Source organism: Monodelphis domestica, chromosome 1, assembly GCF_027887165.1.
Source record: "Monodelphis domestica isolate mMonDom1 chromosome 1, mMonDom1.pri, whole genome shotgun sequence".
Classification (NCBI taxonomy): Eukaryota; Metazoa; Chordata; class Mammalia; order Didelphimorphia; family Didelphidae; genus Monodelphis; species Monodelphis domestica.
The window spans coordinates 338,557,996-339,125,563 of NC_077227.1; the positions used below are offsets into that span (position 1 = coordinate 338,557,996).

The window sequence follows — 567,568 nt, forward strand, 5'->3', positions numbered from 1 at the left end:
TAGTATTCCATCACCAACATATACCACAATTTGTTTAGCCATTCAAAGGGCATCCCCTCATTTTCCAATTTTTTGGCACCACAAAGAGTGCAGCTATGAATATTCTTATACAAGTCTTTTTCCTTATCTCTTTGCAGTACAAACCCAGCAGTTGGTATGGCTGGTCAAAGGGCAAGCAGTCTTTTAGCACCCTTTGGGCATAGTTCCAAATTGCCTTCCAAAATGGTTGGATCAATTCACAACTCCACCAGCAATGCATTAGTGTCCCAATTTTGCTGCATCCCCTCCAAAATTTATTACTTTGCTGTCATATTGGTTAATCTGCTAGGCATACCTAGCAGCTGGTACCTCAGCTGTTTTGATTTGCATTTCTCGAGATTTAGAACACTTTTTCATGTGCTTATTGATAGATTTGATTTCTTTATCTGAAAAATACCTATTCATGTCCCTTGCCCATTTATCAATTGGAGAATAGCTTGAGTTTTTTGTACAATTGGTTTGAAATTAGACCTTTGTCAGAGGTTTTTGTTCTAAAGATTTCCCCCAAAATTTGTTGCTTCCTTTCTAATTTTGGATGCATTGGTTTTGCTTTTAGTATTGATTCTAAGATATAGGATGGAAGATAGCCAGAGAAAATGCCTGGATCTAGAGATAATAGAGGGTCTTGTTTGTGGAACAGCCAGGAGGCCAGTGTGGCTGATCAGAAGAGTAGTTGTTGGGGAGTGAGGTGTAAAAAGACTGGAAAGGTAGGAGGGGGCTAGGTTATGAAGGGCTTTGAACTTGGCATTTGATCCTTGAGGCAGACCCAGGTGACTGAAGAAGGAAGACAGCCCACCAGTGGGTCTAAGCATGAGGGACTAGCTGGGCTAGAGACTGCAGGGTCAGAGGAGGGAAGGGGCCGTATTCAAGAGAGGTTGCGAAGCTGAAATCAACAGAACTGACAGGAGTTTGGATATGAGGAACAGTGAGAAGTTCAGGATGATACCCACATTATGGAGCCTGTTAGACTAGGAGGACAGCATGAGCCTCTATGATTAAAGGGAAACAGAGGCTGGGCTTACAGCGAGACATAAGGAGCTCTGTTTTGAATATAGTAAGTTTGAGATATCTCCTGGACTTCTAGTTGGAAATGTTTGAAAGGGGGACATTGAGGTAACACAGTGGGCAGAGCACCAGGCTTGGAGCCAGAAGGACTGGGTTCAAATCTTGCTTCAAGATACTCCCAGCTGTGTGACCCTGGGCAGGTCACTCAACCTGTTGCCTAGTCCTTGCCTTCTGTTTTAGATTTATTACTAAGACAAAATAAGGGGGAAGAGGGGAAGAGGAGAGAGACTGACTACATGAGAGCTCTTAAACCATAAACGAAGCTGAAATCTGCATCCTTTTCATTTCCACCTATTGTTCCTAATTCTGCCCTTCAGAGTAGTATAGAACAAAGCTGTATAGCCTTTCTGGTATGTGAAGGGAGTACTCAGGGCCTTGTTTCAGCATTTGTCCATAAGACCCAGCAGCTCAAGTTTTCTCTCTCATCCAATGGATTACTGGGTTTCCAGAACCTTTGTAAATAGAAAATCTCCAAATTCAGTTGATCATAGTGAGGAATAAAGCCTGTGCTGACACCGTGGCATATATGTGCTCTAATACCACAGACACTGCTCATAATATGGATTATGTAAAACCATGGCCACAACTAATCTGCTCCCAGATCTCACATATGATAGGCATGATTTCTTCTGAGAATTATTTTTTTGGTGCTTTTTACAACATTGTCACTTCCCAGTAGCCACCCTTCCAACTCCCCTTGTAATATAAGGAGTCAAACAAAATAAGCCACTCACAAACTATTCCTGACAGGGTAACTTCTTATAATTCTTCCTGTGGCCTTTGTCCTCGGGTTGGCATTCTGGAAGGTCACAGCACCTCTTTGAAGAGTATTTTTTGCTTTAGAATGTTCTTCATCTTCCTGATGCAATCATGGCTGCAAGACTGCTACCAAAATTTAATATGCCTCCTTAGGAAAAGCAACGATTCCTATAGATAACCATCATATCCACAGGCTTTCTTCCTGTAATATTTGATAGTCCATACAGATCTCTCAGTCCAATCCTTTCAAGTAAGGAAAGTATGGATTGGCTCGTGTGCTACAGATCTTAGTTTATGACTTGAATTGCCAGAATTGCACTATAAAATAGAGGTACCTCTTGTTTGAAGAGAGTTTAATGGATCTGTTACCTCATAAGTTCCTTTTTTCTGGGTCACTGTCCCTACATGGCAGCTGACAGATCTTTTATAAATAACCTGGGCAGCTAGGTAGCACAGTGGAAAGTGTCAGGCCTGGAGTCCAGGGGGCTGAGTTCAAATCTGGCCTCTAACATTTCCTAGCTATGTGACTGTGAGTAGTCACTTAACCCTAGTTACCTAGCCCCTGCCACTCTTCTGTCTTATTCTGATTTTTTTAAGTGAACAGAATAAGCCAGTGTGTGTATTTCGGCAACTGAGATTTTAGATACTGTTTATTATTGTGTTTTGTATAGCAAGGAGCTGCAATCTCCTTTTGCCATTTGCTACAACCTGGTTATTTATAGACCAGCCTTCCCTAAGCTCCTATTTGTGCCGTGGGCTTCTTTAAGCTACGAAGCCTTTCCAGAATTGTCTTTTACATTTTTTTGCAAAGACGGCTATGACTCTACTAGGTAGCATTCTGTCTGTTCTTAGTTCACTTCAGGAAGAGTGGGTGGCTCATAGCTCCTCCCAGTGTTTGGTTCTTGGCTCCCACCAGGCAGTTTGTTTTGAGCATCTGCAGTGATTATCCTCCATTTTTTCTTTAATTTCCAATACTTCATTTGCCACCATGAGGGAAATTATAATCATTCAGAGAGGCTTGTTCTTCAGGCTCTGGGCCCTTTCTCTTGAGAACATGGGAGTTCCTTGCCCTCTTCACAACTTCAGTAGTAAAGGAGAACAAAGACTGGTGTTTTACAACTTAATCATCCTTCCTTTAAGTGATTGGCTAAGTAAGCATCATTGTCAGGGACTTGTGCTATCTTTGCTCAGGCACTCTATCTAATTTACCTTTTTTTTAATACTTCTATTTTTTTTTATCTTTGACTTTCACAATAAATTTTTTTTTAATAATTTCTTTTTTTAAATAATATTTTATTTGATCATTTCCAAGCGTTATTCGTTAAAGACAAAGATGATTTTCTTTTCCTCCCCCCCACCCCCATAGCAGACGCGTGATTCCACTGGGTATCACATGTGTTCTTGATTCGAACCCATTGCCATGTTGTTAGTATTTGCATTAGAGTGTTCGTTTAGAGTCTCTCCTCTGTCATGTCCTCTCAACCGCTAGTCAGGCAGTTGCTTTTCCTCGGTGTTTTTACTCCCACAGTTTGTCCTCTGCTTGTGGATAGTGTTTTTCTCCAAATCCCTGCAGATTGTTCAGGGACATTACACTGCCACTAATGGAGAAGTCCATTACGTTCGATTATACCACAGTGTATCAGTCTCTGTGTACAATGTTCTCCTGGTTCTGCTCCTCTCACTCTGCATCACTTCCTGGAGGTTGTTCCAGTCTCCATGGAATTCCTCCACTTTATTATTCCTTTGAGCACAATAGTATTCCATCACCAACATACACCACAATTTGTTCAGCCATTTCCCCAATTGATGGGTATCCCCTTGTTTTCCAATTTTTGGCCACCACAAAGAGCACAGCTATCAATATTCTTGTACAAGTCTTTTTACTTGTTATCTCTTTGGGGTACAGACCCAGCAGTGCTATGGCTGGATCAAAGGGCAGACAGTCTTTTATCACCCTTTGGGCATAGTTCCAAATTGCCCTCCAGAATGGTTGGATCAATTCACAACTCCACCAGCAATGCATTAATGTCCCCACTTTGCCACATCCCCTCCAGCATTTATTACTTTCCTTTGCTATCATGTTAGCCAGTCTGCTAGGTGTGAGGTGATACCTCAGAGTTGTTTTGATTTGCATCTCTCTGATTATAAGAGATTTAGAACACTTCTTCATGTGCTTATTAATAGTTTTGATTTCTTTATCTGAGAACTGCCTATCCATGTCCCTTGCCCATTTATCAATTGGAGAATGCCTTGATTTTTTGTACAATTGATTTAGCTCTTTATAAATTTGAGTAATTAAACCTTTGTCAGAGGTTTCTATGAAGATTTTTCCCCAATTTGTTGTTTCCCTTCTGATTTTAGTTACATTGGTTTGGTTTGTACAAAAGCTTTTTAATTTGATGTAGTCGAAATAATTGATTTTACATTTTGTGATTCTTTCTATGTCTTGCTTGGTTTTAAAGTCTTTCCCCTCCCAAAGGTCTGACATGTATACTATTCTGTGTTTACCCAATTTACTTATGGTTTCCTTCTTTATGTTTAAGTCATTCACCCATTTTGAATTTATCTTGGTGTAGGGTGTGAGGTGTTGATCAATTCCTAATCTCTCCCACACTGTCTTCCAATTTTCCCAGCAGTTTTTATTGAATAGTGGATTTTTGTCCCAAAAGCTGGAATCTTTGGGTTTATTGTATACTGTCTTGCTGAGGTCGCTTGCCCCCAGTCTATTCCACTGATCCTCCTTTCTGTCTCTTAGCCAGTACCAAATTGTTTTGATGACTGCTGCTTTGTAATATAGTTTGAGGTCTGGGACTGCAAGGCCCCCATCATTTGTGTTTTTTTTTTCATTATTTCTCTGGATATCCTTGATCCTTTGTATTCCAAATGAACTTTGTTATGGTTTTTTCTAAATCAGTAAAGAAATTTTTGGGGAAGTTCCACGGGTATGGCACTAAATAGATAAATAAGTTTTGGTAGGATGGTCATTTTTATTATATTGGCTCGTCCTATTCATGAGCAGCTAATGTTTTTCCAATTGCTCAAGTCTAGTTTTAGTTGTGTGGAGAGTGTTTTGTAGTTGTGTTCATATAGTTCCTGTGTTTGTCTCGGGAGATAGATTCCTAGGTATTTTATTTTGTCTAAGGTGATTTTGAATGGGATTTCTCTTTCTAGTTTTTGCTGCTGAGCTGTGTTGGAGATATATAAAAATGCTGATGACTTATGTGGGTTTATTTTGTATCCTGCAACTTTGCTAAAGTTGTTGATTATTTCAATTAGCTTTTTGGTTGAATCTCTAGGATTCTTTAAGTAGACCATCATGTCATCTGCAAAGAGCGATAACTTGGTCTCCTCCTTGCCTATTTTGATGCCTTCAATTTCTTTTTCTTCTCTAATTGCTACTGCTAGTGTTTCTAGTACAATGTCAAATAGTAGAGATGATAATGGGCATCCTTGTTTCACTCCTGATCTTAATGGGAATGCATCTAGTTTATCCTCATTGCAGATGATATATTAGCTGATGGTTTTAGATATATACTGTTTATTATTTTTAGGAACGATCCTTCTATTCGTATGCTTTCGAGTGTTTTTAATAGGATTTTGATGTGGTCAATTATGTGGATGGTTTTCCTAATATTGAACCAGCCCTGCATCCCTGGTATAAATCCTACTCGATCATGGTGGATGACTCTTCTGATCACTTGCTGGAGTCTTTTTGCTAGTATCCTATTTAAGATTTTTGCATCTATATTCATTAGGGAGATTGGCCTATAATTTTCTTTCTCTGTTTTTGACCTGCCTGGTTTTGGAATCAGTACCATGTTTGTGTCATAAAAGGAGTTTGGTAGAACTCCCTCTTTGCTTATTATGTCAAATAGTTTGTATAGTATTGGGATTAACTGTTCTCTGAATGTTTGATAGAATTCACTTGTGATTCCGTCGGGCTCTGGGGATTTTTTCTTACGGAGTTCTTTGATGGCCTGTTGGATTTCATTTTCTGATATGGGATTATTTAAGAATTCTATTTTTTCTTCTGTTAGTCTAGGCAGTTTGTATTTTTGTATATATTCATCCATATCACCTAAATTGGTGTATTTATTGCCATATAATTGGGCAAAGTAATTTTTAATGATTGCCTTAATTTCCTTTTCATCAGAGGTGATGTCCCCCGTTTCATCTTTGATGCTGTTAATTTGCTTTTCTTTCCTTTTTTAAATTAGATTGACCAGTACTTTGTCTATTTTGTTTGTTTTTTCAAAGTACCAGCTTCTTGTCTTATTTATTAAATCAATAGTTCTATCACTTTCAATTTTATAATTTCTCCCTTAATTTTTAGGATTTCTAGTTTGGTTTTCTGCTGGGGGTTTTTAATTTGATTGCTTTTGAGTTTTTTTATTTGCATTTCCAATTGATTGATCTCTGCTCTCCCTAGTTTGTTAATATATGCACTCAGGGATATGAATTTTCCTCTGATTACTGCTTTGGCTGCATCCCAAAAGGTTTGAAAGGATGTCTCACCATTGTCATTTTCCTCGATTAAATTATTGTTTCTATGATCATCATATTGTGACCTAATGTATGGTCAATTTTTGTGAATGTGCCATGTGGTGCTGAGAAGGTGTATTTATTTTTCTCCATATGTCTATTAATTCTAATTTTTCTAAGATTTCATTCACTTCTTTTACCTCTTATTTATTTTTTGATTTGATTTATCTAAATTTGATAATGGTTGGGTGTTTTGTTTGTCTTTTTAACCCTTACCCTCTGTTTTAGTAATAATGCTAAGATGGAAGGGCAAGGGCTAGGCAAAGCGACTAATGGTTGATTCAAGTCTCCCACTAATATGGTTTTACTGTCTATTTCTTCCTTCAATTCTCCTAGTTTCTCCATTAGAAATTTGGGTGCTATATTATTTGGTGCATATATGTTGATTAGTGATAGTTCCTCATTATCTAAAGTCCCTTTTAACAGATTGTAATTACCTTCCCTATCCCTTTTGATCAGGTCTATTTTTGCTTTGGCTTTATCAGATATCATGATTGCAACTCCTGCCTTCTTTCTGTCAGTTGAGGCCCAGAAGGTCTTACCCCATCCTTTAATTCTGACCTTTTGGGTGTCTACCCACCTCATGTGTGTTTCTTGGAGACAACATATGGTAGGCCTTTGGATTCTAATCCATTCTGCTATTCGTCTACATTTTATGGGTGAGTTATGGCATTTTGATATCCTTCACCTTATGGGTGAGTTATGGGATGAAGTCACATAGGGAATGTGTGAGGCCAGATTTGAGCCCAGGTCCTCCCTAGGTTAGGCCTAGCACTATCCACTGTCCTGAACTCAGCACTTTACTACACCACCTCCCTCAAAGCTATTAAGGAAATTGTCAAGTCACTGTTTTCCTCCATTTTAATCTTCATTTAAGTCTTCCACCCTACAAATTCTGAATTTTAATTCCAGAAAACAAACTGAACGCATAGATGGCCAAGGAAGCATGGTTAGATAGCACTGCTGAAAAGGATTTGGGGGGAGAGTGATTAGTGGTTTGCAAGCTCAATGTACATCAGCAGGGTCATGTCAAAGGCAAAAGAACTCGTGGAATCTTGGATTACATTAAGACAGGCCTAACTCCCAGAAAAAGGAAAGTGATGGTTCCTCTGCACTCTGCCTATATCAGAACCCATCTGGAGTACTGTGCTCCATTCTGGGCATCACAGCATTAGGGCAGCATTGATACATAAGAGTGTGTCCAGAGCAGAGGAGGATGACAAGCCTTGAAACCATGTCATATCCAGCTCCACTGAAGGAACCCCCGGGGGATGGTTAGCCTGAGAGAAAGATACCCAGCAAGCTCATGATCAAGTATTTAAAGGCATGCTGGGTAGAGGAGGGATTAGGCTGTAGTTTGGCCCCAAAGGGCAGAAACCAAGAGAGTCTGTAGGAATAGCAAAAAGACCAATTTTGGCTTCATATCAGGAAAAACTTTCTCATATTTCCAGAAGTGGAATGGGCAGCCTCAAGAGGTGGCAAGTTCTCCCTCTTTGGAAAGAAGGTCCTTAAGCAGGGCTTGGATGGCCATTATAATAGAGATTCCTTTCATGAATAGATTGGACCAAGTGGCCACTAATTTCCAGTTCTCAAATGTTGTGAATCTGTGATTCCAAGCACTGATTCCTGAACTTAACTATTTTTAATACAAATATCTGCACCTAGATTTTTCATCCTCTTTCTTTTTTTTTTTTGTCTGGCAGAGATTCTTGATCATTCCAATTTAAGCCTCGTTTTATATAAATGGTTAACATTACTATCCTGAAAAAAAATTCTCATCTTGTACTTTTTCCTGTACAGGGGCTTTATAGAATAAAAATGGCAAAGGAAACGAATTATATTGCAGTTATCAGGATATTTTGAAAAGCAAATTCATGGATTCCAGGCTAAGAAGAGCTCTGTTCTTGCATCTTTCCAACCTCTATCCTTGTTCCCTTCTGGCAGATAGTCACAAAATCCAGCACTGAATCTAAAGCCCTTTACCCTAGACCTCCACTGTTTTGGACATTCTACAAATCTGGATCCAATTCAGTGTTTATTAAATGCCTATCCTGTAGAAGTCCCTGTATCACATACCAGCCCCCAGCCCCTTTCTCAGGATACTATTTCTTCTTCCTTCTCTTTGTAAACTTTCATTGTATGTTTTAGAGTGATATTAAGTATTGGTTTCAAGGCAGGAAAGTGGTAAAAGCTGGGCAATTGAGATTAAGTTATTTGCCCAGGTCACATAGCTAGAAAGTGCCTGAGATCAAATTTGAACTCAAGACCTGTTTCCAGACTTACTGGCTCTCTATCCACTGAGCTGTTCCAGAACACCATTTCTGATACCAGATTATTCCTTTTCAGAAAGAAACTATACACCTGTGCCACAAATTCCTAGACTCGTCACGACACCTTTTTCCATTGTAGTCCATTTTTACACTCTTGTAAAAATTTTATGCTACTTAACCATGAAGAATTCTTCTTCATGGTTCTTTGTTCTCTTCCAGCAAAATAAGTGTCCTATAAAATGTTTCAGGTATTATATACCAAGAGAGACTTACTGCCCTCAAGAAGCAAGCATTCTATTAAGGAAAGACAACTCATAAAGGAGAGTTGAGGCCAGAGAGAGCATTTGGGGTCTAGTCCTGTGTTGGCGAAGATGTGGCCTGTCTTAATGCAATCCAGTGTGTGCCCTGGTGTGCCAGAGGGGGCTTCTCTGTTCTTCTCCACAGCACCCAAGGCATTTTCCACATGTTCCGCCCCTCTGCTCAGCAGACCAATGTCAGCACTTCCTTCCTCCGCTGTCTGGGGTGATGGGGGGCTCACAGACAACTTGAAGGTACAATTTGGGCACATGATCTCTAAAAGGTTCACCAATGCTGGTCTATAGAGTGAGAAGCAGTCGATCAGTTGTTCACACCTCTCCCAGAAGCAAGAGTTCTATTGATTTGGTTGCTGTTCCCAGAGCAAGAGCTATAAAATTGGAAGTGGGTTGGAGGCATGGCAGCTAGGTACCTGTGCAAATCAATCAACTCCTGACTGCCTTGGCTTGCTCATCTGTAAAATGGAGATAATAATTAGCACTTACTTAGGGATTATTGTGAAGATAAAATGAGATCATATTTGTAAAAGTATTTTGCAATTGCTTGCAAAGGCACTATAAAAGTGCTAGCTATTATTATTTACTGGTATCTCTTCACAGGGCCAGCTCTGAAACCATCAAAATATAAAATACGACATCTATGGCAATTTTAGTTCAAGAGTTTTCTGAGCACCATGCAAGGCCCTCAGCTATAGGAGCTATACTAGTGTCAGATAGGATTTTACTTTTCAGTGTTTGGTTTCTTTTAATAGCCATTTATTTTCTTCCCCTAAATATGGCCAACTTAGTGCCCTGCCCCTGCCCCTCTTCCCTTCCAGCTGGCTCCAGGAGTTAGAGAATGAATGATTTCTTCTATGCCTGTTTCTCAACATGAGGAATTTGATTCTTGTTACTTGTCTCTTAGGAAAAAAGGGAACTTTTGAGCTATTGGTTGCTGTTCACTGAAGAGAAACCCAAAAAAGAGTCATGCTTTAAACAAACAGAAAACCCCCTCTTCTTTCTGTCTTAGCATTGATTCTGAGACAGAAGAATGGCATGGGTAAGACAATCAGGATTGTGACTTGCCCAGGGTCACATAGCTAGGAAGTGTCTGAGGTCAGATTTGAACCCAGGTCCTCTCAAATCAAGTCACCTAGCTGCCCCAGTGCTCTTTTTTGAGGAGGGCAGTTTGTGGCTCCCAGGCTATATTCCTAAAACATGAAGCAACACTTGACCAGAAGGAGAACTGAACTGGTAGGCAAATTCAGGACAACATTAGCCCACTTCCTTCGCAGCCTTCACACCTGGTTCTTCATAATCCACTTAGACCTGACTAACTTGGTTCTTTCTGCATGGACGTTCATTGTTGTAAGGGTGGCAGGAGCTAGACAGATGAGGATCTGGTAAAAGAAGAGCCTCATCTCTAGTAAGCACTGTAATCTTGAACAAGTCATTTCTTTTGGGCCTCAGTTATAAAATAAAGATGTTGGGCTACATACATGATCAGTCTAAGGTTCCCTCCGCTCAGACATGCTGCTATTCTAAGTGGTCTTAGCTGACTTAGCAGCACCTTGTATCCTGTGGCTAAGGAGAGAGATTCACCTTTCTTGGCCCTTGGGAGGCAAAGGAGATTGAAAGGAAGGGTTCTCCAGAAAGAGGAAATGGGACCAAACAGTCCTGGGAGGCCCAAGTGAAGGCTATGGGCTCAAATGCAAAGGTCCCAACAATTAAGTCCTTATCCTTACACAGATGAGGCAATGAATGGCCTTGGCATTTTGGCTGGTCCCTCAATGCAGTTTCTTTCCCCATACCTTTAGGGGAGAAGCAAAGACTCAAGAAGAGAATCCTATTGAATGATATTGCATGGTAAAGTAGAATTTATTTTCTCCTATATGTTCTTTTGTTTTCCTTCTCATTTTAGATGGTGAAACACAAAGGCATTAAAACTGGACTTGGCAGCTTCCTTAATCATGTGCAGCTCTGTGGGTAGTTCTCCCCCCACCCCACCTCCATTTAGTATATATTTATCCTCATTAGTCCTGAACCCTTTATGTTGCTGTAATAAATGACTTATGTTGCCCAGATGTATCTAAGTGCTATTTAAACAAAATCTTTGATCAGTTGGGTTTAGTTGTTTAAATGACATATAAGCCATTTAATGTTTGATTTCTTCTTTCATGAGTACTTTAATATGTGTATAAGTAGTTCATTTCTTGCCCACCATATATCTAAGAATTTGGGCTGGGTAACTTCCAAGATTCCTTACACCTCTAAAATTCGGATTCCATTGCTAGGACTCTCTGAATGTCTCTAACATTTGCTGCTCCTTCCTTTATTTTTCAAAAAGTCAGAAAAGCCAATCAGTCCCTCTATGCATCGCCTTGATTCTGTCCTTTCCCCCTCAGCCAGCCTCTTCAGTCATCTTTCCCCACTTTCAAATTCACTTTTGCTGGTCACAAACATGTCCTGGGTCCATCCCATCCTTAAAAAAGTTCCCCTTTATTCTGCCATCCCCTCAAGTTTTTTACTTGTTTTTCTGATCCTTATTATATCCAACCTCCCAGGAAAAGCCATCTCTAGCTCTGCTCACTGAGCTTCTCCTGCCACCTCAGTCCTCAAACTTCCTATAGCCCGGGATTAAAATTACTCTTTATCACTGGAGATTGAACTCCTGAATCAGGTGGCTTCCCTCAGGCCCAGGATGCTTCATTTCCAGGCAGTTTGGGATTGTGCTGACCATCATTCCCTTCCTTTTGGTTTTAATCTCATTTCTTGGCTTTTGTGATATTCATTGTCCTATCCTGAATCTATTTTGTCTTGCCTCTGGCAACTCCCCAGTTTCAACTGCCACTATTTTTTCCCACGTTTTCCCACATCCTCACTGTGGCTCTTGCCCATCTTCCTCAGCTACTTCTCAAGCATTTGTCTCCTCTCTGCTAGCCATGCCCCCTAGTTAGGGCCCTTGTCTCTTGCCTCAAGAGTATTATACAGGTGCTAGAATCCATCTCCCTGTTTCTAGTGTCTCTCCCCTCCAGTTTGTCCTCCGTAGCTACTGCCAGAATGGTTTTCCCAAAAGGCCAGATTTCACTCACTCCTCTGCTCAGAAATCATTTGTGGCTCCCATATTGCCCCCAAGATAACATCTGAACTTCTCAGCCTAGCACGTAAAGCCCTTCACAATCTGGCTGCAGCCACTCTGCTGGGCTTGTTACATCCCACTTTACATGTCCTACCTTCCAGCTGAACTGGCCTGTTTGGTGTTTTGTGAATGCAGTGCTCCCTTCTTCTCTTCACATCTTTGGAACAGGCTAGACCCCATGTCTGGAAAATATTCTCTCCTTACCTTTACCTCTTAAAAATTCCTTGTACCCTTCAAAGTCCAGCTCATATGCCTCACCTTCACCTTTCTCCTCCCTCACCTGCTAGCCACCTCCATCCTCCAAACTACTTTGTTTTGTTATTCAGTCTTTTCGGTCATGTACAACTTTTCATGATCCCATCTGGGATTTTCTTTCTTTCTTTTTTTTTTTTAATATTTTTAGAGGTTTATTAAAGGTTAGAGATTAAAGAATATACAAGTAAGAAACATGTGCCTAGGCCAGAGGCCTAGACAAAATAACCTCACATCACGGAAGAGATGCCTCTGCTCCAAAACGGAAGTCCAAAAGCAGCCAAAAGCTTTTGCAATCAGGTTAAATACCTTCTCAATCTCGGCCCAGGTGAGATTACAAAGCATTCTGAGGAAGTGGAGCAAGGAATTGTGGGGATTGAAGTACAGAGTTCAAGTCCCATCTGGGATTTTCTTGACAAGCGGTTCGCCATTTCTTTCTCCAGCTCACTCTAATAGATGAGGAAATTGAGGCAAACAAGGTTATGTGACCTATCCAGGGTCACACAGCTAGTAAGTATCTGAGACTGAATTTGAACTCGGGGAGGAGTCAGCCCCAGCACTATGCACTACAGCACCACCTAGCCTTTGGGTTTACCATCTCTGTTGTTTACCAGATAGAAGGTTATAAACTCCTTTCCAGAATAGGGTTATTTCATTTTTTTCTTTGGTATCTGCAGTGCCCAGAGCAGAGGTGTTTAGTAAATGCTTGCCAGTTAATTGATTTGATGTCTTAAAGCAGGACTTTCCCTGGCCAGAGGTGGGTCCAGGGGGTGGGTGGGCCAGCACTACCCTCCCTAGTGCTGCAGTAAGGTCACCCTGAGCAGCACTGGATGGGAATTTCTGCTCATGTATGTGTGTTCACTTGTCTCTGCCCTGGAGCTGGTTCCCCCTTGTCTGCTCATGTGTATTGTCTTCTTGGTAACTGCAGAAGCATATTCAGAGAAGAAGAAGACAGCATGCTGTCTTTGCCAATTCCATTCACTTGGTTAATCACAAAAATAGCAGGACAAAGCCAATTCAAGTTACCAGGCAGGAATTTTCCCTGCCCAAGTGGCTGCCAACCAGAAATCCAAAGAGATGCTTCTTCACCTTCCATTTGGGTCATTTCACAGATTGGAACCCTTCTCCTAGGATGAGTCAGTAAGATGGACAATGGACTACAGTGACGAAACTAAACTGGGAGGGTGGAGGGTGGAGTGAGTTGGGAATCCACCACATCCGGGGAGGAATATTGTTTCTGTTAGAATAGTTTTTGGTACTAAGATTGGATTAAAACAGGAGGCCCATAGTTAGTGCAAGAATTCCCTCACATAAGGTACTAAAGGGATTAAACACCAAACTCCCAAGACAGTCTTTCTGATTATCCCCTTGTTTCATTTTATGTGCCCTCTGATGTGCCCTGGGCCATGTAGCTGGGCACAGAACACACGTTAGAGGCTGCTTTGTTCTATCCTCCATGCATGTTTTCTTTCTCATCTCTCTCACATCAACCTGCCTGCCTGATGCTGGTCAGCATTTTAAGAGAAGGGCAAAGACCTGCATATCTTCCTGCTAGCCACCACTTGGCTGGTTGATTCTCAGTTCAGCCCAAAGCTTTTGTGGAAAGCGGTGATTACGAGCTTCAGGCCCCTGAATCAGATGTCTTGTTGTATACACTGGATTATCTTTTGGCTGCCCTGTGTGCAGGTGCTGCACCATTACTGGGCGAGAAGATATGAAGGGACAAAGAGTGAGTTTATAGGAGCAAAACGGGTAAGAACTGTAAGTCTGAAGCTTAGGGTCTCTGCTTTCTAGGGCAGGAAAAGTATCCATAGTATTGCATGTTTTAGACAGAGATCTGGAGCAAAGGTGGAAAAGACAAGCCCAGGGCCTCTAGGCCATGGGGAAGAGCCAGGGTACAGCATTAGCTAGAACTCACTATGGGATGGCATCACATGACTAGCAACAAGTAAAGCTGGAACTCCCCTCCTACCCTGGCTCCAGTTCCAGGAGTCACCCATGCAAAGCCTGCTGACCTCTTCCTCCTCGCTTCTTCTAGGCACACTTAAGAGAGTGGAGTGGAAGGAAGGAAGGAAAGAATGAGGGGCTTTTGCTCCCTCTTGATACTTAAACACTCCTTTTCTGCTTCTTCCCATTGTGGAGAAGACATGGCATCAAGACTGAGCTATCTCAAGGCACTTGGGAAATGATACCACTCATTTTCATATAGCAGCAAACTCCCACACCAGATAGCCAGGATCCCTGCCTATCAACCACAAGGGACCTCAGCACGTTCCCTGATTCCCACATTCCTTTGCTTAGAAGTCAGGAGGAACATGGAGCTCTGAGGTTTCTTTTTCCCAGTTGCTATAGATAACAACAATACTTATTATATCATCAGTGCCTGGGAGATGCCCACATGACAACCAATGAAAGTGCCCTTCACAGACCTACGGCTTGGCAGAATGAGTTACATGTCTTTATTTGGTCTGACAGAAGTGGTAACATTGCATTCTCAAGCAGCAATTCACTCTCTTACAGCAATTCACTCTCTTACACTAGGTTTCCATCTTAACTCCATACCATTCCTTTGTCTGTCTTTGTAACTAGTGACTTAGAATCTCTGTAGACAGACTAGTGGGGCAGATTGGGTACAAGTCTGGGATCTGCCCATTAGGTGCAGCAACCTGGGGCTTATTAGGACATAAGAATTTCCAAAACACACCCTGCCACCCCACATGCTTTACTGAAGAGGTTCTAAGGAATAGCTTCCCCAGGGCACTTCCAGGCCATCGGCAACAACCAGTTTCCCCTTGATGCTCCATCATGCAGCAGTTTTAATTCTAACTGACAGATGAAAAGCTTCCCCCCCCACCCCCAAAAAAAATTAGAATTTGCCAAAGTGTCTAACTGAGATGCCTCCTGGCCCACAGACTAGTCTTTCTTTCATATTCTCTGCTGCCTGTGGCTTAGCCACCACTTTTGGTTTGACTTCTCTGTTCACTGCCTGTCCTTAGTTTTCATAGGAGGTGGCTGGCTACCTGTAAGCCTATGAGTAGAATAAGGCTTTGGGTACCTGGAGGCTTATAAAATATTTGCCTAAGGTAGCTATCTATTAGGTCCAAGGCAGATTACACTGCAGGACAGAAATGGCATTTTTCCCCTTTTAAACCTGCCTTTCCCCCTGTAGCCACTGGCTGAACTGCATCCCCTTTAGTAATATTCCATTTCAAAAGATATTACAAATGGAAATTACAGAACTTCACAAAACACAAAAGATTGTCAGCCTTGACCAAAAGGGAGGCGACCCAGAGGGGAGAAAAATAAATGGTGGGAAACAGGCCTGAGTTGCCTCCCCTCACACTAGCTACTTTTACTTCGCAGATTTTGTTTATAGTCATTTGGGATACAGCTGCTCACAGTTGAATGACTGACTGGAGTTGAGGAAGGAGAGAGGACTAAGGGCAAATTCTTTCTTGGGGGACAAACTGCCCGAATGCTTCCCTGCATGTCAAAAAGGGGTGGTTGGGGGAGGGGTGGTAAGTTTTGACCAGCCTGATCCAGAACCTCAGTACAGCTGAGGCTACCAGAAAAGGCCTAGTGAGAAGGGTTGGGTTGGCCACCATTGAGGAATGAAGTACCTTACTTGGGATCCCAGCCTCAGACCACAATCAGAGGTAAAGGCTAATCGGGCATTCTATTTCTGGGATTGAAGGAGGTGGGGAGGCTGTTTAAGTTTCCTCCCACAAGTCAGCCACAAGAGAAGGGTCATTTGTTCATAGAAACTGGGGGTGGGGGGGTGGGGGTGGAAAACTGTTCCTGCATGGAGAGTCCAAGGCTCATGTGTCTACATTTTCTTCTAACAAATTGTGCAAGATGAGACTGAGGTCTTGATGTCACAGTCCTGGAGAGCTCTGAAATGGCCATACCTTATGGGGACACATTGAGAGGTGATTCTCTCTCTGGAGTATTAGTAAGGAAACACATGCTGAGAAGATGTTGCAGGATTCAGCACCCAGAGGAATGATTCTAACAATCCTTCCTTCTATTCTGAATCCCTGGCCCTAGAGCTGCACTCCTCAAATTTTGTGGCCTCAGGATCCCTTTATATTTATTTCCTCTCTTAAAATCAATAAAGAGTATCCAGGCAGAAGAGATGGGGCATTAGCCATCTAATTTATGTGAATTTTTTATGTGAACGTTCACATAACATCATCAGCTTAGAAACCAGTAAGCAGACAAGGCCAGGGCTATATTGTTTCTTCTAGGTCCTGTGAGATCCATTTTGTGGGAGGGGCAGGATAGCATATTCATTGAGCCTCAGGTTGCACTTTTTTTAAACCTTTCTTTCTTTCTTTCTACTCCAGTGTATGTGGTGGAAGACCAAAGAAGGGATGACTCAGCCCAAACTACCTGCCTCACAGCTTGTTGGACTGCTCTCTGTTGCTGTTGCCTTTGGGACATGCTCACTTGACCAGCCTCAACCTCCCCTTACTAGAAGGCTTTGTATCCTCCACTGATTGATGGGAGTTCTGATTCTTGATCTCTTTCTATTGCTATAATGAATGACTAGCTCTGCACAGATAACCACAACAGTGATGAAATCCTAGATTAGTAGTGATTTTTTTTTGGCTGTTTAATTTTAGTGACACAATCTTTTTAATGTTCATTTTCTAATTTTCTTGTCATACTTTAATAATGTGCTAAATGATTTTTTGGCCAAAGGCTTGAATATGAAATTTATATTTACCATATTAAATTGCACTGTTTGTGGTGGTGGCAAATATGCAACAAACAAGCCACTGGATGATTATTTCCTAATTCCCTGATTATGTTTCACTACTCTCTTTGTCAATAAACTTTTCAAAAGTCACAGTGTTTATTTATATTGATCCATCTCTTCAGACCAAAAAGAAAGAGCCCCTGGTATATCTTTATTAGTATAAGCTTCTGTTTTTACATGCATGTGTTTGTAGATTAAATTGTAGGCACACACTGAGGCAAGAATGGCCCATAGTGTATATGGTTGGACTCCAAAACCACTTCTGTCATTTGCTCCATTTAAAGTCCAGGTCAAAACTTTACAAAAAATTTTCTCATTGGCCTGTTTCCAGCCTAATAGCTCTGACTTTGTGGCTGTCATCTAGATACCTTTCTGTGTTGGTTGTGTCACTGGGGGGAATGGGGTGTTAGGCTAGGATGATGCCAAGGAAAATATCCTTGGAACCACATCAGTGCCTGGGACCAAGCAGAGAGCTTTTCAGGCACGTGAGTGGTCTGTTCTCATCCCTCCACCCTCCCAGGTCCAGCCAGGAGGCTTTCCTCTCAGCCATCTCATACCACTGGGTTAGGGAAGTTAGAAGGCCTAGATTCTAGTTCTAGCCCAGGCCAATGGGGACCAGGAAATAATATACCATCTGGAAGTTTGTTTCCTCATCCATAAAAGAGGTACCTGTCAAGTAGTGAACGTAAACCTGATTTGTAGATTGCTGCTCAGACATCTGGTGTTAAGAACATGGCAGAAACTTCTAGCCTGGCTTTTTATCTTTTTTTTTTTAAAACCTCTTCCAATTTCTCTGGGGACATCTTAGAGGCCCCAACTGCCCTGAATGACTGTATCCTCCTTCCTGAGCCCCTTGAGCTCTCTGGCTGGCACTGCTTCAGATGGCACACTGGCCCTCACAATAGCTTAAGTAACTGAGTATGTGGCTAAGTGGGGCTTGCTCTTCATTCTCAGGAAGGAAGTTTCTAGAGACTCAGAGAGAAAAACAAGGTCCCTGCTAAAACACTATTTTAGCAAAACATCTATCTTGCCAGTGTTAATCTTATACCTCTGGAGTATTCCCAAGTTACAGGACATATTCCAGCTCTGGCCACTAAGTGGCACTAAGCCACCACTCATGAGGCAAAGCAGTAGGAAAAAGCCTCAGTCTTGTTAATCTGCAGCTTCTTGGGTTCTCCCTGAGCCACATGCTTCACATGATCAGATCTGGAGGCAGCCTCTCTGATAGAACTGTTATAGGCAAATCCCTACAGAGTTAAGACAGTAGGTGCACAGAAATGATTCCTACCTTGCAAGGATGCCCTTTCAGAAGTGGGGAGGGGGCAGGCGGTGGCAACCACAGTATCCAACAAACTCAACAAGGCAAGGACCTAGACACCAGAGTGAATTCCAGAGGCTCAATGTGTAAATGAAATCATTACGGGCCCCCAGGAGAGATCTACTACCTCCCTATTCTTATTGTCCTAGAGCCTCAGGTCTTGCTGGGTACAACACTTAGTCTGGACAGCAAAATGCTATAGGCTCCAACTCTGGCTTAGGGCCTCAATGGAAAATCTGCCTTTGCTTATTCCTTTGGATAAGTGGACTCACTGCCTTCATCTCTCCTCCATGGACTCTATTTAGAAGCAGGATAGGGAAGTTGCTCAGGAGCTGAGAGATTTTCTCAAGGCAACAGAAAAGAAAGACTACAGGGAGGGATAGGAACATGTGAGGATAGATCTCTCTTGGGAGGATCAGAATAGAATGTTAAAGCTAAGGGGAACTTGGTTACTATTCAGGTCAACTTTCTCATTTTACAGATATAGAAATTGAGGCTTAGAAAAATGAAATCAGGACAAGAAAAGAACTAAGCATAAGAGAAGGAAGCAGTAAGATTCAATAGAAGAACCTGGGATATAGAAATCTTGAAAATAGAGTAATCAGAAATACCTTCTCCTAAGCAGCAAGGAAACCAGTCTTGGAGGAAGGGGATGGATACCTTTTATTTATGTAACAAAAATGGTAACTGGAGTTACTGAACAGGGAGTACTTCCTTTGCCCTGGGCTCTCCTTCTCCTCCTCCTTCTCTCAGCTTCAGCAGGTCATGATCAAACCTCAGGCCAAGGATCTGCAAGTGGCTCAGCCTGGGGTACAGGAGGCCATCACCTTGAAGGCTGCAGCTTAACAATGGTCCAAATAAAAGCAGAGTTTCCAAAAAGTCCTCCGAGTTAGAGCACACCAGAGTCTGCTGCTCTGCCCCAATGGAGCAGAGGAAAGGGGATCAAATAAAGATTTACTGTGCCCTTCTGGCCATCAGCATTTCCCGAATGTTGTCCTCTGCATCCTTCACACTGCGCTCCAGGTATGATTTTCTCTGCTGTAAAGTGAATTAGAAAAAATACAATTAGAATTAAGGTGCTGATGAACAGTGAAGTCACAAGGCCTTCTACTTCCTAAAAACATAGCTTTTCAAGCCATTATCAGACTCAGTAGGTATCTTCACCTGCCTCCAGTAAGAATTGGGAGATCTGGCAGAGCCAAATGCTTCCATTCCCCCAAATCTTCTCTCAATGACCAACATGCCATGTCTGAAAGCACTGACTCAAGTGGGCCCAAGTAATAATGGGAACTGCTTTTCCCAAAAGCCAATTTACACACCACCAGGAGAAAGCCTTGCAAGAAGTTTAAGTCGGAATAGTTTTAAGTGCCTAACTAATCAAAGCAAGATGATTGGGGAGAGGGTAAAAGCCTGACTGATCAGGAGTGAGGGTCACTTGGCACAGGAAATACAATGTCCAAGTTGGGAGACTGGCAATACATCTCTTCCCCAGAAGGAAGTTAACACTAAATACAAGTGTCTTGAAACACTGAGGCGGTACCAGACAGACAAAGGCCAGGAAATTCCAGGACAAAGCTCCTGCCCCATAGCAGACTGTCTCCTCTCAAGGTTTTCCATGGCCTGGGCCAGGCGCCTGATGAATGCAATAGCATCAGCAGCACTAAAAGCTGTGCCCAGGGAGACCAGCTGATCTCAGAACACCAGAAAGAGTTAGACTACACCTTAAGCCAGAAACTTAGCACTGAAGCTGAAATCTACTATTTAATTAAATTACCATATGTCAGGAATCTAGAACAAAGACCAACAGACAGCTATGTTAGGTTTAAAACAACCTTTGGAAAATCTTTGGATCTCATCCTGCCCTTTCTCCGAGCCTCCATCCTTTTCCCTTCAGGGGCCACATGTAAAAAGATATGACTAAGGAAGTCTGCTACCTGTAGACATGCCCTGTGTCCCATCCCCTTACCCATCTCTGGCCACAGACCCAGCAAAAATAAAAACTACTTAACTCTCTCATTACCACTTCCTAAGGTTTGAATTTTCTAGACTATTTATTTTAGCATCTAGTCCCAGTCTTGCCACCCTTCTTAAGAGGTCCAGATCTCTGGAAATATTTAAAAATCAGTCCTCACACCAACCCTGTGCTGAAAGGGAAATCCATATTGCTAATGAGAAAAAAAGTGGCAGCACAAGAAGCCTCCTCCAACCATTCCCTCTTTAAAAATATTTTCTCATTGTCTTTGTCTAAGGTCCTTATTCTGACCTGATTAGAATGCCTTACCAGTCCTTAATCCCAAGGAGATAATGCCCCACAGTGAAATCTCTGCTGCCTTCTTTGGAAGGCCTTACTTAAAGAAGAAGCTCCATCAACCCTGAATAGAAACTCCCTGAAACTGAAGAGGAAAATGACTAAACTATAAAAGCCACACCCCTTGCCCCATCCTAAGCTAGTTTGGGGGAAATGATTCCTCTTGGGGTTTAACCCAAAACTCTTAACCTAAATTCTGTGCCCCTGACTGGAATTTTGTCTTTGTTCTTGAACCCTATATATCTTAAGTGAAATTGGCTTTGGGCAGAAAAATTTTTCATAAGCATGATCCCTTTAGGTAGAGATGCCTAGAATGTAATATATCTCTAAGAGACTCTTTGGCTAGGATAAAGAGTACTGAGGCTTGCTTCCATAGAGGATGAGAACTAGCTCATGGACACAGAGAACTCATAGTGTAGAACAAAGATTTCCTGTAACTTGGGCAGTCAATATTTATGAAATGCCTACTATGTGCCAGGCAGGTACTGATCATAAACTTTCACACCCCACAATCCTCCAAGATAACCACTAAACTAAGGGTTCACTCCATAACCAAATTCCTGGGAATTTAGGAATGTAATGTAAAATCCTGTGAGTTAATTAAAAATCTGGCATGAAGCATGGATGCTAACTGGTACAAAGAAAAATAACTTTTCCCCTTTGAACCCTTACCTTCTTCTGTCTTAGAATCAATACTAAAGTATCAGTCCTGAGGCAGAAGAGTGGCAATTGAAGTTAAGTGATTTGCCCAGGGTGACACAGCCAGGAAGTGTCTGAGGCCAGTTTTGAACCCAACTCCAGACCTAGCACTCTTTATCTGCTGAGCCACCTACCCTCTCCCAATAAAAATGACTCTTAAAAATCATTTTTGAATCTCTAAGAAGAAAAAAAAAATCTGCCTTCCTTTAATGAAGTTCTTTCCCTCTGCTACTTTTCAAATCCACTGAATATACTCCCTTGACTCTGCCTCCTATCTTAACCAAGTTTGTAGGCATTTGCCCAATGTTGAGTATTGTAACGTAAATATGTATTTGTGTAAATTCTGGACCTTTTGTGCTGTGTTCCAATGTCCTTTGTCTTTTCACAACCAGTTTCAAATTCCTTTATCTTTAATGCATCTCATTTCTGTACCCCAAGAAGACCTTGAACAAGGGCTTCATACACATTTTACAGTGATGGTGATGATCATGTAGGGGCTGAAAATGTATTTCTACCACTAAGTAGTTTCATTTAATTACACAATTTAACATGGCACAGACAGTGCCATATCAGACTGGGAATTTTAACTTCCTCTGTTAGCTAAGGAAAGATAAACAACCCTTAGACTTTGCTTTTGATGAGTAAAAAAAGGAGCTGAGTATATAAATAACTCCTGACACATCACTAAAGAATGTGTTATAGAGAATGGGAGTCACAGATCGGAGACACTGCAGTGTGCCATCTGGGCATCCTGTGGGTTGAAGGAGTTGAATGTAATCAGGAGACTACTGGACCACCATACATGTTCTAAAGCCCCCAAAGTTTTCTACATTACATTTAATAGTCTTTTCATAACCAAATTCATCACAACCTCTTCTTAGTGCTGGAGGGAATCAATACCCTGTTGCATAAGCTAATTATGCTTCTTATAAGGGTCCAGAAAAAAACCCCCAAAGAGTCATTATGACTAAACGCAGAAACCTGGAATAATTTATTCAAGTACATGGAGAGCTGTTATAAGGGGTTTGTTTTTCAGTGGAGGTTAGGGGAAGCTTTGGAAGGATAGAATAAGAGGAAGGTTTTCATTAACTGAAAAAAATTTATTCTTAAAAAAATTTACTTAAGAGTCACTAAAGGGGATGAAAAAAAAAACCCGGCACCAAAGAGATCAAAGGTTGCACAGTCACTCTTAAAATCATCCCCTAAGTTAAAAAAAGATTCCTTTAAAAAGCAAATAGGATTGTGATGGTCATGGCTAAGTACTTGCTGTCCACTCCTGCAATGAATCCTTTAATGTATCCAACCCTCATAGACTGGGACACCAGATTAAACAAACTATATCTGGCTAACCAGGGATTATTTAGGCCCAGATAGCAATACACAGAAGATTCCAGCAAATCTTCTGGGAATGAGTATGGTCAGAAATGGCCTCCTCCAACTTCAGAAGTTAGAAGGCTTGGATCCATAGTATGTTCCTTGGGCTACGTCATTACTGGGAACTCCCAAATAAGGACTAACACAGCTACACCCTCTGGCCCTTTATCTGACCTGTACTTGGGAGAAGAAAAAGCACTAAACAACACAGCTGAATACACATGAGAACAACTGGGCTATGTAATTCTACCATTTGAGTCAGAGGTTCTATTTAGAGATTGATTTGTAATTGGCTTAAGCCAAAATATCAGAGGTAGAGAAAGTACCTAAGGTCCTGGACTCAATGTAAATGGATGCAAATAGCACATCCCTCAGACGAATCGCCACCATTCATTTTCTCTTAAAATTCTGAATAATTAAGAGAGAAGAATTCTGCTCTGCACATACTTTACCTTAAGGTCACTAAGGGAAGTACCAAGAGTTTCAAGGTAAAAGAACAGAGCTAACTATGTACACATCCCCAAACCTTATTTCTTGGAAATGAAATGCAACAAACAACTCCACAGTCTTGTGACACTGAACCTATAACACATGTCAGCACTGACACATGTAGCCATTTTCTATGACATGAAGCCATATGTGGGCTCAGTGCGCCTCCTTGGGGCCCACCCTGGGATCTGCAAATTCAAAGCTGGGACTGTGGCCATATCCCAGCCAGGTCCAGTGGAGGGGGGGGGAAGGGGGGAGTTCGAGTATGCTCCATGCACTGGTTGTGGGGGAGGCTGAGGTGTGGGAGGTTGAGGTGCGAGTGCACCCATGGAAGGAGTGCGGGAGTAGGCAGGTAGGCTGGTGGCAGCCCCTGCTCTCTCTCGAAGCACCCAGGTCAGCCAATTGGGGAGGAGCAGGTCCAGGCCTGTGGAAGATTGGATGGGGCTCTGGCCCATGTGCAATGGAGGAGTGCCTAGAACCAATTACCAGACACGTTTAGCACCCTGAAAAAAAGGCTTTACTCACAATTTTTCCCTCTACATACTTTTGTGAGACCTTATCCTCAGCGTTAAATAATATCAAAGCCAACAAAAGAAACAAACTGTCAGATGAAGTTAGTAGCACTTGCTTGGGCTTGAAATGTACAAAATACCAACCTTCAATTGAAGATTTAGTCAATGAAATTCAGCAACAAAAAAAATCACTAATAGGCAGGTTAAAGAATTCCCCCTTTCCCTCACTTACTTTAGTTCATGGTATCCCACACAAGTTAAATAGTATCAGACCAACAAAAGAAACCAACTGACAGATGAACAAAGAAGTTAAATAATTAGTTTTTGGTTTATTAAATAGTCATAAGGCGTAAATTTTATGGTTGGATTGAATATATCTTTTAATTGGTTGCCAGGGATTTAAATTCTAAATCCCAATGACTCAATTCTGACTCAAGTCAGAATGGAATTTTATGGTGGTTTATTTACAATAGAAGGAAGAAATTAAGAGAGAGAGAGGGAAAAGGGAAAAAGATCTGCTCTGGCCTGGTCTGAGCTAGGCAGTTCAGAGGCCTCAGCCAAGGGGTCTCTCCAGAAAAGCCAAAGAAAAGGGGAGTCAGCCTTATCATTCACTACGTGATCATCTAAGGGAAGCAGTCTGAGGTCTCATGCTGGAGCTCCTCCAGGAACTGCAAAATCTACAATTATATCTCTAATAATAAAAATATTATATTTTATGAGGTTTATTAAGGATCATTAGAAATCAAGGATAAAGAGGATACAAAATAAAAACCAAGTGCCAATGGCTGTTTAGCCATTTTCAAATTTTCCCCACCTTATACCACCATCATTGCTGATGCTACATCATGCAAAAAAAAAAAAAAGAGGGCAAGGGAGGCGTTACTGCCAGTTAAATACCAATAACGTGATCTCTCCAATGTGGAGACACAGGGGAGATTATAGGGAATTCTGGGAAATACCAAAGACTTCTGGGAAATGAAGTCAAAGGTTCAAAATCTCCATTTATACAATATTACAATTATACATTTTTGTTATTTAAACTACAAATATCGTTAAACTACAAACATACAAATATGGTTTTTTTCTCAGTGACATACCACCCAAGTTATGTTTGGTTTTTTGGCAGATTTTGACACACCAAGTTCAAAAGGTTGCCCATCATTGCTGTAGTTCATTTCTCTGTACAATAGCAGATTTTCCATAATTCCATCCAGTAAAATCTCTATTAATTTTATTCTACTATTTTAAAGTTCTAGGTTTTAAATCCTCATTCATTTATTGAGGAATGTGTCTCACTGATTAAATGCATATGTGTGTTGAAGAGATAAATTAACCTCCCTGAGACTGTCCTTCACCACTCCCCTCTTCCTAAAAATGGTTTTTCAGTGTTTAAGATACACCCCATTGCATGCTTCTAAGCACACAGTTTTTGCTATTCAGTCATTTCAGTCATGTCCAAATCTTTGGGGACCCCATTTGAGGTTTCTTTCTTCTTCTTCTTTTTTTTTTAATACACCCTTACCTTCTGTCTTAGAATCAATACTGGGTATTGGTTACAAGGCAGAAGAGTGGTAAGGGCTAGGCAATGGGGGTTAAGTGACTTGCACAGGGTCACACAGATGGGAAGTGTCTGAGGCCAGATTTGAACCTAGGACTTCCCATCTCTAGGTCTGGCTCTCAATCCACTGAGATGCCCCTCCCCCGCCTTGAGGTTTCTTGGCAAACATACTGGAGTGGTTTTGCCATTTCCTTCTCCAATTCATTTTACAGATGAGGAAATTAAGCAAATAGTTAAGTGTTTTGCCCAAGGACACACAACTTAGTAAGTGTCCTGAGGCCAGATTTAAACTCATGAAGAGGAGTCTTCTTCTTTTTATTAATATATAAACCCTTACCTTCCATCTTGGAATCAATACTGTATATTGGTTCCAAGGCAGAACAGCAGTAAGGGCTAGGCAACGGGGGTTAAATGACTTGCCCAGGATCACACAGCTGGGAAGTGTCTGAGGCCAGATTTGAACCTAGGACTTCCCAACTCTAGGTCTGGATTTCAATCCACAGAGCCACCCAGCTGCCCCAAGATGAGTCTTCCTGATTCCTGCCATAGAATGTATTTAATATTTACTGAAAATGAATACTTAATTGTAACTTGGTAAAATCAAAACTTTTCTCCATATACAAAAAGTGCTTAGCATTCAAGGAATATAAACTCCAAGTAGATGCTAAACATCACTCAAATTCCTCTTAGGTGTTGGTCTAAAGAATACTGGAAAAATAAGTCCATCTAAAGATGGATGCAAAAGCTACAAAAACAAGAGGTGCAGGGAGTACAGTTCAAACCCCAAAAGGCACTTTACATCAAAATTACCCTTTAGAGTATTGGAAATCATTGGCTGTCTTAGTTTTAGCACATGGCTGACATACTAAACACAATTCCCACAGACTAGTAAGGCCTTTTCTGCAGGAAGTTCTTTGGTGGGCATCAAACGAGCAGAAACCACAAACCTCTGGGTGCACTGACGTCCTCACAGTGTCTTATGTCCTGACATGAAATACTGAGATTTCCTGTGGGAGCTCAGTGTGATCAAGGGGAAATAGACATTCTTGAAGTTGTTGCTCATCAGCCTGTGGTTCCTTTTTCCAAGAGTCATTCTGTAGGGGGTTGGTGTTTCATTCTTACAATTGGAATCTTCTCATGAAGGAAGAAGCTAAGGTCTCTAGAACCTTTCTAATACAGTATGACACAATCTCCCAAATAGAATTCGGATGTAACTTATCTTGTGATAGCATCTCAGTGGACTTCTTTTTCTAGGACTTCTTTCTAAATTTAATACTTCTCTCATTTTATTCCTTAAAGGTTCATTGGGGGAGACACGAGTCAAACAGTGAGTGGGGGCACACATTTTGAAACCCTCTTTTTTCTGTTTCATGTTTCTATCCTTCAGTTGAATGACCTAAAAGAAAATCCAATCTCTCCCTTGCTCTTGGCAAAATTAACTTTTGGCTTTCTCTTGGTGCTCTATAATGCTATGGAATGGTACAACACTTAATTCATCAAAAGATGGTATCAGCTGCCTAGACTGATTAAGTTTATGTAATCAAATTTGGGGATTTCTTGATAGATACTGAAATGGTTTGCAATTTCCTTCTCCAGCTCACTTTACAGATGAGGAAACTGAGGCAAAACAGGATTATTAAGTGACTTGCCTAAGGTGACACAGCTACTAAATGTATGAGGCCAAATTAGAATTCAGGAAGATGAGTCTTCCTAACTTGAGATCCTACTCTGTCCACTGTGCCACCTAGCTGCCATAGGGAAATGAGAAGTCTAAAAAGATCAGAAATGGGAATAGTCATGGGCAGGTCAGAACAGTGCAAAGCTTTGAGAGTGAGGACAAATACAACCGACTGGAGTTCCAAAGGGGAGAATCTGGAAATAAGTAACTAGAAAAGGAATAGGATTTCAACTTGTTTCAGATCCAAAGAAATCATGGTATGAGTTTGCTCTGTGAGATATACCCATCCCTAATGAGCTTCTTGAGATTGTCGTTAAACTTGAGAACTAGAGAAACTGTCCATTTCTGTTCTACAGCTCAAAAAGGCCAGGAGATAACTACATAAGTACCAAAGAAATAGTGATTGTAGGTGATCCATAGGAGAGGGGTAAGAAGTGTTTGACCAGAAGGAAGTCACCACTTTTCCCAATAACAAAAAACTGTTTCAGCAGTAAGAAGGCCTGGGTTCAAATCCTGACCTCTAATATTTATTACACACATGCCCTTGGGAAAGTCAATTAGCCTTCCTCAGTTCCCTCATCGGAGAAATGATTAACAGGGCTGTGCTAGCTGACTTCTGAGGCCCCTCACAGCTCTAGATTTGGTGACGAAGGACAAAGTATAACTTTGTCACAAGAGACTGAACTAGTCATTTCACCCTATGCCCTTTGGCACAGTTAACGATTATCAAAGGCAGGAGAACATAAAACAAAATGACATGATTGCCGCCCATTGGCCTCCATTACTGATGCAGCCGCTGCTAAGTGACTACTCAGTTCTTGTACCTATTGGAGAAGGAGAAATCTGGAAAAGTATACTTTTGAAAGACTCCTATTTCCCCTAGAATGACCATCTCTGAAAACATGAACATGCTTCTAGGCCAGTGGCATCTCCTTCCTGACTCCCTAAATACTGATATTTCAAAATCCAAGGTAAAGTTCTAAAGACACATTGGAGGACACATAAGGGTTAAAGTTCTACAAATGCATCAGAGGACACAGAATAATGATTCACATTTAAACAATGCATTAAGAATTACAAAGCACCTTCCACACAATGTGAGGTAGGCCTGAAATACAGAAGATCTTATAAGAAACTACAGAATATGTCTCTATTGATCTTAAATACCTAAGGGAAATAATGTGTCCACTTACCCCTCTCCTACTTTTCCAGGATTCTTCCCCTCTAGCTGTGGCCATGAACTCTCAAATCCAGTGACACTGGTGTCTTGTCTGTTCCTTGCATAAGATCCTCTCTTCTGTCTCTGGGTATTTTTTGTGGTTGTCCCCCCATGCCTGGAATACTTTCTCCTTTCTGCTTCTTGGATTCCTTCAAGTCCTAACTAAAATACCACCTTCAAGCCATTCTTGATCCTCCTTAATGCTAGTACCTTCCTCATATGGATCATCTCTATTTATTAATATATCTTGTGTGTACATGTTTTTCACATTGTCTCCCCCTATCAGGCAGTGAATTCCCTGAGAATAGGGGCTGTCTTCCGTCTTTTCCTCAGCATTTAGCAAAGTGCCTGGCCCACAAGAAGTACCATGTGATGAGTCACTGAAAAAACTGAATGCATCCATAAAAGTACAAATATTTAAGTAAGGGGTCTGGGAAGTATAACATACAAGATAATGAGAAGCCTGTCTTCAAATACAAAATCTTTGGAGGGGATTTGATAAGAGAATTTGAAGGGGAAAGGAATAGAAGTAGAAATTCTGACATTTTGCATACCTTAGCAGGAAAGAATGAGAAAACAAGCCTTTTATTTTTTTAAACCCATACCTTAGAATTTATATTTACAAGTATTGGTTCCAAGACAGAAGAGTGGCAAGGGCTAGGCAATTAGGTTAAGTGATTTGTCCCAGGATCACACAGCTAGGAAATGTCTGGGGTCTGATTTGAACCCAAGACTCCCAGGCTCCAGGCCTCACACTTCATTCATTGAGCTAACTAGTTGTCCCAAGAAAACAAGTATTTCTATAGCAACTGCTATGTTCCAGACACTGTGCAAAGCACTTTACAAATAGTACAAATATTATATCACCTGATCTTTTTTTTAAACCCTAACTTCCATCTTAGAATCAATATTCTGCATTTATTCCAAGGCAAAAGAGTGGTAAGGACTAGGCATTGGGGGTTAAGTGACTTGCTCAGGGTCACACAGCTAGGAAGTATCTGAGGCCACATTTGAACCTAGAATCTCCAGTCTCGAGGTCTGGCTCTCAATCCACTGAGCCACCCAGCTGTCTCACCTGATCTTTACCACAGTCTTTGAGAAGTAGGTGCTATCATTATCCCCATTTTATACATGAGGAAACTGAGGTAGGTAGGAGTTGAGTAACTTGCCCAGGGTCACATAACTAGTAAGTATGTATGGCCAAATGTGAGCTCAGGTCTGCCTGACTCGAGGCCCAGAATTCTATCTACTGAACAATTCATTTAAGAAACAATGACTCCAGAAATGTATTACTAGATAGAAATGACTTTAAAAACAACAATGGTAATTTAAAATTACAAAGTGCTTTTTTCTCAATAATCTCCTGAGGTAGGTATTACAAATATTCTTGTTCCTGTTTTCAGATGGTAGTCATGTGAAAGGAATGATAAACTGGTCCAGTGATGCTTCGGTGGACAGAAGTAGGCCCAATGGATAAAAAAATAATTTCTCCTCAGTTATAGTCCTTCAAGGAATACAAAATGTCCTCTGGAGTTTATACTATAACTCTTATCCTTTTATTGCTACAGTCTTTGAAACTTACATTAGGAGACTCTTTCACAGGTTGCAAACTTGGCAGAATTCATCTGGACAAAGAAGGGGAGAGGTTGAAGTGCTATGGAAGATATTAAATAAGGGAAGCCATCCAGATTATATATACATAATTACTTTCTGCAGTTAAGAGTCTCCAGCATTTACAAAGCACATACTATTAAAGTCAGTTTGGCTCCTGGCAAAATGTGGCTTGGAGTCAGGAAGAAGTAAGTTCAAAACCATTTAATCTCTGTGTCTTAGGTACCTCTCTAGAATGTATCTAATATCAAAGTTGGTGGAGAGTTGGTTCTCTGCAGAAGAAATCACAGATCTTACAGTTTGGGGTACACATGTCCACCAGAAAATCAGAGTTTATATGTCAGGGTTTAGAAAGAGCATTACAATTAGTATTACTATGGGGCAGTGATGGTAAACCTTTTAGAGATTGCATGCAGTGCCCTACCCTCAAACCCCACAGAGTGCTGGGTGAGCCCAGCCCCTCTCCCCCTTACCACACAGGGGAGGGAGGAAGTGCTCCCATTGGGCTGCTGAGAGGAAAGGCAGGTGAAAAAAATGTCATCAGGCACAGTAGAGAGGGGGAAGGGAGCATCTCCTCCCAAGTCCCTCTGTCTTTCTAGCAACAAACTCGGGGGGATGCAGGGAGGACCACTCTGTGTGCCATCTTTGATAATGTGTGCCATATGTTCGCCATTATGGCCATAGGGTATAGCATATCATACCATATCATATCATATTATCCATAAGTTAATATGGACTCAAAGTCCAGAAATCCGGATTCAAGATCTGGCTCTGTCTGATGGAATTAGATGTATAAACTTACAAATCATTTAACTTTTCAGCATTTATATACCAATCTGTAAAATGGAAATAACATCCTTTCTGCCTTACAGATTATGTTAAGAAAGCACCTTATAAACAATAAAGTGCTATGTAAATGTGAATTAGTATTACTAAGTATCATTATACTACTTAGTAGTAACTGCCAAAAATCATTCTTTCTTTCCTATCATATAGTAAGGATTACTTAGAAGAATTTCTACATTGTCCCATCTTCTTTGAAAATATATATTTACCATGTAAAATGACGATATTTCAATAAAGGCAAATCTTGTGCAAGAAGTTTTTCCACCATTTTTATTAGTTTTCTTTTCAAGTAACTACTGCTAAGAAAAATCTAATCTGACAGATTATTCCAAAACCAAATGATCAAATTAAACTTTTTTATTATTTCAAGTGGTCTTAAATTATTTTATTTTTTGAAGGAGCAAGGTATGCAAACCAGCGTTGTTTATCCCTGAGTTTGTCCTGTAGGCAAGGAGAAGGTGTGTGTGCCTTATGGAGAGAAGAAGTGAGGACAACACCTTGCATTCCTCGCAGCTAAGGTGTAGCCCACTCAACAGTGAGAGCTAGACAGATGTGCAGGTATTGCTTGCATGGTGACTGAATGAAGGTAGAGATAAAAGATAGTATCTAGACAATATAAAGGCCAGTTGGGACCTTGGAGATCATCTAGCCCAACTGCCATTTTATAGATGAAGACAATGAGGCTCAGAGAAAATTAAGTTGTAATAAAATAGGAGAATATCCAGAAATAGAGATGTGAGAGTCCCATTATATTCTACTCTGGTCAAAATTTTTCTGGAGTGCTATGTTCATTAATAAGCCCAAGATTTAAGAATACAAATATCAGTTGAAAGAAATGGGCATAATCAGCCTGGAATAAAGAAGACTCAGGAGAATAGCTATCTTTAATATAAACAGGGAGGATAATAATATAAGTAGGCAGGAGGGAATATTTTGTTCTCTTTATTACAGTAGAGATTCCTATTACATATGGGTGGGGACTAGAGGGTCCCTTGGTTTTCTTCCAATTCTCAAATTCTGGAATTTTGACTTGCTCAAAGTTATGCAAGTAATTAATGACAGAGCCAAGGATCAAAGCTGGACCTTCTGACCATTCTTTCCAGCACACTACACTAATCAGATTCTGATTAGCACAAGAGGGTTAAAAAAAATCCAATTCCCAAAATGCTGCACAACAGAGAAAAAAGCCAGGAATGCAAGGTCCCCCTGTGTTACTTAGTTTAAAACTTTTAGACTATAGTATAGATAGAAAAAAGACCAACAATCAATATTCAAACTGGTGGTGACATAAACCTAGCCAGGTTAAATGAGTAAAAATTACATGGAAAGTCAATGAAACAAAGAGAAAGGATCTTTTCCTTTTGTGTAGATCACATTACTAGTTTCCAAACAAATCAAGTAGTTACACAAATAAGGTAATATAGATAAGGCTACCAGAATACCATAAAAGTACCTGGAGTCAGTGAAAATATGAAGGAAATCAAGGGCTCAAAGACACAAAAACCATAGAAGTATGATTCACCTGCACCTTATATGCTGCCCAATTTGTGGAGCAACAGAGGGCAAAGACAAAAGGACAACAATATCACAATATCAAAAGACTATTTTAAAAACTTCCCCTAAAGCTAAGTAAAAAGACCTAGTTTAAATCAAATGTTTGATTTTTTTAAAAGTTGGTAAATACCATAAATTAAGATATGAAAAATATCAGATTTATTAAAAGGCTACTACCCAACAAGCCAAAGCTAAAAGCTTAGGTTAGAAAATTACTTGAGATTTTTCTCATGTTTCAGGCATATTGGAGGGGGCATGTAAGAGGCAGAATAAATATCTTGCTTTCATGGATAAACCTCCCTAGAGGATGACACAAACATTGCTTTAATTTGGGGGGTTGTATGGTTTGGACGGTGATGAAATCATTTACCAGTACATAGACCATAATCTAACAGATGTCACTTGTCCCCAACTCCACACCCACCAAGTTACCATAGATACAGAGCAAACAGAAAGGAGGTTAATATGCTTATTAACTCTGATCTAAGTAGCTGACATAACACTAATTAAAGTTATAATGACATTGAAGTAATAAAAAACACCCAAGGCATATTTCTCTTTGCAAACATAATCTGGGAGTGTGGTTTTCATTTTCTCTTTTCTATAATTTTCAGATCCTTCTCTTTATGCTTTGGAAAGGAGAAATAACACAATCTCTTTGGGTACTGTGTTGCCATGGGGAGTTGGGGTGGGGGGTGGTAAGGGAGAGGAGGGTCTGTCATTTTTTAAATAAACAAAGACATATCAAAAGGAATCAATTGTTAGGATTATCCATACTCACAGAAAATTATTTCTTTTCTTTATTTCAAATGCTTTCAGACAAAATGATTGTGCATCTAGAATCTTGCCTTCCAGTCACTCTTTCCCTGTCTGTCTTTCATTCCTAACCATATAAAACTCCAGTTTCTGTAACACAGAATCAAACTGCAAAAATCAAGATGACTTCACACAGGATTTTATCATTATTCTCCTCATGCTGCCCAAAGGGCCACTTTCCCCACCCCATCTGCTTTTCATGTCCTTTCCACTTCAGAACCAGAACTTATGAATGCTAAGAAACAAGAAAAGCAGAAATGATCAGCCTGCTGGCTCATAGTGAACAAAGGAATAATACAGACACCCCTCAAGCCTTAAAAGATTCTACCAAGAGGGGCATGTAGAAAAGATTAGGTGAATAATTAGTCGTCCTATCCAAAAGAATATGTCTCAATGAGGGAAGAACATACCCACTCAGTAAGGTATCTTAACCTACAGGAAAAGGATAAGAGAAGCAGAGTGAGACTGACAGAAAAGGGGGCAAATTGGGAGATGTCATGGTCAGAAATTAAATGGGAATTTAGGATGGAAGTAATAAATTTTTCTTTACAAGTCTCTCTAATAAAGGTCTCATTTCACAAATACATAAGAGACATGAAATACATAATACCAGCCATCTCCCAATTGATAAATGGTCAAAGGATATGAATAGGAAGTTCTCAGACCAAGAAATCAAAACTCTCTAGTCATGCAAAATCATGCAAAAAATGATCTAAATCCCCATTAATTAGAAAAATGCAAATTAAAATAACTGAAGTACCACACCACACCTATTAGACTGACTATTATGACAGAAAAGGAAAATGATAAAATTTGGGAGAGGATGAGGGAAAATTGAGACATGAAAGTACTGTTGGTGGAGTGGTGAACTGATTCAGTCATTCTAGAGAACAATATGATCCTATGCCCAAAAGGTTATAAAACAGTACATATCCTTTGACCCAGCAATACTACTGCCAGGTTCATATCCCAAAGATATAAAAACAAAAAAGGAATGGCCTATATATACAATTTTTTTAAACCCTTACCTTCCATCTTAGAATAAGTACTATGTATTGGCTCCAAGGCAGAAGAGTAGTAAGGGCTAGGCAATGGGGATTAAGTGACTTGCCCAGGGTCACACAGCTGGGAAATATCTGAGGCCATATTTGAATCCAGGACCTCCCATCTCTAGGTCTGGCTCTCAATCCACTGAACCAACCAGATGCCCCTACAAAAGTATTTAAAGCACTTCTTTTTGTGAGTGTGAAGAATTAAAAAGTATGGGGATACCCATCAATTGGGGAATGGCTAAGTAATAATATATGATTGTGATGGAATACTACTATGCTGTAAGAAATGACAAGCAGGAGGAGCTCAGAAAACCTGGAAAGATTTATACAAACTAAAGCAGGGTAAAATAAGCAGAACCAGTAGAATATGTACAGATATAGGAATACTGTACAAACAACTGTGAACAATTTAGTTATTCTCAGCAATACAATGATCCAAAACTATCCCAAAGGATTCATGCTAAAAAATGCCATCTGCTTCCAGAAAAAGACTTATGGAGTCTATGAAAAGGAATTCTATGTTCTCCTTGTCTATTTTCAGTTCACACTTGTGAAAAGGGAATCCTTTATTCTCTTTGCCTAGTTGGAGTTGACACTTTGGTTAACATTAACTTAAGTACTCCTACTTAGTACCTCACAAGACTGAAGATAGGATTAACTCTCCTTTGTCTACCTTTTAAACTGAATCAGCAAAAGATTAAACACTCTATTTAGTGCTAGTTGAGAAGCCAGCAAGATACTTGGAGAGCTCCACCCTTTTTTAAACTCATCAGTCAGAAACTTGTGAATTCTTTTAAGAGATCACACAAGAGTTTACACTCTCAAAAACTGTTCAATCAGGAAACTATGAATGAGAAATTGACCTTCAGAAAGTAAGAAGCTGATCCCACAGACATTGCTGCTAAACAATTTGGAAACTGTGATTGGTCCCTGTGAAGAGGGGGAGGAGACAAGAAGTCACCATAAAAGCACCTCCCTTCGAGGAGATTGTCTTTGAGAAGATAGTCTGAAGAGATTGTCTTCTGGAGATAGTCTTCTAACTGGGGAGAGTCTTCCAGGGAGCTTTGCTGCACACTGCAGCTTGGAGCTTGGCTTCAACTCCTGGACTACTTTATTAAGTTAGTGAAAGGCTGACTACTTTCCTAATTTCCTAAGAAACTAGCTTTCATCTTGGAGGAGGCTGAGTGGTTACTCACCACCAGTCTTCCTGGTTGAGATAGGATAGATAACTTCTCTATCCCCCTCACATTTCTCTTCTTTATTGTTTCCTCTCTTTTTATAAATATTTGTAAATAAATTTCTGACTCAAGATATAATAAATATTGGCGGCCATGTACTTTCATAAAATTATTGTCCAACCATTAATTTTCACCTTTACAAGTCAGAATCCAAACTAAAACAAACTTTTTTCACTTTCTTAATTTTTTAATTCAAAATTAATATGGGAAAATGTTTTACACAACTGCACATATAAAATCTATATGAGATTGCTTACCATCTCAAACAAGAAGAAGGGGAGGAAGAGAAGGAAAGAATTTGAGACTTAATATTCTTTGAAAAATGTTGGAGACTTTTTATATGTAATTCAACAATAATCTCCTTCTCCTGTTCCCTAAATGAGACTTTATCTAATACAAGACATAAAACTACACTAAAAATGTTTTAAAGGAAATGAAAGAGACTCAGCACTGGAAAGAAGGATGTTATCAATAATGGAAGGACTATCATCAGAGAAACAGAAGGCAGATTTTTACAACACGCAGAAAACAATGGGAAATTGTATGAAAGCAAGGAATACAGCAAAGCAAGATGAAAAGATATCTCGACTGGAAGAGGTTAGAGAAATTTACAAGGAAAGATAACAAATAAAGCACAGAATTCAAAAGTAATTTAAAAGTTACTAGATTGTTCCAAAAATGTGAAGAAAGAGGACAATGACCATTTTTTAGTCCCCCCCTCCCCCTTTTTGGGTGGGTGGGGTTAATCACAATTGACCAAAATTCCTCAAAAGTAGCAATGTCGGGATAAAGGGATAAAGTACATTGTTGTTCTGTTGCTCAGCCTGACTCTGACTCCCGGACCACAGCTATCCCAGGGTTTTTTTTTGGTAAGGATACTGAAGTATTCCTGACTCCAAGGCCCAGCACTTTATCCACTGAGCCACCTGAAGAAAGTACAGACTAAGAGAATTCACAAAATGTCTTGAAGAGAAACATCACCCAAAAACAATGCTGAACTCCAGAATTTCATTGATAAAGGATTTTGTAAGGAAATAAGAAAATCATCCTTTATCAAGGGATTGCATTAGAATTGCATAGGACTATTCTCCCAATATGAGAAAAATCAGAAAAAGATGGAATGCAATTATCAAAAGTCAAAGTTGGTCTTCACCTCCAAAATCACCTATTTGGCTAACCTATGAATATTTGAAGACAAAATTCTCACATTTCCTAATGTTTCTATAGGAAAAAGAGAAATTTAGCTATACTTTTAATAAGTAAATTAGCTCAAGAATCAGTTTCTAAGTAATTAATTCCAAAGTGGGAACATTTGCCATGCAAATAAATGGTGAACTTCAGGTAAGCCAACTTTAAAATTCTGGAACATACAACCACCAAAGGGCTATTTTATGTATATGTTATTTAAGGTTTATCAAACAACTGAAATTATAACCTGAAATGGTTCAATAGAAGGATAGAACTGGAAAGGGAAGTTACTATGAAGGTTACTCAGTTAGCAAAACTTCAGTATAATTATAATGATCTACAAAGGTCTCAAGAGATAGGGATATATTAAGGCAACAAAAACTTTGACTAATAAATTCCCAGCAGCAAGATTGTTTTGAATGGCAAGTAAAATTCACAAATAGATTTGAAGAAAGGTAAAAGGTTAATCAGTAAATAATAAATAATATGTACATACTTGCAATATAACAAAAAAAATGAAGGGAAGGAAGGTACAGAAAAGCTGTGGGTATCAAATAATGAACAAAGGAAAAGAAGAAAGGAAGGAGGCAAAGGGAAAGGAAGGAGAGGAGGGGGAGAAAGAGTAAGAGAGAAAACTGAAGTGACTGAAGTGACATTCTTTTCTAAAAAAAGAGAAATAAAGGTGTAAATATTAAAACAAAAACGTTCAAGAGAAGTAATGAACTAATCTAAAAATTGAGTTTAGTACGATGGCTATGTGTTTGAGATGTCTATCTGTGCTTATAAGGACAACTCCAGCTTGTCTGATAGATGAGAAACTGAGGCAAACTTGCTCAGAGTCACAGCTAGTAAGTGTTTGAGTCCAAATTTGAACTGAGGTCTTTCTGATTCCAGGCCCAGTACTCTATCTTCTATACCACCTAAATACCCCAACCTCTTGATCAAACATACAAAAATATGCCCTTAGCCTCTGGACAAGGTAATCTAACCAATTTGGAACTCCCACCTTGGAACTAGGTTGCCTAATTGGTTGAAGTAAATTCAAATATACCACTATGGCTAGATGGCCTCAGATAACTAGAACAAATTGTGTTCCATATCTAATCAAGCTGTCCATCCAGGTCATTTTGCCATCTTCCCTATAATAGCATGTCTACCAATCATCACCTGTCCCAATCTACCTTCCACTTCTTGCTGCAGACTTAATCTCAACAGTGTGATAAGACCACAGTTCCTAAAAATGTGTTGATGGTCTGCCCAATGGATCAACTTTCCATTCCTGTGACTCCCAAATACTTTTGTTTCTGGCTATCATATCCATATATATGTTGACTCCAATAGAATGTAAACTTCTTAAAAGGAGAGCCTGTTTCATTTTTTTATTTGTATCCTCAGCTTAACTTCTACAACTCTTGTGTATGTCTTCCCATAAACTTGTCACAGGGGGGCCATCAAACATGATTGGCTACAACCATTTTGAAACTATATGTATATTAATACGACTTAACTATTAGTTTTCTCTCTCTCACTGCATGACAATTCCCTCCCTCCCGGGCTTCCTACTCCAGTCATAAACATCCCTGAAGATATCCTTTAAGCCATTTCTCCTGCACAATTCTTCACTGGTATGTAATAGGTTGTAGCTAATACATAATAATGTCTGGGTGACAAGAGTCTAGGCTGGAGACAAGTCAATTCTGAGGGTCTTAAAAGATACATTCTCTAGATAGCTTAAAGAGATTTCTAAACACTAGGTGGGCACAAAGAAGCTACACAACAAAAGCATGAAATTCTAGAAAAGTGATATAAAGGATGCCATCAAACAAATACATGAATTAACCACCCAAAAGGGGAACTGGTCTTGTGAGAAGACTAAGCATTAACCAGTGGAGAGTACATGTATATTGCTGTGATTTCAAGAGAATTAGAGGCAATTCTCCCAATACTGAGGATGAACTCCCTTCTGTCAGACTTAAAAGACATGGATGAAAGTTACACAGGATGGTTGGGTATGGGTGGGTTGTAAAATCTGGATTACTGGAGATGATCCCCAAACTAATGAGATCACAGATCAGAGAACTTTTGCTATAGAATTATGTAAATAATAATGTCTTACTATATCACAATTAATATAAAACATAATAGTTTTTGCTTGAGTTTAATCAACTGTAGCAATCCTGACTTTGGGTTTCCAAATCCAAAGGCATTAATGAAGTTAATATTTCCTGTCTATAAAACAGTTCAATGAAAAACAAGGAAAGGTGGTTTGGCCTAAGGGATTATGATCTGGCTGCAAATTTTTTTGCCCAAATTCTTAATATCTAGAACTGGATTAAAGAACTAGAGGGAAGCTCCAAAGTCAGAATGTCTAACCACTTTATTTTACATGTGAGAAAAATGAAGCTCAGGAAGATAAATTATTGCCTCCTGGTAGTATAGGTCAGGCAGGATTTGAAATGAAGTCCTCTGTTCTGAGTTGGTATTCTTTCTCCTTGATTATGCTGTTTCTGTCTTTTAAATCAGGAACCAAAGTTTTTCTGTTTAAAAAAATTCACTGATATATTTTGTTTTGATAAAAAAAAACTCTCAATGAAAATGAAGAAATTCCAAAATACATTTCCTTAAAAAGTATCTATTGGGGGCAGCTAAGTATCACAAAGGATAAAGAACCACATCTTGAGTAAGGAAGATCTGAGTTCAAATCTGGCCTCACACTTCCTAACTGTGTAAGTCACTTAACCTCCACTGCCTAGCCTTTCCTGATTTTGGTCTTAGAATCCATAACAACTCAGAAATTCAGAGGTTTTTTTTTTTTTTTAAGCACCTATCAATTGTTAATAGAAAAGATAAACCTTTGTCTTCTTGATGGAGGAAAGAATTTTGCTGTACAGAATCAGACAGTTCCTTTTATAGTAAAGAAACTATCAGGAAAATGGAATCTTGTATTGTCTGCATATTTTAGTCAATTGCATGATTAAAAAGTTTGAGATGCTATAGTTGGTATGAGCCCACCAACATGTTCCCCTCTCTTAACAGTATCAAGAAAGATCTCTATGCCTATAGATTATGCTCATAAACATTTTGTAAAAATTAGAAAGTAAGCAGGCAGATTGGAAGGTTTGTTTCTGAATTTTAAAATAATAAATTGTGAGATTTTCTTCAAGTTTCCCTTAAAGAGAAAATCCCTTGAAATATGTTGATTCCCCTCAGAAAATGAAGTTCCTTGAGAGTAGAGGATATTTTATTCTTTGTATTTGTATCACTAGCATCCAACTTGGTGTCTAGCACAAAGCAGGTCTTTAATAAATATCCGCCGAAAAACTAGCTAATACATTATATATGGATGGACAAACTCTGTAGGTTGCCGACAAAATTTCATGTCATTTTTCTTCATTGAGGCTTTGAGATTTGCAAAATGTTCTCATTTGACCCTCACAGTATCCTGTGAGGTAGGTGTTGTTATTCCCATTTTATGCAGGAGAAAACTGAGTCTCAGAGAGTTTAAGTGACTTCAACAGGGTCACACAAATAGTAAGAATATAGACAACATTTAAATGCAAGTCTTCCTGACTCTGCCTCTAGCAGAGATATGTATCTTATTTAAGAACATCTGCAATATCATAGGGCTAGACTTAAATGGCACAATGTCATCTGCAACAGGAACATCTGGAAGACCTCATTTTAAAACAGGTATCCTTAATAGTAAGTCCTTCAACTTAAAAAAAAAAAAGGTTAACTATTTCAATGTAATTGGTTTCCTTTGTAGTCCTATGTATTTTATGCATATAAAAATATTGCTTTGAGAAATGGTCCACAGGCTGGTTTTACAAAGGAGTCCATGACAAAAGGTAAAGAATGTATGATCTATAGGTAACCTCTCAACTTGGAATCTACTCTGGATCTTCTCCAGCTCAGTGACAACAAAATTTAGCAAATATCTATCTCTCAATTTTATGTCTCAATTGATATTAATGGACTGTTACTGAACAAGGTTATATCTAGGTAATATTTTTGAAGAAATCTTGTATAATTATGACAAAAAGACACCAGAAAAGCTTACGACACTCTGCAAAATTATATACATTTCTATAACCAACAATCAGCACAGTGAGATCTTGTAAAGTTTTAAAATCAACTGTAGTCTACTGCAGAATGTCATTCAAAACTTGGCTTTTCTTTTCTTAGTACCCCTATCAAAGATATCTGTGAACATGTCTATTTTCTCCATAAAAACTGCATGTAGCTGAGAAAATTATGTACTACAGTAACATAGAAAATTTTGCAACATGAATTTTGTTAAACTATGTCCCCAAATTTACTTTAGTGTCATGAGGTAAATTAATATTTTATATATATGTATGTATTTAATGCTGGGAGACAGGGGAAAAGGAAGTAGCTACTTTGCTGCCTAGGACACAAGTATCTTAAGAGTTAAGGCTGAACACCTATTTCCCAAAAGACATTTCCCAAGGACATCTGGTAAAACAATTCATTTTTCATTGATCGAGTGTAGTACTGCTAAACAATTTCATATGAAAGGGATATGATTATTTAAATTTTTTACTTCAAAATAACTTAAAACTTTTTTAAATGTTTTAATTATATTCCTGCCTTCAAACAACAACACAAATATTCAAATTGCAACAGCAAGAACAAAAGAAAAAGACAAATGATTATATATGATATGAAACTATAAACCATATTATTTGCTATTTATATTTTACAATCTAAATTAACATTAATAATATAGTAACAATATAGTTGTTTGTTTCCATGCCCTCTTAGGAACATCTGGGGATTTGTCTGATATGTAGAATTTATTTTTCAATCTTGGACACTTTACAACTGGTAATTGCACATCATGGAGTAGGAAAGACATTTTAGTTAGTCCTTCAAATTTCCAGGTGCAGCTAAGTGACACAGTGGATGGAATGCCAGGCCTGGAATTGAAGGACTTGATCTCAGACACTTCCTAACTCTGTGACCCTGGGCAAGTCACTTAACCCTGTTTGCCTAGCCCTTGCTCTTTTGTCTTAAGAGTCACTACTAAGATAAAAGAGAAGAGTTTGTTGGTGTTTTTTGCTTGGGGGTGGGGGTAGGATGAGATTTCCAAATAGTTTTTGGCTTGTATACTTAGGGAAGGGGAAGTTATAATTAAAAAAAAAAAGAAATTAAGAATAACAAAGACATCATTAAAAAAAACAAAGGTCAAATTAAAAACTATATCAATGTGAGTTCAAATTGGACCCAGGTGCATTTCTTTTGGGCATAGGTTTTTTTTTTCCTTCTGCTTGTATAATCTGATCAAACAACTTGATTGTGTAGACACTACATCTGGACACAATAATTATAAAAAACAAAACCCAATTTATTAATATAGTAATCATTATATATAGAAATATATATTTTATATTATATAGAAACATAATATTTTATATTGTATATTTATATATAATTAATAATAAAAAATATATTAACATCTCCAATTTCAACCTATCTCTTGAGTTCTTTTCTAAGCCAAGTGCACATTTTCATTATCCAAAAGCTCATCTAAAGCCATACTAAAGGACCCAATTGCTTGGTTAATCTCTAGTAAAACTAGTAGCTAAAACTAAAGGATCATAGAATGCACTTTCAGGCCCTGAGGCTCCAGTTCCTTTCTAAGTGTCATGGGCATGCATGAACTAGAAGTGCTCAGGAAATGGGAGCACTGAAACAATGTTCTTGTCAGCACTTTAAACAAAAAAATTCATTCAGTAAGAATGGCACCATGATCCTTTTGCCCTTTCTCTTGAAGGAACTAAATTAAACAGATTACAGACAGTGGCAAGAGCTGGCCCCAGAACAGCCTCCCTCTTATTTGTTATTTTTAGCAATTTAGTCCGACAACGCCTGACAACTAAACATGCCTAGAATAGCTGATGGGAGGGGGGATTATCAGATACTACCAGTGAAAAAACAGTAGTCATCACTTCCTCCAACCCCAAGAAGGAATCATTTTCCATGTCTTTACAGCATCACACATTACATGGGTCTTTTAAAGTCTTATATAAAAACAGAATATATATATATAAAGTCAAGTGGAAACTGATAACATTTCCTGACCTAGAGTATTGTTCCACCACTCATACATGACATTTCCTTAAAAACAAAAAACAAAAAGATGAACTCACATTTGAACTTTGCTAAACAAAAAGCTAGAGAATTATCATATCAATTTTGAAATACTTTTCTCAAAAAATGAAGATGTTCAAAACGAATGGCTGCACAAAGTGAAAGGAATATGGATGTTTTTACCCACTCATACCAAGTGAAAAACTTGCCTCAGGTTAGGACAAAGTGAAGATGAGGGACTCTCAAAGTTAATCATTAGCATTAGCAAGATAATAATAGCAGCTCACATTTATAAGGAACATCAAGTTTCATAAAATGTTTTATTCACAACAACTTTATCAATTAGGTAGAACAAGTATTATTATTTTCATTTTACAAATGAAGAAATCAAACTTGAAAGGGGCTAAGTATCTCACCCAGTATTGCAGAGCTAAGTAATTGTTAGAGATTCTAATGCAAATCTGTCCGAACTCCAATTCTAGCGCTTTTCCTTTTTTTTTTAATATTTAACTGGTGAAATTTTTATATTAAGTTTACTTCCCAATGATTCCATATACCCTAGAGGAAATCTTTCCTACCACAAATACTATCAAGCAAAACAAATCAACATAACCATATCTAAAAATGCAACCCATGGCCTACTACAACCTCTCTACAGAGAGGAAGGCACACATTTCACCATCAATCCTCAGTCTTTAGAGGTTACTGAATGGTGCAAAGGTATGAAGTCATTCAGTGCTGTTGTTCTTTACTTTTTCCAGGTCACCTTTGCCCAGTATCATTTCAAATAAGTCTTCCCCAAATTCACTGAAATCTTCATATGCATAATTTCTTAATACACAATAATAGGCCATTACATTCATATGATAGTTTGTTCAGTGCTCCCCACTCAGTGGGTCCTCTCCAGTTCTTGGCTACTACAAAAAATACTGCCATAAATGTTGTTTTTTCTTTTTGTACATATGGGGATTTTTCTCTTTGGAGTACCTTTCTAAAAGTAGTATCACTGGATTTAAGGGTGTGTATAATTTAATTTAGGGGCAGTTAGATGGCTCAGTGGAAAAGAGTACAGGGTCTAGAATGAGGAAGACCTGAGTTTAAATCTGGCCTCAAACACTTAATAGTTATGTGATCCTGGGCAAGTCTCCTAATCTCTGTTTGCCTTAATACACTGGAAAAGGAAATGGCAAACCATTCCAGTATCTTTGCCAAGAAAAGCCCATGGATGGTAAGGCCCAAAAGAGGTTACAAAGAGTCAGACATGACTGACTGAATGACTGAACAACAATTTAGTGACTTTTGGGGGTATAATTCCAAATAAGACTTTTTTCCAAAATGGCTGAACCGATTCATACAATAGTGCAGTGATGGCAAACCTTTTAGAGATCACATGCTGGCCCCACCCCCTCTACACCCCAGAGACCAAGTGCTGTGTCCCTACACACACACACACACACACACACACACACACACACACACAGTGAGTACATCTTGCACCCCCCGCCCCTGTACAGCAGAGGGAGAAAGTTCTCCCATTGGACTGCTGGACAAAGAGGGGAAGGGGAAGTGAGGAATGTCCTCAGCAAGTGTAAAGAGGAAGAGGGGAGTGGCTTGAGCACTCTGTTCCCCTCCAGTTCTGCCACCTGCGAGCCACTGATTTTACCCCCTGTGCACTCCCATTGGCTGTTGGGTAGAGGAGCAAGGGATGAGGAAATATGTCATCAGGCATGGTAGAGAGAGGGAGGGGAGCAGCTCTGCCCGAGTCCCTCTGCCTTTCTAGTAACTCTGGGGCTGGGGGACTGGGGAGGGAGGGTGGCCAAGTGCCCACAGAGAGCTCTACATGCCATCTTTGGCACCTGTGCCATAGGTTCTCCATTACTGCAATAGTGCATTAGTGTGTCTGCCTTCCCAAAGCTATTCCCATATTTATTATTTGCATCTTTTAGTATCTTTGTCAATTTAAGAGCTGGGAGTTGAACCAAGAATGTAAATTCAATTTCTTTTCTCATTAGTGATTTGGAGCATTCTTTCCTATAGCTGGTGACTGCAATTCTTTTAAAAACTTCAGTTCTCTTTAACTTATTTCATGATGAAAATGAAAACCATTTTCAGCAACCAATCTGTTGATATTCCAAAAAAATGTTGACATCTCTCTGAAGGGCAAAACAATTATTACGAAGGGTCCCAGGGGTATTTCTATAAAGTGGTTTCAACCATATCAATGTTGCACTTGGTTTCCTTGGAAAGAAGATAAAAAGCTCTAGTTTGACAATTGATGGGGAAATTGAAAATGATTTGCAACAATTTGCATAATCTATAATCATGTGAAAAATATGATTAAAGGTGTTAAACTGAATTTTTGGTGAGGGTTATGCATGCTCACTTCCCCATCAATGCTATTAAAGAGAATGGCTCATTTGTTTAAAATTAGAAACTTCCTGACTGAAAAACACATCTGAAGAATGATCATGGAATCAACCAAGTGATGATTTCTAAAGCTCAAAAAGATAAATTAATTCTTGAAATATATTATATTTAACATATAAAATTCAGATGCCTTGACACAACATGATATAATTTTTTTGAAAGGATATCAGAAAATATCTGGATGATAACTATATTTCTGAGAAAGACATGATGTAATAGGCTAACGAATTAAGTTCAGAAAGTTGTACAGATGCCAAAGGCAGTGTCTTGAAAATTCAACATTTACTCAGATGTTATAATAAAGTACATTTGACCATAAATAAATAGCTCTTTGAAACTACCCATTCATAGCCTTTGACCATTTGTAATTTGGGAAATACTTATACACTCATTTTAATTCCACATATATCTTAAATATCAGAACTATGCTAGGCATATTTGCAATAAAGATCTCTTTTCCAAGTTAAGTGCTTCTCTTCTAATACTAGTTGATTTGTTCATAGAAAAACCTTTTGATATTACAGATTTTAAATTATACATTTTGTTTTCTATAATCATCACTACTCCTTGTTTTAAGAATTCATCCTCTATCACATATTAAGTGATAATAAAAGTGAAATAAGAAGAAAACAGGCAAACAAAATGCAATGATTACAACAATGTAAATGAAAAGACTGAAAACCTCAAAATTTAATGCTGTAAATAATATAAATATAAATAGTATAAATAGACCAAACTTAGTCCCCCAAAAAGAGATAAGATATATCTCCCTCCCTTTGTAGAGGTAGGGGAATAAATATGAAAATCACAGTGATGCAAAACCAAAACACATTAGTAAGAAAAAAAAATGATAATTCTTTCACTAGACAATTGTTGAAAGTACCTCCTTCTGTTCTTCTCTAATTTTTTTTATCATGTGACCTTTCACGTTTTCAAGTCCATTTGTCAAATGTCTATTTGGAGTTTATTGTGATATATAAGATGTTGGTTTAAACCTACTTTCTGACAAATCACTTTCTGTTTTTCCCAAGAGTTTTTAATGGACTAGAATTCTCATCACAGTGGTTGGTACACTTGAGTTATCAAACCTTAGACTACTATGTTCAATTGCTTCTGGGTATCAAAAAGCAAAAAACTGAGAGATGTCTGTTCACTAAAGGTATCTGCAGAGTGTCCTAAAGGAAACAGAATTCTTTAAAGTTTTTCATACGCTTTGTATAGATAGTATGCTGACTGCATTAAGACCCAGAATACTACCGGTCTTTTCAATGAGATCTATAACCACTCAATTATATCTTTTTTATTATTTTTTTTATTTTAATAAACTTTCACATAAGTTTTCTAAAGTTATATGATCCAAATTGTCTCCCTCTCTTCTTCCTTCCCCACTCCCAGAGCTGGCAAGCAATTCAAACTGGGTTATACATGTATTATCAAGCAAAACATATTTCCATATTATTCATTTTTATCAAGTGAATAATTTTATAACCACAACCCAAAACATATGCCCAAATAAATATGTGATAAATTATATTATTTCATCTGTTCTCCTTCAACAATTCTTTCTCTGGAGGTGGATAGCAATCTTTTTCATAAGTCTCTCAGAATTGTCCTAGATCATTATTGTATTGCTGTTATTAGCAATCACATTTTATCATTTCACAATATTGCTATTACTGTGTATGTTTTCCTGGCACTTCTTATTTCACTCTGCATCAGTTCAGGTAGATCTTTCCAGCTCTTTCTGAAATCATCCTGTTCAATATTCCTTATAGCACAATAGTATTTCATCACCATCATATACTACAATTTGTTCAGTCATTCCCCAATTAAGGGATATCCCTTTAGTTTCCAATTCTTTTGCCACCACAAAAAGAGCAGCTATAAATATTTTTTTACAAACATCCTTTCCAAATTAAAAAAAATTTTTTTTTGGCATATATACCTAGTAGTGGTATTACTGTATCAAAAATATGCATCATTTTACAGTCTTTTAGGCATAATTCCACAACTCCACCAGCAATGCATTAGTGTCCCAATTTTGCCACATCCCTTCCAACATTTATCAATTTCCTTCACTGTCATATTGGCCAATCTGATAGGTGTGAGGTACCTCATTTGTTTTAACTTGCATTTCTCTAATCAAGAGGGATTTAAAACATTTTTTCACGATTACTGATAGCCTTGATTTCTTCATCTGAAGACTCCCTATTCATATCCTTTAAACATTTACCAACTGAAGAATGACTTGGATTCTTCTAAATTTATCTTTAGTTCTTTTTATATTTGCGAAATGAGACCTTTATCAGAGAAATTTGTTATAAAAATGTTCACAATTTGTTGTTTCCCTTCTAATCTTGGTTGCATTGGTTTTGATTGCACAAAACTTTTAAATTTAATATGATCAAAATTATTCATTTTACCTCTTGTAATGTTCTCTCTCTCTTCTTTGGTCATAAATTTGTCCCTTCTCCATAGATCTGACAAGTAAACTATTCTGTTTCCCCTAATTCACTTATATCATCATTCTTTATGTTTAAATCATATATCCATATACTTTATCTTGGCATAAGGTATGAGATACTGATCTAAACCTAATTTTTGCCATATTGTTTTCCAATTTTCCCAGCAGTTTTTGTCAAATAGTGAGTTCCTAATCCCCAAAGCCGGGATCATTTGGGGTTTATCAGACACTAGATTGCAGAGATCATTTAACCCTAATCCATTCCACTGATTCACCCTTCTATTTCTAAGCCAGTACCAGACTGTTTTGATGATAACTGCTTTAGAGTACAGTTTAAGATCTGGTACTGCTAAGCCACCATCTTTCCTTAGTTTCCTTAATATTCTTTTCTGTTCTTCCAGATGAATTTTGTTATTATTTTTTCTAGTTCTATATAACAGGGTTTTGGCAGATTGATATGGCACTGAATAAGCAAATTAATTTAGGTAGGATTGTCATTTTTATTATATTAGCTCAGCCTACCATGAGCAATTAAGTTTTTCCAACTGTTTAGATCTAATTTTATTTGTGTGTACAGTGTTTTGTAATTTTGTTCATATAATTCCTGAATCTGTCTCGGTAACAGATTCCAAGGTAGTTTATTTTGTCTAGAGTGATTTTAAATGGAGTTTTTCTTTCTAGCTCTTATTTTTAAAAAACCCTTACCTTCTGTCTTAGAATCAATATCGTGTATTCGTTCCAAGGCAGAAAAGTGATAAGGGGACAATGGGAGTTAAGTGACTTGCCCAGGGTCACACAGCTAGGAACTGTCTGAAGCCACATTTGAACTTGGGATCTCCCATCTCTAAGGCTTGGCTCTCAATCCATTGAGCTACCCAGATGCCCCCTTCTTTCTAACTCTTGTTACTGAGCTTTGCTGGAAGTATATAGAAATGCTGATGATTTATTTCAACTAGTTTTTAGTTGATTTTCTAGGATTCTCTAAGTATACCTTCATATCAACTACAAAGAGTGATAGTTTCGTTTCCTCACTGCCTACTTTAATTCCTTCAATTTCTTTTTCTTTTCTAATTGCTAAAGCTAGCACTTCTAGTACAATATTAAACGACAGTGGTGACAATGGGCACCTTTGCTTCACTCCTAATCTTATCTATAACCACTCAAAAGAAATCCATCTAACAATTCTTTTCAGGAAAAATGAAATGGATGAAGAAGGTATATCTCTTTGATTATAACATACAATTGGACTGTCAGTCCAATTAGTCCAGTTAGTCCATAAATATACACATTAAATAGGTGCTAGGATGGATAACAATCTGGGCTAAGAATTAAATAGGACGTAGGAAACCAGGAAGATTACAAATGCATAGTGTTTTCAATTACAAGTGGCTCCCTGACATAAAAACCTATCTTTTCAACATAAGTCTTCTGATGATGCTATATTGTTTCAAATCAGGATATATACCACACTCTCCAAAGAATCCAAACCATGAAACATCCAAAAAGATCAGTGTAGAGGCAGATGTTGGCTACAAAGAGGCTATTATGTATTACAGAAACAACTTCTGCATAAGAAGGTGCAGAAAATAAATGATTAAGGACACCTATAAAGTAGACAATACCAGCAAGCACAAGGAATCTATGTCAGGCAATATACTTAGGACAATAAATTTAGGAGAGGTTAAGTATTGCAGTGAGATCCAAACTCACTAAAAGACATAGAAGAAAGGACTCTAGAACGATGAGTAAAATATTTGTAGAGGATCCATGGACTGGACTAAAATGTCACAGGATAAAGAAGAATGGAAGGGCTGTAATTTTCTTCAATGGAAGCAGTATACACGTCACTGTGAAACACAGAGCTATCAAAGTTTTTGTGTATGTGAAATTGATGGTGTTTTAATATAAAAGACTATGCCAATAAAATAAAATATGCTTAACATAAACTGCTCTAAGAATAGATTCCCCAAATTATTTTGAAATACATAGGATCATGTTCACAAAATGTTGTACTTAAATAACTGCTATGCAAAAACTACCAAAAATGCCTTAGATTTACTCTATCTGAAATTAGACCTAGCAAATAAATCCCTAGTTCAATAAACCCTAAGGAAATAGAGCAGTCAATATAAACAACATTGGTTCAACTTTCATTTTCAAAAACAGGTCTTGATTTAACTCAGAAATTAAATTGGTGGAAAAAGAAAAGAAATTAAATTGGTGAACTGGATACCCAAATTATTTCTACAGTATTACTATTATTCTCAGAAGGCCATTTAGAGAGACTAAGGTCAGATTTTCTTCATTTTTAGGACTCCAGGTCTCTAATTTAATTATCAAATATTGCTTTGAATTGGCTAACTAAAATTACCTACAAATTAAAGTTCTAACTATTACTATTCACTTCTACTTACTTAGCCTTCTCTATATAAAACATTTTCTTGAGACAATGTCTCCTTCTGCTTCAATTTGGACAAACCTATGATATGAGAGCAGAAGCTGATATAATAAGAATCTAGGCTGAGACTAGAAGGACAAACAATCTTAGTTTCTCCCATCTAGTAAAAAATGAATGGAAGTACTCAATAAAACGAGAAGAAATTCAAATCGTAAGAAATCCAAAGAATTTACTCTCTAGACAGGCTACAAATAACTTAAGGAACTCATGGCAAAATGAAAAGTAATTAGTTTGGCTAAAAAGACGGAAAGATCATATAAAACATAAAGCTACCAGAAATTTAAAGAAATCAGAGTAAAAATTCACCAGTAAAAGTGAAAAAGACAGAAATGTAATATGTAGTTCTTTGGCAGGTAAAATGCAAGAAGGAAAATGACAACAGATCAAAAGGTGTAAAGAACCACATTTTGAACTAATGAAGGTCCTTTTCCTCCCAATTAAACATGAGGTGAAAATATACAAAAAAAAAAAACAGCCTAAATCAAAGATTTTAAATATTTTGATGCAACTGTCTTGCTACCCATCTGCATTCTATTTGCTATTCAGGAAATGAAAAAGACTATGTCCCTTTCAGCTATAAAATTTGTAATTAACTGCTCACACATAGAAAAAATGAAATCTAAGCTTAAGAATCACTTGAGGCATTTTCACCATAAAATTTTTATTAATTCACTGGTTAATAAAACATTAATTTAGTAATTCATTATTCTTTAATTATTTCCTAAATTTACTTTGATTTTTAAAAAAATTTTTCCACACTTAAAACAGTTCTCTTCAAAATCCTCACCAAACCTAAGATATTATTGCTATTCCTTAAAAAGAAAAAAAGACATTCCCAGAATACATCTGGGAAATATTCTCATCTGGACCTTAATTATACACTGACTGGGACAGAAGAAGATTCTTTGCTGTCAATGAAAAATCCTCACTGTGAATGACCAGCAAATATGGACTGGTATGTAACTAGCCTTCTCTAGAGGCAGTACTAACAACATCGAATAGGATTCTAAATCTGTCTCTGACACAATAAGACTGCATATCCATGGATTCAAGATATTTACAAGTCAGTGGGAACTCTGAGATTTCCAAATGCCAATCTCTTTTAGGCTTCACTTCTAATACCTATTTTAAAACAAACATCCATCTTGTGTGTATCAAAAATGCAAACAATCTAAGAAGGAGAACAAGTAGTATGCATGGCTGAAATCCTAATTTGTAGAACAGTAAGAAAAACCATAAGGTTCTTTTTTGTGCCTTATGAACTAATTGATTCTGAAACTCAAGTTTATCAAATAAAATGGAAGAGGCCCCTAATCAGAAATGTTACTTGAACTTTTGCAGTATGACAAAGCAGCAAACAAGTTTTTGAAAAGTGCAGAGACTTCTGTCACTATAACACCAGATTCATCAATCAGCATATGATTATTAAGTACTTACTATATATCAGGCACGGTAGTGGGTGCTGTAGATTATGAAAACAAAAATGAAGCAATCTCTACCCTCAAAGAGCTTATACTCTACTTAGGGGAGATAACTTGTATACATGTATAAGTAAATATATAAATAGATTTTTTTTAAAAAATTTACCCTCAACAAGTTCCTCCAAGAAGTCAAATGCACAACAAAGAACATGTCAATTTATTAAGGAATTCTGACCTGTTAGATCTCCAGACAGATGAAACAACTAATGGATGCTACTCTCTTCTTTCTTTCTAATATGGGAAGAAGTTTATTCTCCCCATATTTTACTACAACCTTTAGTCTCTCAACTTACCCTTACCAAAAAGTACAGATAATGAAAAAGTATCTATCATGCATAAGCTTTCATTTGATGGCCTCCGGTTCCTCATCTATATGAGATTGGGTCAAATGGTCTCTAAGGTTTCTTAGAGATTTAGATATATAATCTTAAGATTTTTTGATGACACCATTTTTAAAGGCAGCCTGTCCATAACTATACCAACTCAAAAATAAAATGGTTAAGGCAAAACTGGACACATATCCAAGTCCCTACCAGCCACCACCCGGACTATGGAAAGAATGACCCTCTCTAGGAGGGGCAATATTTCCTCAATTATGGGAATTCCTCCAAAAACATTCTCTCATCTGAGTATCAGAAGTAAACCAACTGCAAAGTGTTACAGGACCCCTCCCACACAGTTCACTCACCACTATTCTTCCTGTTCTCATTAGCAACCACTTTTAAAATTGCCGGTCCAAAGTTGGTATTTTTGTGACAGATAAAGTTATTTCTTAGCATTTGCTTAACAGTACACTCCAGAGTGTTATTTCGAAACATTTGGATGCGTAACAAAGATGTTCTGAATAGGTCACAATAGTCTGGGTTTCTTCATTCCTTTTCAACAATCTTTACCCAGAGTGGGGTGGATAATAGTAAGCATGGTATAATGAAGAAAAATGGGATGACTGGTATTTGTGGATGAAATGTGCAACGGGTGATGAAATGGAACCAGACATGGCAGGCTTAGTGTCAAGATGAAGCAAGAGGGAGAAATAAAAAGGGTGCCAGACTTGGAGTCAGAGAACTTTTGGTATAGTCATAGCTCTTCAACATACTACCTATATTTCCTTAGGGAAGTCACTCACTTCTCTGATCCTAGATTTCCAGGACTTAGCAAAGTACCTGGCTAGCAGTAGGTACTTAATAAGTGCTTGCTGACATGCCTTGTCTTCCAACTCTAATTTTATGACCCTATGATCTTCTCAGGGGTAAGGCAAATCAAGCTTCCTAATAGAAGCTAAACTGAAAAAGACTAGAAAATCTAGGGCTGGAGGGAGAAGGGCCAGACTAAGCTAAGATTTGAACTCTGGCTTGGCTTGGCACTTACTGGAGGTACCAATCATTTGAGGCAGTTTCATGAAAAAATGAATTTGTCCATTGCTACAAAATGAGACACAAGAAAAGTCAAGTTCTATAACTTCTGATCTCACTTCAAGTGCCAATTCATATTCCTTCTATTTAAAAAGAAAAAAAATGAATATTTTTTTAAAACTATAGAAACATGTTTACACAGATGGATATTTTTCTAATAATAGAAAAGTCTGTTTTAATGATGCAGCTAAACATTGAACTTTCCCTTTTTAAGGAATTATTTATCTGCTATCTATTCCTGACAAAGGTGATAAATATGCAGAATCAGATCCACATTTTTGGACATGACAAATTTGGGAATGTGTTTTGCTTGACTATATTTGTTACAAAGGTTTTGTTTTGTTTTCTAAGGGGAAATGGGAGGAAAAAAGCAAATGCTTGATAATTGCAAAAGTAAAATTTAATATTGAAAAAGAAACTACTATCATCAATTCAAAAGGTAGGTTGATATTGCATATTAAAATCTCTGCCTTATTTTTTCTCCTCAAAAATAAGAATATCATTATTAGGCTTTAATCATCATTAAAATGAAATGGTACCTAAAAAAAACCCGATGAATTGGTATTGTTCTTTCTTGGTAATTGGCCCACCATATTTATTTACTTACTCATTTATTTGTTTTAAAGACCTTTACCTTCTGTCTAGTATGGGTGAGGCAACTGGGGTTAAGTAACTTATTCAGGGTCACACAGCTAATTAGTGTCAGAGGCCACAATTGAATCCAAGACCTCCCATCTTTGAGCCTGGCACCCTATTCACTGAACCACCTAGCTACCCAAACTACCATATCTATGAATCAAGAAAGTAAAACCTCTATCAAATTATCATCCTTTGAACTTACATACCATTCAATTCAACCCTCTGATTTAACAGAAGAGAAAGTGAGAAGCAGAGAGGTTAAGTATCAACAAAAAAAAGTCCTTTAATCCTTAAAAATACTGTGGGCTTAAAAACTTCATTTCTTGCTAATAGAAAATGAGATGAGTCCACCAAATTTGCCCAATAAAGAGATTCTTGTTTATATATGATTTAAATTATAGTAATAAAGAGATATAACAACAAAGCTATTATAAAACTGTTCTTCGTAAAGAATTTTTCAAAATGGAAGTTGTTTTCATTAATTTGTTAAATAATGGTCTGTGATACCACAGAAGATCAGTTGATGACAGGTCAGTAGCTCTAAGAAATTCCCCAGGATACTAAAGGAGATAGTCTAACTGATTCAGCAGATGGTTAAGTCAGACTCTGAACTACTATCCCAAAAACTATCTGTACAAGTTAGATATTAAAATGACCTATTAAGTCATTATATCTATAGTTAGAGAAATCTTGATCTCTAAGATATGTTGACTATCTCCTAGGGAATTAATAATATTCCTTTGTTCTAAGAAAAGTATTTCACTATAGAAGAGTTAACTCAATTTCCCCCAACATTTACTAATTACATGTACTTCTACACCCTTCTTTCCATATAAAATATATTCCTCTCCTTCATAATAAGATACTTTTGTTATGGTTGATTTTTAAGTTCTTGTTTAAGACCTTGATAAAGCTTAGAGGATACTCTATATATCACCACAATTACACAGAGAATGATCCCTTCCCACCTTTCCAGTCATCTTACACCTTCCTACCTGTGTGACCGGTAGACAGAAGAGTGGTAAAGGCTAGACAATGGGGGTTAAGTGACTTGCCCAGGGTCTCACAGCAAAGACATGTCTGAGGCCATATTTGATCCCAAGACCTCCCGTCTCTAGGCCTGGCTCTTGATCCACCGAGTCACCTAGCTGTCCTTAACCATAACTTTTCATTTCCATAAGAGTTCAGTGCAGGAATATTGCTTCCTATCATTTTCAAATTTACTCCAGATAGCATTTGCTTACAACTTACTTCCAGTTCCTTAATTTTTTCTTCGGCTATCTTCTGTTTCTCTAACAGCTGGTTGTGAATTACTTCCTTGGACTGAAGAATAAACCTAGAAAACAAAAAGTTAAAAATTACACAAAGCAGCTGTGCTCATCACAAATCAACAACTATCAACCACAATCACAAAACTCATTAAATGAAAAGGAATTCCACTAGTCAAACCAAAGGAAGTATTTTGTGTGCTACTTTGTCTGACTCAGGAAGCTCACTATATGTTTGGAAGGAAAGCAATACTCAAATCCTTGTAGTTGAGATGGGCTCAAGGCCTTAATGTTGTAAGTTTATAGAAAAAGGGGAGAAAAAAAACAAAAAAAGTATCCAAATCAACCACAAAGTGCTATCTTAAACATAGAAAAATGCTCTTTAACCTACATTTAACATTTTATTAGTTGTAGCTCACTAATTACTTGTATCCAGCTATATTTAAAGCAAAAATTGTAAAATGCTGCTCCCTCCCTCACCCATTTTTCTAACAACAGTAACCCATGGCCTTTTAAAGTCATACAATCAAGTACTGTAATAGGATCAATGCATTTAGTGTATGTATGAATTCCTCACACAAAAGGCAGTGTATAAGTCCCATTATCTTTTAAAAGGCCAAAAATACAGAGAAGAAAAATATACCCCCCCCCCCTTTACATTCAGGCTCAGTGCTGATAAAGAAAGATGGAAAAAATTTTAAACAAGCAAATTATCTGTTATGTCTTCTTTATATACTACCATTGATTTTATAATTCTTTCTGGAGGCACTTGTTTAAAATATTGGACTTAGAAAATCTGGGTTTGAGTCTTTGCTATACTACTTACTAGCTATGGGCCCTTGGATAAGTCACTTGATCTCTCTTAGCCTCAGGACTTTTATCTGTAAAATGGGAAAAATAATACTTAAATTAAAAATGACAAGAGATGGGGAAAGTCTACATTTGGAAGGGTTATGAAAGGACAGACGAGGTTGGCAGAGTTGTGTACTCCAACCATTTTGGAAAAAAATTTGGAATTATGAAGGAAATGAATAAAATGTCCATACCCTTGATCCATAGATTCTACTACTGGGTTTATACCCCAAGAATAAAAAAAGCCCCATATGCACCAACATAATTTTAGCAACATTTTGTAGCAACAAAGAACTGGAAGCAAAGTATTTTTGCCCACTGATTTGAGAATGGTTGGGCAAACTGTAGCACATAAATGTAATAGAATATTATTGTGCTATAATAATAACTAGTATTTTATAGAGCATTAAAGTTTGCAAAGTACTTTTAAGTAGGTTATTTCATTTTATCCTCATAATAATAACCCTTTTTACAGATGGGCCAACTAAGGTTCAAAAGAGAGTAAGTGACTTGCCCAGTATTACACAATAATAAGTCTCTGAGCCTAGATTCAAACACAGATCTTCCTAACTCCAACAATTCATATGCTAGGCCACTCAGCAGTCAACCAATGTCCACAAAGAAAGGACCAAGGTACACCAGAATATATCCTACAACCACCACCTTTATAAGGAGCAAAAAATTTTAAACAAAGTAGATACTCATTGATTAGAAAATGAGTACATGAATGCAATGGAAAATTACTGCACTTTAAGACAAGATGACTATGATTAGAATAGAGAAGCACTGAAAGTACAAAATGAAATTGAACCAGAAAACAACATACTTAGTACTTATAACAAGGTAAATGGAAAGAACAACAACAAAAAAAATAGAAACTGAAAATATTGGAAAATTATAATGACCAAACTTGGCCCCAAAGAGCTATAAGAAGGCATGTCTTCCACTTCTTTAATGAAGGAACCACAGGCATGCAACACTGTATATACTCAGATTATTTCATGATATGTTGGTAAATTTTATTGAATTTTTTTCCTTTTTATTCTTTGTTATAATCAATAGCTCTCAGGATAATGTTGGGAGATACAATGGGAAATATAGAATATAAAAAAACAAAGCATATAAAAATAAATTTTAAAATAATATATAAATTACCTTCCTTTAAAGGGCTATTTTTGAGGAAAGTGCTTCTTTGTAAATGAAAATGTCAGAGAAACATGAGTTAACAGCATTTTATTTATGCTTTCAAGCAGAACATTATGTTTTCCCTTAATGTGGAAATGCACATATTTTTTAACATGGAAAAACCTATATTCTAACATAAGTAGTTTATAGGTCAAATCCTGCAATAAATGAAAAACAGTCCTCTTTGAACACTAGTTACTACTTGAATGCACCGACTTAAAGAATTAATCAGATGTTCAGGATAGTGACATACACAGAGTAGGTGCTTAATAATTTAAATAAAAGGACAAATTTTAGAAAAACATTATCAAGGTTAGAATTGTTTCCTGAAACAATCCTATAATGTCAATACGTGTGTGACTAAAGTACTTTTAAAAACTTTACTAATCTATAGGCCTATATAACCTCCTACATTCAGAGAGATTAAAAATTCATGTGAGATGTTTTGCTTTGAAAACCATCATCTCTAAAATGTTTCATTTAATCCTAAGGCTATTTGTTCTCTATGATTTTAAGGCTAAAACTGGTGATGTAATAATTTCTACACTTCAATTTGTCAGTGAATAGAAGGAACTGTTTTGGATGATATTTGTTCAGACATCTTGTAAAAAACCGGAAAACAACAGGATACATAGCTGCCAATTAAACCCATGTCACAAAATTCTCAAATCAACAAAAACATGATTTTACCCAAAAGATCTCTTAGCCACACACATGTCTTCATGGTAAAATGCATATTTTTCAAAATGCCCTTGCTTGCTGGTCTAAGAGTAGCATTCAAATAATAGGTCACCAAGGCATCATCTTTATTAGTGTCTGGGAAACTTTCAAAGCTAAGATTAGCAATCAAGTCATTATTTATGTAGCCTTTAAAAAGAAAGCATGTCAGTAGATATTAAATCCCTTGGGTAGAAAAGTGTTACTAGAAAGCAAGCACATTCAGCAAGCAAAACATACTTTTTCACATTTCCATGTCTTTCAGGTGACTGCTCTTCTGTATCATCCTCAAAGGACAAGCAGAATCACCAAAGCTGGAAACAAATGCATTAAACAAACTCCCAAAAGATTGTCTCAATGGATATTGACTTCACAAAACAATAGTAGAGAAAAACTATCACAATAGTTAAAGGATGTCAAGCTTAATATTCAAGCTAAAGAAGCAAAGAGGCCTAAGGATTCACAGAAATTTAGGCTTATATGCTATCTGAAAGATCTATAGTACCAGATATACCTCAACATCCCCAAGATCTGTGGTTTTACTGATATGGCTACTCAATCAAAAAGCAAAGATCATAACCCACTCATGCCTTCTCATCCTGTAAATTTTCTCCAAAAATATGTTACAGGCTTTCTTCTGCAACTCTTGACATTATGTAAGTACCAGTGCTGCACATCAACAGTCTACCTGGTATCCTATAATGCTATTCTAAGACAGGGAAAAGCATTAGGTCATTAAAAGTACTATGTGGTTTCCCTAATACTTGTTCTATTCCTCCTAGTCAATTCTGGACCCAAGTAGTGGTAAACCGTAGTATCTGTCTGTTCAAGATCTTAAGTATTGAGAGCCCAGCTCAATGGACTGTTCATCCAAATGTATACCATAGCCTGGCCTATATTACTTCCCCATTCTCTTAGTATTTAGGCAGCTATGCAGTGTTCCAGAACTTGAAAGAAACAACACAGTATCTAATGTAAATGAGTCTACAAGGAATCTCTCTTCCACTTGAACAATGTACTAAACAGCCTCCAACTATGCCCAAAGGACGCTAAAAGACTATCTGACCTTTGATCCAGTCATAGCACTGCTGGGTTTGTACTCCAAAGAGATAATAAAGAAAAAGACATGTACAAGAATATTCATAGCTGCGCTATTTGTGGTGGCAAAAAATTGGAAAACGAGGGGATGCCCTTCAATTAGGGAATGGCTGAACAAATTGTGGTATATGTTGGTGATGGAATACTATTGTGCTCAAAGGAATAATAAAGTGGAGGAATTCCATGGAGACTGGAACAACTTCCAGGAATTGATGCAGAGTGAAAGGAGTAGAACCAGGAGAACATTGAACACAGAGACTAATACACTGTGGTACAATCGAATGTAATGGACTTCTCCATCAGTGGTAATGCAGTGATCCTGAACAAGGGGGGATCTACAAGGATCCAGAGGGATCTACGAGAAAGAACACTATCCACATTCAGAGGAAAAACTGTGGAAGTAGAAACACAGAAGAATAACAACTGTTTGATTACATGGGTCAAGGGGTATATGATTGAGGATATAGACCCTAAATGAACATCCTAGTGCAAACATCAACAACTTGGAAATAGGTCCTGATCAAGGACACATGTAACACCCAGTGGAATTGCACATCGGCTGCGGAAAGGATGGGGGGAGGGGAAGGAGGGAAAAAATATGATTCTTGTAACCAAGGAATAATGTTCTAAACTGACTAAATAAAATTTAAAAAATAAAAAGGTTTACCATAAAAAAAAAAGCCTCTACGACAGTGGCAGACATATCTGGAACATGTACATCTGTTTTTTATTTATTTAATAATTGGTGTCAAACAAAGTTCTCTCCAAGTTTCCACCTGTCAAGGAATCCTTTATGATTAAAATATATATAAGGGAAACTCCTTGTTTGAGGAGAACCTTTCAGGCTACATTGTCTTCAGTTAAATCAAATGTTTGTCATAGCAGACAAACAACTGCAGTGGGAGTATAGCAAAAGTATTATCTACATCTTTTAGTAAAAAAATGTGATTCTGAAGATGTGATCTGCTTTAGAATATCATTTACAAAAGCCAACCTATCCCATCTCACGTTTCATCAAGGATGCCTTTGACATGCATATCAATTTTTCTCATAATAAAGGGAAAGCACACACATAGATTAGTAGCTAATGGCATCTTCTTAAATGCTTTTTTTTTCTGGGTTCTACATATATTATCACCCAAAACTCATTTCCACATTATTCATTTCTGCAAGTGAATATGAATAATCTTATAAAACCAAAACCCCAAATCATATACCAAAACAAGTAAGTGATTAATCAGATTTTCATCTGCATTAAATGCTTTTTTTAAAGTTAGTAATACCATACATGTCTGTATTCAGTAGCTTTATATATACTAAACTTTATACTCTGTATATATATTACATTATATTGTTCCCTCCAGGGAATTTTCAAATAAATTCTTCAAAACCCTCAAAATTATGTCATCTCTAGCATGGAGACCCTTGTATACTCCTCATCTAGTACAGTTTCCCTTCCCAAAGAAAAGGAAAAAAAACTTAGTTGATTACAAGCACATTACACCCCCCCCCCCCCGCCTCAAAACAGTCATTTTTAACTCCCTAGATGCAAAAGAAATACTGAAAAATTTTTTGAGAAAAAGAACTTTATTTCTCCCTTCTAATATTTGTGTGCTACAAGTCATTAGTTCTAACCCAAACATGTGATAGTTGTTGAACAGAGTGATTTCAGACTCACAAAAAAACTAAATTCATTACAGGAAAAAGTTATGACTGACAGTACTAAAAATGCCCCAAATTGCCCCAGCTGGATTATTATGGCTCAAGATTCATTATGAGTTAAGAAATAATCAGGATAAAAATATGATTTCTCATTTTTTTGGTGCCATGGAAATATGATAGATTCTGGGAATGAGAACAACACATATATAGATAGTACTTATAATTTATAGAAATCATATGCCTTTTTGTTAAGCAAAGTCCTCAATCTTCACATGGTAACAAAGGACTTTAAATCTCAAAATGCCTTAGATAGTTTCCCAAACATTCACTTTCTTTTTAACAACCAATGGATCCAACCCAACATGCAGATATTTTTCTAGACTTGCCAGAAAGTCCCAGTTGACAATCTTTGGGTACATTAAAAAAAAAAAAGGTGTTTGGATTTTTTTTTAACTTTAATAGGACCTGTAATTTTATTGATGTCAGGAGTGCCTGGTGAAGAACTTCCTCTAACAATGCAGATCAGCCTCTTCTCAACAATGTTTAGTCTTAGTTTTAAAAGGTACTAAGAGAGGTTAAGTGACTCATCCAGAATCACTCAGCAAGTATGTGTCAGAAGGATTTAAGTTTGGATTTTTCTGGGCTGACTCTAGAAAATATGCCATACCATTTTTTCAAGTCTTCACTTAATAAAGGCAAAGTATACTTAATTTTCAAAAATGATGCAATTTACTGATTATAATCTATGTATGTTTATGCCTAAAAATCCACTATGAGACCAATAATCATTTGATTTTTTCCCCCAACTCTTACCCTCGCTCTTATTATCAATTCTAAGACAGAAGAGCAGCAAAAGCTAGGCAACTGGGGTCAAGTGACTTACCCAGGATCACAAAACTAGGAAGAGTATGAGGTCATATTTAAACCAAGGTCCTCTTGACTCCACGCCTGGTGCTCTATCCACTGTGCTACCTAGCAGCCCCATGTCATTCGATTTTTATCTCTACCTGTTTGTTACTGTAAAATGGAGATTTGAATCCTAGACTTCAATCCCCAGAAGTCCTTGGTATTTCCCAGAATTCCCTATAATCTCACCTGAGTTTCCACCTGGATGAGATCACAATGAGTATTTAACTGGCGGTAATGCCTACCTCTTGCTCTTCTATGCTCTACTCAGTCATTTGCAAGATGTAGTAAATAAGCTCAGAATGGGCTAATCAGCCCTAGGCACGTGGTTTTCTTATTTTGCATTTTCTTTATTCCTTGATTTCTAATAATCTTTAATAAACCTCAAGAAATATATTTTATTATTAGATACTAATTTAATTTTTACAGTTTTGGCTGACCACGTTGGTTGTGACGAAATACCCTCAATCTTCTTAACTTTCCTAAAACTTTTCTCTACTGTGACTATCCATAAGTTCAGCTTTTAATAGCTTATTTTGATCAGCTGTAGAGGGAACATCTGCCTAGATAATTTTTTTAAGCCACGTTTCTCCAAGGCTTTTCAGCAAACCTTCTTGATTCAGCTCGCTCCTGCTGCCTGCTCCTGCCTCCTGATATCTGTTCTTGCCTCCAGTCATCTGCTCCGGACCTGCTTGGCCCTGCCCACTCACCTGGTCCCAGCCCTGCCGGCCTAGCTCCTGCTCCTGGCCTCCAGCCATCTCGCTTACCTGGTCCAGCCCCAGCCCCAGCCCCAGCAACTCAGGCTCAGTCCCAGGACCCAGGCTGCTGGTAGCTGCCCCTTGTGTCTTCATAATAAAAAACCAACTGGTAAAAATGGGGGTGATCTTTCCTTAGGCTACAATTACCCTCCATGTGGCAAGGGACCACAGGGGGGGACAACGAGGAGAAGGAAGAGACTTCTCCAAATAGGAAGTTACAAGTATGGTGTATTCTATGAGAGACCAGTGTATTTCCTATCTAAAAGGATGTTTTTTCATGACTGCACTGATTCTTTTATTTATCTCACCTGAGATGCAGGAGAGAATTTCATTTCCCTGCAACTCTTTGGCCCAATTTGAGATTCCTAAAACCCACCCTAACTATGGGGGAGCATCTCAGTGGCTCGAGAACCAGGCCTAGAGATGGGAGGTCATGGGTTCTAACCTGGCCTCAGACACTTCCTAGCTGTGTGACCCTGGGTGGGTCACTTGACCCCCATTGCCTACCCCTTACCAATCTTCTGCCTTCTGACAATAGGCATCTAAATGGATAAAAAAATGAACTTTAGAGAGACTAGAGGTTATGTTTTTAAAGCTTTTCAGACTCCAATGTTTTATAAAAATCTCTGTATTTTATTGCATTTTACTGATTGTTTTGTTTAAGATTTAATTTTGTGGTTTTAAGTTCATATATTAATGTATTCAATACCATTCTGTTACACTGAATCATTTTAATGTACTGGGTTATAATTACCTTACATTCTGTTACTGTTCCCCTATAACTATACTGAACAAATAGTATTGAATAAGCCTATATAAAAACAGCCCTTTTTCTATTTTGACTTTGTAAATTGTCACATAGAGGATAGATAGACTTCATCAGAACTGGTTACAATTGTATAACAACCTTTGGAAAATTTAATTTAGCTAAATATCTCAAATTGATTTTAAGGGGTCTTTAGACATGATTTTTAGATTTTTTTCCCCAACAACTCTGGTCATTTTGCCTGTTTCATACAGGAGGTAAGGTCCATTTTAGTAGCTGAAGTGAAATATAATTATAACCCCCACCTCCCACATTTATGAAAATGTGAACGGATGGGACATCACAATCTCATTTACCAAAGGAGCTGGGAAGTTAATCCCAGGGCCTGGATGACTCCCAAAAGAGGAGCATCTCTCATTTATAACTCTTCAGCTCACTTTATCCAACACCAACAGTACAGAGGTTTGAGTTTTTCCTAGACTCCTCTGCCACATTTTTTAATGATATCTAGATTTCTTGATGATGTTCTAGACCCAAATAAGTTTTACTTTGTTTAAAAATATGTTTGCCAAGGTTGAAACATTGCTACACCTGAAAATCTTGTGACAAGTATCCATTTTCTTTATATGTCATACAGCAGACTCATGTAAAAAATGATAGTGATTTTGTTTGCTATTGTAATTAATTGGGATATTGAGAATTTTGGGGATTCTGAACTACCGTCCTTTATAAAAAAAACTGTTACTTGGTGAAATTCATTTGCTCATACTCACAGTGGATCATGGCCAGGTATGAAGAGGAAATGGATCTCATTTTTGGTGAGAAACTTTGTATTCTATATTTCCTTAGCTGACAGTGTGTCAATGACTATAAGCTATATTTTTATTTTAAAAACTTTTTTATTATTATATTTTTATCACATGTGCAATATACTATTTCAGTTTTTTATTTTTTCTCTCCTTTTTATATTTGAAGTACATGTCACCAGTATTAAGATTTTCTTTAATTTCTTTTGATTTGCAGTAATATAAATTTAATATATATTTGCTATAATGTTAATGCATGCCCCAAAAGCTTGAGACTATAAAAAATGATGCCATTTATTAATAAAAAGTATAGGACTGCCGGTTAAGATGGCGGCTTAGAGAAAGCTAAAGTTCAGATCTCCGGAAAACCCTTCCCTACCGATCTCAAACGATAAGCTCCTAAGGCGCCGAAATTCAAAACGATCAACAGCACAGACCCTGGGAACCTTCCTCCTGGACCTGGACCCGGTTCAAAAGGTACGGCTCCCCTCAAAAGCCAGAACCCGAGATCACTCGGACCTCAGGGGTAGGAGCGCAGAGTCCAAGGCTCCCGGAAGCCGCAGCCCCACCGGGCTCAGAGAGCAGAACCCTCAGGGCCTTCTACCCGAGTCCCAGTGAAAGTTACTGCCTGGGGCTTCCGCTGCAGAGAGCTGGTCTAAACAACAGCAACCCTCAGGGCGGGCAAGACAGCCTCACGGGCTGGATCCTGCTATCCAAGTCTCAGTGAAAGTCCTTGCCCTAGAGCTTGGGAAAGCTGCAGCCCATCCCCCCGCAGGCCGACGAAACAGCCTCACGGCCAGCGATTCTGAAGGCAACTTCTGGAAAGCAACGTGGTCCGACCCTTCCATTCCAGTTCCAGTGAGGCATATTCAGTTTAACCCAGGGAAAGCTCATAGAACCATCTGCCCAGGACTAAAGCCTCTGAACACCAGACAGAGACAAGAAAAGCTAATCCTCCACATTCAGAAATGGCAAACTCGACAGAACCACAGAAGCCCCAAAATACCAAGAAAAATACGAAGAAAGGGGCGACTTTGGACACATTCTATGGAGCCAAAATACAAAATACAGAGCAGATAGAAGATAATATAAAAGAAAATGCTCCAAAACCTTCCAAAGGAAATGGAAACTCTCCACAAACCTATGAAGAATTTGAATCAGAAATGACCAAAAAGATGGAAGCCTTCTGGGAGGAAAAGTTGGAAATAATGCAAAAGAAATTCACGCATCTACAAAACCGGTATGATGAAACTGAAAAGGAAAACCAGGTTTTAAAGGCCAGAATCAGGCAGCTGGAAGACAACGATCGTGTAAAAGAGCAAGAATTAATAAAGCAAAGCCAAAATACCAAGAAATTAGAAGAGAACATAAAATATCTCACCGACAAGGTGATAGATCTGGAAAATAGAGGGAGAAGGGATAATTTAAGAATAATTGGACTCCCAGAAAAGCCAGAAATAAAAAGTATAGGACTTTGCTTAATGATTCTGACTGATTCCAGGACAAGATATACAAAAGAGCCATTGCACAGTACCAATCGAGCACAAGGTCAGAGACCAACCAATCCCAAAGGGGTTGATGAAAATTCTAAGCCAATACAAAAGACTTGAACCTAGTGTGAGACTCGAGGTTGCAACGCTTGACATACATTAAGATGTAGGCCTTCCTTGTATCTACACTCTTTGTGAAAATACTTATAGACAAGTACCAAAACTTGGCTCCTATAATCTAGTCCCTTTTCTGTCTTACATAAGTAATGTGGCAACCTTTTAGTCCTGGCTAATGACTGGGTAAATGCTTAATTGCTTATATTATTTTAATTTGGCCCTGATTCAAGGACCTGTTATAAATTTATTTTTCCTTTACTTAGAATTTTTATACATAAGACTTTGATAGTCTATATTTCATCCAGAAATTATCTTTTTTCATTTGGATTTTTTTTAATGTTTTTGATTTCTCTTACCAATTGATTCATATACCACATAACTCAGCCATGCATCCCTAAGTTATCCCTGCGTTTTTCAAACACCCTCTTTGGGGGGGAATGCAAAAAAATTATTATTTTAAATTGCAAAGTTTAAATTCCTTTTGAGAGTAATTTTAGGTTAAGAAACATGCTACCTCTCCAAATCCAGAAACTGAACTGTTTGGAGAAGATACCATGAAGATGCTTCCTGTGAATCTTAAAAACTACTCAGACTGTACCTTAGAAGATTTGGTTTAGCTATTCCCTTATTGTAACAATGGAGATACTTGGTCTTACAAGAATCAGGAATGCATTAGGAACTTTTAAAATTATTCCACCCTACTCAGACAGTGCCTTAGGGGAAAATAAAGTTGTAAACTCCTGATTGAACAATGAAAGTCCCTAACTCATACCTTATAGTAAAGCTAGCACCTTAAGATAGGTCTATTTTTAGATCTAATACAAAAAGGTGTTAAGTGCCTGTAAAACTTAAATTAGTACCTAAAAAAGTCAAGTAACTTACAAAAAGGCAAGCTTAACAAAGAGGTGTGAAGTACTCAGAAGATATCAAACCAAAGAAGGTGAGAACTAAGAATGGGCAGTCCCGGAAAAAAAGTGTCTATTGTGATTGGTAGACGTGAAAATTTAGGGGAGGTGACATAAGAGAAAATTTCTTTAAAAGGAAGGGGTAAAAAGTCAGGAGGCAATTGAGTTCAGAGTTTGGAATTGAGTTAGATCCTGAACTGAGTGAGTTGAATTGAGTTAGATTCTAAACTCAGTTCAGGAGATTCAGTGGAGCACTGGAGCTTGCTTGGAGATGGTCTTGTGGTAAGTGATAAGACTGACTCCCTCTCCCTGAGGTTCAGGGAGGCCACTTTGGCCTAGGCCTTTAACTACTGCTTGGCTCAGCCTGAGCCAGAGTAGTTTAAATTAATTATCTTTTTCTCTCTCTCTCCTTCCCTTAATTCCTTCTCTATTAATTAAAATCTTCATAAATCCCCAGCTGACTTGGGTATTTTCATATCTGGGAATTTCTCATGGCAACCACTTATTTAGATTTTAAGTAAAAACACTAAAAATTATCCTTACACTCCACAGACCACAGCACGAGAAGATCAAGAATGAACTTTGGGTGTGGTTGATTGAACATTTATTTGTATGAATACTTTCATGCCAAAAGGGGGCTGCCCCTAACTGGATTTTTGTCAATGCGTCTAGCAATTATTGGTTAATTTCAAAGTTGGTATGCTTATAAGACTCAGCGGAGAGACTAGTCTTCCTCGGGCCTCAGGAGGATTGTAAAATGGAGGTTTGAACCCTAGACTTCAATCCCCAGAAGTCCTTGGTATTTCCCAGAATTCCCTATAATCTCACCTGAGTTTCCACCTGGGCAAGATCACAATGAGTATTTAACTGGCGGCAACGCTTACCTCTCACTCTTCTATGCTCTTCTCGGCCATTTGCAAGATGTAGTAAGTAAGCTTAGAATGGGCTAATCAGCCCTAGGCATGTGGTTTTCTTATTTTGTATTTTCTTTATTCTTTGATTTCTAATAATCTTTAATAAACCTCAAGAAATATAATATTTTATTACCAGATACTAATTTAAATTTTCACTACTCTGCCTCTCAGATCTAAAGTCTTTATTCAAAAAAGAAATCCCCCTCCTCATAGCTACACATCCAGCTGATCTGTCCTTCACTGTGTTTTAGTCACTCACAGTTAAACCACATTGCATTAGTGTTCAGCAAATCCTTAAAACATTGTTTGTCATTACTACACATTTGTTCACTGAACAACAGTTGCTTGAGAATCGAGCTATCCGTCATCCATTCTTGCTATCCAGAATATAATGAGCATCTTTTCAATGCCAGCAAGCTGATTGGCTGCATACCAGGACATTGACTCTGTCCTGCCACTCTGTCCTTGCTATTCAGTAGGGCTCACATACTATACTCATGAAACTCCTTAAAAACCTAAATATGTGGGGGCAGCTGGGTAGCTCAGTGGATTGAGAGCCAGGCTGAGACGGGAGGTCCTAGGTTCAAATCTAACCTCAGCCACTTCCTAGTTGTGTGACCCTGGGCAAGTCACTTGACCCCCATTGCCTAGCCCTTACCACTCTTCTGCCTTGGAGCCAATACACAGTATTGATTCCAAGACGGAAGGTAAGGGTTAAAAAAAAAAAACTAAATATAATGTCAAACCCAGTGGAATTGTGTATTGGCTATGGGAGGGGGGTGGGAAGAAGGGAGGGAAAGAACATAAATCTTGTAACAAGAGAAAAATATTCTAAATTAATTAATTTAATAAAATTTTCCAAATTAAAAAAACCTAAATGTGACATCTGTGCCAGAGTCAAGAATCAGAATTCTTTAAGATGTTAGAGGCTACCACTGGTTTGATGGTATACAGCAAGCTTTTAGTGTGGTCTAGAATTTGCTACTTGTTGGTACTAGACTTTTTGATTGGTTTCATTATTCCTTTGATAGCAGTACCTCTTTGTCGTTTAAATAATCTAATAGAAAAACAGTTAAAAACTCATAGGCAAATACAGGATCTGTCAGGTGTGGAGTGGCACCTAAAACATTCTTCTCAATTTATCATTAGTCCAAAGTACTGTCCTTCACTAACTGCAAAGCAGCCTGAGCATATGCATGTCTCCTTTTGTCTCCTGCTTTTTTTTTTTTTAATTCTTACCTTTCATCTTAGAATCAATACTAAGTATTGGTTCCAAGGAAGAAGAATGGCAAGGACTAGGCTACTGGAGTTAAGTGACTTGCCCAGGGTCACACACTTGAGAAGTATCTGAGGCCATTTGAACCCAGGACTCCCTGTCTCCTGGACTGACTGTCCACTGAGCCATTTAGCTGCCCCTACCTATACTTTTATAATGTATAGAAACTGTCTCCTGACTTCTGACATTGCACAGAGTAGGCAGATGTCCAAAAGAATATTCTGATATGAGCTTTTAGGTCCCTTATTTCACTGTAAGGTATGGACATACAAAAAATAGGTTAAATAAAAATGTTCCTATCATACATATTACTTCATTCCATTGACAATATCAAATAGATCAGTGAAGGAAGCTGATGAAGCAATACATCTTGTTTTAGACCTTTAGTCAACTTTTTGAAGCAGTCAAACTTTCTCAGGAACTACCATAGCCCAGATTTATTAAGGAAATTGGAAGCTTTTGTGAAGTCTATAATTCAGTATAAAGATTTCAATAATGTTCCCTAACTTTTCTTAAATCTTATATGCAATAAATATATCCATGGGAAAGATAAAAAGCACCTTAAAAAGGCACACTGGAGAACCCAAATGAATACCAAATTAACCCAACAGTGACTCTTCTCTGGGCACTACCCAGAAAAAAATGTTCTAAATGTATATATACTCCAATCCAAAATTTTTATAGTAGGCCAAAATAACATAAAAAGCAGGGCTTAGTACAGTTATGTTTTTATTTAAATATACTTTTTTTTTTAAACCCTTACCTTCCGTCTTGGAGTCAATACTATGTATTGGCTCCAAGGCAGAAGAGTGGTAAGGGCTAGGCAATGGGGGTCAAGTGACTTGCCCAGGGTCACACAGCTGGGAAGTATCTGAGGCCTGGCTCTCAATCCACTGAGCCACCCAGCTGCCCCCTAAATATACTTTTAAAATACTGTTTGTTATATGAAATGGTCTTCTGGGAAAGGGAGAAGAGACAGTGGGGAAAATCATGATAAAGTAAAAAATAAGTCAATAAAAATTTATTTAAATATACTTTTTAGTACTGAATCTATGCTGCTGCACAAGGAACTTCTTTGTATAGTATAAGAACATTTTGGGTTTTCTTTGAGGCTAAACAAGCTGATATCATTCCCAAAGTAATTGATCTTCTTTAGACAAGAAGCTAGTAATTGGAGTTCCTGGTCACAGCATGAGACAAACATTCTTCCTGACATGTACATTTGAACTTAAATTCTAAAAATAACACAAGCATACATTCTTTACAAAAGCACAAGTACTAATTATACCTGCAACAATCTGCAATCTTAATTACTACACTAGAATGAAACCCACAGTCAAATCCCAACAAAAGTAAAAAGACTTTTAAAATGGAGTATAAGCAATACATTATAGTTTCTATTCATTTATACAGTCTGACTCAACATATCTAGGTCACCAATTTTCTTGTCAACTCTTTTTTGGATGTTTCATTAAGTAGATGATGTTCTTTGACCAAAACACAAGTCTTCTCATCTCAAACAGATTAAATAGCATTCTGCTCCTAAATTTGCCACTGAGATAAGTGATGGCTAAAATCAGAAAACTCTGACTATGGCTTAGTTATTACTGTTTTTCTTCTACCAAAAATCCTGTTAAGAGTAGGTGGCTCAGTGGATTGAGAGTCAGGCCCAGAGACGGGAGGTCCTGGGTTCAAATCTGCCCTGATACTTCCTAGTTGCACAACCCTGGGCAAGTCACTTGACCACCAATGCCTAGTCCTTACCACTCTTCTGCCTTAGAATCATATATTATATTGATTTTAAGGCAGAAAATAAGGGTTAAAAAAAGTTCAGCTTGTCATGATGCAATTACAATTCTTCCATATCAAAGTAACAAAATTCAGAAATTTCTACCTTTCTTATTTACCCCAATACAACAAACATAAGGCACTTTTCATTTCTCCTCCTTTCTTATACACACAGAGGTATACTTAATTATTTTGATATTATTTCAATTAATAATTACTTTTAAAGAAATTTCATGAATCACTTAATTCTTTAATGTCACCTTAGAAAAATGGTATGAATCTTCTTATCTGGTAAATGTGGAAGGTAATCATCAACAAAACTAATATACATCAATACCACATACGTTTTTAAGCAACCTTGGAAAAAATAAATACCTACAATGTAAGTATGTTAAATTAAAAAATGACTTTTGCATGTTCTTATTTTCAAAGATACAAATTGAAAACTTTACAATATAATAGATTTCTGATTAGCAACATCTTAAAAACCACTTGTCTAAGTTCCAGTGAAAACTTTGGAGTCCTAGGGATTGAAAGAAAAATAGAGAAAGAATCATAGAAAACAATCTTCTAAAGAAGAAAAGTTATACAGTTGCTACAAAAGCTTAGAAGCATTTCCTAAATTCCTCAGTCATGAACAAAGGGATGTTATTCTAAGAAGCCACTTTGTTTTTAAATTGAGTATCAATTTTAAATATCAAGTTTTTAAATTACTTGCAAGTTAAAGAAAGAAGACATTACTCAAAAGACTCACTGTCTACAAGCATGACATCAGGAAGACTAAAGCTTTTGGAGGTTTATACATTTGAAGTTATGATATGTATTCAGTGGCAACAGTACTTAAGTAATTTTTCCCTGAATAACAGGAAAAGATTTTTTCTTTAAGCAGAATACCCTTAGGAATGAGAACAAAGACATAAAATTGGTCAGAAAAAAAAACCACCATGGGAGCCTGGAGTAGAGGAAATATTCTTAAAGTAAGACCAGCATCAGGAATTCTTCCTATCTTACATCGTAAATTGGCCTATGCTTCTCTGTTAAAAAAAAAAAGTATAGCATTTATTCCATCAAAGGAACTAGGATTCAAAAATTAAAAATATAAAATATACTTAGGCCAAATCTGTTCAAAACATTATTCTACATCAAAACCACTGCAATATTATTGCACCATAATCTCTAAACATGATTCGTAAATCAGATTACACAAATAAATCAGGATTTCTCTATACTGAAAATTTTTCCATTTTCAGCACCTAATCACTTAGTAGAAAACTTATAGAGCAGATTTTTTACAGCATAAGATTACCTGGAAGCAAAATAAGAGAATTGACATTATTCTAAAATATAGTTGTAATATGCTATTATTATGTTTCTTCAATTTAATATAACTACATTCAGGGAAACTACAAACATTTTATTTTATCTTGGGATTAATTAATACTGCTACTCAAATGATAAATCAAGCAATAACTTCAACTATAACAAAACCAATATATTATTTTAAATAAAAAGTTCAAGAAGAGTCCAGATTTCTAAACAGCTGCCAAAGTAGTTAAAACTTTAAATTTTCCCCAAAAAAACTGACTTGTATCAAAGCTATATCTACTCTGTTTCACTTTTACACCTGTATTATATTTACATTAAGTTTTACTCTTCTGGATCCTTCAATAGTTACAGACTATTAAATTACTTAACCAAATAGAAATAGAAGCACAGTTCCCAAACAGTAATTTCTGCATTGCTAGACACTTAACTAGCTGGTAGATTTATACCATTGTTCATTCTTAGTTCCTCAAATGTAAAAACAAAAACAAAAAAAATTTTTAAAAACAAAAACAGAAATGTGGCACACCTCTAAATTAGGTTTAAAATAGTCCAGTTATTTACAGTTCTGTTAAGCTTTAAAAGGGCAGAAACCATTCTTCTTAAAGGCTAATCTACTCAAGTTCCACCCATAGAAACATCTAATTTCTCTTTGGAAAGGATGAAAATTATTCATGCAGTGCTTAACCAAAATAACCAGTGAGAAACAGTATCAGAAAAATAGATAAGGCATGAAAACAGTGTCATATCTTTACTTAGAAAAATATCCACAGCCCAATTTTTCCTAACCATTCAAATGCCTTATCACTTTTAAAATGGCATTTTACATGCACTTTCAAATACAGTTCTTACAATAGAAAAAAATATTCCTCTCACTAAGTTCAACTACTTTGAATAAGGTAAAGAGAAAATTACATGCACCATCATAAAAATTTTTTTTCAATCAAAAAAGATGCAAGGGACATTCTGCCTACTTGCACTCTGGACACAAAGGCAAACTCTTCCAAATATTCAGACAGATCACTCCACAGTTGTAACTTTCATCATGGTTCTCAAAGTAGCACAGTGAGGTCAGCTCACAAACAGCTTAAGTAGCAAAACTAGAAATTGGTGGTAGTAGTATCAGGCTACATAACAAGCCTCTCCAAAGAATATGAAGTAAGAGAATGAAAATGCGTTGGCAACACGCCAGGGGGCTGGAATATAGCTTGGAATATAGCAATGAATACTCACAACTTACAGTATATAGCAATTCATCATCTTTTACCACGAAACTTAATTTTACTTATACTAAACCAAGAATAGCCATTGTATAAGTTTTACTATCAATTGTCCCCAAAATAGGAATTGAAAGGCACTTAACCTAGCAGTGGTTTTATAAATTTCTTTGCTGAAGTGATTTTCTTACATTTTTGTTGTTTTTAACAATTCATATCATATTTTTTTCTTTCTTCTAGACTGAGTCACTAGCAATCTATTCCAATGTTTGATTATTTTACCCTAAGATATTGCTTTTTCCAAAGGATTTTTTTAAAAGATGTAAATAATTTCAGAATTAAAATGAGGAAGTAATCAAATCCATCATTCACAAAATGCTATAACAGATCCTAAATCAAACCCTAAAACCTAAATAATGCACAAAAGTGATGTTATTAATATATTCTCCATTGCCCAAAAAAGACTAACTAGGATAATGACTGGAAATTAAAAAAAAAAACGAACTGAATCACAAAGATACTGCACCCAAGAATACAAATTCATAAATAGATAGTTCAGGCTTAGCATCAAGAAAGGGAATGTCCTTGTGACTAGACTTGATACTCAACAAATCTTCTCTCTCTCATAATGCATTCTCATTCTAGCTAAACAACAAACTCTGTTCACCTTACATGCCCCTATCATACAGGAGCAAACTCAATATGCTAATGTGATATAGGAAACACTGAAGCCAAAATTAAAAGTTAAGTTTTTAACCACAGAATACTACTATATCTAATGCTTATAGGGAGACTTTTTTCTAAAAAAGAACCAGTATTTACTTAAATATTCTGGAAAGATCTATCATGAACTAATTATCTATCCTGTCCTTAAGTTAATTATGTCAAGTTACCTTAATGGAAAAATTTGCCAATTTCCTACCTACTTGATAGAAAAAAGTATCTTCCTAGCTACTTGATGGAAAAAATTTCATGAAAAATGAGAACTCTCCAATGGTTAAAGAAGAGGTAAAAAACAGTGATCCCAATTTTCTAATTTGGAAATTCCTTAGATGCTGCAAACAAAGAACAAGGATGTGGAACTCAAATTCAGCACAACAGGCAGTGGCCCTAGAGAATTTAGTGCTGTCATTTTAAGACTTAAGGATAAAATTATCATGCATCGAATGCCAAATATGTAGTCGGTGCTGCCCAGCCACATAGTCAAAGGTTTTAATTTTGTCATCGTCCCTCTTCTACTATGTCTCAACAACTAACTCAAATAGGGATTTACTTCCTCTTAAAACATGCTTCATTAGAAAATGTTTAGCTTCAAAAAGCTGCATGTTAATTTGTTGTATAATATATAATATGAGAGAATAAAATGAGAAGTAATCCGATTGTTAGTTTCTTTTCAAGGAGAATAGAGGCTCTCATGCACCTAGACTTGTTTTCATAATGCCATTTTTTGAAATATGTTGAGCTTAATTACAATCATAAAACACAATATTTCAATACAGAGATTCAATTTTAAGCAATAAAAATCTCTGTATTGAGTATCAGCATACCTCAAACAATGATCCCCTTAGACAAAATTTGATTACAAGAACAAACACTAACAAAAACAGATGTGCCAACTAAATTGTAATGGAATTTGATTTGCAGTCATGTTTCTATACTTTCTTTCCTACTAAGGAAATATAAAGAAGACTTGGTCCACATCATGAATGGAAATGAATTTACATGGCTGGTCATAAAGAACAGCACAAGATAGAACTGATTTCCTAGGACTTCTTTTGTATAAGTTGCTATCCTTCATGTTTGAAAAACGCTTGACACTGGCAATTACTAGATATTTACGTCAGTTGTCTGTTCATTTAACTTTTGTTATTGCTATGATTTGTTTGGCTAACCTTAAAGGAAGAAAAGTGTTCATTTGAGTACAAAAGGAAAACTACATTGTTGCATGTGGTCAACATTGCTTTGTTTTGATCAATTTTTCTTTGTTAAAAGGCAAAGTTCTAATAGAGTTGGAAGGAAAGGAGTGTATATTCAAAAATGACACATACTTTTAAAAAATTCTCAAAGCACCAATAAAACAATTTTTACAGAATTATTCAGTCACGAACCACTCAAGAGTCACCCCTTTAATAAAAGTATTTTACTTACATTCTCCCTACACCTTCATACATGTGAGTCTCATCTACCAAAGTCATAATTTCTGTATCTGTAAGATGTGCATGTTTTTTTGTTCTATTTAGCTGTTCGATCTGGATATCTGCAAGCTTCACCTTCTGCTGAGTATCAATAACTTTGGCTTGTAGTTCTGTGAAAGCCTAACAAAAACAAAAACAAAAAAGTCAATAACTTGATAAAGCATTTGAATTCCAGCTAATAAATCGAGTCCAAAATACAATTCACAACCTGCAAGTTTAGCTTCAAATTGTCAACAGTCAAGGCCTTATTACTAACCGAAAAATGTAGAGTAACAGTTACTGACTGACCAATATTTATTGAGTAACTACTATATGTAAGAAATTGTTCTCAGCACTGAAAATCCAAATTCAACAAACATTTATAAAATACTATGGTGAATACTGAACATTTTTCTAAGCACTGGGAAGGAAATAAGCAAAAAAGTTATGATAAGCCACAGAGCTTACATAAACATAGTTTGGATATACTTTACTCTCATGAAGTTTACAGTCTAAAAGAAGGCACTTGAAAAATAATACATACTATTTCATAATAGGTTAATTAGAAAGGTGTAAAGTGCTCCATGAAGTCCAAACAGGAAGAGTATTAGAGAAAATCCTTGATTTCACAGAAGCTAAAAACTTGTTGGAGAGACAGTACACATTAAAAAGATAACAAAACAAAGTAGTATGTAAATACCAAATGAATGAGTTAGACAATAATTGATATAAGAGATAAAATTGAGAGAAAATGCAAAAATGTGAACCATACATGTAATATGTTCAGAATATGACTACTACAACAGAACAAAAAAACAAGATTGTTCAGTTATGGAATCATATTGTGATTTCCCCATAGACACCAGGCCAAATTCTACTACTGTTTACACATACCTAATTTGGGGGATAAACACTGTCCATGAATACTCTTGCTGAAGTTTCTGGAATGATTTTTACATGCTGTCAAATTTATACCTTAATAATAGCATTTACCATTACTAAGGCAAAGCAAAACCATAGCTCAAATTTCACTCTCACTGTTTTCCCCTCACTCTTGTTTCATATTATTTAATTCTTAATTTTTTCCACAGGTCTCCAACTAATAAATGACTGGGGAAATGTTTAAAAATAAAATCTTTAGCCTACTTTTTAAAAACCAAAATACATTAACTGTCTTTCATGAATAACTATCATTGTTTATCTTGTGGTTAAAATAACTTTGAAGCACTTTTAACTTGCATTTAGGATTTTACAATTTTCTATTCAAATTTGTCCTGTATTTTAACAACAAAAATTCAAACACCTAGGCTAAGAGGTAAGTGAGGTATAATGCTCACTGTAAACTCAATCTGCCTTCTCTTAAACTATAAACTCATACTATGCTTAAGAGCACAAACCCATTTTAGTAATTATTTTTTCTAAGAGAAGAAATGCACAAACACGTGCTCTTACAAAGAGCAAGGCTAAATATATCATCAAAGTATAGTGTAACAGAGCCCTAGAATCAGGAAACTAGGTCCCAGTCTTGGCTTTACACACTTACAAGTTGTGAAACCTTGGCCAAATCATTTAAGCTATGTAGGTCTAAGTTTCTTCTTCTAAGAAATAAAGGCTGACCAGATGATTTAGAAGACTCTTTCTATCCCTAAAAAAAAAAATATTTAATTCAAAATAAAATGAGAGGATTAGACTTACATCTTCTAAAATCCCTTCCAAATCTCTGATTCTAGACTGGGTTCTAAGTGGGTGAACTATCATAATTCTCCTGAAGTACTTTAAAGACCTGAAACTGTTTAGGAAAATATACATACTTAGAAGGCATGATTTGCAGAAATTTACAGAAATTCATAATATTCTGATTTTACTTGATAGGGAAAACTTGGATTTTTTCCCCTAACTAGGCAACACCAGAGGTTGCCTTTAAAAACAAATCAAAAGGAAAAAAACAAGATCTTGAAAGTCTGAAATAGAAAGTACTATAAGAACATCAGGTACTCTAAACTTCCTGCTAAAATCAAGAGGGACTTACAAAAGTTTGGGAAAAGAGCTCTATTGATAAAAGAAGGATACTCAAAAGTATTTAATAATAACTCCTGTTTACATAGTGCTTTACAATGTGCTCCTTTCAGGACAATTCTGTAAGAGGGATGGAATAAATGTTATTATCCATTTTTATAAACGAGAAAATTAAGGAACACAAAGGTCATCAGTCACACTGCTAGTAAGTATGAGAGCTAGAATTCTAAGGAACTCTAAATCCTGGAAACAAACCCAGGTATTCTAACTTTCAAGTCTAAAGTTCTTATAATTCTACTCTTCTGAACTGAAAGTAAGTTTCATCGATGCCTTTGTTTAAACAAGACGGTCTCCCTGGATAACCGCCCCTCCAATGAACCTCTCTCTCCTTTTTGACCCCCCCCCCCAAGGAAAACAACGGATAGTGACCTTAAATGACAATATTCTTCCTTCCTCTGCCACAAGGAGAGCCGACTCCTGATCTTTACCTAGTCCTCCCTAGTCCTCCCGGTACCAAGAAGGCAACATTTTCATTCTATAGTATAAGAAACAGCTGCCCAGGGATGAGACTTGCCCAGTCATAGTTTAACAAAACAGGGTCTCTATCATGGAATTTATCCTGACTCTGGTTCCAATATTCTTGCTAACTATATAAGCTCTTAGCTCCCATTCGAATCTAATTCATACTGTGATTTTTTTTTTTTTTTGAGGGATCAGGTGCTTGAAAACATAACTGATGCTTATTCTGCAAGGGCACTTGGAGAGGCAATGGCGATTCCATTGGGGGGGCGTGGTTCAAGCACGAACAATCTTGGAATCTCCCCAACTTTGATAGAAAACAGCTTCGTGCTCCTTTCTATTCTGGAATATTGATTTCCTTCCACCCATCCCAAGCCTCAGGGGCTCCACAAATGAATTGGAGCCCGAACATTCGGCGCGGAGGCCGAAAAAAGTAACGCCGATGGACCCAGGCCGACCTCCAGGGACTCACAACCCCAGAGAGCGCGGAGGAGGCCCGGCCCTGGCACAGGCTCCTGGGGTCCCCAGAACCCCCCTTTCCTCCGTCATGCCAGGTGCCTCTCTCAACTTCCTCGTTCACGGGTCCCTCGGACTCCCTAGGGACGACTCTTCCCACTCAAGACCCTCTTTTACCTTCTTCAACTCCAGATCCACGGGGGCAGCCATCTTGGTTCGAGCTCTGCGCCTGCGCACTGAGCAGCCGGAAGATGGGTCGGACCCGCACCTGCGCGGGAAAGAATTCAGCTCTGTTCCAGCTCCTTTGACTCTCAATTTGAGTTTTAGTCCCTCCATTCCACTTTCCACTATTAAGCAGATCTTTTACGCTAAGCTCTGCTCAGTGGGAACTACAAAAATAAACAGGCCCTCTTCTCATTGAATTTAGAGTTTAGAAGAAAAGATAAAGCAAATTCAGAAATACGAATTAATATTTGGAAGCCTGTTGTAGTGGGAGTTTGGCAACAATTTCTCTGATATATCAAATGATTCATCTACCCTTAAGCGACTAGCCCAGCATGATACAACTAGTATGTATCTAAAACCAGATTTGAATTCAGGAAGATGAATCTTCCTGACTCTAGGCTTGGCACTCTATCCACTTTACCACCTAGCTGCCCATCAAAAATTGTAGATAATTCAAAAGGCAATATAATGACCCATATCATAAATTAAGTAGTTTGCATGATATTGCTAACAATGACTTTTATGTAAGAACCATAAAATACATGATCAAAAATATGTATGACCTGAAAAGGAGGTGGCCTGGCTATCCATGTTGCCAGAGGGAAAGAGATAAGAAATAATAATAACAAACAATAATAAAATAACAAATAACTAGAGTTCTGACCTGGTATTCTCCTTTGTGGAAGATTTCCCTTACCAATAAGAATTTCACAAGATGAAAAGATGGGAAGAGGCTGCACTTTCCTCAGGTAGTATCAGCACCAGGATAGGAAGTGGAATTTAAGTAGAAGAGTGCAAAGTGCTATGAGATTGGCAAATAAAATAAGAAACCTAAGCTACCTGAGAGATCTGTGCAGATTCTAAAACCACATTTAGAGCTATTACATCTAAACATTGTCCTTTAGGATCTGGGCAGACCTCATACATACTCAACCCTCTAAAAGTAAAAAATGCCAGCAGTTCTTTTGACAGTGGCAAAGAATTGGGAAGTAAGGGGATATCCCTCAATTTGGGAATGGCTGAACAAATTGTGGTATATGATGGTGATGGAATACTATTGTGCTATAAGAAATGAAAAGGAAGATGATTTTAGAAAAAAACTAGAAAGATCTGCAACTGATACAGAGCAAAATAAGAAGAATTGGGAAAACATTATAAACAGTAACAGCAATATTGTACAATGATCAACTGTAAAAATTTGGCTACTCTCAGCAGTGTTGTGGGACAATCCTAAAAGACTAATAATGGGAAATGCTATCCACCTTCAGAGAAAGAATTGCTGGAGTTGGATGGATATGGATCAAACATCACATCAGTGTATTTATGGTTTTATTTGGGGGTTTTAGTTATGTATGAGCATGCTCTTACAACAATGACCAATATGGAAGTGTGTTTTTCATGATAATAAAAATAATTTTTTATAAGTCAAAATACCACAGATGCAAGTTGGTATGATAGCAGCACTTTAACATCTAATTCTGTCAGGGTCCCCCCTAGGACAGGTCCAGGATCTCTATAACAACTAGTAGACTACTGCATATTCCAGACCAATATTTTTTCCTAATTGGGCTAACCTAATCTGGCAAGAAAGAATGGATCTGTGCACATTAAGAATTGAATTCATTGATTCTTATGTAAGCCAACAGATGAGACATATGAGGCATAGTAGACAGGATAAAAGGTTGGGCTTGGAGCAAGAAAGATCTGTGTTCCTGCCTCTGACTCATTATTAGTTGATGTCATTTAACCTCTTTGTGCTCCCAGGCAACTCTCTAAGACATAGTTGTTTTTCTGTAGCCTCTCCCATTAAACTTTGAACTTCTTGTGCTAGGGAACTACTTTTTTTTTTTTAACCTTTCCCCAGTGCTTAGGACATTCTCTGGCACAAAACAGGAAAATACTTATTGACTAACTGAACATAAATTTCACAGAATTTACTCATCAGTAATACCCTCAATTGGAGAGGTACCTAGGTGGCTCAATGGATAGAGAACCAGGCCTGGAAACAGGGAGTTCTGGGTTCAATTCTGGCCTAATATACTTCCTAAGTGTGACCCTGGCAAGTCTCTTAACCCCATTGCTCAGCCTTTAACACTTCTGCCTTGGAACCAATATACAATTTTGATTCTAAGACAGAAGGTAAAGGTTAAAATAATAATAATAACCTCAGTTGGCGGGAATGTCCACACTGGGAATTCCTTACATCAATTAAATCACAGATAGGCCCAGAGCAACTATCCAAAGCCATGATGATGAACTATGTGTCTGTTGTCTCTGGACTAGCCTGGCTAAATTCAAAGGCAATTCTTAATAAATTGGCTATGGAGAGGCAGCTAGGGTAGCACAGTGGATAGAGAATCAGGCTTGGAGTCAGGAGGCCTGGTTTCAAATCTGATCTTAGATACTTCCTAGATATGTGATCCTGTGCAAGCCACTTAACCCTGATTGCGGCCCTAGACTTTGCTGATCTATAATTGATACTATTAGAAAGGTAGAAAATGAGGGTTAAAAAAATGATTTGCTATAGAGTAGACACAGCCCTCTCCAAATCCATTTATTAAGGAGTTGGGAATCTGCTTAAATAGAGGCAGCATGCCCACCAATGAAGTAATAGATCCTTGAAATACTAAATAAAAGATTAAGTGTTAACTTAGATGCAAGCTTTTTGTTGACTTAAAAATAATCCCTAATTGTAGTTTTAACCTTCCTTGCCACATTGAACTTAGAAGGCTCTAAGTTTCATTAGTAGGTCATATAGGAGTATACATAGATAGAGGACATGGTTGTGAGTTGACTATGATGTGATGATATTCAAAAAAATAAAATTAAGAAGTGAGGAATGCATTGGGAGAAGGGAGAAGATAAAGATGGGATGGGGTAAATTATCTCTCACAAAAGAGGCATGAAAGAACATTTACAATGGTGGGGCATAAAGCAATGTTTGAACCTTCCTCTCATTGGCTCAAAGAAGGAATAATATGCATGATAGTTGAATAAAAAAACTATCTTATTTTATAGGGAAGTAGAAAGGGATGGGAATAAGGGAAAGGGGGGAAGCTGATAGAAATAAGGACAGATTCAGGAAGACAGTGGTCAGACGCAAAACACTTTTTTTTTTAATTTAATTAGTCAATTTAGAATATTTTTCCTTTGTTACAAGAGTCATGTTCTTTCCCTCCCCACCCCTACTCCCTCCCATAGCCGACACGCAATTTCAATGGGTTTTACATGTGTCCTTGATCAAAACCTATTTCCATATTGTTGATATGTGCACATGGGTGATCATTTAGAGTCTATATCCCCAATCATATCCCCATTGATCCTTGTGTTCAAGCAATTGCTTTTCTTCTGTGTTTCTACTCCCACGGTTTTTCCTCTGACTGTGGATAGTGTTCTTTCTCATAAATCCTCCCAAACTGTTCTTGATCATTGCATTGCTACTAATAGAGAAGTCCATTACATTTGATTGTACCATAGTGTATCAGTCTCTGTGTATAATATTCTCCTGGTTCTTCTCCTTTCACTCTGCATCAATTCCTGGAGGTCATTCCAGTTCCCATGGAATTCCTCCAGTTCATTATTCCTTATAGTACATTAGTATTCCATCACCAACATATACCACGATTTGTTCAGCCATTCCCCAATTGAAGGGCATTCCCTCATTTTCCAATTTTTGGCCACCACAAAGAGCACAGCTATGAATATTCTTGTACAAGTCTTTTTCCTTATTATCTCTTTGGGGTATAAACCCAGCAGTGCTATGACTGGATCAAAGACAGACAGTCTTTTATCACCCTTTTGGCATAGTTCCAAATTGCCCTCCAGAATGGTTGGATCAATTCACAACTCCACCAGCAATGCATTAATGTCCCAATGCAAAACACTTTTGATAGGGGTCAGGCAAAAGGAAAGAGAACGGATAAATGAGGGGAAAGCAGGATGAAGGGAAATACACAGTAATCATAATTGTGAATGTGAATGGAATGAATTCACCCATAAAATAGAAGCAGATAGCAGAATGAATGACATAATTTAGACATCAAAGGTGATACCACAAGCAAATTAGGGAAAGCATGGAATTCTTTACCTGTCAAATAAGTGGATAGTGGAAGAATTTATGACCAAACAAGAGACATAGTAAAAAATGATAATTTTGATTGCATTAAGTTAAAAATAAGTTTCTTTGACAAAGGCTCTTTTTCTCAAATATATAGAGAACTGAGTCAAATTTATAGAAATCTTATAACTTCTTCATGAGAAGGGAACCTCAAGATTTAACTGAGAAGACTGCGGCTATCCCATAATTTGCCTGGAAAATATAGATCAGAAGCTGAGCTTTTCAAATCCATCAAGACCTCAGGTTAAACAAATATGATAACTTGTAAAGTGCTTTGAAACACTAAAGCATTATATCCCTTACCTTCTTATCCTATGATCAGTTTTACCCTGTTAAGCCTCAGCTTTGGATTTCTCTCACCCTCCACTGCTCCTACTCATGTGCTGCCAAATGAAGATGAAGCCAATCATAGAATTGTGCTGATTGGCATGGCTAACAAATTTATGTTGCATAATCTCAACTAGGCACTTCCTTCATCAAAGCTATCCTTTTTCAATTCTCTGATTGACTTATTATCCAACTTATGACAACAAAAAGTTTTCTGTACTTTTTCATTCTTCCTCAAACTTCCCTTGGCTCGCCCTCCTACCTCCCTCTCAGCTGAGAATCTTGCTTCATATTTCACTAAAAAAATTAAGGTCACCCATATCCTCATCTTTTATATCTTAGTTGCCTTCTTGTACTATCTCTGTCTTCACCCTTGTCTCACAAGAAGTAGCCTTTTTCTCTTTTGTGATCCCATTCCATCTTTTCTTCTCAAGCAGATCGCCACTTCCATCATTCTCATTCTCTCATTTATTTTCAGTCTTCCCTATATATTGGCTGCTTCCCTTTAGCAAAAATCATACTGATATGTCCTCCATCCTAAAAAAACCTTCACTTGATTCATCCATTCCCCATTAGCTTCCATCCTATATTTTTCCTTCCTTTTTTAGCTAAACTTCTTAAGAAGGCCATCTACAATAGGTGTCTTCACTTCCTTTCCTCTCATTCTCAACTTTATTCCTTTTCCTTTTGTTTTTGCCTTCTGCCTATTGGGTTCCAAGGCAGAAGAGTGGTAAGGGCTAGGCAATGGGGGTTAAGTGACTTGCCCAAAGTCACATAGCTAGGAACTGTTTGAAGCCAGTTTTAAACCAAGGACCTCCTGTCTCCAGACCTGTCGCTCTATCTACTGTGCTACCTACCCATTGAAAACCTATTTGTAATCTAATCCCTTCCTATTTTCCAGCTTTTTTATACCTTACTCACCCCCAAGTACTCTGCCATCCTGTGATACTGGCCTTCTTACTATTCTTCAAAAAAGACAATCCATCTGACTCCAGTATTTTTTCTTGGCTATCATGCCTGGACTTCTTCCCATCCTCATTGCTACCTAATGACTTCACTACCTCCCTGCAAGTTCAAGGTAAAATCCCACCTTCCATAAGAAGACTTTCCTAATTTCCTTTAATTTGAGTATCTTCCCTCTGTTGATTTTCTCCAATTTATGCTCTCGGTAACTTCATTGTACCTAGTCATTTACCTATGATCTCCTTCATTAAACAGTGAGTTCTTAGCGAGAAGAGTCTGGTTTGTATTTTTTACTAGGGTAGGGAGGGATTTCCTTAGTGCTTAGCACAGTGACTGGCACATAGTGAACACTTTAAATATGTTTATTTGTTCTTGTTAGATATAATTAACTACATGGGAGCAGAAAGGTAGCTTAGAGAATAGAAAGCCAGGCCTGGAGACGAGAGGTCCTAGGATCAAATCTTGCCTCAGACACTTCCTAGCCATATGGCCTGGTACAAGTCACATAACCCCAATTGCCCAGCCCTTACTGCTCTTCTGCCTTGGGACCCAATAGACAGAAGGTAAGAAGTATTTGTTTTTTAACCTTTACCTTCCATCTTAATATCAATACTATGTATTAAAAGAGAGTTGAGTTGTCCACACTGACCCAGTTTGCAAGCAAAACAATCAAACGCGCAATCAAGAGAAGAGAATAGAGATAAGTGACAATGCAGGACTTTCCTTCTATGAGTGCATTCTCTGAGAAAGTCTAAGTCCTTACCTTCTTAACAATTAGAACAGGGGACTTCTGGTCAAGATGGCAGCTTAGAAACAGCAAAAGTTCAGACCTCTGAAAACCCTTCCTTACCGATCACAAACCGAATGCTCCTAGGGGACTGAAATTCAAACTTAACAACAGGACAAAGCCGGGGAACCCTCCTTCTGGAGTCAAATCAAAAGGTACACCCCCCAAAAGCTGGAATCCTAGAACACTTGGGTCTAATGGGAAGGCAGAAGGAAGGCCACAGGACCCCTCCCCCCCAACCCAGAGTGCTGAGCCCACAGCAGCAGCGGGAACCTCAGGGCCTGCAAAGGTGTTGTTTTGAAGGGTGTACCTTGAAAGCAACCTGGGCCAGTCTCGGGGTATCCAATACAGAGGGCAGGGAAGCAGCCTGAGAGAGATGGGGGGAGCCTGTAGCCCCCTGGCTAGGTCCTTCCATTGGAGTCTCACTGGAGGTTTTTGCCTCAGGGCACATCCAGACCAACCCAGCTGAACCTAATCCCATCAGGAGCCCTAGGAGCTCAAGGAGCCCAGGACCCCTCCCCCCTTAGAGTGCAGGGCCCTCTGAAAAGACAGGAGCCTCAGGGCCGGAAAGGCACTGAGGTACCTTGCAGACAGTGCTGTGCCAGGCTCGGAGAGTGGAAGTAAGGCAGCGGAAAAGCAACTGGAGGGAACTGAGAGCAGTAACACCCAAATGCCGGCAGGCAGGGGAGGGCAGACCCTGGGCTTCCCCGGGAAGATAGCGCAGCTGAGGAGAATGGACAATTTGCCTGGGGCTAAAGCCACGGACCATCAGACAGATACACTAAGAGCCAGTCCCCCTCACTCAGATTTCTGACTGGAAAGGAGAAGAAAAACCATAGAGATGGCAAACGGCACAGAAGTGCAAAAGCCTCCAAACACCAAGAAAAGCAAGAAGGGGGTGACTTTGGACACATTTTATGGAGCAAAAATACAAAATACAGAGGAGATAGAAGAGGAAACACAAACAAATGCTCCAAAATTCTCCACAAACTCTTGAAGAATTCAAATCAGAAATTATCAAAAAGATGGAAGCCTTCTGGCAGGAAAAATGGGAAACAATGCAAAAGGAACTCAGCAATCTGAGAGACCAAAATATGCAAATGCAGAAACAGCTCAAAGCCTCAAAAAATAGGTCAGACCAAACTGAAAAGGAAAACCAGGTTTTAAAGGTCAGAATCAGGCAACTGGAAGACAATGATCTTGCAAAAGAGCAAGAATTAATAAAGCAAAGCCAAAAGACAAGAAATTAGAAGATAACATAAAATATCTCACTGACAAGGTGACAGACCTGGAAAACAGAGGAAGGAGAGACAATCTGAGAATCATTGGCCTACCAGAAAAGCCAGAAATGAACAGTAATCTTGATATCATGATACATGATATCATCAAAGAAAACTGCCCAGAGATTCTAGAACAAGGGGACAAAATATGCATTGAAAGAGTCCACAGAACACCCTCTATACTAAATCCCCAAAAGACAACTCCCAGGAATATAATTGCCAAATTCCAAAGCTTTCAAGCAAAAGAAAAAAATCTTACAAGAAATCAGAAAAAGACAATTTAGATATAAAGGAACACCAATCAGGGTCACACAGGACCTAGCAATTTCCATTCTGAATGACCATAAGGCATGGAACGTGATTTTCAGAAAGACAAGAGAGCTGGGTCTTCAACCAAGAATCAGCTATCCATCAAAACTGACTATATACTTCCAGGGGAAAGTATGGGCATTCAACAAAATAGAAGATTTCCAAGTTTTTGTAAAGAAAAGACCAGAGCTCTGTGGAAAGTTTGATATCCAAACACAAAGACCAAGAGAAACATGAAAAGATAAATATGAAGGAAAGGGAAAAGGAGAAAAATGTTACCTTTTTCTTTTATTCAAACTCTCTTCTATAAGGACTACATTTATATCAAATTATATATATTAATATGTGGGGAAAATGTAATGTATAACTCTCAAAAATTGTATGCATCATTAGAGTAGTAAGAAGAATCACGCATAGGGAAAGTTTGGGGCATCAAGATGATATAGAGAAAGGGGGGGATATAAAGAAAAAGGGAGGGGGGGAATCATTGATGGTACTAAGATATACTCCAAGAAATAGAAAAAAAACTAAATAGAATAATCTTTCTCACACAAAGATACACATGGGAAGGACAGGGGAAGAATTCTCCTATAAGAAGGACAGGAAGAGAGTTTTTACTTAAACCTTACTCTCAGTGAAATCAACTCTGAGAGGGAAGAACATCCAGATCCATTGGGATCTTGAATTTTATCTTATCCAACAGGGTAAGGGAAAAGGGAAAACCAAGGCAGATGGGTGGGGGGGAGAAAACACAAAAAGGGAGGGAAGGAGAGGGGGGAGAGGAAGGGAACAAAAAAGGGAAGTGCTAGAAAGGGAAACATATCAAGGGAGGGGACTAGGGGGACTGATTTAAAGTAAATCACTGGATTAAAAGGTTATAGCTAAAGAAGAAAGATCAGAATTAGGGGAGGATATCAAAATGCCAGGGAGTCCACAAGTTTGTGGCGGCCAAAAAAGCTGGCACTTTGAAAAAACAAACAAAATAGACAAAATACTGGTCAATCTAATTTAAAAAAGGAAAGCAGAAAAGCAAATTGATAGCATCAAAGATGAAAAGGGGGACATCACCTCCAATGAAGAGGAAATTAAGGAAATCATTAAAAACTTCTTTGCCCAATTATATGGCAATAAATATACCAATCTAGGTGATATGGATGAATATTTACAAAAATATAAACTGCCTATACTAACAGAAGAAGAAATAGAATTCTTAAATAATCCCATATCAGAAAATGAAATCCAACAGGCCATCAAAGAACTCCCTGAGAAAAAATCCCCAGGGCCTGATGGATTCACAAGTGAATTCTATCAAACATTCAAAGAACAGCTAATCCCAATACTATACAAACTATTTGACATAATAAGCAAAGAGGGAGTTCTATCTAATTCCTTTTATGACACAAACATGGTACTGATTCCAAAACCAGGCAGGTCAAAAACAGAGAAAGAAAATTATAGACCAATCTCCCTAATGAATATAGATGCAAAAATCTTAAATAGGATACTAGCAAAAAGACTCCAGCAAGTGATCAGAAGGGTCATTCACCATGATCAAGTAGAATTTATACCAGGGATGCAAGGCTGGTTCAATATTAGGAAAACCATTCACATAATTGACCATATCAACAAGTAAACCAACAAAAATCACATGATTATCTCAATAGACGCAGAAAAAGCCTTTGATAAAATACAACACCCATTCCTATTAAAAACACTAGAAAGCATAGGAATAGAAGGGTCGTTCCTAAAAATAATAAACAGTATATATCTAAAACCATCAGCTAATATCATCTGCAATGGGGATAAACTAGATGCATTCCCATTAAGATCAGGAGTGAAACAAGGATGCCCATTATCACCTCTATTATTTGACATTGTACTAGAAACACTAGCAATTAGTAAAACACTAGCAAAAGTAGCAATTAGAGAAGAAAAAGAAATTGAAGGCATTAAAATAGGCAAGGAGGAGACCAAGTTATCACTCTTTGCAGATGGCATGATGGTCTACTTAAAGAATCCTAGAGATTCAACCAAAAAGCTAATTGAAATAATCAACAACTTTAGCAAAGTTGCAGGATACAAAATAAACCCACATAAGTCATCAGCATTTCTATATATCTCCAACACATCTCAGCAGCAAGAATTAGAAAGAGAAATTTCATTTAAAGTCACCCTAGACAATATAAAATACTTAGGAATCTATCTGCTGAGACAAACACAGGAATTATATGAACACAACTACAAAACACTCTCCACACAACTAAAACTAGACTTGAGCAATTGGAAAAACATTAACTGCTCATGGGTAGGACGAGCCAATATAATAAAAATGACCATCCTACCCAAACTCATTTATCTATTTAGTGCCCTACCCATTGAACTTCCAAAAATGTTTTTCACTGATTTAGAAAAAACCATAACAAAGTTTATTTGGAAGAACAAAGGATCAAGGATATCCAGGGAAATAATGGAAAAAAAATACAAAGGAAGGTGGCCTTGCAGTCCCATATCTCAAACTATATTATAAAACAGCGGTCATCAAAACAATTTGGTACTGGCTACGAGACAGAAAGGAGGATCAGTGGAATAGACTTGGGGCAAGTGACCTCAGCAAAACAGTATATGATAAACCCAAAGATCCCAGCTTTTGGGACCAAAATCCACTATTTGATAAAAACTGCTAGAAAAATTCGAAGATGTTGTGGGAGAGATTAGGTTTGGATCAACACCTCACACCTTACACCAAGATAAATTCAAAATGGGTGAATGACTTGAACATAAAGAAGGAAACTATAAGTAAATTAGACAAGCACAGAATAGTATACATGTCAGACCTTTGGGAAGGGAAAGATTTTAAAACCAAGCAAGACTTAGAAAGAGTCACAAAATGTAAAATAAATAATTATGATTACATCAAATTAAAAAGTTTTTGTACAAACAAAACCAATGTAACTAAAATCAGAAGGGAAGCAACAAATTGGGAAACAATCTTCATAAAAACCTCTGACAAAGGTTTAATTACTCAAATTTATAAAGAGCTAAATCAATTGTACAAAAAAAAATCAAGGCATTCTCCAATTGATAAATGGGCAAGGGACATGAATAGGCAGTTTTCAGATAAAGAAATCAGAACTATTAATAGGCACATGAAAAAGTGTTCTAAATCTCTTATAATCAGAGAGATACAAATCAAAACAACTCTGAGGTATCACCTCACACCTAGCAGATTGGCTAACATGACAGCAAAGGAAAGTAATGAATTCTGGAGGAGGTATGGCAAAATAGGGACATTAATTCATTGCTGGTGGAGTTGTGAACTGATCCAACCATTCTGGAGGGCAATTTGGAACTATGCACAAAGGGCAATAAAAGACTGTCTGCCCTTTGATCCAGCCATAGCACTGCTGGGTTTGTACCCCCAAAGAGATAATAAGGAAAAAGACTTGTTCAAGACTATTCATAGCTGCACTATTTGTGGTGGTCAAAAATTAGAAAATGAGGGGATGCCCTTCAATTGGGGAATGGCTGAACAAATTGTGGCATATGTTGGCGATGGAATACTATTGTGCTCAAAGGAATAATAAACTGGAGAAATTCCATGGAGACTGGAACAACCTCCAGGAAGTGATGCAGAGTGAAAGGAGCAGAACCAGGAAAACATTGTACACAGAGACTGATACACTGTGGTATAATCGAATGTAATGGAATTCTCCATTAGTGTCAATGCAATGTCCCTGAACAATCTGCAGGGATCTAGGAGAAAAAACACTATCCACAAGAGGACAAACTGTGGGAGTAAAAACACTGAGGAAAAGCAACTGCTTGACTTCAGGGGTTGAGGGGACATGTCTGAGGAGAGACTCTAAATGGACACCCTAATGCAAATACCAACAACATGGAAATGGGTTTGAATCAAGAACACATGTGATACCCAGTGGAATTGCACATCGGTTATGGGATAGGTGGTGGGAGTGGGGGGGGGAAGAAAAGAAAAGGATCTTTGTCTCCGATGAATAATGTTCAGAAATGACCAAATAAAATAATGTTTAAAAAAATTAAAAAATTTAAAAAAAGAATTAGAACAGGGCCTTGAGAAAAACATTGCACAATGATGGCATCCCAAGGCTAGCACCTGGGAGTAGTTGGACCATTTGTCTTCAGGGCTTCCCAAAGTGAAATGTATAAGAAGTTCCTGAGTGAAAACATTGGTGCCCAAGGGCAACTGTGGCTCCCTATACTAGTTATGTCTGGGTCTCCTGACTCAGAAAACTCAGATGTTCGGGCAGTACTGTATGATGTAAGAGAATTGAACTAGGAGCTCATAGGACCTAAATTATATATATATACCCAACAAGTGGTCACCCAACTCCTGCTTAAAGACCTCCAAAGAGGAATGCAGATCAAATCAGACCATTTTTTGCCTTATTTCCTTTATGAATTTTTTTCTTACAAGACATGAAGAATATGGAAATTATGCATTACACAACAATACTGGAATAACCCATATTAGATTGTTTATTGTCTGGGGAGTAGGGAGGGAAACAATTTAGATCCCAAAAGATCAGAAAATTTTTTTAGAAAATTTTTTTCTACATGAAATTGAAAAGAAATAAAGTTAGAAAGTCAAAAAAAGAAAAAGAAAGAAAAAATCTCCAAAAAGCGATAGTCCTAGCATCTGTGTAACTTTGGACAATTGAGTCATTAAACCTCTCTGGGATTCATTTTTGTCTCATTTGTAAAATGAATAGAGTTGGTCAAAATGACCCCCAGGATCTCTTTAGTTCCAGATCTATTCCTAATCAGAGTTCCTAATGTTTTCTTGGGAAGTGGCATTTTAAACAAATAAACCTCTGAGTCTTGTAGAGAGATGGGAAGAGACTGCCTCCTGATAACACAGAAGAGTTTGCAGCACATGGGCAGGTTGCCCAGTGAATTGGTTGCTCTGTGCTTACTGCTATTGTTCTCCCAGAGAAACAGGCTGCTGAAACTTCCATTTGAAACCTAACCAGCAGCCAGCCCTGTCCCAAGGATGTGATTCCTTCTGAGGTTTAACCAGCTTCCTAGTTGTGGTGTCTAATGGAAGCAAGTCATCTCTTCTCATACCTCAACTCTACTCACCTTCCCACAGTCAGCATTCCTCCTAATTGACACATCCTATTTCCAAATTCAAGGCTGCAATGTAAGAATTCAGTCATCTAGTCCTCTTCTGAGTCATGTATTTTCATTCAGAACTATGGTCTAAAATCTGTTTCTACCCCATTTATGGAAGCCCTGACTAGGGAGTGCTTGGGAGAGAATACCAACCAATTCCCAGGGATATATAGACCTCCAATGACACTACCCCACATTCTAGCTTACTTAGAGCTACCTTTCTAAAACCTTAATCACCCATCTTAGAATCAATGCTGTGTATTGGTTCCAAGACTGAAGAGTGGTAAAGGCTGGGCAATGGGGATTAAGTGACTTGCCCAGGGTCACACAGCTAGAAAGTTTCTGAGGCCAAATTTGAACAGAGGGCCTCCTATCTCTAGGTCTGGCTCTCAATTCACTGAGCCAACCAGCTGTCCCTTCTTTATAACCTCACCTATTGATTTTGATGTTCAGTGTTTTCACACATGGGTGTCTGACTCAGTGAACCAATCTGGAATTTTCTCAGTAAAGATACTGGAGCAGTTTGCCATTTCCTTCTCCAACTCATTTTACAGATGAGGAAACTGAGGCAAATGGAATTAAGTTACTTGCCTTAGGTTCTAGAATGATTGGGGTGGGGGCAGTGGGAGGAGGAACAGGAGTCAGACCTGTGATTTCATCACTGTGGGCAACTCCTGATGTAGAAATTCAATCCATCCACTACCCTGGAATGTTGCTTCAAGGTTAACTGACTTGTCCACAGTCAATATGTGTCCGAGGTAGTACTTAACTCTGATCTTCCTGACTCTAAGACCAGCCCTCTTTCCACTAGGTCATATTGCATAAATATTTGTTAGTATTTAATTGAATTGCTTACCCTCTCAGTGAGAGAGTTGGGAAAGGAGGGAGGGAGGCAATTTGGATCTGATAATTTCAAAAAACGTTTGTTGGAAATTGTTATTACATGAAATTAGGAAAATAAAATATATTTTAATAAAAACTAAGTTAAAACAACAACTCCAGAACAAATATACATTTTTTTCCACAGGTGTTTTTGTTTTTGTTTTTTATGGTTGTGCCAACATTAGATAAGTGCTCATTTGCCTAATCAGTGCTGCCAAGGCCTGGAACAAATTTAGAAACAAGGGCTGTATGGGGATCAAATTTCAATAAATTGGTCACCATCTCTTTTTTTTCCTTCATTTTTTAATCCTTTAATTTTTAGTCATATCAGACCAGCGAATCATACTTTGTAACAAAGAATTTTTAAAATAAAGAGGAAAAGAAACACTTCAGCAAGACCAAGAAACATATCAACCAAGTCTGCTATTGTAGCAGTTTAGCATATCCATAGTCCTCCCATCCCTACAAAGAATGAAAGGGAGAAAAAAGAAGGAAGGAAGGTATACTTTCTCAATTCTTTTCCAGGACAAAGCTTCTAGTTCATTATAATTAAACAGCATTTAGTTTGCTTTTTCTGTTAATTCTCTTCATTATTATAGTTCCATGTCATCATGCTTACTTCCCTCTGCATCAGTTCATTAGAATGCAAGTTCTTTGAGGGCAGAGACTATGTATCTTTTTTGCATTTGTGATCCCAGCACCTGGCACATTGTAGGCACTTAATAAATGTTATTAATTATTGACTCAAAGTCTTCCCAGGCTTTTCTGAATTCTTCATTTTTCATTGTTAAACTTCTCATTTTGTCAGGTGATTAGGACCTTAATCAGTAATGTTCCATTATATTCATGTACAATAACATGCTTGGCCATTCCTCAGTTATTAGACATCTACTTTGTTTCAAGTATTTTTGTTTCCTCAAAAAAGTGATACTATAATATAAATATGAATTTCCCCAATCATTTTTGTTAGCTGGTCCAGGTAACAGGAATTTGATAGATGATCATCCTAACTTTGGCTTTAAAAATAAACTGTTACCTTTGTCTTAGAATAGATACTGGGACTTCCGGTTAAGATGGCGGCTTAGAGAAAGCTAAAGTTCAGATCTCTGGAAAACCCTTCCCGACCGATCTCAAACTATAAGCTCCTAAGGCGCCGAAATTCAAAACAATCAACAGCACAGACCCTGGGAACCCTCCTCCTGGACCTGGACCCGGATCAAAAGGTACGGCTCCCCTCAAAAGCCAGAACCCGAGATCACTCGGACCTAAGGGGTAGGAGCGCAGAGTCCAAGGCTCCGGGAAGCCGCAGCCTGGCCCGGCTCAGAGAGCAGGGTCCTCGGAACAACAACCCTCAGGGCCTTCTATCCGAGCCCCAGTGAAAGTCACTGCCTGGAGCTCCCGCTGCAGAGAGTAGGGTCGAAACAACAGCAACCCTCAGGGCGGGCAAGACAGCCTCACCGGCTGGATCCTGCTATCCAAGTCTCAGTGAAAGTCCCTGCCCTCGGAGCTTGGGGAAGCTGCAGCCCATCCCCCCTCAGGCCAACGAAACAGCCTCACGGCCAGCGATTCCGAAGGCAACTTCCAGAAAGCAACCCGACCCAGAGAGCCGGGGGGAGAGTGTGGCCTCGTGGTCTGACCCTTCCATTCCAGTTCCAGTGAGGCATATTCAGTTTAACCCAGGGAAAGTTCATAGAACCGACAATCTGCCCAGGACTAAAGCCTCTGAACACCAGACAGAGATAAGAAAAGCTAATCCTCCACATTCAGAGATGGCAAACTCCACAGAAGCACAGAAGCCCCAAAATACCAAGAAAAATAAGAAGAAAGGGGCGACTTTGGACACATTCTATGGAGCCAAAATACAAAATACAGAGCAGATAGAAGAAGATATACAAGAAAATGCTCCAAAATCTTCCAAAGGAAATGGAAACTCTCCACAAACCCATGAAGAATTTGAATCAGAAATGACTAAAAAGATGGAAGCCTTCTGGGAGTAAAAGTGGGAAATAATGCAAAAGAAATTCACGCATCTACAAAACCAGTTTGACCAAACTGTAAAAGAAAACCAGGCTTTAAAGCAAGAACTAATAAAGCAAAGCCAAAACACCAAGAAATTAGAAGAGAACATAAAATATCTCACCAACAAGGTGATAGATCTGGAAAATAGAGGGAGAAGAGATAATTTAAGAATAATTGGACTCCCAGAAAAGCCAGAAATAAACACCAAACTGGACATGGTGATACAAGATATAATCAAAGAAAATTGCCCAGAGATTCTAGAACAAGAGGGCAATACAGCCACTGACAGAGCTCACAGAACACCTTCTACACTAAAGCCCCAAAAGACAACTCCCAGGAAGGTAATTGCCAAACTCCAAAGCTATCAAACAAAAGAAAAAATCCTACAGGAAGCCAGAAAAAGACAATTTAGATATAAAGGAATGCCAATCAGGGTCACACAAGACCTTGCAAGTTCTACTCTGAATGATCGTAAGGCATGGAACATGATCTTCAGAAAGGCAAGAGAGCTGGGTCTCCAACCAAGAATCAGCTACCCAGCAAAACTGACTATATACTTCCAAGGGAAAGTATGGGGATTCAACAAAATAGAAGACTTCCAACTCTTTGCAAAGAAAAGACCAGAGCTCTGTGGAAAGTTTGATACCGAAAATCAAAGAGCAAGGAATACCTGAAAAGGTAAATATTAAGGAAAGGGGAAAAATGTTATCTTCTTCTTTTACTCAAACTCTCTTCTATAAGGACTACATTTATATCAATCTATGTATACTAATATGTGGGGGAAATATAATGTATAAATAGGGGGTAAAGAAAGACCAAATAGAATAATCGTTCTCACACAAAGATTCACATGGGAAGGGGAGGGGAAGAAAACTCCTATAAGAAGGAGAGGAAGAGGGGGGGGGATTACTTAAACCTCAATCTCAGGGAAATCAACTCTGAGAGGGAAAAACATCCAGATCCATTGGGATCTTGAATTCTATCTTACCCAACAAGGGTAAGGAGAAGGGAAAACCAAGGGGGGGAGGGGGAGAGGGAGAACAAAAAGGGAGGGAAAGAGAGGGGGGAGGGGGAGGGAAGAAAAAGGGAGGGACTAAAAAGGGAAACATCAAGGGAGGGGACAAGGGGGACTGATTCAAAGTAAATCACTGGACTAAAAGGTAGAGCCGAAGAAGAAAAGGTTAGAATTAGGGAAGGATATCAAAATGCCAAGGAGTCCACAAATGACAATCATAACTTTGAACGTGAATGGGATGAACTCACCCATAAAACGTAGCCGAATAGCAGAATGGATTAGAATCCAAAACCCTACCATATGTTGTCTTCAAGAAACACACATGAGGCGGGTTGACACCTACAAGGTCAGAATTAAAGGATGGAGTAAGACCTTCTGGGCCTCAACTGATAGAAAGAAGGCAGGAGTGGTAATCATGATATCTGATAAAGCCAATGCAAAAATAGACCTGATCAAAAGGGATAGGGAAGGTAATTATATTTTGTTAAAAGGGACTCTAGACAATGAGGAAATATCATTAATCAACATGTATGCACCAAATAATATAGCACCCAAATTTCTAATGGAGAAACTAGGAGAATTGAAGGAAGAAATAGACAATAAAACCATACTAGTGGGAGACTTAAAACAACCATTATCAAATTTAGATAAATCAAATCAAAAAATAAATAAGAAAGAGGTAAAAGAAGTGAATGAAATCTTAGAAAAATTAGAATTAATAGACATATGGAGAAAAATAAATAGGGATAAAAAGGAATATACCTTCTTCTCAGCACCACATGGCACATTTACAAAAATTGACCATACATTAGGTCACAGAAACATAGCACACAAATGCAAAAAAGCAGAAATAATGAATGCAGCCTTCTCAGACCACAAGGCAATAAAAATAATGATTAGTAATGGTACATGGAAAACCACATCTAAAACAAATTGGAAATTAAACAATATGATACTCCAAAACCGTTTAGTTAAAGAAGAAATCATAGAAACAATTAATAATTTCATCGAGGAAAATGACAATGGTGAAACATCCTTTCAAACCTTTTGGGATGCAGCCAAAGCGGTAATCAGAGGTAAATTCATATCCCTGAATGCTTATATTAACAAACAAGGGAGAGCAGAGATCAATCAATTGGAAATGCAAATGAAAAAACTCAAAAGCGATCAAATTAAAAACCCCCGGCAGAAAACCAAATTAGAAATCCTAAAAATTAAGGGAGAAATTAATAAAATCGAAAGTGATAGAACTATTGATTTAATAAATAAGACAAGAAGCTGGTACTTTGAAAAAACAAACAAAATAGACAAAGTACTGGTCAATCTAATTTAAAAAAGGAAGGAAGAAAAGCAAATTCACAGCATTAAAGATGAAAAGGGGGACAGCACCTCCGATGAAGATGAAATTAAGGATATCATTAGAAATTACTTTGCCCAATTATATGGCAATAAATACACCAATTTAGGAGAAATGGATGAATATATACAAAAATACAAACTGCCTAGACTAACAGAAGAGGAAATAGAATTCTTAAATAATCCCATATCAGAAATTGAAATCCCACAAGCCATCAAAGAACTTCCTAAGAAAAAATCCCCAGGGCCTGATGGATTCACCTGTGAATTCTATCAAACATTCAGAGAACAGCTAATCCCAATACTATACAAACTATTTGACATAATAAGCAAAGAGGGAGTTCTACCAAACTCCTTTTACGACACAAACATGGTACTGATTCCAAAACCAGGCAGGTCAAAAACAGAGAAAGAAAACTATAGGCCAATCTCCCTAATGAATATAGATGCAAAAATCTTAAATAGGATACTAGCAAAAAGACTCCAGCAAGTGATCAGAAGGATCATTCACCATGATCAAATAGGATTCATACCAGGGATGCAGGGCTGGTTCAACATTAGGAAAACCATCCACATAATTGACCACATCAACAAGCAAACTAGCAAGAACCACATGATTATCTCAATAGATGCAGAAAAAGCCTTTGATAAAATACAACACCCATTCCTATTAAAAACACTAGAAAGCATAGGAATAGAAGGGTCATTCCTAAAAATAATAAACAGTATATATCTAAAACCAACAGCTAATATCATCTGCAATGGGGATAAACTAGATGCATTCCCAATAAGATCAGGAGTGAAACAAGGATGCCCATTATCACCTCTACTATTTGACATTGTACTAGAAACACTAGCAGTAGCAATTAGAGAAGATAAAGGAATTGAAGGCATCAAAATAGGCAAGGAGGAGACCAAGTTATCACTCTTTGCGGATGACATGATGGTCTACTTAAAGAATCCTAGAGATTCAAACAAAAAGCTAATTGAAATAATCAACAACTTTAGCAAAGTCGCAGGATACAAAATAAACCCACATAAATCATCAGCTTTTCTATATATCTCCAACACAGCTCAGCAGCAAGAACTAGAAAGAGAAATCCCATTCAAAATCACCTTAGACAAAATAAAATACCTAGGAATCTACCTCCCAAGACAAACACAGGAACTATATGAACACAACTACAAAACACTCGCCACACAACTAAAACTAGACTTGAACAAATGGAAAAACATTAACTGCTCATGGATAGGACGAGCCAATATAATAAAAATGACCATCCTACCCAAACTTATTTATCTATTTAGTGCCATACCCATTGAACTACCAAAATACTTCTTTACTGATTTAGAAAAAACCATAACAAAGTTCATTTGGAAGAACAAAAGATCAAGGATATCCAGGGAAAGAATGAAAAAACACACATATGATGGGGGCCTTGCAGTCCCTGACCTAAAACTATATTACAAAGCAGCAGTCATCAAAACAATTTGGTACTGGCTAAGAAACAGAAAGGAAGATCAGTGGAATAGACTGGGGGAAAGCGACCTTAGCAAGACAGTATACGATAAACCCAAAGATCCCAGCTTTTGGGACAAAAATCCACTATTTGATAAAAACTGCTGGGAAAATTGGAAGACAGTGTGGGAGAGACTAGGAATAGATCAACACCTCACACCCTACACCAAGATAAATTCAAAATGGGTGAGTGACTTAAACATAAAGAAGGAAACCATAAGTAAATTGGGTAAACACAGAATAGTATACATGTCAGACCTTTGGGAGGGGAAAGGCTTTAAAACCAAGCAAGATATAGAAAGAATCACAAAATGTAAAATAAATAATTTCGACTACATCAAACTAAAAAGCTTTTGTACAAACAAAACCAATATAACTAAAATCAGAAGGGAAACAACAAATTGGGAAAAAATCTTCATAGAAACCTCTGACAAAGGTTTAATTACTCATATTTATAATGAGCTAAATCAATTGTACAAAAAATCAAGCCATTCTCCAATTGATAAATGGGCAAGGGAAATGGATAGGCAGTTCTCAGATAAAGAAATCAAAACTATTAACAAGCACATGAAGAAGTGTTCTAAATCTCTTATAATCAGAGAGATGCAAATCAAAACAACTCTGAGGTATCACCTCACACCTAGCAGATTGGCTAACATAACAGCAAAGGAAAGTAATGAATGCTGGAAGGGATGTGGCAAAGTAGGGACATTAATTCATTGCTGGTGGAGCTGTGAACTGATCCAACCATTCTGGAGGGCAATTTGGAACTATGCCCAAAGGGCGACAAAAGAATATCTACCCTTTGACCCAGCCATAACACTGCTGGGTCTGTACCCCAAAGAGATAATGGACACAAAGACTTGTACAAAAATATTCATAGCTGCGCTCTTTGTGGTGGCCCAAAACTGGAAAACAAGGGGATGCCCATCAATTGGGGAATGGCTGAACAAATTGTGGTATATGTTGGTGATGGAATACTATTGTGCTAAAAGGAATAATAAAGTGGAGGAATTCCATGGAGACTGGAACAACCTCCAGGAAGTGATGCAGAGCGAGAGGAGCAGAACCAGGAGAACATTGTACACAGAGACTAATACACTGTGGTATAATTGAACGTAATGGACGTCTCCATTAGTGGCGGTGTAATGTCCCTGAACAATTTGCAGGGATCCAGGAGAAAAAAACACCATTCATAAGCAAAGGATAAACTATGGGAGTGGAAACACCGAGAAAAAGCAACTGCCTGAATACAGAGGTTGAGGGGACATGACAGAGGATAGACTCTAAATGAACACTCTAATGCAAATACTATCAAAAAAGCAATGGATTCAAATCAAGAAAACATCTAATGCCCAGTGGACTTACGCGTCGGCTATGGGGGGTGGGGGGGAGGAAAAGAAAATGATCTATGTCTTTAACGAATAATGCTTGGAAATGATCAAATAAAATATATTAAAAAAAATTAAAAAAAAATAAAAAAAAAGAATAGATACTAAGTATTGGTTCTAAGGCAGAAGAACAGTAAGGGGTAGGCAATGGGGGTTAAGTGAATTGCCCAGGGCCACACAGCTAGGAAATATCTGAGGTCAAATTTGAACTCAAGACCTCCTGTCTCCAGACCTGGCCCTCTGTCTACTGAGTCACCTATCTGCCCCCCACCACCACCCCAAACACACACACACACACACACCACCACCACCACCACCACCACCACCACCACCGCCCTGATAAAATACCTTTAAACTGTTTGATCTGATATTATATGAATTCCAGATCCTAATCTCTTTAGTAATCTGTAAAGTTCTTGAGTCATCCTTATCACTCTTTTGCCTTGCAACTAATACACAGTATTGATTCTAAGATGGAAGGTAAGAGTTGTGTTTTGTTTTATTTTTTAATTTTTTTGTAATTTAAAAAAATTCTTGGGTCATTTTGAGATGAGCTTGTCACTTTATCAGGTGACCATGTCAAGTGCCTGCCCTGAGAAATTGCTTTCCTTTCCAAACTTACTTATCCCTATCCTGTACATTGAAAACTGTGAAAAAGAATTAAAATCAGTGACCCTTTGTCTAGTCAGATGGCAAAAATGTGGCACTACTCTGCCTTGGTTTATTGGCCAAATCAATACTTAACACCGAGATATATGGGGAGCTATATATGGGGTGCAGGGAGAGCTAGCACCTTGGTACAAGGGCTTGCCTGTCCCCTTTCAGGGCAGCTCATCCACTTTTGATGTCTGCCTATTGCTCTGAGAAACTGTAGCACACCCTGGTAAAACTGCCTATACAGATGGGCTAAACCAGGTTGTGGGTAACTAACAGGCCTCAAACCCATCCATGAGTTTAGAGAATGTCTACCCTGAGCATCTGAAGACTTCCCCAGCAGAACGAGGGGACAAGAACAATTCATTCCAACAGCAATGGAGGGGGCAACTTTTAAAGAGCTTGGTTAGACATGGGAGATGCCAAGGTCATCCCCTGCATCCTGGGCCATAGCCAGCCAGCCAGATGTTTGTCTTGCCACTGTACTTCAATAACTATGGAAGAGATGATAAGGTTGATGACTGTATAATTCTACCTCATTTGATATCAAGATATCACTCCATGACCATTGGTCCTCTTCAAAAACCAAGGACAAACAACAGCTTAACAATGAGGAGGGAAAGCTCATCTTCAATATACAGGCCAAGTCTCAGAAGCTTGAATAGCTATTCTTTCTGGGTTGATAGAAAACAGTTCTGGGAGGATGTTAGATATCATCTTGTCCAACAGATCACTTTGTAGAGAAGGGGGAAGGAGAGAAGGAAGAAGGCATTTGTAAAAAGCCTATTATGTGCCAGACACTAATTACAAATATTTATCTCCCAACAAGCTTATGACATAGGTACTATTATCCCCATTTTACAATTGAGGAAACTGAGGCAGATAGATGTTAATGACATGCCCAAGGTCACCTAGCTAATAAGTGTCTACGGGCATATTTGAATTCAAGTCTTCCTGATTTCCAAGCCCAGTGTTTTATTCACTGAGCCATCAGAGAGATCAAAAGATTTGTCTCTAATTACTTTGTAAGTGCATTCTATTGAATCTATGCATGTGTCTCTTTTTTGGTTTTATATTTATTGCTTACCCATTGAAGTCACTTAGTAAATGCTTGGTGAATTGAATTGAATTACCCTGCAGATCATATAAGGGATTAGCAGCAAAGCCCCAGATTCAAGTCCAGATCCCTTGGATACTAATTAAACAGCCACCAACTAGGGTTTATTAAGTGACCACTAGCTGCTGGAAATTTGATCTCAGCTATTTTGATCCTGGCAGCTGGGTGGTGTGGTGGATAGAAGACCAGACCTAGAGTTAGGAAGACCTAAGTTCAAACCAAGCCTCAGACTCTTATTTGCTGTGTGACCCCTGGCACATCATTTAACCCTTATTTGCCTCAGTTTTTCATGTGTAAAATGGGGACACCCTAGAGAAGGAAATACCAAACCACTTCAGTATCTTTGCCAAGAAAACCCCACAAACATCCATGAGGTCACATGACTAAATTACAGCAACAGCAACTTTTAACTCATCAATAAGCAATCAACAAGTATTCAGAGTCAGACCATTATTAAAACTTATGCTGGAGAGTTGATAATGTAGCCTTGGTCCTAGCAACTAGCACAGTACCTCTTCACCCATCAGAAGTATTTTCTGAGCACTTTCTATGTTCCAGACGCTGTTCTAGGTGCTGGGGATAATAATACAAAAAATAAAACAACGTCTGCCTTCATGAGTTGTTATTTCAGGGGACACAACTTAGAGACATAAATTGATGCAAACTATATGTGGGAGTGGGAATAAATTGTTCAGGAAACCCTAGATCAAATTATGCCTCCCCCCCAGTACTGGGAATCCCAGAAGGGGAAGGTAACTGAGGTGATGAGGTGCTAATGTGTTCTCTGAAGTACAAAGACTATCTATGTAATTCCTTCTTTTCTAAGTAGGAAGTTCTCCTTGATAGAATTCAAAGACAGATTGTAATAGACTGCTTTAAGACTGGCCCCACCCCAGAAGTTCTTTTAAAAAGATAGCTGGCAGGGGGCAGCTAGGTGACTTAACAGACAACCAGGCCTAGTTGAAATGCAGCTTCAAATACTTCCTAGCTGTGTAACCCTGGGCAAGTCACTTAAATTGATATCATTCTAACATGGAAGGTTAGAGTTAAAATAGATAACATGCAAGCTCTAGAAACTGCAGAGTCTAAAGACCATGGAAAGGCTTCTAGTAGTGTAACCTCTACCTGGACCATAGAGGAAAAACCAGCTGTGGAGGAGCAATCCAGTTCTTGAGAAAGAAATCACTTCTTTGTCTTTCCTTTATGCTCCTACCACGAGGAGGTAAAATGAAATGCTCTACCCTGATGATCTTTGCTGTAAGGGTCACTTGGCATGGTTCCATGGACTGGTTTCTTTCCACACAACACAATACCCAACTACTAACTGGTAGGCCTAACTCTCTATCTCTGTCTCTCTGTGTCTCTTGTTTCTCTCTGTGTGTGTATTTATGCCTGCTAGTTCTTTATTTTAAATTTTTTATTTTTATTTCCAAATTCTCTTCCTTTCTCCACCCTTCCTCTACCCATTAAGAGGTCAAGAAATAAAATACTCATTATACATATGAAGTCATGTAAAATATTTCCACAATAGCAAAGTTGTTAAAAAAAGTTAATAAAAATAAATACAGGAAAAATTATGCTTCAATATGCACCCAAGGTTCATCATTCTCTCTCTGGAGATAGACAGCATTTTTCAAGAATCCTTTGCCATCATCCTGTATTGATTTAAGTCTTTCACAGATGATTATCTTTATAATATTGGTATTATTATATATGATGTTTTCCACATTCTGCTCATTTCACTTTGCATCAGTACATATGTCTGCCCAGGCTTTTCAGAAACTATGCTCTTCATCCTTTATTTTTTATAGCTTTACCTTGTGTCTTAGTATCTGTTTTTTTATTTTTATTTAGAATATTTTTCCATGGTTACATGATTCATGATCCCCCTTCCTCACTCTTTCCTCCCCCCACCCCCACCCCAAAGCTGACAAGCAATTCCACTGGGTTATATATGTATCATTGTTCAAAACCTATTTCCATGTTATTCATATTTGCAGTAGAGTGATCTTTTAACATCAAAACCCTGATCACATCCCTATCACACTATGTGGTCGAGTATATATTTTTCTAATGCATTTCTGGTTCCACAGTTCTTTCTCTGTATAGCGGTCTTTCTCACAAGTTCCTCTGGATTACATTGCTACTGGTAGAAAAGTCCATTACATTCAATTGCACCACAGTGTATCAGTCTCTGTATATAATGTTCTGTTCCTTTCACTTTGCATCAATTCCTGGAGGTCATTCCAGTTCACATGAAATTCCTCCAGTTTATTATTCCTTTGAGCACAATAGTATTCCATCAACAACATATACCACAATTTGTTCAGCCATTCCCCAATTGAAGGGAAGCCCCTCATTTTCCAATTTTTTTGCCACCACAAAGAGCACAGCTATGAATATTCTTGTACAAGTCTTTTTCCTTATTATCTCTTTGGGGTACAAACCCAGCAGTGCTATGGCTGGATCAAAGGGCAGACAGTCTTTTAGTGCCCTTTGAGCACAGTTCCATATTGCCCTCCAGAAAGGTTAGATCAATTCACCAACAGTGAAATAATATCTTGACTTTGCCACATCCCCTCCAACATTTATTACTTTCCTTTGCTGTCATGTTAGCCAATCTGCTAGGTGTGAGGTGGTACATTCAGGCATCTTCTGGATTAGCACAGAGTAAGCCAAGCATTACAGAACAAGATAATGTGCTTAGTACAAGGCCTGGAAGTGGCCAAAGCTCAATTCATTTTTGGATATTTCTGAGATCACACATAGAGATTTTAAGGACAAAAGTGAAGAGGGTCCTAAATAGAGCCTTGAGGTGCACCTACACATAGGGAATGATCACAACTGATCACTGTACAATATTGCTGTTACTTTATTGTGTACAGTGTCCTCCTGGTTGTGTTCACTTTGTATCAGTTCATGTAAGTCTTTCCAGATTTTTCTGAAATCATCCTTTTTGTTCTGTTTGTTATTTCTTATGGCACAATAGTTTTCCATCATAATCATATAACACAGCTTGTTCAGGCTTTCCCTAATTGATGGACATCCCCTAGGTTTCCAATTCTTTACTGTCACAAAAAGAACTGCTCTAAATATTTTTATACAAATAGATCCTTTTACCCTTTCTTTGATCTCTTGGTTGTGGCATTGTGGGATCAAAGGGCATGCTCAGTTTTGTAGCCCTTTGGGTGTGGTTCCAAATTTTAGCCTTTAAATTAATTTCAATTCAATTCAATTTTAGCATTTTAGCCATAATTATGATTCATAATAATAGTTAACAATTATTTAGTACATTAAGGATTGCAAAGTACTTTATAAAGATTATCCTCACAATAATTCTGAATGATAGATATTATTATCCCCATTTTATAGATTAGGAAACTAAGGCAAAAAAGAGGTTAAGTGACTTACCCAGGATCACACAGCTATTAAATGTCTGAGAGTGGATTTGATCTTTAGGTCTTACTAACTCCAGGTCCAGCACTCTCTATTCCCTGTACCATTATAATGCAAAACAATCTTTAGTAAGTGTCTAAAATGTAATTACAAAGAAATTCTTTTATGTCCAGTAGTGTGGTACATATGTAGGGGAGGGGAAGAATTCAGATATTTATACCTGTTTCTTTTTAAAACTATATTCATTAGAAAGAACTGCCCAGGAGAATTTGGGAGCCCTGCTGAAGAATTCCATTCTCATAAATACAATGATGAATTTTAGGGTCTTGGGAAGGGTCAGGTTTCAGATGATAGCCCAGCCAAGAATCTGAGTAAAACATTTTTTCAGATGATAAATGAAAAAAAGTATTTAAGAAAGTGAAGTTTTGCGTTTGAACCTTCCTTTTAGAGAAAGAGACCTCTCAAAGTGACCACCAGATGAAACAGTAATAGGAAAATATGCTGAGAAAGGAAGTGAGTCGTCCCCAGCAGGAAGTGATGGTAGCTTTTCCTAGGTAAACAGCCACAGCTGATTCAATCTGTTTTCAAAAGGGCAAAAGAGAATGAGTATTCTCCATTGATCTTGATGATTTAAAACTATGTAACACATGGAATGTGGCCAGATAGAGGCTGAGTTATTTGTCCCATTGCTCACCAGGGAGAGTGAAGGCACAAAATCAGCTGGAGGTGGTGGCAAAGGTCAGGAGAATCCACACTAAAATAGGTTAAAAAGGAAATGACAGTTCACTTAACCCTCATTGCCTAGCCTTTACCAATCTTCTGCCTTGGAACCAATATACAATATTGATTCCAAGGAGGAAGGTAAAGGGTTTTTTTGTTTTGTTTTGTTTTTTTAAAGGAAAAGAGAGGAAACTGAAAGCAGAATAAAAGACTGAAAGATTTATACAGACAGTAAAAAGTCTGATGAATTTGTTAAGTCAATAAATCAGTGACTGGGGGAAGCTAGATAGCTTAGTGGATTGAGAGCCAGGCCTAGAGATGGGAGGTCCTAGGTTCAAGTCTGGCCTCAGACGCTTCCCAGCTGTGTGACCCTGGGCAAGTCACTTAACTCCCATTGCCTAGCCCTTACCACTCTTCTGCCTTGGAATCAATTATTGATTCCAAGATAGAAGGTAAGGGTTTTAAAAAAATAAGTCAATGATTGCAACACCCCAACTCACTTTCAAAAGTATTATTTCATAATAATTTATGTCAATAAATAGAATTCAACAGAATATAGGAAAAATCTAGGCAACACTCAGAACAGATAAACCTCACCAATAAGCACTAAAAAACCTTGGAGAAATGCTTTATCAGCCTTTCCTCTCAAAACAGCCCATGTATTGGGGCAGCTGGGTGGCTCAGTGGATTGAGAGTCAGGTCTAGAGACAGGCCTTTGAATCTGGCCTCAGATACTTCCTAGCTGTGTGACCCTGGGCAAGTCACTTAATTCCCATTGCCTTGTCCTTACTGCTCTTCTGACTTGGAATTGATACTTAGCATCATTTCTAAGACAGAAGGTAAAGGTGTAAAAAAAACATTAAATACATGCCCAAGATCAATGGTAACAGTAACATAAATAGATTTGGTTTCTCTGGTCTCTATCTCCCCCTCCCCCCAACAGAATTTACCCTGGGTTGGGGAGGGACTGGAATTCCTAGTTATCTCTCTGCAGCCTACCCTAATTCCCTGTGCCTAAAATGCTTTTCCCAACCTACTTCATCCCTTTGCACTTGTGGAATCTTTAACCATTTTTTTAACCCTTACCTTCCATCTTAGAATCAATATTGTGTATTGGTTCTAAGGCAGAAGAGTTGCAAGGGCTAGGCAATGGGGGTCAAGTGACTTACCCAGGATCACACAGCTAGGAAGTGTCTGAGGTCACATTTGAACCCAGGACTTCCTGTCTCTGGGCCTGACTCTCAGTCCACTGAGTCACACAGCTACCCCCTCCTTAACCATTTTTAAAGTGATTACTCCCCACTTTGCAAGGGCCTTCTTCTCCCCAAGACCTCCCTCAGCCTTCAAAAAGGACTTTTAAAAACCTCTTTCTTATGTATTATTTTGTGTCTTCATTACCTAAGTCTATAAATTACAAGCAGTTGCCAGCCTTCATTGCTAAAGGAAGCTTCCCCACTGGGAATTTCTTATATCAATGAAATCACAAGTCTAGATCCCGCAATAAGGGAGAAAAATATGTGTGTGTATATTTATATATACATATTATATTTTGGAATGTAAGCTCCATGAGCTATTTCTTACTTGAACTTTACATCTCTTCCAGTTTTTAACATAGTGTTTTGCTTTATACAAAGGAAGCAGCTAATAAATTTTGTTAAATTGAATTGTATAAATAGAGCTATTGATAACTAAATTTTTGATAATTAACTAAGAATGGAGAAAGTAAGATGGTGGTGGTGATGAGGTCAACTCAAAAGATGATTCATTCCTCACCATGAAAGGCTTTCCTCGTGGAAGTGCTCTTCAGGATTGTTCATGCCTTTACTGATATTCCCCCCATTCACCAGGACAGAAAGTATATATATTCCTATTTCTGGCACCATCACTCAGCAGCCTCTTCTATTGGATTCACTCCAACATATTTTCAATTTGGGGGTTAGGCGATCAAAAAGAGTATACACACACACACACACACATAAATATAGATTTATATAAGGGTTTGCTAAACATAAAAGAATCCAGTGCATAGTCATAGAATTAATGTTTAATATGATCAACAATATTCAGCAACAACTCATAACTACAGTTACAATAAGCTAGAAGACATATTTAAATCTCATCAGAACAGAAAACATTTTTGCAGGACTCCCATTTAAGGCACTTTAAATTTCATCTTGGTTCTACACTGTCTAACCATATGCCCTGCATTCATTTCCTGGTAACCTGGGCCAGACCTCTCTCTTATCAATGACCCTACCAACTGATATGGAAGCTTCCCCTACCATGAACCAATGCTGCTTTGCAGAAAATGTAGCTGCCACACTACTAGGCCTCCAGGGATCCTCAGGCTTTTTAGAACTCAGTAGGCCACTGCAAAACCCTGTTTCTCATCTAATTCTGCGTACTTAGCTGGAACCAGTCTACATGATTCACAAGGGGGAAAGAAGAAAACCTTTTTACATATTCGGAGTTTAGCAAAAAATTAGGGCACTCCTATCTGTTCAAATTAAGCTGACCAGAATCATTTAATTTCCATCTACTGACTTCCAATTCACTCTTGGTTCTTTTTTTTAAAGTTTAGGGTCAGACTTCCAGGTAAGCATGGCTGCAGAGTAGATGCAGCTTGCTTCCTCTCCTCAGACCCAAAGACACAGACGACCTCAAAAGACCCTCCCAGAATAAAAAACAACCATCCTCATGAGAATGGAAAGACCCCACAACAAGGCAAAGCTCTGAAGGTAGGTGGGATTCTGGCATCTCCACAATATAAGGAAACAAAAAGCTGACCCACCCTCCCCTCCCCCACCAAACAGCCGGAGCCAGAATTAAAGTCAGCACTGGCCCGAATCAACAAGTGAGGGAAGAGCATCCCAGGAGTGAACAACAGGCAGCCCCAGGTCTGGGGGCCTGAATAATATAAGGTCCTTCTCCTGAGAGTACTAACACCTGAAACCCCAGCAGGCGGGCTAGGGGAGCACAGATCTCAGGCACCCAGAACTAGCTCACTATAATCACCGAGGGCTCAAAGGGATCCCCTGATATGAGCAAGGGGCACCTACAGGTCTTGGGAGTTAGCTAAGACCACCAAAGATTTTCACCTGAGAGCACTAACTCCCAAAACTCAGGCAGGCAGGGGAGGGCAGTCCTTGGGCCTCCCCAAGAAGACAGCACAGTTGCAGAGAACCTAGAATTAGCCTGAGACTAAAGCCTTGACCATTAGACCCTTATACTGAGAGCAAGTACTACTCATGCAGATTTCTGACTGGAAAGGGGAGGAAGAAAAAAAAACAAACAAAAGACAGAGATGGCAAACTGTACCCAAGAACCCCAACACCCCAACACCAAGAAAAGCAAGAAGAATGGGGTGACTTTGGATACATTTTATGGAGAGAAAACACAAAAAAACAGAGGAAATAGCAGAAGAGGAAGTGCAAACAAATGCTCCAAAACCTTCCAAAAGGAATGGAAATTGTCCACAAGCTCTTGAAGAATTTAAATTGGAAGTTATCAAAAAGATGGAAGCCTTCTGGCAGGAAAAATGGGAAATAATGCAAAAGGAACTCAGCAATCTGAAGCACGAAAAAACACAACTACAGAAACAGCTTGAAGCCTCAAATAGCAGGATAGACCAAACTGAAAAGGAAAACCAGGTTTTAAAGGTCAGAATCAGGCAACTGGAAGACAATGATCTTGCAAAAGAGCAAGAATTAATAAAGCAAAGCCAAAAGACAAGAAATTAGAAGATAACATAAAATATCTCACTGACAAGGTGACAGACCTGGAAAACAGAGGAAGGAGAGACAATCTGAGAATCATTGGCCTACCAGAAAAGCCAGAAATGAACAGTAATCTTGATATCATAATACAAGATATCATCAAAGAAAACTACCCAGAGATTCTAGAACAAGGGGGCAATACAGACATTTAAAGAGTTCACAGAACACCCTCTACACTAAATCCCCAAAAGACAACTCTCAGGAATATAATTGCCAAATTCCAAACCTTTCAAGCAAAAGAAAAAAAATTTATAAGAAATCAGAAAAAGACAATTTAGATATAAAGGAACACCAATCAGGGTCACACAGGACCTAGCAATTTCCACTCTGAATGACCGTAAGGCATGGAACATGATCTTTAGAAAGACAAGAGAGCTGGGTCTTCAACCAAGAATCAGCTATCCATTAAAACTGACTATATACTTCCAGGGGAAAGTATGGGCATTCAACAAAATAGAAGATTTCCAAGTTTTTGTAAAGAAAAGACCAGAGCTCTGTGGAAAGTTTGATATCCAAACCCAAAGAGCAAGGAAAACTTGAAAAGGTAAATATGAAGGAAAGGGAAAAGGAGAAAAATGTTACTTTTTTCTTTTATTTAAACTCTCTTCTATAAGGACTACATTTATATCAAATTATATATACAGCAGTCCATTCTTCCCCAATCCCCAGACAGAAGAGCAGTGGCAGCCACCCTCCAGTCTGCCTGCCTACTGGCTCCTTCTGTGGGCATGCCTGATCCTCCTCCTCTCCCCCATGGGAGCCCCATGTGCCCCAAATGCCTGGCACATTTGGCCCAACCACCACTCGTCCCCCTGCCCCCCACAGTCAGTATGTGGGAGCCACTGACCAGGGCTACAGGCACATGGCTCCCCAAGTGGCTCCCAGGCCCTGAGGCAAGCTCAGTCCTCATGTGGCTGCGTGTCATTGAAAATGCCTATACATGTCATAGGTTCACCATCACAATCCTACCCTAACACCATCCCTTCAGGAGATGACTTTAACCTTCTGCTTTATTGGGGCAATAGATACCACCTGTCCTGGTTTCCCTTAATTTCTCCAACGCTAAACCTCAAAATCATTGTACATTTTTATTTATCCCCTCCTCTTTTTTGGGGGGGGGGCTGGTCTCAAAAAATGTAGCTCATTTTTCTTTTTATTTTCTGTTTTATTTTTTATTATCATTACATAAGCTCAAGAAATATGAACATTTTCTTATTCAAAGAACAGAAAAAGGAGATTTGTATCTGACACCATAAATCTTTATTCTGGACTGCTTGTTTTTAAATATATATTAAATTTGTAACTCCAGCAATGCCCTGCTTGCCTGTGATCTCTTCAGCATTTTCCTTCTGCTTTATTCTATGTATTTTTTCTTTCACATTCCTTCTATTCCCTCCATAACTCTTACCCATCCCACCTCACACCTCAAAAAGACGTTCTCTTCTAATAGATGAGTACAGTCAAACAGAAGATTCACATCTATGTTTGAAATTATATATTGCTGCCTACTTATGTGGTCTATCACTTCTTTGCCAAAGCTTGAGAAGTAAGGCAGCTGGGTGGCTCAGGGAATTGAGAGTCAGGCCTAGAGACAGGAGGTCCTAGGTTCAAATCTGGCCTTAGACACTTCCCAGCTATGTGACCCTGGGCAAGTCACTTAACCCCCATTGCCTAGCCCTTACCACTCTTCTGCCTTGAAGTCAATATACAATATTGACTCCAAGACAGAAGGTAAGGGTTTAAAAAAAAAAGAGAGTTGAGAAGTAGATTCATCATTATTCTTCTACATTGGGCTGTTTCTGGTTATATCATCAGTCACAGTTCTTTCATAATTTTTCACAGTTCTTTTCCTTTATAGTATTATAGCTATATTCTAAAGGTTCTACTCATCTCACTCTGCATTGGTTCATATAAGCTTTCCAGATTTCTCTTAATCTATACCTTTCATCATTTCTTATTACACCATAATATTTCATTACACTAAAATACAATTGTTTCAGCCATTCCCCAATTGAAAGGTACTGTTGGATCAATATGCACAGTCTAGTGCCTTTATGAGTATAGTTTCAAGATACTTTCCAGCATGACTGGTTCAATTTATAGCTCTACCACCAGTGCATTACTGTGCTTGTCCTCCTATAGCCCCTACAATAATTGTCATTATTCTTTTTTGTCATCTTTGACAATCTGGCAGGTGTAAGATGGAACCTCAGAGCCTTCACACTTGGAATTTCCTCATAATTAGTGATTTGGAATATTTTAAAAATGATTGTTGAGAGTTTGTCTTTTTTTCTCTTTAAAACTGCCTGAAGGTAAGATTCATACCAGGAATGCAAGGATGGTTCAATATTAGGAAAACCATCCACATAATTGACTATATCAACAAGCAAACCAACAAAAATCACATGATTATCTCAATAGGTGCAAAAAAAGCCTTTGACAAAATACAACACCCATTCCTATTTAAAACACTAGAAAGCATAGGAATAGAAGTGCCTTTCCTAAAAATAATAAACAGTATTTATCTAAAACCATCAGCAAACATCATCTGCAATGGGGATAAACTAGATTCACTCCCAATAAGATCAGGAGTGAAACAAGGATGCCCATTATCACCTCTATTATTTAATATTGTACTAGAAATACTAGCCATAGCAATCAGAGAAGAAAAAGAAATTGAAGGCATTAAAATAAGTAATGAGGAGACCAAGCTATCACTCTTTGCAGATGATATGATGGTCTACTTAAAGAGTCCTAGAGAATCAACCAAAAAGCTAGTCAAAATAATCTACAACTTTAGCAAAGTTGCAGGATACAAAATGAACCCACATAAGTCATCAGCATTTCTATATATCTCCAACACATCTCAGCAGCAAGAATTAGAAAGAGAAATTTCATTTAAAGTCACCCTAGACAATATAAAATACTTAGGAATCTATCTGCTGAGACAAACACAGGAATTATATGAACACAACTACAAAACACTCTCCACACAATTAAAACTAGATCTAGGGGGCAGCTGGGTAGCTCAGTGGATTGAGAGCCAGGCCTAGAGATGGGAGGTCCTAGGTTCAAATCTGGCCCCAGCCACTTCCTAGCTGTGTGACCCTGGGCAAGTCACTTGACCCCCATAGCCTAGCCCTTACCACTCTTCTGCCTTGGAGCCAATACTCAGTATTGACTCCAAGCTGGAAGGTAAGGGTTTAAAAAAAAAAAACTAGATCTAAACAATTGGAAAAACATTGATTGCTCATGGGTAGGATGAGCTAACATAATAAAAATGGCCATCCTCCTAAACTTATTTACTTATTTAGTGCCATACCCATTGAACTACCAAAAAACCTTTTTACTGAATTAGAAAAAAAATAACAAAATTCATTTGGAAGAACAAAAAATCAAGGATATCCAGGGAAATCATGAAAAAATAAATGCAAAGGAAGGAGGACTTGCAGTCCCAGATCTCAAACTATACCATAAAGAAGTTGTCATCAAAACAATTTGATATTGGCTAAGAGACAGAAAGGAGGATCATTGGAATAGATTTGGGATAAATGATCTCAGAAAGACAGTCTATGATAAGCCCAAAGATCCCAGCTTTGGGGACCAAAACCCACTATTTGATAAAAACTGCTTCATCACAAAAACTTCTGACAAAGTTCTAATTACTCAAATTTATAAAGATCTAAACCAATTGTACAAAAAAAAATCAAGCCATTCTCCATTGGATAAATAGGCAAGGGACATGAATAGGCAATTTTCAGTTAAAGACATCAAAACTATTAATAAGCACATGAAAAAGTGTTCTACATCTCTTATAATCAGAGAAATGCAAATCAAAGCAACTCTGAGGTATCACCTCACACCTAGCAGATTGGCTAACATGACAGCAAAGGAAAGTAATGAATGCTGGAGGGGATGTGGCAAAGTTGGGACATTAATGCATTGCTGGTGTAGTTGTGAATTGATCCAACCACTCTGGAGGGCAATTTGGAACTATGCCCAAAGGGCAATAAAAGACTGTCTGCCCTTTGATCCAGTCATAGCACTGCTGGGTTTGTATGCCAAAGAGATAATAAAGAAAAAGACATGTACAAAAATATTCATAGCTGTGCTCTTTGTGGTGGCCAAAAATTGGAAAATGAGGGAATGCCCTTCAATTGGGGAATGGCTGAACAAATCGTGGTATATGTTGATGATGGAATACTATTATGCTCAAAGGAATAATAAACTGGAGGAATTCCATGGGAACTGGAACAACTTCCAGGAATTGATGCAGAGCGAAAGGAGAAGAACCAGGAGAACATTGTACACAGAGACTGATACACTGTGCTATAATCAAATGTAATGGACTTTTCCATTAGTAGCAATGCAGTGATCCTGAACAACTTGGAGGGATCTATTAGAAAGAACACTATCCATATTCAGAGGAAAACTGTGGGAGTAGAAACAGAAGAAAAACAACTGCTTTATTACATGTGTCAAGGGGGATATGGCTGGGGATGTAGACTCTAAATGAACATCCTAATGCAAACACCAACAACATGGAAATAGGTTCTGATCAAGGACAAAAGTAATACTCAGTGGATTTGGGCGTTGGTTTCGAGAAGGGTGGATGGGGGGGCAGGGAGGGAAATAATTTGATTATTTTAACCAAGAAATAATGTTCTAAATTGACTAAATAAATTAATTTTTAAGAAACAACAGAAAAAAATTTTAAGTGTCTGAATTACTCTTTTACAAAAATGAATAATATGAAAATGGTTTTGAATGATAATATTTATGTTTAACCCAGGAGAATTGCTTGTCAACTCCAGGAGAGGGAAGGGATGAGGGGAGGGAGAAAAAGTGAATCATATAACCATAGGAAAAATGTAAAAATAAAATAAAATAAAACTGCCTGAAACTAGGAGTCTTGGGCTCTAAGAAAGGGGCTTAGTGTAATCTTTTCTCATTTCCCACTAGTTACGCTGCTTTTAGACATCTTTAGACATCTTCATTATGCTTTCCTTCCTCAAGAAATTCATCACTGGGAAATCCCAATACCTGTAAAATTGAATTTGCCTAGTATTCACATCTCATCAGTAACCTCTGCTCCTCTGATTGGACCTAATTAACTGAGGGCAGGACCATGGGTTCCAGGGCCTCTATTTAAGAAACAACTCACCATAGTTTTCTTTCCATTTCCTACCAGCTTCATTGTTCATGGATTTCTTCAAATTTCTCTATCGTACTCTTGAGCTGGGATCTTGACCCTCTTCATTCTGGCTTTTTGGCTTACTTTTTATGTGTGCTCTTCCCCCATTAGATTGTAAGCTACTCGAGTGCAAAGGCTCTTTTTTTTTTTTAAACATATTTAGCACAGTGTCTGGCATATGGTTTTACTTAACAAAAATGTGTTAATTGAGTGAATGACTTGTTCATATATGTACACATATACTGTCTCTTTTTTATTTCCATTTACATCCTAAGTGCTTAACACAGTGCCTAAAAAATATATTAAATGTTATGAAACACCTCTTTTTGTTAACTTTATGCCTTGTTCAATTTCTTTTTCAAGTTATTAAAAACAGATTGAGTTATTTTAGAAAATTCCTTGTTTCTTGTTTTGTTAATCTGGCTAGTTTAAGTTTTTGTAAATTATTTGTCTATTTCAGTTGGTTGGCATATAATTGAGTATAATAATTTCTAATAATTCCCTTTATTTCCTCTTCATTTTCCATGTCTTCTCTTTTTTCCTTTTGGTTACTTCCTCTTTTTTATAAGGCCAGCTAATAGTTTACCTATTTTGTCAGTTAAAAAAAAACACAGCTCCTTGATTTAATAATCAATTCAAAGTTGTTTTTTCTAATTTGTTTGATTTTTTATTTTTAAAATGTCTGTTTTTATATTTATTTGGGGTTTCTTGCTGTTGCTTTTCTAGTATTTTTAGTTTTGTATCTATCACTATAAGGACCGACTTGCGGTCCCTATATATTTTTTACCTGTGGGTGATAACCTGAGAAGGGGAAGGGAGACTGAAGGAAATAGGTGAATAATAAAGACTCAGAGACAACAAGTTAAAACACATGGGGAGTGGCGTGATCTCCGTGAATGTTTCCCATGGACAAGTAATTAATGGGAAATATGAGGAATAAGAAAACATGTGGGGAGTAAGAACTCCTTAATGCCTCCTATGGACAAGAGTGCCAGAGGATTAATAGGAAGCATGGGGGTGACAGTGTCACAAGGAAATAGAGATCAGGAGGAAAAAGATAGGACAGAGCAATCAGAAGATCCAGAGAGGTAAGAGAGAGATTCCCGCTTGTTCCTCAGTATTTATTGGAGGTTTTAGGAATGTGGATTGGGAGGTGATCAATGAATACATAACATGGCATGGGTTTTAACATTGGTTGGATTGACAATGATGAGATTAAAGAGGTGGAGATTAACCTGACATGCGCCTTGTAAAGGAATGTAGTCTGACAAGGGGTGAGCTAGGACCCTGTGGTCGCTCAGGAATTCTCTTGCCCTTTGAACTGTAACTTCTATAAAATGATCATTAACTGATTTGACCATGTGTCTGGTAAATGAATACATATGATACAATATCAATACATCAACCATACTTCCGAGATGCTAACATGCCTGATATGCTACAATCACTAATGTATTCTTTGTCCTCCGTGTATATAACAAGGTTTTAAAGATATAAATTTTCTCCCGCTGAATGCTTTATCTGAGTCCTCAAGCATTGTTTTTTAACTCATTATTGTCATTTGATTTGATTAAATTAACTATTGTTTTATTATCTGTTCTTCATTTCCCTCATCTTTTAAAATAATTTATCCTTTATTTAAGCTTGAATCCTTTCTTCAAATTCCCTTTGTTGATTATAATTTTTATTGCATTATGGTCAGTAAAAGGTATTATTGAAAAATATCAATATTGTAGCTTGTGTTTTAGGCTCAGAAATGTACTTTCCTTTGAATGCAATAGAGGGCATTTCCCTTAGTCAGTCTTAGACTAATTGATTCAGAGTATATAGGAGATAAAACTGTAGACAAAGTCAAGGTGTCTGAGTGAGAAGTAGCTTTAGTTTAGCTCTCCCTTCATACCTCCTTTACAAAAGTCTACAGAATTTTCTAGACTGAATTATGTTCAGGAAATCCAAGAAGTCATAGTGAGTCACTTTCAAAACCCCAAGTGTCCTAGGAACATGGACAAAGAGGTCTTTAGACACTGAAGAGGGGATCTGGCCAGGAATCTGAGGAGTGGTGTGTTCTAGCACCCAGGGACTAAAAAGAGCCAAGATAAAACACATAAGCACCAGGGCAGAAAGCACCAGATAGAAGGAGATTCCAGAAGGTATCTGAGCAACTATTGGGTGCAAAAACAAGTGCCATCAGGCAGCCTTGTTGACTACTACCCACTTACAGGTCACAAATCTATAGTATACAGGAATAGTTGTGAACATTGGACCTATGTATTGAACATGATCAAAGTTCCAGAAAGCAAAAAGTAACTGCATGGTTCTGATTCCAGAAACAGAGGGCAGAGTTCCAGACTAAAGAGGAGCTGGCAGTTCAAATGCTGTCAACCCAGAAAGTCTCCTAGTAGGCCAATCATGACTGAGTCAAGCAGTAGACTATTGAAACACCCATCCAGAAACAACTCAATGACCTAAACCTGGGTCAGGAACTTGCAGAATTCAGACAAGAAGGGCAAATAAAAAGACCTCCCTCGACATCACAACACTTTAAGGGGCACAGAAAACTTTTAAGACCCCAGCCAGAGCTATGAAAGCAGCAGAAGGATTAAGAGGACAAAGTTTAGACTTCTCTCTCAGAATTGCGCAGAGACCAGCGCTAACATAATGTACAGGGTCAAGAAGTAGGCTAGAAAGAATGAGCAAGAAAAATAAGAGAACTTCCAGGTAAACATGGTGGCAGTCTAGAAGCAAGACTCATCCTCTCCTCAGCACCCACCGATATAGACTACCTCAAAAGACCAAAAAAAATAAATTCATAAGAATGAAGGGACTCTACAGTAGGGCGCTAACTCGTAGAAAAAAGAACTGTCCAGATGTCTTAGAACCAGGGGGAAATTAGAAATTAAAAGAATCTAACAGTCATTTCCTGAAAGAAACCCCCAAATGAAAAACTCCCAGGAACTTAATAACTAAAAATCCAGAGCTCCCAGTTAAAGAGGGAAAAAAAAATACTGCAAGTAGCCAGAAGAAAATAATTCAGGGGCTGAGGAGCCACATACCCTTATGGAGGAGTGGAGAGCTTGGAATATCATATTCTAGAAGACAAAGGATCTAGGCTGCCAACCAAGAATAAACTGCCCAGCAAAACTGAACATAATCCAACGAGGGAAAAATGGATTCTTAATGAAACACAGTATTTCTTAACATTCCTGATGAAAAGATTAGAGTTAAGTAGAAAATTTCATATACAAACACAGGATCCATGAGGAGAGTATCAATTCTGAGGCAGATACATATACATATATGTATATATATATTCCTTCAGAATTTTATCATCCTGAGGTCCAGAGGAATTCTAATTAGGAAGAGGTTCTGGGTGTGATTCTCTTGTGTTTGGATGATCTCAAAAGAAGAATAGAATTGTAGACAACTTGGAAAAATCTTTATAGCAAGTTTCTCTGATAAAGATCTCATTTCTCAAATATATAGGGAACTGAGTCAAATTTACAAGAACAAAACCCATTCTCCAATTTATAAATGGTCAAAGGATATGAACAAAGTGTTTTCAGAAAAATAAAAACAAGCTATTGATAGTCATATTAAAAAATGTCCTAAATCAATGATAATTAGAGATGCAGATTAAAACAACTATGAAAGGAGCAGCTGGGTGGCTCAATGGATTGAGAGCCAGGAATAGAGAAAGGAGGTCCTAGGTTCAAATCTGGCCTCAGATACTTCCTAGATGTGCGACCCTGGGCAAGTCACTTGACCCCCATTGCCTAGCCCTTACCACTCTTCTCCCTTAGAACCAATACACAATATTGATTCCAAGATGGAAGGTAAGGGTTTAAAAAAAAACCTAACAACTCTGAAGTACCATCTCATACCCATCAAACTGGCTAAGATGAGAAAAAAGGGGGAAATTATAAATACTGGTCGGGGTATGGTAAAACAAGCTCATTAATGCATTAATGAAGTTGTAAGTGAGTCCAATCAAATCAACTTGTAAGTATGCTTCCAGAGCTATTAAACTGTTAATACCTTTTGATCCCGTGATGCTACTACTAGGTGTAAAAATAAAATTTGGTGAGTTATAAAATAAAATATTTAGATGTAAAAACTGTTCAAAACTGTTTAACTCACCATCCAGGTTCAAACTGTTCAGATACTTTTGATAGAGATAATCAAAGTATCCTCAGTGATGAAGGGAAGCTCAAATGTGAACTTCCCTTCAGGGTCAGGCGCAAGGATGCGAAAGAGATTCTTATTATAAAAATAAAATGTTTATTGAAATATATAAGGATAAATAAAGGATTTCTAATTCTAAGGGATTCTAAATCCACCCAAATAAACTCCCAGGTTCCACAAGGAACCTCTTCTTCTGTGTTTCATAGGCTACACTAATCCTCCCTGATCTGACTAACCCAAATTTATACTATCTAAATAAAACTACCTCTATTTTCCTTATAAATCTTAACTTCACCTTCAAATTATAAAATAGCGAAGGCTAGCTGGTTGAGTCTTAACAAGAATCAAGACTCAGAGTCCAAACCAAAGACCAGTTCTTTCTTTGGTCTTCTCAGAGTTAAACAATCTATTAAATCACAATAGATATTCAATAGTGTTTCCCAAGTTGGTAAAGGAAAACACTGAACTCCTTAATATCTTTCCCTCTGACAGAGAGAGACAAAGATGTTACATCCTCCAGCCCTGAGAGTAACTCCCAACTGCCAGAGAGTAATTGACAGAAAAATGGTTATAATGGTCACATCTGAAATTAACAAGCTCTCTCAACTCTGCTTCAAACTCCAGTTCTTTCTCAAGCCAACCACTTTACTTCTTATCCCTAAACTAATAAAACAATACTTATATTCTAATATCATCCTTACAATTTCCCCCATAGAGCATATGGAGAGATGAAAAATCTCTCCCATATTCTTGCTATTCTATGTAATTCTAAACTATACCTAACCTTGTTATTATTTATTTCCTAAAAATAGTCTTAATCTTATGCTTATCTTATCCTATTCTTATTGCTACACTTTATCTATGCTAACCTGTATTGGGGATAGAAATGAAAAAAAAATTTCAATGAAAACATATTTGCAGAAATTCAAGGGCAAAACATACGATTACAGAAATTCAAAATGTAAAATACAAATTTTTGAAGAACTTTCAAAACAATAAAATACAGTTACAAACTAACTTATGTTTTACAAAAAACTGAAGTCTATCTAAAATAATAACTATGTAAAACTCAAGCAAACTTCATTTTTCAAATCCTATTTGAACAATTCAAATGAAACTTTTACTATGCTAAGACCTTATCCTATCATTAATACAAAAAAACCAAAACTAACTACATTAAAACTCAAAATCAACTTACTATACTAATAACATCAAAACTTTTTAATAATTTAACTATATACACATCTATATAAATATACAGATTTGTACAACTTCTACATTTATGTATGTGTTATGTATAAACTACTTACATGTTGCAGGAGGAAAATAAACTTCCCCCCTTCCGATAGTCTAAGAAAAACTTAAAGATTTTCTTCAGAAAGTCATGTATATTTTCTTGATTTTTATCTCTAAGGAACATATAAAGTCTTCCTGTGAGATAAGACCTTATTATTTTAATGTATATAATTATTATTTTCCCAAGGTAATTTATCTGTATTTATTTATTTATATGGATACTCATCACCTAGTTATGATGTTGCAGAGTTTGTGAGAAATTTGTCCTATAAATGTATGTTATTTTGTAGTGAATATTTACCAAATCTTTAAAGTTACCTCCTCTGCTACTGTCTTCTGTCTTCATGTTGTTAGTATGTAGTGTTTGTTTGCAACTATAGTTAAAGTGTGTAGTGTTAGAATGGCGCAAAAATCTTACAGTTCATGTCCATAATCAGTCTGTGTTCCTCTTCTCTGTGTTGATTTTTTCTGCAATATCTTTGTTACAGTTCATTTGTCCTTTTTGCTATCATCTATGTTTCTTCTATGTTGTCTTCTCCTTTGTCTTTTCTCTGTCTGTTCTCTGTCTCCATTTTCTTCTTCTTCTGATATCTTTTTGACTGCAGCCATGTTGTCTGAAGTAATCTCTTCTGCTGCTGCTGCTTTTTTCACAAGAGAGCAATGCAGCCACTTTTCTTTCTCTAATACACAAATAGTTGACAGTGTTGTCAGAATAACATGGGAAGGTTCTACTGTGATATGGAAATCACTTTAAAACACTGATATATATTAATTTAAGGTCGCCAAGGAATTCAGCTATGTAATTCCTAAATGAAAACTCAAGTCCGCAGTCAACCTTTTATGGAGTTTTAATTACAAACAGGAGGAAGAAAAGTATTAGAGGGAAAGAGAGAGAGGGAGGAAAAAGGGGAGAAGGGAATAGGGCTTAAATACCCACTCTGCTTAGGCTGGGCCAAAGGCCCAAGGCCTTGGATAGCCGGGGCAAAGAAAAGAGATCAGTCCCTATCACTCACATGACCAAAATAGAGAAACAGTCTGAGAGCCTCCACTCCAAGCACCAGGCTCCAACAATCACACTCTCCTCCTCCCAGGAAGTTCCAGCACTCCTGAGCTCTCCTCTACCTCACTTCCTGTGTCTCACCTGTGCCAATGGTGGCTCTCAATTAACCCAGGACCACCCAGAGGTCTGTCCCCTTTGCACATGTCTGTTGAAGGCCATATTCTCAAATAATTAAATCTTGAGCTTTGCTGCAGCCCTTTCTAAATCCTGTTAGCTTGAGTAGGATGGAGATTGTAGTTTCCAAGACCTGATTCTGTCATTCCAAGTATCTCTATTGTTATTGATCAGGAAATAGCCAAATCCCATCCTCTAAAGAATGGTTTGAACAGGGTTGAGTAGTTTTGAAATTCACACTACCCATAATGGTTGTGTTGCGCTAGTTCTATTAAAGTTTTTTATGTAAACAGAATCCCCAGGTTTTATCCAATGGAGTGCATAATCTAATGGACCCCCTTGAGTTAAAATTCCCATTTCTTATAATTCTTTAATCCTATTTTGTAACTTTATGATATATTCAGCAAGTGCAATATCCCCTCCAAGCATAGATACATAAGCTGTTTTAAAACTTTTTGCTTGCAGTGGTGAATACCTGAATAACATTTCATATGGTGAGATATGTACATCTCCTCTTAGTCTAGTGCGCAGATAGAATGGTGCTAGAGGCAAAATCTCTGGCCACTTCAAATGAGTTTCCATGCATAATATCCCAAACAAAATAGTTTTGATTTCTCTGTTTAATCTCTCCACCTGCCCAGAACTTTGGGGTTGATATGGGACATGAAATTTTGGCATGATACACAGATCCTCATAAATTTGTTTTAGAATTGAATCTGTAAAATGGCTCCCTTTGTCAGAATCTACTCTTAGTGGTATACCATATCTTGGAATGATCTCTTTCAACAAGATTTTGGCTACAAAGCTTTATGTGTTTTTACTAGATAGAAAAGCTTCTAGCCATCTAGTTACTTGATTGACTATTACTAGACAAAACTTATGTAAGTATGCTTCCAGAGCTATTAAACTGTTAATACCTTTTGATCCAATAATGCTACTACTCGATCTATACTCCAAAGAGATCATAAGAAAGGGAAAATGAATGATATGTAGAAAAATATTTATAGTAGCCTTTTCTGTGGGAATAAAGAATTAGAAACTGAGAGGAGGTCCAGCAATTTGGAGATAACCATACAAGTCATGATATATGGATGTGATGGAATATTATTTTGCTATAGGAAATGATGGATGGGATGGTTTCAGGAAAACCTGAAAGACTTGTATGAACTGATGCAGAGTGAAGTGAGCACAGCTAAGTGAACATTTATATAATATTGTAAAGGTAATCAACAATGAAAGAATTTAATAACTAATCAACATAATGAGCAGTCACAGTTCTAGAAGACACAAGATAAAGCATGGGGGGGCAGCTGAGTAGCTCAGTGGATTGAGAACCAGACCTAGAGATGGGAGGTCCTAGGTTCAAATCTGACCTCAAACACTTCCTAGCTGTGTGACCCTGGGCAAGTCACTTGATCCCCATTGCCTAGCCCTTACCACTCTTCTGCCTTGGAGCCAATATACACAGTATTGATTCCAAGATGGAAGGTGAGGGTTTAAAAAAAAAAAAAGATAAAGCGTGTTATGTACCTCCAGATAGAAAGCTATGTTAAGATTAATATTCTTTGGAGACTGTATCTTAATTTATTTGTTTTTATTAAATAATTTTTAAAATTAATTTATTTAGTCAATTTAGTACATTATTCCTTGATTACAAGGATCATATTCCTTCCCTCCCCCCACCCTTCCCATAGCTGATTTGCAATTCCACTGGGTATTACAAGTGTCCTTGATTAAAACCTATTTCCATGTTATTGATATTTGCACTATGATGTTCATTTAGAGTCTATATCCCCAAGCATATCCCCCCGACTCATGTAATCATGAGTCAATCAAGCAATTGTTTTTCTTCTGTGTTTCTACTCCCACAGTTTTTCCTCTGAATGTAGATAGTGTTCTTTCTCATAGGTCCCTCCAAGTTGTTTAGAATCACTGCATGGAGAAGTCCATTACATTCGATTGTACCACAGTGTATCAGTTTCTGTGTACAATGTTCTCCGGGTTCTGCTCCTTTTGTTCTGCATCACTTCCTGGAAGTTGTTCCAGTTCCCATGGAATTCCTCCAATTTATTATTCCTTTGAGTATCACCAACAGATACCACAATTTGTTCCACCATTCCCCAATTGAAGGTCATTTTCCAATTTTTTGCCACCACAAAGAGTGTAGCTATGAATATTCTTGTACAAGTATTTTTCCTTATTATCTCTTTGGGGTTCAAACACAGCAGTGCTATGGCTGGATCAAAGGGCAGATAGTCTTTTATCGCCCTTTGGGCATAGTTCCAAATTGCCCTCCAGAATGGTTGGATCAATTCACAACTCCACCAGCAATGAATTAATGTCCCTACTTTGCCACCTCCCCTCCAGTATTCATTACTTTCCTTTGCTGTCATGTTAGCCAATCTCCTAGGTGTGAGGTGATACCTCAGAGATGTTTTGATTTGCATCTCTGATTTAGAACACCTTTTCATGTGCTTATTAATAGTTTTTATTTCTTTTTTTTTAATTAAATCATTTTAAAAGTCAGTAGGAGAAAGAAAAGAAGGCACTAGCCACATGTGGCTGGCTCTTCCCTTTATAAGCCTCCTCCGCTAGCTAGCTCTTGCCCTGCTGGCACTCTCCTAGCTGTCTTCTCTGAGCCATCTGCAGGGTCATACTACAAGCAAGCACACTAGTGTTCACCTAGCCACCTCCTTTCTCTGTGATTCCCAGGCAAAAGAGATCTACTTCCTTTTCCAAGTCCAGTTTTAGGCTTATTGTGATGTAACTTATCTGAGTCTTTCAAACTCCATATGAAACTTTCATTTTAAAATACAAGACTGATCTTCGCAAACCACTAGAATTTACTGGGTAGGAGGATGACATGGTCAAACCTGAGCTTCAGGAAAATCACTTTCATGGTTGTATGGAGGAAGGTTTGGGATGGGGAGAGATTTAATGTAAGATACCAATTAAGAAACTATTGCCAAAAAAGAAAAATGAAAAAGAAAAGAAAGTATCACAATGGTCTGGGTAAGAGGTGATGACAACATGAATTAGGGTTATGGCTGTATGAGTGTTAAGGCAGATATTCAAAAGATGGTTCGGAACTAGAAGTAACAATATTTGGCAACTAATTTAATGTAAGGAAATAAACTAGAGGGAGGAAATTTATGTTTGGAACATGTCCAGGTGAAGATACTTATGGAACATATGATTCAAAATGTTCTGTAGGCAGTTGGCGATGCTGAACTGAAGCTCAAGAGAAGGACTAGGGCTGAATATATAGCTCTGGGTGTCAACTACATAGAACTGATCATTGAACCCATGGGAACTGATGAAGTTATCAAGTGAGAAGTTGTACAGAGAAAAAAAAGAGAAAGGATTCAAGGTAGAACCTAGGGATAAACCTACAATAAGGAATGTGGCATAAATAATCTAACAAAAGAGTGGTCAGGTAGGAAAAAAATTAAGAAAGAGTAGAGTCCCCCAAATCAGAATAGTATCCAAGAGTAAAAGATAAATGATGATAAATACTACAAAGAAGATAAGAAACAGCCATTAGATTTGACAATTCAGAAATCACAGGCAATTTTAAAGGAAGCAATTTTAGTTGAGTCACAAGCTCAGGAGCCAGTTCAAAAAGAGGTTAGAAGAGAGTAAGAGGAGAGAGAGAGAGTAGTTATTTTGACCAGTTTTTCAAGGAGATTGGTTGACTGCCAACTAACATGCTCAGTCTTCCCCTGTTCTTAAAAAATTTTTGACCTTGACCTTGCCATTTCTCTAAACCCATGTTGGTAAAACTATGGCACATATGCCAACGCATCCTGGAGGGGACTTCTCCCTTCTTCCTCTCCACACACCCCTGAGGACATTTTTCACATGACTCACTCCTCTATCCAACCTTCAAAAGGGAATGCTTCCTCCCTCCCCTGTGTGGGAGAAGGGGTGGGGCTCATGTGGCATGAGGATTGAAGTTTAGGCACTCAGTCTCTAAAAGGTTTGCCATCCCTGCCCTAAATTATCATTTTATGTCTTTCTTCCTTATTTTTAAAATAATTGTTTTGATTTATTTTATTAGTGCCCTTAAAATCTGACAAATATGAATAAAATAGAAAGTTTTTTAAAATTCTATCTTCTTATTTTAACTAGATAGGTATCAACAATATCTGAAGTATGAGCAAAAATGTACTTGTTTTATAAAGTTTTTCAACTTTATGTTGTGATTTAGTCCCTTTTACTGTAAAGTTGTTTTTTTTTAATCATCTATTATTTCTTCCTCCATTTCTTTATCACTAACTTATTATCTCCTTGCAGTTTGGCTTCTGATCCCATCATTTTACTGAAAATACTCTTTCAAATACATCAGTGATTTCTTAATTGTTGAATTTCATGGTCTTTTTACAGATTACTACACTGTTGACCATCCCTGCCTTCCTTTATTTCCAAGGTTATGCTCTCCTCATTGTCCTACTCTCTGACTATACCTTTTCAGCCTCTTTTATGACTTAATAATAATAATAACAACTGCCTTTCAGAATAATTAAATTATTTTGAGACTCAGATCTTCTTTATATACCTTTCTCAGATTCTTTTAGCTAAAAATATTCTCTCTATCCTTAAATTTTCTTAACTCACTTTGAATATTTCCATCACTCCCTACCTTTTAATATACTTAATGTCTGTAAATATGAATGCTATCTTTCCCTTTTGCCTTCTTTCCCCTTCCTGTCTGTATTCTCTTTTTCTATGTCCTTTTTTCTGCCTTTCTTTCTCTGTCCCTTTCTATATAAACCTTTCTGTCTCTTTTTCTCTCTGTCTCCCTCTACCTCTTTCTCTCTCTCTTCTACCTTCTTCCCAACTTTCTGTCTCCTTCTTTCCCTTCCCTTCCTTTTATAAGGTAAACTCTTTAAAGGAAGGAAAGCTGTTATCATTGTCCTGTTATTCGTAGATTACATGGAACAGTATCCTACACATAGAAAACACTTATATGTTTGTTGGAATGAAGGAGGCTTTGAAAAAATATCCTGAAATTTTTCACTTGGCTCTTATTCTAGAAGAAATGCTGAAGGTGACGTTGTTTTGAAGACAGTAAGTCAATTAGTATTTTCTTAAACCCTTAACTTATGTCTTATAATAGATGCTAGAATATATTATAAGACATAAGTTAACCCTGTGAGGTCTTGGAACCAATATCGAGATATTGGGTTAAGGGCTAAGTGATTGGAGTTAAGTGATTTGTCCAACAAGAAAGTGTCTAAATCCAGATTTGAACCCAAGACATCCCATTTGTAGGCCTAGATCTCTATTTACAGAACCACTTCACTGCCCTATCAATTAGTACTATGTTAAATGCCTACTATATTAAATGCCTACTATGCCAGCTACTATGGTACAAAAAAAAAAGCAAAAAACAATTGCTGACCTTGAGAAGCTTGCATTCTAGTGGGGGAGAAGACAAGCTATAAACAGGATATATAGGAAATAATTAACAGAAAGACAGCTCCAGAATTGAGAGGTTGAGAAACACTTCTTGTAGAAGGTGAAATTTTATTCGGAACTTGAAGAAGTCAGAAGGCAAAGATGAGAATAGAAAGCATTCTAGATATGAAGGACAGCTAGAGAAAATACCTAGGGCTGAGAGATGGAATATCTGGTTCATAGAACAAGAGGTCAGTGTTACTAAACAGAAGAGTAAGGGGGAGGTGAGGGGGAGGTAAGAGTTAGTTGTGAGAAAACCGGAAAGGTTAGGGGATGTAGGGCTAGGTCACAAAAGTCTGAATGACAAATATGGAATTTTGTTTTTGATCCTACAATTTAATAAGTAATGGGGAGCCTAAAGAGTGGCAACAAATAACTGAAGGGAAGTGATCACTTTCTCCCTTTGTTCCTTTGGCAAAATTTGGATCAGGAGGTCCTTCTTGGCAGTCTGAAAGCAAGTAGCCTCAGTGACCTCATAGGCCTTTTCCCTTTTTGACTAGTATCTCAGTTGGGGTACAACCAGGAAGAGTTGCAAGATTGCATCTTACTAGCTCCATCATTAGGAAACTGGTTGGTGAGAAGTTGGTCATGTGCAATGAGCAGGGCAAACGCCTAATAGAATCTCTAATAGTCAAATTAGGGACAACTAGTGAGTATAGTGAATAGAGTGCTGGGTCTGAAGTCTGGAAGACTCATCTTTGTGAATTCAAATCTGGCCTCAGACACTTACTAGGTATGCAAGTTACTTAACCCTGTTTCCCTCAGTTTCCTCATCTGTAAAAAGAGCTGGAGAAGGAAATAGCAAACCATTCCAGTATCTTTGCCCAGAAAACCCCAAATAGGGTCACAAAGAATTGGACATGACTGAACAACAAATAGTCAAATTATGGTTGTCGTCTATCCCTCTTGTACTGAGAGTTTCTATTGGTTGGGACTTTAGACATCATCTAATTTACCTCTCTTATTTTATAGATAAGAAAACTGAGACCCAATGAGAAGTGGTCTTCTTAAGGCCCTCTTGTCAGTTAGTGACTGCAACAGAATTAGAATCCAGGTCTTCTGATGTCGAGTTCAGTGGTTGGTCCCTTCCCCTGCCCCCCTTCCCACCCCAGCCCACCTAGAACACTGCCTCTTTTGATTGGATTCTGGCATGAAACCAGAAACTCAATACAGAAGGAATGTGGGGGCAGGAGATTGTAGGTAGCACACTACATTTGACTCATTGATTCATTCAGTAGTCATTTATTAAGTATGCACAGTGCCAGGCACTGTATTAGGTACTAAGGATACAAAAACAAAAAGAAAACAGCCTCAATTCTTGAGAAACTTACATTCTATTAGGGAGAAGGGAGGAAGAGGGGGAAGTAGTGGTTGTTAGAGATGAAAACAACATAGACACAAAAAAGTAAATATAAAATATTTATCAAGTAACTATCTAGAAGTCTTTCTTAAGTATCAGCAATAGGCTGGGCATTTGGGATACAAGTACAAAGAATGAAACAATTCTAATTGGGGAGACAAGTATATAGAAAATATATAGATGTATTACATGCAAGTAGAAACATAACCTATATCATATTATTCATTGCCTCAGGGATAGGAGTAAGAGACGAAGGGAGAAAACTTGAATTCTAAAATGTCAGATAACAATTGTCAAAAATCGTTTCTATATGTAACTGAAAAGGGAAAAAAAGGAAAATATATGGAATATAAATGTGAATACAAATATAGCTAAAGTATTTTGTGAGGGAGGGCACAAGCAGTTGTGGGGAACCGAAACATCTCATGTATAGTAGACAGCTGGACCTGGAGTTGTAAAGTTTTTTAAATTGTTCAGTCTTGTCTGACTCTTCAGGACCACATTCAGAGTTTTCTTGGCAAAGATACTGGAATAATTTCCATTTCTTTCTCCAGCTCATTTTACAGATAAGCAAAATGAGGCCAACAAGGTTAAATGACTTGCCCAGGGTCGTGTGACAGCTAGTTAGTATCTGAATCTTCCTGACTTCAGGCCTGGCATGCTATCCATTACATCATCAAGTACAAATCTAGCCTCAGTCACTAACTGTAACTGAACAAGTCATTTAACTTCTGCCTGCTTCAGTATCTTTAACTGTAATGTGAAGATTATAACAGCACCTTCCTTCCCAGGATTGTTTTGAGAATCAAATAAGATCATATTTTTAAAACACTTATCATTCTGCCTGGCACATACAGTGTAGGGTCTTCCAGAAGATAGTATGCTAGATGCATCTTAAAAGGAAAAAAATAAATTCTAAAAGGTGATGGTAAGGAAATACTGTAGTCCAGGCATGGAAGATGGATGGTTAGTACAAAGGCCCTGACAGGCAATAGTTTCATTTTGAAAAACAGAAAGAAGGCTAGTTGGGTAAGATCACAAAGTACAGGAGTAGTGTCCAATGATACTAGAAAGAAAAATTGAGATTAGAATTATGTAGGATTTTTCATACTAAACAGAGGATAAAAGGATTTACTTTCTTTTTTCCTAGAGGAAAAAAACAAGCCACTGGAATTAGTTGAGCAGGGAAGTCATGGAATGGAGGGATCCTGGAAGACTTCGTGTAGAAAGTTGAATATGAACTGAAACTTGAAGTCATTTTAAAAGGTAGAGCTAAGGTGGAAATGCATTCCAGCCTGGGAGAGCAGCCTGTTGAAAGACAAAGAGATGAGACATGGAATGTTGTGTTTGGGGAATGCCTCTGGACCGTGAGGCTGGGAATTCCAGATTCAGGCTCAAAAAGTCATCAAGACCAGTTCTGTAGCCACAGTCCTATGACTAAACTTAATCCTCTGGGACTTGTAAAAAGTCTGAACACTTGAACACAAAGTGAAGATGTGGCAAGAGGTGAAAGACTACATTCCCCAGGGCTTACTCAGACCTGGAGTATCCCATCAGTAATTCCAATCCTATGGAGTCAAAAGCTCTACAAGGATGTTATCTAGGGAAGTGAAGAAAACCAGTTGACTATTTCTAACACTCCCTTTTTCAGCTTAAGAAACTGAAAAGCAGGTCAGTTGTGTAAGCAAATACAAATCATTAATAATAATAATAGCTTACATTTGCATATTACTTTAAGGTTGACAAGTCCAAGGCTCTTTCCAGGAATGAAACCACATTGCCCTATGAAACACAAGGGGAAAAATCATCTGTGAAGATTCCTAGAAAGTAGAAGTCATAACAATGTTATTTAGAAAGCACTAAATTTCAGATGAGTCCATTTATTATTTTTCACAATTGATGTACATTTCAAGCTAGTCCTTTAGATGACCTGTTTAGCCAAAACATTGTTCCTGTGAAGTGATAACACATTTTATGGATTCTGGTATGATAGATAGATAGATCTAGCCCTGTTTTGGGCTAGATTATTACTACTTCTTTATAGTTTTCTAGAACCTGAAAAAAAACCTATTTATAACAATGTTGATACTGAATTAATTTCACAAGTAGATTGAAGAAACCAGGTAGAAATGAAATTTATTTTCCTTTCCCAGTCATTAGTTTCAGATCCCACAGAAAACATACTTAAGGTAAGTATGGATCTTAGGGAGGTTCTATTAAAAGGGCAGGGGGAAATGTCTATACAAATTGATAACTGCTTACATTTCTATAGTACTTTACAGTTTATGGAGTGCTTTCCTCTCAACTATCCTGTGAGGTGAATAGGGCAAATAATATTATCCCATTTTATAGATGGTGACTTATGGTTACACAAATAGTAAAGATCCAGGACTTTAGTTAAGGTCTTGTAATTCCCAGTCTAATGTTTTTCTCCCACTACCCCATGTTACCTCTTGGGGCAGCTAAGTGACCCAGTGGATAAGTTCTAAGACTGGAGTAGGAAGACCTGAGTTCAAATCCAGCCTCAGACACTCACTAGCTTGTGATTTTGGGAAAGTCACTTGACCTTGTTTGTCTCCATTTCCTCATCCATCATGAGCTGGAGAAGGAAATGACAAACTAATCCAGTATCTTTGTCCAGAAAACCCCAAATTGTGCCTTGAGTGGTAGAACATGATTGAAACAATGGAATAACAACAATGCTACCTCTTAAGGATCATGTCTTGCATATACTAGACTTTATTTTCTCCAACAATCTAACAGTGTGTTAAATCTAAAGACCACAGTATCATAGATTTATAACTAGGAGGGATCTTTTAGTTCCCTCATTTTACACATAAGGAACCCGAGGCTCAAAGAGGATCATAGAAAACAAGCATTTGTTAAGCCCCTACAATATACCAAGCACTGGGCTTTACTTTACAGAGATGATCTCATTTTTTCCTCACTACAACCCTGGGAGATAGGTGCTATTATTATTCCCATTTTACAAGTGAAGAAACCAAGGTAGATAAAAGTTAAGTGACTTGCCCAGGGTCACAGCTAGGAAATATCTGAGGCTAGATTTGAACTTAAGTCTTCCTGACCCTAGGAGCACTTTGTGTCACTTAGCCCATCTTATTTTATAGATGAGGAAACCAAGACCAAAAGAGAGTAAATGATTTGCCTAACATCACATTAGTAGCAAAGAAAATGTTTAAAAAAAAAAGCAAATGTTTAAACCCAGGTCCCCTGACTTCACTTTTTACTTATTATACCATATTGCCTACCATATACAAAATTCTCAATAAATACTTGTTATTCATCTGACCTGATCTGTCTGCCTATGTGGATGCTTTGCAATTTTGTTCCCACACACCTCTACAGCACTAAGGATGTTTCAGTTGCTTCAGAAGAGGGTGGAAGAGGTGTGGGTGTGTCTGGAATTATGTAGAGAGTTTTGCACATTTCCGGAATTGGGTAATTCCTAAAGAGCTGCAGCTTTGGAAGAACAAACTAACTTCTAGATCTAGAGCCATGCACGAATCTGATATTAGGTGGCATGATGAAATCATCAAGTTCCACAAAGTATTAGCCCCAAACTGATTTTGTGGAATATTGCCAATTCTTACAGGGAAAAAGCAGGAAAGTATACCTCTGAGCTGTCAGGTTTTGGAGTCTTATTTTTATTTATATTTATATTGCTTATATTATTATATATATAATATACATTATTTCATATACTTATATTATTTAATCACCTGCTATTACAGATGATTAACCCAGCATATTAATAATATTCTCAGAACATTGATTAAACATTAACTTAGCCATAAACCTTTGCATAGGAAATGTGTTCCCAGAAAAGCTGTATGTAAATTAAGTTCTTTTTAAATGAAATCTTATCTTGAAATAGTAGTGTGCTGGTTCTATAGATTGTTAAATTTCCAGGGTGGGCATTTATGCTTCGGAAATGCACAAGTGTTACACAAAACAGGACTTGACTTATTGTTTTAGGATTAACTAGACTTAAAGTGATGGAGAAAGTGTTAATAATGCAGATTAAATTTAGTGTCATGGGCATGTATCTTTAAAAACCCTCACATTCTGTCATGGGTATATATTTTTTTTAAATCTGTAACTTCTATGTTAGAATTGCCAGTAGCAAAGGCAAAGTACTGAGTTCTAGAAGAGAAGAACTGTAAAGGTTAGGAATTGTGATTAAGTGACTTGCCCAGGGTCATGCAACTAGGAAGTATCTGAGGAGGTCCTCCTGACTCTAGGTCTGGCACACTATGCTACCTAGCTGCCCTAGTACATTTTTTAAAAATGTCAAATATTTACCAACATACCAGTGCAGTAAAGAGCTTGAAATATAAAGTCTATAGTAAAATAAGGAATCTTATTATAAAATAAATAATTACCATTTAATTGATTTTTTTACAGTTACAGAATTTCCCCTCTCCCCATATCTCACATGAAGAATATAACTGTAAATGTGGACCCTGTGAGGCTTATAATGGACCTCACATCTTTCTTTGATCCTTGACATGATGCGAGGAGCTCAGAAATACAGCATGAAAATCAAATTAATACCTTTTTCTCTTAAGAACTGTGAGAAATATTATTTTCCTGAAAGTTTACAATGAACAGCTAGATTGGGCCTTCCTAGAGGTTTCTATTGTTTTTAGTGATATGAAAACCTAAAGCCAGCCCTCTTACAGTTAGGAAGGAGGGTCTATGGGCAGCTTAAAGAGGTCAGAGAGGAAGGACATCTTGATTCTATTTTCTGCTCCACTCCTGACTCAGACAAATCATTTTTCAATTCTACTAAATGGCTCAGAAGATGAAGAGAAGCTAGAAAATTGGGGGATAGCAATAAAGCTTTGACTTGTATCTCCTTAATTTCCATCTAACCTTAGTTATACCTCTTACTCATGATTTTCTAAGTAATGGTGAGATATTCCTATGATTCAATTCAATTCAAACAATATTTATTAAGCCCTTTCTGTTTACAGAACATTGTGCCCGGAGGATGCTGGGAGGAAAGATGAAATTCATATCAAACACAGAGTCCCTGTCTCCATAGAGCTTAGAGTCCAGTAGCATGATAAGACACATGCACAGAGTGGGAATAATACATGATGAGCACAATATCATGCACTTGATCTATGTATAAATCCTGGCTCTGTTATTACTAGTTGTCTCTAAACCTATTACTTGTCTCTAAACCTCAGTATCCTCCTCTGTAAAGTGGAAATAATATCTATATCATTTTCCTTAATCAATCAACATACATTTTTAAGCATCTTCTGTGTGCCAAGTGCTGTGATAATACAAAGACAAAGATGAAGTAGGCCCTGTCCTCAAGAGGTTTGTATTTTATAGAAAAAAACAACCATAAACATATAACTAAATTAAGAAAAATGTACAAAGGAGCCCACAAGGTTATTGTGAGGAAAGTGTTTGTAAATGTCAAAGGACAAATGAATTCAAAAGAAATGTGAAGGGTTTTATTGTTGTTTTTATGCAATAATAGCTATTCTCTGAGATTATGGAGAGTCTGAATTACATTGGGGAGGGACCCTATAACCAACACCCTAATTTAAGAAACCGAATTGTTATCATCAGCAAGGTAATTCCATGTTGAAGATGTGTTCTGACCTTGTAGAAGAGAAATTGAATTGAAATTGAAGCTTGCTTTACTTAAATAGGGAGAGATTGTTTAAAGGATCTTGGGTGGGAATCCTAACATCTTTTTTCCCCCTAAACCCTTACCTTCTGTCTCAGAATACAAGGCAGAAGGGAGATAACGACTAGGCAATGGGGGTTAAGTGACTTGCCCAGGGTTACACAGCTAGGAAGTGTCTGAGGCCAAATTTGAACCTAGGATCTCCCATCTCTAGGCCTGGTTCTCAATCCAGCTGCCCTCAATCCATCATTTTAAGGAAAAGAATTCTGTTATGCCCAGTTTGTAGTAATGTGGCCTTTCTTTGAGGCTGCTTACGAATCTCAAATAACTTTCTAGATATCAAAGAGTTAATCTCCCAAATCATATTGTGTAGGAGATGAATCAGGATTATTACAGCAAGATTATAAAGAAACGGAGGCAGAAAGTAACAGGTGATTTGCTCCAAGAAAGGCAGCAAATCAGTTGTAGTGCTCAGTACTCTGGCTCAGACTGCATCATCCCCATCCTCCTCCTCCCACTTCACTTGTTTCTTATTTCCATGAGGAAATGTCATGACACATGGGGGATTTCTTTCTTCCCTAGCATTTTTCTGATGTGACTCCAACTGGAGGGAGGGAGCCCGCCCCAGGGGTTGGCGGCGGCGGCCGCGGCAGTGGGGAGGTTAGCTGGTGCATTCCACGGGGCCTCGATTTGGATAGCTTTGAAAAAGGAAGCTCTCGGCAAGCCTTGGTGAGGCATCCTCTGAATTCACCTCCGGTTCTGGTCATGCCAGGGCGAAGCTGGTGTCATGGAGGCCGAACCAGAACGCACGAGCCGGGAAAGCAAAGCAAAGGAAGCGCTCGTTCCCTTTCGTAACCCCAAACTATCTGGGTGAAGGGAACATTTCTAATCGATGCCTCCCAAGAGAAAATGGTCACGGAAAGAAGCCCTTTGGGACCCCGGACCCGCCCATCCCCTTCCCTCGAATCCCTGCCCCCACCCCAAGGAGAGGACGATTTTAGCGGCTTTGTTCCATTCAGCAAAGTGGAAGGGACAGCTTGGAGGCAGAAACAGCCTGAGGGAGCAGAGAGAGGAAGGAATAGCTTGTGATTCCAAAAACCTGCCTTCAGTCCCTATCGCGGCTGTTGTCCAAGTCATTTTAACCAATCTGGGGAAGAGGTGCCCTACACGATCTCTAAGGTCCCTTGTCACTCTCCATATCCTACGTCCATGGAGCAGAGATACGTCTGACAACCTGGAGGGGAGCATAGACCCTTCCATATAGTCTCACTGTCCCACTGTTGGCACTCCTGCCATCACATTCCAGTGTGGGGGCTGAGAGCCGCCAAGCGTGGCCTGGGAAAGATCATGAGGCCCACTCACCATGGAAACCAGACTGCCCAGGAAAAAGGTCACATAGTTGATGTTGCTGTCATCTGGATACCTTAAATGCAACACTGTTCTCATTTTCATGTGGACAAAAGTCCACCAGAGGAGGCCTCTAATGAGGCAGCTGCCCCATGCTTGCCCTGCCCCAAGAAGTCCTATTGCTGCTGCCTGCTGCTGCTGCTGTTCCAGAGACTCCACTTTCACTCAAGGAGGTTCTCTGGTCTCACCACTTCCAAAGATCCTGTCTTTAGCAAGTGGCCCAAGGTCATAAGAGAGCACAATCTGTGCTCTGAGTTTATATGGAATCGGATAGTATTATATGCCCATGAGGAGACAGATGGCAGACAAGATAGCAAAATGGGCAGTATGAGATGGGCTAGTAGCCCTTGCTACCCATCTTTTTAGACTGAACCTGTAATTTCATACATGGGGGTGGTTTGTTGTTGTTTAGTCTTATCCAACTCTTTGTAACCCATTTGGGGTTTTCTTGGCAAAGAAAGATACTGGAATGGTTTGCTATTTCCTTCTCCAGCTCATTTTCCATATGATGAAACTGAGACAAACAGTGTTAAGTGACTTGCCCAGGATCATACAGTCAGTAAGTGTCTCAGGTCAGATCTAAACCCAGAAAGATGTCCTGATTCTATCCATTTCATCACCCACTTCCAGGGGATAGTGGCAACTACCAGTATTGGAAATTCCCTTCACTAATGCAGATTAGCCACTCACAAAGTGGTATAGTAGTAAAAAACAAAACAAACAAACAAACAAAAAACCCATGATTTGGAGCTAAAGGACTTGGGTTCAGATCACAACTCTGTTACTTTCTCATCCTGCAGGTGTGCTTGTGCAAATTATCTTCTATAGGCCTCAGTTTTCTTCTCTGTAAAATTAGAGGGTTAGACTAGGTAACCTCTGAGATTCATTCTGGTTTTAAATCTTTGATCCTATTGTAATAATGGGACTTATCAATGAAGGGCACATCATAGGCCTCTAGTACCTGACCTGGGATGATTTATATATTGCCTTTAGTCATCCACTCATTTCTGCTGGCAAAGAAGTAGATATTTCTTGTATGTTTTTTCTTTTCTTGTTTGCTTTCTTGTAATCTGTCTCCAATCTATCTTTCCAGACTGATTACTCCCTGTCACACAACTAGGCATCAAGCACCAGGTCTGGAATCAGAAAGACTTCTCTTCCTGAGTTCAAATGTGGTCTCAGACACATCCTAGTTATGTGACCTTGGGCAAGTCACTTAAACATCTTTGCCTCAGTTTCCTCATCTGGAAAATGAGCTGAAGAAGGAAATGGCAAACCATTCCAGTATCTTCACCAAGAAACACACAAAAGGGTTCACAAGTCAGGATGTCTGAAACAACTAAACAATAACCCCTTTGCACACACAATATACCAGATCAACTAGCCTACTTCTTCCCCACGTTTAACATTCCATCTCTCACCTCCATTCCTTTGAACATTATCATGCATGCCTGGAATGTTCTCACTTTTCAAGACTAGTTCTTAATATCCCTAACTCTAGGTTTAGCTCAAGGACCACCTTGTCCAAGAAGTCTTTCTCAATTCCCTAAGTTATGAGTTCTTTCCTCTCCTCTTTCTAAAATTATTATGTATTTCTTTTGTGAATATTTCCTATTTGCTTGTCTCTATACACATTCTTTCTCCATGTGGGAAAAGCCTGTTTTGTTTTTGGTTTTGAACCCTTAGTTCCTACTTAGAACGTGACCTATCACAAAAAGCAATATTGAATTGCTTGGTTTCTTCCTTTCTTTCTCCTTGTTTTCTTCCTCACTCTCCCCATCTTTCTCCTCTCTCCTCTTTTTAATTTGCTTCTGAAGCCCTTTTGCAGTTTTCATTCAAATACTAGTGGACAGCAGCAATCAAACCAGTGACTGGCCTTTAAGAAAACAAAGCACTGACTTTTACATTAAGTGAGGAAATTTGGGTTTGGAGAAAATTTGAAAAAGTGATTTAATTTCTCCAGTCTGTCTGGTTCCTACACCCATACATCTGTCTTAAGGAAACCTCCCACACACCCACAAGGCTTTGAACCAATCATTAGGCTCTGAAAGGATCCCCTTTCTTCAGTTTGCTCTGTTAATTACTTCAGCAAGCTCAAAAAGAGAGTTAGCTAGCTATCCAGAACAGCTCAGTTCTCAAAAGATCTGCATGGTTGGTAGTGAGCTAGAGGGTCCCTGCTCTCTAATCAACATAGTCTTCTAAAAAGAAGAAATCACGGGAAAATTAACAAATTATATTTAAAACACACAGTCAAGAAAAAATTAAACATACTAATTACATTGAAGTGGTACTAGCTTTATAATTTGGGATATAAATTCAAACTTCCTCCCCCCTGCCTACTGACCGGGTGCCTCTGCTATGACCCCAGAGACTGTTTTTACCAAAAAAGACTGGACCTGACTTCATAGCCTTTCTTTAGACACTGGCAGGTGGAGCAGAAACTTTGGATTAGTAAGACTCATCCTACAGGACCTAAAGTGAGGGCATCAACTCTTTCATGTTGGAGTTGGCAGAGCTATAACTGGGAATCCCAGTATCTATGGCAAATTCAGTCAGGGAGGGGAGCAGTGTAAGAAAGTCCTAGAAGAAACAGTCTGACTATGTATGCCCTGTCACTCCTCCCCCAACTACTGCCTCCCCCACCCACCCAACTGAGCAGTTGCCTAGGCAAACTGCCATGGGGAGGAAGGAAACCCCTCCATGTTGGCATATGAGACAAAGCCCCAGCTGCCCTGATCTAGTTACCACTTTGGGAGTCACCCAGCCAGGGATGGGTTGAAGGAAAAGTGTGAAGTCATTGAAGTTTATTCTTGCATTTTTTTTTTTGCCACACTCTCCCATCCCCTGCCATCCCCCTAACTCTGCCTCCCAGGCACCCAATGACTTCATTTTATACTCTTGCTGACAGAATCTTCTGTGAATGAATAAGAAAAGCATTTATCCAACTCTTGCTTTGTTCCACATGTTGTGCTAAATGCTGATGATACAAATAAATACAAAAACAAGACAGTCTAATAGAGAGAACTGGGTGTGCTGGTAAATGTTTAACAACTAACTCTATGAGGGAGAAAAAGGAGAGAGAAAAATGTGAGTTTAACACACTTTTATATTTAATCTGTATTGTCAATATTTCCCAGTCATTATCTTCAGTTTAAATAATCATCAAAACAATCCATCAAACCCTAATTTTAACATTTGCTGATTTCCTAGGTACAAATACTCACACTGGAAATTTAACAGTAGTTTGAACTGGCTCCAGCACAATGCTAGGGAAAAGGTAACTGGATGGGGGAGGGGGGATGTTTTGTTCACAGAAGTCACCGGAATAGTGAGTGGAGTAACAGGGAAGTTGACTGATATTCCCTTTCAGGAGCAATAATAGTCAGCATTAGTTGGAAAATGAAAAAAATGAATGTAAAGACTCAAGGAATGGTGCTGAGTTGGCTTTAGATCTCCAAATAAAGAATGTTGGAGAGGATTCATAGCTGAGACAAACAGGCAACCTTACATTTAAGAAGTTCAAGAAAGACTCCCTTGGACCTAAAATATCTCTCCCATATAACTTGAAATTATTCATAGGATCATAGATTTTAAACAAATTCTCATTTTTACAAATGAGGAAACTGAGACCCAAAGTGGCTAAGTGATTTACCCAAGTTAACAAAAATAGTCAGTGGCAGAACTGAAATGTAACCCAAAAATTTAACTGCTAAAGTCTGATCATTTCTAGTGTACCATTAGAATGTGAGCTCCTTGAGGGCAGGATCTGTTAGTTTTTTGCCTTTATTGGCATCCCTAAGAGCTTAGCACAATACCTGGTACATAGAAGGCTCTGAAGAAATGCTAGCAGACTGACGACATCATCTCACCCCTTCATTTTGTGAAATGGATATGCCTAAGATCCCATCACTAGAGTTCCTTTCCTTAGAGTTAATAAGTGTCCTATTTAAAAAGGCACAAGTGCTCCTGGGATGGTTAACATACCTAGTACTTGTCTTGCTTCAGAGTGAATTCATTTAATCAAATCTCTCCTCAAGAGGTAACAGGGATATTAATGGGGCTGAAATGGTGGGAAGGAAGGAGGCATGAAACTATACTAAACAAGTCAGGCCTGCTAATGGGGCCACTGCCTTTTGGGGGACTCCCTACTAGCGCCCATGTTGTCCTAATTAATTAATACTTTATACAGCCCATTATATCTATCTATAGTCATTCTTGTGAGACTTCCTCCCCCCCCATGGTTACATGATTCTTCTTGTCTCCCTCTCCTCTTCCCTGCCTTCCCACCAGGTGACAAGCAATTCCACTGGATTATACATATATTATCACTCAAAAGCTCCTTCCATATTATTCGTTTTTGTAATACAGTAATCTTTGAAAACCAAAACCCCAAATCCTATACTCATATAAACAAGTAATAAATCACATGTTTTCTTCTGGATTTTTACTCCCACAAATCTTTCTCTGAATGTGGACAACATTCTTTCTCATAAGTCCCTCAGAATTGTCCTGGATCATTGTATTGCTTTTAGTAGCAAAGTCAATCACATTTGATCATCCCACAATGTTTTAATTACTGTGTGTAATGTTCTCCTCATTTCACTGTGCATCAGTTCATGTAGGTTATCCCAGTTCTTATAAGAATCTATCAATTCATCATTGAGCACAATAGTATTCCATCACCAACATACACCACAATTTGTTCAGCCATTCCCCAATTGGAAAGCATCCCCTCATTTTTCAATATTTTGCCACCACAAAGAGCACAGCTATGAATAATTTTATACAAACAGATCCTTTCCCATTTTTTTTTAATCTCTTTGGGATACAAACCTAGTAGTGGTATCAATGGATCAAAGGACATTCATTCTTTAAAATTCTTTGTAGCCCATTATATCTAGGCAGTCCAAACATGATTTTCTTGCCATCAACAACCCCCCATATCATACACATATACTCCCCCAACTGGCCTATTCCTTTCCCCTATTTGGAACTTGCTGTTTTCTTTATTGAGTCATTTCAGTGGCATCCGACTCTTTGTGACCCCATTTGGGGTTTTCATGATAAGGATACTGTAACGGTTTACCATTTTCTTCTACAGTTCATTTTTCAGATGAACAAACTGAGGCAAACAGGGTTAAATGACTTGCCAGGATTACACAGCTAGTGTCTGAGGTTAAATTTGAATTCAGGTCTTCTTGACTCTAGGCCTGATGCTTTATCTGTTGCGCCACCTAGCTTCTCTCTTCTGTCAGTAACATTTTTTACTTTGTACCATACCTACTTATAAATGGGCCGTGCTTACTCTGACCTCCTCCATTAGATTGAAAGTTTCTTGAGAATGAAGACTGTCATTTCCCATCTTTCATCATGTGTTATATGCTGAGCACATTATATCCATTTCATAAATTGAATTGAATGAGACCAAATCAAATTGAATCAACTGGAAATCAACTCAGTGTGGGAGGAGAAAGGAAAATGAGAATAAAAGTCTTTTTAGGGAAGAAAATAGTAAAAAGGGGATGGCTCAAAGATGTTTGAAAAGAGACAGCTACCCCCAGAAATAACATCACCTCTGGCAGGCCTCTCCTAAGGAGTGATGACAACATTTCTTATTTAGGGCCTGGCCTCATGAAGAAACTCAAGGGTCATCAATGGATCCCCCATGTGTCACATATAATTACCCAGACATTGTGGAGAATTACTGGAGTTATGAGAAGAGAACAGTTTACCGTGGAGGAAGCGCAATACTAGCAGGAAATAACACTGGAAGGAAACTGAGTGGAACAGGAGAAGAAAAGCACAATATGAACAACAGATGAGCTGGGGAGCCTTTGACTTACATTAGCTACCAACTGGGAAGTCAGAAAAGGGATGACCTTTGTCCTCTTTAAAATTCCTCACTCCACGTTGGCTCTCTGAATTGAAAAGTAAAGGCCAGACCTCTGTAGTCATGATTTCAGAAGGGTCCAACTTTCTTCCAGAAAGAGATATGGCCCATCTGACCATCCATTGGGCTATATTGTACAGGGGGCAGAGTTCCTCTCATCATGCAATCAGGGCAGTTTGTGCTCCACAGGCATGAGCTTGGATTCAGCAAGTTTTGATTAAATAATCCAAGTTGTGCAATTACATAGCCAGACCAACATAGTGTTTAGGGGGTCACTACATTTTTAAGTATAATCTCAAAAACATATAAACTGTATTTAAAAAGAAAAAAAAACCAGAGATGTGGCTATATCACAGAACCAAAGGCAGCAATGGGCAGTTGACAGAACACCAACCTTTGAGTCAGGTACTCTTGGGTTCCAATCTTATCTCTGAAACTTATTAGCTAAGCAAGTATGGGTAAATCACTCAGTACCCCCCCCTCCAGGGTACACCATAATATCATAAGCTATAGAAGAAATGTCCATCTAATGAGTAGAGGGAATCGTCTCACTGGGAGTTCTCTACACCAGTGAAATCATCAGTCTGGAACAGTACACATTTCCAAAGCTTATTCATCTGGTGAAGTCACAGTCCTAAAATATATCATCACTCCCATGGGGAAAAGTCCCTTGATAACATTCATTGAAATAACAATTTAAAATTTAAAAATAACACTTTAAAATCCTGCAAGTTATTTGAAAGACATCACTTCTTTGAAGTGGCGATACAGGAAAATGATCCCTCCCACCTCAAATGTTCTTACAGCATTTGGTCTAGCTCTCTTTTGTCAGTCACTTTGTTCTTTGCACCATACCTGTTCTTCCTCCCTCTTCTTCCCTGCTTCCATCTCTTCCCCGACAATATGGGCATCTTCAGAGTTTCAGGCCTTGCCCTCTGCTCTCCTCCCTATAATCATACTTTTGGCTTGAACTGTCAAGTTACTTCTGTACTGAAAACAAACAAATCTGTATTTTCCAGACCTTACTTACTATCTGTCATCCAGGCCCCAGTCCTGGATTCCTAGCTCCCTACTGGATGTTTCTATTTGAATGTTCTGCCATCCCTTCTAAATCAACATGTCTAAAACTTGAACTCATCGTTTTTTCCCCTAGACTACTCCTCAATTTCTCCATTTCTGTTTAATAGTAACAACATTCTCCCAGTCTCCCAGAGTCATTTCCCCTTATAAACCAATCGGTAATCATATCCTATTGATTCATCCTTTATAGTGCCTCTCATATTCATCCCTTTCCTTCCACTCCCAACCTCAACCACCCTAATCCAGGGCCTCCACCCCTCAGACATGAATTGCTGCAATAACTGCCCAACTGGTCTCCATCAATTGACTTTGTTCCTCTTCTGGTTAATTCATTCTTTGCACCACTTCCAGATGAATCTTTTGATAACATTGCTTTAGATTATGTTGGTGCCTGATTTAGAACATACTATGTCTTCCTATTGCTTATCCCATTAACCTCAGCATCTTCAGTAGAGCACTCAAGGTTTTCCATACACCAGCTTCATTTTAAGCTGCTCCCTAAGACAAGCCCTGCTCTTCAGGAGGGCTGTTATGACTGTATCCTACACCCAAAGAGCTCATTCTCCCCTCCATGCTTTTGCCCAAGCTGCTTCTCCTCCTATCATCAGCTTCACCATTACCAAGGTCTGCCCAACTCCTACTCCTCTCAATGGAAGTATTAAGCCCTTAAGACTTCCCATCTTTATCAAGCCTCCCCTACTTTGACCCCATACCACAATGAGCTTAGTTTCTCTGGCTTTCTATAGTATTTAAAGAGCATGCCAGACAAATATAGCTTTAGAGCTAGAAGAGAACTTTATGGTCATTTAGTCCAGCCCCTTCATTTTACAGACAAGGATAGAGGTTAAGTGAGATATCCAAGACCATCTAATGAGTGGAAACCCAGGGCTTCTGACTCCAAATCCAGAGTTCATTCCACTATACCACACTGAGCTGAACTGACTACATGTTATATTTGGATCATAGGCCTAGAACTAGAAGGGACTTTCGAGATCTAGTCCAATCTAGTCCTCACTTTATTATTTTTTTAAATTGAAAATTTTTATTTAATTAATTAATTTAGAATATTTTCCCATGGTTACATGATTCATGTCCTTTTCCTGCCCTCCTCCTCCCTAGTGCTCACTTTACAGATGAGGAAACCCAGGCCAGAGAGATTAAGTGACTTGCATAATATCACAGTAAACTGAAAAGTTGAGATTTGAACCCAGGTCCTCTGATGCCAGAGCCAGTGTTCTTTATAATATTATTGTTCCCCAGTTTTGCCTTGGGGTTTTTTTTGTTTTGTTTTGTTTTTTCCCCCATGCAGTATTGTCCTGACCAAAAGGTACTTCGTTTCAGTACAAGGCCTACCCTCCACTGTGCAGAGCTATGCATATACTCCTTCCCTGATAGTGTGGGGCAGGAAGTCTTCTTCAACTCTAGCCCTGCAGTTAAACAAACAGAAAACGGTACTGTTGAGTAAAGGTTATTTTTATTTGGGTTGTAGAGTGTAAATATGAACCAGATTTGGAAGAATAGAATGTAACAGTTCAGTAGAGTTGCTAGAAACTATCCCGGTGTTCACAATGACAACATTTTTTGTTATTTTTTGTTCTCTTTGTTCTGGAGTTTTGATGGGCGGGGTAGGCTTACAAAGAAACCCACCCTTCCTTCTCACTCACAATACATCTGCTTTAGACAACAGAGACCTATATAGACTCTGACTTTTCCTTTTGTCTTCCACCCCAATTTGTGGCTGTCTAATTCTTTCCTAGCCCCTTCATTTGTTAACCCATTCAGCACCTAGTCTGTAGGAACCGCACCTCTGGATATATGGAGTAGCACCAGATGAATTGTTGGAATAATAGAAATGTATTGACACAGGAAGTGATTTCCCACTCTCTTCGTGGCACAGGAGTGCTAACCAAGCCAGCCCATGAGCCTGTGCCTTGGGGAGATGTCAGAGAGAGAAAACAAGTGGCAAGGCTGAAGTCTGTTACATTGCAACATCAGCATACCCAGTATTGGAAACAAACAGCAATGGAAAAAGCAATAGGCAAAACCGCTATCCAACTCACAGAGTGGATCGAGCATTTTTAGAGCTCCGAGATATAGATCCTGACTGTGCAGAATTCTGTCCCCTCTGCGGCATACAGCCCATGCAATATCATCAGAAATGGTCACAGACAATAATACATTATTATCACAGACAAGTTATATGGCTGTCTAAGAACAAGCGAGGATATAGGAGGTTTTTTTTCACCCAGATGGTAGGGTATGAAATTGCTGCTGAAGTAACAGTCTAGGCACTTGAAATATTATTGTTAGATTGTTAAAAACTAAATAAATTAACATATATAGAATAAAATAAATACATAATTTAAAAAGCTTTTTTTTCCTTTTTTACAAACAAAAATATCTGTTAAATTATTTTTCTATGTAGGTAAAGTCCCAAAGTTCACTGTTCTGGGGCTTGCAGTCTTTCACAGTTAGCTCATCAAACATACAGTTGGAGAGTCCAAAAAGCAGATTTCTCAGTGACTACTGTAGTGCTTGGCTTTTTAGTGCTTCTTCTTTTTTTTTCCTGTTTTCCTTCATTCTAAAGCCCACAAATCTTTCCTTCTTCTTCAGTCAAAGACTTCTAGAGCATATGGAATTTTACTGGCATTTTAAATCCAAAAGATAAATGCATAAACAAACTTCTATTGAAGGAAGGGGGGAAAGGACATCATTGTCTCTTTCTTTAGCCTTTTTCCTTTCCAGATTCCCTTTGACATAATCTGCTTGGCACTTGGAGGCTCTGGCATTTTGACGAAACAGTTGTAGAGGCCTGATTGAGACATCAGCTTGGGACGAAGGTCTCTTCATCTTCATGGATGTTTGGGAAATGCCTCCAGTCGCCAAAGTTTACAGCTATGCTTCTGTGTCTTCTTAGGAGGTAGCACATCCCAGCTGATACCTGAATTCCAACAAAAAGGATTAATTTTCTAATGTTTCTTGGGTCCAATGTTATAAACTGATGGGGGTGAGGGGTGTCTGTTGTTGACATTTCATTTTTGCTATGGGTTAGGAGTCAGCTACACCAAAATTTCTACTAGTGAGAATGAAAGAAGAAATAGGGTTTCAAATGTCAAAATTAAAAAGAAAGCTGAGGTCCATGGGTCATAATATTCCTACTGTTGCATCTCTCTATCAAATTTCACTCTAAACAACTCCAAAGCACCTAACCTTCTGCACTGATCGATCAGTTCTATCCTGGCAAGTAATATCATTAGATAGAAAGAGCCCTGACTAGGGCTCAAATCACAGCTTTGCCATTTACTAGCTACATGACCTCAGGCAAGTCTTGTACCCTATATGAGCTTCAGTTTCCTGACCTATAAAATGGGAATAATATTTGTCCTAATGATCTCATACATAAAATGTAGGTAAAAATGAGATATGGGCAGCTAGATGGCACAGTAGATAAGAATGTCATCCCTGAAGTCAGAAAGACTTGAGTTCAAATCTGGCCTCAGACACTTAATTGCTATGTAACTCTGGGCAAGTCACTTAACCCTGTCTGCCTCAGTTTCCTCATCTATAAAATAAGTTGCAGAAGAAAATGGTAAACTCCAGTATCTTAGCCAAGAAAATCCCAAATGGAGTCACAATGAGTTAGACATGACTGAAAGACAACTGAATGACCAAAAGAATGAGATAGAAAGTTTCTAAAAGTCCTTTGGATCTATAAAATGCCATTCAAATGTGAACCCCCACTTTGGATTCAGAAGTCTTGGGTTTGAATTTCAATTCTGACATTTGGGACATAGTCAGTTCTTAATAAAGGACTTACCTACCAATCCATATCTACTTGTGTGACCTTAGACAAATCACTTAGCCTCTCTCCAGGTCTCAGTTTCTCTATCTATAAAATGAAGGGGTGGGCCTAGGGGGCCTCTAAGGCCTCTCCCTTCTAATTCTAAGTCTGTGACCTATTTCTACAGAGCAATTCTACTACTTTGGAATTTACCTCCAAAGGGAAAATTCCAGCTAGAGTTGAAACAGATTGGGGGGTGGGGGTGGGAAAGAAGTAGGGAAGACAGATGTCAGAAAAGAAAAAAGGAAAAGGAGCCAAAGGACAAGAATTGGAAAGACAAACTGAAGTTAGGAGCATTTTCCAGGGGTAAATGGAACATGAAGAAGCTTAAGTTAGAAGAAAGATCATTCTGAATTGGAAATGTGGATTGTAAGATAGCACATGTATAACTTGATTGAAAATGTCATAAAACAAATGTTTAAAACTCTTTCTACATGTAATTGGGAATTAAAATATAATTTAGAATAGAAGAAGAAGAAACACCATTTCTGCCAGTTAGCAGGTAGGTGAGACAGACATCCAGATCTGAAATCTCCTAAAGCAGGAATCCCTAACCTGGGGTCTACAAGTGTTCACTGATTGACTTCAAGGACGAGAAATCAACTGCAGCTTTATTTTTGCTAAACCCTGAGATTTAGCATTTCTTTCAAGCATGACATTTTTAAAGGAAACATGATTCTGAGAAAGGGTTCACCAGACCACTGAAGAGGTCTAAAACATTGGAAAAAAAAAAAGGTTAAGAAACTGTCCTAGAACCACTAGGAAAATCAGAGAGCCAGAAGTTGTCTTAAAGAGCAGAAAAACAGCAAGATCACTGAGTGGGTCTAACCCTGTCCCCAGGACAGATGCTAGGATTATTACCGTAAACACTCAGGATTTCCATCAATGGGCACCAGGAGTCCCCAGCTTAACTTTCTCTTCACTTTCTACATCATAAACTCCTCTCTTTTGGTACCTAAAGAAGAAAAACAAACTTTGTGAGCAGTAAACCCAAAGACCAATCATCTGTCTCTAGAAGGAGAAAAAGGCCTGGGCCTACTTATTTTTTAGATATTTTTCTATTGTTTTCATTTCCATGAAGAGAAGGAGAAACTGAAGTCCAGAGAATAGAAATAATTTCTCCTAGAAGCTGCACCAGGTACTTCTTCAAGGTACTAGACTATTATTCTCTGCCTCGAAGAAAAGCACAAATATTCACAAGTTATTCAAAGACCTCCTCGGCAAAGGTTCAATTGCCTTTGATGGAAGCTGACTTTGGCTAGAAGGAGGTTATGAGATCAGGTTAAACTCCTCTAGTCCATGCCCTGACTACTCAGCAATGATTCTGCCATCACCAAAACAGGATCAAAACTTGGAGAGAAGGGGCAGTTAGATGGCACAGAGGATAGAGCCACACCTGGAGTCAGGAGGACCTGAGTTCAAATCTGACCTAAGATACATCCTAGCTGTATGACCCTGGGCAAGTCACTTAACTCCATTTTCCTAGCCCTTGCCCTTCTAGCTTAGGGTTGTTATTATTAAGGCAGAAAAGAAGGTTTGGTTTTTTTAACTTTTATAAAGATGAGATAGAAAGAACAGTGGATGGACTTGCAAGGAAATCATCTCATAAATGGTTTGATAGGGCACATAAAAATAGAGGAAATTCTCTGGAGGAGAGGTATAGATTCTAAGCTGGCAGGTTTTGAATTGGATGCCACTGACTGAGTTCATCTCTCCCCAGGGGAGAAGAGGTTAGGACTTTTGACTTATAAAGGCAACAGAGCAATAAGCTTGGGGGTGGTCTAGCTTATCTGCAATGGGAGGATGAGGGCTCAGATCAGATAGGATTTCTATCCACTCTCATCCCTTCAACAGAACTCCAGGCTACCCTTGCAGATGTTCATGGTAGGAACCAGAGACGACTTAGTAGAAATACCCTCAATGACTCAGTTCCAGAAACTCGCCAATGGCTCTCCATGGCTTCACATCCTTTAGATAGACTATAAAGAATGTTTAACCTGGAGAAGAGAAGACTCAAGGAGAATATGACAGTCACCTCTGACTGTAGAAGAAGACCTAGACTGTTTTGTTTGGCCCAAAGGGCAGAGCCAAGAGCAATGAGCAGAAGTTTCAAAAAGGGGAATTTAAGCTCTTCAAAACTAGAATATGAGGGGGCATCTGGGTGGCTTAGTGGATTGAGAGTCAGGCCTAGAGACAAGAGGTCCTGAGTTCAAATCTGGCCTCAGACACTTCCCAGCTGTGTGACCCTCAGAAAATCACTTAACCCCCATTGCCCAGCCCTTACTACTCTTCTGCCTTGGAGTCAATACTCCAATACAGGGTATTGACTCTAAGACGGAAGGTAAGGGTTTGAATTTAAAAAAACAAAAACAAAAACTAGAATGTGGACAATGAGGAAATAGCAGTACTCAACATATCTGCACCAAATGGTATAGCATCCAAATTTTTAAAAAAGAAACTACTGGAGCTTAAGAAGGAAATAGACAGTAACACTATACTATTGGGAGACCTGAACCTTCCTTTATCAGATCTAGATAAATCAAACAAAAAAAAATAAGAAAGAGGTAGGTGATGTGAATGAAATCTTGGAAAAATTAGAGTTAATAGATATATGGAGAAAAATAAATAAGTACAAAAAGGAATACACCTTTTCAAAACTAGAATAGGCTGTCTCTAGAAACAATGTCTTCAGTTTCACTGGAAGTCTTTAAAGAGGGAGGGAAAAGAGGGAACAAGCATTTAAATGGCATCTATAATATGGTATCATGCTAAATGCCTTTTACAAATATTATCTCATTCAATCCCAACAACAGCTCTAGGAGATAGTTGTTATTTATGCCCCCATTTTACAGATGAGGAAACTGAGGCAGAGAGGTGATTTGCTCTGGGTCACACAGGCAGTAAGTATTGTGATTTTTAAATCTCCATCTTGCTTGGTCTAGCACCCAAAATTGTGCACACCCTCACTACACGGGCATGTACTAGTAAATGGCAAATCAGAAATAACTAACTGCCCACCTGGGCTGTCCTAAGTCAAGCTTGAGCCACCATTGGTACATGTGAGGCACAGGAAGTGAGGTAGAGAACAGCCTCTGGAGTTCGCTCACTTCCTGTCGACAGGGCTAGGCATCATTTTATTCTAGGAGCTCGAGCAGGGAGGAGGCCCACAGGCAGCTTTCCTTCAGACCAGTCACATGAGTGAAGGACTGATTCCCTTCTCTACCTTGGCCTTCCAGGCCTAAACTCCCTCTGGCTCTGCCAGAAGCTTGAGTTAACCTCTTTCCTTTTCCCCTTCTTTCCTTCTCTCCCTCTCCTTCTTTCTTACTCCCGTTGTAATTAAACCACCATAAAACTCCATATTGACTTGAGTGTTTCATTTAAGAATTTCATAAGTGAATTCCTTGGCGACCTTAAATTAATATATACCAGCCTTAAAAGGTGATTTCATTATCACAGTTTCTGAGGCCAGATTTGAACTCAAGTCTTCCTGACTCCTGGCCTAAGGATCTATCCACTGTACCACCTCACTGCAGAGAGGCTGGATAACTACTCTTCAGATATGCTATGGGGTGGGGGGATTCTTTTGGGTTTGTGACTTTGACTAGATGGTCATTGAGAGCCATCTGGGAACTCTAAAATCCTTTGCTTTTATAACCACAAGTAGAACATAGCTAAGACTTCTTACCTGAACATGAGCAGCCCAGCAATGATAAGGAGACAGACTGAAGAGAGCACTACTGCCACCACCGCCAAAATTGTTGTGTGGTCATAGCCATATAAGGGGTTTTCCACCGGGAGAGTCAGTCCATGGCACCGCTCTCCATGATATCCTGTTTGGCAGCTGGTGGAGGAAGAGAACAACAATTTGGTATGGTTAGTGACTAGGTCCAATTGTTTGAGTTTGGTTCTCTCTCCTTTTTGGTGCCCATAGGATGGGGGCAAGTTGGATTCTAGAGACCAAGGGCTGAATGTACCCAAACTTCAGGATTTTCACCAACATTTCAAGAATACATGTACCAGGGACATTAAATTTTCATCTAGCCCAAACTGGTTTTTAGTTTAGATAGGATTACAGAGCCAGAAAAGGAGAGAGAGAAGGGAATCAGCATTTATACAGTACCTACTATGTGCCAGACACTGGGCCAAGTACTTTATAAATACTATCTCATGGGATCTTCACAACAATCCTGTAAGGCAGATGCTATTATTATTCCCATTTTACAGTTGATGAAACTGAAACAGATACCTGCTGGGAGTGGCATGGCTAGGAAGTGTCTGAGGTCACATTTGAACTCAGGTTTTCTCAACCCCAAGCCCACAGTTCTATCCACTGTATCACATTAGCTGCCCTCTTCCAGCTAGAAGAGACCTCAGAGGTCATCTAGTTTAATCTCAACATTTTATAGATGAAAGTGTTATTTTACCCAACATCCTAAGTGTCAGAGGTGGGATTTGAACTAAAGGATACTGACTCTAAAGACAGGATTCCTTCTAATACATGTGCCTTCGTTTCAAGCTTTATACTCAGAGGATCTGTGTTTGAATCCCATTGCAATTACAATTAATTGTTTGTGTGACCTTGGACAAGTCACTATACCTCATCTGGAAAATGAGGTAGTTATACTAGTTATACTACTATAAAGGGCCCTTTTTGCTCTAAATTCTGTGGTCATATAGACAACTTTTGCTCCTGTGTTCAGAAGTATTTGGTGCTTCCTGATCTCCAGTGTGGATTTGATCCCCATCCTCATTCCTCCATCCATATCAAGGCTTATCCTCTATTTTCCCCTTTTCTGCTTCTTCAGAGCCATGTAGGATTTGGAAAAGAGAAGACACTAAGATAAGAAGCTTTGTACTTTGTCCCAGGATCTGTTGGCTTTTATTGGTTTCAATTTACTGGACAGATGGGGGTGTGAGTGTATATATGGGTATGTGATTTAGGGTTTAGGCTTTTAAAAAATCTCTCTATAGCAAAAATGAATAATATGGAAATAGGTGTCAAGTGATAATATTTGTGCAACCCAGTGGAACTGCTTGTCAGCTCTGGGAGCAGGGAGGGAAATAGGGAATGGAAAGAAAATGAATCATGTAAACATGGGAAAATATTTTAAAATTAAAATAAAAAAAAAAAGATGGTCGTGTAAGGACAGAAATCCCTAGGTTTGTGGGAGATTTAAGGTCCAAGAACACATGGCTGGCTGATCCTTGGGCCCTTAGAAGCCCTCTGTTCCCTGGCCAGTGTAGCTTCCTAAGAGGGTGTGTCTAGGTTGATGTGGGAAGCATGTGGATAGCTGGCATCCTCAGCTATCCACAGAGCCACCAGTGACAGGAAATGCCTTCTTTGTCAGAGTCCTGAGGTTGGCCCTAGACTTCTGCCTTCAAGGGGCAATGGAGGGTGGAGAAAGCAGCTCTCTAGAATCCATATCCCTGGCTGTGGACCTAGGAATTAGTTGCAAAGACTCCTGCATCCAGATGGCAAGAGGAATTCTGCCTGTGATCCAGCCAGGATCTTAAGGACTCCTAGCTGGGTGATTAAGCTGCCTTGAGTGAAATGGGTTCTGGATTTTTCTGGGGGCTCACTCTGACTTCTGTTTGTGACCTTCTTAACTGAAATTATCGTGCAAATAATGGAGGAGAAGATGTTGTGGCAGGTGTCTGGGAGCGGTTGATCCCCTCTATGGCTCCACCTGGCATTAACAACTTTTTTCCCTCCAAGATATTGGTAGTACCCAATGGGGCCTGAGGTCTTAGGGGCTGCTTTGTGGGGCATCTCTGGATACCTAGGAGGTTTTTGCTTGTTAAATGATGAATTCTGAAGTGAGATAGCTCATATTCCTCAAAGAGGGGAATCTCACAGTTACAAGTTGTTTCATTGGCTCATTCTATGCCTGAACAGGAAATGACTTCAACAAAGCCCTGACCAATTGTCATCCATCTTTGGCATGAAGACCTCCTGTTCTTGGGTACTCACTACTTCCTGAGACAGTTTGTTCTTATATACAGATTGCTCGAGCTTTAGGAAATTCCCTGAGTCTGCACCCTCCTCCCCCTGCAACTTCTGCTCATTACTTCTTTTTTGGTTTGGGCCCTGAGAAGAGAACTAATTTATTCCCTCTTTAATACAACAGCTCTTTGGTTATCATCATCCTGTAGGGAGTAATTACCTTTCCTGATTTATCTGAACCCCACCTGTCTCTCCTGCATCAGGCCCCTCTATACCCTTACCCAGAAATAAACTCAATCCTCTCCTCAGCTCATTTATATTTTCAACTTCTAACCCCCTTACTCCTCCCTCACGACTCCCCAGGCTATTAATAGGTTTATTACTTTGCCAGAAGCAGTTTTGTTTGCATTCTCCCAGTCTCCCCTTAGTATAGACCTGAGCCAAAGTGTTTCAGGCCTAGCTAGATAAAGACTTGGCCCCTGAACATAAGGAAACAGAGGGCCCTGCTGGTTTTAAGCATCAGATCATCTCCTGTGGCCAAAGAGTCTCACAGAACAAAACAAACTGACCAACAGACATTTCTCTTCCCTAGCCTGATTACACAGAAATGACAGAAATATCACTTAGTTTACCTGGACTGATGAAAATGAGACAGAAGGCACAGAGCTCATTAGATCTTCTTCCCCCTCCCCAGAAAGCAAGTGCTAACTCTAACTCCAATCAAATCCCAATTCCAATCAAAGGAGAGAATATTTGTAAAATGCCTAGCAAAGTGCAGGCACTATACAAAGGTATATTCCCTTGTGTTCAATCCCACCTTTCCCCATCAACTGAGTGTATGAGGTTGGAGCTTATTCAGGGAATGAAATCAGCATGCAGAGCTTGGGCTGCTGGACAGCCCTAGAAGGAAGAACTACAGGGATTGTGACAGTCTTTCTTTCCTGTGCTGGCTGATTTTCTAGATCTGGAGAGGGTTCTTACAACACTTGCTGACAACTGCTCTCTGGGAAGAAGTCTGTTTCCCATTCAGGATGCAGAGATGAGGGATTCCTCCCCTCTGCTCAGGGATTTCTCCAGGTTGGCATGAGGAACAATAAGACATTGCACAGCTAGCAACAGAGCTTGGTATCACATAGTCAAGGGTCTCTCCCTTTCCCAGATGAGAATTCTTGGATGCCTGAAGGACTGACTTCCCAAGCATCCCAACTACTGGGTTTTCAGACTAGGATTTCCTGGGGAAAGAGACAACAAGGTGTCACACATCCAGCCTGCACATGTTTATGCAGTGGGGGTATTGAGAGGGTGGGATAAGCAGGACATACATTTTCTCCCTATTCCCTTTCTGCTGCCCTCTTGCCAACCTCCACAAAGTAGTCTGGTACTATGTCTGATCACAGAAGACACTGGGCAGAGTTTCAGGGATTTATTCTCTCAGAAAAAGTATGAGCAATTCAGGTTGCTCCCTGGTCTTGGGCACATGACCCCTTGTATCCTGTGAGGAGTCCGATTCTGTCTTTCTACTATTGCCCTCTTCCCCTTTTCCTGTGAGACGAAAATGAGCTCTCTGGACTTCACCTAACCCTCTCAGGTAGCTTACTCAGATGATAGAAATAAAAATCTGCATCAGAGCCATGAGATTCAGTTACATAATCCCTCTCTGCCCCCATCCTGAGTCAAAAGGATAATAATGTAAACACCCTAATATACCCACTCCCCCTCCTTTTCAGACACCTCCCCACCCAACTCCTGGCTCACACACTGGAGGGAGATGAGCATATCTCCAAACATGTGGGTCCATTCTAAGCATCTGGGGGCGGGATCAAGTGTCCTGCCCTGAGCCAGCCACTCAAACTCTGCACATTCCTCCTGTGCTGTGTCCCATTTTCAGAGCTCATCTTACAGTAGAGGCAAGAGTCACTCAGGGCATCAGAAGTGCATCTTCCACCCTCTATCAGGGCATAAGCCCAGGCCCTGTCAGGTACGACCACGACTAGAAAAGTGGAAAAAAGAGACCAGCAAAGTCAGGTCAAGCCATAGGAGTCAAGCAAAGCCCACAAGTGGGTCAGACACCTTCTATGATACTAGTACCTACATGACAATTGTGTTAAAGGATCACCCCAGAAAAATCTAGAACCTATCTCTTCAAGGACAATTAGGATTCCTCACCATCCTAGCTGGGGACACAAACATCCTCTGGCTATGTGGATGAAAAAGCCTTTGCTACTAATTTCTATGTGTCTAGGGTCAGCTCTGGATTCTTGGGAACTCTTACCCCCCACCCTCCATTGCCCCTTGAAGGCAGAAGTCTAGGGCCAACCTCAGGACTCTGACATAGTAGGCATTTCCTGTCACTGGTGGCTCTGTGGATAGCGTGAGGATGCCAGCTTCCCACATCAGCCTAGACCTACCCTCCCCAGCAGCCACGCCAGCCAGGGCTTCTAAAGGCCCAAGGAGCAGCCAGCCATATGTTCTTGGATACCAATCTCCTCTCCACCACAGGCCCCAGGTTCCCACATCATTATATATGCCCAGTAAATCAGAAAAAGGAGCTAGAGGGAAAAGCAAGTTCCCTTGGGCAGGGAATAAAGTTTCTGTCTCAGTCCTTCACTTTGCCCCTTCTCTCCTCCAAATCTTGCCTCTCTCTGGAGAGATGGGGATAGGAAAAGGAGAAAGAACACACTGAGACTAGAAGAAGAGATAACAAGACCACAATGGAGACCAGGAATTGTTAGACTCTTCTGATCTAATGCTGCAGGTTACTTGCAGAGACCAGCCTGCGATTATGCTGGGAATGGGAGGAAAGGGAGTGGGCCTGAGTCTCCAGCAGCAGAGCTGAGGACCTGACATCCAGCAGGCCAAAGCATCGGACCAGTTTAGCATGGGGAGAGGCATGGCCAAATTCCTGGCTGGAAGTCAATTCTTGTGCCTGTCTCTCTCTACCCCTGGCTGATTTAAATTTTAGGTTTAAATTAGGTGAGAAAATACACCTTCCCTGGCTATTCCTGAATCCCTACAAACCCCTGACTGCTAACGGAGACCTAGAAGGCATTTAAAGGAAAGGTATTCGCATGTACAACTAAGGACCTACAAACTGAAAAAGAAAGTTAGAGACTTAGGGTTATCTTCCTAGCTACAAGGCATGGGAAATGTGGTAGCTTCAAAAAGCATAGAGAATTGTAGCAATTAGAGGTAGATGAGACTTATTGAATCAGCTGAATACCCTCTGCGGAGTTTGCAGGCAGATCCCTCCCAAATGCCTTTTCCTGGACTTATTTTAAAGTCTTTCATGAAATGAAGCTTCTTCCATTGCTTTCCCTTGACACTTTGTGCTTGCCCCTGGAACATTAGAGACATTATTTCCCCAGAAGGATATTGGTATGATCCCTCTCTGTGCTGGGCTTCACTCAGCCCCCACATTCCATCTCTGAGCCCAAATCCCAGATAGCTCCTTGAGGTTTCCACAAGGGAGAAATCAAATGTTGCATGACTGAGGGTAAGGCACCTTAGAAGTCATTTATATTTCCTATTAATTCTGCACACAGGAAATACTTTCTTAACTCAAATATTCTCAAAGACAAATGTTTCCTTGCCTTTCCAGTAGCCCCACCAAGTTTTCTTTTCCTTAAACTCCCATCCTCAGTTTGAAGGAGAGAGCTATACTCATCTCTGCACAGTGCCCAGTCACCTGGAATCATTGATTTAGATCTGGAAAGGACTTGTGTGATTTTCTAGTCCAACTCCTTTATTTACAAGTGAGGAAACAGAAGCCCAGAGAAGTAAAAGTTTGCCCAAGTTCACACAAGGCAAGAGAAAAAGTCAGGTTTTAAAGCCTAGTTCTTGGTACCCAAGTACACTTTGACCCATACATAGTCCAGACCCACATGTACTCATAAAGATACATACATGCAGGCCGTGAAAGCCAGAAAATGAGCTGGGGCAGCACCTTCATCGATCCCTTCTGGAGGGAAGACCCCATAACTTTTCTATTCTGGAAGTGGTGAAGAGGGAGGAGGGGAAAGGATTGTCCTGGAAAAGAGAGCCAGGCTTCAAACACCAGTTTCTTAAGCCAGATAAATTCATTTCTGGGGAAGTATGAAGCATCCAAAAGGATGCGAGGACGTCACAAAAGCCTGTGGTCCAGGAAATTGCATCTAAATAGGAGGCCCTTCTGATGACTAAAAATACTCCCCTCCTCCCTATTTCCGTTCTGTGAGAAACTATGAATTCGAGGAACAGCACTGGGAAGGGGCATCGGTGACAAGTTTCCCCAGAGTGTCAGGGGTTAACACTTACATGCAGGATGGCTTTCGAAGTACTTTCACATATTTGCATGCTCCATGGATGCAATAGTCCTTGTACTTCCTCAAACAGGGGTCTCTCTTCCGCCCCATTCCCTTGCCTTTTCTTCTCTTCTTCCCATTTTCTTCCTTGCTTGGAGTGACCAGAGCTTGTGGTTTGGTAGAAAATGCAACTAGAAGGACAAAAGAAATGGGGTCCCTGTCAGGTGTCTGACTTTCCGGAAGAAATGATATTAGATATATCTGAAAGAAGTGACTTCTCCCATCCAGGCTCGTGGACCCTTGGTTCATGGTTACTCTCCAGGATGTCAGAAAAATTAATGAGTAGGTTTTTTTCCCCAAAACTAAAGAAGGAATCACTGAATCAATTTCTCAAGGAGATCAGGGGAAAAGGAAAAGAACCTATATGCTCCAAAATATTAATAACAACTTTCTTTGTGGTGGCAAAGAAATGGAAAATGAGGGAATGTCCCATCAATTGAAGAATAGCTGGACAAATTGTGGTATATGATTGTGATGGAACACTACTGTATCATACAAAATAAGCAGATTAAATTTTTTTAAGCTTAGAAAGATAATGAAGAATGAAATGAGTAGAACCAAGGGAACATTATATACAGCTACAGATTTAATATTTGAAGAATAACTTGTCAATAATCACTTCCAGAGAATGAACTAGGAAATGGAAACATGTAAGATATAATCTATCTAGTTTGCCAGATGATACCTTCTATGGTATGGGAGAGAGGGGAAGGTGGAATAAGTAGATTGATTAAATTTTTTTTTAACTATAGAGGATCTAGAGACAGGGAGGCAGAAGCAAGGCATTTCACAAACCCTTGCCAGGGGATCACACACTTCAAGCATGCAAGCTTCCATCCGGTGAGTACAGCAGATTGGGCAATTCTGCCAACCATGTTCTACCCCCACCCCCATCCTTGGGGAACTCAGAATTGCAATTGATTCTATTTTGTCCTATATTAGCCTCATTTCCCGAAGTGAACACGATGACCTACTTCCAGGGGAAGAGCGTCAGAAAAGGAAGCTGCCTTTTCCTGGGAGGGCATTTGAGGCAGAGAATAAGTAGCTTTTTAAAAATAAATGGCCACTGTCTTCGAACTGTTCAGCCTTCGATGATAATCAGTTCTCAAAGGAACATGCTCCTCAGTGAGGGGCACCAGCTTGTTGGTGCTAAGAAGCAAAGAAGGAACTTTAGCATTGTGGTCAAAGTCTTGATCAGGATTTTGCTTTTCTGGCTTGAGCAAAATGCAGGGTGTCCTAAAAGTCTTAGTGCAGTTTTAAGCTGTAATGGCTTGAAAATGCACAAAGGCTCTTCTCCATCTCTTTCCTTCTTTTCCAGTTCCCTCTCTAGTTTATTAGCAAGGCTCAAAGGTTCATTCTCATTCCTCCTTAAATGTTCCTATTTATAGCTCTCCCAAGCCTAGGAGGAAAAATATATACAAAGAGCAGAGGGATGGAAAATGGAGGAAATGACCAGAAGAGGCTGGGGGTGTTTTTAAAACTGGAACAGCAGCAAAAGGAGCAATGAGGAAAATCAGCCTTGTTCCATGCTTCCAGCTGGAGCTGGCAAGGCACTCCCCACTCACTGATTAGTGCAGGAGTCTGACCTACATCCTTCACCCAATCCCAGGATCTGGAAAGAGTGATCTGCTCCATGCGTCTCCCACCGTACACATCTGCCGTACATATGTTAAGTGGAAGAATCAATCCTACTAATTCTGTTCATTGAAAGGCTTAGGATGGGGAAGGCAAAGGTCACAGAGTTTCCAGAAAAGAGGAGTCCTAGCACAAAGACCAAAAATCTAGAGCTTTGAAATGGAGATGGGTGGTGGTAGCAGCAGAAAGAAGAAACCACAGCTAGTACCAAGACTCAGGTCCTATATTTCCCCTGTCTCCTATTCTCTGCTTCCCTCTAGAGAAAGAATTCTTTTGTATCATAGACCCCTTGGGAGGTTTGGTGAAGCCTGTGGATTCTTGCTCATAATGTTTAAGTGCATAAAATAAAATACATAAGATTACAAAGAAAATTTTTGAAGTTTGGCCACCAAAAATTATAGATTTTTAAAAAATAGGCTCACAGATCCCCGGCTAAGAATACCTGATCTAGAACCCAGGGGAAACAGAGGGGGCAGTTCCTGCAAAGGGAAAAAAATGGCCATCAGTGTGGGGAAAGGCAGGCCAAGGAAAACTCAAGCAAGGAGGGAGAAAGTGACAAGGTGACAGAGTCCCTGCCCCAAGGGAGAGACAAACGGTGACTCAAGCCTACAGAGGTATGAGGAGCAGCCTGTGTGGGTGGAGAAAGAGTGAGTCACAGTCCAAGCCCTACCCTAGTGGGGGCTACATCAGGAGAGCCCCACCTCCCACTGTGGCAGGGGGGTGAGGGAACAAAATTCTAGAGGAAGGTCAGGATAGTGCAGCTTGACTCGGTTTATCCAAGAGATGGGGAAAACAAATTAAAGCAAAGCAACATCTCCGGATGAAGGGGAAGAAGCCCTTGGCTGCTGGCCTGCCAGGCTTTCTGGTTGCTGTTATACTCCAGGTTACTATTTTTCTATCCAAACAGATTATGAAGTGATTACGATAAGCCACACCCACACCCCCTTTCCCCAGGAATCCAGAATTGCTCCACCTACAAGAATTGTATTTGTGAAGGAGGGGGCAGCCTAATGCCCTGGCTCCTGGACTCTGCACCAGGGACTAGCCAGAAAAGATGACCATCTGGAGCAGAGGTTTTAAACCTTTTTTGCATCATGAGCCCCTTTAGCAATTTAGTGAAACCTATGTTTTAAAATGCATAAAATAAAATATAACAGATTCCAAAGGAATCAATTATATTGCTACAGTTGCCAAGTATTTTTAAAAACAAGTTCATAGACCACAAGTTAAGGGAACTGAGCCCTACTAGACCTAACTCTTATCCCAGAAGATAGGGTCTCAGATTGTGGGTACCTCTGGGAGAGCAGATCAGGGTTGTCTAAATACCAACCCTGGCCTGGAGAGTTGATTTTAATTTGAGTCTATCCTCTGTCATGTCCCCTCAATCTTTGTATTCAGGCAGTTGCTTTTTCTCGGTGTTTCCACTCCCATAGTTTATCCTTTGCTTATGAATGGTGTTTTTTTCTCCTGGGTCCCAGCAAGTTGTTCAGGGACATTACACCACCACTAATGGAGAATTCCATTACGTTCGATGATACCACAGTGTGTTTGTCTCTGTGTACAATGTTCTCCTGGTTCTGCTCCTCTCGCTCTGCATCACTTCCTGGAGGTTGTTCCAGTCTCCATGGAACTTCTCCACTTTATTATTCCTTTTAGCGCAATAGTACTCCATCACCAACATATACCACAGTTTGTTCAGCCATTCCCCAATTGATGGGCATCCCCTCATTTTCCAGTTTTGGGCCACCACAAAGAGCGCAGCTATGAATATTTTTGTACAAGTCTTTGTGTCCATTATCTCTTTGGGGTACAGACCCAGCAGTGCTATGGCTGGGTCAAAGGGTAGATATTCTTTTGTCGCCCTTTGGGCATAGTTCCAAATTGCCCTCCAGAATGGTTGGATCAGTTCACAGCTCCACCAGCAATGAATTAATGTCCCTACTTTGCCACATCCCCTCCATTGATTTTAATTTGAAACCCTGGACCACGTGGTCAGGATGAACATAATGGTAAACCAAGGTGTCCAGGGACCACAGCATCCACAAGAAAGATTCCTAGACACACAGTAAATATTTTTTAATTATGTTTGCCCTTGTGTCCTGGGGCCATTCAACTCAACACAGTTATTAATGGTCTGCTATAGGCACAGGACAATGTTAGTCTGGAGTTACAGAAATGAAAAATCACAATGTTCTTGTCCTCAGGGAACTTACTGAAAATGCTGATGATCACCTCCTATCTCATCTAGGGTCCTGACTTCCCCATCTGGAGTTCAATTGTTCTGCCTAGAATTCATCATCATGCCCACAGATTAGAAAAATAGCTTGAGGACAACCTAAACAAACGACTAAGTCTGATTGGAAAGGAAAAATCACTGACCTGTCCAGTCTCCAAGTAAACTGACTAATTCAGCTCTCCTCCACCACAAAAGGAGGTCGTAATTAGACTGATTCAAATATAAAAATAAGAAAGAGACAGGCCCAGGAAGTTTCAAGATGCCCTCTCACTCCTATGGACTGTACAGGGCATCTCTTGGAAATCTCCCATGAAACAGGGCATTCAGGGCATCTGTAAGCACTTATTATTCTGCTATCCTAAGACTGGAAAACATGTCTAGTCCTCCCATTATCTCCTCAATCACTAGATAGGGAGCCATGTAAGGACCTGGGCTCTCCTGAGACTGCTCAGATTTTAACACAGATATCAGATTCACTCAGAATTTCCCATTGAGATGCATTTAACTTTTTGCTAGCTGCCTGGGTCAGATGCTTGGAGTTGACACACTTACCTCTAACAAGGTCATGCTCAGTGTCTTGTAGGTCCAGGACTTCTGTTCTGCTAGCCTGTGGATGAAGCAGCTGATTCGAAGATCCAGTGAGTGAGTCAGGGTTCTCTGTCCCCCAGTTCTCTGAGAGCCGGCTCCGGGCTCTCTCTAGGCTCTCTCCACTCACCAAAGCAGAGAACACTGCAAGTCAGGGAAGAAAAAGTAGGGGAAAGAAAGAGCAGTCATTCATCTATCTCAGGGGAATCCACCCCATCTCGGACAAGCACAACCTCCTTACACATGTACCCAATCCCTACCAGAAGGTGTGCCCAGAGATCCTGAAAAGGGATTTGCCCAGACCATGTGTCCCAGGGAAAGAATGAATGAAAGGACAAGACATGGTACTCTGAAACCACAGGGGTCACTTCAGACTTAGATTTACTATCTACCAGGACTGCCCTATCTCACCCTATCTGTTCCCTGTGCATCCCTGGCTCCACCAGCATCTCTTTCAGGATGGTAAAAAGCACTGGTTATGGAGTCCCAGGACTCTAATCCTGCCTTTGACACTTACCTGTGTCATTTTGAGCAAATCTCTTAATCTCTTTGGGCCTTAGATTCGTCATAAGCAAAAAGGGAGTTAAACTAGATGACTTCTGGAGCCCCTTCCATCTCTAAATCTTTAATTTTCAGCCTGCAGACCCCTCCATGTCCTTGCCTATATTCGTGTCCTCTGTGGCCGCTCCCATACCTTCTCCTTTTGCCTTCTCTACTCCCACCCCTTGTCATCTCCCCTTATCCCAGGTCAGCATCTCGAATAACCTGGACAACCCAAGCTGCCCCCCAGCTCCCTTACCTGCAGCCAGAAGCAGCTGAAGAACAAACGATGGCAGCTTCATGTTGCCGAGAACTAGAAGACCAAGGGCCAATAATCCACTGATTTTTGCACCTAGGGGGGCGCGAGGCTCCGACGGAGGAGGGGTAGAGTAAGGGGCGCTCGCCCACTGGGCCAGGGGCTGAGCGGCTGCTGTCAGCGGTGTCAGCCCTCCTTCACTCCGATCCCCCCCTCCGTCTGTCTGTCTGTCTGTCCGTCTGAGGATTCTGTCTCTCTGTGTCCCAGCGTCCGACCGCTTGCCCGCCTGTTTGCCTGCTTGCCTCAATGAGGGGCAGCAGCAGAAGCAACAGTAGCAGCAGCAGCAGTAGCAACAGCAGCGGCGGTGGCGGCGGCGGCGGCAGCAGCAGTAGCAACGTCAAGCCGACTTGGTTCCTTCCAGCAGTCTGAGCTGCCTGCAATCGGAGCCTGAACTAAGTCTCCGCCGCCCCGCCCCTCCCGCCTGTCCCGCCCCCTACCCGGAGTAACTCTATACAAGGGAGGAGGGAGCCAGGCGGCCCGGGAGTGTGCAAGAATCAATCTGGCGCCGACCCCCACCCCACAGAAGAAATGCTAGGGGAATCGTTTTGGGGTCCAGGCCAAAAAAGAGGTCGCCTGAGTGGCCAGGGATGCTGACCAGCAGGCGGCGGAATCCAGCCTCCTGCCTTTCCTCATCTGCCTTTTCCATCTCTAGACTTAGAAACATAGACAGAGACTTAGAATGTTAGAGCTGGAAAGAGACCTTCGAGACCGTCTGGTCCGTGAGCCGGTCTCGTTTTACAGATAAGGACACAGTCATCAGTCAATCAACAAGCATTTATAAATCGCTTACTATGTTCGAGGCACAGTGCTGAGCCCTGGAAACAGGTCCATAGTTAGGAAGTGACTTGTTCAAGGTCATGTAGACAATGCTGATTAGTGCTGAATCTCCATGGTCTTCCGTTCCCCGAATTCCAATCCTCTCTCCTCTCTTATTTCTTACATGGCTCAGTTTTCTATCCTAAATTCTGCTAAGGAAAGTCAACCTCTCCTCCACAGGGCTGGCGGTTGGCAAGTTTTAAAAGCATAGTAATCTACCAAAGCACTTCTTTTCCATGCCCACCCTCTCCTTTTTTTTCTCAGATTGGCCTAGCTGTCCAGATCCTTCCACACTGGATCTTTTCTCCAGGGATTCTCAGTCCCTGGGAAGTGACCCTGTTTTGATAATTTGACAAATGTTATTTAATTTGACAAACATTTCTTTCTTTGTTTTGTTTGTTTGTTTGTTTGTTTGTTTGTTTGAAACCCTTCTGTCCTAGAATTGCTCCTAAGTATCCGTTCCAAGGCAAAAGAACTGTAAGGGCAAGGAAATTGGGATTAAATGACTTGCCCAGGATCACACAGGAAGTATCTGAGATCAAATTTGAACCCAAGACCTCCCGTTAGGATTGGCTCTCTATCCACTGAACTGCCTAGCTGCCCTTTGAATAGCAATTGTTAAGTCCCTACTATTTGTGGTCCTCTGACAATAGGGATTAAACCTCTATTTGTGAACCCTGGACAGGTAGATAAGGAATGAAATGGATAGAGTGCCCAGCTTGGAAGATTCTTATTCTTAAATTCAAACCCAGCCTCAGACACTTACTAGTTATGTTACCCTGAGTAGGTCCATTAATCCTGTTTGCCTCAGTTGCCCCATCTGTAAAATGAGCTGGAGAAAGAAGTGGCAAACCACTCTAGGGTCTCTGCCAAGAAAGCCCATTGTGAACCCCAATACCTGATGGTGGGAATAAAGAAATTAAAACAAACCAGTCCTTTCCCTCAAGGATTTTACATAGTGTTTATGGTGTGTGTGTGTGGGGGGGTGCTATTGGGAGGATGGTCCATATGGTCACCAAAAAAAATACAAAATACCTATCAAATGCATACACAGTAAGGAAGGGAGCATTGGCAACTGGGGAAATCAGGAAAGGTTTCTGGTAGGATATGGCACTTGAGGAGTATTGAAGAGAGCTGGAAGAAGTTACAAGAGGTGGAGAGAGGGAGGAAAGGAGGACATTCCAGGCATGGAGAGACAGCTTGTGCTAAGGCACAGGGATAGGTGATGGACATGAGATAGGACATGTGTTTTGCACAGACCAGTTTTACTGAATGTCACCAAGAGAATAATGTGAAATCCATCTGGAAAGTCATGTTGGAGGCAGTTTGTGAAGGGTATTAAGTGCCAAACAGATATTTCTATATTAAGTGCTTGATAAATGTTTGTTGATTAACAGATTTATCCTTAGTAGTAGTAAGAAGCTATTAAAGCTTTGGAACAGCTAGGTAGTACAGTGGATAGTACAGTGGATAGAGCGCCAGGCCCCATGCCCTTTTGTCTCAGAATTGTTTCTAAGACAGAAAGTAAAGGAGGAGGAGGAAGAAGAGAGAGGAGAAGGAAAAGAAGAGAGAGGAGAAGGAGAAGGAGGAGAAGAAGAAGAAGAAGAAGAAGAAGAAGAAGAAGAAGAAGAAGAAGAAGAAGAAGAAGAAGAAGAAGAAGAAGAAGAAGAAGAAGAAGAAGAAGAAGAAGAAGAAGAAGAAGGAGAAGGAGAAGGAGAAGGAGAAGGAGAAGGAGGAGAAGGAGAAGGAGAAGGAGAAGGAGAAGGAGAAGGAGAAGGAGAAGGAGAAGGAGAAGGAGAAGGAGAAGGAGAAGGAGAAGGAGAAGGAGAAGGAGGAGAAGGAGAAGGAGAAGGAGAAGGAGAAGGAGGAGAAGGAGAAGGAGAAGGAGAAGGAGAAGGAGAAGGAGAAGGAGAAGGAGGAGAAGGAGAAGGAGAAGGAGAAGGAGAAGGAGAAGGAGAAGGAGAAGGAGAAGGAGAAGGAGAAGGAGAAGGAGAAGGAGAAGGAGAAGGAGAAGGAGAAGGAGAAGGAGAAGAAGAAGAAGAAGAAGAAGAAGAAGAAGAAGAAGAAGAAGAAGAAGAAGAAGAAGAAGAAGAAGAAGAAGAAGAAGAAGAAGAAGAAGAAGAAGAAGAAGAAGAAGAAGAAGAAGAAGAGACAAAAGAAGCAGCAGCAGCAGCCTCCAGAACAAGGGACTGATATGATCAGACTTGCTTTAGGAATATCAGTTTGGTAGCTGTAAGATGAATCCTAGAAGCAGCTAGATGGGCTCCTGCAAAGACTCAGGTGGGAAACTCATCCATCCCTTACTAATGAGTTAATGTGTTACCCCACCCAGGTAACAAAATTTACATTTTTATGGGGGCAAGCTGTGCCTCTAATGTTGAGAATTTCAGTTCCAGGTTGACATAATGGCCAAAGAGATGTTTTAGGGTGTCTTTAAGAGTCTTTTTAAAAGCCTTTGCTCTTGTGAAACCCAGGTAAGTTGATTAACCATTCTGCCTCAGTTTTTTCATTCTTCATATAGTTACAATTAGCATCTGTCTTGCAGGGTTATTACAAGCATCAGAGAGTTTATATTTAGAGATGGAAGACATGTTGGAGGTAATCTTATTCAATCCTTTTATTTTACAGGTAGAGACAATGAGATCTAAAGAAGTTATATGATTTGCTCAGGGTAAACTAGGTAGTGAGCATTAAAGTCAGTATTTGAACTCAGTTTCTCTGATTCCAAATCTAGAATGCTTTTCTCTGTATTGAACTCAAATGTAATAAAATGAGTTAGCGAGGTAGTACATCAGGTTTAGATAAAGTTCTGGGTTTATATATAGAAAGACCTGTATTCAATGGTAGTGAGGTGGCACAGTGGATAGAGTGCCAGGCCTAGATTTAGAAAGACCTGAGTTCAAATTTGATCTCAATACTCACTACCTATGCAACCCTCATCAAGTCATTTAATCTCTGTTTCCTTATTTATAAAATGGAGCTGATAATAGCATCTACCTCACACAGTTACTGTGAGGATCAAATGAGATAATTGTACAGCATGTGGCATATAGTAAGTGCTATAAAATTGTTAGCTGTTAATATTATTATTAATATATGTAAAGTGCTTCTTAAAGCCTACATAAATGTGAGCTTTTATTTTTGTCCCAGGTCACACAGCCAGTTAGTGGCAGAGCTGCAAGTAACATACAAGATTCCTCCCAAGGATATTCTGTAGCTAGTTTGGACTAGCTCTAGAGAGCTAATTGTTAAATTTTCAGTGTGAGCAAATGCTACAAATCAGGATTCAATTTATTGTTTTGCAGATTGTCTTAGGCTTAAGAAAGTGATAGAGAAAATGTTATTAACCCAGGTAAAACTTAAAAGTATGTTTAAAAAATACCTTCCCCCCACCCACCCCCCCAAAGCTGGTTGTTAAACATTTACCAACATACCCCTGATGCTGGACTCCCAGATTGCTTTTTTTCTTCATTAGCCCATGCTTGCTGAATTGGTAAAAACAAAACCAAAAAAACGTTTTTTTAACTTTTCTGACTCCTGACCCCCTCTCTACTCCAAAGGCCCTGGAACCTAAAATTTTCAATTGTCAGTTATGTTTCTAAGTGTTTCTCTTTGGTTGTCCCATTCCTCTGGACTAGAGCTGGAATCCCCAGTTCTGAGCTAGTGTTCCTTTTTTCCTGTCTTCCCCATTCTTCCAGGCTTTCCCTTGATGTGTGAGCTGGAGTTCTTGTTCTTCGTGTTCTTTTACGATGATTTTGGAGAGAGATTCTACCTGTTATCACTTCTTTGGCCCATCCCCAGCTCTGAAATAGCAGTTTCTGAGCCATTAATATCTCTCAAACCTTTTGATGTTGCCAGACCAGGGCTGGGCCCTTTCCTTCCTTTCAGCCTTGGCCCCACCTCTGATTGAGTCCCACATCCCAAAGCCACAGAGCCACCTGGAGGTCAGGGTCCTCCCCTACAAGGGAGTATGAGAGGAAGCACTTCTGACCAATTGCCAAGTCACCCTCACCTGGATTCCGGTTCACACCCTGGGTGTCTTGCCTCAGCTTGCTTCTCCCTTCACAGGCTCCGGCCCTTTCCGCCTTCTCAGCCACACATCAGAACTGGCAGGATTCAGCAACTCCAGACTTTCATCACAGCTACCCTGCCCCACCCCAAAGCAACCTGCTCCTGTGTCCTTCTTTCCTTCCTCTTCCCTCATCCCCCCAGCTGGCAATCAGCTTCCCTGCCTAGAGCCTCTCTGAGCCCAGTTGTCTTCTCAGACCACCAAAACTCCAGCCTGGAAGTCATAGCTTTCTATGTCTATTAAACAGATCAGGAGGCTTGGGCCTGATGAGGGATTGACTTGTCCTAGGTTACACAATGAGTCAGATGGGGTAGATCCAGGACGGAAACTCCAGGGACTTCATTTCCAGCCCTGGGTTTGGTTCTCAAGGTCTCCCTGGGAAAGGTCCCCACCTCACCAACTCAGAGCTTCTTTGACTCAATAGGTGCTTGGCAAGTTCTAATAACTAAGTTCTATGCACCTACTCAAGTTATCCCCCATTGCCTGGAATGCCCATCCTCTTCTTCATCACCTTTTTCTACACAGGTCTGGTGTCCCTCCTTCATGTGCCTTCTCTCACTCTACCCCATCCATCCCTTCAGATGAAAATGACCTTTCCCCAAAATTTCCTGGAATATTTCTTCTGATTCTCTCCTTTGAAATGAACTAGAGTAACTAGGACTCCTGTTCTGGACTCACGTATAAGTGGGAGAAAAGAAGAACTAAGACCAGGGCTGTATATACTTGAGGATTTCTATTTCCTAGTTTTAAGACATCAAGATTGTTGTTGTTCGTTCATTTCAGTCATGTCTGACTCTTCCTGATCCCATTAGAGGTTTTCTTGGCAAAGATACTGGGGTGGTTTGCCATTTCCTTCTCTAGCTCATTTGACAGATGAAGAAACAGAGGCAAACAGGGTTAAAAGACTTGCCCAGAATCACACAACTAGTACATGTCAGAGGCCAGATTTTAAATCAAGAGATGAGTTTTCCCAATTTTAGGCCCAGTACTCTTTCTGCTATGTCCCCTACTTGCCAGATAGTTGAGTTGATAAACCAACTCAATGGACTCCCCATCTAGCTATATGTCACAGTTTGGCAAAAGGGAATTTCTATCCATTTGGTTCCTATATTAGTGGTGAGGCACTTTTCTGAATTTAACTGAGGAGATATTGCTATACTTGGTGGGTTGATGCAATGAGATTAATTCCAGCCTCAAATAAGGATGACTGCAAGATCTTACCATCCACAGGGAATCTTCTTCCATTTGACTATGATCAGGAGAGAAGCAAACCCTGGGCCCTGTTTTATGGTTTATGACTCCCTTAATGACAGCCAGAGTATCCTTAAATAAAATTATTTCTGTGACTGCAGCCAGTTGGTAGTTTTGTGTGTCCTTAACATAGGCATGAGAGCCTTTAAAACTACATTTAATCCAAAAACAATGAATAAATCCAGTGAGATTTTTACAGCCTCTAGGGACTTTAAGAAATTGCGGGATCATAAAGCTCTGATCCTCAGATCTTGTGTTGACTTGATAGGAAATCTTATGTGGAGGCTTGCCCTTTTAGGAAAGAAAACATCTGATCAAAATCTACAAAATACACACTTAAATAGTAGTAGTTCCATTGGAATTGGAAAAGCTGAACTGGTGAGAGAAAGACTATACCCACCTCTCTCCTTTCTTTATCAAATAGCTAGAAACTCAATTGATTTATCGATTGACTTTTTACAGTGGGAGTTTAGAAATTATGGAATAAATTTAATGTGTTTATGGGGTTCTGGGCATTCAAGAAGGACTAGCACCTCTGGTATGAGGGCTTACCCAGACCTTTTCAGCATTGCTTACCTGCCTTCCACCCATCTCTCACCTATGGTTTCAAGAAGCTGTAGCTTGACCATTCTCCAACTGATAAATGGACAAGGGACACAAACAGGCAGTTTTCAGATAAAGAAACCAAAACTCTCAATAAGCACATGAAAAAGTGTTCTAAATCTCTTATAATTAGAGAAATACAAATCAAAACAACTCTAAGGTAGCACCTCATACCTAGAAGGTTGGCTAATAAGACAGCAACAGAAAGTAAAGAATGTTGGAGGGGATGTGGCAAAGTTGGGACACTAATGCACTGCTGGTGGAGTTGTGAATTGATCCAGCCATTCTGGAAAGCGATTTGGAATTATGCTCAAAGGGCACTAAAAGACTGTCTGCCCTTTGATCCAGCCATAGCACTGCTGGGTTTGTACCCCAAAGAGAAAATAAGGAAAAAGACTTGTACAAGAATATTCATAGCTGCGCTCTTTGTGGTGGCAAAAAATTGGAAAATGAGGGGATGACCTTCAGTTGGGGAATGGCTGAACAAATTGTGGTATATGTTGGTGATGGAATACTATTGTGCTCAAAGGAATAATAAAGTGGAGGAATTCCATGGGAACTGGAATGACCTCCAGGAAGCGATGCAGAGTGAAAGGAGCAGAACCAGAACAACATTGTACACAGAGACTGATATACTGTAGTGCAATTGAATGTAATGGACTTTTCCATTAGTGGAAATGCAGTGATATTGAACAACTTGGAGGGATCTATGAGAAAGAACATTATCCACATTCAGAGGAAAAACTGTGGGAGTAGAAACACAGAAGAAAAACAACTGCTTGATTACATGGGTCAAGGGGGACATTATTGGATATAGACCCTAAAGGAACATCCTAGTGCAAACATCAACATCATGGAAATAGGTTCTGATCAAGGACACATGTAATACCCAGTGAAATTGCATGTTGGCAAGGGGAAGGGGGGGGGGGAGGAATAAAATATGATATTTGTAACCAAGGAATCAGGTTTGAAATTGACCAAATTTATAAATAAATAAATAAATAAATAAAAATAAAAGACTGTCTGCCCTTTGATCCAGTCATACCACTGCTGGATTTGTACCCCAAAGAGATAATAGGGAAAAATATGTGTACAAAAATATTTATAGCCACATTCTTTGTGGTAGCAAAAAAAAATTGGAAAAAGAAGGGATGCCCTTCGCCTGGAGGATGGCTGAACAAATTGTGGTATCTGGTGATGGAATACTATTGTGCTCAAGATAATAATGAACTGGAGGAATTCCATGTGAACTGGAACGATCTCCAGGAGTTGATGCAGAGTGAAAGGAGCAGAACCAGGAGACCATTGTACACAGAGACTGATACACTGTGGTACAATCAAATGTAATGGACTTCTCCATTAGTGGCAATGCAATGATCCTGAACAACTCAGAGGGACTTGTGAAAAAGAACACCATCCACATCCAGAGAAAGAACAGTGGGAGTAGAAACACAGAAGAAAAACAACTGCTTAATCACATGGGTCTATGGGGATATGATTGGGGATGTAGACTAAACAATCGCCCTAGTGCAATTATCAATAATATGGAAATAGATCTTGATCAATAACACATGTAAAACCCAGTGGACTTGTGTGTCAGCTACAGGGGTGGGGATAGGGAAAGAACATGAATCATGGAACCATGGAAAAATATTCTAAATTGATTAATTAAATAAAAAAATTCAATTCAAATAAATAAAATTATACACACTGTAAAGCTTGAAGTAGGTTTTGTATTATTGTTTATATTGTATGCTATATTAAATGTGAATTTGTACCCCATTCATTTAAAAAGGTCATTGTGTTCAGCTGCCTAATTTAGGTTATTTGTGGGGTAGGAGGGTGTTTTGGTAAAGCAGGACATTAAGTCTTTGTGTTAATTGGTTTTATGAAGATAAAAAGTTATGCTCTTACTACCAAGCTCAGGATTCTTGATTTCTAAAGGTACAAGGATAGTTTTAGGATTTTTCTTTTGTCATTGAACTGTATGAAAGGTGGTTCTGAATGTAGAATTTCCATGGTCTGAAGTGAAATAGGCATGTTAAGGATTATATTTCGTGCTGTTTAGATGCCTGTGAAGAATGATTAAGTGTGTGTTTCTAATATTTTACTGTTTTGTATTTAAGTTATTTATTCTTTGTATCTAAAACTGAAAGGCTGCTATGCTATATTGATTTTATTGGTACTACTGCACAGACTTTATTTCCACATGAAACTAGTTGCAAAACCCACTACTTTAGAAAAAATATATTTTGACATATACAAATAAAATAAATAAAACTAAAAAAAAGACAGTGTTTAAACTGAATGACTTGGACAGCAGAGAAAGGGGAGAGGGTATTCAAAGTGTAGGATGAACATCAAGGAGATAGTGGAGAGTATGTTTGAAGCTATATGTCATTTGCTTGGAATCTAGTGCTCACAGGACAAGAAGCAGTAATGGATGAGATAGATGAGATGAGGGCACTGTAACTGAGAGGGAAAGCAGAGAAAGATGAGCAAAAAGGTTCAGTTCAGGCTTATTAGAGGAAGAGAGAAAAGGTGGCAAAGATTCCCTAAAAAAGTGCCTCAGATTGGAGATATGAAGATACTGAGCCAAGGACTTTCTTCTAGAAACACTTGCTAAAACTGCCTGGCTAAGACCACAAGACAGTCAGATTCAGCCCAGCTCACAATCAAGACAGGTGAATATTGAGATGAGTGAGAACCTTTGTTGAAATCAAGGTAAGAGATACTTTTTCCTGGGCAACGTTGCACACTGTCCTTAACCCTTACACTCCCCATCCCCACCCCAGGGGGAGGACACATTCTAAACTGATCCAGGGGGAGATCCCAAATATGTTGGAGAGGTGTGTGTGTGTGTGTGTGTGTGTGTGTGTGTGTGTGTGTGTGTGTGTGTGAATCTTAGTGGGGTAGAAGAGGAGAATAATGGTGAGACTGTGATGGGCATGGGCATGAAAGTCTAAGTAAAAGGGGAGAGAAATCCATCTTCATCCATATTAGGCCATTATGATGTGATAAACAAAAACTTGCACACTAGGAGTCTCCTTTCCCAAGTCCTTTCTTTTGTAATCTCCAGATTCTCCTTCAATTCAATTCAGCCAGTCTTGCAGTCAAACAGTAAACATTTATTAGATGCCTACTGTATGCCAGGCATTGAGGATACAAAAAGAAGCAAAAATCAAATCCTGCCTGGAAGCAGTTCCTTAAGGGGAGAGACAATAAGCAAATAAATATGTACAAACAAGCAGGATAAATAGGAAATCATTAAAAGAGGGGAGCACTATAATTAAGAGGGATTGGGAAAGGCTTCCTGTAATAAGGACTTATTAAGTTTACCTGCTATGTGCAAAGCACAGTGTTAAGTTGGGACATAAACACAAAAATTAAACAGTCCCTGACTTTATTCTATTGGGAAGGTTACAACTGGTATATGGATAAGTTAACAGTCAGTTCCAACAATCAAAATAACTTCTTCCTCTGGGCACTCTAGTGAGAGGACAATAAATTATGGTCATGGCATTAAGTGACCTAAATTCAAATTTTCCATCTGTTGAATTAAATGGGAAAATTGCTTCAGCTTCACCTGTAATTAGAGATAGTTGTGAGTAATGTGTACAGTTCACTGACTTGGGTTCAAATCCTACCTCTGAGGCTTACTATTTATGTGTCCAGGTTTTTCAGACCCCATTCTCTCCTGGTTTTTCTCCTGCCTCTCTAACTATTCCTTCTCTGTCTCTTCTGCTTGATCCACCTCTAGATCACATCCTCCAACCATAGGTGTCCCTCAGGGTTCTGTCTTGAGTCCTCTTCTCTTTTCCCTCTATTACTTCATTTGGTGATCTCATCAGCTCTCATGAATTTAAATATCATCTTTTTGTTGATGACTCTCAAATCTAGCTATCCTGCCTCAGTCTCTCTTCTGGCTTTCAGTCTTGCATCTCCAACTGCCTTTTAGTCATATCAAGATGGATGTCCATTAGACATCCTAAACTCATTATATCCAAAACAGACCTCATTATCCTTCCCTCTAAACCAGTGTTGGTGAAATATTGGCATGCATGCCTAGCCAGCAAGGTCGGGGAGGGGGAGCTGCTCTGTTCCCCCTCTTCCCAGAGCCCAAGGACATTTTTGCATGCCTTGACCCTCTGTCCAGTTGTCCACAGTGAGCACTTCCTCCCTCCCTCCTCTCTCTGGGGTAATGGGGGGGGGGGTGGCTCACAGGCAGCTTAAAGATGATGCAGTTTGGTTGGGCACTCAAACTTGAAAACCTTCCCCATCGCTACTTTAAACCCTCCTTCCTCCTCTCTTCTTTATTATTGTAGGGGTCAATACCATCTTTCCAGCCCCTCAAACTCACAACCTAAGGGTCATCTAAGATTCCTTAGTCATTAATAATTTAATAGCTGTTGCCAAGGGTTGTTGATTTCACCCTTATAACATCTCTCTAATACATTCCCCTCTTTCCTCTGACATTGTCACTCCTCTAGTGCAAGCCCTGATCACTCCACTGGATTTCTTCAGTAGCCTTTTGGTAGATCAGAGTACCTCATGTCTCTCCCTATTCTAATACATTCTCCATTTAACCACCAAAGTGATTTTTTAAAAATTGTATTTATTTATTTTTAAATATTTTCTCATGTTAGCATGATTCCTTTTCTTTCCCTCCCCTCCCCACTCTCCTCTCCCAGAGCAGGCAAGCAATTCCTCAGGGTTGTACAAATATTATCACTTGATACCTATTTTCATATTATTCATTTTTGCTACAGAGAGATCTTTTAAAGCCCAAACCCCAAATTGTATACCCATGTATACCTGTGATAAGTCATGTGTTTTTCTCTCAATGTGGATTGCATTCTTCCTCATAAGTCCTTCAGGAGTGTCCACAGTGATTTTCTAAGGTACAAGTCTGGTCACTGTCACTCCCCTACTCAACAAATTCAGTGGCTTCCTATTGCCTCCAGGAACAAATATAAGATGCTCTGTTTGGCATTCAAAGTCCTTCAGAATCTAGCTCCTCCTCCCTTTCCAGGCTTCTTATTTCTTTCTTCCCAACATATGTAGGTGTGACACTGGCTCCTTGTTTGTTTCATGAACAAGGCACTTCATCTCTCAGCTCTGGACATTATTTTTCTGGCTGTCCCCCATACCTGAACCGTTCTCTCTACTTTGCTCCAACTACTGACCTCTCTGGTTTCCTTTAAGTCCCAACTAAAATTCCACCTTCTCCAAGAAGTCTTACCTAACCCCTCTTATTTTGGTGCCTTCTCTCCACTAATTATTTCTTACTTAGTTTGTACATAGTTTGCTTTGGATATATTTGTTTGCATGTTATTTTCACCATTAGATTATACATTTTTTGAGGAAAGGGACTGTTTGGGGCCTGTAACCAAATGTTTCCACACAGAAAGAATCTCACTTCTGACATTTACTACTTGCGTGACCTTGGGCAAGCCATTTAGTTTCTCTTGGACCTTAGTTTTATCTGTAATATGAAAGGGGTTGGGCTAGATGGTCCTAGATTTATAATCTATGAAATCCCACTGCCACCATCCAGAAGGGAAACTAAGATAGAGTCAAAAGATTATGGAAGTTCAGGCTCTGAATCATAATCATAATAAAAGTTTATTTTATTTTTGACCTCTGTTTATCCCTAAATGCCCTCCTCTGTCCACAAAAGGCAAAGAACATGATTTCAATTATACATGTGTTGCTGTTGTTGTGTAGTCATTTTTCAGTTGTGTTCTACTCTTCTTGATCCCATCTGGGATATTCTTGACAAAGATCTTAGAGTAGTTTTCCATTTCCTTCTCCAACTCATTTTCCAGATGAGGAACCTGTGGTAAACAGAGTTAAGTGACTTGCCCAGGGACACCCAGCTAGGAATTGTCTGAGGTCAGACTTTTTTTTTTAATATCCTTACCTTCTCTCTTGGAATTAGTATTGGTTCTAAGGCTTCAGAAGAACAATTAAGGGCTAGGCAATAGGGATTAAGTGACTAGCCCAGGGTAACACAGCTAGGAAGTATCTGAGGCCAGATCACATTTGAACCTAGGTCCTCCCATTTCAAGGCCTGGCTTGCCACCTAGTTGCCTCATGAGGTCAGATTTGAACTCATGAAGATGAGTCTTCCTGACTCCAGGATCAATGCTCTATCCATTGTTCCACGAAGATACCCCTCATTATACATGTGATGTCATACAAAACATATTTCCATATTAATCATGTTGCAAAAACCAAAAAAAGTAAGAAAACTAAAGAAAATGAAAAACGTCCAACTTCAGTCTGCATTCTGAGTTCATCATATCTCTCTATGGAAAAAGATAGCAATTTTCCTCATAGGTTCTTTGGAATTGCCTTGGATTATTGTATTAATTAGAGTAAAAGCTAATTATTTAATAGCTTTAAGGTTTGCCAAGTACTTCACATGAATTATCTCATTTGATCCTTTGAGCAACCCTGTAAGGCAGATTATCATCATTCCCACTTTACAGATGAGGAAACTTCAGTTCAGAAAACTTAAGTGATTTGTTTAAGTGAGCATGCTTCTGAGGCAGGATTTGAACCCAAGTCTCCTAACTCAAATTAATATTATTTAGACCTTATACTATGCTTCTAGTTGACAAGAAGAGGTGTGATTTGGGAGGTCAGGCAAGGTAATTCACCAATTTCTGGCTCAATTTCTTTTATGTAAAACAGTTGACACATTTAATGAACCTTTTAGATATGACATTATATGATGTGATTCTTTGTCCTTGAGAGCAAAGACTGCTTTTTTTTTGTCTTTCTTTGTATATCAAACATTTAGCACAATACCTGGTACATAGTAGGCATTTAATCAATAAATACTACAACTGTGGGAGTAGAAATACTGAAGAAAAACAACTGCTTGATCACATGGGTTGATGGGGATATGATCAGAGATGTAGACCCTAAATGATCACCCTAGTGCAAATATTAATATGGAAATTGGACTTGATCAGTGATACATGTAAAACCCAGTGGAATTGCACAATTGCTACAGGGAAGGGGATGGGAGGAGAGGAGAGAAAGAACATGAATCATGTAACCACAAAAAAAAAATCTAAATTAATTAAAAATTTTAAGACAAAAAATTTACTATAAATAAATAAAATTTAATAAATAAAGTTGATTGATGAATTCTACTGACTCAAGGATTGGGCTGCTGCCCCTTACTTTCTGATGTTAACCCTATGCCCTAGATATGTGGCAGAGCAGGTCTGAGCAGATGGGTCCAAGTAACACAACTTACCATTGTCTAGGGCCTGGTTGTGATACAGGCCTTAGATTTTCCTAACTCAGGCCACATAGGGGGCAGGATTGCAGGTGGCCAGAAGTGGTAGTTGGGAAGGAAAGTGGGAAGAAAAGGAGGCAGGGTAAGGAAAAGGATCTTTATGGCTTGCAGGAGATGGGGGAAGAGATGGGGAGAGAGCCCTGAGCAGCAAGACCAGTATAAGAAGAACATACATAGCTGGCAGCTGATTTTCTCCATCTGAGTTGACATCCCTGTCTATCTGGTTGCCTCTGACTCTGAGTTGATTTTTTGTCTCACTTCCCTTTGACTCACATTTTTTACTGGCACCTCTCATTGCTGCTCTTCTGGGGGTGTTAGAGGGTCGATGTCTTGGAAGGGTAACTATGTATTGGGTAGATGTACCAGTGTACAAGATGAGGGGAAAACATAGCAAGAAGAAGGTTTCCCAGCCCATCTCCCTCCAGACCCCTGCCCAAACATCTGTCTCCTTCTCCCCCATGTTATTTGGCCTGTGGGTGTGAAGAGATTTGATGTGCAGCAGTTGGGAGAGGAAGCAGCAGAGACTAGTTTAGCTCTGAGAGTCCCTGGGAGGTAAAAGTTCATTCCCCACTCCTCCCCTCAGACCTGCAGGCAGGTCAGGCTAAACCTCTGGGTGTCTCAAGTGACTCTGAGATGTTTGGCACATTCTTGAAGACACTGGTCATAGCCTGTGCCTTAAGTTCCTATCCCTCTTCCAGACCGAAACTAGTGAATTGGCCCCTCTCCATGCCCTCATCTCTCCCGTCCCCAACCATCTGGTGATCTGATGACTCATACTCTGACCCTAGTCCCCAGGGGCCTCTTTCACTCTTGGGGGTCCAAGTTCTCAGTCACCAGTGGGTGGAGGCAAAGGGGGTGCAATCCTATAGGTTAATTCTTTTGAAAACAACAACAACAACAACAATTACCAAAAACAACAACAACAACAAAAAAAAAACGGCTTTCTGTCCAGAGGTCTTGGATTCAAATTTGAATTTCACAACTTCCTGCCCATGTGTCCTTGGGAAAATAACAACCTTCCCAGAGCTCAGTTTCCTTTGATCAGTAAAATAAGAGGTTTGGATGACATGATTTCTTAAGGTACCATTCAGCTCCCATTCCCATAATCCTGTGGTCCTGGCTCCAGTTATTTATCCTAGCCCAGCCACTGATCACTTGGTCATAGAAAGATAATCCTCGATATTGGGGGATGGGGAGAGCAGGGGGAGAAAAGGGATCTAGCCGTACAGATGTTTATTCACAACAGCCATCTTTCTTCCTTTCCTCATTCTCCCTTCTGCTCCTCCAAAATCAACAGCCGGGTATTTCTGTGCCTGCCTCCCTCCTATCATCCAGCAGACTTCTCTGTCATCTCCGTGGTATGGGGCTTTTTGCCTGGGAAAAGGGAGGGTGTGTGTCGGGATGAGGTGGGGAGTTAGGCAGGAAACCACAGCAAGGGTGGCTGGAGAGAGGAAGTGCCCTCTAGTGGCCATCACAGATGGGGTGTACAGCTTGTACAAAAAAGCATTTTCTTAATCCCGGGATCACAGATTTAAAGCAGGAGGTGACCTTAGAGACCATCTTGTCTGACTCCTTTATTCTACATAGAAAATTGAATCCCAGAGGGTTAAGTGACTTGCCTGAGGACCTGGGCAATAAGTGACAAAGGCAGGATTTAAATTCAGATATTGAGATTCCAAAGCTTTTACCTTTACTTTATACTGTATTATGATTGTCCCATTTGGTCTTCCAATCTGCTCTCCTTGAAGCCAGTCAAAGTCCTGAGACTCACAAGTCAGTTCAGTGGACATAGAAAAGGACAAGCAGCAGAATGTAAACTTATTGGAGGCAGGGACTCTCGACTTTGCCCTGGTAGACTTTGCCCTGGTAGAATCGAACAGATTATGGGTATTGAATAAAAATGATTGCTGATTAGAATGAATTACAGCATGGCAGACTTGGAGTTCATGAAGTAGGGAATGGTGAGGGTACAAACTGAGGGTTCCTTGACATGGATTTGTGCACTGGACTTGGCTTTTTTTATATAAAACTTAATTTTTATTGAAATTTTTTATTTAATTAATTGATTTAGAATATTTCCCCATGGTTACATGATTCATGTTCTTTCTCTCCCTTCCCTCCTCTCCACCCCCCCACCCAGCCAATGTGCAATTTCACTGGGTTTTACTTGTGTCATTGATCAAGACCTATTTCCATATTATTGATAATTTGGGCTTGGCTTTTTGATTGTTTGGTGATCTTAGGTAAGGAGCTCACCCTCTCTGGAAGGGTATCAATGAATATGGATGATGGACAGGGACCAGTTGGCTACCCTAAGCTATTATCCCTTTGAACTGTCAGGATCTGATCATCTGGGCTTCCTTCTCCCTCACAGTGAAGATATTGCCCCAGAGCCAGGATAGGCCACCTCATTTTACACGAAAAAAAATGGAGGTGCACAGAGATGTGGTACTTTGCCTATTAGGATCATTCAGGTAGAAGCAGAGTTGGGATGCAAACCCAGGCCCTTTGAGTACAAATACTTCCACTCCCCTACTATTCATTCCTTCATTTCCCTCCTTCTATCCCCAACATAGACACATTCCAACTTCTCAGCCCTCCAGAAATCCTCAGGGTAGGGTTCTCTTTTGTGTCTGATTTATTGTGGTCATGTAGTTCCTCCTTCTGCTCCTATGACCCTCCTCCCTTCACACAAGCATACATATAGACATTAATATTCAGCTCTTCTTCACACTATGTTGGAGAGGGATTGACTAGAGCTCCATTCACCACACTCTGGATATTCTCTCCTCCAAGGGCAATTTGATTCAATTCAAGGGTAGTGGACTATTTTTTAAATAAAAATAATTTGTATAAAAATGACATAGAAATTCCCAATAAGAAGAGACCTGTCAATGCAAATAGGTGACTACCCATTATAGTTTTATAAAGTTATGTAGGATGCTGAAAAATTTGGTGAGATCGATTCAATTCTTGGCTGGGAACAAAGGACTGAACTCAAGGACAACAACTTGGGGGAAGAGGATAAGGGATGATTGGAGGAGGACCCAAAGTATAGGAGGAATTTCTATCTAGATAAGAAAGCCTAACTTTGCCTCAATTTCCCTTAGTTAATCTAGTAACTTAAAAAAAAAAAAGCCTTACCTTCCACTTTAGAATCAATACTGGTTCTAACAATTGGTTCCAAGGCTGAGGAATGGCGAGGGCTAGGCAATGGGGGTTAAGTGAGCTGCCCAGGGTCATGCAACTAGAAAGAATCTGCAGCCAGATTTGAACCTAGGACCTCCTGTCTCTAGGCCTGGCTCTCTATCTACTGAATCACCTAGTTGCCCCCCTAATCTTTTTTTTTTTTAACCTTTACCTTCTATCTTAGAATTTTCAGTTCCATGACAGAAGAGCAATAAGGGCTAGACAATGGGGGGTTAAGTGATTTGCCCAGAGTCACACAGCTAGGAAGTGTCTCAGGCCAGATTGAATCCAGGACCTCTGGTCTCCTGGTTCTTTATCCACTGAGTCACCTAGCTGTCCCTGATGGAGGTGGGCAGTGATGGGCAGTGAAAGAAATGGGACCCTCATGTTCTGAAATCTTGCATTTTTCACCAGTTATCAGTAGTCAAGCATAAATTGCAAAATCTGTATTTTTAGAATTAAGCATAAATTATAAAATCTGTATTATTAATCAGTTAATCAATCTGTATTATTATTAATCAATTAATCACTCAATGGTTTTATACTGTTCTGTACATCAGCTTTATGCTGCTGTATATTATTAATTGCTTATGTTTTTCTGTATTTATCTTAGTTCTGAACTGTTAGGCATTATTAATCACCAATAGTGGTAGTTTACTGTACTATATATCCTTCCTATGTTCCCCATCTTTGATGAAGACATTCCATAAGGGTAGTGAGACATCTCCTACACTGGCAACTGGTGGCAGGTGGGACAAGATTGAGTCTTGGGGGAGACTCAATGGGACATGTGCACTAAGGGCTATGGCAGTCCAGGGGAATCCCCCAAACCTGCACATGTTCCTTATTCCCTTTTTGGTGTCTTTAAATTCACCTATGATGCATCAAACCCCAAAACATACCTCCATCTGGATTTTGTTATTGTGAGATGTTTAAGGTGAAGAGACAAGAGGTAAACATCTAAATATTTTAAGTTTATTGATGGGGGAAATGGGATAGGTATGAGGGTAACAAAGGAGAAGGAAAATTTCTTGATCTTATCCCCAAACTAATTTCCTTTAATACTATCCTATTAGCTAACTTCCTAAACTAAATAGGTTAAGTTCCCCCCAAACAGAACCTCACAAACTGAGTCCAGAAATGGGCCAAGATCCCATAGGTAAAGTCCAAATTAGGTCCAGTAGAGATCTGATGGTTCTTCTTTGGCCTTCAATCTAGCTGCCAGCAGCCTGTTCAAATCTCTCCTCAGGCTGGTATCTCACAGAGGGTCAGAAATCTTGTAGAAGGGTGGAAATCACAGCTACCTCCAAAAGTTTCGGCAAGAAGTCTGGTTTCAGTTGGGACCACAACCTCTTGGAATCTTGACCCAGGCTCTCATGTGATTCTGTGTCACATGCTCCTGTAAATCACTTTGCAGTCTTTCTTTGCTTACTACAATTTGGACTTACCTTCTCAATGCTCATTTTCCAGAGTTTTCAATCCATAATGCCTGGTATGCCCAAGGGTGGGCTATTCTGAGAAAAGGTAGAGATTGCCCTGAAATGGCAATTTAAAAAATTTGTCAGGAAAAGGCTTTCAGGCAGGCCAACAATTCTTAATTCTCTCCTGGATTATTTTTCCAATGACATATTTCAAATTTTCTTCTCCCCCCCCCCATTCTTTTGACTTTGTCTGATTATTTCTTGTTGTCTCATGAAGTTATTAGCTTCCCCTTGTCTGTTTCTAATTTTTAAGGCATTCTTTTCTTTTCTAAAAATTCTTTTATTTAATTAATTACTTTAGAATATTTTTCCATGGTTACATGACTCATGCTCTTTCCCTTTCCTCCTCCCTCCCCCTTCCAGAGTCAATGAGTAATTCCACAAGATTTTATTTATATCATTGTTCAAAACTTATTTCTGTATTGTTAATATTTATAATAGAGTGATCATTTAAAGTCAACATCCCCAATCACATCCCCATCAAACCATATGATCAATTATATGTTTTTCTTCTGGTTTTCTATTCCCATAGTTCTTTCTATGGACGTGGATAGTGTAAGGCATTATTTTCTTGAGTGAACTTTTGTATCTCCTTTTCCATCTGACCAATTCTACTTTATAAAGAGTTCTTTTCCTCAGTGAATTGATTTTCCTACCTTTTTTTCCATAGGGCCAATTTTGCCTTTAAAAAAGTTCTCTTCAGGGCATTTTGTATATCTTTTCCCATTTAGCCAATTCTGCTTTTTAAGAAATTCTTCTCTATATTGGATTTGTGTGCCTCTTTTATCAATTGGACTATTCTATTGTTGTTTTTTTAAGATGTTAATTTTTTTGGTATTTTTTGTGCCTCCCTTCCCAAGCTGTTGACTCTTTTTTTATGATTTTCGTGTATCATTCTCATTTCTTTTTCCAATTTTTCTTCTACCTCTCTTGTTTGATTTTTTAAATCTTTTTTTTAGCTTCTCTATTAATTCTTTAAGGGTTTGAAAGCAATTAATTTTTTTTTCTTGGAAGCTTTAGTTGTAGCAGTATTGATTTTACTGCCTTCTGAGTTTGCATTTTGCTCCTTCCTCTCATAAAAATAACTTCCTATTTTGAGTGTTGCTGTTGTTGTTTGGTTGATTTTTAGTCTTTTTCTTTTCTTTTAATTAAAAAAAAAACTTTTTAGGGGGCAGCTGGATGGCTCAGTGGATTGAGAGCCAGGCCTAGTGATGGGAGGTCCTAGGTCCAAATTTGGTCTCAGATACTTCCTAGCTGTGTTACCCTGGATGAGTCATTTAACCCCCATTGCCTAATCCTTACCACCCTTCTGCCTTGGAATCAATATAAGACAGAAAGTAAGGGCTTAAAAAAAGCTTGTTTAAATTGGGCTCTGTAACTAGAGTAGTGGGAGAAGTGTTTTAAGCTTTAGGGTCTTTGTGCAGCTGCCTTCTGAGTTGGCTCTGGGGTCTTATCTGATTTCAGTTCTTCCAAGGTGGTATGATGTAAGGAGGGGTGTATTTAATATTCTCACAGCCTGTGCTCTGGTCTATGAGTAACCACAAGCACTCTTTTCCCCCCAGAACTGTGACTAGGGTTTTCTTCTCCCCTGTTGCCACAAGCACTGATATCTTCAAATGCTCCTCCTTACCCTGAGATCCAGCCCTTGGACTGCTTTCTGGTTCTGCATATCAACAATGTGACAAGAGTCTTATACCCAGAACCAGCAAAGGCATTCCTGTAATCTTCTAAGCAGTTCTCCAACCTGCCACCCTTTTAGAGGGCTCTGGAAGCCTTTGCAGCTACTTCAGCTGCACCCAAGGCCTGTTGCCACCATTGATAGGCTTGTCCTGGTATGCTATATTCCATCTCCACTGTGAAGCACTAGATCCTTCATGCTGGCCTTATAAGTTGTTTGGGGCTGAAAAACTACTTCACCTTGTCTTTTTGTGTGTTATGCTGCTCCAGAATTTTTTCTGAGGCATTATTATATCATAGTTTTTTGGAGGGGAATTTGGTAGAGTTCAGATGGGTACCTTCTCTGCCATCTTGGCTCCACACCCTAACTATAGCCTACTTATTAACAAAAAGTTTGACCATTTGGAATTCTGCTCCAAAAATCATTAAATTATCTAGTGATATCACTTTCAGGTCTCCACCACAAGATCACAGAAAAAGGAGGACTTATACATACAAAATTATTAATAGCAGCTCTTTTTGTACTTACTAAGCAAAGAACTTGAAACTAAGAGAATGCTAATCTACTAGAGAAAGGCTAAATAAATTAAAGTAGATGAATACAATAGGATTTTATTACACCATAAGAAATGAGGAAATGAAAGGGCTAAGAAAACTCTGGGAAGACAGGTATAAACTGATACAGAGAGAAGTGAGCATAACCAGGAGAGCAATTTATATGATAACATAATAAAGAAAAATAATTTTGAAAGACCTAAGAACTCTGATCAATGTAATGACCAATAACAAAGACTAATGATGAAACATGCCACCCATCTCTTGACAAAGAAGTAATGGACATTTTTTGGAGACAGTCTTTGGAGAATAGCTTAATGCTATTGCCCTTCTGTACACACCCAGATCGATGTTCATCAATGTGGGAATTTGTTTTGCTTTACTATGTATACCTGACACAATAACCTTCCCCCCCCCCCTAATGCGTAGGGGAAAGGATAAAGAAAAAAAGAGAAAAAGAAAGAAAATTAAAAGAAAGAAAATAAGAGCCACCAAGACATCTTTTGTGGGGGCAGTTGGGTATCTCAGTGGATTGAGAGCCAGGCCTAGAGATGGGAAGTCCTAGGTTCAAATCTGGCCTCAGCCACTATCCAGCTGTGTGACCCTGGGCAAGTCACTTGACCCCCATTGCCTAGCCCTTACCACTCTTCTGCCTTGGAGCCAATACACAGTATTGACTCCAAGATGGAAGGTAAGGGTTAAAAAAAAATTTTTTTTAAAGACATCTTTTGTGTGTATGTGTAGAGAAAAAGAATATAAAGAAGGCCAAACAAAAGCACAGAAAACAAGATAGCTTTGAAAGCTATCAATTGAATTTATATACTTAAAAAGCAAACTATACAAAATAAGAGAGGATTCATGTGCCATTCTTATTTTTCGATCTACCAGGTATATGGAAATTATGATGTTTAAGTTCAGACTAAAAATAAAACTTTTAAAATTTAAGTAATTGTTCCCATTTCCCTCAAGTCATCCTTCTTAAATTCTTAAAAAAAAAACAAAACCCTAGCTTTACCATTTATGGTCTAGTAGAACATGAACTCTTATGTTGGTTCCCTCCCTAAATGTGACTAACTCCCATCCCCCACTGAGTTGATGACAATGAAAACAGCCTTGGATATTTATTATTTGCACTTGACACAAAATAAGGGGAGGAAAGGTGGGGGGGGGGGGTGCACAATATGCGCAGAGGGGAGGAGAGGTATGATATGAAAGTATGTTGGCTTTCCCAACCCAACTACCTCTTACTGTTTATACACAACAACTTGTCTAAAAGTCCATGCCCCATGGACCTCCCTGTCTCCTCCTGGGGATGGAGGGGAAAGCTGAGGTTCTGAAGAGTCCCTCAGACTTAGACAGGGCTTAGAATTCCCTGAGGGGAGGATGCCAGTGATGGTCATACACAAACACCCATGCTGGGGTGGGGAAGGCATGGTTGGTGGAGTTGATAATTGAATAGTCTCAGCTGGGCTGATCCAGAGTCAGCAGGTATAGATGTGCTTATATTTGTGTATGTGTTTTTGGACATAAGATGGAATAGGGGTGGTGCAAAGGGGTGGTGCTTCATTCAGGTAGGACCCAAAGCCCTCCTTTTAAAGGTAAGCTGCTTGGCTCCCTAAGTCATCTCCAGGCTTAGGAACTCTGGATCAGACAAGACCAAGTAGTTTGGTTGTCCTAATCTGTTGGATAAATGAGGCCACCAGAACAAGAGCTTGAAAACCTGGGGGATCCTGAGACTTCCCCACTAAGAGACTCAAGCACCAGCCATAGCCCTACCCGTCTGGGTCCCCCAGAAGCAGAGGGAAGGAAGCAGAGAGGGGAAGGAAGTCCCTACCTCTTCATTCAACTGAATGAACTATTGGGAAGCCCTCCAACCCAGGAATGGAGAGAAACAGGCAGGTGAGTAATTTAAGGACCCTTGCCAAATGAGCCCCAATTCCTATTCCTTCCTCTGGATCTCCTTCTCCTTTAATCACTTTACTTACTCTCTTTTCTGTTATATGGGAATTTTGGGAAAGGGTAAGTTTAAGGAAGGGAACATGCAATTATATAAACAGTTTTATTGACTAAAATTGACTAGGGGATGATGGGCCAATTTACTATAACCCACCCAGATATTTACTCACTAAAATTTCTAATCTAATCTAAGCTTAACCTAACTAACTAAAGAGTAAATCAAGATAAAGTCAAAAAGGGGCCCAGATTCTCACAAGCTCCAGAGTCCTTGGTAGGGTCAGACTGAAGAATCAAGATGTAGGGCCTTACAAGATCCAGGAAGGGAGGAAATCTCACCCAAATCACTTCTGTCCACCAGAGTGAATGGGGAACTCACACTCAACATTTTTCTTGAGGATAATCCAAGTTAGGCAGCTTCAAAGATGATTTCTTCAGGAAGACTCTCAGACACACAGCTTCTATGTCTGAATCCCAGCTTCACAGAGACAGTTGTTAGCTGCCCAATCCACTTAGAATCCTGACCCAGCCAGCTCTACAGAATCTTGGCTTGAGAGCTGTCAATCAACTTTGCAAATTCCCTAGCTACAGTCCCCCCTTTGCACAAAGCCGAAATTGTGTTAAAAACACTATTTTGGCATTTGTGCACTAACATAAGTTACATATTCCTTAAACTAAAATATCTACCCAAAATAACAAACAATCTACACTCAACTATCTTATCCTATCTAATACTATCCTATTCTAGGGATTTAATCAAGGAAGGAAAAAGGGAAAGTATAATGAACAATTACAAAGTTCAAACATATGCAAAAGCAAAACAAGCAAATAACATCAAAATCAAAAGATAAACACAACTTTCATGCAAAACATTAGAATCATAAAATACTACTCTTATGAACTAATACAGAAAATTCTATTACTATTGCAATGCATAAACATCAAACTTAGAGAAAAATTTTTGGAAAAATACAATAAACACAACATTGTAAAATTTTTACAAAAAATTAAACCAAACAAAACTCACTTATGCAAAATACATGTAACAATAAAATTAAACATAAGTGATCTATTTACAAAAATTGTACATATATACATACATATATACATACAATATATGCATGTATACTATACATATACACATATGTACACTTCATATTTACATTTAAACATTTCTCAACTGTTTAGTTTGGGCAGAGGAGGAGAAGACAGAACTTTAAGAGCCAAAGTGGAGAGGGAGTACTGCCACTGTCACTTCCCATATCTTTAATTCTCTCCCCTCTTATCTTCCAGATCCTTATTAGGGAAACTGAGTGTGTCTTTTTCTCTTTTTTTCTTTTTTTCCCCCACAGATCAGTGGGGAGTAAGAGGGTGGGAGTAGAAGAGGAGGATTGGGTATTTGGGCTTCATGGAGCCTAATGCTATTCTCTTATATACACACCCAGATGGATGTTGTTTGAAGAGAAGCTAGACCTAGAAGCGAGGCGTTGGAGCAGCCCCCATGTGCCCACCTTATCCCTGTCAAGCATCTGGGAGCTTCGGGCCCTGCTGACCACAGGCCTGGTGCTCTTAGACTGTCCTGTACAAAGTATCTCTGAACTCGCAGGTATCCATGGAAGATAAGAAGTAGATAGACCCTAAATAGGGGTGTACTTACAAGCCTTCATTCCTCTAGCTTTCTGTTCCAGAGAGGGTCTCCCAATTTTTCCAGATTTGGGGTGTTTCTGTGTTTCCAGATTTGGAGTGTTTCCCAAATACTAGGAATGTCTCTGACACAAAACAGTTGTTTTTTTCCCCCCTGAGCAAAGTTAAGGTTGCATCATGAAATTCACTCCAGTCCCCTGGAATGGGTTTAGGATTCCCTAAGTCTCAAGCATAGGAATGATTTTTACTGATTGGGTGGAGAAGGGTTGGGTATTCCCAGGATTTCAGAGTAGAAAAGTAGAGAGATGACCACCATTATTGCCCCACTTCTGAAATTCTCCCAGAATTAGAATATGATTACATGGCAAACCCAGCTGGAGGAGAAAGAGTCTGATCCCTGGGGAAGAGATGGGGAAGTAATGAGGGGGAAGGAAACAGTTCCTGGAATGACAAGTAGAAACAAAAGACAAGAGTTTTGTGTCTCTTTTCCCCAGAACAGGTGACCAAGTTGGAATCATTGAACCCAGAAGTGAGAGAGAGGCTGAAATCCATCCTGCTCCAGAGACCTCAGCATCACATCCAGGCCATGTGTTGGTCAGCTGCCAGGAGACTTGGTACAAGACTCTGTAGGGGTAAGAGACCTCTTTCTCCAGAATCCTCAGAGGCTATATTTCCCCCAAGGGAATCCTTGGAAAAAATATTCCTGAGAACAAAGCTTTCTGTGTTTTGATGGGTTTCTCTTGACCTTTCCTCATATAAGTTCAGGGGAGTCACAGAATCATATGGTTGAAAGGGACTTTAAAAGAAATTTGGTTTAAGTTCTCACACAATATAGACATACCTTCTGTAGCAAGGATTCATAGACTTTTTGTCAATCTGTTAAATCCTATATACTCCTCATACATTTTTTTAAAAAGCACAAAACAAAATTTATCAGATTACAAAGGAAACCAATTATGCCAAAATGCAATTATCAAAATATTTTTTCAAGGCCATGAACAGAACAGGCTAAAAACTCCTGTTCTATAGCACATATGACAAGTGTTCATTTGTCCCTTGTTTCTGTACTTGGTGAAAGGAAGTCCTTATTTTATGTGGCTGTGCATGCCTTTGCTGGACAGCCTGAATCACTAGAAAGTTGTTTCATATATTGAGCTGAAGTCTTCTGCCCCTACACTTGCAGCCATCAATTAGAAAATCTCAGAATCTTAAAGTTAGGAGAGAGCATGGGGTGACGTCATCTAGCCCAACCTCCCACCCCATAGAAGAATATCCTTTTTAACATCTCTGACAGGTAGACATTCTACTAAGATGTTTTCTGCTGAAGAGCCACCCCTGAAGGAAGAGGTTTGTGTAATTTCCCACCTTTAGCCAGGTCTGGAGGGGTGGTTATGGGACCCACATTCACCCCACCCCCACTAAGCTACATGCACTGTAGAGGCTCCCCAGGCCCTGGGCACAGGTGAGTGGGAGGGTACAGTTCTTTCTTTTCTTATAGTCCCCTACATGCAGACCATCTAACTTTTATCAGCACAGATTCTCCCCACCTCATTCCTCCTTCCCCAAATTGCTGCTTCCCAGGAGTCTCCCTTCCAGGCAGTCCCTCACCCTTTTGCCCTACCCAATTCACCAGCTACAGAGCCCTCTATGGCAGAAGCTGCCCCCTGCCACTGAGGCTGCAGCTGTGCTAGTTGGAGAAGTGGACTTCCTGGACCAGAGACTGGGAGCGTTTGTGCAACTTCGGGAGCCAGTGGTGCTGGGAACCTTGACAGAAGTACCCCTACCCATCAGGTATAGGCTGGATATTAGGGACAAGGGCTCAGGAAGATGGCTGGGAAAAGGATCATTGGTAGAGGCATAAGGGGTGAGTCAGAGGAATGTCAATCAGGAGTCAGGAGAATTGGTGTCAAATCCTAGCTTGGATATCTCCTAGCTGCATGACTATGAATGTTACTTTATCTCTTTGAACTTCAGTTTCCTCGTCTGTCAAATGAGAAATCATATTTGTAACATTTCCTTCCCAGGGTTTTTATGAGGAAAGTGCTTTGTAAATCTTAAACAGCATATAGAGGTATTAGTTGTTGTCATTGTTGTCCAGCTCATATCCAGATGATGAAACTTAGAATTGAAGAGCTGGCATGTGTACAAGGGAAGAGTTGCTGTGCAAAAGGGAAAACTGGGCCTTTGACTCTTCACACTATGTTGCTTTCACTGTTCTGCCCCAGGTTTGTCTGCATGGTCCTTGGTCCCCCAATCCTGGGAAAAGACTATCATGAGATGGGCAGAGCTGCAGCTGTACTCTTAAGTGACGAGGTGATTGTGGGTAAACAAACCACAGAATCCAAACTATGTTTTTTCATGGAGAAGAGTAATACATAAATTTAAACAAAATCAACCATAAGAATTTATTTGTTCTTCCTTCTTTTTGATATCTTTTCCTTTCATCAAGGAAGTTTTGTTGTTTTTAACTTAACTCCCCCTTTCTACTTCCTCTATAGGTGTTTCATTGGTCAGTCTGCCAAGCTAGTGGTCCCCAAGACCTTATCTCAGCAATGGATGCTTTCCTAGAAGAGGTGATGGTGCTGCCCCCTGGCAGAAGTGACCCCACAGAACGGATCCCTCCGCCAAAGTGCCTGTCTACTCTGCATAAGAGGTACAAGAAAGGGAAGAGAGGAAGAGGCAGGAATCTTCATCTTGCATAAATCTTCCCCCACAGATTCCTATTTTAAGCCCACTGATGGAGAAAAGAGTAGACCCAATAGACATGTGAGTGGTCCAAGGATTTTAACAGACATATCTCTAAAAAAGAAGCATTGACTGTCAATTATAACTTGAAAAATTGTTCAAACTATCAGAGAAATTCAAATTAAAGCAACTCTGAGCAACCACTTCAAATAGGCAAATATAGTAAAAAATGAAAAAGTTCAATCCCCACACACTGGTGGGGCTGCCCAGCTGGTACAATCTTTTCAGACAGCAAGTCAGCATGATGTGTTAAGAGCTACAAAACTGCTCACATATTTTGGTCCACTGATGTTAGGACTATGTTCTATGGAGTTTAGGGGCAGTGGGAAAAGAGACTTGTCTATGCATTAAAATGTGCATAGTAGCTTTATTTGTAATATTGAAAAATTGCAACAAACCCAGGGTATGGAACAATTTGAGAACTGCTAAACAGATTGTGGCATATATGAACATCATAAAATATGATTGTGCTACAAGAAAGGCAAATATGAAGAGTACAAAGAAATGACAGAAGGCATTTAGAGTGGTTCAGAGGAAAGGAAGCATAAGCATATGAGATTCCTCCCACTAAGGGCATCTTCTATAGCTTCAAATTTTCCTAGAATACTTTGGATCTCATCTTTGTCACCATTATACCCTATCCAGTATTATACTTCTCTACACACACACATGTTGTATCTCTTATATTAGAATATATATTTCATGTAATCAGGAACCATTTCATATTTTATTCCTGAATCCTCAGATCCTAATCCATGCCTTTCACTTGCTGGAATTGGAATCAGAAAGACTAACTATCTGCTTCATTGTTATGAGGATAAAGAGATAATATTTGTAAAATCCTTAGCACAGTACCTGGTATGGAGCAGTTGTTCAGTTGTGTTTAACCCTTCTTGACCCCTTTTAGGGTTTTCTTGGCAAAGATACTAGGATGGTTTGCCATTTCATTTTACAGATGAGGAAAGCAGGGTTAAATGACGCACCCAGGATCACATAGTTAGTGTCTGAGGCTGGATTTGAACTTTTGAATCTGAGTACTATTCACTGAGTCACCTAGCTATCCCTAGCATTGGGTAGTTGCTATTTAAATGCTTATTCCTTTCCCTTTTCTTCCTTTTCTGTTATTAGGCCCTTACATATGTTATTGAATTGATGGTATTGTAGAAAGAGTCCTGGCTCTGAAGTCAAAAGTTCTGTAAGCATAATCCCACCTCTGATCTTCACTACCTAAAGGACCTTAGGAATCATTTAACCACCTTAAGTCTATTTCCTTATCTACAAAATAATAAATTCAAACAGTGCTTTTAAAATATTATCTTATTTGATCATCACAACAACCTTGAGTGGGAAGTATTATTGTTACCCCCTCCCCCATTTTACAGATGAAGAAACTGAGGTTAAATAACTTGCCTAGGATCACACAATAAGTGTACAAGGCTGGATCTGAGATTAGATCTAACACTGTACCATGTAGCCATGTGGTTGGGTTTGGGGTTCTTCTAGATAAAACAGCTCTGAGGTCCTTTCTGAGTTCTAAATCTATGGTCTTGTGACTTGATTATATATCAGGGTTATAAGTATATAGGAAAAACCCAAATATATAATTATGTAAAAACCAATAATAATAACTACAACAGAATTTGAAAGACTACATACAAAAAAGCAAAAGAGATCAAAAAGGGAACAAAGATTGAAGACAATAAGACATTTAATTTTTTAAAATTTGACATTTTTATTAGTATATATATTTTAAAGTAAAGGTAACTTAGTGTTCACAGTTTTATGCAGTACAGTATTTTAAATTTTTTAAATGATTTTTTGGTTAGAATTTATGAAAGTTAGACCTTATTTTTAAAAGAAGACACCCACTTCATCTCCAACTGAGGAACTTTCTGTGCAGTATCCATGGACAGCCACTAGAGAGCAGGGCAACTCAATTCAATTAGACAAACATTTCCTAAGCCATTACTGAGTGCATGGCACCAGGCAAGTTCTGAGAATAGAAAGATGAAGACAAAAAATAAACAGAGTCTAGGCCTTCACATCCTACTTGTATATGTCTGTGAGACATGTATATCACCAAATAAATAAAAAGCCATGCAAAAATACAAAGAGTAGAAGAACATGACATCTGGGAGCATCAGGAAGGCCTCACAGAGAAGGTGGCATCTGAGCTGGCTCCTAAAGGAGGCTGGAGACTGTCAGGCACAGAAGTGAGGAGGGAATACATTCTCTGGGCCAAAAAATGCATGGAGGTGGGAGACTGAATTTCTTGTATGGGAAACAGCTAGAAGGTTAGTTCAGGCAGTGAGGTAGAACAATGAATAGAGTACAGAGCCTGGAGTCAGGCACACTCATCTTCCTGAGTTCAAATATGGCTTCAGACACTTATTAGCTGGGCAAGAATTCTTAACTGTTTGTCATAGTTTCCTAATCTGTGAAGTGAGTTGAAGAAAGAAATGACAGTATCTTTGCCAGAAAAAAACCAATCAACCAACAAAGCCCAAACCAAATGGAGTCACAAAATCAGACTCAACTGAACCACACCAAGAAGTAGGTCAGCTGGAGCAGCTAAGTGGCTCAGTGGAGAGAGAGCCAGGCTTGGAGTTGGAAGGACCTGGATTCAAATCTGCCCTCAGGCACTTCCTATCTGGGTGACCCTGGGCAAAGTCACTCAAGCCCAATAGCCTTACTCTTCTTGGGAATGGTACTTAGTGTTGATAATAAGGCAGAAGTTAAGGGCTTAAAAAAAGTAGGCCAATTGAAATGGAATATGGTATTATAAAGCAGAGTCATATGAAATAAGACATGAAAGGTAGGTAGAAGCCAAGTAGTAGTCTTTAAAGGCCTGGCTGAGGCTTTTTGGATTTTATCCTAGAGGCAACACTGAAGATTTTTGGAGGGAGGGAAGGAGTGAATAGGAAAGAGGAAGGGAAGGGGAGAGGAGAGGAAGAGGGAGAGGAGAGGAAGAGGGAGAGGAAGGGGAGGGAGAGAGAGAGAGAGAGAGAGAGAGAGAGAGAGAGAGAGAGAGAGAGAGAGAGAGAGAGAGAGAGAGAGAGAGAGAGGGAGAGAGAGAGAGATATGGGGTCAAAGCCATGCTTTAGAAATATTCATCTAGCAGCTGTGTGTGTAGGATGAATGTCGAGGGGTGGGACTGGAAGCAGGAAAAGTAATTAGGAGGCTGTTGCAATAGTTCGGGTGAGAGGTGATGTATTAGGTGGAGGGTGTGTGAACGGAAAGAAGAAAATGGATGTGAGAGGGATTGTGGAGGTATAATCAACAAGACTTGGCAACGTTTGGGGCATGGTAGGAGGGGAGCAGGGGAAAAGGCTGAGAATCTCAGAAGTTAGGGAAGTTCCCCGAGGGGCCATTGGTATGACTAAACCAACTCCATAGCCTTTTCCCTTGTTAGACTTCCTTTACAGCTTCAGGAATCCAAGAGCTCTTGCAACGGGAGTGTTAACTCTAAGAGGGGCAGACATGGCTATGAGTATGAGCCCCAGCATGCTAGTAAGGAGCTGAAGAGGACAGGAAGGTGAGTGTGGGCCAGAAGGGAGATAAACAGTGGAACTGGGAGGGAAAGGGAGAAGGGACATGGGAGACCAGGGCAGCTGTAGTCAGGGGAAGGGCATAGAGCCTGGAACCCTTGAGAGGGTACAATGGGATGGACTTGCCAGATATGACCTGGAGGAAACCTTGGAAAGCCTATCTGGAATGGGGAGAGGGTTCTAATGTCTCCTCTTTAGGATTGGTCTGATGCCTGGGATGGGGTGAGGGAGGGTAGGCTGTTTGGGGGTTTGGTTCAGGATGTAAGAAGGAAGGCCCCCTGGTACCTGAGTGACTTCTTGGATGCCTTTGATGCCCAGAGCCTTTCTGCTATACTCTACATCTATCTGGCCACAATCACCAATGCTATCACCTTCGGTGGACTACTGAGTGATGCCACCGACAATGCCCAGGTGGGTTGTATTGGGTGGGAGCCCTCTGAATATGTAGTTTTCCAAAGGAGACTGGAGTCAAGGAGCACAGGCCCACAACACTTAGCTCAGTGACACAACCTCCTTCGTCTCCACTTGTGCCTTTATCTTTTCTTGTCTAGCTTGTCAGAAGTCCCGAGTAGCAGAGCCAGGACTTACACTAGGTTTTTGCTCATTTAAATCCAATGAGCCATGGAGAATTCTGAGGACAGAGAGACCACTTTCTGGAGCTAGTGCCCTAAACACAGAAAATCAGTTAGGGCAGAAGATAGACACTAGGAAGTCTGTGGCCTATTAGGTTTCCTTTCAACTGTATGGCCTTATTCCCTTTCTTATAAAGGGTACTAAGAGCTACTTTGGTGGGGGTGGGGGGGCGGCTTATTCTCAGTCCCTGAAGTGATGCATTCCCACAATCTCCACTTTACCAGGGTGTGCTGGAGAGCTTCCTGGGTACCTCTGTGGCAGGGGCTATCTTCTGCCTCTTTGCAGGACAGCCTCTTACCATCCTCAGTAGCACAGGGCCTATCCTTGTTTTTGAACGGATACTCTTTTCTTTTAGCAGGTAAGAGAATATCAACTCTCCCCAACCCCCCATTATCCTACCCTTGCATATAATTCAGGGCAAGACAGTGTCCAGTGGGGATTCCCAAAACCTGGGGTAACCGTGGCTTCCTGTCCCTCATTTCTCACTTAACTGCTAGCTACCACCTGGGGAAGCAGCCACTGTACTTGCATGACTTTTACATAGCTTTGTGGGAGTAAGGAGGGGAGAGTTTTTTGTAGTCACCTCTGTCCTTCAGGGGATTGCAGAAAAGCTGTCTGGGGAGGCCAGGCCCATGGTAGGGATTGCAGATAAACTCAGAGCCCTTGAATCTTTTTTTCTTCTTCCACTGAATAGGAATCATGGCCTAGACTACCTACCCTTCCGCCTGTGGGTGGGGATCTGGGTGGCATTCTTCTGCCTGTTGCTGGTGGCTACAGAGGCCAGTGTCCTGGTACGTTATTTTACCCGCTTCACAGAAGAAGGTTTCTGTGCCCTTATCAGCCTTATCTTCATCTATGATGCCATTGGCAAGATGCTGAACCTTACAGAGGCCTTTCCTATATTCCAACCTGGCCCCTCTGGAGTTACTGGCTTCACTCTTTATGGCTGCCTCTGTTATTTCCCAGACCCAAAAGGTGAGTATGAGGGAGGTGGGCTGATATGGGGAACTATCAGGTGACTCTAAGAGAAAGTATCATAAGTCTTATTGCCTATATATAATTGCACAACAAGTGAAAGGCACAATTCACAGGGAGAGAACTTAGGTTCAAATATGTGATTGAATGTCAAGACTTTTGTTTTAAGTTTCAAATATAACAAACAGGATAGTTTTACAGAATCACAGAATTTCTGAGTCAGACCTCAGAAGTCATCTAATTCAACTTGGTGTTGTCATTTTTCAGTCATGTCCAAATCTTTACAACTCTATTTGGGATTTTATTGGCAGAGATCCTGGGATGGTTTGCCCTTTCCTTCTCCAGCTCATTTTACAGATGAGAAAACTGAGGCAGACAGTTAAGTGACTTGCACAGTCACACAATCAGTATGTGTCTGAGGTCAGATCTGAACTCAGGAAGTCTTCCTGACTCTAGACCTGATACTCTACTCACTATGCTACCTAGCTGCCCCAGTCCAACTCATATTTGAAAAGAAATCCCAACTGTAATCATCTGTTAAGTGTTCACCTAGCCTCTGCTTGAAGAAAACCAATAGGAAGAACTCTGCTACCTCTCAGGGCAGCCCATTCCCTTTAGGGAAAGTTCCAGTTATTTTCCTCACTTGGAGCTGAAATTTGACTCTTTCCAATGACCATCAAAGGGTGTGGACCTCAACTATTTTGTCTTTTCCCTCAGGGAATATGTCTTTGTGGAAGGAGCAGAGCCCAGAGGACATGGATGCTACTCTGGGGATGGTGAGGAAGAGGCAAATTTAAGGATGGGACAGGTCTTGGGTGAGAACGGGAAAAACTGAAGGATTCTTGGGGCAGGTCTCAGGGAAATCAGTGTTTTCTGGCAGTGTCCCTACTGTCCCACCCTCCACCCCCATAATACTTATATAGCTCAGTAGTTCCTACAGGCTAAAGGGCCCTCCCTCCCCCACCAGTGGACACTCCATTGGGGTGATTCCAGGGAGCTGGACTTGCCTTTTAGCTCCCATCTTTCCCCTTCAAATCAGGACCTACACCATGTCAATGTGTCTCTGCTGTCCCCACCCGAGTGTGCCTTTCAAGGAGGCCAGCCAAGAGGTCGTGGCTGTCACTTTGTCCCGGATGTTGCCTTGTTTTCCCTCTTACTTTTCTTTGCCACCTTCCTTTGTGCTACCATCCTCAAGCACTTCAAATCCAGCCATTTCTTCTCCTCCATGGTAAATATCTCCTATTCCCCCATCTAACTATTCTAGAAGATGTCAATTACTTAAGACTGGGGTGGGGGAAGGAAGGGATGGTGTCTTAGTTTGCTTCTCTGATATGGGGGCAAGTTTCCTCAGGGCAGCAGGGATTTGGAAGGGCCAGATTAGGATTGAATCCTGTGTGGTCAGGTACGGAAGGTGATCAGTGACTTCTCCATGGTCCTGGCCATCCTGCTAGGTTGTGGATTGGATGCTTCCCTTGGCCTCAGCACACCCAAACTCACAGTGCCCAGTGAGTTTAAGGTGAGATAAGGGTCCTAGGAGGAGTGGGAGGCAAAGATGTGTGCCCTGTGGGTATGTAGAGAACGGAAAGAAAGGGATCTCAGGAACCTCAGTTCTGGACCTGGGTCTGCTAATTTAAGAAGACTCTTAAGTCCCTGTTCTATTATCTACTCCTAGTTTTCTGGTTCTAGGAGGACCCTGGTGGACTCTGAGGTGTCAAAGGTCCTAGCCCCCAATTCCCCCTACTTTTAAATTTGAACTTTCATTCTGGGCCTTTTTTCTGTAGCCCACAACTGAGGATCATCATATCCTTAGCTGTAGTTCACAATAAAGGTTCTTCAGGAGAGACAAATCCATGCCCTCTCAATCTAGGGGCTCTTCAGGGGAATGGGGTATGGCTTAGTTCAGGCATCTAGATTCTGTCTCTATGTCCTAGAGTCTCCCTGTGTCTCAGAAGCCCCAATATCCTCAAGGGCCTCCAGGGGAGGAGGTAAAGGGAGGGTAGGACTCTGTTTAGGCAATTTTAAGGGTTCAAGAACTCAGAGGCAGCAAAGTCTCTACCTCCGCCATGTCTCCACTCCCCAAGCACTGCTCTGGCTCCTGTAATCAGAGCTGACGCTACCACACCCAGTCCTGCCCCAGACTCAGACTCCTGGCAGGTCTGAACCTGGATTGACACACCCTCAGACCCAAGATGGCATGTATAGGTCATTTTTCACCATTCTTTTGTCATATTTCAATATCAATAGAAGGATAATCTCCAGGGTCCCCTAGCTCAGGTACTTGAACTCTGTGCTACCTTTTGCTAGGAATTTAGTTTGTATACCAGCTCTTTCAGGTCCTGAATTCAGTGCAAGAGGGAAGAGGAAGGAATTTCCTCATAGTGATGCAGGGGGGTGAGGGTGGGGCAAGTAGGAACAGAGTTTATGAATTGAGAGGAATTTTGGTTTGAGTTCAAGGGGCAAGATACTTTTGTGGACATTCTGCACTCTATCCTTTCTCTACCTCTGTCACACATAGCCCACTCATCCTGGTCGGACCTGGCTAGTGCCATTGTTTGGAACTAATCCCTGGTGGTTGTGCCTAGCAACTGCACTGCCAGCCCTTCTGATGTCTATCCTTGTCTTCATGGACCAGCAGATAACTGCTGTCATCCTCAACCGAAAGGAATACCATCTTCAGGTGAGATTGCCTCCTAGCTCCCTCAGGACACCCTGCCTGTCCCTATCTTCAGGGTACCTAGCACCTTCTAGCCCTGGGGCTGTCAGTCTCCAATCCCCAAGAATACTGGAATAAGAATAATCTAGAAGGCCCTTGTTGATTTCTCTGATTGTTAGTGATCCCTTCCCCTGCAAAAATCATGATATCTGTTTTGTATATATCATCCATTTAATTATGTGTGTACAAGCTATATCCCTTCTAGTAACATTTAAGCTTCTTGAGGGCAAGAAATTTTTCATTTTTTGCCTTTCTATCCCTTACATCTGGTGCAGTGCCCGTCAAACAGTAGGTGCATAATAAATAGTTAAATGAAGTGGGGATATTGAGCTTTGACTGGAATCTATGTCATCCCTCCCCTACTACAGAAAGGCGCTGGATTCCACTTAGACCTTTTCTGGGTGGCCATGCTGATGATTCTGACCTCAGCCTTGGGGTTGCCCTGGTATGTCTCCACCACTGTCATCTCATTGGCCCATATGGATAGTCTCCGCCGGGAAAGTGAAGCCTTTGCTCCTGGGGAACTGCCCTGCTTCCTGGGCATCAGGTGGGGTCAGTGTTTGTGTTTGGATTAAGGCAGGGGAATTCCTTTGGCTACTTTAAATCAGAGCTGAAAGCTTCAAAAAGTCCCTCTTTCTTTTATCAAGATCCAAATTTGATTGAGAATCTGGAGGGAAGGGCATGATCAGGAGTTTTCTCTGTGTATGGGGGGGAAGGGTAGGAGGTTGGAAAGATTGATATTTTTATCCCCATCAACCCCAGCTTTTCATTTTTGACATAGGGAGCAGCGGCTCACAGGACTAGTGGTCTTCATCCTTACTGGTTTATCCATCTTTCTGGCCCCTGTGCTCAAGGTAATAGTCTTTGGGACAGAGGTATTGTTAGTGGAGCTCTGGTCAACCTAGTGGGAACAGATCCTTCCCTATTCTGTATCCCTTTGGGTCACAGTCTTAGGTTTGGATCTTGGGGATTAGTCTAAAGGAGACCTCCAGCTCAATCCTGGCCTTCCTGGGACATCTAAGAGAATATGTACAACTCTATAGCCCAGGACAGATTTGAAACAAAATCTCTTGATTTCTCAATAAGCAAGTATTTATTAAACACCTATGAGTAAGGCCCAAATCTGGGAATAGGAGAAACAGAAAGAAATATAAGATCATGCCTTCTAGAAACTTCTTCAATTTAGGGAAATCATATGTAAACATGTGAGCAGTTAAGTAATACCATCAGAGTCAGAGTCCCCTATTGTAGGGAAGCTTATCTTAGTGCTGAGTACAAGTCAATGCTGCAGGATTCAAAAGTTCATAAAATTCAAGCACCAGAAGGACCTTCAAAAGTCATTTGTCTAAGCTTTTGAGTCTTAGGTTAAATGACCTACCCAAAAGTACACAAGTTAGTGACAGAAACAGGACCAGGACCCAGGTATCTTGACTCCCAGTTAAGAACTTTTCCCAAGTAGCACCCAGTCATGCCCAAGTTAAAGGTGATACTGCTAATGGACTGGCGGCCCCATGTCCTCCTATCGGTGAAGCTCCCTGAAACCAGATCCTTTCTTTGGGTTTTCCAGTTTATTCCCATGCCAGTACTCTATGGAATCTTCTTTTATATGGGAATGGCAGCACTAAGCAGCACCCAGGTAAGCAGAATCACCCAGTGGCCCCTTCATCTTAACTCTGATCTTCAACCCCACTCCACCCCTCTTCCCAGGCTCTTTCTTGTCCTGCTTTCCCTGTTCTTGGTCCCAGTGGCCCTCAGTTCTTGTTCCCCACATCCTTCAAAGTCTTATTCAACTTTTCCTTATCCCCAATGGTCTCTTCCCTGGGTTCAGGCCATCTGGAGTCCACTCTATAGATAAAAGGACAATGGAGATAGTTTTGTTTTGTTACTGGAACGGATGGGAGAAGAGGTTAGAGGCCTCCCTTGTAAGATTTGTCATATCTGACAAAGTTACTAAATGGTCAGGGATTTAAATAAAAACTATTCCTCAGACCTCTATCCCCTAATCTTTCTTTCTTTGCCCACAGTTTTCAGAACGTGTGAAGTTGCTGCTGATGCCAGCAAAATACCAGCCAGACCTGTTGCTTCTTCGGCATGTGCCTCTCAGCCGAATTCACCTCTTCACAACAGTACAGCTGATCTGTTTGTGTCTACTCTGGGCAGTCAAGTCTACAGCAGCTGCTATTGTGTTTCCCCTCATGGTGACAGTGGGGTTGGGGGGGGGGGAGTTAAGGGGTCCCAGGGTTTGGAAGAGGGCAATCTTCATAATCTATATAGTATACGTGAGGTATCTATAGTTCCTTAAAATAAAAGGGGAAATCTACTTTCTTCTACTAACATCTTATGAAATGGAAACTATCTTCCAAAGTAACCCCCAGGTCAAAATGTTTTGAGGTCTGGCTATATTGAAGTGGGGATCATTAATCTGAACTGACTCTAGGAGGGTTCCCAAGGTAACCCTTAGAGAAATCAGAGAGAAAAGAGAAAAATTTGATTTCAGTCACATAGTGAAGTGGTATCCAGAATAGGAGGACAATCCTTCTTCTAATATCCAGTAGCCCTCCCAATCCTTCATCAACAAGCATAAATCAAGCAGCTACTGTATCCAAGCTAGTAGGTGGAGACACATATATAAAAGTGCTACAGCCTCTGCCCTCAAGGAGCTGACATTCTACTGAAAGGATACAAAATGTTCCCAGATAAGTAAATACTAATGAATGCAAAATAAATACATAGGCTATGGAAGAGAGGCATTAATAACAAGAGGAATAAGGAAAAAAAATTCTGGGGGCAGCTAGATGGTTCAGTGGATGAAGCGACAGGCCTGGATGCAGGAAGTCCTACTCTTAAATTTGGCCTTAGACACTTCCAAGTGTGACCCTGGGCAAGTCACTTAACCCAAATGCCTAGCCCTTACTGCTCTTCTACCTAGGAGCTGATATTTAGTATTGATTGTCAAACAGAAAGTAAGGGTTTAAAAGGAAAGGACTTCTAAAGGAAGTAGCACTTGAGCTAAATCTTAAAGGGAGCAATGGTTTGGAGAATTGGAGATGAGGACAGAGAGCATTCCAGGTGCCCCAGAGATAGTCTGGGCAGAGGTAGGGAGGTGGAAGACTGAATGTCAGATAGGGGGTACAGCAAGTAAGCCAGCCTGGCAGGAGTAGAGTGCAAGAGGGAGAGAAAAGTGTGTAACCAACCTGGAAAGACAGGCTAGAGCCAGGTCATGAAGGGCGGCTCCCTGACAGCCACTTTATTCCTGGTACAGTTGCTGGGCCTTGTTGGGATCCGGAAAGCCCTGGATTGGGTCTTCTCACCACAGGAGTTAAGCTGGCTAGATGACCCAGTGCCGGAGGAAAATGAGAAGAAAGTCCAGGAAGAGAAGGTATTGGAGCCAGAGTTCAATCCCAAAGGGATTGTATGTGAGCCTGGACTGAGATGAAGAACAACCAGGGAAGACAGTGGATATCTGTCCCTGAAAAGAGGAGCTTCTATTCAGCCTCCAATAATACAATAATTCCATTCTCCACTCTGTGCTAGAGGAAAAAATAACATAAAAGTTAGAAGTTAGAGTGACCCTTGGAGTCAGAATGACTGGAATTCAGGTGACTTAAATGTCTTAGTTCCCCAGGTAACTAAGGTATACATTAGTGGAAGGAGCCCCATTGCACTGATGAAATCACAGGTCCAGATCCCCCTCAGAAATCTCTGTGCTAAGTAAGATGGATGGGCAAATGGACAAGTGTGTGTGTGGGGGGGGGGGGGGGCATTCCCTATATCTAAGTGATAGAGTAGGCAAACTGGATTTTCTCCAGAGCCTTTAAGAATCATACCTTTCTTTCACTCTTCTCCCTAAAGTCTGAGTTGATTTATCAGCTGAGGGCTCCAGAAATTAACATCTCTGTAAATTAGCCAGAGGAGGAAGAGGAGGAGGAGGAAGAAATTCTCACAGCTAAACCTGAGGTGAGAGGGTTTGAAGGGGATTAGAGACTTTAGTCCTGGGTACCCACTGTGTGGGGTTCAGCACTCAAACAATACCCAATTTGTTCTGCAGTCCTCCTACACTTCTAAGGACATTCTCTCCAGGAGGAAATGCCTTGGGGCTGGAGGGGGATGAGATCGGTAGGCACTCAATTCAATATGAACAAACCTTTACCCCACAAAAGCTGAGGTCTAGCCAGGAGAGGGAGCCCTAGCTAACAAAATTTCTGCACTAAAGTAAATGGATTTACTTACTTAAGGTTGTGGTTCCCCTAAGCATGGTCTTCAAAGTCAAAACTATTTTCATAATATTATCAAGATGTCTTAATTTCAAATATGGCAATTATCTGTATGTTTTTTGGGAGGCTAAGTGGGCAGGGTCTTTCATTTCTTAAGAGTGCAAAAAGGATCCTGAGATGAAAAGCTTAACTATTGAATTGGGGGCAGCTGGGTAGCTCAGTGGATTGGGAGCAGGCCTAGAGATGGAGGTCTTAGGTTCAAATTTGACCTCAAGACACTTCCCAGCTGTGTGACCCTGGGAAAGTCACTTTACCCCCATTGCCTAGCCCTTACCACTCTTCTGCCTTGGAACCAATACACAGTATTGACTCCAAGAAGGAAGGTAAGGGTTAAAAAAAAAAAAGAACTACTGAATTAAGGGAGCCAACCTTCCCCTCTTCCCTCTCCCTCCCTCCCAAAGAAGATTTTTTAAAAAGACAAGTCTGTAAAGAATAAAAATAAGAAGGCTGAGAGGAGAGAGGCAGGGAGAAGAGGGAGGGAAGTCAGGATGAGAAAAGAGAACTGAGTAAAGGTGAAGAAATACCTGCTCTGTCTTCTTGCTAATGGTTGTTTCCCCAGAGCACAGACCATTTAGAGATTATATACTGGATAAAGAACAGGAGTTGGGAAGTCTCTTGCATTTGCCCCTTCAATTCTACCCCCTCTGAAGGTATTTGTTCATGAAAAGCTATAAGTATCTTATAATACTTCCTTTCTCACTCAATTTCCCAAAATTTGTAATTTATGTGTCTGTATTTGGTCAGATTTCATGTTCCCATGATGCCTGGAACTGAAAGACAGCCTTTCTCCATGGGAGAATATCTCAGCAAGCTGTATATGAGCTCCACAAGTATGGAGAAAACCCATTTGCACAGATTCTGATTGTGAGGGTAGACTGAAGGGTGCTGACACAGGGTGGTAATATTGCAAGGCACAGCACAATTTGGCATATAAAACAGACTTTACTTAGACACAACTTCCCATCTTGGAGCAATCACAATAGATGTACTTTTGCCTTCCGGATATTATAACTTTTACATCCCACCAGTCTCAACAAACTGTTTAGAAAGCCCTTATCTGGATGAAACCACCAAAGTGCAGAGTTCATATAGAATTCTGGGAAGTGTAGTCCAAAGAATTTCCCTCTGTCAACTGAACTCTTATTTCTAGACACTGTAGGATCAAAGAATCCACTCACAGAGACACTATTTGAAAACAATGAAAGGAAAGCTTGGTTTCCTAAGTTTAGGATGGGTTGTCCTAGACAAAGACTCAGAAGGTCCATTCTTCCTCCTTTCTCAAGGTCTTGATTTCAGGACCCTCTTTTGATCTGCTCTATTCTATCATCTTGAACTATCCTTGGCATATCCAATGTCCAGCTGCCTTTAGTATTCCACCATTTTCCATCCCCCTATCTCTATCCCACTCTCTTCAACAGGCACATTTCTCAGATACCAAGACAATGCCTGCCTCTGTCTCATCTGTTTGGCTGGGCATTATGTATGGTGGCTTGGGCTGAATTCCTTCGTTTGAGGCTCAGGAAGTGAGTGCTGGAGTGGGAAGGACCAGGAGCCAGTGGTGCTTCGGGAGACTAGAATTCCTTCCAGTGATCTGAGGCCTCAGCCATTCTTCTGATCTGTGCCTGAGCTGGATGAGACTAGAAAGTTGGCTGTTTTGTCTACAGAAATGTTGAACGGGCAAAATTCCTGTCCAGGGATTATCATTAAAATGAATAAAGTCCTCAAAGTATTTCTTAATTTACTTTTTTTTCCTCTTATGAGATTTTATAATTTGATTATATTCTGGGATTACAATGTAGGATATTCCTCTTGAAGACAGGAGAGTGTACTACTCACCAAAGGTAGGTTTCCTCTTCAGTACCTGGATTCCCTTGTTCTTTGCCTGAAGCAAAATCAGAATAGAATGGCTGGATGCTTGGGCAACACAATCCTACTCCCAGAGAATGAGGATGGTAGATAAGTAGGAACATGGTAAGACAGCAGGTCCTGAATACCACCCACTAAGACACCAGGTTACTAGGCATGAATGTATAGGGACAAAGATCACTACTGTTCCTCTCCTACTGGATTGAGTTCTGCCATCTTTCACTTTCTTTTCTTCATGAGTTTTTTTTTATTGTATGTGTGATATGTTTTCTGTCAGCATAAGGAATATGGAAATATGTATTGCATGAAGCACTGCTATAATTTATATCAGACTATTTACTGTGTGGGGAGAGGGAAGGAGAGAGGGAGAGAATCTGAATTGAAAAAGTGTAAAATTTTGTTTCTACATGTAATTGAAAAAAATTGTTTTTATGTTTTAAAAAAAAAAGCTCAAGCAATCTGCCAGTCAGCTTAACTCTACAATAGAGACCAAAGGCCTGAACTGGGCCTGGCCATCTAACACCCTTTCAACAATGCATCTAATTTTTCACAAAGGGCAACTTCGAGTAGACATTGGAAGAAACTGCCTGAACCAAAGGGTAGTGAAATACTAGAAAGCATTACCTGAGATTTGCAAGAAGAGAGGTTCCTGTATTTAGTGTGGGAGAAGCACCTGGACCTGCCTGAGGACAGAGAGAGAAATGATATTATCTCAAGAATTCAAACCAAGTAACTTAAACAGCAGTGAGATGGAGCCAAAGAACTGATTGTTAAATTTTCAGTGTTATCATTTACACCTCAATCTGCAAAATGCTACAAAAACTGGGCTCAAATGATTGTTTTGTCTATTTGCCTAGACAAGAAAATGATGGGAGAAATTGTTAAAGGTGCAGATAAAATTTAAAATCGTTTTCTGTGAGTGGATCCAGTTGTGAAACATTTAACTGTACACCCCTGACTTTAAAGCATTTTGCACATTTTTTAAATCCAGAAGTTTCAATTTTTAAAATGTTCTCAAAAAAAAAAAGGCACCATTCCTTAGGTCAAGATTCAAATGCTTTAATACTCTCTAGGGTAAAGGGTTCTTAATCTAGGGTTTGTGGGAAAAAATTTTTTTCATAACTATATTTCAATATAATTGGTTTCTTCTGGATTTTTATATATAATTTCTTTTCAGAAGGGGCCCATTGGCTTTACCAGGCTGCCAAAGGGGTCAATGATACAAAAAGAGTTCTCAGAAAACCCCTGTTTACTGGAGTATCTCTCTCTCTATCCCACTGCTGGATTGGTTAGTTAAACCTGTGTATTAGTTAAGCCCAGGAACCAGCCCCCACTGATTTCACAGAAACCTCAGGTCAGTGATGGTCAACCTTTTAGAGCAGGGGTCCCCAAATTACAGCTCGCAGGCCACATGTGGGCCCCATCTCAGCCATTTATCCGACCTCCAACAACCTTCTGGAAGGAGCACCTCTTTCATTGGTGGTCAGTGAGAGGAGCACTGTGTGTGGTGGCACCACACAGTGCGGCATTGTTCAGGTACAGTACTACTTCCAGTGACACCTTGTTCTGAGAGTAAATGAATGAGAACGAGGCGCTTCGCAAAGGATTATGTGGCAGCACAGTGGAAGACATCAGCATGGTGAATGGCGATCTGGGGGAGAGGATTCCACATTGTGTATACTGTTGCCCGGTATAGTGGTGGCAGTGTTGGGCCTATGCAATGTGTGACTCCTCCGCTATCCCAGACAGGGGTATACAGATTTGCTCATTTTGTTTTATAGTCTGAGGGACAGTGAACTGGCTCCCTGTGTAAAAAAAAAGTTTGGGGACCCCTGTTTTAGAGATAGAGTGTGCTGGGCCCTGCCCTGACCCCCTAGACAGAGTTCTGTGCTAGCCCAGATTTCCCCCCATCCCACCCCCACCTCCACCAGATATTGGGTATGCCCTGCCCTGCCTTTACCCCACATAGAGGAGGGAAAAAGCACTCCCACTGGGCTGCTGGGCAGAAGGGCAGGTGAAGTGAAAAAATGTCATCAGGTACAGTAGAAAGAGGGAGGGGAGAAGCTCCCCTACCCCCTAGTCCCTCTGTCTGTTTAGTAAGGAATTCTGGGGGTAGGGAGTGGGGAGGGAGGATGACCAAGTGCCAACATAGAGTACTCTGCATGCCATCTTTGGCACCCATGCCATAGGTTCATCATCACTGCCTTAGGTCAATTGATCTAGTTCTCTGGACCTCAATTTTCCATAAGGGTTAATAACCTGGCTTCCTGGTGTCCCAGGTTGCGGCCAAGTTTTATTGTTGCTTGTATCCAGTTTTTAAATCTCTAAAGTGAAAGGCTTTAGGTTGTGGGTAATCTTTATGAGAACAATCTCAGGAAAGGTTCCCCTCCATATGTAGGATTAGTCTCCTCTGGAAATTTTCTGGGAAGACTTACACCAAGATGAGGATGAGAAACACAAGATGGAAAGAATTCCATGCCCGCCCCTTGACCCTCTGGTCCCTTGTACTGTCTTCTGCTTGCTACTCAATATGCTAATTTCTTTGTCTTTGCATACAGTACTGTAAGGTTCTGGGAAATATATGTATATTTATGCAGACATAAGTAGATGTTTATTGATATCGTTAGAATACCTTTGCTTCTCTTCTGCGGTGAGAACTTAAAAAAAGGGGAGACAAGACAAGGGATACAGTCCTTTTGCCACCCCCTCAAAAGCAGATGGCTATGGGAATAAGGGAGGTATGACACCATTCCATTTTGGCCATCCTCCAAGCACCCAAGACCCTCCAAGACAAAAGAATCTGGGATCTCCAAAAAACATCTATCTAGGAAAACCTTGGAGGGAGAAGTTTAAGCCAAGTGCTGCCCTTTAGAACAAAATGAGACTAAAGGAATATGCTGTCTGTTGACTGGTGCCTAGGACATTTAATCAGCAACAGGAAAGTAAGGAATTCTAAGGAGATGAGCTGAAGTTTCTAGATGGAGTTTGGGAAAGGATTCAAACCTCAAGACACTAACAGGTAATCTTAGTCAGAATCTGTGCTGTACATCTTGACCTCTAAAACAGATGCAACTTAAGGATCATTTCCCAATTTCTGTGTGTATATGTGTGTAAGTGTATATATGCAAGTGCACTTCTCCAGGCCTGTCCTTTGCACTAGTTTGGGCAGGATAGAGTGATGGTAAAAAGAAATAAGCCCCTTTTAAAAATTAATTTGTTATATTAAAATACCTAGTTAACTCTCTTCTTCCACTCTCCCCCATAAAGAAGGCATTTTAAAATATATATATATATATATATAACTATGTCTTATTCTATTTATCAATTCTGTGGAGGTGGACATATATAAATCATTGTTCAAACAATATTTCTGTTGCTACATATAATATTCTCTTGGTTCTGCTCATTTCACTTTTCACAATTCATGTAGGTTTTTCCAAAATTAACCTGCTCAGCAGTTCTTACAGCATAGTAGCATTTCATCACAACCATATGCTACAATTTGTTTAGTCATTCCCCAAATGATGGGCATCCCTTCAATTTACAATTCTTTGTCACCACAAAGATAGCTACTATAAATATTTTGGAACATAGTTCTTATCCTTTTTCCCTGATCATCTTAGGAAATAAATCAAATGGTGATATTCCTAAGTCAAAAGTTATGCATAGATTTACAACTCTCCAAAATGGTTGGATAAGTTCCCAGTTTCACCAACAGTGTATTAGTGTCCCCATTTTTCCATATCTCTTCCAAAAGAGAAATAATCTCCTTAGGAACATGGATACCATGCTGAGCGTCTGCTCCTGGCACTGCTAGTTACTTCTCTCTCCTTCATGAATATGAGTTTGTATACCTGGGTAAGAGGCACCTTCCTCTAAGGTCTTCCCCTGGACTTTAATACTAACAATTCAAGGGGATGCTGTTTAGTAACACTAATAGATTCTGTTATATTCTTGGCTTTCCCCTAAGATCTTCTTCCCAAATCACTGACTCTCCTCCTAAGACAGCAAAACTCAGAAAGAAGGATAAGACTCAGCTTGGGGAAAAACAAAAGGGAAAAGATAAGCAATAAGGAATATGTTAATTCACATTTTTATTTCCCAAAAATCTGGTTTTATTCATGACCTGGACTTAATCTAATTTAACAAGCAAGAGAGTGGATTTAGATATTTTTTTTGTTGTTGTTAAAAAAAAATTAAGGGCCTGGATCACTTCAATAGAAGGATGAGCTAGAGGTTGATAATAGATATTTTGGAGAATGTAACCTCTGACTCTAAAACCTGACTCATTCCTGTCCTTAACTCTTAGTCCTGGTCTTCACAGAAGGTCTCAGCTCTGCCACAAGTTCCTATTCTGGAGGGGACTACAAGTTGGAGAAATGTGCAAAAAATTCTCTTTGGCAACAGCCTAGTACTTTACTGTTCCTCTCTCCATCTCCCAGTGGTCACAGTTGGAAGAGAGCACAGGCTTTTCCTTTCATGAAGAACCATGCAACCATGCATTCCATGCATTAGAGAAAACCGCCCTGGTGACCAATGCCATACATTTCAGGGCTGCTCTAAGGTTCTTTCTGCCCTTCAGCTCTACTGATCCTGAGACATACTTAGGGTTAGGAGAGGTGACCTGAAGATAGGAGAGTCTGAGCAAAGCATAGCTATCAAAAAGTTATCATTACCCCCAACTCAGAACAGAGTTAAAACATTAAATGGCCTTTAGAGTCATGGAGTCTAACTCTCCAATTTAAAAATGAGGTAACTGAGGCCAAGAGAACTTAAGTGACTTGGCCAGTGTTTGAGGAAGGATTTTAATCCAGGGCTTCCATTTCTAGTGCCTTTTATACTACACTCTATCACATAATGCTGGATATTTTCATTAATTAAGTAAAGATAACTAAATGTTTCTACCCCCCCCCTAAAAAAAACCCTCTTATCTTCTGTCTTAGAATTCATACAAAGTATTGCTTTCAAGACAGAAGAGTAGTAAGGGCTAGACAATTGGGATTAAGTGACTTGCCCAGGATCACACAGCTAGGAAATGTCTGAGGCCAAATTTGATACTAGGCAGAGCCTCCAGGCTGGCTCTCTATTGTAGGATTTAAATTAATGTTCAATACTCCAAGTGTTATATCTTATAAAGTTTATTAACAATCACTAGAAGTAAAAGAATAAAAAGGTAATTATCTAACAAAATAAGACCACGTGATCAAGCTCTCCTTGCCTGTTTAAAAGCCCTACTCCAGCAGCTTGTCCAGGAGAAGAGAGAGAGGTGGGGCTACACCAAACTTATATCCTCCCTATGTCAGCACGTAACATGAGCAGGAAAGTGGGGTACTGGGAATCCTAGTTCAAGAGTGCAGAAATTAATTACACACTATCCACTGAGCCAACTAACTGACCCTAAATGTTCTTTCCAGAAGAAAGAAAAATACAAATGAACATCTTCAGTCCAAATTTTCTAAGTTGAATGTATTTCCCCAGTTTTGACTTGAGAAATAACTCTAGTCAAAGACAGGGCAGAGAACTTTTTCTAATTTCTGGTTTTTGAGGGTTGTTTTGTTTTGTTTTGTTTTTTTGCTTGTTTTAAGTGATACAGTATGATGTAGGGAGCATTCTTGGAGTCAGGCAAATCTAGCTTTCACATCTAAGTCTCTGACACTTGCTAGCTTGATAACTGTAGGCAAATTACTTAATTTCTTTTAGCTTGTTTTTTTCAGCTCTTAAATGGGAAATAATACCTGTTGTGCCTACCACACAGCATTGTTATAAGGTTCAAATGAGATCACATATATAAAGCACTTTGTAAATTTTGAAGCTCTATATAAAGGTCAGCTATTACTATTATTCCCATATTACTATACATGTGCCAGTAGTAGCTCTGAACTTTTAAGTGATAAGGTCAGTGGTGTGCAAGCAGTGAAAAAAAATCTCCATGTAGTTTTCTTATTCTGTCCAACACCTTCCCCCTAGAAACTCTTGGTCCCACCAAGTTTTCCAACATTCCCCAGAGCCCTTCAACGTCACCTAAAAGTATCAACTAAAAGCCTCAGAACCTAAGTTGACAGAATACATTCCTCCCTTCCCTGGAGCCTCTACTGTGGCTTAATCTCAGTTAAGTAACTTGCATTTCATAAGCAGAGTCATTAGTGACAATCTGCCAGCAACTGTTGCCCTACTCACTATAGGGTTGGCAGAGGAACTATCTTCAGCAATGGAAACTCCTTCCCTTCCCTCTTATTACCCACAGGAATAAGATACCTTTATCAACTCTGGCCAGATCCCTCCCACATCCCAGACCCATGCACTATGGATGGAATGATTGAAACTGTCTGACAAACTTTCTAATAGCTGTTGGACAGATCTCTCCCCACCTCCTGCCCTTAACCAGAAGGCTGAACCCTAGCTGGCTTGATTGTCTTGCTGTTTAGCAAGGAACCAGAGGTTCAGGCCTGGGTCTGACAGAAACTTACAGGTTAGAAGATTGTCTGGGCGAGTTCTAACAATCATTCCTCTTACTAATGGTCCTAGGACCCATGACGTGTAGGTTCTGGTGCTTTCTCCATGCTAGAATCTCATCTGGGTTCTTTTGAGGCACTCTGCAGCTACAACATGTATTACATTGCTTCCTTAGGAAACAGCACCTGGTGGGTGGCACTGTTACCTACCTCACAGGTTAACACCAAACTGTATCTCCTAATTTATGGGCCTGACCTCATAAGCAAGGGGTGCGGTGAACTTAGTTCAAAAACTAAAGAAGAGTCTCTTAACTCTTGGCTTACCCAGTAAGGTGACTAGTTTCCCATTGATAAACACACATTGCTCCCCAAACAGGAATTCTTGGTAGATGTCCTTGAGACTTTGGTCTGTTTGAAATGCTTCTGATTCTTGATGGTAAAGTCAAAGGTTGAGGAACAGACCTGGGAGACCATATTATAAATTTTCCTAGGACATATTGTACCAAATGTGCAGTCTTGCTAAAAATAAAATTTTACATGTCACTGGGAGATGAGTTCATCTCAAATCAACCAACATCTAATAGATATACATACCTCAGAGGATATATAGATTTGTTTGGAAAATTCTTAAGTTTTCAAGATCCTCTTCCAATAAGCCAAGAGCAATAGACCAAACAATCCTCCATGCTAGTATGCTGTAAAATCTTGGCACTTTTTTCTTAAGAAAGTTATTTGGGGGGGGGGGGGCAGCTGGGTAGCTCAGTGGGTCGAGAGCCAAGCCTAGAGATGGGAGGTCCTGGGTTCAAATGTGGCCTCAGACACTTCCCAGCTGTGTGACCCTGGGCAAGTCACTTAACCTCCATTGCCTAGCCCTTACCACTCTTCTGCCTTGGCTCCAGACAGAAGGTAAGGGTTTAAAAAAAAAAGTTATTTTTTTATTTAGTTATTTATGATAGATTTTATTTATGCATTCTGACCTTAACGAACACCAAATAAAACAGGCATTCCCATATACAGAGAACAGAAAAAGAGAACTCTATATGAAGATACAGATCTTTATTATGCATAGCTTGCTTTTCTTTTAAAATATGTAATAAGTTCAATCTATAGCTTTCAGAGCTATCTTCTTTCTGGCCTTCTGTTTATTCTTAATTAAAAAACAACTTAAAAAATCGATATATATCAATTATCATCATCCCCCACAACATCAGTATAGTACCTATTTTTTTGTTGCTTTTTTTTTAATAACCCTTACTTTCTGTGCATTAATTCTAAGACAGAAGAGTGGTAGAAGAGCTAGGCAATAGGGGTTACAGCTAGGAAGTGTAGAAATCCAAATTTGAACCCAGGACCTCCAGTCTCTGGGCCTGGCTCTGAATCCACTGAGCCACCCAGCAGCCCCAGGGCCCATTTTTAGAATAGTGATATAAGGCATTATTAGTCTTGTTATTGGGTTTTGGTCTGTACCTTAAAGAAGGCTTCTTGACTGAAATGGAATGTGACTGGAGAAGGGCTCATGACTCTAAGTTTTTTCTAGGGGGGATTCTAAGATCTATTTAGAGTGTGAAGGCTAACTTGGGTAGAGTGTCTTAAAGAAGATGAGTGTCGCTTAAATGAATGGCTAAAATGACACCTAAATGAGATTAATACAATAATGAAAAACATATCCCTCCTACCCATTTTCCAGACTGGCAGACACAATCAGATATAGTTTCTTTCTTTCTTTGCATTTTAAATTTTTATTGTTTTTTTTAAAAGATATTTTTCCATGTTTACATAATTCATTTTCTTTCTCTTCCCCCTTACCTCTCCCCTATACAAACTATTTAATATAATAAGCAAAGAGGGAGTTCTACCAAATTCCTTTTATGACACAAATATGGTACTGCTTCCAAAGCCAGGCAGGTCAAAAGCAGAGAAAGAAAACCACAGACCAATCTCCTTAATGAACATAGATGCAAAAATCTTAAATAGGATGCTTGCAAAAAGACTCCAGCAAGTCATCACAAGGGTTATTCACTATGATCAGGTGAGATTTATACCAGGAATGCAAGGATGGTTCAATATTAGGAAAACTATCCACATAATTGACCATATCAACAAGCAAACCAACAAAAATCACATGATTATCTCAATAGATGCAGAAAAAGCCTTTGACAAAATACTTATTCCTCATTAAAAACACTAGAAAGTATAGGAATAGAAGGATCTTTCCTAAAAATAATAAACAGTATTTATCTCATTTCCCATTGAAAACTCATTCCTATTGAAAACACTAGAAAGCATAGGAATAGAAGGGTCTTTCCTAAAAATAATAAGCAGTATTTATCTAAAATCATCAGCCAACATCATCTGCAATGGGGATAAACTAGATGCATTCCCAATAAGATCAGGAGTAAAACAAGGATGCCTCTTATCACCGCTATTATTTAACATTGTACTAGAAACACTAGCAGTAGCAATTAGAGAAGAAAAAGAAATTGAAGGCATTAAAATTGGCAATGAAGAGACCAAGCTATCACTCTTTGGGGATGATATGATGGTCTACTTAAAGACTCCTAGAGAATCAACTAAAAAGCTAGTGGAAATAATCCACATCTTTAGCAAAGTTGCAGGATACAAAATAAACCAACATAAGTCATCAGTATTTCTATATATCTCCAACACATCTCAGCAGCAAGAATTAGAAAGAGAAATTCCATTTAAAATCACGTTAGACAATATAAAATACTTAGGAATCTATCTGCTGAGACAAACACAGGACCTATATGAACACAAATACAAAACACTTTCCACACAATTAAAACTAGATCTAAACAATTAGAAAAACATTAACTGCCCATGGGTAGGATGAACTAACATAATAAAAAATGACCATCCTACCCAAACTTATTTATTTAGTGCCATACCCATTGAACTACCAAAAATCTTTTTTACTGAATTAGAAAAAATCATAACAAAGTTCATTTGGAAGAACAAAAGATCAAGGATATCTAGGGAAATAATGAAAAAAAATGCAAAGGAAAGTGGCCTTGTAGTACCAGATCTCAAACTATACTATAAAGCAGTTGTCATCAAAACAATATGGTACTGGCTAAGAGACAGAAAGGAGGATCAGTGGAATAGACTTGGGGTAAATGACCTCAGCAAGACAGTCTATGATTAGCCCAAAGATCCCAGCTTTTGAGACAAAAATCCACTATTTGATAAAAACTGCTGGGAATATTGGAAGACAGTGTGGGAGAGATTAGGTTTGGATCAACACCTCATTTATCTACACCAAGATAAACATGGAATGGGTGAATGACTTGAACATAAAGAAGAAAACTATAAGTAAATTATGTGAACACAGAATAGTATACTTGTCAGACCTTTGGGAAAGAAAAGACTTTAAAACAAAGCAAGACTTAGAAAGAGTCACAAAAAGTAAAATCAATAATTTTGATTACATAAAATTAAAAAGTTTTTGTACAAACAAAACCAATGTAACCAAAATTAAAAGGGAAATAAATTGGGAAACAATCTTCAACACAAAAACCTCTGACAAAGGTCTAATTACTCAAATTTACAAAGAGCTAAATCAATTGTACAAAAAATCAAGGCATTCTCCAATTGATAAATGGGCAAGGGACATGAAGAGGCAATTTTCAGATAAAGAAATCAAAACTATTAATAAACACATGAAAAAGTGTTCTAAATCTCTTATAATCAGAGAGATGCAAATCAAAACAACTCTGAGGTACCACCTCACACCTAGAAGATTGGCTAGCATGACAGCAGAGTAAAGTAATGAATGCTGAAGGGGATGTGGCAAAGTCAGGACATTAATGCTGGTGGAGTTGTGAATTGATCCAACCATTCTGGAGGGCAATTTGGAACTATGCCCAAAGGGCAATAAAGACTGTCTGCCCTTTGATCCAGCCATAGCACTGCTGGGTTTGTACCCCAAAGAGATAATAAGGAAAAATACTTGTACAAGAATATTCATAGCTGTGCTCTTTGTGGTGGCCAAAAATTGGAAAATGAGGGGATGCCCTTCAATTGGGGAATGGCTGAACAAATTGTGGTATCTGTTGGTGATGGAATACTATTGTGCTCAAAGGAATAATAAAGTGGAGGAATTCCATGGGAACTGGAATGACCTCCAGGAAGCAATGCAGAGTGAAAGGAGCAGAACCAGGAGAACATTGTACACAGAGACTGATACACTGTGGTATAATCAAATGTAATGGACTTCTCCATTAGTGGCAATGCAGTGTTCCTGAACAACTTGGAGAGATCTATGAGAAAGAACACTATCCACATTCAGAGGAAAAACTGTGGGAGTAGAAACACAGAAGTAAAACAACTGCTTGATTACATGGGTTGAGGGCATATGGCTGGGGAGGTAGACTCTAAATGAACATCCTAATGCAAACACCAACATGGAAATGGGTTCTGATCAAGGACAAATATAATACCCAGTGGAATTGCGTGTCAGCAAGGGGAAGGGTGGAGGGAGGGGAGGGAGGAATAGAATATGATTTTTGTAACCAAGGAATAATGTTTGAAATTAACCAAATAAAATTTAAAAATAAATTTAAAAAAAAGAAGAAATTCAATTGGGTTAAGGTATGGTTTCTTGTTTTCTTTTTAAAACCCCTATCTTCTTTCTTGGAATCAATATTGTGTATCAATTACAAGGCAGAAGAGCAGTAAGGGCCAGGCAATTGGAGTTAAATGATTTGTCCAGGATCACATAGCTAGGAAGTGTCTGAGGCCACATTTGAATCCAGATTCTTCTGTCTCCAGGCCTTACTCTCTATCCTGTGAGCCTCCTGGAGCCCCCAAATGTTGTTTCAAAATATATTGAGAAGGAAGAACTTCATAAGGCTCAACTACATATGAAAATGACTTGGTATTTAGTGGACTGTAGTGCTGCTAGTTTGCATCATTTCTGTACTATCTAGAATGGACTTTAGTTTTCTCCTAGTTTGAAATGAGGAAAGCCATGTCTTGCCTTCAGACCAATCAAACCTTTTTCATCCTATAAGGATTAGTCTAATTTGTATCTCACACATTTGTTTCAGTTATACTTCTTGAAATGAATAATAAAGTGCTATGTGGCAGGCTCTATGCTAGGTGCAGGAGATACAAAGACAAAAATGAAATGTCTCTGATTTTGATAACTTAGTTTCTGATATGGAGACAAAATGTACATATCTAAGTATATACAAAATAAATATAAGATATATACAAAGTAGTTTTGAAAGAAGGCACTAGTAGCTGGAGATATCAGAAACTTAATGTAGAAAGTAGAATTTGAGCTAAGATTTGAAGAAAACCAAGAGATAGAGATGAGGCAGAAACACATAGCTGATATGAAGGCAAGAGATGGAATGTCACATGAGAGAAACAGCAAATAGGCCAGTCTGGGGATACTATTGAGTGTGGGAAAGGATATAATACATAATATGGTTGAAAAGTTAAGTTGGAAAAGTAAACTGGTTTCAGCTTGTGGAGAACTTTACTAGTCAAAAAAAAAAAAAGAGTTTATATGTGGTTCCAGACATAATAGGAAGCCACTTGACTTTGATGAGTAAGGGAGTGACATGGGCAGACCTGTGCTTCAGGAAAATTACTTGGGAGTTGTGTAAAAGATGGATTAGATAGGGATGTACATAAATGAGACCAATTAGGAAGCTAGTGAGATAGTCAAGGGAGAAGTGATGAGGGAACTAGAGTTGTAGCCACATGATGTAAGAGATATTGGAAATGGGACTGATAAGATTCAGCAAATGAATGGGTATTCACTTGTGTGTTTGCAAATGGCTATGGAATGGATGTTTATTATCCATATGAATGGATATTTATGTGAGATGAGGAAGAATGAAGACTTAAGGTTATCAGAGGTTCTGAACCTGGGTGACTATAAAGACAGTGATGCCCTAAACAAAATTTGGGAAGTTTGGGAAAGGAATAGGTGTGAAGGGAAAGATAATTTTGTTGTGGACATTTTGAGCTTGAGGTAGCTATTGTGAAATCAGTTTGAAATATCCAATAAGCTGTTGATGATGAAGAACTGGAATTTAGAACAACTCAGACTAGGCAAATGGGAAATAAAGAAGTCATTTGGAATAGGTAGGTTGCCCAGTGGATAGAGTGACAGGACTACACAAATTTGACCTCAGATACTTCCTTAGCTGTGCGACCCTGGGCAAGTTACTTAACCATCCATTGCCTAGCCCTCACCACTCTTCTGCCTTGGAACCAATACGTTGTATTGATTTTAAGATGGAAAGTAAAGACTTTTTTAAAAAGAGATATTTACACGATCCCATGGGAGCAGGGCATGGACATCCAAAACAAAGGAGAATAAGAAGCAGTCAGATAAGTAGAATAAGCAAGAGAAAGAAGTGTCATGAAAACCCAGAAAGCAAGAACTATCACCATATAGGAAGAGAATTCTTCAGTGCTAATGTGACAAAGGGGTCAAGAATGGTGAGGACTGAGAAACAGCCATCAGATTTGACAAGTAAGAGGTAACTCTCTGCTATCTGATTCAAGTTGAGTGATGAGATTAAAAACCAGGCTGCAAGTGGCTGAGGAGGAAGGAGAGGAAATGGAGGTCATGAGTATGGGTAATTTTTTCTAGGATTTAGACAATGAAAGGATGATAGCTTGAGGGGTAGAGTCCAGTGAGGTGTTTTATTTTAACCTTTACCTTCTGTCTTAAAATTGATACTAAATATTGGTTCTGAAGCAGAAGAGTGATAAAAATTAGGCAATTGGTATTGTCACTTGTCCTGGGTCACACAGCTAGGAAGTGTCCACCTAGACTATCAACAAAAAGTCTTAAGAATAGATGAGTTTTAGTCATATTTGTAGACTGCATTGGGAAAAGTAAGGTTATTGGAGACTAACAAGAGAATAAATGTGGGGGTAATGTGCTAGAGAAGATGGGGAGGGGGAGTAGGATCAAGTGTACATATATATATATTTTTTTATAAAAACCCTTACCTTCCATCTGTGTATTGGCTCCAAGGCAGAAGAGTGGTAAGGGCTAGGCAATGGGGGTCAAGTGACTTGCCCAGGGTCACACAGCTGGGAAGTGTCTGAGGTCAGATTTGAACCTAGGACCTCCCATCTCTAGGCCTGGCTCTCAGTCCACTGAGCTACCCAGCTGCCCCCTCAAGTATACATATTAAGAGGGACTGACCTAGGAGAAAAGCAGCAGCATTTTTTTTTTTACTGAAGTTCAAAGAAATGGAGAAGAGAATGAGGAATAATGTCAAAAGGTTCTGAAATTATGGGAAGGGGAGTTCCTGGTGAATAGATTCAGTTTTCTCAGTAAAATATTAGGCAATATTCTTAGTTGGGGAGCAAGAAAAGTGATGTTGTAGTCTTGAGGAGAGAAAAGGGAGTTTGGAACAGGCTCTGTGAAAAAGAATCAATTAAAGAATAAAAGGAATGCTTTGCTACAATGAGATCCCAGGTGAAACTAAATAATATAAATTTGTGGTGGACTCAATCAGTTTAGACTTCCTCTATTTTATAAAACATTCTTTCCTTCACTTAGCTAACACTGTGGTGAAGAAGGGGGAAAGAAGAGTTCTATGAAAGTGCCAATGTTTATATTTTCCATTTTCCCAAGGGGCTCAAAGCACAAGAAAGCAAGGACTGATTAGGAGGAAAAAACAGCAGAATCATCACTTCTGATCCTGACTCAACAAGGTCATAATTTGAATACAAGGGACTATCAAACATTTCCCTTTATTCAAAGAAACATTTGTTTAGAAGGGCAACTTACTCTGATTCTCAGGGATTCATGGTTTCATTACTGTGTGTATTTCCTCTCCTGATGCTTATCACAATCCCCCTAACACTTGGTAGATGTTTTTCAAGAGGTGCTATAGTCAAAAAATTAATTCATCAGAGGCCAACCTGGTGATGAACCTCACTAAAAATGGCATAAGAGCCCTCAGACCATTGGTCCTGTTTTTAACTGATCCCTCACTGCCATTATCTGGGGAAGGGGCTCTAGTGGAAAAGACCAACTGCCAATTAACTGCCACACAGACAGGGAATACCAGCTAAGCTAACTGAAACAACAGGGCACTGTGAAGGAGAGACAGGGGGCAGGTAGTAGGTGCCAGGCAAGTCTACTACCACCATCATCTCTTCTCATATCCTGATAGAGGGAGTCCAGGGCTTTGAACTCAAAAGGCTGGGGAACAGCAAAGCTTCTCACAGTGTCTGAAACTATCATTCTGGGAAACAGTCCTTCTGGAGATAAAGCCTGGCAACTACCCTTTCAGGTGCTACAGACACAACTTTTGAAGATCCAAAAAGGAAATTCTTTTTTTTTTTTTAAACCCTTACCTTCTGTCTTGGAGTCAATACTGTGTATTGGCTACAAGGCAGAAGAGTAGTGAGGGCTAGGCAATGGATGGTTAAGTAACTTGCCCAGGGTCGCACAGTTAAGGAAGTATCTGAGGTCAGATTTTAACCTAGGACCTCCTATCTCTAGGTCTGGCTCTCAATCCACTGAGCTACCCAGCTGCCCCCAGAAATTCTTTTTAACCTGATTTTCATTACCTCACTCTACTTTTAAAAAAGATATGTAGTTCCCTATTGTTCATTCTACCATTTCTGAATTTCTTAGCCTAGTATTTAAGGTCATTCTGTAATTGTTCAATATCTTTCCAACCTTACTTCTAGAAGATCTAACACCAAGGTAATCTACTTGCCGTGTTCTATGCAAAACATGAATATTCCCACTTCTTCCTCTTTGCTCCTCTTTTTCCTTGACTAGAACATGACCCTCTTTTTCCTTTTTTTCCCCCAACTGTATACTGGCTTAAAATTCATCTATTTCAGAGCAACTAGGTAGCACAGTGGATAGAAAGCCTGACCTGGAGATGGAGATCCTGAGTTCATATTTAACCTCAAATTTCTTAACTTGCCTGATCCTGGGCAAGTCACTTGATACCCCATTGTTTAGCCTTTGACACTCTTCTGTCTTAGAATTGATACTAAGACAGAACACTTAAAAAAAAAAAGATTCACCTATTTCAAGCCTTTTATAACTAACCCCAGGAACCATTTTGATCACTATTTATTACAAATCTTCCCTATTTATTTATACAATTTGTGTGGTTATTTTTGATTTGTTTATAAGCTGATTTATAATTATTATCTCATTGGTTATTAAAGGTTTTATATCCTCACTCTGTTAACTTCGCAAAGATATAAGGGCTCTCTCTGCCTTCTTTTATATACCTCCATCTTCCTGAAATGACTACCTCCTGAGATGACTACTGACTACTCCCCTCCTTCCTGATTCTCTCAGCTTCTGTGACATTCTTCTCTGGTTCTTTTAACTTTCTCATTCATTTTACTAGTCTCTTTTTTCTTTCTCTGCCCCCTAAAATAGGTGTTTCCTAGAGCATTGTTCTCAGATGAGAACCTTCAGCCTGACCTCTCTCTAAGTCGCCAGACTTGACTTCTTATCAGACATCTTTCTAAATGTTTCACTAACAAGTCTACCACTGCCCATACATAGCACCTCCTCATTTCCCTATATCTGTTGATGGAACCACTATTCTCAAATCTGGCCCCAGATACTTATTAACTTTGTGACCCTGAGCAAATCACTTAACTTTGCCTCAGTTTCTTCAACTGTAAAATGGAGATAATAGCACTTACCTCCAAAGGTTGTTGTGAGATCAAATGAGATATTATTTGCAAAAGTACTTAGCAAAGTGCCTGGCACTTAGTAGGTGCTATATAATTACTTATTCTATTCCTTATTCCTTTCTTCACCTAGCCTTAAAAGGCTGGAATCACTATTGGCTCCTACTTCATCCTTGCCATCAACAAGTCCAATTGACTGAAATAATACATATGTGCTTCCCTTTATTTTCACTCACAGTCCCACTTCCCAAAATTCAGACCTTCATCTCAGGGTATAGCACTGTCAAAATAGTGCCAGATTTAGAATTAGACGTCATGGGTTTGAATTCCAAATCTGTACTTATTACCTGTTTAACACAGAACACACCCTTTAGCATGGGCCTCAATTTCTTTATGAAAAATGAGGGTGGTATATTAGGTGACTTCTACAGTCCTTTGGGAGTGTATAGGGTGTTCCAGGAAGGCTAGCATCTCTAGTGTGAGGGCTTGCCAAGCTCCAATCTTTTTTTAAGTCTTTCCTTTCCATCTTAGAACAAATACTGAGTATGGTTTCCAAGGCAGGAGAGCAGTAATGGCTAGACAATTGGGGTTAAGTAACTTACCCAGGGTACACAGCTAGAAAGTATTTGAATCCAGATTTGAACCCAGGACCTCTCATCTCTAGATTTGGCTATCTATTCACTGAGCTACCTAGCTGCCCTTTAAAAGAAAGTTCAAATGGTATCTCTTCCATGATCTTTCCCACCTGAAAGTAATCTATTTTTACTAAAAACTTTTATAGCATTTTATTCTTACATATAGAATCATAGGATTTAGATCTGGAAGAGATTTTAGAGACTATTTATGCCAACATCATTTTAGAGGAGGAAATGAACATACAGAAAGATTAAATGATTTACCATATGGGCAATAAATAGCCATCAGAATTTGAACCTAGGTCTTCTGAATTTAAAACCAGCAAACTTTCCTTTTATACCACACTGCCTCATGTAATTATTGCTTTAAACATATTATATATTCCCAACTATGTTGAAGGCAGGCACCATGTCTTATTCACCTTCATATGTTCCTTAGAGCTTAGCACAGACCTCTTACCTAGCAGCTACTCAATAAATACTTGTTAATGGATTAAAATTATATAGAATATAAGGGTGTAATTTGCTTGAGCTGTGTCACACTTGCACATAGATTTAAGAAACAAATTTATTTGAGGTATAAGAGCTACCTTCAATGATGAACAATATCCAAAAAGCAACCTGGGTAAATCCCTGAGATTCGAGGTTACTAGGCAGTTTCTGGAAATTTTGGCCCCTCTCTGAAAAAGTGCAAAAGATGTAAGCACAAATAGAAAACTATCCTCTGTGTAAATCTCACTCTGGATTCCCTTTCTTCATTAACTCTACCCCTCCTTGCCAGTCCCCTCAAAGAGTAAATCAGATAAACAATGTGGAAGCACATCTGAATTATGCACCATCATCACTGTTGTTTTGTTGTTTTGAACTTGCAAAAAGGCAAGAAGAACATCATCCAAATTCAGGAGCTCGCATACCTCCTGAAGAGGCATTATTAAGTTTGTTATGACAAAAAAAAAAGAGAGAGAGAGATATTACTTACCATCTAACCTTGACCCTCAAAGACTATCAGGATTCACTAGTATTTTACACTGTTGGATGAGAGTTAAGACCTAAGACATGTATGTAGCAGGGTGGCAGAAGCAATGGAGTCTTGTGGAATTCAAGTCTCACTCTTGGCAAAACACATGGCTTTTCTGTCTCTCCAGGGATGATTTCCAATTCTTAGTCCAAATATGAGATCAAACTATTCAATTAGGTATAATTGGATTTGCTGAGTTGAGGAGGGAAAGTAAAAGGTCTTTTAACTCTTTTAAAATCCATACTGGGGCATCTCATTCCTATGGAATATTAAGATTATAACCAAACATTACTGTTATCTGGATTATTTGGCTCAGTTGTGTGACTCTAGACCCACATCTGCAATCACTGATTAATTAATCCATCCACTGACTGAGCAACAAGCTTTTTATTAAACACGTATATGTTATGGGCATCATTCCAATTACGTTTTAGATACAAAGAAAAAAGAAAGTCTCTGTCCTCAAGCAGCTTACATTCTAACAGAGAAACAACTTGTATATATATCAGTCTTATCAAATAAACCAACATGTTTACTTCGTACCCTGAAGTATATAAAACATAAAATTTATATAAGGAAATTAGACATCCTGAAAAGCTTTGGATTATACATCAAAATAAAATGTAAATTGAAAATTTTATTCTCATGAGTATGTATTACTAGTTTGGCTTGTCAAGTTAATATCCTTTACAATATCCTTTATCCTTTACAAAGCCTTTTTTCATGTTAACATTTTTAAATAAAATTTTGGAGCTGCAGAATTTCCCTTTATCTTTCCTCTGTCCTTCTTGACTTTAGGTAGGACTGTTTTGATTTTCTCTACTATACTTACAGTATAATATAAATTCCCTAATGAATTCTGAGCTCTAAGTAGGCAAGGCCTATATCTTACTTAAGACTATGTACCAGGGCCTCCAGGGCCAAAACAGAGCTATGCACGTAAATGTATGTTGAAATGAAATGATAAACTAGAGTCAAAGTTCTACAGATCAGCTCATAGTTACTTAAATAAAAATTCTGATCCTTTTCCTATGTAGTTTTTGTTCTCATGCTCATTTAAAACAAAATATAGAAGGCAGCTAGGTTGCTCAGTGGATTGAGAACCAGGCCTAGAGATGGGAGGTCCTAGGTTCAAAGCTGGCCTCAGACACTTCTCAGCTGTGTGATCCTGGGCAAGTCACTTAACCCCCATTGTCTAGACCAGTGGTTCTCAACCTTTCTAATGCTGTGACCCTGCAATACAGTTCCTCATGTTGCAGTGACCCCAAACCAAACAATTATTTTGGTGGCTACTTCAAAACTGTAATTTTGCTACAGTTATGATTTGGAATGTAAATACCTGATATGCATTATGTATTCTCATTGCTACAAATTGAGAGGTTGAGAACCGATGGCCTAGACCTTACCGCTCTTCTGCCTTAGAACCAATATATAGTATTGATTCTAAGATGGAAGGTAAAGGTTTTAAGGAAGAAAAAAACCCCATATATATATATGTATGTATATTCTCTAAAAAGATTTTGTGTTCTTCAAAATCTATTCAATATTTTCTAAACAAGGTTTTATCTTTTCACTCACTTATTAGCATATTTTCTAGTATATTCACTTCTGAATGAGTTTGATTCTTTTGCAGATGTGGGAACTGAGGTCATATTCCAAATCATACTCTTATAGATTTATATCTTTATCTTGAATGTGCAACACATATCAATTGCAATTGGGGGAGATGATCATAAAATAAGCAGAGAAATACTACCATGGTCATTAAAGACCACCTAAGTCCAATCCCTTCATTTTACAGATGAAGATCTAGAAAGGTTAAATAACTTACTGAAGTTCCCATAGCTAGGATGTAGCAGAGCTAAAATTTGAACTCTGGTCTTTTAACTCCCAATCCAGCACTCCTCCAATACTATATTGCTTTGGTCCATCATAAGTCTCCTCATAATCAGTAAAACTGTTGTTTCATGTGGTGGATAGAACACCAGACTTGGAATAAGGAAGATGTGGGTTCACATTTCAATGTAAAATGGAGATAATATTGAGAAGCAAATATAAAGTATGTAAAGGCCTATGAACCTCAAGGTACCATGTGAGAGCAGTTATTATTCATTGAAATTGTTAAATACTGTTTAGTATTCAATTTATGTATCAGCAAAGTACAAGAGAGGGTTTGGAAGTTTTCAACTACCGCACAGTTAAACCATTAAGCTACCAAGTGCCTCCAGCTAAAGGACCAGGTGTCCTAGGGATCATTGGGCAATCAGTTACACCTCTGTGACTTTATCCACATTCAGGAGACAATTTTTTTTTTCTCAGACCTACCTGGAATAAGATATAATTCTAGAAAAAAGTTTCTGAGATTCAGAGCCCTTGTTTAAATAAATTGGAAAATATATTGTTTTTAGATAGTTCAAAAGTATGATTTGAGTTAACAGGCATGGCAAGAAGACCCCTTTCCTCCCTAATAATAGTCAGTACTATTTTTGTTGTAGGATGTACACATGTTGATTCTGAATCATCCAGCTTTGAAGTGGGTTAGGACCTGTTGAGTGTCTTTTGTTGTTAGTTTGGGTCATAAACTAGACCTATATAGCTTCAGATTCTAAAACAGTGGGAATCTGAAATAATTATGTTTCATAGGTGCCAGATGAAGTCATAGTAAACTATTTTTAACAATATTCTCAGGTAGCATTTACAGAAGAATTCATTCCATTTAAGTATAAACTCCTTTGAATACCTGAAAAATAAGCTTATCTAATAAGCTTTAGGATCATTTGAATGTTTCACATAAATAAAAGGAAGAAAATCATAATGCTCTGAATACACCGTCAATCATCAGAAGTTTCCTAATATTTTTGTAGAAACTGATTTCCTAGATTGTTTCCAAAGGTATTTTTCAGTTGCTAGTTCAAAACAGACAAAATAAAAAAATATTGCCCAACTAAGATGTATAGAAATTAAATTTTACTAAGGCTTGCAAGGCAGTAAGTAGTGTCAAATCTTTAAGTCTTTAGCCAATTCATTATAACGTTGACATTTTCAGCGTGAAAGGAAACGTGGCGACCGAAGCTTCTCCAAGGTTTTTCTCTCTCTCTCTCTCTCTCTCTCTCTCTCTCTCTCTCTCTCTCTCTCTCTCTCTCTCTCTCTCTCTCTCTCTCTCTCTCTCTCTCTCTCTCTCTCTCTCTCTCTCTCTCTCTCTCTCTCTCTCCTCTCTCTCTCTCCTCTCTCTCTCCTCTCTCTCTCTCTCTCTCTCTCTCTCTCTCTCTCTCTCTCTCTCTCTCTCTCTCTCTCTCTCTCTCTCTCTCTCTCTCCTCTCTCCCTCTCTCTCCCTCTCTCTCTCTCTCTCTCTCTCTCTGGCTTAAGAGGACAGAGGCCTGGGAGGTGGAGTGGAAAGAGCCCTGGACTTGAGAATCTTAGGGACTAGATTTTATTCCCTACCTCGGCCACCACACTAACTGTGTAACCTCCAACAAGTCGACTTATTTTTGGAGGCTCAGTTCCAGTAGCTGTCCAAAGCGGCCCCTTCCCGGTGGGACATTTATTCTAAGAGATCTGCAGGGATAAGAACTTTAATCCCTCGAGTGCCAAGAGCATATACGACATTCTCCTACGGAGAAGCCTTAAAGCAGCTCCCATGCAGCTTTCTTGACAAGCCCAGGGAGGGGGTCTGAGGCTGAACTGGGTCCCCGAGCCAGGCGTCCTTTGCCCCACAGCGGGCGCCCGGATCCCAGGCCGGGCGGACGGCGTAGTCCCTTTGAGCCTGGCCTATTGCAACACACTTGGATGGGGGGGAGGGGACGGAGTGGCAGGGAAAGGGAGGGGTGTGAAGGTGACACCGAAGCCGCGACAGCAGCTCAGGGTTGGGGGGAGGGGCATGGACTGAGACTCCAGGTCCGCAGCCGCCCGCGCTTGGGCCTGGGCGGAGTCACCAAGATCGGAGCTGGAAGGCTTCCCGCGGAAACGCCTCAGAGCGGTTACCCGAGACAGTCCCGCGCGCCTAGCGCTCAGAACCTCATGGAGGGGCGGGGGTTGGGGCGGGGGCGAGGCCGGGGCCCCAGGAATCCAGAGGCTTCCGTAGCTCGGGAGAAGTTCTCCCCACCCCTAAGCAATTCTCTGCCTCCTATACCAAGAAAGAAAGACCGTAGGAAGATGCCAGAGGGTGGGGTTCAAAGGGAAGGGTAACCTCACCTGCCAAGGGGCGGAACTCTCTTGTACTGACTGACGGTCTGTTCCTCCAATCATAGCCCGATGGAAGGGGCGGGATCTTTCGTTGACTGACAGCACTCTTTCCTCCAATCATAAGGCGCACTTTCTCTGACCGGCCATAGTTTCCGCGCCTGTCCCAGAGCGGTGCCTAGGAACTGCGTTGCCCTCTTCTTCCCCCTTCCTTCCCTGGCTCTTTGGGCCGGTGCTACGGAAACCCAACCAACTGGAGAGTGAATGCTACTCCAAACCTCGCCTATCCCTGGGCATCATTCTCGCCAGCACTGAAATCGGGATTGGGGATTTCCCCAGCCCCTTCCCGTCACCTCAGATGGGGGGCGGGATGACTGCCACACTAACCGGCCAATTGCGCCACGCGACGTCCGGTGACCAAATGACCGACACTTCATCGCGCCAATGAAATCCCCCATTGTGAGGGGTCAACAGGACTGACGACACGGCCGGCTAATCCACATTAAGGTTGGGAAGCGATGGGCAAGGAAGCTAGCCAATAAGAACACAGAAAGACCGGAAATTGGCGCGCGCGGAGCAGAGGGTGGGCGCTCGCAACCGCCTCGGCCTGCGCTGCTCAACGCAGCTTGGTGGCCTCGAGCCAGCGAGCAGCGCGTGACGAAGGGACTGAGCGACGGGCAGCCGCGGCCAATAAACGGCGGCCGCCGGGGCTCTGCAGCCAGTGGCGAGTGGGGGGGCGGGAGGCAGCAGGTTAGGCTGTGGGAAGTTAGTGGCGCTGCTGGGACTGGGGGAAGGAGAAGCTTCTTCCTCCTGCAGCTCCTCTCGCTCCGGGGACCAGCGGCGGCGGCGGCGGCGGCGGCGGCGGCGGCGGCGGCAGCCGCGGGCTACTCGGCGGCGGCTCCGGCTCCGCGTGCGAACTATGCTGACAGACGGCGGCGGCGGGAGCGGCGGCGGCGGCAGCGGCTCCTTCGAGGAGGACCTGGACTCTGTGACTCCGCGCTCGGCCCCGGCCGGGGCCTCAGAACCGCCTCCGCCGGGAGGGGTCGGGCTGGGACTCCGCACGGTGCGGCTCTTCGGGGAGGCCGGGCCCGCGCCGGGTGGCGGTGGTGGCGGCAGCGGCGGTGGTGGCGGCGGTGGCAGTGGTGGAGGTGGCGGCGCGGGCGGAGGGGACGCGGCGCTGGATTTCAAGCTGGCAGCCGCCGTGCTCCGTACCGGGGGTGGCGGCGGCGGCGGCGGTGGTGGCGGCTCCGGCAGTGATGAAGATGAGGTTTCGGAGGTACGTCTCCTCTCTCCGCCTCTCGGACCCCCACCACCATACCCGGGGGTGCTGTTTCCCTCGGTCGAGTGGTGAAACCAGGTCGCTTTGCCTTTCTTTTTCTCGGGTGAGCTGTCTCCTGACAGCCAGTGGGGCCCATGGCGGCGGCTCGGGGCCTACTGCGCACTCAGCCCTATCTCACAGCCGGGGGCCGGGAGGACGGGCTCGCCGGGCTTCCCCACGCCCTCTGAACTCCGGGAAAGAGGAGACCGTCTGAGGCCCTTCGTCTTCCGGCCCCTCTTGGGAGTGAGGGGTTCTTGACGGCCCCTCCCCCACCCACCTTCGGGCTTCAAGGGGGAGCGGGTGTCGGTCAGAGTGCTCCTGTCCTTGGGACTGAGTAGAATCGGGGACTGCCGAGGAGCATCTGCACTACTTTTTATTTTTCGGCGGGGAGAAGGAATCTTTTAAGGCCTCCTTCCCTGCCTCCCCAAACTTGAGGAGCTGGATGCTCGCCATATGAGTTCTCCTGCCTTTGGATTTAAGAGGCTTTTAGTTAATGTGTCGCCTTGGTATATGGAAAGTGAGCATTCTAAAGAGCAACCGAATGTGCCCTGAAAAATATTTCCTGTCCCGTAGAGAATCCACTGTGAAGATTGAGAGAAAAAGTTGTGCGGGTTCATTGTTCCCCTTTGGGACGATAGCTCCCGTGGTCTTTAGAAAGCCTAAGGAACATCTGGCACCCTAGGGCACCTTGTTAGCATAAAGAGAATTAGTCTTTCAAATCCTTGTTTTGTGAGCGTTCTCAGATACCATTTCCTTTTGGACCCTAGGGAAAATGGGATACCCCAGACTCGCTTCCCTCCCATGGTTCTGTAGCACATGAGGTTGCTCGTGCTATCATTTTCAATTTGTAACAAGGTCATATGCAATTACGCCATCTCTTGTTTTTATTAGTATACCTATATATTATATATATATATGTGTATCTTATATATGTTTCTGTGCTTCTCTATGAGACGGTTCTATGAAGAGAAATGGTGTTTTAGGGTAATTACGGGGGTCTTCAGAATAGAATAAAAGAGACAGCCTAGGATAATAGGTAAGAGAACTGGCCTTGGAGCCAGGCCGACCTGAGTTCAAATTAAGCCTCTGACACATACTTGCGGAGTGACTCTTCAAGACATTTGGCCTCTCAGCGCTCTAGGCAACTTTCTGAAACTATAAAGTATGGAGGTGGTGTCTGCGCACATTAATAATGGGAGTTAACTCATCCTGGAGTTCCTTCTATTGGTGAAATCACAGGTGCAGTCCCTATCCAGGACAGCACTAGGTTTTAACAACCCAGATATTTTATTTTGTTTGTGTGTGGTTTTTTTAAAAAACTTTTTTTTTAAGGGAACAGGCAGAGGTAAGGGAGATAGGTAGAGATTTTGGCTCCCTGATCAAGGAAATGTGTTACCTCCCTTTGTACCTCAGTTCAGTGTCTTGCACATAGTAGGTACTTAATAAATATTTAATGAATGAGTGAAATCAAGATGGAGCAGAGATAATATTTAAAAAGGTATAGTTTGGCAGAAGTTAGGTTGTGGGCAGTGTTAGGAGCACATAGAACCTTGCGTTTTTAGATGATGCATCTCATTAAGAACCTTTTAACTGAAAGTATTTGGATGCATAGCAGAACGAGATGGAGAGAATTATAATATACTTCTATTTACTGAACTAAATCTTTGATTTTTTTTTTCCTATAACTTGAGAGTAGTCTCATGCTGTCATGGAAGGGGGGCAAAGTTCCCTTGACTTTTACATTGTGAATAAGAACAGAAGAGATAAAAACACCTATTGAACTAAGTCAGTATTCCTTACCATCTTCTGGAATTTTAGTGGGAGAAGATGGCATTAGAGGCAGTTTTTGTTTTAGGATTACATTTCTTATCTGTCACTTTATTAGTATGTCATCTTAAGCAAATGACCACCCTGACTTATTGGTAAAATAAGATGTTAATATTTGCCCACCCCACCTACCTCACAGGGTTGTTGTGAGGATCAAAGGAAATGGATGTCTTAAGTACTTTGTAAAATTGTAAGTGTATGTAGCATGGTAACTTTTGATATTATTTGGACAGAATTTGAGGGGAAAATTGCAACAGCATTTCTTTGGTTAAAGTACCCCACAAGGTTTTGGAATGCCCTAATTTTGTGCCCTATTTGTAGAGATTGAGTTCCCCAGAACACCCTTTTTTTTTTTTGTTAATGCAAAGAATATTCTATTTATGCCCCTGCTCTAATTCTCCCATATAAAATGAAAGAAATATTACTTTTGGGCTATACACAGTCTTTTTATCTTAGTCCAATTAAGGGGAATTCTAGAGCAATATCAAAACCTTTTGAGTCCTAGTACTTTAAGAGGAATAGTTTAGGAATTTTTCCTACAACCTTTAATGTATATTCAGTGATGACTATTGGTGTGTTTTATTTTGGGAATACCTCCTGGCTTCTGTGGAGGGGTAGTGGTACAGGTCCTCATTCCTTTTCTCAGGCTAATGGGCCTAATTACTTAGATATTCACTCTAGCTAAGGTTATTGATGCTGATGTCCATGTGGATTCATAGTTTGGGGATTTAATTTTTTCAATATATTAAATTGAATAACTTTTTAAGTGCCTGTGGTTTCTTTAGGGCATTGTGCTGGAAGAGAGAAAAAAGTTTAGTTAAGACATGATCCCCACTCTCATGGAGTTCTAACAAGAGGATGAAATACATATACAGATAAATATGATACATACTATTAGCACATTAGAGAAGAATAAAACAGACTTTTGTGATGTCCTGATGAGTAAAGGTGTAACCCAACTGAGAGGCTTCATGGTAAAGCTGAAAATTGAGGTGAGCTTTAAGATGATGCCCAACACACACCACTTATGACCTGCACAGTAGGAGGAAAAACTTGTGTTTATCAACTTTTTGTTCTGACATCTGTTAAAGGAGTTAGTCTCCAGAGGATCTGTGTATTTCATTGAGTAAAACAAGGAGAATTTTTTATCCACCCATGATATCCTTATGGGTGAAGAGTAAGAATGACTACATATTTATGCTGATCAGGTGACCTGCTTAGTACATTGTTTTTATTTTATTATTCTTCTATGGCATAGAATGAAACTCTTATCCTGTGTATGTATCTGTATTTGAGAGTAGTCTGTGTATTTCAAGTTTAAAGTTAGTATGTAAAATCAAAATATTTTTTAGGTCATGCAACTTATATATAAAACACTGAGTGTATATAGAATTTATCAAACAACTTTTTGCCTCTCCTCCAAATAGTTTGGAAATAAGTAGGAAATCTAGAAATTCAGCATTCTTGAAATAGGATTGATTGAAGATCTATACTGAATAGTAATTGCTTGTTTTTACATGACACATTTACAGTATCTCCTTGGATCATCTTAAAAGTCCTGTGAAGTAGGTAATACAAATATCTCCATTTGAGTAATAATGGAGGAACCTTATGCCCAGAAAGATAAAATGACTTGCCCAAGGAAACAATATGGGAGTCCAGATCTTTTGATTCCACTCCCAAGTGTTCTTTCCTCTATGCCATGAGACTTGGACTTTCCTCCTGGAATTATGCCAGGTTTGAGACCTCCACATTGGGATTTTTGATTTTTGGAGTTTTATTGCCTTAAATATAGGAGTAAATATTATTTATTAAATGAAGCATATCTTGGAATAAAGTTAGATCATCAGTGTTCTTTATTCAGAGCCTTGAGTAGAAAAGTCAGGATTTGAATTGTATGCCATTGAATTGATAGCTATTGTTTAGAGGGGAAGTCAGGTTGAAAAGTTCTTTTAATGATCAGTTCTTTATAAGTTGTTCAAAATTGGATTCATTTATGAATGTAGCCACATTTATTTATTAGGTTAAAAGAGAAGTAAAAACCAGAAGAAACTTGGAAGTACTTCTATGAAGTTTAGTTCCTACTTTTGGTCATCTTTTAAGTGTTTTGTAACTACATACTCTGAAAGATATTCATTGGTTTGTTAATCAAAGATGTATATCATATAATTTTTGTTTTCTTTAAGCAGGTGTGAACTTGATAATTATGTGACTATAAAATTATACTAAATATAGATTGTAGGGAGAGAATCTTTCTGTAAAAAAACATGAAAATCACTACTGTAGTCTAACGGCATATATTATAATGTGTAAATATGTGTATATAAATAAAAGATAGATCTTTGGTTATACATATGCATATATATGTGAATTTAGGTTCAATTTAAGGAAAAATTTATATTTGTAAAACTATAGGTGTCCCAAAACAGATTATTGGTTGCTTTTGAAGGTGATGAGTTTACTTTCACCAAGGTCTAAAGGCAGAGACAATATCATTTGTGAGAGTCATTATAAGAGGGAATATTTCTATTCAGTTATGGTTTAGATAACTGCTGAGGTTGCTTCCAATCTGACACTTATTGATTCTGTATAAAAAGAAAACCATACAGAAATTCTACTCTTAGAGAAGAAAGTAAAGGACTATTGTTTGGAAAATTGATTAGAATCTTTATACTCTCTAGAGGCTACTTTCTATTGATAGTTTTGTCTTCTCTATCATGAAACCCCATCTGTATACAGAATACACAGGCTAGTAAGGTGAGTCACTGCTTTTAGCAGCATCTTAAAAGTTTACACTTATTTAGATTATGGAGAATAAAAAGGGAATGCTGAAAAAAAAATAATGTAAAATTAGGATGCTTATATTATACTTTTTTGTTGAATACCAGTTTAAGTATTAGGCAGAAGACTTGCAAACAACATAGTCAGAAAAATACTTTTTTTCTTTTTTATAAACTTGAATTAATCAAGTTTTTATGTAAATTCAAATTAACACTAGTAAGATTAAAGTTATTCTATGAAGTCTGGATTTTTAAAAGGAAATATGAATCTACTTAATTTTGAAGAAATTTGAAAATACTTAATAAATATTTTACAAAAGGGCCGTGTTTGTATGCTGAATAAAAACTGAATGATGGTGCAGCTTATGAGTAATGAATTTTTTTGGTTGAGTTTTTTTTTTTTAACCCTTACCTTCCATCTTGGAGTCAATACTGTGTATTGGCTCCAAGGCAGAAGAGTGGTAAGGGCTAGGCAATGGGGGTCAAGTGACTTGCCCAGGGTTACACAGCTGGGAAGTGTCTGAGGCCAGATTTGAACCTAGGACTTCCCATCTCTAGGGCTAGCTCTCAATCCACTGAGCTACCCAGCTGCCCCCTTTGGTTGAGTTTTTAAGAAGTTTAATTTGAATGGAAATTTCTAAATGAAATTTTGAAGTAAAATATTTAAGCAATTAAAATATTTCAATGGGTTTATGTTCTATAAAATTTAAGAATGAAGATCAGGAGGATGGTTTAAGCTTAGTTTTACTTGAGTATGATTTGAAAGTGGTACACTTGATTGTTGAACACTAATTTTTAAATGTCTAATTTCATGAAAGATGAAATGATAATGGTTTTTATTAGCACTTTTCCCACAATATCTCTTCGAAGTAGATAGGTAGTAAGATGAATGATTAATTTTGAATTCAGACTGGAAAAGCACAATTTTTGAAAGATGGAAAAAATTATGCATTAGTCTTCATATAGAATGATAAATTTAACTTTCAAACAGGCCACATTTTAAAGCAGTTTACAGATATGGAGGGGACTTGCTAGTTTTTGGCCAATTTGCCTTTCCTTCGGAATATTAGAGGTAGCTTTAAAAAGACAAAGAAGAAAATGAAATGAGCATTCCTTATCAGTTACCTGACATAAAATAATTGCTTGTCATGGGTAGCTTTGAGATTTTAAGAAGAGGTGGGAAATATCATTGAAAAATTGAATTTTATATTACTGTTTAGATACAGGGTAAAATTAAGGCAAAAATAAAGTATGCTAAGATTTGAGGAAGATACATAAAAATGACAATTAAAATCTTGGCTTCACTATCCAAGAAAGTATTTTATTCTGTAATGATTTAGAGTGGGTAAGTCCTTGATTGTCCTAGAGCCACAGTTATCAGCTTGCCTTGTACATTGAAATTGAATAATTAGGCAGTTTATCTATTTAATAGAGATACGAACTACACTGTGATTTCATTGATGAAGGAACTCCTGAGTGAGGCAACTCCCTTTTCCCAATTTAATAGTCTTGAGAGAGTTACTTAGATCTCTGAGAAGTTCAGTGACTTGCTTAACTTCCCCTCCCCATCACCTATGATTTAGAGTTGGAAGGAACCTTAGAGACCATTAAGTTCAACATCCATATTTTCAGATGAGGAAACTGAGGAATATAAATGGTTAAATGACTTGTCTAGGGTCTTAACAATAAAGTATCTAAGGTGTAGCATTTGAAACTTAAGTCCTCTTGATTCCCAGTCCCGCTTTGCAATTGCTATGCCACACGTGAATTTATTAAGGAGAAAAAGACCATCTTTTTGCCTATATACATATTATATTTCTTTATATGGGCAGTTTGATTTTGGCATTTTAAAGATGATAGCTTTTAAGACAGATTTATAGATGCAAAAATCAATATTCTGGAGATTGGTAAAATGTTGATGCTTCAGAATTGTAGTATACATACTATTGATTGATAAATTTGTAGGGTTTTCTCTCTAGAAAGGCATTAAGTACTCTCATTTTCGGGTGTCATTGGAGTATGCGGTGCTCCAAAAGAATGGGCCTGACTTCAGGGTTACGAAGTTAGTACTTGTTGGAGTCAAGGCTTAAACTTAAGTATTCTGATTTCACCACTCTCTGTGATCCTACCACAATATTCTGGGTATAGGAATATTTATCTAGTTTGGAAAAAAATATATAGTGAAAGTTTGGCCTTTAGAACTTTCAGTGGAGAGGACCTTGGACATTAACAAAAACTACAGAACAGCCCTTCAAAGAGACAGTAAGAAAATTACTTAACTAGTTGGCATAGACCCCAGAGATTCTATTTTTTTTTTAATAATGATCCTTTGTTGATTTCTCAAGCCATCCCCACTTAAATATCCCAGAGGCATCTCAAGCTCATCATGCCTAAAACAATTCATTATCTTTCTCCACATCATTTTGACATATAATACCTGTTTAGCTAAAACCTTTAACCATGTAAGAAAATATTTCCTGTAGGGTTTAGAATGCTGAAAGTGTCTGAGATCTTGTAGATCAGAAATTAAGATGCTTTTTTTCCATTAAAAAAAAGTTAAGTTGACTTAGAAAAAGTTATCAGAAATATTTAACATCCTATTAAACCATTTTTTACATAAGTCACAGTTTTGCTGGCATTTGAATATATGATAAAATGGTCCTGAGCTCCAAATTGGATTAATTAGTTGATAATATCCATCTCATATAGTACAACTTGATTAGTCAGTCCTACTAGCCATATATTTCCTTCCCCCCCATTAAATTATTGTAGGTTTTAAAAAATCATAAATTCACATGTAAGGAAAGGACCTTAGAGATAATTTAGTTCAATCATCAAATTTTATTTAAGAATCTGCCTATCCATCACAACTAGATATTCTATAAACCAGGACTCTTGACTTCCTTGGCTAATACTCATACTAACTACACCATGTTGTTTCTGTTGTGGTATCCTAGACCATTGAATCTTGTTAACATTTCATGGAAGCTACTCTGGAAAATGTTAGTTCCATGTTAGTGTGTAGCACAGTTATATTTATTAAGAACTTATTTAATATTGGCTAAAAATCAAAATTAAGTTGAATTGGAAGATAATCTTATGTAAGAGAGCTTACTTATTTTGTTTGTTAATCTAGTATCTGATAGCTTGATTTTTTCAGAACTATATAGATATATTCCAGGACTCTACTAGAGACCCTTTTCTCTTTTTTGTACATTCTCTCTTGGTTTCATAAGTTATCATCTACACAAATGACTGAAATTTACATATCAGTCACTCAGTTGTTTCCCCAGTACTTAATTGGCATACTATAAATGCTAATAAATGCCTTTTCATTATATCCAGCCCTTCTGAACCCCAGTTCCTATTGCCAGTTAGCTGTATGATATCCCAGAGGTATCTTAAACCTGACATTTTACAAACTCATTTTTACCCCTTAGCCTACCACTCCTAACTCCTCCTTATTTGTGTGGAGACTACCACCATTCTTCCAGTGATCTAGATTTATAACCTTTGATTTATCCTTTACACTTCTCTTTCTCCACACCCCACCCCCATTTAATTATTTGCTGAGCCTTGTTTCTGTTTCCATATTATTGCTCATATCCCTTCCCCTCTAGTTACTCCCATGGATGGGCACCATCCTAGTTCAGGCCTTCATTACAATCCCTTTACCTGTGCAGATAAACTCATATTTGATCTACCTGGCTTCAGGCTTTTTTTTTTTTTGCATCTACTTTTTTCCATGTATCTGATAAATTGACATTCTTGGAAAACAGTTTTGACTATGTCATAATCCTGCTCAAAAAGCTTCATTAGCTTCTTGTTGAACTCCAGGATAAAACATAAACTCCTGTTTTTGGTATTTGAAGCTTTTTTACTCCATAATGCCCACTTTCTTTCTAGACCAGTGATGGTGAACCTTTTAGAGACCAAACTCCCAAACTGCAACCCTCATACTGTCTGTGAGCTGCCCCTTTACTCCTGAGGGTAAGCACTGCCATTGGGCTGAGGGAGGAAGCACTCCCATTGGGCTTCTGGACAGAGGGGTGGATGATGTGAGAAATGTCCTTAAGCATGATGGAGGGGGAGAGGAGCAACCTGTCTGTCCCACGTGCCATAGGTTTACCAACATGATTCTAGATTAATTTCACAGTAATAAGTATCCTAAGCTAAACTGCTTGTGAACATGATGTTTTATTTTCCATCTCTGTGCTTTGGCACAGGACAGGAACCCCCATTCTTTTCCCTTCTCTTACTCCACCTCCCCTTTGTCTAGACTACTCTCCTTCATTTCTGGCTCTTGGAATCATGGATATTTCCTTCAAGGTAAAATGAAGTGCCATCTCTTAGTGATATATTTTCTTATCTTTACCACTCCCCTCACTTTTAATTACTTTTTATTTGTTCTTTATATGCACTGTATTATACAGCTTAGTCTCCTTTAAATAGAATGTAAACTCTTTGAGGGTAGGTAGTTATTTGTTTGTTCCTTTGTATACTTAAGACCTAGCACAATGCCCTATGAGGTAACTTTTTTATGTGTTGTGTTTTTTTTAAACCCTTACCTTCAGTCTTAGAATCAATATGATGTATTGTTTCTAAGGCAGAAGATAGAGTGTAAGGACTAGGCAATGGGGGTTTAGTGATTTTAGTGATCCCAGGGTCACACAGCTAGGAAGTATCTGAGGCCATATTTGAACCTAAGACCTCTCATCTGTATGCCTGTCTCTCAATCCAGTGCCTAACTGCCCCCAAGAGGTTACTGTTGTTGGGTGAAGCTTTATGAAATAACTATAGATCAAGAAAGAAGATATAACAAAATATACTTTAATAAAAGAGGAAGTTCAATACTAAATAGTACTCTGATTTATTTTATAAAAATGTATTGGACTATTCAGGGGAAGCAAAAATATTAATCACTGGCAGTGCTTTATCCATCTGAGTTGAATAAAATTGTTTTACTTTAAATGGCATACCTTATTTGAAGTTAGTACTTGACTGAATCCAAAAAATCAGTGCCAATCTATATAGCACTAAAGTTTATTTACGGTCCTTCAAAAATCATTACATTTTGTCCATGTTCATACTTCACAAAAAAAGGTTTGTTTAACTGGTTGCTGTCCTCATCAGGTGCACTTCACACAATGGTAGCTCTTAAAAACTCTCAACCTAGTAAATAACTTTGGGGACAAAAAAGTAAACAGAAGCACATTTTTCACGTGCCTGCATAATTTTTCAGGCACTGTCTAATGACTTTTAGATGGAGAGAACAAGTGTTAACTCAGAAGTAATTTGTTTGCTTTGATCCATAATAGAAATAAAAGATTGAAGATCTTAGCACCAAAGAGAATATGAAGAAAAGGGAAAATCTGTATGTATACTATGTGAATGCTCAGTGCCCCCATCCTTAAGTCAACAAGAGCCCTCAACTATATTTAGTAAATAAAATTATTGTTTGCCAGGCACTATGTTAAAAAAGAAAAACAAAACAAAATCAATCCCAGCCCTCTAGGAGCTTGTACTCTCAAGATGTAAGTATCATGTTATAAGTAGAAAATGAAATGGTAACAACTTACAACTCTTTAAAGTTTGAAGATTTTTATATGTATTATCTCATTTTATCCTCATAGTAACTCTGGAAGGTAAGCACAAAATTTTACATAAGAGGAAATGTTTCTGTGAGAAGTTAAGTGATTTGACCACAATTAGACAACTAAAGTGGCAAAGTTGGAGTTTGAAGTTAGGTTTCTCCTATCTTTAAGTCTATTTGATCTATTTTTTGTGCTTTATGATTTAGTCCTCTTGACATACTTTCAGATATTCAGGAGATTATCTTTATTTCTTAAAATGAGTAGAAGCCTATAAGTATTTTATCACAACATTAAAATGCATAAACTTCCATTGTTTTTTACAGGTACAGAATTTGGAAAGGTTTTTGCCTTGTATGTTTGGTGAAATCTGAAAGTTAAAAGTCAAATGTTGTCATTTGAAATCTTACATATGGCATGACTTTTTTTTTTTTAAATAACCCTTACCTTCCATCTTGGAGTCAATACTGTGTATTGGCTCCAAGGCAGAAGAGTGGTAAGGGCTAGGCAAATGGGATCAAGTGACTTGCCCAGGGTCACACAGCTGGGAAGTGTCTGAGGTCAAATTTGAACCTAGGACCTCCCATCTCTAGGCCTGGCTCTCAATCCACTGAGCTACCCAGCTGCCCCCATGGCATGACTTTTAAGATTCAACATCTAGCTCTAACTACATCTGATGATTCTTTTCTGAATAGATTATATAGGTATTTTCTTGTATTTTACTTTTTTAAAGTTATAAATGCTTGGGAGGAGGGATTTGGTAGGAACTAATAAATTGAGGGGCAAATTTATTATTTTTTGGAAAATTTTAATTAATTGATTTGGAATATTTTTCCATGGTTATAAGATTCATGTTCTTTCCCTCCCCTCCATCCCCCTCCCATAGCCAACCGCAATTCCACTGGGTTTTACATGTATCATTGATCAAGACCTATTTACATATTATTGATATTTACACTAGGGTGATCATTTAAAGATTATATCCCAGGGGCAGCTGGGTAGCTCAGTGGATTGAGAGCCAGGCCTAAAGAGACAGGAGACCCTAGGTTCAAATCTGGCCTCAAGCACTTCCCAGCTGTGTGACCCTGGGCAAGTCACTTGACCCCCATTGCCTAGCCCTTACCACTCTTCTGCCTTGGAACCAATACACAGTATTTCATCTGTGTTTCTATTCACGTGAATAGCGTTCTTTCTCATAAGGCCTGAGGAGTAAACTTAGAAGAAAATATTGGTCAGGTTAAATGAATGAATCCTTCTTCCTTTGATGGCCTAATTTCTGAGTAGGGAGATTTTTTTTTTTTAAGCCAAATTTGTGGTCATAATTTTTTTTCTTTTATCCTTGATCTGAATTTGTGACTCCAGTTGTTGAAACGTCACTGCATCTCTATGTGATGAATGATGGTGGTTTTTAAACAAGTCAAACTTGAAATCTAAATAGTTAAAAGAACCAGCAGACTTTTTTTAAAAAAAAAGTTTTTTTCCTTGCTTTCCCCCAAACTCTTAAAATGACTTAGAAAAACCTTGAAGAAAAAAGTAGGAGTGAAGTTGGAATGAGTTAAGAGAACTGGGTAATTCAATGGATTTTGATGTATTATTTTTGCACTTGTAACCTCTAAATGGGGACATGAATATTGGCATTAATTTTTTTTTAATACCACCTTTTTCTGACCAAGTATTGTCGATTAAATGCAATATAAAATGCAGCATTTAGAAATGGTAATTTTTTTTTATTTCATGTGTTCAGTAACCAAAGTTTTTTGTCATTTTACTCATTAAGTAATGTTGAGTTTATATTTTATCTTGTGTTGTGGCCTAGATGATTACAAAGCAAAAATAGGTTTTGAATGTTAGAGTTTAAATTGTTACAGTCATGCTGTATTACTGATTATTCTTTGTGATACTGAGCTGTGTAATGAAACTTCATCACCTTAGCATCTATCTTTCTTGTTCTTTAAATGAAGGTTTATAGAAAAAAGTTAAGTCACTTTGAAGGTATCCTTTATTTCTTAGGGTTACATTTTTACCATCTTCTTGGATGGGAACAACATTAACATGTTACCATGAGTTGTACAGTGTAACCAGTTTTATGATTATCTTCTTGCCTCCAGATTGAAATTGTAATTTAATTTTATATATCCATAGCACATATGTGCATGCAGACACAGAAAACTAGGAAAAATAAGGAGAATTTAAGAATATTTTCAAAAATATACAAAATTGTTGCCAATTTGTATTGCTACATAACATATATATAATAGTTAAATTTTGTCATCCAAAATGAAAAGTGTCATATAATACTGCAAAAGATTTTATGAGTGTGGGTACTCACTTCAGCAATACAGATTGCATCATCCTTACCGCCTTCAGTTGCTTTGGTCAAAAATCTATTGTGGCCAATGTTTTTGGTAATGATCCTCTTCAAACATGGCCAGAAAGGAAAGAATGAAAAAGCACTTCTTTCTCTTTTTATTGAAATTTTTATTTAATTAGTTGATTTAGAATATTTTTCCATGTTTCCATGATTCATGTTCTTTCCCACCCCCACCCCCATAGTCGACATTCAATTCTACTGGGTTTTATTTGTGTTGTATAAGCATTTATTTCTGACTGACCTGCTATGTGCCAGGTACTGTGCAAAGAGCTTTATAGATAATATTTTAGCCTGCTCTTTGAATATTACTTGTCACAAGAGCCACATGAAAACTTAAAACACGAAAGGGTTTTGTTACCTTGCTTTCCACTGGCAAAAACTTGACCTTCAAGATTTAATGATTACTCTTGCTGGAATTTATCTGTTTGCTTACTTATTTGGTGGAGTGGCACATCTTTCCAGAATACTTGTAATAAAATGACTCTTATAACATTCAGATTCCATAATATAATCAGTTCAAGAACTTTCGTACACATAAAAAAAATTGATTGTTTGACATGAGTGACAAAATAGTGAATTGTTAAAAAACTACTCATGATTCAATGTTGATAGGCATTTTCCCCTCCAGCTCCCACCCCCACCCCCCAATTAGGTTCACTAAAAGAATGTCAATTCTTAGGTAGTAGAAGGTTGCATAAAATTATTTCCTTAAATTTATTTTTTAAAAATACAAATCTCTCAAAATTCAATATAGTATAAATGCCTTGAGTATTCATCAAGAGAGCATCTCCAAGAAAAGCAATTATTCAGCCTTTGTGATATTCTGTAAGCAAAATTCTGGTAAACATAGTTTATAACATTGTGCTTGCTTGCTTTTTTACTTTCAGCTTTATGTTGATAGTAATTAGAAATAGAAGAGTTTAGAAATATGGTTCATCTCCCTTTATTACCGTTGAGAAGGGTGGGGTGGCAAATGACTTTTCCAAGATCACATAAGTAGAACTCAGGTCTTCTATTTCTGAATCCTGGGTTTTTTTCCCTGCCATATCACTTTATCATTTCATATCCAAAGTTTTGGAATTGTAAGGGACCTTCAGTGTTATACATCCAGCCCACTCATTTTACAGATAAGGAAATTAAGAACCCAAGAGGTTTGATTTGTCCAAAGTCATAAACTGTTATCCTACAGTAACTTGATAAATTAATCTTATTAAGTTGAAAGAGATTTTTCTAAAAGTTGTTTTAGAGAACATGAAAAAGAATTCTGATTGTTTCACCCTCTTACAAATTCCTGTCAAATATCTTTTCATATCTTATCTCAGAATTCTAGGTCTAAAATTTAACAGTGACACAGGGTGGACTGATTGGTGCAGTGCTATGCTTTTTGGAAATATGCTTTCCTTACAGGATTTTGGCATAATTATTTAGAACTGAAGTGTATATGTGCAATCAATAAAACAATATTTTCTTACTTACATATCAGCCTAAACCATAAATTGACAGCCTCAGTTTTAGGACTAGAATTGAACCTGTGCTCCATCTACTGGCACCAAAGGAGCAAAGCAGACCCGATAATATATTCATATAGGGTTTTCATGGTTGATGCACCTGTTAGCCAGGGGCAAAGACAAAGTATGTGTGTGGGTCACTGAGTATAGAGTTAGGGTACTCAAGAAGAAGAGATCTTGGGGCATGTTTACTTATTTCATTGTTATTAATTAATAGTTTATGATGTTTTAGGCTATTGTGAAACTATTGAAGAAACTTTCTTTTGCAAGTCCATTAAGAAAAAAAAAATTTTTTTAGTAATGAGAAGATAGGTTCTATCCCTATTGTCTCTTGAGAAAGGGCAAAGAAGACAGAAGGATTGAAATGTATATCTCCTGTTGGCTGTTTATGTAGGCATTGTGGTGTTTGCAAAGTAGACATTTTTTCATTTGGTCCTCACAGCTCTGAGACAAGGGGCTGTTATCCTCCCTTTAAGATGAAAGAACAAGTTCAGAAAGGTTTAAGTAACTCACCCAAAGTCAAATATAAACTCTTTGCCCTTTTACTATAAACTCTGCAGGTAATGTGCTAATGGGATTGAATGTTATCATTGTTGTTATCCTTCTACCATTGCCAGACTTAAGCCTTGAAAGGGCTTCTCACTAGAACATCATTTAGAATTACAATTTTAGAACTATAAGAGACATTAAAAACCATGCTGGGGGCAGCTGGGTAGCTCAGTGGATTGAGAGCCAGGCCTAGAGACCTGAGGTCCTAGGTTCAAATCTGGCCTCAGACACTTCCCAGCTGTGTGACCCTGGGCAAGTTACTTGACCCCCATTGCCTAGCCCTTACCACTCTTCTACCTTGGAGCCAATACACAGTATTGACTCCAAGACAGAAGAAGGTAAGGGTTTTAAAAAAACACATGCTAACTCCCTCACTTTACAGATGAGATATTTGAGACCTGATGAGGTCAAGTTATTTACCCAAGGTTGCCAAACTAGTTAGGGGCGTAGTATTCCCGACTCTCTAGTTCTTTTGACAATTCTTAGGGTTTTGCTAGTACACACTGAAGATATAGACCATTTGTGTTAACAAAATAAAACGACAAAACCTGGTGAATAAATGAGTCAGCTTTTTTTCTTAAGGTCTCAATCTCCATTCCTTCAAAAAATTTTCATATGTGACAAAAGTTTGATCTTCATAAGGGGTAACCTGTGAAAAGAATTATATAATTATATACATCCAATTTAAATGTCAAGCATTTATTCATTGCTTATAGTTCAGCCCTGTACTAAGCAAAGAGAATGTTGGGGGGGAGGGGGAGAAGAGGCAAAAACATTTTGTCTCTTGCCTTCAAAGAGCTTGCAGTGGGGGAAAGTGACATGTAAATAATTAGGTTCATACCTAATCCATATTAAGTAAGTGGAAGGTAACTTTTTGAGGGTAATGCTCTAGTGGCTGAGGGGGAGCCAAGCAAGAAGTTTGAATTTTAGGTGTCTTGAAGGAAGTCAGAGATTTTAAGAGAATATAGCATTCCAGATATAAGGAAAAGGCAGGGAAATGGGAGGTATAGAATGCTGTGTATGAGGACTAGCAAGTAAGGTAAAACAGTACCTGTTCTCTTGGAGTGATCAGGAAAAGCTTCATGTAGAAGGTGGCTTCTAGCCAAGACTTCAAAGGAAGACAGGAAAACCAAGCTGTGGAGATGAGATGGGACAACATTATATTCCTGGGGGCAACTAGAGGAATTGCCCAGAGTAGGAAGATGGAATGTCTTGTATGAGGAATAGCAAGGAAGCTGCCAACGTCTCTGGATGTTCGAGTATGTGGGAGTTAAGGTTTTAACAAGACTGGAAAGGTGGGAGGGAGGTTATGAAGGTCTTTGAATACTAAATAGAGAATTTTATATATGATCCACGAAAGTGAATGGGAGCCACTGGAGTTTATTGAGTAAGGGAGATAGCATAGCTAAACCTGTTTAGGAAGATTACTTTGACAGCTGAATTGAATGGAAGAGATTTGAGGTAGATAGACAAACAAGCTGGCTATTCCAGTATTCTAGGTTCAAGGTGATTGGGAGGAGGGGGGACCTACACCAGGGTGATTATAGTGTCAAGAGGAGAGAAAGACATTTTGAGAGTTACTAAAATCAACAGATTTTGGCAATTAACTTGATATGAAGAAGAGTGAGGAATGGAGGATGATGCTTGGGTTGTAAGCCTGGGCGATTGTGCAGATAGTGGTGTCCTAGACAGTAATTAAGACTTTTAGAAGGGGGTGGGGGGGGGGGCTCTTTTGGGGAAAAGATAATGAGGGGAGGCAGCTAGGTGGCTCAGTGGATTAAGAGTCAGTCTAGAAACCGGAGGTCTTGGATTCAAATCTGACCTCAGCCACTTCCTAGCGGTGTAACTCTGGGCAAGTCCCTTAATCCCCATTATCTAGTCCTTACCACTCTTCTGCCTTGGAACTAATACATAGTATTGATTCTAAGAAAGTAAGGGGTTTTTGTTTTATTTTGTTTTTTAAGGAAAAGATAATGAGTTGAGTTTATTTATGGAATAGAAAGTTTTACATTTCCAGTAGTAATTGGAGGTGTGAGACTGGAGGTCAGCAGAGAGTTGGATAAGTAGATTTGAGAATGTTCTGTATGGAAATGATAATTGAATCCATGGGAGTTAATAAGATCACCAAGTAAAATAGAGGGAGAGAAAAGAAGAGGGCCTGGGACAGAACCTTGGAGGACACCCCCAGGGTTATAGGATATACCTGAATGAAGATCTAACAAAGGGGAGACCGAGATGGAAGTCAAATAGATTGGAGAAGAATTAGAAGAATACAGTGTTAGGAGAAATTCTCCTTTCAAGAAGAGGGTGATTTGACAATGTCATTGTAGAGAGGAGCAAAAAAGCCTGGAAAAGTAGGTAGGGTCTAGGTTATAAACCTAGGCAGTGTATCTAATGTTTGCCTAACGTTGCAAAATGGTACCCTTAGTGATAGTACAATTGATTATTAAACTTGCTAAGTTTTTATTTTAACTATATGATTCAAAATTAATGTTCTAGATTGTGATTCTTAACACCCCTATTCCCCTTTCTTGTCACAGTTACTGTAGTTGCAGAATTGGAAAGGGGATGCACAGAATTGGGGAGGACTTTTTTTTCTTTGTTTCTTGTGTTGCTTTGGCCAAAGAATTCATCATCTTATAGGCAGCATATTAAGTAATAACAGTTGGTATGTTCATTTGGTAGTAATATATCAAGATGTACGATTACTCCTAGCATGTTGAGGAAACATGAGAATCACAAATCATAAGGATATGATGAGTTGGTATAGTCTGTTGGACAGAATGTACAGTTTGAACTGACAGATCTACAGACACATACTGAATGTATGCAATGAAGCTTTTGGTTATTTTCTCCCCCTTAAATTCAGAAAGTTATCAGAACTAGATAACCCCGCTGCTATTTTCTCACTAAAAACACTTCAATGATTAAACTACTTTTTCTTTTGTGGTAGACTGTTCTAGCTTGTACAACTCTCTTCTGTAAGTCTCTACAGTGACTTTTTCATTGGTTCATTTGAAATGTCAAATGTAACAAAGCATAAGTTTGGATGGAAGCTTAAATATTATGGGCACTTTAAGAGAAGAGAGAATAATGATGAGGAAAATCACTAAATTTTTGTCTTGGGCTCTTGTTCTACAACAGCTGTTTTTCAAGAAATACTAATTTTTGTAATTAACCCTCTATATTGCTTTTGATAGGCTTTATAAACAAACTCTTACTTGTATCTAATCACATTTAAAGAAAGCAAAGCCCTGTGGGGCTAAGTGCCATGAGTTTCTGACCTGAAATAAATTTCCATGCTTTTGAAAAATATTAACAATTATTAGTTGTATTTTATTGTTTGTGAATGTAGTTATTGTGCAGGGATAGTGATATGCAGTTATATCTTTTGAGCAATTTAAAGTTTGTCATTACTAAGAATTTGTGAAGATTTTATAAAGTCTATAGTCATTATATTTGATGTGTCATCATATTACACTAAAAATCTTCAGTGTTGGGGACAGCTGGGCGGCTCAGTGGATTGAGAGCCAGGCCTAGAGACAGGAGGGCCAAGGTTCAAATTTGGCCTCAGACACTTCTAGCTGTGTGACCCTGGGCAAGTCACTTGACCCCATTGCCTAGCCCTTACACAGTATTGATTCTCAGATGGAAGATAAGGGTTATTAAAAAAAAACTTAAGGGCTTTATTATGTTGCATTTACCTTAAATATCTATGCAATTATATATGATTTAACTTGATTAACTATAATTTATGCCAGTATTCTAGTGTAACATAAATTGTCAAAAGTGGCTCATTAAACCTTCTCCAAATAGTAAACATTAACTAATATTCTGTTATTTTATTAATTTCTGATGGCTTACATTTGAAAATTCAGAAGAGGTAGCAATAAGAGATACCAACATTAGAAATAGTTTGATGATATGACTAATATACATAATCATAATTTAGAATTACATGTAACAGTATTTGCTTTAATATATGATGTTGGTGCTATTTCCAAGACATGGCATTTAAGACCTTTCATAGTTTGGCACTGTTCTATTTCCTTCATGAAAATTTTTTTGCTCCTGTCAAACAAAAATATTCCAGACTCAATAGTTCAGATCCTACCTCTGAGCCTTAATGAACATAAGGTTTGACCTCTTCCCTGAAAGTCATTCCCCTAATTTTTGCCACTAGCATCCTAATCAAATCTTTTAAGGTTTAGCTCAGCTGTTGGCTCTTTTGAAACCTTCCTTGATATTCCTACTAACTCTAGTGTCTTCTCCCTCCTCAAATTACTTTGTATTATACTTATTTGGGTATGTTTTATATCCCTCCAAAAGAATGCAAACCCTCTGGGCAGGATTTTTTAGCCTTTTTCATGACTTGGACCACTTTGGCAGTTATCCTATGAATCCCTGAGGATCATGGTTTTAAATGCATAAAATAAATGTCATGAGTCTACAAAAGAAACCAATATTGAGATAGTTATCAAAATATTTTTTAAAAAACAAATTCATGGCCCTTAAGTAATTTGGTTTTTTACTTCATAGCCCAAAGATCTTTCACATAATAAGTACTTAGTAAATATTTCTAAAATTTAAAATACGAAACAAAATTTTTTAATCATTTTGACATTTGGCTTCAAGTATATTGTTGTATAATTAAAAGTTAAATTATTTATTATTTTTTAAATAGTTTCTTAATTTGACTTTATTTTCAAATCTACATTCTTTTCCTCCTATTTCCCTAAAATTTTAAATACATTTTCTAGTTCATTAGATTCTCTCTTCTCCCCACCCTCTCTTCTGCATAATTACTTTGTCTTGTCTTCTCTTTTATGTCAAACTGCCAGTGCCTAAAAAATTTAAGGATTTGACAAAATACAATACATTCTCGAAAATTATAGTTGATGCTTTCTTATTTAGAAGTATTTTTTTAAGTTGCTTATTGATTCAGTTGCCATGGCATCTCTGGAATCCATCCTATTCCCTCTCTTTACTTTACCCAGCATCCTATTTGAGGTTCCTCTGATCTCTCAAAATATGTTATTGTACTTTTTAGTTGGTATCCTTGCCCCATGAATCCTCCCTTTCCAATCCATCCTCCACACAGAACTAGCAAATTGAAGTGTTCTGTTTTATTTTTTAAACCCTTGCCTTCCATCTTGGAATCAATACTGTGTATTGGTTCCAAGGCAGAAGAGCAGTAAGGGAGGTAGGCAATGGGGGGTTATGTGAGTTGCCTAGGGTCACATAACTAGGAAGTTTCTGAGGCTCTCAGTCCACTGAGCCACCCAGCTACCCCCTAAAATTGACATTTTTAAGACAGTTCAGACCATTTCACTTCTATTAAGAAATCCATATGGCTCCTTATACTCCAGGTTAAAATACATTTTTTTCTCTTTGGCCCTTCACAGCCTGACTTCAGCCTACCTTTCTTAGGCATACTGCATATAACTACCCTTTTTGCACTCTTAAAATTCCAGTCAAATTGGCTTACTTATTAACGTTCCCTGTGCAAGACATTCCATCTCCTCTTGCTGAGCCTTTGCACATACTTTTCCCCCATTCCAGGAGTATACTCTCTCTTTGCCTTTACCTCTTTGATCCTTATGATAAATCCTTAGTTTCCTCCAAGGTTTAGCTCAAGTGTTATTTGTTTTCCTGATTTTATAAACACATAGACACCACACCACACATGTCCGTGGCACTCTTGAGTTATCAATGCAATGTTATTTCCATTCTTGTCCAGTCATTGAATTCTAGTAACTCTGTAATCCCCAGAATCAAATATCAATTCTTTTGTTTGGCATTTAAAACTATTACAGAACCCAGCCCTATTCTACCTTTCAGTTTTCTTATATTTTCATCTACTCTTTGAATTCTGAGTTCAGCAATATTGGTCTATGTATGTAATTCCTTAAATATGATATTTTCCATTTCCCTCTCTTTGCTGACCTCCAACCTGGAAATCTCTACTTCCTCACCTCTGCATCTTAGTTTCTCTGCCTTTTAAGATTCAACTAACATCCTGCCTATTATCCCAGTCCCTCTAACTCTAAAGAGCTTAACCTCTTTTTTTTTATTTTTATAATGAACCCTTTTAGCATTTTGTCCCTGATGGGACCCTTTTTAAAAATGTATAAAGTAAAAAAGATAAGATTAAAAAGGAAACCTATTATATTGAAAAAAAATTTTAAGAACTTTATAAACCCAGGTTAAGACTCCCAGGTTTAGCTGTTATTGCCTCCTTTCTATTCTGAATATATCTTATGTAACTATAGTTTGTTTTGCATATGATTAGATGAAAAGTCCTGGAGGGTAGGGACCATTTTTGCCTTTCCTTCTATTCCTAGCACCTAGCACAGTGTCTGACACATGGCAAATATTTAATAAATGCTTGTTGACCAAAAAATTGAATTATATGTTGTTACCTTATTTGGACTTCACAATTACCCTTCAAAGTAGGCAAAGTACATACTACCTTTTCCAGTTAGGAAACAGACATCCAAGAACTTAATTTATGGCTGGTCATACAGCATTCTTTTTTTTATTTAAAGCCTTACCTTTCATCTTGGAGTCAATACTGTATATTGGCTCCAAGGCAGAAGAGTGGTAAGGGCTAGGCAATGGAGGTTAAGTGACTTGCCCAGGGTCACTCGGCTGGGAAGTGTCTGAGACCAGATTTGAACCTAGGACCTCCGGTCTCTAGGCCTGGCTCTCAATCCACTGAGCTACCCAGCTTCCCCCAAACAGCATTCTTTTAAAGAAGGCATAACTAGAACCAAATGATCCTTCTATATCAAACTGCTGCCTCTCACAATCCAGATTTACATGACCTTCAAAATCAAAAATATTATGTTCAGTAAACTTATGTTTAAAGTTTTTTCAAACTAGTCATACTTTTTAAAATGGCTTATGCTCAGACACCATGAAGGCAAGTGTTTTCTTAACGTTCTTTCTCTGTGTACTTTTGCTATATATAAATAATAGATACTCCTCAAAGGCTCTGTCTTATCTGTCCTCTTCTCCCTTCCCGTCTTCCTTCAATTTATCCTCATCCTTGGTGATTATATCTGTTCTCTTAGCTTCAGTTATCTACTATGCAAAAGCTTCAGTCTTGTATTGCCAGCTGCCAATCTACATCCTGGATGATCTAACATTTCCAACTCAACATAAAGTCTGACTCACTATCTTCCTTACCTATTCCCTTAATCTTTCCTTCTCTTCCTTTTTTTCCTATTTCTCTCATTGGCATCACCATTCTCCCAGTCACATTCAAAACTTTAAAGTCATCTTTGATTCCTTCCTTTTCCTTGTTCTCTCACATTCATCCCCCATTGTTCTCATTCCACAAGTATTAAGCTCCTACTTTGTGCTGGGTACTATGATAAGCTGTTGGGTTACAAATACAAAAAGTAAAACAATCCTTACTCACAAGGAGCCTAATATTATGAGGATCAAATAAAATAATATAGGTAAAGTTTTCAAATTTTTAAAGTGCTTCATTTTGATAAGTTATTATTATCTTAGTAGTTGCAGAACCTATCCATTTCGTCTTTATAGTGTATCTTGTATCCATTCCTTTTCTATTTCTATCACCCATTGATACTTCTTAAAGTATTTTCCAAACGAGTCTCCCCAATTCTCCAAGATGAATGCCTTCCCTTTCTAATCTATCTTACATTCTGCTGCCACTATAGATTTAAAACTCAAAGATATACCACTCCCACTCCCACTTCCACCCCTTTAGCTTGACTTATAAGGAGACTAAGGTTCAAAGAGGTTGAGTGACTTGCCCAAAATAATCCAGATTTGAATTTGGGTTCTCTGATTCCAAAACTAGTCCACTTTCCACTATTCTTTGCTCCCTGCCAACATCTTCCTCAAGCAGAGTTTCATCATTTCACTGTCCTTATCAATAACTTTTATTTGTTCCTCATTGCCTACATTTAAAACTTACAAAAGTCTCATTTTCAAGGCCTTAGCTCCAGTCTATCATTTTAACTTTATCTCCCACTTTCCTATAGTTTCTCAATTTATTAACCAATTAAAACCATTCTTTGTTCTTGAACATGTTTCTATACTCATGTTATTCCCTCTGATAAGATTGTAAAATGTTTGTTGGGAACATTTGCCACAGAAGGCAGAAACAGGCATTTATTAAGAATTTACTATAGTCTAAGCACAAATACATGACTTCCTTGGATACCCTAGCTTGAAATAATTGCTTCTTCCTTTGAACTTCTATTGTCCTATGATAATACTTTGGGCATCATTTATATACTGCCTCATACTTATTTGTATGGTTGTTGTATTGCTGTTAGTTTGTAAACTCTCTAAGGATAGAGAGCCCATATATACATGTAATTTTTGTGTAAATGTATACATAAGAGACTTAAGAAGATAGAGTGATGAGAACTAGACTTGTACTCGAGATACATGTTCAAACCCAAACTCAACATTTTATACAAAGCATGACTGTGGGCAAGCCATTTAATCTCTCTGAATTGTAGTTTCTTGTCTGTAAAATTGAAATAATATCTATTAGTATTTCGTTCTTAGGATTGGTGTAAGAACTAAATTAGATAATGTATGTAAAGTGCTTTACTGCAAAGTGTAAACTTTAAGGTGCTATATAAACCATCGATTTCTATTATTTATATACCTTACATAGGTCTTTGTATAGTGCCATGATATGTAATAAATTATTATTAAGTTGAATTTAATTAGACTTCCATCAGTAAGGGTTTAGGGACAATGGCTCTTTGTAATTACTTTTTCAGATTATTGTGAGGATCGACTAAAATTATATATGTATAACTTTCCAAACTAGATTGTGCTGTGTAAGAGTTATCTTTATTTCTATTGTAGTTGGAGTTCAAATCAAGTAAAGAAATTTAAAAATAGCCCCTTCCCTTAAGGTACTCACATTCTATAGAAATATAACCTTGACTTGGGAGGGAGGGCAGGGGAAGGGTATTCTACAATGTTAACATGTTTAAATTCCCATAGGGTGCCAGAATAGTACATTAGTCCACTTTTTTGTCTAAAATGAGAACTGCATCTAAAATACAGCCTTTAGTAGTAATGATAGAGCTGATAATACAGTTTTTTAAAATTTAATTTATTTTCAATACTGTTCAGTCTGTCCTCAGAACTGACAAGGTAACCTACCAGAAGATGCACAGTTCTCTTTATGTGCTTATAACAAGCTCTTTATTGTGCAAGAAGTTACCATGCAAGATCATTTTGACGACTGGTAAGCTGCATTTATCCTACTGGCTCAGATCCAAAATGGAGTTCTCTTTGTCATCAGTAATTATATCTTAAAGAAACAACATTGCAACATAGTACGTGGTTTAATGTCAGTAGTTTTGAAGTTAAAGATTGGTATATAAGATTGTTGTACTTCCCAGGTGGTTCAGAGCCAGACAATTCCCAAGCTATTTGATACTTACCATCTCTTATGGCCTCTTTTTATGGTAGGCTATCGGCCATTTGATATTCATTATGAATTATGAATCATAAATCATACAGAGGAGATGCTCTTTCTTATAGGGCCACTAAAATTACAATTGTGATATTTGAAAGAAGAATAATTTTGGAATTATCCAAAGCCCAAGTTATGGATTATAGATCTTAACTTTGTATTCATCCCTTTTTGCATTTGCTATTTGTTTTTTTTAATTCCTCCCTACCTGAAAATTTACTACTTTTCTTCTCTCTACATACTTCAGCCTTTAATATTCCATATCTATCGCTTTGTATTTGCACTGGTTGTTGATGTGCCTTTAAATGCTGTCTTCCCAGCTCCATTTCCTAGAATTTGTTTGTTTCTCTGAGACCCAGTTTAAATGTCACCTTCTCCAAGAAGCCTTTTTCAAAACCCTTTAAGTGTGAATTTCCTCCAATGAAATTGATATATTAAGGAACATTTTTAGCTCAATGCAAATTTCAATTTGCCTTGTACAGGATTTCTTATGCTGAAAACTACCACTTCACAATACACACAAGCTGCTACCCTTCCATCTCTTCCTTCCACAAACAAACTTCAAAGTCTTTGTCAAGGCAAAGTGCCATATTTTCAGTTTAGTTCAGTAAACATTTATTAAGCTTCAGCTTTGTGCTAGCATGGTACTAAGCACCAGGGATACAAAAAGAGGCAAAAGACAGCCCTTGTCCTCAAGGAACTTACAGTCTAATGGAAGAGATAGCATGCAAACAAATAAATACAAAGCAAGCTATATACAGGATAAATAGGAGATAATTGAGAGAGAAGACACTGGAATTAAGGGGTATTAAGTAAGACTTTGTCTAGAAGGTAGGATTTTAGTTGGGACTTAAAGGAAGCCAAGGAGGTCAGTAGTGAGGATGGAAGAGGGGAGAGCATTCCAGGTATGGAGGACAGCTAGAGAAAATGCCTGGAAAACTTCTGGTTCAGTTTGATCTGTGGGCAGAGGAGGACCAGGTCAGATCCCTGTTCCCCTTCACCTGGGCCTTACAGCTAGAGTTTTCCACCTTCCCAACCTGCTCTAGATTTGGGGAGATGAGGGTATGGGCAGAAAACCCAAGGCTGTAGCTGGAAGCCAAGGATTATCCCACTATTTATTTCTTAACTGTTTAATGTGTTAAACTATATTCTTGTTTATTAGGTTCTTAATTTGTTTTTAATGTGTCTCTAAGGAGGTTTTTGGGCATTGTACCCCTAACCCATTTTCCCCATAAGCCCTATGATTTTTATTGCTTAATTTTGCATAATACACTTTTGGAGAATACATATTACTTGACTTTATATTAGACATTTTTTACTAACTTGTAATAAGGAATGGATTAAAATCATAACTCAGTAGACATCAGATCAGTCTTACCAGGAAATACAGGAAATATCAGATAGCTTCATATGTTAGAAAAAGCTGGTTCTTTAAGATTCCTCCATGAAGTTACTTTCTCTTTGTGGACCTTTTTATATCAGTGATAGAAAACAGAAAAGATTTATGAAATTTATGATATATAATTAATATTTGCAAGTAGTGCAATTTATAATTTACTTAAATAGTACAAGTTTTATGTTAAAGTAAATGTATTTGTTTTCTAGAGGTAATCAAATTATCTGATAACATTTGACTAGTGTCTTAAATTCTTGATTTGCATTTTTATTGAAGAAAATGCCCTTTTAATTTATGAATATGAGGTTTATTCATTTCCTTAAGTATATTTATGTCATGTCTGTAAAGACCTTAGATAAGGGATTCTTTACCAGAGATCCATGTTTCTCTACCCCCATGGGCCTCTGGATAGGTTTAGGGGGTTTCTGTGACTTTGTATGGGGAAAATTTATATTTTTGTTTTTATTAATCTCTAATTGAAAACAAGATAGATTTTGTGGTCTCTCAAGGTTTCTTTCCCCATGAGTCTACTATTCCTTCCCTTCCCCCTCCCCCAATCTCTTCTCAAACCCAAGTTTAATAGGGAAATTTGTCAGAAAATCATTCTAGAGATATATTATGGCTTTTATAAAATCTGTTTAATGAAACTTGAATCTTTCATTCTTAAACAGGTTGAGTCATTTATTTTGGACCAAGAAGATCTGGATAACCCAGTGCTTAAAACAACATCAGAGTTATTCTTATCGAGTGCAGCAGAAGGGACAGATTTACGCACAGTGGATCCAGAGACACAAGCAAGATTAGAAGCATTATTGGAAGCAGCAGGTACTTTATATGTATTCTCATGATATCCTTGCCAAGTGTTTTTTCACTTTATGTGCATATAAACTATTTGCTGTCTATGTAGACTCAATTAAACTTTTCCAGTCATAAAGAATTTATTCAATTTTATTAACTTGAACATGGAAAGATTTAGGTTTGAAAACTTATAGGTAATATGAAACTTTTGAATATCTTAAATTTCAGTTAGTGGTTTGGGGGTTTGCCTTTTTTTAGTAGTAGTAATATACAAACTCTTTTGCTTGCTACACTTCATGAAATAAAAATGTGAAAGATAATTCTCATTAAATTTGAGAATCCTTGACTGATTTATAGAATCCTACATGTTTCTGTTATCAGATTATACAGTGATATTTCCCTTTGAATAAATTGTTCAGTATAAATCAAAATTTTTCTAGTTCTCTAAGTGATGCTAATTAAGCAAAAGAAAAAAAGATATATTTTAAAATATAATGAACAAGAATATTCAGGAACACAAGAGTTTGAAGTAAAAATCAATAAAAATAGGCTTGTATCTTCAGACTTTAAAGTATATTACAAAACATATCAAAATTATCAGGTTTGGTTAAAGAGAGAGACAGGCAGACAAACCCATGGAACAGAGTAGAGATTTCAGACATAGAAACAAAGTATACACAAAGATTTAATTAACCAATAGAAAATAAAAACTAGGGAAGGGATTATTCTCTTGATAAATATTTAGAAAAGTGGTTAGCAATATGATAGAAAATAGATTTAGTCTCATAGCTCACATATACCAGAATAAAATCTACACAGCTTAAATTACTTAAATATTGTTTAAAAACATGACAAAAATAGAAGAAAATAGAATGGCATGTCTACATCACTTCTGGGGGGGGGGAAGGTAAGTTTCTATTTATTAAATGGAGGAAATTATTGGAGACAAGATAAATGGGATTCATTACATTTTTTTTAAAAAGCCTTTATGCTAGAAAAATAACATCAACAATTTACAGCATCTATAGCCAAAACCCTTAAAAATTAGAACTATATGAAGTATTCAAAGGAAAAACTAAGTTAAGTCTGTAGTGCATACCAGGTTAAAGGATAGGAACAGACATTTTACAAAAGAGGAATGATAAATGGTCCTTTTTTTTAGCCATTTGAAAAAATTGTCCATCTTAACGAAGAAATGAACATTGAAATTGCTTTGAAGCATCACTTTAAGCCCATTAAATAATTTTTTAATTTATTGCTGATACTGTGAGAAATAAATGCACATATTATGGATGAAATTATAAACTGAATTCTTTTTACAAGCAATCTAGCAGTAGTCCACAAAATTTATAGAAATAACATTAATTCATTCCTTTGTTGTGAATGTAGCCTTAGAATATTCTTTAAAAAGAAAAAAGCCTGTTCAGATATATTTGTCAGCATTATCTGTTGTGAAAATACTAATATCAGTGTATGGGTGTCTCTATATGTGTCAATAATAGGAATATGGAAATAGCTGAATATATTGTTATGTTAATGTAATAGAATAATATGATGTAATAAGATAGTTACTGTAAAGAATATAAAGAAATTTAGAAAGACTTTGATGATAGAGTAAAATAATTTAGAAGAATAGATTGCATTCTAAAGTTGATTATATAAGATGAAAGTGTACAGGAAAGGATAGACAAATGATGAAAGCTTATAATAGAGAGAAATTCCCAACAAGTATTTTTTTGTCTTATATGTCAAAGTTTATTGTTTCAAATACAAATAGTTGTAAAACAAAAAGAATTGCCTTTATTAATGTCCGGTTTATCACAAACCATAAAAAAAAAATACATAGGACTTTGTAAACTACCAAAAGGCCCCCCACAGCCCTTAAAAATGAGACAAGGCAAAAAGAAATATATTAAATGTATGAAACATGCTTCCTAAAGACAGTGCACACTTAGCAGTTTTAATTGCATTTAAACAACTCTCCTTGATTATTTGCTATAAGACAAACTTTATTTAGATGTTGACTCTTCAGGTAAAAAAGTCTTTTATCCCCTTTACACAGCCTGCAATAGCCTCATTTTGATTTTTTTTTTTAAAGAAAAGATATGATTATGTGAACAAGAAGAATTTAATTTTAATTTTAAACTTATAGCTTATTACCTCTTTTAAAGAGCCCCTAGAAGCATAGTGATTGCTCTAGGTATATTCCACTATAATGTCTTTAGTTTCTTGAAAATAAACTACTATTAGTTGAAATGGCATTACAGAGGGCAGTCATTTACATGGAAAAAACTTTTTAAAAATAGGCAATTAATTCATTGAAAACTATTTTAAAAAGAATTTCACAACTTTACATTAGGCTTTGGTTATTACGTACTGTGAACTATTATTTGTCAGTAAAACCTTATGGAAAAAGAAAACACTTCAGTTTTCCAGTATAAGATATAATTGTCTTGTCAGGAGAACTAAGTTCAAATCCTAGCTCCAAAATTTAATAGTTGTGTGATTGGGCAGGTTGCTTGACTTTTTTGTGTTTCAACCCCTTCATCTTTCTCAAATAGTTGTAATATTTGTATGATTTACAATACAGAGTCCTTGGGGGGGAAAAGAACTTTATAAACATTAAGACACTGATAAACAACATAATACTTGACTTGACCAAATAATGATGAGGTATAAGTAAGAAATGAAGGGCAAATTTTAGGGACATTTTCACAAGATTATTGGAAATGAGTAAGTATTAAAATGTGCATTTGTTTAGAACCTTATTTATTAGCCTTTTACTATTATGGAAAAGCGCTGTCAAAATTATAGCAAGATTGACTTCCTGATGGATCTATCTTTGAGGAATTAGTGAGTGTCTCTAAATTAGATCTTTAAAACTAGACTGAATAGAGCATTTGCATTTGCATTTGATTTATTACCATATTTGGGTTTTGACTTAGTTAAATTTAAATTAGAAAAGATTTGTAGTACCTCTTTATATCTACTATAACAAATGATCTAAAACTACAAGTAAAATAGCTTGGTGTGATTCTTGCTTTTTCGCTTGAGTTGAGGATGCACAAAAAACTTATCTTTTTTATACAATGATTTTGAAACATTTAACTATGAGATGGGATCTAGCTAACAAAGAATTATTATTAATAAATCTAGCAGTTGTAGCCTATCAAAAGTAAGAGTAAGGATTTTTTCAAAGGTGATCGAAGTCATCAGATGGTGACTCCTTTTCCATACAGAAAAACATTTTGTAAGTCTAGAAAAATGTTTTATAATTAGTGCTTTTTAGTTTGTCCTTTGGTATAGTGTTTAAATATTTCTCACAGAGCAGATCTTAGCTTGAAGATCATTCCTGAATCGTGTCTAAAAAAGTTCTAATTATTGAGGTTCTAAAAGATCCCTTCTAGCAAAGCATTTTTTACAGAAAAACCATCTCATGGAGTTAACTGATATAATTATCATTCATGATTATGGACAATTTAGGAAAATGTTTCTGTCCTAGTTCTGTCTTTTTGCCCAAGTTTATATCTTGTCAAGTTTATGCTGAATCCTATTGAGAAGTAGGTGACTTTGCATGATGCTGCTTTGTCCTTGGGAACATTTACCTTTCTTTTGATTTGTAGTAAGTAGATTTTATTTATTGGGGCCAGGGTAGAGACAGGGTTTATACTGCCTATCTTCGAAGGTAGATCAAGTTTTGACTGAACTCCAGTGATGGAGATCTAAGGACATACAATTAGAATCATTTCTCTTTGGGAGCAGTCATACCTATCTGGAAAGTTCCTAGGAAGCCAGATCAGCTTTTAGGTTAACCCTAGTGAGGTTCAGGGCTTCTCTAGGGTGGAAATGGGGATTTCATTCATCTCAGACTGAATCCAGGGAACCAAAAATCTTATGCTTTTCCTACTTTTTTTGTTATAATCTCAGAATTGGGCTAGAAATAATACCTTCATAATTCACCTTTTAGTAAGAGGTGCTGCTCTGTTATTTTGGTGCATGGGTCAGAACTCATGAGATCATTTAGTAACTTGCTCACTTGTGTGATGATTTTGTTTCTTATTCAGAATGTTAAGCAGAATCTTGAGGAGTTTTTTAGAAGGCATATAGGAACGTGTCATAAGTGTGTCACTTTTGTCAGCAGGTCTCCACTAAAGTCCTACTCCGATTCCTCATTGTGGCCTACAGGTGACCCTGGGTTCTTGAAGGTTATGATAGCAGAGCGCAAGCTCCGGCAGGTCCTACCAAGCTGGAAAGGCTTCAAGTATGGGCCCTTTGAATGGATTCTATATCTGTCATCCATGGACCAACCTAGCTAAGTTCGAAGAGGCTCATCACCAGAAGGTTGGACACCAGGTGATGAATTTTTTGGCTACAGCAATTCATGAAACAGTCTACTAAGGTATGGAGGGGTTGCAATATGCAAAAACAGAGGGAATTCTACCCACACTAATAGAATCATGCATCTTTTGAAGTATTGAAGTATGTCAGCAGGCACCATGGGAAGAGACTTCTAATTCTACATTCAAATAGTTATGCCATTAGTAAAATTCACTTTTAATATTAATAGGATTATAGATCTAGAAGCTAGAAAGAACCTCAGAGGTTATCTGGGCCAGTTCCTTGATTCTTCCATTTAAAATTTTTTGGTAATCAAACACTTGTAATCTCCTTAAAGAATCTTATGGATAAATAGATATAGCTTCTCAGTCTTGATTTGACTTAAAAGTAATACAGAGCCATATACTTTGAAATATAAACAGTTTTTTAAATTTATAAAGATTTTAACTTAATTCAAGACAATTACTCTTCCCCACAAATACAGAATTATTTGATAGTAAAAACTGTCTTGAAAACTAAAGTTTAGGAATATCAACTTTTGAAATTATGGCAGATTTTGCGCTTAGATACAAAAAAGATATAATGTTGAAAATTGTCATTGCCAAGACAGTTAACAGCAATATTTAGAATGCCAACTATTAATACTTCATTACTTCAATGGATCTTATCAATGTGGGTATTCAAGGATGCAGATTACAACCCATTCATGCCTTCTCATTCTGTTCAATTCCTGTCCATATTGTTTATGGGAATAAATTCTACTGAAAAGATCTACCCAGTGTGGAGACAAGAGGCCTTATCTCTAGATCTTTAACATGTTCTGGGTACTGGTCCAGCTGTTTATGCTATTCATCTTTTATTCCTTGATCTCACTACATGGCCATCCCACCTTCTTTTCTCATCATACATTTCCGAAATGACCTTTTATACTACTTCTTGTGTATAAGTGATCCTTGGTACCTTGGAGCCTATACTTGATTTTTTGCCATACAGCATCACAGAAAGAGACATTTATTTTATTTATTTTTTGATCATTGAGCATTTTGAGCTTGTTGAAAGAAAGTACTGTGTAATTCTTCCAAATGCAATCCAGTCTGTTCTTTTCTTTTTGTTCATTTTGGACCCAACTCACTATCCATCTGTAGTGCCTGTCTTAGAGATGTCTTAGTGAACTGTTTAATATTTGGTTATCCAACTGCATGTCTGGACAATAGATATTTTTTCATCTTTTGGGGATTTTCTGAATAGATTATTAGGCCTCACTTAATCTTATGGATCTTGTTAAAGACTCTCTATATTTGTATTCTGGACCCTAATGTAACAGAATTTTGCACAAATGGTAGTTTCTGGAAGACCACACCATTGGAGATGATAGAGAATACCCTCTTTGATATTGAAAAACAACTTTAGTGTATGTGTATCCCCTTATTATATACCTCACTTATTATGATAAAGGATCATTGAACAAAGTAGCCTCTGATTATGTCTACCAAAGAATCTTATATGATAATATAAGCTGGCATTCAATGATAATTTAAGATTTGAAAAGTTTTACATACATAGTATCAAAATGAGCCTGACAACAACACGAAGTTGTAGTCATGTATTATTATTATTCCTAAGCTTAGTCTGAGAGAATTGCCATGGTAACAAAGCTAGTATCACAAGCAGAAATTGATCCTATGTTTTTCTACCTCCAAGTCAAGCATTCTATTCACTCAGCCAAGCTGCCTTTTAGCCTGTGCATGGAAAAGGAAGACAGAAACTAGAACTTGTTAAGCACTGTGCTGAGTGCTTTTTATAAGTATTATCTTGTTTGATCTTTACAACAACCATATGAGGTATATTATCCCCATTTTTTATAATTCAGAAAACTGAAGTAAATAGAGGTGAACTGACTTGTCATGGGGTTATATTGCCCGAGGCCAGATTTTAACTCAGATTTCCTGCCTCTAGACCCAATACTCTTATCTGTGCCAATAGCAAGACACCTTCTTGGAGGAGAGCACTGAAGGAATTTTGCCCTGGTTTTTTTGTTTATTTGTTGTTTTTTTTTAAACCCTTACCTTCCATCTTGGAGTCAGTACTGTGTATTGGCTCCAAGGCAGAAGAGTGGTAAGGGCTAGGCAATGGGGGTCAAGTGACTTGCCCAGGGTCACACAGCTGGGAAGTGTCTGAGGCCAGATTTGAACCTAGGACCTCTCATCTCTAGGGCTAGCTCTCAATCCACTGAGCTACCCAGCTGCCCCCTTGTTTGTTTTTTTAAGTACTAAACATTATATGTTTGTGTGTGACTGAAGATGTCTGTTATGGAAAATGGTTTGTGAAAGCATATTCATTTTCATCTCACATTTGTTTAGCTCATTCTCTTAAAGACCTTCTAGAGATTAGAAAATATACCCAGGATTAACAATTGCTGACATCCTCATTTACCTTTTTTGGTTAATAATATGGTTGTTTTCCCCCAGTCAGTTGGTATTTTCTTTAAAGTTTTGAAACTTTGATTCCCTAGTGTTTTCTAAATTATGTTGCATACAACAGAGATTTGCTTCATACTTAGGCTGATCTAGCTACTTTTTTTTTTTATCTAAATGTCATTTCCATTTCCTCAAGTGTATCATTTCAAAATGTGATTCTACTGCACACAATGAGAACAAACTTGTAAAAATAATGCCAAAGTAGGTTCCATTTCCTATTTGTTTAGGAGCTTTTGAGATGACCTGTTTCACACCAAGCTTTCTGCATATTTTTTTCTGTCATTACTTTTCCTTGTTTTGTGAGGTGATGCTCTCCTAGTCTTCCACTATCTTCTGCTATAATAAATCTTTATTAATTTATATTCTAAACTAGCATGTACTTCTTTGCCAAATCTTTCTCTTGGCAATGAGGTCAGATATTTGTTGGCTAAACAGGCTCTTCAATTCTTTTGGTCACTTTTGCAGCAACTGTTCCACATTGGTTAAAACTTCTGTAAGAAAAGGTAGCTATCTGTTTTAAATTTTACCTTTGTTTTCCTTTTTTAAAAAATCATCTGTTGCTTTGAATAGACAATCTGAGCTGTCATGATTGCACTGTATTTTTATTTTTACACTTCAAAATTATTGTTCTTGACATTTGCTTTAATTAGTTGATTATCTGATTATGTAGAATTGAAATAGAATGATTTAGTAAATTAGTAATTAACCACTTTTTCTGTATGTTAAAATGTAGTCATTTTCTTTTTCATGTCACATTACTCAGTGTTTGCCATGTCTAGTATTTTCCAATTCTTTGAAGGAAGAAAGCATTCAGTATTGTACTGGCATGAGGTTTCTGAATATACCTGCTTTTGGTCACTTTCATTTCATAATCTCAAACCACATCCCTTCCCTCTGCTCATCTTTTCACTTATATTATCTAAGTTTGAAGATATATTCTAACACGATCTGGCAGGTCTTGGCAAAATTTTGTGTCATTTCTCTTTTACTCCACATTTTCAACAGTAGTTTGTATAAACTACAATCATTTGTTAATGGTCCTATTGCTTATATCTGCAAAGTGAGATGACCAGATGTTCTGTGAATGCTATTTATTGGCTTTGCATGATGAAACCAGTTCTGCTGTTTCATTTGCTAGTCTTCTTTTTTAGCTTCTACTATCTTATCTCTTCTTATTCATTGTGAGAACATATTAATGTGGTTCAGCTCTTTGAATAGTATCTCAATTTACTGGTCATCAAACAAAATCTTATATTTAGGTTATCTAGAGTTAAGTTAATCTTTGTAGATGAACTGAAAGCTATGTGAATCTTAGTACTCTGCCCTCTTTCTTGCCACAACCCTGTAGAAGTGAATGGGGATTGCATAGGTGTGAGGATTTGTTTCTTCATTTTTTTTGTTTGTTTGTTTCATGAGTTGCCATGGCCAAATTATTCATATTGTGTAGTAACCCGCTTACTTGTGATTAACATCTTTATACTGGACTGGTTTTTTGATGTAGTTCATTGCTGGGATTATCCTCTTGAACTTTTCCAAGTTTGATAGAGCAAGACAGAGTTTGTACTCTCCTGGCGTTTTCTTCAAGTATTCAGCATCACCTCCATACTGTGTCAAGGAATCAAATGACTAGTTAATTATAAGGTGGACACAACAGTAATTTTATGAGTGAAGTGGGTAAGTTTTTTGGAGGCATGGAAATTTATTAAATATTTAAAATCAAAACTTTATTCATTCAACAAACTTTTTGAGATGCTTGCTATGCACTATTGCGATCAGTCAGTTAGTTTTTTTCAGCAATAACAAGTGCTATGTGCACAGAATATATAATTTCCTTTGAAAGTATACAAAAGTAATGGTAAACCTAGGTAAAAAAAATAAATGAGATGGCCAAGTCTGGTGCTCATTCTAAAGGCCATTTTGGAGATGAAAGGTCAAATGGTATTGTTTTGGGCATGTACATATGAGTTGGAAATCCAGGTTTGAAAAATAGGAGTTCATGTTTTCCTAAAACAAACACATTACTTAATTTTGGTAAAGAACATAATAGGACAGAAGTAGGAAAAAGCAACCTTAAGCAAAGCTTTTTCATTCGTGAATAAATAAAAAACACTTTAGACTTGCAATTATAACGTGAATAAATAAAAAACACGTTAGACTTGCAATTATAATGTTGATATATTAAATGCTTGCTCTGTACAAAGTATCTAGAGATAATTGATCGAGATGATCACGAAATAAGATATTGTCCTACCTCTCAAGGAGCCTATGGTCTAGTAGAGAATAAGAGAGAGGGTGTGTGTGTATTCTGCCCATTTTGGCAAGCAGTACATAATATATATGCATGTGTCTGTACACACACATGTAAGTATAATGCAAATTTTAATTGTGAAAAGTACATAGGGATGTTATAATAAGCTATGTAATAACTCAGTCGAAGAGGGGGTATTGGTATTTGTTAGTGAGAAGGTTTATAGAGGATCCATTCTGAAGGGAGCTCACATTCATCACAGACCCCAAGCCTCAGGACACCAGGGCTGTAGAGGACTTGCTCCAAAGGGGACTCACATCCATCACTGATCCTGGGATTCAAGACATCAAAAATACTGGGGGGCCTATGCTTCTTGATACAGATTGGGAGGTGAGCTCCATGTGTGTGAAATCTTCTGGTTGTGTCATAACTCTTATCTTAGAACTCTTATCTTAGGATGGGGCTGCAGGGCTGCTGAATGTTGTCTTTTTAAAAACTTTCAATTTTTATAATGAACTTTTCCTATATATCAACAAATGAATATTTCCATTTATATGAAGGAAAAGATTGTATATAAAACCACAGGTTTGTTATGTATACATACCTTGGAGTTTTTCAAAGTATATAACAAATTCATTCTGTTCTCTTGTATCTTTTAAATGTTTAATTGATGCTTTTTTTTTTTGGCATCACTAGAGCTATCCTTCCCTTCTTCTGCTCTCCCCCTTCCCCCAAAGGCCCTCCCTTGTAACAAATAAACATAGTCAAGCAAAACAAATGTACATACTAGCAGTGTCTGAAAATATGTCTCGCTTCCCAGCATGTCAGTTAACCCCAGTTGCCTAACCCTTACCACTCTTCTGGCTTGGAACTGATACTTACTATTGATTCTAAGACACAAGTAAAGGGTTTTGGGGTTGGTTTTTTTCCCCTAAAAAAAGTAAATACATATCTCATTCTATACTTCTAATCTATCACCTTTCTAACAGTGGGTGAAAAGCATGCTTCATCATTAGTTTTCAATAATCATGACAAATCATTGCATTGATCAGAATTCTTAAACCTTTCAAAGATGTTTTCTTTCACAGTATTGTCATTATATAAATTGCCTTCTTATTTCTGGTTTATTTATCAGATTATGTAAGTTGCACCAGGTTTTGCTGAGTCTGTCACTTTCTTATTTCACAAAAATAATCCATCACATTTATAAGATTGTTCAGCTGTTCCCCACTTAAGAGCCACTTCTTAGTTTTTAGTACTTAGATACATCAAAAAGTGCTATTATGAATATTTCTGTATATAGGGGTACTTTCCCTCTTTATTTGATCTCTGAGGTAAATAAATGCCTATTGTTGAGCCAAAGGGCATTCACATTTTATCACACTGTAAGGACAATTTCAAGTTGCATTTCAGAATAACCAAACTAAATTATAACTCCATGGAGTTATATTAGAGTCTATTAGTTAGTTTTTTTTTTTTTTAAGGTACTTTTTAGAGCATTCTGGGAGCAGTTAGGTGACAGAGTGAATAGAGTGCCAGACCTGGGTTCAATTGTGGCCTCAGACAATTCCTAGTTGTGTAATCCTCAGCAAGTCACTTCACCTCAATTGCCTAGTCCTTCCCTTCTCTTGTAGAATTGTTCCTAAGTAGGAAAGTAAGAATTTTTTTTAAAAAAGAAAAAATTCTAGACTTGATAAACACCAAATATATTCATTTCCATTTACAACAGAATAGGAAAAGAGGATTGTATATGAAACTGTGATTCTATATTACATATGGCTTTCTTTTTTCTTGAGTTGAATAATAAAAATAAAAATATTATTTTCCAAGCTAATTTGCTTGTCTATACGGAAAAATGGTAGCATGGCTAGGTTATTGAAGTAGAGCCTCAGAATTGTTTTAACAGTAGAAAGACTGGAATTTAAGAATACCACAAAGATCCAAGTTTCATCAGTTGATGCATTGCATTTTTTTAACCCACAGGCAAATAAAAGATAATAGGATGAAAATGTTTATTTAAAAGTAAAATTATTTTCAAAATTATTTAACTTGGCTGGTATCATGCATTTGTCTTATTAGAGATTGAGAGCATTTTTTACGGTCATTGTTTGCTTGCATTTCTGCTTTTGAGAATTGCTTGTTCATATCATTTGACCATTTGTCTGTGGAGAATGTTATGTGAATTTAGCCTAGTCAGAGGCCCAACTACTACATCTAGTCATCTATCACTGCTGAGGCCTCAAAATCATAGGAGATCCTAGCCCTCAGGGACCTGGGGCAATAAAGGACATCTTCTAAAGAAGATTGATTCGATAGTAGATGGGCTCCTTTAAAAGGGATTCATAGTGGGGAGCAGGGGAACTCAGTGGTTTGAGAGCCAGGTCTAGAAATGGGAGGTCCTAGGTTCAAATCTGGCCTCAGACACTTCCTGCCTGTATGACCCTGGGCAAGTCACTTAATCCCCATTGCCTAGTCTTTACCACTCTTCTGCCTTAGAACCAATAGACAGTATTGATTCTAAGATGGAAGGTAAGGATTTGGGGTTTTGTTTTTTAAGGGGGGGGGATTCATGGGAGTAGCTATGTGGCTCAGTGGATAGAGAGCCAGGCCTGAAGAGAGTTCATCTTGGATTTAAATGTGACTTCAGACCTCCATTGCCTAGCCCTTACTCCTCTTTTGCCCCTGTGGCTCAGTGGATAGAAAGCCAGACCTGAAAAGAGTTCATCTTGGGTTCAAATGTGGCCTCAAGACACTTCCTAGCTGTGTGACCCTAGCCAAGTCACTTAACCTCCATTGCCTAACCCTTACTCTCCTCTTCTGCTTTGGAACCAATACTTAGTATTGATTCTAAGACAGAAAGTAAGGATTGTTTGTTTGTTTGTTTTTAAAGGAAGGGAATTCATGTCCATCATAGATCATGTCTCAGAAAACCTAACTTGAGGGCCTGTGATTATGAAGTCTCTGGAATGTTTCATGTTTGCTTGGGTGGGCGTCATTCTCCACTATCTTGAGATGAGACTTAAATGGCTGTTATGAAGCATGAATTCTACTTCATTAGAAGTCCAGAACCGCAATTTTTCTTGGGCTAGGTCCTTATATTGAACTCTCTATTCCTTCTGTACTCTATATCCATTATCACCTTCTGTTTCTCTGTTTTGGAGTAACCAACCAGAGAAACTTAAACATATTACCCTGTACTGACTTTGTGTTCAGACATCACAGAATTCTGCAGGTTTGGGGGTTACCAATCACTTGTATATTTCCCTTATGTTATAAGTAAACTCCCTAGGATTAGTTTCATTTATCCCTGTGATTCAGAAAAAATTCTTTCTCCTTCATACTTCTCATATTACTGTCAGCCTCTGGCCTTACCCCTCCATGCTTTTCCTTCTTCTACGCCCTCTAGAAAAAACCCCCTTATGTCCTGGATCTCCTTTACTTCCTCATCTTTCCATTTCCTTGTATTCTCATTTCATCATATGGCTTTACCTCTTTACTGAGAAAATTTGTTCTCCAAAATATTTCTCGTAACCAATTGCTTTTTTTTTTTTTAACCTCTTGCTTAGATTGTTAGAATGACCTCCTGGTTGGTTTTCTTGCCTCCAGTCTCCCTACTTTCATATTACTCTAGCTGTCAAAGTAATTTTCCTTAAGCATCTGTCATCCCCACCTCCCAAACTCCTCCCATGGCTTCTTATGGTCTCTCTTCTGTTTAGCTTTTAAAGCCCTTCACAACCTAGCTGCAGCCTATTTTCCCAGCCTTATTGTATATTCTACCCCATGTCACACAGTGATTAACTGAACTGGCTTCTTCCCTCTTCCTTACACATGCCACTCCATCTTCCATCTCCATGCCTTTGCGCAGGCTAGTCCCCTATGCCTGCAATGTATTTCCTTTTCTCCTGTCATATAGAATCTCTCTTTTAAGATGCAACTCAAGTAACACCTATATAAAGCCTTTCCTAACCTCCCCTCTCTCAGTATCCTCCCTCCCAAACCACCATGTATTTAACTACTTTGTATTTATTCTTGTTGTATCTCTTCCTGTATATACTTCTATATGTAGTTGTCTCCTTCACTGGATTATAATCTCTAAAATTGAGAATTGGTTTGTTCTTTTTTGTGTCTCTACCACTTAGCAATATCAAGTACTTTTTTTAGCAGTTTAAAATATTTATTGATTCTCCTTTGTTCCACACCTCAGATCTTGTTTACATCATGCCATATTCTTCCTTTTCTTCATACTCTTAGGTGACACTTTTTACGTGAAGGCCTTCCCTTTATTTATACCCCTTACCCTCAGGAGAATAAATGTAAGCTTTTGGAGAGTAAAAGAGTGCTTCATAATTGTCTTTTATCCACAGTGTCTAGTACATTGTCTTGCATATTGTCAGGGCATGATTAGTTAATTGATCTGAATTTAGGGTTGATAAATTTTAACCACAAGTAGTCAGTTACAGCTAGAGTTGTTATTGGATCAGTTTTCTTCTTTTTTTCCTTTAAAGAAATCATTTAACATCTTTTATGAAGTAGTGATTTTAATTTAAAATGATTGAGATAACAATTGTGGTCATGGAAATATCCCCAGTTTGGAATAGTTCAATTACAGTAATCAGCCACTTTTTTTCCTCATTAAAATATAGTTAACTTTATTTATCAGAGGGTATTATTTCTTATTCAAATTTTGTGAGATTATGAATAAGCAGAAAGAATTCCTATGTGAGTCATAGTTCATGATGGTCTGAATAAATTTCAGTTAGTTTGACCTGTTGTAGGATTTAGTGCAATCTACTCTTTTGCTTTTTATATATAAAAACATGGTTGAATGACCAGAAATTTAAATATAGAGATAGATGTCATTCTTTCTAAACCTACTTTGAAGTGGTACACTGAATATTACTTGTTCCCAGTACATCAAATAAACAAGTTGGTACCACTAGTAATTTATTAATCAAGAACAATATAGCCTTTGGTTTTCTGAAGGATACAGGAAAACCTTTAGTAGTCACCTGCTAACTTATTTCTGTAGTCTTTAAACATTGTGTTCAGTTCATCACTAATATGGTTATTTTGATAGTTTTAGTACTTATGTCAATGGTAATAATAGTCAAGACTTATAATTACCCATTCACTATGTTTTTTGTTGTTGGTATTCTACTTACAAGCTTCTATAGTAGGCACTATGGATTTCTTAGACATTTCAGATATAATTTAATTCAGTGAAACTTGGCTCATTTGTACTGCAACATTTACACAAGTAACTTTAATACAAGTTTAAATATTAGGGGAAGTACAAAGTTAAAATAGGAAGTGATGATTTCATGGGTTTTTTTAGAAAGCACTATATTTGGAGTTAAGGGCCTCATTTCCTCATGTGTGAAATTAAGATTGGATTAAATGAATGATATGTTTATATGCATTATAATAGTATTTTAGTAGAATCTATGGAGAGTCATTTTTTCCAGACTTAGAGAATTGATAGATATATAGATTGTCTAGAGTTCAGTTTTTTCATATCTACCAAAGGAAGAATGCCATCAGTATAGTGTGTAATTTTTTAAAGATAGTATTTAGCAATGGGACTAGTAGTAAGATATACATAAACTGTTAGGTTAGACTATTTCCAGTGAAAATCACTGTTTATTTTTTATCCTGTATTCTCAGTGTTAGAGAATATAAGTTGGTTTGCTAAATTTGGTTGCCATAGAAACACTGGAAGAAAATATGAAACAAAATAAGATGCCACATGTAACCCAGAAGATAGTTACACATAACATTTTACCAAAAGATGAGAATTTGGAAATGTGTGCTATCACCTCAGAGTGGCTCCTACTGGGGAGATAATATTAAACGGTAGGACTTCTTTTTGTATCTCCACTGCTTAGTACATTGCCTAGCAAATAATAGGTACTTAATTCATACTTATTGACTATCTGACCAAGTGGAATCCTATACTTATGTAAAGAATGTCTTGGTTTATATATCATTTTATAAGGAATGCTGTGCATCTGAATAAGTGAAAAGATAGTAAAGATTTCCTATATGTCAAATATTGTACTAATCCTTGGGGATACAAATACAAAGCATTTGGCAAATAATCTAATTTGTCTTCCGACATGTTTTAGATTTGGTAAAAATCTGAAAAAAATTGGAAAAAAAATTGATAAGACTAGTATAATAATGGCTGTGCAAAGAAAGGTATAGATCATTTTTCCCCATGACCATGTAAAATGAGTGACATAGCTAGGTTTTTAGTAGCTTTTGTATACTTACCTTTAGTGCTCTATCCATGAAACTGTGCCACTTCTTAAGACAAAGATTTGAAAAATTCTGCCTAATTCAGAACCATTGGCAACACTGTCTGCCATTAGTTTATAAATCCACTTCTGTTATAGTTCAGTATAACTTGTATAAGTTTGTTCAATGCAATTTTAAAAGTTACATTCCAAAACATATCATTTAGCCATACTTGCCTGTTATTCTTTAGATGATCAAGATATGTTTGAATTTTTTTAATAAATAAAATTTCTATTTCTTTCGATGTCTTTGTCTTTTCCTGCATACAACCCACACCTAAACCCAAAATAATGAAGGATAATTCTAAAATCACTTTAGCTCAAAACTCACAAGACTTGTGTCCTCTCTTTTTTTTTTTAATAGGAAAAGTGTGGACATAGGTTTCCTGAGAGAGCTATATGGTCAGCTTCTTAAATCCATGAAAAACCAAGCACTTATTTTTAAAGTACATTTCTCTCCACTCTTCCTTGTATACCTCAACTTATAACACTTATAACACTCAACTTGTAACACACTCAGCCTACTTACAAAGTGAAGGTTTTTATTTTATTCTTAAAGGACATTTAGTTAAATGCTAAATCCAGTAGCCTGAGTTTTTTTTAAACAGTGTGATCATCTTAAAATAAGTAAGTTTAGACTAAAACATACTGCCTTGTTTTGAACTTTATTACTTTTGATTGTATATCATACTTAAAAATTTTGTAAAGTCAGATATATTGAATAACATTTTGTAGCATTGTTTGAGTTATTTAGTCATGCATATGGTGAAAATTTTAAATTGTGCATCTTTTGTGTGATTTTTTTCATACTAACCCATTTGATGATCATACTCTGAAGGAATTGGTAAATTGTCAACTGCCGATGGTAAAGCCTTCGCAGATCCTGAGGTGCTTCGAAGACTGACTTCTTCTGTCAGCTGTGCATTGGATGAAGCTGCTGCTGCTTTGACACGAATGAGAGCAGAGAACAGTCATAACACAGGACAAGTGGACAAGTACGTTATAATAATTTAAGAATGTTTTTTTTTCCTCAAGGGCAATTTCTAGGGTCATTAGTTTCAGTTAAATATTTTATGTTTAGTAGAACTGATAGGATTTAGCTTGAGATACTGCAATAATTTTGTTAACCTACAGAGTGCCTACTATATTTTAGGCACTGTTGGAAATAAAAGTGAATACAGTATCATCCTTACTTTCAAGGGAAGTTCCCTTTCTAGAAGCTGTGGTTTTATTTGATTTAACTCTTAGATCTTTAGTAGATCCTTTTGTATTTGTACTGATATTTTTGGCTAATGAATTAAATGCATTGTTTGAGAAAAAGGAAAAATAGAAACCAATAGTTGAATAAGTTAATATACATTAAAGTAATTCACCTATTTCAACTTTCTGTTTTAAAATAAATGTTTTTTAAAGTTTGAGGGTTTTATTTTTAATTTTAAAACTAAATCTTTTTTAAACTTTTGAGCCATTTGTGCATAACAGTAGCAGAGATACAGAAACTTTTTAAAAATCTTTTTTGGTGTCTCATTGTCCTTAACACATCTCAGCATTATGAACTTGAGCCAGTTGCACATTGCTGTATCCTTTGATTTTCTTTTTTAGTCGCAGTTTGGCAGAAGCTTGCTCAGATGGGGATGTGAATGCTGTCCGCAAATTGCTAGATGAAGGAAGAAGTGTAAACGAGCATACTGAAGAAGGAGAAAGTTTGCTTTGTTTGGCCTGTTCAGCTGGGTACTATGAATTGGCACAAGTAAGCAGAAATGTTCATTTTAGAAGGATTTCTGGCATCATCTTTATGTCTTCCTCCCTTTGATTTTTAAGAAGAAATGTAATTGGAGAGTGTAGCTTTAATAATAGTAAAACATTTTGTGTGTGTGTGTGTGTGTGTGTGTGTGTGTGTGTGTGTGTGTGTGTGTGTGTGTGTGTGTGGCTACTCATTCATGTTTCCTCTCAACATAAATGAATAAATAAGAGAGTCGGGAAGCATGTTATATAGACCTTTTTCTTTTTGGTACAGTATCTAAACTGTTAAAAAGATAAAAGTAATTTATCTGCGTTTAAAATGATTTGTTTTTAGTTCTGTCCTTGCAGTATTGAAACTCACCATCTACTTTATTTTTATTTATTTGTTTGTTTGTTTATTTGGGGGGCCCTTACCTTCTGTCTTGGAATCAATACTGTGTATTGCTTCCAAGGCAGAAGAGTGGTAAGAACTAGGCAATGGGGGTTAAGTGATTTGCCCAGGGTCACCCAGCTGGGAAGTATCCGAGGCAAGATTTGAACCTAGGACCTCCCATCTCTAGGCCTGGCTCTCAATCCACTGAGCTACCCAGCTGCCCTCACCATCTACTTTAACCACATAGTAACTTTCACAATACAGATTTGTACTTTTTACCTAGTTTGGTAGGAATAACATTGAACTTGGAGGCTGAAGGTAAATTGCTTCCTTTTATGGACAAAAGGAGGTGCTATGTTAATAAATCTTAACTTTTAAATAGTAGACATTGAATATTCAGCACCTACTGTGTGCAAGGCAGAAGTCCAGAGAGCAAGACAAACAGAGTTTGAAATGGGCATGACTGGGGTCCTTCAAGTAATGTTAGTCAGGCATGGATCTCAGGGTAGAAATTTCCCCAGGATGAGAAGGCAGGAGGTAGAGAAGCTCAGTTTAAAAAATACAAAAACTATAATTAATTGTGTTCCTTGGATTTGCTTACTAAAGGAAAAAAATTGCCCTAGTTTTTATGGCTTCAGGTATGAACTTTAGTAGTTATGAGTTTAAGTGACTATTTTTGTATGCTTTTTGTTTTAAAGGTGTTGCTTGCTATGCATGCCAATGTTGAAGATCGAGGGAATAAAGGAGACATAACTCCACTAATGGCAGCTGCCAGTGGAGGCTATGTAGACATTGTGAAGTTGTTGCTTGTTCATTGTGCAGATGTCAATGCCCAGTCTTCAACAGGTATGTATTGTCAAAGCATATGTCTAGTGAATATGCTTCTCTAGCGAAACAATGTAGAATGACAGTATGATTGACAAAAGACAACTTTATATCTGTAATAGTCACAACTCTTTGTAGAGTTCCAGATTTTATCAGCAATTTTTATTTTAATAATTCTTTAAATCAGTTTATAGAAATCCTTGCTTTTTTATAGAATTAGAACATTTCCTTTTGAGTTTTTACAATAGTGGTGATTTATACCACCAAGTGCTCCTTGTCATTTAACTGTACCTATTCCCATAGTGACTAGTTAAAATTAAGGTTGAGAGTATAGAAATAGTTAAAACTCATAAACATGATTCTCTTTAAATTAATTGACAAAGCATTAAACATTCATTTAGTGCATATTGTATGTCCGGTATTAGACTAATCCTGTTGAAGTTTCAGAATTTTAAGAAATTTCCTTTTTAAAGCCTTATCTTCTATCTTAAAATTGATATTAAGGACCAATTTCAAGGCAAAAGAGAGGTAAGGGCTAAGCAGTTGGGGTTAAGTGACTTGCCCAGAGTTACACAGCTAGGAATTGTCGGAGGTCACATTTGAACCCAGATCCTCCTAATTCTAAACCTCTAATGCTCTATGCACTGTGCAACCTAGCTGCCTTTAGAAATTGTTTTTTAAATCAAGTAGTTATTTTACAGCTGAAGTTAGATTACTCTGAGAAATCATCAGAAAAAAAATTTAAATAGAAACGAAGCTTTGAAATTATGGTTTATAAATCAGGTATTTGTATGGTGTGGTAATAATGATAAATTTAGAAACGGTTACTACTAAGAAAATAGCCTTGATATAGCCATTCATTTCTTTCTGTCACCTAGTCTTTACTTAATACAAAGAAAGTTGAGGGCTCTAGAAATTTAAGGAGGTGAAATATATAATTTGGCTAATTGCATTTTTTCATCTTTTTCCCCTGATTTATTAGGAAACACAGCACTAACTTATGCTTGTGCTGGGGGATTTGTGGACATTGTAAAAGTACTATTGAAAGCAGGAGCTAACATAGAGGATCACAATGAAAATGGCCATACTCCCTTAATGGAAGCGGCTAGTGCTGGTCATGTAGAAGTTGCCAGAGTTCTCCTGGAGTATGGGGCAGGCATTAACACTCACTCAAATGAATTCAAAGAGAGTGCACTTACACTTGCATGTTATAAAGGTAAGTTATACTATACATTTTAAGGTTGGTGGGGGGCAGGGCTTTTAACATCAAAAATTATATGATCCCTGCTGAACAGAATTTGTAATGCTGTTTGTATTCTTAGTTATATGTTGGCTATAATTGAAATTAATTTTTTCAACCAACTTCTAAAATTCATATTTATAGAGTTCCGGTTTGACTTGAAGTATACTGGTTTCATTAAGAGTTAAAAACTTATCAAAGTATGATTTTTTTTTAATACCATGGAGTACTTTTAACTTTAGTTTTAAAAAACAATTTCCCTTTATTGACTGTGAGATCATGATTTGAATAATCAGTTTGAAAATTGCCATTATTTTAAATAGAATTCTGTATGACTACTTTTGCCTTTAAGTTTATAGTATACTTTAAGCTGAAGCAATTATAACATATGTATAGGCAAGCAAAATAAATGTCCTCATTGGCCCTTTCTGGATATTGTCTCATTATGTATACTGGATCCATTTCTCTCTTTTTGGGCTGTTGTATGAGAGGTATGCTTCATCTAGAATCATGATTGGTGGTCATTGCATTGATCATAATTTTGAAGCTTTTTCAAAGTTATTTGTTTTTGCAATGTTGTTGATACTGTTTAAATTGTTCTTGTTCTGATCACTTTTATTCCATCTGTTTACACGAGGCTTCCCAAGTTTTACTGAATCCATCTCTCATTTCTTCTGACATAAGTTTTTTTCTTTAATTTTAAATTTGATCTTTATTGTCATACAAAACAGTTCCAGATTTGTCATTATTATAAGAGCACACTATTACAATACCCCAAATAAAATCATAAATACTCTGATAATGAAAGATAATCCAACAGTTCTTTCTCTGGTGGTAGATAGCATTTCCCAGCTTAAAAGTCTTTCAAGGATTATCCCAGATCATTGCATTGCTGTACAGATAATCATCATACAGTATGATGATTGTATTTCTCTTAATTGTTATTTGAAGCATTTTTTCACGTGGCTATCAGTTGCTTGGGTTTCTTCTTTGAAAACTATTGGTATCCCATTTATCATTTGGAGAGAATGACTCTTATTCCCATAAATTTTAATTAGATTCTTATCTACCTTGGAATGGCCTTAGTTTCCATATTTAATTTAAGTATTTCTGGCATGATGAATACGTGAATCAAAACATCAAAATAGGAAGTGTTGTTTCTTGAATTGTAAGCCAGACTTTTAAGAAAACCCACTAAGCAATGTAGGTCATCTATTTTATTAGTATTATTAAATATTATTATATTATTAAATGAAATATTAAAAATTATTAGAACAACTTAACTTTTTGACAGTTATTTCTTTTGAAACATTGTCTGAAAATTTTTTTGTTTTTGAAGGCCATTTAGATATGGTTCGTTTTCTGCTTGAGGCTGGTGCAGATCAAGAACACAAAACTGATGAGATGCACACGGCGCTAATGGAGGCCTGCATGGTAATGATTTTTTTATTTATTTGCTTGAACTCTTTGAGAGGAAAAAAGATTATATGTACTTATTTTATCTTAAAGGATTTAAGAAATGGACTTTAATTTTTATAATTTGTTCCTTTAGCTTAAAGCAAAATTTAATCAACTTGTGATCCCAGATAAGATGTTGCCAAATCTTGCTTGCCACTTGTTTTTTTCTATTTTCATGAGCTAAGAATGATTTTTATATTTTTAGTAAAATACAGTAATTTTATTTTAAATTTTAAAATCCATTCTTAGTTTAATGCAGACAAATTTCAAAAGCAACTGGCAATCAAGAAAGATCAGTGACACAACTAACCTTAAAATCATTCATATTTGGTTTCATAATATAATATGTTGTGGGGGTGGAGGGGCAGGGTTTAGCAGATTTTGTTTTATAACTAATGGATAATCAAGAGTTGGCTGTAATCTAAGGCAACTGAAAACGTTCCCTTTTTCATAACACTAGGACCATATAAACATTTTTTTTTGATCACTTAAGAAAGACTTAGGTCTCCAAGGTCCTAAATTCTTGCTGGAAATCTTCACATTCATTCAGTTGAGTGCATTTTGGTGAATTCAGTTCATAAACATTAATGGAAAGTTTGTGCTAGATACTAAGGAAGTTTAATTGAGTAAGACATAGATAACACAGTTCCTACTCTTCCTGTAATTTAAAGTCTAGCGAGTTATACAACATAGGTAGAAATATATAGTAGGATACATACATTTATAAAACATGGCATCTATGGTAACAGTAGTACATTTCATCAAGAGTTAAAAGCTACCATAAAATAGTAAGAGAAGAATTAGAAACTAAAGGAAAGGAAATTGTAAGGATAAAGTTGAAAGATCGAGTATGTGTTAAAGTATTTTGTTGCTAATTGCCATTATCTAAGCAGATTTGCTTATGGTTCAATTGATTACAAGTAATTAATACTTTAATTTTTTATGTATTTGGGAAATGGAACTGACCCACAAGTAAGATTTGTACCATAACAGCAGACTGTTTTATCAAGGGAAATATTGATCCACAAGGGAATTTCCCTTAACAATATAATTCCAAATGGCATTACCAACATAGAAATCAGCTGTGGTTGGGGGGCTAGGAGGAAAGCCTTTGTTTTAAAATTTTATCAAGTGACATTTTCTACCCTTACAAATACAAATACCCTATACAATATATAGCTGTGAAATGAATGATTCTTATTAAATTCCCAGGTTTATGTGGCAAGATTAAAATCTCTACATGCAACTTGGTTTCTAAATTATCTTAAAGTATCCTTAGCAGCTATTTTCTATTACTGTGATATTCACTTTTTTTTTTTTTAAGCATACCTGGTTAATACTGTTTGCATTATTTAATGAATCATATGTCTGTAACGCCAGTCCTAATTCTTTAAAGAAATTGTGAGGCTGGGGGCAGTTGGGTAGCTCAGTGGGTCGAGAGCCAGGCCTAGAGATGGGAGGGCCTAGGTTCAAATCTGGCCTTAGCCACTTCCCAGCTGTGTGACCCTGGGCAAGTCACTTGACCCCCATTGCCTAGCCCTTACCGCTCTTCTGCCTTGGAGCCAATACACAGTATTGACTCCAAGACAGAAGGTAAGGGTTAAAAAAAAAAAGAAAGAAATTGTGAGGTTAATGCAAAAATTAGGATATATCATAGAGCTGAGAATTTTGAACTTGATATAACTGATAGCTTGCATCTAAGTTAATGTTCTTTTTTTCTCTTCCCTACTTCTGTTAATTCCTCCTCTTCCCTACTGTCAAAATTAAACAAAAAAAATTTCCCCTTGCTCCTGAAAATCCTGCAGGATGGACATGTAGAGGTAGCACGTCTGCTTTTGGATAGTGGTGCTCAAGTGAATATGCCTGCAGATTCATTTGAGTCTCCACTAACATTAGCAGCTTGTGGTGGACATGTTGAGTTGGCAGCTTTATTGATAGAAAGGGGAGCAAATCTTGAAGAAGTTAATGATGAAGGTTATACTCCCTTGATGGAAGCTGCTCGAGAAGGTCATGAAGAGATGGTAGCACTCCTCTTAGCACAAGGTAAGAAAATTTTACGTCTGTTCTTTTCCTCAAATTGATTTGGATGGCTTAATCAAGAGCTTTAAACTGGATCATTTCTAAGGTTCCTTTTAGCTTCATATCCTTTAAACATATTTAATTATTGCTAAAGGTTATTTTATCAAATAACTTTTATATGTTTATGCAAAATATTTATTTGCATTGATGATAAACTAAATAATGAATGCAATAGAAAAAAAGAAGTTAGCATCTGAACTTTTTGTGAATGTATATTTTAAGAAATTTTGATAACTAATTTGATCTATCTTTATGACAACCCTAGGAGCAAATATAAATGCACAGACTGAAGAAACACAAGAAACTGCTCTTACTTTAGCATGCTGTGGAGGATTTTCTGAAGTAGCTGATTTCCTGATTAAAGCAGGGGCTGATATAGAACTTGGGTGCTCAACACCTTTAATGGAGGCTGCTCAGGAGGGACACCTTGAATTAGTTAAATATTTACTGGCAGCAGGTATGTGAATCATTTAAAAATGCAATAAAGAACATTAGATTAAATTAATTTTCACTCTGAAAAAAGTGAGTAGTCTTTCCATCAACAGAGATCACAACCCCTTTATAACAAAATAGATGGTCTTTGAGAGTTATTGGGCCAAAAAAAAAATTTTTTTTTAACCCTTACTTTGCAGAAGAGTGGTAAGAGCTTGACAATGGGGGTCGAGTGACTTGCTCAGGATCTCACAGCTGGGAAATGTCTGAGGCCAGCCAAAAAATTTATGATTGCTGTCCGCTTAGCCTTTTCGACTTACCTCATCTAATCCTTTGAAAATAGACATGTTGCCCCTTGACTGGAGGTGTACTTAAAAATGATTTGTAAATTATATGGCATTTGCAATAATCAGCCATTTATTTCACTCATTTTCCAGACTGATAATGTGAAATAGAAAAGACATATTTCTAAGCATACTCATGTCATATTTGACTTTTTAGAGTAGCAAGGTAATGAGACAAATTATCTTACATGTATGTAAATATCTGATTGACTATGAGAAATAATATGTATATCTGCATAACTCAAAATGCCTTCTATAAATTCTAGCCAGCTATTTGCAATTTGACTTATAAATTAAGAAAATAAAAAGTGTCACTTATCTGATAAACTTTTTTTTGAAATGCTGTAATAATTACAATGATAGTTTTAATTGGTATGATCTAACTACAGTTTTGCTTTGAATCATTCATGGAAGTTATTTAAAATAGAAAAGTTAATATTTTGCAACGATTATACTTCAGGTTTTGTGTTTTGACTTCAAATCAATCATAAAAGTTTACTAATGTCCTACTTTTGACAGGTGACCATAGATATTCACATACTGTTAATTGGGGGGGGGTGAATACACATATGTACATTCATTATTTGACTTCTTTCACCACCATATTCACTGATTTGAGAGAAAAATAAGGGAAATAAACATTTAGAAAGTACAATTCAGTCTTTAATTTTACCAGATTTAGGAATTGAATTGGTAAAGTGCTTTTTTTTTTGTTGTCCAGGGGCTAACGTTCATGCCACAACAGCAACAGGAGATACAGCTCTGACCTATGCTTGTGAAAATGGGCATACTGATGTTGCAGATGTGCTTCTTCAAGCAGGGGCTGACTTAGTAAGACAAAATTACTTTTACATATTTTTATATAGATGTGTTTATAGTTTCCTTTTTTTTTTTTTCAGAAATAGTAGTGGAATTCTGGCTTGCATGTTTTGTATAAATATTAATAGACAACTTTTCTGTCTACCTCATGTGCTCAACAGATGTCTCAACGGTTGTACTATTGAAAGGCAGGTACCTTAGTTACTAACATAACTAAATTTCTGGTGTTACCTCATGACTTTTCTAGCTGCCCCTTAGTAGAACTGCACAGAGGTCACCTTAAAATATCTTCAGGTGATTGGTTATTTTTGTTTCTTAGATCCCAGAAAATTAGATTTTAAGTAGTTTTGTTTTCTTTGAAGTCAAGTTTCCTCCTAACAACCCTTATTGCTATTTGTACATTGATCTTCCAACTTATAATATAGGCTCAGATGTAGTAAAACACCCTATAGATTGTTAATACTGAGTTTTAATCATCCCATTCTTTGAGATCATACTTTAAATTGTCAAGCATTTCTTCCAGATTCCAATTCTGCATAAAAGACCACTACAGGTGTATGTAAGAGTTGACGATCAATTCTCATAATATGCTTCTTCTGAAACTTTGAAATACCCTTGATGTATTCTTAATTGTGTTCAATTAGATTTTTTAGGAATTTAGCTTAAAAACAAAATAGCTTGGTTAACTACTTATTCCATAAATTTAGTTTTCAAAACAGTATTGCATCTTCAACTCCCCCCCCCCCCAAAGTGTTTAAATAGAACTATTTCTAATAATATTTAAAGAACTTGGAATACTTAGCATTCATTCATATCTATAGAGATATTCTGTAAACCAAAACCTATGAGAAATTCCACTTAAAAAACTGTTCCACTTTTGATGATGATCATAAAAAGATTGGATAAGGAAATAAAATTACTTTATCACCTTTTCTAACATCTCTCTCCTTTGACAGTACTGCTTCTGTAGATCCTACAGGAAAGTGAGAGCTGAAATATTTATCATTTGGTGCAAAATGGATATAGGACAAAAGTGTATAGATACTCTAATAAAAGTTTAACTCTGGCCCCCCCCCCCCCCTCAATTTTATCTAGAATATCTTCAGACCTTACATCTTTTACATGGAAGAGTATTGTATCTCATATAGGTTCTAAAACTTATGAAGAAAAAAAAATCTCAGCAAAGTTAAGTGGGATTTTACATTGTACCAAACCCCACAAACTTGGATTAATGAAGGAAAATCCAATCTGAATTAGTGAAAAATGTGGGTCAAAAAGTTATTTTCTATTTCTATTATTTTCTAGAGAAGAAAATGTAGCACAGGGCAGTGTTCTCAAGAGACTTCATTTGTATTAGCTTTGTATTATATATTATGTGATCCTGGACAAGCCATTTTATTTCTCTTGCTGGCACTTCATCTATAAAATGAAAGGGATTTGATCTCCAAAATTCCTTGTAGTTTTGAAATACTCTTTTTATGTGCACATAATTGCTATGAAGTTATAATGTTAACTCTTTGTGTTCCAATAACTAATGACAAGAATATTTAAGAATATTTAGAATTTCCAATAAGTCTGAATAGTTAGTTGCTTTTAATGTAGTCAGAGTTGTTCAGATTGAAAATATACTTATGTAAGATGTCCTAAAAGCCTTAATATAGTTTTTAGATTTAATGAGTTCAGAAATGTAAATGTATACTTATTTTTTGAATGCTTAAAATGTTATTTAAAAATTTTAAATATTGGTGTTTCTCATTAAAATTTAAGGGAATCACTATCTTGTACTATAATCACTAGTTAATTTTTGAAATTAAAATTTGAAATTTCATAAAAACTATCAGTAGCTTCTCAAATGTCTAGGTTAAGATATTCTTGCAAAAACTTTTTGGCCATATTTTTAACCATTGCTTTGTAATGCAAGGTAAACTTACGCATAGTATGCATTTAAAATATCTAAAATTTTTTAATGGTAGAATCCACAATAATTAAATATTACCATTTTTCAGTTGTACACAATAAGGGCACTGTCATTGCTTAATATGTTCAAATATATTTTATGGTGTTCATAAGTTCAAAATTAAACTTTTACTCTGTGGACACAATGACAAGATTTTGGTAGCAAGATTCATAGCCACCTTGTTTTAAGAGTGGATCAAACTTTGGAATATAATTTTTGATACAAAAAACAACTCAGGATCAATCCTTTTTCACTAGAGGTGGCTACTGGAATGCCTGAACTTAAGCTTCAAAGAATTTCTTAGAACAAAGCCATGTAGCTGAAATTCATGATGAACTTTTTTTTTGTAAAAATAATTTTATCAATTACATGGAATAACAAATTTCCACGTGAGTTTTCCAAAGTTATATGATCCAAATTGTCTCCTTCCCTTTCTTCCCTCCTCCTTCCCAGAGCTGGCAAGCAAGTCAGCTGCATTATACATGTATTACATAATGATCTTTTTTGGGAAAGCTCTTTTAGGAAGGGAGTGGGGAAGACCTAAAGAGGAAGAATTTTTTTCCTTTATATTAGTTTGCATTTTATTTTTATGAGAAGTGTTCTGGCAGTAGCTAAACATTTAGGTTTGTTTAATACTATAATCTACAGGAAATTCATGTGAATTTCAAATATTGAGTTGTATTTTGAATCTACTTAAAGTCCTGTTCTGATTGTGCAGTGGAAGAGACTTTAGGATACTCAAAAGCAATGCTTGCAGAGCACAAAAGTTGGTAGAGCCTATGTAACTATCTTTGAGTACTGACCCAGTAATCAGCTAAATGTTTACTATTGGATCAGCTTAGTGTAGTTCAAAAATGTTCCATCACAAATTTGGCAACAGAGTGAAGAATTTTTTTGATCATATCAGCTTTTAAAGATCATCATATAGGTTGTAAGTGAAAGATATCTTGTAATTTAGTTGAACACTGAATAGACAAAAACAGATTATTAAAAGTATTTTGAAAATTTTATTTAAAAAAATGATTCTTTATAAGAAGCTAAGTATTAACTTGCTTTTGGGGGGTTATTTCTAATCTTTAACTATCTAAATAAATTGTGTTTATTGAGCTTCCTATTAAGATAAAATTAAAACATTTTAATGGTATTTAATTCTAGTTGATCCAATTCATATAATTTAGAGTTTACTTTTGAAAAGAAATTCAGCAGTCTCATCCACTCTAAGATTTCTTTGAAATTTCTTAAAACTGAAAATTGCTGGTTTACCTGAATTTTTTATTTTTAAATTCAAGTAAATGAATCAAAATACTAGTATTTGGGCCTCTTCCTATAGATTAACTGTTTTTTGGAGGTAATAGTAACTTTAATGAGTAAAAAGGAGAATGCCTGGCAGGTCAAAATAAGTAACGTTTTTGTGTATTTCAGTATCATCCATTATGATACTAAGTGGGGAAAAAATCATGTAGAAGATTTGAAAAATACTGAGGCCATTACTGAAGACTTCTAGGCTATCTCAGCATCTCCAAACTGCACAATTTTAAAATTTTATTCTGAACTAGTTTTAGAGTTTATAAAGTCTTCCCATAAGATTGTAATCCTTAAACAAATTCTTCAGTTTTAAAAAAATATTCATTAATATTATATGAGAAGCTCTTATCTACCATCCAGATAGCCTACCCATGTTATTTTGCATTATAATCTTGACCATTTATACATACAGTTAAAATTATAGTTGTAAGGGGCCCCCACCCCCTTTTCCTGATAACATCTTTACCTTTTTTTAGGACAAAGTTGTTTTCTGTATTTGTTGCTCACAGGCAACCAGATAATCTAAACCTATGTAAGAAAATTTACATCTAAAAAATTACCAATTGTAGAACCTGTAGAAATTTGCTTTAGAAGAAAGGATGAAGGTTTATTTTTGGAAGACTCACTTAAATCTGGTTCAATGAAAGGCGTAGAAGTGTATGCTTGATTTCCCTGCATATTTGTTATCTAATCCCTTCCACTAAATTTCCTTTTTCAAACTGAATTTCAGAAGTCCCATTAAGCCTATGTTTTAATTTCTACCATCTTTTGCTTTCAAAGTACATTTTGATACTGTTTAAATTTTTTCTTTCCCAAAATTAGGATTAGTTCAGATTTAATACTTTGTATTCAAGCATTTTAAGATAATGGCTCTTTCAGGAATTTCTTATTGAGGCTCTGGAAGGAGAACCAAGAATAATCCTCCCTTAGGGCCTTAGTTTTTTAATAATTAGTTTAGAATTTGAACACTGGTCACTCTTTTATGCAATCACATTTTCTTGACTGGGGTCCCTGAAATGTTTTCATGGGTAAATATACTTCTTTCCCATGTAGTTTATGAAAAATGTAGAAATCTTTCATTTTCAGCATTCTATATTAATTTTAGCATTTAAATGATTCAGCATTTAAATGACTGACTTAGTGGGCATATAAGCAAAATACTGTAGAAACAATATATTTGGGTTTTAATAAAGCATTTGAGATATGATATTTTTGTGAATAAAATGGAGAAATGTGGGCTGATTGTTAGAGGCAATAGATAGATTTGTTACTGGCTGAATGGCCATTCTGAGATGTCAGGCTGGCAGGAGATCCATAGTGATCCTTAAAAACTTGAAGCTAAGAGTGTTTTGAGCCGAATGTACTATATACATGTGAAAGAACTAATCAAAAAATTATCAGCACTATTCCTTTAAAGTATCTCTTTAGTCATTTATTTTCATATCAGTACTTAATTCAGGGTATAATTCAAGAATCTAGATACTGCTAAATAACCCTAGAAGGCATAGCATTTCCCTCATAAGACTTCATCTATTTTAACTTAACCTTTTTCCTTTATGGAATATTCATTCATTTCAATGTTAGTTATTTCTTCTTGCAGATAGTTTGCATGGGAGTGTGGAACTAATTGGTATATCCTAGAACCTGTCCTTCTTATCTTACTAGGTAACTCCCAAACTTTTCTCTTTTAAATTCATTTGTTTGCCATTGCCCCTACAGGGAATTATTCCCACAAGTTTGGTTTTGCAGTTATCATAGTTAGAATAGTTGGTGAAACTTAGATCTTCTAGAAGCTTGCTACCTTGGGAATTGTGGTAGGAAAGAAAGAATGCAAGGCAATGCAAAGTAATATTACTCCTTTCTTCCTGGTCCTATTGCGTCTGCTCTAGGGTTGTTTATATCTGGAAGAAAATAGAGCTCTGGAGGGCTGTGAGTTAGGTATATAGTTCATATGTATAATATGTATCTATATACACATATATGACAATATATTTGTTCACTGGTTTGTATCTCTTTCTCATAATGAAGTTTTTAAAAATTTAGAACTGGTATAAAACATTTAGGTAATAATTCTAATGAATGGTAATCATTAATCAATTCATATTTTTTTAAAACCCTTACCATCTCTCAGAATCAGTACTGTGTATGGTTCTAAGGTAGAAGAGCAGTAAGGGCTAGGCAATGGGGCTTAAGTGACTTGCCCATGGTAACACAGCTAGGACGTGTATGAGGTCACCCAGGACCATCTCTAGACCTGGCCCTCAATCCACTGAACCACCTAGCTACCCCCCCTCCACCCCCAATCACTTCATTCTTAATTCTTTCTATTTTCATAAAATTCACTTAGATCTTCCATCATTTAAGTAAAGATAACCTTTTTACTATTTTGACTCTCCAGTAGTGTTGACCATAATCGTAAGAACTTATCATTTAAAACTTGTTATTTTGGTGGAAGTTAATATTATACATATTGCATCCGTGATGAAACTTTGGTCTTTTTAACAAGTTTTATTGGCCTTTGTAACTAATTAGCATCTCCTGAACATTTCAGTTAATCATGGACTATGAATTCAATGGGACTGTTGATTTTTCTTAGGCTTATTTTACTAGTTAACTGTTGAACATTTTCCCAAAGTAGTGAGAGCAGATGGTACTTTGTACCGATACTCTGTACTATCATGTGTTCTATGTCCAAAGTTGGGATTTAATGGACCTTGAAAACCATCTAGGTAAATGCAGTCTACTAAGCTTGGTGTTAGGGATTTTTGTCACAGACTGTTTATCTGCTGCATAAAACTGACTATTGGACTTTTCATTTGAGAAGAAAAGTCTGAAAGGTTTAATTCTCTGTGACATATCTTATAAATTAGAATCTGTAGATTTGTGCTAACCTTCTTTTGAAGGTGGCTCTAGTTTTAGTTTGGAAAGCTTGAGCAATGAGTAAAAGCTAGTTGAGTTTTTTTAGCCTTCCTCCTATCACAGTAGTGTCCTTATGCCTTACCCCACCCCAAAACACTCTTCTCCCCCAAATCTGTTTTTTAAATCATCCTGTACTCAACCAGATATCCTAAGATATTGTTACTCTTATTTACTTCCATAGCTTTTCTTGTGTTAGGAGGCAAAGGCATTAGTTTGATGGCTTCTTTTATTTCTTCAGATATATCTAGTGATTTAGCTTAAAGCTTCTTTTCTGGTTATCATTGGACCATTAAAAATATCACAGTCTGCTTTTAAGTCCTGGAAATGAGAATTTTTTAGAGAAGGATTTTAGTTTTATTGCTGAGCACCTGAAATATCACTAAGTCTTCATGGCCTGGTGTGATTTTATTTTTTGGAATAAGATCCGTGAGTTCTTCTTTTTCCTTCCGCAGGACAAGCAGGAGGACTTAAAGAAGACTATTTTGGAGGGCATAGAGACGGCCAAGCATCAGGTGAGGGTGGCCTGCCTTTGATGCTTGTAAGCTACTATATAAGGAATAGATGCTTGTAGATAACCAAGGCTTTGTGTACCTGGGTTCTTTCCTTGAAGTTAAAGACTCCAATGGGTAGCAGAGGAAATTTCTTCAAAGGAGAAAACAGAATCTCAGTAAAAGTGCTACACCTGATACATGTTCCCATAATAATGTTCATAGGAGATAGACTTCCCATCTCCCTGAGGAGTAGGAATTTTCTCATTGAGATTGTTATTTTTAGCAGTTCTTTTTGGAGAGAATTAAGGTTCCTCTACTAAAGAGGCCTCAACATTTATTGTTACTTTAACTGATATTAATTTTGTTCACCCACCATCAGAAATCTTTAGCTTATATGTATTGGTAGCATTGTGATTTTGTATGAACCTTAAAAAAACTGACTTTTAAAGTTTAACAAAATTTTAACTTTGTTCAATCCTGATGTATATGAAACTTTGAGTTTAAAACTTTTTTCCTTAAATTTCACATATCTTCTAAGCATTTTTAAGGATGAAGGAATGGTCTAGACCTATGAGTTCATCAGGTTTGGGGAATTCCTGTTGTAGAAATTGCAGCTCACCTTCCATTTAAGTCTTGTGTTAGCAAGAGAATTGTATTAGGCATTGAAAGGTTAAGTTACTTGCTCTGGATCAAACCTGCTAGGCAGATACAGGACCTGATTATAAGCTTTCCTCATTCCAGGGCCTATATTCTGACTACATCATGCTATCTCCTGAAATTAGTGTCTAAGACTGACATTGTATGAGTTAAGAATTCTGCATTACAAATGAGTCATCTTTTTCTCCTTAGGTTAACTCATTTCATTAGTCTTCGGGATCCAGCTGTTTTTAAATTTTATCATCATGCTTTGGAATTTAAGTTGATTTAGCTTTCTTTGGAAAGAAAACTGTTTTACCTTTACTGTGGAAGATTTTATTAAAATATATAAACTTAACATTTTAAATCATGTTTGACTCTTTTCTAGCCCCTACAGATGCCCTTTGGCTCCAAAGTCCCCTAACATCTTTCTAATGAGAATAGAAATTCAGATATTTTGGAATTGGTCTCTACTAGCTATTTATAATATACATAGGTCCATCCTATATCATTGTTGAGACCAATTCTCTTTTGTTAATTCTTGGAACCATACTCATTGGTCTGTTTTCCCTTTGGCTAAATAGTGAACCAGTGTATGATAGCTTTTTGTTTGTTCCTTCAGCCTATGAGAAACTAAGTGCTAAATATAATCATTAGCATATAGAAACAGTTCCTACCTGTTTCCCAAGTATTATTTTAATGTTTTAAGGAAGCTGTTTTTATTATGCCTTTTTTTTTTAAGCAAATCAAGCAGAAATTTCTTAATTTATTTTTCCATTCACACCCCTGTTACACTAGGGTAAAATACTTTTGTAAAAGTATCTATCAGTACTTTAAGAAGCTCTTCTTACCTAACCATGCTGAAGATGTAATCTCTAATTGTATCTATTAAGACCTGTCAAACCTGTCGGTAGCCTAATTTTAGATTTAGAACTTGAAAGGTAATGTAAATTATTCACCTTGTTTGTTACTTTAACAACTTTTTATTAACTGCCCATTATGTTAAGGTAGAATTATACCTTTTATTCTATTTAAAGATGAATTTTTTTAGTTTGATGCCTTTTAACTATTTCGAGAGTCTTAGGTTATGAATATTCATGCAAAAATTTTCGATAAGCAAACTTATAATTAAGGAACAAAGAATCAAAGGTGATTTATTTCCTAAAACAGTTTAATTGGGGGAAAGATTTGATTCAGTTTTTTATTTTCTGTTCCAAATTCTCTCCCTGCCTCTACTCCTCCCACACACATTGAGGAGGCAAGAAATATAATATTCATTGTACATATGGGGTCATGCAAAATGTTTTTCCATATATAAAAAGAGAGGGGGAAAATAGGCTTCAAACTGTACTCCAAGTCCGTCAGGACTTTGTCTGAAGGTAGATGGCATTTTTTAGCATGAGTTCCTTGGAATTGCGTGGATTATTTTATTTTTCAGAGTTACTATGTCTTTCAGAGTTGATTATCTTTACATTGTTGCTGTTGTTGTATCTATTTTTGTCCTGGCTCTGCTCATTTCACTTTTTATCAGTTCATGTAAGTCTTAACAAGTTTTTCTGAAACCATCCCCTTCATCATTTTTTTAATATCACATAGTATTCCATCACATTCATATATCATAAGTTGTTCAACCATCCCCCATTTGATGGACATTGCTGCAGTTTCCAGAGTCTTTTCGAAATAAGTAGATTGATGTATAGACAGATATTTCCCTATATCTGTCTTTAGAGTATAGACCTAGTAAAGGTATTGCTAAACCAGATTGTACCCCATACTAGGCCATAGTTCCTCCAACAGTCTGTGTGTTTGTATACCTATTTTCTCACATCTCCTTCAGCATTTATTAGTTTCCCTTTCTGTCATGTTAGCCAGTCTGATTGGTACCTCAGTTATTTTAATTTACATTTCTCTAATAAGGATTTAAAGCATTTTTTCCTCTTTTTTTTAACTTGATAGCTTTGATTTCTTCCTCTAAAAACTACCTGTTTATATCTTTTTACCAATTATCAATTGGAAATTGGTTCTTGTCCTTATCATTTTGACTCAATTCCTCATTTGAGGAATTACTTTTATCAGAGATACTTGCTGCAAACATTTTGCCCTAGTTTCCTGTTTCCTTCCAGTTTTAGCAACATTGGTTTTGTTTATGCAAAATCTTTACAAGTTTTATGTAACCAAAATTATAATTAGGAAAAAATATTGACTAGCTAGTGAACTAAATATTCAAATTAACCATATGCAACTTAACCCTATTAGATATTAAGGATCTGCCTAGATCAAGTGTATGAAACTTTTGGAAAATATTGAATCTTACAAAATATAGGCAGCCTGAATTTTAAAATTATATTAATCCATGGACACATTTTAGGCAAAGTAGCAACATCTTCATGACCCAAGATTTCTCAAATGCAATCATATTGTTCCTCTAGAAACTTGAGGAAAGAAACATATAGTTGAAGAATGACCAATTTTTAATCCTAATAATTAGTATCTTGGGATTTGTTACTTTTACCTTTTAAGTCTTAACTCTTGTTGTTTAGTTATGTCCAACTCTTGTTGTTTAGTTATGTCCAAATCTTCTTGACCTGATGGATCATATTGTCCATGGGGTTTTCTTGGCAAAGATACTGGAGTGGTTTACCATTTCCTTCTCCAGTGAATTAAGGCAAACGGGGGTTAAATGACATGCCCTAAGTCACACAGCAACTAAATTACTGAGACCCATTTTGAACTCTGATCTTCCTGACTCCAGACCCGACACTTCTATCCATTGAATCATATAGCTACCCCAAGTCCTACAGTACCATTTTATGTGTGCCATATTTAGTAACTGCATATATATATATATAGTCTCAGCAGGTTTATTTGCCTCCTGGGTTTGGGTCCACCATTGAGAAAAAGTATTAATTCAGTGTCATACACAGTCATCTATAGAAGAAGTCTTCTTTCATATGTGACTACTTTGATTTTTGTTTTATTGACTTCTCATACTCATATATTTATCTAGTAGAAAGTGAAAAGCCAAATCATTAAACTCAAGGTAGGTTTAGCAATGAAGCTTTTTTACTGTTGGGGGGAAAAAAAGCTATTATGAAGAGCATGAAAATAGGTTTCAATGTATCGAGGGTAAGGCTGAGAAAACTAGACAGCTTTCTAGGCCTAAGTCTCCAAAATGTGGCTGCATTTTTTTATTTCAAATTAATTTTAGGACATTAGATATACCCATATTAAAATATAAGAACAAAAGAATGTTCCAAAGTAAAAACATTTATATTTGAAATTGTCCATAATTCTTGTACTCATTTTTATGAATAATTTAAATAACTATAAATTGTATAGTGTACTTTAGCAGCTAGATGAAGTCAATACATTTTTTTAATGAGAAGATAAGAATTAACATATAGTTATGTTACAACCTTCAAAAATTAGAATATAATTGTAAGTCCAGTTTTAAATGTTTCAGGTTTCACATCTTACATTTTGTTTTCACTATTAGCTTGCTAACTGCCAGATCAGAAAGAGATGCTTTATTGCTATAGATTTCTCTTAATTCAGATACATGGTCAAATAAAAGAAAACAAAAACCTCTGACTGTCCTGAAAACTTAAGAAATGTTAAATACCTGTGTTAAGTACAAAATAAGAGGTGAAATAAATATTTGATAACTTCCATGTTGTGTTTTTTGATCTAGCAAAATTTATCTCAAAATTGAAGTGATTGCCATCTAACAAATATTACTACTTATCTTTTTAAAAAACCTTTACCTTCTGTATTGGAATCAGTACTATGTATTGTTCCAGGGCAGAAGTGTAATTAGAACTAGGCAATTGAGTTAAGTGATTTGTCTGAGAGCAGATTTGAATCTAGGACCGCCCATCTTTAGGCCTGTCTCTATAGCCACTGAGCCACCTAGCTACCTCCTGCTACTCTCTTTATGGAAAGATTCTAGTATCTGAAAGTTTGAATTTCAGAGTCAGAAAATTCAGTTCAGGTTCAGAAAAGGACCACCAAATTTGTCTTGATTTCTAAGTAAATTGAAGAGTAAGAAAATGTAGGGACTGATCATCATTTTTTTATGGAAATCACCTAGATTCTAGATATCATTGCCTGTGTATGCATGTAATAAGACCTTGATAGAGACATTTCCACTTCTTCCGAAGTTTTCCTCATCATTATATTAAGTTAGAGTGAGCTCATCTTCATTGAAATTTTATCTTCTGTAATAAGATTTGAAGATTTTTTTCATTTGGGCCATGTTATCAAAATCAATCTTTTCTTTCTATTACTAGACTGGTTTCTCAGGTATTGCTTTCTTTTAAAAAAAAACATTATTTGTTGGGACATATATTCTTTTTCTTTCTCTATCTCTTCATAATTTATTCTACTTGTTCATCTCTTGCAGTTGACTGGTAGAAAAAACATGAACTTTTGCAAAATTCAGGCCTCTAATTACCTCATAAGATTAATGTTCCTTTAATTATTATAAGTTGGAGTTAATTGGATGGATTTTTTTGATCATTTGGAACATGAATATTACCCCTATATGATTATTTCTTGATATGTAAAGTTGAGGTTTCTGTTAAAATGTTATACTATGTCTTCTACTTTGTACTTCATTTACTTCTTTTTGTTTTCTGGGATGAGGGAGAATCAGGTAGGGTAACTGCCAGATGACTTAAAAAATACATTTTGCTTAAAGATCTGGCTATATACTTGATATATTTCTCTATACTTAGAAAATTTAAACAGATACTATATATTTAATGAAGACTTTTGATTAGCTCTCACTGATACATGATTCTTTTTATTATAACAGGAGCATGAATCTGAAGGTGGGAGAACTCCTTTAATGAAAGCTGCCAGAGCTGGTCATTTGTGTACTGTACAATTTCTTATTAGCAAAGGTAATTGTTATAAAATTCTACAAGGTATTTGTGACTTCTGCTCTGGTATCAAGATAATTTATTGTCTGTAATATAGTTTTAAGATTCTTAAATTTTACCTATATTTAGTCTTTTTTTAAAGTAAATATAGCTAAATTTATACAATTTGCATGAGAATTTTGTGTCAGTTTTAAGAACCTCCGTCTATAAGGTTTAGTAACATAGGTCTATAAAAGTTCCATTGTCCTACCACAAAGAATTTTGAGTTAAGCAAAATTATCTATGTGGCTCTTCATTGAAGAAAACAACTACTGATGAGATCCAAAGTAGCTCTGCCTATGTGCCTGCTGTAGTTATGAAGAGTGGGATAAAGTTGTTTGTAGCCTTGTTCTAGAACAACTTCTAAATTTTACCGCTAATAATGGAATTTACTTAGTAAGAATAACTGTATTTAATAACTAGTAAAAATAGTATCTTGTGCATGTGTACCTAAGGGATTGATGTTGAAGATGCTAAAAGAAAAAACTCTACCCTTTTGATCCTTTTTTTTTTTTAACTTTATTAAAGAAAAACTAAACTGAGTTTCCCAACTCTCCAACTTTGAATCAAGTTTGATTCCAAGTCCCTCCTAGGCACAGAATTGATCCTTATATAGACCAGTTCCACACCAGGACGTAGTAGGGAGGGACCCCTGAGGCACCCTGGAGGGTGAGTTGCAGTTCCGGGCCACAACACTCTAAAACCCACAAAATTATCCCCCTGTGATCCTTTGGGAGACCCCCAATGGATCACAACAGACTAAAGATAAATACGTCCTTGCAAGGGGAAAATACAACAACCTGAGGATAATGAAACAAAAGGGAAACAAGAATAAAACCAATTAGGGGGCAGTCCCTTTTGCGTAACAAAATATATATAAAACAAATGCTTTTTAACAAAACAAATGAATTTAGCCCCTCCAAAGTTCAATTCTGCACATCCAGTTTGCTTAGGATCTTCACGGGCCTCTCCATGGCATCTTCCACAAGGAGTTCAGTCTCTAGATTCTGGGAGGCAACAAATTTCTTATCCTTAAAATTACTGTAATCTTTTCATATAAAATAAAAACACAATGTTCTAGTCAGAATATCATTGCCTGACCAGTTAATACTTTTTTGCCATATCGTAAGGTATGAAATTGGCATGCTTACATTTAGAAGCATAAGAATATTGTTTTTATTATTGCCATTACTTAAAAAGTAAAAAACCAATATTCCAATTTTCTTGTGAGCATTTTAATCTAGGATGTGTAGAAAGTTATATTGAAAATCATTTGCTCTTTAATTTTTTTCTATTCTTACTGCTATAATTCTTATTGCTTGCTCCCTATTATAACTTGCTTCTGAGGCTTAATTAAATATGTATCATTTAGCAGTAGCCTAAAAATGTTTACCAGTTATTTTGAGAACTCCAAACCAAGATGCCATGTTGATGTGTATGGGATTGATGTATTCTAATGCATTTTAACAAATTTTTGGCCATGGATATTTTCAGTTTTATGAATGTTGTTTTCTTTGAGCTCTCCTGATTTATGTTTTTAAACTTTGTGATTTTACTGCAGAAATTCATATTTGCTTCTTTATTCACACAGGTGCTAATGTGAATAGAGCTACAGCTAATAATGACCACACAGTAGTATCACTGGCATGTGCAGGAGGCCATCTGGCAGTTGTTGAACTATTGCTGGCCCATGGGGCTGACCCTACTCACCGACTAAAGGTATTCTGTTTTATATTTATATGGATTCTGCTCTACTCAGTACTAGAAATGCAAGTGCTTAATAAATTCTTGTAGAATTGAAGTCCTGTTTCTAAAGACTATGATTCTGAAATGTCAAATACGAAGCAGTAATTTCATTAATCCTTGATTCTGTAACTTTCAGGTTTGGGCTTAAATACACATACTAAGTTAATTTTGATGGTAATTTTCTTCTTAGGATGGCTCAACAATGCTCATTGAAGCTGCAAAAGGTGGTCATACCAATGTTGTTTCTTATTTGCTTGATTATCCAAACAACATTCTCTCAGTTCCTGCCACAGACATGTCTCAGCTTACCCCACCTTCTCAGGATCAATCTCAGGTAAATTATAAAATGAAATTTAATTGAGAATATAAACATTCTTAAAATTTAGTTGATTTTGATCATAAAGAATGTGTTTTTTCTTGTTGTGTTGAAATATATACAATCCAGTGTCTTAGTCTATGGCAAATAGGAAGAATATTACTCTAGTTCTTTCTAAATACTTCCTGAGTAAAATGATATTTGAAACGGGCTGCTATAGTTTTGTTTGTTTTCTCAGTCTTTTTTTAATTAACTGAAATAGCTTTTTTTCTTTTAAAAAATTCTTTGGGGGAAAATATAAATGGTAGAGAAAATCTTTATACTGAGAATCACCTCAAAGACAATGACAAGTGTTTTCTTAATTTGAGGAGAACTTGTCGTATTGAAGTCAGTTTTCCTGATTTGTATCAACAATTTGATTGCACCTAAAGCCAAGCTGCTAGGAAGGAAACTTTTTTTCATTAACAGCCAGAACATGTAGACAACTTTTAAATACATTTTTCATTCAGAAATATTAGTTATCCAGGTGATGTCCACATTTGCCCATCTATTAAGTGCAATTATCTTGATTAGTTGTACTAGAAACTCCATTAAAATAATTCCCAGTAGGTGTTAAGGGCTATTCCACAAAGTGGAAAGGAATATACAGAAATTAATGGATCCTTTTTATACAAATTTTTTTTTAACACTTAAATATCAAAAATGAGAAAATATTTCAAGTTAACCTAGGTAGAAATTGACCATGGGTAAGTTAAGCAATGCATATCTTGACATGATCCTAACTGAAAGTTGAGCCAGTCAGAGCACATATGTGGGGAGTTAGTTTGCTTTGTGGTATATGAAGCCCATAGAGGAATAAGGATAATATATGCTGATAAAATATTCTAAGGAATCATTCATCTTTGGGGTTAGCTTCTTAAGGAAATTTTTTAAATTTAATATATGAAATGAACCTAAAGTGAAGAAAGATTCTTGAGTGTAATTGTTCTCTGTTATCCAAACTGAGATAAGTTTTTTTCTGAGTTGACTTTTTAGGTTCCACGTGTACCAGTGCATGCACTTGCCATGGTTGTACCTCCCCAAGAACCTGACAGAGCTCCTCAAGATAGCTCCCCAACACTCTTGGGAGTGCAGAAAGGTTAGTATTTGAAATTTTTCTCCAAAATAAAAAAAAATTTCATATAACTTACTGATGAACTATAAGAAACTCAGATAATGCTTTAATTTCCATTGCTATTCAGCAATTAAGAATCCGCTTAATGTGGTAAATAGAGAACGTGTCTAGGTATCTAGAAGACCTGGAATTGTAGTCCTACTTCTGTTACATATTGGCTGTGTGACTTGGCAAATCATTTGATTTTTCAGTGACCCATGGAACTCTCTAATACTCTTTTAAGTTGCAGAACAATTTGCATTTCGGCATTGATATTAGGAGTTCCCTCTTCATTTCCTCCATTAATGAAGTTACCCTCACCCTTGGGACAAAAAAAAATGAAGAAAAGTAGTAGAATGAATGGGGGTGGAGAGGAGGGACACAGTGCCAGGAAAAGTAATTTTGTCTAGTATGTAACTGCCAAACTTAGTTGGATATAAAGTATAAGTAAGTTAAACTATGCTTGATTGATTATTTATTCAGTATTTTTTCTACCTGTAATTTTTTGATTAATCACATATGTAAAATGATGAAAGAAAAATGCACTATTGATTTTGCACATTTTTAATATTTTAACATTTCTTAATACGAATTCACTTGCAAATGAGAAATTTGCGATTACTTTTTTCCAAGATATGAAATAATGATGTAACCTCCTTTAATGTAAATCTAGAAGTTTTACTATGGGAAAATAGATATACAAGTCCAATTAAATATCAAGAGGTAAAGTTCTGTAAAATATTTAAGGGACACATACTTATGGGGTATAACATTTATTTGTTTTCTGTAGCATTTTGCTCCATATGTATAAATTTAGACTTTCCAATATTTATCTGTAAATATGTTGACTGTACTTACTTGTTATAAGAGAAGGTTCTTTTGGGGAGTCTCGTTGGAAGGCAACAGTAATGTAAAAAAAAAAAGCATCAGTAAAACATTTCAAATGTCATGAGTCTTTTCTGAAATAGGGAAAAGTGGTAACATTTTAAGATACTTCAAACTACAAAAAAAAATCATGATTTTGCATAAGGATGTTTTAGGTAATGTCTGGATATAGACTAAAATGTGAAATAATTCTATGCCTTGTGAATAGATCTTAACATCATAATGATACTCTAATTTCTTCAGCAGAAAAATAAATATGGGGAAACATAAACAAGGAAAAATAATTCTGATGGCATGTAGATTTCAGCAATTAGAATAAATTAGAATAAAAAACTTAAGATTTAACTTAAATTTTGTATTCAGGGGTATAGTATTTTTTCAAATTTTTTTTTCATTAATTTGAAAATTTCCACTTGAAAATTACACTTATAAAAATGTTCAGAAAAGAAGCTTTTTACTCAAGTAGTAAGTTGCAGATGAAATATATACAAGAGACTCCATTATTTGTTGATTGTTTTTAGAGTACATAAATTGAATGAAATTCCTCTTGTTTTTTAACCATTTAACATGTACATGACTGGAAAGAAAAATACATTTGCAGTTGGAGGATCTAAATTCAAATCCTGACTTTGCCTTCTTTATGACCTTGAACAAATTTAATAACATCTTCATATCCCAAAGTGTCATTTCTTCATCAATAGAAAGGGTTTTGAACTTTAAATAAGTTTTAGGCTCTTCCTAGCTCTAAAATCTGTGACTGCAACAGAATAGGATAATTCTATAGTTACTAATTAGCTAGGACAACCATGGCTGTTAAATAAAACATATGTGAATAGTCATCAGGGTGAAAATACAAATAAATGGAAAATGTTCTAAGTATGCTTGGAAATGCATACAAAAGAGCATTAGGATGCTTTTAAAAGTAAAGTATTGACCCCTGTTGTAAAAAATTGATAGAGAGATAATCTGATTTTTGCTATTCATTAAATCACTTTTTTTAATAGGAAGTACCACTGCTGAGTTGAAAGTACAATGAAGTAAAATAGTCTTCCTCAGGTGTTCTTTGTAAGTCACTTTGCCAGAGAAAGTTTATTTTCTAGGCCCTAATATCTATGGGTAGGTACAAGCACAATAATTGATTCTTGAACAAAACAACTTCTTTTGACATTACATTGCAATTATTCTGTCACATACATAAATACATGATGGGAATACATTGCACATTCAGAAAAGCTAGCCATATATATCCTTAACAATTAGAGTATCTCTTTTATCTGCTTTCTCCCTCCCCTCCCCCATTTTAGTCAAGTTCATAAATTCCTAGTATTTATCTCATTTTCCAGGATCCCCCATCTGCCTTTCTCTTTCAGGCATCATGCTTTCAAATAATGTTTTTCATACTTATTTATCCAGCTGTCTGATACAGACTTTTGTATTATTCATGATATTATCAATTATTTCCTTTCTTCACTATTCTTTCACAGATATTTCATATTAAGGCTTCTTAGGTCCTCTTCCCTGCCCCCTTCTTCCTCTGATTGAATCCTTTTTTCATTCCTTTTTACCAAATCCTTAGTGCCTAATGATTCAGCATTTAATCACAGCTGTCCACTGTTGGTTTTTTGAAGACTGAAAACTTGTTTATATCTGTCAGGGAATTCAGAATCAAAACTACTATTTAAACATGAACAGAAAATGACATGCTCAGTGAAGAAATTTTTAGGACTGTCTATTTTTACTAACTGTAGGTTAGTTTTATTACCCAATCAGCACTACAAAGATATACTCGTATATTATGTATGAGGATTACCAAACTCCCTTAAAGACTCAGTAAAATTATTAGAAGGATGTTGCTAAATTCCCTAAAGTATTTTTGCCTTCCAAATCCTAACAGTCATATTCTTTGGCATTAAGTTTTATGTAGGAGGCCTAGAAATTAAGTTACTTTTTTCCCATTAATAGCATGGAGCAAACTTAACTTTTGACCAGTGCAATACTTTTGCTATCATAATCAATCATTCACCAAAATATAAGAATGGTATTTGGCTTCCTTGTTTAAAAATTTTTTAATGTAATTCTATATAGGTTCCAGGCCTAGATAAACAAAGTATATAAAGTCCGGGTCCAAGAAAGAGTCTGGCATTTTGGGAGCTAACAGAAATGGGCTGAGTGAAAACACTTCCCTAAGTGTAAAATATTAAGAGTTTAAGGCATGTGTGTGAAAGATTTGCTCTTGAAATCTGTAAAGAGATGAGATTTTCATCATATTTGTTTATGATATTTGTTCTTAGGAAATTAAGCTATTTATAATTCAGGATTAATCTGAACTGTCACCTAAGACTTGTTGTATAGTTCTTATGTTAACAGTAAATATTTTGTTATTTATGAATGTGATTTTGGATAATGAAAACAAACTCAGTTTTTGTCACTTGAAATAATTTAGTGTTAAACCTGCTTTTCAAAAAAGGATGTTTTTTTTCCTTCAAGAATACTTCCCAAAAGACCAAAGCACAGTGTTCTTAATCTGCCTGATCTCTTAATTTGCTACTGACAAATTGTTTCTCAAACCCATGGACTTTTTCTCTAGCTTTAGGCATAGGAATTGTAGAGTAAAATTATGAAGACAGACTATGTCTGACTCCAGAACCAGTCTAGCTAAAAATGTAGGGAGTCATCACTGAAAAGTGGCCACCAGATTGTTATTTTTATCTGGCCACACAGCAACTCAAGAAAGCACACTTGTTAAAGTATGAAGGGTTTACAAGTGTATATAAGTGGAAGGGGTGGCCACATTATTGAGTCATGGCTTCTTTGAAGTTTGGAAATAAAAAATAGATGAAAGAGAAAATGGGAGAAAAGTGAATATATAAGTATTAAGTTCAGTATAAAAAAGATACCAGGGAAAAAAAAAGTGTAAAAGGGGAAAAGCATTGGAAAAGATGTCACCAGCATTGAACCTGCCTTAACTGCATTCCCAAATGATATTACCAACTAATACCAGAATACTAAATTGATTTGCAATTAACAGTTTTATATATATATACACACACACAGAGAGAAAATAAGGCTCTCATTGTTTGCTAATGTCCTACAAGTAGTTCTTGCATAATAATTACCAAAACCTTAATTTGTACAAGTCAAGATTTAGTTGATTTAATTTAATCAGAAGCTTATGTCACCTTCAGTTGGCCTGTGTCCCTGGAAAATAGATATTTATATTGCTGTGTATTGGTTGATGCTTCAGTCTGTAGAGAAGTCACATAAACTCTTCCTAATTTCAGTTGACTGTCTCTCATATTCTGGGAACAAAAGATTTGAATTGGCAATAATATCTGATAAAATCTGTGGTGTTTTGGTTTGAGCATGCTCATACAACTGCTTTTGTTGAATGCAGTTTAAACAATACTTAAAAACAGTAAATTGCATCCATTCTTTTACAGTGGAATGAACTGGCACTTCTCACTGACTTCCAAAAATATCTAATTTCAAAATCTTTTTTTAGAAAGTTGTTCTTAGATAGCAAGTATAATCATACCACCCAATAAGTATATGTATAGCAAGACTGATAGTATGTATTGCAGCTTCTTGTTGCCTACTATTTTCATGGCAAATTTTGGGAAAATCTGTTAAATCTATATGGTTACACTCACATGGAAATAATAGTACCAGTTCAGATTTGATAGGAGGTTCTTAGTGTTCATCTTGTTTGCCTTAGCTTAGATTTGTGTACTCAGTTCTAGCCATTCACAAGGGTCAGTTTTAATTATCTTTTATTTCAAGTTTCTTAAATAAATTTGCATTAGCAAGGGTGCCATTCTGTCTTGTCATTGACCTCAAAATTCTAGGACTTAAAATGGATTATCATTACTACCCGTCTTCCTACCATTCCTTATTCATAAATCATAATTATATTGCAACTATACAAAATCATTTTGGAGATAGTAAATAGCTATAGAAACACTCATACTTTGATGAATTTCCAAACTCATTGACTAACATAAATGCCTTATGTGACTAAAATTTTCCTGCTCCATTATTGGATTTTGATACTGCGGGTTATATCTTAAATTCACTGCTTTTCAGGTCTTTTTAATTATCAGTCACTTGGACTTCCAAACTCAAAGTAATACTGTGAACAAATACATTAAATTATATATATATGCTTCTTTGGAATCTTAGAGTAGTAATAGTAAAAACAAAAAAAATTTTTTTTTCATAAATATAACAGTTCACATTTTGCTATTTTTCAAGAAGTTTTCCTTTATTGCTTTGTTCAACTGATAATCCAAAATTGAATGCAGGTGATTTGTTTTTCTGAAGGTTATTTTTAATTCAAAATTAAGCTCCTTGAAGTAGTTGCATTCATGTTGGGAAAGGTAGGATGAGTGCCACAGAAGAACATACTGGGTTATAGTGTTAGAATTTCTTTAGTAAGAAAACAGTTGAATTCTCACTTCTTTTCTTCAAAGGCTTCATCATCTGTTAATGTTCAAGGTGTGTTAATGCTTCCCTCATAGCCTTATTTTTTTTCCTTTGGATCTAATAACTATTGAGAGTAGTTTGAATATTTATTGCTTCTAATTTTTAAATTTACTATATTACTCATGTGATGAGGCACACTGACCTCAATTCAGATGAACCATCAACTATTTTTTGCCTATCCTTTCTAAACAAGACTTTTAAATTTGCTTTTTGCTTTGTATTAATAATCTAAAAGTATGATGTTTTCTATTTTATATTTTAATGATAGGGTTCCTAATTTTTTAACAGCTAAATAGACATAATAGAGGGGGGAAAAAGCAAAGGAGGAGGAAGGTGAGGAATTGACTAAAAAAAAAAAACCTAATCCCCAAAAGAGCAAATTTCACTTGTTTAACACCACTCAAAACCCAAATATAGGTATATTATCTGGGTCTATCATAGCCAGAACACAGTGGTTCTCTTTCAGAATGAGTTTGTCCTCCCACCAAAATAATATTGACTTACTTCATTCTTCTTGAATTGTTTTCTTTTGCTTGCCCTTTGAATACTGAGTTGAATGGTGTAGTATTTGTAGTACCTGAAACCAGGGAAGTTGACAGTAAGAAAAACTTAAATATTAGAAAGGATAAAGCATGAAAAATTATGGCCACAATGTGCTTCATCTTTAAGAAGAAAGATATTGACAGCTTGGAAAACCTTCTCCAGAGCTATACCCACAGAGTAGTACTATCTTCCTTTATTTTCTCTTCTTCTTAGAAAACAATTAATGCTATTCAACACTGATGCTATCTTAAAATATTTAACAGTTTTGCTAAACCCATTAGACAAATTTATAAAAGAGGACTGATAATGATTTAGATTTGATGTGCATTGAATCATTCAGTCTACGATTATTTTAGTTAAAAATATTTGTTACCTAAGGGATTAGGTATTAAAATTCAGATCTCAAAATTGCCAGTTTACCATATATTATAAATGAGTGTAGATGTTAATCTATTTAATGTTAACATGACTTTTTTTACATACATTCTACAGCATTAATCAATAAGGGTTTTTGTGGGGGAGGTCTGGGGAAGGGGTGGCAAATTTTTTTTTAGCATGGCACTTTTTCAAACATTTTTCATGTGCTTAGGTACATCCAAGCAGAAGTCAAGTTCCCTGCAGGTAGCAGATCAGGATCTACTGCCATCTTTTCACCCCTACCAGCCTTTGGAATGCATAGTAGAGGAGACTGAAGGCAAGCTGAATGAACTGGGACAGAGAATTAGTGCTATTGAAAAAGCACAACTGAAATCATTGGAGTTAATTCAAGGTGAACCTCTGAACAAAGATAAGATAGAAGAACTTAAAAAGAACAGAGAAGAACAAGTCCAGAAGAAAAAGAAAATACTGAAGGAACTACAGAAAGTGGAAAGGCAATTGCAAATGAAAACACAGCAGCAATTTACCAAAGAATACTTGGAGACCAAAGGTCAGACAGACCCATCGCTAGCACAGCAACAGTGCCCTCACAGAGGTGTCTTTCCAGAAGGGGAAGGAGATGATAGTATCCCAGAGGATAGTTTTTCAGTGTTACCTCAGGTCGATGCAGTTTTAGCTAAGGAGGAAGATGATGATGATGAGCAACAGTCTTCACGCCCTGCAGAGCAAATTGATTTTGTCCCTGTCCAGCCTTTACCATCTTCACAATGTAACTTTTCTGGTGACTTAGGTTATAATGGGACAAATTCTCTTGAACTTCAGAAAGCATTAGGTAATCAGCAGAATGTAGGACAGCAACAGATTGCTGGACATGGGCAGGGACTGTTAGTTCAAGAACCAGATGGACTAATGGTTGCAACTCCAGCACAGACGCTTACCGACACTCTTGATGACCTGATAGCAGGTGGGTTAAGAAATATATCTATATTTTTATATATATGTGTATATATATAAAATTCTTTGCTTTAATGTGTGTGTTCAGCTTCTTTACACACACTCTCCAAAAATACAAGCCTTTATATTTTTCAATTTGGAAATAGTATATATATGGTTATTCATTTACTTGTGTGGTTTTGGAAGGAAATGTTATAAGTTTAATAACACTAACACAAAAATTAAATTTTTTTTCTTGTTCTTTTGTCAAATTGCATAAATGAAGAAATAAACATTGCTAAGTTCCTTTATTGGAGACTTTGGTATATCAACAACCTTAATAATTGCCTCTCCTGTTTGTATGGTATCTTAGCTCACAGGGAATGAGCCATTTTTTTTAAAGGACTCCTCCATAGTCTTTGTAGAAATTTCTATATGCTTATCCATCTGTTACTTTACTGTACTATTTATATCTTTTTGTTTGGAGTCCATAATACAACACAATCCTTAGTTACATTCCTTTTGATTTTGTTGACATAAGTTATTGTGAACTTGACTGTTTAAAAAATTAAAGTACTGAAGAGTCACAATGTGATGAGGTTGAAGACTTGAGTGTACCCCTTTATTAAGTGTCTTGATGAAAGTATCCCAAAATTTAAATGAAAGGGCTGTCAACCTACAAGTATGCTTCTCTGCTCCATTATTATCAGGAAAGTTTTAACCATAAGCAAATTATTCAGGTTTACTTCACTTTTTATTGTCTTTGAAGCAAGGGGGAAATAGAACAATTAATCACTTCCTTTAGTAAAGATAGTTAGTGAAAGGACCTTCTCCAAGAGCCTTAATTCCAAAATAACTAAAATGGCTTTAGGGTGGTACAAAAGGGTCAATTCAGGAATTGATCAAATAATACTTAGATGTATGCCAGTCTTGGTAACTTTATTCCAACATTTTCCCTTTTCTGCCCTTTATTCCCTTTTGGGTTCATCTCACACCTCCTAATCCCTAACTCTTGTTGTAGTTTCTGTTTCTTTCTCTGTAAGATCAACCCTTTTTTAATCTCAAGTAGCATTGCCAAACTGTGATTGTTTAGAAGTTTTTTCCCTTTTGAATGCAAGCTATTGACAAAGTAGTAACATTTAGGATTATAGTGTTTTCTTATGACACCTTGAGTTATGTGCAAATGAGGAATATGTTCATTTTTTAAAAAAGAGATTTAGAAAACAGTGAAAGTCTTTCAGTTAATATGGTATATTGATGTATGATCCTCAGCCTTTCATTGTTATATGGTTTTAACCCAGCTCTCAAATCTGAGTTAGTAATTTTGTAAATTTTAGTGGTGAATACAAATAAATCTCATTGTTAATTTTGAGTTCTCATTTGGACAAAAACAAATTTGGGGAGTATGAATGAAATGTGGTTGATAGTAATAAAACTGATGGATTGCATGATACTTCTAAAACTGTAGGTTCTATTGTTAGTATTACTTTAAAGAACTATGATTTCCTTGATATGGGTATTTCCCCTCATTCACAAAGATCATAACACCTCTGTATGTGAAAGTTTTCCTGAGTTTCTATATTTGAAAAGTTGGTCATTAAAAATAATCATCTTAAAATCAGCCTCTTTAATCTTTGCTAGGTTGTTCCTCAGGTGGCAGATTTCCTTTTCACTCTGGGGAGGAGGTGAGAAAAAAGTCGAGGACAGGAGGGATATAGAGAGAAGAGGGAGGAAGAGAGAGGTGGGGAAGAGAAAAAGGAGGATCAGAGAGAGAATGAAATTCCCTAAAGTTAGAAAATTACTGGATTTAGATTCAGTCTGAAGGCTTAAGTTAGAATCCTAGTTCTGCTGTTTTTACAACTTGTGTGACCTTTAATAAGTTATTTAATTTCCTTAAACCTCAGTTTCCTCTTCTAAAAAGTGAGGAGGTTAGGCTAGATTACTTCTGAGATCCTTGCTGGCTCTGTGATTTTAAGGATCTTGGTGCTTAACTCACATTTTAAATATCCCTCATCACTGATCAGTCAGTTGATTCTATAAGCATATCTCAAGTCATCAAAATGATGTTAGCATTTTGGATTGTTTTTTAAATTGGTTTTAATTTCAGTTGAATAAATTTTTATTGGAATAGTGAATTAAAAATTAATAGAACTGGGGGCAGGTGGGTAGCTCAGTAGATTGAGAGTCAAGCCTAGAGATGGGAGGTCCTAGGTTCAAATCTGGTCTCAGACACTTCCCAGCTGTGTGACCCTGGGCAAGTCACTTGACCCCCATCTAGCCCTTACCACTCTTCTGTCTTGGAGCCAATACACAGTATTGACTCTAAGACGGAAGGTAAGGGTTTAAAAAAATTTTTTTTACTAAAACTTAAAAAGTAGATTTATTAAATATTTTGATTCTTTTATATATAAAAATACTTTGGCCATTTTATTTAATAATAGAAATTGGTGTTAAGTCTAATTTGAGACCTGACTGCCTAATGTGTCATCTCTGTGGTACATATTGTTGCAATAATTTTATAGCATCTGCAAGTACTTTTTAAAATTACTTTTATTACATAAAAATAAAATATTGTATATATAACACAGTCATTAAATTTTTCTGCTTAAGGAACATGAGTTCCTTAGGTAGCATGGCCTAATGGAGATGTCCTCTGAATCAGAAAGTACTTACATTCCAATCCTAGCTCTGCCATATCCTGATTGTGACCCTAGGTAAATCACTTAGTCTTTCAGTGCCCAGGCAACTCTTAAGACGAAATCAAAGAACGGTTTTGTAGCTATACAATGGTTGACAATGTTTCCTCCCTGGGATTACCTATACCAATGAAATCACAGGTCCTGACTACCCAAATTGAACATAACAGAAACTTCATGCTGAAAACATATAATTTTGCCAGTATTCTTAACTTGTTCTGAAACTTTTTTGTGATTTGGTGGGGAAGTCAATGAAAAGGGAATATTAGATAGGAACTCTAACTTTGATGTGTTAATCTTTTCAAGCAAGAATCTTTTAACTTCCAGAACAATTGAAGAGAAGTTTTAAGGGACTCATTAATTTTATTTTTTTTAAACCCTTACTTTTTCTGTCTACTAAGACAGAAAAGTAAGGACTAGGCAAATGGAGTTAAGTGACTTGCCCAGGGTCACACAGCTAGGAAGTATTCGGGCAGATTTATCCAGACCTGGTACTCTATTCATTATGCTACCTACCTGCCCAGAACTCATTAAAGTTATAAATTATCCTTCATTGTCTTTAGTATAATAAATACCACTTTCATAAGCATAAGTTCATCCTGTTTTTTGTAATATGCTGTACTTGAACTAGTTAAGACAGAAAGGCAAGGGCTAGGCAATTAGGGCTAAGTGTCTTGCCTAGATCATAGAGCAAGGATTTGTATGAGGCCAGATTTGAACTCAGGTTCTCCTGACTCCAGGCCTGCTACTCTATCCATTGTGTATTACCTAGCTGCCCCATGATTAGTTTTGCCAAAACTTTAAAAAAACCTTAGAAGCAGTTAGCTGGTAAGTTCTAAATGTTAATCATTATTAGAATAATAGTAATTGAACTTTGTTTTTTACATTTTTACATTGTCATTTGATTCAACTGACATGAAAAATTAAAGGTAAATTAAGTACCCTTTTTCAAAGAGAAATGATAAAGAATATAAGTTCATTTCGTGAACGCCATGGTCATCATTTTTCATGCTGGTAACAAGTTAATTTTAAAAACATTAAACTGCTTTAGCATCTCATTATTTATAATAACCTGGGTTAGAGTTTTAACATAGACAAGAAATACTACAGAGGCAAAGTATATACATTTTTTAATGGAAAGGATAAAATGTAAGTAATTAATGTTTTTTTTAAAAAGCAGAATGAGAGTGGTCTTAAAAAAGCTTCACATGCTTATAGGGTCCTTCAAAAATCACAAAGAGGAAGGTAGAAGGGGAAAGAACAAGCATTTTAAGTGTCTAGGGTGGTAGTCATGCTATGTGCTAATAATAAGCATTTTACAAATGTAATTTCATTTGAAAAAATTTAAGCTAAACAGAAACTATTAGGTAATCATAGAATGTTTTGAAACAGTAATATCACATTTTTATGAAAGAAAAATTAAGTATATGTAAGGGATATATTTTGAAATGAACTTAAAGGATGTAGGCAATATCATAGAGTGGAATTGATTTCCATAATTTAAAGGCATTTTGGACAACTTATTAAAAGTTTCTTATGTAAAGCGGTTTTTTAAAGTATTTGTTACACCAATTTATTTGTATTCATTAATTGATCAGTTTGCATGGCACGATATTGGAAACTAAAAACAAATGACTAATGCCATTTACTCTGCTTTGTATAAACTTGATACACAGAAATATTACTTGAGAAAGATCAAGAATTGGATTTTATTTTTGTTGTAAAGAAATATAGGATGGCTTTAAATGAGATGCTTCATTCAGGCAAACGTATTTAATACAATTTATTACACAAACCACCACTTCAGAACATAACTATAATATAGAATGAGGTCTACTGGATTTTATTTCATGAAACTTGCCATAATTGTACTCTCTGACTCTTTCATACTTGCCAGGTATAGATGCATTTATATATGTGAATAAATTCATTATTTAATTTTATCAAATTTCAGTGGGTAAGTTTGTTTTTTTTTTCTTTTTTTTTAATCACGGTTCTGCATTAAGGGGATACTTTTTTTGTCCCTATATTGCCTTACTGGGTTGAATTTCCTTAATTTCATAAAGGTTGGAGTTTGTAATGTCAGTTTTCCCGCTTTTCTCTCTTCTCACATTAATATGTTGCTAAATCCATTGTTGCTCTTGAATTAGGAGGTTTGTTATTTGTTACTGACAATTTTTTGCTAGGAACAAAGAAAAACTTAGAAATCTTATGTGAAGTTTTTACATTTCTGAAATGTTTCTTGTATCTACTTTAATTCAGTTTAAGTTTTTCTGTAGACCTTTGAAACTTTCAGCAGAGTTATTTTAAATATTCCCTATTACTTAGAGAATATATTTCTTAACTAGAATGGTACAAAATATAGAATACCATTAATATGCTAGTCACTTATAAAATCAGAGCTATCAAATGCTAATATATGCAAATTACTAAAAAAATTTTAAAGGATATCTGTAGAATAGCTGCTGTATAGTTATAATATTCATCCAAAGGTTTTCAATGTAAGATTTTAAAACATTTCTTCATATTATGGAGAGGTATAGCATGAAAAAGCAAAATTCACTAATTATTTTTAAAACCTTGTTTTAACTGTTTATAAAAATATTCTAGATTCATACGGTGTTTTTTAGTTTCCAGGATATTTTAATATGTGGTCATTATCAAATTTGGCAACAATGTTCAGATAGGTAGAGCAGATATCCTCACTATACAAATGATGGCACCAACAAATTTTGCTAGAAAAGGCACCTTCATTCTTGAGCACAAATGTGCGCTTCCCTTCCATATAGTGAAGTAATGACACTTAAAAGACCCCCCCAAAAAAAGTGGTAGGAAACTTTTAGATGGTGACAAAGTTCCATATATTTTATGCCCTAGTTAAGTTTAGCAGGTGACAGGGAAGCAATTAAGTATTAAAGAAATGGATTGGATACTGTATATTATTCATTCTTCACATAATAGAATTATTCCAGGATACCCTAGAATAGAGTTCCTGTATTAATTTTTATTAGTTTGATTTTAAGATATGGAGTTCTTTTAAATGTCTTAAATTATAAAATGATGATATTTTGCTAATTATATAAAAACTATTCCAACTTGGTTTTTCTTCTGAATGACATTTTTTTTTAAAAGAATGAACCATAATGAGAACTGACCTGCTAATAACTGTAATTAAGTGAAATATTTCTTTTCAACCCTCATTAAGTTCAAGGGCATTGAATGCCTATTATTTCACTTATGTATCATATACAAGTTATTATCTACAAAGCTGACCATGTTGAAAGGTTTATTTTAAAAATAAATTTATGATATGTTGTTTTTCAGCTGTGAGTAGCAGAGTACCCACTGGGTCCAACAGTTCCTCTCGCACTACAGAATCCCCTACACCTGAATCCTGTTCACAGACTCCAAGCAATGTGGCTTCCCAGCCAATGCTCCCTATGTATCCTTCAGTTGACATTGATGCCCATGTAAGTAGGTTATTTTATTTAGATTTGTGTACTGAGACTTCAGTTTGGGAAATAGCATCATAATTATGAAAAATGTTATTCACAGAAATGTTCCATATTCTCTCTTTGAAAGATATTTCACATAAGAAATATTTAATATTTTTACTTTTAAATTTCCTAGACGGAGAGTAATCATGACACTGCATTAACACTGGCCTGTGCAGGTGGTCATGAAGAACTTGTGTCTGTATTAATTGCACGAGATGCAAAAATTGAACACAGAGACAAAAAAGGTAAGAAATAAAGTCTTGGTAATTAGTAGCTATCAGCTCTTTTAGCAAATAAAATAGCCATATTTTCACCTGAGTAATAATAGGCTGAATAGGTTTTATCTCACTTTTGAAATTAAACAAAAATGTAAGTTTTTTAGAGTGCAAGTCTTATGATAGGTCTTACAGAACTGCTTTTTGGGAAGCAGGGAGGGCAACAGATGAGTTTTGTTATTAACAAAGTCATTTTCATTTAATATATAATGCCTCTCTTTCCTGAGTGTACTGGCCTTTATTTTCACTAAATTGAGCACAATAAAATAGGTAAAGGGAAGTGTTCAGAAAATAATTACTCTTTTTGTCTTAGGTTTTACCCCCCTGATTCTGGCAGCAACTGCTGGACATGTTGGAGTAGTGGAAATCCTTTTAGATAAAGGTGGAGACATAGAAGCACAGTCTGAACGCACTAAGGATACCCCACTTTCACTTGCATGTTCTGGTGGACGTCAAGAGGTAAAGCCATTTTTAATATTTTGTTGTCTACTTTTTACCTTCTTTATAAATTGCATGTTTTTGTCATTTTTAGCAGCATGCAGTAGAAACTCTTAAACATGTCTCCCTTATTTCTTCTGCTAAGGAATGAGATAAATGTTAAATTTTTCTGCTTGTAGAAAACGCTACATAGTAGAATCCACAATTATAGATCAATTTTTCTTTATTTATGAAATCCTAACCTTCTGGTATTCTTCCAGTTAAGTCTCACAATATAAAGTATGAATTAATCTTTCAGTATTTAACCATTTGAAAATTTAATGGTATGACATTTGTTAATGCCATTGTTTGGTGCTTTAAATCTATTGAAAACAAATTGAGTGCTTTTTCTAATTTCTAGAGACTTAAGGTGTTTTTGTTATGCTTCCTTTTAATCAAAATGTCACAGATGTTGATGTGAAAGTTCTAGGTCCCAGTTTTGTTTTTTCCTGATTGGTGAACCCTCACTATAAACTTCTCTTCATACCCAACTTTAATAGGTAGTTGACTTGCTGCTGGCTCGAGGGGCAAATAAAGAACATAGGAATGTGTCAGATTATACACCATTGAGTCTGGCTGCATCTGGTGGATATGTCAATATCATTAAGATTCTGCTAAATGCCGGGGCAGAAATCAACTCCCGGTAAGTATTGTTCATTCACAACAATTCCAAGTGTTAATTGTTATCTAAAGTTGAAGCCATCTACCGAATGTTTGGGCACATGGTTTTAGATTAAAGCCATCCAAAACTCCTCTAATGAAGTGCTTAAAATAACAATATACATCTTGTTTCTTATTGTGCTGCTTCCAGCAATCCATAGTTTCATTAGTCCCTTTTTGTAAAGAGAAGGGGTGAAAGATAACCATTACCTGGGAGAATCACCATTTGAAATTTTGCCAATAAGTTTGGATTTAGAAAAGAAAATAAAATTTTTTTTTCAATAAAACATTTTCATCTTATGTTTCCTGTGCTAGATGTTTTCTGCTTACTGAAAAATTTTTTTTTTTCCTTCTCAGGACTGGGAGTAAGCTAGGCATTTCCCCTCTCATGTTGGCTGCCATGAATGGGCATGTTCCTGCAGTGAAGCTGTTGCTTGATATGGGTTCTGATATTAATGCTCAAATAGAGACCAATCGGAACACAGCCCTTACCTTGGCCTGTTTCCAGGGACGAGCAGAAGTAGTCAGTTTGCTTTTGGACCGAAAAGCAAACGTTGAGCATAGAGCAAAGGTAAAATATTATGCTTTCATAACATTTCATATGATTCTTCAAAAGGAGAATAACTTTAATGTGCTTTTTAATGAACATTGTTTTAATTGTTCGTACTGGTTATAATTACTTTTTGTTTCCTCTAGTGACAGTAAGAATTTGAGTGAAGAAATGCTTAAATGAATAGGAGTTTGGGAATATCTCCAAGAATTCATGTTTCATTTTGTCTAGTCTAATGGTTCTCAAACTTTTGGTTTCAAGATCATTTCACATTCTAAGAAATAATTGAGGAAGCCAAAGAGCTTTTGTTTTATATAGGTTATATTTACCAATATGTTAGGATGTTTCATCATTGTCATTTTCTTCAATGACATTATTAATTTTTTTCTATGATTTATTCTTTAACAGATTTTGGAGAATTATATTATTTAATTTCCAATTAATTTTTTATTTGCCTCTCCATGTATCCTTACTAATTATTTTTACTGCATTATGATCTGAAAAGGTTACATTATTATTTCTGCTCTTTTGCATTTTTTTGCAATGTCTTTATGCCCTAGTACATGGTCAGTCTTTGTGAATGTACCATGTGCTGTGAAAAGAAGGTGTATTCCTTTTTGTCCCTATTTATTTTTCTCCACAAATATACTAACTCTAATTTTTCTAAAATTCCATTCACATCTTTTACCTCTTATTTATTTTTTTATTTGATTTGTGGTCTGATAGGAGAAGATTCAGGTCTCCCACTAGTATAGCTTTACTATCTATTTCATCCTTGAGCTACACTAGTTTCTCCTTTAGAAATCTGGGTGCTATAACATTTGGTGCATACATGTTGAATACTGATTTTTCCTCATTGTCTATACTGCCTTTTATCAGAATGTAATTATCTTCCCTATCTCTTTTAATTAGATCTATTTTTACTTTGGCTTTGTCAGATATCAGGATTGCAACTCCTGCCTTCTTTTTCTCAGTTGATGCCCAGTAGATTTTTCCCCATCCACTTACCTTTACCCTGTGTGTGTCTACCTTCCTCATGTGTGTTTCTTATAGACAACATATGGTAGGATTTTGGTTTCTAATCCACTCTGCTATTTGCTTTCATTTTATGGGTGAATTCATTCCATTCACATTCAGAGATAGATTGCCAGCTGTGTATTTCCCAACATTTTGATTTCCACTCCTAGCCCTGCCTTTTCTTCTTTCCCTCTTTCCTTCTACATCAGTTTTGTTTTTAATCAGTCCCCCTAATTCCCACCCTTATTTTACTTCCCTTTCTACACCCCCCTCTTCTTATTCCCCTCTTATTTACAGTCTTTTTTCAACTACCCCTCCCCTCACCCTCTCCCTCCCTTGTATTGCTTTCCTCCCCACCAATCGGTTTTTTACTCTTCTGCTTATCTATAGGGCACAAATCAATTCTCTGCCCCAATGAATATGATTGTTCTTACCTCTTTCTATTTCAATTTCAATGCACATAAGAATTAAGTATTTCCTATCTCCAATCTCTTCATCCTTCCAGTGTATTAGTGTTCTCCCCCACTTCCACCATGTGCTTCTTTATGACATAAAAATTTACCCCATTTTGTTTCTTTTCCCATTTCTCTTAGTATTAACCTCTTTTTTTAACTCTAGTTGTGTGTGTATATATTTATTTGTGCATGCATGTATCTGTATACATATTTATGTCTTTACATTTCATCCTATACAGTTTGTCACTGTTCCCTCTTAAGTATAACTCTTCTAGCTACCCAGGTAATAATAACAATTTTTAAGAGTTACCAATATCCTCTTTTCTTGAAGGGATACATATCATTTTAACTTATTGGATCCCTTTTTAAAAGTTTGTTTTTTGTTGTTGTTTCCCCTTTCTTAATTACCTTTTGGTGATTCTCTTGAGTTCTGTGTTTGGGCATCAAATTTTCTGTTCAGGTCTGGGCTTTTCTTTATGAATCCTTGGAAATCCTTTATTTTATTAAATGACCATACTTTTCCCCTGCAAGAATATAGTCGGTTTTTCTGGGTAGTTGATTCTTGGTTGTAGACCTAATTCCCTTGCTTTCCGGAATATCATGTTCTATGCCTTTCCATCCTTCAGTGTAGATACAGCCAGATCCTTTGTTATCCTAACTGTGGTTCAGTGGTATCTGACTTCTTAGCAGCTTGTAATATTTTTTCCTTGGTCTGGTAGTTCTTGAATTTGGCTATAACATTCCTGGGTGTTATCAATTGAGGATTAAGTACAGAGGGTGATTTGGGTATTCTTTCAATCTCCACTTTTCCCTCTTGCTCTAGAATGTCAGGGCAGTTTTCTTGGATAATTTCCTGTCGAATGATGTCCAGGCTTTTTCTTTTGTTGATCTTCCGGTAGGCCAATGATTCTTAAGTTATCTCTCCTGGATCTGTTTTGTGGATGAGGTGTTTCATATTTTCCTCAAATTTTTCATTCTTTTGATTTTGTTTTATAGCTTCCTGCTGACTGGTGAAGTCATTTGCTTCTACTTGTTGGATTCAAGTTTTTAAAGAGTGAATTTTATCCCTGGCTTTTTAGTCATCCTCCTTCTTCTGATCTTTCATCTCCTTTGCCTCATTTTCAAATTGATTAATTTTTACTTTCAAGACACTTTTCGGTTTCCAGATGACTTATTTTGCTTTTTAAGTTCTTTTCCCAATTGTCTTCAGCCTCTCTTAATTGTTTTTTTTTTTATTGTATTTTTAGTTATTCCAAAGCCTGTGTCCAGTTCACTGGAATTTCTATGTTTTTGCTTGATATTCCTTGATCTTGCTCTTTGTTCATTGCCTGGATAGAAATTGTTGACTGTAATTTCTTTTTTTCTTTTTCTGTTCTTTACTCATATTTTCCCCTTCTTTCCCCTCTGTAATTGCCTGTAGTCTTTCTCCTCTCATTATGTGCTGGTTTGGTGGGTTTGGGCTGTTCTGTCCTAAGGGGGCTTCTTCTCTGTCCTGCTGTTTCATCAGGTTAGTCAGATCTTCCCTAGCTGACAGCAGAAGCTGAAAATGAGCTGGGCTTTCTGCCCTGTTTTCAAGGTTGTTGCCTGTAGTTTGTTGCAGCTTTTGCCCTTGGAGCTCAGTCAGCTAGGCTCTCAGATCAGTCTGTGTGGGAAGGGTGTTGAAGCTTGAGTTTCCCTTCCCTTTGAAGGCTTCTTATCTGCCCTATTGATGAGATTGAGCCAGGGCAGGGTTGATCTGCAAAGCTAGCTGTTCCCTGAGGCCAAAACCTCATGGGGGGGTTGGGGGGAGAAAGAGTGTCTTGGCTGTTACTAGGCTGGCCTGCTCTGTTTCTTCTCTAGCTGCCTCTGCACCACCTGTGTTCAATGCCCTAAGCCTGGCACATCTGTGCCAGCAAGGTACTCCCTCTGGCCTAGCACCCTTGCCTGCCTGGAGATTCCAGCCACAGCTGACTCAGTGCTATAGGCTGGTCCTGGGACCTTCCTTTTTCCTTCCCCTTAAAACCCCCATGGTCTAGAGTTCAGGCTTTTTTGGGAGGCATACCTTTTAAGTTGAGTCCAGCAGGGAGGGTTCCCTAGCTTTGTCCTGTTGTTAGATTTGGTTTTCAGTCCCCTTGAAGCATTGTGTTTTTGATTCAGTGAAGAAGGGTTTTCAGAGGTCTGAACTTTTGCTCTCTCTAAGCCGCCATCTTGACTCCCCCTCCTAACTGTAAAGGGTGAAATTATGGCTGAGACTGAATGTATAATTAATTTAGATCGCCAAGGATTTTATTTATAAAATCCTAATGAAAAACCCAAATAATAAAATACCCAAGTCAGCTGCCAAATTTTGTGGTGATTTAATGGCTATAGTAGAGAAAATTAAAAAGAAGGGAGAAAGATTTTTCCTTCCCCCTCCCCCCTCACCCCCCCTCCCCAGCTGGTACCTGACGGGAAGATTAGAAGATCTAGAAAGTAAGGGTTTGGAGTGTAAAGGAGGAAGGAATCAACCTGAACTCCAAAAGGGGCTCAGCTGAGATGCCTGAAGCTGAATCATGTCAAGGACAAAACTCACTGCTAAAATCCAGACAAGAACTGCCACCACTCCCAAGATGTCAGAATGCTTAGCACACTGCCAGCCAGAGTTGACTCTCCAGGGAAAGCAAAAGAGGCAGGAAGAAGTGACATGCCTTATATGGACGTTTTTACATCACTTTTCTGCGTCTCGTCTATACCAATGAGGACTTAGCTTAACTTAGGACAGCCCAGAGGTCTGTCCTTTTTTTTGCACATGTCTGTTGAAGGCCATCTCCTCAGATAATTAAATCTTGAGTTTGATGCCGACCTTCAAAATCTTGTTAAACTAAATAGGGTGGAGAATGTAGAGTTTCCAAAACCTGATTCTGTTATTCCAAGTATCTCCATTGTTATTGATCAGGAAAGAGCTAAATCAGATCTTCTAAAGAATGATCTGATTAGGGTGGAATAGTTTTTAAATGCACATGACTAGTATATTATGAATTAAAACTGATCTTAAAAGTATGTATTCATTTAAAAACAACAGTAATAAACCCATTATGCACTAATATAAATAACACTTTTATGGAAAACAGTCTTTTTTTCTAAACCTAAGTTTGTGAAGAAAATGGCACTGTTTTACATATTTTTGCAAATCTTTATTAAGAGTATGGCTTAACAAAAGACATAAAGATTATAATCTGCTTCTGTATTCAATATGTTGCAGTTCATTATTTTGGTTAAAGTGTATGAAAAAAATCTGGCCCTATAGAGATATGTAGCTGAAAAAGGAAGCATTTTTTCAAATAAGTCATGGGAAAAAAATGTTTACTTCAGTAGTTCCCTTAAAGGATCACAGAACTTTTAAGATCTGCTGCTGTAGGGGCAGTGAAGTGGCTCAGTGGTCAGAGTGCCAGGTTTGGAGACAAGAGGTCTTAGGTCCCTGGGTAAGGCACTTAACTCCAACTGCCTCTTACTACTCTTTTGCCTTGGAACTGATACTTGGTATCAATTCTAAGATAAAAGGTAGGGATTTAAAAAAATAAAATGATCGTCTTCTTACCAAGAAGTTGAGATTATGTTCATTCATGTTCTTTTGAAGTCATGATTTATTGCTGCTTTGGTCAGTTCTGAGGTCTTTTAAGCTTGCTTTCCCTTATGTTATTGCAGTCATCATATAAACTGTGTTTCTGGTTCTGCTCTTCTGCTCTGGTTCATCACTTCATGAGTCTTTTTCTATTTCTATTTTCCATTCATATATCACAATTTGTTCCATTTATATTCCAATTGGTGATCAATTTTTTTTCTGTTCTTTGCTTCAACAAAAAATTGCTGCCCCAGTGAGCTCTTAGGGAATGGAAGTCATTTTGCTCTGCAGTGCCCCCGCCTTTCTGCCTGAGCTAGCTGGGTGCGGTTGCTTGCTTGTCCTCTCGATTTCTCCTCTCTCTCTCTCCCTCTCTTTCCTCCCTCCCTCCCTCTCTCTCTCCCTCCGTCCCTCCTTTTCTCTCTCCCTCTTCCAGTTGGTCGGGAGCTTCTAGCGTTTGGCAGCAACGTCTCCTCTGCTCCTCGTTGCTGGGGTGCTGTCCATCCTTTAGGGTCCCTGCTGAGGGGTCTGTCTGAAGAGCCTCTCCGTTTTAGCTGTTCAATAAGAGCATCCTGAAGTTAACCTTCTATGTGGAAGAGTGTGGGGAAAACAGCCTGGCTATTCTGAAGGTTCTTGGAACAGAATAAGGCACTTGTGAACATCATGCCCAAGTTTTACTGTGATTACTGAGATACCTATCTCACTCACGATTCTCCATCTATGAGGAAGACCCACTGTAGTGGAAGGAAGCACAAAGAGAAGTGAGAGACTATTACCAAAAATGGATGGAAGAGCAAACCCAGAGCCTGATTGATAAAACTACCACTGCATTTCAGCAAAGAAGAATCCCTCCCAATCTTTTCTCTGCTCTTCCACTAGGAGGGCCTATGATCCCACCTCCTCACCCTAGCATGATGGGGCCTCCCCCACCTGGGATGATGCCTGTGGGGCCTCCTGGCATGAGGATGCCCATGGGAGGTCACATGCCTATGATGCCTGGCCCTCCAATGATGAGACCTCTTCCCCATCCCATGATGGTCCCCACTCACCCAGCGATGCCCAGACCAGACAGATAAAATAAAGGAAATACAAGGAAGCCCATTTCTCAGTTTTCAATTCTTTGTTCTATTTCACCAGAACATCATGGTGCTGGGCCTCAGATATGTTTTTTTTCCCTTCCCCTTTTTAAAACATTGACACTTTTACATTACAGTCACTTTCAGTGGTCCGACCCCTTTCCCTACTCTTCAGTATTTCCTTCCCCTGTGATAAATAAGCACAGTGAAGAAAAAAAAGCATTGGACATGTCTAAAAATTCTCCCATTTTCTGCACCAACAGTTTTAACTTTGTAGTGGTCCCCCTTCCCCTGCCCTTCAGTATTTCCCTCCCCTGTGATAAATAAGCACAGTGAAAAAAAAATGAGCATATTGGTCATGTCTAAAAATTCTCTTTCTCTGTACCTATATAGTTTTAACACCTCTCTGCCAAGGAAAAAATGGAAACGTCCTTTACCAGTCCTCTGAAGTCACAATTGCATAATACATTCATTGATCAGAGCTTTGAAGTCTATCAGTGTTGTGTTCCTTAATATTGTGGTGATTGTGTAAATTGTTTTTCCTGTTCCTACTTACTTTCCCTCTACCATTAGTTCATAGAAGCCATGACGTATTTCTCTAATCCATATTCATTTCTTACAGCAAAACAATATCCCATCACTTTCATATATCTCATGTGTTTGGTGTTTCTCAATTGGTGGGTATTGTTGGTTTGCAGTTCTTTGCTACTATAAAAAGTGCTGCTATTGATATTTTTGTGTATATGGGACCTTTCCCGCTATCTTTGCCCTTCTTGGGTTATATGCCAATAGTGGTATCACTGAGTCAAAGATGTGTTTTAGTGACTTTTTAGAGTAATTCCAAATCATTTTTCAGAACTGTCAAATTCATAGCTCCACCAAAAGTGCATTAGTGTGCCTATCTTTCCACAGTCCCTCCAACACTGACCATTTTCCTCTTGTCATCTTTCTCAAAATTGTGTAAAGTGAAGCTTCAGAGTTTTAATTTGCATTTCTCATTTTAGAGAGTTGGAGCATTCTGTCATGATTGTTCATAGCTTGCCAGTTTTGGGTTTTTTTTTTTTTTGGTTTTTTTTGCTGACTGCCCCAGAGGTGGTTTCCAAACATATAAGAAGACTTCCCACTTCCTGTCAAAGAAACAATTTAAAAAGGAAGAGTGGGGCAGAAATGCAGCTTATATTTGTATTGTCACATATAAAAATAAAAGTATTGATTGTTTTAGCATTAAAAAAAAAAATTGCTGCCCCAACTACTTATACATATGAGTCTTTCCCTCTACTTTCTTTAGATGTACACACACATATGATAGTAATAGCACGGTTAGCTGATTATAAACATGTGTGGAATTTTTCCCCCATTAACTCCAGAGAGGTAAATTGATAATCACTTCATCTTTAGCACTTTTCTAAGGAAGAATATCCTCATTATTAGTAAAAATCTCAAGCTGTACTCTATTCAGCTGTACCTGAGACTGAAACCAAAACCAGCTTAGAATTGATAATGAGACTCTTGACAGCTCTATAATTTTTTTTTTTTAGCCCTTACCTTTAGTCTTGGAATCAATATTGTGTATTGGTTCCAATGCAGAAGAGTGATAAGGGCTAGGGAATGGGGGTTAAGTGACTTGCTCAGGGTCACACAGCTAGGAAGTATATGAGGTCAGATTTGAACCTAGGACCTCCCATCTCTAGGCCTGGTTCTCAATCCACTGAGCCACCCAGCTGCCCCTCTATATGTTTTTTATTTGACTCTTAGGAAGTTTCTACTTAGAACTCTTAGTAATAGGAATTTCTTTACTCATAACTTATAAGTACTTCATTCTCTAAGCACAAGAAAATGCAGCAAATTATGTAGAAATGTTTTGCATTATTTGATATACATAATGAGTATTATATTTCTTGCCTTCTCAATAGGTGGGAAAGAGAATAGAGAAAGAAAGAATTTGAAATAAAAAGAAATATTAAAAAGAAAGAAAAATGGAGTAGAGATGCACCCAAATAGTGACCATATCTGTGGGTCATTTCATGTTATGAAAGTCTAAAAGTTTAATATGACATTAAACTGAAAATGGGGGGGGGTTAAGTTACATTTTCATGATTAGATTTTCTAGAAATTTAACTAACTTTGTTTGGCATTCAATTCAAGAAATTGAGTAAATATGGTGCCATACCTGTAAGTAGGTATTTAGATGCTTGTTCAACCAATGCTTGTTGAATTATACCTACTCTGTAGTGTGCTGTGCTAATAGTTAGCATTGTTTAGTTAAGTTATAATTTGGGCTCTCCACTTGCAAGTGAGAAAATTAGAAAACTCACTTCTTACTTTGGCTTTAGCCACCTAAAAAAGATGAGCAGTTTTTTGTATCCTTGACTATGTGCCCTAGGGAAAATTCGGGATCTTTTGGTAATGACACTTGTAAGAAAACACCTTTCAAGAGTTTCATTGTGGCTACACAGATATGTAAGCTTAAAGTATTAGCCAAGTATTAGCCCCACTTTGTCTTCAAATTTGAGCACTAAAACTAAACTTTCTTACCTCTTAATTTTTAACCTTTGAAAAATAAAATAAAAGGTAAGACATGCTAACTTGTGACATCTTTTTCTTTAATCAGACTGGCCTTACCCCTTTGATGGAAGCAGCTTCAGGAGGATATGCAGAAGTTGGAAGAGTCCTCCTGGATAAAGGAGCAGATGTCAATGCTCCTCCTGTGCCTTCTTCACGAGATACAGCTTTAACAATAGCCGCAGATAAAGGCCACTACAAATTCTGCGAGCTACTTATTAATAGGTAGAGACAGGTTTTATATATATATATAAATAATTTATTCTGCCTATGCTAACCAAGCCCTTTATTGCAATGCTTACATTTGCTGAAGCTTTTTTAAGAAAGGAAAGCTGTTTTCAAATCACATTGTAGTATCTGACAGGTTTTAGAGAACACCAGAAAAATGCAGTCATTTTTCAAACTGAACACATAACCTTATTTAAATATACTCTGATTTTTATAGGGGAGCCCATATTGATGTTCGTAACAAGAAAGGAAACACACCACTCTGGCTGGCAGCAAATGGTGGTCATTTTGATGTGGTGCAATTACTGGTGCAAGCAGGTGCTGACGTGGATGCTGCAGATAACCGGAAAATTACACCTCTCATGTCAGCATTTCGCAAGGTGATTTGATGTGAAATACTAGATTTATGGCAAACTTATTAATTAGAGCCACTGTGGTGAGGTAGAAAATTTTGAGTCATGTGGCAGGTTAGTGAAAGTGAAATTGTTTCTCAAGCACGAATATTCTCAGCAAAAATTAGATTTTTATGTCATTAAAAAATAACTAAGGGACAGCTAGGTGTCTTGGTGGATTGAGAGCCAGGCCTAGAGAAGGGAGGTCCTAGATTCAAATCTGGCCTCAGACACTTCCTGCCTGTATGACCCTGGGCAAGTCACTTAATCCCCATTGCCTAGTCTTTACCACTCTTCTGCCTTAGAACCAATACACAGTATTGATTCTAAGATGGAAGGTAAGGGTTTGGGGTTTTGTTTTTTAAGGGGGGGTGGGAATTCATGGGGGTAGCTATGTGGCTCAGTGGATAGAGAGCCAGGCCTGAAGAGAGTTCATCTTGGATTTAAATGTGGCCTTAGACACTTCCTAGCTGTGTGACCTTGGGCAAGTCACTTAACCCCTATTGCCTAGCCCTTTCCACTCTTCTGCCTTAGAACCAATACACACTATGGATTCTAAGACGGAAGATAAGGGTTTTTACGAAAAACAAACTAGAAATCAGCAGTAATTGGCCAAGTAATAATACTGTCATATGGAAGAAATTCTATCTAAGAAAGAATATTACTTGGTGGAAGATGAACTTTTATTTGGTAGGGGAAGTGGAAGAGAAAATCCTCTTACTACATTTTGCTAAATTGACAGTATAAGCCAAGTGCCTTTGCACCATGTTTTCTCTATGAGCTATATTGTAAATAGACTTTTGTTTACTCCATTTGGCAGAATTTTTACTATCGGCTGAAAGGAAATGTTCCTGCTTCTATAGTAGATTTAATGAAATCATGTTTGTCAGCAGTATGTTAATTGAATAGATAGCTGAATTAGATCTCTCAATCTTAGTCATTTCTTAGGTAGTCCCTCATATAATATACCTTTATATGAATTAAATTTCAAACATAAAAGTGAAGCTTCAAGAAAAAGACTATCACAGAGCAGGTCTATAGTTCCTCTTGCTAAAAGAAATGGAAGTCAGCTGCCACACCCATTCGATAATGGTAAACATGTTATATCAGGAATGCAAAGGCAAAATTCCAGGAAACACTACTTAACAACCATACTGTTTTCTGCTTAAGACACAAGCTTTTCACTTTACAAAACTCAGTAATAAGCCCTCCTATTGCAATGGTACTTACTAAGCACTGCAAACTCTTCTAATAGTTTGGATTCAATAATTTTTTTTTTTCAAAAAGCAAATTTTTTTCTGTATCTTATTTTATTCTAGAGAATATTTTTCTTACAATAATTTATTTCTATTTTCATTTGGTTATGGGTTGATGATTAGAGCCAGGAAAAATTACCTCAGTTGATGAAACATCTTTGTAGTTGTCCACTTCCCTCCATGATTAGTTTCCTAATATTATTTTGAAAATGGATGATTATTCCCTGGAGCTAATTTTCATGTGTACTTTCTCTACAGGGCCATGTAAAAGTTGTGCAGTATTTGGTGAAAGAAGTCAATCAGTTTCCTTCTGATATTGAATGCATGAGATACATAGCAACTATCACTGATAAGGTAAGTAGTATGATATTGAAACATTGTTTCTCTGGAGAAATATTGTGCTATGGTAGAATTAAGATTCTATTTTTCTTAGTAAATCGCTTTTCTTTTTTTAGGTTTTATTGATACATTTTATCTCAGCCATGGTGATCACTTCCCAATATTAGCCCTCCAAAAATCCTCCCTTATTTACCCCAGAAAAGACAAAACCATCTTATAGAATGAGTGCAACTAACAGATTAAGTAATGTTTTTTATGTATTTGAATACTTCCACAACTCTGAGAGAATGGAAATTGTTCCATCTTCAGTCCTCTGTGGCCAACATTGTCGCTGCAATGGATCTAAATTTAGTGTTTGTCTTTAGTGACATTTTCATTTACATCATTTGTGCATATATTCCCCTTGTTCTGCTTTTTCTGCATAATCTCATACAAGTCTTTCCATGTTTCTTTTAACTCTTTATGTTAGTTGTATACTGCAATGCAGTAATATTCTGTTATATTCACATACCAATATTAATTAAGCCATTTCTTTTAACTTTTCTCTCTTTTTTTAAACTCTTCCATCATAGAATCAATACTGTGTATTGGTTCTTTTTATTTTTTTTTTGGCTTGAACTCAGTGGACATTTATTAAATATTTTTTAATTGAATTCATGCCCTTTTTTTTTTCGCGTTTGAATAAGTTTATTAAGTCAATTTAGAACATTATTCCTTGGTTACAATAATCACATTATTTCCCTCCCTCCCCTCCACCCACCCTTCCCGCAGCCAACACGCAGTTTCATTGGGTATTACTTGTATCCTTGATCAGAACCTATTTCCATGTTGTTGTTTACACTAGGATATTCATTTAGAGCCTACATCCCCAACCATATCCCTTTGACCCATGTATTCAAGCAGTTGTTTTTCTTAGGCGTTTTTACTCGCGCAGTGTTTCTCTGGAGGTGGATAGTGGTTTTTCTTGTAGGTTCCTCTGAGTTAGTTGTTCAGGGTCATTGCATTGCCACTAATGGAGAAGTCTGTTACATTCGATTGTACCATAATGTATCAGTCTCTGTGTACAATGTTCTCTTGGTTCTCCTCCTCTCACTCTGCATCAATTCCTGGAGGTCATTCCACTTCACATGGAATTTCTCCAGTTCCTTTTAGCACAATAGTATTCCATTACCAACATATACCACAATTTGTTCAGTCATTCCCCAATTGAAGGTCATCTCCTCAATTTTCCAATTTTTTGACACCACAAAGAGTGCAGCTATGAATATTTTTGTACAAACATTAAATTTGTCAACTTCTTGAGTGAATGTAGCATCTTAGAATTAATACTGTGTATTGGTTCTAAGGCAGAAGTATTGTAAGGGTTAGGCAATGGGGGTCAAGTAATATGCCCTGCATCAAACTGCTACCAAAGTGTCTGAGATTAAATTTTAACCCAGAACCTCCCATCTCTATGCCTGGCTCTCAGTCCACTGAGCCACTGAGCTGCCCCCTTTTTAACTTTTCTCTTTTCATTTATTCATTTGTAAATTCAGTATACTATTTTTGGTAAAATATTTTGAGATTTTTTTTCCCCCATGCAGGATTTATTACAATAACTGAGTTACCTGGTCTATTATTCTATTCTATATGTGGTTTTTCCCTGTCTTCATTTATAGCCAGATGATATAGAGAGATGGCCTTCAACTCATGAAAATGTAAATTAAGGTCTAAAGTTTGAAACATACTATGTGACTGTTAGGTAGTTGTATAATTTATAAGTACAGTAGGCCAGAGGTGTCAGAAACAAAGCCCATAACACTCCTAAGTGCAGAACTAAAATAATATTTGACAAATAAAAATGCAACAAAATATAGCTGCCATTAACATTTTAAAGCCAGGTCAATATGTGGCCCACAGAGATTTATGTACAGTTTATTGACCCCCATTTCTACTTGAATTTGATACCCCTGCTCTAGGGAAAGTCTTTTCTCATGATCCTTCTAAAACTAGACATTATAGAGCAGTTGTCAGTCTTTTTTTTTAAGCCCTTACCTTCCATCTTGGAATCAATACTGTGTATATTGGCTCCAAGGCAGAAGAGTGGTAAGGGCTAGGCAATGGGGATCAAGTGACTTGCCCAGGGTCACACAGCTGGGAAGTGTCTGAGGCCAGATTTGAACCTAGGACCTTCCATCTCTAGGCCTGGCTTTCAATCCACTGAGCTACCCAGCTGCCCCCTGCCAGTCTGTTTTGAGAGAGAGGGAGCTTCTTCATCATGAGTTCCCTACTCCAATGAAATTACAAATTCAGACAAAATAAAAATTAATTTAACCAGGTAAAATACTGAGAACTATTAAATGATGGCTTTTCTGTGACATCTTAAACTTTTCAGAAGATAGTTCTGTTCTTTAAAATTACCTAATATTATGCCCTAGAAGGGCTTCAAGGCTTTTGGCTTCCAAGTAACATTCCAGATTGTGACAAGTCACAAAGCCCAAAGTTAAAAGTCCTCACCCTTTTTATCCTTGTTAGGACTCCAGAATGAGCACAGTGAAATGAGACCAAAGAGAGAAGTTTTCTCCCTTGTTCTCTGCTGCATTGCCTGGGCTGTTAGGAAGCTTCTACAATCATCTCTTTCAAGTTAATAAAACACTTATTCCTTATTTTGAAGAAAGACTGCTGCCACACACAGTTTTGAATGGCCTGACAGCTGTTCTGTGAGTTTTATTTGTGCTGTAATTATATTTCTACAATTATTTAGTCTCATTTTCCACCCTAGGAACTGTTGAAAAAATGTCACCAGTGTGTTGAGACAATTGTGAAAGCTAAAGACCAGCAAGCTGCTGAAGCAAATAAGAATGCAAGTATCCTGCTGAAGGAGCTCGATTTAGAAAAGGTAAATGGGGAGACACTAGTGCAATTTGGGACAATACTGACTTATATAAATAATCCTACATTCTCCTAGGAATCTGCTTTAAAGGAATTTAATGTTGTGTTACTGTCTACATTGTTTTGGGAAATGTTTTGATATATACATATGAGTATAACTAACAAATAGTTTTAAGATTTAATAAAGCAAGAGATTGACCTTTTGAAGAGCAAGAAATACATTTTCCAAATTGTACTCCTAGATCAGTATTTTTAACATATAGTCTGGGTAGTGATATAGTGAAACTTGTGATATAGTTAAATTCTTTTCACACAATTTGCTATAAGGGCTAACTTACCTATAAAGTGACCTCTTAAATAATTTCTTTGTTTTAGGGTATTATTAGATCCATATTTAAAAGATCAACTGGGCTAATAACTAACAGTTGTGGCACATCAATTCAATGTGTTAGTATATTTATTATTAACAAAACATTGAAAATGCCTTTGAGTGGTACCCCACATTACCTTCCAGCTCATGCTCCTTTTAAGTAAATGAGAATTTCAAAGATGATTGAAATGTTCGTGTCAATATTACAAATCAATCATTTGTAAATATTTTACAAATCATTCAGAATTTTAATGAATAATAGTCTAATTGTTGAACTTACTCTGATTTTTTTGAAGAAATACTTCCATTCTTGATCAAGTTAATTTATTCTCTCGTATACTCTTTTTCATCGAGTTTTCTCAGAAATTATTTTTCTTTTTTTTTAAACCCTTACCTTCCATTTTGTAATCAATACTGTGTATTGGTTTCAAGGCAGAAGAGTGGTAAGGGCTAGGCAATGGGGATTAAGTGACTTGCCCAGGGTCACACAGCTGAGAAGTGTCTGAAGCCAGATTTGAACCTAGGACCTCCCTCTCTAGGCCTGGCTCTCAATCCACTGAGCTACTCAGCTGCCCCCTCTCAGAAGTTTCTGTTGAGTAATGTTTCTCTTCCCTAAAGAAATGTATGTTTATTAAACACATACTTTATGTATATACAGTAGGCTCAATTTTTGAGTTCTCTGCTTTATTTTGATATACCAGAAACTTGTTGAAGTTATTGTTTTATGTGGTACATTTTGAGATGTGGTAGTTATCTCCTCTAATTTTCTTCTTCATAATTCTTGGTATTTACTCATCATTTTTTTCTACTTTAAATTGATATTGATTTATATTTTGTTAGGTGTTTATTAAAGTGCTAATATTTGTGAAACTATACTTGCTTGACCTAACCATGAGTGGTCTGTATCCCTCTATTTATTTGCTTTATCCTCCATTTCAGTCAAAATCATTTTGAGGTCATTTTTGTATTGGTGTAGGTCTATTATATGTCTTAATAGAACTCAAATATTTCTTGTATTTTATTGTATAGATTATTTCTCTTTCCATCAGTTCTTTTTTTGTCCTTATTGTTGGTATATAGGAATGCAGATTATACTTATGGGTTTGTCTTGTATTCTGCTACTTTACTAAGGTAATTTGTTACCTTTATTTTTTGTTGACTGTCTTAATTTTTTTTAGGCTATAATTGTCATCTGCAAGCAAATTTCCATTTATTCATTATAAATTTCTTTTTCATGACTTAACTGCTATTTGCTAAGATTCCTAAAGTTGATAGATAGGATTGGCAAGAGTGAATGTCTTTAACAACTTCTTAATGTGCATGCTTTTAGTATGTCTCTGTTGTATATAATAAATGTATGTATGAGACAATATATGTAATATGTACTTTGTAAACCTTCAACACTATATAAATATTATTATTTTGGATTTAAATTTTTGTCCCTAGTGCTTAGCAAATAAATACTTTTTGAAATAACCTTTTTTTTTTAAGGGGTGACTGTGGCATATAAATAGACTTTTTCAGTATGTTTCTTCATTTTGCCTAACTTTTTTTCTCTTTATGCTATATATTTTCAATGATAGCTCTAGAAGGAGAATAATGAGATAGATATATTGGGAAATAAAGGTGAAATGAAAACAAAAATGTTGAATACTAAAGAAAAAACAATTGTTAACATTTAATGCTTTATGGTTTGCAAAGCACTTTATATATCATTTGATCTTGAGTCAGAGGCCATCTTTTTGTCCCCTTTTAAAGAGGAAAATGAGGTTGGCAGAGAATAAGTGACTTCCCCAAGTGAAATAATTAATAAATGTCGAGAAAGGATTTCAACTTTGATCTTTCTGATTCCAAGTCCATCACTCTACTCCACTATGCCACTTAGCTACTTATAAAAGAAAAAAAATACTTTTATATTTTATCTTTAGGAGAAAGATCCTGCAGTAGTTAAAAAATAAAGATTGAAATGGGGTTTTTTTCTTGAAGACTTATGAGAAAAAAATGATCATTTAGCTTTTTTTCTCTTGCTGATAAGCTTTATTATATTTTTTGCTAGTGTTAAATACTTTAATTTCTTTGCTACCTAAAGTAGAAGTGAAATTCTTCTATAATCCTTCTAATGAATCCAAGAGAAACAAGTTGATGATGGTCATCTATCTTTTTCTCATACTGTTTACCAAGTTATAGAGCACAATAGCTTAATATTTCAGAGCTGCTTTTGTATTAACTTTCAATGAAAATTACATTTTTACAATGTCGATGTAAATTAGCTAACTGTATCCAAGCTGAAATTTATCAGGATTTTAGAATTGCTGGGGTTTTTTTTATTTGTTTGTTTTTTTAATTGGCTCACTTCTTTCTTTCTTTTTTCATAAAAACATAAAAAACAGTGCATTTTTCTTAGTGGTCATGGTGCTCCTATTTTAAAGAAATTAACAAATGCCAGATGTCAATTGATAATAGTAAAAATAATCATATCTCTAAAAAATTCCCTATACTCCTAACAAAAACATAATCATTATCTTTTATTTACAGTCAAGAGAGGAGAGTAGAAAACAGGCTCTTGCAGCTAAGAGAGAGAAAAGAAAGGAAAAAAGAAAAAAGAAGAAAGAGGAACAAAAAAGAAAGCAGGAAGAAGATGAAGAAAATAAACCTAAGGAGAATTTAGAGTTACCAGAGGATGATGATGAAGAGGAGAATGATGAAGAAGGTAAGAGATATTTTTTAAAGTAATTAAAATGTCCCTTTTTCTAAATATAATTTTTATGGTTTTTTTTTTTAAGTTTACCAGGATGTGTAACTAAATCTTAAATTTAAAAATAGCTTTTATAGTGAAGATTTTTGTTTTTCTTAATTTAAAAAAAAAAACTTTTCTCTCTCCACCTACTGATAAAAAACAACTCTTAAACCACATGCACATAGACAAGTAAAATTAATTTCCATATTCATGATGTTGAGAAAATATGTATTTAATTCTATACCTTTGTGTGTCACTTCTCTCCAGAAGGTAATCAGCAAACTTCATCATCAGTCCTTTTGAATTGAATTTATTGATTATTTCTCTGTTCAGAGCTCTTAAGCATTTCAAGTTTATTATGTTTATATATAATTATATAATATATATAAATATATATATATAAATATAAATATATAATTATATAATAATAACATATAATTATATGTTTATAATATTGTGGTAATTGCATAAATTGTTCTCCTGGTTCTGATCCTTAACAAAAATTTTTGTAATGAATATTTCTAAACACTTTATAACATTTTAAGTTAATATAAAAACTAGAAAATAAGGGAAAGAAAAAAGAATGAGAAAATAGACAAAAGTAGTTTGAAATACAGTAGGTCCTTATGTGCCAAGCTTTGTAACTATAATTACTAACCCTTTTCCCCAAGAAGGGATATAAATCTGTATCTCTTTTTCTTCATTGGAGAGGAAGAAATAGGTGACTGCTGGATTTTTTAAAAATATTTTTTCCTTCTTACTCCTAAAAAAATTTTTCTGTTACAATGGAAGACTAGGTAGAAGAGAATATATTCAAAAATGAAGATGTTTTTTAAAAATATTTTAAAGGACAGCAGGGGTGGTTAAGTGGATAGAGAGCCAAGCCTAGTATCTCTAGGAGATCTTGCCTTCAAATATGGCCTCAGACACTTCCTACTTGTGTGGCTCTGGGCTAGTCACTTAATCCCAACTGTCTGGCCACTCTTCTGCCTTGGACCTGATACTTAGTATTGATTCTAAAACATATGGTAAGGATTTTGGTTTTTAAATGAAAAGCTTTGTCCTCAAGTATATTTTTAAAAGCATTTAGGCACTTATGCTCCTCAGGTTCTCAATAACCTGAATCAGAAGTTAGAGGCACATTCAGAGAAGCAGAGGAGTATATTCAGAGAATACACACAAAGACATTTCATGCCCAAAAGACAATGTGCAACATTCATTTCACTCAATGTTCCAAACCCTGAACCAGAGTAGGAGCCCAGACATGGGTCTTTGGAGGACATAAAGTTGGAGCTCACCTCCCTTAGAATACTTTGTATTGGCAAAGTGACTGTGCTGTGCTCTTTTTGGGGTGGGATAAAAATATAACTTCATTGATTATATCAGGTTTATTGGTTAGGCCATCATCATAACCAATATACTGAAATAGGTCTCCATGGCTGTATTTCATGACTAGGGGTGACCTGAACTAAGTCAGGCAGCTGATAAATAGATTTTTAGGGGCTCATTATTCAGCGCCTTCCTTGACCATCCCAAGACATTTTATTGTTTTTTAATTTTTTTTATTTTAATAACAGGTTTCCACATAATTTTCCAAAATTATATGATCCAAATTGTCTCCCTCCCAAGCAATTCAATCTGGGTTGTACATAGATTATTATGCAAAACATATTTTCATATTATTCATTTTTTTGTAAGTGAATAATCTTATAAAACAAAAATCAAAAACACATACCCAAATAAACAAGTAAATAAATCATATGCTTTCATGTGCTTTCCTACTCCAATAGTTCTTTCTCTGGAGGTGGTCATAAGTCCCTCAGAATTGTCCTAGGTCATTGTATTGCTATTAGTAGCAAAGTCTATCATAATTGATCATTCCACAATATTACTGGTACTGTGTACAGTATTCTCCTGGTTCTGCTTATTTCACTCTGCATCAGTGCATATAAGTCTTTTCGAAATCATCCTGTTCATCATTCCTTATAGCACAATAGTATATACCATCATATACGACAATTTGTTCATTTATTCCCCAATCAAGGGACATCCCTTTAGTTTCCAATTCTTTGTCTCTACAAAAAGAACAGCTATATTTTTGTATAAGCAGGTCCTTTTTTTTTTATCTTTGGGACGTAGACCTAGCTAGTAGTGGTATTACTGGATCAAAGTATATGCATTCTTTTATAATCCTATGGACATAATTCCAAAAGGCCCTACAGGATGGTTGGATAGGTTTACAACTCCACCAGCAATACTTTAGTGTCCCAATTTTGCCACATCCCCTCCAACATTTTCTCATTTTCCTTTGCTTTCATATTGGCCATTCTGATAGGTGTGAGAAGGTACCTCAGACTTGTTTTAATTTGCATTTCTCTAATCAAGAGGAATTTAGGACATTTTTATATGATTATTGATAGTTTTGATTTCTTCATCTGAAAACTGCCTATTCATATCCTTTGACCATTTATCAATTGGGGAATGTCTTGGATTCTAATAAATTTTATTTTGTTCTTTATATGTTTAAGAAATGAGACCTTTATCAGATAAATTTGTTATAAAAATTTTCTCCTAGTTTTTTGTTTCCCTTCTAATCTTGGTTTTGTTTGGGTTGCATTTATGAAATATTGCCTTTAGAGGTTAGAGGTGTGTTCTTAATCCTAAATTCAAACAATTCTTATACCTGTGAACATATTGGTAAATTTGGTTAAGAAAATTTAATAAGCTTTGTATTTCATATAAAATTAAATGTAGAGTGTACTAGTATATTAATTTTGATAGTGATAGAGATTTCCATATATTGAAGGAATTTGTGAAAATAACTATTAACAATGTCTTGATTTACTTGCTAACAATTGACTGTGTGGCTGTTTTTAAAATTCTGTTTTGAGTGTAATATTATTTATTTTTATTAGCAGAGCAAGAAGTTCCTATAGAGCCTCCTAGTGCAACCACTACCACAACAATTGGGATCTCTGCCACATCTACTACATTTACCAATGTGTTTGGAAAAAAGAGAGCCAATGTGGTAACAACCCCCAGCACCAATCGAAAAAATAAGAAAAACAAAACAAAAGAGACACCTCCAACTGTGCATTTAATTTTACCAGATCAGCATATATCACTAGCACAGCAAAAGGCAGATAAAAATAAAATAAATGGAGAACCAAGAGGTGGTGGTGGTGCAGGCGGAAATAGTGATTCTGATAACTTGGATAGCACGGATTGTAACAGTGAGAGCAGCAGTGGTGGTAAAAGCCAAGAGTTAAATTTCACAATGGACGTAAATTCATCTGGTGATAGAAGATACACCTCACTGCTTATTCATTCCCATGAGGAAAAGACTAGCACTACCACTTCCAAAATTCAAACAAGGTAATCTTTTCCCACTTATCTCTTCTATGCCCTACCTTGATCCTTTCCACCTAGATCCCTTTCATGATAATTTGAAGAGCTACAAGTCTAACAACCAAATTTGCTGGATTTGTCGACTGCTCACAACAACTAAAAATCTTGTCTTTTTCCTCCTAATCATATTCCACTCTGTGATTTAAGGAACAAAAGAGTTCCTAGAAAATGATTCTTAGTGACTTAACCCAAGAAGAAATTGTGAAAATTCTCTAAAATCAAAATTTAAGTACTCCGTCATCTTGCTATAGTTTTCTTTGCCTATAAAACTGACAAGCAATAGTGTCCTACTTTTGTATATAACTGCTAGGGCAGTTAGGTGGCACAGTGGATAGAGAACCAGGCCTAGAATTGGGAAAACGTGGGTTCAAATCTGACTAAAGACATTTCCTAGCTTGTGTGACTCTGGACTAGTAACTTAATCTCAATAGCCTAGCTCTTGTCCTTTCTTAGAGTTGTTACTTAGAAAGTGTTTTGGGTTTTTTTTTTAATTATGTCTTATTTCTAGCTGTTAAATTTAACATTAAAGTTTAAGTTGGGGTATTTATACTTTCTCTTTCTGTGTTAATAGTTAAACGTCTGATGTATCAAGATTTAAATGAAATCAATGTCATTTTGAATACAACATAGCTTCCCAAATGTGAATTATAGAAAGCATGAGATTCCATAAATGTTTGAGAATCAGGAGAACCTTGCTTTTGAGGCAGAGAACCTCTGTCACCAAAATTATAAGACCTTGGATAAGTACAGCCTCTGAACTTCAGTTTATTCACATATATAATTAGTAGAGGAGAAGATATCTAAATATTTTCCTATTGGCTAAGTTCAATTCTACCTCAGTGATTTATGGCATTTATTGAATGTTGAACCATGTATTGCTAATATCCATCTTTATTTAGTCTTTGAAGGGTTTGTTTTGTTTTGTTTTTACTAGAAGGAGTCATTTTGTCTTTACAGACTTGAAGGTGACGCTAATCCTAATTCATTGTCTACAAGCTATAAATCAGTGTCATTGCCAATGAATTCTCCAAACATCAAGCTAAATCTTACCAGCCCTAAGAGAGGCCAAAAGAGAGAAGAAGGATGGAAAGAAGTTGTACGGAGGTAAAGTTTTATTTTTGCAATTTAACATTTACAGATATCAAGGACTATTCAGATTTACAGAGTGATTATTAAGTTACAGTGTCAAACAACCATATTACATCCCAAATGTAGTAAAACATAATTAAAATACTGCATGTACTTTTTATAAACCACAACCGTTAAGTTTGGGTTATTTTGGGTGAGTGGGGCATACTACCTTACAAATTGTAGTTATTGCTCATTAAAATATATTTTGCAACCAGGAAAGCTACAAAGTTTAGCTATACCTCAGCCTTCAACGGCCTTACAGCCTGATGGAGGGAGAGATATTAAATAGTGATGACTATATTAAACAGTATTATATGATATATCCATTAGGGAAATTAGGAAAGTTCCAAAATAGAAAGATTAGGGCACTCTTCTTGAAGGAAATGACTTTTAAACTTTTGAGTTTGTATAGAAGGGAATAAAATAAGGCTGGAAGGGTGGAGGTAGTAACAACTGATTTTGAAGAAAGAAAATGATACTTGGGTAATCTATAAGGATTAGGAGGAGATGGTTCTTTCTTAGAATTAAAGGGACTTAAGCATGATTCTAGGATGTTAGAAAGGAGCCAGTGGTGACAAGGTTGAAAATATGTGGTGGAAAACTATGTGATGAAAGCTAGAGTAAAGTCATAGGGGTGATGCAAGGAAATGATGAATGCTTGTTCAGTCGAAGCAAGGACTTAGCTTTAGTGTGATATTTCTTCTGTGATTATAAGAAAGAAAACATTTTCAAGCATTTATTAAACATTTGCTATTTGTCACACACTAGCTAGACTTGGGGATACAAAGACAAAAATTAAAGAGTTCTTGCCTTTGAGGAGCTTAGAATCTATTGAGGACATTGTGCACAGAAAATAAAATGAATTCAAGTCAGTTTTATGAGAGGAAGCAATAGAAGCTTCTAGCTTAAGCCAAGGCAATAGATTAAATGTCTACTATATTTCAGGCACCATTCTAAGCCCTGGAGATACATAGAAAGACAAAACAATCCATGCATTTGGGGATCTCACAATCTTATAGGGGTAACTACATGCAAGCAACTATGTACAAATAAAATATAATCAAGATAAATTGAAGATAATCTCAGAGAAAAGGCACTTCCTGAAAGGTGACAAAGGGAAGGTTTCTTGCAGCCCTTGAAGGGAGAATATGTTAGCTACAACATAAAGGAAACCAGGAAACAAGTGCATGAACAAGAGAATTCCAGGCTTGGAAGACAACCTATAAAAATGCACAGAATCCAGAGATGAAGAATCTTATTCAAGAAACAGCAAGAAGGCCAGGGTTACTGGATAGTTTAGAAAGATTACTTTGACAGCTAAGAATTGGAGGATGCCCTGAAATGGGGAGAGAATTTGAATCAAGGAGACCAACCAGCAGGCTGTTGCAATATTCTAAGCATGAAATGATAAGGGCCTGCACCAGAGTACCAACAATATCAAGGGAGAGAAGAATGCATCTATGAGAGGTTTAGCAAAGGGAGAATTGGCAGGATTGGCAATAGATTGGATATGAAGGAGGAGGAGGTCAAGGAATGACATTTAGGTTCTGAGCTTGATTGACTGGGAAGGACAAAGGTACCCTTGACAGTAATAGGGAAGTTCTGAAGAACTAATATATACATGTATGAGTATATACAGGATATAGTCAGAATAAAAGCTCATTTGGTAAAAGGTTCAGGCAGCTGTGAGAACCAAGAAAAGTTTCATGTAGTCAAGTTTTGAAAGTCTTTAGATATTTAACAGTCCAAGATTTGGAGGCAGTACATTCTGGGCATAGAAAAATAAAAATAGTGTCATGAGGCTGAGGGGTAGTAAAGAGTCAAGAATGATTCTGAGGTTGTGAATTTAAGTGACTAGAAACTGCTTGACTAGATAAATGGCTTTTGACAAAAATAGGAAAAGTAAGGAATGGGGACTAGGTTTATGGAAAAGACAGCACATTCTGTTTTGGTTATTATGAGTTTGAAGCCAACAAAATTGAATTTGCCCAACAGACAGCCAAGGATATAGTGACATGTGATGGTAGTTCAGGAGATACATCTGGAAGTCATTTGAATAGACTTAAGTGAAAAACAAGGTAATGACTGAGGTTTATAGATCAGAGAAGAGAAACTAAGGGTTTACATCTAATGGTCTTCAGTTTACTTGGTGAAGTAGAAGACAAAATAAGGTCACTTATAAAAATTGTTATGGATAGAGGTGAAGGCAAGAAAAGACTTTATCTGTGGAGAATGAGAGTCAGTAAGGACTAGACCAGGAGAAATAGTTGCCCCCAAACTCTTCTGCCTTCAATGACCCTCCACTTCATCCTGGGATAGTTCTTTCTTCCCTTCCCTCCTTCCTATTCTCTTCTGTACTCCCATGCTTACCCCCTTGCCTTTCCTTCTTAACTCCTGCTTGACCCTTCTGCCTAAACTCCATGTGACTTTTCTTAAGCTTTTTTGGCTTCCACTTTTAACAGTAGTCAAAGACTGGTCCATTTCACAAAGTCCAAATTCCTAGGACATTGCAGGACATGGACCCAGATGGAGATAAATGTCATTCTTACTCTCCAGTCTTTTCCTGCAGAGCAAATGGGAAGCATTATTGGAAAGAAAGAATCTATTGAAGAAGTATTAAGTGTATCTATGTATATTTCAACACCTCAGAAGGGACTGGTTCCAAGAGAATCATCATTCTGGCCAGATCCACCAATGACATCTGTAACATCTTTCTTTATAGAGCACTGACATACTAAAAAAGAACATTAACACCTCTAAGACCAACTAAGTAGAACTGCCATTAGAACTTTAGTCATTCTGAGCTTGTTTGTGAACTCAACTGAGTCTTAGGCCATGACTATTTCTGGCATTCCACAGTCTATTATTGAATGTGGCGAACAGAACTTAAATGGTCCTGTTGGAAACTCCCTGGAAGAGTGTAACTAACCTGTAGTGGCCTAAGTCATCCAGGTTTAGAGAGTCTTTGCCATTGGTCAGACAGATAATAGCATAAACAGTGGCACTGCAAGTTTTCCTTCAATCACTCTATCCATATATCTCAACAGTGACTTGGAGAAACCACCTCTAAAGTTTGAGTCAAATACCTAGACTATTCAGTGCTGGGCCATGCTAAATAATTCAGCAGATCTCTTATGTAAAACAATTTTTTCATAATGGTATTTTCCTGTGGACGTGGGGAAAAGGGAAGGAAGCAGGAAGGGGGAGTCTCATGTGCCTGTGAAGGGAGGGGACCAGCATATACAGTTCAGGAATATGTGAGAGCTAAGCAGAGAATTGAGATCAAGAGAAGAAACACATGGGAGCCAGGGCCAGCCACATTGGGGCCTGGTTGAAATTGAGAGAAATAACATTCAGTAGGACAGATCTGTTGGGATTGGACATAGACATAGACACAGACAGGAGATAATAGACATGCTGGGACCAAGGACAGATATGTGGTACCCAAGTATAACTGGACAAGATGGGTGAGTGGAGCTGTGCAAAAGTCTTCTCTTTCAGGTGCTGAAGGTCTCAAACCAACTCTCCTCCACCCTCTACAACAGTGGTGTTATTACTATGCATTCATTCTTCTGCTTTCATTTAGAGTGTTGGTTTTTAAGATTTTTGTTTGGTGTTGGGGGATAGAGTGCCAAGCCAAAGAAGCAAGAGCAGATAAAAAGAGCATAATACTATATAGTAAAGTTAACATAGGTGAGAGGTTTTTTGGAATGAGGATTTTCTTTTAGAATTCTTTATATAAAGTCAAATTTGTTTCATGTGAATTTGTGTAAAGTGAGAATTATCTATAATGGAAAAAGATAGGAATGAATAGGAATAGCACTTTTGATGCTCAACTTATATTAAAAAGTTGAGATCAATAACCATTTGACACTTAAAAAGTAGGAACATAGATCAGTGGAACACTAGACAAGGAAGAATAGAAATAATTTAACTCATTGGTCAAATGATATTATTGTACATTCATTAAACTTAGTCCGGTTTCTCATAATGAAGAATATTACTTACTTGGGATAGTGGTCATCATGGATCTTCTGAAAATGTCCTGACAGATACTTACTAAGTACTTTCATTGTGTCTCATACTGTGCTAGTTAGATGGGATAAAAGGTTCAAATAATTAAATGATCCCTAATCCCAATGTGCTACATTCCAGTAGAGGAGACAAGTACATATAGAAATCTATACAGCACAGATCTGAATAAAAGACATACACATAATAGTTTGGGAGACAGGACATCATTAGCAGTTGGCAAACTTTCAAATAAATGGGCATTTATTCAGTGCTGGTTTTATACTAATCCATGTGCCAAGTGCTAGAGATGCAAAAGGATGTTCCTGCATAATATATTATAGATTATATAATGGGGAAGAATACTGAAAGGGAGCCAAAAATCATGGGAAAGGGGATGTGGGATTATTGAAAGGCTCTAATTTGGGATATGGTATTGAATTCCAAGAAGACCAAAAAATAGCCAGAGGAGTAATGAAAGTTTTCTGGCCCTGGGTCCCTCCTCAAAATGGAATCCCCAGAAAGAACCATGGAAGAAGGGACCAGTAATGGAAGGGGTGGCCAAGGAGAGATGTTCCAGGGTAAAGAGAAACCATCTATGGATAGCTCTTCAGGGTGAGGAAGTCCTAACATTAAAGGAAGTTATAGGGTGAGAAGGCCACTGAAAACATAGAGTTGAAGTAATGAAAGTTAGAAGCACAGCAAAGAGAGAGGGATTGGGAGAAGCTTCATTCAAGAGATGAGACCTGAACTGTGTCTTTTAAGAGAGGGACTGAGATAGAAGTGAAGGGAGAGGCCTGGGGAAGATGCCTTCATGACATGGACAGCCATCCAGTACAAAAAGCACTAAGAGGGAAGAAAGAAGATTTAAAATGAAAAGCAGACTTCTGGATTAAAGAATACAGGAAGGTCAGAGGCTGAGGGGTTGTTTGAGCCAAATTGTATAGGAATTTAACAGCTAAACAGAAGGTTTTATATTTTACTCTGGAGGCAATAGAAAGCCATTGGAATTGGTTGGGTAATAGAGACACAGTCAGATCTGAACTTAAAGAACACCTTTTGGCAGCAGTGTATGGAATAGCCAATCTTATGAAAAACATGAAGCAGGAAGATCCAGTTAGGCTATTGCAATAAAAGAAGAATAGTGGTGTCTGCCACAGAATAAGTTCACTTTAGACATGAATATACATCCAGTTGGAACATTTGGGAGAGATGAGATATTTCCAGAAGTCATCTTCATAGGAATGATAGTTAACCCCATGGGAGTTGGTGAGAATATAGAAAGACAAGAAGGTCCAGAATGGAATCTTAGGAAACACCCATTTCAGGAGCATATTGTGAATGCTGGTCCAACAGAGGAGCCTGAGAAGGAACAGTCTGGCAGTTCAGTTAGGGAGGCTAATTGGGAGAGAGTGTCTTAGAGAAGGGTAGTTAACAAGTGTCAAATGCAGGAGATAGGTTGAGAAAATTTAATATTAAGAAAAAGCTATTAGATTTGGCAATTAATAGATCATTGGTAACTTTGAAGAGAGCTGTTTCAGGTGGAACAGGTTGGAAGCCAAATTGCAAAGAGTTGGGGAAAGGAATGAAAATGGAGGGTGGCAAGGTGTAGACAACTTTTTCAAGGAGTTTGAATCAGTAAAGATATATATGTGACAACTTAAGGAAATTTGGGGGTCTAGTAGAGAAGCATTTTTTAAATGGAGAAGACTTGGGCATATTTGAAGACAATAGGAAAAAGTTGATGATTCAAAAGGAACCTGGGATTATGGAGAGTGCGTTCTGCTGAAGAAGATGAGAAAGGAGCAAGATCCAAGAGTACATGTAAAGGACGTTACTTTGTCGGAGACTAAGGAAATAGGATGATGTCAAAAGGATTTTGAGGTAGATAATAGAAGAGAGTGGCTACATCAAATGGCCTCAATTTTTTTCAGTACAATAAGAGTCAAGGTCCTCTGAAAAGAGAAAAGGAGAGGGGAGGAACTTGAGCCAGGCAAGAGAAGAGTTTAAATGCCTTCTTTGAGAACTGAGATAGAGTAGTTAAATAGGGAGGAATAAAAGGACTGCCTTGCTATAGTGTGAGGACCCCGTTGAGGTTGCATATACAGTGTACCAAGGTAGCACAGTTGTGGGACTTTTCCTCCAGCTTCATCACTGAATGAGAAGGGCGGAGAAGTTAAATTGTGGGAGTGATCTAGGGCTGAAATTTAACAAGTATAGAGCAACAGCTGGGCAGTAGTGTGGGGTAGCGGGGCTCAAGAGTGCAGAAAACAATGCAGAGATAGGATAGCTAACTGTTAAGTTGATTTGGTAAGGAAAGAGAGTGAAATAGAGCAGGTATAAATCATCTGAAAAGGTACTGGGGGATGGAAATTTAAATGAGAACAAACAGGTAGGTGTAAGAAAGCATAGGGACAAGGTAGATGGTGATAGGAGGTGATAGGCAAAGGAATATAGGGTTTTTTTAATGTGGCACTTAGAACAGTTGTAGGTAATGGCAAGATCTCGTCTGTGGCCAATTTTCTGTGTCAATTAAAGGAGTTAGAATGAGGTAGCATTTCCATAGGTATTAATGTCCTTTAGTATAAGGGCAAGCTTTGGGAATGAAAACTGTTGAGCTAGGTGTGGAAATAATTGAGAAAGAAGGTAGATATGATGACCTGGGAATTATTGTCTTACAGCTACCATAATTTTGATAGGGTGGAAATGTTAAGTGTGTTTACTGCAAAATAGGAAAGGTTACTGATAATGAGAAATGGAAATCAGAATAACTTGTGAGTTTTGCTTTGCCAGCAAACTGACAAAAGTGAAGAAAGAATGGGAATAAATCTTGTTAGAGAGATATGGAAAAACAGTTGCCATTAATGTAGTGTTACTGGAACTATGAATTAGTACAACCATCCTGGAAAAGTTTGGAATTAGGCAAAGAACATGACTGAAATGTCCATACCTTTTATCCCAGAAGGAGTTCATTAACAGAAATAAAGACTTCATATCAAATTATGTCAGTACTTAGAGTTAAACAAAAGGTAATACATTCTTGTAAATGGACAGTGTATTACTTTACTGTAAGAAACAATGTACATGAATACAGAAAAGCATGAGAAGATTCGGATGCAAAGTGTGAACTAAGCAGAGCCAAGAAAGCACAGAAACAATGTAAATGAAAAGAACAACAATCAAAAACTGCATGTTGCAAAATTATAAAGACTAATAATAGCTGGCATTTATGTAGCCCTTTAAGGCTTGCAAAGTGCTTTACGTATGTTATCTCATTTGCTCCTCATAACCACCCTGTGAGGTAGGTGCTATTATTATCCTCATTTTACAGATGAGGAGACTGAGGCTGAGAGAGGTTAAGTGACTTGCCCAGGGTCACACAGCTAGTAAGTGTTTGATGCCTGAATCCAAGTCCAGCACTCTATCCACTATGCCACCTAGATGCCTCAAGAACAAGCTTGGCCCCAAAGAAGAAATATGAGAAGACACCTCCCCCTGCTCCTTTTGTAGAGGTCAGAATCCATGGGTGTGCAACATTGCATATAACGTCAGATTTTTTTTTTATGCATTGATCAGTTTTGCCCATTTTTTTTTGTCTTTCTTTTTTTAAAAATTGTCATGAGGGATACCTGGGTGGGAGGAGAGAAGGGAATACAATGGGAAATCTGTGTGATGTAAAACCAAAAGCTATCAATAAAAAAATCTGCTTTTTAAAAAACATTTTAAAAGGATGCCCCTCCACTCTGGGTTTTCAGGGAGAATTAAATATTATTATGAAAAGTTGAAGTACCTCAGTGTGAAAACCATGACAAAAAAGGATCTGAAGAGGAAGAGAGGGAATTCTGACTGGGGACATGAAATTAGAGTGTGGAAGAATGTAACATTTTGGAAAAAGGAAAAGTGGACAACCACTAAATATTCACTTCATAGTATCATAAGATTTATATAGGCTGAGGGAGGCAAGATTTCAATTCAGATCTTCCTGACTACAAGTCTCACACACTATCCTTTGCTCCATTCAGTGCTTCTTGTGAAGCCAACCAATAGAAAGTTTTTTTAGAAGATAAAGGAACTACAACTTATGAGGTGTAAATAGCTCCTTGTCCTCTTAAAGAATAATGGTGGGGATCCACATTTATTGTAATTAAAGGTCATCCAGTAAAGCATGAGAGCAAAAAGAGATAATTAATGATGATTTGAAGAAAGGAAAAACATCTTGAGATAACTCTTTGACAACCTGATAATAAGACAGGTCTACAGTTTTCATATAACATGAATCAGAGAAATTCCCAAAGCTTTTAAAACTGTATTATTACTCTCTACTTCTGGCAGTTCACATCGGTTCAAATGGTATTGCCAGAAGAAATAGTTTATAAGAACATTTATTGGGTATAGATGACAGTTCTATGTCTTGTACCAGTTAGGCCAAGCCAGCTTCAGAAAAGAGAAGATTGGCAACAAGTATTGGTTAATCAGCTGACACACAAAGCTAGGCACTGTTTAGGTTAAGAAATTGGTATCTGAAAATGAGATTGGATTTTTGAATCATGGCTTTAAATATAGCAACAACAGACCACTGGGATTAAGTAAACCTGACAAAGGTTGATCGTATTATATTTTACTGGAGTTTTACTTATTAAGGTAAAGGTCTTTAAACCAAAGAGGAAAAGAAAGGGAGAAACCATGTTCATATGCCCACAAAGCTATACCAAATAGGAATGCAAATACTGGCAGAATAGCAAGAAAAACACCTAGAATTTTATTGGAGACAAATCCAAAAATTAAACCAGTAATAAAGTACAGAACCTTCAGGGGACTATACACAAAGGGTGTATACACTTTGCCTGGTGGCAAAGAAAGCCGACTTCAGATCCTAATACAAGGGAAACAAGCTTGATATAGATATTAATGAGCCTTTGTTGGATTCTATGATTATGGAAGGGTATAGTTTATTAAAATACAAAACAGGATAGGTAAAAGAGTTTGGGGTAGTAGACAGTCACACTATATAGCAAAAAGAAATTCTTAGTTAAGCAAATCTAGGAAATGTAGAATCATAGTAGAGCATTTGGATGAAGATACATGGAAGCAGAAATAATAAACATTCATTGCCATTTAGAGGCCACCTGTATAGAAAAAGAAAAATAGATTTGAAGTTCAGAAAGTATCATAATCCTAGCCAATTCTGCCTAAAGAACTTATACTAATGCAGTAGTAGTGGAGTTGTGAATTGATCCAAGCAATTTGGAATTATACAAAGAAAATGATTAAAATACCCATATTCTTTGACCCAGAAATTACATTGTTGGGCTCATACTCCAAAAAGATAAAGGAAAAAAGAAAGATCCCATATACACTGAAATATTTGTACCAGGATATTGTATAGTTAGTTGAGGTTTTTAAGACTAGAGGAATGGCTAGTCTATTTTTGGTGCTAAAGTTGTTGCTAAATTTGTTGTTGTAAATAAAGTGGGTGCTAAAATTGTATTCTAATAAATAATAACCATGACAGACACCAAAAGGCATGTAAGATTTATAAACTGATATAAAGTAAGCAGAATCAGGAAAAATATTCACAATAACTGCAACACCATAAATTAAAAGAACGGCAATAAAACAGTACAAACTGAATGCTGAAAATTACAATGATCAAATGTGACTCCAAAAAAGTAATATGAGAAAGCATCTTATTCTTCATCCCTTGCTTCTTTGCAGAGGTGGAAAATCATGGGTGTATAATGTCAGGCTTTTTTTTTTTTAATAAGTTGATTAGTTTTGTTGAACTGGTCTCTCTCTTCTTCCCCCCACCCCCACCCCCACCCCCTGCTTTACAAAGGATCCCTCTCTGGAATATAAAAAATGTATTTTTTAAAAATATGGAAGAACCAAAGAAGAAAACAGCTTGTCAGATTTTCACCAGACATAGGGATGTTGTTTTCTCAGATATAAATAGCATGAACTGTATTGAGAAAGTAACAATTACATCCTGGATTTTGTGACAGAGAAAGGAAAGAAATATGTGATTGAAGGTGATATGCACCTTTCATTTTAGAAGAGCACATTTCACCAGATTCAGAGAGGCAGTGATTAAACAACCCAGGATAGATAGGAAATTTCTCAAGAATAAAATTCTGAAGCCACAGAAACAACTCTGAGTATAGGAAAAAAGAGTTACTTAAAGAGACCAATATAAATTTTTAGGGAACTCATCATCCAGCTTTGACTTTTTTAAAAGATGTATCTAGAAAAAGAAGCAAGAGCAAATAACAGAAAATGAATACAGAAGGACATTGTTCTGGAAGAGTAGTGTCAAAAATGCTTTAAAATTCATAATGGGACAGTGCTAGTCAGGAAATCCTCAAGGAAAAAAATATGAAGGATAGGACAGACTCAGTTATTATTATGATGATTGGGACAATGGGATTCAAAAAAGATAACAATGATTAGACATTAATTCCTGGCACAATTCTAGTTTCTAGTGTTAAAGGAATAATTATTGAATATCTGGGAAAGGAAGCCATGTTCATAAAGAGCTCTGCCTTCATCAAGAACGTTCATTCCAGATTAACATAATTCTTTTTTTTTTTTTTGACAAATCAAGGTAATATTCTTTGTGTCATTTACTTAAAATTTATTGAAGCATTTATTCTTGTGGAAAAGATAGTGGGATATATCCTACTTGATAGTTCAGTTAGAAGATTCAAAATTGTCACAAATTATAGTTATTAACAATTCATTGTTAGCTTAGAAACAAAGATTTCAGTGACTTAGCCCAGGGATCTGTTTGCTTGGCCTCGTACTGTTAAAAATTTTCATAAAAGCAAAAGCGAAATGCTTATATGCAAAACTTGGAGAGACATTGGTTAAAGGGATTGAAAAGGATCTCAGTTTAAACCATTAAGCCAAATCTAATAAGATGAAATTTTAGTGTAAATAAATTTCAAACCTGTGTTCAGAATATTGACTTTTTAAGTACAAGGTGAGGGAGGGTTTTTTTCCCCTAGTTTGTCTCGGAGATCTAGAGGTTTTATGGGACAGCTAGCTCTTTATGAGTCAACAGAATGATATGGCAGACAAAAAAGCTGAGGCAGCATTTAGAGAGGCATAGTGTCCAAAATGAGAGGAGTAATAGGCCTGCCTCACCAGGCCTTAATCAGTACATTTAGAGTATGTTGAGGGACGTGGATGAGCTAGAGAACATCCAGAGAATGGTGAAGAGTCTCAAGATCATGCCATATGAGAGAATTGCTTGAAGAAATTGAGGATGTTTAACCTGGAGAAGAGAAGACTTAAGAAAAAACATCTCTAAGTATTTCGTCAGCTGTCACATGTCCTTGTTCTACTTGGCCTCGGGCAGAACTAGGAGAGTCAAATTTAGATTTTCTGTAAAGGAACATTTCCTAACATAGCTACTAATGGGTAACTGGTCTCAGTGTCTGGAAGACTAACAGACACTTATTCTCTTAGTGCCCCCCCCCCCTTCCCCCAAGCAACTTTCTAAGACCTTACAATTTGCAGAAAAGGTGCTATTCTGAATCTGAATTGGTAGGGATTCCTACATCCAAGAAAATCTCAAGAAATCGCCTGCCTAATTAAAAAAGTTAAAACAAAGTTCTGTCAAAGTGAAATATTAGTTGCCTGAGGAGGAGGTAGTGTATTCTATGATCACTGAAGACCTTCAAGCAAAGCCTTAGTGATTGCTTTTTTGGAAGATGTGCCATGGTGTGTGGGAAATGGGGAGGAATTCTTATTCAGATATGTATTGCCATTAGATGGCTTTTTGAGGTACCTTCCTACTCTCTACTCTTCAAGAGTCTTGTTTCTGTAGCTTTGATTCTTTTGACCATGTTGTAATCAATAAGATTATGAAATCTTTCATTGCAATCTAATTCCCTTTTTTAGGTTTGAGATTTAGGCATTGGTCTTCATTATTTGACAAACTAGCTTATTTATTTTAACTAAATGCAAATCTGTGAAAATGACTGATTATAAGATCAGTTAGTATGTTTAAAATGAAAACTAGATATATTAGAAACCAGATAGCTTCTAATTGATTTGTAATCTCTCTGGCATAGGTCAAAGAAACTGTCTGTTCCAGCCTCAGTTGTGTCCAGGATAATGGGAAGAGGTGGATGTAACATCACTGCAATACAAGATGTCACTGGTGCACATATTGATGTGGATAAACAGAAAGATAAGAATGGTGAACGAATGATCACAATAAGGTAATTATGAAAAAGACTACTAATTGTATAGAGGGAACTTTTTCATTCAGCTAGAAGCATTACAACTAATAGTGAACATCCTTTAATAATTTAACATTTTTTCTGCTTATTCTGTCTTTAAATTTTCAGGGGTGGCACAGAGTCAACAAGGTATGCAGTTCAGCTTATTAATGCTCTTATTCAAGATCCTGCTAAGGAGCTAGAAGATTTAATTCCTAAAAATCATATCAGAACCCCTGCCAGCACCAAATCAATTCATGCAAACTTTTCATCTGGAGTAGGTACCACAGCTGCTTCAAACAAAAATGCATTTCCATTGGGTGCTCCAGCTCTTGTAACTACACAGGCAACCACACTATCTACTTTCCAGCCCACCAATAAACTGAATAAGAACGTTCCAGCAAATGTACGTTCTTCTTTTCCAGTTTCTCTTCCTTTAGCTTATTCCCATCCTCATTTTGCCTTGTTGGCTGCCCAAACTATGCAACAGATCCGGCATCCTCGCTTACCTATGGCCCAGTTTGGAGGAACCTTTTCACCCTCTCCTAATACTTGGGGACCATTCCCAGTGAGACCAGTTAACCCTGGAAGCACCAATAGTTCTCCAAAGCATAACAGTGCAGGTCGCCTACCTAACCAAAATGGAAATATTTTACAGTCAGAATCTACTGGACTCTCAGCTACCAGCTGTCCTATCACTGTGTCTTCTGTAGTTGCTACCAACCAACCTCTATGTGTTACTAATAGCCGGACTCCTTCATCAGTCAGAAAGCAGTTGTTTGCCTGTGTTCCTAAGACAAGTACCATGGCAACAGTAATCTCTACTGTGACAAGCACCTGTAGTTCTCTGCCTTCTGTTTCCTCTGCACCTATCAGCAGTGGACAAGTTCCCACAGCATTTCTGCCCTCTAGTGCTCCACAAACACAAATTTCTGTACATAAAACAGACTCTTTCTCTGCTATGTCAACTCCCAAAGAGAAGGTGTCCACGCAAGACCAGCCTGTGGGAAACCTGTGTACCCCATCTTCAGTTGCAAATAATTGTAGTATCTCTGCCAGCAACAACCCAGGAACCCTAGAAACCCGCTCTTCTAGTAGTCCTGCTCCTCTCAATAACACACAGGAGGAGGTACTGCCAGCAAATATATCCGATTTAAGTCCTATGTCATTGCCTTTTGCATCTAACTCAGAGCCTGCTCCATTAAGTTTAGCATCTCCACGATCAGTTGCTGCTGATAATCAGGACACCAGTAATTTACCTCAGTTAGCTGTACCAGCACCTCGAGTTTCTCATCGAATGCAGCCTAGAGGTTCTTTTTATTCAGTGGTACCCAATGCAACTGTACACCAGGATCCACAGTCTATTTTTGTTACCAATCCAGTTCCTTTAACACCACCTCAAGGTCCGCCATCTGCAGTGCAGCTATCTTCAGCCATGAACATTATGAACGGTTCTCAGATGCACATTAACCCAGCAAATAAATCTTTGCCACCCACATTTGGTCCAGCCACGCTTTTCAATCACTTTAGTAGTCTTTTTGATAGTAACCAGGTGCCTGCTAACCAGGGTTGGGGAGATTGCCCACTATCTTCACGAGCTGCCACAGATCCATCTTTCACCGTTCAGTCAACTTTCCTGGGTAACTCTGTCCTTGGACACTTAGAAAATGTTCATCCTGATAACTCTAAGGCACCTGGATTCAGACCACCTTCCCAGCGAGTTTCTACTAGTCCAGTTGGTAAGTTACTAGCAACTAAATCATCTCTGCTCAGCCTTGGTCAATGAAACTTTTTTTACTATATTTAAAACAACAACAAAAACATTAACCAGGGGGCAGCTAGTTGGTTTAGTGGATCAAAGTTTATTATATGGTACTTGTATTAATATAAGTAAATCAGCTTATATTTCTTTTCTTTAATGATATTGCCAACTTGTGTTGATTTTAGAAACAGATTCATAACAGGCTTTCTTAGCTCTTACACCTGTTAGAAATCAGTGTTTTAGGGGGCAGCTGGGTAGTTTAGTGGATTGAGAGCCAGGCCTAGAGACAGGAGGTCCTAAGTTCAAATCTGGCCTCAGACACTTCCCAGCTGTGTGACCCTGGGCAAGTCACTTGACCCTCCTTGCCTAGCCCTTACCACTCTTCTGCCTTAGAACCAATACACAGTATTGATTCCAAGACAGAAGGCAAGGGTTTTAAAAAAAAGAAAGAAAAAGAAAAGAAATCAATGTTTTAAATTCAGGCTGTTTCTAATTATCATAAAAGGCCCTCCTGTTTGAAGACTGTTGTTATTGTGTCCTGTCATCACCCTGTTTAGAGTTTTCTTGGCAAAGACATTAGAGCAGTTTGCAATTTCCTTCACCAGCTCATTTTACAGATGAGAAAACTAAGGCAAACAGGATTAAGTGACTTGCCTAAGGTCACACTGAGGCTGGGTTTGAACTCGGGTTTTCATGATTCCAGGCTCTCCACTGTGCCACTGTGTGTGTGTGTAAATCTTCATGTGTTTACTATTGTTTCCATGAACTTAGAAACTAACTTAAATTCAATGCATGAAAGAATTGGGTGGATTTTAATACCACTGCTGATTTTGAACTTATTTTAGGAAATTTAGTATACTTATCAGACTGTAGAAATGTATCTGAGGGGCATCTAGGCAGCTCATTGGGTAGAGCAAGGCCTGGAGAAGGGAAATGAGTTGGTTTGGTATTAAATGTACTGTACTTTTAAAATTTGGAATTGCTTTCTACCTTCCTACATACAATACTATAAAATCCAAAAGATACATAATTCCTTTAAAAGGCCCAGAAGATGTCCCTGGTTTTCTGCCTTCTTAATCATATAGAGGTACAACTGGTTAAATTCCATTTTGGCAGAATTAGTAAGAGGTTTTGGAGTAACTCTTAAAAAATTAAAAATTTTAGCCTTTCACAATAGTACTGTCCTCCAAAGTGATGAGAAATAAAGCCAGCAACTGCCTGGTATATTCATTTGTAGATGCTGTTCCTCTATGAATTGCAGTTTAGGAAATTTCTTATTTTTAACTTAAAAAGCAGTTTTTAGGAATATAAAGAGAATGTGTGGTTAGAAAACTAAGGAGGCCCATTTGGAGGAATTTTTGGTAATTTACAGGTTTGGCAGAAGCTACTTTTTCTTGAAATGAACATAGATAGCAATTTCCTTTTTCGAGGCTTTTTACCCACTACCCACTAGTTATCCCACAATAAGTAATGAAATATTTTAAAAAACAAAATTCACCCTAAGACACTTTGGAACAACTGGTCCTTTTACTGTCACAGCTAATCTATTGTTTATCTATTTGGTTTAAAGGGTACCTTTTCTCATTCTTGAGCTCTTCAGAAACACTGGTAATCTTGAGTAACTATTTCTCAAAGGACAGGTTTCCTTTTTTCTACAAAACATAAAAGAAGTTCTATCAGATACTGATATGAATGCTATCTAGTCACAAGTTCTTCTGCACATTGGCCTAAGGCTTATGAGATTGTAGATCTGAGTTGAAAGAGATGTCAGAGACCCTCCAGAGGCCAAACTTGTTTTTCCAGTTGAGGAAACTGAAGCCCAAGCTGATGGAGTGACTTGCCCGTGGGTAATAGTAAACCTCAGAGGCTAGATTTGAACCTAGGTCCTGACACCAGAGCCAACAATCTTTTTTTCTTTCTTTCTTTTTTTTTTAACCCTTTCCTTCTGTCTTAGAATCACTGCTAAGTTTCAGTCCCAAGGCAGAAGAGCTGTAAAAGGACTAGGCAATTGAGGTTAAGTTAACTTGCCCAGGGTCACCCAACTAGGAAGGGCCTGCAGACAGATTTGAGCCTAGGACCTCCTAGTTCCAGGCCTGGCACTCCTGTCTACTGAGCCACCTAGCTACCCCAGCAACAAACTTTCTATTATACTATTTTATGGCCTCCACTATACTTTTCCTTTCAGGGAAAATTATGAAGTTAATATACATGATTGTCTCCTTCAATCATTCTTAGATGATATGTGTTTAAAATGTGCTTCATCTTGGAGTATTAACATGCTATAAACCAGTATTGGTGTTAAGTATGCATTTTTTCTTTTTCTTTTTTTTAAATATGCAGCCATAGCTGACCCTTTAGATGCAAATAAATCTGTATATAGTGGATTTTTAATAAGTATTTTTTGGATCAGAGGCTTTTTAACCACTCCAAGGAAGCTCTTGCCTTCCACATTACTTTCTTTGTTCATATATCTTTGGTAAACAGCAGTAACTCTCTTGTTTCTTCCTTTCCTGAAAGAAAACTAAGGATTTGGGTTTGAAAATCTCAACTAAATGCATGTCTTGGCCATGCTTTATTTCAGGGTTACCATCCATTGATCCATCTGGCAACTCCCCATCTTCTTCTTCAGCTCCTCTGACAAGTTTTTCCAACATACAAGGAACACGGGTTTTTCTACAAGGTCCAGCTCCTGTTGGGACTCCCAGTTTTAACAGACAACATTTTTCACCCCATCCTTGGACAAGTGCTTCAAATTCATGTAGGAATCTTGGGGAAAATTATTCTGAAAGTTTTGTAATTAAGTTACTGATTGTTTCAGAGAGGTTTTTTAGATTTGGGAAATCAATGCAGCTCACCAGCATCCAGTTATATTACAACACTTGATAATCTGTAGTCATTGTAGCCTTTTATTACTACAGTAAGCAGTAAGGAAAAATGGTCAAACTAACTGGTCACACCTATAATGACTAGTGGATCTCATGATCTCAGGAGTTCTATGATGCACTAATTTTCACATTAGATATGGTGAGCCTCCTAGAATGGGGTGATCTGAGCTACCAAATTGCCTAAGAAGGAACAAACTGTGCCAAATCAAAAATGGAGCAAGTTAAAAGATCCCATGCTAATCAGAGTGAGATTAGGCCCAGCAGGAGACATCATACTTGTAGTCTGAGTGGGTTAGAGTGGCCTGGTCTTAAAAAGAAAAGAAAGAAAATGCTCACATCAGTACTCAAATCTCAAAATGCTTTTATTGACTTCGTGCTGATTAGAACAGAAATTAGAGGTAACTTTACAAAGGACCCTTTGAATTGCAAAGCTATTGAATAATTTATTGGATTTAACCAAAAGCTAGAAATTGTGATACCGCACTGATATTTGTTTTTACGTTTAAGAAAATGTATAAATTTTATTTTTTCTTGCTCAGTGCTAGATTGTTATGTAATCTAAAACTGTTTACAGAATTTTGCTTTTGAAAACTAATTTTTTACTTTCTAGACTTAAAAAAAGCCTCAGTTTCATCAATGTGTTCACCCTCCACAAAACTCAAATCCTTTAGCTTTATAGATTGTTCTGAGTATTGATAACCTTTTTGATGATGCCCCTTCGCCGTATGTTACATACTTAACTGTCATAGAAAACAATACATAATCAAAGTTTACAGCTTGGCAGGATTTGAGTTCCTTTAGGATAAAAGCCTTCAAAAGCCCAGTTTCATATATCTTCTACAATGAGATATCAGAGTAGGCCTTCAGTGGGAAAACTCTCCACCCATGTTTCTCAGATATTTACCATAACTAGTTTCTATATGTAATAAAACAATAGAGAAATATTTTGCCACCAGGTGACTCTCCTATTCCATCTGTTTCCTCGGGATCATCTTCACCCCTTTCAGCTACTTCTGCACCGCCAACATTGGGGCAGCCAAAAGGAGGTAACCCCAGTCAAGATAGAAAGGTACCTCCCCCCATTGGAACTGAGAGACTCGCTCGGATTCGACAGGGAGGTTCTGTAACACCAACGCCTCTAGGAACTAACTTCACAGCACCTGTTGGACATAGTGGTATCTGGTCATTTGGCGTCAATAGCGTGTCAGGTAAGATTGCTCTGTCTTCTGTAGAGGGAAGAGTTCAAGTAGCACTTGATAAGCAAGCAGAAAACTCTTATGGTGACAGAGCCCCTCTAAGTGATGCTGTTCCATATCTGTCAAGATCACACCTATACCTTAAATCTAAAGTATTACTTATGGTGAGTATTGTAAGCACAAATACAGTAACTAGAAATGATTAAAAGAATATTTCCTCAGAGCAGTTAGGTGGCCTTGTGGATAGAGTGCCAGGCCTGGAGTCAAGAGGGACCTGGGTTCAGATATGGTCTCAAATACTTCCTAACTCTGTGATCCTAGGAAAGTCACTAACCCTGATTGCTTAGCCCTAAACTGCTCCTCTGCCTTGGAACTAATACTAGTATCGCTTCTGAGACAAAAGGGTAAAGGTTTTAAAAAAAAAAAATTTTTTTCCCCCCTTGAATTATAACTCAGAGAGTAGCAACCCTTGGAGACCCTTAAGAAAAGCAGTTAATGTCAGAGACTTCATAGCAATTAACAGAAAATGTTACTCAGAGTGTTAACTCATTTAGCAAACTTGTAAACTGACATAGAACAGGAGTTCTTTTTTCCAAGAAAAGTCTGTTCAAATTAAGTAATGTGTAGCCTGTTTCTAATTCTTTCCAGAAGGTCTTTCTGGTTGGTCACAGCCTATGATGGGGAACCACCCACTGCATCAGCAGCTCTCAGACCCAGGCACCTTCTCTCAGCACCAGCCATTGGAAAGAGATGATTCGGGAATGGTGGCTCCCTCTAACATTTTCCATCAGCCTATGGCAAGCAGTTTTGTAGATTTTTCTAAAGTAAGAATATAAAATTTCCTGAAAATGAAATTGTCCATATGGACATATTTGAAAATCCTAGCAAGTTCAAGGGCAGTCTTTGTTTTTTTGAGATTAAGCATTCCTTTCCTTGGGGTCTGAATGAACTAAAATCTTTGCTAATCATTTTGCTTCATTTAGTAGGCTATATGTCTTTCACATGCCCAGGAGCTTAAATAAGTGCTATTCAACTGTGTTACCAGCAGTAACTTATTCTGTAGACTAGGATGTCCTCAAGTATTATGATAATGATAAAGAACACAGTTCTTGCTTATCTCTATACCTCCACCTGTCTGACCCTCTCTCTTCCTCTCTCCCTCTCTCCCCTTCTCCCCCTCTCCCCTCCCCCTCCTCATCTGCAAATGAGGTTTGTCTAGATGAGATTGAGGATCCTTTGTAATTCTAATTCTAAGATCTTTTAACCTCTAATTTAAATAGCTCTTTCAGATTTAGAGTCTTTTTTATCAATAATCCTATGAGACATTCTTATAAACCTTATATTGTACAATAAGTTTATTTTGACTGGCAATAGAGCTGTTTCTCTTTCCAAGAGTACTATTTATACTTCTTTGGTACAAATAGCAGTTGTTTCTACCACATATAGAATCTTTAGACTGTTATGTTCTTTGTATGAAAAGTATTTCAGAAGCATAATCTGCTAACATGGAATCTTTTGTAATTATTTCATGGTTATAAATATTTGCTTTCTGCTATATAGGGTCTGCCAATTTCCATGTATGGAGGCACCATAATACCCTCACATCCTCAGCTGGCTGATGGTCCAGGAGGCCCTCTGTTTAATGGACTTCATAACCCAGATCCTGCTTGGAATCCTATGATAAAAGTTGTCCAAAACTCAACAGACTGTACTGATGCTCAACAGGTAAAAGAAATTTAACTTTTTCTCCCCTTTTCAGATTTTTTTTTCATGATCCCTTTTCTATAAATATAAATCCTCAGAACCAAAAATTGTATCATCTTACTACTTTTTCAGTATCAACCTACTACTACAATGCTTTAATGCCATATAATTTTTCTTGATGGAATTAATTGCCATTAAATTTGTGTTTTGTTTTGTTTTATAAATGTGTGACATTCCTAATTGGAAGTTATAATTTTTTCCCCCTTTTCAGATTTGGCCTGGCACGTGGGCACCTCATATTGGAAACATGCATCTCAAATATGTCAACTAAATTAGAAGGTCTTTTTTCTCTTTAGCCTTGTTTGGGAAACCCATGACCTTGGAAGAACCCTGGGATTTTTAAAAATGTGCCTAACTAAGCAATTTTCTGTGTGGGCTTTAACAATGGAAATTTGATTGCCCATTGTGTAAGAACAAATTGATTTCCTATCCAACTGATTCTGTTCTCCAGTTAGTTTAGCCATTTTGAACTTAAAATCAGATGAACCTAGTGCTTTTGGCTAAACAGTGCTGAATGCTACTTGTCTGCAGAAGAGAACTAGATGATTACATGATTTCAACCTTTTAGGGTGGTAAATACATGTATAATTGTTTACATACTTAAAAGGAAAAAAAAGTTGAGTAAATTTCATGTCGTATAGTGGCTCTACTTTATGTAGCCTGTATTAATGTGAAATATTTACCTGAATATTCAATAAAAAGATGAACAGTATTTGGAGGTTGGTTATGATTCTTTCAGTGTTTGCTTATTGTATCTTAGCTATTGCCCAGATAGAGACGATTTCATTGTCATTTATAACTAGTTGTCAATCCCCTAGAGATCTCTCAACAATTGTTCCTTGGAATCTGGAAAGGGTGAGGTTTTTTAACTAGTTTTTCAACCTGTTCACTCTCCTCAGTAACTTTAATCGGTGTGTGTGAGACATAAATGTCAATGGCCTTTTCATTGAGTGTCATTGAGTGAAAGCATAAACCCAAGGAACTCTTTATATAAAGTGTTTAATCAGTATTTGATAGATGTATGGGGTAAGGAAAAAAATGGGATTTTAGTCAGATGATGTTGACCAGCCTTAGGTAGATTAGAATTTTGAGCATCTGTGTCCTGACTTTATCAAAGGTAACTTATTTATTCGTATTGATTTTTCTATTATATGAGGCAGGGAAAGGATTGGGGGAAACTCTAAATCTTGTATGGCACTCTAAAGTGCAAGGAGTTAGTGTACTAGACTATGGGAATATTAGTCTTTAGAATATTAGAATATTATATATAGGAATTATTAGACTCCTACCCTCAAATGTGAAAATTGTTGTTTATAACTAGTAAAACAAGAGGTAATGCCAAGAATCTGATATAACAGTATGGGAAAACAAATAATACAGTTGTGTACTTGGTCCACAAATGAAGTTTCTGCTCATATGGAAAGCTTATAAAAGAAAGACCAGAAAATAATTTGGAGCATAGAAAATGAGATAGGGCTGTGGGAAATTCAATTTTAAAAGATGATAATCTGGAGCAGCTAGGTGGCTCAGTGTATAGAAAGCCAGGCCAGGAAACCGGAGGTCCTAGGTTCAGAGCTGGCCTCAGATACTTCCTAGCTGTGTAACTCTGGGCAAATCACTTAACCCCCAGTGCCTAGTCCTTACTGCTCTTCTGCCTTGGAACCAATACAGAATATTAATTCTAAAGCAGAAGATAAGGGTTTAAAAAGAAAAAAATATCAGTTTTAAATGAGATACTCTTGTCCCCTGTAAATCCTAGATCAGCATTTTGATCTAACTATATGATTCTTCTCTGCCCCAGCTCTAAAATACTTCAAGGCTGAACACACAGCCATACTTTATACCTTACAAATTTAAGAGCAAACATCAGTGTCAAACATTCTACTTCCTTTTGTGTACTCTTCTGGAACATGATGATATTCCAGCCATCAGTCAGAACTTTTTACTGGACTTTAAAAGCAGTTGTTTTTTTCAGAGTTTCATAAGAGATATATAGTTGCTGCCTCTTCAATATGGTAATACCTTCTTCCCTTGCTCCTACTTATCACTTTTAAAAAGCCTCTCACAAGGGACAGCAGAGTGGCTCAGTGGATTGAGAGCCGGGCCTAGAGACATGTGGTCCTGGGTTCAAGTACAACCTCAAACACTTCCTAACTGTATGATCTGGGCAAATCACTTAACCCCCATTGCCTAGGCCTTACTACTCTTCTGCCTTAAAGAATAATAATATAGGTGGTCTAGCATAAATAATGGGCAGCTAGACGGCACAGTGGATAGAGTGCCAGGCCCAGAGTCTGGAAAACCTGAGTTCAAATCAGACCTTAACACACTAGCTTGTCCAGATTCTGGACAAATCATTTGCCCTTCTTGTCCAATCACTTAACAATACTTGCTGGCCTTAGTTTCAGCATCTGTAAAATGAGCTATAGAAGGAAATGGCAAACCATTCCAGTATCTTTGCCAAGAAAATCTCAAATTACATCATGAAGTCAGATACAACTAAAACTACTGAACAACAATAACAAGCATGAAGCTATTTGGTGGATCACCTGACATACATTCCTGCTTATTAGAATGTAATTATGGAAAAGGTTTGGGGGAAAAAAAAACTTTTAAACTTAAAAGTACTCAATATTAGTTCAGCCTTTCTTTTCGACAATTTTTTCTCAAGTTGAAAAATCACCAATTTAAACATTACTGCATGTGTGGGCGCACACACACATACACACATTGTCTTTTCTTAATATGCAAATACGCTATTGTCAGTTGGCCCTTACAGATAGCACTTCTGTCTATATGAGTATAGAATTAATGGAAATCTTTAAGGATTATACGATGAAATTATTTGGTTAGCTAGTGCTTTTAGTTATGACTTGAAAGAAAAGGTTATTGTGAGCATGGAATAAGATGGAGTTTTGGTCAAAAACAATGGATGCCTTGGGTGTTTACTGGGAACACTTAAGACAATTTTAAAATCTATCCCATTACCATAAAAATGTATTACAAGGAAGACATATAATTTATTAAAGATGTTCAAACCCAGTTATTTAAAAACAAAACCTACAAAATTCTATCACAAAGAAATTGGAATTTTGTAGCAACACTTTTTAATATTTATTGTCTACAGGGCATTTTATAAAGTAGAATTTAATACTTTAGTCTCTTAGTACTGGTTAACAAAGGGGCACTCCCTCAACTATGCTAATGGGAGCTAGAACGAGTTAAAAAGTTTAAAAATTTCATATTCCAGGGCTGCTTTTTCATTTGTTCATCTGTGTATCCACCTAAAAGCCAAGGGTCCCTGTCACTGGCATGTCACCTGCCACTACCACTCCTGCCTAGGTCAATCAATGAGAAACTTCTCTAGTGCTACATTTGGGGACTATTCTCAGCCAGGGCCAATTTGGAAAAGGGAGGAGCAGGTCATTCTACAGTTTCCACCCAAACAGAATAAAAGGGTGTGCTTGGTAATTGGGACCTCACTTCATTCTGTTAAGACCTTTGGACCATGTTATTATGTTAGAAGGCAGCAGAACACTGGAACACCTTGTTAAACTCATCCCAGGCTTCTTCCATCATGAAAAATACAACTATAAAATGGTTTCACAATAGAACCTTCCTTGGGGTTTGTTACTGCTTTGCTTATAGTCATGTAACCTGCCCAAAGAAAACAATCACTACTGATTTTCTTCCCTCCATCATATCCTCAGAAATGAGCCCATAGAGATTTGGTCCAGAAGATGACTGATTTTTAAGTGAAAAAATATATCTGACTAAGATCTTTGATAATGTGAAAACTAAATATGCTTCCTCTTTGGGGTGTGGGAGAAAAGGGGGATAGGGTTTGAAAACATAATACTTCAAAATCATTCATTTTTAGTGATGGAAAAGGGGATTTTTCACTAAGTCATATCACATAAGAAAATATTCTGTTTTGCTACAAAGAGAAGCACTTTTTCTTCAACCTACTCCTAATTGTTTTTCTTTGTTACCCTGGTAGGGGGTTAGGGAAAAAAGAAGTGGAAATGACTGAAGTATAAAAAATGAGGCATCAAAAACTTCTTAGATAAGTTTTGAGGGGAGAGGATACACTTTTTTAAACCCTTACCTTCCATCTTAGAATCAATACTATATATTGGTTCTAAGGCAGAAGAGCAGGAAGAGCTAGGCAATGGAGTTTACTTGCTTGAGTAACAAATCTGAGGCCACATTTGAATCCAGGACCTCCCATCTCTAGGCCTGGCTCTCAATCCACTGAGCCATCCCCCTGTCCCCAAGAGGGTATGCTTGTTGAAAAAACTGATCTGAAACTGAACCAACTACAGCATCATTATCTTTTTCCTTTGACCCTTGCAATTCTTCAGCCACAGAAGCTCATCCTCCTGCAAATGAGGGATTTAGCTCGAAGTAACAGAAGATACAGGGCAAATGATGAGACCAAGGTTAATTGGAGAAACTGTAACTCTTGTCAGGTTCCCATGCTGTCTTCAGGTCTTTAAAATAAAAATTGAAATTCATCAGGGAAACTAACAGTCTTTAGAGGATGTCAGGAAAATGTACATTTTCTTCTTCAGGGTCAACAGTATCCTCTGTACTCTCCTATATGGTTGGGTGGGAATAAATTTACTTTGGGGCACTTTCCTCTGAAGCTGGAGATCTCATTGAAGCAAGGAGCTAAGTAAGTGATTACAGAATATCTAATTATATCCAGTATATAATAGGTAATCAGCTCAAGGCTAATTTTTCACCTATGAGATTAATCAGTTTCCCCAAATCACTCCAGTTTCTCTCTAATGCTTTCCTTGTGAACAACTACCAGCTACCAAGGCCTATGGGATTTGCTGTGTGCTTCTCCACAATTCAATGTTTTCCATCAGAAAATTTCTTGGATTAGGTTATCTGTTCCCCTCCAATATCCTTGAGTTGGTGAGAGAATTGATGCAAAGTTTTAAAAAATCTCTTGCATTTTGAATCTAACATACTGCCTTCCTTCCAGTGACATAACAAAAAGTAAACATTTAATTTGCCTTTAAGTAGGGGAAAGGAAATGTTATGCATTATGTTGAGATAAAGGAAATATCCTAAGTGCAAAATACAATCTATAAAAATTAGGGGTTAACAGTCTCACCCTGCCTGGGCCCCACCCTGGAATGAGTAACTTGCTGGCCCTGCCCTGAGTGAGTGGGCCTCTTGTTGCCCACATGTAATGGGGACTCAGCCCGAACTGGTAATGGGCTCAGTTTCCACATTGCCACCTGATCACCATGTCCACTATTGTGAGCTGCCCAATTCCTGGGGACTGGGGCCAGCTGCCAGAGTGCTATAGCACCACACCCAGCAGCACGCTGTAACCCACCACCCCGGGAGGTCAGCCTAGGGATTGGGGCTGGGCTGCAGGGGGTTCCGGGATACTTGTCAGGAAGGGGGCCAAGTGGTTGGGGTACAGAGTCAAAAGTTGTAGTGAAGGTGGGTTTCTGGGGTGGTGTGTGCATGTAACAACTTCTCTAGGTTTGAGGCTGTGGCTTTAGAGCACACTTGACCCTCCCTTGCCCTGGGTTGAGCGGGACCCAGTCTCACTCCCCTAGTCCTAGAAGGATGTATAAGGGCACAGCCAGTTGGCTTGCTCTCTTCTGAGGGCCCTGGAGTTGGGCGGCCCCAGTATTCAGTGCCCTGGCTTCTTTCCCATAACCTCCCAGATGATGCAGCAGTGGTAGCGCACTGCAACTGGGTAAAGGAGCCTGGGCTTGGGATCTCGGAACCTTTGAGTATGACCTTGGGATCCCACAGGTAACCTGGAACCTTAGGTGAAGCCCCTCAAACTACCATGGGCTTCCTAGTGCCAAGGAATCTCAGCTCACCAGTCATCCCTCCCTCCCCTCCAACTCCTCCTTGTGCCCCAGCCATCGCCTTCCCTGAAGCATGAGAATGGGGCAGCTTTTCCATAGCTTCCATAGTACTTGGAGGGTCCCAGAAGAAACTAGACGATCCAGGGAGGGAGGCTGCCAGGGCTGAAGATATATGGTATCAGCTGCTGGGCTGGTCAGAGAATCCAGGATCCCAAGTTGGGCTCCTCCCCCTTCCTCCCAGAAACTGGAGGGAGGGTAAAGAAAGGCATAGGGCATACCCAGCCCAGCCAAGGCCTCTGGCCTTGCTCAGGACTGCCCTGAGGATTTGTTCATAAGCCTTGTGTTTAGTATTCTACATATACACACCTAGAAAAGTAGGAAGCCCCCCAGGGAAAGGAGTTGTCCCAACTGTGTAACTTCACAAATAAACATACATGTTTAATACCAGAAAATAATATTTTCCATAGTACAAAAGCAATTTCGTGATGTTTTAGATTGAAAAACCACTGTAGTCTGTAGTCTCCAAAATTTGCTCCAAATTCCTCCTCCTGATTTTGCTTGGTAGACAGGGAAGTGCTAGTGAGTACCCACACATAACAATATATCCTAGCACAGAAACATGCTCCTCAGAAGGAAGCAATATGAAGTTGGGCACTGTTTGTAGAAAAGAGAAGCTTTCATGCCCTCCTTTCTGCTAGTTATTCACTTAGAACTAGAATAGGAGACAACAATATCTAGTCCAATCTCCTTTCACAACTAAGGACTGAGGCCCAAAGAACTTGGTATTTTACTCATTATTTCCAGGGACAACCAATCAATTTTGATAGGGATAGCAAAGGCACTGCAGTTCTGTTCCATAGAATCCTGCTTCCAACTTCCACAATCCGCTCCCTCCAGGAACTAGAATCATCTATGATCAAAAATTCCTGCTAGAATATAAGAACTCAACCATTGCCGGGACACCACCCTGCTACCTCCCCCACATCCCTAGGGTCACTGTCCCACCACAGGCCCCACTGGCCAAACTGGAGGAATTAAAGGAGCAGAAAGAAAATGATGAGACCCCAGGTAAGGAGGCTTTACAGGGAATGTTAAAGCCTTATCCATTGGTAACTTTGTTTCAGAGGGAAAGAATAAAACTATTAAAACTTCACCCTGAACTGTATACTCTTGCTTTTAGCTTTGTAGTTTAAGGTAGGATTCAGAAGCAAATAGAAAAAGTTGGTATAAGGCATTTAAGGAATTGTTCTGACCTACAGGGAGAGTGGGGAACAATCCTGCCCCCAGGAGTAGCTACGCTAATTCTAAGGGTGTTAGATTCTAATTCCAAAGGCCATGTGGCTATTTCAGGACTAGTCCCTCAACTGTAGAGTAACTTCTAGATCAAAGAGGGTATAAGTAGGGAGAGAAGTTCTAATTGCATGGTAGAGAATTAGGGCAGGCTAACCACCAGGCTCCTCTCCCTCCAGATGAGGAACAATTTGAAATGGACATCTGACCTTGAGTATTTGATCCTGTTAACACAAGAATTCTTCTGTAGCACCTGTATAGGCTACTGCCAAATGGCTCTTTTTATAGCAACAAGCAGGGCCTCGACTTCCCTGAATATAAAACTTATTTCTAGTGGCTCCTTCAGTTCTCAGAAGTGAATGAGCCCAAGGTGAGGCGAGGGAGGGAAGGTTCTGATCTGGGGTGTGGGTAGAAGATGGTGCTGTCCTAAAAATGGAAGCCATGTGGCTTTGGAAGTTCCTTGCTGAGCCCTAAATACCCACTATTTTCTACTGGGACCTTGATCCTGTGGGACTGGATGCTATTACCTGTCAATGCTTAATAAATTACAATGAACGACTTCCCTAAGTTCACATTTCTATTTTCTCTACTTCACACTCATCCCTCCTTTCTGAGGCAGGGAAGGCATTGCTATACCAACCCTGGTCAACCTAAAGTTAGAATGAGGAATTCCTGTCCTACAGGATTCTGCTTCCAAGACTGGGCCCTGTTCCAGCTACAATCAGATCCAGCCCAGGACAGGGAGCAAGGATCAGCAGGAGCTGTATTGTAAACAACAGCTTGGCTCCTGCCAAGGATTGTCCCCTGTTCCAGGAAACAGACTTCCAGGATCTCCACTGTAACTCTGCTCTAATCCCTATCTTATTTTAACATGGGACATCATTCCTCAGGAAGAGGTCATTTGAGGCCCCCCTTCTCCCTTCAGTATCACTATCATAGCAAGTTAGCAATGGAAGGGATCTTATAGGGATCATACATAGATCAACTCTAAATTCTACAGATGAGGGAACTAAGACCTCCAAAGGGGAAGTTATTCACCTAAAGTCATATATATTCAGTAAAATGCAGAGTTGGGGATTCCAACTTGAAATTTCTGAATCCCAAGGCAGGACTTTTTCTCTCTTCTAAGCAACCAGGAAGGCATCTTTCTGGATTCTTTCCCTGCACCTGACATTTGATATCAAGCCTCTCTTCTATTCTGGGTACCCAGTGTTCCCCAGATGCCCTGATTTCTCACTTTGTCCAGCATGACTTCTGCTGCTTAGACAGGACAGAACCCTTTAGTTTTCTTTTTATACTTATGCTTTCCAGAAATGGAGCACTAGAACCCATAATCACTGCCCAGGAATGCAATAACCAATATCTCCCCATGCTAGAATCTAGAGGAATCCTGTGGTGATGAATTTCCCAACCTCCTTACAGCCTCCTAGACCCCCTGGACCATCCCTGGCTATGAATAGCCCATTTCAGATAGATTCAGCTATTGGGGGGGGAGGGGGCCCACCCACCCATAGTCCTCCTCTCCTGACCATCTTCATTCTCTCCGTGTAAGCTGCTCTGAGCTTCTGTTTTTTCTCATTTTGAAGCCAAACTAAAAAACACGGTGGCTAGACTCAGCTACATCTTTAGGTCCTCTTGATCCTGTCATCTGAAAATTCCTACAGGGCCTAGGGACTTTGTCATATCCAACCCACCACAAGTTAATGTTAAACTATATCTGTAAGACAAAAAAGAAACGAGTTAAGATTACAAAGATACTGAGAACCTTTATGGCTAAACCCTGTACTCCTAGATGGCCATATGTGAAGTGGTTTGGAGGGTAAAAAGTAACAAGTGCCCCACCAAAACATACCACTGAACAAGATGTTTTTATTTATTTGCATATGTCAGAAGCAACCAATGAACTGCCTACACAGTCTTGCCTCCCCAGAGCCAGGCCAAAGTCCCATTTAGAGTTGGAGCCGTTTCTCTGCCATAGGAGAACCTCTCTTCCCTTCTTCCAACTGCCTATCTCTTGCTGGTATCAAGGAAGCCAAGTCAACATAAATCCCTGGACCCCAAACCCCATCAAGCCCCATTCAGAAGAGAGTTCAAGGGCTAGGCCAGTGGGGAAGACTGGAGAGAGGGGCTGATGGGGGGAGGAAGAAAATAGATGGTCACAGAGTTGTAGAGAGGCCTGAGACCTCCTCATTCTCCTCTGTTGTAGTAGGCTTCTCCTTATCGGCTTCCCCTGAAGGCAGACTCCTCCTTTCTGCAATTAACCTTTTCACTCCCACCATCCACTGACTGACCTCAGTCACATGATCCACCATCAGTGATCGATGTATGTCATCAGCTCCATCCCAGTTGTGGCTCCTGAGCTCTAAGAGGAAAGAGGCCCTAAGCATAATACAATGCTCCCCCCAAAGGCTGTTCTGAACATTTAATTAAAGGTCATATTTCTATAGAAGCCTTTTTTTTAACCCTTATCTTCTATTTCAAAATTAATACTAAGTAGAGTGGTAAGGGCTGAACAATTGGAGTTAAGTGACACTTGCCCAGGGTCACACAGCTACAGGGTCTGAGGCTACAGTTGAACCCAGAACCTCCCATCTCCAGGCCTGACTCTGTCCATTGTGCTACCTAGTTGCCCCTTCTACAGAACTTTAAAGCTTACAAAGTGCTTTCTTCACCACAACCCTATGAAGTGGAAGCATTATTTTACAGATAAGGCAATAAATTCAGAGAAGTTAGTTAGAGGACTACCCATAGATAGCCAGGGCCTGAGTTGGCAAGTCTCAATTCCAAGTCCGGAGCTCATTCAACTTCTTTCCACTATATCCTGCTGCCTCTCTAGTAGACTATCAATCATTACAGCCCCAATGCTTGCCTGAGCCTTCAAGATTCCTTGGTAGTTAGGTGGCAGAATTCAAGAGCATCCTGGGGTCACTCAACTTGGCTTACCTTGTACCAGCAGTGCCATCCTCTTCCTCACAGGAACTGACAGCTTCTCACTCTTCCACTGTCCCTGAAGCAAAGCTAAGCGCCGGCTGATGTCATCAAAGACCTGTTTCTGAGCACATAGAAACTCTTTCCAAGTCAGATCTAATCTGCCTTTTTATCTTTCCTCCACAATCTGTCTGTCCCGTGCTGTTTTCTTCTATTCCTTCTTTTTACCATCCAACAAATCCCTTCCTTCCCTCCAGTTTCTGTTCCTCCAGAGAATTTATTGTGAGGCACCTTCCATCTAAGACAAAGCCAATGTCATTTGTGTAATGTTCAGAACACATTACCAGAGTTTGCTCTGTTCTGTCTTATGGCACATCATCAAGTACAATTCTAATAGCTGGAGGAAGATAGAAGGAACAAGAGAATAATGGAATTTAGAGTAAGGAAGGGACCTTAATGGTCATCTAATACAGTCTTAAATGAGGTCATAGGCTAAGCAAGAGAATATAATTTTGTCCAAAGTCACACAGGGGTGGGATGGGATTTGAATTCAAGTACCTACAATTCCAAATCCAGTGTCCTTTACACTAAAGAATTCTTGCCTCATTTGTTCTATGCTACCTAGGATTAACCCAACACCTGCCAAATTTGGTCCCTTCTTTATAAAAAGTCCAGAGTTTTACCTTATCTTTTAGGCGTGGGAAGAGGGAAATTCAACTAAAGTAGATGGGCACTAGGGACACAAGATGGAAATAACACAGATCCTATTTTTGACTGAATAGCTTACAATATAGATAATTCCCCTAGGTCAACTTCCATCCTGAAACTGGGTTCCCCTAGGCCTCACCTGTGTATGAGCCCGGCACTCCTCCAAAGTCTGTTCCAAGGGTCCCAACACATCTTCCAGCATGGTTTCACAAGTGACTAGGGAGCTGGAAGGTTCCAACCTCACGGGAGAAGAGCTCCCCCCAGGAGGGGGCCCTGGAGCCTTGATCAGAAGAGGTGGTGGTCCCACTGGAGGAGCCCCAGTAAAAGGCTCTGAAGCAGGCACTGAAAAGGTAAATCATTGTGCTGAGAATAGCACTGAGCATCTGGTCCCAACCCCAGTTTCATCCACTCCCAATGCCCCTACCAGATCTCTGCCAGAAACTTCAGAAACCAATGAATATCCCTCAACCTTTCTTGGTCTATGGCCTGAGGCCTGGATAACTGGAAGGGGAGTAGTCAAGCAAGAAAACAGAAAACTTTTTTCATCAAGGAGCTAAATCTGAGAACTCTAAACACTGCTCCTAGTTTTAACCCCATAAAAGAAAGGGCCACTCATTAAACTAAAAACGACTTAGGAAGTCCAGGGCAATTCATGTTCAAGGAAAACAAGGTTGGACCTATATCACTTATAACCTTTTGGCAGGAACTGTCCCAAAGGGCAGCTCTGTCCCTTGGAGAACAGAAAAACAATGAGAGGCCAAAGCCTAAAAGAAATAGAGGCAACTCTCCCCAAAGCATAGTGGGGATTTGAACTAGGCTCAGAAGCTCTCACCTTTTGGAGAACCATCCTGGGGAGCTGCTACCCGCTTGGTGAGTGGTGTCCTCTTATTACTGCTAGCCTGGGTCTGCAACCCATAAGAGAATTGTGGAGGGTCATTCCAGCCTCTATCTTTGTTCCCTGAAATTAAAGGCAGAAGAGGAAGAAAGAAAAGATGCATAAAAAGAATGAAAGTGGGGAGGGAAGAGGATACGATAATAAAAGGGAAGAGGTAGAAGGGGTGAGAGAAGCAGGAAGAAAATATAAAGGTATCAGAGAATACAGAAATGACAAAAAGTAGGTGATGTGAGAAAAGGTAGAGAAAGAGGACAGAAAAGATGAGATGGCCCAAGTAATAGAGGAAAATGGAAGACGAGAACAGAGGAGGATAAAAAGGAGGAAGGAGAACGTGGGGGGGCGGGGGGAGGAGAGGGAGAAAACGGGGAAATGGGGAGGGTTAAAGAAGCAGAGGAGAAGGGAAGGGAGCAGGAGAGGAGGAAGGGAGCAAGAGATGAAGAGAGAGGGGGAGAAGATGGGGAGGAGAAAGAGAAATATAAGGGAAGCCGAGGCAAGAGGAGAAGGGCGAAGGTGGAGAAAGAGAGGATCAAGGGGAGAAAGATGGAAGGGGAAAGGTTGTACTGAGGGCTGTCATAACCTGCACCTCATTACTTCTACCACCACGTGACCACCCCGCCCCCGCGCCGAGTCAACCCCATCCCCTCCATTCCTCGCCCTCGCCCTCGTCCTCCGGCCTGGGTGGGAAGGGGGGGCTCTAAATTTCCCGAATCTAGCTTACCCGGCTTCACGTACAGCTCCGCCATCGCCTCACTTCCGCATGGCCAGCGGGGCAGTCGTTGTCTCACTTCCGGGGGCGGGCTACGCCGTGCTACTCCGCTCCTCATTGGGCAGACCCGCGGTCTTCGCTCCGCTGCAGTGCCACGCACCGTGTTGGGCTGCAGAGAAGACAGGTTAAGTTGCTCTCCAGGGGCTGTCATAGGGCGTAGGCTTCCACTCTCTGTGTCGACTTAGTGGCTTGGAGAATGAGGGGGCACAAGTCTTAAGGAGAGGGCGATCAAGGGAGGGGCCCTCTGACCTGTTTAGCTACCTCCTTTTGGAGCCAGTCATCCCTAAGTCAGTAAAGCATTTAAGCACCTATTATGTGCCAGGCACTGTGCCAAGCGCTGGGAAGATACATAAAGAGCTAAAACAGCCCCCTGATCTCGAGAAGCTCACGAACTAACCGGGTAGAGAACAAGCAAACAAATATGTACAAACAAGCTGCAGAGAAAGTAAATTGGAAATGATCGACGGAATTGAGGGGTTGGGAAAGGCTTCCTATAGAAGATGGCATTTTAGATGGGACTTGAAAGAAGCCAGGAGGCTGAGATGAGGGAGAGAGAGCTCCAGGTATGGGGGACAGCTAGTGCCTCGTTCAAGGAACAGCCAAGAATCACTGAATGGAAAAGTACTGGGGGGGAGAGGGGGGAGGAAGGTGTGAAGACTGGAAAGGCATGTGTGGGCTGGTTAAGAAGGGGTTTGAACACAAGCTTGTATTTGATGCTGGAGCAGATTAGGGGCCACTGGAGTTTATTGTGGAGGTGAGATGGCATGGTCCACCCTGCATTTTTTCAAAAAAATCACTTTGGCAGCTGATTGGAGAATAGATCAGTGGGGATACAAGTGACAGGGAGGTCGACTAGCAAGCAGGCTGTTGGTCTGTGAACTATTTGAGTGCAGGGATCAGCTTTTACCTCTTTATCCTTAGTATTTGCTACATAGGCACTTAGTAAATACTGATTGATAACAGGTGAGGAGGGGCCTGCACCAGGGTAGTGGCAGTGTCTGAGAGAAAGGGTTGTATTCCAGAGATGTTGCAAAAGATGAAACTGATAGACTTTGGCAACTGATTGGACATGGTAATCAGGACTCAGCCAGCCTGGAGCACTGAAAGAATGGAAGTGCCCATAGCAGTAATAGGGTAGTTTGAAGGGAATAGGGTTTGGGGAAAAAAATAACAAATGTGGTTTTGGACATATGTCTATTGAACATCCAGTGTGAGATGTCAGTAGCTCAGTGGATTAAGAGCCAGGCCTAGAGATGGGAGGTCCTGGGTTCAAATCTGGCCTCAGACACTTCCCAGCTGTGTGACCCTGGGCAAGTCACTTAACCCCCATTGCCTAGCCCTTACTGCTCTTCTGCCTTGGAACCAATACACAGTATTCCAAGACAGAAGGTAAGGGTTTAAAAAAAAGAAAGAAATGTGATACTGGAGGTCAGCACAGGTTAGGGCTGTGAGAATCATCATTATGATGAGAGCTGACGAAATCACCACGCAAAGTAGTACAGAAGAGAAAGCCAGGACACAGACTTACAGAAGCCCAATGCCTCCTGTCCTATAGGGAAAGAGACTCGTGTTTGCGCTAGAGCCAAGTGTTAAATTTTCAGTGTGAATACTTACATCTCAGAAATTAGCAACTAAGGGCTAGAATAGAACAGCAGACCTGGTTCAAATTTGGCCACAGACACTTCCTAGCTTTGTGATGCTAGGCAAGTCACTTTAACCACAATTGCCTAGCTCTTACTACTCTGCCTTTGAGTTGATACTGGAAGAAAGCACGGTTTAATTTAAAAAAAAATTGACAATGGCTACAAATCAGACTTGGTTTTTTTTTTCCTTGACTATCTAGACTAAAGCAAATGTTAAGGCCAACTAGACTTAAAATTGTGTCCTGTTTATTAGATTCTTCCCCAGAAATTCATTTGTTAAACATTTACTAGCACATGCCTGAAGTCAGGTTCCCCTAATCCCAAATTAGGAGTGCCCTCAACTCTTCTGGGTTGCTACTTCTCACCTCATCACCTTGGACCAGCTTCCCAGTTTGGGGCAGATCATTGACTGAGAACCTGATAGGAATTTTAAAATTATCTAGTCCAGGGGTACCAGCCTAGGATTATCCTGAATTGGGAGGGGGTCAGAGAAACTGTATCTTTATTTTCACTAACCCTTAATTGAAACTATCTCCTTCCAAGAGGAACATAGGTAACAAGCATTTTACCAAGAAGAGGTACCTGGATTTCACTAGAAAATGGGTTCGTGATTTTTTTAAAAAGTTAATAACTTCTGATCTAATCTGTCAGCATCTTTTTACAGACAAAAAAAAACAGACCAAAAGAGAATGTGCCTTACTTCCATGTAACAAAGGCAATTGCACCATGATGGTTTCTAGTCCAAGTACCGGTCAGGCTAGTAATAGTGGGTACACAGCCAAACTGACATCCCTATTGCCATGCCCCTGCTCAAACTCCAGTGGCTTTTTATTATCTCCAAGATAATAACAGTAATGGTTAACATTTATATAGCTAGCACTTTAAGACTTACAAAGCACTTCTATTACACTGTAAAATAGGCACCATCATTAGCATCATTTTGCTAATGAAGCAACTGAGGATGCTATGCTTCTACCTATTCAATGCCATCTCAATTAAACTACTAAAAAATTATTTTATTGAGCTAGAAAATAACAAAATCCATTTGGAAAAACAAAAGGCCAAGACTATCAAAAGAACTAATGAAAAAATGTAAAGAAAGGTCAACAATGCCATAATAAGATATTATAATAATTATTTTTTAAAATGAATAAAATGGAAATAGGTATCAAGTGATAGCATTTATACAACCCAGTGGAATTGCTTGTCAGCTCTGGGAGGGGGAAGTGAAGAGGGGAGGGAAAGAAAATGAATCATGTAAACATGGGAAAATATTTAAAATTTTTTAAAAAGAGATCTAAGCTTTTGGAATAGGAACTCATTTAGTAAAAAATGCTAAGATGACTTGAAAGCTATCTGGTAGAAACAGAAAGTAAGTGTAGACCAATATCTTAAAATAATTTACCAAGATATTGTCAAAATGGATACATGACCTAGACATAAAGGGAGATATAAGAAAATTTAAAGGGGGGGGTGGGGGGCAGCTGGGTGGCTCAGTGGATTGAGAGCCAGGCCTAGAGATGAGAGGTCCTGGGTTCAAATCTGGCCTCAGACACTTCCCAGCTGTGTGACCCTGGGCAAGTCACTTGACCCCCGTTGCCTAGCCCTTACCACTCTTTTGCCTTGGAGCCAAACACAGTATTGACTCCAAGACGGAAGGTAAGGGTTTTAATAAAGAAAAAGAAAATTTGAAGGGCATGGAACATATTACCTATCAGGTTTGTAGATAGAATTTGGGAATTTACTAGAGAGCACTTAAGGATGTAAAATATATAATTTTGATTATATTATCTTAAATTGGCTTTCTACAAATAAAATCAATGAAGCTAAGATTAGAAGGAAATAATTTTTATAGTTTCTCAGATAAAGGCCTCATATCTCAAATATGTAGAGAACTTTATCAAACTTGTAAAATATGAGTAAGCCCACAACTGATAAATGGGCAAAGGATATGAACAGGCAGCTTTTGAAAAGAAATCAATGCTCTAAATCATTACTGATTAGAGAAATGCAAATTAAAACAACCCTTTGAAGTACCATTTCACTTATCATATTGGCTAAAATTCTGGAAGAGAAAAATAAAATATTGAAGGGAATATGTAAAACACTAATATATTGATGGTGGAATTGTGAACGTTTTGGAGAGCAATTTGGAATTATGTCCAAAGAGTTATCAAATTGCACATACCCTTTAATTCAGAGCAAGACCACTTTTAGGTCTATTTCCCAAGGTGATCAGAAGAGAGTATTTCCCAATATATACTCTAAAATATTTATAGCAGCTCTCTGTGGTAGCAAAGAACTGGAAATTGAGGGGATCCCCATCATTTGGGGAATGAATAAGTTATAGTATGATCATGATGGCATGCTGTAAGAAATGATGAGGTTGGTTTTAGGAAAAACACAGAAAGATTTTCATGAAATTGCAGTCAAATGAAAAGATCCAAAAGAACATTGTATACAGTAACAGCAATACTGTTCAAAGAGTAATGACTAAGTTTTTCTGGAGTAATATGAACATTCAAATCAACTACAAAGGACTTACAAAGGAAAATGCTGTCCACCTATATGTTTGTATTAAATGTTGGCCTTCTCTAATACAGAGTTGGAAGGGAGACAACTTGGAACTCAAAATATACAAAACAAAAAGATTTTTTTAATTTTTTTTTAAAACTGAGACTGAAAGTTTAACTTACATGTTACAGTAAGCATGTGAGGCAAGCTTCAAATAACCTGACTCTGAATCCAACATTGGATTCACTGTGCCACCCAGCAGCCTAAGGCAAGTGTAGACTCTCTCTTTGGCATGTAAGTCTTGAGGCCTTCACAGAACCTAGCTTCAACCTTCCTTTCCACCTTACTTGCCTTCGCTTTTCTGTCTAGTCGAATAGGATTCTTACTATCCCTCATATATAACAATCCATCCCTATATCTGTGCCCCAGACCTGGATTGTACTTTCTTTACCTTTTATAATCCCTCCCTTCCTTCAAAGTTCAATTCTTATGCTTGCAGGTAGGACATGAAGCTTTTCCCAACTCCCCCAGCTGTGAATGCTTCTTTGCTCTAATACCTTATATTTATTTTCTGTCGTACAGTATTTTATTATGCTGTTTTGTACTTATTTGAAAGTGTACATATTGCACCTCCACAACCCTCCCCCAATAGAATGGTCAGCTTCCTAAGGACAGAGACTTTCACATCTTTTTATTACCAGCATCCACACCAATGTCTGGAACTTGGTAGGTACTTAATGTCTACTGATAGCTCTTACTGATTAAGATCTCTAGGATTGGAAGATAGTAGTTTCATTCAAAATTCCTCTGCTTTCTGGACCCCCTCCACTCCCTCTTCTGCAAGAGGAGATAGTCAAATTTCCTCCAGGATATACTCTTTCCAGATGAACCATAACATCCATAACTACTAGCACCAAACACAAAAATAGTCACTGACTCCTTCCTTGGCAGCACAGTCACACCCAGCGAGGCCACTCTGAGATTTTATTTGCATTGATTTTGCTTTTTAAAAAGTGTTGCTGAGGTAGAGCCAACTGCCCAGGACTGGACAGGGGCAGGGGTCACAGGAACCAGGAAGAAGGAGGGAAATGGGTCTGGGATGGGGACAGAGGTTGCAGTCAACCCAGAGAAGGCTAATAAATATTCAATATAAATCAATAATATATTAATAGAAGAGATAGGGATGGGCCAGGCAGGAAGATGAGGGGTAAGTAAGGAAGACTCTACAGGTCATAGGGGCAAGTGAGAATAGGGAGGTGGTAGGGTGGCCAGTTGGGCTCCTAGAATATGAGTGGTGTGAAACTGCTGGCAGGGCCCAAAGCCTCCCTTCCCAACCTTTCTCATCTCCATCTAGGGCATATGCAGTAAAGAGGGTTTTAGTCGAAAGGAGTCAAGGAAGGAGAATACACCTCTTTTACGGGGGGCAGCCCCTGCACCTTCAACTCCACCTTTGAGCAAGGGGAGTGAGAGAGGCAGGGGTCCTCCTGCAGAGTCCACAGAGCTTGTCCTCTTGAGTCGAAGTCGAGCCCGGGCTTGGGCACCCCTGGCCTTCCCTCGGGCAGCAGAGGCCACAAGACATTTCTGGTACTGTACCTAAGAAAAGGGATGCAATACAATCCAGTACAATATAACAAACACTTATTAAGCACCTACTAATGTATATAGAAATCTGTGTTACTTAAGAAAGGATATACAAAATTGAGGTAAAATACTATACCTGCACTCAAGGAGCTTACCATCTAATTAAGGGATAGAATACCATATTACCTAAGTATAGTAGAGTTATCAAATAAAAGTATTCTCTGAGGTCTGGGAGAAAGGAGGAAGGTTGTTATGAAGCAAGAGCATGTGGGAAGGAATTCTGGAGCATATATTTAATTTAGGTTTTAAAGATTGGGTAATATTTCAACATGTGAAGAAAGGGCATTCAAAATTGGGAATAGTGTGAACAAAAGAAAAGAGATAGTAGATCACTCACATTTCATGTCTGGTGGACTGGGAATACTACAATTTTATTAGACTACAAAATGTATCAAGGAGAGTGGCATGGTAAGGCTGTAAAGGTAGAGCAAACCATACTGGGAAGGTCCCTGAATGCCAGGCAGAAGACTTTGAAGTCTATTTGAGAGGAAAAGGGGGTAACTGAAGCTTTATAAGTGGAAGTGACATCAGGTCTATACACAAGATTCTTCTGGAAGGAACATGAAGGCTAGACTAGAGACCTCCAAAGATGCCATTCTTTTCCAAAGAAGAATGAAAGGAGGCTACTACCTTCAAGGAGATAGTACTGAGGGCCCATACTAGGAAGGTTAGGATGAAGAGGGAGATGGTCTAAGAGGTGTTGTGGAAATAGAACTAAGAGGTCTCAGTCAGATGGCACATGAGGGAGAGAGAAGGGTTATGAAAGTGAAAGACCCAAGAGAAGGGAGAAAGGATGATCACATGGGGAACTCTAAAGGAGGAAAGGATGGAGGGGAACAGGAATTTAAGGAAGAAAAAATTTGTAGGTGACAGACAAGTGGGGGAGGAAAAGGCAGTGTCATACTTTCTGACTTACTACTAAGCTCCTTCAAGCTAACTGAAGAAAGGAGCTGGTCAGTAGCTGTCAGCTGATGTTTGTTGTCTGATCAGCTACCACCATATGAAGCCTAAGGCCTGCACAAAGGGAGTATCTAAATGGCTTTTGGTCTTTCTGTTGCCTATAGCCAATTCCCAACTAAGAGGGAAAAAATCCATGTAGGCCAAGGAACTGCTAGAGGTCAAGAATTTTATGTACCATAGTAAGGAAAGAATTAGGACTTCCCAAAATACCATCCTGCCCCTCCCTCATCCCAGAGGAAGCTCCCCCAATCCTCAAAGCTCACCATGCATGCAGCCTGAACAGCCTCAGATAGTGCCCCAGCATGAGGCTGGCACCAGAAGGCAGCACACTGGAACTGTTGGTGACCAAGGTCAGCAATGAGTCCGAAGGTGTGGGGATCATGGCCAACACCAATGAAGGTCACATGTCGTACTGGACATTGCCACAATGGCTCCTCTTCTGCACACAACTCTGCCTGTCCCTTCCCCCCAACCCCAATATGCAGTCATCAATGGGGGCTGGCCTCTTCTCAGGACCTCCCCCTCCCACAAATGCTCCCACTTGACCCCAGAGACCTGGCCTCAGTCTCTGCCTGAGTGATCCTGCCTTAGGACTCCACACATTAATGCAAGATCTCCGTCTCCTCCCCTTTCCTTCTGAAACTGGATCTCCTCCTCTAGTACTTAATGGTTGCCAATCCCTATTACCTGGGCAGGCAATGCAGTCATGAGTGAGTCAGAGACGCTGAGTATAGTTGGGGTCCAGGAATGACGGTCCCCCTGGGATGTCAAGGCCCCAATAGCTTCATTCAGCACATCCATCCCTGGGGGGGTGGGGATACATACATTGCAGCTCCTATCTTAGTCCAAAGGAATGGGATTCTGGGGGGTAGACCTCAGGGAGACTTTAAGACAAAAGGAGTTTGGGCCCTCTAGCTCACTTTGGGCCCAAAGAGAAACTGAGCAGGGTAACCAAGTATAAGATTTGGGGCGGGGGAGGGAGGGTCAGGCCTTGAGGCTTTTTATAGTGTTAGATCTTAAGGGGAGATGACAAACACTTCAAGACAAAGACATTTCAGAATTTCATGTCTTGTTTCTCACCCCATGTCCACTAGTTTCTCCTCCACCCAGATCTGCCTTGGATTTTCCCCTTGCCCCAGCTGACTAGCCCCAGTTTCTTACCCATGGCCTTTCTGACTGGCAAGGTCCCAACGTAGAGAGCCTCATACTGCTGGGCAGCCTGGCTCACCGCATCAAGAAGCTCCACTGAGGGGTACATAAGGTCACTGTGGCCCCCTCAAAGTGAGCATCCCTACCCAGAGTAACCATGCAGGTGCAACACTGGAGATGAGGACCTCCCTACCCCCTAACCCCCTCAAATCAGAGACCAGGTAAGGCCTACTACTTCTAGTGCAGTGATGGTGAACCTTTTAGAGCCTGCGTGCCCAAGCTATAACCCTCACACCACATGTGAGCCCCATCCCCCCTTGCCCCAGACAGAGGAGGGAGGTCAACACTCCCACTGGGCTGCTGGGCAGGGGGGGGGGGGGTGATATAAGAAATGTCCTCAGGCAGGATGGAGAGGGGAAAGGGAGCAGCCCCCCTCCAGCATGTGTGCCATAGATTTGCCAGCACAGGTCTAGGGCCTCCTACTGTGGCACTTTCCCTCCCACTATAGCTCTTACCCAAGCTATCCATCCAACCCCACTAAAATTAATTTGATGGCCTGTGGTCCCCACTCTTTACCCCATCCTCTGGCTGTACCTTGCCTGGGTAGATCCTCAGGGGAGATGGGGTCCAGGGAACATCGAGGAGGATCACCACTCACCCCTGCTCTCTCTGACAGAATCTGCAACATAAACATTCTGGGGTCGGGGGTGAGAGATCAGGCAAGGGGAACTCTTGAGATTCATCCCCCTTGAGCCCCCTCCTACCCTATCCCCTTCAAGGTCCCTCACCTGGGCACACAGCCCATGCAGGGCACTGGCAATGGCCTTGGCTGGAACATCACAGCGAAATACGTGGCATTTCAACATGCAGGTATCCTTGTCACCCGCCACAAAAGCGAAATCCCTGTGAGGGGGCAGGGATGGGGTTGGGAAACTGAGTGATGGGAGTGAAAAGGAAAGACACTGGGAGAAGGGGAAAGATAGAAGAGAAGACATCTAGAAAAGGAGAGAGGTCTTCAGAGTGAAAGGGAATGGAAGTGAAGGAGAAGAATAGAGAGGGCAGCAGATCCAAACACTCACCTGTCCCTGATCCAGAAGCATGTGAGGAGCACAGGGAATAGTCAGTCCAGCCCTTTCCTGCTTCATTCCCATCCTTCCCACTCCTTTCAAAGGCAGGAAGTAGCTAAATTTGCCCTCCCCCCAAGGTCCCTGCCAGAACAAAGAGAGGTATCAGCATCTAGCAGGGTCAAATCTAGGAGAGATCTGGGACCAAAGTCCAGCATTGCAAGGTAAGAGGACCAGGGTCTGGAAGAGATCTAGAATCAAGGTCCAGATCAGCAAAGTCAGGGGGTCAATGTCCATTGAGACTGGATGTAAGAGAAATCACCCCTAGGGGAGGGGGCATGTGAATCTTCAGGAAAATCAGTTGTCCAGGAATTTCTCACCGGCCATTGGTACTGCCCACACCCCAAACTCGGATGTGCACAAGTGGCTGACAGTGGATTAAGCTGTGGTCCAGGGGATTCACCAGACTCATAGTGTCCTTCTTCAGAATCATCAACATGTTCTGACCCTACAGATTCCCCAGGAGAGTTAGAGAACAAACAAAAGAGGGTTGTCATGAGTAATGAATGGTGGCTCTAAGGTGATTCTGTGGCTGAGAATGGCTTCTTAGAAAAAAGGGAAGGAAGCTGATTCTAAAGAGCCAGATCCCAAGGCATAGAGAAGGGGGGGTGGGGGGGGGGGAGTCAGAAAGTTCTATATGCCCCTAGAAAAGCTGAAAGGGACTTTAGAAGTGATCTGGTTCAAATGAGTATCAGAGCAGAGAAGTAACTTTTGTCCAAGATCACACAGAACCCATGTTGTTAGACTTCAAAAAACCTAGTGTGCCTGTCTCTAAGTTTGAAGGTCTCTAGCTGGGGCTGACCAGGGATACTGATCACTCCTATCCAGCCTCTGAGTCTTTCTAACCCAAGTCACAGGGGAGGAAATTAAAAGAAAGGAATAAGGGTCCAAACAGCCAACAGGTAGGCTCACCTCACCCCAGGCCCTAGCAGGTGGGCGGCTTTGTCCCCGGCTCTGTGCCAATTGTTGAATGCAGTTATTGACGGCAATGCTGCTCTTTCCTGGTGCCAAGTCCTCCTCGGGCACCTCCACCCAGCCCAGAGATCGTACTGCAAAGCACTGATAGATAGTAGGGGCAGGTAGAAGAAAGTTAATTGGGGAGGGGGGGGGGGTTAGGAATTGTAGGGAAGAAGAGCAGTAAGGCCAAGATATTCCTCTACAGATGGCTCCCTATAGTTACCATAGAAACAACTTACATTTATACAGGGCTCAGGTAGATATTTTACAAAGTACTTGCCTCACAACACCATGAGGAAGGTAGTACAAGCCTCTATTTTGCAAGTGAGAAAACTAAAATTCAGAGAGATTAAATGACTTGGCCCTTGGGCACACAGCATTATCCTACCAATAAGCCCATCATCCCCTATGAAAGGAGGGGACAAAATATAGTCCATGATTACCATTTGGCTCTAGAAATACAGGCCATGATCCCCTTTGTACCTAAAGATACATATTCCCATGACCTTTCCCTACCACCCCATGTCCTGAGATCTCTCTGGTCCAGGCTCCAATTCTAAGAGCCCATTAATGTCTGCTTCAACATTCCCAAATGATCCCTGATGCTCAAAAGTAGGCACTGGTACCCACCACCCTCTACCTTGGAGCCTGGTTCCATGTTTCGGATGTAAGCTTCTTCCCCACACCAGGGCAGAGAAGTCCTGAAACAGAGCAGGGCTAGTGAGAGGAGGCTCCCCATAGGGAGTGGCACCAACTCACTCAGAACCCAAAGAGCCCAGAACAGGAAACATAATTCTAACATGGTAGCCAGTGACCCAGATGATTGACTTTGGTCATCCAGCCACAAGTCAGATTATCCAACTGCCCTCTCCCTCCCTGCCTCCTGGTGGGGAGTTCAGCAAACACTGAGATTCACATCCTTATCCTGATTACCTTCGGTCCAGTGAGCTTTCCAGGCTAGAGAAGGATCTCCCTTTGGGGGGTCGTAATCCCCAAGCCCCTTCTGTGCCCTATAGAGAAGGGAGGGGTGTATCAATTTAAATTCAAAAGTGTAAGAGATCAGGGATCCTACCAGGAGGATTACTATCCCCTCCGGCCCAACCAGACATTACCATTTTCTCTCCAACACCCACATACCGAGTCAGGTGGTATAGAATCCCCAGGTTCCCAGACTGGGCGCTGCCATTGAGTACTGCCACTGGGTACATGCCAGTAATAAGTGCCAGCAGCATCATGGATCTTCCGCCACCCAGGAGGCAACCCTGGTTCTCCCTCTAGGCTCTGGTCACCCCATAAATCATCTGTAAGAGCACCATTATCAAGAGGGTGAGCCCTAGAGTATTCAGACATATTCAGCCCTAGCCCCTAGGGTCAAATCGAGCCAGAATGGGCCTCATCTCAACCAACTCTCTCATTTTGCAGATGAAGAATACAAGGCCTAAAGGGGTCAAGTCACAATGAGTCACACAACTAATTAGCAAGGGACTCCTTTCTAAGTCCTGTACCTTCTTGACCCTTATAAGATCTGTGAATTATTTCTAAATGTTATAACTTTGTTTAAATATAATTGGCTTTCTTTAGAAATCCTATGTATCCTACTTTATGTATTTAAAAACATTATTCTGAGAAGAGGTCCGTAGGTTTCACTAGACCTCCAAACAGATACAAGACAAAAAAAAAGAGTTATGGATCCCTTAGCTACCTCTGGATCCCCCTCCACCAAGCTTCCTCCTCTCTTTGGTCCTTGACACTAGCAAAATTTCTTTCTTTGAGTTGTACATATGTCTGGGATGGGAAGAGGCAATAATGACAGCTGTGCGGTAAGCTGAGTTTGAAGTACAGACCAGAGGTCTGCAGCTACATCTGGAATGAGAGTCTCTGTTTCCCTCAGTTGCTCCCTCTACCAGTTCAAGGATGCAGCATCCCATTGCCTGACCCCAAGCCCTTCACAGCCCCAGGCCCTCTTTCTGGGCATCACGTCCTGCTGGGTCCCACATGGGTCCTTCGGCCCTTGCCTCTTCAATTCACTTCTCTGCCACCCTCCCCTCCCCACCATCCCTGGCTCCCTAGTCTCCCACTCTCCCCATACGTCCTGGGTCGCCCACCCCACCCCGAACCCCCACGCACCGTCGCAGTTGACCAAGATGATAGCTAACATGTAGTCCTTGCCCAGCATGGCCCCGGCCCCGGCCCCGGCCCGTCCTCCCAGCCCGACCTCAGGGATGCGGCTCCTACAAGCCCAGCCCCCTCTGCGCCAGATAGCCGGGCCCGAGCCACAAAAACGGGGCGGAGCCCGGCCCGGGTCCGGGTCGCGGTGAGCTCAGTGGCACGTGGGTGCAGCGTCCGCAGGCACGCAAGTACGCAGGCGCGGGGGGAAGGGTAAGCTGCATGGACACGTGCCGTGCCTACGTGTGTGTCACTGCGTGCACGCGAACCCAGTCGGAACCCCTGACACCTGCCTCTGGGCCACTATGAGCTCATCCCTTCTACCAGGGGTGGGGAGCTGGCGCGAAGCGTGGCACCCACCCACCCATGCAGAGCCTAACGGGTGCCCAGGTCAGTCCCACAGCCTAGACACACACATATTTCCCTAGAAAGCAAACCTCACATTCACCCCCACCCCACCTAGCACTCTAGCACACCTACGCTAGGATGCCCTAGTCGGGCGTTAGACAAAAACTCGATATCATGCGGCCTCGCCTCACAGGGCGTCCCCGGAAGTCGCAAAGAGTGGGGGTGTGGCCGCGGCTGCGCACTGAACGCGCCCGGGGAAGATGGCGGATGACAAGGTGAGTGTCCATGCAAGCGTGGGGCAGAAGGGAGGCAAGATATTCTTTCTCTCCCAAATCCCAACCTCCGGAAAGACTATTTGAGGTTTCGAGCCAGTTGTCTCAATTTTATAAACTCAGCCCCATAGAAAGAGATATAAGCTAGGCGTCCAGGACACCTGACTTCTGATTCTATCACTGACATTTAACTTGCTGTGTGGCCTTAGGGCAATCACTTCCTCTCTCTGGGCTTCGGTTTCCTAGTTTGTAAAGGGAGAGGCTAAATTATCTGATATTTAAGAACACTTCTTCAGGCATTCTGCCTTCGCAGAAGGATTTGAATGAGGAGAAATGTCCGGTCGTGTGTAGTGAGTCAACCTAGTCTCTCTCATCTCCAGCCAGTGTTCTGCATGAAAGTAATTTTTGACCCCTATTCCAGCTGTCTCAGCTACCCTGTTCCATGGCCCAGGTTAAAACTTCTGCCTGAAATGGTAGTGAATTGCCGAGTACTCTTTACCGAGGAAATAAGTGTTTCTTCTCCCAAACCTCTTGTCAGTATCATGGCTTATGATGTTTTAAACAAAATGGGCCCTTAAATGTTTGATGCAATGGCATGGAGGTGAGAGAAGGGGAAACCGTGTACCATCAACCCTAGGAAAACTTTTGGAGACTCAAGAGTTGGTAGGGCAATTTAGTTCTTCTCATTCATGAGTAGAAATCCCTTTTACAACATCTTTGGCAATTAAATAAATACTTCCAGTCCTGAAGACATGTTTGGTGATGGGGGAGGGAGGGTCAGTATGTACCCACTGGTATCCTGAAGCAGCCCATTATTTCACTTTGGGATGTAATTGTTAGAAGGTTTTTAGACTCCCAAGGGAGCCAACTGGGGCTTCACCTCATGTCCTCAGCTCCAAAATCAGTTTAAAGTATTCTGGGAAATAGTTGGCTTTAAGGGAACATATTTACCCAGTCCAGGGATGGAGGCATCTGATACCTTTCATCTGATCCAAAGCCCCTAGAGCCTATTGTCCCAAGGAATATGAAATCCCCTGTGCTACTAAGTCTCACTCTCCTGAAGATAGTACTCAATGACAATGTTTGCTCTTAATGCTGGAAAGAAAAATAAATCAGGTTTAGAGCCAAAGAATTTGGTCAAGAAAGAATTCTCAATTTGACCTAAATACTAAATCCAGTTTTTCTACTATAAATGGAAAGGCTGAAATCTTGAGTAATTTGTAAGGAGAATAAAATCCCATTTACTATTTCAAAAAGGAATCCCTTGGGAATAATGGTTGGAAGCTTCTGCCTTTGGGACATCCCGTTGAACTGGGTTGGAGGAACAAGATTCAGTTGACTTGGTCAGACTGTAAATAGAAAGCTTCTCCCCTGCCATAGGACTCGATGTCAAAGGTGAAAGACCTGGCTTTCCTAAAAAATCAACTGGAACATCTACAGCGGCGACTAGAAGAGGAGGTCAAGACAGGTGTGGAACAGGTAATTGGCAAGTTGGCATAAAGGCACAAATATACCCAAATAGTCCCCACCTGATGTCACTTAGTAGTGAGATTAATATCGCTGATGTTTGGTTCACATTCTCCCTCCCTCTGGTAGCCACATCCTATATCTTAATGATGTTTGCTACAGTTTTGTAGTGGAATATAGGCAGGAGCTGCATAAGTTACAGAAAGTCAATGATGGCATGAGGCTAAATTACTAAATGGCAGAGGCTTAAATGATTAGACTGGTGGGGGTTGACTAGGATTCTTTCTAGGTTTTCCAGCCAAACAAACTTGAGAAAATATCTCTGTATACTTCAGTTTCTATACCTGGATTTAGGGGTAGTTTGGGACTAGGCTCTACTCAGAAAGCTCCTGGCAGAAGAGAGCCTTTCTCAGTCTTGTTGCTAGGGCATGTATCCCAATTTGAGTCTTACTCCATGTTTTCAATGCTATCTGACTCTGACTTTCTTGCAGGAAGGATCGTTCTTGTCATCTCCTTTTCTCAAAGGCTTCCTGGCCGGCTATGTCGTAGCCAAGTTGAGGGCATCTGCGGTGATGGGCTTCGCAATTGGTGCATGCACCGGCATCTATGCAGCACAGTCCTATGCAGTCCCCAACATCGAGAAGACCTTGAAGGATTATCTCCGGGCCCTGCGTAAGGGACCTGACTAGTGCACTCTCAGCAGTCTTCCCCCCAAAGCTTCCTCAAGAAGGCCCACTGCCCTCTGAGGATAAGCCTTGGAATCTGGAACATCATGGATAGACAGCAGGACTGACTATATAGGGTTATCAAGGAAGACTAGCTGTCTTGCCCTGTCTCTAACCTCCCTAGCTAATCACTTTCAGTTGCCTCAGCTACTCCAGACTCCCTGTCTTCTACTTATATTCTTCTTTCAGCCTTCCAGCATCTGTGCTTCTAGACTATTGTGTGTCTGTATGTTTCTCTTGTTTTTTTTTTGTTTTATTTTTATGGAGGGGGTAGAGAGGACCCCATTTCCTCTACTTATGGCGATAACCTATAACCTACCTAGTTTCTTGTTAATTTGATAATGTATCTAGAATTCTCCTTCCTAGGAGCTGGCTCCATCATTCAGTTTTACCTGATGGACTGTAAACTTTCCCCCTACTCTTACTTTTGCCATTACTTACCTACCTAAGGCCTCAGTTGGTAGAGTAGGGATGAATGTAGAGGAAGGGGGCATACCGGGCATAGGGCGCCCAAGTCAGGCCCGATGGGTGCTTATGCTCCTCTTGTCCACAACCATGTATGGTGCCCATGCCCCACTGCTGGCCTTATGTCGAATAGATGGCCATGTCCCCTTCCGCCCGTCTTCAGCTGTGCTTTGGACCGAACTGACCAAATTACTGCTATCAGCATTCTCTTTGATGGCCAGGAGGCAGCCAAGACTGTGGGACACTCTGCCTTGGCGCCAGGCTGCCCCTTTTGCACTATCTGCACTGCTCTATGGTGCCAACAACAACCTTGTTATTCACCTGCAGCGGTACATGGACCCAAGCACCTACCAAGTGATGAGCAACCTCAAGATTGGCAGTACAGCTCTCCTTTACTGTCTCTGCCTGAATCGCCGTCTTTCTGCCAGGCAGGGGCTGGCACTGCTGCTACTGACTGGTGCTGGAGCCTGCTATGCTGCTGCAGGCCTCCAGGATCCACAGGGCCATCTCCCACCACCCCCAGCAGCATCCATGCCCCTCCATGTGACTCCCCTGGGTCTGCTGCTACTCTTGCTCTACTGCCTCATCTCTGGCCTCTCCTCAGTCTACACTGAGCTGCTTATGAAGAGGCAGCATCTGCCCTTGGCTTTGCAGAACCTGTTCTTGTACTCCTTTGGGGTACTTATGAATTTAGGGCTCTATGTGGGAGGTGGGCCAGGCCCTGGGCTCCTAGAGGGTTTCTCAGCCTGGGCAGGGCTGGTAGTTCTGAGCCAGGCCCTTAATGGATTGCTCATGTCGGCCATCATGAAGCATGGAAGCAGTATCACCCGTCTCTTTGTCGTCTCCTCTTCACTGATTGTCAATGCTGTGCTCTCAGCCACCCTGCTTCACCTCCAGCTCACGGCTGCCTTCTTCTTGGCCCTCCTGCTTATTGGTCTGGCTGTACATCTCTACTATGGAGGCCGGTAGAGCCAGAGGGCCTATCCTCTGGAGCCGTTTTGCTCTCCAGTTCTATTAATGCTGGCTTGGTGTTACTTCAGTCAACACTGTCCTTTCCAGTGACCAAGGACTCACCTCTTGGAGAAGGTGCTTTTCTCCTTCCTTGAACAGAGATGGAAGGCCCATCAGGAATGTTGGAGGTTTTCCTTAGGGGTGGTTCTAGTCTGCCCTTTTCACTCATCTTAGCCTCTTTCTAGCCTATCTGCTGCCCTCCTCTTCCCCCCCCCCCCAAACCATTACACTTCTTCTTTCCCATGCCTGGTAGCTTCAACCTATTTCCTCATACTGTTCTCAGCCAGAATCCCTGATAGAAGTGCCTTTGAAAGGAGAGAGCAGTCAGGCCCAAGGAAGCCCCTGGTAGGAGGTGAGGGGGAACCCAAGGAGGCCTAAAGCAGATTTGAGTTTTTGTCAACAAAATACTGTTGTTAGCTCAAGTTTGTCCCCTAAATTCTGAGGTCAGCTTTCTGTTCCCATCATTGTGTAGAGGGGAAATGGATCCTGTTTCTATCAACTACTGCCTGGAAGGTCTGACACCTAGCTGTTTTTCTGCTGTCATCCTTGACATCTGATCATCGGGCCACCCCTCTCTTCATCACTCCTGCCATGATAATTTAAACTCTGACCTGGATTACTAAAATGTGAGCTCTGGAAACTTAGAGTAGAAGGCAGAGAGAGCCTTTTCCTATATTGAGTACTGAGGCTCTTCCTTGTCCTCATAGGTAATACTTGCCTGTCCAGTACATTTCTGTCTAGCCTATTAGCTGGCTTATTCTAAGTCTGTTTCCTCTTTATTCTCTCAGCCCCCATAGCAATGCACCAAAAAGCCAAAATGTAGACAACTTTGACCTCCTGTGCCCCATCTCAAACTTTCCAGGAAGGTTCTGCCAGTACTAGGGTCCATGTTGTCTGGTAGTGTTACTAGCCTCCCCTCTACCCCTGCCTTACCCACTCTCTTCCGGCTCTAGCACTTCATAGGAGAAACTCAACTGCTCCCTTCCTTGCTGCTGCTCTTTCAGAATCAAGACTGAGTCTCCTTAATTGAACTAGGTCTGAGCCTTCACAGGTTCACAAGGAATGCTAATGTCCTCCTCTCTTATGTCCTTCACCTTTTTGATGCAGGTTGGAGAGCTCTGTTGCTCCTCTACACTCCTACTGGACCCTGCTTCTGCCAGGAAATAATTCTGTTCTTAGAGTCTCAATCTGGCCACCTTTTCTGAGATATATCCTTAACTTCCTAGTAAGAAGGAGACTCCTTTACAGGGGTAACTTAGACTAGGGCATGTGGGATTTTTCTGTAGGTCAATCAGTGTTTCCTTAACTGCATAAGCAATAAGGTCTCAATAAAGTGTTTCTGAAAGTAGGAATTTCCCTACCATCTGCCATAATGTGTCGTGTCCTCTGTAAACCCCTGGTGGTAATTGAGCTCTTTGATGTCGAGTTGAGCCTGGAGAGTCTCATATACACCTTAAGAGGTAGGTTAATGTTGGTACCATGTTATAGGCCAGAATAATTTGTGTTTTCATTGAATTCTACAACTAGAATGAGGAAGTAGAACAGAAGCTCAAACCCAGACCCTTTCATTGCATTATATTCCAATGGGGGGGGGGGGGGACTTAAAATATCCAACAGCTTCATTTTACCCCCTCATTCTCCTCAACCCACTACAATCTAGCTTCTGACTAATCACCTGCTATGAAACAATTGCCTCAAAAATTGCCAGTCACTTAATGGCTAAATCAAATGCCCTTTTCCATATTCTAGTCCTCTGATCTTTCTGTCACTTTTAATATTAGTGATATTCTTCTCCTGGATAATCCATTGACTTCTGTGGTCAATCTCTTCTGGTTTTCCTTTATCACTGTTCCTTAGCTGAACCATCATCTCCTGGCTTTTTTAACATGGATATTATCCTAGACCCTCCTCTCTACACTTTCTCCCTTGTCAAATTTTCAGTTCCCATGGGTTCAATTGTCTTTTTGCATAATATTCCCAAAAATCTATATCTAGAGTCCTCTCAAGTGCCAATAGTATTTTTTTCCATTTGTCTGCTAAACAGCTCCTGGATGTCCAGTTGACACTGCAGATTCAGAATGTCTAATTATCTTGACAGCTACCATGTTCCCCCACACACAACCAGCACCTTCATATTTTCCCCGTTTCTCTTTGAGGGAGTTGCTGACTTCCCAGTAAGAGAATTGTAACCTCAAAATTGTCTTTGTTCTCTTATCTCCATCTCCTTGATAGTTGCTCAACTTTTTCATGACACTTCCACATTTCTCATATCTTCTGCTACACCCTTTACAGAAAATTCCCTGTTCCCTAACCATGACCTGACCCTATTTTTAATTTTTAATTCAGTATCTGTCAATGAGTATTAAGCATCTGGCTGTCTCAGTTATAGGACAGATGCCATTTTGCTTTGGTACAGGAATTTTACTCACTGGGAATTCCCTGTGCCAGAGAAATTAAAAGGATAGGCCAAAAAGTAATTTTCAAGGCACTTGGGGAATCAAAGATACAAGTTGTCCCTTTCCTTAAGGATCTTATATGCCATTGGTGGCTGCAGCAAGTACACATCTGAAGTAATTTTTTCGTTGAAGGGAAGTAGAACTGAGAGGTAAATTTGAGGAGGATAAGCATTTCAGGCAGGGGCCACAGCTTTTTCAAAGATATGCAGGCAGGAAATGAAATATTTTGCAGGGAATAGCAAAGAAGCCAGTTTGGCTGGAATGTAAGGTCCACACTAGGAAGTAATAGGAAGTCAGGCTGGAAATATAAATTGGAATCTTGTATGGGACTTTAAGTGCCAAAGGAGTTGATATTTGTCCTTAGGAAAGAAAGATGCACCAATGTTTCTTAAGCAAAAAAAAACAATGTGCTTTAAGAATAAACCTATCAGTTTGGCTAATATGACTGAAAAGGAAAGTGATCAATGTTGAAGGGGATGTGGGAAATTGAGACTAATGCATTGTAGGTGGAATTGTGAACTAATCCAACCATTTTGAAGAAAATTTTGGAACTATGCCCAAAGGGCTATAAAATGCATATCCCAGCAATACCTCAATTATAACTATCCCAAAGAGATATTGTGTGTGTATGTAAATTTGGCTGCTGTGTGAAAGAAGGATGAGAGAAGAAAGACTGGAGACAAGTGGTCTAATTAAGAAGCTATTGCAATAGTAAGATGATACGGCTTGAACTAAGCTGGTGACCAAGTGAGAATAGAGAAAGGGACCAGAGGCAAGATAGTGAAAGAATTGATGAGAGTCATTAATAGAATAATATGGAGGAGAGAGTGAAGAGTTAATTGTAGCTGAGATTGTGTACCAGGGACTTGAAGGACAATGCTCTTAGCAGATATAAGGAAAAGATAAATAAGTTCAGTGTTAGCCATATTGAATCTGAGATTCCTTTGACTCAAACTAGATGGAAATGCCTGTCAGGTAGTGATATGGATCTTGGACTCAGAAGAAAAATGAGGGTTAGATATCTAAATCAAACATCTGCATTGGGGTAAGGTGGGATAGGGAACAAGAACTGCTATCACCCATGACTGTGCTAAGTGCTTTACCAATATCTCATTTAATCTTCACAACAACCTATGTTGTCCTGTTACTCTCCTCATTTTACAGTTGAGGAAACTGAAACAGATAGATTTAAGTGACTTTCTCAGTGTCACAGGAGACTTGGAGCAAGAAAGATGAAAGGGACTTGTTTGATTGGTTTGGCTTTGCTTTTTTTCTTCAGTTAGAAAAGTTGAAGTCCTGATGGGAGAGAAGAGGGAAATAAGAGACTTGAAGAAAGAAGAGGTTTGCATTAACTCTGAGACACTCCAGGAAGAGAAAAAGGATTCCAAAAAAGTAAAAAATAAATGAAATGACAAAGACCTATTTTAGATAGCATGAATTTGAACCCAGTGGGCAACAGATAATGAGGTGATCTCAGGACAGAAGATATTAGCAGGTCTGAATGGACGTAGGTCAAGGGAGCAAAGAATTTTGGGTAACGAACAAAGTTTGGCTAGACTGGTCAACTACCATTCAACCTGGGAAGGGAGAAAAGTGAAACTAGATTAGAACAGACTTGGAATAGGACTTGTTGATCAAAGTGAATATAAAGAATAGGTTTAGGAAGAATCCAACAGAAGGAGAGATAAAATAGGAGATTGTTATCAGAGGGTATAATAGTTGAAGATCTTGGAGGGGACCCAGATACAGGTGAGATTAAGATCTAAAGCAGAGGTTCTCAACCTCTCAATTTGTAGCAATGAGAATACATAATGCATATCAGGTATTTACATTCCGAATCATAACTAGCAAAATTACATTTTGAAGTAGCCACCAAAATAATTTTTTGGTTTGGGGTCACTGCAACATGAGGAACTATATTGCAGGGTCACGGCATTAGAAAGGTTGAGAACCACTGATCTAAAGCATGAAGGGACAGCTATATGGCTCAGTGGATTGAGAGCCAGGCCTAGGGAAGTCCTAGGTTCAAAACCTGGCTCCAGACACTTCCTAACTCAGTGACCCTGGGCAAGTCACTTAACTCCCACATTGCCTAGCCATTACCACTTCTGCCTTGGATCCCATACAAGGTATGGATTCTAAGACAAAAGGTAATGACTAAAAAAAAAAAGATCTAAGACATGATGATCTCTGTGGCTGAAAAATGATGGTCTGTGGTTAAAATGCTTCCTTTCTATTAAGAAAAGAGAAACTTTTAAGAGTAGAAAGTTGTATGCTCTGTAAGTCACAATTAGAAGGTTTTGATTAAATTTTTTATGGCAAGATAGGGGATGGTATATGATTGTGATGGAATACTACCGCACCATAAGAAATAATGAGCAGGTTAATTTTTTTTTTAATCTGGAAAGACCAACATGAAATTATGAAGAGAGAAACCAGTAGAACCGAGAGAACATTATATACAACTATAGATTTAATATTTGAAGGACAACTTTTGAATGTCCACTTCCAGAGAAAGAACCAATAAATAGAAACACAAAAGACATCATTTATACACACATTTTTGGAGCTGGGTAATGCATTCTGTGATGTGGGAAGTGGGACAGGTAGTCAGAGATACCTGGGAATTTTAATGTAACCAAACAAACATTTTAAAAAAGATTCTATAGGAAAGTTTTTACTGGGAAATTATTAAATTGTCCAAACAAAATATATCAATACTTTTAAAAAAATATGTAATGGAAGCCAGGGTGTTTGAAGAGGCATCTCAAGGATAAAGATGGCCGTGTGTCAGTAAAAAGAGAGTGCTCTGGAGTCAAGAGGACTTGGGTTCTAATTCTGGGTCTGTGTGACCTGAGACAAATCACTTAATGTGCTTGAGCTCTATTTTCCTCATCTTTACTATAAGTAGAGAAGTTGGACCAAGGTCATGGGATCTTATTCCAACAGATGAAGAACCTGAGTCCTGGATCATTGGTCACTCAGATAGCAAGTATCAGAGGCAGAAATTCTTCCAACTCCAGTCAGTATTCTTTTCCTCTGTACCCTCATTAGGTAGTTTCTGAGGTGACTTATACATCTAAATCTAAACCCCAAACTGAGGTAGCTTGGAAGAACCATGAACCAGATACTACATTCCTTGTGAAAAGAGGGTGAGGGACCCAGAGGCAACAGCAAGGATCTGCACAATTATATAGAGGTGGTTGTTTGGCATTGACTGCTAGAGGATCTGAAAATGTCAGTGGAAATCAAGCAGTATGAGAACTATTCTTAACATAGAGTGGTCTTTAGTTAGTAGGCCAGAGGGAGAAGTGTCAGCCACCAGATGTCCAGGGATGTAGTGTCTGAAGAGTCAAGTTTTAGTGCAGCCATAAAAAGGAAAAAAAGAATAAACCAGAGAGATCTAGGAAGAGGAGATGTTTCTTAACAGTAGTTGAGGATTTCCAGAGACACAAAGGAAAGACAGTGAAGAAGAAGAAAGGGATTATGTAGGGGTAGGCATATTAGAATCTTGAAAGTATTATTGGTGTATTGATATTGTATCTTTTGTGTTCATATACCACACTCATGGTCATGTCACTTATTGATCATTGTATTTCCAAATCTTCAGTCTAAAGGTCAAAAGAATTCCTGGGCAGGGCTGCCACAGGGTATTAGCTACCTCCTTGTTAGACCACACTCTACCAAGTCACATGTTTGATTAACCTCCTCCTCTTTGATTAATGATTGTCAATTGAGCCAGTGTTAAAGCCTATGCCATGTCACATGTTCATTAGTTACCTCCCACTCCACATTCCTAAACTCTCCAATAAAAGTTTGAGGGCACGTGTAGAGCCCTCTCTCAATTACATCAGAAGGGCATGGCAAGATGTAGCCCATATTTTTAACTCCTTGTCTCTGAGTCTTTATTCCTTTGTCTCTCTCTTTCTCTCCTCTATCCATTTTCCCTCAGTTTCCAATCTCCTTCTCAGGTGTCCACTCACAAGAATTTTAAGATGTAACTACAGGAGGTTACAAGGGGAAAGGTTACAATTGATAGGGGGCAGGGGGTAGGAGGAGTGGGCAGTTTTCCACTCAACAGATGCTAAAATTGAGTCATCAAGATTAGGAATGCAAGAGAAAGGAGTTTGCCAGGACAGAGCAAGTGCCAGCTGACTGGGTCTCTCTATATTCCAAGGTTTTGTGATACTATGTTTTTCTCCAAATTCTTGGGAGTTGGAAATAAAAAAGCACAGCCTTCCAGCTGGGTGGCAGTAAATACTTGGTGATCTACTCCCCAGAAGTAGGGCTGAATTTATACAATAAGGAAGATTCTTGGCTGTGGCTACTAAAAGCATGGTTTTAATTTGATTCTTGAAGAACAGGTATGACTTGTGGGGCCATGTCTGTTGGCCAAGGCAGTCCTGGATTAGATTTACTTTGAGGAAAATGTGTTTAGGCAGACTGCCAGAGCTTAAATTTTTCCCCTCCTCTCTGTGATTTCTGTTGGGAGATGTGGAACATAGAATCATTGAAGCCCTGTTGGAGGACCAAGACTGTCAGCACCCCAATCTCATCTCTTCTAATAATAATCCTTTGTACTTCAGGACAGAGCCCTGGGATATACTCTCAGATTAAGATTAGTGAAACAGTTCCTATTTTTATTATCATTTGAACCCCACTTCTTTCCTACACTCCTTCTCATAGTCCTCACCCTGCTTGAGCTGCTCATTCTGGACTTGGAGCTGCTCATTCTGTGTGGCCAGAGAGACAGCATCCTGTAAGACTCCAGCCAACAGGACTCGGTGATGGAACTCTCTGGCAGCAGCCTGTTCCTTCCACAGCCCCTGACAAGCCTGGAACACCTGTGCTTTTAATGGGAAGATTATTGGTTAGAGGAATTCAGACACCTATTTCTTTAGCTGGGACCTGAGTGCCCACCTGCCAACACAGGACATAGAACGGGCAAACAGGAACTTGAGTTATTAAGCCGGAGCTTCATCATTCCTCCACCATCATTCTTTGTTTACTACTAACCTGCAAGATGTGGCAAGTCTGGGTCCGGGTTCCTTGGACATACAGCTTGTACAGGGCCTCTAGGTCCTGTTCAGCTGCATCTCGCTCCAATCTCAGAGCCTCCACTTGTAAAGCCAGTGCTGTGTGATCCTGCCCCCAGCTCAGATTCTCAGCAGATTGGCCTGGGATCTAAGGACAGAACACCAGTATTTGCAGAGACAGAAGAAGCCTACTCTTTAGCTTCAGCATTAGTCTTGGTCTCTTTTTAACATTTTCCTCCTAGATATCTAGGACTAACCTGATCTGTTGCTGTTTCCTTGTCTTGCTTCAAGCAGCTCAGTTTCTCTTGGATCTGGGATCGGTGATGCTCCCGGAGCAGCTGCCTATGGGCCCGTGCTAACATAAACTGCAGTGCTATGTCAGGGGGCTAAGAGATAGAATAGACACCAACAAGGAGGACTTACATTCTGGTTTTCATTTGGCCAAGTTCCATTTTCCTTTCCCTTAGAGGCAAGAGTTCTTAACCTGGAGTACATTAGATTTTATGAATCTATTGAACTTGGATGGGGGAGGGGGAAAATTAGATATTTATTTTAATTGACTGTTATCTGAAATCCAGCATTTCCTTCAGTGATGAATATAGCCAACGAGCCATAGCAGTATGAGGTTTCACTAGATTACCAAATGGGTCGGTCCATGACAACAAAAATTTAATAACTCTTACCTTACTAATATAGAAATGTGTTTTGCATACTTCACATGTATGTTGGGTTTCATATTGCTTGCCTTCTCAAATGGGTGGAGAAGGGGTGGGAGGGAGGGAGAGAATTTGGAACTTTAAAAAAGTGTTAAATTAATTTTAATTTAATTTTTTAAAAAACTACTGCCTTAGAGATAAGGCCTACTTTCCCCACTGAGTCCATTGGTTTTTCCTCTTACAAAGTTCCCAGTTCCCACTGTCCCCACCTAAAATTTAGAGGATTCAGTATTACTGGTAGTGAATTCCTGAGTAGTAAAATCAGCTAAGTCCAAGAGAAATAGAAAGTAACTTTGCCAACTCTTTCTAAAAAAAGGGATCATGATCAGATCATTGGCTTTGGAGTCAGAGGACCTGAATTTTTTTTTTAATCCTTCTAGTATCAATTTTTTTTAACTCTTACTTTCTTTCTTAGAATTGATACAGGTTTTGGTTTCAAGGTAGAAGAGCTAAGGACTAGATAATTGGAGTTAAGTGACTTGCCCAGTGTCACACAGCTAAAAAGTATGTGAGGCTAGATTTGAATCCAGGTCCTCCCCACTCCAGGCATGGCTCTCTATCCACTGCCCTACCCTAGCTGTCCCAGAGGACCTGAATTTAAATGTCTGCTCTGCTACTTATTATCTATGTACTCTTAGGAAAATAACTTATTCTCTACTGTCCTTAATTTCCTCATCTGGAGAATGAGATTGGACTAAATGATCTCTAAGGTCCTCTCCAAATCTAAATCCTAGTCTAAGAAAAGCATAAACCATACCTGATTGTTACCACAATCACCAAGATAAAGCAGTGGGCCTTTCCCTCCCAGATATTTTCCGTAATTCAGCCTGCCCTTTTATGACTCCTTTCCTTCTTTCAGATTTCCCATAGTGTTCATTTTAACCTAATTTTACCCACAGAAAAGGACATCTGTTCCCCATGTACTCTCTATAGGAATGGGTGAAGCTTTGCCTTTTTCTTGGAGCCCCCAGGAGGGTAGTTTCCTGGTGCTGCTGATAGGAGTGACTTCTTTCCCAGGCCCAGAGTTTCTGAAGTGCATGCTGCCAAAGAGAAATATTTTTATTCTAGGGGAAGATAGATAAACTAAGAGGAACTCCAAGAAGATAGTGTGTGGGTCACAGGGCCTGAACTCACCTTGGGGGTGCTTCTGGAAAACAGGAGAAAAGGTCTCTTTTGAATCTAGCACCTAGAGAAAAGTGTCATAATACAACAAAGCTTCCTTCTTGAAAGGTTGTAGAGATTTTAATTTCATTTTTTAAAAAGTGATTTTTAAGCAACTGTAGATATCATTAAAATGTAATCAGGAACCTTGAAAAGATTCTTATGATAACAATACTTAAAGACAAATATCTTTAAATGTTTTAAGAATGCTGATCAACAAATGAGGTGACTTGGCCAGATTCTGATTCTAGCAGACTCATGATGAAACAGGGCTGCCCACTTCCTGGTGAGAGAAAGAGCCCAAATTGCAACAGGCTTTTTAGGTCTGACCAATATAGGAATTTGTTTTGCTCAACTATGCATATTATTATGCAGGCTTTGTTTTCTTTCTTCTTTTTTTTTCCCCAGTGGGAGTAGGAAGCAGGTGAGAAGGGAGAGAAGGTAGATTTTTGGTTACTTGAAAAAAATTTACTTAAATTTAAAAAGCAAAGAGTAATATTGTGAGATCAGATGCCAGATCTTAAGGGTACTTAGGATACTTATCTTCCTTTTTTTAAGATAAACAGATACCAAGATTAACAAGGTACCAAAATAAATAGGAAGAAGGACAGATAGTTGACACAGTGTATAGAGAGCCAAGCTTAGAGACTGGAGATCCTGGGTTCAAATGTGACCTCAGAAACTTATTAGTTGTATGGCTCTGGGCAAGTCACTTAACCCTAGCTCTCCTGCCTTGGAACCAACACTTACTATCGATTCTAAGACAGAAGGTAAGGGTTTTAAATTAATAAATAGGAATTGGGGTTAATGAGTCTGAGGTCTGTCTCTTCTCTGTCATCACTCTATATGTAAGAGATGTACCAGCAGGAACATATGAAAGAGACATCCCTCTAGGAAGTTGGAAAAATAGGAAAGCTTTGGCAATGTATTTGTACTTCTGCTCATCCTCTTCCCTTCCCCTCAAAGGTTTCAAAATTATTACTATTCACTGGAGCCTTTGACCTCTGATTCACTGTTTATTTTGTTGTTGTTGTTTTTCCTAGACTTTCTTTCTTAGAATGAATATTGTGTGTTGGTTCTAAGACAGGAGTGATAAAGATTAGGCAATGGGGGTTAAGTGACTTGCTCAAGGTTGCACAGCTAAGAAGTATTTGAGGCCAAATTTGAACCTACTACCTCCTGGCTCTCAATCCACTGAGCCACCTAGCTGCTCCAACCTCTGATTCATTATTAACACAGAGGACTTTTCATCATAAAAGTACCTCTTGTGGAAAACAGAATTTTCTTCTATTTAAAGTATACAATGGAGATAGACCTCAACCTATCTATAACTGACACAGATTTTTTTGAAGGCTCAGAGATGTTAAGTGTCTTAAGTATCATAGCCCAACTGGAAATTTTAAGAGGTAGGATTTAAACTCAGATGTTCTAGACTGCTAGTCCAGTACTCTATCCACTATGCCAAGTTGCCTCACCTTAAAATAGGCCAATTATAAAAAGTTATAACAAAATGTCCCTTTTTGCACCCTAAGTGCAAATTTGGAATCAAATATACTGGGAAAGGATGCTTTAATATTATCCCCAGAGCCATCTTCTATGGGTGGTGATAAAATGCTAATCTCAAGGTCTAGGGCCGTGATGGCCCTGTGTCAAAGAGGGCATGCAGAGACCTCTCTGTTGGCACGTTTAGCAACACACACACACACACACACACACACACACACACACACACACACACCTGCTTGGCCAGCTGAGAGTCCTGCCCTGACTAAGAACACAGGTGCACAGGTCCCTAAAAAGTTCTAAAAGGTTTACCATCACTGGTCTAGGGAATTGGACACCCACATACCTGTATGTTTGGAAGCCCAGGTGCAGAGGCTCCAGGTCCCTTGAGCATCATGGTCTCATAGTACCGGCTTTGGTTTTTCAATACCTGCAGATAGCAGGTTCAGTCAACAATTTCCAAAGCCTCTTTTGCCCTAGGTGAAAGGATGATACCTGGTTCTGTCTCACCTTCAATTCCCTGAGCACCAGGCTCATCTGGGTAAGCTGGCTCTCCTGCAGAGTGGTTCCAGAAAGCCCAGAGCGCAGGACCTGAAGAGCTGCCCGCCGGGCCTGGATTTCTTCTGAAGCATCCCACAGTATCGGAGAAACCTGCTTTGACTGAGTTGGGTCCTGGGCTCTTTTAGCCCCTGATAGTGAGGCCAGGAGCAGTTCCAAAGGGGTGACTGCCAGGGAGAACAGGCAATCAAAGGGACCAATTCATGGGGAGTGGGATGGACTTTTGATGTAGTCAAAGGATAATCCTGTCCACTCCTCCCAACCTCTCCTGCTAATGGGGCTTCTCCCCACTGGACTGAAACTAGGTATGGAAGACTCACTTTTCAGTGAGAAACCTAGATAAGAAGCTTCTGTGAGAACCTTGGTGCTAATGGAGAAGAGGTCAAGACAGGATTTGGAAGCCTGGGGAGCAGAGTTTTCCCCCAAAAGAATTAATTCTCTCTTCACTTCTTCTTTTCCCTTCCCTCCCTCCCCAACCTCATACCTCGTGGATCCAAGTAGAGCAGCAGGCTACTGTAACTATTCCCGAAGAGCAACTGAGTCACAATCCAAAGTAATGAGCCCACATGGGCCTTCGAGGTTTTCCCTGCCAGTGCTAGCAATAAAGGGCAGTTCCTACAAGGAGTAAGAACTAAGACCAGGCACAATGCAGGTCTTTGTGATGGGAACTGTCTTCTGCACAGCTCCCCTCTTCAGGGTTTCTTTGTTTGTATGACTAGGGTAACCTGCTCATTATGTTCTTATGCTGGAGAACTAACCACCCCTTATTATATGGGACCCTCAAACTGTTGCCCTGGATACCACCCCAAGCTACTCACGGAGCTTCTGGAAGCTGCAGGACTCTCAGTGAGCCTCGACACAGGCTTCTGACCCAGGGCCTCTTTATGGTGCTGGGCTCCAGGCAGGAAAATGTCACAGTAAGAAGGGAGTAGGCCCTGGGGATCAAGATGGTTAGGACTCAGGACAGGGCTCCTTAGGTTGCCCTCTAAGTTTCTTTCTCCTCCCCTCATCCTTTCTACCAGGGATCACAGACTCACATACCTGTCCAAGCCCTCCATTGCCTTGAGATAAAGTTGGCAGCCAGATTTGGAGTCAAGGACCTCTGCTTCACTAGCTCCTTCCACTACCCTGGGAAAAAGGTGGAAACCTAGGTTTGAAAGGACCCTTGTGATAAAGGATGAAAAGGTTTGCATTTTCCAGTTTTTTGCAACAGTTTTGCAAATTGCAAAGCTTTTCATCCTTTATCACACCCTGGAGTATGACCCTCTGCCACAGGACATTCAAAAACCTTGAATCCCAGGCATAAGAACATAATGAGCAGGTAACCCTAGTTTATAGACAAACAAGCCCTGAATAGGGCATCTGGGCAGAAGGCAGGCTTCTGAGAGAACAAAGGTCCATAAGGGAAGATAGTGCTTTTTCTGCTTCATCTTCTCCCAGAAAGTTGCAAGCTACTGGACTCCAGAATAGGCCCCTCCAGTCTGGCTTTTGTGGGAATGATGCTTGGGATGGAGTAGGGGAGTGAGGAAGTGCTGGGAGAAAATATTCCTTATCCTGGGCAAAGTGTCATACTCAGTAGAAATGCAGAAGAAAACATGAGTTATCACTTGTTTATTTGGGTACATGATTTGGAGTTTTGGTCTTGTAAGATTACTCATGAAAACAAATAATATGGAAATGGGTTTTGAGTGAGAATACATTTATAACCCAAGTGGAATTGCTTGTCAACTCCATGAATCATGTAACCTTGGAAAACTTATGGGCAAATTTGTCATTGGAATAAAGGGGGGGGGGGGAAGTAGCATACTCACAGACCCAGTGGGCACACATCCAGCAAGCTCAGGTCCCCAGCTCCAGATAATAAGTCTTGACCCTTCCCACTAGAACTGAGCTAAAAGTAATGAGAAGGTGTGGGAAGCACATGGGGTACACCTGTATGGAACCCATTAAAAGCTTCCAAATCCTGAAAAGCATTCTCTAGATCTGCCTAGTCCCTACAAATCCCTTTCAAGATTTGTCACCTGCACTAGACTTAGAGTCCTGAGGGAGGGTCCAAAGGCAACTATAGGTTGAATCTCCTCAAACAGCATTGCCAGCAACTGAAAATTATTAGAGAGGGTAGGGATAGAGTGAGGATGAGGAGAAAAGTCCCTCTGACACCCCCATCATCACCGTGAGGACTGTATGGGAGGGAGGGAGGGCAAAGTGAATTCCAGCTCTTCACCTGAGGAACCAGATCTGGCTGCTTGGCTTCTCTGCCCCTAATCAGCACAGACACACTATAACCTCTGGATACTGAGCCCAGCACAGCCCGGATGCTCTCCAAGAACTTCTGTTCTGTTTCCTGTATTGATAGAAAAGAGCTCACCTCTCTGGGAACATTAGCTCCCTGTTCCATTGGACCCCTAGACTTTTAGCCTAGGACATCACAGTCCTCCCTTGCCTCCCTGTCACACACCTCCTAAACAACAGGCTCCAAAGTGGGAAGGCACCAACAGGTTGTCTCTAGGACAGTATACAGGATGATACAAGGAGGAGAAATAGAATGAGACAGACGGAGACACAGACTTGTCAACCACCCTCCACCTACCCCCTTATTCTACCTGAGCATGCTCTGGGCCCAAGACTTGGTCCAATGTGAATGGGCGCTCCTAAGTGCAAGACTAAAGTCAGATCAATTCCTGTTTACACCCTCATTTTCCTCCATCTTCCTCATGCCTTGCCCCATCTTTCCCAACCCCAAAAGTACCAGAGTCTCAGGGTCTCCTGGATCTAGCAAAGGCATTCTAGGACCCTCTGTAAGGAATCGGTGGCTGTAGGTTTCATGATCTGTAATAGAGTGGTGGGTTACTCAGGACTGTGGACTTCTACTTTAGTGTTCTGTCCAGGACAGAGGAAACCCGACTTCAGAGTCCCCTCCAGAATTGCTTTTGGATGGGATTTCTCACCTGTCTCTGGTATGGATGCCACTTCTATAATTGCTGTCACTGTTGCAGCCTCAGCCTGAAGTAGGAGAAGATAATGAGGCCTAGGCCCTGAGACCAAGTAGCCAGGGAAGTCCAGAGGGCAAGTTTCTCCTTACCTGTTCACTGCTTGTCATGGTTCTGGAGCCTCTAGGGTTCTCCTCAATAATTCACGACCCATATGTTGGTTTAGGGCGGGGCCTGCTGTCCCCCAATCCAAGTCCACCAGGCTATCTTCAGTCAACCTGTGTCTGGTTCCCAGAATTCTGCCTTTGACCCACCCACAAGCCTCCAAGTTCCTAATACAATCAATTTATTCCGCACAAATCAGTTTCCTCTAGGGAGGAAGTACTAGACCTTCATTGGGATTTGACCATCCTGGTGAAGCCAAAGAAAAGGAAGGGAGACGGATACAGGGGTTTTAAACCCTTTTTCATATGCCCCTTTAATGTTGGAAATGCATAAAATTAAATACCTGTAACATTACAAAAAAATATACAAAAACATATTGTTTTTTTTTAAGTTCAGGGACTTCGATATAAGAACCCCTGGTCTTGGTGAACTCCAACTCTTTCAGTCTTAAATTTATGATTCCGGAAGGTAGCTCGCAGTTAGGGGGAGGAGAGTCATAAGGACTAGCATCTTGTCGGGAACTTCTATTAAGGAGAACCAGTCTTAGTTGGAAAAAATATTTCCTTCTTCCTGCTTCCTCCGCCCGCGCCCCTTTTCTCCCTCCCCCTCCCCCCAGTCCCTCCATTCCAGTGTTACGAACCAGGCTTCAGAGCCTCTGACGAAGAGAGAAAAAAGGCGTGCAGACATTTTATTTCTCAATCATTATTAATTTTTATTTTGTAATAAAAAGTGGTGGAGGTTGAGATCCTGGCAGGGTTCCCCTGCATTCCCTGGAATCACAAGTCAGTCAGGTGGGAACTTGAATGTTCTTTTCCTCTCCCTAGTTTGCTCCCCACAAGGCGAATTCTCCGGTCCCGCGCAGCAGCGCCAAGGCTGCGGCAGAGACAAGGAAGGCTAGCGTGGTGCCAGCGAACTTGCTCCCGCGAGAGGGGACTGTGCAGTCCTCTGTCAGCTGCTCCCCTTGCAGTCTGGCTGAGGCACTGGCGAAGGCAAAAGGGTTCCCTTCAAGGTTTAAGTCGGTCACCTGGGGCAACCGAGGATGCTTCCTCAGCAGGTTGTAGCTTAGGTCCAGCTGCTGCAACTTCATAGGCAGAGGCTCCGGCACACACTTCAGATTCGCGTGGGACAGGTTGAGCGAGAGCAGGGCGGCTGGCCAGGTACATTGAGTCCAGGGTGTCTTCCCCAGCTCGTTGTAACTAATGTCCAGTCGCTGCACATTTGTCCTCGTCGCCTCCAGGGCCTGGCACACTTTCCCCAAGGACTGGAGGCCAGTGTTCCGAAGCGCCAGATCCTTCAGTGCCTGGAGCTTCAAGAGGCAAAGCGCCGAAGTTAAGCTATTCTCTGTTATCTCTGGATTGTCCGACAGATCTAGAGAGTTCAGTTCCTCAAAGGCGCCCAACTCTGGGCAGGGCACATAGCTCAGGTTTAAACCAGTCAAGCTCAGTGCCTTCAGTCCAGGTTTTAGCCAAGGCCCTACCGCTGCCAGTAGGCTGCCCTCTCCGGTCCACCAAACTCCGTGGAGGTGCAGGGCTCTCAGCCTGAGGTCACTCCCACTGATTGCCGGAGGTAGCAGGGGCGGCCGCGAAATCACCAAGTCTATTAGCGACAGCTCCTCAATCCGTGTGTAGGTCAAAGCCCGCAGGAGCTGATGCAGAAGTGGGGCCGGGACCTGGGCCCCCTTTACCGTCAGCCGTCTTAGACGCAGCGCTTTCAATATGTCCGCGATTTTGCTTGGGTCAGCAATTTCTTTCTGCAAAAAGATGTCCAAGCTGTGGCCGCCCCCATGGAGATCTACCTGTACTGCGGAAATGCACATCGCAATTCTATCCCATTCAGGCTTCGGAGCGGAAAAGTTGCAGTGGCAATTATCGCCCTCTTCGTCCAGCACACAGGAAGCTGAGGCAGACGAGGGAAGCAACAGCAGGGGAGCTAGCAGCAACAGCAGTGGCCACCTCTGCCAGGTCTCCTGGGGATGACATCAGGGGCTTATCTCACGGTTGGTCCCACTGCTGGGGAATCATCGGAGCCAGAGAAGTGCGAATGGCTGGAATACTAGGACCGGGTTGGACCTCAGAATCCAAACCTGCTTTCCTTTCATTTATTCTTTCCTCTCATCCCATCCTTCTGCCCGCCCTTCCTCTCTGCCTCCCCCCCCCAATTATCCCTGCCCTACACTACACCCCAATCTAGACTGTTGGCCCCAAATCAATACTGAGAGGGATTAGGGCTCAGGTTTGGACAGTAAGGTGAGAAACAGGGCATTTACCATGGCTGGTCCCGGTAGCCTCTTTACCTACTGCTCCTCTTCTGTTTAGAGCTGAGTTATCTGGCTTCTGGGATTTGAGTCTTGGGTTTTGAATAACCGTAGTCTTTTTAAGTTCTATTAAACCCAAATTTCTGTCTCCACCCCCTACTCCACCCCCAACTTCCCTTCTGTATAGTTTTGTAATCCAGGAGATCCCAGTACCAAAAACAACAGATACTGACACTTTGGGAGTACCAGGAAGACAAACACTGAGTCCTTCCTCTCCGCCTGATTTAGTCCTCCAACTCTATTGTACTCCTGTCCCCAAGCCCTACAATCCTACCATCAGCCATCTGCTTCTAGAAATCTTGGCTGGGATGGAACCAGACATCTCCATAATTCATATAAAAAATTCCATTTCCTCTAAGCTTTCTTCACTTTCTCAATTTTTTTGAAATCCCTATTGGGTTTCTGGGAAGTGACAAACAGGACAGGAAGCAAAGAGAGAAATCTTATCTGTACTGGAGTAGACTTGATGAATGAGCCTTAGAGTCCTTTGTAGTCTGTTTCCAAATCTGTAAAATTCTAAACTTTCCTCTCATTTGGTCTCTCTGTTGACTGTCTTTCTTTGTTTAGGGAAGGGAGGTGGGGTGGGAGTTTTTAGGATTACTCAATAACTCATTACCTTTGCTCCAACAGTAAAGGAAATAACTAGTTGAGCTGGTGGAGTTAGAACTAAGCTACTGACCACAGCCTCAGTCCAAAACTGACTCAGATGAGGAGTGGGGGTTGGAGAATGTGGAAGTGGAAGTATAAGTGAATTTAAAGCTTCCAACTTTTCCTCATTTCCTTCAAATCTGTCCATCCCTGCTGTGAATCTTAAAATTTCTCAGACTTGTGAATCTTAAAAATTCTTAGACTCTACCTTAGAACATTTGGTTAGGACCGTTCCCCATTTTAAAACAATGAAGGGACTTTAGTCAGGAATGTAAGTGGGAACTCTAACATTACTCCACCCATACTTAGGCACACTTTAGGGGAAGATAAAGTTGTAAACTCCTGATTGAACAATAAAAAGTCCCCAACCCATACTTAAAGTGAAGCAAGAACCCTTAAGCTAGGTCTATTTTTAGATATAATACAAAGAGGTGCTAAGTACCTATGAAGATCAAATTAATCAGGTAACTTGCAAAGGACAAGATTAGTCTACTCAGGTGTGAATTACTCAAAAAGTTTCAGTCTAGGGGGCAGCTGGGTAGCTCAGTGGATTGAGAACCAGGCCTAGAGACGGGAGGTCCTAGGTTCAAATCTGGCCTCAGCCACTTCCTAGCTGTGTGACCCTGGGCAAGTCACTTGACCCCCATTGCCTAGCCCTTACCACTCTTCTGCCTTGGAGCCAATACACAGTATTGACTCCAAGACGGAAGGTAAGGGTTATTATAAAAAAAAATAAAAAAAATTAAAAAAAAGTTTCCGTCTACTCAGTGTGAATTAAGAATGGTCAGTCCTTTGGAAAATGTCTACTGTGATTGGTAGACATAGAAATTTAGGGGAGGTGACAGGAGAAATTTTTCTTTAAAAGGAAGGAGCTGGAGGGCTCTGAACTTAATTCAGCTTTGGAGCTGAATGGAGGTCAGGAGTCAGAGGAGGCTGTCTCTGAACACTAGAACTTGCTTGGGACAATCTTGTGGTGAGTTGATAAAAGACTGACTAGTCTCTCTCTTAAGGCTCAGGTATTCTCTCTCCTTTTTCTTAATTCCTTTATTTGTATTAATTAAAATCTCCATAAAACCCAGCTGACTTGGGTACTTCATATTTTTGGGAATTTTCCCATGGCGACCACTTTATTTTTAATATAAAACCAAGACACTAAAAATTATCTTTACAGTTTTGACTATTCAGTCTTGAAACCATATATTTCGCGGTCACAGTTTATGACAACCACTCTTTTGTATGTAACACTGCCCTGGACCCACTCAAAAATCTATCTGCTAACTGGGAGTGTGGTAGCAAATGTGATGTGCAGCAAAAGCCTTTAATGTAATTTACCTCAACTCCCACATAGGTTATAGTTGTATTCAAAGTTTATAGAATCTCCAGTTGAAAACTATCACAGAGATAGGATCCAAGGCCCTCACTTTACAGATGAGGCAACTGAAACAGGTGACTTGCCCAGGGTCATACAGGTGATTTGAACCCAGGTCTTGCAACTCTAGACATACTACTGGTCTTTTCATTATGCCAGATCTTCTCTCATTGGATTATCTGGTTAGTCTCAGTTAAGTAAACTGGCTAGTTGCCTGTCTTAGAGATAAGAAAGATTAGGCCAGTGATCTTTTCATTACCTGAGAGCTACTTCTCAATTGTCCTGTTTTCATTATAAAATATATTAGTATATAACATATATACTCCAGAGAGAACTAGCTCTTATCATATTAGTATATATGTTATAAATTATATATATAAACATATAACAATATGTTATAACATATATACTAATATGATAAGAGCTGGTTCTCTCTGGAGATGGGCTCAGGAGAGAAGAGAGAGAAATTCTGGGTGGATGAGAAGTTGACAGTGTCAAGGGGACCATGAATGAGCTCATGGATTCCATTTTATTGAGCATATAGGTCCAATATTTACATAGTTTCTACACTATATGATCAAAGAAAAATAACATATTAAGAGCACACATCCTTGGTTCCAATTTGAGGGTCCAGCTGCAGTTAGGACTCTTCACCCAATGGTAATCTTCAAAGCTTCTTTTGATCTGTCATCACTGACATAAGGATTTCTTTAGAAGTACAAAAGTACCAAGGCCACTTGTCCCAGAGATTGAGGTTTGTGATAGTAAGTTAGCTGGTCAGGATGTTCTGAGCTAGTGAGGTCCATCCAGTGGCCTCTCTGAGGATCCAAGGGTCTCTCTGCCCAGATGTGATGACCCAGTCAGAATAAGATGAGAAACACCATGCATTCAACCCATGTATACAGGCATCACACACAGTGATCTGCCATAATACTGTGGTTCATTTACTATATAGGTTTTCAGATACATACACACAATCAATTCTCTAAGTAGGTGACATTCTACATTTTGATTGGATATTATCAAATCACCTAAACAACACTCTTGTGATGTTACTACAACAAAGAATTCTGTGATTATTTACTACATTTCTACAACACTCTGTGATAGATATGAAAAATGTGAATAAAGCCATTTGTAGGTTAGTACCCCTTGATCTGCTGAGAGGATCATTGTGCTTTTGGTCAGCTTTCACTATCAATCACAATTGCTTGGGAGATGAATAACAAAACATCATCATATCTAGGTGTGAGGACCTAAAGCAGACCAGTTTTGGGGTTTTCCTTAATTTACAAGTTCTGTTTTTCTTGGGTTACTTTGAAGTGCCTAGAAATGATGCTTGGTTTCTGTTCATCAACAAATTCATTGGAGTGTGATAAATGTAGGGAAAGATTTATTATGGTGCTCAAGCATTTGGCCAGTGTTTATTGTAAAGCTTTGAAGCGTATCTTGTGCTTGAGAAAGGAGGGGTTATGTGCAATAATCTTTGGGCTTTAATTCTGTAATTGTAATCTTTTTGGGGTACTAATCTAGGGGGATTAAAGTGGGATATATATATTTATTGATCCTACAAGTATTTGCTCTCATATTATTTCTCCTGTAATGGGGAGAGATTAGTAATCATAGCAAGTCCATTAGTGGGGGAAGTTGAAAAGAGAAATCAGAGGGGGATCAGTGGGAGCCTCAATTTCTGGGGGCTGCTTGCAGACCCCATTTCCTCAGACTGTGCCCTTGTCAGCCAGTCAGGGTATGATAGCCTCCCACACTGAGCCAATTAAGAAAGCCAGGTATTCTTAGATAGTGATTTGTAGACCTACAAGGTCAAGACTGATCTTTGCCATGGTCTGAGGCAGATCTACAAATATGTCTTTTCTGGCTGCTTTTGCCTCAATGTGCCTGGAATGTCCTTATGGAATTGTCATCCCCACCCCACCCATTTTTTAAAATTATGAAGCTGTATCTCATGGACCAAGGGCAATAAATCTCTAGCACTATTATGAGTAAATAGAATAAAATGTATACAATTAGGTACTATGATTAAACAAATGAGAAAAATAACAATAACAGGAATAGTATCCACCAAAATTTGAAACAAACTTCCAAAAGGATGAAGAGATTTGAAAGTATTATTATAAGGAAATGAGCAGGAACAGGAGCTGCTAAAAAGGCAGAAGCAGGAAGGTTCCAGAATTCTAGAGAAGTGACAGGACTGTCTTCTAACAGACCGTTAAGCTGGAGGTTGAGGGTTGAGGTTGTCTAGTCCCCTAAGGTGGACCTGGTGAACTAGCTATATTCTCTCTCCTGTGGCTTTCCTTGTGATCCATCTTACCAACTACCTATTCCTGTGTATCCTGTTGATGCTGACTGAGAGATATCCCTACAGAGCTGCTTGAGACACCTAAAGCCATTTGTCAGTGAGACCTTTCCTTTGAGCCCTGTCCCTGCTTAACTTCCAACCTTACTACTTCTATCACCATCTAAGGGGTGATTTGAGTTAGTGAAGTGTATTTTATTATAGGAATTGGGACTTTTAGGTAAAGAGGTAACTGACAGTGCAGATACCATCTCTCTGAAGTTACCAGCTAGATTTAGTGGGATCTTTATTTATATTCTTTACTTTAGCTATCCCAAACCCCTTTTTACCTTTCCCTTATTATTAAACCCAAACTGTCTTGTGCTTATATATTGTCTGTGTTTATTAGCTCAGGGTCTGGTTCTGCCTGCCCTGAGCTTGTCTATCCTTCCCAAACCAGATTACTGGCCCTAAAATATCATCCCCCTGAACCTACAATTATCCCAAATAGTTATTTAAGTGTCAAAATAGTTATTTCCGTATCCAATATAGAATTAGCTATAGTGTTTGGATTAACACCTGGAATATAACTATTTTCTATAGTATGAGTAAGAGCTTCTGTTTCTTCTAAATCTAGAGATAGATTGCTTGATTGCCATGCTCCTAATAATCTAGCTCTCATTTTTGTCCATGACAATTTTTCATCAGATTGGTTAAAATAAAAAGGTGTTACACATTTATAATCGCATTTCAGTGACAATCTTGTTTTGATAGTTTCCAATCCATTGCCTAAATAAAGTACTGATTGTTCCAGGAGATCTACTTTTGCAGCTAAGGCATCATTCTAAAAGCACCTAGGTGAATTTAGGGTCACACAAGGCACAACAAGTATATTACAATAACAATAACAATTAATAACATTGCTATTCTTTTAACTTCATCTGTATCTTCCCCTTTATGGCTCCTGTTTGTCTGGACTCTCTAGTCGGTGTGCTCCTGGTTTTTTGCAGTGTTAAGGTCCGGGATTTCACCCACCACCATGGAAGTCCACGAACAATGCAAACTGGCAGAGAAAGGCCATTTATTGAACTGATACGTGCATCAGTGGGAACCTCTATCATCAGAGTTCCAAGTTGCTTCTGACAGTCTGGGCTTTTTATACTTTTCTGTAGGTACCTTATCTACTATATACCATTGTGGCGACCACGAAGTGACAAGGAAATCACTTTTAAAAGACTGATATATATTAATTTAAGGTCGCCAAGGAATTCAGCTATGTAATTCCTAAATGAAAACTCAAGTCAGCCGTCAACCTTTTATGGAGTTTTAATTACAAACAGGAGGAAGAAAGGAATTAGAGATAGAGAGATAGAGGTAGAGAGAAAGGGGAGAGAAGGGAATAGGGCTTAAATACCCCTTCTGTTTAGCCTGGGCCAAAAGGCCCAAGCCCTTATATAGCTGGGGCAAAGAAAGGAGATCAGTCCCTATTACTCACGTGACCAAAATGGAGAAAGTCTCAGAGCCCCCACCTTCAGCTTCCTTCAGAGCAAGCTTCTCAGAGCACACTGCAACCACTCCGATAAACTCCTAACCCCCCCCCTGAGTCTTCAGACCCCCCTCTCTTTAAGGAAACCATCCAAGTTGCCTCCCCTCAGTTCTCACATCTACCAATCACTGTCCATCAATTTCCCTGTGCCAATGGAGGCTCTAGCTTAACCCAGGACCGCCCAGAGGTCTCTGGCTTTGCACATGTCTGTTGAAGGTCATATTTTCAAATAATTAAATCTTTGATCCTTTGCTACAGCCCTTCCTAAATCCTGTTAACCTGAGAAGGGTAGAGATTGGAATAATTAAATTTTGATCTATGTTGCAGCCCTTCCTCAATCCTGTTAGGACTGAGTAGGGTGGAGATTGATTCCAAGTATCTCCATTGTATAAATCAATCATGACTCAAAGAAATTCCTGTTCTATGCTTAAGCATAGGTCAAAGTCCTTTCCATTGTTCAGCAAAAGGTTTCTGTCCTAAAGTAATCTTAAGAAGGGAGGAGGGGGAAACTCTCATGCCAATGGGGTTCACATTCCAATAGCCAAGACCCACTATCAATAGGAAATTTTTCAAGTATGAAATTTCCCAATGGTGAAATTTCCAACATTTATAAGTCTAAGAAATTTTGAGGTTTACACCATCCTTGGAATTTTGCCTGCATGTATGGCTCTTATCGGCTTCCTACTATTCTTGGAACTTTGACAATTCTATATTATTGGGGTCTTCCTGGCCTGTTGCTTGACATATTTATTGGGGTCCTCCTGGCCTTTATCTGGTACCTACTGCAGCTGGCGGTTTGGCATATTTATGGTTCTGACAAGTTTCTCAAGGCTGACCAGCTTATTAGGCCTTCCTGCTAGGATTTGGTATATTTATGGTTCTGACAGGTCAGCTTGTTAGGCCTTCCTGTTTTCTCAAGTTTGGCCATTTTCCAGCCTCCCTCAGCAGAATCTCTGAATGAGTCCCCCTATTAGGAAAAAATTCTTTGCAAAGCTAACATATTGCTAAATAAATTCTTCTATTTCAGGAGATATAAGGATTCCTGAGGTCCTAAACTTCAATATAAAATTTAGATTTTATTTCTTTTTTAAGTAGTTAATGAGTACTTGTGACATGTTAATTGTAGATCAATTAGTCTCAGTGATCTAAAGTCATTGCTGAAATAGTCTATGAATCTGCTTTGTTTTTTTTTTAAATGGAAATTCTTACTTCACAAGTTGCATTTGGTATCAATTAAAAAGATTTTTGTCATAGAAGAAATGGAGGGGAAAAGATCTTGAAATATACAGACTAAGGCTGTAACAGGATGTGTAGCCAGAGCCAATTCACGCAGGGACCACCAGAATCTAGGTTCAGAAAAGGTTCTATATGGACTGAGGCCCAATGTGGCCTATTCCAACCATTCACTCTTCCTCTGAGTGCCCATCTCAGGTGTGGTTCTTTTTTCTTAAATGACAAAAAATTCTACACATTATTAATAACATTCCAATTCCAGTCATTTTCATAATTTGTAAACAAGCTGCGAAATTTGTGCTTATCATTAACTTTTCTGCATGTTTGTATTAGAAGCTTTATTTATATTCATGTCACTACGGTGGTTAAAAAACTATCCTATCCTACTTAAATTCTATTTAAAGTTATTAATTATCAAAGTTAATAATCAGGGTTTCCTAGTTTGTTCCTCCATTGTGGCAGGAGGTGGGGGAGTGACAAGACAGGTTTGCTCTCTAAAAAAAAGAAAATCTTCAATAGTATATAGTCACGTATTTAAAATAATAGGGATTCTGCTTTTAAAATTATGTAGATTCTCTTATTTAAAGGTCAATAATGGAATCTTTTTTCCAATAAATAATGAGATTAATTTGTGGTCAGGAGATTCTTCTCTGTTTGGCTACTAGTATTATCTCCTTAGCTAGTGAGGCTGTGAGAAGGGGATGGGGAGCTGGGCATGGAAAAATGGGGAAGTGGGGGAGGGGAATGCTCTAGTCTCCAAATTTTTACTCAAACAATTTATCAGTGGGTAAGTCATCAAGTTTGTTTTCTGTCAATTCTTTCCTATCAGGGTAGCAAACAATTTCTTTTGAGATATACTAAAAGGTTTTCCTTCAACCTTTCCTTCTACTTTTTGTGATATTGAAATCACTTTAAAAGACTGATATATATTAATTTAAGGTCGCCAAGGAATTCAGCTATGTAATTCCTAAATGAAACACTCAAGTCAGCTGCCAATGGTGTTTGAATTACAAACAGGAGGAAGAAAGTATTAGAGAGAGAGAGAGAGAGAGAGAGAGAGAGAGAGAGAGAGAGAGAGAGAGAGAGAGAGAGAGAGAGAGAGAGAGAGAGAGAGAGAGAGAGAGAGAGAGAGAAAGAAAGAGGGTTTAAATACCCACTCTGCTCAGCCTGAGCCAAAGCGGGCTTAAGGCCCTGGATAGCCAAGGCAAGGAAAGAGATCAGTCCTTATCACTCACATGACCAAACTGGAGAAAAACAGTCTGTGGGCTCCTCCAACTCCAAGCACCAGCCTCCAACTGACTCTCGCCCTCCTCACAGGAAGTCCTGAGAACTCCAGAGGCTGTTCTCTACCTCATTTCCTGCGTCTCACATGTGCCAATGGTGGCTCTAGCTTGACCTAGGACTGCCCAGACGTCTGTCCTTGTTTGCACATGTCTGTTGAAGGCCATATTTTCAAATAATTAAATCTTCAGTTTTGCTGTAGCCCTTTCTAATCTTGTTACCCTGAGTAGGGTGGAGATTGTAGTTTCCAAGACCTGAATCTGTTATTCCAAGTATCTCTATTGTTATTGATCAGGAAATAGCTAAATCCCATAGTCTAAAGAATGGTCTGAATAGGGTGGAGTAGTTTTGAAATTCACATTTTCCAATTTTCATATGGGCTAGTATAATTAGCTTTTCACAATATAATCATTAATTTATAACATGAAGGTGTTATGATCTACACAAGAGCATTTACATGAAAAACTGACATGTTAATATTGAAAGATAATCCTAGATTTTCTCCCATAAAATTTTTCCTAAATATCTTAACCATGACTCTTTTATTTCTGATATATTCATATTAGTATCTAAGTAGTTAATCCAATTGTTATTACCCATAAGTCATTGAAAAGAAGGTGTAGTTTCTTACCTTATTGTTTTTTTTTCTTAATGTATAATTACTAATTTAATCTAACTCCCAACATATTAGCTTTTGTGTCTATAGAGGAAGCATGTTCTTTATCCTGAAACTTAAGGCTCATACATTAGAATTTGTTATATCTGAATTTATAGTTTGGGATCTACAGTTTCACTAAGAGTGCCCATGTGGTATTGGTATAAACTCTAGTTGGGAGAATTATATCGCATTAGCATTTGTAGTTTCACAGATTATTTTGCATAGGCCACAGTTCTAGAGGAGTTTTTTATGCAGTTTTAATGTCTATTTTAAAAAAAACAACACTTTTTTCCTCCAAGTCCCCAAGGAAAGCTCATATTTTTCCTCAGTGATTGTATATAAAGGTTGTAGTATCTGGATATATTACCAAAGAAACTCATAAACTACTGGGTAAAAATTTTTTACATTTTGAAAAAAAACAACCTTGAATTTTCATAGGAATTTTTTTCATCCATTCTAATTGCCTTTTGTTCATTTTAAAATTTCCTTCTTCACATATATACCATTAAAAAAATTCCTACTTACTCTTTGGCTTTGATTGCAATTTATCTTTATACCAGATCAAAATTTAATCAAGTTGTCAACTAACATCTCAGGGGCTCTTAAGTTATTTCTCTAAAGTTCATATAAAGTAACTTATCACTCAACTCATTTTGTCAATTGGGACATGGAATGTTTGTATTAAAATTCCATAGCTCAAACAAGCCATTTGATTTGTCAGGGCTGGTGACTGTAAATCTCTGAAGTATATTGTTAAGGTATATTCATCTTTAAATTTTATCATACAATGGTTATCAATCTTATAGTCATTCTTACTTACTGTTTTGTTGTTTTAGACCCTGAACATCAGTGTAAAATAATTGTAGGCACTTTGTCTCCTTCCGTGTGTGAGGAAGGGGTTAATATGTTTGTAGGAAGTTCAAAGTCCTCAGCAATATTATCTCAAAGCTGTCTTGCTTGTGATTTAGCATGGCTTCATCTCCCAGTAAGTGTATATTGCTTGGGAAATGAGGAAAAAACATCTTTTTATTACTAACAACCTTGTCCTTCTATTCCTTTTTAACAAGTTAGATGAATATACTTATAAAATTTGTATGTTTTAAAACCTTGATAATAAATTACTCTCAATGGATATTAATTAAAGCTCCACAACTTTCAAATTGACTTTGATTAGTCCTTTAACAATGTTTCCTTCATATTCCAATGCAACATCCTCTCACTTCTTCTTGTTGCTTTGTCAACATCATTATTCAAATAAACTTAGTCTCAAAACATTTACTCTTTCTTTTCAAACCTCTGCTTAAAGCAGAATAGAACTTCCTTACACCTCAAAACATTTCTATATAACTGATTGAATTTCACTATTCTGATCTATCATTTGTTGTATCTATTTTGCACTAGAATGCTCACTTATTATCTCCTTTCCTATTACTCCTATCTCATTTGGCTTCTCTTTTACCCTTATTACAAATAGAGGAAAGGTAACTATGCTTAATTGCCTATAATTAATAATGTTATATGGAGTCCTATTTGATTTCTGTACTGGTCAATTGCATTATACTCCTACACAGTTTGCATATCACATTTGTATATATAGCCTTAACCAATTCAGGTGAAAAAAATTAATTTTCTTTACAGTACAAATTCATACATACTTTGCGTTCACACATTATTACATTCTAACAAATTGTATTTGAATATATGTTAATCCCTAGACAGTGACTTCCTTCTGATTCATTGCACATACTTTAAAAACAATTCATATATCCTAATCAAGTACAATACTGTTTGGAAATTCCATTTTTTTTGCAATATACCAAATTCTTAATACCTGTGTTAATTCACATTCGCAGATTAACAAATTTAAAACTTTTTGTATCCCAATGTCATTATATGATCACTTGTTGCTAGTTTTAACAGTATATGTGTTAAAATAACATCTCATTTGAAAATCCAAAATTTAAATACTAGAGAAAGTTCTCCACCTTACATTACAACTTTTTCCTAAATGGATTTTGCACTTATATTATAGATCTTATGTTTACTAAGTAGCCAGTACAGTTTTTGCCTCTATAAAGTAAAAGTTCCCTCTCTTTGTCAGGCTGGCTATTAATTACATTCAGGCAATTCTCAAATTCACTGAAACCATTACATATTGCAAGTCCTAATAAGAAGAAATAATTATCTCTAAGTTTTATGCAGAATGAAGTTTAGCTAAAATTTCATATTTAACTGATTAACAATTATCACAATGAATGAAATTACACTGTATCATAGTACATATCAGAATCATTAGCAATTTTCCAAAGTTATATATCAATCTTTAAGGCTGAAAAAGTTCATTCTGTGTTTTCCAGGGCATTGGCCCTTTAAATGAATGAGTTAGTTCTGATGGAAGTGAGCTATCCTGCTCTGTTCTAGCCTGTTGAGTGGTGATGTACTCTTCTCATTGTGCATTTCTTGCCTTGTTTCTTTCCTTGCTGTTTGACTCACCGTGAAACTAAAGTGTAGGGAGTACATATCTCTGAAGTATATAATGCCTGCCATTAATTTAACCTTGACTGAAGAAAAATCCTCTCCTTTACCCTGAATGTGAAATGAGATTTATAATCACAATGATACTCATAGCCTGGAGCTTTTTGAAGGAGACTTCCACTTGGGTGGTGAGGTGAAGTGAGTCTTCTGGTCAGAAGAAGTCTGGCTGGGTCTTGTTTAAGCCGAGTTGGGCGCCATCTGATAAGAGCTGGTTCTCTCTGGAGATGGGCTCAGGGGAGAAGAGAGAAATCTTTCGTGGATGAGAAGTTGACAGGGTCAAGGGGGCCATGAATGAGACCATGAATTCCATTTTATTGAGCATATAGGTCCAATATTTACATAGTTTCTACACTATATGATCAAAGGAAAATAACATATCAAGAGTACACATCCTCGGTGCCAATTTGAGGGTCCAGCTGCAGTTAGGAGGACTCTTCACCCAATGGTAATCTTCAAAAGCTTCTTTTGATCTGTCATCACTGACATAAGGTTTTCTTTAGAAGTACAAAAGTACCAAGGCCACTTGTCCCAGAGATTGAGGTTTGTGATAGTAAGTTAGCTGGTCAGGATGTTCTGTGCCAATTAAGAAAGCCAGGTGTTCTTAGATAGTGATTTGTAGACCTCTAAGGTCAAGACTGATCCTTGCCAAGGTCTGAGGCAGATCTACAAATATGTCTTTTCTGGCTGCTTTTGCCTCAATGGGCCCAGAATGTCCTTATGGACTTGTTACTAATACATGCAATATATATGTAATAAACTAATAATATATGTAATATATTATTAATATAAGATCAATAAGTAGATGGCACCTGGAGTGCTGGATTTGGAGTCAGCAAGACCTAAATTCAAATCCAACCTCAGACACTTACTGGTATGACTCATAGCAAGTCAATCTTGCTCAGCCTGTTTCTTCATCTATAAACTAAGGATAATAATAGTACCTACCTCCCAGAGTTGCTGTGAAGATGCAATGAAATAACATTTATGAAATACTTTGTAAACCTTAAAACTAGCTATATACATGCAAGTTATTACTATTACAGTTCTCAATTCTGCATTTTCAGAAGAAAAGTATAAAACAGATGGATTTGTTCAGGTTTAAGACTATTGCCACATCACATCATTTCCCACTCAGTTCAGGGCCCATGAGGTGCTAATTTCTATGCAAAAAATTCATCACCCAAATGCAGTGATTAGAAAAGGCTGGAGGGAAGAAAAGGCAACTGGGGGGGTCAGGATACCGTCTCGGGTCATTAGGAATGTTGGGCTCTGGTAGAGAAAACAGAGGGGGATGGGGAGAACCGGGGGAGCGGGCATGAGGAAAGAGATGGGGGAGGGGGTCTCAGCCTTTCCTGCAGAATGAGAAGGATGAGATCACTAACTTCCTTTAGGAAGTCAGTAATTGGGGAAGTGAAACCAGATTTGTCCTCGCAGGCCGCGATCCGGAGGCTCCGCCCCGCGCTCTCGCAGCCCCGCCCAGCTACCAGCCACCGGAAGTGCAGCTGCTGGGCGAGTCTAGACACCTCCTGCCCCTCCTTCTCATCCTCCTCCCCCAGCCGCTGCCGCCGCCCGTTCTCGGCCTGGTCCTATTGTGCCCGCGGAGCGCCCGGGGTCATGTGGAGTCATCGCAGCGGCCGCCTTCGGGCCCATGGCTACAACCTGCAGGAGCAGCGGGATCGCTGGCGGGAGCGGGAGGCAGGTGCGGCCAGCGCCCTAGCTGCCCTGGAGCTCCGGGGTGGCATCCTCCTTCCCATCTCCGTGGTCCCCAGCCCAGAGCCTCCGGACCCTCTGACCCCGCCCCTCCATCCCTGGACCCTATGATTCACCCCTCAGCCACTGGAGGCTCTGATCCCCGTCTCCAGCTGCTCAAAGATTACCCTTCTCCCTCTCCCCTAGTCCCTTGCTTGGGTGATTGCCTTCCAAGGATCCCTAGCCGCTCTGATTCCCAGCTCCTAGACCCAGTGACACTCTCCTCTCCAGTCCCTGAGATTCTTCACCCCCCCCCCCACTACCACACCCAGGGTCTCTGTCCCCTGCGATCGCCTTCCGAGAGCCCTTAACCGATCTAATTCCTGCCCCATTCCAGCCTCCGACCCCGACACCCCTCTTACCCCCTCTTCCCTCCACCCCCGGGCCCTTGTGACACCTCTCCTCCCTAACCGCTTAGATTTCCCCGCTTATTACCTCCCCCCCAGCTCCCCTTCCCTGTGATGGTTTTCCAAGTCCCTGGCCACTTGTAATTTCCCCGTAGCCTTTGATTTTTGAGCCCCCCCATCCCCACCCATCTTGAGCTTGTGGGTCCTTTGACACACCTTTTCCCCTCTCCAGCTTAACAACCTTCTTCTACTTCATCCCCCACCTCCTCTCCAGCCCTAGGTCCTTCTGACCCCTCCTCTTCTCCCTGCTCCCATTACTCACCTAGAGCCCCAGAACCCTATATCCCGGCCAGCCCTGCCAGTCCCTGGCCCCTTTGACCCTACCTTTCCCCCCCTCTGATCCCAGTCCTGCCCTAACATGAGCCCCAGGCCTGAGCTCTTGGCATTTTCGGCCCATCCATCCCTCTCAAACAATGTCCTCTGTGATCTCTGGCTCTGAGTCTTTGGCCCTTATGACTGGAGCCTATGGCCCCTTTAGCCCCCAGCTCTGGCATGAACCTTTGGTCTCTAACCCCCACCCCACCCCCGTTCCCCGATTTGTCCTGGACTTCCAGCCTCTCCTTTAGCTTTGGCCTGAACCTCTGGCCTCAGTCTCCTAGTTTTGGCCTGAGTTTTTGGTCCATGTCCTCTAGCCTTGCCCTTATCCCCCATGTCCCCTTGTTTGGGCTTGAATTCCTGGCCTCTCTGTTCCCCAGCTCTAAGGAAGGCCAGGCGGGAACAGCACCTGGTCAGCAAGAGACTGCTGAGGGACAGTGACCTAGAAGAAGCCAGAGATGAGTTCCCAAACAGACCCCTGGAAGAGCTGGAGGTGAGATATCTCGAGCAGTACCTGTGACTTCAGGCAGGATAAGAGGTTCCAGTCAGGCTGTGTTGTACCTTGAAACACTATCCAAGTGAATTCAGAGCACTTACTCTGTTACTGGTGCTTAAAAGCTTTGTTGGTATGTTTTACCTGGGGTAGGCCTGTGTTTACCCACTTTGAAAGATTTCTGCACCAGGTGCTCTATCTTTGAATAATTCCACTGTTTCCTGCCTCACCTTGTCTTTGGACCCTCCAGGTGCTACACTTGCTGAGGATGTCTCAGCGGGGAACTGAGAAGGAGAAAGAGAAGGCATTAATCAGCCTCCGGCATAGCTTGCAGCATCCTGAAACCCAGCAGACTTTTATCCGGTTAGTACAGATTTCCCCAGTGGCCTAAGTACTTTGGGTGTGGAGATATCCTGGAAGCCTTGAAACCTGATTCCTGGGGAAGGCAGGCCACCTAGGTAGGTGGCTAGATCTCCCAGGATCCTGTAGTCAAACTCCTTTGTTTTGGAGATTGGGAAATGAGACCCAGGGAAGTGAAGTTTCTAGCCTAAGGCCAGTTGTAGAGCTGAGTTGGGAATCCTGTTCTGGATTGGTTTGGGGATGGAAAGGGGAGGAGCCAGCTTGCTGGGGCTGAGCTGAATTCTGGCATTTGGTATTGCAGGCTTGAAGGCAGTATTCGAACACTAATTGGACTCTTGACAAGCAACTGGGCCTCACTTCAAATGGAGGCAGCTCGGTGTCTGCATGAGCTCTCCCATGCTGACCAGCCCAACGTGGCGGAAGCTTGCCTGCCGTCCACATCCTACCTACTCACCTACCTTTCTGGGCACAGTGCTGACTTCATAGTAAGAGCTCCCCTGTTCCCTTCCACTCTTCCCTCAGTGTATGGGATCCAAAGGGGGCTAATTAGAGATCATCAGTCCAATCATCTCATTTTACAGTTGATGGAACTGAGGCCCAGAGACATTAAGCATCATACATAAAGCAGGTGGCAGAGCTGAGATTCCTGAACCCAGCAGTGCCAGTGTTCTTTCTGCCACATTATTGCCTCCATTTATCCTATTTTTTTTTTTCATTTTGGAGCCAGCCTCAAAATCATATAGCTAATATATAGTTCTCATTAGTATTACTTTAAATTGCTGGTCTTTTGGAGAATATATACTTTTTATTTCTTTTTAAATTTTGTCATTCTATTAAACTTTTAACATTGAACACCAATAAACCAGTAAGCTTGCTTAGTAATTATTATATTTAAGTTATTCACTTATATTTGAATTTATTTCAGTGCATAAATCATCATACAAGAAGAGAGGCAGTATGGTGTAGGTAGGGAATAGACCTTGTATTCAGGAAGTCCTGAGTTCAAGTCCTGTCTGGTACATATTGTGTGACTCTAGTCAGGTTGCTTGACTGTTTAGTGTCCAGGCAAATTGATGAGACCATCTCAGGGCAGTTTCTGATCTGAGTTGGCAGAGAGTTTCTTCACCTGGAGTTTCCTACAATGAATGAAATTTGTAGGTTTAGTTTTTCAAAAGGCATCATACTGAAGTCAGGAGGACCTTGGGTTCAAATCTAGCCTGAGATACTGCCTCACCATGTGAACCCCAGGCAAGCCACTTAATCCCAATTGCCTAGCCCTTACTGCTCTTCTGCCTTGGAATTCATACTTAGTATTGATTCTAGAACTGAAGATAAGGATTTTTTTTAAAGCACCACATATACATTTTTGTTATCTTTTTATGTCAGATGTTCTTAGCCTGGGGGTCCATGGCCTTTAAAAAAATTATACTTTATTCATTTTAATAGTCATTTAAAAAAACCTAATTTTCCACTCTCTCTCCCTAGCCCTTTTTCCACCCATTGAGAAGGCAAGCAATATGATCTCAATTATACATGTGAAATCATGCTAAACATTTCCATATTAGCCATGTTGCCACCAAAAAAGAACAACAAAAAATAAAGTGAAAAAAGTATGTTTCAATCTGTATCCAGAATTCAATAATTTTCTCTGGCCCATGAACTTAAAAAAGTTTGACAGTTCTATCTTAATGTAATGTTTCCTTTGCAATCCTAAAGGTTTTATTTTATGCGTTTAAAAGCATTCTGAGAAGTGTTCCAAAGGTTTTGCCAGCCTGCCAAAGGGAAATGTGATGTAAGAAAGATAAAGTACAGCGATTTAAGTCTTCATTCAGATTCTTTGTTCATTTCTTCTTATTCATTTCCCCATTTATATAGCATAATGTATATTCCATTCTTATGGTTCTGCTTTTTTCAGTTGACATTATTTCATAAAGGTTCCATAGTTTGAAAGCTAGAAAGGAGCTCAGAAATCATTTAGTCCAAATTCTTCATTATACACATGAGGAAACTGAGGCCAGAGAGGTTAAATGACTTATTCAAGGTCTCACAGGTAACAGAACTGGGACCCAGATCCTTTGACCCCACCTCCTCTCTTACACTATAGTATGCTGGTCACACCAGATTTTTTGTATGCCTTATACTTATTTTATCTTAATTGTATTATTATCTCATTACATTTGTGTAGAACAATTTATTTAACTATTTTCCTATTGAACATCTGTTTCTATTTTTAAAAATTACATACACTGTCATGATAATAACCTTTGCACAAAATTTTTGTTAAGATTTTCAGAGTAATTTCTGACAAAGGAAATATCGGATCATGGGGGATATAATCTTTTGCCAATTTTTAGCCTTTACCTTTGTCAGCAGGTACATAATCAGATGTATATTATTGCTAAGAATGACTTGTTTTCTCTCTGTTCCTCTTGGTCTTTTTGAGGTCAGACACCTAGTGATGGAATTTGGATCCAAGGGCCTGGTTCCAGACTCATGTCTGTCAATCCACTGCTCAGATGCCTGAAACCCTGTCTCCCACTGCCATTCCACTACAGGACCTATTATCAGAATCAATGACTCTTGGACCCACATTATGTCACATGTCCTTTATAAGTCATATTATTAGCATTAATTAAAGGGCTGGTATAAAGAATGAGTAGGTACTGAACCCTAGCTTCTGATTTCCCATACTCTGGAATGAACAACTCTGCCAATGTGTCCAGTCTGATGTTAATCCCTCAGGGGCATGGGCAGGACCCTGGGGGTGGCCAATGTTCACTTGTTGAAATGTAGAGTTCCTGGGCTCAGATTTGTTGATAAAAAGGTTTCAAGTATTCTCTTCTTAGTCCAGGGAAGGGAAAAACCTCAGAACTCTTTCTTGTTCCCTTTTGTTCTCAGGAGCTATGTCTCTATACGCTAGGCAATCTGGCTGTGGAGAGTGAGGCTGTGAGGAGGCAGCTTCTGCCACAGGGCATTATTCCAGCTCTTGCTACATGCATCCAGGTGAGGGATCCTGTTTTTCCTTCCTCTTACCCCCTGCATGCCTTTACTGTTTGGGTAGGATGATGTCAGTCACTGCTTTCTGCCTAGAAGGCAGTTGATGTACTTGGCCTCACAAAGCTTACTCCTTCATTAAGATTCTCATTGTCTTATTCCAGTCCCCTCATGCAGCTGTTCTGGAAGCTCTTGGTTACACCTTGTCACAACTTTTGCAGGCCAATGAAGCTCCTAAAGAAATCATTCCGTAAGTAAATTTTCAATCATTTGGGATGGAAGTACCAGAAAGGGCAGAATGTGGTGACCAGGGAGCCTTAGCCTACTTATTGCCAGGGATATGGTTCCCTCCTGGTTTACTTTCTTAATTTCCTACCCTACTGAGAAGGGCCTTAGGTTTGAGTGTCATCTTCACTCATAGTGGGGTTCTTGATGGGAACCTTGCATTTAATACTCAGTCTCCAACTCATTGGGCCCCTTTGACCCACAGTCTTGTCTTGGACTCTGCCATCCTACCGAACATGCTACGACTTCTACACCCTAACCCAGAACTGGGGGCTAGTGTTGCTGTGGAGTTTGCCTGGTGTCTCCACTACATCATCTGCAGGTACTATGAGCCCAAACTAGGAATGCCACCCATAACTTTACTCAGGAACATGACCCTATACACCCATGGCTATGGCATAAAAAAGCTACAGCATAGCATTTCCTAATACTGCAGGGAGAGGGGTGTGACAAGTTCTTAATTCATACCTTTTTCTTTTCTTGAGGTTTGGAACACACTATTTTTCTCCTTTAGTTCACCCAATGTAGGTCCTAGGGGTCATACCACTTCTGGTTGCCTCCAAGCTAGTAACAGAATTTTCTTTTCCTGGCTTCTTGGCTTAGATCAACTCCCAGGATGTGGGGACATGACTAAACTTTCTCCTCCACTCCAGCCAGGTGAATAATCCCCTGCTCATTGCTCGAGGAGCTTTGTCCAGCCTGGGTATATTACTGTTGGACTTGGCTAGGGCTGCCTCTGGATCTGTGGATACAGGACTGGATCTGGTAAGTAAAGGGACAGCACTGAGGTATTCCTCATCCCTTGGGAAAACCAGGTATGTCTTCAACACTACTTAGTGACAAGGGATGGCCTTGCATTACTCTTTACATTTTACCTTCCCATGATCATCAGTGTCTAGCTAGTCCTCTTTGCCTCCTGGCCACCCGTCTTACCTTTGCAGTTGGCCTGCCCAGTACTTCGGTGCTTTGGTAATCTGCTGGCAGAGGAAGGAGCAGCTGATGCAGGGGTACGAGCAGATTTTGGAGATGAGCGAATTATAGTGGCCATGTTTATCCTCATGGAGTTCTTCATTCAGCATCAACCTAGCCTGGTTCCGGAGTGCCTCTGGGTCCTCAATAATCTCACTGGTATGTGATAGGACCAAGTCAGCTCACTACAATGACTTTTTAAGTAACAATAGCTTTTCTAAACCTCTGGGGATCTCTCAGTTTAAACTGAGATTGAAACAGATTAGAAAGGTGTTTCATTACTGTTTTTAAAAGCCCTTATTCTGTTTTTAGTAAGTACTCTTAGCCTGGCTCTCAATCCACTGAGCCAGTTGCCCCCCTCTAACCCTTCATTACCTTTTTACAAATGGTTTGGACTCATTTTGTGAGTTAACTTGGTCATGGTGCCTCTCCTCTAGTAAAGGATCCTGGCCTCTGCAGTGCATTGCTCTCCTTGGATCTGGTTGCTCCTCTCCTGCAACTCTTACCCATTTCACGGGTGGTTCGTATATTGGTAAGTAATGGAGCTTTTGTTCAATTAGAGGCTAGGGGCACTGAAGAACTTATTTTGTCCTTTGTTAGCCTGGTATAGCAAGGAGCAAATAGAGGAGTAAGGAGTCAAGTTGTTTCCATCTAAATCTTACTAGCTATGGCTATGGATGTTGTTTAGCCACTTGAAGCCTTAGCTTCCTCATCCATAAAATGAAGATAATTTGCTTGCTAACTAAAAACACTTCATAAGTTCTAAAGTGCTATATAACTGTTATTGTATTTGTAGGTGCTCACAATCCTGTGCAACATTGCAGAGAAGGGTCCTTTCTACTGCCAAAGGCTCTGGCCAGGTCCTCTTCTCCCCCACTTGCTAGATATTCTGACCCTTTCTGACTCAGAAGTGGTAGGTCAGAGCCTAGAGCTGTTACAGCTGCTGTTTGTACACCAGCCTGAGGTAGGTTTTGATTTAGGTTCTATGTACATACTTTTTGAGCCCTTAGTTTTGTAGGCTCAAGGTGGATCCCAACCAGCCTTGATATATATATATATATATATTTTTTTTTTTCCCCCCTAAAACCCTTACCTTCCGAAGGCAGAAGAGTGGTAAGGGCTAGGCAATGGGGGTCAAGTGACTTGTCCAGGGTCACACAGTTAGGAAGTGGCTGAGGTCATATTTGAACCTAGGACCTCCCGTCTCTAGGCCTGGCTCTCAATCCACTGAGCTATTCAGCTGCCCCCCAGCCTTGCTATTCTATATAGGCAGATATTCTCTCCCCTGCCACACCTCCCTCAACAAAAAGCATTTCCCCTGTATTATTCAATGCAGAGAATATGGTACCTCCCAAGACTCAGTACCTCTTTAGGTTCTCTTTATCCTTTAGAAAAGCGCAAGGAAGATGTGAACCTTCCTTGAGGAGATAGGAAAAATTGAAATTTAATGCCCTACCAAAAAACCTTTCTTGCTTCCTAACCAGGCAGCTCAGGACTTCTTACAGCATGCTGGACTACAGGCCTTGGAAAAACATAAAGAAGAGGTGGACCTCCAAGACCGTATCCAAGCTCTCCAGGAGGTGGCACTGGGGGGAAGTTCACTTGTACCGAATGCATTGGCGCTGCCATAACCTCTCCTTTGCCTGTCCCACTATGGCTCAGAAGTTAATCGTCCATGCTAAAGTTATAAGTTTCCCTTTAAGAATGAATAAATGGGCACCAGGTCCTGGCTGCTCAGTCCTGTCCCATTTCTTGTCCCCCCTCCCTCCCTTCTTCCTTTTCCCTCTTTCATATATCACAGCTTCCCCTAGAAACGAAAAGTTGTATTACATTAAATTTCCTCTGTCACAACATTGGTGGTAAAATGTATGTGTTTGGGGAGGGTAGAGGGTTCAGGTAGAGGTAGGTAGAGGTTCAGGTAGGTAGAGATTCAGGAAAATCACAGTTCAATACAATACAAAGTTTACATGGAAGGATAATTTTAAAATATGTGGTTATTTCATTCTCAGTCCATCAGAGCCCAAGCTCTGAGGAAGCTCTTCTCATAATGGGTTTTCTTGAAACTTCAAGCTTTGCCATTCATCACGTTGGCTATGGCTGTGGCCACTTGTTCACTACTGAAGTTGTTCAATGAAACATTCTTCTCCTGGCCGAAAGCTGGGGATAAAATATTTAGGAATCATCTATGCATGTACATTGATCCAAATGGCTTATATTAAGTACTAAATGACTTACTGACATTCAGAAAAAAGGATAAATCATGATGGGCTGTAGTGATTATGGGATTTTGGAGGAAAGGGTCTTAAAACTTACCTAGGGGCTTTCCTATTTTTACCTGATGGTATAAGTTTAAAAATTCTTGGTAGCTTTGGTGATAAACCACCACTTGAGATCATATATGGGTGGAATAAAAAAGATGAGGCAAAGGGCCAGGCCACCCTGTCATTGCAATCATCTCTTCTACTGTGCCAGTAGGTCCAAGTTAAGAAGTTTGACCTAGCTCTTCACCCTGGGATTCCTTTTCTGCCTTTTAGGCCTTTCCATACGATTACATCTATAGTTCTCCCCTATTAGGAAAAACCCTTCACTGTTGTAGTGGGGGCTGCACTAAATAATGTCTTAGGCCAGAAGTCCTCTAAACCATGGGCTAGGTTGCCCCCCACCTGCCCCATGGGAGTACCATACCCCAGCTCACCATAGCGGACCCACAGTTTAGGCTGCACCTCGGAGCACTCACGGATCAGGATGGGGAAGTCGGGGTTCGCCTTCTTAAGTTCCACGTAGTGCTTCTCAATGAAGTCCCTAAAGGACGGAGTTTAGAAAGAAGTAGTAGTTCGCCTTTATATTCCATATTAAGGTTAGGGGACCATCAAAACGTAGGTAAAAAGATGTTAGAAATCTCAGCCATTCATCCCCGTTTTACCGGTGAGAACACTGAGAATCTGAGGGGCTGAGTGACTAGTTCATGGGGCAGTAGGGGTCAGCAAGAGCTGGCCCTCCCCCCTCCCCGCTGGCTTTCCCCCGCGGCCACCCACTGCGAAGTGACCCCCCCGCAAGGTCGTGACCTTCCGGCCTCCGCCCAGTCTGCCCCTCCGGCCCAACCACACCTCACTCCTTGGCTGCTGGCCGAGCGTTGGCACAAGTGGATGCGAATCTCCCTCAGATTCTTGCCCACCTTGGACGCGATCCCGCGAACTGCAGCAGCCGCCATCTTTTTCAGAGATATGGGAATGACTTCTACTTCAGCAGTCTTCGGAAGTAAAGCCGCTTGTATGGCCAATCAGAGGGAGGCATGATTCACCTCATCAATCAGCTTGGTGCTGCTGGGCCCTTCTCGGCGAATCGTATCTGTAGTCCCTTAGAACTGGCCAGACGCAGGGAAAGGGGAGGGGAGAGGGAAAGGCGACGTGGAATTCCGCCAATTACATCAGAGCTACTGGGAGGACCGACGGTTTACTCTCCGCCCACTTTTTGCTCATTTCCTCTGGAGTCGTTCTCGTCTACGTGAGCAGAGTTGCCATGGTAATGACTCGTGGGGAAGGTGGGGCCAATTTAAGGCGGAAGCCGACCTTATCGCAGAGCATTGTGGGTTACGATTCGGGTCGCCCTGTAAGTAACTAGCTTCCGAGCCTGGGCCTCCAGGGGTCCCGGTTTTTTTTTTGGTGCTGAAGTCGCAGTCACGATGCCGGAACGAGATAGTAAGTGCTGCACTCTGTTCCTTCCCCCTGGAACTCTCCCTCGGGTCAGCCCTAGACATTAAGGGCTTTTGGTGCGGCTGTCTTGGGGCTCTTAGGGCCAGACGGGGCGCGGGGGATGAGGAAGGCCCTTGTCACAGCTCCAAGTTGGGTCTCCGGGGTCCAGCAAACGCGCCCCGAGGAGAGGAGAGGAGCTCAGTCTTTTGTTTTCTTTAGGTGAACCATTCTCCAACCCTCTAGCCCCCGATGGCCATGATGTGGACGATCCTCACTCCTTCCACCAGTAAGTGTACTGTCATGTAGCGCAAAGAACAGAGGGGGCTTCTTTGGTAGGGTGGGACTCTGATATTTGATCTTGTGCTTTAAGATTTTTTGCACCTCATATTCCTCGATTGTAGAAGTAACTTTTAGTTCTTAAAGACAATGCCAGCTGAACATAAACTTAAGAAGGTAGTGCTACAGTTTCATATGTGGGCCATTCAGTAGTGACACTCTGTATTGCTTTTGGGCACTAGCTTATCTGGGAAGACAGTACTTGCTGTAGTGGGCAGAATTTGGAGTTAAGACCTCTGTCTCTCATTTGGACTTTGCTATTCATTCCTGGGCTAGTTATTTAATCTCTTTCTGCTTTAGTTTCATTATCTTTTTGAGGAAGGATAACTAGATGATCTCCATGATTCTTTACAATTTGGAAAGGCTCATTATTTAATAGAAGACAGTTTGCTAGGTGATGAATTTCTTCATTCATAGGAAGATCTTTATTTAATAAAACTAAAATATGAATGGTTTGGGATCTATGGCAAGGGAACATTACCTGGAATCAAGGGAACTTCAAATAAGGAATGTTCCTATTTGTTTACTTCACACAACATTACTAGTTGTTTAGAGAAGTAATAACTATTGGTGGAAGAAAAGAGGCACTAGAAAGAAGATGATGAAGAAGTGCTCATTTTGTCTCTATATTTTATAATCTTACATCTTGTTTCACTAGGTCCAAACTCACCAATGAAGACTTCAGGAAGCTTCTTATGACACCTAGAGCTGCGCCCACATCTGCACCACCATCCAAATCTCGACATCATGAGTAAGCAGATATATTCTTCTAGTCACTTTAACAATTGTTTCTTTATTCCTATTGCATATTTTCTTATAGGAAATATTTAGAAAAGTAAAGAGTAGGAAGGACCATTTTGTTGAGGCTCTGGTTGAGTTGGGAGTCAGTCTCTTCCACATACATTCCTTTGGGATTTATTGTTCATTGTCAGGTTTTTTTAGGCCTCCTCTTGGGATTGGTGAGGCTATAGTAGCCATTTATATGTTAAATTTTCTACCTCTAGGATGCCTAGAGAATACAATGAGGATGAAGATCCAGCAGCAAGAAGGAGGAAGAAGAAAAGGTGAGAGAAAAGGAAGGGGAGGTTAGATCTTAAAAGAGGATACTGTCTTTACTGAGAGTGGGATCAAGTTTGGTCATGGGAGTTAGCTGTATTGGAACATAGTTCTTAAGTATCTGAAATTTATTTTTCTTAGAAGCTCTGAGGTTTTTTCATTGTTAGGGGGAGATTTGTGCTTAAAGGGAACTTTTCACTTAGAAATCACAGAAATTCTCTCTGGGTCTAGTATTTTGATTTTTTGTTTTGGGGTAGGTCAAAAAGAATTATGAGGTATTCAACTGAAATTTATTTTATTTTTTTGAAAATTTTATTAGTCAATTTAGAACATTTTTCCTTGGTTACAAGAATCATTCTTTCCCTCCCCTCTTCCCCCAACCCTTCCCGTAGTTGATGCGCAATTCCACCCTGGGTTTTACATGTGTCCTTGATCAGAACCTATTTCCATGTTGTTGTTATTTGCACTAAGATGATCATTTTGAGTCTATATCTGCAATCATATCCCCACCGACCCATGTGATCAAGCAATTGTTTTTCTTCTGTGTTTTTACTCCCACAGTTTTTCATCTGAGTGTAGGTAGTATTCTTTCTCATAAATCCCTCTGAATTATTCTGGATCACTGCATTGCTACTAATGGAGAAGTCCATTACATTAGATTGTACCACAGTATATCAGTCTCTGTATATAATGTTCTCCTGGTTTTGCTTCTTTTATTCTGCATCAATTCCTGGAGGTCATTACAGTTCACATGGAATTCCTCCAGTTCATTATTCCTTTGAGCACAATAGTATTCCGTCACCAACATATATCACAATTTGTTCAGCCATTCCCCAATTGGAGACCATCCCCACATTTTCCAATTTTTTTGCCACCACAAAGAGCACAGCTATGAATATTCTTGTACATATATTTTTCCCTATTATCTCTTTGGGGTACAAACCTAGCAGTGCTATTGCTGGATCAAAGGGTAGACAGTCTTTTAGAACCCTTTGGGCATAGTTCCAAATTGCCCTCCAGAATGTCAATTGAAATTTATAAAGAGTTGGAAACCCATATTAATCTTGTGGAGCTGTGTAAGGAAATGGCTTAGTACTAATAGAGACTCAGTAATTTGGAGGTGACTAAGCAGGAAGGAGCTCATCTGAGAGAGCATTAACTGTCATCTTCCATTGTAACTATATTGGAAACTGCATTGTTCAGCGAAAGGGAACCACTGTGAGAAGGTAGCAACATAAGTAATTGGGAATTAGGGAGTGTGTTCTTTGGCCCATAGGTATGTGGATGAGCCACGAGGGTAAAAATTTAGAGAACAGGGTTCCAACCACTATCCAGGAATAGATTTATTATACATATATTTGAATGCCTTACACACTGTCTTATTCATAGCTACTATGCCAAACTCCGGCAACAAGAAATTGAGCGTGAAAGGGAGCTGGCTGAAAAGTATCGGGACCGTGCCAAAGAGCGGAGAGATGGTGTAAACAAGGATTATGAGGAAACAGAGTTGATTAGTACTACTGCTAACTATAGGGCTGTGGGACCTACTGCTGAGGCGTGAGTATACTTTGGCCTACATTCATTTAAGACTTAATTTTGTCAGCATCCCTGGTTGGGTTGCATAATTTTGGGCAAGCCATTTAATTCCTCTGGTCTTTATTGTATGCTGTAACATTGAACCTCTAGCCACCTACCCATCTTAAGCCAAGCCACTAGAACAACCCTGTCAGTAATACTGGGTTGAACTTATAATGATCTCCTTTGTTGTAAAGTGACAAATCTGCGGCAGAGAAGCGGCGACAGCTGATTCAAGAGTCCAAGTTTTTGGGTGGTGACATGGAACATACTCATTTGGTGAAAGGCTTAGATTTTGCCCTTCTTCAGAAGGTGAGATATTTTTGTTTTGTTTGTGAGTTAGTGATGTTCTTGGAATGCTGAACAGTCTTTAGTCCTCAGGGCAGGATAGCTTTGGTGAATTGGAAGAAACCAATTTCTGTCTTTTCTGGTATTTTCTCTTGATGATTGAAGCTAGAGTTTTAGTGTATAGTCAAAATTGTCTCAAACATGCCTCTGGTTTCTCCTTTTAGGTTCGAGCCGAGATTGCTAGCAAAGAGAAAGAAGAAGAGGAGATGATGGAAAAACCTCAGAAGGAAACAAAGTGAGTACATAATGGGGAAGATTTTAGAGGCAGAGTAGCAGGACTTGGATTGATAATAGAATCGACTAATAGCTTATTATTTCTTGTTTCTTCAGGAAAGATGAAGATCCTGAGAATAAAATTGAATTTAAAACTCGTTTGGGTAAGAGCAGAAATATTGTTTTAATGCCTAGATACTTTTTGTTTTCAATGAGAATACATCTTAAAAGAAACTTAAACATCATCAAGTAAAAATGCAGCAGAATTGTGCAATTATGGCAGAATTTTAAAAAATTCCACATATTTGTTGTTTCTCTTGCCTCCTCCCAGATTACAGTATTTCTAACTTGTGCCCTGGACGCTAAACATTGAATGGTAGTTTGAGGCTTAATCTAACTTCAACTCTATGTTTTCATAAATGAAGATAGAAAATAGACATTTAAATTTCACTTTCCTATAAAGTTATTTTACATTACTTTAATTCACATTTTGTAAGGCATATAATGAGAGATGTTACATATTCTGTAAGCCTAGACAAAGGTAGATTGAGATTTGTATAGGATAGTGCAAACTTTAAAATTTATGTTACCTATGGTATCTTTTATCAATTTTCTGCCATAGCTATGAAAACTTGCTTGAAAAACTCACTGTAGAGCAAAAACATCACCAGTCTAACTTTTAAGTCCTTCTTTTAAAGCATTTAAATATGGCAGAATGTCCGAATTATATTACTATTGAGACAGATCATTACTCACATGAGAATCTATGTCTTTTGCTTTCATGGCAAGTTTTAAGACTTAGACACTTCTAATGGAGCTTAGTAGAGAATAATTCCTATTTGAAGGAAAAAAATTTAAGGCCCTTTGGATTGACCGTTGCATAAATTTCCCAATTAAAGTTGTCTTTTTAAATTCCCAATGGTACAATTATGGAAAATGTTAGACTATTAGAGAAGATGAATGGAGAAATTAGTGGCTGTAGGATCCTGTCTGTATTCTACATTAAATCTTTTGTTGTATTTAATTTGTTAATCTTAGTTAGCTATCTAATTTTACTTTCCACTACTTCCTAAGAGAGAATCAGTCTCTTAGTCTCCAACTTTTTTCTTGCCTCTGTGGTATTATTTGTTTTCTCCATCCCAAATAGAATATCCTTCTCTCTTCTGTCTGTCTAATTTCTATTCATTCTTCATGGTCCAGCTCAAGTCTTGTCTGTCTCCTTTTATAAAAGATCTGACCACTCATTAGAGCATTGATTTCTCCCCTTTATAGCTCTCTGTAGTGCTGATAGTCCCTGCTCTCCATTTCAGTATTTTTTCCCTATTTCTTTGCTATTTTTATTAAGATTGTCTCCTCAATTATATTGTAAGCCCTTTGAAAATTAAGACTGTTACATGACAGTGTTAGGCTCACAGTAGGCACTCATTGAATTATCTCCTCCTCTTAGGCCGCAACGTTTACCGTATGCTCTTCAAGAACAAAGCTTATGAACGAAATGAACTGTTTCTCCCAGGCCGCATGGCCTATGTAGTAGATCTGGATGATGAGTATGCAGACACGGATATCCCCACCACGCTTATCCGAAGCAAAGCTGATTGTCCTACCATGGAGGTACTTGCCCAAATATTCCCTAGGAATGGCCTTTTTATGAAAGGTGAGATGGATGTTTTCTTCCTAGAAATGGTCTTTTCTCAGTTGATTGACTTATTTTCTTCTTGAAATTTTCAGGCCCAGACAACTCTAACCACAAATGATATTGTCATTAGCAAGTTGACACAGATCCTTTCCTACTTGCGGCAAGGAACCCGGAACAAGAAGCTGAAGAAAAAGGACAAAGGTGCCTGGAAAATTTTGGGGAAAGACCTTCGTCTTCCTTGGGGACTGAGTCTTTTGGTGACATTTATTTAGTGATATTTGTTCAAGGGCTCTTTTGTCCCCTTTGCTTTGGGAGAGATACAGGCAGTAAGGGGGAGCCTTAATTGTGAAAGAGGAGGACCATTCTCACAGATAGGACTGGCATAAAATTGGACCATTTATTTCTCCCTTACCAATTTGAGAGGTAGTGAAGTGGTATGGGGCAGATTAAGAACAATGTTGTTAGTATTTCCTTTAGACTCTCTTTGCTCCTGCATCCCTGATCAAAAAGTGTTTATGTAGCATCTACTGTATACATAAGATCCTATGCTAGATACTACAGGGGATAGATTTTTTTTTGCATAGATATTTACAGTATGCTAACTCTCAGTTTCTGTATTGCTTAGTACAACATACCAAAATAAGTAAGTAGAAGTATTTTTCCATTGTGATTATGACAAAATCTTTTCTTATTAATTATAGTGTTATAGTCTATACCAGGTGTCCCTTCTTTCTCACTACCCATTCCTCTGCTTCTTGAAATCTAGCCTCTGTTCTCACTACTTAGCTAAAACTATGCTTCCAAAAGATACTCATGAACTCTTTTTTTTTAATAAAAACTCTTAATGTTTGTCTTACAATTGATACTAAATATCAGTTCCAAGGTAGAACTGTATGGGTTAGGCAATTGGAGTTAAGTGACTTGCCCAGGGTCATGTAGCTAGAAATTGTCTACTTAAACCTATAACCTTCTGTTTCCATGCCTGGTGCCCTGACCATTGAGTCACCTAACTGCTTCTCATGAACTTTTTTTTTTTTTTAATAAAAATTCTTACTTTCCATCTTAGCCCAGGTAACACAACTAGGAAGTATCTGAGGCCTCTTGTCTCAACTAGGAAGTATCTGAGGCCTCTTGTCTCACCTGGCTCACAATTCACTGAGCCACCTATTTACCTTCTCCTCATGAACTCTTAACTGCTAAATCCAGAGACTTTTTCCATTTCTTATTCTCTTCGAATTCTTGACACTCTTTTATATTAGACTGTAACTGTCCTCTCCCCTTTTTAGAAATAATCTTGTCATCCTTTTATTCTCATTGTTTTCTTTCAGCCTTTGTAACACCATAGTCTTCTTTCTAGCTTCCTACATTCTCCCTCTGGATTGTTTGCTGGCTGCTGTTCTTTTGGAGCCTTCAGTGACTGTGGCAAGGTTTTGTCCTGACCTTATCTTCTTTTGGTTTTTACTCTTAAATATTTTATTGACCTTTTTTTTAAAAGATTAATAGTCTAAAATAAATAACTTCCCATCAAATAATATGATCCTTTTTTTAAATTTAGGATTCTTACTTTTAACTAATAGGTACAGTCAAGCAAAACAAATTTATACATTGGTCCTTGTGTATGTGCCTCATTCCATCACTTCTTTTCTGAGAGTGAGGAATGTGCTTCTTGGTGAATTTTTAAAATTTTAATTAAATTTGGTCAATTTCGAACATTACAAAAATAATTACAATTACAAAAATAATTACAACCAATTACAATGGTTACAAAAATAATTTTCTATTCCTCCCTCCCCTCCCGTCACCCCATCCCCTGCCGTAGCCGACACACAATTCCACTGGGTATTACATGTGTCAATGACCAGAATCCATTTCCATATTGTTGGTATTTGCACTAGGATGTTCATTCAGAGTCTACATATCCCCCTCGACCCATGTAGTCAAGCAGTTCTTTTTTCTTTGGTGTTTTTACTCCCACAGTTTTTCCTATGAATGTGGATACTGCTCTTTCTCATACATCCCTCCACGTTGTTCAGGATCACTGCATTGCCACTAAGGGAGAAGTGTATTACATTCGATTATACCACAGTGTATCAGTCTCTGTGTACAATGTTCTCCTGGTTCTTCTGCTCCTTTTGCTCTGTATCAATTCCTGGAGGTTGTTCCTCCACTTTATTGTTCCTCCACTTTATTGTTCCTTTGAGTACAAGAGTATTCCATCACCAACATATACCACAATTTGTTCAGCCATTCCCCAACTGGAGGGCATCCCCTCATTTTCCAATTTTTTTGCCACCACAAAGAGCACAGTTTTTCCTTATTATCTCTTTGGGGTACAAAACCAGCAGTGCTATGGCTGGATCAAAGGGCAGACAGTCTTTTAGCTCCCTTTGGGCATTGTTCCAAATTGCCCTCCAGAATGGTTGGATCAATTCACAACTCCACCAGCAATGAATTAATGTCCTGACTTTGCCACATCCCCTTCAGCATTCATTACTTTCCTCTGCTGTCATGTTAGCCAATCTGCTAGGTGTGAGGTGATACCTCAGAGTTGTTTTGATTTGCATCTCTCTGATTATAAGAGATTTGGAGCACTTTTTCATGTGCTTATTAATGGTTTTGATTGGTGGATTTTTTAAAGTAATATTTAGAGAAGAAAATTGATGGTGACACTGGGAATGAAGTGGCTCTAACTTGTTATCCTTATTCCTATTCTTTCTTTATAGGAAAGCTGGATGAGAAGAAACCTCCAGAGGCTGATATGAAGTATGTATATTAATTTTTTATGTAAGTGATCACAATAGGAAGGAAACTTTGTGGGAGACCAGATATTCTGGAAGTCTGTGGGAAGCCTAGTCTAGGAACCCAACAACATAGTAGGGTCCACATCTTTATGTTGCTACTGACTTCTGGGTATCTGACTTGATAGCATTTTTGAAGACATTGGAGATTATGTACCATCAACAACTAAGGTTCCAAGGGAAAAAGAACGGGAACGATATCGTGAACGGGAACGAGACCGGGATCGGGACCGAGAACGGGAGAGAGAAAGAGAGCGGGATCGGGAAAGGGATCGAGAAAGAGAGCGGGATCGGGAAAGGGAAGAGGAAAAGAAGCGACACAGCTATTTTGAGAAGCCCAAAGTGGATGATGAGGTGAGTCATAATACGGGTTCCAGAATCTTTTAACACATTCAGGAAGATAGACTAATTACTGAGACTGACTTTAAATACTTAAAATTCTCAGGACAGAAATTCCTGTAAAATGCTTTGAAGGGATCTAATATAATTTCTGTGGCAACTGAACCTTCCTGGAATATAATCAGGAAATTCTGTGTTAGTAACATTTTTCCTGTTTCCATCTTGTTTCTGCAAACTTATGGGGGGGGATAATGGAAATTCAGAGGCAGAGGAGAGAGATTTAAGGGTAGTAGGCCCACTCCTTAAATCATAGCAATGACTGGAAAAAGTGTGATATGAGGCTAATAGTTGAATACCTATTAGGAGTAGGTTTTTCCAGAATCATTGAGAGTATTCTGGATGGTGATATTATACAAAGAGGAATGGCAGCCCTACTTGATAAAATTTTTGGCCATAGAGGAAAGTAAAATATCTCCATATTAGCTTTCTAACAGAATGGGGAAAAAACAGAAAGATGGTGGAAGTTAGGAAGAGTGGATGAGAGGGGAAGAGGCTAGAAAGGACAGTAGATTTGTGAAATGTGATTGAGATTGAGATTGAGAATAAAAAGTAGATATTTCTGATATTTGATACTGACCATGCTCTTTTTTCCCTTTTCAGCCCATTGACATTGACAAAGGTGAGTTAAATTCATGTTGTTAAGCAGGTGTCATGAAGTACCTGAATATTCTGAGGCTTGCATCCTGTCCTCTGTCTTTTATTGAAACCTGGCTTTAAATTCTGATATACTGCACAGAATAGAGATGGTATGCATGGGGCTGTCTGATTCTTGGTGAGAGTGTCCATAATTTGCTCAAAGGAATCAGGGTAGGGCTTTATCTCACTGTTGCTTTTGTTATGTTGACATAGGATGAACCCTGGTATTTGCACAGTAGTGGCTAGATACAGGAATTATTGCTAGAGATCATGGAGGGATCTGAGGCCCCCAAACTCCTCAGTCCTATTAAGAACTGGGCTTGAGTAGGTTTGGGTCCTGGCCCTAGTCTCTTTTAAGAAGACATTGGTTTTTTACTCATAGGTCCTGGATCTGCCAAGGAGTTGATAAAGTCCATCAATGAAAAATTTGCTGGTTCTACTGGTTGGGAAGGTGGTGAATCATATCCTTTACTATAAAATAGGGTCATGAATTCTAACATAATTTTTTAGCTGCCTCCTATCGTTGATTCCTTCAAAGTCTTACCTTACAGTTCTCTTTTATATAGAGAAGTTTAACTTGGGATTTCCCTTTCCTCATAGGGCATGTTGGTATTAGCTACTCTTTCTTTTAGGTTTACAATCTCTCTATGGCCTTTATCCTCTGGGCTTGTTCTTCTGTCTTTTCTCTGGACTCCACCCTTTGTTTCAGTGTCTTCTTCTTCCTCTTAAGACAGCCATTCTATTAACAAATAATAAAAAGAGAAACTAGTTCAACAAATCTCACCAACACATCTCTCACCAGTCACATTCAAGAGTCCCTCATCTTTGCAAAAAAAGGAAAAGAGGTACACTCATATCTTTTCCTTGGAACCAAATTTGTTTAGTGTAATTTCTCAACATGTGATTGTTTTGTTATTCTTTCCATTTACATTGCTTTAGTTAGTGTGTGTATTATTTTCTTGCTTCTACTTATTCTATATCAGTTCATATTCTCATCTTTCTAGTAATCATAACATTTCACACAGAATTGTTATATTCTTATACCAGATTTAAAAGTTCTTCTCCAGTGGGCAACCAATATATGGACATCTGCTTTTTGTGGCATTTGTTATTGTACTTAAAAAATATAAAAAACCTTACCTTCTGTCTTAGAATCAAAATGCTATTGGTATTTGTACTAGGATGTTCCTTTAGGGTCTATATCCCCAATCATATTCCCCTCGACCAGTGTAATCAAGCAGTTGTTTTTCTTCTGTGTTTCTACTCCCACAGTTTTTCCTCTGAATGTGGATAGTGTTCTTTCTCATAGATTCCTCCTAGTTGTTCAGGATCACTGCATTGCCACTAATGGAGAAATCCATTACATTAGGTTGTACCACAGTGTATCAGTCTCTGTGTACAATGTTCTCTTGGTTCTGCTCCTTTCACTCTGCATCACTTCCTGGAGGTTGTTCCAGTTCACATGGAATTCCTCCACTTTATTAGTCCTTTGAGCACAATAGTATACCATCACCAACATATACTAACAGCATGGAAATAGGTTCTGGTCAAGGACTCATGTAATACCCAGTGGAATTGCATGTCGGCAATGGGAAGGGGAGGGGGAGAGGAGGGAGGAATAGAATATGATTTTTGTAACCAAGGAATAATGTTTGAAATTGATAAAAAAAAAAGAATCAAAATGCTAAGTATTAGTTACAAGGCAGAAGAGCAGTCAGGAATGGGCATTTGGGGTTAAGTGACTTGTGCAGGATCATACTGCTAGGAAGTATGAGGCCAAATTTGAACACAGGTCCTCTCCACTCTGGGCTTGGCATTCTATCCACTGTGCTATCTAGCTGCCCTTTCTTATTGTTGTACTTTAACATAGCACACACTGAAGAAACCAGAAGATAAGAAGCAGCTGGGAGATTTCTTTGGCATGTCCAACAGTTATGCAGAGTGTTATCCAGCAACGTAAGTAAGGCTTTACTCTGGGAAGAGGGGTATGGGTAGGATAGCTGGAAAATTGAAACTACAAATAAGGGAATTGGGCAGTTAAGTGAGTCTAAAATATCTGTCATTCAGGAGAAAAATGTCAGGATTGCCTGTGCCAGTTGAGTCAGCTGGGAGGAGTAAGAGAAGTAAGAAGTTTTACTAGCCCAAGGGCAAAGGGCCTGCTCAGGTTCCTAGGCAGTCTTGATTCATTAAGTCTCTTTTTTGGCTCTTTTTAGAATGGATGACATGGCTGTGGACAGTGATGAAGAGGTGGATTATAGCAAAATGGACCAGGTATATATCTGTAAAGTTTAGATTAAGAACTGGGGTTATTTTTTAGCTGGTCTATGGGTCTGTCTTTGTATGTAGGAAAAAAGGAACAAGGTATTTGAAAGTATATGTTTTATATTTTCTATGACCACTATTCAGTGCTCCATTGAGAAAATCAAACAGTAGCCTGGATGGTGGTGGGATTAGTAGCTCAAATGAATAGTTTTGTACAGAAATAAAAATGAGTTTAAAATGTTTTCACCTTATGAAGTTTAGGTTACCATCTTTAAAAAGATTTTTCTTTGAACTCAGGCTCAAGGTAGGAGGGTGGAAACAACTGTCATAACATAATTTTAGCCAAGTTTCAAGATTTTCTGCTTATTGAGTGGCAAATGAGATTGCTTTAGCCTTTCTTCTTAAGATAGCAGAGAGGGCTTGGATGTCTGATAATCTTGGTAATAGATTATTTTTGAAGCAGCTCCATTATCTCCAAAGAAGCCTACAACTAGAGAGAGATCCTTCTTGGATTTTCCAGGCCCTGTCCTGAAACAGTGTTGAATGTAGCCCACACAAGTCCTGTATTGCAAAATAGAAAGATTCTTGATGACCATGATTTTCTTTCCTGCTATAGGGGAACAAGAAGGGGCCACTGGGTCGATGGGACTTTGACACTCAGGAAGAGTATAGCGAGTATATGAACAACAAAGAGGCTCTACCCAAGTGAGTCTGGCACTGAAACCAAACCTGTTCCTGGGAGCAGGGAAGGGGGTGGAAGAGGGGCCAGGCTGGCCAAGTCGAGCCCACCTAGGACCCTTCCTTTGAATCTTGCTTGCTCCATTAAACTCCATTATATTGTCACCCTGACTTTTCCCATCAACCTTTTAGAGCTGCGTTCCAGTATGGCATTAAGATGTCAGAAGGGCGGAAAACCAGACGCTTCAAAGAAACAAATGACAAGGCAGAGCTTGATCGACAGTGGAAAAAGATCAGTGCAGTGAGTCTAGGGAGGTGGGAAGCTGTAGATGGGACCAGAGGTCCAGATATTCCATCCCTTAGACTTGGGGTTGAGAGAGCTTGGAAGGAAATATCAGGGGAATTGAGATAGCCCATCTGGTGTCCAAGAGCTCCCATGGGTCCTTGTCTTCCTTCTCTTTCTCACCGGTCAAGGTAGGCTTAGATGTATGGTACCTTAATTATCTTTGTTCTTCTTGCAGATTATTGAGAAAAGAAAGAAAATGGAGGCTGATGGGTAAGACACTTTTTATTTGATTGGGGGGTAATTTGAACAAGTGTATTATTATTGATACTATTTGTTTGTTTTTCCATTGTAGGGTTGAGGTCAAAAGACCAAAATATTAGTCCAGCACTCTAGTTCCTGGAAGATTACTTATCTGGATATTTCCCAACTTCCTTTTCTCCCCTTACACTTTCCTTAGAGAGGCTGTAGTGTTCATGTGTATGAATGTATGAGATTGAATTGTTTTGACTATTAAAATCCAAGGTAACTGCTATTTTCTTTTCTGCTGAAGAGATTCTGTATGAAGGGAAAGATATGGGGGATAATGAGATCACCTCCCATTTCTTAGGTTTTTTTAAAAACATCAGTTTGACCAATTTCACTGTTTTGTTCTCCCTTCACATTCCAGCACATAGTTGGGTGTAATAAATTTCATATGGGAAGTAATTTTAATTACCTGTTTACAAGCTGAGATTTCAGTGTTATAGCTTGTGATCTAAATGTTGATAGCAAATACTAAATATTTCTCTTTCCAACATGTATTCAGCTGAAAATAACACTACCTGAGAGCCCCTTACTAGTGTAGTTTCAAACAGAAAAAGGAGGGAAAGATTATTAGTCTCACATTTTCCTTTTTTGAAAAAACTATTTTAATTTTTTCACATCAGTCTTTACCAAATATTCTACTTCAGGGACACTAAAGGTTGTATAAAGGGGCTGCAGGTATGTGTAAAGACACATTTTGGGGAATAAAAACAAGTTAACTTGTCCTGCTATCCATTGTACTAATACAGATATAGAGGACTTCTAGTTCCTCAAAGGTATCCTAGTTTATGACTTCTTGCCTAATGGAATGGGCTAATTAGGAAAGAGGTCTAGTGGTGGCCTCTCCTCCTTCCAACCCCTTCCCATAGCCAATGCTCAATTCCACTGTCTTTTACATGCGTCGATCATCTCCTTCAACTTTTGCTCTGACCATTGGGGAATAAAGGAAGGGAGAGGGAAAGGGGAAGATGATAGCAATCTTTTTTTAAAATAAAAAATAAATCCATTATTGTTACCAGTATTTATCTCTCCCATTGCCTCTCCCTATTTACAAATAAAGAGAGAAATAAAACCCTCATAACAAATATTTGTAGTCCCTGTCCCCAAATCAGTCTCATTCTGCATTTTAAACCTACTTCCTTTCTGGCAGGAAGTGGGTAGTCAGTCTCATCCTGAGAGCTTGACTCTATGGTTTATCATTTATTGATCATAGTTTTCCTAAAAACTGCTGTCGTTGTCTAACACTAATACTATCTAATTTCTTTTTGTTCATTTGTTTTAAAATCCTCACCTTCTGTCTTGGAATCAATAAAGGGCTAGGCAATGGGGGGTTAAGTACTTGCCCAGGGTCACACAGCTGGGAAGTGTCTGAGGCCAGATTTGAACCTAGGACCTCCCATCTCTAGGCTTGGCTCTCAATCTACTGAACTACCCAGCTACCTCCTGTTTAGCCCTTTCTTACCCTGGTCTGTGTTTATATGGAATAGTAATGCCATTATGTCTCTAAGTCTAAGGTGCAGATGAAATCCTTTACTTGCTCCATTAGCTATAAGAGAGCTTCAGCAAGGCTGGCTTCTTTTTTTTTTCCTATTTGAATTAGTTTATTTAGTCAATTCAGAAAAGAAAAACAAAAACACCAAGGCTGGCTTCTGAATCACTTTTTTTCCTCCCTGGCTCCTTTCTGGCAGCTAGCCTTAACATTCAATTCCTGGTGTATCATTGGGCTAGTGGCCCACTGGCTTATTAAATGCCATTACCAGTCCTGCTAATGCAGCTCTTCCTGACTTGCCAGATCCTAGTTCAACTTTCAACTTGGATTCCTTGCAAAAATTTAGAGGGGCAGCTAGGTGGATAGAGAGCCAGGCCTAGAAAAAGGAGGTCCTGTATTCAAATGTGAACTCTCATACTCTGTAGCTCTGTGACTCTGGGTGTGTTCCTTAACCACTACTGCTTAGTTCTTACTACTCTTCTGTCTTGGAATCAATACGCAGTATTGATTCTAAGATGGAAGGTAAAGGTTTAAAGAATTAACTTTAAATAATCAGTTAGGGATGTTAGAAGTCCAAGCAGATGTTGCTTTTTGTAGGTAATCAAAGAGATTGAGCTTAACTTAGTTTTTGTGGGTGTATTACATTAGTACATTAGCTTTCTACAATTCTGCTTTACACCTATGGTAATCCTCTAATTTGGTGGGGTGTAAGCAGCAAGCATAATTAAGGATAAAGGAAAATGGCTCTGATGGCTAGTATAAAAGTAGTCCAGTGATCCCCCAGCAGTAGGATATTGGCTATCTTACCAGTCCAACCAACCCAGCTACTAGTCAAAGGTGCTTTTGTGGAAGAAACTTTGGAAATGGCAGACAGCTCAGTTCTGTTCTCACACAGAAAAAGACCTCTAGGTTTTAAAAGAATGCATACCCTTTGATCCAGCAATACCACTACTAGGTTTGTACCCCAAAAGATTTAATAAGGAAAAATATTTGTACAAAAATAATCATAGCTTCCCTCTTTGTGGTGGCAAAAATTTTGAAAATGAAGGGTTGTCCCTTGATTAGGGAATGGCTGAACAAATTGTGGTATATGATGGTGATAGAATACTATTGTGCTATAAGGAATGATGATCTGGAGGATTTCTATGTGAACTAAGAGAACCTCAATGAACTGATGCAGGGTGAAATGGGCAAAACCAGGAGAATATTGTACACAGAAACAATCCAATGTAATAGACTTTGTATACTAATAGCAATGCAACAAGCCAGGACACTCTTGAAGGACTTATGGGAAAGAATGCTAACCACATTGAGAGAAAGAACTATGGGAGTAGTAATGCAAAAGCAAAACATGACATATTACATTATATGTGGGTATGTGATTTGGGGTTTAGGCTTTTAAAAAAAATCACTTTATAGCAAAAATGAATAATTGCAAAATAGATATCAAGTGATAACATTTGTACAACTCAGTGGAATTGCTTGTCCCCTCTGGGAGTGGGAGAGAAGAGGGGAGGGAAAGAAAATGAATCATGGAAACATGGGGAAATATTTTAAAATAAAAAATTTTTTAAAGTCCTCAATGCTTTGGGGCCCATCTACTTCACCTCTTTTAAAAAAGGGCAGTCATTCACCAGAATGTACCTGGTTCCTTGCTGTCCCGTTGCCTGCTCTTTCAGCTCTTTTAAATCTCTCTAGTGTAAGTGCACAGTCCTACTGGAAGCAGTCCATGCAGCCATTAGAACCTTGGAAATTAGGATTTTTTCCACTGACATCAGACTTGGTAGCCTTCGACTTCCTGTAATGGATGCAGAGCAACTAGCCAGGACCTGGTGTAGCCATTACAGGGCCTATCCTAAGCTCTGGGAACTGGCCAGCCAGACGAACAGGGGAGCCATGATGCCGCATTGAATGGAGCAGTGTGGAGGGCTGTAGATGGTGCCTGCCCGCGGGCTTTTATCCACCAAGCACCTCCACCTCTCTGAGATCTGCAGGAACTTCTGGCTCTTCTTGGTTTGGTGATTTTGCCTGGTACCTGTGATTCTTTTTGCCTTGTCTGGACCCCATTTCCAGGGCTTAAGAGTCCACGCTGGCAAGGCCTAAAAGGAACTTCGGTGTGGATTAGTCATTGGGGCCCAAAGCCTCGGGAATGGTCCTAGCAACTGGTCGGGGGTCAATTTCTCTCAGCTAGTCCCTAGGAAGTTTGGATAGTCCATTCCCCACCTCCCATCCCCCCACCTCGACTTCATTCGGCCCGTTTGGCAATAGAGTATGCTCAGAGTGCTGCTTCCGGTCCACGACCACGCCCAAGGCTTGAAAAGCGGAAGTGAGTGGAACTGCCGGGTTCCAGACCTTTTCATCTCGGTGGTACCTGAGAAGATTTGTACGTTTTCCGGTCTCTACCCGGAAGTTGTTATCAGCATGGCAGCCTCCAGCGAGGTGAGCAATGGAATGGGACACCCACGGGCATTGGGGTGGCGGAGGGAGAATATCAGCGCACTCCGACTACATTTCCTTCGGGTGTTCCCTTGTAGTCTGAGGTCGAGTCCGAGATAGAGACCGTGGCTCCCCGGAAGCGGGACACTCCGGAAGACATAGTGTTGGAGGCTCCGGCCAACGGGCTGGCTTTTCACCCGGCTCGGAACCTCCTGGCCGCGGGGGACGTGGACGGGGACGTGTTCGTGTGAGCTCGGGGAAGGCTATTGCCGGGGGCAATGGGGTCTGTGGTTAATGTCACCTCCCTCCCACCCTTAGAGGAGCACTGCTAGAAGGGGCTGGAGCAGTCACTGTCTAGGCCTTTCCTTTGACGGAAGAAGAAACAGTCCTGGAAAGTGTCTCTTGTCCAGTAGTATATAATTGTCCCTTCTCTTCCTCCCGCAGCTTTGAATATTCCTGTTGGGAGGGTGAAACCAAAGAGCTCTGGTCCTCAGGACACCATCTCAAGTCCTGCCGGGACCTTGCCTTTTCCGAAGACGGACAGAGTGAGTTTGGAAGAGAAGGGGAGCTCCTCAGTCTATTGGAGGTCAAGAGTAGCCAACCACCGTAACCTTCTGTGGAGGAGCTGGGACTTGAGGGATTTCTGATGAAATGTCTGTAGGACTAGAACTGGGTCGCTTCCAGTGTGAGATCTGTGGAGTTTTTATGGAATGGGAATAGAATAGCCATAGCCTGGGAATCAGGCAATGAGATATTCAGCAAGGAGTGATCCTTGAACTCCCCCTCCTTTTTTTTAAATGAGAAGTTTGGGATAATCTGTCAGACCACTGCTTCCTCTTCATTTTTATCTGTCTCCACCAGAACTTATCAGTGTTTCCAAGGATAAAGCCATTCATATCCTAGATGTTGAGCAAGGGCGACTGGATAAGCGAATCTCCAAGGCTCACAGGTATGCAGCCATTGGGAAAATTAAGAAATTTAGGAAAGTTGGAATCTTCCTTCAGATTATGCAAGACAGGTTTTTTTTTAATTCATCATCACTTATTTTTTGACTTACTGCCAACCCCTAATCTGATTCTACAGTGTACCTATCAATAGCTTGTTGCTAGTAGACGAGTATCTATTAGCTACTGGGGATGATGGTGGCAGTATTCGACTCTGGGACCAGAGGAAAGAGGGTCCAATCATGGACTTGAAGCAACATGAGGAATACATAGCAGATATGGCTCTGGACCCTGCTAAGAAGCTTCTTCTTACTGCCAGGTAAAGAGCCTTGGGAAACTTCCCTTTTCTTCTTCCCCACCAAACTTTTTGTAAGGTTGCCTCCATAATGATTATTGCTTGCTTTTTTCACAGTGGGGATGGTTGCCTTGGTGTCTTTAATATTAAACGCCATCGATTTGAACTTCTATCAGAAGCACAGAGTGGGGATTTGACCTCTGTTACACTAATGAAGGTACCAGAGAGAAGACTGGGGTGGGGTTGGGGAGGAATCAAGGAAAGACCAATCCAGATCATCAGATCTTGGATTGTTTGCCACTCCCTAGAAAAGATTCCATTTTCTTGCAGAGGGGAAAGAAAGTTGCTTGTGGCTCTAGTGAAGGGACCATTTACCTCTTCAACTGGAATGGTTTTGGAGCAACTAGTGACCGGTTTGCCCTGAAGGCAGAGTCAATCGACTGCATTGTGCCCATCACAGACAATTTGCTATGCACAGCCTCTACTGATGGGATTATTAGGTAAATGAGAAGGATAAAGCTGGTGGTGAAAGGATGGGGCACTGCACTGGGCAAATCACTTCCCATGGTACTTATTTTGTGTTTTCTCCATAGGGCAGTCAATATCCTGCCAAACCGAGTTGTGGGCAGTGTGGGGCAACATGCCGGTGAACCTGTGGAGCAATTAGCTCTCTCTCACTGTGGTAAACTTCTTGCCAGCAGTGGCCATGACCATAGGCTCAAATTCTGGGATGTGACACAGCTTCGTTCAGTGGTAGTTGATGATTATCGGAAGCGCAAGAAGAAAGGTGGCCAGTTACAGGCTCTGAGCAGTAAAGCCTGGGGCATAGATGATTTTTTTGCTGGACTTAAAGAGGAGGAAGACATAGTGCCTAATCCAGTGGAAGAAGAAAGTGAGGACAGTGACTGAGAGGATGGTAGTGGGGATCATCCAAAACCTTCTGTTGCAGCTAAGTATATCAGCCCCCTTGCTGCTTTTTTTACAGCAGTTTTTAAAGTCTATTTAAGGATCTTCTATTAGAGGATGCTTCAAGCGTAACTGAGACCACACTGGTTCTAAGGAAGGGGGGAGGAACCTGTTAAAAATCACCAGGCTTAGTAGTTAAACTGGACTTTTGTTCTTTTTAGTGAGCACAAAGACAGGGTGACAAAACAATACAGAATTCTGTACTCTTGGATTATAGTGTCAAGACTACTACCTGTAGTCTTCCACTTAAAAAGCTGAAAACTGAAGAACACAATCTGCTCCAACTGGGCTCTATCAGAATTAAGAGAAGAGTCCTTGTAGCAGACACAGCATGGACACATATATACCAACCTCAGGCTTTTAATTAAAGAGAAGCAAAACAGACTTGAAACTCAGCACAAAGGCATAGAATACCAAGGGGGGAAGGACCAACAATGAGCAGAGGAACCAAAGAATCGACTTAAGGTCTAACTAGCCATCAAGGAAAAAGCTTGAGGGACAAAACCAGAACACACATAAGGATTAAGTGGGTGGAGATGTAACTGGCATAGAGGGAAGGCAATAGGGAATCGAGGAAGTTGTCCCTCTAGGTCAAGGCTAGTGTTCCCAGTTGTCCAACTTCAGGGCCCTGCCCTTCTTGAAAGACTAAGGGACTCTACCCTATCTCTTTGACTGGCTATAAACATTCAACAGAAAGTAAACAATAGCTTTTTTTTTTTTTAGCAGGAAAACCACCTCCACCCTGGGTTTTCATTTCCCCTTGGCTCACCTAATGCTTCTAAGAGGCGCAGGGACACAGCATTCTTGGCCACTTCATGTCCACTTGGCCCCTCCTTTGTCACAACTACCCAGATTAGGCCACTGAAAGGCACTGGGTGACCAGGAATCACCACTTGGTACCAGAATCTGTGCCAGCCTGCAGGCCCCACTCCCAAGCACTTGGTGAGAAATACAGGCATGCCCAAGTGCTTCTGTTGGCACAGTGTCTCAAGGGTGGTCTGGGCACAGCTAGGTGGTAATGGGGTCCCTAATTTCTCAGGTAGGATCCCGTGGCTTGTCTCAGGCCCCAAGCCCCGAAATAAAGGACCTTCAGTTTGCTGTCTCAGTCGTTGCTTCAGGTCAGGCTTCAACCATTCTACTGTCACCTGGTCTCCACAGAGCTTTGAGCGCCCTGCGGGACAGAGGACACACAGGAGTGATGATGGGTGTCATTGGAAGACAACCACACCCATGCTTAGCTTCGTAAAATCTGCACACAACCCACCTTTTCCAACAAACACTACCTATTCTCTAACGGATTATGAGGCTCATCCACCCCCCCTCCCCCTTACAGCTCTTAATGACATAGATGGCTACCCATTTTCCTCGACCCCACCCTAACTTCAGCGTTCCTCCTACCTTCTACCAGAGCTTTCTTGGCCATAGCTGCAGCCCGGTGGGAGCTAAACTTGAGCAGCGCAATCTGTGTGTGTGGGTGCATAAGGCTGGGGAGCAGCAGGGCTTCCTGCAGACCGGAGCCTAGAGGTTGCAAGGCCTGAAGCAGGGCCTGGTGGCTCAGGGCTGGGGGCAGACCATCCAGGGTCAGCTCGCATTTTTCGGTGCTCCGGCAGACCAGCAGCGGGCAGGCGGGTCGAAGAGGGTGATTGTGAAGTGTGGCGATGGCCGCCTGAGCTCCACGCCGGGAGCTGTAGCGGGCGTAGGCAAAACCTCGGTTCAGGCCACTAAAAGTCATCATGAGGCGAAACTCATAAAGACGCCCCACTCGCTGGAACAGTGGAATCAGCTGGTGCTCATATACATCCTGGGGCAGGCGACCGATGAACACCTCTGAACCTGCTGGTGGAGGGCTGCCCACCCAGCCTGGGGAGAGAGTGGTCTTTGAACTGCTGCCCCAGGTGGGCACACTAATCCAAACCGGGGAGCCTCGAACTGGCTTTTGCTATTAACTGGGCATACACTCGATTTGAACTTTACTCTGGACTGTAAAATTTAGAAGTTTGCACTAAATTAAAAAGTCCGTTTCAATATGATTACTGGGTATGTGAGTATGCCATTGTATTGTTCTAAAATGCAAATGGAAACTAGCTTCAGAGTGCTCAAAAAGTTTAGCTCGCCTTAACAGTATAGAATAACTTGAACGGTTTTTCCTTCCTCCGGGGTGCGAATCAGGGGCAGTTAATGGGCACTTCACTCACCAACTCAGCAGAAGGTCGGTTCACAGGCCACTCCCCCAAGCCTTGGGGGGAGGGGTATGGCGTCTAACTGTCCCCGGCAGGGGGAGGCTCAAGGCGCGCCCCCCTCCCCAATTGCGGTGCAAATATTACCTGGGGGTGGACCGCCGTATTTCCTCTGCCCGTTTACTTGCACCAGCCGGATGCCCGTTTCCCTCACCCAAGCCTCCAGCGCAGCCTTGTTCACTGGGTTCACCCGCTCACACCATAACTGGGAAGGGTGAAAGAAGGGGTGAGTGCTGGCACTAGGCTCCAAGACACATTGCAAGGTAACGCTAGTAGGGGAGGGTCAGCTCCCCGCCCCCGCCCCCGCATCATTTCACCAGGGGATCCCTCAATCTAAGGCACTCACCTCGCATTCCCGCTTGGACTGCATGTTTGGAGGCGACACACCCCTCCACACACCTTTATAGCCTCGGTCTCAGCCTCTGGAACCTTCCCCAGCCCCCCAGACTCTCATTGGTCGAGGGTTGAGACCCCGCCCCTATGGAGAGGGTGGGGGGGGAAAGGGCCACGTGCTCTGCTCTCCAGGGCATAAACAGGTGGAAGTAGGAAAACAGCTGGGGGAGGGGCTTAGGCGATCCGCAGTGCCCATTTGCCCTTTCCAATTTCAGAGAAGCAAGAAACCACTCAGGAGTTTAACTAAACCCATGTGTGAGAAAGAGCAAAATTACAGCAAATCCCACATGTATTAACACCTTGCAGAAGCGGGTCACCAGAGTATTGCTCTCAAACTGGGGTGGCATCAAAATATAAGAGGGAGCCCCCCCCAGACAATCATTCCTGGATCTAGACAGGAGTGGAAACAGACAGAAGTTTTAGGCATTTTATTGGACCCACAGGCAATCGGCTTCACAAAATTGATGGGAAATGTTGGCATCAAGGCATTTCTGCCATAAACATGGGGACATTGCACACATAATGCACTAGTGGGGGTGGGAGAGGAAAGAGGACACCCAGGGCCAACCCAGCCTGGGAAGATTCAGTTCATATCCATGTCCTGGGCAGCTCCAGAAAGCAACCTCTTTGAGAAAATGGAGTTATATGCTGGCTATCCTTGCCAGTGATTTTACAAGAAAACATTAATTAGCTCTGCACTTCCTCTAATTCTTCCCTCTGGGAGTAGATTGTGCAAAGCAACTGAAGAAGATGGACCAGCTTCCAAGTAGTGCAATTTCTACTATCCACTGACTTCCTTCAGTTCAGCAGATGGTGGCAGGGTACTGGCTTGTTCGTTTCCTGATTTCTTCTACAAGGTTTTCTTTCCGAACATCCACCTGGCCAAAAGGGGAAGAAGAGAGCATGAGAAATGTCTGTTCTCCCTTTTGTTCCTACTATATTCTATCTCCCTTTTTGCTTTCAAACTTCCCTATCCAATAATTGTTATAGCTAGGATCTATATGGCACGTAGTATGCACTTTTTTTTTTACAAATATCTCATTTGATCCTCATAAAAATCCTGGAAGGTAGGTGCTATTATCATATCATTCTCATTTTACTGATGAAGAAGTTGGGACAAACCCTTTAAGTGACTTGCCCAAGGTCACACAACTAGTAAGTATCAGAAGTCTAATTTGAACCCAGGTCTACCAGATTCTAGGTCCAGCTCTCTACCTAGCTGCCTCAATTATAAGTCACAGTTAACATGTAACCAACAGGGGCAGCTGGGTGGCCCAGTGGATTGAGAGTCAGGCCCAGAGATGGGAGGTCCTGGGTTCAAATTTGGCCTTAGACACTTTCTAGCTGTGTGACCCTGGGCATGTCCCTTAGTCCCATTACCTAGCCCTTACCACCTTGGAACCTTGGAACCAATACAGTATTGATTCCAAGATGGAAGGTAAGGGTTTAAACACAACACAACACAACACAACACAACACAACACAACACAACACAACACAACAGATAACTACAGACTGAGACTGAGGAAATGGTGGCTGGTATGCTAAAAGGCAAAGGGCTGCACTGAGAAATGGAATTGACTGCCAGGATTTCCATTAAGATGAATAAGTTGCAATATGATTTCAGGGCCATCAGGAAAACTTAAATTCCACCAAAATACCCTCCCCATATGCTAGCTAATGCTTCAAATTTCCTTAACTAGGAACCAAAGCATTGGATTTAGAGATAAAACAATCCAAATACTGCTCATAGAAAAACAAGGTTTTTCAAAGGATTCTAAACCTCCACAGATCGAAAAACCAGAATTACTTCTGCCCTTGCAGTTTCTGTAGAGGCAGGCTTGATCTGTTTTACCTTATCCAAGACTTTTATTTCAACACCTAAAAAGCATTGTAACACATTCCTACATGTAAGACAGTATTGGAGGCAGTCTCGGAGCAAGAGACTGAGTTCATATCCATCTCCAGACATGCAGGCTTCAGAGACCCTGAGTAAGTCACTTAACCCCCACAACCTGTAGACCAGTGGTGTCAAACTCAAATAGAAAGGGAAGGGGGGAAGGGGGGCTTGGTTGGTTAATATTGACTTAGAAAACCTCAAATTAACATTATCCATGTTGTATTGTATTTATTTACTTTATCATACATTTCCCAATTACATTCTAATCTAATTGAGCAGCTTTCCTGAGCTCTAGGCAATTCAAGGAGATCTAGAACTGCATAAATAACTATTGGGGTAGAGAGCTTCCCATTCCAACAGTTCTCTAAACCAAGGAAATCAAAGGTCCAATTCTAATCTAGTCTTCTAGGTGTAAAGACCTGATTGGACTGGTGGAAAAACCCTTCTAGGAATGAAATGAGAGATGAAAAAAAAATACAAGGACCTGTCATTTCAGTTTAACCTGATATAATTTGTAGTTTCAGAGAATTGTCCCCAATTCACAAAAATCAAGTTGATCTATTCATAGGTCACAGAAATGGAGGTTGGAACCCAAATCTTCAAGCATCAAGTTGGGCACTCTACCAACTGTGTCAAACTGCCTCTGATAAATAAATGAGCATAAATCAAGGCAGAGTGCATTGAGGTGAACAAAGGAGAGTGGAGGCAAAATATGCTAGGAGAACCTGAAGAGGGAACAGTTTGAGGACATGAGATGAGAATGGAGTGCATTCAGGTGGAGGGAAGCAAACAGCCTGCCTGAAAACCCAGGAGATAAAGTTCAGGGGAAAAAAGATAAATGCCGGATCAAATTTGTGAAGGTGAGCATTATTACTACAGTCTCATTTGAGGCTAAAAAGGAAAGCTTACCTAGTTTCAACCATACCAGGGCCTTCTACCTCAATTCCCTCTCTCTGGGATCACTCACCTCTTCTCTGCTAGCCACGCAGCGCAGTTTGATGACACCGTCCTTCAGCTCCTGCTCCCCAATGATGGCCACCAGTGGGATGCCAGTCTCCTCACAGTACTGCAACTGGGTCAGCAATTTGGGGTTCTTCTTGTATAGTAGCTCAGCCTAAAGAGACCAGGGCAGAGTAAGGGCTGAGACAAGCCTTTGCTTTGGAGAGAACACTCCTGCTTGGCCCACAAGATTGTTTTCTTGCTAGTAGTTCATTTGGTTCCAGGAATTACCATTGCTGACCCACCATGAAAAATCAAAAGGAATACCACAGCCACGAATAAAATTTAGTTCTAAAGCAAAAGAACATAATTCTTCCTTCCAGGGTCATTCATTCATACCTTAATTCCCCTGTCCCACAGTTCTGCAACAAGCTTTAACCTTTCCTCCAAGAGCTTCTTTTGGGCTGCAGCCACAAGCACCTGGGTCTCCGTGGTCCGAACTTTTTCCTCAGAAGCCTAAGGAAAGGGCAGATTGGGTAAGCTTTGTCTATGACAGATTAGCAATTTGGCATAGCTGGATCTGCTCAAGCTTCTAGACCTGGAGGAATTTGAGAATAGCAGTCTGAGAGTCAATCTATCCCACCCACCAAATCTTCTCCAAGTGATTTAAAGTCAATCCCGGCTCACAGTCCATTTCCCAGACCCAGGAGTATAACACATGAATATTCACAAGGTCACATTTGAAAAAAAACAAAGGAGAAACCAGACAACAGAGGAACAAGTGATTTACTTTTACATAGCCCCAGGAGGATATCTTTGATTAACAAAGTTTCAGCTCCTGTTTTCCCTCTTTTTACACTAAATTCACAACCAGAATCTCAGAAAAATTTTTCCCCATATGGTTACATGCCCACCTACATACCTATAGTATCTAGTAAGGAGAAAGAGGCTTCAAAATCTGAATCATTCAGAAGTCCCAAGCAGACAATTTGTAAATGAGGTCATTAGCCTCAGCCTCCTAAGAGCCCTACCCACAACAGAGGTGAAGGTAGGTCTCCCAGATAATATCATTCCCATTTGACAGATGAAGATATTTCGGTTCAGAGAGCTTACTGCCATCTTCATATTACAGTTAAATATCTATCCGAGGTTAGGTTTGGCCCAAGGTCATTCAGTCTTTAAATCAGCTTTTGGTTCCCTTCAGCCCGGCAGAATAACAGAAGGCAGCAGATAAGAACTCACTAAGAGCAACAGATACAATGAGTGGTTGTCAGATAAGGTCACCCAATGATCTCAAGCTGGGCATTTCCATTCCCCACATTAAGTCCTGGTGTAGGTTTGTGCCTCAATGTGTCTATTTTTTAAAACAGGGCTGAGATTTCTCCAGTAAGGGAAGCTGCTGGTGGAGAAATTTCCCTACTGAAGCCTGGCTCAGGCTCAGGCGGTGTTGGAGAATTACCTGGAGCACTGAAAAGTTCAGTGACTCACCACCAAAACTCCCATGAGATGAAGGGTCAGAGAGGACACTTAAAAGCCTAGGTCTTCCTCCCAGTTAGTTTTCTACTGCCTTCTCAACCTCTTTTATGCACTCTATAAATTAGTAAAGTGTTAGTTACTATAATTACAAACTATGCACTTAATGATACTACAAATGAGAATGTACTGCCCCCATCCCCCACCTTTTAGAATCCAGACAGCTTTTTCCTTATCTCTCTATTCTACACCCCTCCCTTCAAACAATACTTTTGTATGCAATAGCACCAAATAAATGTTTTGTAAATAACAGCAGAGGTGAAGTATCTAGAGAAGACAGAGACCAACAACATGGAAGGGGGCCATTAATTCAAGTGTCTGAGTGGTGCAGATAAACCCTGTACTCAGGGCCTAAATACCAAATAAACTAAACTCAGTATATTGATATTCTTGTATTGAAGCTCCCAACAGAAAACAAACAAACAAACAAACAAACAAAAAACCCCATTCTTTTCCCAATTATATATAGGACTCTTTAGGGGGTAGACACACTAACTGGCATCTAAGTTAGAAAGCTAATTAGCTATCTTTTTCTCCCCTCCTTGACTGTGAAATAGAATTGACACTCATGCCCCAAACTGAGGTCCTACCTCCATCCTCTGTTCCACAATGGAGAAGATCCTTTCAACCCCAATGCTGAGCCCCACACATGGCACCTTGCGACCCTTGGGGTCAAACATGCCAACAAGTCCATCATAGCGCCCTCCAGCAGCCACACTGCCCACACCAAGTGCTTCCTCCCCCTGTTGGGTTGGGCTCTGAAGAAGCACTGCTTCATAGATCACCCCTGTATAATAGTCCAGGCCTCGAGCCAGGCTCAAGTCAAAGGAAATCTGTGGGGACATGGAGATATGGTTAGTCCCTGAGGAGAGAAAAGTTCTGGGATCCTCAACAATATGCCCTAATCTACCCTTCCCCTACTCACCTTCTCTGCAATACCAAACAGGGTCAGATACTCAAACAGAAGTTTCAGGTCTCCCAATCCCTCCAGGGCCTGCTTGTTCTGTGAGAGTTTGGGATCCTGCAGTAGCTGCTCTACTAGGGACACTCCACCTAAGAAAAGCAGATAAAGAGAGCAAATGGCACTACCCATTAATCTTTCACTGATTACTTGCATTTCACCACAATCTAACATAACTTCAGTACCCTAAATACCTAATAACTTCAACCAATATGAATACTTACTTCAAACACAGGGGTCAAAAATGGCAAGAAAATCTATTACACCACTAGGGAAATGAGGAAATAAGGCTCAATGAAAACAACATGCACTGGAGGACTGGTTCATGAAAGGTAGGAAAACCAGCAAGTCCCCAAAGGTCATCAGAGGGCTACCTTATCCCCTCTCAAATTCTTACCATGCTGCTTCACATAGGCCCCAATATGATCTGCCACCTCAGAGGCCAGGCCTTTCTCTTCCACCATTTCATTCTTCACATTCTCCCATGACATCTGCATAGACAATGGATTCAAGGGCCCCATAATGGATTTACATCAGTGGAAACTGGGCCTTATTCTTCAGTATAAAGAATCTTTATGGCTGAGGTCTCTGCCTCACAACTCAAGAGTAAGAACCCTCTCCCTCCCAGACTCTGTTTTCCATTTGCAGGAGAAATTTCAGGGAAGAGAAATAGGACTTATACAAATAAATAAGCTAGTTGTCACCTTGTCTAGCTTGTCCACTGAAGAGCAAATGGTACGGAACTTGCTGTCAGGAACGCCACAGACATTGAACATCCCATCCAGAATTCGCCTGTCATTCACCTGAGGATTCCAAAGTCACTTTAAGAAGTGGGAATGCCTACCTTCAACTATTTCCCTTCAAGATCTATGACAGCTACAGTATTTTTTTACTCCCTAAACTGGACCGGAGAGATCAGCCATATGGAATAGGGAAGGAACGCTGACTTGCCCAAATCCACCTTCTTAAAACAACTACTTAAAAAAATGTTTTTTTTTTAAATTTAAGTATTTTTCCATGGTTACATGATTCATGTTCTTTCCCTCCCACCTTCTAGAGCTGACAAGCAATTCTACTGGGTTATACATGTATAATTAATCAATACCTATTTCTATGTTATTCATTTTTTTGGGTAATCTTTTAAAAATCAAAATCCCATATCCAATAACCATAAAAACAAATGAAAAATAAAATATTTTCCTTCTGTGTTTCTACTCCCATAGTTCTTTTTCTTGATGTGGACAGCATTCTTTCTCTTAAGTCCCTTGGGACTGTTTTGGATCATTGCATCAGTAGCAAAGTCACTTACATATGATCATCCTACAATGTTTCAGACTGTATAATTTCAAACAACTACTTTTTTAAAGCCTCAAAATGAATTCTGGAACAGTAGAACCAACAAAAGATGGGGTGAAAAAGTGTCCCAGTCCAAGACAACATAAAAGGTCAGCAGGAGAAGCCTGTCTCATTGGGGTAAGAGGGATAGCAATCTAGTTTCCTACATCTAGACAAACCAGTAAGAGGAGTAAAATCCAGTTTAATCTATCTAGCAAATTTTGGCAAAACAATTGTAAGCTTTCCCACAGCAAACCAGCCAGGCCAGTACCAAAGCAAGCCCAGACACAAGAAGCTCAAGAAGTGTTTCCTCCACCCTAGGAACAGAGCCAAATTTGAACAGTGAGGCAAAGGTCACAAAATAGGCTGAAAAAATGAGTGGAAGGCAAAGAAACAAACAAACAAAAAAAAAAAACAGACCACAGAAAGTTACTTTGGTGACCAGGCAGATCCAAACACAAACTAACAAGAGGGCAACAATGCCAAAATCCTACATGTGAAGTTTTCAAAGGAAAATGTAAAATGGTGTCATGCCCAAAAAGAGCTCCTGAAGGAGCTCAAATCAAATAAGAGAGGTAAGAAAAATTGGGCTGAACTATAAAAAGGAGGAAGATCAGACTACTTCTGATTGTTAGTACCACCTGGTCGGATACAGCTTTCCCACTCACCTTGATAAGAAAGTCCCCCAGCTGAAGTGCACTCAGGATCTCACAGATGATTTTCAGACATTCTGCATCAGGGATCATGGGATCAAACTGCCCAGCAATGTCAAAATCCTGCACAATAAAATGACAGGAATTAGTCAGAAGAGGACTAATTTCCAAGCAAAGTTCCAGAACCTCCAGACTTCATAGGCAATGTCCTTTCCCTACTATGCAAGACTATAGACCTTACTGACCTCCTTCACTGTGCTTCTAAGTTTAATTTGGAAGATAACACAGCTCTAAGACTCTACAGAACATGATACTTACTCTATTTCTATTCATATTCATCCTCTCTTTTAGCTAAATCTCTCCTTATAGGCTTTTCCTTTAGCCATTTATTTGCTCCCCACCAAGTCTGAAGCTGTGATTAATGACAATGTGCACACAGCTAATTTTCATATCTTCACCTCAAGCTCCTCATCCTTTGTTCTGATCCTGATATATGTAGACATGGTGTCTGTGTCTACATAAGCCATTCAGTAAAGTCAATACTGACGAAATCTAACTGATCAAAGTGAGGTCTCAATGCCATGAACTTTCTTGGTTCTGGGACACTCACACACTGGTAGAACTCCCGATAACGACCACGAGTCATTGCAGGGTTATCTCGTCGGTACACCTTGGCAATGTGGTAGCGTTTAATGTTGGTCAATTTATTCATTGCCAAGTATCGAGCAAAAGGAACCTGACAATGGGTTAAGGAGAAAGTTCCTCTTGAATAGAACTAATTACCACCACCAGCAGAAGCTACCTTAAAACAAAGTGGCTGCCCTCTCCCCAGTATCCTTGTATAGTTGGATTATGACAGTAAAGGATATAAGAACTTTGGAATACTCAAAGGGCTAATCCTTGATATTGTAAAAAATCCACTGTGAAAGTTAACATCCCTTTCTAATTTAACTTGATCTGTTTTTTTTTTTTAACTCATAGCTTTTGTCTTAGAATTGAGATACTAAGTATCAGTTCTAAGGTAGAAGAGTGGTAATGACTAGGTAACTGGGATTAAGTGACTTACCAAGGTAGGTAAGTTTCCTTGCCAGGATATGTCTCAGGCCAAATTTGAATCCAAGACCTCCTATCTCCAGGCCTGGCCATCTACTGACTGACCACCTAGCTGCCCTGACTATATCTGTTTTCTAAATTCCTCTGAGGTAAAGCAGAAATTCTATATTATGCTTAGTATCAACAGGACCATGCTACGATTGTTTTTTTGGCATAATCAGAACAGATGGACTCATCACGGTGCTATAAGCATACTTTCTGTATCATTAATAGGAAAAAGACATCATTCTTTACTGAAGATTTGCCCAATTGTATGAATAGACTTTTAAGGGTAAAAGAATGGCATTCCAGAATCAGGAGAATTATAATGCTTTCAGATATGGTCTATGATACTGTGCTATTCCCAGGGGTGGGCTCTGCTACTCAGAATTTATATCTATATTTTAGAGGAACATTTCATATAACTCAATCTACAACTGATTCTTTGGTCTATTAATCCAAAGACTTCTTCCTATTTGTGCTCAAATTCTCCAAATTTGACAATTCCATTACTTCCTGTTAATTAAAGTTGTGAACTTTAGATTTTTTTAGATTTAATTTTACCCACAATAAAGTCCAATCTAAACAATGGCATCATGGAGCTAACTTTGAAAGGATACAGTGAGGTCATAACGAAGGGCCAACAGCTCACCACCCTGATCCTTTAGGTCATAGATAAGTTTAGAGTCCTCCCCATACTTTCCAGTCAGTGTTTCCTGGAAGGAAAAAGATGAAAATATATAATTATTTCAATGACTGAGCTTAACTGTAGATAACAATGCTTAATGTTTTATAACCCATATATAATCTAAGGAGTGCCAACAATCAATTATCCTATAAAGTGTTCTGTTAGAAAGCTTCAAAAATAATTCTAGCTGTCCTTAATCTCCGAAGTAAAAACAGATATCTAGAAACAAGAATCAGGGCCACAGAAATCAATGTAAGGAAAATTATGTTGGTTCCTCCTTTTAAATGGAAATCAAGTTTCAGCACATAAGGAATATGGGAATAAGGGTTGGGATTGTGTGTACCCATCTTAACAGCTGAACCTTCATGACAACTTCACCTTGATATCTAACCTACTATGTATCTGTCTGGTACTCCTTCCAATTTCCTTGACAAACACTTTTTCCTTGGCCCTGGGCCTCACCTTCAATTCAAACACAGGAGTATCAATTACTTCTGCACCATGGCGCTTGAAGCAGCTGATGATCACATCAAAAACCTTTTCTCGAACTGCCATCTGCCTAGGGTTGTAGTCCCTTGTGCCCTTATGATCAAGAGTAGTCACCAAACCGAAGGAGAAAAAAACCAAACAAATGTCCAATTCAGTAGTAAGAAACCAGGAGGAGGTAGTATTTCAGAACATTCAGAAGTATTCTATTTATATTCTTAAATGTAAGAAAACAGACTTGCACGTAACTCTCTTTTAACCACCAAGCCAAATCTGCATGGACTGGAAGGAAGTCAGTAAGATAGTAAGATCATTTAAACAAAAAAAGCCTGAACTCGTGACATTAGACTTGTGTTAGGAGAAGGATATTTGATTAGTTGGTTTTAAGTTGTTAATGGTTCTAATTTTTGAAAACTAGATTAATTATATGATCTCTCAAGATAATCTACATCCTATTTCTATAACCATTGAAATTCCTACTAATCAACTGGAAAGTGTATTTTAAAAAAGCAGACTAGGCATTTCAACATATAGAGGAGCTGTCTACCTATATATTAAATCCTCCTTGAGAATATGCAGAAGTGGCAGTTCTCCTACAGGTTGGGATGCCTGAGATCCTGACCATCTTGGCAAATAGGTAACACCCGGATGCAACTCCATTCCAGTCCAAAGCCTGCTTTTTGAAGCTAAACATTTCTTCCTTTACACCCCTTAGGAGTAGCCAAAATTCAAGTCTCTAGTAGCATGATGACTAAACCTTTCCTTTTGAATTTATTTCACTCCCTTTTGAGGTTTCTGTCACTAAATTCTTTGAAGACAGGGCTGAAATATTACCAACTTTGTATCCTCAGTGTCTCATAGTGTCTTAAACTTGTTAAACTGAACTGACTACATGTATGTTTATGTGTTAAATGTTGACCTTCTCTAGTGTGGGTTTGGGAGGGAGACTCAAAATGTAATAAAAAAAAGGGAAAAAATTAAAAATCTTAACTGACACTGCAGTAAGGTTCATCAGAGATCCTGGGGGGGGGGCGGGGGGGAAGGGAAAGAGTTCTTTAAAAATATATTTACCTTTGGAGTCTTAAGCACAAACTTCTGTTTTCCTTCATCAGGGCCCAACTGTGCCTTCAGCTTTAGGAGCTTGGCTACCTCCTCCTCGATCTAGAAGGAAGGACCTCAATAAACAAGGGAATCTGGAAGAATCTGGTCTCTTCCCAAGCCTTCCTCAATCCTTATTTTGAAGAGACACGTAGGGTACCGGGATCCCAGACTTCTGACTCATGGCTAGCTATGTGACCACGGGCCACTCAGTTTTCTCATCCGTAAGATGGGGTAATGGCAGTGCCAACCTCTCAGGCACTGTAAGGCCCATGGGAGAGAATGAATGTAAAGCACATTAAATAGTCGGTACAACAACAGAAGCGTTGCTTTCAGTACCAGTCTAGCCTCTTTCAAGGCTGTTGCCCAGCCCCTTCCCGGCTTCCGTACCAGACCCCGGACCCAGAATTCCGTTTAGCCCCGAGACCCGGTCCGGTCATCCCGGCTGGGTCGAGGCTCTCACCAGCTCGGCGCCCGCCTTCTGCTGCTTGAGACCCCGCACTCGCTCGCCCTGGAGCCTCACGGCCTCTTCCAGGGTCGCACGGTCCGCCATCCCTGAAACGGCTGCTGCAGTCACGGACTACTTCCGGCCACCGAGCTGGGCTGGCGGACTGCGTTCCCAGAGACAGCTTCCGGCCGGTGCGCGCCTATCCCGGAAGAGCGGAAATGTAGAGGCCAGAGCCATCTAGTTCTTTGGATGAGGAGGGGTGTTTCCTCTATTTACCAGCCACTTGCCAGGTGCCGCCCCTTGCTGGCGGTAATTCAGGAGACCCTCTCTCCACTTTCCTTTGGCCCTCTCTGCACCACTCTCCCTAATGACCAGCCCTGTCTCATTCCCTGAATCCAGACTGGGATCTGCCCAGCTCCTTCCTCCCCACGTCCATCGCCCTGGTATCCTGCCTTCTGCAGAATCGCACAGACCCTAAAGCCCTGGGAAAAGAAGCCTTCCATCCCTAACCATGCAACGCCTGGGACCCTGGTCGCGGGAGGCCTGGACCGTACTGGCCCTCCATCTCCTGCGTTCTTCCCGCTCCCCCAACACCGGGGGGCTATTTTTCCACTGCGTGCAAGGAGGCCTGGTGCAGTCCAGCGCGCGGGAGGTATGTTCCGACTCCTCACATTTCATAGCTTTTTCCTGGATACTGCTTAGAACTTCTGTCACCTTCTTTTTCAATTCTTATCTCTCCACTTTAGGGTGTAAACCTCCTGAGGGCCAAAGCTTTATGGTCTTTTTAGTACCTAGTAGGTTCGTTGTTGGATTGAGTTTTCGAATTGGATTCTCGACCTGGTTCTATCACTTTGACCTCGTTCAGAGCAAGGAATCCAAGTTTTACGATAGACGTAGGCTTTTAAACAAATGCTTGATTTATTTAAAAAGCTTTAGTTTCTTCTTCAAGAAAACGAAGGGTTGAACTAATGGGCTCCTTCTAGTTCTAGTATTTCCATAATTTTGCCTTCTTAACCTCTAAATTGGTTAGTTAGGATAGACCAGAGTTACCTTCGGATTCTGAGCAAATGGACCACAGGACTTTGCCCTCTAGGGTTTGTTACTGAAACCTTACAATCTATGATGCTAGGATTTTAGTTGATTCATTTATTTATGTTTACAAATTTTGTTCAAACATATACAAAGAACCTCAGTCGAATCATGCACAAAAATCTGAAGTCCTCACCGGAATGAGGTATTCAAGCAAAGGCTAGATGGGATACTTTTCTTGTATTGTAGAGTAGATTGTGAAAATTGATCTCTGAGACCCTTTCTAATATTGGATGAATGAAAAAATATTCAGTGAGGACCAAGCTCAAACTACTGTGCTAAGCACTTAGAATACAAATAGAAAAGCTATTCAGTCCCTGTTCTCAAAAAATTTACATTCTAGTAGAGAAAACCACATTTAGAGAAGGTTTTAATTGCAAGTCAGATAGAAAGGGCCCCTGGTCCTTATGGGCCAGGGCAAAAGCAGGTAATAATGTCCTTCTTTAGAGATTTTGTAGTCCTATGATTCAGAAATATTAATCCCGCTAAATTTCTGTTTACTCATTTTAAAAACAGGAATCCTACTTGCATACTGCCTATCTCAGAGGTGTGAGGAAAACACACTGCAAATTTTAAAATATTAAATAAATGTGCTACCCTGAGAAATTAAACGACTTAATCACAGTCACCCAGTTATTAAGTAGCAATACAGAGCTTATCTTGAGTTACAACTCTAGTTGTTTCCTTAGGTTTTTGAGAAGTCTTATTAAATAACCTACCATAATTATCTAATTTTTTTATTCAATTAAAATTTTTCCCACTTGGGCCTGGAAAATGACAGTCTCTTCCCCTGAAGAACTTACTGCCTAGTATTGTGATGCTGTGAAAACTGTTGGATTTGTTTAAATCTAACTTTGTGTGACCTTAGGCAAGCTGCAGAAACTTTCTTGGTCTCAGGTTTCTTAACTGTATTTTTTAAATGAGGGGGTTGATTTAGATGGTTTCTAAGGACCCTTATAGCACTTAAATCTTTTGTCCTTTCATGGAGAAGGGATAGGAAAAGGAATAACATTTACATCACACCTACTATGTGCCAGGCACTCTGCTTAAGCACTTAAAAAATATCTCATTTGAACCCTATAGCACCCCTGAGAGGTAAAGGCAGGTTTTATTATTGAATAACTGTTGAATAACTGAAACTAAGGCAAACAGATTGTGACTTTCCTTGGGTTACACAGCTTGCTTTAGAATAAAGATTCAACAAGAATAATTTATTAGACTTTTATTTGTTAACACCAGATTATTAACTCCTCTCAATAAAGCATCTTTCTTTCAGAACCTAACCTAGGTCTAAAGGAGTCACTCTTCTGATTTATTTTTGTTACTATTTTTGAAGCTAAAAGTAAAGACCCTTTTTAGTTCCTGGTCTTGCCACTGGCTTATTCTTTTTTTTTTTTTGTAAGTTCTTGTTTGTTTCTGGGTCTTAGTTTCTTTGGGTATAAATTGCCAAAAAGTCTTGAGTAGGATTGACTAGCTGAGTTTGACTTGTTAAGAGGTACAACTGGTTTTTGACACTCCCAGAGATGGAAAAAACCACAGGCAGAACAAATCACATTTTATGGAAGGAAGAATCTCTCTTAATTCAACTAGACAGCATGGGGGAAAGGTCAGCCTTCATTCCAAATCTTTTCTGGACACAATGTGGACACAAGCTTAGAGCTTGCAGAGCTTTTCTCTTTGTATCTGGAAGACTGGAAATTCAAGACATTTAGAGTCCTATGGTGGCAACTTAATGTGCTACAATCATTGCCTTCCAGTTTGCAGAGGCCAGAATGAAGACTCAGCTGGAATTAAATAAAGAGAAATCCAGTTTTGTTATCAAGACTCCCAAGGTAATCCTTTCCTCTCTTCCCTTTTTGTCTCCTTTTACAATAGCCTGGGTGCTTGGGAAAAGCAATCTGTCCCTACCTGAGGTGGGACCTTGCAGTGAATTAGAGTTTATATCATATAGTGGATAGAATTGCTCCTGGAGTCAGAAAGAGCTGGGTTCAAATCCTACATCAGATATTTACTAACCATTTTGACTCTGGTCTAGGTATTTCATTTGTCAGTTTCTTAATTTTTAAAATAGGAATACTAGTACTTTCCTCATAGGGCTGTTGTAAGAATCATACATGTAAAGTGTATTACAAACCTTAAGGTACTTTTTAAGTGTAAACCATCAATGTAAGTCCTGTCCAAGATTCTCTATTCCCTGACTCCTCTACAACTTGCCTTTAAACTCTTCCCCTGTTTCTCTTTATTCCGGTTGCTTTTGGCTTATAGGGTACCAGAGATCTTAGCCCTCAACAGATGGCTATTCGAGAGAAAATCCTTAATGCTGTCATCAATTGTTTCAAGTGCCATGGAGCTAAAGGAATAGACACTCCAGTGTTTGAACTAAAGGTGACAAAAAAGGAAAGGAAAGGGGGAAGGGGGAGAAACAGTATTGAACTTCTTCCCTTCTTAGCCTCTTGTATCCCAAATGAGATTTTTTTTAAGCTATAGAATTATGTTTGTCCAGGAAATATTAACAGAGAAGTATGGAGAAGAATCCAGGCTCATCTATGAACTGAAGGATCAGGGTGGGGAGCTGCTAGCTCTTCGATATGACCTCACAGTATCCTTCTTAGAAGTGTTTTACTTTATTTTAGTCTGCTCTTTTCCAAGTAAGGGAACTAAGAATATCTTGGTCAGATCTGCAGCTCTAATTCCTGTTTTATGTTAGATGGCTTAAGGAGACATTCCTATACTAAAGTAAGGACTGAAAGTAGTGGTAAATGTCAGGCTCTCAAATAATGTTGGAGAAGAAAGAATTGGGGTGAATAGGAAGAAAGGATCTTAGGGGTCTTGGTCCACTTAGGTCCTTATTTTAACCCCCTCCTTGTCTGAATTTTCAGTTTGTCAAAATGTGGAATCTATTGTTAGAGATATGAGTTTCCCTAGTAAATGATTTATATAGTTGTAGTTTGATGCCAGCTCTGGAAGGGAGAATGCTTCTTCCTTAATGATTTCTCGTGAGGTCCCTTTTGCTCGTTATCTGGCCATGAATAAGATAAAGAAGATGAAACGCTATCATGTTGGGAAGGTTTGGCGAAGGGAGAGTCCTTCCATAATTCAAGGTCGATATCGGGAGTTTTGCCAATGCGTGAGTGATTGTATCCTTGGGCATTTGGGAGGGGGTCTCTCTCAGAAACACCCTTGGGAACACAGATTTAATTGGAAGATTTTTCAAATTTTAAATTGTTTTCTTTTGCTACAGGATTTTGACATTGCAGGGCAATTTGATCCCATGATCCCTGATGCAGAGTGTTTAAAGATCATACATGAAATTCTCAGCACATTGCAATTGGGAGACTTCCTAATTAAGGTGAATGTGGAGACAAAAAAGAAGTTGGGTGTGTATAACCTGAAACTCAGGTTCTCATCTTACCTCCATAGTGGTCCCAACCTTATTTGGCTTTAGCAGATGACTCTACATAGTCTGATTGTAAAACTTCCCATTTACTACAGGGCATCACTGGGAAAGGAGAATGGGTCTCTCTTTTGGAAATAATTGTTGATGGAATATTTGGTGCATGTGGAATTCACAGGTGAATGACAGGAGAGTTGTGGATGGTATGTTTGCTGTCTGTGGTGTCCCTGATAACAAATTTCGTTTTATCTGTGCTTCAGTGGATAAGCTTGGCAAGGTAACAAAGGAAGATGTTTTTACTTTACTTCATTTCAGTTTTTATAGTTTACCTCCTTGTAGGCCATTTTGTTTCAGTAACTTGAGGAACAGTGTGTCATGTAAGCTGTGCCAGGGCAAGAGTTATAGAGAAAGTCTAAACCAATAACTTATTTCAATCCTTTAATAGGGAAAGGAGTCTAAGCTCTGTGCCTAATAATAGTTCATATTAGTATAGGAATTTTAAGGTTTATATGGTGCTTTCCCCAAAACAATCCTATGAGGAATCCATTAAAATTATTATTGGCCCTACTTTACCAATTAGGAAACAAACAGTTTAAGGGAGTTGCCTTGGTTCATATAGCTAATAAATGTTGAAGACAAAATTCCAACTTAGTTCTTTCTTAAATACAGATTTTCACTCTATCCAATATTCTTTCCTGACTCATCTGTTATAGAGTTTAGGCATGATGTAGATGTACAAATGCTTAATGATTGAAAGTAGGGTCTTGATATTCGCTAATATTTCTCTATCTGCAGATGTCCTGGAAGGATGTGAGACAAGAGATGACAGGAAAGATTGGACTCACCCCTGATGTAGCAGATCAAATTGGGGATTACATTCAGCAGTGTGGTAAGAAGCAGGTTTCCTATGTTAGATTTATGGTATGACTGAATAATATTTTAATTGGTCACCAGAGATTTAATTACTAAATTGCAAATGAATTACTAAAATCATAATGGATGGTATTATGGTAGTTTATTTTATAATAAAGAGGGAAGATATTAAGGAAGAGAGAAAGAGAAGAAAAAGAGAGAGATATCTGCTTTGGCCTCCTCTTAAGGCAGGCAGGAGTTCAGAGGTCCCTGCCAAGGGAAAGGAGTCCCAAGATGATGGGCCTTTCTGGAAGCTGGTGCCTCCATAAAGGCCAAGGGAAAGGGAGTCAGCTTTTACACTCTCTGCATGTCAGTTCAATCAGCAGATTCTTTATCAGCTTCCTCATTGTCAGCCTCAACTCCAGTAGAACTCCCAGTAGCTTCTAGCAGAAGTCTTAGCTGAACTGTTTCTCAAAGGAGGTTCCACTCCAAGTGGTTTAAGTTCCAAATTGAACTCCACTTTTAAAGACCTTTTCTCTTGCATTACTTCCCCTAAATTTTTATGTCTACCAAACACTGCTGTGCTCTGCTCCAGGACTGCCCACTCTTTCACACGTGGGTCACAGATCTCCCACACAATGTGTAAAATGGATGTTTGCACCTTTTGTGGTTAAAAAATGGATAGATCCCCATACTCAACTTTTAAGTACTGTGCTTTATGCTTTTGGGGGATTAAAATGTAAAAATAGACAGATCTCTATACTCAAACTTTAAGTGGAGTGTTTACACTTCTGGGGATTAAATTTAAAAATAGATAGGGGATTACAATTTAATCTTCACAATCAAGGAAGAGCTAAGTACCTTCATTGATACAATCAGGGGAGAGCCAAATCCAATCTTCACACCTAATTTTTTTTTAAAGTTTATTTAATTAATTAGTTTAGTGTATTTTTCCATACTTATATGAATCATGTTCTTTCCCTCCCATCCCCGCCCCATAGAGCAATTCCACTGGGTTTTACATGTGTCATTAATCGAGACCTATTTCCATATTATTAGTATTTGCACTACTGCACATCTACATCCCCAGTCATATATCCATGGAACCATGTGATTAAATAGTTCTTTCTGTGGATGTGGATAGCATTCTTTCTCATAAAGTCCCTCAGAATTGTCCTGAATCATTGCATTGCTGCTAGTAGAGAAGTCAATTATATAGGATTGTGCCTCTGTGTATAATGTTCTCCTGGTTCTGCTCCTTTCACTCTGCATCAACTCCTGGAAATTCATGTGGACTTTGTCCGGTTCATTATTCCTTTTAGCACAATAATACTCCATCCCCAATAGATACCACAATTTGTTCAGCCATTCCCCAGTTGGGGGGCATCCCTTCATTTTCCAATTTTTTGCCACCACAAAGAGCATGGCTATAAATATTTTTGTACAAGTCTTTTTCCTTATTATCTCTTTGGGTTATAAAACCAGTAGTGGTATGGCTGGATCAAAGGACAGGTAATCTTTTTAAAACCCTTTGGGCATAGTTCCAAATTGCCCTCCAGAATGACTGGATCAATTCACAACCCCACCAGCAGTGCATCAGTGCCCCAATTTTGCCATATCCCCTCCAACACCCATTACTTTCTTTTGCTGTCATATTAGCCAATCTGCTAGGTGTGAGGTGGCATCTCAGCTGCTTTGATTTGCATCTCTGATTATAAGAGATTTAGAATACTTTTTCATGTGCGTATTGATAGTTTTGATTTCTTTATCTGAAAATTGCCTATTCATGTCCCTTGCCCATCCCTCAATTGGAGCATGGCTTGATTTTTTTGTACAATTGATTTAGCTCCTTATAAATATGAGTAATTAGACTGTTGTCAGAGGTTTTCGTTATAAAGATTTTTTTCCCAATTTCTTATTTCCCTTCTTGGTTGTATTGGTTTTGTTTGTACAGAAGTTTTTTAATTTAATGTAATCAAAATTATTTATTTTACATTTTGTAATATTCTCTGTCTCTTGCTTGGCCTTAAAATCTTTCCTATAGATCTGACAGGTAAACTATTCTATTTTCCCCTAATTTACTTATGGTTTCCTTCGTTATATTTAAGTCATTCACCCATTCTGAATTTATCTTGGTGTAGTGTGTGAGATGTTGATCTAAACCTAATCACTCCCATACTGTTTTCCATTTTTCCCAGCAGTTTTCGTCAAATACCGAGTTCTTGTCCTAAAAGCTGGATCTATGGGTTTATTGAGCACTAGTTTGTTGAGGTCATTTACCTCAAGTCTATTCCACTGATCTTCCCTTCTGTCTTTTAGCCAGTACCATATTGTTTTGATGACCACTGCTTTATAGTGTTAAGGGTAAATTTTAGGGCTGAGACTGAATATATTTTTAGTGGTTGCCAGGGATTTAAATTCTAAATCCCAATGAAATACTCAAGTCAGAATGGAATTTTTTGTTGGTTTATTTACAATAGAAGGAAGAAATTAGGAATGAGGGAGAGAGAGAGGAAGGGGAAGTTCTCCAGCCTGGCGTGAGCCAGGGGGAGTTCAGAGGCCTCAGCCAAGGGGCCTTCCTAGAAGATTAAATCTAGCTTGGCTTCCACAAGGCTTTCTCCAATATGAGGGGCCTCCTTGGAGGCTGGTGTCATCAGAAAGCCAGGGAAGGGGATTCAGCATTAACACTCACCATGTGGTTTCCTAAGAGAAGCAGTCTGAGGTACCGTGCTGGAGTTCTTCCAAGTCCAGTACCACCACCAAGGCCACATAAACCCTCTCACAGGAAGTGACAAGAAATATAAAGACACTTCTTTATATCATTTCCTGTGTCTCATATGTACCAATGGCTTCAACTTGGCTTAGGACAGCCCAGGGGGTTAGTCAGTTGTTTCTGATTTGTCACTTGTTAGCACATGCAGATCATAGGCCATCCTCCCCCAGAGTTAATCCTTAAATGAGGGTATGTACATTCCTGGTTGCTAAAATTCTAAAGACTAACAGGGTGGAGTAAATCTAAAATTCACAATTATATAGTTTGAGATCTGGTACTAGGCCCCCATCCTTCACATTTTTTCATTATTTCCCTTGATATTTTTTTTCTTTCCTTGATATTCTTGATCTTTTGTTCTTCCAAATGAACTTTGTTATGATAGTTTGATAGATACTGAATAAGTAAATAAATTTGGGTAGGATTGTCATTTTTATTGTGTTAGCTCATCCTACCCATGAGCAATTAATGTTTTTCCAGTTGTTTAGATTTAGTTTTAATTGTGTAGAAAGTGTTTTGTAGTTGTGTTCATATAGTTCCTGTATTTGTCTTGGCAAATAGATTCCTAAATATTTTATATTGTCTAGGGTGATTTTAAATGGAATTTCTCTTTCTAACTCTTGCTGAGATGTGTTGGAAATATATAGAAATGTGGATGACTTATGTGGGTTTATTTTGTATCCTGCGACTTTGCTAAAGTTGTTGATTATTTCCACTAGCTTTTTAGTTGATTCTTTAGGATTATTTAAGTAGACCATCATACATCTGCAAAGAGTGATAGCTTGGTTTCTTCACTGCCTATTTTAAAACATTTAATTTCTTTTTCTTCTTTGATTGCTACTGCTAGTGTTTCAAGTACAATGTAAAATAATAGAGGTGATAATGGGCATCCTTATTTCAATCCTGATCTTATTGAGAAGATCCCCATTATTATTATTATTATTATTATCATCCCCATTGCAGATGAAGTTTGCTGATGGTTTATATATATGCACTATTTATTAGTTTTAGGAAAGGCCCTTCTATTCCTATACGTTCTAATTTTTTCAATAGGAATGAGTGTTATATTTTGTCAAAGGCTTTTTTTGTATCTGCTGAGATAATCATGTGGTTTCTGTTGGTTTGGTTGTTGATATGGTCAATTATGTGGATAGTTTTCCTAATATTAAACCATCTTTTCATTCCTGATATAAATTCCACCTGGTTATAGTGAATAATCCCTGTGATAACTTGTAGCCTTTTAGCAAGTATTTTATTTCATATTTTTGCATCTATATTCATTAAGGATATTGGTCTATAGTTTTCCTTTTCTGTTTTTGATCTGCCTGGCTTTGGAATCAGTACGTCATATAGTTTGCATAGAATCTGGATTAGCTGTTCTTTGAAGGTTTGATAGAATTCTCTTGTGAATCCATCAGGCCTTGGGGATTTTTTCTTAGAAAGTTCTCTGATGGCTTGTTCAATTTCTTTTTCTGATATGATATTATTTAAGTATTCTATTTCTTCTGTCAATCTAGGCAATTTATATTTTTGTAATAATCATCCATATTTATTGCCATAAAATTGGGGAACATAGTTCTTAATAATTATCTTAATTTCCTCTTCATTGAAGGTGAGGTCACCCTTTTCATCTTTGATAGTGTTAATTTGGTTTTCTTCTTTTTTTAAAATTAGATTAACCAGTACTTTATCTATTTTATTTGTTTTTTCAAAGTACCAGCTTCTAGTCTTGATTATTAATTCAATAGTTCTTTCACTTTCAATTTTATTAATTTCTCCTTTAATTTTTAGAATTTCTAATTTAGTTTATATCGGGGGATTTTTAATAATGAAATTATTGTTTCTATGATTTGTTCTTCAACCAGTTTTGGAGAATCATATTATTTAATTTCCAATTGATTTTTGTTTTGCCTCTCCATGTACCCTTACTAATTATAATTCTTACTACATTATGATCTCCTAAGGTTGCATTTATTCCTTCTGATTTTTTGCATTTATTTGCCATGTTTTTATGCCCTAGTACATGGTCAATATTTGTGAATGTATGATGTGCTTCTGAAAAGGTGTAGTCGTTTCTGTCCCTATTTATTTTTCTCCATATATCTATTAACTCTCATTTTTCTAAGATTTCATTCACCTCTCTTACCTCTTATTTATTTTTTGGTTTCATTTTTCTAGATCTGATAGAGGTCTCCCACTAGTATAGTTTTACTATCTATTTCCTCCTTCAGCTCCAGTAGTTTTTAAGGGGTAAAATTATGGTTGGACTGAATATTTAAGAGTATCGTCGCCAGGAATTAATTACTTAAGTTCAAATGAATTACTCAAGTCAGAATGACTTTTATGGTAGTTTATTTACAAATAGAGAGAGAGTGAAAGTAAGGAAAATGAGAGAGTGATATAACTCCTTCAGAGGCCCCAGCAAAGAGGCTTCTAGCCACGGGGCCTCCTCCAAGATGAGGAGCCTCTTCATAGGCTGGTCCCTCCAGAAAATCCAAGGAAAAGGAATTCGCCTTTTTCATTCACCCACTTTTCAGTCCAAAGGGAAGCAGTCTGAGATCTCAAGCCCAACCTCCTCCAAGACCAAATTGAGAGGGGAAGCCAGTTTCACAGGAAGTTAATCAACATATTTAAAGATAGTTCTTTGCATCACTTCCTGTGCCTTTGGTCCACTTTTATGCAAACAATGGAGGCTTTAACTTTGCTTCGGACTGCCCAGGGGGTAGTCAGTTGGTTTTGATTTGTCACTTATTAGCCCACATGGGTCATAGACCGCCCCCCCCTTAAGGGTTAAGAGGGGATGTGTACATTCCTTGTGGCTAAAATCTAAAGAATAAATAGGAGAGAGTTAATCCCATCTTCATAATTTCTCCTTTAAAAATTTGGATGCTATATCATTTAGTGCATATATGTTGAGTACTGATATTTTCTCATTGTCTATACTGCCTTTTATCAGAATGTAATTACCTTCTCTATCTCTTTTAATCAGATCTATTTTTACTTTGGCTTTGTCAGATATGATTATGACTCTTGCCTTCTTTTTCTCGGTTGATGTCCAATAGATTTTGCTCCAGCCTCTTACCTTTACCCTGTGTGTGTCTACCTGCCTCAGGTGTGTTTCTTGTAGGCAACATATGGTAGGATTTTACTTTCTGATCCACTCTGCTATCCAATTCCATTTTATAGGTGAGTTTATCCCCTTCACATTCAGAGTTATGATTACCACCTGTGTATTCCTCATCATTTTGATTTCCTCTCCTAGTCCTGCTCTTCTTTCTTTCACTATTTCTTTCTACACCAGTGTTTTGCTTTTAATCAGTCCTCCTACTCCCTACCCTTATTTTATTTCCCTTCCCATCCCCATCCTTCTTATTTCCTTTATATTTTTCTGTAGGGTCTATTGAATTCCCTCCCTCCTCTCTCCCTCCCTTTTGGTACTCCCCACTCCACTCCCTGCCTAAGTTTTCCCTTCTCAACTTCCCTGTAGGGTAAGATAGAGTTCAATACCCCAGTGGATCTAGTTGCTCTTCCCTCTCAGAGTTGATTCCATTGAGAGTAAGGTTTAAGTATTACCTATTACTCTCTTTTAAGTATTACTCTCTTCCTCTCCTTATAATAGTATTCTTCCCCTCCCCCTCTCATGTGCCTCTTTAATTTATCCTATTTTTCTTATTCCTTCAAGTTTTTCTTGGTGCCATCTTCTATTCCTCCACTTTCTTTTTTTTTTAAAATATAATCTTAAACCACTTAGTACCCCAACCACTACCTATGAATAATTCCTCTAACTACTATGATAGTTAATACAGTTTTTGAGAGTTCCAGATACATTTTTCCATATAGGAGTATAAACAATTTGACTTTACTGAAGCCTTTAAAAGAAACAAATTTTTTTCCTACTCTTTTCTTTTTTACCTTTTCATGTTTCTCTTGAGTTTTGTATTTGGACATCAAATTTTCCATTTAGTTCTGGTCTTTTCTTTACAAATACTTGATAACCTTCTATTTTGGTAAATGCCCATACTTTTCCCTGGAAGTATATAGTCAGTTTTGATGGGTAGGTGATCCTTGCTTGTAGGCCTAATTCTCTTGCCTTTCTGAATATCATATTCCAAACCTTGCAGTACTTTAGTGTGGAGGCTGCCAGATCCTGTGTAATCCTGATTGGTACTCCTTGATATCTGAATTGTTTCTTTCTGGCTTGCAATATTTTCTCCTTAGCTTTGAAGCTCTTGCATTTGGCAATCACATTCCTTGGGTTGTCTTTTGAGGATTTAATATAGAGGGTGATCTGTGGACTCTTTCAATGTTTTTTTGCCCTCTTGTTCAAGAATATCAGGGCAGTTTTCTTGGATAATTTCTTATAGTATGTTGTCAATATTTCTGTTTATTCCCAGGTTTTCAGGTAGGCCTATGATTCTGAAATTGTCTCTCCTAGATCTCTTTTCCAAGACAACCATCTTCTCAATGAGATATTTCATGTTTTCTGCTAATTTGACATTCTTTTGACTTTGCTTTTTTAATTCTTGCTGTCTTGTGAGATTATTAGCTTCTACTTGCTCAAATCTAGTTTTTAAAGACTGGTTTTCAGCAATGATCTTTTAATTTTCCTTTTCGGTTAGGTCTATCCTGCTTTTCATAGCTTCTAGCATGTCAGTTCTAGTCTTCAATTTGCTTATCATTTCATTTGATTTCTGGGCTTCTTTTTCCAAGAGGGAGATTCTGTCTTTTAAACTGTTATTTTCTTTTTTAAACTATTTGCCACTTCTCTTGCCAAGTTTCTTCTGTCTTTCTCACTTGGCTCATCATCTCAAATTGATCCTCAAGAGCTTTTGTGACCAATTTCCATTTTTTTTAAATGGAAATTTTAAAATTTAAAATTAAAAAAAATTTTAAATTTTAAAATTCTCTCTCTCTCTCTCTCTCTCTCTCTCTCTCTCTCTCTCTCTCTCTCTCTCTCTCTCTTTCTCTTTCTCTCTCTCTCTCTGTCTCTCTCTCTTTCTCTCTCTCTCTCTCACTCTCTCTCATTGTAATTCCTGGGTGTTGCTGGCCATTTCTGTGCTAGTTCTTTCTTCCCTTTCCAGTCAGAAGTCTTGAGTGAGGAGGGCAGGCTCTCTGTGTATGGAAATACTGAGGCTATTTTACCATCTTCCCCGGGTCTGCTGTGCGCAGCCCCTCTGCCCAATCTCTGTGCTTCTTAGCCTCCTGGGGTCCCAAGTCCCTCTGCTCTCTGGGGTAAGTCTGTGGTATCCTCATTCAGCCAGCCCCCCTCGACCCTGAAACCTAGTGATTGTCCCTTGCTCACTCTGACTGGCACCATAGGTGGAGTGGGGGAAGGTGATCAGCTCAGCCTTTGGTAGAAGTAATTTTATTCCCTTATAGCACAGAAATGTCCAAACCCTGCCTACCTTCAAGGCTGTGCCCTACAGATGAGTCCCTTTACTTGTCTAATTTTGGTTTTTGTCCTTTTGAGGTGCTTTATATCAGTAAATGGCGAGGAGAAGTCCTTTGCGTCTACTCTGTGGCCATTTTATGGAAGTTCTCTCCCAAAGAATTGAATACAAATATATTAGGGAATGGGCAGGAGCTATATTTGTTACATCTCTAATATCGAGCCTACTTTTATAGACAGAGACAGGTCCTTTGGGACAAAGCTGGTTTGGAACTTGTCAGCCTTTTCCTATTTTTATTTCTTTAGATGGAAGAAAGTAAACTCAGTGTAATAACAGTGGTAGTGCGACTTCTCTCAAACAATATGGTGTGGATTTTTTTTGAAAGATAGAATAAAAAGAGCACTGAACCTGAAATCAGAAAAGATTCAATCAGAATCTTGCCTTTGAGATTTATTGGCTTTGTGACTTAATCTGTCTGAACCTCTCTTTACTCATCTATGCAGTAGAGATAACTTATGTGCTACTTAACCTTGTTAAGATTAAATAAGATATTCCCAGATCTCAAACTATATTACAAAGCAGAGGTCATCAAAACAATTTGGTACTGGCTAAGAGACAGAAAGGAGGATCAGTGGAATAGACTTGGGGCAAGTGACCTCAGCAAGACAGTATATGATAAACCCAAAGATCCCAGCTTTTGGGACAAAAATCCACTATTCGATAAAAACTGCTGGGAAAATTGGAAGATAGTGTGGGAGAGATTAGGTTTGGATCAATACCTCACACCCTACACCAAGATAAATTCAAAATGGGTGAATGACTTGAACATAAAGAAGGAAATTACTAGTAAATTAGGCAAACACAGAATAGTATACATGTCAGACCTTTGGGAAGGGAAAGACTCTAAAACCAAGCAAGACTTAGAAAGAGTCACAAAATGTAAAATAAATAATTTTGACTACATCAAATTAAAAGGCTTTTGTACAAACAAAAGCAATGTAACTAAAATCAGAAGGGAAGCAACAAATTGGGAAACAATCTTCATAAAAACCTTTGACAGAGGTTTAATTACTCAAATTTACAAAGAGCTAAATCAATTGTGCAAAAATAATCAAGGCATTCTCCAGTTGATAAATGGGCAAGGGACATGAATAGGCAGTTTTCAGATAAAGAAATCAAAACTATTAATAAACACATGAGAAAGTGTTCTAAATCTCTTATAATCAGAGAGATGCAAATCAAAACAACTCTGAGATATCACCTCACACCTAGCAGATTGGCTAACATGACAGCAAAGGAAAGTAATGAACGTTGGAGGGGATGTGGCAAAGTAGGGATATTATTAATTAATTGCTGGTGGGTTTGTGAATTGACCCCACCATTCTGGAGGGCAATTTGGAACTATGTCCAAAGGGCGATAAAAGACTGTCTGCTCTTTGATCTAGACATAGCACTGCTGGGTTTGTACCCCAAAGAGATAATAAGGAAAAAAACTTGTACAAGAATATTCATAGCTGCACTCTTTGTGGTGGCCAAAAATTGGAAAATGAGGGGGTGCCCTTCAATTGGAGAATGGCTGAACAAATTGTGGTATATGTTGGTGATGCTCAAAGGAATAATAAAGTGGAGGAATTCCATGGGAACTGGAACAATCTCCAGGAAGTGATGCAGAGTGAAAGGAGCAGAACCAGGAAAACATTGTACACAGAAACTGATACACTGTGGTACAATTGAACATAATGGAATTCTCCATTAGCGTCAATGCAATGTCCCTAAACAATCTGCAGGGATCTAGGAGAAAAAACACTCTCCACAAGCCGAGGACAAACTGTGGAAGTAAAAATACCAAGGAAAAGCAACTGCTTGACTACAGGGATTGAGGGGACATGTCTGAAGAGAGACTCTAAATGAACACTCTAATGCACATACCAACAACATGGAAATCTTGAATCAAGAACACATGTGATACCCAGTGGAATTGCGCTCGGCTATGGGAGAGGTGGTGGGAAAGGGGGAGGAAAAGAAAATGATATTTGTCTCCAATGAATAATGTTTGGAAATGACCAAATAAAATAATGTTTAAAAAAAAGGTTAAATAAGATATATAAAACATTTTGAATGCCAGCCATTTTTATTGCTTTTATTTGTAATGTGGTTTTGGCCTGCACATATGAAGTCCCCAAAATCCTCTTTTCCCTATTTATCTAAAGATAATCAAACATATCTTTTGTGTTTTGACTTTCCCAGGTGGAGTGTCCCTAGTAGAGCAGCTACTACAGGATCCCAAACTCTCACAGAACAAGCAGGCCCTAGAGGGATTAAAGGACTTGAAACTTCTGTTTGAGTATCTGACCCTGTTTGGTATTGCAGAGAAGGTGAGTAGGGGAAGGGTAGATTAGGGCATATTGTTGAGGATCCCAGAACTTTTCTCTCCTCAGGGACTAACCATATCTCCATGTCCCCACAGATTTCCTTTGACTTGAGCCTGGCTCGAGGCCTGGACTATTATACAGGGGTGATCTATGAAGCAGTGCTTCTTCAGAGCCCAACCCAACAGGGGGAGGAAGCACTTGGTGTGGGCAGTGTGGCTGCTGGAGGGCGCTATGATGGACTTGTTGGCATGTTTGACCCCAAGGGTCGCAAGGTGCCATGTGTGGGGCTCAGCATTGGGGTTGAAAGGATCTTCTCCATTGTGGAACAAAGGATGGAGGTAGGACCTCTGATTAGAGTAAGTGGATAAGCCCTATACTTTTTAACAGTGTAATTGAATCCTCTTTCTGAAAGTAGGGGCTTTCTTATCCTGATTTGTTGAAGAGGAATTATATCTAGTATTTGTCCATCTCTTCTCTAGGCCACTAAGAAAATACAAACAACAGAGACACAGGTCCTTGTGGCTACAGCACAAAAGAATTTTCTTAGGGAACGAATGAAACTGATTGCAGAGCTCTGGGATGCTGGGATCAGGGTATGATAGAACAGGTGCCAACATCCTGTAGTCTGGGGAAACACTCCTTGGAGTCTTTCTGCTCAGCATTGAAGCAGCTTTCTAGGGGGAGGAGGGCCAGATCTTGGGCTCCATCTTTTTGTGGGGAAAGCAGGTAGTGAGATAGGGGATAGGTAGATAAACCAAAATCCCAGCATTTATCTGTTGCTTTAAGGCTGAGATGCTGTATAAGAAGAATCCCAGTTTCCTGACTCAGCTACATTACTGTGAGGAGACAGGCATCCCATTAGTGGCCATCATTGGAGAGCAAGAGCTAAAGGATGGTGTCATTAAGCTTCGTTCTGTGGCTAGTAGGAAAGAGGTAAGACAGTGATAGCAGGGGAAGGGTATAACAAACTGTCTAAGAGAACTATACTTAGAAAATCCTTTGGAAATAGCAAATTGTAGGGTAGATGAAATCTTAGAGAAGATAGATCACCGCCACTGTAACCTGGGACAAGGGGCTCAGAAATTAGATTGGTCAGAAAGATGACATAACATCTATGTGGTTAGATTTCAAAAGCTAGTTAAACAGAATAAACATACTACATAATCTTACCTTCTATGAGCTTAGTTTAATTTTGATAGATATATCTTCCAGAAAAATACTTAAGAATATACATGTAAACACCTTTGTGATGAATTCATATGTAGTTGCTGACATATAAGTAAAAGAGCTAGCAAGCAACTGAGCTGCCAAGTTTATTTTTACATAATTCACATGACTACTTTCATGTTTCAGGTAGACATTAAACGGGAAGATATTGTAACTGAAATCCAGAGGAGAATGTCTGAATCCTGATCATATCTATTCTTCATCTGCTACTTGTTCCCACTGGTATAAATCTAGTCCATTATGGAGGCTCTCCAGTTTCACTTTTGAGCCAGGATTGACTGCACATCCTTCTACCTCTTCTTAGCAGCTTCCTCCCAATGCTCCTTGTTTGGAGATGGGGGAGAATCAATGGTACATAGGCTCCTGATTCCTCTTGCTTTAAAATCATTGGTGTTTGAGAGAAAGCAGAACATCCACTTTTAACAGCTGGGTATAGTGTCTTCTAGAGTAAGACTATGTCAGAGAGACATTACAGTCTGTCCTGTCACCGACTACAAACAAGAAGTAAGTTGAATTGTGTTCTCTGAGCAGTCTGAAAATGTTTAAACTGAAGAAATCCTGAAATGTGAGGGAGTTCTTTCTGAGGTCAGAATTCAAACCCTCAGTTTCTTTCTCTTTCTTTCTTTTTTTTTTAACCCTTACATTCTATCCTCATAATAATCCTAAAACAGAAGGGCAAGGGCCAGGCAAATGGGAATTAAGTAACTTGATCATATATCAAGATACTTCCTCATGTCTGAGGCCAGATTTAAGACTAAGGTTTGAACTAACCATGTCTTGCTTTAGGTGTTAAACGGAGACAGAAAGGAAAGAACAGTGGCTGTCTTGGTTGAGTCTAAGCTCAAAAGGGGGTGTGGAATGGACAGCTAATTCCCTCCCAGCTTTTCTCCCTTGTGCCAGGAATAAGCTAATGCTTAGCTTCCTCATGGTTTTGAATATTGAGTTCACACTCTTATCTCTTCTCTTCATTCAGGTCTTTATCTTTTAAGTGAAGAGGTTTCAACAGATGACCTCTTGAGATGTCTCCAATTGTGCATGTATGAATTATGTCTCCATGAATTGTAACAACTAAAAGGATGTGGTTTCTCCTCTTCACTGATATATTTGTACAACTATTGTTCTGATCTTTTTCCCAAAACAGCTGCTGTGGCTTATCATGAGTAGCTTTTCAGAGATTACTTGATAATATATTAAAGGTATAAGTAATTTGGATAATTTGGAATTAGAGGCATTTGTTTACATCAAATATGGGGAATGATTGGATATAAAAGTCTGAACTGTTTTTGATCTGGGAATAGAGCTTTCCTTTACATCGTCAGATATTTCTATAGATCTTTAGTCTTTTCTGAATAAGAAACTAATTATGTTCTTGGAAAGGCACCAAGTTGTGAATGGCATCTAGAGTCTTGGTTTATAGCAGATTCATTGCAGTGAAAACTGCATATTTGAGAGACTAAGAAAGCTCCAAGACTAACTTCAGTGATTTGCCTTTAACATCAAATACTTAAGGCTGTGGAGAGGTGGGAAAGGCAGAAAGTAGGCCACCTGTTCATAGCTGGATATTATTTGTAGCCTGATGGGAAGAAGACCCAGTTAGTCCTGCCTTGTCCCATGATAAGTTCTTAGAACTCCTTTGGCTCCTCAATATAAGGTTTAAGTAGGCCAGTTTTAGCTCACTGACTGCAACTATCAATAGTCTTCCGTTGCTAGCTTCTGAATGTTTGAGTCCCATGATTGCTTAAAATTTTCTTTTCAAAACCCTTACATTCTTAGGGCAGAGGGAAATAAGCAGAAGCAGAACATTATACACAATAATTAAAACATTGTGGGACAGTCAGATGTAATTGACTTTGCTACTAAAAGCAATGCAATGATCCAGAACAATCATGAGGGACTTATCAGAAAGAATGCTATCCACCTGGATAGAGAAAGAACTGGGAGAGTAGAAATACAGAAGAAAACATGATTTATCACTTATTTATTTGTGTATATGATTTGGGGTTTTGATTTTAAAAGATTATTACAAAAATGAATAATGTGGAAATAAGATTTGAGTGATAATGAATGTATGACCCAGTGAAATTGCATCTCAACCTTGGAAGAGGGCAGGAAGAAAACATGAATCATGTAACAATGGGGGAAAATTTTAAATTTTAAATTGAACTATTTTCTGTCTTAAGATATACCGAGTATCAGTTCCAAGGCAGAAGAGAGTTAAGGTTTAGGCAATTGGGGTTCAGTGACTTGCCAAAGGGTCATATAACTAGGAAGTATGTGAGGCCAAGTTTGAACACAGGAACTCCTTCATCTTTAGGCCTGACTTTCAGCACTGAGCCCCCTGGTTTTCCCCTTAAAGCTTTCTAATATGGAGTGCATCAGCTAATAGGCATTGCATTCCTTGAATATCGAGCCTGGAAGACATCAGGCCACATAGTATGTCCCCTCACATAAAGTGCTTCCTCCCATTTTATTTTATTTATAGATGGCACAGTGGGTAGAGCACTGGGCCCTGGAAGGGAGGAAGACTCGAGTTCAAATCCAGCCTGAGACATTAACTAGCTGGGTGACCTTGGGCAAGGCCCTTGACCTCAGTTTCCCTAACTGTAAAATGGAGATAATAACGGCTTCTACCTCCCAGGGTTGATTTGAGAATCAAATGAGATAATATTTGTAATGTGCTTAGCACAGTGCCTGACTACATATGAATGCTTAGTGTGGCATTTAAAATGGTTAGATGTCTTAAACTGTAAGAGTTAAAATAGTTGAGGTTGTAAACTGTAGTGAGTAAAATAGTGGAAGATATAAATTGTGATGGATATAAGAGTGGGTGAGTAAATTTGTGACCGCAGAAAATATGTTTTCACTACAGTGTTTTGTTTTAAATCAAAATATAAGGTGGTCGCCAGGGAAATATTCCCAATTATTCAAATACCCAAGTCAACTGGGTTTTATAGGGAATTTAATTAATAATACAATGAGGAATCAAAGAAAGAGAGAAAAAGGAAATAATGAGAAAAGGATAGACCGGCCCAGGGTAGCCCTGGCCAACCCAGGCCCAAGTCCTAAAAGAAAAGATCAGTCAGTCAGTTATCATTCACCATAAGATCTGTTCAAGCGAGGATTCAAGGGGACAGAGTTTCCCCAGAGGGAGTTCCAGCCAGAGTCAGGCCCAAGGGACTTCTTCTCAAGAGATCATCTTCAAGAGATTGACCTCAAGAGCTCTCTCCAAGACATTGTCCTCAAAAGAGATTCTTTCTCAAGAGACCCTCCTTAGAGTCTGTCTCTCAAGAGCTCTTTTCTCTCAAGGGATCCCTTTTTCTTATATCGGGGGTTTTCTCCTATGTCACCTCCCCTAAGTTCTTCCATCTACCAATCACAGTAGACGTTTTCCAAAGGACAGCCCATTCTGAATTCACAGCCAAGTCGACTAATCCCTTTAGTAAGTTTGAATCAGAAAAAACACAGCTGAGTCGACTAATCCTTTTAGTCAATTTGAACCAGAAAAAACTTCTGAATAAGTTTTCACCTCTTTGCTCCTTGTAAATTCACAAGTTGCCTGACCTTTATAGGTACTTGGCATCCTATTGTATTAATTCTAAAAATAGGCATGGCTTAAGTATGGGTATAAGCATTTCTCATTGTTCAGCAAGGAGTTTTCTCCCCTAAAGCAGTCCTAAGTAGAGTAGGTGGAGTAGAGGTCCTCCCATTTCTGGTCTAAGTAGAGTTCTCACATTTTAGATGGGGAATGGTCCCTAATAGGGAGTTGTCCCAATGGAGAATTCCCCAATGGGGAATTTTTTAACATTCACAAGTCTGAGAAATTTCAAGATTCACAATCCCCCCTGATGATCATTGGGAGACTAGTCTCCCCATTGATCATTTAACATAATCATCTTATAGTTCTAAATGCACTTCTAACTATAGATATACACAATATTCAATTTTCTAAGAGAAAAATAGAGTAGTGAGGAAGGAAATAGAAAAGAAAAGAAAGCAAAACCAATGTTTTGCTGGGCGCATTGGCAGAAAGCCAAATTAGGGGCAGACCCTTTTGGCATAAATATGTACATTTACAATAAATGTTCAATCAAAGTTCAGTTCCATCAATCATATGCAAAGTTCATTCTTGATCTTCTTGATGTAGTGTGGATTTTCTGGCATCTTTCTGCAACAATTCATTCTCTGGATTTAGGAGTTTCAAGCGTCTTTCTTGAAGATCTTTTCTCGAACAAATCAAAATCTTGGAACTTCATAACAATACAATCTTAAACAAAAAAATCAAAATTCTTGGATTTTAAATTAAAATACATTAGCATTATTATTGTTGTTATTATTATGATTTCCTTCTGGGATGACTCCCTCAGCCTAAGCTACCTTCACATTGGCAAGTCTGTATTTTCAGACCATGCTCAAACCCAATACTCTGGGATGACACCTACCAGGTCTTATTGTGGAAGCTGATGCAAAATCATCAACAACTCTGTTCAGAGTCTTTCTATCACACTCTCACTTGTGGACTGCCTGGGAGCCTGGGCATCCAAGGAACCCTTGACTTGCTTTCTACTAGAGACAAAAAAAAAAAAAGCCTTAGACTTTGGGGGGAAGCCTGCACTTGTGTTTCAAGAACTATCACAATATCTATTGGCACCCAGCTGCTTGCAGGATATAAAATAAATTCACATAAATCATCAGCATCCCTGTATATTTCCAACAAGCTCAGCAGGAAATACTCAATTACAAATAACTGCAGAATGAATGTGAAGAATACAAAAATCCATGGAAAGATTTACAGGATCTGGTACAGAAGGAAGAAACTAGTGCTAAGAAAACAGTGTACCCAATGGCTACAACAATTTGAAGGAAAGAACAACCACATTTGTGGTAGGTGGCTCAATAGATAGAGCCATGCCTGGAGATGGGAGGTCCTGGGTTCAGATGTGACCTCAGACACTTGCTGGCTATGTGGCCCTGGGCAAGACACTTAAGCCCAATTGCCTAGCCCTTGGCCACTCACTTGGTATTGATTCCATTAAACTTATTTATTTAGAATAATTTCCCACGGTTACATGATTCATGATTTTTCCCTCCCTTCTTTCCAATCCCCTCCAGGAGCTGTCAAGCAATTCCACTGGGTTATACATGTATCAAGTAATGATTTAAGATGGAAGATACGAGTTTAAACAAAAGTAAAGGTAGTGTAGAATTATAGAGAGCAAGCCTAGCTCCAAAGAAGAGATAGACATTTCCATCACTTCAGTCTTTTGTAGAGGTGGGAAGTCCACAAGGGAGGCATATTGTACACATTTTCGTTCTTATTTTATAATAATTGTGTTTTCCCAATTTTTCTTTTTTTTTTCTTTAAAAATACTATTTTTACATATAATGATTCCTTTGGAGAGGGATACTGAGAGAAATTTTGGTGATATAAAAAAGCTGGAGATATCAATAAAGATAACTACAGAATATATTAGATATTTAGCATGAGACATTCAGGAACTATATGAATCCAACTACAAAACACTGTAGAAATACAGATCTAACAATAATTGAAGAAATGTTCATTGTCAGTGGGCAAGTCAAGCTAATGTAAAAAAATGAGAATGCTACCTCAATTAACTTATTCAGGTGTGTACCAGTCTACCAGTGAATTAATTAATAGAACTAGAAATAATAAAATGCATGTGGAAGAAGAAAAGTTTTCTTGAAGAAAGTAACTCTGAAAAAAAGAAAAGTGAGAAAAGGGGGCCTAGAAGAATCATACTTCAAACTATCCTACGAAACAGTAATTATTAAGGTGATTTAGTACTTGTTAAAATGTAGGAATATGATGCAAACCGGGCCTCAGACATTTCTAGCTGTGTGATTCTGGGCAAGTCACCTAACCCCCGTGGCCTAGCCTTTGTCGAATCTTCTGTTTTAGAACTGTTACTAAGACAGAAGGTAAAGGTTTAAAAAAGAAAGAAACGATGAGTAGAGCAGATTAGTTCCACAACATACTGGCACAAAGGAACTAAGTGTTCAGTTAAATAAAAGTCTAGTTACCGGAATAAGGAGTCACTAAAATAGATGCTTGCCAAAAAAAAAGATTATAAAGGAAAAATGTTTCCATGAGAAGGAGGGGAGCAGGCAGGTAATCGGGCAGAAAATGAAGTGTCCCACTTCAAAAGCACAAAATCAGGAAGGAAAGAAGCCTTTGATCAGTATAAAAAAGCTATTCTGCTTTCCAAGTAACTTGAAGAGAAGTTGCCATATTGCCTGACATAAAATGCGTGAATTTATGCTTGACAAAAGGCCAGGAAGCGCCCGCGGGGCTCGAACGCCTTAACGTTAGTCAGAGCAGGAAATGTTCTGAAATGCCGAAGGAACCGCTGGGCTAAAAGCCGGCCCGGCAGCACTCTGCATCCTACCGCTTAATAAAGAATCGTTTTAGCTTCACGTCATGCCACAGGGCAGGTCTCTAAGTTTCTCTCGTCCACACCCCTTAGGATGACTCACTGGCCCGCAAGCCTGCCTCCTTCACTGCACGTCCAACCACCAACCTCCACAATCTCTCTGGTGGCACCTCACACGCACCCGAGCTCCCACACGCAACACGCTTGGGCCACAACTCGCTCGCTCACACTTCACCAACATCGCCGCGATTCCGCCGTGGCGTGTTATTCCGAGGGGAGCTACCGGGAAATCCACACCTCTTGTCGCCTCAGCATCCCCACTCCCTAGCCCAGTGCTTTGTCCACGGTAGACCGGGCTGGAAACACGCCCTGGGTTTGGAGGATCTTTTCTTTTTAAAATTAGTTTTGATTTCTCTTTTGGTTCTATGTCACCTTTATTTCCCATTAGAGGCTTCCTCCCTTGCCCCATCAATATTGCCATCCTCCCTCCCTTTGTGACAAAGAATGGGAAAGGAAGGAGCCTGCGTGAAAGTCTGGCAGCAAATAATCAGCAAGCCCATCAACATGGCCATACATACAGGGTTCTCCGTTCATAATCCCCAAACCCACAAGCTGGCCAGAGGAGATGGAGGTGCATTCTCAGAAGTTCTTCTCTGATGTTGTTAACACTTTCCTACTGTCTTAGAATCAATCCTGTGTATTGGTTCCAAGGCAGAAGAGGGGTGAGGGCTAGGCAATGGGGGTTAAGTGACTTGCCCAGGGTCACACCCTGGGCAGGAAGTGTCTGAGGCCAGATTTCAGCCCAAGACCTGACTCTCAATCCACTGAGATACCCAGCTGCCCCCCAGTCTCATATTCATCAGGATCTAGCTTGGTCACTATAGTTACACTGATTTCTTTTTCTGCTTTGTGACTTGGGGTTTACCTTTTTATCATAGCATATATTTTTTTCCTGTTTCTGCTTACTTCCCTTTATGTCGATTTATAGGTTTCTCCATCCATTTTTTTTTTCACTAAAATTATTTCGAATGTTTTTTATTGCTACCCTTTGGTTTTGTGATTCTGTGACCTTGGGCAAGTCATTTAATCTCTTAGTAATAATTGGCAATTAGTAATTTTCTAAGACTAAGAAGGTGCTGACATATTGATCAAGAGAGTTTCCTCACCAGGAAGTTCTCTACACTAACAAGACTATAAGCTCAGACCTTAGCTTCTCTCTTCCAATTTTTTGTTTTTACGGTTCTCAGGGCATTTTTTCCCTCTCTTCTTCCCAGAGAGCCATCATTTGTCATTTAAAATTAAAAGGGAGAAAAAAACTGTTCAGCAAAACTAACCAAAACATTGAAAAAGTCCGACTTTAAATATCCCATGGGCCTCCATTTATGGTAGAAAACAATATATACAATGACAACAAATAAAGTGAAGATAGAAAGGATGGGGGTGGGAGAAGGTAGGTAACATATGAATAAACTTGTCCCCAGATAAAAAACAAAAATGTGAATTTCACAAAATGTGTTAAGAGAAAGGAGCAAGGTGACCCAAAACAGGGAACCTAGAGTCAGGAAGACCTGAGGTCAAACTTGATCTCTGGGCAAGTCACTTAATCCTGTTTGCCTCAGTTTTCTCATCTGTTAAATGAGCTGGAGAAGGAAATGAGGATAAAACACAAAAGCAACATAGTCCTGCTCTCAAGTAGTTCACATTCTAATGAGGAAGACAATACATATAGCTTCCAGTTGCAAGTCAGATATGGAGAAGTCCCAGGGTCCTTAGAGGAAGGGCAAATGATAACACATCTTCCTTAATGTCATTTCTACTGATAAAATCATATTCATTTCTGATGCCCAACCATTTCATGATGCCAAAGAGTGTGGTGGAGATTGAACAGCAGATGCTGTTGAGAGTGTGAAAGAAGGTGGGTCCCATCCTCACAGGGATTGCTCCCCTCAGGGATACCTGCAGGAACTAGGCTGGAAACTGAGCCATTGGATCAGGAACCTTTGATATTCTCAAGGCTCTTGGGTTCAGGGTCCTGAACTATGTCCTTCAGTATTTGAGGGGAGATGGTAGTCTGGGTAATACTGGTGATTCCGTTTATCTTTAATAAATAGGGTTAGGAATATAGGATATAATTTGTCCTGAAGATGGTGTCATGATGAAGTTTAAAAAAAAATCAACATTTCTATTTAGTATCTAGTGAAAATGTGGGGGCTTTCTTAAGTTTTTAAATTTTTGTTTTAAGTTTTTTTTTTTTATTTTGAAGATAAGATTTGAAGAATTTAAAGTTAAAATACAATTTTTTCAACCCTTACCTTCTGTCTTGGAATCAGTGAGTGAGAGAGAGAGAGAGAGAGAGAGAGAGAGAGGCGATATCCCTACATGCTGTATCATAGAGTGCCTGGTGAGGAATTATATTGGACAAGACTGGAAAAGTAGGATAGAGCCAGATGGTGAAAAATTTTAAATGCCAACCAATGGAGTTTATATTTGGTCTTAGGGGTAATGAGGAGTCCTCGAAGTTTATTGAGGGTGGAGGGAGTGACATGAACACTTTTTTCTTCCTGCATTCTCTCTTGGTCATTTTTTCAGTTCCCAGGGATCTAATGGTCCTCTCTGAGTGGATGACTTCCGAATGTCAGTAGGCAGCCCTCTCTACATTGTCTCCTGATCTCTTCCCATTTCGCCAACTACCTAATGGAGGAATGGGCAGGAGGAGGGAATTTGCTGCTAGGACATTTTCCAAGAAGGACAGTGTTGGAGGCTTTCCAGAGACGCCTTTGCTTTGTTTTGTGCTAGGGAAATGATGGCTTGCTTTTTAAATTCAGTAAAGCTTCGACCGTTAAGAAGCCCGAGTTCAGGATTGGTTTTTATTCTTTCCATTTTCTTTTCTCACTCTTTGTCAGAGGGGGTGACTCTGTTTAAGCTGCATTCAGAAACATGGGTAATGTAAAAAACCCAAACCAACAGACCATAAATCTCAAATGCTAATTTCGTTTTCCCATTTTTAAAAATAGAGACCAAAAGGGCCAGAAAGCGCCCGTGGGTCTCGGATCGGCTCAGGACGCGAACCGCCCGCGAGGCGATCGGTACAGGCGTGGAGTCAAACACGTAGAAGTCGAAGGAACCACTGGGCTAAAGCCGGCCCAGAAGTCAAGCTCCCTTCATTTGCTTTACGAGCGGGAGCACATCTACGTCACCAAACAGGATGACATTGTGCTATGACTGGCTCCCTTCCTCTCAGGGAAAAAAGACATCTAGACTGACCTACGTACAGTAAATACATAGTGGACAAGGACAGCGAACCGGGATGTGCGGACGTCTGCGCCCACGCGCACGCACGCGTACGCACATATATCCTCCCACTAGTAAAAGATGCAAAGTAGAGCAGATGCTCACAGGTGCACCACAGAAAAAGCGCCCCGGCTTTGGGACACTTGCTAGGTCACTATAGTCCTCGCAAAACTACAGCTCACAATCACCCGTCACGGTGGTTACTTTTACCAGCCAGAAGTCATTTCATCCAACAACAAAGTGACGAGAGAAAATTTCCCGTCATCAGAAAGAGTATCCCCTGGAGTCAGGAAAACCCGAGGTTATAGCCTGGCTTAGCTACAGTTCCCCCAGGTATAAAATCGGGATAATCATAAAACCATCTTCCCAGGCTTGCTGGGAAGGCCAAATAGAATTATGTAGTATTTTGAGATTAAGTAGCCAGAGGAGAAAGCCTCAGGCCTAGAGTCAGGAGGGGCGGACTTCAAATCCCACCGCAGGCTATTTATTAGCTGTGTGACCCTGGGCAGGTTTCCTCATTTGTAAAATGAGCCAGAGAAGGAATTGGAAAACCACTTCGACTTCAGTCTTTTGTCGAGAAAACCCCAACGGGATAAGAGTCAGACACGACTTAAAATTTTACAAAAAATCAAGCTAGCAATTATTATTAGTCTCTCTTACAGGTGACTACTAACACGGGGGTAGGGCACAAATGAGAAAAACTACATGGGGCAAAGGAACAAGAATGGATGGGCTACGCTTGCAGCAGTTGATACGCATGCAAGGAACACAATGTCCAGCAGAGGGCGACAACATCGTCAAGCTGCCAGCGTCCTCCGGTGACATCATTGTAATGCTTTCCTCTGGACATCTCCTCTAGTCAGGTGGTCACACTTGGGTTCTCCACGGCTCCTTATTTCAAACGTATTGGACTTTTTAACTCTTCAGGGCCATCTTCAAGTCCCTGTGCGCCCATCCACTGAAGACCAGTCTGACGGCTATTTTCATATGCAGCAGAGGCCCAGACCCCTTACCTACCCAAGGAGAGTTTAACTAAAGACCGTTAAGTGCCTTTATGTTCTTTATTTCCATATCTCCTGTTCACCTCTGATTAGGATCCCTGGCCCTAAAAACTATTTCAAGGACTCTGTGCAAAATACACACGCAGGGAGCACTGAAGAAAGTGCTGATGAAGACCATTCCAATGAACAAAAAAAAGCATCTAAGCCTTTATTGTGTGCCAAGCACTGTGCTAAATGCTGGGGATGCAAAAAGAAATGAGCCTGATGGAGGGGGTAGATGAGAGGGAGAGGGAAAGAACATGATTCATGTAACCATGGACAAATATCCTAAATTAATTAATTACATAAATTTTTTTAATTAAAAAAAAAAAGAAGTGAGCCTGTGTGTGTGTGTTTGTTGCCTATTCACACATGCATCTCTGTTCTTTGTAGATTATATATTTACATAGGTCTGTCTAAATGTGTTTTTTTCCTAAGAGGAAGGAAACCGATCATAACTTGGTTTTACCTTGCTTGATGATATTGGTGCACTCAGCTCCTTAAGCACAAAAAGGGAAGATTTTTCTCTGACTGACTTTAGCCCATCAGTAACTTGGATTAAGACTAAACAAATAGTTCTCTTGCATTCTGCGATGATCTGGACACCTGGCATTTTGAGGCTCCTTTCAAAAATAGGAAAATACTACCTGCAGGAAGCTCACATTCTAACAGGGATAGGGGGAAAAAATGTAAAAAGGAATGGAATTCCTGGACGGGAAAGGGTATTTTGTTTCAGAAAGTCCCTGGGATGATGAGTGGAGGCAAGAGTGAATAAACTGGCATATCTTTTTTACATTTACAGGGGCAATGTTGAATTGATTTTGATTCCAGTAAAATGGTAGAGGAGGGAGAAGTGAAGAATGTTCAAAGTAGCTGGCAATCCTCACAAGAGGGAGCCTCAATTTGAGTCACTCATCAATCAGGACTTCAGGATGTTCAATCCTCATAGCCACTCTGCCTGACCTGCAAATTATTTCGACAGAAAAACAAAGCTAATCCACCCTCCTTCTATCTACCTCTTGCCTTTATTCAATATATCTGCCAGAAATTCCTCCATGACTTTTTTTTTATTATGTTAGCTCATCCTACCCATGAGTAATTAATGTTTTTCCAGTTATTTAGATCTAGTTTTAATTGTGTGGATAGTGTTTTGTAGTCATGCTCAAATAGTTCCTGTATTTGTCTCAGTAGATAGATTCCTAAGTATTTTACATTGTCTAGGGTGATTTTAAGTGGAATTTCTCTTTCTAACTCTTGCTGCTGAGATGTGTTGGAAATATATAGAAATGTTGATGACTTATGTGGGTTTGTTTTGTATCCTGCAACTTTGCTAAAGTTGTTATTTCCACTAACATTTTGGTGGATTCCCTAGGATTCTTTAAGTAGACCATCATATCATCTGCAAAGAGTGATAGCTTGATCTCCTCATTACCTATTTTAATACCTTCAATTTCTTTTTCTTCTCTAATTGCTACTCAGTAGGCTAGTGTTTCTAGTACAATGTAAAATAATAGAGGTGATAATGGGCATCCTTGTTTCACTCCTGATCTTATTGGGAATGCATCTAGTTTATCCCCATTGCAAATGATGTTGGCTGATGGTTTTATATAAACACTGTTTATTATTTTTAGGAAAGACCCTTCTATTCCTATACTTTCTAGTGTTTTCAATAGGAATGAGTGTTGTATTTTGTCAAAGGCTTTTTCTGCATCTATTGAGATAATCATGTGATTTTGATTGGTTTGCTTGTTGATATGGTCAATTATGTGGATGGTTTTCCTAATATTGAGCCATCCTTGCATTCCTGTATAAACCCCACCTGATCATAATGAATAACCCTCATGATCACTTGCTGAAGTCTTTTTGCTAGTATTCTATTGAAGATTTTTGCCTCTATGGTCATTAAGGAGATTGGTCTATAGTTTTCTTTCTCTGTTTTTGACCTGCCCGGCTTTGGAATCAGTACTATATTTGTATCATAAAAGGAATTTGGTAGAACTCCTTCTTTGCAAATTATGTCATATAGTTTGCATAGTATCTGGATTAGCTGTTCTTTGAAGGTTTGGTAGAATTCACTTGTGAATCCATCAGGCCCTGGGGATTTTTTCTTAGGGAGTTCTTTGATGGCTTCTTCAATTTCTTTTTCTGATATGGGGTTATTTAGGTAGTCTATTTCTTCTTCTGTTAATCTAGGCAATTTATATTTGTGTAAATATTCATCCATATCACCTAGATTGCCATATAATTGGGCTAAATAGTTTTTAATGATTGCCTTAATTTCCTCTTCATTAGAGGTAAGGTCTCCCTTTTCATCTTGGATACTGTTAATTTGGTTTTCTTTTCTTTTTTTATTAGATTGACCAGTTCTTTGTCTATTTTGTTTGTTCAAAGTACCAGCTTCTAGTCTTATTTATTATTTCAATAGTTCTTTCACTTTCAATTTTGTTAAATTCTCCTTTAATTTTTAGGATCTCTAATTTAGTTTTCATCTGGCTGTCTTTAATTTGTTCCCTTTCGAGTTTTTTTATTTGCATGTCCAATTCACTGACCTCTGCCCTCCCTAATTTTTTGATATATGAACTCAAGGATATAAATCCCCCCCCCCCCCACTGCTTTGGCCACGCCCCATAGATTTTGAAAGGATGTCTCATCATTGTCATTTTCTTCAATGAAATTGTTTCTATGATTTGTTCTTTAACCGGGCTTGGAGAATCATATTATTTAATTTCCAATTTATTTTTGATTTGGCTCTCTGTGTACCCTTACTAATTATTATTTTTATTGCATTATGATCTGAAAAGGTTGCATTTATTATTTCTGCTTTTTTTGCACTTGCTTGCCAGGTTTTTATGCCCTAGTACATGGTCAATCTTTGTGAATGTTTGTATTTTAAATTTCCCAGTCTCATTCCCAGGCAGAAGCAGCAAACCAGGTGACTCCCTACACCCTAAATCTAACCTTAGCCTCCTACCTCATGAACCAGATACTGCCTTCTTGCCTTTCAAGCAACAACTTCTAGGTTCTCTAGGACAGTTTGGAAAAATTAAGATTCTGGATTGTACTTAACCAAAATGACTATATCGTGGGAAAGCCTTAGGTCTAGATAATTTGTAGCTCCAGGGTTGTCACCAGAGATTTTCAAGAAGCTGAAGCTGCACTCATAGCCTTATTTGAGTGAAGCAATGTCGGGAGATCTAAATGAGCATTCTGCCCATTTCTGGTCCCTCCATCCCCCAAAACTAGCATAGGTCTCTTGCTATTTGGCAAGACTGTTCTCCCTGTAATCTGAGGTTTATCTTCAGTCACTAAGATACATTTGTGTTTCTAGCCCATGGGAAACTATAGGAAATAGGACTGCCAAGTTCTTATACTGCATGTCCCCTGACATAAAAGCAATAGAGAAATCTGACATCAAGGAACCCCAAGGCTAAAGCCCCATGGGCGGTTTTTGCCTTCTGGAGGCTAAAGACCTTTGAGAAGGGGAATGATGAGACATGAGAAACCGCAAAACATCTTTGAAAATAACCAGTAGAAACAGTTTAACTTTGAATAGAAAAGATGCCATACAAACTCACTTCATTTGGTTGCCTGTTTGGTGCAAGTGTACCCTCTAAAATTTTGATACAAACTTATTATTCGAGGTGTAATTAATACAGGGTTTCAGGCAGGGATGAGGCACATTAGAAATATTTCTTATAGGCACTGGCAATGTCATCCGAATAAGAAAAGCCAGGCAAGAGTATTAGTTTAAAAAAACAAACAAACAAACAAACAAAAACCCAAACCCTGAACCTAAAATCCTTCCTCTCACCATGGCAACAAAGGCAGTTAAGAAACTCATTAATATCTTGCCTAAGGGTGCCAGCCTGATTATGAAATAGGTATAAGAGCTGGAATACTTAACACAATCAGATCTCTTTTCTGTGCTTAGGCTATTGGGGAGGGGAGGGATGGTCAGGGGAGGGAGTGCTAGTGCAAAATTTTACCAAGAGACCGCTTGGAACCCGTCTCCTCCCTTCCACTGGAAACCCTCCCAGAAGAAACTATCCTCTTGCCAGTCCAGAGTCTAAGGTTCGTCCATGCCACCCCCCCCATAAAATGTTTCAAAATGTTTATCAGTACCCTTTCATGCCTCTGAGCACAATTGCTAATACTTATGCCTGCTGGAGCTGCCTACAGCTAGTATTGAGCTGTTGTGCTAAAAGTCAAGTCTACAGTGACTCTATTTGGGTCATACAGAAGTCAAAGAACAGGTCAGAGTTGACTAAGAGAGGCAGAAAGATGAATTTTTCAGGAGCAAAAAAGCCTAGAGACTCATATCAAAAGGCTCATAGGAACCAAAGGAAAGGAAAATTTAAGGTCAGGCTTTGTGCAAAAAGCATCAGTGTGAAAAGAAGCAAAGAGCACAAAAGAAAAAGATGGTGCATCCAGTACCAATATGAAAAATAGTCCCAGCCAACACACTTTTTCCCTTTTTAATTCCATGTGAGTTTGTCCCTGGGCACACACAAAATCCCATACTGAGGCTTTTTGTATCAGTTAAGACTCATATTGGAGCCTAAATACATGGAAGACAAAAACATATTAATTCCCATTTGAAAGATACAAATAAAAGGCTAAAACAGCCCAGGACTAAAAAAAAATCAAACAACTCATCAGAAACAAACCACACCAAACACTCATCCACTTAATTCCCCATTACATGCTCTAAAACGAACCACAGGAGGTACCTGTAGCCCAAGATATCAGGAATGAGAGAAGCTATGGCCTTACTGCTCTGGCTCCAGCCCTCTACAGGAATTCTTCATGCACACACACACACACACACACACACACACACGCACACGCACACGCACACGTACACATACGAGTACCTGGCAGAAACACTATATGTGTACACACATGTCCACAGAACATTAGGAGTAAACAGCCAGAACACTGGAGGTGTAAGGTGAGGTAGGGCAGAGAAGGCAAGAGAACAAAAGCAGAAATTTGGGGAACTTTATGATAATCACTGAGAGAGGGAGAGGGGAAGAAAGAAGGATGGATGCAGGAAGAGGTTTGGGGAGCAGCTGAAGAGTGGGAGGTTTCTTTTTTATTAGGAAGTTAGGACAGATGAACTGCAGCTCCATCAAATATGAAAACTCGAAGGCTGGAATCCAACTTGTCTAGATCCTGGCCCCACTCTTGAAGGAGAGAAACAAACTCCATTTTTCTCTCCATATGTCAGGTCTTTGAAGAATTTCCCCAAATGCCTTGGATATTAGTGATCCCACAGTCAGGCTTGGGAATAAGACAAGTTCAGAGGGCATCAGTAGCTCTTTTTGGTGGAGCCAAAGCCAGAGAAGCCCATAACAGCTGCCATCTCATCATCTTCTTCGAACGTTAAGTCTTCTTCTGCCCTTCGTTTCTTCTCCTTCTGTTTCTCCTTCTTGTAGGCTTTGGCCTTCTCTTCCTGCAAAGAGCCACAGAGGATGACTTTAGCTCTTCTAATCCACAGCAGTGTTATGAATCTCCAAATCAGGAGCCCAAAACAAACTTCACTAAGAAGAGGGAAAACTAATCATCCACAGACATTGGTCTATCATCATCTACCAAAAATTCCTACTTGGAGGACATCTTGGAGCCTCAGTAGATTGAGAGCAAGGTCTGGACATAGGAAGTCCTCAATTCAAATCCAGAATTAGACACTTCCTAATTATGTGATCATGGGGAAGTCACTTAACCCCACTGCCTACCTCTTACTGTTTTTCTGCCTTGGAGTCAATACCCAGTATTGATTCTAAGACAGAAAGATTTAAAAATAAAACAAACCAAACTCCTATGTAAGTTATGATATTTACTATAAAAATGATGGAATTTCGAAGGTACAGGATAAATAAAAGAGGTTGCAAATGGGCATTGGGAGGTATCAGGGGTAAATTTAGGGGTTTTTGACTAATAACATATTATCCTTATGCTCGCCAGGGATTAATTCAAATACCAGTAAAAATACTCAAGTTATTTTGGGAATTTTATGTTGGTTTAATTAATATAGAGAGAAGGATTTAAGAAGAAGAGAGAGGGAAAAGGGTATAAGATTTCTCTGGCCTAGGCTGAGCCAAGGGGAGTTTAGAGACCTTTCAGCCACAAGGTCTATTCCAAGATGAGGATCCTCCTAGGTGGATGGCATTCTTCGGAAAGGTAAAGGAAAAAAAAAGGAATCCGCCTAAACTCCGTGAAAGCTCAAGGAAGATGCATAACCTTAACCACACTACTAAGCTTCTCCCAGTTACCTTATCAAGAATGCTCAACACCAGACCTGGACAAAAGCTGGAGGCACGCCAAGGCCTCTCTGTCACCAAAGAGAGCCAGAGCCATCTCTCTGATAAAATCCCTCAGAGAAAGTGATGCGAATTATGTAGACCATTTTTTATATCACTTCCTGCATCTCACATGTACCAATGGTAGCTTAAGCTTGACATAAGACAGCCCAGGGTGTCTGTCAGTTGTTTCTGATTTGTCATTTGCTAGCACATGTCTGTCATAGATCATCCTTCTCAACACTTAATCCTTAAGTAGGGGTGTAGACATTCCTGTTGGTTAGACTAAGCAGGGTGGAGTAAGTCTAAAATTCACAGAGGTAGAAAACAGATAATCTCATACATGGCTACAGTTTCTTTTTCTTTATTTCAACTTCCGTTCATCTCAACATCAAAGAAGATCACTAGACCAGAAAACACTGGAAATCAGGAATCTGAAATAAATTCTCTATCAAAGGATTCCCTGCTAAAGGATGAGTATCTCCCCTCTGGAAAGTAAGCAAGTCAGGAAAATGGTATTAGAATTGGGATTTACATGTTGTGGTCTAGACCTATTTATTTCATTACTCATTACTGGGCTTTGGAAAACCACAGAGAAGCAATATAGAGACAGGGAAAGGGGATGTTCTGTGGCAGATGATTCACTCTACATCATGCCGGGAGGAGAAGAATGCTTCTAGTGGATCTAAAAGCCATATTTTTATGGAAATATCCACCCGGAGAGGGCAGCTTAAACCTTACCTCCTCTCTCAGTTCTTTCATCCTCTCCTCAAAGTCATAGTCCTTTTGCTTTTCTTCCATCTTCTTCTTGTTCACTTCAAAGCGTTTCTTCACCTGATCCAGGGTAGAACGCTCCACACGCATAGACATGCCCAGATTCCGTTGATCTGAGGGGGAAGACAGAACCATGCTCTGTCCTTCCAGCTCCTTCCCTCCCTACTCTCTCAAATCTCTTCTCTCCTCCACCTCCAGCCCCCATCGCCAAAATTAGGACCTTAAGAGCAAAGAACATCTAGTTAAATTCCTTTGTGTTACAAATGAGGAAAATAGGGTCCAGAGAAATGAAGTTACTTGCCCAATGTCAGGATTTTAAGCTATGGCTCTTGTCTCCATCCAAATGAATAAGTCTGCCACATTATCATGCTCCCTTAATAAACCCTTTCCAAGATGTCTCTCTAAAACCAAATGGTTTTAGGAAAAAAGAGACAACTGCTGAAGGCAGTTCCAAGAGACCTATTCTGTCCCTGCATCTAACAAGCTCAAAGAACAAGATAGAAGTGTCTATATCTGGGCAATGAAGGTGGATAGCTAGGAAGATATGCTAATTGGATTGTAGAACAAGAGAGTATGAGGTACCTCATGAGCTCCATAAACATCTACTGATGAGGATAAAGGAACTCCCTGTGTAAAGGCAAGAAAAGCATCTAATCTGAGCCTTCAGCAAGAGCTGTGGGAATTCCCAAAACCCATTCCAAAATTTCCTCATTCCTTACGTTTCTTGCCATTGATGTGATCCAAGAAGTTAATGGAATCTTTCACCACACAGTCACAGACATTGCAGTAATACCTACACAAAGAGAAGTATTTATTATTTGACCTGCCTGAAACATGTCATATCCCTTGCCTTACTGCAAACTTTAGGTCAATGCTTTCCAACTTTTTATTTCCTAAGTATCCCAAGGTCACCTGGAAGAATTGCTAAGAAAGAAGCTCCCCAAAGAAGTAGATGGTAGGGTATAACTGCCAATTGCCAGTTCTGACAAAAATCTTAGCAAGTCCCACAGAAGAAGGGCCTAGGGTCTGCCAGTTAGATATTTAAGACCTGTTGGTCAGTCTCCGTCTCCCGTTTTATACAACAGACACGAAGTAAGGAGAAGGAACTCTCTGTCACTGTGATAAAGCTCCATTCCCAGGCTGCCAGAAGATCTGAGTCTCTAAGCTCTGGGAAGTCTATATTAATTATGACATGCCAACCCCTGGAAATCTCCCCAGCTACTTCTCCTATTAATAGTGTACTTCCAGGTCCATCACTACCAAAAAACTGTTTCAACAGTCTTGGACTTCACTGACTATCAATCAATTCACAATGGCATATCAGTAGGTAAAAGTTTGTTATAGGAAACTCTTCTCAAAGTCAACTGAAATTATCACAGTTATACCATGTTGGCTGTTACTACTGACTACTCATAAATCCCACCCTTTGTGGTAAAATGAAAGGCTACTCACCCTCCCATTTCAGACTGTGGGGTGGTCTTGGTGATAACAATGGTCTTTCCCAGCTTGGACTCCAAGTCAACTTTGTAGTCCCTATGTCGCAAGAGCTCCCGCTTGACAGGCTGCACTGGTTTTCCTGAAAGAAATATGGATGTAGTCAGTGAGACCTGGTTGGGGAAGGGAATCCTAAAAACTATATCTCTTTTCAATGCAAGTATTCCTCTGCTAGGAACAAAGGGGTATCTTGGTATACACAACAGTTTAATTTAATTCCCCCTTTTCTCTAGACTCAGATACTGCTACAACACACTATCCCAAGGATCTTACCCTGGGATCCACAGAATCTCAAGGAGTCTAAGCATATTTGCACAAGTGAGAGAGAGAGAGAGAGAGAGAGAGAGAGAGAAAGAGTGTGTGTATTTGGGGGGTCCTATGAGCTTAGGTAGGGGAAAAAAAACCCACACAATTCCTACCCCCCCAAAGTTACATGAAATTGAGTATCTCCTTCAGTTATGTATGACTTTAAAAACAAAAACTACATTACTGAGTTGGGGTTCATGGCACAGAAAAGGTTAAGCCCCACTCTTCACACAGTAGACTCCTTAAAGATGTCTAACAGACTGACTTCCACCTCCCTAGGACACCAACTCCCTAGTACATGGCCTGAAAATGTAAGAATGAGTTAAAGGAAAAATAACAGCCACCTGTTCCCCAACTTTGGCAAAGCCTCCAACAGTAGCATATTGCAAATAGTGTTTTAAGTCAAATTAGATGGGTCTGTAGTCTGCCTGGGAATTAGTACTTCAAAAGTCACAGGAGGGGGCAGCTGGGTGGCTCAGTGGATTGAGAGTCAGGCCTAGAGATGGGAGGTTCTGGGTTCAAATCTGGCCTCAGATAGTTCCTAGCCATGTGACCCTGGGAAAGCCACTTCATGCCCATTGCCTAGCCCTTACCACTCTTCTGCTCTGGAACCAATACACAGTATTAATTCTAAAACGGAGGGTAAGGGTTTAAAAAAACAAAACTTAATTGCAAGAGATCAGGAAAGAGGTGATATGGGTTTGATATACTATAGCACCTGTGACTAGAAAGATGGAGAGTATGAATGATATCACAAAGTTAGAAGTGACAAGGCTTAGCAGCTGTTAAGATACTTTATTCATTGAAATAGCTTCTTAGGCCAATGAAGAAATAATGAGGCATAGCTGTCAGGAAATAATAGGTAAAAGGTGGCACATGCAAGATTCAGGACCCAGCTGAGGAGTAAAAAGGGAAAACTGACTACTGAGCAAGCCAAGTGGGAGCAGAAAAAAAGGAAATAACCCTTAACCTCTTATATCACCCAAAGAACCAATATATTAAGGATTAAGGTCAGATTTGACACAGTGTGACTCAAAGTACCTATTTTCACAAACTTTACTATCTAGAGCTCTGCTTTTTTCATAGCCTAACTGAAGTTTCTGGACTGGGACATAAAACTTCCCATCTCAAACTAAAGATTTTTCTGTGTATGAAGGTAGAGAGAAGTATCCACAGTAATGAAATTCACACCCACTAAAACCTTTGTCTCTGAGCTCTGAAATACCCCTGGCCTCATGGCAGCAACTAAAGAAAGGAGGCAAGGTAAAAAGCAAAAAGCCATAAATTTAAAGCTGAGGCCTAAAGTAGTGTGGTAAATGTCCCAAATGTCAAAGAATATGCTAGCAACATAGCAAGGATCAGAACCAAATTTCTTAATTCAACTCTCCCACTAAACTTATTTCTGCAATCCAATCTTCTGCATGCTCAGAGAAGGCAGAAATCCACAGGAGTTTTACCCACCATCTTTTTTCTCTCTTTCTTCATTAAGTCGTTTTTCTGCGAGTTTCTCATATTCATCTTTGTCCCACTTTCGGCGGAAGTCCAGGTTTTTAGTCTGTCAAAAAGAAAGCACTTCCGGATTTTCCACTACCCTCCCCAGGGAAACCTATCAGTTGGTCATTATCCAGTTCCCAAACATGAAAAAACAACAACATAGGGCTGTCTTAGTGCTGATTGTGAAAGTTTGGAATATCAGTCCTCCCTCTCCTCTCCAATTTGCCTCTTAAACACATTCTATAAAGGGATACTTAAATGCCATCTCCTTCGAGGGAATCTTTCATCACTATCTATCCACATCCTCAGAATGCACAAAGTACGACTCATTTAATATCATGTGCTGTAACTAACTGGGTTGGCATCGAGGCCTCACAATCTTAAGTAAACTTTCTACGTGCTTCACTGCTTGGCACCTTGCATTCAGTAGGTACTTAACGAAGGCCCATCTCATCTGCTTGTGAGACCTGAAGGCTTTCAGAAAACCAAAGGCGACTCAAGCCACAGTGAGATCCTCGTGCACAGCTGCAATAAGCGAGCAGCAAGCCTCGGAGGCTGACCTGACCGCCCGCTCGTCCGGGTACCCGAGCCCGGCTCCGAAGGGGCAGCTTTGGACCCTCGGACACCTACTCCTCCGCACAAATTTGCGCCGAAGAAAGCGGCCGTGGCCCTACGACTCCCGGCTCTAGAGCTAGGGAGCACCGAAGCTCGGTGATGAAAAAAACCATTCAGACTCAACTAAATCCCCCGAAGCGACTAGGGCTTCCCCGCCCCCGTAAGACACCTACCCCGCTGCCAGACGCCATCTTCGCGGTGGAGTGAAGATAAAGACGGAAAATAACGTAAAGGCTCTCTGGAGCCGTAATGCAGAGCAGTCCTCCGAAGTCTCTATCGTGCAGCCAAGCTAGAGCAGCTATTAACAACTTCCGAGGTAAGCACTTCCGGCTTGCCCATAGAGTTAAGATGCACCCCTTACGAATTGCGCACGCTCTGCTTTTCGAGCAATGGGAATTACAATGCTAATTTCCTGCACCGATTTGAAATGTCATTTAAAGAGTTAATAATTCAAGCCCAGCTCTTGTTTTACGAATGGGGAAACTAAAGGCGGAGAAGCTGTGGCAGTCTCCGAGCACTAAGTACAGAATCAGAATGCGCAGGAACGGGGAGAGGGGACTGCTTGGGAACAGGATTCCCAGAAAGGCGACAATTGCATCGGGGTGCGAGCGTTGCCTCGTTTCTGGTCACTTAACTGAAGCCACAGCCACGAAGACAAATCCAGCACCATCCCCGCGCCCCATCCCACTCCCATGATCTTCCATTGCCAAATTATTAACTTTCCAAAAGTGGGCCCGAAGTGGGACGACACAGGCTGATGATGGCTTTTGGGTTGGCAAAGGGTAAATCCTAAAATCCAGAAAAGTCAAGAGAATAACGAACTTCGTAGCAGCGGTTTTAGTCAGATATTGCCAACACTGGAGAAAAGAAGGAAACAGGTAGTGACATACGATATCACCAAAATATAAAACCGTAGGCATTTTCCTTGTGTGTAGTAAAGAAAAAAGGCTGTGGGCGCGTGCGCTAGCTACTCTAGCTGGGTTGCGTGATAGAGACTTCGGAGGACTGCTCTGCATTACGGCTCCAGAGAGCCTTTACGTTATTTTCCGTCTTTATCTTCACTCCACCGCGAAGATGGCGTCTGGTAGCGGGGTAGGTGTCTTACGGGGGCGGGGAAGCCCTAGTCGCTTCGGGGGATTTAGTTGAGTCTGAATGGTTTTTTTCATCACCGAGCTTCGGTGCTCCCTAGCTCTAGAGCCGGGAGTCATAGGGCCACGGCCGCTTTCTTCGGCGCAAATTTGTGCGGAGGAGTAGGTGTCCGAGGGTCCAAAGCTGCCCCTTCGGAGCCGGGCTCGGGTACCCGGACGAGCGGGCGTCAGCCTCCGAGGCTTGCTGCTCGCTTATTGCAGCTGTGCACGAGGATCTCACTGTGGCTTGAGTCGCCTTTGGTTTTCTGAAAGCCTTCAGGTCTCACAAGCAGATGAGATGGGCCTTCGTTAAGTACCTACTGAATGCAAGGTGCCAAGCAGTGAAGCACGTAGAAAGTTTACTTAAGATTGTGAGGCCTCGATGCCAACCCAGTTAGTTACAGCACATGATATTAAATGAGTCGTACTTTGTGCATTCTGAGGATGTGGATAGATAGTGATGAAAGATTCCCTCGAAGGAGATGGCATTTAAGTATCCCTTTATAGAATGTGTTTAAGAGGCAAATTGGAGAGGAGAGGGAGGACTGATATTCCAAACTTTCACAATCAGCACTAAGACAGCCCTATGTTGTTGTTTTTTCATGTTTGGGAACTGGATAATGACCAACTGATAGGTTTCCCTGGGGAGGGTAGTGGAAAATCCGGAAGTGCTTTCTTTTTGACAGACTAAAAACCTGGACTTCCGCCGAAAGTGGGACAAAGATGAATATGAGAAACTCGCAGAAAAACGACTTAATGAAGAAAGAGAGAAAAAAGATGGTGGGTAAAACTCCTGTGGATTTCTGCCTTCTCTGAGCATGCAGAAGATTGGATTGCAGAAATAAGTTTAGTGGGAGAGTTGAATTAAGAAATTTGGTTCTGATCCCTGCTATGTTGCTAGCATATTCTTTGGCATTTGGGACATTTACCACACTACTTTAGGCCTCAGCTTTAAATTTATGGCTTTTTGCTTTTTACCTTGCCTCCTTTCTTTAGTTGCTGCCATGAGGCCAGGGGTATTTCAGAGCTCAGAGACAAAGGTTTTAGTGGGTGTGAATTTCATTACTGTGGATACTTCTCTCTACCTTCATACACAGAAAAATCTTTAGTTTGAGATGGGAAGTTTTATGTCCCAGTCCAGAAACTTCAGTTAGGCTATGAAAAAAGCAGAGCTCTAGATAGTAAAGTTTGTGAAAATAGGTACTTTGAGTCACACTGTGTCAAATCTGACCTTAATCCTTAATATATTGGTTCTTTGGGTGATATAAGAGGTTAAGGGTTATTTCCTTTTTTTCTGCTCCCACTTGGCTTGCTCAGTAGTCAGTTTTCCCTTTTTACTCCTCAGCTGGGTCCTGAATCTTGCATGTGCCACCTTTTACCTATTATTTCCTGACAGCTATGCCTCATTATTTCTTCATTGGCCTAAGAAGCTATTTCAATGAATAAAGTATCTTAACAGCTGCTAAGCCTTGTCACTTCTAACTTTGTGATATCATTCATACTCTCCATCTTTCTAGTCACAGGTGCTATAGTATATCAAACCCATATCACCTCTTTCCTGATCTCTTGCAATTAAGTTTTGTTTTTTTTAAACCCTTACCCTCCTTTTTAGAATTAATACTGTGTATTGGTTCCAGGGCAGAAGAGTGGTAAGGGCTAGGCAATGGGCATGAAGTGGCTTTCCCAGGGTCACATGGCTAGGAACTATCTGAGGCCAGATTTGAACCCAGAACCTCCCATCTCTAGGCCTGACTCTCAATCCACTGAGCCACCCAGCTGCCCCCTCCTGTGACTTTTGAAGTACTAATTCCCAGGCAGACTACAGACCCATCTAATTTGACTTAAAACACTATTTGCAATATGCTACTGTTGGAGGCTTTGCCAAAGTTGGGGAACAGGTGGCTGTTATTTTTCCTTTAACTCATTCTTACATTTTCAGGCCATGTACTAGGGAGTTGGTGTCCTAGGGAGGTGGAAGTCAGTCTGTTAGACATCTTTAAGGAGTCTACTGTGTGAAGAGTGGGGCTTAACCTTTTCTGTGCCATGAACCCCAACTCAGTAATGTAGTTTTTGTTTTTAAAGTCATACATAACTGAAGGAGATACTCAATTTCATGTAACTTTGGGGGGGTAGGAATTGTGTGGGTTTTTTTTCCCCTACCTAAGCTCATAGGACCCCCCAAATACACACACACACTCTCTCTCTCTCTCTCTCTCTCTCTCTCTCTCTCTCTCTCTCTCTCTCTTTCTCTCTCTCTCTCTCTCTCTCTCTCTCACTTGTGCAAATATGCTTAGACTCCTTGAGATTCTGTGGATCCCAGGGTAAGATCCTTGGGATAGTGTGTTGTAGCAGTATCTGAGTCTAGAGAAAAGGGGGAATTAAATTAAACTGTTGTGTATACCAAGATACCCCTTTGTTCCTAGCAGAGGAATACTTGCATTGAAAAGAGATATAGTTTTTAGGATTCCCTTCCCCAACCAGGTCTCACTGACTACATCCATATTTCTTTCAGGAAAACCAGTGCAGCCTGTCAAGCGGGAGCTCTTGCGACATAGGGACTACAAAGTTGACTTGGAGTCCAAGCTGGGAAAGACCATTGTTATCACCAAGACCACCCCACAGTCTGAAATGGGAGGGTGAGTAGCCTTTCATTTTACCACAAAGGGTGGGATTTATGAGTAGTCAGTAGTAACAGCCAACATGGTATAACTGTGATAATTTCAGTTGACTTTGAGAAGAGTTTCCTATAACAAACTTTTACCTACTGATATGCCATTGTGAATTGATTGATAGTCAGTGAAGTCCAAGACTGTTGAAACAGTTTTTTGGTAGTGATGGACCTGGAAGTACACTATTAATAGGAGAAGTAGCTGGGGAGATTTCCAGGGGTTGGCATGTCATAATTAATATAGACTTCCCAGAGCTTAGAGACTCAGATCTTCTGGCAGCCTGGGAATGGAGCTTTATCACAGTGACAGAGAGTTCCTTCTCCTTACTTCGTGTCTGTTGTATAAAACGGGAGACGGAGACTGACCAACAGGTCTTAAATATCTAACTGGCAGACCCCAGGCCCTTCTTCTGTGGGACTTGCTAAGATTTTTGTCAGAACTGGCAATTGGCAGTTATACCCTACCATCCACTTCTTTGGGGAGCTTCTTTCTTAGCAATTCTTCCAGGTGACCTTGGGATACTTAGGAAATAAAAAGTTGGAAAGCATTGACCTAAAGTTTGCAGTAAGGCAAGGGATATGACATGTTTCAGGCAGGTCAAATAATAAATACTTCTCTTTGTGTAGGTATTACTGCAATGTCTGTGACTGTGTGGTGAAAGATTCCATCAACTTCTTGGATCACATCAATGGCAAGAAACGTAAGGAATGAGGAAATTTTGGAATGGGTTTTGGGAATTCCCACAGCTCTTGCTGAAGGCTCAGATTAGATGCTTTTCTTGCCTTTACACAGGGAGTTCCTTTATCCTCATCAGTAGATGTTTATGGAGCTCATGAGGTACCTCATACTCTCTTGTTCTACAATCCAATTAGCATATCTTCCTAGCTATCCACCTTCATTGCCCAGATATAGACACTTCTATCTTGTTCTTTGAGCTTGTTAGATGCAGGGACAGAATAGGTCTCTTGGAACTGCCTTCAGCAGTTGTCTCTTTTTTCCTAAAACCATTTGGTTTTAGAGAGACATCTTGGAAAGGGTTTATTAAGGGAGCATGATAATGTGGCAGACTTATTCATTTGGATGGAGACAGGAGCCATAGCTTAAAATCCTGACATTGGGCAAGTAACTTCATTTCTCTGGACCCTATTCTCCTCATTTGTAACACAAAGGAATTTAACTAGATGTTCTTTGCTCTTAAGGTCCTAATTTTGGCGATGGGGGCTGGAGGTGGAGGAGAGAAGAGATTTGAGAGAGTAGGGAGGGAAGGAGCTGGAAGGACAGAGCATGGTTCTGTCCTCCCCCTTCAGATCAACGGAATCTGGGCATGTCTATGCGTGTGCAGCGTTCTACCCTGGATCAGGTGAAGAAACGATTTGAAATGAACAAGAAGAAGATGGAAGAAAAGCAAAAGGACTATGACTTTGAGGAGAGGATGAAAGAACTGAGAGAGGAGGTAAGGTTTAAGCTGCCCTCTCCGGGTGGATATTTCCATAAAAATATGGCTTTTAGATCCACTAGAAGCATTCTTCTCCTCCCGGCATGATGTAGAGTGAATCATCTGCCACAGAACATCCCCTTTCCCTGTCTCTGTATTGCCTCTCTGGTTTTCCAAAGCCCAGTAATGAGTAATGAAATAAATAGGTCTAGATCACAACATGTAAATCCCAATTCCAATACCATTTTCCTGACTTGCTTACTTTCCAGAGGGGAGATACTCATCTGCCATAGTCAGAGTCCAGACTCACTTACCACTCCGGGGTTCCCAAAGGTGGTGAAAGATCAGTCAAAATAAATAAAATAAAATAAATTACAAACGGAAGACAGCTTAATCATAACAGCCATGGGATTGCTTTGCATCTCCCCTGCTCTGACATTCCCAGGCCTGGGATTTATTTTTATACCCATTTTCTTGGCATGCAGATCACATTACCTAACACACATGTTCAAAGAGAGATAATTGGAAAAGTGATAAATTAACTTTTAACAAATCACTTGATTAACATTCTATATTTTTGTATTGTGATTATAGACAGAATACAAGATAAATGATTTTGTCACAGGTGGCTTACTAGGGAGTCTGAGTTACTGATTTGTGTAATTGAGTCACTGAGACATATTAAAGCTTAGTGTACCTGTACTGTAGCTGTACATATTGTATGGGCGTCTATGATTGATTTGTGTGCTGGCTTCATGAGAAAGTTTTGGGCTTGGCCTGTAGCTGTGGTTTTGCTGGGAATTATGTACCTAAGTAAAAGTTAACCCATGATACTCTTTTGGGATTTGGTTTGAGGGTCTGATCTTTTGGTGATGTTTTGGGGAATAAGGGTACATGTGTTTTGCTCTTGCATTATTTCTTTTGAGACTAGGGAGAATAATAATCATGTCAATTCATAGGTAAGGGGCATTGATGAAAGAAGTCATGCAAGGGGGATAGAGTGGGCAGTCACATCTCACAAGGACTACTCTGTGGTCTCCCCAGCTACCATGCGTGACTCTGTCAAGGCGGCCTGGACTGATAGCCCCCAGCACTCATCCTTTAGCAGGGAACCCTTTGATATGGAATATCTTTTTAATTCCTGATTGCTAATGTTTCTGACCTAGTAATCTCTTGTGATGTTTAAGTGAACAGATGTTAAAATAAAGAAAAAGAAGCTTTTGCCATCATCGGTTTTTCACCTCCCAGTGCCCTTTTCAAACCTCTTTCTTCATCCTGTACCTTTGAAATTCCATCTTTTTAATTGTAAATGTCTTGCTAGTAGAAAAAAGGAAATTTTTGGACCATTTTCGTGAGATAGGTGGGAATTTCTAGTAGGTGACCCATACAGCAATGTCTGTGGATGATTAGTTTTCCCTCTTCTTAGTGAAGTTTGTTTTGGGCTCCTGATTTGGAGATTCATAACACTGCTGTGGATTAGAAAAGCTAAAATCATCCTCTGTGGCTCTTTGCAGGAAGAGAAGGCCAAAGCCTACAAGAAGGAGAAACAGAAGGAAAAGAAACGAAGGGCAGAAGAAGACTTAACGTTCGAAGAAGATGATGAGATGGCAGCTGTTATGGGCTTCTCTGGCTTTGGCTCCACCAAAAAGAGCTACTGATGTCCTCTGAACTTGTCTTATTCCCAAGCCTGACTGTGGGATCACTAATATCCAAGGCATTTGGGGAAATTCTTCAAAGACCTGACATATGGAGAGAAAAATGGAGTTTGTTTCTCTCCTTCAAGAGTGGGGCCAGGATCTAGATAAGTTGGATTCCAGCCTTCGAGTTTTCATATTTGATGGAGCTGCAGTTCATCTGTCCTAACTTCCTAATAAAAAAGAAACCTCCCACTCTTCAGCTGCTCCCCAAACCTCTTCCTGCATCCATCCTTCTTTCTTCCCCTCTCCCTCTCTCATGATTATCATAAAGTTCCCCAAATTTCTGCTTTTGTTCTCTTGCCTTCTCTGCCCTACCTCACCTTACACCTCCAGTGTTCTGGCTGTTTACTCCTAATGTTCTGTGGACATGTGTGTACACATATAGTGTTTCTGCCAGGTACTCATATGTGTACGTGTGCGTGTGCGTGTGCGTGTGTGTGTGTGTGTGTGTGTGCATGAAGAATTCCTGTAGAGGGCTGGAGCCAGAGCAGTAAGGCCATAGCTTCTCTCATTCCTGATATCTTGGGCTACAGGTACCTCCTGTGGTTCGTTTTAGAGCATGTAATGGGGAATTAAGTGGATGAGTGTTTGGTGTGGTTTGTTTCTGATGAGTTGTTTGATTTTTTTTTAGTCCTGGGCTGTTTTAGCCTTTTATTTGTATCTTTCAAATGGGAATTAATATGTTTTTGTCTTCCATGTATTTAGGCTCCAATATGAGTCTTAACTGATACAAAAAGCCTCAGTATGGGATTTTGTGTGTGCCCAGGGACAAACTCACATGGAATTAAAAAGGGAAAAAGTATGTTGGCTGGGACTATTTTTCATATTGGTACTGGATGCACCATCTTTTTCTTTTGTGCTCTTTGCTTCTTTTCACACTGATGCTTTTTGCACAAAGCCTGACCTTAAATTTTCCTTTCCTTTGGTTCCTATGAGCCTTTTGATATGAGTCTCTAGGCTTTTTTGCTCCTGAAAAATTCATCTTTCTGCCTCTCTTAGTCAACTCTGACCTGTTCTTTGACTTCTGTATGACCCAAATAGAGTCACTGTAGACTTGACTTTTAGCACAACAGCTCAATACTAGCTGTAGGCAGCTCCAGCAGGCATAAGTATTAGCAATTGTGCTCAGAGGCATGAAAGGGTACTGATAAACATTTTGAAACATTTTATGGGGGGGGTGGCATGGACGAACCTTAGACTCTGGACTGGCAAGAGGATAGTTTCTTCTGGGAGGGTTTCCAGTGGAAGGGAGGAGACGGGTTCCAAGCGGTCTCTTGGTAAAATTTTGCACTAGCACTCCCTCCCCTGACCATCCCTCCCCTCCCCAATAGCCTAAGCACAGAAAAGAGATCTGATTGTGTTAAGTATTCCAGCTCTTATACCTATTTCATAATCAGGCTGGCACCCTTAGGCAAGATATTAATGAGTTTCTTAACTGCCTTTGTTGCCATGGTGAGAGGAAGGATTTTAGGTTCAGGGTTTGGGTTTTTGTTTGTTTGTTTGTTTGTTTTTTTAAACTAATACTCTTGCCTGGCTTTTCTTATTCGGATGACATTGCCAGTGCCTATAAGAAATATTTCTAATGTGCCTCATCCCTGCCTGAAACCCTGTATTAATTACACCTCGAATAATAAGTTTGTATCAAAATTTTAGAGGGTACACTTGCACCAAACAGGCAACCAAATGAAGTGAGTTTGTATGGCATCTTTTCTATTCAAAGTTAAACTGTTTCTACTGGTTATTTTCAAAGATGTTTTGCGGTTTCTCATGTCTCATCATTCCCCTTCTCAAAGGTCTTTAGCCTCCAGAAGGCAAAAACCGCCCATGGGGCTTTAGCCTTGGGGTTCCTTGATGTCAGATTTCTCTATTGCTTTTATGTCAGGGGACATGCAGTATAAGAACTTGGCAGTCCTATTTCCTATAGTTTCCCATGGGCTAGAAACACAAATGTATCTTAGTGACTGAAGATAAACCTCAGATTACAGGGAGAACAGTCTTGCCAAATAGCAAGAGACCTATGCTAGTTTTGGGGGATGGAGGGACCAGAAATGGGCAGAATGCTCATTTAGATCTCCCGACATTGCTTCACTCAAATAAGGCTATGAGTGCAGCTTCAGCTTCTTGAAAATCTCTGGTGACAACCCTGGAGCTACAAATTATCTAGACCTAAGGCTTTCCCACGATATAGTCATTTTGGTTAAGTACAATCCAGAATCTTAATTTTTCCAAACTGTCCTAGAGAACCTAGAAGTTGTTGCTTGAAAGGCAAGAAGGCAGTATCTGGTTCATGAGGTAGGAGGCTAAGGTTAGATTTAGGGTGTAGGGAGTCACCTGGTTTGCTGCTTCTGCCTGGGAATGAGACTGGGAAATTTAAAATACAAACATTCACAAAGATTGACCATGTACTAGGGCATAAAAACCTGGCAAGCAAGTGCAAAAAAAGCAGAAATAATAAATGCAACCTTTTCAGATCATAATGCAATAAAAATAATAATTAGTAAGGGTACACAGAGAGCCAAATCAAAAATAAATTGGAAATTAAATAATATGATTCTCCAAGCCCGGTTAAAGAACAAATCATAGAAACAATTTCATTGAAGAAAATGACAATGATGAGACATCCTTTCAAAATCTATGGGGCGTGGCCAAAGCAGTGGGGGGGGGGGATTTATATCCTTGAGTTCATATATCAAAAAATTAGGGAGGGCAGAGGTCAGTGAATTGGACATGCAAATAAAAAAACTCGAAAGGGAACAAATTAAAGACAGCCAGATGAAAACTAAATTAGAGATCCTAAAAATTAAAGGAGAATTTAACAAAATTGAAAGTGAAAGAACTATTGAAATAATAAATAAGACTAGAAGCTGGTACTTTGAACAAACAAAATAGACAAAGAACTGGTCAATCTAATAAAAAAAGAAAAGAAAACCAAATTAACAGTATCCAAGATGAAAAGGGAGACCTTACCTCTAATGAAGAGGAAATTAAGGCAATCATTAAAAACTATTTAGCCCAATTATATGGCAATCTAGGTGATATGGATGAATATTTACACAAATATAAATTGCCTAGATTAACAGAAGAAGAAATAGACTACCTAAATAACCCCATATCAGAAAAAGAAATTGAAGAAGCCATCAAAGAACTCCCTAAGAAAAAATCCCCAGGGCCTGATGGATTCACAAGTGAATTCTACCAAACCTTCAAAGAACAGCTAATCCAGATACTATGCAAACTATATGACATAATTTGCAAAGAAGGAGTTCTACCAAATTCCTTTTATGATACAAATATAGTACTGATTCCAAAGCCGGGCAGGTCAAAAACAGAGAAAGAAAACTATAGACCAATCTCCTTAATGACCATAGAGGCAAAAATCTTCAATAGAATACTAGCAAAAAGACTTCAGCAAGTGATCATGAGGGTTATTCATTATGATCAGGTGGGGTTTATACAGGAATGCAAGGATGGCTCAATATTAGGAAAACCATCCACATAATTGACCATATCAACAAGCAAACCAATCAAAATCACATGATTATCTCAATAGATGCAGAAAAAGCCTTTGACAAAATACAACACTCATTCCTATTGAAAACACTAGAAAGTATAGGAATAGAAGGGTCTTTCCTAAAAATAATAAACAGTGTTTATATAAAACCATCAGCCAACATCATTTGCAATGGGGATAAACTAGATGCATTCCCAATAAGATCAGGAGTGAAACAAGGATGCCCATTATCACCTCTATTATTTTACATTGTACTAGAAACACTAGCCTACTGAGTAGCAATTAGAGAAGAAAAAGAAATTGAAGGTATTAAAATAGGTAATGAGGAGATCAAGCTATCACTCTTTGCAGATGATATGATGGTCTACTTAAAGAATCCTAGGGAATCCACCAAAATGTTAGTGGAAATAACAACTTTAGCAAAGTTGCAGGATACAAAACAAACCCACATAAGTCATCAACATTTCTATATATTTCCAACACATCTCAGCAGCAAGAGTTAGAAAGAGAAATTCCACTTAAAATCACCCTAGACAATGTAAAATACTTAGGAATCTATCTACTGAGACAAATACAGGAACTATTTGAGCATGACTACAAAACACTATCCACACAATTAAAACTAGATCTAAATAACTGGAAAAACATTAATTACTCATGGGTAGGATGAGCTAACATAATAAAAAAAAAGTCATGGAGGAATTTCTGGCAGATATATTGAATAAAGGCAAGAGGTAGATAGAAGGAGGGTGGATTAGCTTTGTTTTTCTGTCGAAATAATTTGCAGGTCAGGCAGAGTGGCTATGAGGATTGAACATCCTGAAGTCCTGATTGATGAGTGACTCAAATTGAGGCTCCCTCTTGTGAGGATTGCCAGCTACTTTGAACATTCTTCACTTCTCCCTCCTCTACCATTTTACTGGAATCAAAATCAATTCAACATTGCCCCTGTAAATGTAAAAAAGATATGCCAGTTTATTCACTCTTGCCTCCACTCATCATCCCAGGGACTTTCTGAAACAAAATACCCTTTCCCGTCCAGGAATTCCATTCCTTTTTACATTTTTTCCCCCTATCCCTGTTAGAATGTGAGCTTCCTGCAGGTAGTATTTTCCTATTTTTGAAAGGAGCCTCAAAATGCCAGGTGTCCAGATCATCGCAGAATGCAAGAGAACTATTTGTTTAGTCTTAATCCAAGTTACTGATGGGCTAAAGTCAGTCAGAGAAAAATCTTCCCTTTTTGTGCTTAAGGAGCTGAGTGCACCAATATCATCAAGCAAGGTAAAACCAAGTTATGATCGGTTTCCTTCCTCTTAGGAAAAAAACACATTTAGACAGACCTATGTAAATATATAATCTACAAAGAACAGAGATGCATGTGTGAATAGGCAACAAACACACACACACAGGCTCACTTCTTTTTTTTTTTAATTAAAAAAATTTATGTAATTAATTAATTTAGGATATTTGTCCATGGTTACATGAATCATGTTCTTTCCCTCTCCCTCTCATCTACCCCCTCCATCAGGCTCATTTCTTTTTGCATCCCCAGCATTTAGCACAGTGCTTGGCACACAATAAAGGCTTAGATGCTTTTTTTTGTTCATTGGAATGGTCTTCATCAGCACTTTCTTCAGTGCTCCCTGCGTGTGTATTTTGCACAGAGTCCTTGAAATAGTTTTTAGGGCCAGGGATCCTAATCAGAGGTGAACAGGAGATATGGAAATAAAGAACATAAAGGCACTTAACGGTCTTTAGTTAAACTCTCCTTGGGTAGGTAAGGGGTCTGGGCCTCTGCTGCATATGAAAATAGCCGTCAGACTGGTCTTCAGTGGATGGGCGCACAGGGACTTGAAGATGGCCCTGAAGAGTTAAAAAGTCCAATACGTTTGAAATAAGGAGCCGTGGAGAACCCAAGTGTGACCACCTGACTAGAGGAGATGTCCAGAGGAAAGCATTACAATGATGTCACCGGAGGACGCTGGCAGCTTGACGATGTTGTCGCCCTCTGCTGGACATTGTGTTCCTTGCATGCGTATCAACTGCTGCAAGCGTAGCCCATCCATTCTTGTTCCTTTGCCCCATGTAGTTTTTCTCATTTGTGCCCTACCCCCGTGTTAGTAGTCACCTGTAAGAGAGACTAATAATAATTGCTAGCTTGATTTTTTGTAAAATTTTAAGTCGTGTCTGACTCTTATCCCGTTGGGGTTTTCTCGACAAAAGACTGAAGTCGAAGTGGTTTTCCAATTCCTTCTCTGGCTCATTTTACAAATGAGGAAACCTGCCCAGGGTCACACAGCTAATAAATAGCCTGCGGTGGGATTTGAAGTCCGCCCCTCCTGACTCTAGGCCTGAGGCTTTCTCCTCTGGCTACTTAATCTCAAAATACTACATAATTCTATTTGGCCTTCCCAGCAAGCCTGGGAAGATGGTTTTATGATTATCCCGATTTTATACCTGGGGGAACTGTAGCTAAGCCAGGCTATAACCTCGGGTTTTCCTGACTCCAGGGGATACTCTTTCTGATGACGGGAAATTTTCTCTCGTCACTTTGTTGTTGGATGAAATGACTTCTGGCTGGTAAAAGTAACCACCGTGACGGGTGATTGTGAGCTGTAGTTTTGCGAGGACTATAGTGACCTAGCAAGTGTCCCAAAGCCGGGGCGCTTTTTCTGTGGTGCACCTGTGAGCATCTGCTCTACTTTGCATCTTTTACTAGTGGGAGGATATATGTGCGTACGCGTGCGTGCGCGTGGGCGCAGACGTCCGCACATCCCGGTTCGCTGTCCTTGTCCATTATGTATTTACTGTACGTAGGTCAGTCTAGATGTCTTTTTTCCCTGAGAGGAAGGGAGCCAGTCATAGCACAATGTCATCCTGTTTGGTGACGTAGATGTGCTCCCGCTCGTAAAGCAAATGAAGGGAGCTTGACTTCTGGGCCGGCTTTAGCCCAGTGGTTCCTTCGACTTCTACGTGTTTGACTCCACGCCTGTACCGATCGCCTCGCGGGCGGTTCGCGTCCTGAGCCGATCCGAGACCCACGGGCGCTTTCTGGCCCTTTTGGTCTCTATTTTTAAAAATGGGAAAACGAAATTAGCATTTGAGATTTATGGTCTGTTGGTTTGGGTTTTTTTTTACATTACCCATGTTTCTGAATGCAGCTTAAACAGAGTCACCCCCTCTGACAAAGAGTGAGAAAAGAAAATGAAAAGAATAAAAACCAATCCTGAACTCGGGCTTCTTAACGGTCGAAGCTTTACTGAATTTAAAAAGCAAGCCATCATTTCCCTAGCACAAAACAAAGCAAAGGCGTCTCTGGAAAGCCTCCAACACTGTCCTTCTTGGAAAATGTCCTAGCAGCAGATTCCCTCCTCCTGCCCATTCCTCCATTAGGTAGTTGGCGAAATGGGAAGAGATCAGGAGACAATGTAGAGAGGGCTGCCTACTGACATTCGGAAGTCATCCACTCAGAGAGGACCATTAGCTCCCTGGGAACTGAAAAAATGACCAAGAGAGAATGCAGGAAGAAAAAAGTGTTCATGTCACTCCCTCCACCCTCAATAAACTTCGAGGACTCCTCATTACCCCTAAGACCAAATATAAACTCCATTGTTTGGCATTTAAAATTTTTCACCATCTGGCTCTATCCTACTTTTCCAGTTTTGTCCAATATAATTCCTCACCAGGCACTCTATGATACAGCATATAGGGATATCGCCTCTCTCTCTCTCTCTCTCTCTCTCTCTCTCTCTCTCTCACTCACTGATTCCAAGACAGAAGGTAAGGGTTGAAAAAATTGTATTTTAACTTTAAATTCTTCAAATCTTATCTTCAAAATAAAAAAAAAACTTAAAACAAAAATTTAAAAACTTAAGAAAGCCCCCACATTTTCACTAGATACTAAATAGAAATGTTGATTTTTTTTAAAACTTCATCATGACACCATCTTCAGGACAAATTATATCCTATATTCCTAACCCTATTTATTAAAGATAAACGGAATCACCAGTATTACCCAGACTACCACCTCCCCTCAAATACTGAAGGACATAGTTCAGGACCCTGAACCCAAGAGCCTTGAGAATATCAAAGGTTCCTGATCCAATGGCTCAGTTTCCAGCCTAGTTCCTGCAGGTATCCCTGAGGGGAGCAATCCCTGTGAGGATGGGACCCACCTTCTTTCACACTCTCAACAGCATCTGCTGTTCAATCTCCACCACACTCTTTGGCATCATGAAATGGTTGGGCATCAGAAATGAATATGATTTTATCAGTAGAAATGACATTAAGGAAGATGTGTTATCATTTGCCCTTCCTCTAAGGACCCTGGGACTTCTCCATATCTGACTTGCAACTGGAAGCTATATGTATTGTCTTCCTCATTAGAATGTGAACTACTTGAGAGCAGGACTATGTTGCTTTTGTGTTTTATCCTCATTTCCTTCTCCAGCTCATTTAACAGATGAGAAAACTGAGGCAAACAGGATTAAGTGACTTGCCCAGAGATCAAGTTTGACCTCAGGTCTTCCTGACTCTAGGTTCCCTGTTTTGGGTCACCTTGTTCCCTTCTCTTAACACATTTTGTGAAATTCACATTTTTGTTTTTTATCTGGGGACAAGTTTATTCATATAAGTTACCTACCTTCTCCCACCCCCATCCTTTCTATCTTCACTTTATTTGTTGTCATTGTATATATTGTTTTCTACCATAAATGGAGGCCCATGGGATATTTAAAGTCGGACTTTTTCAATGTTTTGGTTAGTTTTGCTGAACAGTTTTTTTCTCCCTTTTAATTTTAAATGACAAATGATGGCTCTCTGGGAAGAAGAGAGGGAAAAAATGCCCTGAGAACCGTAAAAACAAAAAATTGGAAGAGAGAAGCTAAGGTCTGAGCTTATAGTCTTGTTAGTGTAGAGAACTTCCTGGTGAGGAAACTCTCTTGATCAATATGTCAGCACCTTCTTAGTCTTAGAAAATTACTAATTGCCAATTATTACTAAGAGATTAAATGACTTGCCCAAGGTCACAGAATCACAAAACCAAAGGGTAGCAATAAAAAACATTCGAAATAATTTTAGTGAAAAAAAAATGGATGGAGAAACCTATAAATCGACATAAAGGGAAGTAAGCAGAAACAGGAAAAAAATATATGCTATGATAAAAAGGTAAACCCCAAGTCACAAAGCAGAAAAAGAAATCAGTGTAACTATAGTGACCAAGCTAGATCCTGATGAATATGAGACTGGGGGGCAGCTGGGTATCTCAGTGGATTGAGAGTCAGGTCTTGGGCTGAAATCTGGCCTCAGTCACTTCCTGCCCAGGGTGTGACCTTGGGCAAGTCACTTAACCCCCATTGCCTAGCCCTCACCCCTCTTCTGCCTTGGAACCAATACACAGGATTGATTCTAAGACAGTAGGTAAGTGTTAACAACATCAGAGAAGAACTTCTGAGAATGCACCTCCATCTCCTCTGGCCAGCTTGTGGGGTTTGGAGATTATGAACGGAGAACCCTGTATGTATGGCCATGTTGATGGGCTTGCTGATTATTTGCTGCCAGACTTTCACGCAGGCTCCTTCCTTTCCCATTCTTTGTCACAAAGGGAGGGAGGATGGCAATATTGATGGGGCAAGGGAGGAAGCCTCTAATGGGAAATAAAGGTGACATAGAACCAAAAGAGAAATCAAAACTAATTTTAAAAAGAAAAGATCCTCCAAACCCAGGGCGTGTTTCCAGCCCGGTCTACCGTGGACAAAGCACTGGGCTAGGGAGTGGGGATGCTGAGGCGACAAGAGGTGTGGATTTCCCGGTAGCTCCCCTCGGAATAACACGCCACGGCGGAATCGCGGCGATGTTGGTGAAGTGTGAGCGAGCGAGTTGTGGCCCAAGCGTGTTGCGTGTGGGAGCTCGGGTGCGTGTGAGGTGCCACCAGAGAGATTGTGGAGGTTGGTGGTTGGACGTGCAGTGAAGGAGGCAGGCTTGCGGGCCAGTGAGTCATCCTAAGGGGTGTGGACGAGAGAAACTTAGAGACCTGCCCTGTGGCATGACGTGAAGCTAAAACGATTCTTTATTAAGCGGTAGGATGCAGAGTGCTGCCGGGCCGGCTTTTAGCCCAGCGGTTCCTTCGGCATTTCAGAACATTTCCTGCTCTGACTAACGTTAAGGCGTTCGAGCCCCGCGGGCGCTTCCTGGCCCTTTTGTCAAGCATAAATTCACGCATTTTATGTCAGGCAATATGGCAACTTCTCTTCAAGTTACTTGGAAAGCAGAATAGCTTTTTTATACTGATCAAAGGCTTCTTTCCTTCCTGATTTTGTGCTTTTGAAGTGGGACACTTCATTTTCTGCCCGATTACCTGCCTGCTCCCCTCCTTCTCATGGAAACATTTTTCCTTTATAATCTTTTTTTTTGGCAAGCATCTATTTTAGTGACTCCTTATTCCGGTAACTAGACTTTTATTTAACTGAACACTTAGTTCCTTTGTGCCAGTATGTTGTGGAACTAATCTGCTCTACTCATCGTTTCTTTCTTTTTTAAACCTTTACCTTCTGTCTTAGTAACAGTTCTAAAACAGAAGATTCGACAAAGGCTAGGCCACGGGGGTTAGGTGACTTGCCCAGAATCACACAGCTAGAAATGTCTGAGGCCCGGTTTGCATCATATTCCTACATTTTAACAAGTACTAAATCACCTTAATAATTACTGTTTCGTAGGATAGTTTGAAGTATGATTCTTCTAGGCCCCCTTTTCTCACTTTTCTTTTTTTCAGAGTTACTTTCTTCAAGAAAACTTTTCTTCTTCCACATGCATTTTATTATTTCTAGTTCTATTAATTAATTCACTGGTAGACTGGTACACACCTGAATAAGTTAATTGAGGTAGCATTCTCATTTTTTTACATTAGCTTGACTTGCCCACTGACAATGAACATTTCTTCAATTATTGTTAGATCTGTATTTCTACAGTGTTTTGTAGTTGGATTCATATAGTTCCTGAATGTCTCATGCTAAATATGTAATATATTCTGTAGTTATCTTTATTGATATCTCCAGCTTTTTTATATCACCAAAATTTCTCTCAGTATCCCTCTCCAAAGGAATCATTATATGTAAAAATAGTATTTTTAAAGAAAAAAAAAAGAAAAATTGGGAAAACACAATTATTATAAAATAAGAACGAAAATGTGTACAATATGCCTCCCTTGTGGACTTCCCACCTCTACAAAAGACTGAAGTGATGGAAATGTCTATCTCTTCTTTGGAGCTAGGCTTGCTCTCTATAATTCTACACTACCTTTACTTTTGTTTAAACTCGTATCTTCCATCTTAAATCATTACTTGATACATGTATAACCCAGTGGAATTGCTTGACAGCTCCTGGAGGGGATTGGAAAGAAGGGAGGGAAAAATCATGAATCATGTAACCGTGGGAAATTATTCTAAATAAATAAGTTTAATGGAATCAATACCAAGTGAGTGGCCAAGGGCTAGGCAATTGGGCTTAAGTGTCTTGCCCAGGGCCACATAGCCAGCAAGTGTCTGAGGTCACATCTGAACCCAGGACCTCCCATCTCCAGGCATGGCTCTATCTATTGAGCCACCTACCACAAATGTGGTTGTTCTTTCCTTCAAATTGTTGTAGCCATTGGGTACACTGTTTTCTTAGCACTAGTTTCTTCCTTCTGTACCAGATCCTGTAAATCTTTCCATGGATTTTTGTATTCTTCACATTCATTCTGCAGTTATTTGTAATTGAGTATTTCCTGCTGAGCTTGTTGGAAATATACAGGGATGCTGATGATTTATGTGAATTTATTTTATATCCTGCAAGCAGCTGGGTGCCAATAGATATTGTGATAGTTCTTGAAACACAAGTGCAGGCTTCCCCCCAAAGTCTAAGGCTTTTTTTTTTTTGTCTCTAGTAGAAAGCAAGTCAAGGGTTCCTTGGATGCCCAGGCTCCCAGGCAGTCCACAAGTGAGAGTGTGATAGAAAGACTCTGAACAGAGTTGTTGATGATTTTGCATCAGCTTCCACAATAAGACCTGGTAGGTGTCATCCCAGAGTATTGGGTTTGAGCATGGTCTGAAAATACAGACTTGCCAATGTGAAGGTAGCTTAGGCTGAGGGAGTCATCCCAGAAGGAAATCATAATAATAACAACAATAATAATGCTAATGTATTTTAATTTAAAATCCAAGAATTTTGATTTTTTTGTTTAAGATTGTATTGTTATGAAGTTCCAAGATTTTGATTTGTTCGAGAAAAGATCTTCAAGAAAGACGCTTGAAACTCCTAAATCCAGAGAATGAATTGTTGCAGAAAGATGCCAGAAAATCCACACTACATCAAGAAGATCAAGAATGAACTTTGCATATGATTGATGGAACTGAACTTTGATTGAACATTTATTGTAAATGTACATATTTATGCCAAAAGGGTCTGCCCCTAATTTGGCTTTCTGCCAATGCGCCCAGCAAAACATTGGTTTTGCTTTCTTTTCTTTTCTATTTCCTTCCTCACTACTCTATTTTTCTCTTAGAAAATTGAATATTGTGTATATCTATAGTTAGAAGTGCATTTAGAACTATAAGATGATTATGTTAAATGATCAATGGGGAGACTAGTCTCCCAATGATCATCAGGGGGGATTGTGAATCTTGAAATTTCTCAGACTTGTGAATGTTAAAAAATTCCCCATTGGGGAATTCTCCATTGGGACAACTCCCTATTAGGGACCATTCCCCATCTAAAATGTGAGAACTCTACTTAGACCAGAAATGGGAGGACCTCTACTCCACCTACTCTACTTAGGACTGCTTTAGGGGAGAAAACTCCTTGCTGAACAATGAGAAATGCTTATACCCATACTTAAGCCATGCCTATTTTTAGAATTAATACAATAGGATGCCAAGTACCTATAAAGGTCAGGCAACTTGTGAATTTACAAGGAGCAAAGAGGTGAAAACTTATTCAGAAGTTTTTTCTGGTTCAAATTGACTAAAAGGATTAGTCGACTCAGCTGTGTTTTTTCTGGTTCAAACTTACTAAAGGGATTAGTCGACTCAGCTGTGAATTCAGAATGGGCTGTCCTTTGGAAAACGTCTACTGTGATTGGTAGATGGAAGAACTTAGGGGAGGTGACATAGGACCCTTGAGAGAAAAGAGCTCTTGAGAGACAGACTCTAAGGAGGGTCTCTTGAGATAGAATCTCTTCTGAGGACAATGTCTTGGAGAGAGCTCTTGAGGTCAATCTCTTGAAGATGATCTCTTGAGAAGAAGTCCCTTGGGCCTGACTCTGGCTGGAACTCCCTCTGGGGAAACTCTGTCCCCTTGAATCCTCACTTGAACAGATCTTATGGTGAGTGATAACTGACTGACTGATCTTTTCTTTTAGGACTTGGGCCTGGGTTGGCCAGGGCTACCCTGGGCCGGTCTATCCTTTTCTCATTATTTCCTTTTTCTCTCTTTCTTTGATTCCTCATTGTATTATTAATTAAATTCTCTATAAAACCCAGTTGACTTGGGTATTTGAATAATTGGGAATATTTCCCTGGCGACCACCTTATATTTTGATTTAAAACAAAACACTGTAGTGAAAACATATTTTCTGCGGTCACAAATTTACTCACCCACTCTTATATCCATCACAATTTATATCTTCCACTATTTTACTCACTACAGTTTACAACCTCAACTATTTTAACTCTTACAGTTTAAGACATCTAACCATTTTAAATGCCACACTAAGCATTCATATGTAGTCAGGCACTGTGCTAAGCACATTACAAATATTATCTCATTTGATTCTCAAATCAACCCTGGGAGGTAGAAGCCGTTATTATCTCCATTTTACAGTTAGGGAAACTGAGGTCAAGGGCCTTGCCCAAGGTCACCCAGCTAGTTAATGTCTCAGGCTGGATTTGAACTCGAGTCTTCCTCCCTTCCAGGGCCCAGTGCTCTACCCACTGTGCCATCTATAAATAAAATAAAATGGGAGGAAGCACTTTATGTGAGGGGACATACTATGTGGCCTGATGTCTTCCAGGCTCGATATTCAAGGAATGCAATGCCTATTAGCTGATGCACTCCATATTAGAAAGCTTTAAGGGGAAAACCAGGGGGCTCAGTGCTGAAAGTCAGGCCTAAAGATGAAGGAGTTCCTGTGTTCAAACTTGGCCTCACATACTTCCTAGTTATATGATCCTTTGGGAAGTCACTGAACCCCAATTGCCTAAACCTTAACTCTCTTCTGCCTTGGAACTGATACTCAGTATAGATTCTAAGACAGAAGTAACAGTTTTTAAAAGAAATAAAAAAAAAGTTTTAAGTCCTCATGGGACTCAAACATTTGGAAGATAGCAATCAAAGTCTAATAGTTGCAGTCAGAAGAACTGTTAAGCTAAAGCTAACCTACTTACATGGCATCTTCTGGAGCCCAAGGAGTTCTAAGAACTTTTGGGATAAGGCAGGACTAAACTGGTCTTTCTCCCATCAGGCTAGGAAGAACATCTAGCAATGGGTGATTGACTTTCTGCCTTTCCCATCTCTCCACAGCCTTTAGTGTCTGAAGTAACAGACAAATCCCTGAAATCTATCTTGGAGCTTCCCTGGTCTTTCATGCACCTAATCTGTTATATCCTTATGTTGCTTTTTCATATGAAAATCTTTTAATTAATGATACATACATTATTATTTAATGACCTACTGGTACACAAATGGAGCACTGTTGGTATTATTGCTGCTAATTTGCATATTTACCCACTGATATAAGCTGTTAATTTTTTTTAAATTTGGGTGTTCACTCACTTTTTAGTTTTATCTAACTCTTTCATGACCCCACTTGGAGTTTTCTTAGCAAAGATAGAGTGGTTTACCATTTCCTTCTACAACCTCATTTTACAGATGAGGAAACTGAGGCAAACAGATCTTGCCAACGACCACACACCTAGTCAGTGTCTGAGATTAGATTCAAATTCAAGTCTTTCTGACTCCAGGTCAGAGGCTCTATCTGTTGAGTCACATAGCTTCCTTGAACTACTTAATTTTATTTATTTATTTATTTAATAAACCTACTTCCTGTCTTAGCAACAACTGTAAGAAATAAAGGCAAGGGCTAGGCAATCAGGGTTAAGTAACTTGCCCAGGGTCACATAGCTAGGAATGGTCTATGGTCAGATTAGAACCCAGGACCTCTGTCTCTGAACCTGGTACTCTATATTCTAAACTACTTAGCTACCCTGTTGCACTTCTTTAAGGCACCTATATAATGTAATATTGCAAAGTTAGTTTGTTTTTGCCTTTTTTTTTGCCACTAACAGGTTGGAGGTACAAAAAACTTTAATGAAGATCAGATGACAAAGGAAACAGCATGTTGGAGAAAGAGTTAGTCTTAGAGCAGGAAGACCAGAGTTCAAGTCCTGTCTCTGATACAATTTTCCCTTGGGAAGGAGTCTTAAAATCTCTTGGAACCCCAAGTGGCTTTCTAAGAAGATCCTTACCAAGAGCTCCTCACACTGATGAAATAACAGGTCTGAACAAAAAATAAATGAAGATAAGATAGCCTAGTTCAGTGATTGTGAACCTTTTATAGACCGAGTGCCCAAACTACACCCTCATGCCACATGTGAGGCACCCCCTTACCCCAGACAGGAGGGAGAAAGTTCTCCCATTGGACTGCTGGGCAGAGAGGTGGGTGATATGAAAAATGTCCTCAAGCATGGTGGAGAAAGAAGGGAGCAGCCCCCTCTAGCACATGTTCCATAGGTTCACCAACAGAGGCCTAGTTTCTGCCTCCTCTCACTTCCAATCTCTACTCCTCAGGAAAGTCAAAAAGTGTCCTTGGGAAAAGTATACTACCTTATATAAAGGTATATATGGCATTTTGGATTAATATCTTAAATTTTTGAGCACTCGATGTGAAAGGTATTACCTGGGTAACTAGGCATTAATGTCCTTATGGTCCCCCATAGGAAACTACTATATGGCACCAACCCAGCCTAGAAAGTTAGGGTTATTATAAAAGATGTGAAGGACATATTGAAAACATTGAGGGAGGGGACCATTGTAGGGGAGTCTATATTAGATTAAGAGAATTCCCTAAAGATTATGCTCTGTGAATTACCAAGGGCAGTTATCATTCCCAAATTCCTGACAACATCTAAATAAGGAACAGTATCTGGAATCTGGTTTACAGTTCTCCTTTGCTGGTGGAAGGATGCTGTAGAAAAATTGCCATCTTACTGAATCACATGATGACATGGCACAGCAGTTGAGAATACAGAATTGAATATATTCTTGGGGTCTGATCTGTATCAGAAACTGAGGCAACAGTTTTTCTGTAAGGACCAGGTACCTCATTTGTGAGTGAGACTGATCTCCTATTCTTTATAGTAGAAATAGAAGTGCTACCTTTGTTAAGGCAGAGGGATAATGTCCTCTCTGAGCCAGGCAGCAGAATGTTACCTTAGGAAGAATTGTGGCTACTTCTAGTACGGTAGAAAGTCATAGCTCTCCTTATGGCAGGTTGGGGTGGGATCTCTTGGATTGCAAAGAGAAACTTAACTTGTGAGTAGATCTCAGATGAGATAACTCACTATTGACAGCAACAAAAATGGGACCAATACAGGAATTTTATCAGAGTTGGAGCCCTGCTCTCCTGGGAAAGATTCTATAGAGGTTTGGGTCAGACTTGCAGCAATGCTGCTAAAGGGCTGCCAGTTATCAGAGAGAAATAAGATAAAATATCTGATGGAAAGTACCCAAGACTCTGGATTTGAATACTTGCAGGTGAATACCATGAGAAGTGTAGCAGTCCACACCTAGCTATGGACAAGGGAAACAGTTAGAATGCACAGAGTGGCTTAGAAGAGAGCATGCTCAGTCTTGGCTAGGAAAGCCTCTGACTCTTGATCCCAGCTTCCCCCAGGTTAGGCGGGAAAACCAGTTTCTTTGTGTTCACCTGGCTAAGGAAAACCACACCTATACCTCGTCGTTAGCCAATGATAATCATCCCTATGTATTGTGTATATTTGCATATCAAAGAGATTAAAAGGAGAGCCACAGCAGTCTCCTCCCTCTCTTGGATCTTAGCTCTCACCTATGTCTGTCTTTTCTGGAGCTTGGCCTCTGGCCAAACTCCGTCTTTAATTCCTTTCCTTCTCTATCTCTCTCACCTGAAACCTGGCCTTCGGCCAAGCACTTTATTTTCTCTATCATGTCTCCGACCTGTGTGGTATTGATTTTGGATCACTGGATGATTGATGCCTTGTGTTGTCCAGATAGATCGGAGTTCTGCTGTGGCTCCTTTGTAATCAATTTGGCCTGGTTTCTGACTCATTTCTGCCATCTCATATCTGTAACTTGGCTCCGCCATGCCCCTCACGGAATCCTAAACTACTATCCTCTCTCTATCTTTCTTACCTTGTGGCTTCTTGCTGGCGAGAGGTTACAAGAAGAGAAAGGATGTGGGGGCCCTACAGTGCCAGAGGCAGGAGGTAACTTAGCCATTGTGTTCTTCAAGTGTGTTCTTCTCTACTAGTGTATTCTATGCACTTGCTCATTCTTTCCACTAACATCGTGAGTATTTGTGGGAAAGTGCATCTCATGTTTATGGGGAGAATGCTTTGTAGCTTTTCTTCTAATTCTCATTTCCAATCAGCATCTTGGCTTGGTTTGAACTCCAAGGATCATGATGTTCCTCCCTGGAAAAGATGATTGCCTGAAATATCATCATCGTGCCTTCCCAACTCCCATGGCTTCCTCCCCCTTCTGATTGAAGGACTGGAGGGTAGAGCACTGGTTGTTGTCCTTTGTACTAGAAAAGGATGAAAATGACATTGGTGATGTCTTTTGACTCATGAATAAATTGGATTTAAGTAAGGCAGAGTTGTGTAGTCATTTGCCTTACTCTCTTTCCCAATGTCATCAAAGTTTAGTGGCAAGACAAAAATGAAGACTATTGGTAATGGATGCAGTGTATTATCTTGGCTTCAATGTCTAGCCAAGAGCTAAATGCTCCACAGCTCCTGGTTCAGCTGGCTTCATGGCTGTTGGAACAATTTTTTTTCATCTGCCCTGTCTGCCTGGAGTAGCTGTCCCTCCCACTCCAACTGACTGAAGAGTTGGAGGCTTGTTGACTACCTTCAACCTGATTTAGCCTGACTGTCTAGAGGATTTTATGAAAGTGTGGCCACTGGACATACTCTAGCTTCTTAGAACTACAAATGAGAATTGGATGGCAGGTGGAAACAAAGGAGAATGAGTAGCCCTGAAAAGGGCTTGGCAAACTCTTAGACCAGAGGTACTCAGACTAGGGTAGTCTTCTCTGAACCTCCTATGTACTCCATGGAACTTCTCCCAAAGGTTTCCTTTATAGAGAGCTAGACATGGACCCTCCAGATAACTCTCTTTTTCTATATGTAGGTCTTCTTGGTTTGAACTCCAAAGAATATGATGCCTTCATGCTAGGCAACCATGAGATCACCCCCTCTTTCCATCTTCCTTTTGTGTGTCTTCCCCTACTTGATTTGTAAGCTTCTTGAGGACAGAGACTATCTTTTTCTCATTTGTATCCTCAGAGCTTAGCATAGTGACTGGCACGTAGTAGATGCTTAATAAATATTTATTGAATGGAATTAAATTCTTACAATGCCGCTTTACTAAATAGTATTGCTTTGACCCCTCCCCCTAATAAATGTTTGGAGGGCTGAAAGGAATGAAACCCAAAATTCAAATCACATACTAAGAATATTGAAAAGATTTTGAATCATTCTATGACTTTGACACAATGGAGGAAATGGTGTTTTCAGAGTTTGGCAATAATATTCAGCACAAATAGGACTGTCATCACAATTCTTGGAGTGGATGAATAAATAGATACCTATTGAGGTTGGTAAGAAAAGAACAGGTATCCTGTGAAAAATTAGACACGACCAAAATGACTTAAGTAATCAAAGGACCACAACATTGATGATTTAGTAATATCCCTAAGTACTGCTATGGCAATAGACCCATGGTGGCTTTAAAATAGTCTGAAAAATCAGGGGAGTAGCAAAGGCCAATCAAGATTTTTGCAAATATTCAATTCCAGATACCCCTTTCTATATATAGTCTATGGAAAATAAACAAGAGAACCACCCTGCAGGTGCAAAGTCAAACAAGGAAATTAAAAAAAAAAGATGAAAATTAGACCAATGGATAAAGCTATATCAACTGGAAAGTCAAGGGGACAGGAGAATGGGAGTTATCGCATCCTGACTCACAAATGCTACCATATAGATATAACCAGAAAGGTAGAACTACTTTCTGTTATACCTGTGAAAAACATGGCTATGTGACTGTGTGGTATAGAAACTAGGGATGATTCGATTAGCTATAGGAAGTAGAGAAGGGTTTAGGAAAGGAAGTTAGCTTGGGCACTGAAAACACTGAGCACAATCTCATTTACAATTCCTTTTGAATCTTTTACATGACATTCAAAAATAAGGGAGAAAGTTGAGAATGTATATTTTATGCTGTTCTGGATAGTGGCACAAAAGTGACCATTACATTTCAGTCATTTTATGAGAGACATTGGGGGAAATAACTTTGTAGTCTCTGAAAGGCTTTGTCCTTGACAGACTGAGTGACAAAAACCCCCATACTTGGAATATATTGAAATAATTTTGAAATTTCCCAAGGAAATTGCTGGTATCAGCAGGGCAGTGAATACTCTGGCTCTGATGTTATGAGATCTACCACCAATCACTGGTGTGTAGATCTAACTGAAATTATTTCCATTCTGATTAAGATATTAGCAGAGTCCTGCAAACAATAAGCTAATAAGTACAATAGTACTCAATACCAAATGCTTTGATCATCCATGTCGCTTGTGCATGGGATAGAATTAAGTGGTGGCAATGAACCTCACAAGAACACTGGCTCTGCAACCTCTGGAATGGGTCCTGAGAAACTTGACTTTGTAGTCCCCTCACTACCAGAATAATTGAGAGTATTATAGGCAAAAGCTCAGCAAGAGGATGGGAGTGTTATTATTGAATGAGTGGGATATAGGATGCTTGAGAAGCAACTCACAAGATTTAGCTCACTGACTTCTGACTGTTCTGGAAATGGTCATGGTAAATTCCTTTGACTGTTATGGATGACCATAGAGACCATTAGGCTATGAGTTCTTTGAGAGCAAGGACTGTCTTTTATCTTTCTTTGCATCCATTGCACTTAGTTCAGTGCCTGGAGAATAGCAAATGCTTAAGAAGTATTATTTGACTTACTAACTCACTAATTGGCCATATCAGGAACTCACTATTAAATCGTATCATTAAAGCTTTCAATAGTACATATGCATCACTTATGGTTGTGGTATTAAAACAGAAGGGAAAGATATTTATGTGTGGATTCTGTAAACAAAAGAAACAAAGTGGTCTTAGTACATCATGCCAAGAGTTCAAAATGGCCTGGACCATCTGTTAGGCAGCCAAGGGTTCTGTTTGGGGCATATGCAGTGGGAACTGCCAGATTCCTATTATAGAGGAAAATAGGGAGAAGACTACTGTCATTTGCAGAACTGGATTTTACTACTTTGAGTTCATGACCCAAGGCATCTTAGGAGGCGCTTGCCACTTTAGTATTTGGAGACATGAACTACCTGCTAGTACTGGTATGCCTTGATGATATCATTCTTTGGAAAGACCTGGGGAGCTTGATGAAAGTACAGTACTGGATCTATTAGAAGAAAATGGTCAAAAGTTTTTTTGTGTTTAATTTTTTACAATTTAATTTAATTAGTCAATTTTGAACATTTCCCACTGGTTACAAGAATCATGTATCTTCTCTCCCCTCCCCCCACTTCTCCTGTAGCCAATGAGCAATTCCACTGGGTTTTACATGTGTCCTTGATCAAAACCTATTTCCATGTTGCTGATATTTGTGCTAGAGTGATAATTTAGAGTCTATATCCCCAATCATATCCCCATTGACCCATATGATCAAGCAGTTGTTTTTCTTTGTTTCTACTCCCACAGTTTTTCCTCTGAATGTGGATTGTGTTCTTTCTCATAAGTACCTCAGAATTGTCCTGGATCATTGCATTGCTGCTAGTAGAGAAGTCCATTGCATTCAATTGTACCACAGTGTCTCTGTGTACAATGTTCTCCTGGTTCTGCTCCTTTCACTCTGAATCAATTCCTGGAGTTCGTTCCAGTTCACATGAAATTCCTCCACTTTATTATTCCTTTGAGCACAATAGTATTCCATCACCAACATATGCCACAATTTGTTCAGCCATTCCCCAATTGGAGGACATCCCCACATTTTCCAATTTTTTGCCACCAAAAAGAGCGTAGCTATGAATATTCTTGTATAAGTCTTTTTCCTTATTATCTTTTTAGGGTATAAACCCAGCAGTTGGTATGGCTTGTCAAAGGGCAGACAGTCTTTTAGCACCCTTTGGGCATAGTTCCAAATTTCCTTCCAGAATGGTTGAATCAATTAACAACTCAACCAGCAATGCATTAATGTACCAATTTTCCCACATCCTCTCCAACATTCATCACTTTCTTTTGCTGTCATGTTAGCCAATCTGCTAGGGGTGAGGTGGTATCTCAGAGTTGTTTTGATTTGCATTTCTCTGATTATAAGAGATTTAGAACACTTTTTCATGTGTTTATTAAGAGTTTTGATTTCTTTATCTGAAAGTTGCCTACTCATGTCCCTTGTTCATTTATCAATTGGAGAATGGTTTGATTTTTTTGTACTATTGATTTAGCTCCTTATAAATTTGAGTAATTAGACTTTTGTCAGAGGTTTTTGCTATAAAGATTTGTTCCCAATTTGTTGCTTCCCTTCTAATTTTGGTTGCATTGGTTTTGTTTGGTCAAAAGTTTTAAACTGACAAATGTCAGATTTATAGAGCTTTAAATCTGAGACAATAGTATCTCCAAAAGTTGGAAACTCTGGCTCAGAGAAGACAGAAGTTCTCCTGACTAGATCATATGAAAGGATCTTCATGATCTAAGACCTCCTCCAGAATTTCATGCTATCATCACAAACTTGTTAAGAATAGTGAAGCCATTGCTGAACCACCAAATTTTTATGACTGAAGCAGCCCAAAAGTGGAAGTAAAAGAAATGAGAGGTTTTCTTAAAACCCACAAAACCCTTTGGTGGACACATATGAACAAGTTTTCAAAGTCTTGACCAATTGCTTCATACATGCACCAATTTTGATTCCTTATGGACTGTTTTTTTTTTTGGCCTTAGGCCACCAGTTAGCTAGTTTAATGGCCTGAGCCTCAATTCTCTGGACCCATTAAGTGTCCAGGATGGTTTTAATACCTTTTAAAGAAAAACAACTCTAACCCAAATGATAAATATTGTTACTGACATGCCTTAATTTCCTAATATATTTCCCTCCCTTATTCACCAGATCATCTTGAAACAAAGACTAAAAAGAAAAAAAAGCAGTTTTGTAACTTACAAACACATAAAAGGAGTCTGACAGTATATGTTATATTCTAAACTTTGCAAAGGAAAGAAGGAAGGAAACATTTCTCATCTCTCCTTCAAGAATAACTTTGATCATTATAATTATACATTGTTCAGTTTTGTTTTGTTATACTTTCCATTTGCATAGATGTGGTTATTGAGTATGATTGTGTGCATCAGTTGATCTAAGTCCTCCCATGCTCTCTGCATTTTTCATATTTGTTTCTTTTTAAAGTAAATTTTTCTTTTTGTTTTGATGAACTTGATGAATATAAAGAAACTTTTCCTCACATAAAGAAGGGAAAAATAGAATTGCATATGAAACCATGAATCTTTACTAAAAACAATTTATTAAAAAAATAAGTTTGTGAATAAAGTTATAACATTTGTACAATCTAGTGGAATTGCTTTTTGGTTCTGGGAGGGGGGACAGAAAAGGGGAGGGAAACAAAATGAATCACATTAACATGGAAAAATATTAAAATAAAAAAGTAAATTTTTATTTTAATGTGGTAGTTCTAAAACTGCCCAGTTCTGAATGCCCTTCTGCTCTCTTCTGTTTATTTTATTAATTAATTGATGATCTTTTCCTTATTTTCTTCCTTTTCAAATATCATTTGCTACTCCCTATACTACTCTTCCATAAAAGTGCTCTCTTGTAACAACTATGCAAAACCCAAAAATTGGTCATCTAAAAATGTATCTCTCATTCTGCACTTCTAATCCATCACTTCTCTGCCAAGAGGTGGGAAATATGTCAGTTTTTTAAAGTTGTGGTTGGTCATTTTATTCAGTGGAAATGGGAGATGGGAGTTCCGGGGTTCAAATTTGACCACAGACATGTCCTACTGTGTGATCCAGGGTAAGTCACTTAACCCCAATTTGCCTTACCCTTACCACTCTTCTGCCTTAGAACCAATAGAGTATTGATTCTAAGACACAAGGCCCTCAGCAGTTTTTGTCAAATACGGAGTTCTTTCCCCCCAAAATTGGATCTTTGGGTTTTTGAACACTAAGTTACTATAGACATTAACTACCATATGCTGATTACCTTATATATTCTATTGATCCACTTCTTTATTTCTTAGCCAGAACCAGATTGTTTTGATGATTACCACTTTATAGTATAATTCCCTTGATATTCTTGGTCTTTTGTTTTTCCAGATAAATTTTGTTTTTATTTTTTTCAGTTCTATAAAATAATTTTTGGGTAGCTTGATTGGTATGGCACTGAATAGGGAAATTAATTTGGGTAGGGTTATCATTTTTATTATATTGACTCTGCCTATCCATTAGCAATTCATGTGTTTCACTTGGTTAAATCTGACTTTATTTGTGTGAAAAATGTTTTGTAATTGTGTTCATGTGGTTTTTGGGTTTGTTTTGGTAGTTATACCCCAGGTATTTTGTATTGTCTAGAGTTATTTTGAATGGAATTTCCTTGTCTATCTCTTGTGGTTGGACTTCATTGGTGGTAAATAGAAATGCTGATTTTTTTTTTGAGTTTATTTTGTATACTGTGACTTTGCTAAAGTTGTTAATTATTTCTATTAGTTTTTTGATTGATTCTCTAGGTATACCATCTTATCATTTGCAAAGAGTAATAACTTTATTATTTTATTGCCTGTTCTAATTCCTTCAATTTAATTTTCTGCTCTTATTGCTATAGCTAGTATTTCTAGTACAATATTAGAGTAGTGGTGATAATGGACATATTTGCTTTATCCTTGCCATTTATCACTTTAAGAAAGGTTCCATTTATTCCAGTGTTTTCTAATCCTTTTAATAAGAAATGAGTGTTGTATCTTATCAAATGCCTTTTCTGCAACTATTGAAATAATCATATAGTTTCTGTTGCCTTTGTTACCGATATGGTCAATTATGCTGCTAGTTTTCATAATATTGAACCATCTCTACATTTCTGGTATAAAACCCACCTGATTGATATATGATTCTTGTGACATTCCCATTCTATTTCTTATGCTATCCCATGACACATTGAAACTATGATGGAGAATGTTGAAATGTGGATTGGATAACTATACCACTATGTGGAAAGGCCAAGGCTGGGCATTTTCCCCTCCAATCTCCAACAGGAATATCAGATTACAATTATAACTATCTGCCACCTCTCAAATATCTCTGCTTTAGGAAATAGAAGTTTAAGTTTAGAAAAAAAGCTGCTTCTCTGAATGCTCTTAAAGGGGACACTCCACACTCAAAACTAGTCATGAAAAGACCCATAGAAAGCAATAGTGACTATACTCATTTATCCCGGGCAGGGGAGAGTTAATTTAACCTTCACACTAAGTAAAGAGGCAAATAGGAATTGTATAAATCTATAGTTTAGAATATATTAAAGCACATGAATGAGCTTTTTAGAAGGAAATAGGATGAGAGAAACAGAGACAAAGACAAAGACAGAGATAGTCAAAGAGAGAGATAGAGAGAGAGAAGAAAGAGAGAGAGACAGAGAGAGAGAGAGACAGAGAGAGAGGGACAGAGAGAGAGGGACAGAGAGAGAGACAGACAGACACAGAGAGAGACAGACAGACACAGAGAGAGACAGAGAGAGAGGGAGAGAGAGAGAGGGACAGAGAGAGAGACAGACAGACACAGAGAGAGACAGACAGACTGAGAGAGACAGAGAGAGAGGGACAGAGAGAGAGGGACAGAGAGAGAGACAGACAGACACACAGAGAGACAGACAGACTGAGAGAGACAGAGAGAGAGGGAGAGAGTGTTCTCACAAAAGAGAGAAACTCTCATTGCATTTACTAGAACTTAAGGCCCTAGGGGTCAGGCAGGAAATGATGAGGCTGGCTCTGATACATGTTTGTAGCTCAGAGGGATTCAGCTTCCTATGAACATTTTTTTCTCTTTTTACCATCTCCTAGGAAGTCTTTTCAACACATGCCTCTGAAACGTTATCAATTAAGTCCCTAACAGCAGGTATGCAGGGTCTTTTTCATCATTCTTTTGACTAATTATGAGTCATGATTTTCTCCCTCTATGTATGTAGCAGCATGCTAAACTTCCTAGGTTTGGGCATAAGCCAGGTTACATTTTTCCTTGGGCTGAAAGTTTTGCAATATATTGGAAAAATTGGCTTGAAGTAACTTGAAACTTGTAATTATACAGTATAGACATAAACATCAGTACTTTAAAACATCAATTATGATTTTCTGAGCTTTCCAGGTAATGAATCTATGGTGCAATTGAAAACATAAGAAAACAATTGTGCATTAACAGTACAATCAATAGACATGACACTACACAGAGATTCTCCTGACAGGGTATTTTAATGACAACATGCCCAAGTTATATGCAGGACATAGAACATGCATGGCTCAAGAAAACATGCATTTGGGGCAGTTATGTGACTTGATGGATTGAGAACCAGGCCCAGAGACAGGAAGTCCTGAGTTAAAATCTGGCCTCAGATACTTCCTAGTTGTGTGACCCTAGGTAAGTCACTTAACCCCAATTATCTAGCCCTGACCACTGTTCTGCTTTAGTATTGACTCTAAGACAGAAGTTAAGGGTTAAAAAAATGTGAGACCACATATATCCACAGTATGCAGCATAAAATAATAAACAACAAAACAAAGCATGACCAATTAAGAAGGCAAAGCTACTTAGCCACAACTGTTTTTTGTCTTTCATTTTTGTAGACCAAGGGGATGTCTTGACTTGCTCCTGAATTGGATTTAAGTGAGGATGAGTCACACAGTTATCAGCCTCACTGTCTTTCAGAGGTATCAAAGTCCAGTGGTGAGACAAAAGTCAGGATGATTGGTGATGACCCAGGATGCAGTGGATGATAATGGCTTCTTCAATGTCTAATCAAGCTTTAGGTACTCCATAGAGCCTCCTGATTCAGCCACCCATGTGGCTATTAGAACAAATTGTTCTCATAAGCCCATTCCATTGGAGGATGTTTTTGCATGCTTGGTGTAGATATCCTCCCTCCAATTTACTGAAGGGTTTGAGGTCTATTTGTTATTCTTAGCTTGGTTTAGTCTGTCTACCCAGAGAGTTCTACCTGAGTGTGGTTGCTAGAGTTTCTTGGAGCCACAGGTAAGACTTGGGTGAAAGATATACAACAAAGGTGCATAAGCAATCCTGAAAGGGACTTGACAATTCTTCATACCAGAGATGCTAGTCCTCCATGGAACACTTCCTACACCTCAACCACAGTGATAACACTATCAAGTAGATGCATATTTTTAAAAACACAGCTTAAATATGAACACAAACATATATGCAAAACAATGAATAGACATTGAACATAACACAAAACACAGTCAAAAGAGCACAATGACCACAATAAACAAATATAGTCAACCATGTAGTAATGAATATGTGCAACAATAAATATGCAATTACCTGCAGGGCAAACTTCCCATGGCCAATCTTTAGTATTTTGCTTGGATATGTGGGTAACTATTTTCTTTCTCTCTGTCTCTCTCTGTCTCTCTCTCTCTGTCTCTGTCTCTCTGTGTCTGTCTCTCTCTGTGTCTCTCTCTGTGTCTCTCTTTGTGTCTCTCTGTCTCTCTGTCTCTCTGTCTCTCTGTCTCTCTGTCTCTCTTTCTCTCTTTCTCTCTTTCTCTCTTTCTTTCTTTCTTTCTTTCTTTCTTTCTTTCTTTCTTTCTTTCTTTCTTTCTTTCTTTCTTTCTTTCTTTCTTTCTTTCTTTCTTTCTTTCTTTCTTTCTTTCTTTCTTCCTTCCTTCTTTCTTTCTTTCTTTCTTTCTTTCTTTCTTTCTTTCTTTCTTTCTTTCTTTCTTTCTTTCTTTCTTTCTTTCTTTCTTTCTTTCTTTCTTTCTTTCTTTCTTTCTTTCTTTCTCTCTTTCTCTCTTTCTCTCTTTCTTTCTTTCTTTCTTTCTTTCTTTCTTTCTTTCTTTCTTTCTTTCTTTCTTTCTTTCTTTCTTTCTTTCTTTCTTTCTTTCTTTCTTTCTTTCTTTCTTTCTTTCTTTCTTTCTTTCTTTCTTTCTTTCTTTCTTTCTTTCTTCTTTCCTTCCTTCCTTCCTTCCTTCCTTCCTTCCTTCCTTCCTTCCTTCCTTCCTTCCTTCCTTCCTTCCTTCCTTCCTTCCTTCCTTCCTTCCTTCCTTCCTTCCTTCCTTCCTTCCTTCCTTCCTTCCTTTCTTTCCCCTAGTAGTGAGAGTGGACCCCAGTAAAATCAAAGCCATGGTCTGACCAGAATCAGTCACATAGCACTTCTCACATGAGGCCCCCCCAAGCCCTTCCCTTTCAACCCCTCCTCTGCTGTACTTGGTAATAACTGACTGTTCTTGACAAACCCACTGAAGCAAATATTTCCCAGAGAATCTGGGCTAGATGGTTACATATTTTACCTGTGATTTATTATCCTATAGAAAACTCTGTCTAAGCTTTGGTGAGATAAACGAAGTTATTTTACTAAGATTGTAAATCATTTCTAACCATTGTCCATGGTTACCAAGGTTACCTAATCCCTTAGGCTATGTTATTTTCTCTATAAAATACTAGCTGTGATCAATAAACCTGGTCTCTGATTACTCTGATTACTACCAGTGGCCCTCCTGACATGTGTCATCCTTCTCACCATGTCTCATTCTCCTCACCCCTTCGGGACCCCCGAATGTTTGTCAGGGCTCTTTAGGCCGCCCTGACAAATGGCACCTGACCATGGGGCACCCCTGGAGGCACACTGAGGGATTGCAGATAAGGAAAACTTTTCCCCCAAGTGATAGGGGCATTATTCCATAGAGCAGGAAAGGCATACCAGGTGAGTTGGACCTCCTCTGTGGTGGTAGGGGAATTAAGTAATAGTATAGGGAGGAATATCTGGAGTAAAATAGGGGGCAAACCAGCATGTGTCTGTATATGTATGTTTCGAAAGAGAGAGAATTGCTTTTGCAAGTAATTTCTTTTGCCCACAAGTACCCCCCCCCAAAGATTCCATTTAGTAATAACCACAGACCATTTTAAAAAGTCTTAACAATTTTCAAAAACCAGCAAGTCCTGCACTTAGTTAAATCAAGCTTTTTCTAAAGCTCAGCTACATAGGATAGATATTTCTCTTCCCATTGCCCTTTTGATCTTACCAGCAGTGTGTACTTCCACTGCAGTATTTTATCAAACAAACAATTTCTCCAGCAATGTGGAATGCATGGAAATTATTCAGGCAAGTATTAAAGCCACTTCCTGGTAATAAGCAGGAACCTGTATCCTTATTAGTCAATTTGCCACGAATTTACCTTTCTTTTCTTGACCCACTTCTTCCCCTTTCCACTGCTGTCTCTCCACTACCACATCAAAAAACCTCTCAGTTTCTCAGAAGAAAATTGTGTATGTTGATTAGGAAGTAAACTTAGGAAGCTTTCAGAGTCTGTTGGAGCATGAAAAGTAATTTAGAATTGAGATTTGTCAAATATCAGCCCTAACTTTTTACAAAAAGTTAACCCCTTTTCTGACTAACTCTTGAAATATAAAAAGCGTGTTCAAATTAATCTTTCTCGCTGCTGCCCCAATTACTCAGGGAGCAAGAATTAGATAACTACATTGACAATTCTAATTTTCTTATCATCCAAGCATTCTTTTTATTTTCTCTTCCTTCATTATTAATGCGCCTTCTTTCCCCCAACAGATTTCTTTAGTTGTATAGCTATGATTTGTAACAATTCGTCTTTATGCCAGGGTGAAAAGAAGAGCCTAGTAATTAGTTGCCATAATTTTATGTTCTATGTTGTCAGAGTGTATGAAATAGCTGGAATATGTCTCTGCTGTCTAGGTTGTCTGTGTTATCCATCTATGTTCTAGCTTTTGTCTGTTCTGGGAGGTTTTAATTTTTGGGAAATTCCCTCTCTCTCCCTTTTCCATTCATTCCAGAAGAATGGAGGAGACAGACAGAGAATATCTCTGCTCCTACACCTGAACTGGTCGATCCCTTCTCCAAGGGAAACTTCATTCTTGCCAAGAAAGGTGGGGCCAGAGGCCACTTCTCCTTAGAGAAAGTGGGTACTGGGATAGACGTGTATCTATCTTCTTCCTTAAATATTGTTATCCAAGGGGACATGATCAGGTTCCTTCTAACTTCTGATCCCTTTATCATTATTATTAGGGGATGGGAGACTGCAAATTCTATATCCGAGGCTTGACCCTTGACCACAATGAACATACATTATCGATTAGCAAAGAAAACATTTATCCAAATGCTTGCAAAGTCAAAATCAGAGAAAGTCTATATAAGAAAATATATACCAGACAATACATAGTAAAGGGGTTCTCCTATTGAGAGGAAGGTTACTCAGTTCAACCAAGAGAAATTGTCCTTGATCTCACACAAAGGGAAACTCTCTGCAGTCTCTAGAGTAGGAAACTGGGGATAGAGTTATGATGGAGACTGCAAACTCTTCTCATATGATGGAGACTGCAAACTCTTCTCATGACTTCTTATAGTCTTTTCCTTCAGCAACCAAAAGTGGAATTGACCTCTGCCATCTTCCCTCTGGAAGCTGGAAGTCAGGAGTACCAGAAACAACTCACAGTTTTGCTGCTGAAGAGTCCCGAACAAGTCTTGCAGCTTAAATAGTCTCAAAAAGGACGGGAAGTGACTTGGAAGCTCTCTTGATTTTCTCCAACTTTGTCTACTCAGGTCAGGGCATTCATCTCCACCAATAAGGAGAGAGCCCTATTCCAATGGACCTTGAGATGGAGGTTACAACTATATAAATGTTAGCTATTATTGTCCTGTAAAATGCTATCTCTGTCATTAGTAAAGAAGAGAGCGACAGCAATCTAGTAACAAATTCTCTCAAGTCTTTTACTTTAGAAGGATTTGCTTTTTATTCAGGGATGATTTTCTATATCTCCTTAATATATTTGTGATGGGCCTTTGACAGTCAACTACAGCAATGAGAGTGGAACTGATAGCTGTTGAGTAGTCTTTTCTTCTGCCTCACCCCTTGATTTAGCTTATTACACACCTGGTAGCTTTAAGAATACAAAGCTTAGTCTGATGAAGAAAAGATTGATAGAAGAATGTGGCTAAAGTCCCACTATATGAGGTGAAACTCCAGGTTAATTGCCTGACAGATTGCTGGATTTTTGTTTTAGTGATCAGAGAATGCCAAGCTTATATGATTGGTTGCCATGAGATTGACATAACTGCTTATAGGACCCTCTCCTAGAAGGATTCTCATGTCCCTATAAATTTTGAGTTGGAGAGGAATAATTTTTAGGTCTTTTAAAAATGTTTAAATTGTACCTTTTAAAAAAATTTACTTTCTGGGGGCAGCTGGGTAGCTCAGTGGATTGAGAACCAGGCTGCGAGATGGGAGATCCTAGGTTCAAATCTGGCCTCTGACACTTCCCAGCTGTGTGACCCTGGGCAAGTCACTTAACCCCCATTGCTTAATCCTTACCACTCTTCTGCCTTGGAACCAATGCACAGTTAAAAAAAAAACAACCCAACATCTTACTTTCTGTCTTAGAATCAATACTGTGTGTTGGTTCCAAGGTAGAAAATTGGTAAGGGCTAGGCAATGAATGTTAAGTGAATTGTCCAGAATCACACAGCTGGGAAGTATCTGGGGTCAGATTTGAACCTAGGACCTCCTGTCTCTAGATCTGGCTCTAAATCCACTGAGCCACCTTGCTGTCCCCAAAATATATTCTTTTAAAATGTGTTATTTTAACTTCTAATTACTAAAATAATATTTAATCAGATTTTATGGTGTATTGCTGTTGTTGAGTCATTTTCAGTTGTGTTCAACTCTTCATCACCCCATTTGGTGCTTTCTTGGCAAAAGATATTGGAGTGGTTTGCTATTCCTTCTCTGGCTCATTTTCAATATGAAGAAATTGGGTCAAACAGGATTAAGTGACTTGCCCAGGGTCACATATATAGTAAGTATCTGAGGCCAGATTTGAAACTCAAGAAGAGTTTTCCTGACTACAGACCTAGCACTCTATCCATTGTGCCACCTAGTTGCCCATTTTATGGTTCTTTAGTGCCTGTATCTTTAAAACCTCAAATTTGAGTTCTTGAGTCTTATGTCTAGAACACAGGAGAAGAAGGACTCAGCTGACTCTCTTGTATGTGTGTAAGGTGCTGACCAACAGCCCTTACAAGAAAGGAAAGATAGAAGATTGACCCTTGGGGGAAGGGCTGAAGCCGAGGGGATGGATAAGAATGGAAGCAGACACCAAGGCAATATTAACAATGAGTGAGCTGCACAGATCAAGCCCCAGCTACCTAACTTCACAAGGACATGAGGCAGTTAGATAACTTTAAATCAACAACATGGGAGTCAGAAATGAGTATAGAGATCAGCTGAGAGAAAAGCCACTGATCGCTTAGAGCCAGTGCTCTAAGCACGGGATCACTCTGGCTTGAGGATAGGAGATTAAGAAGGAAAGGGCTTTCACAGAGATAAAGGAAATTCCATGAGAAAGCTGTTCTTGGCCAGAGGCCAAGCTCCAGAAAGGAGAGGGACAGGTGAAAGAGTTAAAAAAGGGCTGGCTTGCTGTGAGCTGCTTGTATTTATTGACATTGTGATGCAAAGGTATGTAATACATATTAATGAAGACACAGTGGATTGCCATTGGTTCAGGTGTACATTACAACAAGGCAGAGGTGTGGATTGTCTCAGCCAGGTGAGGACAAAGAAACCTGAGTTTGTGCCTAAACCTTAGGAATGTTGGGATCAAAGGTCAGTGCCTTTCTTGCCTTGTGCAGGACTGAGTATGCGCTCTCCTAAGACAATTTTTACAGATTAATTATCTTCCTTGTGCATACATAGGTGTGGACTGTAACAATGTGAATTTTATCACAGGAAATGGATGCTTCCCCAGGCAGAAACAAAAGTTTCTCTTAAAGAAAACCTTCATAAAATCTAGAAGACTATGCAGCAGCTCTGAATAAAGCGGTAATAGACAAGTTAGTTTGGTCTTTTCCATTAGAATGCTTGTAAAGTCTCACTGATGTAATCCACTTATCAAAGCCCACATGTGTACATTTCTCTTCATTGGTAGAGATTGGTACTTAATTCCCTAAGCCTGCATGAGATGCAGAGTTGGCAGAATGTTGAGAGAAGTGTCTTTTGGCCTCTAGCTTCCAGAAAGAAGACACATAGCTCTAGATTCTCTTTAGGGAGAAGTTCCTGAAGGAAAAGAAAGACTATGGTAAGAACCTAACATGAAGAGAAACCATTATTTCCATTATGTTCCTATCCCTACTTTACCAAACTTGTGACTTTGGATACTTTGGATATTTTCCCCTTGAGTAGGATTGGGAGCTTTGTCTCTCTTGGTTGATCTGAGCTATCTCACTCCTAGGGCTCCCAGATTATTCATGTAATGTATTTTCTGGTAATTTCAAATCTGTTTAACTTTAGTATTAGTAGATGGAGTAAAAGAGGCAAATGGGCTTATTTGCTACATGTGCTCATGTTCATTCTGGAATTGGTATTGGTAGAAAGAGGGATAAGCCTTGGATATATAGCTTGGGGCATTCCTTCCCTGTTAAGAGACATTAGTCAGAAGCTCAGCTTTAACCTAATGCAGATCTCCTTAAACTAACAATATTTAGTAGGGTAAGACAGATATTCCACCTGTTTAAGGAGAGCAGAAGGGCCAGCCTTGTGGTTCCAGCTTCTTATTTTCCCTCTTGATGGGAATCAAGTTTCCCTTGGAAAAAGGTAGGTGGAAGAGACTCTTGAGATTCCTATTCATGCCTCCCTGTGAGCCCTGTCTAGTCAGACCCCATAACCTACATAGGCAACACACACACACACACACACACACACACACACACACACACACACACACACACACCCTCTATACTTGTGAACTTGTCGTCAATGTTTTAGAAGACAAATTCAAAGGAGAAATGTTATATCTATAGCATAGGAGTGTATTCCTAATATTGTGGAAATTAAAATTACTCTGTCATTGCCAGTTCTAAGATTGTAGCCACAACAGGAATCTGTCAGCAAGAGGAAAAGTGTCATTGAAATATGACACAAAAGAATGTTAATATCTTCAAATTTATGATTCCTCAGACTGCAAAGATTCTGTAAAAGATTATGATTCCTCAGACTGTTGCTATAAATATTTTGGCATATAATGGGAACTTTCTTCTTATCAATGACCTCTTTGGGGTATATAGCTAGCAGAAGAACCTCTGGGTCAAAAGTCATAGATATTTGAAGCTACTTTCTTTGAATAGTTCTAAAGTGCTTACCAGAAGGATTATGCTAATACATAATTCCAACAATCCAATAGTGTGCCCATCTTTTCATTTCACCTCCAACAATGATTCTTCCCATCTTTCTAAGACCAACCTTTCTAGCTGTTTAAATCATCTCCACTACACTTATGCACATTGCATTATGACAAATATAAACAAAGTATGGGAATAAGATTTAGGCTTAATTATATACCATCTATGCTTGAATATGAGAGAGAGATTGATTCTTAGGGAGGGAAAGAAATAAAGATGTTTGTAGCTTGTGAAATATGAAGGACATATTTCTTTTCCTCCCATCTTCTATTCTTTTATTTTTTGCAATTATGTGTAGAAATGATTTTTAAACAATTGCTTTCTGTCCATTTGCAAAACAATAATCTGTTAAATATTAAACATATTTTAATGTAGTAAGAATTTTTGATTACTCAAGATTTCTATAAACTTTAACTCAAATCTTGTGGCATAGAATCATTTTGGAGGGCATGAGGCATTAGATTAGTTAGTATGGGCAGCTCTCTCTCCAAACTAGAAATGACTTGGATACAAGTTTACATTAAATTAAATAAAATTATTTTTGGTAGATGAGCCTAAATCACAGAGAACATTATCAATATTAGCATTTTTTTAAAACGTTTAATGATTTTGCTTTCCTTGGATACCAAGGCTTAATGGAAAGCTAGCCCCAGGTCTATCTCTTTTAGAAAATCTTCCATGGCCAACTGAATAGTGGCAAGGGACCTTTTAAGTCCTTATAGGAAGTTTTTTGTTTTTTAAATAGGAAAAGCTGCCCCAGATTTTCTGATTTCTGTTTGGACTCACAAAGTCTAGACCATTTGAGAGAACAACCAAGTCTGGCAGATATGGTCAGAGGTATCATTGCATATCTGTTCATGTCTGGGCTATGACCACTTCATTTTGTGTGTTGTATAAAGTAAGCTTTATATTACAACAGTATATGCCCTTCCTTTAGCAACTTTAAATCACCTCCTGGTCTAAGACTAAGTCAGTTACAGGTAGCACCAGAATGCTGGTGATTCTGTAAGTCTTTTTAGTAAGGGAGCTAGTGAGGAGCCAGGTGACAAGTTTTTCTTCTTTTTAGTATTGGGAAGGAGATCATCCATGATTAGTGGGCCAGTGTCTGGGAATTCCATGGTTCCCCATATCTAGAGGCTCTCAACTAGCTAAAAGAGATGTCTGATAGTTTTTGTGGTTTTTTTTTTCTGTTTATTTTGGTGTCTATCAATCTATTTTTTGTTAAGGGGCATAAAGATCTATAGGAGTGAATATGAGATCCTTTTCTGTAAATGAGTGTGTGATCATGAGGTCACAAAAATAATCCTCTTCCCCAATCTTCAGAAGAGCTTAACCTCTTCCTCAAGAGATCCTGCTGGTCATTTTGGATGACCAAAATGGGTTAGTGGATCTTCCTGTGTGAGAGTGGCTGACCTTAATGCCAATAGATTCTTCATAATGGAAAGTGAGCCTAGCGATACCTTTGTGCTCAGAAAAAAAGACCAGGTTCCATTCTATAGCAGTGCTACTGGAATCAGGCTCCTGTGAGTCAATGAGTTTGGAGAACAGATCCTCCACTATGTAGGTAAGTCATCACTGAGGATCTGACTTGGGAAAAGTCAGAAGAATCTCAGACTGATAAATTAAGCATTTAAAAATGTCTGTCAAGTGACAGATTAAGTGGGTGCTTTCTCACTGTGTTAACCTGGAAAAGACATAATTCACATTGCCTAATCCTTACCACTCTTCTGCCTTAGAGCCAATATATAGTATTGATTCTAAGATGGATGATAAGGGTTTAAAAAAAATAAAAATGGCTGTCCCTGGAAAAGCTGCCATTTTTATCTCACCTTATTTGGTGATTAAGAATTCTTTTACAGATTTTTTTTTCCTTAACTCTTCTTTCCAGATTGGAAAAAAAAGAGGTTTTGAATTGATCCAATCATTCTGGAGGGCAATTTGGAACTATGCCCAAAGGGCGCTAAAAGACTGTCTGCCCTTTGATCCAGCCATAGCACTACTGGGTTTATATCCCAAAGAGATAATAAGGAAAAAGACTTATACAAGAATATTCATAGCTGCACTCTCTGTGGTGGCAAAAAATTGGAAAAGGAGGGAATGCCCTTCGACTGGGGAATGGCTAAACAAATTGTGGTATCTGTTGGTGATGGAATGCTATTGTACTCAAAGGAATAATCAACTGGAAGAATTACATGTGAACTGGGATGACCTCCAGGAATTGATGCAGAGTGAAAAGGAACAGAACCAGGAGAACATTATACACAAAGACATACTGTGGCACAATCAAATGTAGTGGACTTCTCCATTAGTGGCAATGCAATGATACAGGACAATTCTAAGGGACTTATGAGAAAGAACACTATCCACGTCCAGATAAAGAACTGTGGGAGAAGAAACAGAGAAGAAAAACACCTGCTTGATCACATGAGTGGATGGGGATATGATTGTGGATGTAGACTCTAAACAATCACCCTAGTACAAATATCAATAATATGGAAATAGGTCTTGATCAATAACACATGTAAAACCCAGTGGAATTGCTTGTTGGCTGCGGGAGGGGGTGGGAAGAGGGGAGAGAAAGAACATGAATCATGTAACCATGGAAAATTTTTCTTAATTAATCAATTAAATAAAATTAAAAACAAAAACAAAAACCCAGATGTCTTGGCATGGAAAAAAGAGGTTTTGTCTGAAAAATATAAAATAATTTAGGAAAAGGCAAAATTTCATTTTTCATGTTTGTTTACTCTTATTATGAGTGGGTTTCTGAATGATTTGGCAAAATTGAATTGCTTAATTATGTTAGAAGCAAAGTTACCTAAAAAGAATTAAGATAGACCATGTCTTGACAAATTTTTACTGAAGACCAAAACTGGAAATGTTTCTTCAAGGCAAAATAGGAAACTCTATAAAACTCCACATTTCAGCTCTAATCAGTTAAAAGCAAAGTTTCACAATGAATTTGAGATGCATAAGAAAACTATGCTAATTTGCAAAATAGATTCAATGATGAAAAGGAAATGAAATCTGAGCACAATTTGAAAAGTGATTTGAAAGCAGAAGTAAAAGGTTAAGAAATTAATAGTATTATAAAGTGAAATATTGAAATTGAAAAAATTTAACTCTTCAGTAATATTTTTACCAATTATATGCAAAACAGTTTTAAGCATTCCTTTTCTAATATTTTGAATTCCAAATTCTCTCCATTTTTCTCCTCCTTCCTTTCCCCTCTTCCTGAGACAGTGAGTAATTTGATATAGGTTATATATGTGCTATCATACAAAACCCATTTCTTTATTTGTCATGTTGTGGAAAAAAAGACAAAAAAAACCCACAAAGAAGATGAAGTGAAAAATGGTATCCTTCAATCTGCATTTTGTCTCTATTAGCTTTCTCTGGAGGTGGCTCATTTTATTGCTGAAAATGGCTGTCATTCATGGTTGATTATCAAAAAAATATTGCTCTTATTGTGTACAATGTTCTTCTGGTTCTGCTCAACTTCACTTTGTTCATATAAGTCCTGAGAGCATCCTGCTCATTATTTCTTATGGCACAGTTGTATTCCATTACAAGCACATTCACAACTCGTTCAACCATTTCCCATTGTTAAACATCCTGTCAATTTCCAATTCTTTGCCACCACAAAAAGAGCTGCTATGACTATTTTGCACAATTGGTCTTTTTCCCCTTAAAAAGAAGTTCTTTGGGGTACAGACCTAGTGGTGGTATTACTGGATCAGAGAATATACACAGTTTTTAGTCCTTTGGGTATAGCTCCAAATTGCTCTCCAGAATGATGCAATCAGTTCACAATTCTACCAAAAGTGCAATAGTGTCCTGTTTTTTTCCCCCTATATCTCTTCCTAAATTTATCATTTTCTCTTAAGACTTGTAAGGCTCAGTTTGGGTTAATTAGTTTCAAAAAGAGAGAAAATTAAAAAGGAAATTAGAATAATTTATAAGAGAATGTAGACCTGAAGCCAATAAGAAATGTATAAGGCGTTTTTAAAAATAGAAACCACTAAATAAAACACACAAACCAACTCTGCATATAGTGGTATTAAGTTGTCTGGGGTCCAGGGAAGTGGTTTCAGTTTCTGTTTTCTCAATAGCAGGTAAATAGAATGAATGATTTTTAACTTAAACAGAGGCCCTACAGTCTTCATTTTCTTTGCCAGCTATCAGGATCTCCTTCAGTGACCAAAAGAAAAGCCTAAGATGTAGAAAGATCCAGGAAGTTTAGGCCTCACTAAAATAAGAGTTTAACCAAAATGCCATGCTATGTGACACTAAGCAAGTCACTTAATCCTGTTTGCCTCAATTTCCTTGTCTGTAACACGAATTGGAGAAGGAAAAGGCAAACGATTCCAGGATCCTTGCCAAGAAAACCCCAAATGGAGTCATGAAGAATTGGATCACAACTGAAATGACTGAACAGAGAGCTGGGAAACTCCATTTGGAAGAATGCTTATTTCTTCCTCAGGAACGTGGAATTAGTTTTTCCTAATGATCTTCAAGTTTGATTCCACAGGTTCTGGGATTCTTGTGGGTGTGGAAAAGTATTTGGAATCATGGAGCAAGTTTTAAAATTGGGCAGTTAAAAATTTGGTCTCAAATGAGATATTAATTGGGGATAATTATTATTCACAACGTAGTTAATCTATGGTGTCACATCTTTGACTTTATGAGAGCAAAAGGGATAATAAAATAATAAAATCCATATTGGGTTTTGAATATAACTAACATAGAATGCTAAGACTGGTAAATGAATGGAATGGATTTTCTTTATAGCTCTTTTGGGGATGCATTTAATGGGATGGTAAATAACAACTACTACTGTCACAACATCAATAAAAATAGTTAGCATTTATATAGTGCTTTAAGGTTTTTGAGGATACTAAAAAGACTATACTGCTGTACCTATGTTATCTTATTTGATCCTCGCAACAACCCTGGGAAGTAGGTACTATTTTTATCTCCATTTTACAACTCAAACTGAGAGAGGATTTGCCTGACAATGAGTTTTGAGTTCACATTTTAAGACAATGAGAGTGGTTTATGTTGGAACTACTTATAGTGCTTTGCACTGTGATTTTTGAAAATCATTTATAGAAGTGCTTTTGATTTAGAATGATACTACGATTCATTTGTAACATTAGGTTAGCAGCTCCTGGATCAGAATGCCATGCTTGATTTAGGAATTTGGGCTCTTACTGTAAATGAAAATATTTTGGGCAAAGCAAAATGGATCTGCAAAGCAAAGGAGTTCAGAACTTTTGGAACACAAATCAGCGGAGGAGGAGAGACTTCCAATGGAACCTTGAAGGAAGCAGTTAGGAGGCTCCAGCTGTCTGAGACTTCATTCTTCTTAGCTGTTTCTGCCTGAAGGTGGAAGACAGAGCCCTTCATCTCCTCTCTGGCCATTGCCTTCTACCTATACTGTGAGCCGAAAAGAGATTCGATTATGCCCAGAAGAGACTTGTCAGCAGTACTGTTAATATCTACCCTTAGGGGAAGATAATTTTGTTTTCTGAATTGACTTTATTTAAAAATCTTCAATCAACAAGATAACTTAGAAAATAGGGAGACCCTAATTACCCTCTTTCCCCCAACCTCTTCTTACCCCTTCTCCCCAAAGAATAAAAGATCCTTTAGTTAAAGTACTAGTTGTGGGATTTGGCTATTCGTGGGAAAATCTTCAACTTACCATCTGTGAGAAGATCTTCATCCCGACAGTGGGGAAAAGAAACAGGAAGTAGTGTAGGGGAGGGGCTCAAGATTCAGTCTCTTTCTTTGGCTTACTTCCTGGTGCAACTCCTCTAAAATTCTTCCCCCAGCAATAATTCACCTTCACCAAATTTCCTTATCGACTATATTACTTATTAGAGACTTTCTGCTGTAAAGAAAATCTTCCTTTGGTTGGGACTATCTTAAGTATTCAAAAGTGTATACTCTGGTTTGTTAAAGTGTCAATGTGCATTTGGTAAACAGTACAGCAGTCTTGGGAAGGTGTCATTATTAGGCCTAAATATATCCCCAGGCAATTATCTTCAGTTCTCCTTTCCTGGGATGTCAGGACTGAAGTGCTGGAAGCACTGCAAAGGTTCCTCTCTGAATGAATGCCGGCCTGTTGCTAGGAGACTGGGTTCTGGAGAAGGAGGGGAAGTGTTTTGTATGAGCGTTTCTGGAACTCTCCCTACTGATACTATGTGTTTTTGTAGGAAGGTATATTCCAGATTTATATGGGCAATGCTTTTTACTATTAAGTTCATGCTATGCCATTTCAGTAAAAGCCTTGACTTTGAAATAATGAAGTAGCTGATTATAAAAGTTAAACATGCTGGTGGGGGCTTGTGAACGATAATGTTAGAAATATGGACATGTAATTCCTTGAACCTGAAGTAGTCCACCCCTAGCAGATATGGAAGGCTGGCAGAGGGAATGCTACAGTTACACATAGATTACACTTTATCATTCCTAAATAGTAACACCACAGCTTTATAACATTTTCCAAAATTATAATTCAAGAAACAAAAACATGTCTTCAACACAAAACAATATTATAAAGGATTAAAACATGCCCAAGACATCACCAACAATCCAAAATTATTTGCCCATTTGAATTCATTTCCAAATTATCTATAAAGGAATTTATCTATACCAAGATAAATTCAAAATGGGTAAATGACTTAAATATAGGGAATGAAATCATGAATAAATTAGGTTGTCAGATCTGTAAGAAAGGAAGGAATTTAAGACAGAGCAAGAGATAGAGAATATTACAAAATCTAAAAAAATGAATGATTTTGATTACATCAAATTAAAAAGGTTTTGTCCAAACAAAACCAATATAACCAAAATTAGAAGGAAAGCATATGAAATTGGGAAAAAGTCTTTATAACAAAACTCTCTGACAAAGGTTTAATTTCCAAAATAAATAAGGAACAAATTTACAAAAAATCAAGCCATTCCCCAATCGACAAATGGTCAAGGGATATGAATAGGCAGATGAAGAAATCAAAACTCTCATTAAGCACATGAAAATTAAATATTAAATCCCTCCTGATTAGAGAAATGTAAATAAAAACAACTCTGAGGTACCACCTTACACCCTATATAGATGTGTCTTTCAATTTTTAGCATTTCATGCTAGTTGTATTAAAAAAAAACCCATCAAAGAACACCTATCAGTATTTATGTCACAGCTACAAAGCTGTGTCTGTCAATTATAACATACAACATAGAACAACTATACCAGGGATGATAACTATCTCCAACTAATTTATCAAACCCAACTCTCATCAATTAAAGTTGCTCACTTATAATCAACCAATAATAAACATTTATTAAGCACCTACTATGTGTTAGATACTGTGCTAAGCTAGTGAGGTTACTCTATGATTTTATCTTTCTCTTCCAAATCTTCAACAAGATATCAGCATCTGTGAGAATTAGCTTGAAAATATTTATAGATCTCCTGACTCCCTGGAGAGAAATTGTATCTTCTAAGACAGTCTCCTGCCCCAGACAGTTTCTAACAGCTGCCTGTGCCTCTTTTTCATTGGTCTATTGAACTTCTCATTCATTCTATCCTCAATTTTCTCTTGTCTTTTTGGCTTGGGAATTCTATGTAAATTCCTTGTCATTACCGTATGAACCCTCACCTGTGATGGGGATTCTCCTTCCCCTTGCAATTAAAAAATGAAAAATTTAGCATTAAATTTAAAAAATTATTGCTAACAAAGTTGTTCTTCCCCTCAACATTTTAAACAAGCATTTCTCTGCATGGAATTCAAGACTGAATATTCATAAAAACTTCAACCTCCTGGGTGCCTTTCTAATTCTCCTCTTGCTTTGATGAGGTCTAAAAAAAAATCTTTCTTTGCTTCTATTCACTTCTCTAGATCTTATATTTTGCAAATGTCTTCTAATTCAGACAGACTCTAAAGCAAATTGCTACATTTCTCTTGGCACAACTATAACATTTTACTTTAATTATCTACAATTAATTTCTTTTTCTTAAGCTTTTTTATTTTAAATCATGTTTCATATTCTAATTACATCATTAGTTTTAGTTTTTCTTTTCTTACTGCTTTTGTCTCCTTTGTAATTTAGCACACTTTTCTGTCTGATGGAGTAATGAATTCTTTTAAAAATTATTTTTATTTTTTCCAATTATGTGTGAAAACAACTTTTAATATCATTGTCTCAAATTTTGAATTCCAAATTCTCTCTCTCCCTCTTCCTTCCCTGGTATGGGGAGCATTTTGATCTAGGTAATCAATTCTTTGAAAAATTTGTCTTTCATATTTAAACAGGCCATTGCTCAGGATGCACCATATGGACTTTTTTAGCTCTATGCACCTTGCAATTTTTTTTGGAATTAATTACACAACTTTGTTATTGGTTTATCAGAGATGAAAATGTTCAGATTTCCAAATGCATTTCCCCTTTTTATAACTAATTCCTAGGGGAGCTTATATAATTACAATTAGATTTGCACATACTTTGCTTTAAATTGCTATACAATTTAATTTAATCAAATTGTATATTCAAACTAAACTCACAGGCAAATGATATTTTCCTCCTAAAGTTATATTGATGAAAACATTTGGAGGTAAAAATCTCTCTTTTTCCCAAATACTTGTTTTTCTGCGAGTTGGGATGTATGGGGTATTTCAGGAGGAACAGCACTTCTAGTGTGAGATCTTGCAAAACCTAAGGGCTTCTCATCCACATCTGGTATACATTTTTCACCAATTCTCTCCTGGACTCCAATAAGTCATAGCATACACAGTGGCCACCCTTGAGTAAAATTCTCCCATAGGGGCAGGTAGGTAGTACAGTGGAAGATTTCCAGGCCTGGAGTTAGATGGGAGATCTGGGGCTCAAATTTGGCCTCAGAAACTGCCTAGCTATGTGACCCTGGGCAAGTCACTTGACTCCAGTTAGGCAACTGAGCCCTTACTGTTTTTCTTCCTTAGAATCCATTCTTCGTATCATCAAGGCAGAAGGTAAGGGTTTTAAAAGAAAACGGTCTTGGCAGACTGACTAAACCAGGTCAAAAAGTAACTGACAGGGGGGCAGCTGGGTTGCTCAGTGGATTGAAAGCCAGGTCTAGAGACAGGAAGTCCTAGGTTCAAATCTGACCTCAGACAATTCCCAGCTGTGTGTCCCCGGACAAGTCACTTGACCCCCATTGCCTAGCCCTTACCACTCTTCTGTCTTGGAGCCAATACAGAGTATTGACTCCAAGATGGAAGGTAAGGGTTTTAAAAAAAAAGAGAGTAATTGACAGGTCTCAAACATATTGGTATATTAGGGGTCTCTACCCCAAGCATGTGAAGACATACTCCAGTGGGAAGGGCAGTTGAGAACAATTTGTTCTAATGACCATAAAGGTGTCAGAAGCAGGTGTTGTGGAGTGCTCAGAGCTTGGTTAGACATGGATGATGCCAGAGTCATCCTGTATTCTAGGCCATCATCAGTAGATTCTGATTTTTCTTTTGCCACTGGATTTCTATGACTTTGGAAGAGAGAGTAAGGCTGATGACTTTGGCTACTCTTGTCTCACTTAAATCTAATTCACTTAAAAGCTTTGGTCTTCTTAAAAAAACAAAGTATGAACAATAATTTTCTAAGTGTTAAAAGAAAAGCTTCCCTTTTAAGTTGAAAAGAAAAAAAAAACAGCTGTAGGCTAGAGAAGAAAGGGAAATAACTATTAGAAGAAGGGTTAACGAACAACTTTAATGCTAACTCTCCTGACACCATGGGATTGAAGCAGCAGTCTAGTGTATGAAGTACTGAGTGGGGCTGCTGAGATAAAAAGGGAAAGGAAATGAGGGGGTCTGAATAAAAGGAAAAGGAAAGAGAAGGAACTCTGACCATAGCTTAGAGAGTGAAAGTTAATTTTCCTTGTGTGTTAGGCAATTAGAGTCCATGGTAAATGAGAGTTGGATGTTTAAAAATTGGACTTTGAATAAAAAAAATGTTTAATTGGTTTGTTCATCACAGAATTGAAAAGATCAGTATTAATGGGTTGGGGGCCAACAGGCTTCAAGTAAAGAACATGCTCTCTGGAGAATGCTTTGAACTATGCAGTCAGTCAGTCACAAGTATTTTTTAAAAGTGCTCATTTATTGTGTTTCAGGTATTATGATACATATTGGGAATGCAAAGAAAGGCAAAAAACAATTCCTGGCCTCAAATAGAAAACATCCTAATTTGAGAGACTACATGTAAATAACTACGTATATAAAAAAATGAATACTGGGGAAAGCAAAGTGGCTCAGTGGGTAGAGAGCTAGGTATAGAGATGGGAGATCTTGGGTTCAGATCTAGCCTCAGACACTTCCTAGCTGTATGACCCTTGGTAAATTACTTGATTCCAATTGCCTAGCCTTTATTGCTCTCTAAAAGAGTTGGTAAGGTTTAAGTAAAATAAATAAATATAGGGATGTGGCAAAGTCAGGACATTATTTCATTGCTGGTGGAGTTGTGAACTGATCCAACCATTCTGGAGGGCAATTTGGAACTATGCCCAAAGGGCGATAAAAGACTGTCTGCCCTTTGATCCAGACATAGCACTGCTGGGTTTGTACCCCAAAGAGATAATAAGGAAAAAGACTTGTACAAGAATATCCATAGCTGCACTCTTTGTGGTTGGTGGCCAAAAATTGGAAAATGAGGGGATGTCCTTCAATTGGGGAATGGCTGAACAAATTGTGGTATATGTTGGTGATGGAATACTATTGTGCTCAAAGGAATAATAAAGTGGAGGAATTCCATGGAGACTGGAACAACCTCCAGGAAGTGATACAGAGTGCGAGGAGCAGAACCAGGAGATCATTGTACAGAGACTGATACACTGTGGTAAAACCGAATGTAATGGACTTCTCCATTCGTGGCAATGCAGTGATCCTGAACAACTTGGAGGGATCTTTGAGAAAGAACACTGTCCACATTCAGAGGAAATACTGTGGGAGTACAAACAGATAAGAAAAACAACTGCTTGATGACATGGGTCGAAGGGGATATGATTGAGGATGTAGACTCTAAATGAACATCCTAGTGCAAATACCAACAATATGGAAATGGGTTCTGATCAAGGACACATGTGGAATTTGCTCATTGGCTATGGGAGGGGAGGGAGGAATAGAAAATGATGTTTGTAACCAAGGAATAATGTTTGAAATTGACCAAATAAAAAAATGTTTAAAAAAATAAATATAGAATGGAAAGGAAGTTATCTGAGGAGGAGGCATGAGCATCTAGAGGGATTGGAAAAGACTTACTGCAGGAGATGGGCTTTGAGTTGAGTCTTAAAGGAAACCAGGTAAGTCAAGAAGCAGAATGGAAGGGGTAGAGCTTTTCAGGGATCTAAAACAGCTTGGGAAAAGACAGAGATAGAAGACCGAGAGTCTTGTTTGAGGAACTTTTAAGTACATCATGTAGGTTAACTGAAGAGTGAGTGGAAGGGAGTAAAGTATGAGAACACTTGAAAGGAGGAAGGGGTCAGTTAATAAATGACTTTAAACGATCAAAAGAAGACTTTTTATTTGAACCTAGAGGAAACGAGAGCCACTAGAATCACTAACCTGGGGAATGACATGGTCTGCCATATGTTTTAGAAAAATCATCTTGTTAGCTAAATGGAGGATGGATTGGAGTAGGGAGAGATTTGAAACAGTGAGATTAGTCGTTGAGGTTATTTTTAGTAATTCAGGGGAGAAGAGATTGGGGCCTGATATTGTGGCTCTGTGAGTGCAGATATGGATATATATGTATATGAGAGGAGTTAAAAGGGCAGAAATCAGAAATGGTGAGATTTAGTAATAGACTACATATGTGGAGTGAGTTTGAATGAAAAGTAAAGGATAACATTAGAGTTGATTGGAAATATGGTGATGCTCTTGAGAGTAATAGGAAGTTCAGAATGAGGGAGAGTGCAAGCCAAAAGATAATGAGTTCTGTATTGAACATGTTGAGTTGGAGATGTTTATGGGATGTTTAGTTCAAAATGTCCAAGAGGTAGTTGTAGATAAGAACTTCAGTCTGAGCTGCATTAATGAATCTGAGAATCATCTGCATCTAATTTGTGTACAATAGGGTAAAAACACATTTAAGAAAAATAATAAATGTTGAGTTTGATTAACATGTTTAGATTAAATCCAAAAGAAATTGTTTACATAAAACCATTCATTTAACTGCTTTACATTTCATCAATAATTAATACAATCTTTCAGTTAATCTTCATAGTGAAATCTACTTCATTTGCCTTAGGATATATATTTGCTATGTCCACTATTTAAAAAAAGGTTTTTTTAAATTATAAAGGGATCTTATGATATAGATCAAAAGGAGTGGGAGATGTGATAAAAAACCTAATCCTTGAAAACTATCTCTTTAAAAATAATTTTACACGTTCCCCCCTCCCTTGCTTGTTCTCTTCCCTGTCCTCTAGTGGGGAATTGACTGAAGAGTGATGATAATTGAATCCAGGGAGGCTGATGAGATCATCAAGTGAGATAGTACAGAGAGGAAAAAAAGAAGGGGGCCCAAGGTGGACTTGATGGACAACCATAGTTAAGAGGGTGTGATGAGGGTGAAGAGCCCCAAAAGAAACAAGGGTGGCCAGATGGAGAGGAGAAGTGCCAGGAAATTGGGAGAGTATAAAACTAGAGAGGTGAGAATATTTCAGAAAAGAGTGATCAAATATGTCAAATGCTACAGAAAGGTCAAGAAGAATCAGGATTGAGAAAAGATAATTGAAGCTTTTACTGAATGGTGAGATCAGAAGCAAGCACAGTAGATCTAGTGAGAGTTGGATTGTAAGAAATGACACAGAAGTGGCAGCAATCATGTGTAGAAATTACAACAGGTGATAAAATAAGATTCATGCTATACCTAGGACTTCCTGAAGAATGACTCCAGTATGAGGGAATTAGAGGGTGGGAGATTTTTTACATTAAATTACTTGGAAGTTTGTAAGAGAAATATAAATATCAAGTTAAGAATAGCTTTTACTGCCTGTTCACTGCATAGGCCTGAGCAAAGCAATGGGTAACATCTGAAGTGTGTGTGTGTGAATTGGGAGCCGCTTTGGCAGCTATCTGGATAAGAAGCCCATCAATAGGTACTCTGGTGATCATGGGAATGTTGTGGGAGACTGAATGTTGTGAGAAACCAAAGGCAGATTCTCAACCCAAATATTCCATTCATCTGAAGACATGAAAATATTTATTTGATGAAGATACAGATTGTGTGGCCAGGGTGATGGAATAGTAATTTCAGGGATTCAGATTTCTAGATCTGTTGAGGATCTTGAGAAGGTTGAGAGGACTGTCTCCCTATATTCTTTGGAACTCTACCTTTTTTCAGAATTTTCATTCCCTGGGGTTTTGGAGCATGCCAGCTAAAACCCCTGGAAAATGGGTATTGAGAAGGTGGGTACTCTTTCAGGTAAAGGTGTGTTTTAAGGCTTTACATATCATAAGGTAAACTTAGAACACAAAAACGGAGAAAGGCGCACATGTGCAGGTTTGGGGAATTTCCTTTGACTGCAAAGATCCTAGTGTGTATGTGTTATATTTTCTCCTGTGTCCTGCTTAAAATCACCTATCAACCTGTTAGATGTCTTGGATACTTTCCTCTACAGGTCTGGAATATTTGGCAAGCTTTTATCAGCTGGGTGGAAGGCACAGGGAAAGCACAGGGTGGTATATACTCTTCTTCATTCTATTTTGCAATATTTGCTAATGGGTGAAAAGCAGAGGATCTCAAAGCACAGGGTTCCATCTTCCTCATTGCTTATCTCCATCAGGAAGAGGCATAATGGCTTCAAACCATTTCAGATGTCTTCAGGTGATGGTACTTTTTCCTGCAAGGAACTTTTGCATATGGCTATTCAAAAATAAGATGGATAAGATCACTGATGATCATTTTATGTGGATGTTAGTAGATATGTGTTTGGGGGGGGGGACAGCTAGGTAGGATGGTGGATAGAGCACTAGGCCTAGAGTCAGTTCCAATCTTGTCTCAGACACTTCCTGGCTGTGTGACTCTGGGAAAGTCACTTAACTCTGCCTAGTACTTGCTCTCTGATTGCCTAGTACTTGCTCTCAACCTTCTGTTTTAGAGTTGTTACTAGGATAGAAAGTAAGAGTTTTAGTAAAAAAGTATATAGAGCTTATCACCAGGTTGGCCTAAATTTAGGATATCTACTTTATTTAGCCATTCTCCTATCTACTTGGTCGTGGAGATCCACCTGTCTTGGTGTCTAGATTTGAAGGTCTCTCAGAATGAATTTCTTTGGGATGAGGATTGAAGTTCCCTTGAGGCATGTGTTATTTTAACTCTAGGACCATGAGGGAATTGGAGGCCACACGCATGAGACACCTGTAGCTTGGAAAGGAATTAGGGTACAACCAAGTATTTACTATTACACTGAGGGACCCTCAATAGCTTCATAGAGATGTTCTCATTTCTATTGGAAATTTCAGTTGGAAACATGAGGGGAAGGATTACCCTTGATCATGTAGCGATGAATGGTTGATTTCCTTCTTGGGTTTCAGTTGTGGGCTGGCCAGAAGAAGTTTATTGTGGGCATGGATGTCATGAGTTGTTGGGAATTAGAACTTGTATGTGTGCATATGACACGTTCTAAGAGAACCCCTGTTACTTGTTGGACTCTTCAGGTTTGGGAGAACCTGTCTCCAACCCGAGAATTTTGATGACCACCATCTACTGAGTTACTTTTAAATATGCCTTTTCCTGGCTCTAGTGGGGCCCTGAACAGACTATTACTTTGGTAGATTTAAAGTGGCTTGTCCAATAGTCTCTCCACTTGGGTACATAATTATGATCCTCTGGAAGTCACTGTGATCAGGCTGAATGGTGCTTTTGGCAGGAACTCAGGGGTGTCTAGATTGTAAACTAAAATTGTAAACTCTGTGTAATTAGAATTTTGTACCCTAGGACTTCATTTCCCAGAATCCCACTTTCGTCTCCATGTTATGTCCTTATGCTTTGTAGATGAATGTTTGTGTAACCTTGCCTTTGTTTTTTTAACCTTTTAAACCTTCCTCCCTCCCTCTCTTCTTTCCCTGGTCATTTCATTTCCTGATGCAGTTTTAATGGAGCAGTTCTTTTAAACAGGCAAGGAGAGCTTGAGCACCTGGTTTTATTTTTTTAGATAATTATCTTTTTATTCCTTTACTTCAAGTGATTATTAATAACTCACAAAATATAATATTCATAGTTATTGGATATTAATTTTAATCTTACACTCCTTAAAGTGGACACTTGCTATATACTAAGTTAGTAAAAACAACTGCTTACATGTTCTTGGTCCCTTCTTGATAATGAATGGATGACTTTGCCACCATTCTTCAGTTGCCTTCTTATCCTGCAATGCTTGCACCCTTACCTTTACCCCCTTCCTCCCATGAGTGAGTTTCTCCTGGAACCTCCATTTTGAAGAATTGCAAGGACAACCATCCTTCATTCCTGACTTGGCTCAGCTTCTACTTTTCTGGCCCTTCCACCTTCTACAAGTAGCTTTTCCTGACTCCCTTTAATACTAATTCCTTCCCTCTGTTGCTGATCTCAAATTTATTTTGGGTATAGGCTGCTGGTACATAATTGTTTGTGTTTTCTTTTCCCTTTAGGCTGTGAGTTCCTTCAGAACTGGACCTCTTTTGCCTTTCTTTGTACCCCTGATACCTAGCATATATATATATATACCTGGGACTTAGCTCTTAAAGCTTGTTGACTTGGGCAGCTAGGTGGCACAGTGGATAGGCCTGGAGTTGGGAAGACCTGGGTTCAAATGTGGCCTCAGATACTTCCTATCTGTGTGACCCTGGGCAGTCACTGAACCCCTATTTCCTAGCCCTTTCAGCTCTTCTGTCTTAGAACTAAGACTGAAGGCAAAGTTTTTAAAAATTTTTTTTAAGCTTATTGACCTGACTTGATTTTGACACCATTCTTCAGCTGCTTTCTCACCTTGGAAGATGCCTCTTTTTTGTAGCCTTTTCAGCCTGGAAGATGCTCCTTCAGCCCCTTTCTCTTATTGGTGAGTTCTTCACAGAATATCCATTTTGAATTGTGCTCAGGCCAAAGAATCTTCACCAAGTCCCCCAGCTCTGTTCCTGATTCTAGACTTCCACACCTTAATCTGCTTTGGCCATGTTTGCTTACCTCCCCCCTCCCCCCCCCCCATTTCCTTCCCTTTCCACCTCCCTTTTGTGTTGTTGTCCTTCATTAGAATATAAGTTCACAGAGAAGAGGGATATCTTTATTTTTGTTTCTATTTGTGTTCCCAGCACAGTAGCTAGCATGTGGTAACCACTTAATAAATGTTTGTTGGTTGATTAATGAATAAGTTATGAGGTTGAGGCCTCTAGTCTCAGTCCCAATGTTTTATCTCTTCCATTAACTCAATGGGCCCATACTAAGTTCTTTTTTTTTTAAATTTCAATTATCAAACATTTATTTCCCCCCTCCCTATCTCCTCCTGCCTCATCCACTACTTTGGGGGGAAGAACCCTATTTTAACAAATATACATAGTCAAGCAAACAAATGCCCACATTAGCCAGGCCCCAAAATATGTGTCTCATTCTGCATCTGTCTATCAGGAAGTGGGTAGCATTCTTCACCATCAAAAGACCTAGTCCTTAAGGAACATTGTTTTACTTGACTTTCTGATAATTTTGCTTGTTTTGAGAAAGCTATATACAATTGGATCTTAGCAGCCAGTAATCCAGGAACCCCCTAAGACATAAGGGCCCTGGAAAATCCTCTGAATGGGCTGTGTTGTAAGAGACCCTTGAGTGGTAAGGCAAATCTTATTTTTATTTGTACTAAAACTTGGGCAGTGACTATGGGTTTGGATGAGTAGTCTGAGACTTGGAGAGAACAAAATTAGATTCTTTGGAGATGGGTCTAATGGAAGGTTTTGACAATGCCTCTCAGATACAGGTATTTGTGGGGCTAGTTAGAGCACATTGAAGATATCATATGCACTCTGCTGAATTCAATACCCAGGTTGATGATCTCACAAGAATAGCAAAAATTGGATATTGGATTAGTTATCAGTATGATATCATGGTTATCATGCTGCTATATTGTAGTGGGTAGGGGATCATATGATCCCTTTAGAACAATGAAGGTATTTTTACTGGATGATACATTTCTCTTGCCAATCAGAGCACCTTCCTTTAAAGGATCAGGATGGCATAATGTCACAAGATTCTTGACCTGCTTCTGATCAGCAAATTAACTATATTGGTCTTGTTCCTTCACTTCAGGGCAAGAGATTTTTTTCCCCCCTCGCTGGAGCTGACCTACTTGGGATTATGGTGTCAATTAAATTTTCTACCACAGCAACTACAATTACGGCCCTTAAAGATATATCTTTCTTTCCTATAGTCCCCATCTCTCCCAGCCCCATGCAATTCCCTCTGATGGAGTATTAATTTCACTTCCGAAAAAGGTTTGAGATTAGGCCCAACACATTTACTAGTCTTTTTATCTTCCATGTTATCCGAAGACAGCTGGTACTATGGAACACTGGAACAGACTTTCAAAACAAAAGCTTTGTCATTATATACCTGATTATCTTCCCCCTCCCTCAACCCCCATTTCAAGGTTGTGACTGTGATGAATCATCATTACCCCGAATACAAGGAGGGTTCTCCACAACAGCAGTTTCTGATTTTCAGCCTTCAGAAAGATACCTGTTCAGGATGGAGCACATAGTCCCAGATAACCCTCTCTAGTCTTTCCTCATCCCAAGTGAAGTTCCCTATGTTGTCATCCACACTTAGAGACTTCTGCCTCTCCTCAGGGGAAGTGGTTCAAATACTCCTTAAATGGCTGTTTACGTTTCCCTTAGGATAGTTTGGACAGCTCCTTCTCTGAAAAAGTTTGAGGGATTTAAGGGTTAACTACTAGGCGTGATTTTGCTTTTTAATGATATGGAGAAGGCAAAACTGTCTTTACAACCACAGTAAGAGGCAGCTCATTTGGAAAAATGAGATCCTTCGGCTGATTTGGTGATCTTTTCAAGGGCAGTCTTTATGCTCCTATGGGAGCATAAGGTAATCCCTCGGTAAAGGTGTTTAAAGGGACTACAAATTGGTACCATCCTCTTGAAGTGGCTCCTAGAATATGCATTAGGGAACACCAAATGAGTGTTCTAGGGGGAAGAGAGAGGTGGGTCCTGGTATCACCTCAGGCCCAATAGATTACATGCAGGAAGCCTATGCCTTTTTAGTTATTTTTGATTCAGATGATCCAGACCAGTAATGGAGACCAGTGATGGCTCAAGAGGAATCTTCACTTTTTGGTGGACTTGATGTTTCTGGTATTGCTCCTGGCCATCATCAATGTTTTTACTTCAGAAGACTTTTTTTTATGCAGTCTCTGATTTTTATACCTTGCCTTTCCCTCACCTTTAAAAAAGACTGTTAATATGGTTTTGTTTTCATTATTTGCAATGCCTGTCAAGTTCTTAAGAGTTGTTTTAAGGTTGTTTCAATGGTAAATAAAATTTTTTGGTAATGAAAATTTTGGGGACCTTGCCACCAAGAACAAGTATGTCATAAAAGGATATATGGTTTTATGTGAATGGCGAATGAGAACCTGGATGACTTTTGTTGGGGAGAGCAACACTGATGACAGGAGTGTTGTTTTTGTGCCTCAACAAACTATAGCTGGAGCCCCTCTCTTTCCTTTCCTTTTTATCCCCACTACCACACTTTCTTTTTCCTTCTACTACCTTAGTACTACTCATCATCACTTGTAGCTCAGAGAACATGTAGCCTGGGCTGTTTCTTTAGGGCTAGGAAGGTCATTTGAGATATAAAAAGCCTAGCAAGAAGAATGGTTGTTAGAAATCATACTTGAGCTTCTATTGCCCAAAGTTGCTTTCCTGAGTTTCTATCTTTGTGTGCCTGTGGAGGGGAATAGCATTCTTTTAATTTTTGAAGTGTATTCTTTTAATCCCTAGTTGGTTAAGTGTTTTTTTTTTTAATGCAGTTTTTCTGTTCCACAAATGCTTTGTTATGTCTTGACCCTTAAGCAGGAATGATTCGGCCAATTTGGACCTGGCCTAGAATAAGAAGCCCTGTAATGTAATTATAGTATCAGAAGAATGACTAGCAACCCCTCAAAAAAGCTTGGCCACAACAGCTCTCTACATGTGTCCTGGCTACCTGTCTGTTCCTCTTAACTTATAACGTCTATGGGACCCAATCTTTCCCATGGTACTATTTGAATTTGTGGTAAAATTTCCCTTAGGATTATAGGTAAAGTTTTTTTTTTTTTGGAGGGGAGGGGTGCTATTTTTCTTACTATGCTATTTCAGCAAATGCCTTTGCTCTGAGCTAATTGTGTTCTCTGACAAACATCAGTTGGGACCCTTGTGCTATATTTTTAGGGGTACAGACCCTCAGAATCCTTTAAACCTGGGATGTTTACCCATGGGAGAACCTACCTTAAAAGCTGGGGGATGCTTTGGGGCACTACAAATATAAACTCAAATTCTGTTTCCAACATATTTTGAAAATTCATATGCAAAGGAATCATGCCTGATTTAATTCATATATTTCCTTTTTTTGTGGCATCATGAATTTAGTTTTTCTGCTAATCTCATAAACAAGAAAGTCTTTTCCTCTCAGCAATTAGCACAATCTCTCCTATATTCTGACTAAATGGTCCAGGAGAAAGAAAGGATCTTCAATAGGGAAAAATCCTGTTTTCTTAAAAAAAATTGTTTTCCTGATTTTTAGGCCACCAGTTGCTGAGATCATTTAATTAAACGTAGCTCTTAAAGCCATAACAGTAGTTGACACTGCTGAAATCTTCTGAGAGGCCTTGATTTTAGTCTCCAAGAGATGGGCAGGGGTTAACGAAGCCCTTTTGACAGATGAGTACACCGAGGTACTGGGCAATTCACCTCCTGTTGTGGCAAAGTAAATGGATTTTGAGCTGGGCCTCCAGATCCACAGTCTAGCGTGATGTCTCAGAGGATGGCGGCCTGTAAAACGATGCTGCTCTGGACAGCAAGCAGTGCCTCCAACAGCCTGGGCTATGTTTCAGGCTAGAGTTCCCTGAGGTGGCGGGGGCAACAGCAGCAGCAGCAGCAGCCGCCGGAGCCGAGGGTGGAGTCCCCAAGTCCCCTCAGGAGAGAAGCAGCAGCGGCGGCAGCAGCAGCAAAGGGGTTCAGCAGCAGCAGCAGCAGCAGACCATTGATCGGGTCGTCTGGAGCCTGAGGGCCTCTCTGGAGTTGTACGCCGCGGCGTCTCACCAGAGCCGCGACCAGGACTCGGTCCGAAGCCGGGACAGCACGGCCACGGCCGGAGGTGGACCCGGGGCTCTCCCGCAGCCTCACGAGTTGGGGGAGACGGAAGCGGAGCGGGAGCCGGAGCCGAAGACGGATCTGGCCGGGCCCCGCGACAGAGACGATCCCGGGCCCCGGAAGCTCCTGTAGATGGCCCGCGGCTGCTCCTCCATACAGGGCCCCGGCCGGGCCGGCCACTAGGCCCACGTCATCGCCTCGGAGAAGCGCTTCTGCTTCCCGAGCGCCGGCTGGGGCCGCCCCCCGCGCACCGGACTGCACGGCTTCTAGGCTGCGCTGGCGGCGGAGGCGGAGGCGGAGGCGGAGGCGCAGCGCGAGGCCAAGCCGGAGCCTCAGCCCAAGCGCTAGCCGCAGCCCGAGCCCGAGCCCAGGGCCGAGGCGCGGTCGCCCGGCCCGCTGCTGACCAGGCCCGCGCACGGGCAGCTCTTCTCGGCCCCTGCCTCCGCCTCCGCCTCCGCCTCCGCCTCCACCTCCGCCTCCGCCTCCGCCCCGGCCCCGGCCCCGGCACCGTCCCCGGCCCCGGCCCCGCCGCCCCAGCGCTACCACACCATAGACGAGGAGCCGGACGCGCTCTTCCACGAGATCGTGCGCCATGACCCGCGGTCCGATGAGTCTCCGCCCGCTCTGCTCCTCGGCTCCCGGCCCCACCAGCACGGCTCCAGCACCAGCACCAGCACCAGCTCCCGCACCAACTCCGCCGCCGCCGCCGCCGCCGCCGCCGCGCGCGCCGCTGTCGCTGTCGGGCCGACGTGCGCAAGCAGTGGCAGAGGACACGGCAGCACAGCGACCCTGGCGCCCGTTCCCGTAGCGCAGCCGCAGCCCGAACCCGCGTCTGTTTCCTTTTAAAACTGATTCCAATCTTACCAGCAGTGTTTATTCCCTCCAAGGGGGTTAATCATATCTATACACTCAGGAAAGAAGTGGGAAGCCCATTTTTGCGGGCTTTTACACATAGATTAAAAGACAACATTATGGTTATAAACCTTTTGTGGGATCCGGTTCAATTTTAGCTCTGGCAGGCTCTCAGGGCTCAATTAATTTTTTGAAGTTTAAACAATCGCCTTCCCCCCCACTCCCTTTTCAGATCCACATAGAAGAGACTTGTTTCTCGTCCTTTTTCCCCCCCTTTTTCTTTCTTAAAGTGCATTTATTTTGCCTCGATAAAAAGATCCTTCTTACCTTTGCGTTAGGTATAATACATTCACTTTCTAAAAGCTGAAAGGCCCTGCATCTATATGGGAATGTACAAATAATAATGGTTCACATCTATGGAAGGTAGGGGTACCTTAAATCTACTTTTTCTCTCTCCCCCTTCCCATTCACTTTTCCAGATCCTACTCAACACTTAAACCAGGAAAGTACAGTAGAAATGACAGGGATTCATATCTGGCAAAAAGCAACCAGAATGGGGGGGAAAAAAGCCAAGCTGCTAGACCAACAGAGAGACAGGAATTAGGACCAAGAAAATTCCAAGGTGCTCAGATAATACCAGTAGACGAAGGTTTCTTGGCTTTCAGAAAAGGCAAATAGAAACAAAACCCTGAAGCTGAACTTCGAAGATCTGAAACTGATCTTATCTTTAGTCAGAGCTTAACAAACCTTTCCCACCTTGGACAGCTAAACCGGAAGGGAAAGGATATCTTCAAATGAGACACAAGACAAATAAATCAAGTATTGACAATAGAAGCTATTTAAAAAAGCAGAACCGCCAGGCAAACTGAGAAGCCAACACTGGAAGGACCTGCCTTCAGGACAATTGTCAAAATTCACAGGGGAACCTTTTAATCAAGACAGGGACAATTAATGTTCATCTATTAGGATCCCTTCCAAAGAATATATTAGCCAGGCCTTATTTTAGCATTTAGTTTATCCAGTGTCTTCTGATGGGGCAGTCCAGGCAGGAATCCAGCAACCTTAGTCAAGCAAGAAATTCCTACTTATGGTGGAAATCCCGGTGTGGGTGAAAAGATGGTGGAACTGGTCTCAGAAAGGACAGAGAGACTCATCTAGGGCATAAGCCTTTTTTCATTTTTATTAAAAAAAACAAAAACAACACCCTTACTTTCCATCTTAGAATCAATACAGTGTATTGGTTCCAAGTTAAAAGAGTGGCAAGGGCTAGGCAAAGAGGGTTAAGTGATTTACCCGGGTTCAAACAGCTAGCAAATGCCCGAGGCTAGATTTTCACCTAGGGTCTCTCATCTCTAGGCTTGGCTTTTAATCAACTGAGCCATCTAGCTTCCCACTGCTCCCCAGGGCATAAATCTGAAAGGATTGATTCTTTTTCCTGCTTTTTTTTTGGGAGGGGGGGGGGCTAAAATGTTCTTTTATTTCTTTTGACTTCAAAGGAAGAGTCAGTTCACTGGGCATACTAAAGAAATTAGCTATAGTTAATTTTGTCACCAGCAGAGAAGGGGCCTCCACTTAGTGAAGAGTCTTATATTTGAGAGGTAGGACAGGATATTCCATGGAATCTGGGACACATTGGCAATAAATTTGATTATAGCATACTTGGTAGATGTTTTCCATTGTTTCATCTAGAGGTAAAATTGTTTCCAGTGGGAAAGAAAATTTTCCATTGTTCCTTAGGAGCAATGTCAAGACCATTCATTTTTCATTGTAGCAATATTTATCACAAGAAGTACACTAGTGAAGGACATGTCTGGAATCTTGTTTCCATAGATTATAAACTTATTTGTTAAATCTTATGGAGGATGGTGGAAGAGTTATATCACCTCCTAAAATGGAGATGCCCTGCAGAGTAAAAACAATTATAGTTCCACCCACAGGCAAGTTTGATAGTGCCTAAGTTTGATTTACCCTTGAGGTTGTATACTTTTGTTTTTTAAACCCTAATCTTCCATCTTAGAATCAATACTGTGTATTGGTTCCAAGGCAGAAGATCAGTAAGGGTTAGGCAATGGGGGTTAAGTGACTTGCCAGGTTCGTATAGTTAGGAAGTGTCAGAGGTCAAATTTGAATCCAGGACCTCCTGTCTCTAGGCCTGGCTCTTAATCCACTGAGCCACCCAGCTGCTCCAAGGTTGTATACATTTTGAGAGACATTATTGTTGTTTTTGTTATCAGTCCATTTTTAAAGAGAACCAATGACATCATGGGGGGTAATGTCTTGACTTGTGTTTGAATTGGATGTAAGTGAGCCAGAATTGCACAAAGTTGTCAGCCTTACTCTCTCTTCTGGAGTCATCCAAGGCCAATGAAAAGACAAAAGTCAAGATCACTGCAGATGACCGGTGATATCCCTGGTTTCAAAGAATTATTCATATCTACATTTGTATCTTCCATGTCTGACTAAGCTCTAGGTACCCCACAGCAACTGTACCTTCACAGTCACTTCATGGCCATTGGAACAAATTGTTCTCATCTGCCCATTCCATTGGGGAATATCTTCACATGTTTGGGGTAGATGTTCCCCTAACTCATTGATAGTGGTTTGAGGCCTGTCAGTTACCCTCAACCTGCTTTAGCCCATCTTGCCAAGATGGCTTTACTGGGTTGTAGCTTCTGTGCATGCTATAGTTTCTTGCAGTCACATATGAGAATTCGGTGAAAGGTGGATGAGCAACGCTGAAAAGTGCTTAGCAAGCCCTTACACAAAAGATATTAGTTCTCCTAGAACATCCCATTTGATTTGACATTTGAGTGACATGACTCTTGATTGGCTGAGAGACCTTTTATGAGAGAGAAAAAGGGACAGAAAGAAAAAGGAGAATCAATTAGTTATAATTTCAAGCCTTGGGTCATCTCTTTCTCTTATACTCTCTTGAAGACAGGAAAGTTCATTAAATCATGGCTGTCCTAATTCCTACACAGGTGTAACTCTAGTCTCCAAGATGTAGAGTATGTTCTTCCCAATCTATCTATAAACCCTTGTTGTACACATACTGTCTGGTTCTTTGTTACATGGCATTTTAATGCTATACATTTGAGCTTGCCTGCAGCAAAAATTTCTGCACCATTTCTAGGTCATTTCTCTTGCAAGAATTTTTCTTTTTTCAGCTTTCTTTTTTGAATTCTTCTAAAGTTTTGGAATTTTTATGGTGTTTCTTAAGTACAATGGATTCTGCTTCAGACTTTCTTTTTCTTTTATTTCTTTTTTCAGATTTTCTTAATGTTTTTTTTTTCTGAAAGCTAGTGCTTTAGTTATGGTTTCAATTTGAATACTACATGGATGCAGGATTTCAATATTTCATTTATTCATTTACTTATCTATCTACTTTAAAATAGATCTCCTTATCTTACCAAGGCTGGAAATGAAGCAGCCCCATCACACTGCTGATTGGTCCTGGGAATTTTTTCTCAGTTTCTGATTTGGGCCAATTGTCCTTTCCTTAGGCAGCATGGTGACACTCTCCCTGACCCTCACATCCTGGAGGCTTACCATATTGATGCCATATTTAGTATGGGCACTCAATTGACTGTAACTCTTCCACAGCTCAGAACTTCCAAGCTCAAGCAAGTACATTAGCCTCACTCTCTTTGGTAGCAGGGACAGCAGGCATGTTCCACCACAACCAATAGGTTGTCAGTCTCTCTTTTTAAAAAACTCTTTCCTTTTGTCCTAAAATCAATACTATGTCTTGGTTCCAAGGTAGAAGAGCAGTAAGGGTTGGGCAATAGAGGTTAATTGACTTGCCCAGAGTCACACAGCTGGCAAGTGTCTGAGATCAGATTTGCATAATTTGAGTAGAAAGCAAGTACTAATGACTAAAGAGTTCAGTTCCTATAGGTTGTGGCCCATGAATTTGAAGGAAGCTAGGAATTCTAAGAGGTGGATGTGAGGAGGGTGCATGTTCCAGGCAGTGGGGAATATTTTGTACAAAGGCACAGAGATGAGAGATGAAATGCCAAGTTTGAGGAACAATTTGGCAGGAACAAAATGCATAAGAAGGAATGATGTTTAAAAAATCCTGCAACTGTAGATTGGAACCATATTGTAAAGGGGTTTTACATGACAAACACAGGAGACTGTATTTTATCTTAGGGGCAATAGGGAGCCAATGAAGCTTTGTAAGCTAATGCAGATTTGTTGATCAATGTTTTTGCTTTTATGTAATACTAGAGAGTTTTGATGTATTGAACCCTAGGAACATTCTGGGAACTTTCCTCTTAGCTGTCTTTACTCTTTTCTATTAGGGTCAGTTTTCCCATTTAAAAACTCTCACTGAGGCTGCTCAAGTAGATTCATGACTTTGCCAATCCTGAGCAGTTTGCTGATCCTTTCATTTGCAAATAAGCCCTGGGTCTTCAAATTTTCCTTATTTATAAAATGAGGGCTTGGACTAGATAATCTCTAAAATTCCTTTAGCTCTAGATTAATCTTTTTCTTCATCAAACAAATTAGGGGTCTCAGTTGATCAGGAATTCCTCAATAAAGCCTTTTTCCAGATAATTACATCTTTGTAATATAATTTGAGATCTATTCATGCCAAGCACTTATCATTCATACTTCCCTTCTCCCTGTTTTTCTCTAGGTATTCTTGGCCTTTTAAAAAAATACATTATTTTATTTTAAAATTAATTCTTTTTCAGTTATATGTAGAAACAATTTTTGAAAATTGTTTTCTGACATTTTAGGATTCAGATTTCCTCCTTCTCTGCCACCCCCCCCCCCCAGGTATATAGTTTGATATCGGTTATATCAGTATTTTCATGCAATATATATTTCCATATTGCTCATGTTGTGATAGAAGACACAAATCACACATACAATTAAAAACTCATGAAGTAATTAAAGTGGTAGATGGCATGTTTTGATCTGCTTCAGAATCTAACTGTTCCTTTTTTGGCTGTGGATGGCATTTGCATCATGAGTTCTTTGTGATCATCTTAGAGACTTGCTTTGCTCATAATGGTTTAGTCCGCAGTTGATCATTGCATAATATTTCTGTTACTGTATGCCTTGTTCTCCTGATTCTGCTCACTGCACTTTGTACCAGTTCATGTAGGTCTTTGCAGGTTTTTCTGAACTCATCCTGTTTGTTGTTTCTTATGGTGCAACAATATTCCATTACAGCTATACAACACAACTTGTTCATTCATTCTCCAAGTGATGGACCACCCCTCAGCTTTATGCAACTTTGAGCCTCGTTTTGTACTGCTCTCCAGAATGGTTATATCAGTTCACAGTTCCACCAACAATGTGTTCGCGTCCCAATTTTCCCATATCCCCTTTAACATTTATCATTTTCCTTTTAGTAACTTTAGCCAATCTGATAGGTATGAGGTAGTATTTCAGGAAGGGGGTGCAATATGGAGTGTCTCAGCTGCGATTGGGCTGCCTTCTTTGAGGTTTTCCTTCAGCTGCCTCCCCGAAGCCTGTGATTAGGGCCCTGAGCCTGGCACAGCTTTGCCTGCAAGGTACTCCCTCCAGACTAGCACCCTTGCCTACACAGAGATTCCAGCCACTGCTGGAGGCTCAGTACTGTAGATGGAGGAAGGGTCCTGGGACCTTCCTTCTTCCTTCCCCATAAGCTTGAGTATTCTCGAATTCAGGCTTTTTGGGGGTGTACCTTTTAAGTTGAGTCCAGCAGAAGGGTTCCTTAGCTCTGTCCTGTTAGATTTGGTTTTCAGTCCCCTAGGAGCATTTGATTTTTAATTGGTAAGGAAGGGTTTTCAGAGGTCTGAACTTTCGCTTGACTCCGCCTCCTGAGGTAGTATTTTAGAAATGTTTTAATTTGTATTTCTCTAATCAATAGTGATTTGGAGCATATTTTCCATGTTTTTATATACAATCTAAAATCATCTTATCCAAATCTATAGCACATTCCTGTGGTAATTTGATCATTATAGTTTTATACCAATGAACTAATTTGGATAACATTGTTATTATTCTTTGACATGGCCTACTCATGAACATTCAATAAATGCCTCTTTACTTACTTAGGTCTTCCTCTATTTCTGGAGACATTGCTTTGTAGTTGCATTTATATATTCTGTATTGGTAGGTCAGCTATTAAATATTTAATATATCTTATTCCTTAATTGGTAATTTTATTTTAATCTCTAATGGGTTTTTGTTTGTGATATACAGAAACACTGATGGTTTGTGAACTTGTTTCCTTTTTTTTCTTTTGAATTTATTTATTTATTCATTACATCTAAATACCTAGTTAACTCCCTCCCATTTTCCCCCATTAGAGAAGGCATCATTTAACAAAAAGATATATGTATATATAATACTATGGCCCTTGAACTTATTTTCTATCATGTTATTTTATTGAGATGATTGTCATTATGAATTTTTTTACTGATCCTCCGGGGTTTTCTAAGGAAAACATTGCATCATTTGTACATAGAGCTAAAGTTTTCTTCCCCTTGCTAGAGTTTATTCCCCTAATTTCTTTTTCTTTTCTTATTACAGTTAATATTCCTAGGACTATAGCAAAAAGTAGTGTGACTCTGGGTATCATTGCTTCATTACTGATTTTATGGAAAGCTTCAAGTTTTCCTCCACAACAAATAGCTTTAGATGAATGTTTTTGGTCATATTAAGAATGTATCACTTTATCCCTATGTTTTTTAAAATGCTTTAATGTACATATGTGCTATATATCATATGTGTTATATTCTGAATCTATAGATGTAATCATGAGGTTGTTGTTAATGTGATTTATCATGGTTTTTGTTTTCCTAATATTGAACTATCCCTGAAAAATTCAACTTGGCTTTAATGAATAATATTTTTACATATTACTATAATTGCTTTCCTAGTATTTTATATCACTGTCCTTTAGCAATATTAATCTATAGTTTGATATCTCTATTTATCTTTCTTTGGTTTGAGAATCAGAACCATGTTTGTATTCATTGGAAGAGTATTGGTGTGGGGGCAGCTAGGTTGCTCAGTGGATTGAAAGCTAGGCCCAGAGATGGGATGTCCTGGGTTCAAATGTAGACTCAGACACTTCCTAGCTGTTTGTTCCTGGAAAGTCATTTAACCCCAATGCTTAGGCCTTACCAGTCTTCTGACTTGGAACCAATATGTAGTATTGATTCTAAGACATAAGATAAGGATTAAAAAAAAGAGAGAGTATTGGTGGCATGCCTTCTTATTTTTTGAAAATAGTTCATGTAATATAGGGATTAATTATGCTTTAAACATTTGATTGAATTAATTTCTAAATCCAGCTGGAATCAGAGGCACTTTTCCCCCTCATGGAAGTTCATTCCTGGACTTTACAGCCTCTCTTTTTGTGATTGTACTATTTGATTTAGGTATTTTTGTTATCTTCTGGCTCAGTCTTGCCTTAGGCTAGCCCAGGCCAGCTCAGGTGTGGAACTGACATGAAAAGAAATACTCATAATTCTAACATTTAATTTTAAAAAGTTTACTTAATAGTAGAAAGGCCATTCAACAAAGACATCGCCTATTATGCTTTTAGATGTGGGGTAAGCCCTGTCTGATCTCACCCTAAGTCTTCTGGGTTATTTATCAGACTTCTACTTCTCAAGGCAAGCCTTGCCCTGATCTTTGGAGCTCATAATGTTGGATTTTTAGGGCCTGTTCTAATAGTTCAATCCACAATGTTGGGGACCTCAGAGCTCTTTGGCTTGGGGAAGCCAGATCTGAACTCAAGTACTGTGCTATTGGTTACTTGCTGGTAGTCCTAGCAATTCCAGTGTCTTTAGCCTGAGGCTTTTGTCAGACCTGACTGACAGGGGTCTGATGCAAGAGGCAATATGAGACCAGAGTAGGATGATACAGCAAGGTTTATTAGGCAAAGACAGATGGAAGATATTCAAATCTGAGAGTTAGCAAAGAGCTTCCATTAGATGGGGATGCATAGGTTTTTATGGGTTTGGGAAAGTTAGGGGGTGCAGGGTTTAGGTAATCTGGTCCTTGTCTCATTGGCTATTTCAGGGTGGGAGTAGCTGGTTCTCATGATTGTATGGCTCCTAATATGGTACAGGCAGAATAGGTCCAGAACATTAATCCCTCATGGATCTGTTGGGTCACAGCATGGGAAGTAGTAATAGTGTCCTATGGAATAGGACAACTGCTTTGTTCTGGAGTTCCAGCAGGTGCAGGGGAAGGAGTGGGGCTAATCAGGGAAAGGGGAAAGGAGACTAAGGCTTGTCCAGACTCATCAGCTTTCTGATCCTTTGGCTTTTTTTGTGAAAGCTTCCCATTTCTGTCATTTCCAGATACCAGCCTGCAGGCAAAATGTGTTTCTGGCTAGCCTCTTGTCTAGTTCTAGGGTAGATGCAATCTCTTACTGTAATTTCTCATTAGATTTCTTTTTTTTTATATTTAATAGTCAATATTTATTTTGATTAATAATTTACAAAAATCTGACATATTTAATTTATGTAAGGAGAGCTAATTTATTAAACGTTTTACAGGGTTTTTGTTTCACAATATAGCACAACAAGATCCTGACCATAGTAAAATAATACTTGGCACAGTTGTAAATAAACAAAATGTAAAACCAAAATATCCATAACTAAGATGTAGTGATGCTGTATTGTGCACATTAGTATCTCAATTTAACTAGGGTGGGCACAAAAACATAAAAACCTTCAAAGAAACAATACACATTCAGGGCTGAGACTGACTAAATTCCTACTTACTTAAAATGTGTCCAATGCAGCTGATCTGAACTAATCGTAGTCTGGATCAACTTCACACAAAAATTCTTAAGTGGGTAAGTGGGTTCCCTACAAATAAGGCCCCTAAAATAATTATGTGGATGGTACATTGCTGCATAGTTGGCTCTTGACCTTCTGACCATTTCAAAATTAGCAATCTCACTGTATTTTAAGATGAAAGATAAATGTCAGCATCTGCCCTAAATCCAGAATATTTTTCTAGGTACTTGTGACTTCAATGGACATTTCTATTATTCTGAAAGGCAAGCTCATCTAGTCTTTTTTTTAAACACATAGAAAGAATATTGTACCACAGAGAAAGAAAGCCCATGGTAACGATATTCATTCAAATTTGGTCAAACCACTTACATTTATACACTGTTTCTCAACCATTGATAAAAATTGCAACTGAGTCTTTATGTGAATTGACTCAAAATATAAAAAGTTAAAATAATAAATTCTAACATTTTATAAATAACTTTTGAATTAAAAAATTATCTGAGGTTTCCCCCCAGCGAATAATTAAAAATAGCAGAGACATTTTAAAAATTCACCAGTTGCTTGACTTTCTATGACAAAATGGTACAACTCTGTTGCCACCCCTCTACCCACCTCTTCCCTTTCTAAAAATAAAATATAGTTGTTGATTTTCCAGTATTAAATCTTTCAGGTTTAAAGGTTGCATTTTTGCTGTGTGTCTTGTGATAAAAGAAACAGCTAGAGGAAAAAATGGTACTTGCAAATACTGAACATTAACTATTTACAATTTCACTGCTCCTCTTACTAAGGCAAGGGGTGGGAATACCACTAGATTGCTTTAATGCCTGTAATTTCCATATTACAGGAAATGTTAATTTTACCAAGCATAAGACATGCAGTGAACTTGTGGGGCATAATGCCTATTCACAGCAATACTGAACATCACTAGAAGCTCATTAGATATTTTCCTATTCTTTTTGGTTGGATAAAATGAAATGAACAATTTTAAATATACTACCACACACACTCACAAAGAGAAAACTGTTTAATAAATTATTTATGTGCAGATACACATTCTTTACACTGGTCTAGGATCTGTCATTAGCCTCCCCTCACTCCCACCCCTCCCAGTTTCTTCTCACAGGTTTCTCGAACCACTAGTTTGCTACAGCACTTAAGAGGACCCAACCAAGTCTCACTCTGTAAACAATAGTTAAGAAAGCAGTGAATTAGGTTCACCATGAGTTTACTGAAATGCTGTAACCAAAAATGATCAGTGCATCACATTGAACAGTAAAAATCTTTTCTGAGATTCTTTCAGATAGCTTGAAAAACTTTAAAAAATATATTCAACTTGTGTACATTTAGCTATATTTGGGGGCTAAATTCCACTTGTTGATAAGTCATAGTTATCAGAATGTACCATTTGGGTTTCTATAATTCACATAGGCAATTTTCAGGGATGATAGCCTTTTTCTGAATTTCATTATTATGCCTACAATTTATATTGCAACGTGGAACTAAAAGGAAAGAAAGCCATTTCTTTAGGTCACGGAGCTTCTTTACTCACTTCTTTCATTCTGTTTATGTGGTTTTCATTGAAAAATGTCACCTTTCCTTTTTTTTTTAGTAGTTTTTTGTTTTTATGTTTAGCCTATTTCTAGTATTCAGGTAACATAATTTTGAAAAACTGTTGCTATGATATTCAACATATCACAATAAATTCCAATTTATTGTTCATTGGATCATATCTTCTAACATCCATTCAGAGGCCTATCATGCACTGTGTAAGGGCATGTAAGCTAAAACAAAGGAAACTGTACTCATTATCAAACCACACAACCTCAGAAAAAAAAGTGTTTACAATTATTTTATTGTCCTATAAAGAGATTAGCTTCATATCAGCCAACAGGAATAAGCCACATGCAGCATGATTCTTGCGAACATTATTTTCTTGTGTCATTCATTCTTCAATAGCAATCTTACAATGGATCCCAAATAGAATGACATGATTTTCATCATAGTCTTCAAACATACATTTTTCAAAATATTTCATACTCAAGTGAATTAAGGCCCTACCACTAGAACTAAATGCAATGCTATTCATATCAACCCGCATCATCAAATATAGTATTTTATTTCAAATCTTAACTTCACTTGAGGAGCATTTCTGATCTGTGCAGCCTCTGTCAACTTTTTAAGCAAGTTGTGCTTCTGTTGTATAGTATTACAATAATAAAAACCAAAAAGGCGAGGACGCAGTGAATTCCCACATTTAGACGAGTCATATCCTGTTGATGGTCTTTCTCCTTCTTTTCAGCAGTGGCAGTGCATTCTGTTCACGTTCGCTTTTATGATAAAGCTGATGAAGAGAAGGTGCTGTAAGATTCAGGGTTAGCCCTACACAGAGCACGGTATTGTTCAAAGGGTGTGGATTCAAGAGATAGAGAAACAGACACGATTCCCAGGCATTGCTCAGAGAAGACTTGCTTACAAGACAAAGGGGTGCTACACAAGCTGGTAGCCAGATCCTGAAATTTGGTCGTACTCTATCGTATACTGTCTAGTCCAGTCCACAATGACAGGACGAAAGAGGCCACAGCATCGGAATTCAAAGAAGTCTGTAATGTTTCTTAGACAACCATGGTTGAATGGGCTTTCAATAGATGTTGTTGTAACTTTAAAGTGCTTATATCTTCTTGCATTCATCCTTTCATTTGTAGTAATGCCTAAACATGATATCTGATACATCTGACACATGAGTAATGCAACTACCCACATGAAGTGAAAAACACTGTTCAATAACATCCAAAATATCTAAGGTGAACATGTGGCAATTTGAGTAATATATGTCCAAAATCCATCCTTTGTGTTAGTAGTTTCACAGTGGATGCCCCAATAAGAAATACAACCATAAATCATCCAGCAGATCATAAAGAGCAAAAATAATAGATAGCCCATGAAGTAATGATGGTTGCCTGCTCCTACACAATTACCCACCCATGGGCAATGATGATCAAATTTTGCTATACACCGATTACATACACCACAATGTTTGGACCTCACTGGCTTCTGTATCAAACAGGTACTGCAGAGTATACTGAGGTCCAGACTTCCTGTCTCTGCAAGTTCAACTATTGCCTTATCAGCCTTTAGCTTTTTGAGGTAAAGACGGATTGTCATACCCTTTTGCCTGTCTTGCCTCTTGTAAATGATTGATCATCCAAACATTTTTTCTTTGTTTTGCCAAATCAAGTGGTGATTCTCCCTTGATATTCTGGGCATCAACATTAGCTCCAGCATCCAGAAGAAGACTAATGACTGTAGTATTTCCTGCTAGGATCACCCAATGTAGCGCAGTGTTTTTGTGATACTTGTCACCAAGATTAACTGAAACATTAAATGTTAAAAGCAATCGAGTTGGATCCACACTATCCTTTTGCTATAAGATAAGCAACAATAATAGAAGTATGTCCAAACTGGGCAGCTAGGTGAATACAGCTATATCCTTCTCCATCAATTAATGAAGGATCTGCACCATATTTCATAAGCTGTACAAGCATTGATAAATAACCCTATCTTGTAGCCCAATGGAGTGGAGTTGAATTTAGGTCTCCTCTAAGTTGATCCACAATAGCACCTTTCTATATGTAATATTTTACTAGGTCTATCCGGTTATTGATGGCAACCTAATGGAGAAGTGTGACATTTTCTTTATCTGGTTGCCTCACATCATAACCTGCTTCTACCAACTCTCTGCAGCATTCATATATTCCATATTGTGTAGCTTTGACTATGTCCCATGTGCTATAATCATCAATGTGGCTTTTGCATCCAAGAGGTTCACCATATCCATGGTTATAATGGCTTTGAGGCTTGATTTCTTCCGGATGGATAATGGGGACACAGCCTGCTTCTTTCTCGTACTCATCTGGGCTGTCCGCCATCTTGGTGTTAAATCCCTCCCCTTGTGTGTGTGTGTGTGTGTGTGTGTGTGTGTGTGTGTGTGTGTGTGTGTGGTGTGTGGTGTGTGTGTGTGGCAGTGGGAGGGCGGGTGCGAGCCCTCTCATTAGATTTCTTGAACATTATTAGGTCTAATTCAAACTTTAGATTTTTTCAAGAGTTAGGCAGTCTTTCTTATTTATGTAGTTATCTTGGCTGGGATTCTCATTTATTGAACTAGTAGTTATGTAACCCTGGACAAGACACTTAACCCTATTTGCTTCAGTTTCCTTCTCTCCAAAATGAACTGAAGAAGGAAATGCAAACTGCTTCAGTATCTTTGCCAATCATTCTGTCAACTGTCAACCCCATCCCAAATGGGGTTATAAAGACTCAGACATGACTGAAACAACTAGACAACAACAATGAATATGGGCCCCACAATACCTAGTGAGTGCTTGTCTTTATATTTCTTGTCTGACTCTCCTCTTTCAGATCCTTCTGAATCAGCTCTGTACAAAGTTTGTAGTCATCTTTATTTTCATTCTGGGTGCTCTGAGAAGTAGCCCAATTCTCAACTACCAAATCAACATGGCAATGAAATGTTGTTTCAAGATCATGTCATACTAATCTTTCAGAGTTAGATTCTAAGACCAATATGAGGACTGTGGATAGAAGTCTGAAGTTGGGAGAACATATATTCAAATATGGCCTCAGATAATTTCTAGTTGTGTGACCCTAGGCAAGTAACTTAATCCCAATTTCCTAGCCCTTCTCTCTCTTCTGCCTTGGAATTGAGATGACAGAAGGTAAGAGTTTTAAAAAAAGACTGACATGAAGAATCTTGTTGGGTTGAAATAGCCACCTTATCCTTAATGGTCCCATGTTCACTGAACTAAGCATCATGACCCCCATTTCCAGGTTGGTGATATATCTACTTCTTTAATCCTCACGGTTCTTATAAGGACATCAATCTGGATGGTCAGCTTAGCAAAGGACATATGTTTGTAATGGGTGCCAAAATATCCCACAGGATGTAAACCTTAAATGGTCACCCTAGTGCAATTATGAATAATATAGAAATAGGTCTTGATCAATGACACATGTAAAACTCAGTGGAATTGTGCATTGGATATGGGAGAAGGAAGGGGGAGAAGGGGAGGGAAAGAAGATAAATCATGTGACCATGGAAAAATATTCTAAATTAGTTAATTAAATAAAAATTTTCAATTAAAAAAATGTCTCACAGATGTATGAGGAAAGTGGTGTTGACAAACTTCTACCATTTTCCTTATCCCAAAGGGGAGGGCCTTTAATTGTCCAGATCTATTTTTTTCTAGGTTCTAACCCATTTGGGCAGACCAATACCCAGCCAGGAATAAGGGGAGATGGAGACCTTATTAGTTCCAATCCCTAAAACTCTCTTGCATTCCAGACATGTTCACTCCATAGGGATACTTTCATTCTTTAGTTTATCTCCTTTTACCAGACTGATAAGTTTCATATGTGAATACCTCTCTTGCAGTGGTTGCCAATGAATAGGACCAGAAATATATGCTTAGGAACCATATTCTAGTGGTCAGGAGCCTATTTGGTTAGCAGCACAGGGAGGACATTGGGCCTAGGCTCAATGTCTTTGTCAGTTGTATCATCTTGAATGAACACTATGAATAATCCATGGCTATTGCCTATTTCTAACTTCCTGAGGGTGGCATCGAGGTTACCATCAGCTTGTCTACTGATGTGCCATCTGACTGACCTTAGGCGAGTTAATTAATTTCACTTCCCTAACTTTCAATTTCCCCATTTCTAAAATAAAAGGATCGAACTAATTGGCCTCTGTGGTCCTTTTCAGTTTATATCATTTTCTCATCTGGGTTTTTTTTAATCCAAAATATTTATGAAAACTTTATTCAGATGACTAAGCCTGAGATTTTCTTAAGATCAATTATAAGGGTCCTTTCCCCTCAAATGGATGGTAGTTTGCCACGCTGTCCAAATCTAGTCTGGCTATTATGTCATTTCCATACTGATAACCCTTGTTGCCCATAAGCACTAAGGTCTCTGTCCATCAGATTGTGGCAGTACAAGAGAAGATTTCATTTAGTCCTGGGGAAGAATGGTGAAGCTATGCTGGACTCCTTCCCAATAGAAGTAAAAGTAAACTTCACACCACAAAATAAATATCAAGTTCAAAAAAGATATGTCTTAGATACAAAAGGTCGCATCGTAAATAAATTAGAGAAGCAAGGAAATGATTTTACCAAGGAAGAAGTAAAATTATTTTTATTTCACTATAGATAGAGTTCAAGACCAAACCAGAGGATCGTGGAATATAAAATGGACATTTTTTTGTTAAATAAGATAGAATTAGTTAACAGACAGTAAACATATTATGTGTCAGGGACTTTTCTAAGTTCTAGGGATATACACACACATACACATGACAATTCTTGCCCTCAGGAAATTCACAACCTAATGGGGGAGATAGCTTATAAAAAGGGAACTGAAGAGCTAGGGAGAGAGAAGGGAAGACTCCTGAGCAAGGAGTAGGATGAAATCTTCCAGCCTAGTTGGGGAAATGGTAACATATCTCCACTAAGCCTTTTTCTTAAATAGAAGATCTGGGAGAAGCTCACCATTTCCATCCTTTACGTTCTCCAATTAGAGGGAGGCAGAAGCCCAAGGAGAGGGGTACTAAAGAGGTATGAAGTTTTACACATGCAATATCAATGCAGCTAAAATTAGAAGGGAAATAGTTCTTTTGGGATATGTATATGTATCTTTGTAGTAAGTTTCTCTGAAATATCTTCTATCCGAGATATATATGGATCTGATTCAAATTTATAAGAATAAGAACCATTCACCAATTGATAAATAAATAAAATTGATAAATAAAAAAGATAAATTGATAAAAAAGATATAAAGAAACAGTTTTCAAAGGAAGAAATCCAAGTTACTAACAACCCTATGAAAAAAAAATGCTCTAAATCACTTCTAATTAGATAAATGGAAATTAAAACAATCCTGAAGTTCCACCTCACACATCAGATTGCCAAAGATCACAACAACAACAACAACAACAACAAAGAAAATGACAAATGTTGGGAGAACTACAACAAAATAAGTAGAAATTAAAGTTCTGTTGGTGGAACTGGGAATTGGTCCAGCCATTCTGGAAAAGGATGCTCCCAAAATCACTAAACTGTGCATAAGCTCTGACTACTAGTCAAAGTACCCCAAAGAGATCAAAGAAATAAGGAGCAGGATTCCCATGTGCAGAAATATTTATAGCAACTATATTTGGGGTGGCAAAAACTGGAAACTAAGGAGAGTGCCCATCAATTGGAGAATGGTTGAACAGATTATGTAATATTAATGTGGTAAAATAAAAATTGAAAAAAATTTTGACATCAACAAAAACGAAAGTTTAGCAAAGTTGACAGGCTTCAATAATACTCACCTGTTGGATCTGAGAAACTGACTCAACACATCAAAGATATTAGGAACAACCTCAGCAACTGGTGTGACAAGTCAGGTGGCTCCCTGTAGTCAGCTGGAAGCTGCCAGTTTCCATCTACTTCCCTTAACAGGCCCCACAGGGTTATTGCAATGGGAATAGGTGTAACAAAATGCTCCTCCTTCCTTAACTTCCACCAGAAGGAAGCAAATAGACTTCACTCTTCCTGGGACTTGGGATTGTTTTATGACAATAATATATGGAATGTATCAAGTGACTCCAAGAGTTTTATTTGGATGCTAATGAACCAATAATAATAATTATTATAATTCTTAATAATAATCATTAACATAGAGGCCACCATAAGGGTGATGTGGATACAAACTTCCCAGAGCTTGTTATTCCTTTCCTTTCAATGGTCTATTCCTCTAAATCTCCATGGAAAGTGCCTTGAGAAACCCATTGAGGTTTTCCTGGTTTCCTTGTTGGTGTTCAACAGTATTTTATTTTGTAGTCAAATGGCTGAACTAATGGGCCTTGATTGTATTGGTGCTGGATTTTTTGGTAGATTAGTATCACCCCCATAAACTGACTGTTGATCTTATCAATCTTATGTTTTGTAAAAAGGAATTCTTTTATTTCTTTAATTTAACAGGGGACCTGGTGGTCCTCTAACCATAGAGATGTGAAGGGATTAACTAGCCCATAGTGACAGGAAGTAGGACCTGGGGAGCCCCCTGCTGAGCCAGCATCAGTTGCAGGCTCAGTTGCTGACAGGAGAGTCAGTTGCTGACAGTTGGTGAGTCAGTTGCTGACAGTTAGGGCTGTCAGTTGCAGGGACAGTTGTGGGGACAGTTGCAGGGAAGTTGGCTGCTGGGTGTGAGTTGGTCATTGGGGGTTGGTTGTGGGTAGTGTGGGTTGGCGTTTAGTTGCTGGAATATAAAGGCAGGACTGAGCTTACTGAGAGGGCTTTTGGCTTTAGCCTTTAAAGGGCTTTTTGTCGCTGGGATCTCTAGAGATCAGGAGGTCTGTCTCATAGGCAAGGATCTGCTGTAGGTTGGCTACCGACAGTTTGAACTGCTATAGAAAACTGATTGAAGGAGTGAGTGAGTGGTAGCTGTCTATTATTTTAGGGAGTTAGGTAGTTAGTGAATAATTTATAAATTAGGTTAGATTAGGCCTGGGTTGTGCCAGGCAGAAGAAACTCCTCAGAAGACAGTTAGAGGTAGTATTAGGAATTTTAGGTATATTTATAGGGTATAAGATAAGCAATCTCTCTCCTCTTTTCTATCTTTCTATCTGTACTTCATTCTTAAATTAAATAAAGTTTCTTTTTAATTAAACTGCTCTCCTCACTGTCAAATTCCTATTTTTACTATCTCTATTTTAATTAAACTAAATTGTTAATTGTTAAAAGCTGCTAGAAGTTTTCTTTTCTCTGGTTTAAAGGGATAATATTAATTTACAACTCTACTATATTCTCAATAAAATTTAATTAAAAGCTGTTCTCTTATTTTGTCAAAACTCCTATTTTAACCCTTTCAGTTTCAAGAGTAGTACTCAAATCTCCTTATAGGATCTATCATCACCCCCTGCCTTCCCAGTAGGGCAGTGAGTGCCATGCTTCCTTTTACCATCCCCAAAGGGCTTTCTAGAACACTTACTATAGCAACTCTTGGATGA

The 567,568-nt window shown here is 39.0% G+C and overlaps 20 protein-coding genes, 3 long non-coding RNA genes and 2 pseudogenes across 62 annotated transcripts; 12 read left to right on the forward strand and 13 right to left on the reverse strand.

The window, feature by feature from the left end:
* Nucleotides 1–19,084: 19,084 nt before the first annotated feature.
* On the reverse strand, nucleotides 19,085–78,076 carry PFDN1 (prefoldin subunit 1). The gene is made up of 4 exons (XM_001368516.4): nucleotides 77,967–78,076; nucleotides 74,773–74,939; nucleotides 54,828–54,912; nucleotides 19,085–19,477 (listed from the first exon to the last, which is right to left on the reverse strand). Exons 1-4 carry the CDS (start codon nucleotides 77,997–77,999, stop codon nucleotides 19,394–19,396), a joined length of 369 nt encoding a protein of 122 aa, XP_001368553.3. The 5' UTR covers nucleotides 78,000–78,076; the 3' UTR covers nucleotides 19,085–19,393.
* Nucleotides 78,077–142,962: 64,886 nt separating this feature from the next.
* On the reverse strand, nucleotides 142,963–161,311 carry HBEGF (heparin binding EGF like growth factor). Of its 2 annotated transcripts, XM_056811395.1 has the most exons (6): nucleotides 160,888–161,311; nucleotides 160,056–160,232; nucleotides 155,586–155,763; nucleotides 149,034–149,189; nucleotides 146,210–146,303; nucleotides 142,963–144,448 (listed from the first exon to the last, which is right to left on the reverse strand). In XM_056811395.1, exons 1-5 carry the CDS (start codon nucleotides 160,928–160,930, stop codon nucleotides 146,231–146,233), a joined length of 627 nt encoding a protein of 208 aa, XP_056667373.1. In that variant the 5' UTR covers nucleotides 160,931–161,311; the 3' UTR covers nucleotides 142,963–144,448; nucleotides 146,210–146,230. The 2 variants fall into 2 exon arrangements, with proteins under 2 accessions (XP_056667373.1, XP_007473790.1); XM_007473728.3 differs by lacking the exon at nucleotides 146,210–146,303.
* Nucleotides 161,312–176,195: 14,884 nt separating this feature from the next.
* On the forward strand, nucleotides 176,196–202,122 carry SLC4A9 (solute carrier family 4 member 9). 3 transcript variants are annotated; one of them, XM_056811398.1, is made up of 22 exons: nucleotides 176,196–183,799; nucleotides 185,299–185,459; nucleotides 185,992–186,129; nucleotides 186,792–186,844; nucleotides 187,131–187,288; nucleotides 187,723–187,810; nucleotides 187,996–188,150; nucleotides 191,655–191,777; nucleotides 192,027–192,201; nucleotides 192,648–192,781; nucleotides 193,118–193,398; nucleotides 194,116–194,174; nucleotides 194,438–194,626; nucleotides 194,801–194,914; nucleotides 195,914–196,075; nucleotides 196,480–196,658; nucleotides 196,893–196,965; nucleotides 197,679–197,747; nucleotides 198,136–198,309; nucleotides 199,374–199,504; nucleotides 199,921–200,068; nucleotides 201,804–202,122. In XM_056811398.1, the coding sequence occupies exons 1-21, from the start codon at nucleotides 183,591–183,593 to the stop codon at nucleotides 200,015–200,017; spliced, it is 2,922 nt and encodes a 973-aa protein (XP_056667376.1). In that variant the 5' UTR covers nucleotides 176,196–183,590; the 3' UTR covers nucleotides 200,018–200,068; nucleotides 201,804–202,122. The 3 variants fall into 3 exon arrangements, with proteins under 3 accessions (XP_056667376.1, XP_056667374.1, XP_056667375.1); XM_056811396.1 differs by lacking the exon at nucleotides 194,801–194,914 and having other exon boundaries at nucleotides 198,136–200,068; XM_056811397.1 differs by lacking the exons at nucleotides 198,136–198,309; nucleotides 199,374–199,504; nucleotides 199,921–200,068; nucleotides 201,804–202,122 and having other exon boundaries at nucleotides 196,480–196,663.
* Nucleotides 202,123–224,584: 22,462 nt separating this feature from the next.
* ANKHD1 (ankyrin repeat and KH domain containing 1) lies at nucleotides 224,585–349,299 on the forward strand. 15 transcript variants are annotated; one of them, XM_056793453.1, is made up of 35 exons: nucleotides 224,585–224,717; nucleotides 251,703–251,856; nucleotides 268,027–268,183; nucleotides 268,791–268,938; nucleotides 270,003–270,150; nucleotides 271,112–271,345; nucleotides 272,709–272,803; nucleotides 274,633–274,870; nucleotides 275,172–275,363; nucleotides 276,404–276,513; nucleotides 283,135–283,194; nucleotides 288,626–288,713; nucleotides 290,323–290,450; nucleotides 290,668–290,811; nucleotides 291,829–291,931; nucleotides 298,446–299,198; nucleotides 305,188–305,333; nucleotides 305,494–305,605; nucleotides 305,949–306,094; nucleotides 306,613–306,755; nucleotides 307,130–307,343; nucleotides 316,059–316,234; nucleotides 316,455–316,617; nucleotides 318,144–318,239; nucleotides 320,986–321,102; nucleotides 324,001–324,175; nucleotides 327,118–327,577; nucleotides 328,568–328,714; nucleotides 340,828–340,977; nucleotides 341,107–342,716; nucleotides 345,321–345,497; nucleotides 346,581–346,832; nucleotides 347,469–347,644; nucleotides 348,381–348,545; nucleotides 348,796–349,296. In XM_056793453.1, exons 3-35 carry the CDS (start codon nucleotides 268,143–268,145, stop codon nucleotides 348,853–348,855), a joined length of 7,167 nt encoding a protein of 2,388 aa, XP_056649431.1. In that variant the 5' UTR covers nucleotides 224,585–224,717; nucleotides 251,703–251,856; nucleotides 268,027–268,142; the 3' UTR covers nucleotides 348,856–349,296. The 15 variants fall into 15 exon arrangements, with proteins under 15 accessions (XP_056649431.1, XP_056680319.1, XP_056681046.1 ...); XM_056824341.1 differs by lacking the exon at nucleotides 224,585–224,717 and adding an exon at nucleotides 225,015–225,486 and having other exon boundaries at nucleotides 346,632–346,832; XM_056825068.1 differs by lacking the exon at nucleotides 224,585–224,717 and adding an exon at nucleotides 225,015–225,486 and having other exon boundaries at nucleotides 346,632–346,832; nucleotides 347,469–347,617.
* On the forward strand, nucleotides 307,360–316,045 carry LOC100027820 (U1 small nuclear ribonucleoprotein C-like; annotated as a pseudogene).
* A 111-nt stretch (nucleotides 349,300–349,410) lies between the features above and the next one.
* On the forward strand, nucleotides 349,411–355,761 carry EIF4EBP3 (eukaryotic translation initiation factor 4E binding protein 3). Its single transcript, XM_016432226.2, is given in 2 exon segments — nucleotides 349,411–353,951; nucleotides 355,328–355,761. Coding segments are annotated over 2 exon segments (399 nt in total). The 5' UTR covers nucleotides 349,411–353,848; the 3' UTR covers nucleotides 355,624–355,761.
* A 2,115-nt stretch (nucleotides 355,762–357,876) lies between these two features.
* On the reverse strand, nucleotides 357,877–360,994 carry SRA1 (steroid receptor RNA activator 1). Its single transcript, XM_056816484.1, has 5 exons — nucleotides 360,970–360,994; nucleotides 360,189–360,314; nucleotides 359,496–359,698; nucleotides 358,664–358,766; nucleotides 357,877–358,082 (listed from the first exon to the last, which is right to left on the reverse strand). The coding sequence occupies exons 1-5, from the start codon at nucleotides 360,992–360,994 to the stop codon at nucleotides 357,877–357,879; spliced, it is 663 nt and encodes a 220-aa protein (XP_056672462.1).
* Nucleotides 360,189–373,369, reverse strand: APBB3 (amyloid beta precursor protein binding family B member 3). Of its 3 annotated transcripts, none has more exons than XR_008915122.1 (14): nucleotides 373,133–373,369; nucleotides 372,143–372,306; nucleotides 371,939–372,015; nucleotides 371,646–371,706; nucleotides 370,961–371,107; nucleotides 370,369–370,496; nucleotides 369,713–369,827; nucleotides 369,519–369,603; nucleotides 368,937–369,020; nucleotides 368,463–368,578; nucleotides 368,039–368,236; nucleotides 366,584–366,767; nucleotides 360,970–361,126; nucleotides 360,189–360,261 (listed from the first exon to the last, which is right to left on the reverse strand). XR_008915122.1 is itself a non-coding variant. In XM_007473740.3 (12 exons), the coding sequence occupies exons 1-12, from the start codon at nucleotides 373,179–373,181 to the stop codon at nucleotides 366,525–366,527; spliced, it is 1,467 nt and encodes a 488-aa protein (XP_007473802.1). In that variant the 5' UTR covers nucleotides 373,182–373,369; the 3' UTR covers nucleotides 365,297–366,524. The 3 variants fall into 3 exon arrangements, 1 of the variants encoding a protein (XP_007473802.1); XR_008915121.1 differs by having other exon boundaries at nucleotides 360,248–360,314; XM_007473740.3 differs by lacking the exons at nucleotides 360,189–360,261; nucleotides 360,970–361,126 and having other exon boundaries at nucleotides 365,297–366,767.
* A 30-nt stretch (nucleotides 373,370–373,399) lies between these two features.
* Nucleotides 373,400–378,832, forward strand: SLC35A4 (solute carrier family 35 member A4). Of its 2 annotated transcripts, none has more exons than XM_056811400.1 (3): nucleotides 373,400–373,561; nucleotides 375,172–375,270; nucleotides 375,750–378,832. In XM_056811400.1, exons 1-3 carry the CDS (start codon nucleotides 373,538–373,540, stop codon nucleotides 375,945–375,947), a joined length of 321 nt encoding a protein of 106 aa, XP_056667378.1. In that variant the 5' UTR covers nucleotides 373,400–373,537; the 3' UTR covers nucleotides 375,948–378,832. The 2 variants fall into 2 exon arrangements, with proteins under 2 accessions (XP_056667378.1, XP_056667379.1); XM_056811401.1 differs by having other exon boundaries at nucleotides 373,537–373,794.
* On the forward strand, nucleotides 376,455–377,417 carry LOC100026326 (probable UDP-sugar transporter protein SLC35A4). Its single transcript, XM_007473741.3, has one exon. The coding sequence runs from the start codon at nucleotides 376,455–376,457 to the stop codon at nucleotides 377,415–377,417; it is 963 nt and encodes a 320-aa protein (XP_007473803.1).
* A 3,538-nt stretch (nucleotides 378,833–382,370) lies between the features above and the next one.
* On the reverse strand, nucleotides 382,371–392,384 carry LOC100026344 (uncharacterized). The gene is made up of 17 exons (XM_056816492.1): nucleotides 391,972–392,384; nucleotides 391,838–391,892; nucleotides 391,639–391,718; nucleotides 391,493–391,540; nucleotides 391,114–391,233; nucleotides 390,911–390,988; nucleotides 390,701–390,780; nucleotides 389,931–390,017; nucleotides 389,708–389,824; nucleotides 389,374–389,504; nucleotides 388,842–389,056; nucleotides 388,678–388,761; nucleotides 386,561–386,853; nucleotides 385,513–385,582; nucleotides 385,209–385,337; nucleotides 384,932–385,099; nucleotides 382,371–384,759 (listed from the first exon to the last, which is right to left on the reverse strand). Exons 1-17 carry the CDS (start codon nucleotides 391,987–391,989, stop codon nucleotides 384,562–384,564), a joined length of 1,971 nt encoding a protein of 656 aa, XP_056672470.1. The 5' UTR covers nucleotides 391,990–392,384; the 3' UTR covers nucleotides 382,371–384,561.
* A 286-nt stretch (nucleotides 392,385–392,670) lies between these two features.
* CD14 (CD14 molecule) lies at nucleotides 392,671–394,784 on the reverse strand. The gene is made up of 2 exons (XM_007473742.3): nucleotides 394,251–394,784; nucleotides 392,671–393,950 (listed from the first exon to the last, which is right to left on the reverse strand). Exons 1-2 carry the CDS (start codon nucleotides 394,251–394,253, stop codon nucleotides 392,805–392,807), a joined length of 1,149 nt encoding a protein of 382 aa, XP_007473804.1. The 5' UTR covers nucleotides 394,254–394,784; the 3' UTR covers nucleotides 392,671–392,804.
* Nucleotides 394,785–407,245: 12,461 nt separating this feature from the next.
* On the forward strand, nucleotides 407,246–415,284 carry TMCO6 (transmembrane and coiled-coil domains 6). Its single transcript, XM_016433508.2, has 12 exons — nucleotides 407,246–407,560; nucleotides 408,713–408,825; nucleotides 409,076–409,188; nucleotides 409,487–409,670; nucleotides 412,084–412,188; nucleotides 412,344–412,429; nucleotides 412,670–412,786; nucleotides 413,118–413,229; nucleotides 413,406–413,592; nucleotides 413,871–413,965; nucleotides 414,230–414,397; nucleotides 414,918–415,284. The coding sequence occupies exons 1-12, from the start codon at nucleotides 407,476–407,478 to the stop codon at nucleotides 415,062–415,064; spliced, it is 1,512 nt and encodes a 503-aa protein (XP_016288994.2). The 5' UTR covers nucleotides 407,246–407,475; the 3' UTR covers nucleotides 415,065–415,284.
* NDUFA2 (NADH:ubiquinone oxidoreductase subunit A2) lies at nucleotides 415,242–416,859 on the reverse strand. Of its 2 annotated transcripts, none has more exons than XM_001376985.4 (3): nucleotides 416,541–416,859; nucleotides 416,129–416,235; nucleotides 415,242–415,590 (listed from the first exon to the last, which is right to left on the reverse strand). In XM_001376985.4, exons 1-3 carry the CDS (start codon nucleotides 416,642–416,644, stop codon nucleotides 415,499–415,501), a joined length of 303 nt encoding a protein of 100 aa, XP_001377022.1. In that variant the 5' UTR covers nucleotides 416,645–416,859; the 3' UTR covers nucleotides 415,242–415,498. The 2 variants fall into 2 exon arrangements, with proteins under 2 accessions (XP_001377022.1, XP_016289007.1); XM_016433521.2 differs by having other exon boundaries at nucleotides 416,119–416,235.
* Nucleotides 416,860–416,942: 83 nt separating this feature from the next.
* IK (IK cytokine) lies at nucleotides 416,943–429,880 on the forward strand. Its single transcript, XM_056811402.1, has 20 exons — nucleotides 416,943–417,131; nucleotides 417,345–417,411; nucleotides 418,120–418,212; nucleotides 418,466–418,525; nucleotides 419,907–420,074; nucleotides 420,290–420,404; nucleotides 420,605–420,675; nucleotides 420,771–420,817; nucleotides 422,101–422,264; nucleotides 422,382–422,490; nucleotides 425,013–425,052; nucleotides 425,216–425,441; nucleotides 426,087–426,105; nucleotides 426,505–426,582; nucleotides 427,997–428,078; nucleotides 428,336–428,393; nucleotides 429,001–429,089; nucleotides 429,255–429,363; nucleotides 429,584–429,618; nucleotides 429,701–429,880. The coding sequence occupies exons 1-20, from the start codon at nucleotides 417,116–417,118 to the stop codon at nucleotides 429,726–429,728; spliced, it is 1,674 nt and encodes a 557-aa protein (XP_056667380.1). The 5' UTR covers nucleotides 416,943–417,115; the 3' UTR covers nucleotides 429,729–429,880.
* LOC130456369 (uncharacterized) lies at nucleotides 425,213–432,913 on the reverse strand. Its single transcript, XR_008915126.1, has 2 exons — nucleotides 432,785–432,913; nucleotides 425,213–426,861 (listed from the first exon to the last, which is right to left on the reverse strand). It is a non-coding gene; the product is annotated as an uncharacterized LOC130456369 (long non-coding RNA).
* A 496-nt stretch (nucleotides 432,914–433,409) lies between these two features.
* Nucleotides 433,410–437,811, forward strand: WDR55 (WD repeat domain 55). Of its 3 annotated transcripts, none has more exons than XM_056811410.1 (9): nucleotides 433,410–433,579; nucleotides 433,675–433,823; nucleotides 434,021–434,121; nucleotides 434,438–434,525; nucleotides 434,660–434,839; nucleotides 434,933–435,032; nucleotides 435,146–435,315; nucleotides 435,409–435,763; nucleotides 436,505–437,811. In XM_056811410.1, exons 1-8 carry the CDS (start codon nucleotides 433,412–433,414, stop codon nucleotides 435,722–435,724), a joined length of 1,272 nt encoding a protein of 423 aa, XP_056667388.1. In that variant the 5' UTR covers nucleotides 433,410–433,411; the 3' UTR covers nucleotides 435,725–435,763; nucleotides 436,505–437,811. The 3 variants fall into 3 exon arrangements, with proteins under 3 accessions (XP_056667388.1, XP_016288999.1, XP_003339574.1); XM_016433513.2 differs by having other exon boundaries at nucleotides 436,508–437,811; XM_003339526.4 differs by having other exon boundaries at nucleotides 435,409–437,811.
* Nucleotides 436,126–438,700, reverse strand: DND1 (DND microRNA-mediated repression inhibitor 1). The gene is made up of 4 exons (XM_001377015.4): nucleotides 438,365–438,700; nucleotides 438,106–438,223; nucleotides 437,180–437,641; nucleotides 436,126–436,952 (listed from the first exon to the last, which is right to left on the reverse strand). The coding sequence occupies exons 1-4, from the start codon at nucleotides 438,386–438,388 to the stop codon at nucleotides 436,501–436,503; spliced, it is 1,056 nt and encodes a 351-aa protein (XP_001377052.1). The 5' UTR covers nucleotides 438,389–438,700; the 3' UTR covers nucleotides 436,126–436,500.
* Nucleotides 438,701–438,824: 124 nt separating this feature from the next.
* HARS1 (histidyl-tRNA synthetase 1) lies at nucleotides 438,825–449,700 on the reverse strand. 2 transcript variants are annotated; one of them, XM_001377026.4, is made up of 13 exons: nucleotides 449,560–449,700; nucleotides 449,070–449,159; nucleotides 447,975–448,094; nucleotides 447,445–447,540; nucleotides 446,343–446,468; nucleotides 445,748–445,855; nucleotides 444,449–444,547; nucleotides 444,142–444,235; nucleotides 443,709–443,836; nucleotides 443,374–443,616; nucleotides 441,650–441,766; nucleotides 441,279–441,425; nucleotides 438,825–439,289 (listed from the first exon to the last, which is right to left on the reverse strand). In XM_001377026.4, exons 1-13 carry the CDS (start codon nucleotides 449,647–449,649, stop codon nucleotides 439,215–439,217), a joined length of 1,533 nt encoding a protein of 510 aa, XP_001377063.1. In that variant the 5' UTR covers nucleotides 449,650–449,700; the 3' UTR covers nucleotides 438,825–439,214. The 2 variants fall into 2 exon arrangements, with proteins under 2 accessions (XP_001377063.1, XP_056667387.1); XM_056811409.1 differs by lacking the exon at nucleotides 443,374–443,616.
* Nucleotides 449,701–450,055: 355 nt separating this feature from the next.
* On the forward strand, nucleotides 450,056–467,853 carry HARS2 (histidyl-tRNA synthetase 2, mitochondrial). Of its 15 annotated transcripts, none has more exons than XR_001629829.2 (14): nucleotides 450,056–450,196; nucleotides 452,391–452,465; nucleotides 452,899–453,018; nucleotides 453,137–453,232; nucleotides 453,635–453,760; nucleotides 453,875–453,982; nucleotides 454,206–454,304; nucleotides 454,823–454,916; nucleotides 465,287–465,414; nucleotides 465,507–465,767; nucleotides 465,891–466,004; nucleotides 466,198–466,344; nucleotides 466,765–467,142; nucleotides 467,612–467,853. XR_001629829.2 is itself a non-coding variant. In XM_016433489.2 (13 exons), exons 1-13 carry the CDS (start codon nucleotides 450,056–450,058, stop codon nucleotides 466,822–466,824), a joined length of 1,569 nt encoding a protein of 522 aa, XP_016288975.1. In that variant the 3' UTR covers nucleotides 466,825–467,853. The 15 variants fall into 15 exon arrangements, 11 of the variants coding, with proteins under 11 accessions (XP_016288975.1, XP_016288983.1, XP_001377080.1 ...); XR_008915123.1 differs by having other exon boundaries at nucleotides 465,507–465,749; XR_008915124.1 differs by having other exon boundaries at nucleotides 465,507–465,749; nucleotides 466,769–467,142.
* Nucleotides 467,854–481,822: 13,969 nt separating this feature from the next.
* On the reverse strand, nucleotides 481,823–488,650 carry LOC100021236 (zinc finger matrin-type protein 2). Of its 2 annotated transcripts, none has more exons than XM_001368688.5 (6): nucleotides 488,520–488,650; nucleotides 487,699–487,792; nucleotides 485,890–486,013; nucleotides 485,157–485,230; nucleotides 484,405–484,550; nucleotides 481,823–482,816 (listed from the first exon to the last, which is right to left on the reverse strand). In XM_001368688.5, exons 1-6 carry the CDS (start codon nucleotides 488,535–488,537, stop codon nucleotides 482,673–482,675), a joined length of 600 nt encoding a protein of 199 aa, XP_001368725.1. In that variant the 5' UTR covers nucleotides 488,538–488,650; the 3' UTR covers nucleotides 481,823–482,672. The 2 variants fall into 2 exon arrangements, with proteins under 2 accessions (XP_001368725.1, XP_016283591.1); XM_016428105.2 differs by having other exon boundaries at nucleotides 482,788–484,151.
* A 656-nt stretch (nucleotides 488,651–489,306) lies between these two features.
* On the forward strand, nucleotides 489,307–496,076 carry LOC100021269 (zinc finger matrin-type protein 2). Its single transcript, XM_001368719.5, has 6 exons — nucleotides 489,307–489,438; nucleotides 490,160–490,253; nucleotides 491,986–492,109; nucleotides 492,769–492,842; nucleotides 493,450–493,595; nucleotides 495,092–496,076. The coding sequence occupies exons 1-6, from the start codon at nucleotides 489,421–489,423 to the stop codon at nucleotides 495,233–495,235; spliced, it is 600 nt and encodes a 199-aa protein (XP_001368756.2). The 5' UTR covers nucleotides 489,307–489,420; the 3' UTR covers nucleotides 495,236–496,076.
* Nucleotides 496,077–526,669: 30,593 nt separating this feature from the next.
* LOC103103066 (uncharacterized) lies at nucleotides 526,670–527,190 on the forward strand. Its single transcript, XR_008911078.1, has 2 exons — nucleotides 526,670–526,959; nucleotides 527,050–527,190. It is a non-coding gene; the product is annotated as an uncharacterized LOC103103066 (long non-coding RNA).
* On the reverse strand, nucleotides 526,920–528,622 carry LOC103102880 (uncharacterized). The gene is made up of 3 exons (XR_457711.3): nucleotides 528,492–528,622; nucleotides 527,860–527,935; nucleotides 526,920–527,409 (listed from the first exon to the last, which is right to left on the reverse strand). It is a non-coding gene; the product is annotated as an uncharacterized LOC103102880 (long non-coding RNA).
* A 33,006-nt stretch (nucleotides 528,623–561,628) lies between these two features.
* LOC103100023 (palmitoyltransferase ZDHHC17-like) lies at nucleotides 561,629–562,441 on the reverse strand (annotated as a pseudogene).
* Nucleotides 562,442–567,568: the final 5,127 nt, after the last annotated feature.

Coding starts and splice junctions, on each gene's coding strand:
- PFDN1 (XM_001368516.4), bottom strand. CDS start 77,999: ATGGCTGCCCCCGTGGATCTGGAGTTGAAGAAG. Junction 74,940..77,966: donor TGGATCTGGAGTTGAAGAAG/GTAAAAGAGGGT, acceptor TGTTTTTGTTAG/GCTTTCACAGAACTACAAGC. Junction 54,913..74,772: donor TATGAAGGTGTAGGGAGAAT/GTAAGTAAAATA, acceptor TTTGTTTTCTAG/GTTTATTCTTCAGTCCAAGG.
- HBEGF (XM_056811395.1), bottom strand. CDS start 160,930: ATGAAGCTGCCATCGTTTGTTCTTCAGCTGCTTCTGGCTGCAG. Junction 160,233..160,887: donor TCAGCTGCTTCTGGCTGCAG/GTAAGGGAGCTG, acceptor CCTGACTTGCAG/TGTTCTCTGCTTTGGTGAGT. Junction 149,190..155,585: donor CTTCGAAAGCCATCCTGCAT/GTAAGTGTTAAC, acceptor TTCCTCCACCAG/CTGCCAAACAGGATATCATG.
- SLC4A9 (XM_056811398.1), top strand. CDS start 183,591: ATGAGGCCACCAGAACAAGAGCTTGAAAACCTGGGGGATCCTGAGACT. Junction 186,845..187,130: donor AGCCACCCCTGAAGGAAGAG/GTTTGTGTAATT, acceptor CCAATTCACCAG/CTACAGAGCCCTCTATGGCA. Junction 199,505..199,920: donor GAGAAGGTATTGGAGCCAGA/GTTCAATCCCAA, acceptor GATTTTCTCCAG/AGCCTTTAAGAATCATACCT.
- ANKHD1 (XM_007473277.3), top strand. CDS start 225,130: ATGCTGACAGACGGCGGCGGCGGGAGCGGCGGCGGCGGCAGCGGCTCC. Junction 316,235..316,454: donor TGCGAGCTACTTATTAATAG/GTAGAGACAGGT, acceptor TGATTTTTATAG/GGGAGCCCATATTGATGTTC. Junction 345,498..346,580: donor GACAAGTGCTTCAAATTCAT/GTAGGAATCTTG, acceptor TTTTGCCACCAG/GTGACTCTCCTATTCCATCT.
- SRA1 (XM_056816484.1), bottom strand. CDS start 360,994: ATGGCGGAGCTGTACGTGAAGCCGG. Junction 359,699..360,188: donor CCAGGATGGTTCTCCAAAAG/GTGAGAGCTTCT, acceptor TTACCTTTTCAG/TGCCTGCTTCAGAGCCTTTT. Junction 358,083..358,663: donor GATGGCACTGCTGGTACAAG/GTAAGCCAAGTT, acceptor CTTTCCTCTTAG/AGCTCAGGAGCCACAACTGG.
- APBB3 (XM_007473740.3), bottom strand. CDS start 373,181: ATGCTGGGCAAGGACTACATGTTAGCTATCATCTTGGTCAACTGCGAC. Junction 369,828..370,368: donor GTGGGCAGTACCAATGGCCG/GTGAGAAATTCC, acceptor GCCCCCTCACAG/GGATTTCGCTTTTGTGGCGG. Junction 368,579..368,936: donor GCCAGTCAGAAAGGCCATGG/GTAAGAAACTGG, acceptor CCACCCCCCCAG/GGATGGATGTGCTGAATGAA.
- SLC35A4 (XM_056811400.1), top strand. CDS start 373,538: ATGCAGAGCCTAACGGGTGCCCAG. Junction 373,562..375,171: donor AGAGCCTAACGGGTGCCCAG/GTCAGTCCCACA, acceptor CCCCTGCCATAG/GACTCGATGTCAAAGGTGAA. Junction 375,271..375,749: donor TCAAGACAGGTGTGGAACAG/GTAATTGGCAAG, acceptor ACTTTCTTGCAG/GAAGGATCGTTCTTGTCATC.
- LOC100026326 (XM_007473741.3), top strand. CDS start 376,455: ATGAATGTAGAGGAAGGGGGCATACCGGGCATAGGGCGCCCAAGTCAG.
- LOC100026344 (XM_056816492.1), bottom strand. Junction 391,234..391,492: donor TGGGCCCAGAGCATGCTCAG/GTAGAATAAGGG, acceptor CTATCAATACAG/GAAACAGAACAGAAGTTCTT. Junction 386,854..388,677: donor CTGGGCTTCCAAACATACAG/GTATGTGGGTGT, acceptor ACTTTTCTCTAG/GTGCTAGATTCAAAAGAGAC.
- TMCO6 (XM_016433508.2), top strand. CDS start 407,476: ATGTGGAGTCATCGCAGCGGCCGCCTTCGGGCCCATGGCTACAACCTG. Junction 412,787..413,117: donor CTCCACTACATCATCTGCAG/GTACTATGAGCC, acceptor CCTCCACTCCAG/CCAGGTGAATAATCCCCTGC. Junction 413,230..413,405: donor TGGATACAGGACTGGATCTG/GTAAGTAAAGGG, acceptor TTACCTTTGCAG/TTGGCCTGCCCAGTACTTCG.
- NDUFA2 (XM_001376985.4), bottom strand. CDS start 416,644: ATGGCGGCTGCTGCAGTTCGCGGGATCGCGTCCAAGGTGGGCAAGAAT. Junction 416,236..416,540: donor GCCAGCAGCCAAGGAGTGAG/GTGTGGTTGGGC, acceptor TCCGTCCTTTAG/GGACTTCATTGAGAAGCACT. Junction 415,591..416,128: donor TAAACTGTGGGTCCGCTATG/GTGAGCTGGGGT, acceptor TTTTATCCCCAG/CTTTCGGCCAGGAGAAGAAT.
- IK (XM_056811402.1), top strand. Junction 422,491..425,012: donor GCTGAAGAAAAAGGACAAAG/GTGCCTGGAAAA, acceptor CTTTCTTTATAG/GAAAGCTGGATGAGAAGAAA. Junction 429,619..429,700: donor AAGAAAATGGAGGCTGATGG/GTAAGACACTTT, acceptor TTTCCATTGTAG/GGTTGAGGTCAAAAGACCAA.
- WDR55 (XM_003339526.4), top strand. CDS start 433,412: ATGCTCAGAGTGCTGCTTCCGGTCCACGACCACGCCCAAGGCTTGAAA. Junction 434,122..434,437: donor CTTTTCCGAAGACGGACAGA/GTGAGTTTGGAA, acceptor TGTCTCCACCAG/AACTTATCAGTGTTTCCAAG. Junction 434,840..434,932: donor AAGCTTCTTCTTACTGCCAG/GTAAAGAGCCTT, acceptor CTTTTTTCACAG/TGGGGATGGTTGCCTTGGTG.
- DND1 (XM_001377015.4), bottom strand. CDS start 438,388: ATGCAGTCCAAGCGGGAATGCGAG. Junction 438,224..438,364: donor AGTCCAAGCGGGAATGCGAG/GTGAGTGCCTTA, acceptor CACCCTTCCCAG/TTATGGTGTGAGCGGGTGAA. Junction 436,953..437,179: donor CAAGAAAGCTCTGGTAGAAG/GTAGGAGGAACG, acceptor TCTGTCCCGCAG/GGCGCTCAAAGCTCTGTGGA.
- HARS1 (XM_001377026.4), bottom strand. CDS start 449,649: ATGGCGGACCGTGCGACCCTGGAAGAGGCCGTGAGGCTCCAGGGCGAG. Junction 449,160..449,559: donor AGAAGGCGGGCGCCGAGCTG/GTGAGAGCCTCG, acceptor CCTTCCTTCTAG/ATCGAGGAGGAGGTAGCCAA. Junction 441,767..443,373: donor TTGTGGAACAGAGGATGGAG/GTAGGACCTCAG, acceptor CCCTTTCCTTAG/GCTTCTGAGGAAAAAGTTCG.
- HARS2 (XM_016433489.2), top strand. CDS start 450,056: ATGCAACGCCTGGGACCCTGGTCGCGGGAGGCCTGGACCGTACTGGCC. Junction 452,466..452,898: donor TTGTTATCAAGACTCCCAAG/GTAATCCTTTCC, acceptor TTTGGCTTATAG/GGTACCAGAGATCTTAGCCC. Junction 466,005..466,197: donor TCTGGGATGCTGGGATCAGG/GTATGATAGAAC, acceptor TGTTGCTTTAAG/GCTGAGATGCTGTATAAGAA.
- LOC100021236 (XM_001368688.5), bottom strand. Junction 486,014..487,698: donor AGAAAGAGAGAAAAAAGATG/GTGGGTAAAACT, acceptor TATTTCTTTCAG/GAAAACCAGTGCAGCCTGTC. Junction 485,231..485,889: donor CCACAGTCTGAAATGGGAGG/GTGAGTAGCCTT, acceptor CTCTTTGTGTAG/GTATTACTGCAATGTCTGTG.
- LOC100021269 (XM_001368719.5), top strand. Junction 490,254..491,985: donor AGAAAGAGAGAAAAAAGATG/GTGGGTAAAACT, acceptor TATTTCTTTCAG/GAAAACCAGTGCAGCCTGTC. Junction 492,110..492,768: donor CCACAGTCTGAAATGGGAGG/GTGAGTAGCCTT, acceptor CTCTTTGTGTAG/GTATTACTGCAATGTCTGTG.